Source organism: Bos grunniens, chromosome 26 (assembly GCF_055505025.1).
Source record: "Bos grunniens cultivar Pamir isolate PY7600 chromosome 26, Bosgru_T2T1.0, whole genome shotgun sequence".
Classification (NCBI taxonomy): Eukaryota; Metazoa; Chordata; class Mammalia; order Artiodactyla; family Bovidae; genus Bos; species Bos grunniens.
The window spans coordinates 17,213,900-17,790,038 of record NC_141190.1 but is presented as its reverse complement, the minus strand read 5'-3'; the positions used below and the strand labels follow the sequence as shown (position 1 = coordinate 17,790,038).

The 576,139-nt window shown below is 40.9% G+C and overlaps 7 protein-coding genes and 1 pseudogene across 67 annotated transcripts; 4 read left to right on the top strand and 4 right to left on the bottom strand.

Annotated features, from left to right (window-relative positions):
* The first annotated feature begins 36,745 nt into the window (after positions 1 to 36,745).
* Positions 36,746 to 119,356, top strand: BLNK (B cell linker). Of its 2 annotated transcripts, XM_086378930.1 has the most exons (18): positions 36,746 to 36,952; positions 59,641 to 59,706; positions 63,668 to 63,717; positions 76,142 to 76,182; positions 80,709 to 80,771; positions 80,947 to 81,103; positions 84,047 to 84,210; positions 92,439 to 92,520; positions 93,722 to 93,793; positions 105,690 to 105,762; positions 107,706 to 107,733; positions 108,530 to 108,572; positions 109,676 to 109,763; positions 110,499 to 110,530; positions 114,396 to 114,472; positions 115,272 to 115,355; positions 116,460 to 116,615; positions 118,968 to 119,356. In XM_086378930.1, the coding sequence occupies exons 1-18, from the start codon at positions 36,906 to 36,908 to the stop codon at positions 119,085 to 119,087; spliced, it is 1,443 nt and encodes a 480-aa protein (XP_086235056.1). In that variant the 5' UTR covers positions 36,746 to 36,905; the 3' UTR covers positions 119,088 to 119,356. The 2 variants fall into 2 exon arrangements, with proteins under 2 accessions (XP_086235056.1, XP_086235057.1); XM_086378931.1 differs by lacking the exon at positions 80,709 to 80,771.
* A 6,307-nt stretch (positions 119,357 to 125,663) lies between these two features.
* ZNF518A (zinc finger protein 518A) lies at positions 125,664 to 180,138 on the bottom strand. 23 transcript variants are annotated; one of them, XM_086378912.1, is made up of 7 exons: positions 153,167 to 153,293; positions 152,335 to 152,439; positions 151,137 to 151,257; positions 150,624 to 150,709; positions 135,556 to 135,703; positions 132,354 to 132,475; positions 125,664 to 132,209 (listed from the first exon to the last, which is right to left on the bottom strand). In XM_086378912.1, the coding sequence occupies exon 7, from the start codon at positions 132,073 to 132,075 to the stop codon at positions 127,627 to 127,629; it is 4,449 nt and encodes a 1,482-aa protein (XP_086235038.1). In that variant the 5' UTR covers positions 132,076 to 132,209; positions 132,354 to 132,475; positions 135,556 to 135,703; positions 150,624 to 150,709; positions 151,137 to 151,257; positions 152,335 to 152,439; positions 153,167 to 153,293; the 3' UTR covers positions 125,664 to 127,626. The 23 variants fall into 23 exon arrangements, with proteins under 23 accessions (XP_086235038.1, XP_086235042.1, XP_086235046.1 ...); XM_086378916.1 differs by lacking the exons at positions 151,137 to 151,257; positions 152,335 to 152,439; positions 153,167 to 153,293 and adding exons at positions 177,752 to 177,947; positions 179,397 to 180,138; XM_086378920.1 differs by lacking the exons at positions 151,137 to 151,257; positions 152,335 to 152,439; positions 153,167 to 153,293 and adding exons at positions 177,752 to 177,947; positions 179,026 to 180,127 and having other exon boundaries at positions 150,580 to 150,709.
* A 25,196-nt stretch (positions 180,139 to 205,334) lies between these two features.
* Positions 205,335 to 222,359, bottom strand: CCNJ (cyclin J). 12 transcript variants are annotated; one of them, XM_086378894.1, is made up of 6 exons: positions 222,218 to 222,359; positions 221,094 to 221,203; positions 215,861 to 216,071; positions 208,089 to 208,388; positions 207,842 to 208,001; positions 205,335 to 207,208 (listed from the first exon to the last, which is right to left on the bottom strand). In XM_086378894.1, exons 2-6 carry the CDS (start codon positions 221,160 to 221,162, stop codon positions 206,797 to 206,799), a joined length of 1,152 nt encoding a protein of 383 aa, XP_086235020.1. In that variant the 5' UTR covers positions 221,163 to 221,203; positions 222,218 to 222,359; the 3' UTR covers positions 205,335 to 206,796. The 12 variants fall into 12 exon arrangements, with proteins under 12 accessions (XP_086235020.1, XP_086235024.1, XP_086235017.1 ...); XM_086378898.1 differs by having other exon boundaries at positions 207,842 to 207,968; positions 222,218 to 222,329; XM_086378891.1 differs by lacking the exon at positions 222,218 to 222,359 and adding an exon at positions 221,851 to 222,020.
* Positions 222,360 to 232,495: 10,136 nt separating this feature from the next.
* Positions 232,496 to 340,592, bottom strand: CC2D2B (coiled-coil and C2 domain containing 2B). 7 transcript variants are annotated; one of them, XM_086378889.1, is made up of 35 exons: positions 339,883 to 340,592; positions 336,552 to 336,612; positions 334,787 to 334,863; positions 334,350 to 334,416; positions 332,411 to 332,505; positions 332,156 to 332,166; positions 330,935 to 331,125; positions 327,811 to 327,947; positions 327,581 to 327,709; positions 322,001 to 322,210; positions 317,730 to 317,827; positions 312,275 to 312,415; positions 310,118 to 310,223; positions 309,803 to 309,921; positions 307,063 to 307,240; positions 299,010 to 299,160; positions 297,079 to 297,226; positions 287,609 to 287,747; positions 285,473 to 285,676; positions 276,735 to 276,827; positions 272,943 to 273,034; positions 269,692 to 269,862; positions 268,156 to 268,256; positions 267,262 to 267,394; positions 262,857 to 262,953; positions 257,785 to 257,883; positions 256,399 to 256,581; positions 256,059 to 256,256; positions 254,263 to 254,352; positions 249,744 to 249,857; positions 245,415 to 245,549; positions 244,921 to 245,043; positions 239,482 to 239,540; positions 237,306 to 237,483; positions 232,514 to 234,517 (listed from the first exon to the last, which is right to left on the bottom strand). In XM_086378889.1, the coding sequence occupies exons 2-35, from the start codon at positions 336,610 to 336,612 to the stop codon at positions 234,329 to 234,331; spliced, it is 4,317 nt and encodes a 1,438-aa protein (XP_086235015.1). In that variant the 5' UTR covers positions 339,883 to 340,592; the 3' UTR covers positions 232,514 to 234,328. The 7 variants fall into 7 exon arrangements, with proteins under 7 accessions (XP_086235010.1, XP_086235015.1, XP_086235009.1 ...); XM_086378884.1 differs by lacking the exons at positions 249,744 to 249,857; positions 256,399 to 256,581; positions 269,692 to 269,862; ... (19 more) ...; positions 336,552 to 336,612; positions 339,883 to 340,592 and having other exon boundaries at positions 232,496 to 234,517; positions 267,262 to 268,256; XM_086378883.1 differs by lacking the exons at positions 232,514 to 234,517; positions 237,306 to 237,483; positions 239,482 to 239,540; ... (23 more) ...; positions 336,552 to 336,612; positions 339,883 to 340,592 and adding an exon at positions 251,875 to 252,599 and having other exon boundaries at positions 267,262 to 268,256.
* A 12,501-nt stretch (positions 340,593 to 353,093) lies between these two features.
* On the bottom strand, positions 353,094 to 459,119 carry ENTPD1 (ectonucleoside triphosphate diphosphohydrolase 1). Of its 15 annotated transcripts, none has more exons than XM_086378871.1 (10): positions 458,780 to 459,119; positions 400,104 to 400,231; positions 386,575 to 386,692; positions 383,326 to 383,476; positions 376,381 to 376,540; positions 375,211 to 375,450; positions 374,012 to 374,278; positions 358,585 to 358,701; positions 355,769 to 355,906; positions 353,094 to 353,625 (listed from the first exon to the last, which is right to left on the bottom strand). In XM_086378871.1, exons 4-10 carry the CDS (start codon positions 383,412 to 383,414, stop codon positions 353,419 to 353,421), a joined length of 1,218 nt encoding a protein of 405 aa, XP_086234997.1. In that variant the 5' UTR covers positions 383,415 to 383,476; positions 386,575 to 386,692; positions 400,104 to 400,231; positions 458,780 to 459,119; the 3' UTR covers positions 353,094 to 353,418. The 15 variants fall into 15 exon arrangements, with proteins under 15 accessions (XP_086234997.1, XP_086235006.1, XP_086234993.1 ...); XM_086378880.1 differs by having other exon boundaries at positions 458,998 to 459,097; XM_086378867.1 differs by lacking the exon at positions 458,780 to 459,119 and adding an exon at positions 456,884 to 457,064.
* On the top strand, positions 457,155 to 505,176 carry TCTN3 (tectonic family member 3). Of its 4 annotated transcripts, none has more exons than XM_086378864.1 (19): positions 457,155 to 457,292; positions 464,120 to 464,268; positions 473,798 to 474,279; positions 474,474 to 474,642; positions 475,280 to 475,336; positions 483,833 to 483,975; positions 484,122 to 484,245; positions 484,848 to 484,966; positions 488,641 to 488,768; positions 489,035 to 489,143; positions 489,224 to 489,339; positions 490,094 to 490,129; positions 490,660 to 490,740; positions 491,817 to 491,942; positions 492,805 to 492,912; positions 493,565 to 493,659; positions 493,943 to 494,096; positions 498,299 to 498,436; positions 504,564 to 505,176. In XM_086378864.1, exons 6-19 carry the CDS (start codon positions 483,837 to 483,839, stop codon positions 504,795 to 504,797), a joined length of 1,707 nt encoding a protein of 568 aa, XP_086234990.1. In that variant the 5' UTR covers positions 457,155 to 457,292; positions 464,120 to 464,268; positions 473,798 to 474,279; positions 474,474 to 474,642; positions 475,280 to 475,336; positions 483,833 to 483,836; the 3' UTR covers positions 504,798 to 505,176. The 4 variants fall into 4 exon arrangements, with proteins under 4 accessions (XP_086234990.1, XP_086234989.1, XP_086234991.1 ...); XM_086378863.1 differs by having other exon boundaries at positions 464,045 to 464,268; XM_086378865.1 differs by lacking the exons at positions 457,155 to 457,292; positions 464,120 to 464,268; positions 473,798 to 474,279; positions 474,474 to 474,642; positions 475,280 to 475,336 and adding an exon at positions 483,240 to 483,615.
* Positions 505,177 to 510,164: 4,988 nt separating this feature from the next.
* Positions 510,165 to 551,614, top strand: ALDH18A1 (aldehyde dehydrogenase 18 family member A1). Of its 4 annotated transcripts, none has more exons than XR_015155725.1 (18): positions 510,165 to 510,250; positions 513,623 to 513,738; positions 521,625 to 521,839; positions 527,176 to 527,325; positions 527,415 to 527,519; positions 530,361 to 530,513; positions 530,947 to 531,037; positions 533,963 to 534,087; positions 535,096 to 535,240; positions 535,838 to 535,911; positions 537,072 to 537,165; positions 538,788 to 539,816; positions 541,906 to 542,043; positions 544,490 to 544,685; positions 544,785 to 544,906; positions 546,790 to 546,976; positions 548,245 to 548,340; positions 550,563 to 551,614. XR_015155725.1 is itself a non-coding variant. In XM_086378861.1 (18 exons), exons 2-18 carry the CDS (start codon positions 513,651 to 513,653, stop codon positions 550,742 to 550,744), a joined length of 2,382 nt encoding a protein of 793 aa, XP_086234987.1. In that variant the 5' UTR covers positions 510,165 to 510,250; positions 513,623 to 513,650; the 3' UTR covers positions 550,745 to 551,614. The 4 variants fall into 4 exon arrangements, 2 of the variants coding, with proteins under 2 accessions (XP_086234987.1, XP_086234986.1); XR_015155724.1 differs by having other exon boundaries at positions 530,361 to 530,519; XM_086378861.1 differs by having other exon boundaries at positions 539,596 to 539,816.
* Positions 515,492 to 516,109, top strand: LOC147344101 (large ribosomal subunit protein eL27 pseudogene; annotated as a pseudogene).
* Positions 551,615 to 576,139: the final 24,525 nt, after the last annotated feature.

Sequence of the window (576,139 nt, the reverse complement as noted above, 5' to 3'; positions counted from 1 at the left end):
TCAGAACTCTGCTTTCAGATCCATTCACTCTGCTCTGTGTTCTAATCTGTTGCCTCTGATTGTTTCATTGTATTTCATGGTGGGCATTTTAGCTATGCTGGTGCATTTATAAGTGATAAAACAAAGGCTCAGTGTATTAAATATCATAGAACAAGAGGCAGAACAAGATCTTGACTTAAGTATTCAGGTTCCAAATGATATATATCTCAGGTTTTTCAGTAGACTGAGGTTGTCTGTTCAGGAGATTGAGTAATCTGTTACATAAGCCTAAAATCAATGGGATGAAATGGGATGGTCTTTAGGTGAGAATTACTTCCATAAAGAGACATTTTCACAACTTTATGGGAAAATAAAATTAGTGTCTTTCATCAATACACTTCATGGATCTCATTTTCTGAGCACCTACAAGCTTAGCTGATTGAATCCCACAGCAACACTGTCTAGCATCCCCACTGGGTTTAACAACTTGCTAAGGGTCACAGAACTAGTCAACAGGAAATTATTGAATTTAATCTCATTATAAAACCTGGGCTTTAACTACCAAGAAGCCATCCTCTACACATGTCTCCCCCATTGGCAAATCTAAACTCTGCTCACGCTTGCTCCTTGGAAGAAAAGCTATGACAAACCTAGACAGTGTATTAAAAAACAGAGACATTACTTTGCCGAAAAAGGTCCGTATAGTCAAAGCTATGGTTTTTCCGGTAGTCATGTATGGATGTGAGAGCTGGACCATAAAGAAGCCTGAGTGCTGAACAATTGATGTTTTCAAATTGTGGTGTTGGAAAAGAGTCCCTTGGACAGCAAAGAGATCATACCAGTCTATCCTAAAGGAAACCAATCCTGAATATTCATTGAAGGACTGAAGTTAAAGCTGAAGCTCCGATACTTTGGCTACCTGATGCAAAGAACAGACTCACTGGAAAAGACCCTGATGCTGGGAAAGATTGAATGCAGGAGGAGAAGGGGACGACAGAGGACCAGATGGTTGGATGGTATCACTGACTCAATGAACATGAGTTTGAGCAAGCTCCGGGAATAGGTAAAGGACAGAGAAGCCTGGCATGCTGCAGTCCATGGGGTCCCAAAGAGTCGTACACGACTGAGCGACTGAACAACCACAAGATTCACTCTGCCATGTTTGAGGCTGTTGCTATCTTCAAGTACATGAGCTCCTCACCATAATACCAGGGAAAAGGGATGTAACATCTTCCTTCAAACATCTGCAAAACTGCGTTGCTTAAGAGAGAAAGATAAAAAATCTTCAGGTTGAATTTGCAGAGTAATAGCTTTTAACTCTCTGCAAGTAAGAACTTTTTATTTACTGCTGCTGCTGCTAAGTCACTTCAGTCATGTCCGACTCTGTGCGACCTCATAGATGGCAGCCCACCAGGCTCCATCGTCCCTGGGATTCTCCAGGCAAGAACACTGGAGTGGGTTGCCATTTCCCTCTCCAATGCAGGAAAGTGAAAAGTGAAAGTGAAGCCACTTAGTCATGTTCGACCCTCAGCGACCCCATGGACTGCAGCCTACCAGGCTCCTCTGTCCATAGGATTTTCCAGGGCTGGCTAAAAATAGAGAGGCCACATTGCACAGTGAAATATTACTAGTCATGAAATTTGTTTCAGTAGAGTCTAGACAAGCACTTGTTGAAATGTTACAGAAGGGATTCGTGCATCTGGTAAAACCATCACTTCAGTTCTGCTGTTCCAGTGTGCTGTGACTGCTCAACCGAGGATGAGAGTCCACTGTGGTCCTCACTGGTGGGTGTTTGGTCACTGAAGTGCTGAACGCTTCACGTGAGAATGCCAACTTCCCCCAAGGCATGGCATAAGCAAAAGATTCTGGCAAGAGTCTGGGACTGATATGTTCACCCCCAGGAGATGGCGAAAGAAGGAACCAGTATGTCATCTAAATGGTAAAGGGGATGGAGAAGTATAGGGACATGGCTCTGACCTCGGGCTGCCAATACAAATCTCATCATCTCCATTGCTTTGAAGCTGTGACCTTGAGGATGGTGTTTCACTTCTCTAAGCCTCAGATTTTCCAATCCATAAAATAAAGAGTAACTGAGATAACCACAGAACAGCTGAGTGAAGTGCTTGGCACAGTGGAAGTACTTTAAATAAAGGTCAGTTGATAGTGATTTGATGTTTTGTTTTTAGGGAAGTGCCAGTTTGATCTGAAATCAGAACTATATGTTTTATAAAGCTATTAAATCATCAAAATATTATTTGAACCAATGTCTTGTTTAATTTGCTTTGAATCACTAGTATGCTGAAGACATAAGACACGCAGATTCGATCCCTGAGTTAGAAAGATCCCCTGGAGGAGGTCATGGCAATCCACTCCAGTATTTTTGCCTGGAAATCCCATAGACAGAGGAGCCAGGTGGCCTATAGTCTATAGGATCGCAAAGAGTCAGACACTACTGAAGTGACTTAGCATGCATCAAAAATTAAAAATATGATGATGCTTATCTAGTCAGTCTCTCAGCCAAGAAACCTATCTTTCTATGATCTGCTCTATGAGGTTGGGGATGGGACTGTCAGATCAGATCAGATCAGATCAGTCGCTCAGTTGTGTCCGACTCTTTGTGACCCATGAATCGCAGCACGCCAGGCCTCCCTGTCCATCACCAACTCCCGGAGTTCACTGAGACTCACGTCCATTGAGTCAGTGATGCCATCCAGCCATCTCATCCTCTGTCATCCCCTTCTCCTCTTGCCCCCAATCCCTCCCAGCATCAGAGTCTTTTCCAATGAGTCAACTCTTCGCATGAGGTGGCCAAAGTACTGGAGTTTCAGCTTTAGCATCATTCCTTCCAAAGAAATCCCAGGGCTGATCTCCTTCAGAATGCACTGGTTGGATCTCCTTGCAGTCCAAGGGACTCTCAAGACTCTTCTTCAGTACCACAGCTCAAAAGCATCAATTCTTCGGCACTCAGCCTTCTTCACAGTCCAACTCTCACATCCATACATGACCACAGGAAAAACCATAGCCTTGACTAGACGGACCTTTGTTGGCAAAGTAAAGTCTCTGCTTTAGAATATGCTATCTAGGTTGGTCATAACTTTCCTTCCAAGGAGTAAGCGTCTTTTAATTTCATGGCTTCAGTCACCATCTGCAGTGATTTTGGAGCCCAGAAAAATAAAGTCTGACACTGTTTCCACTGTTTCCCCATCTATTTCCCCTGAAGTGATGGGACCGGATGCCATGATCTTCGTTTTCTGAATGTTGAGCTTTAAGCCAACTTTTTCACTCTCCACTTTCACTTTCATCAAGAGGCTTTCGAGCTCCTCTTCACTTTCTGCCATAAGGGTGATGTCATCTGCATATCTGAGGTTATTGATATTTCTCCCGGCAATCTTGATGCCAGCTTGTGTTTCTTCCAGTCCAGCGTTTCTCATGATGTACTCTGCATATAAGTTAAATAAACAGGGTGACAATATACAGCCTTGTCGTACTCCTTTTCCTATTTGGAACCAGTCTGTTGTCCCATGTCCAGTTCAAACTGTTGCTTCCTGACCTGCATACAAATTTCTCAAGAGGCAGATCAGGTGGTCTGGTATTCCCATCTCTTTCAGAACTTTCCACAGACTGTACAAGCTCTTAATCTATCAGTTGGCTAATGTTGGGACCTGCCAGTAGGGGGCACTAGAGAGAGAAAGACTGGAAGGCTGGAGTGAGAAGCACTCGACCCTTTTGATTTGCTTGTTGATACTTTCAGAGTCTTCTCAGTGACGGGTCTTCATTCTGGCATCTCCAGCATTTTTTTTTTTAACCTCTCTCTTTTCTTTTTTTTGCATAACCAGACAAAGCTTCAACATACCTTTTAGGGGCACCAACACTAGCCAGGAACATCTACTTCTCAGAGGTCTGAATTCCAGCTCTGCAAGGATTTTCCTATGAATTCTCACAGCATCACCAGCAACAAGCAGCTCCCTCTTCTCATAGATCTATGTTCCAGCACCATGGGAATCTCCTGCTCCAAACTTGCAGATTTCAACTATATCCACTCTGTCCCTGTGTTCTTACAGCCCTAGGGGTGGGACACACTTCCTATTGTTACTCTCTCTGAGTTATCTCAATGTTCTCATTTTGCTTTGGAGCCCTCTGATGCCTGTTAAACCAATCCCCTGTATTAAATTCTCTCTGTCGAAATAACTGGCACGCTTTCCTTTTTCCTAATTGAACCCTGACTGATAAATATATTGTCCAATGAAAGTGAGGGTGTAGGAAATGGGGACTGACCTACACTGCTGGAGGCATACTCATTTCTCTAAGGGTAAATTTGTCTCATAAAAGATACACATATTACGGCTGGTTATAACCCCTTGGCTAGAATCAGTCACATTGTTCCACTAACTTCAGCAGGGCTTGGAAATGCAGGGAAGTACATAGGATTTATGGGGAGTGTTCCTGTTCCTGCCATGTCCAGGATCAAGCTAAGTGCTGGCTGATGAGTGTGGAGACTGTCAGTCAAGGAGATATGACTGCATCTGCACCAAGCCTGGGGCAGAGACTAGGGAGGACAGGAGCCCGTAATTCCTGGAGGAGAAGCTCTTGGGACCACACGGTGCAGTGGTCAGGCCATTCCCAACCTTGCTAGAATTTCAAATCATGAGTTTGGCTTGGAATAAAACACAAGAATATGTGATCCCTCTGAAATAACTTCATACCAATTGCTCCTTCTTTAAAGCATCACATAGAGGTGAAATGTCCAAGGGCTATCCTGAGTTTAGGTCAGAGGTCTCCCTGCTCTCACAGTCTTCTGTGCTTCCTTGCCTGGAAGAGCACATTATTCTATGCTGCTGCTGCTGCTGCTAAGTCGCTTCAGTCGTGTCTGACTCTGTGCGACCCCATAGACAGCAGCCCACCAGGCTCCCCCATCCCTGAGATTCTCCAGGCAAGAACACTGGAGTAGGTTGCCATTTCCTTCTCCAATGCAGGAAAGTGAAAAGTGAAAGTGAAGTCACTCAGTCGTGTCTGACTCTTCACGACCCCATGGACTGCAGCCCACCAGGCTCCTCCATCCATGGGATTTTCCAGGCAAGAGTACTGGAGTGAGGTGCCATTGCCTTCTCCGTATGCTATGCTAAAATACACTAACCCCTTCTGCGTTCCTTCCACTGGACTGTAAGTCCTGCTTACAGTCCTGCTTACAGGAATCATGTAAGTTGTATTGTTAACAACATCTGAATCCCCAGCATCTAACACAGCTCCTTGTACAGTAGGCACCAGTATAAACTATAAATCAAATCTAAATTGGTGTTTTTAACTTTTTATGCTGTTTGGGTAACTATGATATAATCTTACATATATACGCATATAAAGATTGAAGGCAGGAGGAGAAGAGGTTGACAAAGGTTGAGATAGTTGGATGGCATCACTGACTCAATGGACATGAGTTTGAGCAAACTCAGGGAGATAGTGAAGGACAGGAAAGCCAGGCGTGCTGCAGTCCATGTGGTGGCAAAGAGTCAGACACGACTTAGTGACTGAAAAACAGCAACAATCTTCTATCTCTGCCCTTCTCATGCTACAAATTCCCACCTAAATGCGAGCAAGTACAACACAATTGTAAAGGAGCCAGACTACCTGAATTCAACACTCAGACATTTATGAGCTGTGTGGCTGTGGGTAAGTTGTAACACCTCTCTGTGCAATTCCCTCATGTGTACAATGGAGGTTATAATGATTTCTATCTTATAGGTGGTTATAAGGAAGAGTCCTGGTAGGCAGCAAGTGATAAAAAGCGTTCATTGTTCATTGTAATAGCTCAGCTTTCTCGCCCTCTGTCCTCCTCTGTCCCCTTGTGGTATTCCCACATAACTGAGAAGTATTTCTACCGGAGAACTTCTCACTGGACTTTTGATTTCCCTAGATTCTACAAAAGTGGTGTGAGGCCCAGTTAGAACCAGGATCAACGAGACTGGAAGGGTGTCCTGCCATGATTCCCAACATGGGTGCTGGGCGACACTAGTTCTATGAAGTGTTCCATGCAAAACAAAAAGCTCTGTGATGTATTAAGGGAAACCAGACAAACTTTATGTGTGTTAGTGCACCAAAGACTTCGCGAAGCCTTGCAGTAAAGAAACCTGTTTAGTTTTGGTTTGTCCAGTGTATTCCCGACTTGCTTGTTTGGTTTGCTTGTTTTCTAGAACGCCCTGTTGAACACCGCAGGTGCTGACAGCTACATACACACTGTCTCAGGGCTTGGAGTTAGGTCTGGCAACCACCGGCCACTCACCACACTCACCAGGTATGTGGTGTTGGGCAAGTCACTTAACCTGTGGGCGCCTCAGCTTCCAATCAGTAAAATGGCGATCATGGTGCTGACTTCATGGCATCGTAAGTGATGAAGAAGATAACACGAACATAGCCACTGGCTTCCTGTGGGTGCTTGGTCCCTATTCTACCTTAACCTTCGTCCTGCCAGTCCTGTGTGCCAGGGACACGACCTGCGGTCCTATGTGCTGGGGACACGACCTGTGGTCCTGGCTTGGGTGGACGATGGCCGCTGTGAGGAAGCAGAGAGTATTCCTAGCCATTGGCTACCACTCTTCAGCCCCTATGCAGTTGTTGCTCTTCTTCATTTAACCTTGATTTGTTTTTCCATCTGGGGTAATCCTTGGTATCTGCATGATTGATCTTGGAGACCTTTATTGAGTGTGAGTTTCTGGCACAGAAAAGAAGGGAGAGGGTTTCAGTTTCTCCCTGGTTGGCTGGAGAAGTGGGCTTCTTCTAGCAAAAAACAAAACAAAAAAAACATTATTTTTATCCCGAAAAGTCGTGTTGTTCTAACGTTTCTGTGCATTAGAAGAAGTCAGTTTGAGACAGAAAACTTCTGCTTCCGGCAGTTTTATTTTCTTTTATATAAAAAATCTGGTATCATGTACTCACTTCAAGCTGTTGATCTGGGAACTCTGCCATCCCCAAATGTGTGGGCAGGGTTTTGTTTTGTTTTGGTTTCTTACCAAGCACCAGTTTCCTCTGCTGCCTGAACAGCTGTGTTTGGTTCTTGGCAGTGAGTGTTTTCTGGAGCTTCGAACTGCCTCCTTGGGAAAACTCGTAGAGTTTCTTGAGTGGTAAAAATCTTGGAAAATTTGCTTCTCGCTGCTGAGAAGCAATCTGTAGCGATGTATCCTTCATGCCAATAAACACAAGAAAATCCTATATTTTAGTTAGAACTTGAGATTTCCCCTTTGTCCACAGGGTGAGAAATGATGGCAAGAATAAGGAAATCAATGGAAACAGCAGCTTATTTGTGACTTCTGGTCTTCATTCAAAAATATTTACTAAACTCTATGATGCAAATGAACCTAACTACAAAACAAAAACGGATTCACAGACATGGAGAACAGACTGATGGTTGCCAAGAGGACAGGGGAGGGATGGAGTAGGAGGTTGGGATTAGCAGATGTAAGCTTTTACATATAGAATGGATACACAACAAGATCCTTCTGTAAAGCACAGGGAACCATATTCAATATCCAGTGATAAACCATAATGGGAAAGAATATTTAAAAAGAATGTATCCATCTATGTATTTCTGAATCCCCTTGGTGTACAGCAGAAATCAACACAATATTTTAAGTCAACCATACTTCGATTTAAAAAAAAATCTATATATTTATTAAACTGCAGCTGACCACAAAACAGCGGGAGAAAGCATGGGTGTTGAGCCTGGAGGTAAGAAAGCACAGGTATTTGTCTTAAAGAAGAGTTTGAAGAGGAGAGTTGGGATTTTATTTGCAAAGAATTGCCCAAAAGTGTTTGAGCAAAGGCAGAAGGTGATGAAAGGGAGCCTCAGGAAAATCAACCAGTCAGGCATGAATGGGAAGAACTGGAGAGAGAGAGAGAGAAGGGAAGACATTAGGAGACAGTTGGAATAGTCTAGGCATGACGTACTCAAAGGTTGACCTGGGACAGCTGGAGGGAATTGAACAGTTTGAAGTGACAGAGGCAGGTCCTGGGGGCTGTGCTGTGGCCGTGGGTGAGACAGAACTGGGTCAGCAAGGGCGGCTGGATGCCTGAGGCGAGTCCTCCTGTGCTGCCAGAATGAGGGGCACTTCCTCCAGCTCATTCCTCGCCCTTGAATGTCCAGCCCATTTAGGCTCCTCTTATAGGTCTTACTCAAAATGCCTAAAACAGAACTCCTTACTTCCCAAACGTCTCCTTCACCTCTCTCCCCAGACCCTTTGACTCCTTCTCACTTGTTGGTGTTTCTGAGGTAACTAGTAACACCTCTGTTCCCCCTGGATTGCAAACCAGAAATAAGCACAGGAGTCAGATAGGTGCCCGGGAACATGAGCATGTTTAACAGTCAGCTCCCAAAGTTCCAGAATGTTTAACATTTAGATCTTGTTAACTGGCACTAGCCGGCTCCAGTACACCACTGTGACCTGAATCACTAGATCAGCTTTGTTTCTAGTAAACTGGAGAAGCTGACTTGACTTTCAGCTTCAGGACATGAATAATTTAATTGAGAGGTTGATGACAGAATCATACGGCGATGATGACAAAGCAGCTGTGGTCATCTGTGAAGATGTTAGGCTCTAGGAAGTACGTTATCATTTAGCCTCATGATCACTCTTCAGAGCACCCAGAAGGATGTTTTAACTTACCTCTCTTATAGCCTCCTGCTGGAGGAATTCAGGGCAGAGAGGGGTTGGGGAGAGGCAAGGATGATTCTCACAGAGAAGGGAGCCTGTCCAGGGCCGGGAGGCATGCTCTAGGTCTCAGAGAGCGCTGAAAGCCTGAGTTGGCATTGGGAAGCCATGGAGACCTTCTGAGCAGAGAAGTGTCAAAAACAATTCAGCCTAGTAGTGATGTGTGTTATAGTCTAGAAAGGGGGCACCTCAGAGATGTGGAGACAGAGAAGAGAGCATTGGTGGGAGCCTTAACTGGAGTTATTCATTCATTTGTTCATTCATTCACAAGTATTTGTTGTGTGGTTACTATGTTATAGGCACTATCCTATACAATAAGAATACAGAATAAACAGTAAGAAATTAACACAACATTTTAAAGCGATTATACTCCAGTAAAAAATAAATAAAATAAAGATGTACAGATGCTAGAAGAGAAAAAAAAAAAGAATACAGAGTGAATAATACAGACTATCCTTGCCCTCATGGAATTTACATTCTATTCAGTGGAGAAAAAAATCAATAAATACAGTTAATATGCTTTAACCTCTGAGCCAGCAGGGAAGCCCCCAGTAAAAGAACTAGAGTAGGCTAGATGGTGGTAAGTACTAGGGAAAGAATAAAGAAGATAGGGTGGCATGGGGATGGCATCTTAACTAAGGCGATCAGAAGGCCTCACTGAGGAGGGGACCTTTGAGCAAAGACTTGAAAGAAGCTAATGACAGCAGGAATGGAGACGGGGGATAAATGTGGCAGACCATGGGGGCAAATTTGAAAGAAACAACTTTAAAAAGACAATCTCACAATCATTTAGACAAGGATTTGGAAAACATTAGGATCATAACTCCAATTGTAAAATATAGAATTCAACCAAATTTGGAATGTGTTTGACCTTTATGGTTTGAAAAGAGTTGGTTGAAGTTTCAGTTAACTGTTACTAGATTGTATGGGGCAAATGTTACACTGCAAGAATATCAATATTTGTAAATCTAAGGATCTGAGATGGACTTAGGTCAGAGTGAAATGAACAGCAAACCAAGGCTGATGATAATAATAATATGCTCTGAATTCCTGGTTGCTCCTAGTCCCTTAGGAATGGGCCTTTCCCTGCTCCTGCTATAAACATTTATCATGAAGGTCATGACCCCACCCCTGCAGTGGGTGCTGTGGTGTACCGCCTAGAGCCCCCACTTCAGGACCCACGCACCCGTTTCCTCTGCTGCTGGGAGTGCTGCTGGCGCATGGCTTACTGCCAAAGGGAGCCACCTGGCTTGAGGTCAGGACCCTCTCTGGGGACAGCTGCATCCAATTCCTGGTGGGGGAGGGTTATGAAGGCGAGGCCATCTTGTTTCAAGGGGTGACAATTCTGAAGGGCCCCCCAACTCCAGAGCATCCTATAGGATTGGCTGAGGCCTGTCTTGTGACTGTGTTGTGGCTCAACTGTTCCCTCTGCCTAGGTCACTCCCTTCATTCCCCGCAAGGTGTGGATCCCAAGAGCATCCTTAATAGACTGCCTGTACACAAATCCCACTCCAGGGCCACCTTCCTGAGAATTTGCCCAAAGAATATCCCTTTGTTACTTAGCCTATTTTGATTGCCTTCTGATCCTCACTACCTTTCTTTATGCAAAGAAGCTCAGCCTGTCTTCCTACCCAGGTCATAACCTCCTTGAAAGCAAGGAGACTGTCTCTGATCTCTTCGTGTACCCTCCAGAGTCCTTGTACATACGTGATGGTCCCTAACTACAGGTGCAAGAACCCATTTCTGCTTTCGTCCAGGAGACCAATGAGAACCATGTGCATGGCACACCCCTGGTGCATAGCAGCAGAGAGCTCAGGCCCACAGATGTTTTTGCCAAACCATTTCTCTAAAGCTGGTTTTGCTGGGGATGCAGCCAAAACCCTCTCTCATTCCCTGCCAGGAAGTGAAAGTCTTTTATCACCACCTGGGAGGAAAAAGGGGTTCAACCGCTCAGGCCCAGTAGAAAAAAAAAAAATCTCTCATTGGTGAATATGGCCTGAAACTCAGTTCTTGATACAACTTTGAGAAGTTTCTTTTGAATGCATGCTTCTCAAAGGGAATCATTGAGAGGGTGAGAAGCAGGGTCTCACTTAAAACATATAGCCTTTTTTTCATAAAGGTTTGTGAGCAACTGTTTACTTTCTGCTCAGGCACTCAGTCATGTCTGACTTTTTGTAGCCCCCTGGATTGTAGCCATCCAGGCTCCTTCTGTCCAGGGAGTTTTCCTGGCAAGTACACTGGAGCGATGGCTTCCTCGCTGGCTCAGTGATAAAGAACACACCCTGTTCCCTCAATGCAGGAAACATAAGAGATGTGGGTTCAATCCCTGGGTCGGGAAGATCCCCTGGAGGAGGTCATGACAACCCATTCCAGTATCCTCTCCCCTGGAGAATCCTCATGGGCATAGGAACCTGGCAGGCTACAGTCCATGGGGTCACAGAGTCGGACACAATTGAAGCAACTCAGCACGCAGCACACACAGGCTGGAGTGGGTTGCCATTTTCTACTCCAGGGAATCTTCCTGACCCAGAGATCAAACCCACGTCTCTTGCATCTCCGGCATTGTCAGGAAGATTCTTTACCATTAGCGCCACCTGGGAAGCCCTTACTTTCTAAACATAATCTCCCCAAATTCATATGCCATGTTTTAAAATAGTGGACACAATAGCTTAGCTTGTAGTTCTGTGCTAAATTGTATGATTAAATTTAATCAAAGTGTTTTAACTTGTAGAAGCTATATGCTATTCTGGTACAAAGAGACTAACTCCTTTCAGAAGTTTTCTGAGGTAGTAGGTTACTTAGCCTCAGAGAAAATAAACCCATGCTCTACTAGTAAGTGTGAGTTTTATTAGAAAAGGTAGGAGAGAGCACAGAAGAAAGAGCTTTGGTGGAAGGAAGAGGTTTGCTTCAGAGAGCTTTAGGGGAGGACACGGGGAGAGAAGAAGGGGAAGTCCCAGGAAAATCAAAGCTGAGACTGGCAACTCAGAGATGAAAACTCAGTAAATTCTAGATGTTAGAGTCTCCTGGGGCTTGTGGGTGTTTTAGTCAGCTCAGGCTGCTGTAACAAAAATAATAGATGGAGAGGCTTAAACAACAGAAATATATTTCTCACAATTCTGGAGACTGAGAAGTCCAAGATCAAGGTGCTGACTAATGTGGTTTCTGATGAAGGCCTTCGTCCTGGTTTGCAGACTGCCACCTTCTTGGTGTATCCTCACGTGGCAGAAAGTGATCATGTCTTTTGTGTCTCTTCTTTTTTTAATTTTTAATTTTTTGGCTATACCACACAGCTCGTGGGATTTCAGTTTTCTGACCAGAGACTGAACGTGGGCCCTTGCAGTAAAAGTCCTGAATCCTAACTACTAGGCCACCAAGGAACTGCCTGTATCTCTTACTCAATCAGTAAGTCTTGTCAAACTCTTTGTGACCCCATCCACTGCAGCATACCAGGCTTTCCTATCCTTCACTATTTCCCGAAGTTTGCTCAAACTCATGTCCATTGAGTCAGTGATGCCACCCAACCATCTCATCCTCTGCTACCCCCTTCTCCTCCTGTCCTCAATCTTTCCCAGCATCAGGGTCTTTTCCAATGAATCGGCTCCACTACCTGAGCTTTTATAAAATATCAGAGGTCCGGCTCTCAGATATCAGACTAATGGAATCTAAATCTCAGAAGGTGGGGGTGGGACTTTGGTCATTTGTGTTTTATAAGCTCCATAATTATCTTCCTGTGCTGCGAAGTTTGAGAAACAGCTTAGAATTTCATGTGTACAGCTGTTATTGCTAACTCTATTTTATTCTCCTTTATATATAGCTAAATATATAGAGAGACATAGACGCCTTCTCTACTGCTTTTTGATATTTGGATTTGCTAAATCAAATCACTCCTTTTAATAAGTGGAACATTTTCCTCAGTATTCTGGGCAACTCAAACCTGTACCAGGCAACACCTATCAGATGGCATCAAGCAGAGCATAGGGAAAAGGCATTGCCCACTCTGAGTACCAGCTCCCTCCATCACCACTCCATGAGAAGATGTCATAAGGACACATGATCACGTGTTCCTCCCATGTACCCACGTGCTATCTTGGGGGTGTCATGTTTCCTGGAATTTTCCAAGCATGGGACAAGTTTAAATTCTTGGATTGGACCAAAACGACCAGAGGGAACTAAACTTTAGTTCTTTCCCCATATTCCAACAAGAAGAAAGAAAATCAGCTCTTCTGTAGACAAAATAACAAAACTCACATTTGCTCTGCTCATATAATGTGAGTGATCTTGTACCCTGACACATGAGCTTATAAATCCATGTGCATATGCCTAGGTCTATATCTATGTATATGCATATGTATATGTATATATCTGTCTCTGTAGACAGAGAACTGAGAAGTTCAGGCCAGCAGTAGGCAGCACCTGGCATGGTGCAGGATTCTGGTTGCAGAGAAGAAATATCAGCCTCTTTGAGGCAAATCTTGACATATGCATATGGGAAGTGGCTGCAAAATGAAACTCATCAGTGGTGCCATTGACAATCCAGTCTGCCAGGGAACTGCTCCCATCGTTCAGTGAGCAGGCCAGATACAGGGTGGCTTCACTCCCAGTGATGCTGCTGCCCCACTCACGGAAGTTCTTGTTGTCACCATTTGGTGTCAGTATTTTCTCTCTTAAAATGTCTCTAGGTTGTAAAGCAAAGTTCCTGCGGGAGAAAGTCTGGAGCATTCAATTGTAAATAAATTAATTTCAAGTTTTAAAAATATTCTTTTAGCAGTTTCTCAATCTTGGAAGCCCAGAAGGTAGCTGCGGAGCTTGTGAAAAAGCACACAGATGCCCAGCCTCACCCTCACCTTCTGAGATTCAGATGCCATTGGTCTGAGGTTTGACTGTGTGGATCACCACAAACTGTGGAAAATTCTGAAAGATATGGGAATACCAGACCACCTGACCTGCCTCTTGAGAAATCTCAGGAAGCAATTAGTTAGAACTGGACATGGAATAATAGACTGGTTCCAAATAGGAAAAGGAGTACGTCAAGGCTGTATATTGTCACTCTGTTTATTTAACTTATATGCAGAGTACATCATGAGAAACGCTGGGCTGGATGAAGCACAAGCTGGAATCAAGATTTCCAGGAGAAATATCAATAACCTCAGATATGCAGATGACACCACCCTTATGGCAGAAAGCAAAGAAGAACTAAAGAGCCTCTTGATGAAAGTGAAAGAAGAGGGTGAAAAAGTTGGCTTAAAGCTCAACATTCAGAAAAGTAAGATCATGGCATCCGGTCCCATCACTTCATGGCAAATAGACGGGGGAACAATGGAAATGGTGAGAGACTTTGTTTTTTGGGGCTCCAAAATCACTGCAGATGGTGACTGCAGCCATGAAATTAAGAGACTCTTACTCCTTGGGAGAAAAGTTATGACCAACCTAGACAGAATATTAAAAAGCAGAGACATTACTTTGCCAACAAAGGTCCGTCTAGTCAAGGCTATGGTTTTTCCAGCAGTTGTGTATGGATGTGACAGTTGGACTATAAAGAAAGCTGAGAGCCAAAGAACTGATGCTTTTGAACTGTGGTGTTGGAGAAGACTCTTGAGAGTTCCTTGGACTGCAGGGAGATCCAACCAGTTCATCCTAAAGGAATTCAGTCCTGAATGTTCATTGGAAGGACTGATGTTGGAGATGAAACTCCAATACTTTGGCCACCTAATGCGAAGAACTGACTCATTTGAAAAGACCCTGATGCTGGGAAAGATTGAAGACAGGAGGAGAAGGGGATGACAAAGGAAGAGATGGTTGGATGGCATCATCAACTCAACACACATGAGTTTGAGTAAACTCTGGGAGTTGTTGATGGACAGGGAGGCCTGGCATGCTGCAGTCCATGGGGTTGCAAAGAGTCGGACACCACTGAGCGACTGAACTGAACTGAACTGAAGTGGAGTCTGGTTCCTGATATTTTAGAAGCACAGGTAGTTCTATTGTGTAGCCAGTGTTGTGAACCAAAGTCTTAAGTAGAGAACAAATATTTATGTAACAATGTATGCATGTAACATGCAAACAGTGGTTTATGGTTTTGCTTTCATTTTTTTACCCATTGTTGTGGGCTCAGTGTTTGTCTCAATGAAATTCACTCCTTCATTTTCTGCTTTATAATTTTTTTCTCTTTGTGCAGAAAAAGGATAGCACCTTCTTTATCTACAAAAAACAATGTAGGATTCAGTTCAGTTCAGTCACTCAGTCGTGTCCAACTCTTTGCGACCCCATGAATCGCAGCACGCCAGGCCTCCCTGTCCATCACCAACTCCCGGAGTTCACTCAAATTCACGTCCATCGAGTAGGTGATGCCATCCAGCCATCTCATCCTCTGTTGTCCCCTTCTCCTCCTGTCCACAATCCCTCCCAGCATCAGAGTCTTTTCCAATGAGTCAACTCTTCCCATGAGGTGGCCAAAGTACTGGAGTTTCAGCTTTAGCATCATTCCTTCCAAAGAACACCCAGGGCTGATCTCCTTTAGAATGGACTGGTTGGATCTCCTTGCAGTCCAAGGGACTCTCAAGAGTCTTCTCCAACACCACAGTTCAAAAGCATCAATTCTTCGGTGCTCAGCTTTCTTCACAGTCCAACTCTCACATCCATACATGACCACTGGAAAAACCATAGCCTTGACTAGACGGACCTTTGTTGGCAAAATAATGTCTCTGCTTTTCAATATGCTATCTAGGTTGGTTATAACTTTCCTTCCAAGGAGTAAGCATCTTTTAATTTCATTACATCATTCATTTATTTGACAAACAGAAGTTGAAGATCAGCATGGTATAACACAGGTTCCTCCTCTTAGAGAACTTTTCTTTCCGACCCAGGGATTGAACCCAGGTCCCCCATACCGCAGGTAGACTCTTTACTGTCTGAGCCACCAGGGAAGCCTTTGAGGTTCCAGCTGTCAGCATAAACTGGGCAGAGGCCATAAGGAAAGAGGCTGGCCCTGGGTGTGAGTCTGGCTTTGTCATTTAGCAACTTTTGTCCTTGGGTAAGAAACTTAACCTCTCTGAGCCAGTATCCTCACACATAAAACATGCATAATAAATATTCAGTTTACCCTGAAAATTAAAGGGGTTAACTTGCACTAATGGGCGCATATTGAATGTCTTTAATATGTAGGTAAGGGTTACTCTGGCCTCATGGTCCTCCAGTTCTGAGGCTGTGCAATAGTGTGGGGTTTGAAGCCTAGTCTAGGTTCCATCACTTACACCCGATGACAGGTAAATGGCTGAAATCCTCCATGTGTGAATTTAAATCGTTATATATATTGCCCATCTACAAATTGCTCTCCATGAGGGTGTACTACGTTATGCTCAGATTATACATCATTTTCTCACACTCAACACAGTGCATTATCGAATATTATTATTTGGGATCTTTGACAATCTGACACGTGGAAAGGGATCTCAGTGGTGTTTGCTTTTGCATTTTCTTTAATATAAGTGAGTTTATCCCTCTTTTTCATCTGTTTTTATAAACTATCCATCTATATATTTGTCTATTTTTCTATTGCATGTGTTGGGTTTTTCTTACTGATTTGTGAGATTTGTTTACCTATTACAAAATAAGACCTTTTTGATTTGGTTAATGGTGATTTTTTTTCAAACATACAGATTTTTTAACATAGTCAGTGTCTCAATCTTATCTTTTATGACTTCCATGTTTTGTTTCTTTATTTTATTTTTTTAATATAAATTTATTTATTTTAATTGGACGCTAATTACTTTACAATATTGTATTGGTTTTGCCATACATCAACATGAATCTGCCACGGGTGTAGATGTGTTCCCCATCCTGAACCCCCCTCCCACCTCCCTCCCCATACCATCCCTCTAGGTCATCCCAGTGCACCAGCCCCGAGCATCCTGTATCATGCATCGAACCTGGACTGTTGATTTGTTTCACATTTGATATTATACATGTTTCAATGCCATTCCCCCAAATCATCCCACCCTCGCCCTCTCCAACAGAGTCCATAAGACTGTTCTATACATCAGTGTCTCTTTTGCTGTCTCGTACACAGGGTTAGTGTTACCATCTTTCTAAATTCCATATATATGCGTTAGTATACTGTATTGGTGTTTTTCTTTCTGGCTTACTTCACTCTGTATAATAGGCTCCAGTTTCATCCACCTCATTAGAACTGATTCAAATGTACTCTTTTTAATGGCTGAGTAATACTCCATTGTGTATATGTACCACAGCTTTCTTATCCATTCATCTGCTGATGGACATCTAGGTTGCTTCCATGTCCTGGCTATTATAAACAGTGCTGCGATGAACATTGGGGTACACGTGTCTCTTTCCCTTCTGGTTTCCTCAGTGTGTATGCCCAGCAGTGGGATTGCTGGATCATAAGGCAGTTCTATTCCCAGTTTTTTAAGGAATCTCCACACTGTTCTCCATAGTGGCTGTACTAGTTTGCATTCCCACCAACAGTGTAAGAGGGTTCCCTTTTCTCCACACGCTCTTCAGCATTTATTGCTTGTAGACTTTTGGATAGCAGCCATTCTGACCAGTGTGAGATGGTACCTCATTGTGGTTTTGATTTGCATTTCTCTGATAATGAGCGATGTTGAGCATCTTTTCATGTGTTTGTTAGCCATCTGTATGTCTTCTTTGGAGAAATGTCTGTTTAGTTCTTTGGCCCATTTTTTGATTGGGTCGTTTATTTTTCTGGAATTGAGCTGCAGGAGTTGCTTGCATATTTTTGAGATTAATTCTTTGTCAGTTGCTTCATTTGCTATTATTTTCTCCCATTCTGAAGGCTGTCTTTTCACCTTGCTTATAGTTTCCTTTGTTGTGCAGAAGCTTTTAAGCTTAATTAGGTCCCATTTGTTTATTTTTGCTTTTATTTCCAATATTCTGGGAGGTGGGTCATAGAGGATCCTGCTGTGATTTATATTTCTTATTTAGAAAGCCCCTTTACCATGCTGAGATTCTAAAAGAGGGGGAAAAAATCTCATGTTCTCTTTTAGTTTTCTTCTGGTTTTATTTTTATGTTTAAATCTTTAATCTACTTGGGACTTATTTTTGTGTACAAAGTGAGGTGTTGGATCCAAGTTTCTTCTCTTCCAAGAAGCTTTGAGTTGTCCTAGATCCTTTTATTAAATAAGCCATATTTTCTCCACAGATTCGAAACCTACTTAGGTTTTGAAAGAAGGTCAGTGGCTTCTAAATTTGGCAGCAGGAGGAGATCCAAGCAGCAGAACCTGAGACTAGGCTCTTAGTTTTTTCTGAATTGTGTCTCTCTTCATTTGGAAAAAGAAGAAATAAATGTGCATTGATCTGAAATTTTAGTTCAACAAATAGCTGTGCGGGAGAATGGAAAGAACATGAGCTCAGGAACCTGACTTCATTTCTCCTGTTGAGTAATTGTGGGCAAGTCACCTCACTGTTCCATGCCTCAGTTTCCTCCTCTGTAAAACAGACCTAATAATATCTTCTATGCTGTACTGTATTGTGAAGTTGAAGTGCGTTCATATATGTGAAAGAGCTTTACAAATTATGGAGGGCAGTAGGTATCTTAGTTGTTCTTTGAACTTTTACAAGTTGGTACAGCATTACCACTCGACTTAGGCAACAAAATTCTAGATTTTTCAATGTATCCACTTTCTTGAAATCCTTCCACCTTCTTTGGAGATGCTTAACTTCTTTCTCCTTGCTGGTGAACATTCTGGGTTTGCTAGTTTTGTTTATTTGTGTGTTTTCTGACAGCATCTGTGTTGGGGGAGATAGTGAGAGGAAGAGTAGGGAAGTCTAGGAAGTTAGAATCACCCATTTGGTGTTGAGGAAGAGGGAAGTGAATCTGCATGGGAGAGTGATTTGGTGGAGGGATGGAAAACAGGGAGAATCACAGTGACAATGAATCGGTTTACCTGCCATCTTAGAATTATTTCCTAGAAAATGTGAAAATGTTCTGCTTCATAATTTAATTTACAAGAGGGCAGAACAGCATAAAATGGAAGAGGTGCAGTACAGATAGTGCGGTAGTTGAATCAAAATCCCTTTTCTTTTTGCAGGCCCAGTTTTCTCATCTTTGAAATGGCAATACTTATATATGCATTCCTCATGCTTGTGTGAGACTAAATCAGGGATTGAAGCAGGCAGTCAAAGAAAAAACATAAATCTCATAATAATGACCCTTGTGAAAAGAAGCAGAATCCGTCTGCACCCAGTCTTGCTGGAGTCCAGGCAATTACCCTTGCCCATCCTGCAGACAAATACCTCTCTCCACTTTGAAACCAGCGGCAAACTGGATGGAGGAAGGTGCCTCTGATATCTCACCAAATTTACAGGAAAGGACATAGGATGATGACTCCATCACCACAAGGGGAAGGTAGAACTTTCAGGAGGAGAAGGGGTGGGGCCACTAAATGTGTGCCCCTAAGTTGCTTCAGTCGTGTCTGACTCTTTGCAACCCTGAAGACCATAGCCCACCAGGCTCCTCTGTTCGTGGGATTCTCCAGGCAAGAATACTGGAGTGGGTTGCCATGCCTTCCTCTAGGGGATCTTCCCAACCCAGAGATCAAACCTGCATCTCTTATGTCTCCTGCATTGGCAGGCAGGTTCTTTACCACTAGGGCCACCTGGGAAGCCCGGGGCCACCAGATGGGAATTTAAAAGAGAGGTGTCCTTGGGGCCAGTAGGAGAAGGCCCAGCAGAGAATCCAATCACCATTTGTGTTGCAGCTGTGGGACACTTAATGAAGAAAAACGTGACTGTGACTTAATTGGCTGGAGCCAGAGAAATCTGTTCAAAATTTTCTCTGCTATAAAGTCAGTTTTAGCAACCATTCTGTAGATATGTTAGATGATAGCTAAGGTTGATCATGGCTCTCAATACTCAGAGCCCTTCCCCATACATTATTGCAAATGCTTCTAGCCTCAGGGAAAGGTGAACTCAAAACTCCTTTTCCACATTTAGCACATTATATCAAGTTCTAAAACTTTGAAAACAGGTCACCAAAAAACTCATCAGCTGGCCCAGATGTTACAAATTACAATAACAATTGACAAATTACAATATTTTCTCTGTGTCAGTTATGAATAAGTGAATTGTAAGGAAGTAAATTGGAAACCACCAAAGGGTGTCTGCACTTTTTTGTAAGGTCACATTACTAAATTTTCAATGTAAATTTTCTGGTTAATTCTATACCAGCCTAGAGAAATGTGCATGTGTCTATGTGTGTGGGCTCTCATTAATAAACCTCCCCCCCGCCCTAGCAGGGCCAGCTCCATGGGCACGTGGCCTGTGTGGTCACATAGGGTCCTGACACTCAGAAGAACCCCAGGGTTGGTTCAGGGCTCTGCTGTCACAATCCTGAAATTCTTCACTTGTTAACAAGAGGTCTCACATTTCCATTTTGCACTGGATCCCAGAAAATAGTAGCCAGTCCTGTCCTGTTCACTGTGAAATATTGGACTTTGTTCAAATGGCCAAACAAGTTTGTGTGTGTGTGTTTAATTTCCTAGTTATCAGTATCTATTTTTTTAAATGCCTACTCTTCATAAGATATGTATAAAATCATATGCTAATGCTTACAGGGAAAAATGCTTCATCACACCAATGTACACGCAAATGGTATGCATTTTGAATAAACAACAATAGATAAAAGGTTTTGAAAGAAAAAAATGTAGTTGAATTAATTTCTTTGGTTCAGGAGGATTAATTCTAAACACATCATCTCCTATCATTAGTGGAGGTGAAAGAGAAAGAGAGACTGAATAGAGATCAGTCAAGGGTCTAGAAAAGAAACAGAGAGGAATTAGGGTGAGAGAAAGAAATGAATCAGGTACTGAGCCCTATAGTCTTCTTTCCATGGAAAAAAGCATTTCGCATAGTTTACCCCTTCCTAACACGTGCATTATCTGATGATATTTTTTGACTTACCAGGGAGACAGATTGTATGCTCTCTTTACTGTGTGGTTTTTAAATTTTTCTGTGTCTGGCTTGCTTCAAAGTGGACTAGAAACCTCATCTTGGCGATCTCCTTGGGTGACTGGACTCAAAGTAAAACCAAGCTGTTCAGGTGGCTTTGATCTCTTAACTCTCCCTGTGCTTGGAGACACTTTACTCTTTTGCCCGAACCTGAAATAATAAGGTTTACACATAAGTTAACCTCTTCTCTTATACTGTGCAAATATATATCTTTACCCCCCTGAATTTTCAGCACTGCTCTTTTCGTTTTTCAGCCCCAGGCATGTCTTTCATCAAATTAAATGGATATGTGTTAGCTAAAAAATGATTCTGTTGCTTTAAGAGGGGAAAAAAAAAAAGTTACACTTGGTCAGTCTGAAAATGTAACACCTGGCACCCATATTTAGAAATTTTTAAACACACACACACACCAGCCTCTAGCACTGAAGTGTGCAAAACATTACAGGAAGCTCATTGCTTAAAAGCAGTGTGAGTTCAACAATTTATTTGTAAGTCTGTTGTTTGGAACGCGAAAGCACTGTTCCCCGTAGAAGCAAAGCTATAAATGGTGCTTTGGTCCCCAGGCTCAAAAAGACTGTTGGAAAAAAGGCTGCTCTGGTGATGAAAATAGAAAACGACTCTCTGCAATATAGTAACTGAGCCAAAAAGAAAAACTAACAAGTAAGAACTTGTTTGCTTTGAATGCTTGTGCTTGAAGAGGACTGGGTTTCATCTGAGGAGGCAGTACTATAGACCTAACGGGATTCCAGGGTGATCAGGGGTCATTTCCATAACCCAGGCTCTTTGAAAGTTCAGTTTAAAGCCTTGGTGTTCTCTGTCCCCCGCGCAAGAAGGGCTGGAAACCACAGCGTTTTGCTGCAACTTCCATGGTTGGGTTCTGTTTTGGGCACAGAATAGAATGGAGAGCAAGAGAGGAAGGAAATTTTCCTGAGATGTCTGAAGTATTGGAGAAAAAGAGAGAAGGGGTAAATAAAGCTCTTTGACCTTGTGGTACCACAACTCCCACTGTTCCTTTGGTATAGAAAGTTCCCTTTGTGCCTCTCCTGCCGCACAGGGAACTTCCTACTTGTATGTAAAATGCCAGCTCATAGGTCCTTTTCTCTGGGGAACTGTCCCCATTTTTCTCACTTCCCCACTAGCTCTCAGCACAGCTTATAAATATCTCTAAGAAATCATACTTCACCTCTCTGTGTAATTATGTATTTGTATGTCTCCTTCACTTGACCAGGACCCATGACAGGAAGAAATCATTTAAATTGATTTTTTTAAGTCTCAGGACCCCACACAACACGAGAATGTGCATTTCATTTATCTAAGTAGGAAGCAAGCTGTGAGCAGAAGGAAACAAGACTAGGGGAGACAGTGGGGACATCATTCTGGCAAAGGGGAATACTGGAGACTGTGGGGAACAGGTTTCCGGTCAGAGCCTTCCTGTCTCCCACCGTTTACTTTGTTGGTCCAGAACCACTTGCTTCTTGCTCAAGATGAATGCGGAAAAGACACCTTGAGGTGGGTTAGGTGAGATGGAGATTGCATGGAAGCCACTGCTTTACGTGCTATGGTGATAATATTTTGAAGTTTCTCTAATAGCCAAACTCCCTTCTTCCAGGGAAAGCTTCTGATTTTCATGTGGGGATCAACCACATGATAGCCTCTGACTCAGGCTATAGGGCACAGGATAGCCTCTGACTGAGGTCCAGGATGGAGCACAGGTTACCACTCTCCCTCTGACTTTGGAGTTTGGTTCAGGGAAGAGATGTGACCAAAATATCCAATCAGGGTAGATCTCACTTTTGAAGGTGCTGTCACGATTCTGTTGTACTTGAGCCTGAGGGTCTGTGAGGCTGAAGTAGAACAGTGGTATCCTGGAGAATGTTTAATAATTGGCTCTCAAAAAAAAAAAAAAAAACCACACAAAAAACCCATCTGTAACTTGAGATATTTGCCAATTCCTATGCTATAAACATTTCCACCATAGCTGATTTCAAGCTCCAACCTCATATTGCTGTGATGGTAAGGTAGAATCACCATCACAGGGTCCTTCCACCACAGTCAGATTTAAATAACCTCAAGAGCACAGATAAAAACAAAATGTAATAAAATAACTAGGAAATATGGGTTTTGAGTATCTATTACCTTTGTTTAATTACAACTTAATTGTATGCTTAAATAATTTATCTCTTTCAAACAATGACTGTTAACAACAGGCTCACAAAGTGCCTAGAGTTTTAACAGTTGTTTCTCAAAAGCTGATATGAACTCGATCCAGCAACCCACTGAGTCCCAGCCATCCAACTTGTAAGGAATTAACCAGGAGGCCCAGGGTGTGTAAAACAGTCCTAACCTTAATGTTCACTATATAACTCTGTAACCTGTTCAGCCCAGGAAAGTTCTGCCATTCATGGCTTTAATCGAGTGATTGATTAATGTGATTCCATTTTTTCCTTTATTACCATATTGCTTATGTGTCCTTCTTTGCTTTTCTTTGTGATTGAGCTAGAGTTTGCAGTATATATGTACAGCTAATAAAATTCCACTTTAAAAAACACTATGCCACTTCACAAGTAGTGTCAGTACATTATAATAAAATAATTCTAATTTATTTCCTCTCATCCCTTGTATTATTGCTGTCATTCATTTCACTTATATATAAGTATGTATAACCATATTCATTGAAAAAGACCCTGATTCTGGGAAAGATTGAAGGCAGGAGAAGAGGGTGACAAGATAAGATGGTAGGATGGCATCACTGATTCAATGGACATGAACTTGGGCAAACTCCGGGAGATGGTGAGGGACAGGGAAGCCTGGTGTGCTGTAGTTCCTGGGGTTGCAAAGAATTGGACATGACTTGGCGACTGAACAACAACAAAGCATATACATAAAATGTATACTTAAACACACATACATTGTTGATATTATTTTGAATAAACTGTTATCTGTTAGACCAATTAAGAATAAGAAAAATAAAAGTTTTAATTTCACCTTTACCTATTCCTTCTTCAGTTCTCTTCCTTACTTTATGTAAAATGATTTTGACCAATATTATTTTCCTTCTCTCTAGAGAACTTATTTGGGCTCCCCTGGTGGCTCAGTGGTAAAGAAACTGCCTGTCAGCGCAAGAGACACAGGTTTGATCCCTGGGTGGGAAAGATCCCCTGGAGAAGGAAATAGCAACCCACTCCAGTATTCTGGCCTGGGAAATCCCATGGACAGAGGAGCCTGCTGCTGCTGCTGCTAAGTCGCTTTAGTCGTGTTCGACTCTGTGTGACCCCATAGACGGCAGCCCACCAGGCTCCCCTGTCCCTGGGATTCTCCAGGCAAGAACACTGGAGTGGGTTGCCATTTTCTTCTTCAATGCATGAAAGTGAAAAGTGAAGGTGAAGTCGCTCAGTCATGTCTGACTCCCAGAGACCCCATGGACTGCAGCCTACCAGGCTCCTCCATCCATGGGATTTTCCAGGCAAGAGTACTGGAGTGGGGTGCCATTGCCTTCTCCCAGAGGAGCCTGGTGGGTTACAGTCCATGGGGTCGCAAAAGAACTGGACACAACTTATCAACTAAAGAACAACAAAAAACTTATTTCAACTGTTCTTGCAAGGCAATTCTAATGGCAACAAATTCCTTCAATTTTTCTTTGTCTGATAAAGTCCTTCTCTCTTCTCCTTCTGGTATTCTCACTGCATATGCTACAACTTTTTTAGTTATCCCATAATCCTTGAGTACTCTGTTTTGGTTTGGATTTTTTTTTTCCCTTAATCTTTGTCCTCTCGGCTTTTCAGATTTGAGGATTCTATTGAAATCTACTCTAGCTTTGAAATTCTTTCCCGAGCCGAGTTCAGTCTACAAATAAGTCCATCAAAAGCATTCTTTATTTCTGTCACAGCGTTTTTTAATGTCTTACATTTGTTTTTGATTCTTTCTTAGGACTTCTATCTCTCTGTTTACATTGCCTACCTGATTTTGCATGCTGGTTCCTTTATCCATTTGAGCCGTTAACATGTTAATTATAGATGTTTTAATTTCTAGTCTGATAATTCCAACATCTCTGCCATGTCTGGCTATAATGTTTGCTATGTCTCTTCAGATTGTGGGGTTTTGCCTTTTGGTATGCCTTGTAATTTATTTTTTTGACAGCTAGACATGATGTATGAGATAAAAGGAACTGCTGTAAATAGGCCTTTAGTTCCATAGTAGTGAGGTATGGGGGAGGGGGAACATTCTGTGGTCCTAGGATCAGGTCTCAGCAGTTCAATGAACCTATTCCTCCGGACCATGAACTTCACAAACGCTTCTCTTTTTTATGCGTCCCCCTTAGGTGGAACAGCATGACTCAAGTGAGCTGGAATTGGGTACTTCCCTTTCCCAGGTCAGTTAGGCTCTGATAATACACCAGCAGGTTAGGCTGTGGTTAACTAGTTTCCACTGGGGGCAGGGCTTGTTACTAATGGAGTGCTCTGATTTATTTCAAAATGTTTTCTTTTCTCCACCCTGACCGGAAGCTCAAGGGGATTTTTCTCTGCTGTTTACTGTGGGAACTTGGTCAAACTCCTAAACGTAAATCTCACAATATTGTTGGGGTCTCCTTAGGCCTGGGTCCTGCTGCAGTTTTTAACTCTCAAGAGTTGTCCCCACTGAGCCTCCAGCAACTCATCAATCACAGTTCAGGCTTTCCTACACCCTCACTTGTTCCTACAGTGAACTTGCTGGTTTTGCCAGCAAGTTTCTGCTCTAGTAAGCCGTGATGGCCTGTACTCACTTGTCTGCCTCTCCAACCTTGGGGGCAGTAGTTTGCACAGTATCCTTCCTGTCTTTCAGAACAAAGAATTGTTGATTTCTTTCAGTCTGTTCAGTTTTTCACTGTTGTTAGGATGGAGTGACAACTGGCAAACTCCTTACATATGAAACCAGCAATGTCAATGATTATTTATTAGTCTTCATTGAATTTGTTACAATATTGTTTCTGTTCAGTGTTTTGGTGTTTTGGCCTTGGGGCATGTGGGATCTTAGCTCCCCAATCAGGGAACGAACCCACACCCCCTACATTGGAAGGTGCCAGCATGCTTAGCTGTATCCAACTCTTTGTGGTCTTATAAATGTAGCCTGCCAGGCTCCTCTGTCCACGCAATTCTCCAGGCAAGAATATTGAAGTGGGTTCCACATCTCCCGCAGCGGGAGGCACATTCTTTACCACTTGAGCCACCTGGGAAGCCCTGCATTGGAAACTGAGGTCATAACCACTGGATCACCAGAGAAGCCCCAATGTCAATAAGTTTTAACATCAATTCAGTTCCTGAATTGGAATAGTAGTTGCATCTCATATAATTTTTACTTTATTTGCACATATCTTTTAATAACTGTCAGGCTTAATTCAGAAAGCATTTATTATATACAAATAATAGTGTCGTTTTGTGCTTGCTCTAGAGAAAGACCAAAAAAATAGAATACAGTCCTTTCACTGGAATGTTCATAATCTCATCAAGATAATAGGATACACACTTAGGAAAATAATATATTAGAAAGTTGGCATATGGCCAAAAGTAAAGACTGTGGTCCAAGAACCAAGAGCTTGAGGAGGTCAGAGTAGCAGCCCAGGTGGATCAGAAGACAGGACAAGCTTCCAGGAAGAATGTACCTTGAAGGTGAGTGGGACTTGGACAGGCCACAGGAAGTTAGAAAATGGTCAAAATTGGGGCCATAAAAGGGAGATGGAAAGACTGTGCCCGGGAACTCCTGAGTAGCATTCTCTTTTTCATGGAGACGGCATTAATGAGGAGGCCTGGGGCACCAGGCAGTTCCAGCATTCCTGATGGCTCTGTAGAGGGGCTTGAGGTTGCCAAACATTTGGAGTCCTGCCGTTTTTTAAACTCTTACATGAAAATGTCAAATGCATAGAAAAGCTGAAAGAATAGTACTATAAATTTCTGTATACCTACCACTAGCTTGTCATTGCTAAAATTTTTTTTTCTGAATAATTTGAAAGTAAGCTGCAGACATTAGACCTCCCCAAAGTGTCCTTATAAGCCTTATAAGGATCTTTCTATACTACCTCAATACCATAACCATTCTTAAGAATGTTAACAATTCTAGTATCATCTAATTGCCAGACCGTATTAAAATGTTCCCGATGGTCCCCAAATATCTTCTAGAGTTCACTTCTTTCCACCAGCATCCTATTTGGGTTCATGCATTGCACTTGGCTGTTATGACTCTTGAGTGAACATCTCCACTATGTCTCTTTTTATCTTTTTTTTTTGAACCCAGGTGGTTATCTTGTAGAATTCCCCACATCTGGATTTTTAAAAATTGTATTCTTTCCTCTTCGTGCTGCCCAATTTGTTTCTCTACCACCTTTACTGCCTGTAAACTGGGCAAGACTTCATATTTTGGTTTATCTGGGAATGTCCTGCCTGTCTGTACACGTAGTCCTGGTGTAATTGTTAAATGAGTCATCTTTCACTCTCAAAAGTACCTTAGTTCGGATGATTAATTTCATGTTCACTTTCTGGAAATGGGAAGTTAGGTCTAAAAATTGATTCGATTGGAATCAAATATTTGTGGCAACAGTGCTTCTTAGTGAAATGCATTTAGTTTTGCATCACGTTAGGAAGAAGTGTGGATCATAGTGAGTTTGATCACTCAAAGCAATGACAGCTAGATTTCATCTCTGCAAACGTTGGTTTTTCCCTTCACAATTAGCTAGCAGCCCTTGAGAGGAGCCTTTACACCTTGAGAATATCCTTTTCCTTAACATTTCACCTACCAGTTTTAGCATTAATCGATGATCCTCACCTTAATCAATTATTTATTTGCAGTTGCAAAATGATGACTTTTCTTATTCTGTAATTCTTTCTACATTTACTAGCTAGCATTCTTAGAAAATCAAGGAAGATTTTCAATTCCTCTTTTAAAAGATACTTCATTCCTTTTTAATTTATTAAAATTAAGTAAGGAGTTGATGGACTAGTTATTTTTAATTGTGGCAAATGGCTTTGGGTTTTGGTTTTATTATTGTAGGCCAGTGAATTTTAATTTGTTCAACATTTTAAAATAAATTACAGTTGGAAGGAATGATGCTAAAGCTGAAACTCCAGTACTTTGGCCACCTCATGAGAAGAGTTGACTCATTGGAAAAGACTCTGATGCTGGGAGGGATTGGGGGCAAGATGAGAAGGGGACGACAGAGGATGAGATGGCTGGATGGCATCACTGACTCGATGGACGTGAGTCTGAGTGAACTCCGGGAGATGGTGATGGACAGGGAGGCCTGGCGTGCTGTGATTCATGGGGTCGCAAAGAGTCGGACACGACTGAGCGACTGAACTGAACTGAATAGTCATTATTCATTTCTGTTGCTCAAATCGCCTTCTTCAAAGATCTACTCCCGTGTCTTTGATGCCCTCCCCACCCATTCACTATCCTGAGTGTGTCTGTGTTTTTTGGCACAAAATGTTCCATGTTCATCTTCTATTGTCTGCCTTCCAGACCTGAAATCAACCCTTCCTTCTAGCCTCTAGCTCCTGCCAGTGGGGATTCTGTCTGTTTCTTGATAAAATTATAATTGAGCAACTTTTCATGTGTTTAAAATCTGGAATTGCTTTCAGGTCCTTTCAATATTTTATAGTAGGAAATCATCAGTTCAGATTGATACTTCTAATTAAATTTAACATTACCAAGTTTTTCTTTGATTTTATGTTTGTATTTCTCCCCTCATACTAAGAAGATTTGTTTCTACTAATATTAATGTATTTATTAGCTTTATCTACATTATATAAAAACACTTCAAAAATTATAATACACACTTTATTACTGAAAATATGAAGTACAGTTTGAGATTTCTTTGTAACATTTTCATTTTTAGAATATATTTCACTGAGGATACACAGAGGATTACATTCAAAAGTCAAAATAATTCTCTTTTCCAGGGTATGTTACTATTTACATTCATTTGTTTCTATTCATTTTTATTCTAAAGTTTGCCTTTTTAAATTTTTTGTGCTAATTTTGTTTCTAATGTATGTCAAACCATTATCTAGCTTAAAAGTCAAAACTGAAAAGATGGATCCAGAGACTCAAGCTGTATCACTTCTGCTCTATTTCCAGTTCCCTTCTGCCTCCTATAGGTGATTATTTGTATTAGTTTATGATTTATCCTTCTAATGTTTGTGGCTCAGACAGTAAAGCTTCTGCCTGCAATGCAGGAGACCTAGGTTTGATCCCTGGGTCAGGAAGATCCCCTGGAGAAGGAAATGGCAACCTACTCCAGCACTCTTGCCTGGAAAATTCCATGGACGTAGGAGCCTGGTGGGCTACAGTCCATGGGGTTGTAAAGAGTCGGACACAACTGAGCAACTTCACTTTCTTTCTTCTTTCTTTCAAAGATAAGTGTGTGTGTTTCCTGTATCTCCTTTTTTTAAAAAAAGAAGGAGCTTATACTGTCCTGACCTTATCTATTCCACTTATCATATTCCAGCGGTCACACCACTTTTATGGCTTCACAGAACTCTGCTGTAAGGATGAACTAAAATTGATTTAACCAGTCCCCCACTCTAAAGCATTTAGGCTTTTCCAATTTTGGTTGCTGCAAATAAAACTAAAATAAATAATTCTGTGTAGATGTTGCACACACGTGTATGTGAACGTGTATCTTCAGCAGAGGGTCCTCAAATTGAGATTGCTGGGTTACAAGGTCAATGCATCTATTTTAAAGTTAGATATCCCCAGTACCCTTCCATGAAGATTGTAACATGTTATTAGCAAACAGCACCTGTTTCCTAAGAATGTCCTATCATCAGACTTTCAGACTTTTAAAATCTGATATGTAAACATCTATGTGTTCTGGTTATAAACTTCCTCTTAATAGGAGATGGATTAAGCATCTTTTCATCCATCTAAAGGCTTTTCAAGGTCTTGGGTTTTGCCCACTTTTTTTCCATCTCAATTTTTAGTAAGTCTTTATCTACTAGGGAGATTAATCTTTTATCTGTGACCCATGAGGCAATTCTTTTGTCCCAATTTGTCCTTTGTCTTTTGATATTGTTGATGATACTTTCTTCCCACATAAAAAAGTTCTTTATGCTTTTCCAGTTAAATTTATTAATCCTTCTCTGATTGCTTCTGGATTTTAAGTCATAGATATGGTTATAAAAAAAATTTAACAGTGTCTTCTTTTGGTACAGGTATGGCTTTATTTTTATAGTTAGATTTCTGATCCATTGGGAGTTTTTCAAATGGTTTGAGGTATAAATCTAAGTTTTATCTTTTTCCTAAGTGGCTTTGCAATTGCCCTGCTTATTAAAAAGTCTAGCTTTCTCTTATTAGGTATGCCACATTCATAACAATTAATCTCCTTACATTTTTCTTATTTGTGTCTACACTTTCTCTTTAGTTCCAGTGGTCATGCAGAAATACCATGCCATTTTTATTAGAGAGGCTTCATAGCATGCTTTAGGCTTCCCAGGTAGCTCTAGTGGTAAAGAATCTGCCTGCTAATGCAGGAAATGCAAGAGACTTGGGTTTGATCCCTGGGTAGGGAAGATCCCATGGTGGAGGGCATGGCAACCCACTCCAGTATTCTTGCCTGGAGAATCCCATGGACAGAGGAACCTGGTGGGCTACAGTCCATGGGGTCACAAAAGAGTTGGACATGACTGAAAATACCCTGATGCTGGGAAAAATTGAAGGCAGGAGGAGAAGGGGACGACAGAGAATGAGATGGTTGGAGGGCATCACCAACTCGATGGACATGAGTTTGAGTAAGCTTTGGGAGTTGACGATGGATAGGGAAGCCTGGACTGCTGCAGTCCATGGGGTCTCAAAGAGTCGACATAACTGAGCAACTGAACTGACTGACTGACTGAAGCAACTTAGCATACACGCACGCATGCATAGCGTGTTTTCAATCTGAAAAGTCTGTCTCCTTCCACTCCCTTGATCTTCTTTGTCAGAGATGTCTTGGCAATTTTTGCTTGTTTTTATAGACAGAAGAACTGTAGAGTCTACTTGCCTCTGGCATGGTCGGAGAAGAGGATCTTGCTATTTTTCTCGGCATCACATTAAACTTATACATTAAATTGGACCTAATGGCATTCATGACGTTGAGTCATTCTATGCGAGAACATAAACTGTCTCCCCATTTGCTCAAGTCTGCTTTTATTGGGGGCCCTCTGAATCTAGATAGTCTGTTTGGGTAGGAAGATTAGGAGACTAGTCAAGCTTCAGATAAAAGGTAATAGAAAATTCTAAACAATAGTTCCCACATCTGTTATCAAGGACTTCTCCTGGCGTCCAGGACCTCAACCCCTGCAGGCTCTGAGCCTTATCTTGGCTTTCTACTTCTCTGATGCACCCATTCCTTGGACAAATCCTCTCCACCCTTGCCTGCTCTCTGGCTTCTTCATGGCTCTGACTAACAGGGAAGACCTGACCTCTTGACTGTCTAGGACCCCACATATCTGCCTCCCACCTTGCCTTTGGATGGCAGTTTCTGGCTGGTGGCTGGTCCATGTGACCATGGATCTATAGACCATGTGGTCTATAGCTCGTGCTCTGCAAGAAGAGAAGCCACTGCAATGAGAAGCCCGTGCACGAAACTAGAGTCTAGCCACAACTAGAGAAAGCCCATACACAGCAACGAAGACCCAGCACAGGCAAAACTAAAACAAATAAATAAATATTTGAAAAGAATATTTAGTTTATTGGACAGATAAAATAAGGAACTGATTTGTCTCTCAAAAGAGAAGCCCCGAGCTTCAAAGAGCCTTTGCCCATTTGTTCAAGTCACAGATGTGCTCTCTCCTTCCCTCTTCTTCCCTTCCTGCCCCTTCCCCACAAAGGAGAGCAGATAGACCATGAGCAGCATCTGCCTCACTTCCTATTTTCTCTTGGCCTTTACCTGGCCTCTTCTGTTATTTTTTGCCGGTGGTTTACCCAGGCTCCCTAACTTCCTCCCAGATCTTCCTCCATCTGGGCCCTTAACTGGCGCTGGCCAACTAACGAGGCATGGGCCTGACCAACGGCAAACTCCTGCCACTTCAGGCTGCAGGTGTCAGAAAGCCACCAGGGCCACTGTTCCTATATGACAGCCTCCCCAACCCCACCCCAAGAAAGGGGGCCAGCACAGGGGAAAGAAAGTGAATGGTTTGGGGCTTAAAAGGCCCTGGCTCATGGATCATGAAGACTGAGTGGCCTTAGGTAAGTGCTGTCACCTATCTGAGGCTCAGACTTCACATCATGAATCACAGTAGTACCCCTTTCATAGAGTTGTTGTGGGGCTAATCTTCATGGGAATAGTTATGATTAGAACCAAAGAGCCACACTGCATATATCAATGCCACACCTTGCCTACTTCCTTTGGCAATTTGCCTAAACCAGCCCTGGCAGGGGAAAAGCCATCAGCAGGTGGGTGGCAGACCAGAAGAAGTGAACTGTGACTGACCTTCCAGTTTCAGTGAAGACTTGGACTACTTCCAAGGCTCTGTCAACTGCCACAACCAACTAGCCTCACTTTGGGAAGCAACCTAGCATAGTGCATCAAAGGCAGCTCTTCTGGAAGCTATGAAAGTATTTCCACTGATGGAAACCAATTTCTGTACACATTGGCCCATGTCCAAATGCCAAGTCAGAAGGAGTCTGAATCCTCCTTGAATACCCTTTCTCATCCACTAAAAATGGAAGTTGAGGTTGAGGAGATTACACGATTCCCCTGAGGTCATGGTTAAGGTGATATCTCGATGTCAGGGCAGGGCCTTCTGCTGAATCACAGATCTCTCTTGTGATGGCAAAACTCTGTGATTGTCAGATTAGACTATGGAAACAAGCCCAGGTTTGAATCCCAGCACTGAAGAATGGTGGTACTTTGGGTCAGTTACTTAACCTCTCTATGAATCAGTTTCTTCACATGTAAAATGAATGGTGTCATAGTACAGGGACATAAAAAACATCCGAGAAGCATGCTGTGAGTTGTCATCAATGGATACATGGAAAATTTGTTGTTCAGTCTCTCAGTTGTGTCCTACTCTTTGTGACCCCATGGACTGCAGCACGCCAGGCTTCCTTGTCCTTCACCATCTCCGGGAGCTTGCTCAAACTCATGTCCATTGAGTCAATGATGCCACCCAACCATGTTATCCTCTATCATCCCCTTCTCCTTCTTCCTTCAACCTTTCTCAGCATCAGGGTCTTTTCCAATGAGTTGGCTCTTCTCAATAGGTGGCCAAAGTATTGGAACTTCAGCTTCAGCATCAGTCCTTCCAATGAATATTCATGGTTCTTTCTTTTAGGATTGACTGATTTGATCTCTATGCCATCCAAGGGACTCTCAAGAGACTTCTCCAGCACCACAATTTGAAAGCATTAATTATTTGATGCTCAGCCTTTTTTATTGCCCAGCTCTCATATCCATACATAACTACTGGAAAAACCATAACTTTGACTATATGGACCTTTGTAGGCATGGAAAGGAGCCCAAGAGAAACCAGTGCTGGTCGATCTCATCCCCAAACTCCAGTATTAATATCTTCTTGTTCTCAAACCTCACCATCTCACAGGGCTAACTGAGACTTGGGGAGGGGGGTGTTTGTCTTGGCTTTGCCCCATAGCTCTAGAGCAGATGTTAATTTACATATTTTTGTTAAATATTTAATACCTACAACAAGTACCTATAGACCCACCATGCAACTTAAGAAATAGAACACTACCATTGCCTTTGAAATCCTGTGTATCCCTTCACTCCGATTCTGCTCCTGGTAACCATTCACCTGAATTTTACATTTATCATTCCTTCCCTTGGTTTGACCATTTATGTCCTAAGTAATAAATTAGTTTTACATGTCTTTAACCTTGCTCCTTGGAAGATAAGCTATGAGCAACCTAGACAGCATATTTAAAAGCTGAGACATTACTCTGCCAACAAAGGTCCGTCTAGTCAAAGTTATGGTTTTTCCAGTAGTCATGTATGGATGTGAGAGTTGGACTATAAAGAAAGCTGAGCGCTGAAGAATGCTTGCTTTTGAACTGCAATGGGATGGCATCTCTGACTCAATGAACATGAGTTTGAGCAAGCTCTGGGAATTGGTGATGGACAGGGAAACCTGGTGTGCTGCAGTCCCAGGGGTCGCAAAGAGTCAGACACAATTGAGTGACTTAACTGAACTGAATTGAACCTTAATATACTCAGTGGGTAAAGAACCGCCTGCAATGTAGAAGACATAGGTGACGTAGTTTCAATCCCTGGGTTGAGAAGATCCTCTGGAGTAGGAAATGACAACCCACTCAAGTATTCTTGCCTGGAAAATTCCATGTTTGGAGGAGCCGGGGAGGCTACAGCCCATGGAGTTGCAAAGAGTCAGATATGACCAAGCTCAAACACAAACAGACCTTAACATAACTGGAATCATGGTGTATGATCTTCTTTAACTTGCCTTTATTGCTCAGGTTATTTTTGTTATTTGTCCATGCTGATCAATTTTAGTTCACTCATTTTCACCATTGAATTGCATGAATATGCCACAATTAATTTATTCATTTTCTTGTTGATGGGCAATTGAGTTGTTCCTAGTGTTGCTTCATTTTCCATTAGAAAGGGTGTTTCAGTGACAATTCTTGCATATGACCTTGGCGTACATGGTATACTTTGAGTGTTCTGACACAGTGCTATGTCATGACCTCCTGCTAGTCATTGGTATGTATCCCATCAAATGTATTAGCTGATACTAAGCTATTTCCAAAGTGATCGTACCTAGTTATATTTTTATCCACAATGTATAGGAGTTCCAAATTTTCTTTAAGGTTGGTACTATCCATTTTCATCTATTAATAGTAATTAATTAATTTTCATGTTCACTGTGCTGTGTAGATCGAGACTGAATGTTTATCATGCTTTGTCGATCTCCACGTGCTATGGAAAGAAACCATGTCGTGTGGTCTCATTCTGTTCACAAGTTACCAGCTAAGATCTGGTGTCTTCCATTTCCATGCTTGCATTGACATTCATGGGAAGCTGATTGTAGCCGCACAGCAGTGCTGCCAGTTTGGAACATCATGGTTATCACGCTACATACCACATGGGATAAAATGTCCAGTCTGGAAAAGCAGACTCTCATTTTTATCATGTCAGACTAGACACAGTAAAAAGAAGAAAGACAAGTGGCTGTAAAAAGAAAAAGCAGAAGTGTAACTCTTGCCCTTGGTCTTCTTCTCTGGGGAAATAAGTTGCCAGCCCAGGTGCTGAACAGAGTTGTTGGTTGAGAGCAAAGCAGCCCATGGAGTGCACTTTACAGTAACAGAGAAGGAACAAGACGATTACCATCCCATTCAATGGAGCTCATTTTCCCTGATCCTGATGACATTCTACGTGCCTTCACCCTCCTGGTCTACTGGTTCCTTTCAGTTAAGAACTGTGAGGAGAGGAGGGACGAAGTTCCAGAACTCCTCTGAGATACACTGCAAGAAAACTGAGCTGCATTTGGGGGGAAATAAACAATTGGATGAGTCAAGCATTTATATTTTTCTCATGAAAGATGATGTGCTCTCTTACTAGCCTGGCGAATTCCATAGTTTGGCTGGGCAGAAGGGCCCCACCCTTCAATAGCCCTGAGGACTCTGCTCCTGACCATCGGGTTGAGCTAGAAATCCAGAGGCAGTACATGAATGCGAACAATCAAGATTTACCTGGAGAAATACAGAACCTCTGTGTGGACAAAGAAGCAGCACGGGAGGAAAGGGATCCATCTACCATGTCCATTTCCCACTGCCACTGCTGCCTCACTGTCCTCCTTCTCTTTTTTCCCCTCTTCTGCCTCTTCCTCCCGCCCCGCCCCCCGCGCCCCGCCCTTTTCCTCCAGCTCTCTTGTTTTTTGCCTCTTCCTCCCTTTTCTCCCTCTATCTTCAGCCAGACCTTAGGTCTGTAACAAGGGAGGTAACAGGGATCGCTCTGCTCGGCCCTTTCTGTGTGTTCTTCAGGCCCAGGAGAGGACTGGTTACCTGGATACATGTGGGAAACATATGCCAACTTCGTAAAGATGAGCAGAGCATTCCTGCTGGAGACAGGGAAGAGTGTCCAGGTACAAAGGGAACGTCTTTCTCATTTTCTTCCTCCCTGACACGAAACTGCCTCCTGCTCTTTGAACAGACACGTTCGAAAGTTTCAGAAGAGGTAAAAAAAGAACTGTCAAGTCTTCCAGGAGGGAAGTGGACCCCTTGGGATGGGTTCAGCCCATGCACGTGTGTTTCCCCCCACCGTTCCGGGGTACCCCTACTGCTCCCATGTCTGGCCATCACTGGGTCTGGTAAGGGGCTGAAAGTGAGCAGGGGATGAGGGCAGGAGGGGACAAAGGCAGTGAGGAAAGTGGCACCTGCCCTTCAGGGGACCTCCCAGTGGCCTGATGTCAGAATAGCCTTGTTGGGAGGTTGTTAGATTTGTTCTCAGCTGACTTGATTTTGTTTGATAGCATCTGGATGTCAGCACACCTCCCGACACCATCAATCTGATAAGGTGCCCACACTGTACGGTGGACAACCTCTCCCGTTTCCCAGATCTCCTGTCTCTATCCCTAATGACCATACCTGGAGAATTGTCTTCCCATTTTACGTAGATCTTCAGGATAACTAAATTCTAAGTCTTGAAGTAAACTGTTACCACTTGATATTTATTTTAAAATATGTGGGGGAGCAGAGCGAAGAGAAACTGCACAAAAATGCCATTTTCGTAGAATGATCCTTTAAGTGGAAAAGCTTATCCACGACTTCAGGCAAATGAGCAGGAAGTCCCAAAGAGACTTTCAGATGGAAATGATTATTCTGCTTTTCCTTGAGCCCAGGAAGGGGACAGCATGACACCTGCTGAAAACAAGGGCTATCTGTGTTCAGGACAACAGGAAGTAGTGACCAGTCAGAAGCTTGCCCTGACCTGGTTACAAATCTGGTTATAAAAGAAAGCAGCTCAAAGGCAATTTGCATGTCCAATAGGTTTCACTATTAAAGTTTACACAATGTAGAGTAATCAGCCAAGCTGGCTGGCTACCCGGATCACATGATTATGTAGAAACATGAAACTTGACTATGTGCTCGAGCAAGTTTTACTTCTCCCTAGTACAGAGGTGTTTGCCAGCAGCCTGCACTCTCAGAAATCAGACTCAAGTGTCTGGGACCCTTGCGATCACAGGCTTACCATGCTACTCCCGAGGACGGCCAGGGACTGCTGACGTGACCACTGGACAGTGATTTGTGACTTGTATAGTTACAAAAAGAATGGATAAGCTTAATAAAATAACTGTCCCCGCCAGTCAGAAGTTGAGGTAAGATTTTTGCCATCCAATACTTTTCCTTCTTCTTCTCCTTTTTTTTTTTCAATGATTTTACAGCATATCAGAAATACTGAAATGCTGGGATACTTTGCTTGTTCTAAGAAAGCCGAGTGTCAATTGCTATAGGGAAGTGCACTGTGTTTTTAAAGAAATGTGTAGGAACAAGTGGGCTTATTTTAGCCGGCTTTGCCAGTGGTGGATTAAAATGTAAAGTTTTGAAGAGACAATAAAAAAAGAAAAGCCAAGGGCTTAGATTCTACCAGTGGTCAGCTTGGAGACTTTAAACACAAGCTTTTCTTAAAAAAAGTTTGATTTAATCTGAGTACTGAAAGTTTTCATTGTGGATTTCTATTTAATGCTAAAGATTGTTGTAATGATTTGTATTCATTATAGTTTTACTATCTCATTTATTTTGTGGCTGTATATCACAAGTGTTTGGGGGGAGATTAGATCTATTTTTCAAGTGCCTTCATGTCAGTGCAACAATTATCTATAAAAAGATTAAATAAACCACTTAGGAAGAATAAATAAACCAGACGTGACCAAAGGGGCAAGAATCAAGAAACTCCTCTGAGCTATGAAAAAAAAAAAAGACTTTCCAAATTTTTATTTTGAAGATTTTCTTTTTGTTGCATTTAACAATACCAAGACTTTTGGACACGGGAACTTTTAGGTGTTCAATGAGTGTTTTATATTTCAGCTACCATTTGAACTTCATTTTTTCATGGGTTGTTGTGACACGTGTAGCAAGGAAGTTATCATAAATGATAAAGAGCTACAGAATTAAGGTTGTTGAGACAGAATTTAAGGGCAGTTAGCCTGGGAATGGCCAAGGGACAGTCTTTGACAGTTATAATATGGGTTATATACCTGGTAGGCCATTGGTAAATGATAGTTTGAAACGAACTGCTGGTCTAGAATCAGTAGGCAGCATGGCTGTAGTCGGTCCCTTTAAGGGCATGTTGGTAAGTGCTGCTGTATGATCGGCCCTAATGGGAGACAAGAAAGTTTTGCCCTTGGTCTCATATTGCTACACCATCATGGGAGGGGGCAGATAAAATAGTGCAAGTAGTAAGTGACTCAATGGGTGTAAGAAATGAATCGGAGTAGCCAGAGATGTTTTAACAGAGAAGATGCATCAAGCATTTAGGCTTTGTCAAAGTAAATGAACAAACCAAACCAAATAAAAATGAACATATAAATATGGAGAGCCAAATAGTGGTTACCAGAAGGGAAGGAGCAGGGGACGGGGTGGGGGGCTGAAATGGGTAAAAGAAGTCAAGTGTATGGTGACGGATGGAAACTAAATTTTTGGCAGTGAGCACACTATGATGTATATAGAAGTAGGAAAGATAAGGTTGTATATGTGAAAGTTACATAATATTATAAACCAATGTTACCTCAATAAAACAAAATAAATGAAGAGCTAGTCTTTGAGAGGCACATAAGATAAAAAGAAGTCGGGGGACTGGACGCTTGGAGCTGGACTTGAGTAGGTCCGTTTGTAGGATGGTGAGGACTTCCTTACCAACACAGGCTGTAGAGTAGGCATGTGGGACCAGAAGCTCCTGATGAGGTTAGACACGTGGGGTGCAGCCATATCACAAAGGATTGTGAGGGCTCTGGCCGCACAGAGCTGGAGAACAGTTTACACTGTTACAGGTGTCATGCCAACAGGCTTAAGGGAGGTTGTCAAGGATGCTCAGTGAGAGGGGGACAGCTAAGTAACCCAAGCCTCTAATGCTGCAGGCCTGGCCTTGGGACAGAGCAGTGAGAAGGGAGAGAGAAGGAAGGACATGACCAAGAAACTCTGAGGGTTTCTCCCAAAGGAACAAGAAGGTTTAGAAGGTCCTTTTCAAGGATATTCCATCACTTAGGACTGTACTAAGTTTTAGAACTTCCTTCAGGAAATCCAGATAAGATTTAAAATAAAGGAGGGCAATAGAACCTAAATCACTTTATAATTGCTCCCTCAGGGACGAAGTCCAACTTTGTCACAGAGCTATCAAGAGACAACATGCAACCACAGATGGGAGGGTGGAAAGCTGAAACTGTATTGTGGATAATCATATCCTACATCCATCTGCTCAGGTGGAAGTAACTTTTTTCCCCCTACCTGGTGACTGAGTTGTTTTTACAGAACTGACCTGTTCTGATAAAGTGTGCACTGTTGATGTGGAACTTGTCAAAGAAAGGAAATTGTAAACACAACGAACCTGAAGCACCATTTCAAATACTTGCTGTAATTAGATGGGATGGCCGGGTGTAGGTAAACGAATTCTTGATCCTTTTGGTTCGCATCCTCTGTCTTGACTGGTTAACATCACTTCAGAAGATTGACAACCGTGCAATTATTTGGCATTGAATAACAGTATAAGTGAACAGCGGAGTTCATACTCTTAGGTTTATCAACACTTAAACATACTTTGCTTAAATCATTAGCCAGAAAAGTAGAGAGATAGTGAGTGTCCTTCTGGGGTGGAGGGAGTGTAAAAGGGATGACCTTGATCTAGGGCTGAAAAGAGATTAGAGGCAGAAGGAGTGACCAGGAGGAAGGAAAAGCAGAATCAATCAGGAAAGGAGGGCAGGACAGATTGGAAGGAAAGAGGAGAGTCTCAAAATGAAGGAGAATGAGAAGGTTCCAGATGGACCTTCTTATATGGACAGCTGGGGATGAATAGTCAAGGCTGAGTTCCTACTACTGAAGAGTTGAAAAAAGCGAAGTGGCTCCGCTATACGTGACCACAGAAATGTGTGAGCACAGATTTTTTATTTTTTTCTCCCCTTGAGGTACTACATGAAGTTGGTTTCTCTGTTCATGGGAATCCAAAAACTTACTAAATCTTATAGTTGATTCTCAGCCATGATTTTCCCTGGATTTTATAAGCTAACAATACCACCAGAAAAGCACCTCAGACCTGAAGTCTCAATCCTTCCACAGTAAATATTCCTGTTCACAAAAATATTACTGTTCTGGGTAAACGTTTTGACATTTACAATCCTGAATCACACTGACTATATTTCTTTCAAGTTAGTGAAACTAGTTTGTGAAGGAATTTTTATGTTTTACATATACTTTTTTTAACTTTTTATTTTCTATTGGGATATAACCAATTAACAATGTTGTGATAATTTCAGGTGGACAGCAAAGGGACTCAGCCATACATACACATGTATCCATTCTCCCCCAAACTCCCCTCCCATCCAGGCTGCACAAAACATTGAGTTTGACTCATCACCTGTGCTTGTGTATTTTTCTTTCTAGCCCCCACAAATATATATTCACTTATTTTTACAAATGCGAAAAGTCTTTGACACAGGCACAGATAAGCCAAGTCTCCCTAGTCCTTATCTTATTGGTGTAAGAATATGGTATTTTTCAGTCAAATTAACATATGTGTGACTTTAGGAAACTGTACTTAAACTTCCCAGTCCCAGCTTCTTCAGCTAAAAAGATAGAGATAATAATAGCACCAATCTCAAAGGGCTGCAGCAAGGATTAGAGAGATCCTGGCACACAATACCTATTGAATGGAAAAATGATGGTTATTTAGTACCTCTATTGTTATTCTTATTAATTCTATAGGTGTGCGATTGACTTTCTGAACAGAAAAAGAGCACTTTACATGAATCCTTGATAAATTTCATGTCGGTTTCAGTTCTTCTTTTTAGCTATTTTGGCTATTTTACCTGTTGATTCTGACATCTGTGGCATTTAGCTTTGCATGGACTGTAGACGTGACAAACACCCTTTCTCTGCCTTCATCTAAATGGCTAATAAACTGTCAAGCATGACAGAGCCCTGTCATGGGTGTCTGGGTCTCACAACGAGGGCTCTCACTTGGAGATCCTATTTGACAGATCCTGGGACATGACTTTTCTTCTCAGGTCTTGGAATCCTTAACTGGAGTTTCCAGAAACTTAACTTTTCCAGTTCACTTCTTCAGAAGCAAATTTATCTTCTTTTCACCTTTCCGTCACTAGCTTCCTCTGTGGCCCTCTCTGTTTCTGTCAATGGTGTCACCATTAACCCTAAGTCTGATTCATCCTGCCCTCTGTACTTCCACTCACCTACCACACCCTCCAGTCTTTATTTCATGATACTTCCATATATGCCCTTTTCTTTCGTTTTCTACCACCCCTTCCTGGATAGGTCTTCATCACCCCTGTGTCCCCTAGCCACAAAATGAGAAGTTTGGATCTGATTATTTTCAAAGTCCCTCTCAGCTCTGAATGCTGTGTGTTCCTTTAGGCATGAAAACCATACTTGAAATGTTACATCTTCTGAGGCTACCATTTCATCCCATGACCTTCAGGAACTATGTCCTGATGGAATGATCAACTTATTTGAGATAGTTTTCAAAATACTTTCAAACACTTTTCTTACAAACTCTTTGAAAAGTGTCCAACTCTGAACACCGGGGTCAGAGGATTCAACTAGACAGCATCCAGATACATGATCTAGAAGATAGCTATCGTGTATTTTAGAAGGACAAAGCAACCAGTGCCCAAAAGGGAAGGGTTCCAATTGCCAACTACTAGCTATGGGTCCTGATGATATCACTCAACTTCTCTAAGCCTCAGTTTCCTCAACTGTCAAATAAAACTAGAGATACCTTCCTCACAGGTGTGTTCTGAAGACATGGGCTAAAGTACCCAGAATATTTGTCATATGGTCGGTATAACAAGTAAGAAAAAGTAAACACAACAATCAGTACTTCAGCCCACCCTTCACAAGCGACTGTTTGTTATGTCTCTTCCTACTCATGGTAGTAGATCCAACCCCCTTTAAACTGGAGTGGCAAGCAGAGCAGGAAGATGCCCAGGGGCTCATCATGGTGGACAGAGCACAGCCTGAATATAAGTGTGTCTGGGACATCGCTCTTATCATTCTTTATAAGTTTTAGGTCAGAGGTGCTGATATGAGAGATCACAGAGGAAGCACAGCATCTAATGTCAGAGATAAGACAAACTTGCCAGGAAGTATGATTCCCTGTTCTCTTCCCACTGCTCACCTGCATTATTTCTACTGAGAACCTGCCCAACTGGACTAACTTGTGTCCTACCAATGGACGGAATTCTCAGACAGGTCTCTTTCTTCTCATGGGCAAGCTATATGGGAGCCACATTAGAAATTTGCTTAGTGTTTGTGGATTTCAGGACCATCAGCTAGGAAACCTCAAGGTACTCTTTCTCACCCACTCTCATCTGGGCTGTGCCAGGAAAACACTAAACCAGAGTCTGCAAATTCAAGGTGCCCTCTCTCCTGGATCCAATGATCATCTGAGCAATGTGTGACGTGGCTGAACAGTTCCTTCCTCTTGAATATGTTCCCAAATGGGCTACGATATAATTAATTAGGTTTCCGAGAACTGAGCCACAATCACATTCCAGCCCTACCTCTTACATCACTGGATAGGAAGAGATTGGGCTGGTACCCAAATATTTAGGCACACATTTATAATCTCTTGGTTTTTCCCCACAGATGATTAAGCTCATCTGTTCTGTGAAGAATTTACTTATTTGGTGCAGTTTCAAAGAAGATCTTACTATTGCCCTCCTGTGATGACATCAAGGCATCTGGGCTTGTTAAAGAACATGAATAAGGAAAAAAAAAAGAAATTAAGTAATGCCTTATTATAGAGAAATTGAAACACTTGATGGCTTTTCTTTGGCTTTTTAATAAACCCCATAGAAGCTGTCTTACCCTGCCCTTCCCCCAGACATAGCTGCATCATTTAGATCAGTGGCTCTCCACCAGGGACAATTTTGCCCTCCAGGGGACATCTGACAATCACACATCGGATGGGGTTGCTGCTCACATGTAGTTGGTAGATGCCAGGGACACTTGAACATCCTGAACTGTGCAGAGTAATCCTCACAGCAAAGTATTATCTGGCACAAAAATGTCAACAGTGCTATAGTTGGAAAACTCTGATTCAAATCAAGTGGAATGAAATTTATGTAGAATGAGAAGCACAGATTCACTTGTATATACTTAGAATGCAGAATGTATTAAAGTTTAGAATATAGAATATATAAATTATATATTATAAATTATAATATATAAATTATATATAATATATTATATATAATATATGAAGTTTAGAATATGTAATATATAATAGTATCTTTGCCATTGATGTGGCCTCTGCTTGCTGGACTGATTTTCCTCTGTCTGGGATGATCTGGGTCAGTGGTTGCCAAGCAGAAAGTCCAGAAGTTCTTGAGTCTGTATGTCAATGAGTTGTTTTTGAAAAAAGAATTTTTAGTGTCAAACAAAGCTAGATGCCAGGAACTACATGAATCACTGAAGCATATATTGTTCTCTCCTAAGTAGAAAAATGAAAGCAGGAAAAGATTTCCAGACATCAGGTCAACCTTGGAATACTCTGTTTCTACCTCTTTAAGTAGACTGGGCAACTTGAGTGGAACCCATGAGATCTAGGACAAATATCAGGTAGACTCTGGTTTTGTGGGCTGGTGCTCTCTGGGGCTACCACTGCCTCCCCGTCAGACACACTGCATGCCTTGCCTTGTGATTTGGATTTGCCAGTCCTTTAAATCTCAACTGACCTGGAACCATTCTGCTTCTTTAAAATGACCTTGCATCTCTCTATTTGCTCTTTTAGGTGTTGATATCTAAGCTCTCTGTAACAGCTTCAGTTTTCTCATTCCATGTACTTGCTGGGCTTTCTTAGCCTACAGGAACCAAGCACACGATTAGAGGTTAAGAGGATGGCACATTCGTTGTTCCAGAAATGGGTCCCCCCTGCAGATTGGTGGAATTCCAGCCCCCATCCAGGACCTGCCTCAAGATCAAAGGAGCTGTGAACCCTGAAGTGTGACCCTGGCTTGCTGTCTACCAGGTCCCACCGACCTTAAGGGTCCCTAGCACATTGCAAGGAAGCAGCTGACGTTGGCACACAGGTCACCTGGCCTGCAGTGGACACCCTCTCTCAGGGAGCCACCCCTCCTGCTATGGGCTGAGCCTCTTTCTGTGCCATGCGCTCCCATCCCCAGTTCTACACCCCTCGGCAGGCAGGCTTATGTCTTCCTTCCCACACTGGTACTTAGTGCTACAGTTGGGACTACCTGCTCCCAACAGCTCCTCCCTCGCAGCTGCTCCTCCCGGTCTAACCTGCCTGCTCCTACCTGTCCTGCCTCATCTCCCTTCTGAAAGGTCATCCATCAGCAGCTATATCTGTAGACTGATTTTCCACTTGGGTGTATTCACAACCCTTTTACAGCATCATGGCCTAGGTCCCCAAATTGGAAGTAGTCCCTTAGTCCAGCATGGCTGTTCCAATGCTCATTTCCACAGCAAAGCATGGAAGCCAGCTTAGGGACATGTTGCATGTCCTAGATGAAAAGTGCTTCCCTGTCTGCCCCTTTCCTGAGAAAGAAGCTCGTTACTCCCAGGGCATCCCTGCCTCCCAGAAGGCTACCTGGGCATCCTAGATTGCCACCAGATTTCAACCCTTCCTGAAGGGAATCTGCAGCAGAGGTCACTGAGTTTTCAAGGCCTGTGCCATGCAGTCTCACAGCCCCCATGGTTGCTTTAGTGCTCTGCTGTTGCAGTCTTGGATTTTCAACTAGGAGCCCTGTATTTTCATTTTACAATGGGCCCTGGAAATTATGTAGCCAGTGATGGTCACAAGTTCCATGAGCTGCCTAGGCTGAACCTGTTCCCCCTGCAATACGTCAGGACGCAAACATCAGTGGAGAAGCCTCATCCCCTCCTCTCCCCAGCCTCCAAATCAGAAAGGTTTACTTGGCAGGTAAAATGGGGAAACCATCTCTGTACTCCCTCAGGTAAAATGCCCAGAGATGTGATGTTGCCTATATAAGCTCACACTGACAAGGCCCAGTCTAGAACTATGCCTCCATGCTTGCCTATGAGTAGGGAGGAAGAGCAGACCATGTCTACCTCTTTTTTTTTTTCTGTGTTATTTACTGGCTAGTAAAACATTCTAGCTTAGTCTGTGTTCTATGTTTCTCCGAGACTCTTTTTAAATTAAAAAGCAGGTAATTTACTAGTCAGAAATCCCAATGAGGCCCTACAGAATATTGCTGTCAGTATTTCATGCTATCACATGCTTCCAAGTCCAAACTTGAATTTCACACTGACGCAGGCATGTCTGGTACCCTGTGATACTATATATTTTTCAAGGAATGTTCTCACAACAGTTCATGTAATCTGAGAGGGAGTCATAATTAAAAAGAGCAGAGTTGGTCTTATGCATAGACTAAGTATAAAGGACCATGTGGTATAATTAAGAAGTGCTGCAGAAAGGTGGTTTTTTTTTTTTTTTTTTTTGCTGAATTTTGGAATTAGGCAGACCTAGGTTTGACTACTTGCTCTGTACTCCATAGGTCTTGGTCTCTGAGAAGATTACTTAATTCTTTTTAGCCTCAGCTTTTCAGGAAAATGAGAATAATAATAAATAACATAATGCACGTTCAGTTGCACAGTCATGTCTGACTCTTTTCAAACCCACAGACTGTAGCCTGCCAGGCTTCTCTGTCCATGGGATTTCCCAGACAAGAATACTGGAGTGGGTTGCTCTTTCCTCCTCCAAGGGATCTTCCCAACCCAGGGATCCAACCCATGTCTGCTATATCTCTAGCATTGGCACATGGATTCTTTACCACTGAGTCACCTGGTAAGCCCATATAACATAATAAGGGTGTTGTAACCATAAATGTATTAAATAGAGAGTAAGGGTTCTGAGAATGTCCCACAAATCCCTCCTGGCCTGGGCTCTGCTGTTGCCCCAAATTGTGTCTTTAGAGAGACTTCCTTCTGTGATAAAGCAGTATCTTAGAGTCCTGGCTCAAGATTAAACATCACTGTAATAGGTTCAGGCATTTAGCTCTTTGCCATCACTAACACCCAGGCCAGAATCTAACAGCTCATCGTGGGGGCAGAAAGCTGTGCTCTTCTGTCTCCCACACAGATGTGGCTCAATCTATGGTTGTTAGTTGAAAGAAGGGAACATTGTTCAGGAAAGTGGTGAAAAGAAGGTGAGAAAGGTCAGAGGAGGGAGACAACACCTAAATCGAGGGAGGCTATAACTAAAGTGCTTGGACAACAGGGTTAGAGGGCTGAGCTCAAAGGCAGAAAGAAATGTCCTCCCTCATTGACTATGCTGTTGTTTACAACTTTACTTGGTTCAAAACGTAAAAAGCTGCAGGGTGAAGAATAACCTTTTAAACATGTTTGGCATATTAATGACCATACCCAATCCTAGGCGGGAAGGAAACAGTCATTTTTAGCACAAACAACTACAATAGATTCAAATACAAACATGAAAAACATACTTTCAAAAAGGAAAATGGCAAATGTAATACCAAACTGAAAACACCCTGGTGGCTCAGATGGTAAAGAACCTGCCTGCAATACGGGATTTGATCTCTGGTCAGGAAGATCCCTAAAGAGCTTCTTGAGCAGGATAAAAGAGGTGAGTGGAAAAGCTGACTTAAAACTCAACACTCAAAAAACTAAGATCATGGCATCCGATCCCATCACTTCATGGCAAATAGATGGGGGAAAAGTGGAAACAGTGGCAGATTTTATTTTCTTGGGCTCCAAAATCACTGCAAATTTGACCACAACCACAAAATTAAAAGACACTTGCTCCTTGGGAGAAAAGCTATGACAAACCTAGACAGTGTATTAAAAAGCAGAGACATCACTTTGCTGACAAAGGTCCATATAGTCAAAGCTATGGTTTTTCTACTAGTTATGTGCAGGTATGAGAGTTGGACCATAAAATAGGCTGAGTGCTGAAGAACTGATGCTTTTTAATTGTGCTGGAGAAGACTCTTGAGAGTCCCTTGGACTGCAAGGAGATCAAATCAATCAACCCTAAAGAAACTCAGTCTTGAATATTCATTGGAAGGACTGATGTTGAAGCTGAAGCTCCAATACTTTGGCCACCTGATGCAAAGAGCAGACTCACTGGAAAAGACCCAGACACTGGGAAAGATTGAGGGCAGGAGAAGGGGATGACAGAGGACGAGATGATTGGACGACATTAGTGACTCAACAGACATGAGTCTTCGCAAACTACAGGAGATGGTGAAGGACAGGGAAGCCCGTCATGCTGCAGCCCATGGGGTCACAAAGAGTAGGTCACGACTGAGTGACTGAACAACAACACCACCAGCAAATCACTGGAAAACTGAGCCCTCTACATGTATGTGACTATTTTGCTTCTTAAATTGTCTTACACCCTGTTCATGGTCAAAGTTCTCTTTTTACAGCAGAAAACTTTTTTATTTCCTATTATCATCCTATCAACAGATTATCACAGTTATCCAACCAATTCCAGATGACTGAATCAAATTCATTTGATGAATGATGAAAACAATTCTTAACATGATTAAAACAAAAGCTATTTGTGTGCCTCGAAAGTAAAGTAGGGGAAAAAACATCTGCTTTAAAATTGCTAGTAACTACTTAGTGGGTCTGAGGCTTCCTTTTGGGTTGATGAACTGTTCTGCAACGAGACAGTGGTGGTAATTGCACAGTACTGTGAATTTACTAAATTTACTTACTATTCACTACGTTGAATATTGAAATAGTTGAATGAGGAATTTTTGGTAATAAAATTATTTTGCATATTTACTGTAAAATATTATATTATGGGGATACATGATCATTTCATTTGACCAATTAGATACTGTGTCAAAGTACTTTTTTAAAATGTATTATTGGGGAATTCCCTGACAGTCTGGTGGTGAGACTCAGCGTTCTCACTGCCGAGGGCCTGGGTTAGCTCCCCGGTCAGGGAACGAAGATCCCACAAGCTGAGCAGTGTGGCCACCCCACCACAAAAAATGTATTATTAATAAATGTTCCTGTAGGGTAAACATTTAAGAATGACAATGCTTCCTTCCACTTTAATCTCTACATATGATATTTTCCAATACTTTTTTCACTCAGATTCCAAAGAAATGATGAGCTTGAGGCAATTTTTTTTTTAATGTATCAGAAATACCATTCTTGCAATATCACTCCTTGAAAATTTACTCCCTGAAAATATCTTTGTTTTTTGTTTTAGAAATGATTGCTCAGACAAGTGGGGTGTAACATGTAGACACAGCCAAGGTTCAATTTTCCCCCCACTAAGGTTAATTTTTTCTTTTAAACACGCCCCTTTTCCAGAATTACATTTTCAGAATTTTCTGAAAATGAGTAGAATTACTTGTCATGCAGTCTTACAAATTTGAGAATCATCTGCTTTACACAATAATTTTCATGCTGTTAGAAGAAAGACTGTAAACATCACAAAATTCTAGCTGTCAGCACCTGGTTAGAACAAGAAACAAATCAGAGCCCTGCACAGTGACGGGGTTAGATAACATGACCTCCAGGGGCTCTTCCAAACCCAAGTGCCTTCTTGAATTTTTTTGCTTTCCACAACCTGTTTCCACATATTCTAGGAAGAAGTTTCCCTTTACCCCAGGTCCTCCATGCTATGTGGGTGAGTGAGAGCCAGCACCAGAGAGATGAAGGAAAGTGCTACATCCCTACAGACCCTTAAAATCAGGGAGCCGAGAGCCTGACACTTCTGCTGTCACATCAAGGGACAAATCTCCTAGGACCTCTGTACAGCGAATTTAACCCACTTTCCTGTCATCTCATCCATGTCAGGGCAGTGTGTCTCCTGCCTAACTGCCTCTGATAGGGTAAAGTGCACCAGGAGGTTTTTTTTGGAAAGGACTCAGGGTATTAGGATCCTCTTTATTCCTGGTTGTGCCAAGTCAGCCCAATTTCTGTCTGCTTATAACCGAGATCCGCCGTCTAGACACGTCAAAGACAACCACAAAGTATTTGCAGATCTCAGTGGGAAAAAAGAAATGGTAGTGTATGGAGAAACTTGCAAATTACTTTCTCTGGTTCCTAGGTGGTTAGTGAGACAACCCAGGCCGTGAGATGCTCACATAGAAGGTGCACAGTTGCCCCCACTCCAGGACTCTTAAGTGGCCTTTCGGACTAGGGTGATGAGACGGGCGCACGGGGATAGGTACCCAGGTCTCCTTGCGGCTGAGCCCAGGCACTCTACTTCCGAGCACGGTCTGCACCTGAGAGCCCTTGCCATATTCCTTCCTGCCAGCTGCGTGTGCTGCCCTCTCTGTTTCTCCCTCCCCCTGCCTTCTGTCCCTTCCTCTTTCTTCTTTGCCCCTCCCTAAAGACCGAAACAAGCCCTGCAGAGCCCATGCAGTCTTCCAGCAACAAGTTGAGCAGGGAAGACTTGTAGCAGGGCAGCAGTGGGAGCACGTGTCCTCAGTAAACACCCCTTGGCTGGGGGAGGAACTGGATGCCTTCTCCAGGGACAGAGAGGAAGGTGCCCAAAGGGGCACATGCTGAAGCTGGCCATCCACCCTGGTGAGGGGCCAAGCTGAGACAAAGAAGCACACGTCACGCAGGGATGGTTGAGAGCATGGGTTCTGGAGTTGGATGGCCTGATTTCTAAACCCAGCTCTGTTGTTCACTAGTTGTAGGACCTGGGGCAAGTTGCTTCTCTGAGCAAGTATTTCCTCACTATAAAAGTTGAGATAATCACAACAATGTGAAGATACAATGTGTATGTGAATACACTACTGACTGTACACTCACTTAACACTAGTTATCATAAATTTAATGTTATGTGGTTATTTTTTAAATGGGATAACAATAGGACCTATATCACCAGGCTGTGAGGGCTAGATGAGATAATACACGCAAAGTACCTGGCACACAATATATGCTCAGTGAGTGCGGGCATTCACTGCAGTGCCACTGAGTATCCATTTGACCACTGGCCTGGCTCTCTGGGCCTGGACTTGTAAGCATAGCTCTGGGCTGTGGTATAAACTGGAGGGCACATCCCTGCTGTGGAAAGGCTGGTTCTTGAACAGGAAACTTGGACCACATGCGGAAAGGATGGAGCGGCATGTGAGGGAAAGAGCTGGGGGAATCCTCAAAATTAACCTGGGGACAACGGCAGAATTTCTTTGGAATTTAATGTCCTCCCTTCCAAGAGGAGGTTGACCCAGGATATTCCTAAAGTCTCTCTCACCATCAGACTTCTGTGACTACCTTGATGACAGGCAAAACTAGGAGTTTTGGAGCTGTGTGGTCTGAGCCCAGCACTGGGGTCTCCTGGGCCTTGTATCTGCGTCTGTGAATGGGGCTGGGGGAGACCTTACTCTCAGGAGCATCTTGAGGTATCCTATGGTAGAAAGGACTTGCCAAAACTTCTGTGCCAGCTTCACCACGGACCGTCTCCAGAAGGAAGGGACTTCGGTTGCTGAATTCGCAAATCTAAATATAACACCAGTAATGCCACAGGAAGGCTGGCCCGGAGGAAGCTGGGCCAGGCTGTGGGGAGGAGGGACGCTAGTGCGAGGACCAGGGCTGCTGAGTGCAAAAACAGAACAGTCACTCAAAAGCAGCATTCTGTTTCAAAATGACCGTCAGTAGCCACAGACTTCAGTTTTGAGACAGAAATTATCCAAAGGGAAATTATTTTGTGTGAATTAGAGATGCCCCCCCCAACCTGCACCTCCCACCTCCCGCCCCATCTGTCTCTCTCTGCCCTTCGGTCTGACACAGGTCAGATGTTTCTGTCGTGTGACATGGTGGCAGAAGGGACCTTCCTCCTACATCACCAGAGGCAGGGCTTGTGTCATAGCAGCTCTGAATCCACACGCGCCTTGCTTGGTTTGCTCACTGAATACTGTGGAATAACAAAACAAATACACATCTTGCATAAAACAAATAAGATTAAATTTTAAGGGGAAGACCCTGCCCTCAAGTCAGTTGTTGTTTAGTCACTAAATTGTGCCCGACTTTTTGTGACACCTTGGACTATAGCCCACCAGGCTCCTCTGTCCATGGGATTCTCAAGGCAAAAATACTGGAGTGGGTTGCCATTCCTTTCTCCAGGGAATCTTCCCCACCCACGGATCGAACCTGAGTCTCCTGCACTGTAGGCAGATTTTTTACCATCTGAGCCATCAGGGAAGCCCCTAAAACGTTTAGTTGTATCCAAATTTTGAAGACCTTTGATTGCCAAGATAATGAGTGTGTACCTTATCCTGCAAGAAACTGGGAGACAGCAATGACTATCCATGAGTGGAGCGACATGATAAAAGGAGCAATTTAGGAAAATGAACCCGAAGAAGGGGAGAGGCTAAAGGGAAGGAGACAAGATGGGGGAACACAGAGGAATGGATAGAGAAGATGGGGTACATATATACAATGGACTGTTACTCAGCCATAACATGAATGAAATAATGCCCACTTGCAGCAGCATGGATGGCCCTAGAGTTTGCCATACTGAGTGAAGTCAGACACAGAGAGAGACATATCATATGATATTGCTTATATGAGGGATCTAAGAAAAAATGATGCAAAGGAACTTATTTACAAAACAGAAATGGACTCATAAACTTGGGAGAGTGAACTTGTGATGGCAGGGGAGACAGGCGAGGGGGGGGACAAATAGGGGGTTTGGGATTGACATGTACACACTGCTTTATTTAAAGTGGATGACTGGCAGGGACCTACTGTGTAGCATAGGGAACACTGATCAATATTGTGTGGCAATCTGAATAGAAGGAGAATTTGAAAGGGAGTAGATACATGTGTATAACTGAGTTGCTTTGCTGTACACCTGAACCTAGCACAGAATTGTTTATCAACTATACTTGAATATAAAATTAAAAGTTTTTTTTTAAGAAAAGATGGGTTGGAGCACTGGCGTAGTCTATCATCCTGAGATCACAGTGGCTGTAGCTGTAGGAGTGAACAGGAGGGTAAAGAGAAGGGTAAAATTTGTCTAAATATGAATTGATATAACTAGTGATAGGAGATGAATAGTCAGAGAAAAAGTGAAAAAAAAGTTGGAAATTTCAAGAACACCAGATTATTTAATTACGTATTAAATTTAATAACAAAATATACCATAAAATGACTAGTAGCATCTTAAAAATAAGTCCTGAGTCAATAAGTGAGATCATTAAAACTCCTGAAAAAGGAGGAAGTCAGCTAAGCAGACCTAGTGATGATCACTGCATTTTTAAAAATCTGTTCATAGTATGAAGTGCTCAGAGACTGGATTTTTTTTTTTTTTTCCTCTATATATATACCAAAGAACGCATTAGAGATTTCTACTCCAAATTGATCTTAGAAACATATAAGATGGAGATACCAGGCCAGTTGTGAGGAGAGCACAGATAGATGTCCTAAGAGTACCCAACCGAGTAGATGTAGATAATTCACAGGCAGTCATCTGGGCAGTTCAGAGAGAGGCTGAATAACTCTCGGTCAAGACAAAAAGCCAGGCTTGGTTCAGCAGACACTGGAGAACTGCTGTAGGCCTTAGAAGAGAGAGCAGCCTGGTGAAAGCTGGGTTTTAGAAACATGAGCTGAATAGACCCTGACAAGCCTTCAGAGCATGGACTGGAGAGGCACAGTGCCAGAGGCAGCTTTTTCCTAATGTGAAGGGGAAGCTGTAGGCTTGGATCTTGGTTGCAGGAGAAGGACCAGCCCTGTGCATACTGAAAGGATGAAGCTCCAGATCTGGGCTCGAGGTTAGGATGTGGGGATGAAGAAGGAGCAAGGATTTGCCTTGTTCTTTTTGTTTGTGAAGAGTTGCTTGAATATGAAACCTTCTTTAATCCATTCCTAAATCCAGATTAAATAGGGATTTTCTCAGATAAACATTGCTTTGCAGTCCACCTTTTCTCGAAAAACAGTGAAAAAAACATCATAAAGTTTGCTTTCTCATGGTTCTCTGTGAGTGCACTGAGCTAAAAACAAGATATTTTCTGGGTTTTTTCTACAAAACTTTAAAGAAAGCACTTCTTGCAGATGATACCATCTTTCAAATCATCTATATTTAACAAAAATTATTAGAAAGGTATTAATGAAATATGACTTTACTTGGAGAACTCTTTGATGGTCTGGCCATATGCAACTGCCTTTCCAGTGAACTTCATGCCCATCCTGCTTCTAGTAGAGCTCTGCATCCCACCAGTCCCTCCTTCCATGCCAATCAGCCATGCTAGGGAGCATTTTCAGTCAACCATCCCTGCCACTACCAAAAAACAAAAACAAACGAAAAAACACCCCAGAACCGCCAACAACAGCAATAATAAAAACCAATTCTGGAGTACCTTCCGGTCTGGAGAATATCTATCCAAGCTCGTTCTACAATGACCATCTATTGCTTACAGCTGCCATTATAGTGGCATACAAAATGGTTTCACTGTCCTAAAAATCCTCTGTTTCACCTACTTATCTTTCCTTCCCTCTTCCTGAACTCCTGACAACCACTAATCTTTTTACTGTCTCTATGGTTTTGTCTTTTCCAAATTCCAGGTGGAATCATACCTTAGGTAGTCTTTTCAAACTGAATTCTTTGACATATATCACATTTTTAATCAGAAATCATCAGAAATTAAAAACTATGCAACATATGCAACCAGCCACTATTTGCCTCTGAGTCCAAAAAGAAAAGAAAAATGGTTATCTTTTGCCATTCAAATTACACCGGTCCTATCCCTCTTTTACAGACTCCCTGCCCCTGGGATTCTGGGAGTCCCAGGCTGCTTGTACCTCCCACATCTTCCCCCTGGCTCTTGCCTATCTCCAGATCCATTCACCACTCTCCTAGGAGCCATCCTGGTGCAGATGGCATCCTCTAGGTTCCATCTGGATTTCTTGGGCTCCTTCCACCTCTGGCCACAGACCCATCCCTTATTTCCTCACAGTCCTAAGAGAGTTATGAATGTGTAATAAAACTTCACTGAAGTTTGAGGAATAAGAAAAGGGAAGTACATCACGAAGAATGATTTATTTTTGTTACTAGTCAAGGCTTCACTCAGTAGCCTGGACCCTACCTCAGGCTCTCTCTGCTTTGCTCCCAGCCAGAGAACACTTCAAATGCCAGCTTGCTTCTGCATGGTGAGAATGAGTGCTTCTAGGAGTCAACTCAACCTGTAGTCGAGGGACCAGCAACCAGGAGGCCCAAAGAAGACAGGAGACATCCTGATACCAGAGCCCAAGACCTGTCTACCACATCCTCATTTCCCTCACTTGCAGTTTCTAGACTGGAGTCTTTGCAGGATGAGCGACAGTGAGGCTGCCCATCCCCCACAGATGGGGCTATGGCTGTGTCTTAGTCCTAACAGCACCACATTCTATGTTCTTCCATGTTAGAGCACCGTATTAGGAATGGCAACATCTCAGCCAGGTTCTCTGCTGGGAGCAGGTCTGCTAGCTTTTGGATTATTGCACAGCGTGAGGGGCACATAGGCCCTTTATCTCCACTCTGCAGCTGCTGCAAACTATGGTTCAAGAAAAAAGCATATGACTATAAAATAAACAAAAATACACAGGCACCAGGTAGTCTAAATTCACACAGAGAAAAATCAAGTCCCGTAAAGAAGTGACCATCTAGTAAAGCATGCGTCCAGATTGGGTTACCCAACTGACCAATCAGTTTCTCTGCCAGAAACTCTACACTTGGGTTAATGAGGACTTTAATTTTCTGCAAGCAGGTATTTGCTTTATTTGGCACAACTGAAAGGTTTGCAGTGGAAAAGGGTATGATCATCACAGCAACAACAATCACAGTGGTGCTCAAAGGGTGGGCTCCCGACAGGTAGAGTCAGCGCCACCTGGGGACCTGTAGAAAATGCAAATTCTCCAGCCCCACCACAGACCTGCCCAATCAGAAACCCCAGGGGTTGGAGGGGAACTCTGGGTTTCCAAGGACCTCTGGGTGATTCTGGTGCAGTTTATTGTGAGAACCACTGGTCTGCCAGATTCTAAAGCCTCTAAACTCTTCTTTGAAGACAAAAAACTGCTCGTAACTTTCAAACAATGATCTTTCCTCTTTCAAGACATCATGGGATCTAAATGAGATCCTGGTTCAGTCAGGGCCACAGTACTCCAGTGTGTTGGTAAATAGCTAAGTTTATTGATATTAACCCAAAAGCTTGAAAAAAAATTTAAAACAACAGGAAAGGAGAGAATATAATATTCAACTTGGTTTATATAAGGAATAATAATTATTTATATGACCTGCTCACTATTTTGAGTGTGAAAATGTCATACTGCTTAAAAATAACATATTAATGCTGTTTTAAAATGTAGATACGTGTAGATAAGCTTTGTCCTTCATTGTATTTTGTTAACATAAGCATGGCTATCTCTTCACAACTTTAAAAGATGAGAACACTGAGATCCCATTATCCTTCTCCTAGCCTTGCAAGGATATCTCTGAAAGGGATAATCAAAGTGCAGCTACTTTATGCCTTACCTATTTTCACCCCCACACAGCTTATCACAGTGAAACAACTGTCGTTCAACTCAAGAGCATCTTCTCCTGAAACAGTCCAGTTGCACATTTCTTTGCTATTGCATATCCTCCAAGTTGTGCTAGAAGACAAAAAGTGCTCCAGAATGGAGCAGAAGATACTAAAGAAGGCAGCAAAAGCTGTGCACCAGACCGTGTGTGAAGAGTTGATAAAGGGAGCTGAGGGCATCACCACATCTTCTTGGTCTGGGGGATGCCGACTTGTACCACGTAACAAGGTTGGCAGCTGAAACTGAGCAGTCTGTGGATGGCAGGATTTGAGTGAATGAGATGCAGAGGGAGGAAAAAAATTTAAACACAAAACATGTAGTTTGTGAAAAAATTCAACCATTTGCTAAAATTATAGATTATAATTATTTTAATAATCTATCAGTTCAGTCGCTCAGTCGTGTCTGACTTTTTGTGATCCCATGAACTGCTATAATTAAAAGTAATTATGAAATGCCAAGAAGCATCAACTACCTAGCTGAATAATTGAAAAAATTACATCAAACTTTTTTGCAACAATTTACATGTGACTATTTACGCCTACAGCAAAGTCAGTTATACAAATCAGCCTCTGGCTCCCTATTACTCTGCCTGTGTCCCACTCTTCAGGAACCTCTGATAGGATCCTTCACTCCAGTTCATTTTGCCCTTCAATCCAGTTAGGCATTAAGTGGGGTAAAGACATTCCACTTGGTTATAGCTGGCTTACAACTAGAGTGCCCTCTGCTCCCCACTTGAAATTATTCAGTTTCTTCCTAATCAATCCATTTCAGTCTGTCTCTCAATCTCACTTCCTCTCTACTCCTACACCTCCTATCTTCCCCGCCTCCCCACTCCTCTATCTCACAGGTTCTCTACAGTTCCTCAGCAAAAGGAGAAAAGGGTTTGCACGGGATGTATGTGAACAAATTCTAGAATGCTATATGCTTCTGAGGCAACTTAAAGTCCAGCTGGAAGGACGCCCCTGTGTGTCTCTGATGGACCAGGTGGTCCTCTTCTCTCTCATCCATCCTGTTCTCTCCGCTGCTGAGCCTGGTGCTTAGCTGAGCTCTCATACATGTGGAATCAACACACCCAGCCTCCTTTACTGGTGATGTAAGATATGGTCTCATTTCCTTTGTTATGCAAACGATGAAATGGCACTGACCTTCTCATATTCAAACTTGAACCCCTCACTGGGTTGCCCAGTCATGTAGATAATTCTCCAAGGTGTAGCCTCAAGAAGTCTCTCTTATCTTTCTACTCCACCCTCCAGCTTGTCTTCCCACTGCGATCCACCCCTCAGTGCCAATGGAACACACTTTCCCCATAGCCCGATCAAAGCTGGGCTACAACTCCTGACAGGATACCATTGAAGATTTGGGGACAATAAAGGGAATTATCTCATTGAAAAGGGCTACCGATGGCACCGCAGATGGCTCTTCTCAGAGCAGAGGCCCAGACCCAGTCTCGGGTTCAGGGCCACATACCTCCCCACCCCTCCAGCTTCACACTGTAGAAAAACCCTCAGGTTTGTCTACGCTTTTCAGGTCTACAGGTCCGAACAATCATTAGACCTAGAAGGGAAAAGAGCTCCCCTACATGCCCAATCTACATTACCATTTCTTGTTTGACAATCTCCCTTTTCCCAAGATAGTTGAGAGTAGGAATGTCCACTGTGCAGTAAATGTCCCATCACCATGATGTCTGACGGCCCTCAGGAAATAGCTACAGCAGAACAACAGGAGAGTTGTTGTTGTTCAGTCATTAAGTCGTGTCTGACTCTGCAATCCCATGGACTGCAGCACACCAGGCTTTTCTGTTCCTCACTAGCTCCCAGAGTTTGCTCAAATTCACGTCCATTGAATCGGTGATGTTATCTAACCATCTCATCCTTTGTCACCTCCTTCTTTGCCTGCCCTAAGTCTTTCCCAGCATCAGGGTCTTTTCCAGTGAGTCAGTTGTTCACATCAGGTGGCCAAAGTATTTGAGCTTCAGCATCAGTCCTTCCAATGAATATTCAGGGTTGATTTCCTTTAAGATTGGCTGGTTTGGTCTCCTTGCTCGTCCAAGGAACTCTTAAGAGTCTTCTCCAGCACTACAATTCAAAAGTATCAATTCTTCAGTGCTCAATCTTCTTTGTGATCCAACTCTCACATCAGTACAGGACTACTGGAAAAAACTAAGTTAATTTCAGCCTGAAATTAACACTTAGTCGGGAGGCCAACAGGTCAGGCCAGGCAGAGTTCCTCTGACAAGCTGTTCTCTCATCCTCTCAAATGCTCCATCCCTATACCAAAAAGCTTTGCAGCATATACATTGTAAATCCATACATAGCCCAAGAGAATATTTCTCCCAGATTCCAGTTCCTGTCAACAGGGTTTCTTTCGTACGCCTATGCTAAGCTTAACTGTGTATCACTCTTCATAACAGCTAATAGACAGCCTAGCTCCCAGAGTGAGAGAAATCCTCGTTTTTTTAATGGAAAAACTCCCTTTCCTCCTGGAACAATGGCTATATACAAGCTTTTTGTGAGCTCAGTCATGTCCAGTTCTTTGCTGCTCCATAGACTGTAGACCGCCAGGCTCCTCTCTTCATGGTATTTTCCAAGCAAGAATACTGGAGTGGTTGTCACTTCCTACTCCAGGGGATCTCCCAACCCAGGGATTGGACTGGTGCTTCTTGCATCTCCTGCACTGGCAGGCAGATTCTTTACCACTAGTGCCACATCGGAAGCCCCACATACAAGCTTTGTATTTCATTAACTAAAATGCCCAATGAAATTGTTTTCTCAGAAGAAAGGAAAGCCTTCCCTGAAAGGTAAATTCATATATGTTACTCTTTCAAGGCAGAACCATGTGAAATTTTATTTAGATGTATTTTAAATTAGAAAGTCATTATGAAGAAAATAAAACATGGTCCTATACGCTGAACTTTTTTCTAATTCATAAATTTTTCTAATTACAATTGGCCTTGTAACAACCATGTAACAATTTTTTGCATATCCTTCTACAAAGCTATGTACATACCAGCACACATGTATATATGTCTTTTTTTCCTACAAAAAACATAGGAAAACATAGAAACATTCTTTCTTTTCTTTCGTCTCATCCTCCATTTTCATTTAACTTAATAATATCTCAAGATTTTTTTTTACATATTAGCAATAGAGATGTATTTTTTTTTATAGCCTGTGGTATTCCGTTTATGGCTTTATCAGTGTGTATTTAAGAAGTTCCCTTTTAATAATCAGTGGGCATTTAGGTTGTTTCCAGGTGTTTTGGTGGGAGAGGCAGAAAGGATTAGAGCTATTACACCTATCTGGAATAAACATTCTGATATGTATGTTTGTATAGTTTGTGACTATGTTCATAAGGTAAATTTCTAGCAGTGGAACTTCCAGGTCAAGAGGCAAGGTGGTTTTTCATTTTGACAGATATTGATTGTACTAATTTATATTCCCAAGAATATCTGTATTTTTATATACTTGCCAACCGTGGAGATTATTATACTTATTAAGTTTTGCCAGTCTGGTAATCAGAATATTATACCTCATTATTCCCATTTAAATTTCTTTAAATATAAGTGATATTAAATAACTTTTTATTGATCTGTTGGTCACTTGTATTTTTTTTTTTCTGTTAGCTCTGTGTTCACATCTTCTGCTCATTTTTCTATTGAATTGTTAAACATTTTTTTTTACTGAGTTGTAAGATGCTTTTTTAATCAAAACATGTAGTTCTTCTTATATGTGCTGCAAATGTTTCTTCCAACATGTATTTATCTTTTGATTTTGTGCACATTACTTTTTGCTCTGCAGAAGTTTCAAATATTTATGCAACCAGACTCATTCATCAGTTTCTTTATGACTTCTGTGTATGTACAACTTTTAAGTGACAATTTTTCCAGATTCTGCCTAGTAAAGTTAACCTGCTCACAAAAAATCTTAAGCCTGATTTCTGTCTATACTGTGTTCTTCAAGGTAGCTCCATCTTTGTATGGTCTGAGGACAGTAAGTGATAAATGGTGAGGCTTCTGATAGCTTATGACTCCTCAGAACAGACATAGCTGGGAGTCAGAATTTCTCCTAGACCCTGAGACTGACCCAGACTTCAGTGGGTCAATGCATGGCCCGATGACCACACTCCTTATAGACTCAGTCACACCTTCCCTCGGTTCAAGTAGTAAGTGGCCAGCTTAATTGAATACAATATAATTCATGCTATTTGGGGGTTTATTTATTTGGGGCCTTTTTCTTGTACTCAAGAAGGACAGAAGACTTAAAAATCAACCTAGTTATTAATATTTTATGTTTCATTTCATTTCATACAGGCAACTTCAAAAGATGGTCCATGATATCAAGAACAATGAAGGCGGAATAATGAACAAGATCAAAAAGTAAGTCAGATGCCACAGCACTATGTGAGCACTTATTTATGTAAATAACATCTTATGCCAGCCTGCAGTAAGTGGGAGAAAACGAAGTTCCCTGTTACCCGGGTGAGGAATGACAACCTCTCTAGCATGTGACACTTTCTTACTCATGGCTAGAGTCATGGTGGTCAGACCCGCATTCAGGAAACATGGTGAATGAATGGCTGGTACTCAGGCACCTTGCTTTTCTCTCTCACTCCTGGACAGCTGAGTTATGTCATTCAAGGTGCTTGGCAAACATCAAAAGAGACGTTTATAGAAGCCAGACAATCAGCTTCTTTGACCACTTAGCTAAGGGCCACTAGGATGCGTTTCTGTTTTGGAGAAATTCAAAAGAGAAATTGCAAGAACACAGCCTGATTTCTTTAGGATGCCACAACTGTTTTCCATATTTTGATTTCTGCTTTTTCAATTATGACCTTAAAATGGTGTTTTCAATCGACACTTGGAGAAGGGAAGTTAGAATTCCAAATCTTCCTACACATACACACACACAGACACACACCTCTAAGGTTTTGTTTTTGTTTTTGCAGAGAATAGAAATTGTACATTACGCATACCTGAATTTGCCACTCGAAATTAACTCAAGAGGAAAGGGGAAATGGTACTCTGTTAAGTTTTTGTTTAAGGCTTTTTTGTTTTTATGAAAGTAATACAGATTCACTAGGAGAAAAAAATCAAAGAGTTCAGAATTGCATGAAGTAAAAATCTCTCACCTTCTCCTACTCCCACCCTAACCTGCTCCCCAGAAACGGGCACAGCATGAGTGAGTTTGGTATAAATATCTGTATGTGTATGTTTACACACACACATACACACATTGGCATAGTTGTAGTCCCTAAATATACATTACATACATGCATACAGTTTCATCATGAGTGGCATCATGCCACACACACATTCTACCAAGTTGCTTTGTTTGTTGGTTTTAATTAATGCTATATATGGGCATTTTTGTTAGCACATAAAAATAACCATAAACGTTTTAAACAGATCATTAATAGTCTACTATAAATATATTATCATTTATTTAACCAGCTATATACTGGTGGATTTCTTTGAAGTAGGAGTTTAAATGTACATTTTGGAAGACAATTTGATAATATCTATGAAAGTTTTATGGCCATTTCTTTTAGTTTACCTGTCATAAATAATACTTCAATAAATATCCTGTGCAGACTTTTGAGTATACCAGAAAACTAATGAAATGAAATCTCTAGCTTCTGGATAGGATTTGTGCCGTTGAGATTTTGGTTGATATTACCAAATTGCTGCCCCCAAAGTTTGTACCACTGGTTGGTGGCGGTTTAGTCATTAAGTCATGCCCGAGTCTTGCAACCTCATAAACGGTAGCCTGCCAGGCGCCTCTGTCCATGGGGTTCTCCAAGCAAGAATACTGAAGTGGGTTGCCATTTCCTTCTCTAGGGGATCTTCCCAACTTAGGAACTGAACTTCCCAACTTAGGTCTCCTGAATTGCAGGTGCTACGAACAGTGGATAAAAGTTCATTTCCTTGTGGCTTTAGAGCAGAGTACATTTTTTCTTTTTTGGCCTTTGCTAAACTTAAGAGTAATAAATCACTTTTCATGGTGTTTTTAGGCTATACAATGTAAATGAGTTTCAATATGTGTAACTGGTCATCACAAAATAGTTAAAATGATCTTCTGCTTGAGGGACAGTGGTCATCTCATACAGGAGAAGAACCTGTCTTCATGGTCTCTCCTATGACTGGGAGATGTGTGTGTGACTATTTTCATTTCTTATTTCTAATACATATAGAATCTCATTGAAATAGAGAACCCTGCCAGTCATTGTTTCCATCACTAGCAATTCTAGACTAATTATCTCACAATTGCCAATTTTACAATATACCAATTCTTTCAATAATATGAAGCCTTTGTATAAAATGTCTCCTTATTCAATTTACAGCAGCCATGGAGCTCAAATTTTCCCAGATAATTTCTATTTCATTCTGTCCACTATCCCCTAATACTTGACAAACTGTGTTTTCTTCTCTGTTTGGAAAATATGACTGCCCCAGTCATCACCCTGGTGAAGTCAATGGCTCTTTTAGGTTAAAGTGCCCCAAACTTAGGCTCTGGCTCAAAACCAAGCCACAGGTGCCACCTTCAAAGGAGGAAGCACAGTTGAGCACACTGGTTTCCTAACACGAGAGCATGACAGAGTTGTCACCAGTTCATGGGTGAATGAGAAAAGAAGGCCCGTAAAGAGTTGAGGGTTGGCGTGCAGCTGCTGGTTCCTCAATGAGGCCCAAGCGATACCTCTTATCTCTGGTCGATGTTCAGTGATCAAGGATCCTCTCTTGAATTGCTCCTTTATTCTGAGATGATGACCTCACACTTTGGGGTATTAAAATATACTTTCTTTTCCTTTTTTGAAAAGACAGCAATAACATATAATGGTTGGTTTGTGCTTTTTGAAATCTTACTGTTCCATGAACAGACCTGGCACCAGATCCAGTTTTGTTTTTGTTTTTCTTCCCTTCCCTTCCTTTCTTCCTTCCTCCATAGACAGTCCCTCTCTCTGGACCTCATCCTAGGTCTAACAACAATGTCTTCCCAGCATGCCCTTTTGGCTTGCTGAGAATTGAATGAAACAATAGCTAGGAGAGTCTTTAGGAAACAAAAAATAATTTCTAGGCAAATATAATTAATCTTATTTTTGCAACATTACAGTTCTGGTTTATCAGCCTTTTTTTTTTTTTTTGTAATCAAGCATGATTTTCTGTACTACCTTTTTCCCCAAAAATGAAATATTTTTGTATGTAATGGTTACCTTGTGTGTGTGTGTGTGTGTGTGTGTGTGTGTGTGCTCTAAGTCACTTCAATGGTGTCCAACTCTTTGCGACCCCATGGACTGTATCCCTCCAAGATCCTCTGTCCATGGGATTCTTCAGGCAAGAGTACTGGAGTGGGTTCACACCCTCCTCCAGGGGATCTTCTCAACCCAGGGATTGAACCTGTGTCTCTTGTGTCTCCGCATTGGTAGGCGAGTTCTTTACCACTAGTTCCATCTAGGAAGCCCCAGTGATTAGCTTATATACAGCTTAAGTAAACAGATGTGATGTTTTAGTAAATGAAGGCTACTGGGTTTTATATAGGTTTTATTTATATATGTCTAAATTTCACTAAGCAAAGCATTCTTACATAACATGCTAACTATTATTAAAAATAATAACTTACTACAAACCTTACACATTTCAAATAATGGAAGGGAAAGCATTGTCAAAAGTTATAAAAAGTCTAAAAACTGGGATACGTTTTGAAATGTAATTTTAGTTTTTTCCGTTTAATGAATGGGAAAGCTTTGTGAATATTCAGAACATACGTATATGCATAAATATAGTAGTTTTGAGAGTGCTTGAAACAATTCAGCTTTTATCTAAACATCACAACCCTCAACCTGGAGACACTCACTGCTCACTTATTTGACATTTTTTTCAATAGTACAAAAAATAATTTCATCCCAACCTACGACATTTTAGTTCAGCATTTTAGCTGAGTATAGCTAATTTTTCTTATTATTTAAAGCATTTACTGAATTATTTATTAAAATAGAGTTCATCTTCTCTTACCTTCCTGTCAAACCAATCAACATTTATTGTCCTCGAATCTCTGATCTCTGGACTTACTAGTATTCCTGACCTCTCAGAGCCCTTTCACCTCCCGACCTCACCTTTGCCGAGTTTCAGCCACACTGTGCACTGAGGGGGAGGCGCAGAGGCAGGAAATGCTGGCTAATGGCTTCACTACATTTACAGTACATTTAGTTTTTCAGTGTGATGGGTTCAAAAGAAGCCATTATTCTGTTAGTTATCTACCCATTATCTCTAAACCTGCTTCTATTATGGGCCTTGACAACAGCTGTCCTACTCACTGATCATGTGTCTAATTTGTTATCTACAGGCTGAAAGTCAAAGCACCTCCAAGTGTTCCTCGGAGGGACTATGCCCCAGGTAAGAGTATTTCTAAACTACTTGGACTCTTGACTAACCTAATGTTCACAATTCCTTCTTGAAAAGGGAACACTGTTCTACTCATTTGAAAACAAAAGAGCCCATTCTAATTTTAAGAGTAATCTGACTATAGTGGAGATATAATGGTCCTTTTATCTGTCCATCCATCCACCCATCCATCCATCCACTCATCTATTGATCAAATATGTATTAAGCAATTTCCATGTGACAGGCATATACAGAGTCTTAAGTAAAAATACAATGAAAATAAGACAGATATGGTCTCCATACTCACAGAATTTATAGTCTAGAAGGGAAGATAGATGATTTTAAAAGCAATTACAATTCAGTGTGATGGGGAAGCACAAAGTTCTATGGAAGTACATAACAACAGTATCTAATCTAATTTGAGGTGGAGAATGTGGCGAAAGTACGGAATGGAAGGCTTCCTAGATAGAGAATTGTTAAAACAGATACTTGAGGGTCCATGAGGTTGGGGGCGGGGCGGGGGAGGGGGAGCACAGGGTACGTGGAATAAATTCCTGATGGTACATAGTTACTCAATCTTCTCCAAGTTTTAGCCCTACAACCCCATTCCAACTAGGATTAACTTGGTCAGGAGAGAGGAGTTAGCCTGGAGATGGGTAGGTTTATGACAACAGAAAGCTAAGTACACCAAAACCTTTGACTGTGTGGATCACAACAAACTGTGGAAAATTCTTCAAGAGATGGGAATACCAGACCACCTGACCTGCTTCCTGAGAAATCTGTTTGCAGGTCAAGAAGCAACAGTTAGAACTGGACATGGAACAACAGGCTGGTTCCAAATCGGGAAAGGAGTTCGTCAAGGCTGTATATTGTCACCCTGCTTATTTAACGTATATGCAGAGTACATCATGAGAAACACTGGGCTTGAGAAAGCACAAGCTGGAATCAAGATTTCCAGGAGAAATATCAATAACCTCAGATATGCAGATAACACCACTCTTATGGCAGAAAGCGAAGAACTAAAGAGCCTCTTGATGAAAGTGAAAGAGGAGAGTGAAAAAGTTGGTTTAAAACTCAACATTCGGAAAACTAAGATCATGGCATCCAGTCCCATCAGTTCATGGCAAATAGATGGGGAAAGAGTGAGAGACTTTATTTTTTAGGGCTCCACAATCACTGTAGATGTTCCTTGGAAGAAAAGCTATGACCAACCTAGACAGCATATTAAAAAGCAGAGATATTACTTTGCCAACAAAAGTCCATCTAGTCAAAGCTATGGTTTTTCCAGTAGTCATGTATGGATGTGAGAGTTGGACTATAAAGAAAGCTGAGCACTGAAGAATTGATGCTTTTGAATTGTGGTGTTGGAGAAGACTCTTGAGAGTCCCTTGGACTGCAAGGAGATCCAACCAGTCCATCCTAAAGGAAATCAATCCTGGATATTCATTGGAAGGACTGATGTTGAAGCTGAAACTCCAATTCTTTGGCCACCTGATGCAAAGAACTGACTCATTTGAAAAGACCCTGATGCTGGGAAAGATTGAAGGCAGGAGGAGAAGGGGACGACAGAGGATGAGATGGTTGGATGGCATCACCGACTCGATGGACATGAGTTTGAGCAAGCTCCAGAAGTTGGTGATAGACAGGGAAGCCTGGTGTGCTGCAGTCCCTGGGGTCGCAAAGAGTTGGACACGACCGAGCGACTGAACTGAAATGAACTGAAGCTAAATAGATTTTCCATCACAATTTCCTTGTCTAGAAAAGATGCATTGGGCAGGTAGGTCTAAAATCTCATTTACTTTCTAAAATATAAGGATGTCCTGGATGTGGACAGGTCTATCCAGCCCTCATTGAGAACCACAGGACTACAGACACTGATGATAACTCTTCCTCTACAGAATGACAACTGAAACCAAACCTCAACCTTAAAGAATGATGACTACTTTATTTTTCTCTACCACTGATCAAGATAGCATTAAATCAGATAGTTGAATTTTCCTTGAGCACTAATGAAATTTTATCACACTGAGAAATGCTGACCAGCATTCCAGGTCTGGTCACTTACTCACGGGACCACTTTTTAGAACTCTTTAGGTGAGAGAGGATTTATTGACCTCACACTGCCAATCAGTCAGCAAGTCTAGACAGTTGGCCAGGGATTCCTTTGCAATTTGGAGCTAAAAAAATTAAGTACCCTGACCTTTAAAATCTACCCATTTTGTCTATGGCCATATCACCTTGAACATACCCAGTCTTGTCTAAAATCTACCTAATCAAAAATTTATAAAAACATATATTTTCCCCCTCAAAGTTCCAAAAAAGAAAAGAAATCAAAGTAGACTGCACCTGTTAAGCCCAAAGGCTTGATTGAAAAATATGGAATCATGGGGTCTCAGGTTTAAAAGGGGGCCCAGAGGTCATATAGTCTAACATCCAATCCATTGCTTAAAGTTACCCCACTCCCACACACCACACACAGGGCTCCCTTTCCACTTGGAAACCTCCTGTGATGACCTCCCAAGCCTGTTTGAGCCCATCAGGAAGAAACAGCCCTGGAGCAATGTAGATGTGATCCATTTCCTGTGGCTTCCTAAGTCTGTCCTGCTAGCCACACAATGCAAGATTTTAAAAATTCTAAAAAGTGGAAATAGAGTTATTCTGTGCAACTTCAAGGAATAGAATAAGATGTTAGGTCATTTGAATGGTTTCTTTCTAAAATAAACATCTCCAGGTGCTTCAGCTGTACCACACATTCTTTGATTAACTCCACAAATATTACACGAATGTCCTGTTTGATACTCACTGTGCTAGATATGTAACAAGAAACAAAATATAGTCCTGGACCTAAAAGAACCTAATGACTAGTGGGGAATCAGATAATAAATCAGAATGCAAACTGGTAAACACAAATATCCAAATGTGGTAACTGCTGTGAAGGAAGGTGGCAGATGCAGTGATAGGGAATCTGTATAGGGTAGGTGAACAACTTGAGTAGTCAGGGAAGGTCTCTCTGAGAGGCTGCCATTCAATTTGAAACCTGGAGAGTTAGCAGGACCATTTGTTACTTTGTAGATGACCCAGTGGCACTGGAGATGCTGAACACAAACATTAGGAGCTCAGGCAATTCGATCTCTCTGACTTTAGGATGGATGTCTCCTGATGGTCCTCTCACACTCAGCTGTCTCCTTGCTCATCCCCTCGCCCAGGTCCCTTCTTTTCCTCTACCTTTTACTTGGGCAGAAGACAGGGAGCATTCACGATTTATTTACCCTTTTGCCTAACCACACATGCTGGAGATCATCCTTGATTCCTCTTCTTCACTCAACCTCTAAAAAAAAAAAAAAATCAAACTCTAAATCTTATTTATTCTCTTTAAATATCTCTCAAATATTTTTGCTCCTTTCTATTTACAAAGTTATAGCTCAGACTCTGCTCATCTCTTGCTTGTCCTAGAACAAAAGCCTCTAAGTAGTCTCCTGAATTATTAATTTCATGGGGTCTTTTCAGTCTTCACCAGAAAACTGTTCTGAAATACCTTTGCCTAAATATTTTCATGGTTTTACATCATCATCAAGAGGACCCACAAACAAGATCCTTCAAGGTTCAGGCACTAAATGGCTGTGTAATCTTGGACAACTCTTTTCTCGTTTCTCAGTCATGCAGGGCTGAACCAGAAAACCTGTTAAGTTCTCACCAGAGCTAACACTCTGTCAGAAACAAGTCCTGGGAGGCCAGGGCCTAATGATGAAGCAGTCTCTCCTAATCTTCCCTAACTTTAGGACTCCACTGCTTTCAATCTCCCTGATGCTCAGAAATGTTCCCTTGCTTGACCTCAGACACCTGCTATCTTCCCTGAAACTCCCCAAATAGTCTTGATATCAGTACCTTTGTACTTTATCTCTCTTATGACACTGAAATGTGGTCAGGTCTTCTAAGTCTTTGCTCTGTGTGTGTGTGTGTGTGTGTGTGTGTGAATGTGTGTACGTGTGCTAGTCGCTCAGTCATATCTGACTCTGTGTGACCCTATGGACTGTAGCCCACCAGGCTCCTCTGTCTGTGGGTTTCTCCAAGCAACAATACTGAAGTGGGTTGCCAGTTCCTTCTCCAAGGGATCTTCCCGACCCAGGATCGAACCCAGGTCGCCGCCACTGCAGGCAGATTCTTTTCCGTCTGAGCCACCAGGGAAGCCCCCAAAATGTAATTCCTAGCCTGGCAGCATCAGCATCACCCAGGAGCTTGTTAGAAATGCAGAATCTCTGCTCAATCCTAGAACTGCTGGATCAGAATTTGTGTTTTAACAAGAACTCCAGAGAGTTTGAATGTATATTAAATTTGAGAAGGCCTGCTATAAACCACCAACTCTGTCCTTATTGATTCTCCTAAACTGAAAGACAAATCTATTAAAATTCTAGAATCTCCAAAATTTATCCTATCGTTTCAACAGATCAATATAGTCTTGCTTAGTCTCCCTGCTTTTACACTCAATCCCTGGAAAAGGTCCTTTTGGCAAGACTACCATCATCACCTGCAGTTGGTACCCCCCTTGCCACTTCCTGCCCCCCCTCCCCAACTCATGTCCCAGGAGCATTTTGGGCTATTTTTCCAGAGCCTTGAGGTCCTTGTGCAGCTGCAAGCTGGGGCCTCAGAAACCAGCCCTGACAGTTTCCCCTGAACCCATAGAGTCTTCAAGGACATTGGAGGCCCCAGTGTTTGGAGATACTAGCCCGCCAGACCTCCTGAGTCCAGAAAGCCAGTCAAGTGCTTCCTAGAGGCCTATGCAGATTTGGTCCACCCAAGACTTCTGAAGCAGCCCCACCTGTTTCCTCTGGATGATAGATTTATGTCCTCTGTCCAGTCCAGGAAGCTAATGGCTTCCCAAACCCATTAAGCCAAGGTGGAGAGTGTGTTGACCTTGGTGATGCTGACCTTCAGAAAGCAGAGGATAGAAATGGCCAGAGCTCCATAGGGGTCAGCAGAAGTGTCATCAGTCCCTCTCATTAGAAGGCGGAAGGACAAAGCTTGAATCTTACAAACAGTGGAGGCCTGGACCTCCTACAGATGCAAGCAGGTCAGGCCAGTGTGCAGCCTGCTGCTTTCACTCCAGACCCCACAATCTACTTGGGCTCTGAGGAAAGAACTTTGTTTGCAGGAACACCACGGTCCACCAAGCAAACTATTATTCCGGTGCAGCTGGCATTGCTGGGGGAAGGGAAGCTATTCAGAACAGACTGGGTGTTTACTCTGACCTGGACGTTGTGCTAAGCTCTTTATAGACATTCAGTTCAGTTCAGTTCATTCACTCAGTCAGTCTAACTCTTTGCAACCCCATGGACTGCAGCACGCCAGACTTTCTTGTCCATCATCAACTCCTGGAGCTTGCTCAAACTCATGTCCATCGAGTTAGTGATGTTGTCCAACTATCTCATCTTCTGTTATCCCCTTCTCCTCCTGCCTTCAATCTTTCCCAGGATCAAGGTCTTTTTTAATTAGTCAGGTCTTCACATCAGGTGGCCAAAGTATTGGAGTTTCAACTTCAGCATCAGTCCTTCCAATAAACATTCAGGACTGATTTCCTTTAGGATTGACTGGTTGGATCTTCTTGCAGTCCAAGGCAGTCTCAAGAGTCTTTTCCAACACCACAGTTCAAAAGTATCAATTCTTCACCACTCAGCTTTCCTTCCAGTGGTCATGTATGGATGTGAGAGTTGGACTATAAAGAAAGCTGAGCGCCAAAGAATTGATGCTTTTGAACTGTGGTGTTGGAGAAGACTCTTGAGAGTCCCTTGGACTGCAAGGAGATCCAACCAGTCCATCCTAAGGGAGGTCAGTCCTGGGTGTTCATTGGAAGGACTGATGTTGAAGCTGAAACTCCAATACTTTGGCCACCTGACACGAAGAGCTGACTCATTTGAAAAGACCCTGATGCTGGGAAAGATTGAGGGCAGGAGGAGAAGGGGATGACAGAGGATGAGATGGTTGGATGGCATCATCAACTCGATGGACATGGGTTTGCGTGGACTCCAGGAGTTGGTGATGGACAGGGAGGCCTGGTGTGCTGCGGTTCATGGGGTCTCAAAGAGTCAGACACGACTAAGCGACTGAATTGAACAGCTTTCTTTATGGCCCAGCTCTCACATCCATACATAACTACTGAAAAAACCATAGCTTTGCTCATTTAATCTCTCATTGTGCTTGTGCTAAATTACTTCAGTCATGTCTGATTCTTTGTGACCCTCTGGATTGTAGCCTGCCAGGCTCTTCTGTCCATGGTATTCTCCAGAGATGAATACTGGAGTGGGTTGCCATTTCCTCCTCCAGGGGATCTTCCTGACCCAGGGATCAAACTCTTATGTCTCCTGCGTTGGCAGGTGGGTTCTTTACCACTAGCACCCTAATCTCTCATCAGTGCGTTAAATAGAAATGGCTATCTTGGTTTCACAAATGAGGGAAATGTGTCTCAGGAACATTCAGTAACCTGTCCACTAAAAAAGACCCACCCCAGGCTTCCATTCCATTGTTCCTCCCTTTGACCCAATTTAGGATGGTTACAATTTTCCAGGATATTTCTTATTTATTATCCTGAAAGCCCCAGAGCTTCTAATATTAAGTTCAAGAAGCCACCTGCTTCTTGAACTTTCAGAGTTGAACAGCTTCCTGTATCTCTGAGTCTGAGGTCTGGCTAGAGAGGGAGGGTGGGAAGGGGAGACCAGTTGTGGTGCACCCAGAGTCTTCTGGGGTCACTGCAGAAGTTCCTCTGGTCACTCTTCAAACCCCTGAGAGGTCAGAACTGAACAGGCCTCTCTCCCTGTACCCTAGGGCCCTGATACCCAGGGGCTGTTGTCATGCCCTTAGAGGGCCACCTTCTCCTCCCCCACTGATGTCATGCAGGGAGGAGATCAGAGCAATGATAAAGTAGGGAGACCTCAGGGCAAAGGAAGACACTTAGAAAGCGATCGCTGAGTAAATGCCCACCACAGAAGCACAAGGCATGCATAACAACCCTTTTCCTGAAACATACTTGCTTTTGAGAATGAAATATAGCTTGCTTTTTCTCGTGTCCTGGTGTCCCTAGTAAAGCTAGCATTCATTTGATCTTTTGTCTCCCTGGTTACTTCTAACTGGTACCAACAAAGCTGAACATGGGAAGAGCTGTATTCAACATCAGTTCTGACTCATGCAACTAAGAATAGAGGAATGAAACTTGCACTCAAAAGTATTTTAAAACCTAGAAAGTCCTGAGAGATCACCCAATCCAAACTTCTCATCTTAGGGACACTGGAGACCACAGAGGCACAGGGAATGCCCGAGGTCATACAGACAGCTGATACCTGAGTCAGGACCCTTTCCCCTACAGGGCCCTGTGAAAGGTGAATGATCATACAGATAAAGGGAATTTCTAAGATGTTAAGGGTTTAAATGCAAGTTACCACTCCCAGTCAGTCTGGCAGAGGCTAGCTTTGGCCTCAGCTCCGCACACCAAGTCACATCCCTTTCTCCTCTGGGTGTACCCAGAGGGACTGTCAGCTCGCTGCCTCCCCCGCAGCCTCGGTAGTTCCTCTTTCCGTTCCTTCCCTGTGTCTGTCCCCACCACCGCAGCTAGACCACCCTCCTTCCTCTCTTCTTCCTGTGTCGTACTGCAAGTCTCCCCACTGGTTGCTTGCATCCCGCTCTGCAAGAGGAGAACTGTGCAGGGCCCAGTGGCCCAGAGCACAGCCTCTAGAGTGAGATCAGGGCCAGAGTGGAGGACATGTGGACACGCAGTTGTGGAGTGCACCTCAGTGCCCATCACTCGGAGATCACCAGGCCCACCCAGCGTCTCTGGTGCCCCCGAGGACACCCAAGCAAGAGACTACATCCACACCCTCTCCTTTACCCTTTCCCTCAAGCTCTCAACACAGAGTCCTTTACTGTCCTTCCAGCCATGTCTCCCCATTCCCAAGAACCCCCAGTCTGGTTCAGACTCGGTCTCATCACACCTTTGTATTAGTCATCAATCGTGTCCGACTCTTTGTGACCTTTTGGACTGTAGCCCACGAGGCTCCTCTGCCCATGGGATTTTCCAGGCAAGAATACTGGAGTGGGTTGTCAAGGTTACTCAAACACCATCCTTGTCAGCCTGCCCCTCTCCACCTTGTCACTGGAAAATGCAGTACCCACTGAGGCTGGAACATCTCCCTGCCTGGCAGAGAACCGAGCTTTATTTACCTGTCAGCGTATTTCCCTGTGATTCTCCAGCGCAGCTCATCCATTCTGTGCATGGCTGTGCCTTATGGATGCCCCTTCCTTCCACTGGCTAAGCTGTGCTTCTGGAACTGACACCTAAGCCCCCATCCTGAGGGTGGAAGGAGAACACCCTCCTTCATCACCATTCTCTTTTAAGGCCTAGTTCCAGCCTGCCTGGGGCACACGGCCTCAGTAACCTCTTGGCCCTCAATGAGTGCACGTTTCTCCAAATTCCTCCAGCACCTGGAATTATGATCGGCTGCTGGACATACACCAGGAAATTTTATACCACCTCAGATTGTCCTCAGTCTGATTCGTGAAAGTTTCTCTAGACTCTAGGTCTTTTATTTCATGTAGAGGCTGGGCTCAGTGAGAAGATCTCAGCCTTTGGGGTTTTTGGGCCTGGGTCAGAATCCTGGCTTTGCCTCTTAATCACTGAACCTAGGAAAGTTTTGTAACTTCCTTGAGCCTCACATTCCTTATCTGGAGATAAGTATGTCTATCCCTCAGGTTATTGTGAGAATTATGCATGTGTGTGTGTGTGTGTGTGTGTGTGCGTGTGTGTGTGCATGCTCAGTTGTGTCCAGCTCTTTGAGACCCAGAGGACTGTAGCTCACCAGGCTCCTCTGTCCATGGAATTCTGCAGGCAAGAATACTGGAGTGGGTTGCCATTTTCTTCTCCAGAGAATCTTCCTGACCCAGGTATCAAACTCATGTTTCTTACGCCTCCTGCATTGGCAGGCAGATTCTTTACCACTGGTGGAGAGAGTGAGTGAAGTGAAAGTTACTCAGTCATGTCTGACTCTTTGCAACCCCATTATATAGTTCGTGGAATTCTCCAGGCCAGAATACTGGAAGGGGTTGCCATTTCCTTCTTCAGGGGATCTTCCCGACCCAGGGATTGAACACAGGTCTCCTGCATTCCAGGCAGATTCTTTAACATCTGAGCCACCAGGGAAGCCTGGGATTATGACACGGTAAATAGGCTAAACCCCAAACCAGTTACATAACACAACAGAAAAGGCTTTCCCTGACAAGGAGGCCCAACCAACATCTCAGCTCCCTAGGAGGGGCTGCAACCCCACACCATCTGGCCCATATTCAGCTTGAACTTACCCTCCTGAAAATTTCACTGACTATATACTAGAGGGTTCTTGGATCCATTTCTTTGTGGTAACAATGCTGTGTGATTACCATTAGAGTGAAATGAATTGGTATCATTTTGAGGATTTATTAAGACAACAATGAGTAACATTAAATAGCATTTAATGTGGTCAGGCTTTGCAAAACATTTCACATGTATTATATTACTTGATTCTCATAAAAACATGAGGCAGGCACTATTCTTATCCTTGTTTTACAGACGAGGAAATTGAGCTTTAAACAATTAAGGGACTGGTCCATTGCCAAGCAGGTAATAAAGAGCAGAGCCAGGATCTGAACCCAGGGAGCTTGGGTCTAAAACTATCACCCGCACATATTGGTAGTCTCCCTGAGATGCTGAAAACCACCCACTACTTGGATCTAGTACTTTGGATTGCTATGCTTTTCGGTCTGGGCAATGGCTTGCTATGTATAACTTGATGAGTGTGATGCTGTGCCAGAAGACAGATGTGGCTGGGGGAAGGTGGGGCACCACGCAAATAACCTCCACCTCCTGATGCTTTTCTCTGTTTTCTGCCTCGATGCACCACAATGCCTGGATTGGGGCATTCATGTTTCTCCTGGGTTTTATCTGAATGTTCAGCGGACGGCCAGGCCGTTCACATGAGATTTCAGCTGCAGAAGCCAACACAGCCTGGCCTCCAATCCAGTCCCCACACTCACTAGCCATGTGCCTCAGACAGGTTTTGCAACCTCTCTTAGCCTCAGTTTCCTTGACTATAAAACAGATAATAAGGCACCTACGACAGAGACTGTTTTGATGATAAACAAAGAAATACATTCATAATACTTCCCCTAGCACCCAGCATGCAGGAAATAGTCAATGATGGAATCTCTTATTACTATCCTCATTTTCACTCATTCAATTCATTTACTGGCTTGTGCTTTTATTTCAGTATTAGTGCAGAATTACAAATGCAAAATGGCATCCAGACCCAAAGATAAATAGGTCTTGCTTTTCAGTACAAAGAGACACTAAATTGTGTCTCTTAGGGCAGGATGAAGTACATGTCACAAGGTGCCGGCAGCATCTACGAGGTCATAACCCATAACCCAGAGGGACTGGAGAGGGCCTCATGGAGGAGGGATGCCAGGGGTTTGCACGGAAGAAGGGAGATGGGCTGGGGGGAGCAGCATGAGCAGCGTGGAGGACTATCAGAAGCCCAGGATGGAGGAGCAAGCTCTCCGGCATCACTGTAAGTGAGCGAGGCAGGGACGGCAGGTACAGGTGTGTGAATGCGTTGACACAGAAGCTCGACTTTATCCCGTAGGGAGCCAGTGATGGTTTTTAAGGAAAGGGGCAGCATGAGCCAATTTCTATTTTAAGAAAATAACTAGAAACAGTTGGAAGGATGAATTGAAGATCATAGAGACAGGAAAACTAGTTAGATGACAGCTACAACTGCTTTTTCCACTAGCTGATGATCAAGTGGATCCTGACTCCAGGGTTGACCAAGGCAAGGAAGTGTGTCTTATAAAAATATTTTATAAATGTTTTTGTTTTAAATAGTTGAAACAATAGCATCTTGCTGCTGTATGTTTTGACCTTCAGTTATCCTCAGACTTAAGGTATTAGAACTTACTCCCCATTGGGCCAATATTGGCATATTGGGAAGAAGACTCGTTCATCTATTCTTCTAAGGATTCTTGGCAACTTAGTGATCAGAATACACCGTCATTTGGTATATGTCAGCCCAGAGAATAATTTCATAAGACTTATTTTCTGTTAATGTCAAAGTTTGATCCACTTGTAGAATGAAGCTCCTTCTTTTTGTCTATCATGTTTTTCTCAAGAGAGAGTTGCTGTTGCTGTCATTTCTTAAAATGTGGTCGTTCTGATACAAGACCTCCTTCCTGCTTTCACTTCATCTCCGTAATTTTTTTCCTTGTGCCTCTGTGGAACGGCCTAGAGCTGGAGTCAGTGGTCTCCTGTGGCAGAAATGGCAGGAAAAGTTTCTATTGAGGTTCTGGGGGATTCAGGGACCATCCACCAAGTCCTCTAGCCACAGCTGCTCAGTGGGGTAGGAGGGAAGATGTGATCCTCTATGGTGCACTCATTGAAGCCACTCTACCATCTGAACTTGGGTCAGAGTGAGAGAATTTTATTTAGCCTCTAAGGTCAGTTTATGTGATGGGATTGATGCTAAGCTTCTCAAACTCCAAATGTGTTTTGGAAGAAAAGGGGTCAAATAGTCTCCTTGGCTGTCATAATCCAGGCCTATTTCATTCTTCAAGATCATAAGCTACACAAGACCTGTCACATCCATTTTTACACCTGCTGTAGAGCCTAAGACAGTGGCTGCAGCCTGAAGCCCAAGGACAGCAAGAGCAGCATGGCACTGAGGTTCAGAGCATGCACTTGGAAGTCAGTCAACCTGCAGGGCTCAACTCCTGACTTTACCATTTACTACATGATCTTGAGCAAATGATTTCATCTTCTCTAGGCCTCAGTTTCCTCATAAGGTTTTTGAGAAAGTGAAGTGAATACAAAGCTCTGATAATATTGCCCAGCATGTAGTAACACATCGGGGAAAAATTTTTTTTAATAAAAAAGTCAGTGTTAGAGCCAGAGAGAATCTTGGAAGTGATCCCCTTTTAGAGATCTTGAATTTTATATCATAGATCTAAAAATTGAGGAGGTCCAGAGAAGTTAGAGCCCGGATGAGAATTTAGGTCTCTCTGACTCCCTGTCCAGGGCTCTTCCTACTACACCATCCACATATTGATTAAAAAAAAATGTGAGGAAGCAGGACAGTATGGATTGCTATTCTAAGGTCCAAAAATGTCTCTTGACAAAGACTGTTAAGGGTCAGAGTTACCGTTTCTCTGCCCTAGTGGGACTTTTACTAATACTTCAAAAATTGATGGTTTTTTAGAAAAGGATTCAAAAGGAATGAGTGTGAGATGACTGTAATAACTGTCTCAGGCCTGGCAGATGGGAGCATGTGGCTCAGGGGCAGGGCAGGCAGGTGCAGGGTGCTTGTGGACAGGGTGGAGCTGGCCGGCAAAAATTTATATTGTTCATTTTGCTTCCAACATGCCATTTCAGAGAGCCCAGCTGACGAAGAGGAGCAGTGGTCAGATGACTTCGTGAGTATTTGTTCCTGGGACGAGAAGGGTACCATTTTCACCATGGCCCCTGGGAGGTCTTTATAAGGACTTGTTTCTGAATGAAATGCTGGTGTTCAGCTGCCCATCACAGAGGGGAGATAGCTGGGTTGGAAGGGCCACGAATAGGCGAGACAGCACTAGGCTGACTTGGGCCAATACCACATTGTGCCGGGCTAGGAGCTTTACACCTACCACTTCATGTAATCCTCACCACAGCCCTATGAGTCGGCATTCTTATCCCCATTTTCTACTGGTATGCAGAACCAAAAAAAGATGTTTAAGCGTTTGAATATTTCCCAATCAGTTGGCAAATGCTTTTGCCCTGAATTCCCCAGTGCCCCATCACTGCTTGGTCCCTGCCAGGAGCCCTAATCAAACCAACAACTGAAGCATGAATGCCTGGCACATCAGGGAGCCTCTGGGACCCTCCTCAAGGTCATGGTCAGTACCTGAGCCGTATTAGTGGTTAAACAGTTTGGACATCAGTCTTGCCCATTTTATAGGTGAAGAAACCAAGGCATGGAGAGGGTAAGTACTTGCGGTTCCAAAAGTCTCAAACCCAGATCTCAGAACCAGGTTTTTCAAACCCAAGAGGCTTGCTATGACCAAGAGGATGTGAACAGACTCGGAGGGCTTCAGGTTGAGAGGGCCCTCCCTGACCTTGACGACATTGGAGTGGTGTGTCTGAATTAACTGTGAACCCCTTCAAGACGGCTCTGCAGCCCACAGAGCTCTCTGGGGCTGAGTCTTCAAGAGACAAGACATCTTAAAAACTCCTGGGCACAATGACAATTCCTCATATATCATATTCCCGCAGAAAGTTAGTCTTCTCTAGTCTGTGAGCTTCATGTCTGGAAGGGATCCCAGAGGGCCTCCATACAACCACATATCCCCTATGGAAACTGAGGCCAAGAACATGAAAATGACTCTGACAGTCTCAATTTCTCAGCGGCCCGGTAGAACGAAAACCCAGGACTCCTGTCCAGTGCCCAGAACTCAGCCTGAGGCCAGCTTCACACTGTTTACACCCACCTGGATTTTATTCAGAGTATTAGGAGACCGGAGTTCCTCCCTTTTCAACTGCAGAGAAAAGATTTTTACAAAGAAGGAAGGAGGTGGCTTCTCTCTGGGTCACCCAGTAGGAGGAACTTCTGAGGGAGGCACTGATCCCTCAGAAGCGCTGCAGCTGCGCCCCCTGCTGGCAACACCACCAAGTCACATCTGAAGCAAAGTTCAAGAAGCTGGACCAATTCACCAGGCAGCCAAGAAAACTGAACTCGTTCGCTGGATGAAAAGAACACACACTGGGGACTCAGAAAACATAAAATAAAATCAGCCTGAAGAGGAGGGAATGAGTTATGTCCCCAAGTCAAACAACCAAAACAGAAGTACCAGCTATGGCGGTGGTTCAGTCTCTATCTTGCGTCCGGCTCTGTGCGACCCCATGGACTGTAGCCCAGCAGGCTCCTCTGTCCATGGGATTTCCCAGGCAAGATTACTGGAGTGGGTTGCCATCTCTTTCTCAGGGGGATCTTCCAGACCCAGGTATCGAACCCAGGTCTCCTGCCTTGCCGGTGGATTTTTTTAACCTACTGAGTCACCAGGGAAGCCCATCAGCTGTAACACGGATTCACTGAACATTCACTCACAATCATTCACAATCCTCATTGGATTCCCTTTGTACACCGAATGAAATCCAGACTTGTTGATAAAGCCTCCAGATCTGATGACATTCGACCCATGCAGACCTGTCCACCTTTCTCTGAACCCCCCTTCAGTGCTGTCACCAGGGATAGATATTTCATCCACTTGATTATTTATTTATTATTCACTACTTGTTTATTGTTGGTCTCTCCTGCTAACATATAAGCTCTGTGAGGCTGGGGACTATGCTCAAAGTCAAGCTGGTTCAGAGTAGGTAAATAAATTCTGATTAAATGAATGAAGGAATGGTCAATTTGACAAGATTTTTGTCTGATAATGCAGTCCCTCCTTCAGAGTTCCCATCAGACTGTCCAAAGTGTTGCACTTCCTCAAGTACTGAATGAATTAATGAATTAACAAATGAATTATGTCATAATTTAGAATAACTTGGGGGAGGAGGATTCTTTAAAACTCTCAGAACTTTGAACAGATTCTCTTGTAATTCTCTTGATGAGAAGGCATTCAATGCTTTCTATGGTGCTTAAATAGGAGAGGCTCGTGGTACATCTCCCACAGAAGAGACTTTCCAAATGAAGGGCCAGCTCAGGACTTCTGAGCAGCCATTCCCTCCTCCTCAGTCCCCTCAGAGCCCAGGCAGCATCAATGCACTCATCCATTCCAGCTACGTTGGGTGGGCACCTACCCTGTAGCAGTCCTGTGCTGGGTCCTAGATTTACATCTCAGTCCAGTCTTCATGGGGGGCACAATCTGGTGGGCAGCCCAGTGTCGGAGGACGGCTGCTAGGAACAGCTGACGTGAGGTCTCTCTTCCTATACCCTCTGTGCCACCTCTGCCCACCTCCTCTCAATCAGGCTGCTCTGCTGGAGGGGCAGCAAGGACTCCAGAACCCTCCCCAGGATGCACACCAATCCTCAGCCTCCAGGTAATTAAGTCCATGAAGCCCATCTCTGCTACGTGAAAAAAATGAAACAAAGTGGGATGCCCACACCATCCCCAGCTCAGGCACGTGTGTCTGGCTGCCCACTGGTTCTTTCACTTTCTGAATGTCTATTAAAGCAACTGCTTCTCAGTATTCATCCTGACGTCACCCTGGAATGCCACAACAGCAGCGATCAGGTCCTTGGCCTGGAAAGAGGGTCCCTGGCTTGGAAAGCCAGGGTCTTGCCCTCTTAAGCCTCCCCTCCAGCCCACCCTTTCACTCCTACTCTGTCTCCCAGGCCCCCTTCCTGGGAATCATCACTGATTTCTCCAGATCACAGATTGCAGATTCAAAATTACTCAACTCCTCTGTGCCTCAGTTTCCTCAACTGTAAAATGGGATTAAAAAAAAAAAACTATCTCTTATGATTGTGGTGAGGGGTCAGAGAGGTATGCAGTGCATAGAAATGTTGGTTATAATAATAATCACTATTATTATTATTTTATTCGGCCTATTTTCATATTCCCATCTGCTGTTTCTGACCTAGGGTTTTGGGAAATCTCCCTACAGTGATTTTCTCATGTGTCCCTTCCTGTCTCCCCCACGCCAGGGTTAAGAACAAGCACCCTCCTCTGGGCTCTCTCCTTTTCGTCTCTCTCCCAGGCACCTCCAGCCACCTCAGGAAATGCTCTCTCTTCAGCCTCCTTTCTCTTTCCTTCTCCCACCCTTCACCCTCCCTCTCTCCTCCATCTCCCTTCCAGCTGAGGAGGAAAGCGCAGTGCTCACTCATTGACTCCTCTGCCTGTTCCCAACGTCCTGGGCGCCTATTATGGGCTGGCCCCGTCACGGGCCCTGAGGATTCAGCTCTGGAGGAAACCCAACATCCACTTTAATGTTACACAATTGTCAGGCCAAAAGGCAGGTGCATCATGGATTCAGTGGAAAATCGTGTTTGGATGAAGCATTGTGTCAGGCGGTGTGTGGGAGCAGTGGGCACAGAGGTCAGAGGACCTCTTAAGTCCTGAATCAAAGATTTCCTGCGCACGAGTATACCCCACTCCAGTACTCTTGCCTGGAGAATCCCATGGACGAAGGAGCCTGGTGGGCTGCAGTCCATGGGGTCGCTAAGAGTCGGATACGACTGAGCGACTTCACTTTCACTTTTCACTTTCATGCACTGGAGAAAGAAACAGCAACCCACTCCAGTGTTCTTGCCTGGAGAATCCCAGGGACCGGGGAGCTTGGTGGGCTGCCGTCTACGGGGTCGCACAGAGCCGGACATGACTGAAGTGACTTAGCAGAAGCACTGCATACAGAAAAAAAAAATCGCACGAAATGCACAAGAAGCTAGTAGGTCTGTTTGCCCGAGGGGAGAGGAACTGAGCCGCTGGGAAGACCTTCCTCCTTGTGAACTGTGTGAACTTGGGACTGGGTCAATGTATTTTCAAGAGGGACTGAAATAAAATGCATATTTAAAAAAAAAAAAAAAAAGAGGGACTTCTCTGGTGGTCCAAGTGGTTAAGACTCTGAGCTTGCCCTGCAGGGGGCATAGGTTCAATCCCGGGTCCGGGAACTAAGATCCTGCACGCCATGTGATGTGGCCAAAAAAATAAACTTAAATAATAATAATAAAAGTCTTAGTTGGCATAAGTGCCTCAAGATTTCAAAAAAGAAAGAAAGAAAGAGAATGGACTAAGTCAGTTTGAAGTCCTCATCCCTGAAGCTTTCCAGCTCAAACAAACAAACTTCATCTCCTCAAAGGTGTCTGTGTTCCTGAGCTTCCTCTTACCCTCTCTTAATAAACTTACATTTTCCTCAACCATCAACATTATGGTTAATAAAACCTATTTGGCTATTTTATTTTATTGGGTCCTTTTTCTGTCTTCTCGAGATATATTTTACCTCTGGCTGTTCTTTGCAGACACACAGAGTTCACCCACCCTCGGGGTTAGATGCCCACACGTTTCCCCAGGATACTGTCCAGGTGATACATTTTGGAAACAAAAAGGCCTGGCTTCAACCCCAGCATTGCCACTAACAGCTGCCTAACCCTGCTTAGCCAACCCCTCCCAGCCTTGCTTTCTCGCCCCTCTGCTGAGGGAGCAGCTCTGGCCCCCTAAGAGTGTATGCGGCCCTGAGCATGGTGTCTGCACTTGCAGGACAGCGATTATGAAAACCCAGATGAGCACTCGGACTCAGAGATGTACGTGCTGCCAGCTGAGGAGGCCGGGGACGACAGCTATGAGCCGCCACCTGCGGAGCAGGAGACACGGACAGTTCACCCGGCCCTGCCCTTCACCAGGGGCGAGTATGTAGGTGAGTCCCTGCCGGACCTTGGGCGCTCGGCCTTCAGGGCAGCAGGGAGCGGGGCGGGCCAAGGTTGCAGGGTGGTGGGGTAGCTCTGACTCTCACCACCTCCAAGTGGGTCATCTGGTCACTCACAGGTACTGGAGCCCCCTGCTGGAAAGCTTGCCCTTTGGGGAAGGAGGGGGTAACCTTTGCAAATTGGGAATGTTGAAAACAGGCAAAAGATAAAGCAACCACACCCCGATGTGGCTCCCAACCCCACCCCACCTCATTTCCTGTAGTCCCCAGAGAAATCAATCCTGAGGTTAGTCGCTGCTTCTTCTCCAGCTTCCTACACTCAAGGTTCTGACATTTCTCTTGAGATGACTGTACAGAACAAGGAGAGCTTCGAGGATCTCAGTGTTTGCTGAGGCCCCTCCTTCCTCTCTCACCCCGCCCCCACATCGGCAAGCTGCACAGACACTCTGAGTCTAGACTCTAAACTGTGGGGCGGGGGGAGTGGTAAAGAGCTCTAGGCCGAGAATGAGGCTCTTGAATTAAATGGACAAGTCTTAGGTGTGGTCTCCAGGCCTGAGTGTAGCTGTTAATGCCCCTCCAAGAAGTCTGTGTTCCATTCTAACAAGTGACTAAAGTTCAACAAAGGCTAGGAAGGGCTTGTGTCTGTGGTGATCACTCTGGCAGCCCTGGGAGTAAAGGGGTCCTTGTAGTTAACCGCCTCCTCGTGGGTGCCAGGTACTGTCCCTTGCTTTGTGCAACGATTCACTTACTGAGCACCTGCTATGTGCCAGAGCTATGCTCAGCAGCTAGCAAGAGATGCACTCCCAGACTTTTTACAGCTTACAACTTAGCGCTTTACTTTCACCTTCTTGACGATCACAAAGGAAAAAAGAGATGCTAGGAAGAGGGAATTCACTGGGCCAAGGTTTTATAAGTGGCAGAACTGGCATGCAAGCTGGGCAACTCAGCCTCCAAAGTCCTAGCTCTTGATCACTCTGCTCCACCCTCCACCACCCAATTTGTGACCTCCTTCACTCATCGCAACAACCTCAGGAAGGAAGGAGCTGCATCAGGCCCGTTTTACAGACCAGGAGACGACCATTCTAGCTGGGAGTGGGGAGAGGGGTAGATTAAGCAGCTCATACGGGCTTCCCAGGTGGCATTAGTGGTAAAGAATCTGCCTGCCAATGCACAAGACACAAGAGATAAGTTCGATCCCTGGGGTGGGACGATCCCCTGGAGGAGGAAATGGCAACCCACTCCGGTGTTCTTGCCTGGAGAATCTCATGGACAGAGGAGCCTGGCAGGCTACAGTCAGTCCGTGGGGTTGTAAAGAGTTGGACATGACTGAGCACGCGCACACACAAGCAGCTCATTCCAGGTCATACTCTTCAGAGCCTGTTTTCTGTGCTTTGCTACTTCTGCTGGGCTTAAATCTTATGTTAAGAAATCTCAGTAAACACCAGGAACTGCCAATAAAGCTATAAAAACTGTCACAGGCACAGCAGAGTAGATGCCTTGGTGCCTTAACACAGCTACACCACCAGAAAGAGGCTCCCGGGAGGCACCAGTGTGAAGTTAACCACACAACTTCAGCGATGCAGAAGCGTGGGCTGAGAGCTGGAACAGGCCCCAGGACAAGAGCAGAGCAGGACAGGCAGAGGCAGGGACTGCTGCCTTGAGCCAGGGCCAGAGGAAGCAGGGAGCCAGTGTAGGCACCTGTGCTGTTCCAGGATGGCGAGCCCCCCAGGTTATTCCCATGCTAAGATTTTCCTCAATGGATCAGTCAGAATCTGTGCTCACAGATCAACTGGGTAGACCCCTGTTGCCTAAGCCCTCCATCACATGACGCAGGTAAGGTTAGTTCTGTTTATTAGGCGTTGTCTTTGTCAGGCACGATGTTCCTCCTGCCTTTGCTGTTTTCTTCCTAATCCATACAATAACTCTCTGAAGTGGATAGTTAAGCATCTTCATTTTTAAAATGAGGAATGTGAGTCCCAGAGAGGTTACATAATGAAGAAGAGGCCCAAAGGAGCGCAGCTGGTGGGTGGAGAGCAGGGGACTGAACCCAGGGCCCTCGACTTCAGAGACTGGACTCCTTCACAACAGTTGCTGAGGATGGCCCTGGACCAGGGGATTCACAACATCTCCCCCATTCAAGGACACCACTGAGGGGAGGAGTGTGTAGTTTTACCAGATGAGTAGTTGCAACCCTGCATATACCTTAGAATAACCTGGGGAACTTTTAAAACCTATAATGAAAGGTCCCTCCCCAGAAGTTTTAAACTGCGTTTGGGGTGGGGCCTTGGCATTTTTTTTTAAAGCTCCTAGGTGGTTCCTAGGGGCTTCCCTTGTAGCTCATATGGTAAAGAGTCTGCCTGCAATGCGGGAGACCCAGGTTGGATTCCTGGGTCAGGAAGATCCCCTGGAGAAGGAAATGGTAACCCACTCCAGTATTCTTGTCTGGAAAAATCCTATGGATGGAGGAGCCTGGCGGGCTACAGTCCATGGGGTCACAAAGGGTCAGACATGACTGAGTAATTAACACTTTCACTTTCACAGGTGGTTCCTATGTGTAAGCAGGATTGAGAATCATTGCCCTTAAGGCTTTAGGGAGCAAAGTGAATCCATTGAAGATTACTGCTCCCCTTAGCCCCCGATACTGCCAAGGTCACCATCTACTCTATTTAGCCACATGCTTGGACTGTCAGCTCTCCTGGGTCTGTGGCTCTCATGGCTCCCTGGGAGGATCCTCTTCTGGTTTTTATAATGTAGGTCAATGGGTTGTTGACATTTTTGCCTGTCATACTTTTTAAAGGAATGCCCCAGTCAATAGCATGTTGGCTACATGGATGCTGGTAGTTTTATACTTTCTAGAACTCGGTGGCTTCTGCCCAGGAAATGATCCAGAACCCTTTCATCTTATGTTTTGTTGTTCTTGTTGTTCCTCTCAAGACAACCGATCAAGCCAGAGGCAGTCTCCACCCTTCAGCAAAACTCTTCCCAGTAAACCCAACTGGCCTTCTGCAAAGGCGAGACTGGCCACCTCTCTGCCGGCCAACACTTCATTGCATAAACCTCAAGTCCCACCCAAACCCAAAGAGCTCCTTGAGGACGAGGTAAAGTAAATCTGTCCGGAAGGCTGCCCAGACCAAGGGGAAGGCAGGATGCAGGGGCCAGATGGGGGGAGGGGCGGGACAATGTAGCCTCAGGCGTGTCTTCCTTCCTCCAGGCCTGGGTCTCTGACGGGCACTAACCACCTGCCCCGAAACTCTCCATTGTCCTGCTGGAAGGATGTTTTCTCTTAAAATGTCATATATGGCCTTATTTAAGCACTTTCAGTTACTAATCAGGTATATGATGTAATATCCAACCTGGATTTGTGCCCCTCTCACTATTTCCTCTTTCTTATCCCTCAGTTTCCTGCAAATCTCTCATTCCTCCATAAGATACTTCCCCATCTTTATCCTCCTATGCTTCTCTCCCTGTCCTGCCTCATTTTCTTTCCCCCACTTTCTTTTCTCTCTGATCCTCTAAGCTGCGAAGGGGTGCAACGGGATGTATACTGGAGACCCCCTGTCTGTATGGAGACCCTGCACAACCTGTGGAAGAACTGATCCCGCACTTCCTTCGGCATCTCTTGCTTCTCACTCTCTCTCCCCAGCCCCAGGTATCCAGGAACCTCCTTTGCCAACTGTCTGGGACCCAACTCTAGGTTTATCTTATCAATCTCCCTTCTGCCAGCACCTAAATTTTCATGTCTTATTCCCTATGAAATTTTTAAAAAATGAATGGGTAAACTTATCCAGACTGTTGTAAGAATGACTGATAAAGCCTAATATGTTATGGCTCCCAGAAGTACTGCATTTTAAAAAAGTCAAAGACAAGCCCTCAAACTTAGCCTTTAGAACAGTTATACAAGTGCAATGGACTTCCCAGGCGGCTCAGTAGTAAAGAATTCGCCTGCCAGTGCAGGAGATGTGGGTTTGATCTCTGGGTCAGGAAGATCCCCTGGAGTAGGAAATGGCAACCCGCTCCCGTATTCTTGCCTGGGAAATCCTGTGGACAGAGGAGCCTAGTGGGCTACAGTCCATGAGGTCGCAAAGAGTCGTACATGACTGAGCGACAGAGTACACAAGTGCAACAGGCCAAGAAAGAAAACAACATTAAAGGCAACTCTTAACCATCACCAGACATAATGGTGCTGCAGCTTCTTGAAGAAGCAAATGTTTCTAAATGCCTATAGGTGATAAAACCTATAGCTTACAAACATGCTGTGAAATGACCTTTTCCACCTTAGTATAATTTGTAGCCCAACAGGAGACATAAAAGAGAGACTTTTTATTTTATCTTTTTAATTAAACTAAAATTTATTTTTAAAATTTACAATATTGTATTGGTTTTGCCCTAAGTCAAAATGAATCCACCACAGGTATACATGTGTTCCCCATCCTGAACCCCCCTTCCACCTCCCTCCCCGTACCATCCCTCTGGGTCGTCCCAGTGCACCAGCCCCAAGCATCCAGTATTGTGCATCACACCTGGACTGGTGACTCGTTTCATATATGATATTATACATGTTTCAATGCCATTCTCCCAAATCATCCCACCCTCTCCCTCTCCCACAGAGTCCAAAAGACTGTTCTATATATCAGTGTCTCTTTTGCTGTCTCGTACACAGGGTTATTGTTACCATCTTTCTAAATTCCATATATATGTGTTAGTATACTGTATTGGTGTTTTTCTTTCTGGCTTACTTCACTCTGTATAATAGGCTCCAGTTTCATCCACCTCATTAGAACTGATTCAAATGTACTCTTTTTAATGGCTGAGTAATACTCCATTGTGTATATGTACCACAGCTTTCTTATTCATTCATCTGCTGATGGACATCTAGGTTGCTTCCATGTCCTGGCTATTATAAACAGTGCTGTGATGAACATTGGGGTACACGTGTCTCTTTCAATTCTGGTTTCCTCAGTGTGTATGCCCAGCAGTGGGATTGCTGGATCATAAGGCAGATCTAGTTCCAGTTTTTTAAGGAATCTCCACACTGTTCTCCATACTGGCTGTACCAGTTTGCATTCCCACAAACAGTGTAAGAGTTTTCCCTTTTCTCCACACCCTCTTCAGCATTTATTGCTTGTAGACTTTTGGATCGCAGCCATTCTGACTGGCGTGAAATGGTACCTCATTGTGGTTTTGATTTGCATTTCTCTGATAATGAGTGATGTTGAGCATCTTTTCATGTGTTTGTTAGCCATATGAATGTCTTCTTTGGAGAAATGTCTATTTAGTTCTTTGGCCCACTTTTTGATTGGGTCATTTATTTTTCTGGAATTGAGCTGTAGGAGTTGCTTGTATATTTTTGAGATTAGTTGTTTGTCAGTTGCTTCATTTGCTATTATTTTCTCCCATTCTGAAGGCTACCTTTTCACCTTGCTAATAGTTTCCTTTGATGTGCAGAAGCTTTTAAGGTTAATTAGGTCCCATTTGTTTATTTTTGCTTTTATTTCCAATATTCTGGGAGGTGGGTCATAGAGGATCTGATTTTATAGTTTCTGGTCTTACGTTTAGATCTTTAATCCATTTTGAGTTTATTTTTGTGTATGGTGTTAGAAAGTGTTCTAGTTTCATTCATTTACAAGTGGTTGACCAGATTTCCCAGCACCACTTGTTAAAGAGATTGTCTTTAATCCATTGTATATTCTTGCCTCCTTTGTCAAAGATGAGGTGTCCATATGTGCGTGGATTTATCTCTGGGCTTTCTATTTTGTTCCATTGATCTATATTTCTGTCTTTGTGCCAGTACCATACTGTCTTGATGACTGTGGCTTTGTAGTAGAGCCTGAAGTCAGGCAGGTTGATTCTTCCAGTTTCATTTTTCTTTCTTAAGATTGCTTTGGCTATTCGAGGTCTTTTGTATTTCTATATAAACTGTGAAATTATTTGTTCTAGCTCTGTGAAGAATACCGTTGGTAGCTTGATAGGGATTGCATTGAGTCTATAAATTGCTTTGAGTAGTATACTCATTTTCACTATGTTGATTCTTCCGATCCATGAACATGGTATATTTCTCCATCTATTAGTGTCCTCTTTGATTTCTTTCACCAGTGTTTTATAGTTTTCTCTATATAGGTCTTTAGTTTCTTTAGGTAGATATAGTCCTAATTATTTTATTCTTTTTGTTGCAATGGTGAATGGAATTGTTTCCTTAATTTCTCTTTCTATTTTCTCATTATTATTGTATAGGAGTGCAAGAGATTTCTGTGTGTTGATTTTATATCCTGCAACTTTACTATATTCATTGATTAGTTCTAATAATTTTCTAGTGGAGTCTTTAGGGTTTTCTATGTAGAGGATCATGTCATCTGCAAATAGTGAGAGTTTTACTTCTTCTTTTTCAATTTTGATTCCTTTTATTTCTTTTTCTGCTCTGATTGCTGTGGCCAAAACTTCCAGAACTATGTTGAATAGTAATGGTGAGAGTGGGCACCCTTGTCTTGTTCCTGACTTTAGAGGAAATGCTTTCAATTTTTCACCATTGAGGATAATGTTTGCTGTGGGTTTGTCATATATAGCTTTTATTATGTTGAGGTATGTTCCTTCTATTCCTGCTTTCTGGAGAGTTTTTATCATAAATGGATGTTGAATTTTGTCAAAGGCTTTCTCTGCATCTATTGAGATAATCATATGGTTTTTACTTTTCAATTTGTTAATGTGGTGTATTACATTGATTGATTTGCAGATATTGAAGAATCCTTGCATCCCTAGGATAAAGCCCACTTGGTCATGGTGTATGATCTTTTTAATGTGTTGTTGGATTCTGATTGCTAGAATTTTGTTAAGGATTTTTGCATCTATGTTCATCAGTGATATTGGCCTGTAGTTTTCTTTTTTTGTGGCATCTTTGTCAGGTTTTGGTATTAGGGTGATGGTGGCCTCATAGAATGAGTTTGGAAGTTTACCATCCTCTGCAATTTTCTGGAAGAGTTTGAGTAGGATAGGTGTTAGCTCTTCTCTAAATTTTTGGTAGAATTCAGCTGTGAAGCCGTCTGGACCTGGGCTTTTGTTTGCTGGAAGATTTCTGATTACAGTTTCAATTTCCATGCTTGTGATGGGTCTGTTAAGATTTTCTATTTCTTCCTGGTCCAGTTTGGGAAAGTTGTACTTTTCTAAGAATTTGTCCATTTCTTCCACGTTGTCCATTTTATTGGCATATAATTGTTGATAGTAGTCTCTTATGATCCTTTGTATTTGTGTGTTGTCTGTTGTGATCTCTCCCTTTTCATTTCTAATTTTATTGATTTGATTTTTCTCCCTTTGTTTCTTGATGAGTCTGGCTAATGGTTTGTCAATTTTATTTATCCTCTCAAAGAACCAGCTTTTGGCTTTGTTGATTTTTGCTATGGTCTCTTTTGTTTCTTTTGCATTTATTTCTGCCCTAACTTTTAAGATTTCTTTCCTTCTACTAACCCTGGGGTTCTTCATTTCTTCCTTTTCTAGTTGCTTTAGGTGTAGAGTTAGGTTATTTATTTGACTTTTTTCTTGTTTATTGAGGTATGCCTGTATTGCTATGAACTTTCCCCTTAGGACTGCTTTTACAGTGTCCCACAGGTTTTGGGTTGTTGTGTTTCTATGCAAATTTTTATTTCTTTTTTGATTTCTTCTGTGATTTGTTGGTTATTCAGCAGCGTGTTGAAGAGAGACTTTTTAAATAAAATAGGGGCAGCATCCAGGCCCAAATTCCCACTTCACTCTTACTAGTTGTGTGACTTTAGGTATCAGATAACCTGAGTCTCATCTTTTCATCTCTTCAGGTTCCTTTAAAGCTTGAATAAAGGAATATAAATACTTCACTAAATTCCGTGTTTCACACAAAGAAGCATTCTATGTATTATATAAATTGGATTCCTTTCTACCATATTCTAGATTCTTTATAAAATCCAGTTTTCTAGTTTCTCCTGAAAACCGAGGGCCTGTCAACACTTGGCCAGTCATGGCCTTGAAGCAGCTGAGCCTCATGGCACCCTTCCAACTCAGCTGAGAATTCCGGGCCCCCGTTTCCATTCGTCATCATCTTCACCACTGATACAAGGCATGGACACAGCCTGGCTCTGCACATGCCCAATTGCTATTCCAGACCTGTTCCTGTAAGCACTTAAGCTTATGACCCCCCTCTCCAGGGACAGTTTAAGTCAGGAAGTCAGCAGACTGAGAATGAATTTGGTTTGTCAATCCTCAGTCTGTCTGTCAGTCCGAGGGGATGATGCCCTTTCAGGGTGTGAACAGGTGGCAAGGAGAATCTGAGCATGGGACACGGTAGGGAGACCATCTGTTAGGGTCTCACTGTGAATTCTTCCAGCATTCAGAGGGTCTATATGAAGATACCAACTCAGACACAGAATACAAACGGAGATTGTGAGTTACATGAGGCTCTCCATTTCTGTGAATAACTGGAGGTGGACCCCAGTGGGGAGAGGCCGAGTTTTGCTAATAACAGCTTTGTGGTGGTGGCTCAGGCAAGTTTGAACCAGCGGGGAAAGGGGATGACTGGGGGAGATACATTCTGGAATGAGGAGATGGACAATCAAGATAAGGAAGAGTTAAAAAAGAAATAGAAGACAACATTAAGATCTGGTCAAGACATTAGAAAGGAAAGGAAGAAGTCAAATACAAGCACAAATAAAAATGTTTAGCTCTGCCATACAGGTTACAAGCAAAATATGGGTTACAGGCTGATCAGAGAGTTGGGGCAGGTGGTGGAGGAGCAACTGCCCTATCATGACAGGAGGGTCTAGCACTTGACAAGCACTGTGTATCAGCTGGAGATCTGAGCCCTCTGTGTGTATTATCTCATCACACCCTCACAGCAACCCTATGAAGTGCACGCTATTATCACCCATTACAGAGGAGGAAATGGTACAGATGAGGTGACAAGGGGTTGAAAAACTTGTCCAAGGTCAAAGAGCTATATGCTAGAGCCAGCATTTGAACCCAGATCATGAGATGCTAGAGCGCAGGTGCTACATGGCCATCCTGGACTACCTCTCAGCATCCACTGACAAAAGACCAGCCCTTCATTCAACACAAATGTTCCAGGGCTTCACTGGCACCCAGAGCACAGACCCAGTACCTGTCCTTGTGGGGTATCAGTTTTGTGATTTTATTTGACCTTGGACAGATTACTCAACTTTTCTCAAATTCCTCATCTCTAAAATAAGGATAAATAAATTAAAAAAATACCTAACTTAATAGATAGGTATTATTGAAAGAATTCAGTGAAATAATGTATGTGAAGCTATTAAATTTTCACATGAAATGTATTAAAGAAGAAACTCAAGTGGACATTTAATAACTCTTACAAAATCACTCCCTCCCCATATTTATGTTCAATTGATTATTGGCAAAGGTGCCAAGACAATTTAATAGAAAAAATCAATTTTTTAGACAAATAGTGCTAAGATAACTGCATTAGTTCAGTTCAGTGCTGTCGCTCAGTCGTGTCTGACTCTTTGCAACCCCATGAACTGCAGCACGCCAGGCCTCCCTGTCCATCACTAACTCCCGGAGTCCACCCAAACCCACGTCCATTGAGTCGGTGATGCCATCCAACCATCTCATCCTCTGTCATTCCCTTCTCCTCCTGCCCTCAACCTTTCCCATCATCAGGGTCTTTTCAAATGAGTCAGCTCTTTGCATCAGGTGGCCAAAGAATTGGAGTTTCAGCTTCAGCATCAGTCCTTCCAATGAATATTCAGGACTGATTTCCTTTAGGATGGACTGGTTGGATCTCCTTGCAGTCCAAGGGACTCTCAAGAGTCTTCTCCAACACCACAGTTCAAATGCATCAATTCTTCAGTGCTCAGCTTTCTTTATAGTCCAACTCTCACATCCATACATGACCACTGGAAAAACCATAGCCTTGACTAGACGGACCTTTGTTGGCAAAGTACTGTCTCTGCTTTTCAATATGCTATCTAGGTTGGTCATAACTTTCCTTCCAAGGAGTAAGTGTCTTTTAATTTCATGGTTGCAGTCACCATCTGCAGTGATTTTGGAGCCCAGAAAAATAAAGTCAGCCACTGTTTTCAAAAGAATGAAATTGAGCTCCTATCTCACATCATATCTTAAAATATTAGATAAAAATGGATCATAGGACTGAGTATGAGAGCTATTAATAAAACTATAAAATTCTTCAAAGAAAACATAGATATAAATCTTTATGACCTTGGAATAGGCAATGGTTTCTTAGATATAACAAAGGAAAAAAAATAGATAAATTTACATAAATTTTACATAAACTTACATAAATTTACATAAACTTTTGTGCTGTAAATGATGCCACAAAGAAAGTAAAGGACAACCTATAGAATGAGAGAATGTTTTTGCAAATTATATATCTATAAAAGATTTATATCTAGAACATTTAAAGAACTCTAATCATCTAAAGATAAAAAAGATAAACAACCAGATTAAAAGTGGACAAAGGGGTGGAATAGATTTTTCTCTGAAGAATATATATAAATGGCCAATAAGCAGACAAAAAGATGCTTAATGTCATTATTCATCAGGGAAATGCAAATCAAAATTACAGTTAGATACCTCTTCATACCTACAAGGATGCTTATAATAAAAAAGAAGACAATAACAAGTACTGGTGAATATGTGGAGAAATTGGAAGCCTTATACATTGCCAGTGGAAATGAAAAATTAGTGCAGCCACTTTGGAAAACAACTTAACCGTTACTCAAACTATTAAATATAGAGCTACAGTATGATCCAGCAATTCCATCATTAGGTATATTCCCCAGAAAAATGTCCATCTACACAAAATTTGTACATGAATGTTCATATCATTACTTATAACAGCCCCAAAGTAGAAACAGCTGATAAGTGGATAAGTCAAATGGGGTATAATCATACAATGGAATAAGATTTGTCCATAAAAGGAAATGAAGTAGTGATACATACTACAACGTGGCTAATCCTTGAAATTACTGTTATAAGAAATCACAAAAGACTGCATATTTTAATAGTGTATGATTCTATTTACATAAAATGTCCAGAATGGGCAATTCTTAAAGACAGAGAGAAGGTTCATGGTTGACTGGGTCAGGGGAGGAGGTGGTTGGGAGTGACTAGTGGGCTCAGGGTTCCTTTTGGGGGTGATGACACTGTTCTGAAGATAATTGTTGTGATGGTTGCACTCTGTGAATATACTAGAAGTAACCAAATCACTTTACATCATGAAGTTTAATGGTATATGGATTATGAAAAATTTCTTAATATCACTCTTTCTTATCCAGTAAACTCCAAATGTACAGCATTTTTGTATTTCTTTTAGGCTGATTATGTGGTCCCTGTGGAAGATGAAGATGAAAACTATATTCATCCCACGGAAGACAGTTCAGTCCCATCTGAAAAAGGCAAGAGTTTGCAGTTTTAAGCACCTGAAAACTTCTACCAGTTGATTGGGGCATTATTTGCTTACAAGTACTAAAGGGCTCAGACATGATGCTGCTGAGACCTCTCTGCTCCATAACCACAGCATTTGCCTTCTTTGGTTGAGTGGCTGGTCCATCAGAGAGCATAGTGAGCAACCCATCCCTGTGTTTTTCAACCTTGATTCTTCTTTCTCCATCCTCTTCCATGATTTAATACTGTCTTCTCAAATTATAAAAGCACCTAGGTTCTTCTCTTTAGCTCTTCACTAAAAATGGATTTCTCATACAATCTAGTATTAGTGAGGTCATGAGCCACCAGGCTAATCTTACAAATATTGTACCAGGAATAATTTCTGCAGAGGACTGAGAAAATGAAAGGATAAAATATGCTCTGTGTTCTAATTCTTTAAAATTTAGTGCTACGTCAGGTCCACAAGAAACATTTCATTTGTAAATCCTTCACGAAATAACAAATGCAGTTACAAATAAATTATCTTAAAAAGCCCATGCCATGTACCCTCAGATGAGGCATGGAACAGGGTAGGATTACTTTGAACATAGTCGCTATGGAGAATATAATCCTGTATAAATGCTGCCTCTTCAGGTAATGCTATTCATCTAATAAACCTGACTCCGAAGTAGCGGTACTCAGGTTTTACGCTGTCATCACGTCACAGCCCTCTCCTTCACGCCCTAAATAGCAACAACAGTGTCTAGGCCCTCCAGGATTCCTAAATTCACCCATAACCACAAAACAATAAGTGCAAATGAAATGCCCCCATAGCCCTAACCCTACAAAATCCAAGAGAAATGTGTGGCAGGGAAGGCAGGGCTATTAATTTGGCCCCTCCACCGTTAGCTTAATACATGTTCCCCTGATGAAAAACACTCTTGCATCTCTGAGACCCCCAGTTTGGCAAACGAAATTCCAAGCAACTATTCACTTTAATTATTAATATATTCATTCGAAAAATGTTTCTTTTTTTCTTCTGAAAAGACTACTTTTAATGGCTTGTGGGCTTAATTAAGCGTGTCTTCCATTCTTTGCAAATTATCCGGTCTAGCCCATTATTTCTACCATGCATTTTTCCATAAGTGTAAATCTCCATCAGTAGACTGTATCTACAATATATACATATAACCCTAATATATATATATATATATATATGATTGTGTGTTTCAGCTCCCATGGTGAATAGATCAATCAAGCCGAATAACTCCTCCAAGTCAGCCTCTCCTCCAGGGACAGCTCCAGGTAGAATATACACATGAGTTGGTGTTTTTTTTGTTTGTTTGTTTATTGTGAAATGATTACATTCGGGGATTTGGCTTTCAATCCACTCTAAATAGGATAAACAACTCAGAGCAAATATTATGAAACAATCCCTTGTATTTCCAAATGTCTTCATAAGTAGCAACAGAGACTTCTCGTGTTCATCCTCTGTGTGGTGGCATCTGTGTGAGGGACCCTTGTCCCCATGTCCCTGCGTCTCCAACAGACACGTCCTGGTCTTCATCTGACCTCTCTGAGCACTTCACTGGTTTCTCCTCCTCTTCCCCTCCCCTGACTGAGGAAGCCTGCATGGGTCAGCCTCAGCCCTCTGCTCTTCTTGCAGAATATTGTGCAGGTTAAGAACTTGGGTTCTGAGCCAGGCATTCCAGTGCTCCCCCTTCTCAACTGTATCACACTGGGTCTGTACTTCACCTCTCCAAGCATCACATTTCCTCATGTGTAAATGGAGATAACAGCCCAAGCCCTGAGACAGGAGAATTCTGAAAATGTGAGTGGGAAATTCTTAAGTGCCTGGCATACAGTAGGTGCTCAATAGACCATTATTTTTCACGTCTTTCGGGTGTATCCATTCTCCTGTATTCACTTTGGTGGTCTAAGCTACTGACCCTCTGGTGCCCAAACTTAACCCTTCTTCCTTCCCACCACCACAAGCTCAATGCATCCATCACTCCTACCCTTTGGGCATTGTTATTCCTCTTTACACGTCAGCCTCCGGGCTCCATGTCTCAGCGTGCTTGTGCTCTTTCCCAATCCTATTGCTTTTTTCCTGAATTTGCTCTTCTATTTCGGAGAAAGCAATGGCAACCCACTCCAGTACTCTTGCCTGGAAAATCCCATGGATGGAGGAGCCTGATAGGCTGCAGTCCATGGGGTTGCTAAGAGTCGGACACGACTGAGCCACTTCACTTTCACTTTTCACTTTCATGCATTGGAGAAGGAAATGGCAACCCACTCCAATGTTCTTGCCTGGAGAATCCCAGGGACGGGGGAGCCTGGTGGGCTGCCGTCTATGGGGTTGCACAGAGTCAGACACGACTGAAGCGACTTAGCAGCAGCAGGAGCTCTTCTATTTTAGTTGTCACCACCTTAACCAGGCTTTCTTTAACACTTCATACCTTCTGTCTTACAGTGTCCACTAAGCACATCCTCGCCTCTAGGCTCTTTCCTCAGTCACTGAGATGAGCTGCTGACCCTTCCAAATGTTGCTAGCTTCATCGCATTACACAGCTTTTACCATGTCATCCCTACACAAACCATGAACTCTCAGCGGTTCCTAACTGTCTCCTGTTGCTGTTGTTTAGTCACTCAGTCGTGTCCAACTCTTTTGCGACCCCATGAACTGTAGCCCACCAGGCTCCTCTGGTCATGGAATTTTCCAGGCAAGAATACTGGAATGGGTTGCCATTTGCTTCTCCAAGGGACCTTCTTCTCCTGTAGGGTCTGGCAACTCCCAGACTGAGACCCACAGTGCTGAGTAATGCCCATAGCCTCACCCTATTACAGCACAGAGAGATGTAGGAGCCTCCTCCACAGCATTCCTCCTTAACCTCTCCCCAACTGTGTGCCCAACACACACACACACACACACACACACACACACACACACACTCCCTTCTCTCCCAGACCTGAAGGCTCAACACAGAGATTGGGAGACTGACCTCTGCTTTCAGTGACATGGTCCTTGAGAGAAAATGAAAGAGGAGTATTTTTAGTAGGTTTTCCTAGACTCATTTCCTGTGCAATTGCTCACCCTCTTCACAAGTTCTTACTTCTCCTCACCCTCAGAACCCGCAAGCTCTTTATACTTGCAGCATAGTGGTCAGAGTCATCCAGCTCATCTTCATTCCTGGGAACAAATGTCAACACACCGACCTAAAACGTCGTGGAGAGGTTGCTTTCTTCCCAACTGAAATAGAGACTCCTGACCTGTAATAACTCAGGAGAAGAGCCTTCATTACTGGAAGAGAAAATGTTTCATTGAAACAGATAAATGAAAGTTTAAGCACTCCTTTAGAACAATAGTTTAATACTCTCTGGCACTTACATCTTAAAATGCTCTTCTTGCCTTACATGGACGTTTTCTTCCTAAAACACACCTGATACTCCAATCAGCCTATGTTTCATGGGTCCTGCCTTCTGGCATTTGTTTGTGTTCTCATTTTTATGACACCAAACCCTACACATCCTTCAAAGTCCAGCTTGAAGTCTCCCCTCCTGGAAATCTATGGTTTTTAGCCCTTAGAGAGCTTTTCTTTGCCATAAGTCTCATCCCACTTATACTCAGCCCGCACCTATTCTCCAATTGCTTTGGGTCTCAGTCTAATCTCCCTAAGTATGTTGCAAGCTCCTTGAAGACACTGCCTTAGTATTGCTGACACAGGAGGCCTTTGCTGATACCACAGTGGGCTAGATCCCCTCGGTGTGCACGCCTATTGTACCCTGCACTTCCTGTTTATCCCCTGATCCTTCCTGAGATCTCTGTCTTTCCTGTAAGACTCTTAGCTCCATGTCTTGCTCATACTTGTGTTTCTAGGGCCTAGACAGGTCCTGGCTCAGAGCAGGTGCTGAAATGGTAGGTGGGTCAGTTGATTGAGAGCAATTGAGCCCCCCAACTCTGACTGTCTTTAAGGAATTATATGGCCCCATTATAAAAGATGCTTACTCCTTGGAAGGAAAGTTGTGACCAACCTAGATAGCATATTCAAAAGCAGAGACATTACTTTGCCAACAAAGGTTCATCTAGTCAAGGCTATGGTTTTTCCTGTGGTCATGTATGGATGTGAGAGTTGGACTGTGAAGAAGGCTGAGTGCCGAAGAGTTGATGCTTTTGAACTGTGGTGTTGGAGAAGACTCTTGAGAGTCCCTTGAACTGCAAGGAGATCCAACCAGTCCATTGTGAAGGAGATCAGCCCTGGGATTTCTTTGGAAGGAATGATGCTAAAGCTGAAACTCCAGTACTTTGGCCACCTCATGGGAAGAGTTGACTCATTGGAAAAGATTCTGATGCTGGGAGGGATTGGGGGCAAGAGGAGAAGGGGATGACAGAGGATGAGATGGCTGGATGGCATCACTGACTCGATGAACGTGAGTCTGGGTGAACTCCAGGAGTTGGTGATGAACAGGGAGGCCTGGCGTGCTGTGATTCATGGGGTCGCAAAGAGTCGGACACGACTGAGCAACTGATCTGATCTGATTATAAAGGCATTAGCCCACTGGATTTACTATTCATTAGTTTTACATTAATCTAGTATAGCTAAATTTTATCACTAGAGGCATCAGATGCAGAAACCAAACTTGAACAAGAAAATAATTTCTTGGTTAAATGACTGTTGGATATAGACAGAAGAAAGTTCAGGAGGAGGAAGAAAGTAAGTTAACTTAAGGAACAAACCTGAACAGTTAGAGGGAGTTTCTAAGTATGCAAACAGTATAGTTTTCAGAGATGATTTTTGTAAAATGAATAATCAGACTCCTGGCCTATGTCTTTGAATAATTGAACCATTGTCCTTTAAAGGCTTCAGAACATGCCCTATAGGCATCATGACAGTGCTAAGGTTTCAGGTGTCCCTATCAAAGTACCCCACCATGACACTTGAAAGTGAAAGTCGCTCAGTTGTGTCCAGGACTATACAGTCCATGGAGTTCTCCAGGCCAGAATACTAAGTGGGTAGCTTTCCCTTATCCAGGGGATCTTCCCAACCCAGGGATCGAACCCAAGTCTCCCACACTGCAGAATACTGGAGTGGGTAGCCTATCCCTTCTCCAGTGGATCTTCCTGACCCAGTAATTGAACTGGAGTCTCCTGCATTGCAGGTGGATTCTTTACCAACTGAGCTATAAGGGAAGCCTGACACTTGTTTCTGGTTAATGTTGCTCTTGGCTCTTTGATGGCTAGTAAGGTGCTGGTCAAGGATCACACACTGGATTAGGCGCAAAGGCAGGCTCTCTCTCTCTCGGCGTTCCATCCTGGGAAGCACAGTAGTGGGACTTAGCCCAGACTCCAAAGCCAGAGAGTCCAAGCCTTGGCTCTGACACTCACTAGGTACTAGCCTTCAAGCAAGCTAAGTAATCCCCCTGTCTGTTTCCCCTACTGAAAAAATTAAGGAGAAAATGGCACCTATGCCTCAGGATATTGTGAGCATTAAATGAGTAAAAAGATATGAGTCATACATAAAATACAAGCTCTTTGTGATTTATCATGATTATTATTGTCCAGAATCACTTGTTCAACCTGCCTTAATTCAAGACCGTCTGGTAGAGCAGCCTGTGCACATCTTAGGGAAGTGTTCCTTTCTTTCCATATAAATTTTTACTCTAAATCACGTTTTTCCAGCCTCAGCACAGTTGGCACTTGGGGCTAGGTGATTCTTGTGGGGGCTGTCCTGTGCATTGAGGGCTGTTCAGCATCTCTAGCCCCTGCCCACTAGATGCCAGTATACCCCCTTCCTCAACAGTGATTGGCAAAGATGTCTCCAGTCACTGCCTGGAGGAGGGAGACAAAATCACTCCCCATTCAGAACCACTGGTCTAAACAAACTGAAAGACTGTCGCCCATTGTGATTTATCTCTAAATGTGCATTTAGAAGGTGGTTCGAGCTCTGGTTGATTTTGTAGTTTTTGTCAGAAGATGGTACTCAAGGCATGTATTTCTGAGCATCCTCTAAGAAAACTGCATTTTAAAATATTCTTATTTCCTTATTTCCTAAAATTGGGGGGGTGCAGTGAGCAGAGTTTTGGAATTTACAATTCCTTGCTAGTGTGCAAGTTGAATTTTACCTGTAGCCCAAATTGTTCTGAAGTTGTTAAATACAATGTCTTTTTGTATTTTGTAAGAATTCAAGCAGTGCGTGAGAATATAGGATGCTTCAGCTAGTGTGCAAGCTCCACTAACGATATATATAGGATGCCTATAACAGCTAAAAGAGATTAAATCCCAAAGGCTTACAATGTCAACACTGGATTATTAAGAATAGGGAAATTTAACAACATGGTATGTAAAACAGAATAAAGGATGATTCATAAAATACATGTTCAGGTTGGTTCAGTTCAGTTGCTCAGCCATGTCCAACTCTTTTCAACCCCATGGACTGCAGCACTCCAGGCTTTCCTGTCCATCACCAACTCCCAGAACTTGCTCAAACTCATGTCCATCAAGTCGGTGATGCCATCCAACCATCTCATCCTCTGTGGTCCCCTTCTCCTCCTGCCTTCAATCTTTCCCACCATCAGGGTCTTTTCCAGTCAGTTCTTTGCATCAGGTGGCCAAAGTATTGGAGTTTCAGCTTCAGCATCAGTCCTTCCAATGAATATTCAGGACTGATTTCCTTTAGGATTGACTGGTTGGATCTCCTTGTAGTCCAAGGGACTGTCAAGAGTCTTCTCCAAAACCACAGTTCAAAAGCATCAATTCTTTGGCTCTCAGCTTTCTTTATAGTCCAACTCTCACATCCATACATGACTACTGGAAAAAACCATAGCTTTGACTAGACAGACCTTTGTTGGCAAAATAATGCCTCTGCTTTTTAATATGCTGTCTAAGTTGCTCATAGCTTTTCTTCCAAAGAGCAATTGTCTTTTAATTTCATGGCTGCAGTCACCATCTGTAGTGATTTTGGAGCCCAAGAAAATAAAGTCTGTCACTGTTTCCACTGTTTTCCCATCTATTTGCCATGAAGTGATGGGACCGGATAACATGATCTTAGTTTTTTGAATGTTGAGTTTTAAGTCAGCTTCTTCACTCTCCTCTTTCACTTTCATCAAGAGGCTCTTTAGTTCCTCTTCACTTTCAGCCATAAGGGTGGTGTCATTTGCATATCTGAGGTTATTGATATTTCTCCTGGCAATCTTGATTCCAGCTTGTGCTTCTTCCAGCCCAGCATTTCACATGATGTACCCTGCATATAAGTTAAATAAGCAGGGTGACAATATACAGCCTTGACATACACCTTTCCCAATTTGGAAGCAGTCTGTTCTTCCATGTCAGGTTCTAACTGTTGCTTTTTGACCTGCATACAGGTTTCTCAAGAGGCAGGTGAGATAGTCTGGTATTCCCATCTCTTGAAGAATTTTCCACAGTTTGTTGTGATCCACACAGTCAAAGGCATTGGGATAATCAATAAAGCAGAAGTAGATCTTTCTCTGGAACTCTTGCTTTTTCGATGATCCAACAGATGTTGGCAATTTGATCTCTGATTCCTTTGGCTTTTCTAAATCCAGCTTGAGCATCTGGAAATTCACGGTTCAAGTACTGTTGAAGCCTGGCTTGGAGAATTTTGAGCTTACTTTGCTAGTGTGTGAGATGAGTGCAGTGCAGGAGTTTGAACATTCTTTGGGATTGGAATGAAAACTGACCTTTTCCAGTCCTGTGGCCACTGCTGAGGTGTTCAAAATTTGTTGGCATATTGAGTGCCACACTTCCACAGCATCATCTTTTAGGATTTGAAATAACTCAACTGGAATTCCATCACCTCCACTACCTTAGTTTGTAGTGATGCTTCCTAAGGCCCACTTGGACTTCACATTCCAGGATGTCTGGCTCTAGGTGAGTGATCACACCATCATGGTTATCTGGGTCATGAAGATCTTTTTTGAATAGCTCTTCTGTGTATTTTTGTTGCCTCTTCTTAATATCTTCTGCTTCTGTTAGGTCCATACCATTTCTGTCCTTTATTGAGGACATTCCATTTTGCATGAAATATTCCCTTGGTGTCTCTACTTTTCTTGAAGAGATCTCTAGTCTTTCCATTCTATTGTTTTCCTCCATTTCTTAGCATTGATCACTGAGGAAGACTTTCTTATCTCTCCTTGCTATTCTTTGGAACTCTGCATTCAAATGGGTGTATCTTTCCTTTTCTCCTTTGCCTATAGCTTTTCTTCTTTTCTTAGCTATCTGTAAGGCCTCCTCAGAAAACCACCGTGCCTTTTTGCATTTCTTTTTCTTGGGGATGGTCTTGATCCCTGCCTCCTGTATAATGTCACGAACCTCTGTCCATAGTTCTTCAGGCACTCTGTCTGTCAGTTCTAATCCCTTGAGTCTATTTCTCACTTCCACTGTGTAGTCTTTAGGGATTTTATTTAGGTCATATCTGAGTGGTCTAGTGGTTTTCCCTACTTTCTTCAATTTAAGTCTGAATTTTTCAATAAGGAGTTCATGATCTGAGCTACAGTTAGCTCCCAGTCTTGTTTTTGCTGACTGTATAGAGGTTCTCCATCTTTGGCTGCAAAGAATATAATCAACCTGGTTTTGGTATTGACCATCTGGTGATGTCCATGTGTAGAGTCTTCTCTTGTGTTGTTGCAAGAGGGTGTTTGCTATGACCAGTGCATTCTCTTGACAAAACTCTGTTAGTCTTTGCCCAGCTTCAGTCTGTACTCCAAGGCCAAATTTGCCTGTTACTCCAGCTATCTCTTGACTTCCTACTTTTGCACTCCAGTCCCCTATGATGAAAAAGACATCTTTTTTGGGTGTTAGTTCCTGAAGATCTTGTAGGTCTTCATAGAACTGTTCAACTCCAGCTTCTTCAGCATTACTGGTTGGGGCATAGACTTGGATTACTGTGATATTGAATGACCTGCCTTGGAAACAAACAGAGATCTTTCTGTTGCTTTTGAGATTGCACTCAAGTACTGCATTTCCAACTCTTTTGTTGACTATGAAGGCTACTCCATTTCCTCTAAGGCATTCTTGCACACAGTAGTAGATATAATGGTCATCTGAATTAAATTTGCCCATTCCAGTCCATTTTAGTTCACTGATTCCTAAAATGTCGATGTTCACTCTTGTCTAACTCAATGAAACTATGAGTGATGCCGTGTAGGGCCACTCAAGATGGATGGGTCATGATGGAGAGTTCTGACAAAACGTGGTCCACTGGAGAAGGGAATGGAAAACCACTTCAGCATTCTCGCCTTGAGAACCCCATGAACAGTATGAACAATATAAAATACATGTGGTAGAAGGAAAAACTAAGGGTAAATTCTTTCCCAGTTAAGAAAACTTAGTAACCAGCAGCTTATGCAAAGCTTGTGCTGTTAAATCAAACATTAACATAGGGACTTCCCTTGTGATCCAGTGGCTAAGACTCTGATCTCCTAGTGCAGGGGGCTTAGGTTTGATCCTTGGTCAGGGAACTAGATCCCACATGCCACAACTAAAGATTTTGCATGCCACAACTGAAGATCTTGCATGCCGCAACTAAGACCTAGAGAAACCAAATAAATAAATAAAAAATTTTAAATTAGCATAATTTTTCGCTCACTGTGATTTAAACAGAGCTGATTTTTCTCTTTTGTTAGTATGCTTTGGACGCATCTCTCTCTACTGCATCCCCCATTTCTGCCTTGGAGTTTTCCAACCAAGAATTCAGCTTTACCAGGAAGTGGGGATCCTGGCAGTAAGGAGGGTATGATGTTGTCCCTCCCGAGCCTCCCAAGGGTCTGACTTCAGCCAGAGTGACAGGAAGGGTCACTGGCCTTGGAGGAGTCATTTTCCATCCTCCCATGGGCATCCGCAAAAGCACTCCTCTATTTCACTAATCTTTCCCCACAACAGGGAGAAGCAGCAAGTGAGTTTGACAGCCCAATCATGCCCCCAGAGGAACACTATGAGATTTTGACTGGAGAGGATACTGCCAGCCTGGGCTTTCAACACGAATAGCCTTAGTTTTCAGCAATGGACCTTCCCCTTAACCTCTCTGAGTCCCTGTTCACTCCCTTTGATCTTATGGGAGGCTCTAGTACCTGGCCCAGTGCCCAGCATCTAGAGACACTGCAGTGGTTGATTACAAGAGGATATGATGAAAATAGCAGTAATCATATTTACTGAGATCCTTTATGAGTTATAACTAGCCTAAGTCATAAAACTCATTCATTTTACATGTATAATTCAATGGTTTTTGTAAATCATCACATTTGCAGAGTTTTGTAACCAACACTAGAATCCATTTTAGAAATTCCACCCCAACTCCAAAAAAGCCTTGACGCCCATTTTTGGTCAATGATGTTCCCATGCTCAGCCCTGGGTATTCTGATCTGCTTTCTTTTGCTATAGAGTTATCTTTTATGAACATTCACACAGATGGAGTCATATAATGTGTAGTCTTTTCCATCTCACTCCTTTCACTTTACTCAATGTTTTTGACCATCAAATACTTTCAATCCCTTTCCAGCAATAGTTTTACTTTGCTTAGTGATTGCCCAGCTGCTAAGTCATGTCTGACTCTTTGCAACCCCATGGACTGTAGCCCACCAGGCTCTTCTGTCCATGGGACAAAGGGCTACAGTCCATGGGGTTGCAAAGAGTTGGACACGACTGAAGCAACTTAGCATGCGAGTACAGCACCAGCTGGGAATCTGGTTAATTCTCTACATGTTTGTGCATGTGTGTGCTAAGTCGCTTCAGTCGTGTCCAACTTTTTGCGACCCCATGGACTGTAGCCCGCCAGGCTCCTCTGTCCATGGGATTCTTCAGGCAAGAATACTGGAGTGGATTGCCATGCCCTCCTCCATGGGATAGTCCCAACTCAGGGGTCAAACCCTAGTCTCCGGCATCTCCTGCATTGCAGGTGGATTCTTTACCTGCTGGGCCATGGGGATTGTTACCCTATTACCTAAGCACAACAACTCTGTGTTAGATAAAGTAGCTAGTAGCATTCCCATCTCACAGAGGGGTAAACTGAGGAATGGTGACTTGTAAGAGGTCACATAGCCAGTTTGGTGGCAGAGAAATAACTGGAGCTGTGTCTTCCTGATACAAGGCCAGAGCTCATACTGGACTCCACCAGCACGGAGGACAGGCAACCTGCCCCGCCCTCTCCTTTGATCACAGAAGTTATTTACGAGGAGGGAAGGGGAAAGGAAGATGCTGTCTGACTGTTTGCAGATATGAAAGTAAGGGAAGCTTAGTAGAGAAGCCAGACAGTAGATATGACAACAATAACATGCCCAGGCCAAGTGAGCCCTTGGCTTTTAAAAAGAGAGGGGACCGCTGGGAGGAAATTCTGACTTAGACTTCTTTCTACTTCTTTATTTTTCAGGCAAGGTTGTTTTTTTTTTTAATCTCTTCACCGAAACCTTCCATCAACATCTATGAGTAGCCAAGGGTATTTTCACAATGTCAATTTTTTCTTTTCCCCCTTGGATGTGGGCAGATCTCACCTTAACTGCAAACGCCTTCATTTATAGCACATTCAATGAGGAACAAACAGGAGAGCTGTGACTTTTGAACGTATGAATGTGTAAAAGTCCCTTGAAATTTAGGTAGTCAAGACAAGGGTATTTCACAGAGAAAGCACCTCCCACTCACAGTGTCAATCTTAAATATTGAGAATTTGAAGAGCAATATCAACTTGATGCCCTAGCTAATGAAGCACAGTTGGACTCCTACTACTACATAGTCAGTTGATATTGATATTTTCTTTATTGCCACAGGAAATGTTAAAAATTTCAAGTGTAGCTTCTTTTTCAAAGTGTTTTAGAAAAATCATGTCAGGGTCAGGTTACATCTAAGTAAGAGTTACATGGGAGGGGCCTCTCTTTTTGCAGATGCCGCTGGTGAGAGCTTATGGAAATTAGCCCTTTTGTAAGGACTGTGTGTAGAAAGAGAGTCAATGGGCTCTGAGTGAGGGCCTGAAGGACTCTAGTGAAGTATCTGAGAATGAACTTTATGGCGTCTGCATTTAATACTTTTCAAGGCCTTACCCCCTTCTTTTGTGTTTGGAATAGGTGGTCCTGTCTGATGAGGTGGCATGGGGTGCCTTTGTCTTCCCTTGTAAATTCTGAGAAGGCAGAGGCCTACTCAGCTCTTCCACAGCAACTAACATAGTACTTCCAAGTGCTTAACACATACCAGGCTCTCAATAATTCTTAGTAATAGATTATCCCCTCACCGTTTACTTATGTGTGCTTTATCTTGCAAACTCAAACAATACAGACTGAGGGCAAGTCCAACCTACATTTATAGCTTATCCCCTTTAAGTCCAATAGGAACTGTGAACTTGTAAATGTCGTAGGTTCTTAATTAAAATATTTATTCAGTTCAACTTAATTCAATAGAGAGCCTTCATGTCCCCGAGCAGTAATGTCCATGCAGGTGAATATCGGCCTGAGAGAAGGCAGCCAGGAGATGCTGAGGGGCTGGCTTACTCTGGCCTCTCCCCTTCCAGGCCTGCTCACTGTCCAGTCTCTCACCTTCCACTCTCATAATGATGGTCAAGTAGGGAGAAGGAAAGTGGGCACGGTGGACAAGGCCTTTTGGGCCCCTTTTGTGGCTTCAGAAGATGAGATTTCGGTAACAGCTTGCTGCTTCTCTCATTGTGTCTATTTGTGCAATGGGTAAAGGCCCTGAGAATGCACATGGATGAATAAGTGTCCTCCAAATGTGAGGTGATGTGTGTGTACTGTGCAAGTATGCACAGTTAGGAATGATTGGTATCTCCAGGTGTGATCAGGAGTGGTGGGTCTGTGCCCCTCTGACTCTGGGCATCTCTGGTGTGCACATATGTGCAGTGATTATAGATGCAAGTGTGAGCCCGCCCCCCCCATATGAACCCTTGTGAGCTCTCACTGAGCCCACAGAATCAGAGGTTCTTAACTTGTCCCATAGGGTCAAGGAGAGGTCATTTAGCAATGTTAGAATGGGAGCTCCTAATTAACACCCCAGTTCCGAGCTTATAAACTGGCATTTTAAAAAGTATTTCATTACCTTTGCCTATGATAGGTTTCCCCCTCAAACTTCAATGTAATACTATATATGCTTAACTGAAAGCAACAAAAAACGCACATGTCTTTTGGAGCCTGCCAGCAAGGCCAGCTCGCTGTGCCATCGGGACCAGACTGACTTGTGTATATGTCTGTGCAGGTCGCAAGAGTGGAGCCTGGGACTCCAAGTCAACTTCTTTACCTGCTGCACCATCACCACTGCCCAGGGCCGGGTAAGTTCCTGTTGCAGAGAAGCAACTCTGTGTGATTGCAGTGACTGGTCTCTATCACTGCTGTACGCGGCCTGCCTGGAATCCACAAAGGAGTCCTGCCTGAGTATCTGGGGGCCAAAGAGGGGCAGGTGTCTTTCTGCTCTTTTCACTCAGAAGGGCACACCTGCCCAAGCTCAGACGCAGGCACGCCTAACATTACAATAGGTGTGCTCCTGGAGTGTGGAGATGAGACCCTCCCGCCCTACTCATCTCCATATCCAAGGCATGCTTCAAGCTGGACTTCGGGTGCCCCTGCTGACATCAAAAACTAGTAGTCTTTCCTCCCATACGCTGTCAGTTAAATCTTGAGCTCACTGGCTTGTGCTCCGCAAAACAGAAGCTCCAGAGCTTGAATAATTTTAAGACCCACAAGCAGGTTTCATTCCTACTTTCTACTCCTTGGCTTCTCTTCCAAGTAGTTAGTGATCTGTAAACAAATGTGTACACAGAGCAGCATGTACTGGGTGTTCAGTCAAAGCAACACTGCTAAGGCTCCTTTCAAATGGAGATGAGAGGGTCATTCTTTCTCACTGAACTTAGAAGAACTTTGTAAACTGTTGGGTGAGTACTGTAATGTGTTAATACTACAAACAGTGACCCAATAATGTCATATTGGCTCAACAGGCTATTTTAAACACACACTTAAATCTGTCCAAGGCTGGCCTGCATGGTTATAGTCTTAATTCTGCCTTTGAGTAAAGCAAAGAAGCTTTTAATTTCAGAGGTTTATTAAGCAAAACTCTGCACACTTCTCTCTTGGCTCAGTTTTATCACTTCAGACAAGTTACATAGTCTACTAATCTCTAAAATGTAATAAAAATACCCATTTAAAAAGGAGAGTGTGAGGTTTAAATAACATGTGAATACTCTAACCCAATACCAGGTGTCTTAGAGGCACTTGGGAATTGTTAGTATCCTTCCCCCAATCTTCCAGCTCTCAGCTGAAACAAAGTGAGAGACAGAGAGAAAGCCAGTATTTAGAATAAATGCAGATGACAATTATAAAGCCTTAGCTTCCCTTGTGGCTCAGATGGTTAAGAATCTGCCTGTAATGCAGACCTGGGTTTGATCCCTGGATTGGGACGATCCCCTGTAGAAGGGCATGGCAACCCACTCCAGTATTCTTGCCTGGAGAACCCCCACGGACAGGTGAGCCTGGCAAGCTACAGTCCATGGGGTTACAAAGACTCAGAAATGACGGAGCAACTAAGTACATGGCACATTAGAGTCCAGTCTCTACTGAACTAAGACAAACTGGTACGTTAGCTCATGCAAGAACCCTCAGGACCAGAGGTTGCAGTGGTTCTCAAACACATCATTTGTCTTGGGTTTATCTGTTTGGAGTGAAATTCTAGGCAGATGTCCAGTAGAGAGGAGTCACCAGAAGCTTGAGGGACACTGGCGTGGGGAGGCGCTGGCTGCCAAACACACCTGCTTGGCCACCCTCACGTCTTCACCCTCCTTCCCCAGACAGTAGCCCTGGAGTGCTGTTGGGGGAAGGGAGGGATCTCCATGCACCTTTGAAAATACAATTTGTGGTCCTTACATTACAGATGAGGAAACTAAAGCCCAGACTGGCCCTCACAGCCAAGAGAGAGGCCTGAGGTCACAGAGTAATTAGTTGCAGAACTGGAACAAGAGCTCAGTTATCTTGACTCCCTGGCAACTGGCTCTCCTGTTTATCCCCATTAACCCCTTGGCCATCTGTCAGCGGACGCTATCTGAGGTTCAGAAGATCATGACTGAATCCTGGTTTCTGCCCCTCTCTGCCCTTCATGGATCATCTTCTTACAGACTTGTATCACTTTCATTATTCTAGTTTGTATTTGAGAGTAAAATGATAAGTCGTCAGCTCCTCTTTATCTCTGCTGTTTTAACAAAGTCAATCTCTTTTTATCCCCCAGGAAGAAAACAGCTATGCCACTGAAGACAGTAAGTTAATTCTGTGTTTAAATGTGCTTCATATTTCCTGCATTGTTCATTCGTATCCCTTTATTTAAAGTTGACAATGCTTTCAGCTAAGAGGAACACAGCAATCTTGTTGCTGCCTGGACAGTCCAAGAGAATCTTGGAATCCTCAGTTAGGCAGGGAAGATGGGAGGGTCCTATCCTCCAGGAAGCCTGTGGCTTCACTGAGTAAGTGGCTGCAGAGGCCAGGCTCCCTGCCTCCTGTGACCTCTGCCTTCCCCTTGGGAGGCCCTGGGTCTGCTTCCCTACCTGGCCTGGGAGCTAATGACTGACAACTGTACATCAGGCACACAGTCCTGACTACACTCATATTCTGGCCAGAACGTGGGGAACCTGAGCCAGCCCACTATTTAAGGAAGCCATCTTGATCTAGTATCTACACTGTAGCCTGACATTTACAACCACAAACACCAAGACAGTGGGGTTCTGAAACTTAAGCCAGATGCCAGATTTCCACTGCACAGGCACTACTGCCCAGCAGCTGCTGGGGGGCCATGCCTTCCACCAGCCCTGCTGACAGACTGGGCAGACCCCACACCAAAGTGACACTGCTCCTTCCATGACACACTTCTGGTCCATTGTCACTTGATGCAAAGGTTGAGCTGGGGACTGTGTGTTTTTAATGGTTGTTCTCGTCATTGAAAGAAAAGCCATGCATCAAAGAAATACTCTCCCCAGTATTTATTTTAATAATATTGTTTTGACTTTTATTTCCATATATCACTGTATTGAGGATCCTTACCTTTTTTTTTTTTAATAGACTCCAGTTGCCTCTCAACAGAATGCCTCAAGTGTTTGTGAAGGTAAATCTATATTACTTTGATGGAAGAGCATGTCCTCTAAAAGTTACTTTGATTAAAAATTTGTATATAAATATATTTCTAAAATTTCTTTCATTATTTATAAGGCAACTGTAAACATAAAACTCAATTTTTAAACAGAACAGTCTTTATTTTGCCATGAGTAGTGAGTAGCAAAGCTGATCAGGACCTGGACTTGCCAAGCTACATCTGTGCAGAAGGCCACAGTCGACATGCCCCAAACCTGCCTGTCTGTAGACAGATGTGACTTGCCAGAAACTGCACCACAACCTTACATAGGTGTGTGCAGACTGATTTAGAACCATTCACATGTCTCAGAATTAATGGCTAAGTTAAGTAATGAAATTTTTAAAAATCTGTTTGTTTGAGCAAGTTCTTGTGCTAAGTTTTCAAAATAATGTTTCCTGAGTTCAAATATCTATCTTCTTAGTACACCTTCAAATGCTTCCTTTCCTTTATCATAACCATGTATACTTTCTATTAGAACTTTCCCATTTTAAAAAATTTGAATTTGAAAAATACTGGGAGGAAAAAACCCAGAAGAATCATTCATAATCTCAAGACCTAAAACACTACATAGAAACTAAAGCTCTGTACCCATCTAATTCCACAGTTGAAGGTACTCAATGTTAAAAGCTACCATTTCCTGAGTTAACACGGGCATACCTGTCTCTGACGATGGATGGTAGACATTTTTTGAATGTGCATTACGACTCACCTGCCTGCTTTCATTGCTCTGCTTGGTCTTTTCCATCATTTCCCACATCTTTCCTCCAGACTCCTTTCCTGTTGTCTTGCTTTCTTCTGCCTTTCCTTTGATGCTTTTGGCTTGCTATCCTTCCATTCCTTATGGTCTTCCATGCCTGCTGAGCGGGGAGCTTGGAGGGATAGTGAAGCCTTAGGGTGAGCCTCTACAGGAAGTAAGTACAACTCTGAGCAAACTTCATGGCTTCAGAGCTTCTTGGTGAAAGACTTGCTCATGGGAAGACATTTGACCAAACTCAGTTCTTCTCGGTTGATACTGGCTTTGGGCATGGGGACAGACATTTCATTCTAATCCTAATATGATCATTTTCTTAATGCAGAAAAACCTATACCTGCTGAACGCCACCGGGGATCTAGTCACAGACAAGAAAATATGCAGTCACCAGTGTTTCCTCCTCCTGCCCAGAAGTAAGAATCTTTTCCTTTAAAAATAAGTTTCCGTAACACCTGCATTGTCATACTGCACAGAAACACTGGCTAACAGTGATCAGTAAAGATTTAGTATTTTATTGCTTTGCTATTGGAGAAGGCAATGGCACCCCACTCCAGTACTCTTGCCTGGAAAATCCCATGGATGGAGGAGCCTGGTAGGCTGCAGTCCATGGGGTCGCAAAGAGTCGGATATGACTGAACGACTTCACTTTCACTTTTCACTTTCATGCATTGGAGAAGGAAATGGCAACCCACTCCAGTATTCTTGCCTGGAGAATCCCAGGGAGCGGGGAGCCTGGTGGGCTGCCGTCTGTGGGGTCGCACAGACCCCATAGGTCGCACGACTGAAGTGACCTAGCAGCAGCGGCAGCAGCAGCAGCTTTGCAATTAAATTTTTAAAAAATGTTAAGTAGGCAACAACTTTAAAAGAACTGCTTAGAATCACAGAGACTTAACTAATATTTCGGTTAATGATTGGACTGAAGTAAAATCTAACACAAGCTAACCCTCCTTCTTTTAAAGAAACTAAAGGGAATAATCTGACTTCTCTTGAAGGCTGTAGTGCCTCTCCTGTCTTTAGATGTGTTTTATTGGTTCTTTCTGTTGATCCTTTGTGATGCACCTGTTCAGAGTATCTTCAGTGCAAACAAAAAGTCAAACTTATTCATCTTGTGCATTGCCCTTTAATTAAGCTGAATTTCTTCCTTTCAGGGCGGTTCATCAAAAACCCATACCTCTGCCAAGTAAGTACAATGAAGGCATGAAGAGCAGTATCAAGTATTGTGTGAGTTGGTTCTTCACGTCTCCACCCAGGGCTCCAGGGAAATACTGCCTCTTCCAGTGGAGTATCCTCTCCAGCTTGTTTCTTCATCTGTAAAATGGGGCCAAGAACCCTTATTTCATAGAGCTGTTCTGAAAAGTAAATAGATTTGGGATCATTCTTACTTTTTTCCTTTTTAGTTTTGATTGAGTATTTTATTGATCATCATTTATTTAATTTTTTTCACAACAACAATATAACTATTTTCAAAATAAGATGATTAAGTAAAACAACATGTTGTGCCTGGTACATAGAAGGTCTTCAATAAATGATATTTAAATTAAATCTAAAATACCTTTTAAAGATTATAAAATGTATCTATAAAAGGTACCATGAAAAGATTTAGCAAATATCTGAATAATTTTCCCAAGGCAAATAATACAATACCCTAAAAATATATGAAGTCAGGCTCACAGAACACAATTACCCAAACCTTGATTTGCTTTCTACTTAATCTAGGAAAAAAAATGAAAACACAAAACAAAACCCTTCCTGACATGGATAATTTGAAAAATATTCCAAAGTATTCAAGATTTGATACATTTAAATAAAGAGAATAATTATTGTATACAACATTTACATGTGTTTAAATAAACATAAATCTGTTCACTAGGTTTTAACTGGATGTTGATTCATCTTAAATAAATGAAACAAAATATAACTTTTCTAAAATTCTGAACACAAAGTGAAATGGTGTAGATATAGAATTATTTTTTTTACTATGTAAAGTTTTATTATACTCTTTAATGTTTTTTAACCCAAGTCATTCTTTCAATTGGCAAATACTTATTGACCATCTGCCATATGCCAGGCACTATTCTAGACTCAACATTCAGAAAACTAAGATCATGTCATCTGGTCCCATCACTTCATGGCAAATAGATGGGGAAACAATGGAAACAGTGAGAGACTTTATTTTGGGGGGGCTCCAAAATCACTGTAGATGGTGACTGCAGCCATGAAATTAAAAGACACTTGCTCCTTGGGAGAAAAGTTATGACCAACCTAGACAGCATATTAAAAAGAAGAGACATTACTTTTCCAACAAAGGTCCATCTAGTCAAGGCTATGGTTTTTCCAGTAGTCATGTATGGATGTAAGAGTTGGACTATAAAGAAAGCTGAGTGCCGAAGAATTGATGCTTTTGAACTGTGGTGTTGAAGAAGACTCTTGACAGTCCCTTGGACTACAAGGAGATCCCACAGGCCTCCCTGTCCATCACCAACTCCCGGAGTTTACTCAAACTCATGTCCATTGAGTCGGTGATGCCATACAGCCATCTCATCCTCTGTTGTCCCCTTCTCCTCTTGCCTTCAATCTTTCCCAGCATCAGGGTCTTTTCAAATGAGTCAGTTCTTCGCATCAGGTGGCCAAAGAATTGGAGTTTCAGCTTCAGCATCAGTCCTTCCAATGAATATTCAGGACTTAGTTTCTTTTGCCATCGCCTTCTCCATCCAAAGAAACTAAGTCCTGAATATTCATTGGAAGGACTGATGCTGAAGCTGAAACTCCAATCCTTTGGCCACCTGATGCGAAGAACTGACTCATTTGAAAAGACCCTGATGCTGGGAAAGATTGAAGGCGAGAGGAGAAGGGGACAACAGAGGATGAGATGGCTGTATGGCATCACCGACTCAATGGACATGAGTTTGAGTAAACTCCGGGAGTTGGTGATGGACAGGGAGGCCTGGCATGCTGTAGTTTATGGGGTTGCAAAGAGTCGGACATGACTGAGTGACTGAACTGAACTGATTCTAGACACAGGGGCTACAGCAGTGAACAAAACAAATGAGTCCCTCCCTTATGGAGCTTCTATTCTACTGGAGGAGATAGGAAAAATAAACAACTAGATAAGTCATACGGTAAAGAAAAATGAAGCAAAGTGGCAGGGGGTGGGCACAGAGAGGAATGGAGGCAGTGAGGGCTGCAGTGGCCAAGGAAGACCTTATCTATAAAACAGGGTCTGAGAGCTCCTCCTACATAGGGCACATGTGAGGGGAAAATGAGCTAAGACTCGTTTTAGCGTATATCCAGGGATCAGAAAATGTCAGCCTGGAACTCCCTTGGCTGCCCAAACTGTGGAAACCCTTAGCCACCTTGTACTATGTACCTTAAAAGCACGTGACCACCTCTTATGGTGCTCCCATCTGGGAATATTGTCCCCACCTGTTAGAAGACAGCTTTCCTTCATACCTAACCTTGCTGGGCCTGCCACACTGCTCCCTCCTGTTAACAATGGTGGCTCTCACCTTTGAACATCCAGGACACTTTTATCTGAAGCACTTGGTTCATCTAATCCTGTTTTTCCTGCAGACTTTCCCTCCTAAGGAAGGACGACTCTCGTTGCTCTGGTCAAAACCTTAGAGTCACCCATGACTCTTCGCTTGCTTTCTTCACACTCCTTTCAACTGTTCCTTCAAAATATGTTCAGAATCCAATCACTGTTGCTACTCCCACTGATATTATCTGCTTCAAGGCACCATCATCTCCTGTCTGGGTTTGCAACACTCAACTGGTCTCCTCTCTCTGTTCTTACCCCCTTCTCTCTATTTTCAGCCCTGGAGCCAGAGTGACCTTATTAAAAGACAGGCAGACAATTTTACTATTCGGTTCAAAACCCTCCAAAAGCTTCCCATGCCATGCTCGTTAAAGCTCAAGTCATGTTAAGTGTCCCAGGAGCCCCACAAACCTTGCTCCTTCCCCACCTCCTGTCTGACTTCATTCCTTATTCTTGTCCCCTTTTCTCACTGCACTCCAGGCACAGTGGCTCCCTCTCTATTCCTCAAATTTGCCAGGCCCTTGCATTCACTGTTTCCTATACCTGGAACATCCTTCCTTGAGATATACACATGCCTGCTCCCTCTCCAACTGCAGATCTTACCCAAGTGCACCTCAGTGAAGTCTCCCTGACCTGTCTATATAAACATACTACTTGCCCAAAGCTATCTGCCACCTGCTCCCCTGTCTATTCTTCATAGCACTATGAGTCTGTAATATTATATGTATGTTTACTTATATCTTTATTGTCTATCTCATTCCATTAAAGTTTAAGCTCGAGGAGGGAGGGATATTTTGCTGTTTTGTTGACTGCTGTATATTCCCAAAGCTTTTGAATGAATGAATACAGCCAAGTATTTTCTCCACTTAATGTCTCCACATTTAGATGGAGTTTGTACTTAAGGCAGCAATTCTCAATCATTTTGACCTCAGGACCATTCTAACACTCTTAAAAGCATTGCAGACCCAAAGAACTATGGTTTATGTGTTTCTTTCTAGTAATATTTAATGTATTAATTAAAAGACATTTTAAAAATTAAACCCATTTAAAAAATATTAAACTTATTACATGTTAATATAAGTAACATATTTCTATGAAAAAATTATATTTAAAAAAAGATTTAGTGAGAAGTGGCATCGCTTTACACTTTTAAAATTTCTTAAATGCCTGCAGTAACAGACACAGCCAAATTCTCAAATCTGCGTCTACATTTAACCTGTTACAGTGTCTTTTACCGGTTGAAGTATACGAAGAAAATTGGGCTTCACAGAGATATGTATTTAGAAAAGACCTTGCAAATCCCCTGAAAGAATCTTGGGGATCCCCAGGGTCCTCAGGCCACACTCTGAGAAGCAATACTCTTAAGGATCTTTTGGTGTGTGTGATTTTTCATGTGTGTGATTTGTCAGTGTGTGTGTGCTCCTTGCAGCACCCAGCACAGTGTTGACATACAGGCATAGTAACTGATCGAGATATAACAGGATCCACTGACTTTTCAAATCCTTTTCAGGATTTCCAGAAGGGGGAAGCCCAACCGTGGATGGCCCACTACCCAGCTTTTCATCTAACTCTAGTTTGTCAGAACAGGTATGAAATGAACTCATAAACTGCAGGAAAGGGCATGCCTTCTTATAAGAGAGATTTGGAAGTGAAACTTGAGAACAGATTCTATTTTAAGTTGGCTTGTGAGTTGTCATTTGCTGATGGGTACAGAATACACTTTTTCCCCCCAATTGTTAAGACGTTGCTCTATTTATTCTAATTTGTATTCTGGATGCCATAAATAACCATTGGTGCTTCTTCAAAACTAGCAAAGAAGTGTGCTGTTTTTATTGTTCTCCCTCTCACATAGATTCTATTTAAACTATGTAATTTTCTCAGAATAGATCTGTGGAGGCATATGATATTAAAACACAAAAAATAGCAGTTTTAAAAAAAGACAGAGAAAGGGCGAGTCTCTAAGCTTTCTCAAATTTAAAATAAGGATGATGGCAGATATTTATCTTGCCTTCAAACTGGTTATAAGAATCAAATAAGATAATATTTGTAAACATGCTTTGTAAATTACAGAATAGTCCACATAGCAACAACAATAAGATCATAATAGAAAGGGAGATGGTAACTTATTTAGGAGAAAGGAATAAATGGTTCAGGAATCTGGCAGGACTTAGTTCTTATGTTCAAGTATTATTAAGTCCAGCCCCTAAGGCCAAATGGGAAAATTATGTAATCCTTGTGGCTGAGCAAAAGCATAAAACTCATTTTCAGATTACTGGTCCAAATGTAGTTAGGTCTTTCTGGTGATGCAAACTTTGTTTCTAGTGCCCAGAAACTACAGTGTCATTGAAGTGCCATCTCATGCTTAACAATGCCTTCTCATTCACAGGAAGCGGATGTTCACTGTAAACCGTGGTATGCTGGTGCCTGTGATCGAAAGTCAGCCGAAGAGGCATTATACAGATCAAACAAGGTCTGTTTTAAATCTCATATTCTGTCCTCAGCCTATATTGGCACAGTTGTCACCCTGATGATGTGTGCTTGTCCAACTCTCTGCAACCCCATGGACTGCCAGGTTCCTCTGTCCATGGGGATTCTCCAGGCAAGAATACTGGAGTGGGTTGCCATGCCCTCCTTATAATTTCTTCTTCATTTCTGAGATAGTTTTGCTTTCTCTTCAACTTCTTTCCTGAGTTTAATCAACTCATTGTATTTTTCTTTGCTGTTTTTTGTCCACTTTTTGTTCATAATTTTTGAATTTATGATTCTATAATATTTTTAAAGATATTTAATTAAATTTGGAATGCCATGTTACATTTTTTTAAACTTTTTGTTTTGTATTGGGGTACAATTGATCAACAAATAATGTTGTGATAGTTACAGGTGAACAGTGAAGGGACTCAGCCATACATATAGATATATGGATACATATACATGTATCCGTTATCTCATAAACTCCCCTCCCACCCAGGCTGCCACATAACACTGAGCAGAGTTCCATGTGCTATCAGTTGAAATGTTTTGGTTCCCAATGTCTTCTTTCTTCTTATAGTGCTTTTGAATAGAATTTGTCTGATATGTTTTATTATTCATAGGTAACTTGTGAACATGGTTCCTAGTTCAAGAGTGCCCCTTAGATTTGACCTTAATGTGTCTCTTCACACATTTCCAGATCCTATAAATTTAGTATCTTCAGTGCCTCAAAAAGCTAGCACTGACCTCATTCAGAGTTTTCTATAAGTATATATTTTACTGAAGTATTTTCTTAGAAAATAAAACAAGTTCTAATCAATAATAAAAATCATATACCTAAATAATTACCGAGGGATTGGGGGCAGGAGGAGAAGGGGACGACAGAGGATGAGATGGCTGGATGGCATCACTGACTCGATGGACGTGAGTCTGAGTGAACTCTGGGAGTTGGTGATGGGCAGGGAGGCCTGGCGTGCTGTGATTCATGGGGTCGCAGAGTCGGACACGACTGAGCGACTGAACTGAACTGATAGGTATTTTCATAAGCTGATTTTTAACCTATGGAAATACAAGTTAACACTAATCTTATTCTTTTAATAAACAGGATGGATCATTTCTTATTCGGAAGAGCTCTGGCCATGATTCCAAACAGCCATATACATTAGTTGTATTTTTTAATAAGAGAGTATATAATATACCTGTGCGATTTATTGAAGCAACAAAACAATATGCTTTGGGCCGAAAGAAAACTGGTGAAGAGGTCAGTAATTTCTCTTCTAATCCAATACTTCTGTAAAAGGCTTTAAGGTGGATGCAGGAGCTGTCCTTTTTAGTGGTCCTGAAATACTCTCAGATAAATTTTGAGCTCTTAGAGGGGCTTTGGACTTCCTTGTCCTGCTAGAAAACTCTGGTAAACAATGATTCTTCTTGGCTTAAAGAATCTTCATCCCTATCCCAGAATGAATAGACCAGAGTGTCACCCTACTCCCCAGATATCTGGCCTATGGATATTAAGATAAACACATAAACACATATAATAATAGTAAACACATATTATTATACTAGCATCTAGAAATATGACAGTCCTTTAAAACATTTACTTAAATTATCTATAATAAAAATATTATTTGTCACAGATACTGAAAATTTGAATTGAAACATGAAAACTTTGGTTATATGATATTAAGCATGTGGACATCTTAAAAAGTCTGTCTTTGTGTTTGAATATTTTGGGGTAGAAAAAATAACTACATGATTAACTTTTTTGCAACTGTTTCAGCATTATGTGGATATATATTGTGTATTTTATTGCTTTGATATGCTATATTTGCTTTATTTTATTGACCATGGATTTTGAGTTATCAAACACATTGTTTTTTGGTCCATGTGTGACTATTTCAAATACACTGAATTAATGTAGACAGAAAAAAAGAGTGTTAAGGGGAAACTGCAACTAAGTTATGCTCAATTCTTTATTCAATTAAATCAGAAATATGTGTAAAGGTTATATCTTAAATATGGGATATTAAAAGTATTTTAAATAACAAAAATTATCACAAAAAGGCCTCAACTCCACTCCTTACTTCATATATTTCAACTCAGCTCAACCCCCTACTTCAAATATTTCAATCCCCAAACTGCAACAAATACTCAAAAATATTCAGAAGAGTATATAAGGACAGAGTGAGGTGCTTATTTGTGTAGCAACTCTCTCCCATATTTCCTGGGTTCAGAACACACTTTTTCATTTGGAATTCACTGCAAAGAGGTTGTGCTATTTCATTGCTTGGTTTGTTAGTCCATAAATTTAGCCTCCAACTGCATTCAGTTTAACAATATGCTGTGCCAAACAAACAGAATGAATGTCTTTATGAGTATCATAAAAAATTCACTGGCAAGTACAGGAGGGGGAAATGAAGAGAAAGTAAGAAATAAAGACTAAAGGTACTTGAAAGCCTCTGTCTCTTACCTCTCCTCCCTGACCTAGTATTCAGCAGCCAGTTATCTAGAAAACAACTGGTGTTTCATTTGAAAAACTGACGAGTATTCTGAATATTTATTTAATGTATAATATTTGGAAGTTATCCAAATAATTAATGAGGCCTTTAAACATTTTTAATTCTTGATGTTTATCTTTATATGAAAAACTAAAAGAAAATCAATTGATGATTATTGTTAAATTATATAGCAGTGTTGCAAAACAATTATCACTTTTTAAAAAATGACCCTAAAAGGCTTTATTTGATAATTGCAAGCTTGTAGCACTTTTGTATAATTGATGCATATCATTTCATGGTCTGTGTTACATTTATTATATCCTTCATTTAAAACATTGATTACTTTTCAGAAAAAAATTGTGATAGCCTTAAATTAAAACTAATAGACAATAGAAATTAATATACAGAAAAATAAGTATGTAATAGAGCTTCGCATGAAATTCCATTATTAATTAGACACTAATTTAGCTCTAAATTTATTAGGAGCTAAAGCAAAAATGGATATATGAGGGTTTATAAAGTTTTTCTTGTTAAAAAAAAAGAACACAAAAACAAAACATGAATTAATCTGGGAAATAACTCTCTTGACACTAAATTCTAAGATTAATTTATTACATCAATCCTTGTATCTAAGACATGCAACATAACAGTCTATGTTTTATAAAGATAGACAAATTCAATGTATGACAGTTTTATACTTGATGCTAAATAAAAAACAAAATATTACAGCATAACTTAACAAAGTAATTTCTCTAAGTAGTTACACTAATTGAGGATGTCAGTTGTGTTTTTAATCTTATTGACTGGCCGGGGTCTGACACCTCAAAGGTTGTGGCCTTTGTTAATTTAGTCTTTTTTGTAGTCAGCTGGGAATAGTAACTTTGACTAACCTGAAAGAGTGGGAGAATACGGGAGGAGTAGAGCTCAAGGTTAATATAAACTCCAATGTGCTGCTGCTAAGTCACTTCAGTCGTGTCCAACTCTGTGCGACCCCATAGCTGGCAGCCCACCAGGCTCCCCCGTCCCTGGGATTCTCAAGGCAAGAACACTGGAGTGGGTTGCCATTTCCTTCTCCAAATTCCACTGTATAATTCATCTATGTTTTCTTGTTCTAGTACTTTGGAAGTGTTGCTGAAATGATCAAGAATCATCAACACAATCCCCTGGTTCTTATTGACAGTCAGAATAACACAAAAGATTCCACAAGACTGAAATATGCAGTTAAAGTTTCGTAAATTGAAAAACATTTTTAAGAGGAAGTCAACATCATTGCTTCAGATATTTTCCCTACTTCCACTTTTAAGGAAAAAGCCCCCAAAGTTCATATTTTTGGATTATGAATCATCCAGTAATAAAACAGATGAGGAAGCTGTGGATTTCCTTATAAGAAGCTCACAAGGACTTGTTCTATTGCCTGAACTGATGAACTGTTAATATCTGGCGAGGCTGAGAATATGTTACCAATATTCTCCAAATAAATGTCTCTATTTAAAAAAAAAAAAAAGGCGTAAAGTATTTTCGGTCATGTAAGAAGATAACACTTTACTTCCAAAATAAGAAAATGATATTCTTGGATAAAACAAAGCTGCTAAAAATTTAGGCCACCACAATAGTCCCGGTGCACTAATGTAACTAGGGTGTCTACTGTCGGTGCTTGACAATTATGTCCTGTTTAAAATTTTAATATGTAGAAAATAAAATAATAATGTATGATATTCGTAAGTACAGATAAGGGGGATGTAATGGTTCCTTTGTGTGTGTGTGTGTGCGTTGGTTGCTCAGCTGTGTCTGACTCTCTACGACCTCATGGTCTGTCCGTGGAATTCTCCAGGCAAGAAAACTGGAGTTGGTTGCCATTCCCTTCCCCTTTTTCTGAGCTCAAGATTAACATAAATTCCAACAAGAGAGGTATATAGATACAGACTTTCTGCAAGTTCATTCTATAACTTTATATATAGAGTTGAAAAGTAAAATAACTGACATGAAAAATTCACTAGAGGGGCTCAGCAACAGATCTGAGCAGACAGAAGAAAGAATCCATGAGCTTAAAGATAAATCAATTAACACTGTCTATACTAAGGAAGAGAAAGATAAACAGAGAAATGAACAGAGCCTTAGAGACCTCTGGAACACTATCAAGCATAGTAGTGTATTCAAAACGTGAGTCTCTGAAGCAGAGAAGAAAAAGCATCAGAAAGAATATTTGAATAATAAAAACTCCCCCAATCTGATTTACAAAAAATAAAAGGTCTACCAACCCAAAAAGCTTCATGAACTTCAAGTAGGATAAACTGTAAAAAAAAAAAAAAAAGGGAAAAAACCGGGAATATCATAATCAAACTATTGAAAGACAGAGAATCCTGAAAGCAGCAAGAGCAAAGTGACTCTTCACATATGAAGGGATCTCAATAAGATTAACAGCTGATTTCTTGTCAGAAACCATGGAAGCCAAATGGCAGTGAGATGACATAGTCGAAGTTCTGCATAGAAAAAATTGCCACTCAAGGATTCTATATTCAGCAAAACTAGTTTTCAAAAAGGAAGTTAGCACATTTTCAAGTAAACATTGCTAGCAGATCTGCTGTCCAAATAAAGTCCTTCGAGTTTAAACGATACTACTTAGTAATGCAATTCTACACAAAGAAAACACAGAACTGATAAATGTAAATACAAACACCAGCATAGGTAAACATAAAAGACAAAAAATACTATGTAATTTTTATTTGTAACTTTTTCCCCTTCTAATTTAAAAGAAAAATGCATAAAGTAGTAATTATAAATCTGCCTTGATGGGCACACAATTTATAAAGCTATAATCTATGACAATAATAGCATTGGGGGTGGAGAGATAAAGCTATGTAGAGCAAAGTTTTTAAAAAATGAAAATTGAAATCAAATCTGTATTAATCCAAACTAGGTGAAACAGATCAACTTTACAGTGTCTTCCAATAAAACTCTGAGGTATCTTTTTTCTCTCATTTTTTCACTTGTGATTTTGGTGTCATATCTAAGAAGGCTTTGACTAAACAATGGTCATAAATCTTACTTCTACAAGATTTATAGTTTTTGCTTATATTTAGGTTTATAATCCATTTTAATTTTTGTGTATGTGGTGTGACCGCTTTTCTTTATTCTTTTTTCTGTCTGTGCTTTGTATTTAAAATCTCTTATTGATCTGAAGATTTGCTGATTCTTCTGCCAGTTCAAATCAACAGTTGAGCCTCTCTAGTAAACTTTTCACTTTGGTCATTGTACTTTTCAACTAAAAAAATTTCGTTCTTTTTTTGTAATTTCTATCTTATTGATATTTTCCACTTGATAGGACACTGTCAGAAATACTTAAATACTTTAAATCTGGTTTCCTTTAGGTCTTGAACATATTTATAATAGCTGCTTAACATTCACTCTACATCTGGAACCCCTCAAATGAAGTTTCTATTGCCTTTTTCCCTGGTATGTCATACTTTCTTTGAATGTCTACTTTTATGTTGAAAACTAGACAGTTTAGTTTTTATAATTTTAGTTATTATAATAATATTACAGATCTCTGGATACTTCTCCCCTACTCTGGACTTTTTAGTAACTTGGCTGAACTAATTCAAGTCTATCCCCACAATATGCAGCCTCTGATGTCAACTTGTTTTCCCCTCAGTTTTATCCTTAAGTCTGACTGCCTAGGGATTGCTTCTGAGTCGACACTATCTAGTCATTAGCCATTGATTGATCAGGCTTCCCTGGTAGCTTAGACAGTAAAGAATCCACCTACAATGCAAGAGACCTGGGTTCGATCCCTGGGTTGGGAAGATCCCCTGGAGAAAGAAATAGCTACCCACTTCGGTATTCTTGTCTGGAGAATTTCATGGACAGAAAAGCCTGGTGGGCTTTTTAGTTCATGGAATCACAAACAGTAGGACACGACTGAGTGACTAACACACATACATTCTGATTGATCAGAGGTTGTGCTTAAGACTCCTCAATCAGTGAGATTTACACCGTTTACATTGGATTTGTGTATGGCTTGGAATTTCTTTCACTGTTCAGGGAGTTTACAAGTTTTGCCCTACATTCAGCCAGAGTTGTTCTTATGTGGTTGCAGACTCGAGCACACACACATCCTTTCTGATTACAAGGGATGTCTGTAATTTTATCCAGATTTTCTCTCTCTCTCAGCTTTAAGCTTCTCACTGATAGCTACTGGTATCACTAGCAATTGTTAGCCTTCAATAATTGCTAGATGATTGCTCTACTGTTTTCAATACTATAAGGTACAAACTACTCCAATCTGATCCAGATAAAGTCAGGCCCCTTGCAACAGACAGTGTGTTACCAAGTCTTTGATGCTCACTCCATCCTTCCCCTGAATAGAAACTCTGTGCCTCTGTGCTATAGAGCAGGTTGTGGGGTGAGGGAGTGTTGGGAATTTGGCTCTTCATTGAATGCTCCCTGTCAAACAGCTGTGTTGGTGGTTGGGGAGGGCATGGAAGGAGACTAGAATGTGCCAAGGTTCACTAGCTGTTAATGTATATACAATAGCTCTTCTGCCCCAGAAACCTGGGAGAGATGTAAACTGTCACATGACTGCCAATCTAAACAGAGCAGGTAGGTCTGCTGCAAGCTGTGGGGTAAAGTGGGGCTACACACTTCTGTAGCTGTCCTGTCCTGTCCCTTATATTGCAGGAATTGCGAGTGGCGCAATGAGCACCACTACCCAGCTGCCACCACCTGTTTGATATAAGCCATCTGCGGGGCACAGGCATGAAAAATGAGACCTACCAAAGAGTGGTACATTTAATCTTACACCCAGAAACATTGTATTTCTCCCAGCTTGGTTTTCCTTTTGGCAGATTCACATGATTTTTATTTTGTGGCTATTATAAATGGGTCTTCCTTTATTGCCTTCCAAATGACTACTGTTAAGTGTTCACAAAGCTAACTATTTCTCAGTGTACTCTTTTGGATTTTCAAAATATTGAAATAGTCATTTGCAAAACTCTCTCCAAGTTTTCATTTTGCTTTCCTACAGTAACAATATTAGTAATGTGAAATAATTGATGACAGCAGGCACCTACATTTCTTAAATGAAAGAGGCAATTTGAGTTGCAACCTGAATATAACCTTCATTTTTGGTTGAAGGACTCTAAAGTATTAGGGAAGAAATCTTCTTCTAACATATTAAAAATGTCTCTACTAGCAATTAGCATTTTTAAATAAGTACATTCTTGGCATTGACTAAAATCATGATTTTCAAAACTGAAGTACATTAACATTCTTCCTACATTATTCAGGTTTGTTGTTTAGTTGCTAACCCATGTCCAATTCTTATGTAGTCCCCCAGGCTCACTCAACCATAATTTCCCAGGTAGGAATACTGGTGTGGGTTGCCATCTCCTCTAGGGAAGCTTCCTGACCCAGAGATATAATGCATGTCTCCTACACTGCAGGCAAATTCTTTTTATCACTGAGCCACCTGGGAAGTCCTATTCAAATTTACATTATCATAATTTATGATATTCACTTTTTAAAGAAAAAAGACTTTTAAACTAGAGGCATTTATTAACAGAAACCATTTTAGAGAAATAATCAAAAAATAATTCAAAGACTTTATCAAACACCTCTTCTAAGATATTTACTTAATTTTCCAGTTATTAAAGGGAGCATACTTAAAGCAATGAACACCAAAATCAACCAAGTTGATCCTATTTTTCAATTCTCCACTATAGGGAAATTCTTCTGCAAATACCACACTCTTAACAAACATCCCTCAGTAATCTTCACCAGATGAGATTCCCCAAGGCACTTTGCTCAAAACAAGGTTCATAACAAAGGCTGTGGCAAGGAACAGAGCCAATACCTCAACACAAATGGGACAAATCCTCAGTAAGCAGATGTCAATGTGAAAAGGAATCACTTACCAAGAAAAAATCATAAGTGAGCTGCACAGAATTTATACTATATTCTATTTTCAGCTCACCTCCATTTCCCTCCATCTTAAACAATTTCTATTACTTTTTCTCACTAGGGATTTCAAACCACTAAAAGAACCAGTATCTATTTCTCATCTAACCTGAACATAAATTCTCATAGCAACTGTTTGATTTTTGATCCCTCCATAAATTGCATTACTCTTAGCACACAAAAGACCTATCTACTAATTATTTTCATCACCTTCACTACATTTTTGAACAAATACATCTATGGTGGTAACCATATCGACACACATTTTAGTTTCAAAACTTTGAACCTTTTGTATAGTTGGTGTGCATCACAAAAAATTCTCTTAAACTTCTATTTTGAATAAAAATCTCAATCTAAGAACACATCTATCAGAGAAAGCAAGGGCTGTAAAAACCATCTGATGGGCCAGATTAAGCCCACTGACAATTTTTTTAAACAAAGTTTTAATAAAATGAAGAAACTAACACATGCAATTATATTCTAATTTTAAAACATAGGCACACTCATTCACATGTTGTCTATTGCTGTTTCAGTATAACAGTTAAGTAGTTATAACAGAAACTAATGGCCCACAAAGCCTAAGTTATTTGTTAAGATCCTTTACTGAAGTATCTTGGTGACTCCTTAATAAAAATGAAATTCTTAAAAATAATTACATTTCAATCTGTGCTGAATACTTAGTAAGACAGTAAATTCTGAAGAGTTAAACTATTAGTTTAAGTAAATGACAAACAGGCCCTTTTCAATGGAGAAGTAGGAAAAAATGAAAAACTCCTTACCCAGGAGTTGGATTGAAAAAGTAACACTAACTCTTCCAGTTGTACTAAGAACTTTGAATTAATGAATACTGTTTTGGAAAACCTTCTTTAGCTAACTTTCAGCCAGGAGAAAAGAAGGATAGAGGTTTCTATTTTCAGATTTCCTGCTATGGCAATAGAGGCTCCAAGCAGGTTTTCCATCAGAATAACCTAAGTTAAAAAAACAAACAAACTCATAAAAGGTACCAACTAGAGGAACTGGCAATGGCAACCCACTCCAGTACTCTTGCCTGGAAACTCCTATGGATGGAGGAGCCTGGTGGGTTGCAGTCCATGGGGTTGCTGGGAGTCAGACACAACAGAGCAACTTCACTTTCACTTTTCACTTTCATGCATTGGAGAAGGACATTGCAACCCTCTCCAGTGTTCTTGCCTTGAGAATCCCAGGGACGGGGGAGCCTGGTGGGCTGCGCAGCAGCAGCAGAACTGGTGCATGAAGTTTATTAAAATAGCTTTTAAAACCTTAAGGCAAAAAATATGTATTTCAACATTAGCATTAATTTTTTAAAGTATATTTTTATAGTGCTGCAAACAGTGGCAAGATAGTTCCTCCTCTCCCTTCTGTATTCACAGGTGAATCTAACCATAACACAGCCACATTTCAGTTTTATTGTCATTACGGTACTGAACAACATAACCCTCTCTGTGTCTTTTCAAGATTTTTTGATGTGGACCATTTTTAAAGTCTTTATTAAATTTGTTACAATATTGCTTCTGTTTTGGTCTTTTGGCCCTGAGGCATGTAGGATTTTAGCTTCTCTACCAGGGATCAAGCCCATCCCCCCTGCATTGGAAGGCGAAGTCTTAATCACTGGACAGCCAGGGACGTCTCTCTGTGGCTCTTTTTTTTACCAGCATAGTTAAATTGTAATACGTACTACCCTTCTCAAACAAAATTTCACCTATAATTTTGGAGGCGGGGGAAGCCCACATTTTATTTTGCATTCACTAGCACTGAAAAAAAAAGTTTTTAAAACTAAATATTTCCCACTAGAATAAAATTCCTATCTGAATTCAGCACAGTAAAAGAAAAATATGTAAACACAAACTTAAGATAAATTTAATGGAAAAAACGTTTGTTACAGAAATTAACAATGCTTACCAGTCTTTAAACACCATACACATTATTAATATATATTGTATATTTCCAACCAACTCCATTCTTAGGCTCAATTTAAGAAACACAATTGTAACAGGTTTTATACAAAAAATACTTCACTTCTAAGAAAGTAGACAAACTGCACAAAAACAGTACATGTATAATGTGCATAGCAAGATAGCTTGAAGCGTCTATGTATGGCTTTCTTTAAAATAAAACTATTGGGGAAAAAGGCCCATTTGGGACCTAATGTTACAGTTGACGTATGTAAACTGTTTCACATCTTTTAGGCACTTGCTAACAATAGTGTTCAATCCCTGAAAACTGAATTTATATAAAAAAAAAATTATACATCTGAAATAAAACCCCCCAAAATAACATGGGTAAAGTCTTATATACTCCTTTTAAATTAAACAATGAGTTTTATTAGTGCATGCACAGAACTAAATTGAAAGAAAATAAACTTTTTATCTCAAAAACTTTCTGTGCAAAATTTACATAACTGAAAGGTACAAAAATATGTACAGGTTTAAATTCTTTGTTATATACAGAAGAGAAGCCCTGAAGTTTTCATTCAATCAATGAAAAACATCATAACACTTGTAGTAACAATGTAACAAAAATTATATAGTAATTTTTTAATACAAGAACCCCATTATCCAATGATCCAACAAAATTTGACCCAAACTTACAAAGTGAGAAGTTTAAATCAATGATTCTGTTGTCATGAAAACATTCCTTTTTAAAATTCTACCTGTTGGGCATATCCCTTCAGAATCTGTCCTGAAGTTTTATGCATTGTCACTGAGTCCACTATTAATGCTTCTTCATTTCCAACTGCAAACAACCAGTACATAATCTGCTTTGGGTTGTCAGTCATACTGAAACGTTGCTAACAAAAAATGGTTTGTCCCAATTGGACATATTCAGACACTAATAATAAACACAAAAGTATGATTTACTTTGTTAATCTTGCTTCAAAATATTGTTTCTGAGGAGTAATTTTTAATTTTTGAGAAAAGCCATTCCCTTGGAAGTGCTTCTACGTTTCACTTTTTAAAGGGATGGCAACTAAGAAAAAAATTGGCCACTTGGTTTATGATGGGACAAACAACTTAAATCAAAGGAATGCCAAAAGTGAGTATAATCAAATTCAGAAAAATATTCAAGTTCTTTAAATGAACTTCAAACTAGATGAATAGAGGTTAATTCTTCTCTCAAGACTGCCCATCTACTGCAACACGAGCGCCATTTAGAAAAAGAAAATCTCCTTGGAAAGGTGTTCCACTCAATGACGTGCGAGACAGCTTACAAGGAAAAAAGACCTACTCATCAAAAACTTTTACCAAGCATCATATGAGGTGTAATTGTAGTGAGTTAAATGTACTCTCAACGGAGCCTAGTTACCTTCAAAAGAACTACATCTTGCAGGAGAGTAAGTTCTTTACCTAAGCTCTCTTAGAGTATCTTCATGAATGACGAGAAACTCCTTCGGTTGCATAGTGAAAGAGCTCTCAACCTTTTCAGAGGAGCTATAGTTATCAAGATTCATAAGGCTAGTGGAAGAGAGGGAATGGGGCTGTCAGCTGCTACTCTCTTTACTAACAGTCACTAAACTGGGAAAACTGTTTCACCATACTTTTCTTTAGCCTTAACTTCCCAAAAACACATATTTAAAAAAATTAAATCAAGGTAAATCTGTGATTAGTTTCTTTCAAAACTAATGTGCAGTGATGCAACTAATGTGCATTTTCAAATGCAACACTGAAACTTTTGCTCATCCATGAAATACAGCTAACTTTTAAATGTTTAATTTTGGTGCTATATTGAAGTAAAAAATGTCTGCATGGAGTAACCCAACTCACTATTTTCTTCTAAGGTAATTTTACTTTTCCTTGGTAATTATTCTAACATGTTCCAATCACGAGTAGCTTCCATTAAATGCCTCTGTCCATGACCAGCCCAAGCATCCTGATTGTCAAATACTCTACCGCAAAACCAACAGTTAAATTTAGCCTTCAGAGTATTTTCAGAGGTAGTTTTCACAATCTGGTAATTGTTTTTGCTTGTCTTTTTGAGAGTTAACTTTAGCACAAATCTTTCCTTCACAGAACTAACAGGTTTAAATGTTTTGTGCCTCTTAGGAAAATCGTCGTAAGTTGTTTCAGAAGGGTTACAACAAACGGGTTTCAGTAAAGCATCGATAGTTCTCTTCGACAATGAAACCTTAAGAACGCGTCCATTAAATTTAGCAACAGTTTTCATTACATTTACCACTTCTGGGGAATCTGCATCAGGATGATTCAAAACTACAACTGGTTGGTTTCTCCTAGGACATTTCACAAGCTGTTTGGAACTAAAGGGGAAAAGCCGCAGAGTTCTGACTGTATCTTTTGAAAGCCTAGGTCTGTTGAATTCAAATGATTCAGGGATACTTTCAGGCTTTGCTTTTTCTTTACACTTTCTGTGTAAGGCTTTTTTTCTTGGAGGTTCTTGGTAACTATCTCTACACTTGCGTTTACAGTTTCTGCTTCTAGATACAAAAGCAGTTTCAGAATCTTGACTTCTTACATGATTTTTTATTCTTGAAACTTTTCTTTTCGAAGTGTTTTTCTTATTGAAGTTTCTCTCAATTGTACAATTTGTTTTACACCTTAATACCCTGGCCTCTGAATGGTCGGTGATACATATTGGCTCCTCAGAAGATTCTGGGCATGTTGCAGTAGAAGTTATCACAATTTCGTTTGCTGGCATCATATCATCTAGTAAGAAGGGTAAGGCATCTCTAGAAGATTCTGGCTCTTTCTGCTGTCCTGTAGTCTGGTTAGATGGTACACTGTCTTTCTGCAATGAGGATCCAGTGTTGCTTACTGACAGATTACTAGCAGCAGTCACATTTAAAACAGGGTTAAAAATTTTCAGCAATATTTTTTGTGGTGTTCCTTCAGGTTTCTTTGGCTGTATATTTTTCAAGCAAGTACTATTTTGGACTAATTTAGGTTTAAGCAGCTCAGTCTTATTTGGCATCACACACTTTAAAAAAACAGCTTGTTTACCATCAGGCAAAAAGGTATAAAGAGGTGGTTTTGGAAAAATCTTGTTCTGTGGTTTTACTGAATCGGAGATATTCAACTTAGTGCCCTGATGCTCAGGTATTATATGAGTAGGAACAGCTTTCACTGAAGAATTTGCTGGCGTTTTAATAATATAAGGGCCTTTAAATGACAAAGTATTTTCTGGGCTACTTTTCATGCTCACACAGCTGCCAATGCTGGAACAAAGTGCAGGGGTCAGACAATTACTGTTTTGTTCTACTTTTAAGAAAGGTGCTCTGCAAGGTTCCTTAGTTGTAGTTCCACAAGCTTGAGCACTCTCAGTTTTGACAGCAGAAACACCTTCAAGTTTCCCATTATTAAATGTTAAAATCATCCCCGGTTTCTTGTTTAAAAGGAGAGGAGCAGGGATACCTTGTGTATTAACCAACGGTCTTCTTGAAACATGGAATCTAGGCTTATTAGTAAAGTGCATGGGTACCAAAAAGCATTTTGGAGTCTGAACAAATATAGCCTTTCTTGGTTCTGAATTTAGTGGATTATGCACATAGAAAGAATGTGTTGTGGCTCGTAGTTTGTCTTTGACGAGCTGCTGTGTAATTATTGCATCTGACTGAGTCTTAGGCAATGTGCCAAAACCGAAACTTCTAGGGGTCTTTGAATCTCTCACATCCTGTGACAGCATTTGCTTTTCTTTTCCACTACAGTTTAAATTCAGATCATCTGTAGGCCTACTAGTCCCCATACTACCAGATGGAATCGGGAAAAGGCCTTGTACTTTCAAGTCTTTTGAAGATTCAACTATTTTGTTTTCTCCCCCATGTTCCTGAAAAGACTGGGCACACTGAAGCGGAACATCTTTATCTGGAATGTTACTAGAGTCTTGTTTCACATCAGGTTTTGCTTTTAATACATCTAGAAGTAACTGGTTTAGTTCAGGTGGCAGAAGTTCTGATGCCTGCTGGCTCTGGAGTGAGAAAACAGATGTGATCCTAGGCATCATAGGTGACTCAACATTAGAAATGCCATCCCATTTAGGCTTTTCAGTCATGCTCTCTGAACTTTTATTTTCATTAGTGTATAGGTTTTGTCCATCAATGTTCTGTCCTTTTTCTAAAACACACTGTTCTTCGATTTCAGCTTGTGTTTTTAAAGTTCCATCTTTACTATTTAAAAGACTAATAGATGCTAACCGGCTATCTGGGTTTGAGCTCTCCTTCTTCACTGGTGATAAAACTGACTCACTTAAAACTGTCTTGCTGGATGAAGATTCTCTTTGAGGGTTTTCACACATTGCTGTTCCTGAAAACCTACGACGTTTATTAGAATTATTCACTTTTGAGTAATTATGAAAAGGTAATGATCCTTGACTGGAAGATTCAACAGGTAACTCAGAGTTGATATAATTAATGCAATAATTATGCATATCTCCACTGTTGTATGAATTTGGTTTGGCAGTACAGCTGACTTTATCTGGACTTTTAACTGTAGTACCTAACACCTCAGGGTGACATTGAGTAATATGACTGCCCCATAAGTCAACATTATCTCTTGTTTCTACTTTTGTGGTCAAATTCACTGATGCTGTAATCAAGTCTGACTCTACTGGTGAAGGAGATACACCTTTTTCATCATCCACTGCTGGAATAATATTACTTGTCTGAGAGAGCAAAGCCATTTCTTTTTCTGAAATTACCTTCCCTGAAAGTACAGGAGATGAAGATGAAAATGGAGGAGCTGCTTTCATGCAAACTGTGTCATTTAACTCAGCTGGTACTCCTGTTAAAAATGCAGTGGCATCCAAAGTCTGGGGCTGCAAAACTGCAGTACTGTCCCTTGCAGCACCTGACTGTGAGCCTGGTACACATGGATTCGGTTTAGTGGTAGGCAACAGTTTTATTACAATATGCTGTTTTCCATCCACCATCTTGAAGCCCATAAACTTAGCACTGTAGTTAGCAGGAATTGTTATTCTGTTGTTTTTTACCATTAACACTGTAGGTCCTTGTACAGCAGTCTTCAAGAAACCTGAAGTAGAATTTGATCCCTCTTGAGCTCCATTACATTGTCCAGTGGACACAAGAGTTGGTTTTCCCAACTCTGACTCAGCAGGTTTATCACTATTCTCACAGTATAGTCTTTCATGCTTTTCTTCATTTACATGTTCCTGAACAAGATGGCCTGGGTCTTCAGATGTAGCCTGTGTTCTGTTCACTTTTTTAAGCACTTGAGTATTTTTTTCTATACTTCTGTCACTTGCATTGTTGACTTTCTTGCGTCTCCAGAATGTCTTCCTTGATGCACCTATCTTGTATCTTTTCAGTATTAGTTTAAGTCCTGCCGAAGACTTCGCCATCCTTTTTTCATATTTGTCCTTTTCCAGTTTTTCTTTCGCATATAAATGTTCTTTGTGCAAAGTTATAACATGTCTTACAAGGTGCTCTCTCCTGGTAGCACCATAGCTACAATATTGACAAGTGAAGGGAAATGTACCAGAATGAATATAAAGGTGCTTCTGAAGCTCTCCTTTGGTTAAACATATATAATGGCATTTACCACATTTATAAAGGATTTCGTTGTGTCTATGGATATGCTGAACAAATGTGCCAACATCCTGGGTGGAGAACTCACACTTTTCACACTGAAAAGTACCATTTACACAATGTGTGGATGAAAAATGCTTTGTTAAGTCTAATAAAGTATATAAATTCTCATTGTTACAAATGTCACATTTTACTAAAGTGATTCTATGAGTTCGTCTGTGTTGTTTAAATACCTGGAAGTCATTTGCTGAAAAACTGCACATCTCACAAGGATAGGAAGGTAATTCACCATGGTGCCACATTTGAAAGTGTTTCTGCAAATCATTTGGGCTATACCGGGTGCTATCTCGGCACTTTAAACAACTGAAATTGAGTATTTTTGCAGACATTTTTATACCTTCGTCAACTCTCTCAGATTGATGAAGCAACATACACTCTTCTACAGAGCTTACAGTCTTTACATTGATAGATTTTCTTGCAGTCTGTGGCTTATGTTGAAATAATTTTCTGTATTTGTCAACTTCATGTTTCAATAGGACTTCATTTGGAATATGTATCTTCGGCAAAACAATTTTCACATTTTTTAATCCATAATGAAAACTACTTTCTGAAATGTTTGGTTTAAGTTGGTTCTGAAATTTTGGTTCTGAAATTTTTGATCTCAGACTATCAACTACCTCATTTTTCACATCATAATCTTTTTTTAAAGTATTTTGTTTTTCATCAAAAAATAGATGTTTCTGTTCAGATGGCATGATTTAAAAATAAAACAAAACAATCTCAATTCTTTTCTTCCTGAAAATTCTTGAAGTTACTTGTAATTTGAACAGGAAACAATACTGTGCCGCAACATCTTCAGAATACCAGGATTTTCCCCACATTAACTCACCTAAAATTAAACAAAGAACTGAAATTTTCATCACAGAAGTATCAGTAAAATTCATTTTAAAGTTCATTTTGACACAAAGCAAGAATGCTGATCAAACAAATAAAAGATATAAAAGACCTGTTAAGTAATTTAAAAGTAGCTTACCAAAAAGTAAGTCTGAAGTAGAAATAACACTAATCTGGACCTCAGGAAATACAAGCTTTACTTTCAGCTCTGCTCTGTGACACTGGGCAAGGTTTGACTTCTCTGCACCTCAGTTTTCTCATCTAAAGAAAACCACAATTGGATAAACATCTTTAAGCTCTAAGATTTTATATTAACTTGACACTATAGTTTTTAAACAAGATTTTTAAAATCTCAATAAGAGAGCCCTATAAACTTAAGTCCCACTTACACACGTGGTTCCAATTATACACATATACCATTAACTTTGTCAGTTACTTAGTTGACCCATAGCTTTTACCTTGTGAGAATTAAAAGACTTCTCTCTAGATTTTCTACTTCCCTAGTGCCTCAGGGATAATTTATGTTTAAAATAAAAGTTTCACTGATCTAACAACAACAATAACAAAAAGACATTATCTACTCTCTCAAGTTATCATGGCTAACTGGTTTAAAAAAAGTAGAAATTAAAAGGAGGAGTACATTTCCCTGGGGTACTCCTAAATCTACTTACTACCTTTCTGGTTCCCTACCATTTTGGCTTTTTCTTTTTTTATCCCTAGAACTAAGGCAGATGGCAGCAAGAAAAGTCCTTGGCATTTTAGAATGTACTCATTACCATCTGCCTCCATTAATTTTAAAAATTACTGGTTTGTGTTACTCTAAGCAAATCTCAATTTCTGTGTTTTAGTTTCTTCACCTATAAAATGAAAAAAGGAAGAAGAAAATTACCCCTACCTATGTAACAGCATCCTGTAAGGTACCATATAAACTGTAGCTACCACCATTACTGTATGTACTTACCATGTATGAGACATTATGACAAGGTGCAGAGGACAAAAAAACTGTAGAATTAAAAAGATGTTCAGTGGTTCAGTGGTTAAAACTCCAACCTTTGGATGTAGAGGGTGTGGGTTCAACCCCTTGTCAGGGAACTAGGATCCCGTATGTTGCATGACACAGCCAAAAAATAAACAAATAGATAGACAATATATTGCTGAGAATGGAATCTGAGCACCAAAGGTTCAGTAGCAAAAATATCAAATGGTGTATTACAAGAATTATATTTTCTTACTTTCATGTTCTTAAATATGTATATGACTAATAATTAGATAAGCTAAAAAACTAAAGTATAAATCACAGTAAGCTTCATCCACAATGTCTATCCAAAGGTCTCACCTCTAAATTCCAATTAATCTAAGTAACTAGGAACTTCACTGTTTCAAAAATCCTTCACTGAGGGACTATAATTAAAAGTTACATTACATTACTATTAAGAGGCCCTTTGAGTATTTCTCAAACTTAAAAATTTGGTTGTGTCTAAAAAAACACCTTCAGTATTTAAAAAAAAAAAAAATATATATATATATATATGCTAACCTGAAAATGAATTCATTAGAAGCGTTTGAGTTTACTGGAATTTTTTTTTTATATACTATTCCTAATACAGTAAAAAAAAAAATGTGAAACTTTTACTATATTATTTAAAGCTAAATGTAAAACTTTTTCTTCAAAAGTGAGAAAAATAATAAAGGACTAGAAAAAAGTTCAGTGATAACCTGGTGGATACTTCACAACAACTAAGAAAATTCTCTACAGAGTGTCACATTCTCAACAGTGACAAGCATCATAATCAACTATGGTGTTTTCACTACACCAGACTCTGAGCATGGGGCTCAAATATGTGAAACTTCTTAAACACATTGAGTAATAAGTCTTCCACATTTGCCAGAATATCATATTGTGGTCATTCCAGACTATCGATACCCAGGCTTTTCTATTTCTATATATAATCAAGAGGAGTCTGTATCACAGGTTTCATTACAAAAGGCAAATTGCTTCTTATAGTATATGTTACATGTCCAAAAATGTGGACGTAATGCTAAAAACCACACATTTTGATAAAATTTCTAAAGATCATCAACTTCATTTCAAAATACCTATATAATTTAAAATTTTTCTCATGAAAACACATATCCCAAAGGACGACAACAAGTATATGACTTAAATAATTCAATCAACTAATACTAAAAAAAATCTATTATAAATATGATACATTTTGATGAGTGCTACTGAGAGATCCCAAAAACATGGTTGCCACCCTTAACTGCAGCTTGTAATCTAAAGGATGAGGTGGGGCATATACTTATGTTAATACTTGGCTTATTCAGAGTTGACCATCCAGCAATAAAACAGAAAAATTTTAAAGCAGAAAATAAATAGGATACACGGCAGCCAAAACAGATGCCACACAGTTCACCCATTAGAGTGCAAGTCCTTTCCACACAGACAAAACAACACTGAAAAAAGGAACCACCTTACTAAGAAATTCATTTAGCTTTTACTTAAGTCTGATAACTGCTAATAAATTAATGTTGAATGTGATTATTTTTTATATTTAATATATGACATGTATAATATAGCACCAAAAGAGATTAGTATTTTACGTATCTTGGGGTTTATTTGCCCTCAAATTTTAAGTTTGGAGAATCTCTTTTGTCAAATCTTCAACTATGTTCAACCTGTTTTCTGTGAAGGCAATCAAACACGACATCTGGTACCAAATTTTATAAGGATTGCCACCTATGGGGAAAAAATGTGTTCCATTTTTTAAAAAAGGAAAGAAATTTTAATCTTTCAACCTATTAGCTAATACTCTTTTCACTACAGACCACTCTCTATCTTACCAACAAGGACTACTGACTTTAAATCCCTTATTTAAATTACCGCCTTCTATATATGTATTATTATCTCATAACACAACCAACATCTTCTCAAGCCTTAAAATAATACTATTTGTTTAAAGTATGACTGGCCCTTTTTAAAAAGTAACCCAGAGTGTTTGCTGCATCAAGATGGCAACTCAAGCCATTTGATGGTCTTCCTCTCCCAGCTGCTCACTGAAATATAAACTAAAAAATGTAATTTTAAAGGTTCTATAATATGTCAAGAATCTAAAATATATTCCATAGAGATGCCACAAGGTGTTTGGAAGGTTAAGGTCCAGAGAGAGAAAAGTGAAAACAAATGCTGAAATAGCAACCCTTTTAAAGCAATACTTTCAAAGAGGAAGCACACTTCCCTGGTTGAATGAAGGACATTCATTCAACCAATATGCAGTAAGTGTCCATCATGTTCTAAGTAGAGAAGTACTGATTCCAGCCACTCCTTCTCCTATACATACCTTGGGAGAGAAGTGAGGGCTTGAGAGGAAGACTGCATGAAGCACTTTGGGGTGACAGAAGGCTCCAGCTCAGGTATGGGAAGAGAACAAATCCAGAGCTTTGAGCTGGGTCCAGAGACGAGACGGAATTGAGAGTTGCTAGCACCAGCTGTCAGGAGAGATGTAAAGAGGCATCATTTCTGAATAAAAATACATCTTCCTAAACCCATGACCATCTTGTTCTGTTTAGGACTGCTGCTCTTCCTTTTTTTTTTTCAGTTTTCAAGGTTTTTTTATTTTTTTATTATTATCATTATTATTTTTTTTACTTTACAATGTTGTATTGGTTTTGCCATACATCAACATGCATCCACCACGGGTATACACGTGTTCCCCATCCTGAACCCCCCTCCCACCTCCCTCCCCATACCACCCCTCTGGGTCATCCCAGTGCACCAGCCCCAAGCTTCCTGTATCCTGCATCAAACCTGGACTGGCAATTCGTTTCTTATATGATATTATACATGTTTTAATGCCATTCTCCCAAATCATCCCCCCCTGCCTCTCCCACAGAGTCCCAAAAACTGTTCTATACATCTGTCTCTTTTGCTGTCTCACATACAGGGTTATCATTACCATCTTTCTAAATTCCATATATATGCGTTAGCAAGTCATGCTGGGAAAACTGGTCAACCACTTGTAAAAGAATGAAACTACAACACTTTGTAACACCATACACAAAAATAAACTCAAAATGGATTAAAGATCTAAACATAAGACCAGAAACTATAAAACTCCTAGAGGAGAACATAGGCAAAACACTCTCCGACATACATCACAGCAGGATCCTCTATGACTCACCTCCCAGAATATTGGAAATAAAAGCAAAAATAAACAAATGGGATCTAATTAAAATTAAAAGCTTCTGCACAACAAAAGAAACTATAAGCAAGGTGAAAAGAAAGCCTTCAGAATGGGAGAAAATAATAGCAAATGAAGCAACTGAAAAAGAATTAATCTCAAAAATATACAAGCAAAAAAAAAAAATAATAAAAATTAAAAAAAAAAAAAAAATACAAGCAACTCCTGCAGCTCAATTCCAGAAAAATAAACGACCCAATCAAAAAATGGGCCAAAGAACTAAACAGACATTTCTCCAAAGAAGACATACAGATGGCTAACAAACACATGAAAAAATGCTCAACATCTCATTATCAGAGAAATGCAAATCAAAACCACAATGAAGTACCATTTCACGCCAGTCAGAATGGCTGCGACCCAAAAGTCTACAAACAATAAATGCTGGAGAGGATGTAGAGAAAAGGGAACCCTCTTACACTGTTGGTGGGAATGCAAACTAGTACAGCTACTATGGAGAACAGTGTGGAGATTCCTTAAAAAACTGGAAATAGAACTGCCATATGACCCAGCAATCCCACTGCTGGGCATACACACTGAGGAAACCAGAATTGAAAGACACGTGTACCCCAATGTTCATCACAGCACTGTTTATAATAGCCAGGACATGGAAGCAACCTAGATGTCCATCAGCAGATGAATGGATAAGAAAGCTGTGGTACATATACACAATGGAGTATTGCTGCTAAGTCACGTCAGTCGTGTCCGACTCTGTGCGACCCCATAGACGGCAGCCCACCAGGCTCCCCCGTCCCTGGGATTCTCCAGGCAAGAACATTGGAGTGGGTTGCCATTTCCTTCTCCAGTGCATGAAAGTGAAAAGTGAAAGTGAAGTTGCTCAGTCGTGTCCGACTCTTAGCGACCCCATGGACTGCAGCCCACCAGGCTCCTCCGTCCATGGGATTTTCCAGGCAAGAGTACTGGAGTGGGTCGCCAGTGCCTACTCAGCCATTAAAAAGAATACATTTGAATCAGTGCTCTTCCTACATGTAAGTCAATTAGTATCTCTAAGCTGTCAGAAAAAATTATGTTAACTTTCCTGACTCTGTCTAACCAAAAACACTAAGAAAATCTTGGTTTATTCTCCAACAATACATCTCAGCTCCCAGTGCCATCTAAAAAGATAGCTGGCAGAAAATCACTGGATGCAGCAGCTCAAAAAAGGGAAAATAATTGAAACACTCAGAGAAACCTCACCCATTCTCTCATCCAGCATGAGAAACATAATTACAGTTAAAAGTTACTGCAGGAAAAAGGAGAAAGATTTACCAAAAAAATCAAGTAATGATTGGCAATCTCAGTAAGACCTGAGCTAGGATACTGAGGGGAAAAAAACAACACAACAACAACAAAAATACTGCCAGGAAAAGGAACAAAGTAGATGGGGGAGAAATAATGGTTTTGAAAACAATAGGAAAAAATTACATTGAGTTATTGCTTTCTTCTTGTTTTTTTTAAAGCCTTGAATTTTCAAAATCAAAGACTCCCCAAATGCCAGGCAATATTATTAGTGTATAAGAAAATAAAACTCAATATCTAAACTTATTCTAGTAAAATGTTTCAGTTTAAAAGGTAAAAATGAAATTTTACCAAAAAAAGGTGGACAGAAAGTTATCTAAAAAGATATTCCCAACACCAACTTAAAGCAGACAACAATATTAATCAGATATTTTACTCACAATTCTAAATGCTAGAAGACAATGAAATAACAGTTTTAGAGTTCAAGAGAAAATAATTAACTCAAGAATTAATTCTATACCCAGGAAAACTGTCACATATGGGAGAAAAACACAATTTTAGATATCGGAATATTCAGAGAATACACTACATATATACTTTTTCTAGAAAGAAGTTTTAAGTAAATACTAATACTTCAGCAAAAATCAAATTTTAGTCAGAAAAATGACTATAAATAAATAATATGATATAGAAGAAGTATCTGTCAACTGTAACATCTACAAAAGAGAAGTATAATTTTTTGGTAAGTACAGTTAAGAAAAATAACAAATATATAAGAAGCCCTTAAAAAATAACAATGGGAAACAGAAGAAGTGACAATAACAAAATTCTAGATATTGGAAAGCAGATAAGTAGATAGTAAATGACCTGACACAATCAGGCAGACGGGGGGGGGGGGGGGGGGGTGGCTAAGAACTAACCCATTTTATACTCTGAATCTCCAAAAGACTTAGGAACTGGCAAGCACCAAGTAACTCTGAGATGGGAAGAAAAGAGGAAGAGGAGGCTAAAACAGAAATTTGGAGAAGCTGGTTGAGTTTTGGTTGGATGCTAAGATTCTCTTCCCCACTCCATCATGCTGCTGCTGCTAAGTCGCTTCAGTCGTGTCCGACTCTGTGCGATCCCACAGACGGCAGCCCACTAGGCTCCTCTGTCCCTGGGATTCTCCAGGCAAGAATACTGGAGTGGGTTGCCATTTCCTTCTCCAATGCATGAAAGTGAAAAGTGAAAGTGAAGTCGCTCAGTCGTGTCCGACTCTTCTGGACCCCATGGACTGGAGCCTACCAGGCTCCTCTGCCCATGGGATTTTCCAGGCAAGAGCACTGGAGTGGGGTGCCATTGCCTTCCTCCTCCATCATGCTAGGTTACTGCTATTCCCCCACCACAGAAGTCACAGGTATTCTCTGTGGAAAAGTAAAACAGAATTTCTGATATACAGGATACCAGCACAGCTGAGTAAGTGGGCACCACACCAAAAGCTAGAGGATTAAATGACCATATACATATGAGACACAAACCCCATGCCATGCCCCAGTTAAAACAGGGCTAAAACACTGCTACTAAAGATGCGGTCTGCTGATAATACATGAGCCATTTGCCACCAGTCCATTACAATATTTGTACAGAAACTGAGATTAAGCATTTAGAAACTAAAACAGCAATTTTACAAGGTTAAGTTTGTCTGTTGAATCCAACAATAAAAATTTGAACTTGTTTGTATGCTTTCTTTTTAAAATTTTATTTTCCGGTAAGTGATATACTATGAGATACTAACAATAGGAATAATCTGACAACTTTCATAAAAACAGTTTGTAAAATATATGTATTTATTATAAACATTATAATTTCATAAAATAATATAAACACAATATATCTACATCTACATATATGCCTGGGGAGAAAGTACTTTAACTTCTGATTCACCCCTAGAAATCTATCCTAAAAGTAATAATCAGATGTTCATGGGAGCACTGTTTACAAAATCACAACATTAAAAATAATTAAAAGCCTACCAATAAATAAATAATGGTATTTCTATTCAATGGAATATTCTTCAATTTATAAAACAACACTGTAAACCCACGCTTAGTAATAGGGAAGACACATTAAGTGAAAAACAAAAATCAAAACAGTAGCCATATCAGGATTTACTTTGTTCAACTGTTAATAGATGGTAGAGAACAGATGAATAAACAGACACATGGAGCCCTAAACACTCTTAGTAGTCAAGAATATGTACATAGAATGTGTTTATAGTGATCACTGGTTATCCTTGGGTCAGTGTTTCTTAAAATGTCCTTGGATTACTATGGCCTCCACACTGGCATACTTCCTTATCATAGCACAAGCAAACAGCCTAACATTTGGATGTAACAAGAATAATTCCAAGACCACACTATTATGAAACTTTAAGAAAAAGCAGCATGAATCCATGAAACTTTTGGAATTCTCAAAGCAAGTGAGTCTGAGGTAAACAAACTGTTTTTCTTGAACAAACTCAAAACAATAAACTTGACACCAATAAAAAAACTGAATGTTGACACTAAAGGTGGACAAGAAGTTAAAACAAAACAGGTATATTCAACATACTCCTCTTATCAACACAGAAGTACCCAATCACATCCCTTCAGAAAAGACTGTTAACAGTTACAAAGCTAATGGCAAATGTAATACTCAGATAATGAAGAACTATGCTATCAGATGTTACTGTTCTTCATAAATTCATGCTATGAAATTTCTTTTAACAATTAATTTGAGAGCCATAAAGTTATCTAAAAAGTAAGTAAAGGGAGCTGGCACCACCAAAATAGCAGTTATATATGCACTGTTGTTATACAAAAAAAGTTTTATGTATTTTATATAGAAAACAAGTGGTATTTAGTTAATAATATGATTCCTGATCTAGGTATACTGTTAAAAGAATAAAAATTATAACATCAATCTAAATTTGATTTTTTTCTATATACTGTACAAAAAAATAAATATCAAGTATAATGTTGAACTGTTTTGTATTAGTTAAGTATATTATTCTTTAATAAAGCACTGGTTTTAATCTGACAAAATTTTATCTATTTTTATTTTCTTTTTTAGTCCTCTCATTAAGTTTTGATTTGGTATGGAGAATTTGTAAAATCAGTGAGGATACCTTCCATCATTTCATCTGCTCTGGAATAGTTCAATAAACATGAGACATGCCCACTCTTTAAAATTACACAGACTGTGCAAATATACCATATGGGCCTGGGACATCTTTAAATTTTAGACATTATAATCTTTGCAAGTTCTTCTATGGTTTCTGGGATCTTTGAGTTTTCTACTGCTTAAATCACTTTTGGCAGTTTATGTTTTCCTTGAAAAAAATCAACTTCCTTCACATTTTTAAAATATACTCCTCCAGAAAAGTTACTTTTAACAATCTATCCTACAGAAATAAAAGCAAAACATATACATATGTACCTTAAATACATACCTTAAGCACTTAAATGCCCATGAATAAGAAAATTATTAAGTAAATTATGGAATATCCACATGAAAACAACATAAAGAATGAGGTGTATGTATTGAATTGACTTGTGAAATTTTTTTAGTTTTCATAAAAGGAAGTTGCAGATTAAGGCATTTAATATATTTTTAAATTAACAGGGAAATCCTCATTTTTACATCAGAAGGAAAGATTCTACGAGTACATGTTTGTAAACAAACAAGTCTATAGTAAAGATACCCTTTAAGCTAATGATAACAGATTAAAAAAATTTTTTTAAGGAATGACAGCAGAGCAAAGCAAAACAAGATAAAACAAAACAAAAAACAAAACAAACCAAAACAACAGGAAAGTAATCATCAGATCTCCTAAGAACCTTGACTAAAACCTAGGGAGTAATATCACTACAAGTTTTTACTGAGACCTGCCCATATTCCCACCCCACTCTAGTACTCTTTTGCTTGGAAAACCCCATAGATGGAGGAGCCTGGTGGGCTGCAGTCCATGGGGTCACTAAGAGTTGGACACAACTGAGCGACTTCACTTTCACTTTTCACTTTCATGTATTGGAGAAGGAAATGGCAACCCATTCCAGTGTTCTTGCCTGGAGAATCCCAGGGACGGGGGAAGCCTGGTGGGCTGCCATCCATGGCGTCGCACAGGGTCGGACACGACTGAAGCGACTTAGCAGCAGCAGCCCATATTCCTGCCCTTGAATTCTAGGAAATGGGCTTCCCTGGTAACTCAGACTGTAAAGCGTCTGCCTACAATGTGGGAGACCCAGGTTCGACCCCTGGGTCGGGAAGATCCCCTGGACAAGGAAATGGCAACCCACTCCAGTTTTCTTGCCTGGAAAATCCCATGGACTGAGGATCCTGGTAGGCTACATTCCATGGGGTCGCAAAGAGTCGGACACAACTTCACGACTTCACTTTCACCTTCAATATTGGGTTGGCCAACAAGTTCACCTGGGTTTTTCGGTAAGATGTTCTGGAAAAACCTGAACAAATAATTTTGGTCAAACCCAATATCATTCCCCCTATTCAGCTGATGGGCTTCCCTTGTGGCTCAACTGGTAAAGCCACAACTTCCTTTGTGGCTCCACCGGCAACGCAGGAGACCTGGGTTCGATCCCTGGGTTGGGAAGATCCCCTGGAGAAGGGAACAGCTACCCACTCTAGTATCCTGGCCTGGAGAATTCCATGGGTCCATGGGGTTGGAAAGAGTCAGACACGACTGAGCGACTTTCACTCTCACTTTTCAGCTGACACTAGTGTAAACTGACTTAAGCTACTAGGTATTACTTGTAACCAAAGGTTCTTAAGACTTGAAGTTAACAGATCAATGTTGACTGTATCTACTTCACAGAAAGGTAGATTTTATGACAATCTTTTAGAGAGTAGCAGGGCTTAAACATGTAAGAAAGGAGCAAAGGTTATCAAGTTCAGAAAAACAAAAAGGAAACACTGCAAGAACTGTAAAATCTAGATTACAGAGAAAATGGGAGGTTAATTAAGAGGACCGTAGAGGACAAATCTGAACTTGAAAGGTAACAAGGAGCCATTCTTGTCAGTTCATGAGCAGAGTTACAGAAGCAGTATTTTAGAAATAGTATAGAATGCTACTAGAAAACAGAAAGCAAGATATATTCGAGGAAGAGAGTAAAAACAGAAGGGAGAAAACTAAGAGAACTAAGTGACAATCCAAATAAAGAGAGGAACCAGAGAACTGGCAGTGTTAGCATACATTAGGAATCACACAGTAGGTACAGAGAAACTTTTAAAAAGATGATTCCCAAAGTAAAATGCCAAGGATAAAGACTTAGAGTGAATAAAAAGAACAATTCCTAGAGAGTTTTATTTTCTACAACAGATTAAAAAGCAAAGACATTCTACAGTGTTCAGTTTTAGTGTAAATGTATTAAAAAGGAAGAATCTATGTGCTACTTACAACATTCCAGTTGCTTAAACATTAAACAAAGAACTAAAAACCTCTTGAGTTTAACTGACCCTATTTGTGACTCAGCATGTAGCTCTGTAACTTGTCACATTACACAGTTAGGAAAACTAGTCATTATTTTTTAAAACTATTGTATTTCTTGACTTAATTGAATTTTTTTTCTGCAGAGATAACCGAGTGCAGAATGGTCATATAAATATGCAACTAGAGATAAAACCAAGAGCATGCAGCAGGAAGAGCTTACCGAAAAACGTAAAGAACACACAAAAAAACTAAAACTTTTATTTTCAAAGCAGGATCTATTTTAGTGTCTTCAAAATAATAGCTATTATCTTTTCATGACTTAGAACATTTTGGGCTTACTCTTTTTGTAACTGTTTAAAGTTTTTCAAAAGTTTACCCCAGAAGCTAATGCCTATCATATTTTGAAAAAGTAAAAGATTAAATTTTGTAGAAATTTATATTGAAGTTGGTTCCCTTCAAATCATTGTGGCCTAATGACCATCTTAAACACAAAAAAAGAGGGGGAAAAAAAGGTTAAGTATACAAATGTGATCAAGTACAGATACAGAAATACTAAAAATGCTAGTGTACATATGAGCCACATACCACTAAGGTAGGCTGGTGACACTGGTATACAATGAAGGAGTTTAAAATAAAAATTAAAACACAGAAGCAGTTCCTGGTTCAGATGAATCTTACTTCTTATTACTCTCTGAAACTACAACTGCTCACTGAATACACACACAGCCAATATACATGATGCTTTCTGCTCCCCTACATATCCACTTTCCTTTATGTTCATACTGTTTCCTTTCACCAGGCTTGTCATCCCCTTCTCTGCCTCTTCACTCAACTCTGGTCAAACTTTTTTTCTAATTCTACTTTCTACACAGACATGAAATCTTCTGCAACATACACCGATCTCTCCCTTCTCTGAATATCCATTTAAAGGACAGCCACTGTGCATCATTTTACTGCCAACTGTTTTATAGTTACATCATTTCCTTTTACAAGTTTTACGTCCCAAGAAAATTTATAAGCTTCTTAAAGACAAGTTCTATTTCATATTTATCCGTCACAAAACCCAAGAAGACTGGGTACACAGGGACCTAACAAATTCTAATTTGCTTATTATTTTCTTCTCTCCATCCCCACTGGCATCATCTTAGCCCACTGTCATCTCTAACTTGGATTAAAATGATAGTCTTCGTAACTGGCATTCATGCTTGCCCCTTGCCCATCACCCTTCTCTGAATCTATTCTCCACAATGGAGCAAAAGTCATCTTAATATAAAACAGATCACGGTGTTCTCCGCTTAAAATTCCTTAGGGGCTTCCCAAAGAACTTAGCAAGTAAAATACAATCTCTTGGCCAAGGCCTGCAAGGAACAGTGATATACGGTCCTGGACCTCTGTCTTCAACTTCATCTCACACCACTCTCCCCATCTGTAAATATACTCCAGGGCTTCCCTGGTGGCTCAGATGGTAAAGAATCCACCTGCAATGAGGGAGACCTGGGTTCAATCCCTGGATTGGGAAGATCCCCTGGAGGAGGGCATGGCAAGCCACTCCAGTATCCTTGCCTGGAGAATTCTCATGGACAGGAGCCTGGCGGCTTACACTCCATGGATTCACAAAGAGTTGGACATGACTGAGAGACTAAGCACACAGTACAAGCCACCATATATAGAGTCTCTCAGTTTCTCAAATACTTCTCTCCCATCTTTCTTATCTCAGGCCTTTCTCTGCACCTGCTACTCCCTGCTTAAAACAGTCTCTCTTCCATTCCTCAAATGACTAGATTCCTCTTATTTTTTAGGCAGTTCAAATGTCATCATCTCAGAGAGGCTTTCCTCAACCTATAAGCCATTCCTTCCTCAAACAAACAAAAAAACTGTTTTCTATTTTACCCCCTCATATTTATTTTTCCATAACATTTTCCCCTCTGGAAATATTTTATGTATTTGTCAATTTATTTCCCATCTGTCTCTACCACTGGAATAAGTGCTACATAAGTATATGGACTATATCTATCAGGTTTTTGGCCATATGGCCAGCATCTTGTACAGTGCTGGGCTTGCAGCTAGCACCAAATATGTGCCAGTCTTTGTTCTAAACACTGGGAATACAGCAGTGAATGGAAAAACAGACAAAAATCCCTCCCGTCATGGAGCTAACACTCTGATTATTTAGATAATAAACAATGTAGGTAAATCATATAATACAGTCAAAGGTGACAAGTGCTGTGGAGAAAAATAAAGCAGGGAAGGAGAGGCGGAACCAGAGAATTCCAATTTTAAATACAAAGTCAGGGAGACCTCACTTGAAAAGGTCTTATTTGAGCTAAGATCTTAAGGAGTTGAAGCAGACAGCATTCTAAAAAAGAAAGAGTAAGTGTCAACATCCTGAGTGTGCAGCATGCCTAACACATTCGGGGAATAGCAACAAGACAGTCAGTACCACGGGAACAGAAAGCACCATCGGGAAAGCAACCAGAGGAAGATGAGGTCAATGAAACAATGAAGACAGCTGCTGGAGCATTGTGGGTAGAGAAGTAACATGAGCTAAGTTGTTTTTTTAAAAGATCACTCTGGCTGCTATGTTAAGAACATGGTATTTGAGAAGGAGGTTAAAAACAGATGCTTCTCAGGTAGCTCTACTGGTAAAGAACTTGCCTGCCAAGGCAGATAGACGTAAGAGAAGCAGGTTCGATCCCTGGGTCGGGAAGATCCCTTGGAGAGGAAATGGCAACCCACTCCAGTACTCTGGCCTGGAGAATCTCATGGACAGAGGAGCCTGGCAGGCTGCAGTCACATGGAGTCACATGTGACTTATCACATGGAGTTGGACGTGACTGAAGCGACTTAGCATACACACAAAAACAGAAGCAAGGAGATCACTTTGGAGATTATTAGACTACAATTACCCAGGTAAGAGACGGTAACTTAGTAAAGACAATGATGCAATGGTCAGATTTTGAACATACTTTGAAGACTGAGACTACAGGATTTGCTAACAGACTAAATTTGGTCCATGAGAAAAAGAAACATATCAAGGATAACTCTGAAAGTTCTGACCTCACCAACTGGAAGAAATGAGTTGTTATTTACTAAGGAAAGATGGTGTGAGGGTGGTAGGTTTGGAAAGTATATCAAGAGTTTGGTGTTGGCCATGTAGAATCTGAGATATCTAGTTGACATCAGAATCTGAGATATCTAGTTGACATCCAAGTGGAAACATGGAATGTATAACTGAAAACAGCGTTCTAGGTCTAAGATAAAATTGGAAATTATTAGTGTGTGTATAATGTGCATGTGTGTGTTATTTTTATAGGTAGAACTCGATGAAATCACCAAAGGATAAGTAAAAAAAGAGAGAAGTCCAAGGCCCGAGCCTTGAGATGTTCTAACATTTAGAGGAAAAAGAGAAGAGCTGGTATGACTGAAAGAAAAGACCAGTGAGAATCAAAGTAAATTAGGAGACTGGTACCCTCAAAGCAAACTGAAGAAAGTGGTTCCAGAATCATAACGATCAACTCTGTCAAATAAGATGAAGACTGAGAACTGACCGCTGGACTTTATGCCAAGAGTGCTAGTGACACTGATTAGAATGGTTTCAACTGGAGTTATAGAGAAAGGCTCACAAGTACTAAGAGAAAATGGGATGCATTTAAGAGACACAGAGATGTAGTACAGATAACTCAAGGAATTTTACTACAAAGGACCAAGAAACAGAGGAGCTGGGAATTTTTTGTTTGTTTTTTAAAGGTAAAAGAAATGATAGTAGGATTGCATGCTTATAAAAAATGACCCAGTAAAATTGTTAAAATCACTGAAGGAAGAGAGAAAGAAAAGAAATGCAGTGGCAATGTCCTTCAAGCTCCAATACTTAGGCCACCTGATGCAAAGAGCTGACTCATTAAAAAAGACCCTGATACTGTGAAAGACTGAAGGCAAGAGAAGGGCAGAGAGGACAAGATAGTTGTATGGCATCACTGACTCGATGGACATGAGTTTGAGCAAATTTTAGGAGATGGTGACAGACAGGGAAGCCTGGCATGCTGCAGTCCATGGGGTAGCAAAGAGTTGGACACAACTGAGCAACTGAACAATGAACAAGAACAAAGTAATCTCCTTCAGTAAGTGAGAAGAAATGTAATCCAGTGAGCAAGTGGGAGAGTTGAACTTAGAAAAGAATAAAGATAATTCATCTACAGTTACTGGAGAGAAGGAAAAAGATGTCAGCAGGTGGGTAGATGTTATTGTGAGAGGTCGTGGAATGAAATGTTTCATTAAGTCTACGACAGGGGTTGGCAAACTATAGTCAACAGTCAGTTCTGGCCTGCTGCCTGTTTTTGTAAATTAAGTTTCACTGGAACACAGCCACATTCATTCATTTACATATTGCCTATGGCTACTTTGGTGTTACACAACAACTGGCAGGTGCAACAGAAACTGTATGGCCCATAAAACCTAAAGTATATACCACCTAGTCATTTCCAGCCAAAGTCGGCTACCCTGGCATACTAGAATACAACAGCATTTAATGAGAATGACACATTAACCTATACATCATTCCTAATATCTGGAGTAATCAAACATTAATTTCACTCCTTATCTCTTTTCAAATATTTTTATAACTACTGCTACATTAGTTTTGAACCAGCTTTATCTCTAGGGATGGGGTGTGTTTCATCACTGTACTAAGGGCATTTTTCAAAAAGGAGGCAGTAAGAAGAAATAAACTAGTGGCACATAAAAACAAAGAACAGCATTTCAGGTTCATTACTTTTCTAATTTTCAAGGCAGATGGATGGATTAGCAACAAGATCTTTTCCATGACAAATAAATGTACACCCACTTGAATCAACTTATTTTATATCTTAGCATCACAAAATGGCATCACACTGAAAGAAATACAAGCATTTTACTCAAAGAAAGCCCCAGTTCAGTAAAAAGAAGCGAAATTTCTGCCTGGCTTTCCAAATACCTCATATATAGGCTTACCTAAAACAGCCAGCCTTATTTCCCATTCTCTCTCATTTTCCCAAAATACAAATTGTTACTGTCAAACCAATCTCCTACCCATCTCGGATCAGCCCTCAATCATTCCATCTGTTCTTCAATTACTCGTTATGTCTATCAAAACCCAATTCTTAAGTCAAAATCCATTTGAAATTATACCTCCTTCAAAAAACTTTCCTAGACTGGGCCAGCCCTCACTAACCTTCTATCAGAACTCAGACTTACAACCCATACAACTGCGTTCATTGATCCTTTTAAGCTGTTTGTGTTATGTTTCACGTACATCAATCTGGATGCCTTAACTGAACTATAAGCACTCTGAAGACAAAGACATCCTCTTATACTTATATATTACTAAAAAGCCAAGTACAGCATGGATTATTCTCAACACATGCTTGTTGATCTATGTAACCTATTACATAAAAATGTGCTGTATTAGAGAAAGCCCACCATCCACTCAGTCTAGTATGTATAATCCTCACCTATACAGGCAGGCGCACACACCTGTACATACTACTATGTATTCAATTAATATTTGTAGGTTGAACAAAGAACTAAATACATGTACGGTGAATGAATGCATGCATGTATGACTAAAGGATAGCTCTTAAGGTAGAGGAAAAGGGCAAATTGTGGATGGATATGAATGACCAACTTGAAGTTACAGATCCTAAATTCCTAAGGGCCATATATTCATCAGGATGTTTTCTGCTACAATCCAATTCAAATTAATTTATATGCAGAATTTTGGTCCCACGGACTGGAAAGGACACCAAGCTAGCAGACAGAATCAAAAGAAAACCACACATATCTGATACCATCGTTCCTGAGACTAAAAGTAGTACTCTATCTCCATCTATCTCCCATCTCTATATGGCTTCACTTTCATCTACTACAGATAGGATTCTCATATACATGGGAAAGAAAGTCACTAGCATCCTCCCAGATTAACAATGTTTGAGAAAAGGGATCACCGTTCTCCCAGCATTCATACATCAATTTCTAAGGATTTTGATTGGCTCTGCTTGAGTAACAGGTAATCATTGTTGCAACAAGGATGACTGGGCAGAGTTGTAAGACGGACTGATAAGGTAAGCCACTAACTACTCATAACAGGGAATAGATGATTCCCAAATGAAGAAATACTGAGCTGATGAAACAACATACATGCACACACACACAAACACACACACACATATGTATATATATACATATACACATCTTCTGCCAGCCATAACCTCCAACAACTAGCAATTAATTAGGAATTGGTGATGACTTTACCATTATTTTGAAACTATTTGACTTTCCAAAGGGCCAATATAAGTTTTCAGCTATTAGTACTTCTTGAAATGAGACCCATGTGAAACCCACTTAATTTTCCTAAGCTTTAAGTCATGAACCTGCATTCCAATATTCTGACATTTGTTTCAAGCAATCATACCAATCACAATCTTAAAATTTTAGTCAGATTTTGTTCACAATTTTTAAGTTCAAATAATTCAAATCATTTTGGTCAATCACCATACAGCAGTCTCTTATTCATTATATTTGAAGCTCTCATTGTTCATCATGTTACTTTTTCTGAGTAGTTCGACTCATACTTAGTAAAGAATACTCTTGGCACTCAGTATTTACTTTCTCTACTCAGGAGCAGCACAGTATCCATGAGAATCTCAAATGGTAAGAGATCAAACAAATACCATATAAGAAGAAATGACACAGGTAAAGAACATAAATGATAACCTGGTATCATTTACACCAGAGTTAGAGTTATGGGTATACATCTGGTGAGGGGAACTGTATGATACTGTGATATCCCAAAACCTACTGAATACAAAACAGCAGAGACACCTGTATTTCAACAGATAGATCAGCCATGTTTTTGTACAAGGGTACGGTATTTTCCACTGAGTGCAAAACGTTCCTTACATCACCATGGATTTGTTGGTAGGTATTTTTCCTTCTTTCTGTCCACAAGAGGATACTCAGATGACTGTTTCCAGGAAACCAGCCTTAACTCTGTAGTGTCCCTTTTCTGACTCAGATATCATTAATCACAATACAAATATACATTAGATAATTTTTCTTTGGGTGCATTACTTCGCACTTACTAGAACAAAACACAAACACTCTTCTGACCATTTATACAGCTTCAAAACATCTTCCTACCATATTTATCTCCATCATTCATTACCCAGGAGCCCTATAACATCACCTTTACATTTAGAAGGATGATAAGAGTTAAAATCATCTTTAGATTTCTAGTGAAATATTAAAATTTCAACTATGAAAAAACCTACTTTTTTTGCTTACATTAACATGAAAACCCATGTGTATATTACACTTAGGCCAAAAACAAAACTATAACTTAACTCATATAATTATTCTATTCAGTCTGATATTAAAATATATTAACTTACTACTTAATAGATTGTATAGTATAGTACTTCAATCTTCACCATACCTCTTTCTTCAAGGAACAAAAGGCACACAATTTAATGCTTGGATAAAGCCACAATCAGGAACAGTGATCAAAAGGAGAGATGATATCTGGAAATGAAGACCAAAATTTTAAAATTTTGACTGCAAAAACACTCAGTAAAATGTTCTTAAGCTTTTGATTCAATTATGCTTCATAGTCAACATAGGTATATAAATTTGGAAAAAAAAAATCTCTGCACTTAAATAACCTATCATTGACATTCAGTGATAACATGTCATAAATTTACAAAAGTCACAAAACTCAAAGCTTAGAAGGGAGCTTAAAATCAATCTCATTATCTTCATTTATTACACGATAGGGAAAATGTCTTGTCCCAACTCACAAAGCAAGAATTAGAATCTGGATCTGATTCCAACCCAGATATCCTACCATGACAATGCTACCTCTTAATTCTCATTTCTAAGGTCCATGAAAATTGCTCACCATGTGAAGTCAATACCCCACACAGAAGCGAAATAGTCATAGCCTACACACCTGGGATAAGATAATTAAGAAAATTTTCAACTTTAACTCTTTTCTTTTGTTTATAGTGTTTTGCCAAAAACTTTTAGTAGAGTAACTGAAGGAAACTGGGAAAGGTCCAAGTCTTTTACCACTAAAAAAAAAAAAAAGTTGTATTAGGTGATCTACAGCACACAATGCTTCAACATGAACAATTACAAACAGAAAAGTAAACAATAAAAGTAAGTTAAAAGAGCAAAGTCAAATTGCAGACTTATTCTAAAATATATCCCGTCTGGAATGTTTCAAAATATAAACACTTTGGGGATCACAATACACCATATTGCTACCAGAGAGGATAGGAGAGGATCTGAAGTGTGATGATAAAAATCTCAATCATTTAAAAAGCTCATACATTATCAATGTGCACAGCAGATATTTACTCTGGTTGCTGTCCTTTTATCCTTCCCTAAAAAGACATAAAACGTTCTGAACTTATATTTATACTTCCATGGCAACAATAAAGAAAAATTTGGACGTGCAAAACAGGTTAGATACCTACATTTTCTCCTTCTCCACACTCTTGTTAATTTTCTGAATCTGGAACTTATGTACAAGAATTTTAACAAAAATCAACATGGTCTACTACGCTTACCGTCCTCGTGAAATGCTAACCCCCTGAAAATGTTAATACAAGGCAATGTCTTATTGAATTTCAAGGAAATTCCGTTTTGCTGAAAGATAATGAATCCACTTCAACTGTTTTGCAGTTAAACTCTGAAAGACGTTAGGGTATCTCATTGAATCAATTTAAGTGGTTGCTAAATGTTCAACTTGAAGACAAAAACTTCAGAATACACTGAAGTCAGATCCCTTCCTGCCTGAAAAACAATTCAACTTTATCAGTACACTAAGCCCAAAACATAGACGCTCAAAGTTAAGAAAATTCTCACCCTTATATACAGTTTGGTGGCACGTTTCATCACTGTGACAACCGTACAAAGTTCAACATTATTATGTATTCTTTAAACATTGACTTAATTTATTTTTCTACAGTTTTTTTAAGTTTTTATAGCCAAACATACCCAACGAATGTTTTCACTAATACCTCACAAACACTAAATGGTCCCAAACTTAAACCTTAAAAAAAACTGAACCTTAATTTTTGCACTCAGAACCTTAAAGCTACCGTATCTGCTTCACTGGTCTACTTAAGAGTTATAACATTTACCTTATATACAGTCACCTTATATATCTTCAATTACCATAGTCTTCTAAGAAGACTGTCTACTTGACAATGAGGACCATCATGTTAAGAACAGACTCAAAATGGACCCTACGAGTAAGAAAGCCAGTTACAAAGAAATCCATCTGCCACTGGGTGTGGTTGGGGTCTGCACGGAAGAGCGCCCTTGGCCAACTCTGGAGAAGGGAACGCGCGCTAGAGAGGTGAGCTTATCTGGAAGAAAAAAAAAAAAAGATCTCCGAAGACCACAAACTGAACCCACAATGGGGAGCCGTCGAGTCCGGCTGCCTTGGGCCTGCGAACCTACAGCTCGAAGGGTGCAGTCTGAGGGGTACCCATGCAGTCTCCACCACTCCCGGAACGCGCCGAGTAAGTGCTTCGAGCGCCGCGCGCCCCGCTCCGTCCCAAACACCGCGCCCGATCCGCCCCTTCCTCCGGGGTTCTGCTACCCCTCGGGCGCGCGGAGGCACACTGTGCCGCGTTCCCGCTCCAGCTCCTGGACTGTGGGGACAGTGCGGAGTTCAAAAAGCCCCGACGTAAAGCAAGCCCAGGCTAAAACGCTGAAGATTAGCTCTGGCAGGCTGCAAGAGCGCCGAGTCAAAGGACTGACTTCTCTAGAAAAACTTTGCGACAAGTTAGGCGGAAACGCTGAATGGCCGGGACTATTTAACAGACGCTTCCTATCACAAGAGGCGGAGCCCCGAGCGAGTTCGTGGGGGCTTTGCAGCCCCCACAAACTCGCCCTTTGCCCCCTGACTCATTCTCTACAAGTCCCGGCATCCTAACAGGCCTGAGCGGCCCCGCTCACGGGGAATACCTGTCGTGGTCCCCATTGCCTGCGAGTCCCTGATGGCGGCCATTATGCTTCCATCCGGGTATTGCCGAAAAGCCGATCGGAGCGCTACCGGGAGCGCTTACTGCGCGGACGGATCCGCGCACCACCTGAGTCGAGCGGAAGAGGACGGAGGCCGGCAGGGTTCGCCCCTCACCCTGGTTAGACTAGGCCACTGAACTGGGCTTGCTGCTGACCTTTCTAATTAAGCGCGCTTCCCGGGTGCCTGCCACAGCAGTGGCTCGCTCCCCCTCTGGCTCACCAGGCGGTGGGGAGAGCCTACTGCCAATGGAGTGAGAGACACACGTCCACTCTATGCTCTTTAGAGAAGACACCAGAAGCAGGAACTGGGATCTGGGCAAACCTTTGCTTACTGGGAATGGTCTCAACCTGAGATTTTAATCATTTCCGGCTTTGCAAATGGCGTCTCCCCCACCCTTTGCTTTTGGTACGTAGAGTGTAGCAGCCATTGCAGCTCATGTCAATGAAGGAAGCTGCTACAAGCAGCTCTGGAAGACATAGTCAACCCCAACCATGACATATTTAATAAGGTATCTGAAAAGCAGCGTTCAACAAGGAAGTCTCTCATCCCCATCAAAGGAATCCTTCCCCCATATAGGGCTGGACAAAGAGGTCAATTAATATGATTAGGTTTACTCCAGGGGCCAATATGGCTCTTGTGTCCTTTAGTGGATTTCTGAAATTAAGCCTATTAATTGACCTCACTTTTTTACATAAATTACTTTCCTCGGGAGGGGGTGGAGGTTTTTATGGCGGAAACTGCCTTTTTAAAAACGAAAAAAGTAACAATAACAATAATAACCCGACTGGAGCGGAGGGATATGCCTAAATAGTAAAAGTGATACTACGATCGAATTTTTGTTTCTTGTCTTTTATGCTCCATACATTATTAGGAAGCACATTTGCTGCTTATGACTGAAGAAAAAAAAAAAAACTTTTAAAATGTTTATTGTAAACCTTTTTCATCCTCTTAGAGTGTGCTTTTGAAAACATAGACATGTAACCGTAGCACAAGACTGTCTCCATCCTTTAATAAAAATGTATTCTGTGGAATCCTCCTTTTACCTTTAAGGACTTTTCTTATCACTCTCTACTAGTCTACATGATTCCTCCTGGAAAAAGCAAATGAGTGGTAGTACACATTCGGTGTGTTTATATATCTTCTACCGGTATGCCTGTATAAAACACAAACAGAAATCTTCCATAGATACAGAAAGGAATGCCAATATGGAATGAAGAACATGTTCACAACGTGGATTTTATTTTGTGTTAAACATTGTCCTCCTCTCACCCATCTTAATTTTCATACAGGTCAGACATGGGCACACATCACAGAGGAAAGAGAAGCTAGGGTTTTTCTAATAGCAAAAAAGACGATAATTGGGATGATGAAGTTATTTTGTGTTTCGATGTAATTTTTTGCTTTTTTTCACATTAAAAAAGTTCACTCTTTTCTGAAGTACACACATTACAACTTCACTCTTGCATTATATATTCACCTAAAAAACCTTGCAAATCTGCATGTTGTGAAAGAATTAGATTGTGTATTTATACGATCCCAAACTTGTTTCTTCCATATTTTCTTCCTCCATCTGAATCACACAACAACCATCCACTCTTGCCCTCTTTTTAGAACGTTAAGGTTAGCACACAAAAAGGGAAGGAAACAGAAAGGAAGGAAAGACGATGGTTAAAAGAGTGAGACAGAATATAGAGAATATTGAAACAGCTTAAGAAAGGATTCTGGAATATTTTGTACCTCACGAAGAGAGTTAATATATAGTGGAAATTAAATTTCACTCTAGGGATTTCACTCTAGGGATAGCAAGGTTATATATGCATTTACAAAAATGTAAGCACACTTCTAGTAATTGATAAGCATACAAATAACTATTACATTCATAATTGAAGAAATAAACGGTATTAAAGAGAAAATTTCTCTTTAAAACGACTGTCTCCCTTTTTGCTGATCTCTAAGTCCAAACTCCTACCTACAAAAATCTAGTGCAACCAGAATTGGAAAAATAGAGATACCAACAGCCTGGATGATCTAGCTTAAAGTGCTCACATTTCTTGGTTAAAAAATTATAGGTTGATTACTCTCTTCAATTATCAAACAAGTGTTAGTTTAACATGAGCTTCAAGTATTATCCTTCCCAATGTCCTCTGCAAAGTTTGTTAACTTAATATTTATTCGGCAGATATTTCCTTGAACACTTACTATGTGCCAGAAACTGTACTAATGATAAGATATAACCCTTCCTGGAGTCATTTGTGTTCCTTTTCTTCCCTTAGTGGGATATGCTCTCAGATTTCTTGAAGTTAGCTGGTAACCCTACCCACCCAGCTTCAGAAGGGTGCCAACTACAGAAGATCATGTGACTAATTTCTGTGGCCTCCTGGCAGTTTCATTAAGGTCTGTGAGTGACATCCTATTTAATGACCTCAAACAGTTGTCAAGAGTTTAAGCTGCAGCTTCCTAAAATGCACAAGCTTAGAGCTTGAAGGATTCTAGAGATTACTAACCACTCCTTCATGTGATAGATGAGCAAAGGAAGGCTCAGAGAGGTTAGGTAATTTACTCAAAGTCACACAGCAATCTGGTGGCATGCTCTGCCCAATGATCCAGAGAAGTGCTCTTTATACTAGTGCACATTGCCTCTTACCCTGTATAGATGAGGGCCCTAAAAGGAAGCCAGGATTTTAGCAAGGATGAATGTGGAAGAGCCTCACTCTGCTGCTGCTGCTGCTGCTGCTAAGTCGCTTCACTCGTGTCCGACTCTGTGCGACCCCATAGACAGAGCCCACCAGGTTTCCCCGTCCCTGGGATTCTCCAGGCAAGAACACTGGAGTGGGTTGCCATTTCCCTCTCCAATGCATGAAAGTGAAAAGTGAAAGTGAAGTCGCTCAGTCGTGTCCAACTCTTCTGGACCCCATGGACTGCAGCCTACCAGGCTCCTCCGTCCATGGGATTTTCCAGGCAAGAGTACTGGAGTGGGGTGCCATTGCCTTCTCCGAGCCTCACTCTAAAATCACCCAATTCGGTGACTTCAAGGGAAAGAATGAAGAAGAGTGGGAAACATTTAGAGATATATACACAGAAAGAGGGGAGAAGGGACAAAAGCAAAGATTGAGATCACTCATTCAAAAGCACATCAAAACACCAAAGCACCATACAAAATAATTAGAATAAAATTTGACTTTTGTCCTTCTTGGAGGGGACAGAATGGAGCCCTTATCAATCTTTGGGACACCTGTGCACCAGTTTTGATGGCTTCAAGGTTCTTTACAGCCAAGTGCATGGTCTGCAAACCCACGGATCGAATCTAGTCTACGTGTCTGTGTAAATAAAGTTTTATTGGAATGTTAAAAAAAAAAAAAAGACATGCTCCCTCATGGAGTAACCAGTAGGAAGGGAGAATCTTGAATATCTAAAAGATTCCAAGATTAAACAGAGCAAATACAAATGTGGGACTTCAGACACTATCACAGGTAATGAGAAAGATTTTGCTGGAGTAGGCATCCCTGCCAATTTCCTTGCAACTCATACTTCCTAGATGACCAACACTTTGGATATGCTGCTATTTTTATTAAGTTATTATTAAAGATATTAAAGTCCCTCTTTCTTAGTTTCAGTGGATAGAATATTTGACTCTGAAGAAAAATTAAACTATATAAACTATATTGACCTTACATAAATATTTTAGGGCACTTTTTCCTGTCCCCAATTATATAAAATTCTAAGAAGCTCTGTATCCTGAGGGTAACAGAACAGAGGGTACAGATAACTCAAGGCCTTAGAAAAATTAAAAGAGGGAACTGAAAGGTAGCTAATTATATTTCTTTTAAGAACAAACCTGGTACATATATATGTTATATATATTCCTCTGTATACTCTTTTATATGAATAGTACATTTCACTATTTTAAATTTTAAAAGAATAGAAGTATAGGGTTTTCCTTTTTTCTTTTTGTTGTTGTTGGAGATTCAGTACTACCTTTCCTTCTCCAGGGGATCTTCCTGACCCAGGGATCGAAAGAAATGGAAAAATTCAAGAAAAATGCTCACCGAGATTGACGTTTAGGTTCTTTCAATAAAGCCCACTAATCAGTAAGCAATCCAATTAATGTTCAAGCGCCTTGCCTTTAAATATAAAAACTTTAGGTAGCCAAGGATAGTAAGAAATTTAAGAAAAAGCTCCCAAAATATAGATTTTTTTTAAAGAAATATTTTTTGGTAAAAAAAAAAACAAAACAGAAAAAGTAACAGAAGAGAGACAATGCAGCAGGCAGAAGAAAGCAAAACAAAACAAAAGCACTATTTTATACTTAGATTTATAAGAAAAGATAGTGAAAGAAGAGCAGAAATACTATAAAAAAGGAATATCCCAAGGCCAAGAAGGTACTCTTGAAAATTAAAAGAATGCTCTTAAATATTTAATAAATTGTTTTAAGATAAAATTGTAAAAACTTCCCCCCAACAGAAAAAAATTTAGAATTAAAAAATGAAAAATATTTAAAAATTAAAATCTAACATCCAATTAACAGGAACTCCAGAAAATTAGAAAAGAGAAATGAGAAGAAATCACTATGTTAAAAATATAAGAAAATGTCCCAGAACTGAAGGGCATGGATTTAAACTGAAATTACTCATTGAATGCTCACCCAAATGACTATACCAAGATAAATCATGGTGAAATTCAGAAAATCAGGGTATAAAAAGCCTAAAATCTTTCAAAGAGAAAAAGTAGGTCACATACAAAATATTGGGAATAAAAATAGAATTGGATTCCTCAATGATAACACAAATGGCTAAAGAAAAGTTAATACCTTCAAATTTTAAATACTTTTCAATTTTTTTTTTCCAACATAGGGTTCTACAACCAAACCAAATTAAGCATGTGAGTAGAATCAGTACATTTTCAGAACATGTACTCTTTCCCAAAAAGGTAATGATTCACTAAAATGAGGGAGTAAACCAAAAAAGAGTAAGACATGGAAATCAGGACATAGTGGATGTAAGTCAGGAGAAAGAAGAAGAAAATCCTAAATAATAATAAAAGAAAGTCCCAGGGAGAAAACAAAATCTTCCAGTGGCTCTATGCAGGAACTGTGATAGTCTCAATTTACTCTGGAACCAAAGGCTTGTAATCTGTAATAGAAAATCTTATTCCATTCCACAGGGATAGGATTGGCTGAAAAAGACGGCTTCAAAATAACTAGGCAGGAAAATGTGAGCAAAGAGCAAGAGAGAGAGAGAGAGAACAAACAAAAGATAACCTTCTCACTGAATTAAATTCCAAACTCCATCTAAATGCTATAAAAATAGCCTTTAAGATCAAACTTCAGTACATAAATTCACTCTGGAAGAAAATGAACTGCCTCACACACAAAAATTAATGAAGGAATGATGTTACTAAGAACAGGCAAAGAATTATGAAGCAGAAAGAAATGAAACACAAACAAGTTGATATTTTAAAAGAATCATTTTAAAATACAATTAGAAAATCCTGGAATAGCCATTGAAATAACATAATACAGACAGGGTAAGGTCTCAGAGAAGGCAATGGCACCCAACTCCAGTACTCTTGCCTGGAAAATCCCATGGATGGAGGAGCCTGGTTGGCTGCAGTCCATGGGGTTGCTAAGAGTTGGACACGACTGAGAGACTTCATTTTCACTTTTCACTTTCATGCATTGGAGAAGGAAATGGCAACCCACTCCAGTGTTCTTGCCTGGAGAATCCCAGGGATGGGGGAGCCTGGTGGGCTGCTGTCTATGGGGTCGCACAGAGTCGGACACGACTAAAGTGACTTAGCAGCAGCAGCAGCAAGGTCTGCAGTGGCTACAATAGAAAAGAGAATAAATGTGAAGATAGCTCTGAGGAATTTCCCCCAAATGCAGCAAATAACGCTTGTTTAGTTGCTCAGTCATGTCTGATTCTTTGCAACCCCAAGGACTGTAGCCCGCCAGGCTCCTCTGTCCATGGGAATTCTCCAGGCAAGAATACTGGAGTGGGTTGCCATGCCCTCCTCCAGGGGAGCTTCCCAACCCAGGAATCAAACCAGGGTCTCCTGCATTGCAGGTGGATTCTTTACCAGCTGAGCTACCAGGAAAGCCCCTCATGATGCAAAACTCACTTATTTCAGCAGTTTTCCATTTTTCATACCTTCTTTTACCGAAAACACTTCCCTTAAAAGTTTTTCCCACATTGTGTTTCTTTTCTTGTTAACAAATTTGCAATCGATAGAATACAGTCTAATTTGACCTCTAGTAAATCCAGGTACAACAGAAGTATTTTACCTATTGATGGTTCTAAAGACATGTCTATATTACCAGGTAATAATTCAATGTTGAACATTTTCCAGTTCACGTGAACCTGAAATTCATTTAGTTTAATTTGTAATTGTTGATTTGTAAGCACTTACTTTTCTTTAAGCCAATTAAATAGAGCACATTTACTAATTAATCTCAATAATATTATCCAGAGACAAAGACACACACTGAGACACATACTATCCAGACAGCCTCAATGCAAGATTTAACTTCATTTTCTAAACTTAGTCATGAATCAGATATTACAATATAAAATTCAACAGTTTATAAATAACAGTTGGAATAAATAAAATTTTTAAAAGCTTCTTCCCATTTTCCCCTTAGTCTCAGGAATTAGAGATGGTCTAGATTAGTATTTCTGAGAGGCCTGATCTTAAGGCACAGGGAGAGAAAATCAAGCTCTAACAAAATGGCAGCAGGTCTAAACAAAATGGCAGCCACACAAAGCAAAATGGCCATCACAAATCACAACACAGAACACACAAACATGCCCAGTCATTCTAATCAAACACTCCTTAAAATACAAGATTGCAGTCTCTCAGAAAACCTCCTATAGAGACGCAGAACTTCAGATCCAAGTATGAACAGAGTAAATGAAAATATCTCAGGTCTTCAAAGATTTCAAAGGGAGGAATGGAGGCCAGGTTGAAAGCAGAGGGGGAGGAAGGCGGGGTCGGGGGGTGGTCAAAAGGGGTGGCCTTATAGACGTCTCTTGCCACCTGCAGATACCCAGGCGTTACCAGACTTTACCCTGGAGCTCTGGGGAAGGGAGGATTGGAACTCAGCCCTACCAGAAACCAGACCAGACCAGAATGGAACCAGAATTCAAACCAGAAACCAGACCAGAACAGAACCAGAATTCAAGTTATCTGCCAAGTGAAGGTGATAGGCCTCCAACTCTCAGCTCAGGCTGAGGTCCTTCAACTGGACTCCTGAGTCCAGGAGAGGGAGATGAGAAAAAAAAAAAAAGTAGGACAGGAAGGGTTAAGAAGAGGAAAGAGAGAAGGAAGGAGAAAAAGGTCGGTAAAGTCTCTTGTTCTTTACCTGGTCAGGGTACTCTGACCTGTTGTCCATGCCAGGAGGAGACCAGGGACAAAAGGGTCCCAGTTGCAGCAGCGGGGTCTGGTCCCATCGGCTGGCAAGCTGGTCTGTAAGTACCCTGAGTGGTCAGGATGTCAGTCTCAGTGAAGAGTCTCAGGGACTCTCCACTGAAAAAACAGATAATGGACATGGAGAATAAATTGAGTCTCTCCAACACATACATCTGTTGGAGCAGTACAAAAAATATGCAAGTGTGTTAATGTTGGAAAAGCAGTATTTAAAAGGATAAAGTCTAAACATTTTTGTGAATTGAACAAATATGAGCCCTTCATTTAAAAATGTATCACAAACTCTCAATAGGATAAATAAAAACATACCTGGATATATTGAAAATTTTAAATATCAAGAGAGAAAATTGCTTAGAATTTTCAGTAAAAAAAGACAGAATAAATACAAATGAATGACAACCTAAAGACAAATTTTTCAATAACATACTTAATGCCAAAAACAATGGCACGACTTTTTTGAAATATTAAGAGATGGTGAATGTTAACCTAGGATTCTAGCTAAACTATTATAAAAAGGCAAAACAAAGATATTTATCATTCTATGAAAATTAAGTAAATTTATTCACCATATGTCCCCTCTAAAAATACTATTAAAAGAGTGAATTTTAGCCAGAAGATAAGTAAACCTACAGGAAAGGTGTGAGATTTAACAAAAATGGTGAGTTCTGAAATTTACAACGTATTTCTGCAAATTAATAACTCTTAAAAAAATCTTAGCTTTGAAAAAAGTTGAAACAACCTATGCAACAACTACAGGATTGGTGTTGAGTGGATAAAGTTATAAGGTATTCAGAAGAAAGATAGAAATACTGAGTAATTACAGGCATTGTCAGAAAAATTACATACTATGTACATACATGAAAAATTAAGCATTACTATTAAAAGAATAGGATACAGTCCATAGTTTCCAAATCAGGAAAGGATTAAAAGGCAGTAAAACTCTTTCAATCCAACATAATGAAGGAAAATATAGAAATACAAAGATTAATGGTGATAAATAAAAAGGCAAGTACTATGGTAAAAAATAAGTCTAAAATATATCAATAAGAATTTCAACAGATTGTTTACATATAGAGAGATTCTCAGAATATGTCACAAAAATAAATTTCATCTTTATGTTGCTGACAAAAGAAAATCTAAAACAAAACTATAATGTTTGAAAGTAAAGAATATAAAGATACACCAAGAAAATATTAAACTAAAAAAATATAGACTTAAAATATTAACATGAGTCCAAAATATCATTTAAAGAGTCACTATAAGTAATAATACAAGGAACAATCAACCAAGAAGATATCACATTTCTAAACTTACACATAACCACTTAAATTTGAATTTTTAAAGCAAAAAATAACAAAAAACTGAGAAATCCACAATCATAGAGAGAAAATTCAAAATTCCTTTATCAAAAACTGATAGGGCAAGCAAAAGAAAATTAGTAAGGATATAGATTTGAAAATAAAACCATCAAACTTTATCTAATTTATGTACTCCTCCACTTAAAAAGCTAAGAATAGAGAAATGGGATAGAAAACTTGAATATATTTTAAGACATAAAGAAAGTCCTAACACATTTCCTAGAATCAATACCCTACAACCTAATTCCAAAACTAGGATAAAATGACAATATAAATAGGAGTGTATTTCACTTCACATAGTATTGAAATATGGGTATTAGGATGGGTATTTTCTTTAAAATTTTCAAGTTTAACAAAAGTTTTAAAATAGAGAAACTACATATAAATACATTTCAAATATAATAACCTAAAAACGTCATAAAATGGCATGCAAAACACAATTTTTAGAAAATATAATCATTAAACCTATCATTTAAATACAAATAGAGTGGTAGCCAAAAATAAGTTCTTGAAAAATACCTAAGCACTCACCTCAAAATTGATAAAAATTTAATTTAAAATGAAAAACAAAAAATGAAGCAACATTTAGTAATTTTTAGAAAGGTAAATTATTCTAAGATGGAAAATGGTAAGAAGGGAGTTATAAGTCACGTCAAATCTTTTCTTCTCCTTCACTGTCAAATAATGCCATCTCTATTTGATGACCCTGAGTCTGTAATTTTTATTATATGCAAATTGCTATAGTCTTATTTCAAAGAAAACATTTCCAAAGCAGTACGTGAACCGTGAACTTCCGGATGTTCAAGCTTGCTTTAGAAAAGGCAGAGGAAGCAGAGATCAAATTGCCAACATCTGCTGGATCATCGAAAAAGCAAGAGAGTTCCAGGAAAACATCTATTTCTGCTTTATTGACTATGCCAAAGCCTTTGACTGTGTGGATCACAATAAACTGTGGAAAATTCTTCAAGAGATGGGAATACCAGACCACCTGACCTGCCTCTTGAGAAACCTATATGCAGGTCAGGAAGCAACAGTTAGAACTGGACATGAAACAACAGACTGGTTCCAAATAGGAAAAGGAGTACGTCAAGGCTGTATATTGTCACCCTGCTTATTTAACTTATATGCAGAGTACATCATGAGAAACGCTGGGCTGAAAGAACCACAAGCTGGAATCAAGATGGCCGGAAGAAATATCCTCCGGCCATCTTGACGAAAATGACCTCAGATATGCAGATGAGACCACCCTTATGGCAGAAAGTGAAGAGGAACTAAAAAGCCTCTTGATGAAAGTGAAAGAGGAGAGTGAAAAAGTTGGCTTAAAGCTCAACATTCAGAAAACGAAGATCATGGCATCTGGTTCCATCACTTCATGGGAAATAGACGGGGAAACAGTGGAAACAGTGTCAGACTTTATTTTTGGGGGGCTCCAAAATCACTGCAGATGGTGACTGCAGCCATGAAATTAAAAGACACTTACTCCTTGGAAGAAAAGTTATGACCAACCTAGATAGCATATTGAAAAGCAGAGACATTACTTTGCCAACAAAAGTCCATCTAGTCAAGGCTATGGTTTTTCCAGTGGTCATGTATGGATGTGAGAGTTGGACTGTGAAGAAAGCTGAGCGCCGAAGAATTGATGCTTTTGAACTGTGGTGTTGGAGAAGACTCTTGAGAGTCCCTTGGACTGCAAGGAGGTCCAACCAGTCCATTCTGAAGGAGATCAGCCCTGGATGTTCTTTGGAAGGAATGATGCTAAAGCTGAAACTCCAGTACTTTGGCCACCTCATGGGAAGAGTTGACTCATTGGAAAAGACTGATGCTGGGAGGGACTGGGGGCAGGAGGAGAAGGGGACGACAGAGGATGAGATGGCTGGATGGCATCACCAACTCAATGGATGTGAGTTTGAGTGAACTCTGGGAGTTGGTGATGGACAGGGAGGCCTGGCGTGCTGCCAATTCATGGGGTCGCAAAAAGTTGGACATGACTGAGCGACTGAACTGAAGTTTCTTTTTTAAATTTTCTGGCCACACCCTGTGGCATGCAGGATCTTAATTCCCAGACCAGGGACTGAACCCATGCCCCCTGCATTGGGAGTGCAGAGTCTTAACCACTGGGAAAGTTCCCCAAGTAAGTTTGCATATTCTTTAATTTCATCTCATGTAAATGAGGTTTCACTGAAAGTCATCTATATTCATTTCAATGCTGCCCTATTCATATTTCAATTGTTAGGAAAGTCTTTGACCGGAGTAATAAATAATCTTAAAATAGAAAGTTTGCTATGTTGATTGCTATTTCCCTCTTCCTCTTGAAGAATATGGAGATTTCACAAACTTAAAATGTGAAATTTGTTTAACCCAACATTTTAAAGAGGCATATATGTATATCTATCTGGAAAGAGATGATTTTTTACAGAATCAGTGTTCTCACTGTAAACTTCATAGTCACATTTGTAGCAAGAGTTGTATTTTATAGAAGCATGCTTCAATGGCCAGCTTTTCTAGAAGAAACACCAATGTTTTCATAAAAGTAACAGTGAATCTGAATTCAGAGAAAACACACTTAGAATTTAAACATTTGAACGTCTCCTGAAAAATTTTTGGTAGAGTCTATGTGTAAAGTGACATCTCCCAGTAACAAATCCTGAAAAATGCTGCATAAAATTTCAAAAATGTTTTATATTTAAAAAAAAATATTGCTGATAAGGTAGAGGGGTAACAATTCCAAATGGAGAGCAGAGAAAAATGACTCCACAGGGACAGACAAGTACCAACCCAGAAACTGTCTTCAGTGCATCTGTCACAACATAGCTGCCAAGAACTGGTGTTTTTATGTAGCTGTTGTCCTAAGAGTAGTTCATTAAAATTTTTTAACAAAATGTTTTTTAAAAACAGAAACTTCCCTGGAGGTCCAGTGATTAAGACTCTTCTTTTCTTCCACTGCAGGGGGTGTGGGTTCAGTCCCTAGTTGGGGGACTACTAATAAAATCCTGCATGCATTGCACAGTATGGTCTCTAAAAATATATATATATATGTTTTATATATTATAATATATATATTTATATATTATATATATATATAAATATATATATATATATATATACACACACACACACACATATGGAGAAGGAAATGGCAACCCACTCCAGTGTTCTTGCCTGGAGAATCCCAGGGATGAGGGAGCTTCTTGGGCTGACGTCTATGGGGTCACACAGAGTCGGACACGACTGAAGTGACTTAGCAGCAGCAGCACACACACACATATATATAGAGAGAGAGAGGAGAAAGAGAGACACAGAGAAAGGTGCAGAAATAAAAAATACTTCAGTTCAGTTCAAGCAATGCTACGTGATCCTGTCCATTAGGGATGCCTGAGTGCCCTCCTGGCATGGCAGCTGGGTTCTACCAAAGTACTTGATCCAAGTGAACACAAGATGAAAGCCATTGTCTTTTATGGCAAAGTCTCAGAAGTCATACTCCCTCATTTCAGCAATATCCTGCAAGTTATAGAGGTCAACTGTATTCAGTGTGGGAGGGAGCTACCTAAATGTATTAATACTAAGAGACTAGAACAACTGGAGGACATCTTGTTAGCTGGCTATCACATTCCATCCTCTGTCCCATTCATATGCAAAATACACTCACCCTCAAAAGATTCATCCCATTACAGCATGAGTTCAAAGTCCAAAATTTTATACCTTGATCAGGACTAGGTATGTATGAGTCTCCTTAATGCAGGACCTTAATGAAGCTCCCTGAGTATTGTTTTTCTTAATCTGAAGGCATGTGAGCTAGACACACCACACCAAATACAGATTAATTGGTACAGGCACAGGATAATTTCAATTACTGTAGAAGGTGGCAAGAATGGACATTTGAGACCATTATTGTTTATTTCTTAATTGAATCTAAGAATATAAAAAAATTCCTAATTAAATTGTGACAATGCTTATTTGCAGAGTTCCAAAGAATAGCAAGGAGAGATAGAAAGCCTTCCTCAGTGATCAGTGCAAAGAAATAGAGGAAAATAATAGAATGAGAAAGAATAGAGATCTCTTCAAGAAAATTAGAGATACCAAGGGAACATTTCATGCAAAAATGGGCACAATAAAGGACAGATACAGTATGGACCTAACAGAAGCAGAAGATACTAAGAAGAGGTGGCAAGAAGACACAGAAGAACTATACAAAATATCTTCATGACCCAGATAACCATGATAGTGTGATCACTCACCTAGAGCCAGACATCCTGGAATGTAAAGTCAAGAGGGCCTTAGGAGGCATCACTATGAACAAAGCTGGTGGAGGTGATGGAATTCCAGATGAGCTATTTCAAATCCTAAAAAATGATGCTGTGAAAGTGTTGCACTCAATATGCTAGCAAATTTGGAAAACTCAGCAGTGGCCACAGGACTGGAAAAGGTCCGTTTTCATTCCAATCCCAAAGAAAGGCAATGCCAAAGAATGTTCAAACTACTGCACAATTCCACTCATCTCACACACTAGCAAAGTAATGCTCAAAATTCTCCAAGCTAGGCTTCAACAGTACATGAACTAAGAACTTCAAGATATTCAAGTTGGATTTAGAAAAGGCAGAGGAACCAGTGATCAAACTGACAACATCCAGTGGATCATAGAAAAAGCAAGAGATTGCCAGGAAAACATCTACTTCTGCTTCATTGACTACGCTAAAGCCTTTGAATGTGTGGATCACAATAAACTGTGGAAAATTCTTCAAGAGATGGGAATACCAGACCATCTGACCTGCCTCCTGAGAAGTCTGTATGCAGGTCAGGAAGCAACAGTTAAAACTGGACATGGAACAACAGACTGATTCTAAATAAGAAAAGAAGCACATCAAGTCTGTATATTGTCACCCTGCTTATTTAACTCATATGCAGAATACATCATGAGAAACGCTGGGCTGGAGGAAGCACAAGCTGGAATCAAGATTGCCGGGAGAAATATCAAGAACCTCAGATACGCAGATGACACCACCCTTACAGCAGAAAGCAAAGAAGAATTAAAGAGCCTCTCGATGAAAGTGAAAGAGGAGAGTGAAGAAGCTGGCAAGCTGGCTTAAAACTCAACATTCAAAAAACCAAGATCATGGTATTTGGCCCCGTCACTTTATGGCAAATAGATGGGGAAACAATGGAAACAGTGACAGACTTTATTTTCTTGGGCTCCAAAATCACTGCAGATGGTGACTGCAGCCATGAAATTAAAAGATGCTTGCTCCTTGGAAGAAAAGCTATGACAAACCTAGACAGTAAATTAAAAATCAGAAACATTACTTTACCTACAAACGTTCATCTAGTCAAAGCTAAGGTTTTTCCAGTAGTCATGTATGGATGTGAGAGTTGGACTATAAAGAAAGCTGAGCACTGAAGAACTTATGCTTTTGAACTATGTCATTGGAGAAGACTCTTGAGAGTCCGTTGCACTGCAAGGAGATTAAACCAATCAATCCTAAAGGAAATCAGTCCTGAATATTAATTGGAAGGACTGATGCTGAAGCTGAAGCTCCAATACTTTTGGCCACCTGATGGGAAGAACTGACTCATTAGAAAAGACCCTGATGCTGGGAAGGATTGAAGGCAGGAGGAGAAGGGGACAGTCGAGGATGAGATGGTTGAATGGCATCACCAACTTGATGGACATGAATTTGAGCAAACTCCAGGAGCTGGCATGGTGCAGTACATGTGGTCTCAAAGAGTCAGACACAACTGAACAACTGAACTGAACGCTTATCACTTACAATTTTTATTATTTACTTACACATGAACTTAATTACATATCACTTCTGTGTATAAATAAAAAGGAATATGTAAGCAAAATAAATCATCCCAGGTATTTAAAAATTCTCTTTACACTGAGTCTGTTCTTGATGACTTTAACTTGGAAGCATAAATATCTGAGCTTTTCTATCAAGTGTCATTCTTTGTACAATAAAGAATGTTTATGATGTAGTATTTCTTTAAAAAGTGATTCGCTATTAGCTGCAGGATATTATTGCACACAGCTGATACCCATTCTGCAGGTTTTAATGCTGGCTATGACTAAAAGAAACTGGCAAATTAGTATTGACTCTGGACGGCTCTAGATCTAAGTAAAAATTTGGGTTCTATGAGTGCAGAAGAGGAAATTGATATCAAGGGACAACTAAAAGTCTCAGCAATGTGGTCATTATTTCCATATCATATCTACAAGGTAATGGAAACTCAGAGAATGAACTAATTTGCCCAATGACACACAATTACTAAGTCATACAGCCAGAATCATGTCCAGGTGGATCCAAATTAACAAAACTATCGTAAAACACAGATCTAGAATTGATATAGCTTTGAGGAAATTGACATACTCATCTACTGTTCGTAGTATAAATCATGACAACATTTTAGGGAGAGGTGATTTAGCAGTACCTATCAAAAACCTAGATGTGCTTCCCTTTAAACCCAACAGCTCTAGAAATTTAGTCTATAGAAGTATCACTACAAATGTGGAAAGAAACATATTTAGGATTTACATGAGTGTATCATTTCTACAAGCTTTAAATTAGAAACTAGTATTGCAAATAAAGACAGCAGCAGGGCAGGGAGGGAATGGTGGCAGGTACATTGAAATTTCAGAGCCAGAAGTAGAATTATTGTCATTGGTGCAAGACACCATATGGTCTTGGTGGTCCATACACTCACTGCTGGTTCATAACCAGCAGTCACAGCAGTCACATCCCCTCTAGACCAGTTCTGTGGTAGGATTTGGGGGAGTTTATCTTGCTGAGTCAGTCTGGTAATCCTAAAGATTCTGTGAGCTGCCAGATATTTTTCAGTAAATTCCTTTTCTCCTTTATCTATTACATTGGTTTCTACTAGTTGTAACTGAGAACTGTAATTGATACTCTGGCCTCATTTCTTCTCCTCTTAACTCCCATAGGATCTGTGCTGTTGGTGTGCCCTCTGCTGGGATCTCACAGGGCTGCTTCCTTTATATCACTCAGGATTTATGTCAAATGTCACCCATAAGCAAAAGGCCCAGATCCCCCAAACTCAGTAAGTTCTGTACCCAAACTTTTCATTCTTTCAAATCTCCATGTTGTATTGTCTTCACAAGACTTATCACTAGATGAAATTATTTAGCTCACATTTATTTGTTCTCTTGTTTATTTCTTCCCCTCCCACAAATAGAAACTATAGAAATTACCGTGCCTAGAAAGTTGCCAGGCACTTAGTATGGGCACCATAATTTTTGCTGAATTAATAAATGAATGAAAGAATTTTATATCTTTGTTTTGTAATACCATGTAACTGTTAACATCTTCTGAATATCTATAGGAAATTAAATAAACTGGGGGTATGACCATCTAACAGAATATTACATACCTATTAAAAATATGAAGTATATTGTATATATCTTGGGGTTTCCCAGGTGGTGCTAGTGGAAAAGAACCCACCTGCCTATGCAGGAGACATAAGAGATGTGGGTTCGATCCCTGGGAAGATCCCCTGGAGGAGGAAATGAGGACCCACTCCAGTATTCTTGACTGGAAAATTCCCTGGACAAAGGAGCCTAGTGGGCTACAGTCCATAGGGTCACAAAGAGTATGTATCTTAATATAGAAAGAATTACACTATAGATTTCTAAGTGAAACAGTGAAATGTAAATGAAAGTAATTATATGATGATATGATTTCATATGTGTAACATGCCTACAAAGAATATGAGAAGATATTAATCAAATACATTAAGAGTAGTTTACTCAGTATAACGGGAATACTAAGATGGAAAGAGAAATCCCTCACTTCTTGCATAATACTTTTTTTTTCCAGTGATTATGTATGTACTGTCTCTTTTTTTATTTCAAACAAACAAGCTAGTTTGAAAAAGATACATTTATTGGAAAAAATACTAAGATATGATATCATTTGCAATGAAAGCAAGAGTTAAACACACAACTACTGGAAGGACAGGAATGTTACTGGGTCTCAGAAACTCTCAGAATCAAGAGACATAAAAATTCTCAGATCTGAAATGCAAATCAAAACTACAATGAGGTACCACCTCACACCAGTCAGAAAGGCCATCATTAAAAAGCCTACACATAACAAATGCTGGAGAGGGTATGGAGAAAAGGAAACTGTCTTACACTGTTGGGAGGAATGTAAATTGGTGCAGCCCCTATGGAGAACAGGATAGAGGTTCCAGAGTTGCCATATGATCTTGCAATCCCACTCCTGGGTATATATTCAGAGAAAACCTTAATTGAAAAAGATACATGCACCCCAATGTACACTGCAGCACTATTTAGCCAAGATATAGAAACAACCTAAATGTCCATCAACACATGAGAGGATAAAGGAAACAAATGTATATATGGTACCTATATAGAATGTAATACTTTTCAGCCATAAAAAAGAATGAAATAATGCCATTTTCAGCAACATGTATGGGCCTAGAGATTACCATACTAAGTGAAGTCAGAAAGAGGAAGACAAATATCATATGAAATCACTTATATGTGGAATCTAAAATATGACACAAATGAACCTACCTACAAAACAGAAACAGACACAGAGAACAGATTTGCAGTTGCCAAGGGAGTGGGAGGATGGGAAAGGAATAGATTGGGAATTTGGGATTAACCGAATGATGCTAAAGCTGAAACTCCAGTACTTTGGCCACCTCATGCGAAGAGTTGACTCACTGGAAAAGACTCTGATGCTGGGAGGGATTGGGGGCAGGAGGAGAAGGGGACAACAGAGGATGAGATGGCTGGATGGCATCACTGACTCGATGGACGTGAGTCTGAGTGAACTCTGGGAGTTGGTGATGGATAGGGAGGCCTGGCATGCTGCGATTCATGGGGTCGCAAAGAGTCGGACATGACTGAGTGACTGATCTGATCTGATCTGATGCTGCAAACTATTATGTACAGAATGGATAGACAAGATTCTACTGTGTAGCACAGGGAACTATATTCAATATCCTGTAAAAAACCATAATGGAAAAGAATGTGAAAAAGAATACATATATATGTATAACAATCACTTTGCTGTACAGTAGAAATAATATTGTAAAACTATTTCAATAAAATAAATTAAAAAAAAATTTTTCATAACTTTTTCTATCCATCTCTTATTTTGGTTCCTGTTTACATGTCACCTTTACACTATTTCACTGCTACGCTTCTGCTACCCAAGCCTAGGGATAGTGATAGTGGATAAGCTAGAGAAAGCTGACCCCTGTGGCTTTATCAGAAATTTCACGGAACTATCCATAGAGCCTATATACTTATCTGTTTGTTCTAGGTGGAGAAGGAAGTAGTAAGGGAAATGGTTTATAAAAAAACCACATATGTGGCACTCAGATCAGTACTCTGAATTCTCCTGCCTCAAGAGAATATGTTTAGAACAAGATAAATGATGAAAGATTCCAGTGACAGACATCCACAGTGAAAACTTTCGCACTGTCATCAAGGTTATTAAATATTGTCTAAGTCATCCATGTCTTCATATTCACACAGTCTGTAGGTAACAACTAATCTTTAAGCATCGCTGGGAATCCTTCCACAAACTGGGAACTAGTATGTAGCTGTGAATGGGTTCTTAGTCGCTCAGTTGTGGACTGTAGCCTGCCAGGCTCCTCTGTCCCTGGGATTCTCCAGGCAAAAGTACTGGAGTGGGTTGCCATTCCCTTCTTCAAGGGATCTTCCCAACCTAGGGATTAAACCTGGGTCTCCTGCATTGCAGGCAGAGTCTTTACCATCTGAGCTACTAGGGAAGCCCCAAAGCCCTGTAGCAGAAGGGACTGCCACCAACTGTAGTACAATATTATTTCTCATAAATTGTGGTTAAATCTTAATCACATTTATTTAGATGCTTGATATCTTTAATGTTTTTTCCCAAATCAGTCAGTTCCATCAAAATCCATAAGGAAGCATTTTAAAGCTGCTGATGTATTAGTCAAAGTAGGTTTGTTTGTTTTCTTGCAGTGTCTTAACAGAACAAAGGATTATTGCTTTCTCATGTCTCAGTCCAGTGTGGGTTAAGAGAGAGAGGAGTGTTCCATGCAGACACTTAGGGATCTAGGTTTCCTATAACTAGGCTCTCCACTTCCCCTAGGGGGCTCAGAGTCCACCAAATTCTCCACATTTGGACTTCAGAAAAAGAAAACTAGGAAAAATAAAGAAGCCAACACCTATTCTTAATCATCACAATCTAAAAATAATGCACATTACTTCTTTCCAATTCCACTGGTAATTTATAAATCCATCTAAAAACAAGGCATGTTGGGAAATATAGTCTGGTTGTGTGCCCAGGAGGAACAGAAGAAAATGGATATTGGTAGTTGATATTTACTTCCAAAATAGTTGACATTAAACAGCTTATTGTATTTTTCAGATGCTTATTTCTAAAAGTTACTTCTTATTAGCATGAATAATAAAACTGCTTCAGCAGATTCCCATTATATATCAGTTGAAGGTCTCTTGGTTGCAAATATCAGAAATCCAAAGTAAACAAGTAAATGAAAAGAAGGATTTATTTGCTCACATAAGCAAATCTCAGATGGTAGAGGCATAGAGCCAACCTTAGGGACAACCAGAATAACAATAGGGTTTTCTCTTTGTTGCTAATCTCTACTTTTCTCTTAGGCTTTTTTCTTTAAAACTGTACATCCATGTGTTGGGAGACACATACTCAGATTCAAATATCTCTATAACCAGTTCTAGTTCTAGAAGTGGCTCTAATGGACTACAATGAGTACAGGAGTCATTCACAATATTCAGTGTGATTCTCTTAACCTTGAGCTTGGGCTCACCAGGTGTTGTGCTCATATGAGCAGAATTGAAAATGTGCTACTTTGGTACTAAGTAACTTACCAGTTCATTCATCTCTCTCTACTGCTATCATGGTAAAGACAATGATTCTATGAATACTTAAAACAGATTAAAAGTCTAGCAGAAGAGTGAAGCTATAGAAGATCTACAATCTTGGTTGCATTTGGCACCCTCTCAATGGCAATGAAGCAAAATAGGGCTTTTTATTATAAGATTAAAAGAGGTACTTTAAATACTTAGCACATTACTATACTAGAATGCTTTAGAAAAGGTTTCACAGAGTCAAAATCTATCCCTCATAACAGAGACTGTTAGCAGTTCCCCAATATATTCATTCCCCTCCATTTCTAGAGCAGGAGTTGGCAAATTTTTATGAAAGGACCAGATATTGAATATTTTAGGCTTGCTATATGGTCAGAGGACTCTTTGGATCTCTGTCACAACTACTCTCAACTCTGCTATTGTAGCACAAAATCAGCCCTAGACAACATCAAAAGCAGAAGCAACAAAAGGAAAAAAAGATAAACTGATCATCATCAAAATTACAAATATTTGTAACTCAAAGGGCACCAAAAAGTTAAAAAAAAAAAACAGTCAGCAGACTGGAAAAAAAGATCTGAAAATTATATTTCTGATAAGGCATTTATATCTATAATATATAAAGAACTATTACAATCCAATATCAAAAATACAAATAATCTAAGTGAAAAATGGAGAAAGGATCTGTATAGACTTTTCTCCAAAGCAAACATGCAAATGGCCAATAAGCTCATGAAAAGATGCTTAATATCTTTAGTTACTATAGAAATGCAAACCAAAGCCACAGTAAGATATCATTTCATAACCACTAGGTTGACTATAATTTTTAAAAGATAATAAGCATGACAAGGCTGTGGAAAAATCAAAACCTTTACACACTGCTGATGGGAATGTAAAGCAGTATAGCCACTTTGGAAAATAATCTAGCCATTCCTCAAATGGCATACTAGTCAGTAATTTCACTCCTGCTGTTGCTGCTGCTGCTAAGTCGCTTCAGTCGTGTCCGACTCTGTGCGACCCTAGAGATGGCAGCCCACCAGGCTCCCCCGTCCCTGGGATTCTCCAGGCAAGAACACTGGAGTGGGTTGCCATTTCCTTCTCCAATGCATGAAAGTGAAAAGTGAAGGTGAAGTAGTAAGAGATAGATATAGTAAGAGAACTGAAAACATACATCAACACAAAAACTTGTAGATGAATGTTTATAGATAGGTTTATTCACAATAGTCAAAAGATAGAAATAACTCAAATTTCCATCAACTGATGAAAGGATAACTCAGCATATTGATACAATGGAATATTATTTCACCACAAGAAGAAATGAGGCATTAATACATGCTATGACTAGGGTGAACCTTGAAAATATTATTCGAAGTGAAAGAAGCCAGTCACAAAGGACTGCATATTGTATGATTCAGTTTATATGAAAAGTCTAAGATAGACAAATCTATAGAGATAGAAAGTAGATTACTGGTTGCTTAGGTCTTGGAGGGGAAAGGGAGATGGGAGATTCAGGGAGAATAGCGAAAGGGTGTGGGGTTTCTGTTCAAGGTGATGCAAATATTCTAAAGTGGTGCAAGATGCATGGTTCTGTGATTAGACTAGAAGTCACTGAATTATACATTTTAAATGAGTCAATTGTATGGCATGTGAATTACATTAATAATATGTTTAAAAATCTGTAGCCACAGACGATAGGTAAAATGTGTAGGGCTGTATTCTAATAAAATTGTATTTATAAAAACAAGTGGGACCTCTGTTCTAGAGTGAGAGAATTTTCAATTAAAAAAAAAAAAGCTATCTCTCCCAGCTTCTCTTGCAAAAGCTTGTATACAACTTTTGGGAATTGTTCTTAAGTAGAAAAGGCGTGCTTTTTGATTTCCTTTGTCCTTCCTATTCACTGGAATGGCCAGAGTTCTAGCAGCCATCTTGGACACTGAAATGACTTTGGAAAATGAAAGCCACACACAGTGGGCCACAAGACAGCAAGAGCCTGGAATCCTCACCCCATGAATCATCATACTAACCCCAACCTGATTTCATCCAGATTTCTTGAAAGAAAAAATAAATGTATGTCATGTTTAAATAACTTATATTTTAGAGCCTTCCATTACTCTGTGCTCACAGCTGTGCCTTGTTCCAACTACTAAAACCCTTAAGGAATTAAACAGCCAGACTTCCTGGAGGGGCTCAAGAGAATGTTATGGACATCCAATATCCAATTCTATGAACACAGATGTCCAATTCTCTGCCTCTCATTTTCTCTCTCTTTTTCTCTCTTTTACTCTCTCCCTCCTGTGTAACTTTTTTAAAAAATGTCAAATTTCACAAATACAAGCACCACCACACAGAACAGGCCCAGGGTTTGCTAAATCCCTGTTTAGTCCAAGTCTTGATCACCATATATACAGTCTGTTGTGAATTTCTCTACAGATCAGGTAGTGTTAGCATTAGCTTGTGACTCACTTTGCTCTATAGGACAGAAGAAAACAGTTCTCTGAGCGGGTCCTGCTTTACCTTGACAAGATTAAAATAATGTCTGAAGAGCTCTTAAAGTGTCAGAAAAGATTTCCAAATATAATGTTGACCTTCATTCACAAAAAGGTACAGATACACTATATAGCGTATCTTCTCCATAAGGGTGTGAGGCATGGAACAGACCTAATATTCTTATGCTCCTCACTAAAAAATGTATCTCTGTGTTATAAAATAAATGTGTCCTCCTAAAATTTATATGTTGAAGCCCCAACCCCCAGTGTTGTCATATTTGGAGATGAGGCCTCTGAGGAAATCACTAAAGTTAAATAAGGTCATAAGCAACTTCCCTGGTGACCCAGTGGCTAAGACTCTGTGTGCCCAATGAGGAGGATGTGATTTCAATCCCTGGTCGGGGAACTAAGATCCCACATACTGCAACCAAAAGTTCACATGCTGTAACTAAAGATTTTGAGAGCTGCAACTAAAAAACCCACTGCAGCCACATCAATTAATCAATAAAAACAAGGTCATAAGAGTGGGACCCTGATCTGATTAGTGTCCTTATATGATGAGACACCAGAGACATCTCTCTCTCCATACATACATACACACACACACACACACACACACACACTCAGGGAAGCCCATATGAAGACACAGCAAGAAGGTGAACATCTACAAGCCAGGAAGAGAATTCTCACCAGAAACACAACAGCCAGAACCCTGATCTTGAACTTCTGGCCTCCTTCTCTAAAACTGAGAAAACTAATTTCTGTGGTTTAAGCCAGCCAAATTGCAGTATTTTGTTATACAGTTCGAGCAGACTACTACACACTCCACAAGGGAGAAGATCCTACTTCAGCGTCATTTTCCGATTATCCTCTGATAAAATCCACTTTAACACCAACATGTTCATAAGCTAGCTTCACATACTCTGGACCTGCTTGATATTTCAACTTGACTCTTACTCTCATGAGCAATTTTTTGGGTTCTTGGAGGCTTCCTGCTAGGGTGCCTTCTGACTATACCTCCTCCTATGACATGTAGAATGACCAATCATCCTGAATTACCTGGGACTGAAGGGTTCCTGGAACTCAAGATTTTTGGTACTAAAACAAGGAGAGTTCTAGGCAAACTTGGACAAGTTGATCACCCTAAATGGGCAATGTATTCTATCTCCCCCCAGTTAACTGCTCCATTTACAGCTCTAGATTTTCTAATAATCCACACTACACAGATTCTCTCTGTTGAAGTCTCATATCCCTTCTACACAGTCCTCTTGAGAGAGTAAAAAAGTCTCCAGGCAAGCTCTCCCTTTCACATGGCCCACATGTAGTGCAAGAGAAACACTCAAACATCATCTGTCCTGATGGGAGGGACTACAACTTCCTTTGCTCCTGTGCCAAAACTTCTAACTGATGCATTTCTCCCACCCTTACAATTTCCCAGATGCAGTCATATACCTCCACACTTCCCAAAAGCAAGGGGACATATACCAAGCTCTCTGAGTAGTGCCGCTGAAGCCTCACTCACCAGACCTGAAGGGGAGAGGGAAAGCATAACAATGGCTCTCTCCTAAACTGCTTGTCATGAAATCCTCTCTTTCAAAATCTTCTTTTAAGCCTGAAACAGGTGAAAAGTTCCAACCACTGAAAAATCAGTTCTTGGATTGTGATGACCAAACACAGGAAGCAAGATTGACCAGAAGCCCTAGAAGCTGAAAGCCCTAGATTCTTGCACTAAGAGCCAAGCTTCTCATGGGCTACTCCAGCCAATGACTGATTGCAGCATAGACAATGAGGCAGGCTCTTTCCTAGGACTCCTCTGACAGTGATTTTGGCTTAAGGATTCTCAACAGCCTTGCTAAATCTTCCTTAGATTGTGTAGAAGTCTAGGATACTTCCACCAATCTTCCTTCCCTCTTTCCTTCACTCAGTTTCAGAGTTCATCACAGTCTGATGGCTCTTCCAGCCTCCCCTTCTTCCAGGCTCCCTCCCCCAATCTCCCTCACAAGTGTTTTCCTCTAATAAAATCTTGCACATTTAATTTCATCATAACAACCATCCCACAGAGGACCCAGACTAATACAAAGATATTTCCTTCAAAAACATGCATCTGGGCAGCACCTCACGTTGGTGTTTCATAGTTATTGCACTATAATGCTACAAGCAAAACTTCCAGTTCAGTATCCATTTAGGCTATTGATCATGAATGAAATAGTATGGTAAGAGGGAGCACCAGGGAAAATGATGGGATTTTACATTTCTTGTTGTTCAACAATGTCCAGTTTTGTTAAAATATATGTTTAATCTGTAGGAGTACAGAGTGATTTTTGGCCAGAGTTAACACGGTAGGTGCTGAATGTGTGAGTGTAGATACTATATATGTGAATCTACCTTTGGGTGGGCAACTGGGCTTGTGCCAGGACTTGGATGAGACGGTTGCTACATGCCACCTTGGAATTCCAAAGTAACCTCAATGCCAATATCAGCTTCTTCTTTTATTCCTCTACCTTTTCTTCTTCCCCTGATTCTTTCTCATTTTTCTCTTCTTTCCACCATCTTTCCTGTTGTGCCACTGCTTTAGAGATCACTAAAAAGCAATATTAGGAAATGGAATTTAGAGAGAGAACAGAGAACGAAGTCTTTTATTTTGCTTAGTCTGAAAAAGATAAATTGCTTAAATCTGTACCCCAAAGAAGGCAGAATAAAAATAGCTTCCTACATTTCTTCTCCAAAATGTTAAATAACCCAAATTCCCTCCCCTCATTTTTCTTTAGAAGAAAAACTTCTGGTTGTAGTATATTTTTATACAAAAGTTCTACTGTGTGTGAAAAACAGCAGTTGTTACTCATTTGCCTCCTTTTTCCTGTGACGTTTGTTGACCCAAACTGTATTTTACCCCAACAAAACCTCAACACTCTTCCAAGAAAAGAGGATTCCCCTCTGTGACTTCCACCAAGGACTGACATTTGTCAAAATGTGACAACATAGCTTTGTCTCCATTATAATAACAGGGAATCAAAAAGGTTTTATTATTTGTCTATATTAAGTTTGTATATATTAATAGAAATAATATAGCAGATACGGAAATAAAATATAAAAAAGATGAAATGATTGAATTGCCATTCTTCAAGTATTATCACTGTTAAATTTTATATATTTGTTAGTGCCTTTTTCTATGCATAATTGTGACCTTAGTGGCTATTCACACTTTGTTATTTGAGGGCTGGTTAATGTAGACATAAGATCAAAGGATTGATTCTCAGTTACAGTCTAAACAAATGGAAACCAGAAGAAATAGTTGATTTGGTGTAAAGTTCAATATAACACTTGTCAGCCCTTTGTCAAGGCCAGAGACTATTCAGTGATGATGACCTCCAGTTGTTTTAACAGTCTTGAATTTACGAGTACCTGACAGGAGTTAAAATGTTTCCCTGAGGTGAGTAGCCAGTGTGAGTTTCCTCAGTTAACCTGCGCTGTGAGGTCAAGTGTAAGGGCAAGGATACGAGACCAAGCGAAACCCGAGGTCATTGGGAGAGTGATGGTGACCCGAGCATACATTCAGCTTCCTGCCCACAGTAAAATGCACAAGAGCTGTGACTTGGCCCCACTTCAACGGCAACAGGACGCTGAGCTGAAGGTGAATAGCACTTGCAGAAGAGGCTTACCAGGATAACAAGCACCCGGGGTTTGAACTTTTTAAAAGGGAAGCACGAGAGATTTCAAACACAGGTCCTGCAGCCAAACTGATGGAGTTAGACCAGCTTCACTGAATACTAGCTCTATGATCTTAAATCACTTCCCCTCTCTTAGCCTTAGCCTCCTCGTATATAAAATGGAAACGGTAATATTTCTTTCTCCTGGGACTGTTGTTGAAGAAGCCATTAAGTGGTATGGCAATGCTGGTGTTAAGCACAATGCCAGACACGTGACTTGTATTACAGGCAGTAGGTTGTCACCAAGTCCCCAACCTTTCCCGGCCACAAACAGCTTCCACAAACAGCTTCCCTACCGCGCCCGCTCCCGGCAGTCTCTTCACCTCAGCCCCTCTCAGCCGAACGCGATCCCTCCGCGCTCGCGTCAGTTCCGGGGGAATGTGCGTGCGGCTCTTCGAAACACCCGGATGCAGTTATCATGGCTGCCATCAGTGAGGGAATCGCGATGGAGATCAAGTCAAGAGTTGCTCGCAAAGCACTCAGAGTTTGGAACTTCAAGGAAGTCAGTCAAAGGACAAAGGATGAGATCGCTGGGCAGCAGGATGTCCTAAACGGTCCTAGAAACTGCGCCTCTGCGATTCCCATTAACTTGCCGCCAAGTTTTTCTAGCTTTCCAGGTGGTAGTAGTAAAAAATCCCGGCTTCCAAAGCAGATTTAATAAGAGAGCCGGGTTTGATCCCTGGCTGGGGAAGATCCCCTGGAGAAGGGCATGGCAGCCCACTCCAACATTCTTGCCTGGAGAATCCTATGGACAGAGGAGCCTAGCTGGCTATAGTCTGTGGGAATCCCAAGGAGTCCGATGGGACTGAAGCGATTTAGCACGCACGAAAGTTTTTCCTAGAGGGGTCGCTCCTCTTGGCAGGGTGGGGCCACGCTTCCTACCCAGCACTTTGTGTGCCGGGATTTTGTTCCGGTAACGCCCTGCTGCCCAGGAGCTGAGTGGGTAGTGCAGTGACTGGCCAGAGAGGAAAGGGCGAGCGGGAGGCTAGAAGAGAGAGAAGTGGGAAGCCCTGGGGACTTATGAGGCGGCCAAGCTGGGTACGCTCCAGAGTGCAGCCCCGAACTGCCGCCCCCTCTGGAGCCTGTTTCCCTAGAGGCCGACATGCTCCTCACCAAGGAGCTCTCAGAATAAACCACAGGATTGTTCTCTGCCGACCCATCTTACTCAACAGTAGACTTTGATCCTCGAAAATATCTAGGACATGTAGAATTTTTTTTTAACATCCCAAATACAAGCAAACTAGTAAGTTTAAGAGGGAAAGATCGCATGATGAGTCACCTGGTGGTTTTCTTTTAACGTTTAAATTTGGATAACATGCTTGTGACATTTTTACCGAAAGCATTCTTTTAAAATGACCGGTATGAGAAAACAGGTTAATATTTAAAGTACTCAGAATTGTTGAAAGTTGCTGCTGAGCAGTTATGATGAAACACGGGGACACCAGAATTATACCTCAAGATAAATAGCTTTAATTGCTAAAAGCTTCAGAAAATGCAACAATAATTCCAGGTGGTGTACGTATATTAGAGTTAGTTCTTTCACAGAGTGCCCTATAAGTTTTGTCATCGAGTGAAACAGGAACAGATGTAAGTTGATAAACATGTCCTAGTAGTTAAAATTATTTTTTAATGCTTAATTGTGTATGTATTGGATTCAGAATCTCAGTTGAAACCATTTTTATTTGTTTGAAATATGTAATGAGCTGATAATGTGTAAACACAGAATATTACTATTATTATAGAAACAAAAATACGGAAACTAATGTTTAAAGAAGGTTGGGTGTAATATAAGGTATTACAGTGGGTTTTTTGGTTTTGTTTTTTTTTTTTTTTGGAGCAATTTGATACAGATTTTATTCACTTTTCTTTTTTTTTTTTTTTTAAAGTGAAATCACTCAGTAGTGTCCAACTCTTTGCAACCCCATGGACTGTATGTAGCCTACTGGGCTTCTCTGTCCATAGGATTTTCCGGGCAAAGGTACTGGAGTGGGTTGCCATTTCCTTCTCCAGTTATTCACTTTTCAACAACCAAATCAGTCTTCTGTGTTCATTGCTTGTGAAGCAGTTTTACTGAAGCATCATTCAGGGAAAGAACATTGCCAAATCTTTTATAAAATGACTCGTCTTAATTGAATCTTACAGCCCAAATTTTCACTTCCCAGCCACATAAACAAGAAAGTTATATAATTTCCGGTTAAAAATAATCAAATCAAACCCCAGGTTGTAGTTTACACATTTTAATTGGAAGGGTTCCAGAAATAATAAAACAAGGTTATTTGAGAATGTGTTATAATTTGAATTTTCACTTAAAGTGTCAAAATTAGAAGAGCTGACCTAGAAAAGTCTTAAAAATGAAGAAGAAAAGAAATTGAATATTTACCACCTCTCTAAATATTCTGTTATTTGAACAGAAAATAAAATGACATTAGAAAGCACCTGGGATTTGTTTTTACGATTACATACTGTGTGCAAAGCACTGAGTTGATATTGGATGACAAAGTGCTTTGTGATATATAAAGTAATATATAAATCATGAACAGTTATTACTCTCATTCTCCTGGCAAAGTCATGTCTCCCTGTGCTGTATTTTAAGCTCCAGAACCCTTTTGCTTTTACACTAGTATTAATAGATATGGTTGTAATAGTATTTTAAAGGAACTGAAAATGAATGCTCTGTTAATGCATTTTAAATGTTTTCCCTTGCTTATGTGTTATCTGAGATTGTATTTATAAACACATTTGTACACATTAGAGTAATTTGATGGTCATGGATAGGGGGTATGTTCTAACTTTTTGCTTTTTGTGTGATTTCTTACAGGTAGGTCTCCTGGGTTCTTGGCACAGTGCCACACGGACTGGACAAAGCATTGTTAAGACGGAAATTTTTATTACACTTATCGGTTCAAACACTTGACCTGTCTGTTTAGTTTTCCAATATTTTAATCAAGCAATTAGATATGGGATGAGTGCAATTGTGTGGTAGTTTAAACATTCTTTCGCATTGCCTTTCTTTGGGATTGGAATGAAAACTGACCTTTCCAGTCCTGTGGTCACTGCTGAGTTTTCCAGATTTGCCGGCATATTGAGTGCAGCACTTTAACAGCATCATCTTTTAGGATTTGAAATAGCTCAGCTGGAATTCCAGCACCTCCACTACCACACAACGGCATTCATCTAACATGCTAGTAAAGTAATGTTCAAAATTTTCCAAGCCAGGCTTCAGCAATACGTGAACCGTGAACTTCAACTTGTTCAAGCTGGTTTTAGAAAAGGCGGAGGAACCAGAGCGCAAATTGCCAACATCCACCGAATCATCGAAAAAGCAAGAAAGTTCCAGAAAAACATCTACTTCTGCATTATTGACTATGCCAAAGCCTTTGACTGTGTGGATCACAATAAACTGTGGAAAATTCTGCAGGAGATGGGAATACCAGACCACCTGACCTGCCTCTTGAGACACCTGTATGCAGGTCAGGAAGCAACAGTTAGAATTGGACATGGAACAACAGACTGGTTCCAAATAGGAAAAGGAATACATCAAGGCTGTATATTGTCACTCTGCTTATTTAACTTATATGCAGACTGCATCATGAGAAACGCTGGGCTGCATGAAGCAAAAGCTGGAATCAAGATTGATGGGAGAAATATCAATAACCTCAGATATGACACCACCCTTATGGCAGAAAGTGAAGAAGAACTAAAGAGCCTCTTGATGAAAGTGAAAAGGAGAGTGAAAAAGTTGGCTTAAAGCTCAACATTTAGAAAACTAAGATCACAGCATCTGGTCCCATCACTTCATGGGAAATAGATGGGGAAACAGTGGAAACAGTGGCTGACTTTATTTTTGGGGGCTCAAAAATCAGTGCAGATGGTGACTGCAGCCATGAAATTAAACGATGCTTACTCCTTGGACGGAAAGTTATGACCAACCTAGACAGCATATTAAAAAGCAGAGACATTACTTTGTCAACAAACGTCCCTCTAGTCAAGGCTATGGGTTTTCCAGTAGTCATGTATGGATGTGAGAGTTGGACTATAAAGAAAGCTGAGCGCGAAAGAATTGATGCTTTTTAAACGTGGTGTTGGAAAAGACTGTTGAGAGTCCCTTGGACTGCAAGGAGATCCAACCAGTCCATCCTAAAGGACATCAGTCCTGGGTCTTCATTGGAAGGACTGATGTTGAAGCTGAAATTCCAGTACTTTGGCTACCTAATGTGAAGAGCTGACTCATTTCAAAAGGCCCTGATACTGGGAAAGATTGAGGGCAGGATAAGAAGGGGATGACAAAGGATGAGATGGTTGGATGGTGTCACTGACTCGATGGACATGAGTTTGAGTAAGCTCCAGGAGTTGGTGATGGACAGGGAAGCCTGGCATGCTGCAGTCCATGGGGTTACACGACTGAGTGACTGAACTGAACTAGATGTGGGCTTCATAGAGTGAGCAGTATTTGTGGGATATTTGATGATAACTTTATTTCCTACCAAATGTAAAGTTTGATCTCAAATAGTTAACTTTTTTTGAGCCCTTACCATGTGCTAATCTCTGTGTTAAGTACTCTACATGCATTATCTCACTTAATACTTAACAGTAACACATTAATTAGGTCTATTAAACTTGCTGTTTTACAGATGGAGAAATGAGGCAAAGAGGGATTAAGGTCTTTGCCCGTGGTCCCAAAATTATAGCCATGTTCTAGAGACTTCCCTTCCATTAGCTAAACCCTTAGAAGAAAACTGAGAATGGAACTCAGACCTGGACTCTAGTTTTACCCAGTGTGCTTTGTGAATTAGGGCAAATCATTTAACCTCTATGACTTTCATTCTCCTCTGCTGTAATAAATGAGCACTTTGAACTATTATATTTTATTGAATCCTGAATCATCAAAAATCCTTAAAAGGGTAACTTCACCACCATCTCTTGGATGTTCTTCTAAGCCCTTGACACTCATTCCCTAAGCTTTGATGCACATGTGCAGGCAGTGACAACTCTCTGGCTCCCTGGTCTGACCACACTGTAATATGTGGCTGATACCAGTGATGCCAAAATGTAAAATAACGTGCATCTTGGAATTGATGACAATAGATGATCTCTGAGCTCCTTTTCAACCCCAGTTCTATGACATCTGTGGCTTTGTAACATTTTATTACTAGTTTATGTATTTTTTAACGTAAATGATTCAAGATAACGTGTACCAAAACACTTCTGGAAAGTAGAAAAGTAAGAACCAAGTTTGTCTTTTTCACCTTTGAATCCCCAATACCTAGAGCAATGCCTAGCATGTAGTAAATACTCAAGAAATATTTACTGAATGAAATAAGCAAATCATCTTTTCATATTACAAATGCAGCTTTTAAAAATTGTGTTTTACTTGAAGTTGATGTAAAATATAATAGTATTAGCAGTAAAAAACAAATTTTGCTAACATTTTTTGAATGCAGAAGTGCACTGTTAAAAAATAGTGGTCTTTCTTTCCAGACATCTTTTCTGTTTACTGTTGTTGATTGTCATCAAATCTGGTGTATTTTTTTTTTTATTTCAATGAAGTATAGTTGATTCACAAAGTTGTGTTAATTTGGAGTATGTTTTGTTTCTTGAAGAGGATGATGAACATTGAGATGCCAACATATAGGCTTATTAACAAAGAATCATAGAGATCTTCATTTTAACAGAAGCTGGAATATGGTATTTGATGTGTTTATTAATTTTTTATGAGTATTCTAGAGGTGATTAAGCATGCCATTCTTCCAAATGTTCAAATATGTCTGAGTTATGAATGATGAAAATAAACTATAACTGCACCATATTTTGAATGGGCAGAAAAGTGTTTTTTAAGTTTGGAGGTGGGTAAGTGTAAAATAATGTAACTAAAGAAATTACTCCAACTATATTTATATTTATGTCTACGGATGTCTGTATTTTCAGTTAGAACCAGCAAGGGGGGTACAGGGATCATTATAGAATTGTATAGACTGTTCTCTGGAGATCAGCTAAGTGTTCTGCTGTAGCCAGAAAAGCCATCAAAATATGAGGTATCATGAAAGGCATTTAGGAAAATCAGCAAACAGTATCTTACCTCAAACAACAAAGTGGTCTGTTTAAATGTGAGACACATTAAGTTGTTTTATTTTCACGATGGATAGATTCAGAATGTTCAAAATCCTTTCAGTTCTTCCAGTTTTTTTTTTTTTTGGCTGTACAGCTTGTGAGATCTTAGTTTCCTGACTGAGAATTGAACCTGGGCCCTTGGACAATGACAGAGTTGAGTTGGTTAGGACCACTGGACTGCCAGGGAATTCCCTCAATTCTTAAATATGCCTATAGCTATAATTTTCCTCACAGAATTCTGGAAAGCCTGTATGCCTATATATCTAACTTATAAGACTGAATACTAATATTCCTAAATAGGAATAAAGTCACTTACATAGCTAGTAAAATTCCTCTCAGTAAAATAAACTCTTTGTATATAATTAAGCACATTATTACTGAATAAACGTTAACCAGTAACTTCTCTGAATTTCTACAATCAGTTTGCTTTTTAGAGGACCCTTTTAACAGAAAATACTTTTTTTATTCCTTTATAGGTTACTGCTTGTGTGCTAATGAGGAGGGAATTATGTTCACCCCTCTTAGTACCTTTTTCCTTTCACAGGCTGTATCAATGTATACCTTCCTGAATCCGAAAGCCCAAAGAAGAATAAGCCCAAGGGCCCACAGGAAGTTGTTTTATTAATCCAAATAGAGCAGTTCATTTTTTGAGGTTTTTAAAAAAGTGATTGATTAAAGGTTTATTCCTCTAAAGGTTTGACAAGTTCTCTAAGGAGTGATATTTATCATTTTAAGTTTGGAGCAAATATGTTCTTTGACTTTAGTAACTGAAGAATTTATTAAGTACCCCCTGTTTCCCAGGTGACACTACTGGTAAAGAACTCGCCTGCCAATGCAGGAGATATAAGAGGCCCAGGTTTGATCCCTGGGTTGGGAAGATCCCCTGGAGTAGGAAATGGCAACATGCGAGTATTCTTGCCTGGAAAATACCATGGACAGAAGAGCCTGGCGAGCTATAGTCCATGGGGTCGCAAAGAGTTTGACAAGACTGAAGCAACTTAGGATACACCTAATGATTGCTTTGTACTACCTCAAAGTTTTTTCTTTAAAATTTCTACTATTTCCAGAAGCTTTTTTTCTCCATCTTTCTGTTTTCCTGTAAATAAGTCACAGTAAACTTCTCTCCCTTATCCTGCCAGCTGTGAATTCATCTAGACTGAAATCATAGGATATATTCCCCTTATTTTGCATATTTTCTGTATCTTTAAGAATTTATATCAAATATAAATGACTTGAAAAATTGGCATATGACAAGAATCTCAGTGACACAAAATAATAAGATCAGAAAGGCACAGGACACTTGAAAGGCGGACTGGAAACAAAATTTTAAAAGCTTTTCATATTATTTGCCTTCAGCAAATGTGAATTTATAAGCATTGCATTTAATCTCTAAGGCAAGTAAATTCTTTAAAAGGTTTTAGAGAACAAGGAATATAAATGGAATGGAATGTTAATTTAACACCATCTTGGTTTTAATTTAGTATATTGAAGGTAAAGGATTTTACAGATTCCCTAATAACTTTATTCCTCAGATTCCATTTTTTTTCCTTTGAGGTCTCAGCCATGAATTCTTTTAATATGGAGTATTCATAAATTTATCCCACAAGTTAGTGAAGAAATATTACATTTCCTTTCTAACCATTCCTAGAAAATCAGTCTTTATAGTTAATTGCTGAAATGCTTATGGCCCATTTTAATTGGTAGAACATTATTTTTATACTCTGCCTCCTAATTTGGTGACTGCGAGAAGCCTGTTATTTAACAGATGACACTTATGAAGTGCTTACTCAGGGTTAAGAGATGAAAGATGACATACCTTGTGGCAGCCCTGGCAGTACCTATGTAAGAGTGATGTTTAAACCCAAGTGTGATGATGATCCATCCTGTGATGCAGGTGTGCATGGAGTAGAGAGAGACACTGATGGTTCTTCCCAGAAGTTCCAGAGCATATTAAAATTTGGGGCAGGGGGAGAGGTGCTTCATAGAACTTTGCTACTTTGAAGTGCCAGGCTCCTTTGAGGAGACTAAACAACATGGTGGCTGTATTTCTCAATAGGGACGGTGTTAACACAGGAGAGGACAGGTCATCACTACTGGATCCTCAGCATTGCAAGATATTTAGCAACCTTGTATCAGTGGTCTTTTCCCACCAACTCCCTGGGATCAGGAGACACCTATGGCTTCCTCCCTCCCCAGTTCTCATCTTTATATGGCACTCCCTCCCCAGTGCTCACATTGACTATCACCGTCTAACTCTTTGTGTTCATGTCTTTCTCATTCATTTCCTTTCATTATCCAAAGATTTTGCTATCTGGCTTTCAGTTTCCATTCCTTCCCCAAGCCCACCTTTAAGCCAGGTGACTGAAAATTCCGTATGGGTTACCCAGCCAATGGGGCTTCCCTGGTGACTCAGTGGTAAAGAATTTGCCTGCCAATGCAGGAGCTGTGGGTTTGATCCCTGGGTTGGGAAGATCCCCTGGAGAAGGAAATGACAACCCCCTCCAGTATTCTTTATTTGTTGTTATTTTTTAAATTTATTTTAAAAATTTATTATCTATAGCTGTATCAGGCCTTAGTTGTGACATGCAGGATCTTTGCTGCAGCATGCAAGCTCTTCTCTAGTTGTGGCACACAGGCTCAGTTGCCCTGCGACTTGGGGATCTGAGTTCCCCGACCAGGAATTGAACCCATGTCCCCTGCATGGGAAGGTAGACTCTCAACCACTGGACCACCAAGGAAGTCCCAATTTATTTATTTTTAATTGAAGGATAATTGTTTTACAATATTGTGTTGTATTCTGCCATACATCAACATAAATCAGCCTTGGGAGTATATATGTCCCCTCCCTCTTGAACCTCCCTCCCACCTCCCACCACATCCCACTCCTCTAGGTTGTCACAGAACACCTATTTGAGCTCCCTGAGTCATATAGCAAATTCCCACTGGCTATCTATGTTATATATGGTAGTGTTTATTTTTCCATGCTATTCTCTCCATTCGTCCCACCTTCTTCTTCCCCACCTGCCCCACCTCCCCATGTCCACAAGTCTGTTCTTTATCTCTGTGTCTCCACTGCTGCTGCTGTGTCGCTTCAGTCGTGTCCGACTCTGTGCGACCCCATAGACGGCAGTCCACCAGGCTCCCCCGTCCCTGGGATTCTCCAGGCAAGAACACTGGAATGGGTTGCCATTTCCTTCTCCAATGCATGAAAGTGAAAAAGTGAAAGTGAAGTTGCTCAGTTGTGTCCGACTCTTTGCGACCCCATGGACTGCAGCCTACCAGGCTCCTCTGTTCATGGGATTTTCCAGGCAAGAGTACTGGAGTGGGGTGCCATTACTGCTGCCCTGCAAATAGGTTCATCGGTAGTATCTTTCTAGATTCCATGCATATGTGTTAATATACAGTATTTGCTTTTCTCTTTCTGACTTACTTCACTCTGTATAATTGGGTCTAGGTTCATGCACCTCATTAGCACTGACTCAAGTGCTTTCCTTTTTATGGCTGAGTAATTTTCCATTGCATTTATGCACCACAGCTTCTTTATTCATTCATCTGTCAATGGACATCTAGGTTGCTTCCATGTCCTAGCTATTGTAAATAGTGCTGCAATGAACATTGGGATACATGTATCTGTTTCAAAAGTTATGGTTTTCTCAGGATATGTGCCCAATAGTGGGATTGTTAGGTGATATGGTAGTTTTAGGGCTTCCCTAGTACCTCAGCAGTAAAGAATCCACCTGCAATGCAGGAGCCACAGGAGCTGCAGGTTTGAGCGTTGGATTGGGAAGATCCCCTGGAGGAGGGCATGGAAACCCACTCCAGTGTTCTTGCCTGGAGAATCTCATGGGCAGAGGAGCCTGGCAGGCTACAGTCCATAGGGTCATAAAGAGTCAGACATGACTGAAGCGACTTAGCACATATGCACACACATGGTAGTTTTATTAATTTTTAAAGGAATCTCCATACTGTCTTCCATAGTGGTTGTATCAATTTACATTCCCACCAACAGTGCAAGAGGGTTCCTTCCCTTTTCTCCACATCCTCTCCAGCATTTATTGTTTTTAGAACTTTTTGATAATGGTCATCCTGACCCGTGTGAGGTGATATCTCATTGTAGTTTTGATTTGCATTTCTCTGAAAATGAACGATATTGAGCATCTTTTCATATGTTTATTTGCCATCTGTATATCTTCTTTGGAGACATGTCTATTTAGGTCTTTTGCTCACTTTTTGATTGGACTTTTTTCTGATATTAAGTTGAATGAACTGCTTGTGAAGTTTGGAAATTAATCCTTTGTCAGTTGTTTCATTTACTATTATTTTCTCCTGGGGTGTGCTGTTTCACCTTGTTTATAGTTTCCTTTGCTGTGCAATAGCTTTTAAGTTTAAACAGAAATATAGACCAATGGAACAAGATAGAAAGCCCAGAGATAAACCCACGCACCTAGGGGCACCTTACCTTTGACAAAAAGGGCAAGAATATACAGTGGAGAAAAGATAGTCTCTTCAATAAGTAGTGCTGGGAAAACTGGACAGCTACATGTAAAAGAATGAAGTTGGAATACTTCCTAACACCATATACAAAGATAAATTAAAAATGGATTAAAGACTAGATATAAGACTAGAAACTATAAAACTCTTAGGAGGAAAACATAGGCAGAACAGTCTATGACATAAATCAGAGCAAAATCCTCTATGACCCACCTACTAGAGTAATGAAACTAAAAACAAAAATAAACAAGTGGGACTCCTCCAGTATTCTTGCTTGGAAAATCCCATGAAGAGAGGAGCCTGGCATGCTACAGTCCATGGGATGGCAAAAGAGTCAGACAGGACTTAGCTACTAAACAACAACAAATCCAGCCAATATTCTGGCCTCTCACTTGCCTGTCCTCTTTAAATTCAATGACCTTTACCTTTCTGTGACGCCAGTAGCTACTTTCTGCCCATTTTCCCAACTTTCTAACTGAATAACTTCCAGTGCATCTATACTTCAGCTTCAAGGACTCCAGGCCCTTGATTGCACTACTCTTTCCCTGCTAGTTACTTCTGCTTTCCACTTCCCATCCCTTCAGAGACTACAGTCTTGCACTCTTGTCCTTTCGTTGCACCTATCCAATAAAACCCAACCCAACATCAGAAATAATAATAATAGCTAACATGGACTCTATACAGTTAGCAAAAACAAGACCAGGATCTGACTGTGGTTCAGATCATAAACTTCTTATTGCTAAATTCAGACTTAAATTGAAGAAAGTAGGAAAAATCACTAGACCATTCAGGTATGATCTAAATCAAATCCCTTATAATTATAGAGTGGAAGTGACAAATAGATTCAAGTGATTAGGTCTGATAGACAGAATGTCTGAAGAACTATGGGCAGAGGTTTGTAACGTTGTACAGGACACTGTGATCAAACCATCCCCAAGGGAAAAAAAATGCAAAAAGGCAAAATAGTTGCCAGAGGAGTCCTTACAAATAGCTAACAAAAGAAGAGAAGAGAAAGAAAAAGAAGAAAATGAAAGATATATCCACTTGAATGCAGAGTTCCAAAGAATAGCAAGGAGAGATAAGAAAGCCGTCCTCAGTGATCAATACAAAGAAATAGAGGAAAACAATAGAATGGGAAAGACTAGAGATCTCTTCAAGAAAATTAGAGATACCAAGGGAACACTTCATGCAAAGATGGGCACAATAAAGAACAGATACAGTATGGACCTAACAGAAGCAGAAGATACTAAGAACAGGTGGCAAGAATACACAGAAGAACTATACAAAAAGATCTTCATGACCCAGATTACCATGATAGTGTAATCACTCACCTAGAGCCAAACATCCTGGAGTGCAAAGTCAAGTGGGCCTTAAGAAGCATTACTATGAACAAAGCTAGTGGAGGCAATGGAATTCCAGTTGAGCTATTTCAAATCCTAAAAGATGATGCTGTGAAAGTGTTGCACTCAATATGCCAGGAAATTTGGAAAACTCAGGACTGGAAAAGGTTAGTTTTCATCTCAATCCCAAAGAAAGGCAATGCCAAAGAATATTCAAACTACCGCACAATTGCACTCATCTCACATGCTAGCAAAGTAATGCTCAAAATTCTCCAAGCCAGGCTTCAACAGTATGTGAACTGAGACCTTCCAGATGTTCAAGCTGAATTTAGAAAAGGCAGAGGAACCAGAGATCAAATTGTCAACATCCATTGGATCATAGAAAAAGCAAGAGATTGCCAGGAAAACATCTACTTCTGCTTCATTGACTACGCTAAAGCCTTTAACTATGTGGATCACAATAAACTGTGGAAAATTCTTTAAGAGATGGGAATACCAGACCACCTCACCTGCCTCCTGAAAAATGTGTATGCAAGTCAAGAAGCAACAGTTAGAACCAGACATGGAACAACAGACTGGTTCCAACTTGGGAAAGGAGTACGTCAAGGTTGTATATTGTCACCCTGCATATTTAACTTGTATGCAGAGTACCTCACGCAAAATGCCAGACTGGATGAAACTCAAGCTGGAATCAAGATTGCCAGGAGAAATATCAATAACCTCAGATATGCAGATGACACCACCCTTATGGCAGAAAACAAAGAGGAACTAAAGAGCCTCTTGATGAAAGTGAAAGAGGAGAGTGAAGAAGCTGACTTAAAACTCAACATTCAAAAAACTAAGATCATGTTATCCGGTCCCATCACTTCATGGCAAATAGATGGGAAAACAGTGGAAACAGTGACAGACTTTATTTTCTTGGGCTCCAAAATCACAGTGGATGGTGACTTCAGCCTTGAAATTAAAAGATGCTTGCTCCTTGGAAGAAAAGCTATGACCAACCTGCATATTAAATAATATTCTGCATATTAATAATATTAAATAATATTCTGCATATTAAAAAGCAGAAACATTATTTTACTGACAAAAGTCCGTCTAGTCAAAGCTAAGATTTTTTCTGTAGTCATGTATGGATGTGAGAGTTGGACCATAAAGAAAGCTGAGGTGCCGAAGAATTGATGCTTTTGAACTGTGGTGTTGAAGAAGACTCTTAAGAGTCCCTTGGACTGCAAGGAGATCACATGAGTCACTCCTAAAGGAAATCAGTCCTGACTAGTAATTGGAAGGACTGATGCTGAAGCTGAAGCTCCAGTACTTTTGGCCACCTGATGGGAAGAACTGACTCATTAGAAAAGACCCTGATGCTGGGAAAGATTGAAGTCAGTAGGAGAAGGGGATGACAGAGGATGAGATGGCTGGATGGTTATCACCGACTTGATGGACATGAGTTTGAGTAAGCTCCAGGAGTTGGTGTTGCACAGGGGAGCCCTGTGGGGGAGTCCATGGGGTCGCAAAGAGTCGGACACAACTAAGAGACTGAACTGAACTGAATGTGGACTGTGTGCTGACAGTACACAGTATTCCAGATGTTTTTCTAAGTTTAAGGAATTGTCTCTTTAAGTTTTCATAATAGCCTTGTGAGGTAGGTATTTTTATTATTTCCATTTTGCAGATAAGGGAACTAAAGTGCAGTTTCTATCTACTGAGTAATGTCTCTAGAATATGAACCCAAGCAGTTCTCCACTAGAACCCAAGCTCTTAACTACTGCTTTAGACTGTCTTCCAAACCAATTGTCTTCTCCCCCCGAGCCATTTTATGGACAGAGTCGGTTTGGCTAGATGGAGAGTATAGAAAGTACTCATCTTAGCCCTGGGTTCAGTAAGTAACTCTCTTGACACTTTTCCAGCTAAGCCAGGAAACACAAAGTTTTCAACCATTTTTAAAAAAGTAAAAATATCCTTAGCTTTCAGGCCTAAGCTTGCCCAACTCTGCTGTAGATGGTTCACAAGATTTTGCTATGCCCTTAAGTTATAGTGGCGTCACACAGGAATTCAAATCCTGTGTGCATTAGTGCATTAGTACTTACTGGTTATGTGGCCTTGGGCATGTATCTCCCCCCTCCCTTTTAAAGGAGATTTTCTGGAAGCCTCAAAGAGTGCTTCCACTTATATTTCATTGGCTGAAACTCAGTCATAGGGGTCTACCTAACTGAAAGGGAGGCTGGGAGGTTAGGCTAGATGACACATGTGCCCAGGTGGAAACTGGGGTTTTGTTACTGAGGCTGCAGGAGGGTATGGGTGATGGGGTAGGAAACACAACTTGTTATACCTTTCTTATCTACAGCCCTGTCTGAATATTCTCTGAGCCCTGGAATAGGCTCTTGCATTTTGATGTTTCTACATTATGCTGAGCTAATGTGTAGCTCCACTTATTATTTAGTTCTGCTGAAGCTGAAGTTCTAATACTTTAAACCAGACACTGAACTTAGTCACAGCTACCTGCTTGGAAACGTGCCTCATGGAGTTAATGATGATAAAGTTATGTGAGAGAAACCAGACTTTAAAGTCCAAGGAGTCTCTGTACAGCTTGTGTAAACTTCTGTTAGCATTGACAAAAAGTGTCATCCCCCAAATTTTTAGGATGCTGCCATTTCAGGTTTCTTTTGTCATGTTTGATTTTCCATATTCTTCCAAAGTTCTGGATCAAATTTAGGCTTCCCTGGTGGCTTGGCTGGCAAAGTTATGGATCAGATTCTGAGATTAACACATTTCTAGTGATGACAGCGCTTTGGGGAATGAAGTGTAAACATGGACTTTTTCTACCATGATAGTCAGTAAAAATTCAAAATAAATAGGGATGATGATTTTAAATATTTTGCTTTAGGTTTTTTTTCTCCTCTAAATGCTTGTCTCCACAGTACCTGGGCTTTTTTAAAGTTGACTATGGTGATATTTGAGTAAATGGTGCCTTGGTTGACCATCTCCAAAGGATTCTTGATAGGCTGAATCTTATTGAAGATCTCTTAGTATCTGTTATCAAAGTACTTATCTAGATACAAGAGAAAGTCTTCCAAAGTCATAAAAACAATCACGCAGAAATGGTTTCTACAGAGTACTTGGAGTTGTTGCTCAGTCACTGAGTCATGTCCAACTCTTTGCAGCCCCATGGACTGCAGCATGCCAGGCTCCTCTGTCCTCCACTATCTCCCAGACTTCGCTCAAATTCATGTCCACTGAATCAGTGGTGCTACCTAACCATCTCATCCTCTGCTACCCCCTTTTCTTTTTGCCTTCAATCTTCAAGCATCAGGGTCTTTTCCAGTGAGTTGGCTCTTTGCATCAGGTGGCCAAAGTATTAGAACTTCAGCTTCAGCAGAACTGAAGAATAAGTGAAGCCACACATTAGCTCAGCATAAGGTAGAAACATCAAAATGCAAGATCAGAGGATATTCTTCAACTTAGAATTTCAGGTCACATAGCAAGAGTTCTGGTTATATTGCTGTAGAGCAGATTCCCCCCCCCCCCCCAAACTTAGTTCAGTTCAGTTGCTCAGCGTCTGACTCTTTGAGACCCCACGGACTGCAGCACACCAGGCTTCCCTGTCTATCAACAACTCCCGGAGCTTGCTCAACTCATGTCCATTTAGTCAGTGATGCCATCCAACCATCTTATCCTCTGTCGTCCCCTTCTCCTCCTGACTTCAATCTCTCCGAGCATCAGGGTCTTTTCCAATGAGTCAGTTCTTCCCATCAGGTGGCCAAAAGTATTGGAGCTTCAGCTTCAGCATCAGTCCTTCCAATGAATATTCAGGGTTGATTTCCTTTAGGATTGATGGGTGTGATCTCCTTGCAGCCCAAGGGACTCTCAAGAGTTTTCTCTAGCACCACAGTTCAAAAGCATCCACAGAACACACTGCTTTATAGATGCCCAGAAAAGAGGTCATTACAAAAGGTTATATATCTCACATCAAAAAATAATAGAGTTGGGGCTTCCCTGGTGGTCCAGTGGTTAAGAATCTTCCTTGCAATGCAGGGTACATCCCTTGTCCAGGAAGACCCTACATGCTGCAACCACTGAAGCTCATGCACTCTAGATGCACTCCACAATGAAAGAAGCCACCACAATAAGAAGCCCACACACCTCAACTAGAGAAAAACCATCATGAAGCAACGAAGACCGAGTGCAGGCAAAAACTAGAATAAATAGGTATTATTAAAAAGTATTAGGGTGGCATGTGGGGTCTTAGATTATTTGAATTTAGAGGGGTAAAACTTTCTATCTGGATGGAAATGACATGATTTTATACTGTTATGGAGCAAAAAGAACATGTTTTACTTACACAATTTATACACTATGATTTTGTGTTTCTGACAGTTGGCAAAAACTATTTTGCTTTTGTGGAAATAGTGGTAGCACATGTCTGTCTGTTGGGCTTCCCTGCTGCTGCTGTTGCTAACTCACTTCAGTTGTGTCCGACTCTGTGTAACCCACAGAGTCAGCAGCACCACCAGGCTCCCCTGTCCCTGGGATTCTCCAGGCAAGAACACTGGAGTGGGGTGCCATCGCCTTCTCCGTGGGCTTCCCTACTTCAAAGCTATTTTATGCTGAAATGTGTCTTCTCCAAAATGGAAAAGCATCATCTTCTTGAGGGCTTTATTTGATGATGTTATTATCACGTTAACCAGAGACATCTGGGTTTTATGTGTTTTGGGTCATCTAGAGTATCTATAGTTATAGAATGAATTGATTTATTGTGAAGTTTATGTATAAATGACTTTTCTTGGATGCCTGCTGATTCTTTGCTGCTAAGTAATGCATCTTTGGACTTTGAGAATGGGATCATATTAAAAAGAAACCTACAGAAATATTTACTAAGGCTTTCATCTATAACTTCTTTGAGGGATAATGAAGAAGTCAGTCTACTTGATCTGAGGGGCTTTTTATTCTCTCTAAAAAGCTAGATAAACAAAATGCATTTTCCCCAGTTGTAAAAGTAACCCATATTTATTATAGAAAAAGTTAGAACACAGACAAAATTACAAAGGAAAAAATAAAAATCATCCATAGGCCCACTCCCCAGCAATAACAATGTTAAACCCTTTGACAAACATCCTTTGAGATGGTCAAATTAAATTATAATTGTCTTTGAACTAGTTAAACATACCCAGTGGGATACCCTAAAGTGATTTGTGGGTAGGGTTTTTGCAGGGGAGAGGAAGGGCTGGCTTTAGCCTCACTATTATCCAAGAATTGCTCGCACTTCACACTTCGCTGGAAGGAACATCTGTAAAACATGAGTCTTCCTAAATGTACTAGGCTAATCTTCAGCACATACCCAAGCAATCCTTTCAGTATGTGTTTGTTAATACTTTTTGGAGATATCTGGTTTCTAGGATGACATTTTTTTGATGCCTTGATAATAGGAGCAGTAGAGGCATTATTTCCTTAAAGACATGAACACGTTTCCCTCTGCTGTGTGAGAGAAGTGTGACATTGAAGGATATGGTCCTATCATCTCAGATTATAGCAGCCACTTCCCTGCTTTCTGAAATCCATGAGGTCCATGCCAGAAGCAAAGACACATAACATTTGCTGAGCCACTTTATTACCTTGGTGTGTCAGAATGGACATTAGTGGTGGTGTTTGCTTATGAAGACATGAAGACCTCTGGGGCAATCATCTTTGTATTCCCTCTAATACCACACAATGCCTGAAGCCTAGTAGTTGAATCGTATTTAATAAGAATATTGGGCTTGCCAGGTGGCTCAGTGGTAAAGAATCTGCCTGCAATGCAGAAGATGTGGATTTGATCCCTGAGTCGGGAAGATCCCCTCAAGATCCTCTGAAATGGCACACGACTCCAGTATTCTTGCCTGGGAAATCCCATGGACAGAGGAGCCCAGCGGGCCACAGTTCATAGGGTTGCAAAGAATCGGATGCGATATAGCGACTAAACAAGAGTAAGAGTGTTAGCAGTGGTGTTAAGAATAATCATCAAAGAGCACTTGAGGACATATATTGACACTAGCTCATTTCTGATGCCACTTAACCATAAAAGAAATCCAGACTTTAGCTGTGATTGTCACCTTCCTGGATGTGATGCTAGCCCCAATAACCTAACTACTAGGAATGGAGGTAGGTATAGGAATAACCCAAAGACAATACAAGGGTACGGCTGCAATGTGCAGCCCTTCGCCACTAAACTCTGCCCTTTCTACCATGAGGTGACCTTCTAATGGCTAAAGGATGTCACCTGCTGTCTTGGGAACCTTCAGGAAAAGAAATGCATGTATAGGAAAAGTACTTTGTTTCTGCATTATATGAGGCATAGTTTTCCAAAGTGCAATCTCAAGACTATCTGCACCAGAATTCCCTCTATTGCCTTATAAAAATGCAGGGTTCTAGGTTTTCTTTTTTTAATTTGGCGGTGCTGAGTCTTTGTTGCTTTGAGCGGGCTTTCTCTAGTTGCGCTGCGCAGGCTTCTCATTGAGATAGCTTGTTGCAGAGCACAGACTCTAGGGTGTGTGGGCTCCAGGAGTTGTGGTGCGTGGGCTTAGTTGCCCCAAGGCAGGTGGGATCTCAGTTCCTGGACCAAGGATCGAATCCATGTCCCCTGCATTGGCAGGCAGATTCTTAACCACTAGACCACCAAGGAAGTTCCAAAATGCAGGTTCATGATTCCCGTTCACAGTTGTGATCATTTTTTTTAAAGATACTCAGAAGTAAATATGAGAAATGTGTAGGATCTATCTGAAGAAAGCCTTCAAAAATTGTAGTAAGAGTCACCAAAGATTTTAGTACATAGAAAGGTATACAGTATCTTACTGTGTGAAGGAAGATGTACCCTCAACACTATACACTAAGTTAAAAGAGAATTTTAACTGGTAAAAATATTTGTTATAGATAAAATAGCTAACAGGCTAATTCCTGACTATATGAATAAGATTAGAACAACCAAAGAGAAATCAGCAAAGAAATCAAGCATTTTGTAGAATTATAAGTGGCCAATAAACTTATTCAAAGCTGTTGAACTACATTCAGAATTTCAGAAATGCTAATAAAAATGAGATATCTCCATCTGTTATATTTACAAAGATGAAAAATTTGATAATAATACCCATTGTAGGCAAAGTGGTAAAATATGTGTTCATTAGAGCATTTTTTGATTGTTTCAAAACATTGGGAATGATTAAAATATATTGTATTCACATGATTCAGTCCCAACAAGTCTAAAATATATTTGGATATACTTTAACTTGAATATATGTTAATTTAATAAATCATGGCTGACACATAATGAAACACAAAAATAAGAAATTACATATTCAATATGCAAACCATGTAAATATATATGTGTGTACAGGAAAGATACCAAAAAGAGATTATTAATTATACTATTTTGCTTTATATTTTTTGTTTTTAAAATTTTCCATGTTGATCAATCAGGAAAAAAAAAGCTGTGAACATTAATAAACAAAAAGACACCTCATGTTATCCTGTGAGAACTGGTGTAATGGTAGAATACTCCACACTGATATATCTTGGAGATTGTCCACATTAGTTTATATAGAAAAATAGTTTGTTCTTTTAAATACAGTTGTAATAGTAAAATGAGATCCTTTATTGATGAATATTCAAGTCGTTTATAATCTTTCGCTTTTATCAACCATACTAAAATAAATGATTTGTGCCTAGCTCATTTCACATGTATATAACTCTACCTATAAAGTCCTAGAAGTGGAATTTGAGTTAGAATATTTTTGTGTTTGTAGTTTTGATGCAGATTGCCAAGTTGCCCTTCATAGAATTTTATTTAATCAGACACTATCATAAGTCATGTAAGACAAAGCCTATTCCCTTACCAACACTGTCATCAAACTTAATAAGGTTAAAGATCTTTCCTTCAGAGATATTTGTATTTCTTTTTCTGGTAACTGCCTCTTCATGTCTCTCCCTCTTTGCATGTTAAGAAAATTAGTCCTTGCCTAGAGATTAGTTGCAAATACTTGACCCATGTGATTATTTGTGTTTTAACTTTAACTATGGTGTTTGGGGGTTTCCCACGTGGAGCTAGTGGTAAAGAACCTGCCTGCCAACTCAGGAGATCGAAGACTCGGGTTTGATCCCTGAGTCAGGAAGATCCTCTGCAGAAGGTCACAGTAACCCACTGTCCAGTATTCTTGCCTGGAGAATCCCCATGGACAGAGGAACCTGGTGGGCTATAGTCAGTGGGGTCACAAGAGTTGGACAGGACTGCAGTGACTTAGCACATAGCACACATGGTGATTTTTGCCATGCTGAAAAAATTTTAAATTATATAGCTAAATTTCATTGCTTTTAGATTCCTTATACATATTTTTTGAGATGGGTATCAGTTTTTTTTTCCAGGTGGCAACCCACTGACCCAACTCAGTTTATTGAATAATCCATGTTTTCTTCCACTGACTTCAGGTGCTCTGTTTATCACATATTAAATTCAATATATATTTAGGTTTATTTTTGGAATTTCTATTGTTTCATTGAATTATCTACCAACTCATTTGCCAGTACCATAGTGTTTTATCTACTGCAAGTTTGTAATATGTTTTAATGTGCCAGAGGGCTTACCTCCTTTCATTATCCTTTTTCAGAAATTCCCTTTCTTAATTGTTCAGTTCATTAAAAAAAAAAAAAGCCTGAGAGATTGTTAAATTTAACTTAAGGAGAATTGACATCTTTATGATGCTGATTCTTCCTATCCAAGTATATAGTATTCGTTGTTCAAGTATTCTTATGTGTCACAAGTATTTCAAAGTTTTCTTCATATCAATCTTGCACATTTCTTGTATTTATTGCTAGGCATTTACCTTCTTTTGGTGGCCATTATAATTGAGTACATCTTTCATTAAATCTCACTGCTGGTTATTTGTATACATGAAAGCTATTTTAATTATGTACCTAGACAGTGTACTGAATTCGCTTATTCTCTGTAATAGTTTCTCAGTTGATGATCTTGGAGTTGCCAGGTGTTCAATCCTATCTACAAATAATGCTAATTTTACCTCCTCCTTTCCAATTTTTAAACTATTTTCTTTAGTCTGGTTGCAATGCATGCAAGCATATGTTTATTTTCCATTTTTGTAATTCATTAATTTCTGCTTTTACTTCTTTCCTTCTGTTTTTGTTTGGTTTACTTGTTATATCTCATACTTTTTCAGCTGGATGTTAACTTCTTCTGAGCACTGTTTTAGCATTATTCTGGAGTTCCTGGCATTATTCTGGAGTTCCTGGTTTCTAGAATTTTCATGATAGCAATTATGTAGATACTCTGAAATTTTGGTTTGGATTTCTTATTTAATCCAAGAATTGTTTGAGATTTGGGGGGAGGTCCTATTATATATACATTTTGTTCATTTCTCTTTCATGAGAAAAGTTATGTTTTCTATCTTAATTCTACTTTTTGGAATTGATTGTTTTCTTTATAGATTAATTAATACAGTTAAATTTCATAAAAGTTCACATTAGAGCTTAATATTATCAAAGAAAACTTAGATATAGATAATTATTAGTACACTATTGTACACACAAGAAACCAGTAATGAATCAGTTTCATCTAGCAAAGGAAAAAATGAGAACTTGTATAGTTTGGAAACCATGGATTTTTAGTTGGGGGTGGGGGTGAGCTGCAGATGAGCTGGCAGCCAACAAAAAGACCAGTCAAGGTATTCTGACCTTAGGCACTTTGATGTGTCAAAAAGAATGGTTCCAGTTGTTTAAGGCCTCTTCAGAAGACTGAACTTTGCTGTTGGCATGGGTGCAGGCTCTGTCAGTGTCCTTTGTTATACTGTCCATCTTAGTTATGCTAGGTTTGTACCATTTCCCTTCTCAAAAGGCATTTCTTTCTTAATATGTCAATGAAAAACTGAAAGTTGCTCAGTTGTGTCCAACTCTGCTACCCCATGGACTGTAGTTCCCCAGGCTCCTCTATCCATAGAATTCTCCAGGCAAGAACACTGGAGTGGTAGCCATTCCCTTCTCCAGGGGATCTTTCCGACCCAGAGATCGAACCCACATCTCTTGCACTGCAGGCAGATTCTTTACTGTCTGAGCAACCAGAGAAGCCCATATGTCAATTAAGTCTACCACAATATGTTAAGATTTTCTCTCTCTTGTTTTTTAAATTACTGATCTCTCATGGACCAAGATGAATTAATTTTCTCCTCTCTGTGTTTTATTTTTCCTTATATCCTTTATAGATTTTATTTAATATTGTTGCAAGGTTATTTGATCCAGAGTTCATAACTGTTCACCTTTATTTTGAATTGTAACCTTTAGCATTACAGAATGCCATTCCACCCCATTTCCTGCTGATTTAGGCCTGAATCCAGCCACATCTATTATTAAGAAGTTGCTGGTTGTTTTTACCTCTTTACTCATCCTTCTATCTTCAACCCTTGTGAATCACTTTGTTGTTGTAGGTCTTTTATATGGCATAGATTTGAGTTTTGCTTTGTGATTCAGTCTGAAATTCTTTTTCTTTAAATAGTTGAGTTTAGCTCATTTACATTTATTAGTTTGATATATTTGGTCTTAGTTATGCCATAGTTATACTCTCCATATTTATACCTTTTAAAGAATTTTACTATAGACTCCTTGCTTTGTTTTTTGTGTGTAGGTTTCTGTGAGGTTTGTATTTTTGTTCCCATGGTTATTTACATTTCTAATACCTTGACTTTATAATATCCTCCATTACCTATTTATTTAGTCAAACTGCTTTTTTTTTGGCCATGCTGCATGGCTGTGGGAATTTTAGCTCCCTAACCAGGGATCAAACCCGGGCCACCTGTGTTGGAAGCATAGAGTCCAGAGCACTGGACTGCCAGCAAATTCTGAGCCAGCCTTTCAGCATCTGTAATTCTCTAAGTGATGACAGACTGATAAACTAGACTTCATTAAAATTAAAAACGTCTGCTCTGCAAAAAACAATGTCATGAGATTATGAAGACAAGCCACAGACTGGGAGAAAATATTTGCAAAATACATCTAATAAAGGACTATTCCCCAAAATATACAGTAAACAATCTGACTTAAAGATGGGCTAAAGACCTTAACAGATACTTCATTAAAGATTATACAGTTGTCAGATAAGCACATGAAATGATGTCCCACATCAATTGTCATCAGGGAAATGCAAATTAACCCCCACCTATTAGAATGACTAAAATTTGGAGCATTGACAACACCAAATGCTGGCAAGGATGTGGAGCAGAAGTCATTCATTGCTGGTGGGAACACAAAATGCTAGAGCACTTTGGAAGACAGTTTGGTAGTTTCTTACAAACTAGACACACTCGTATCCTAAGATTCAGCAGTTTCATGCCTTGGAGCTGAAAACTTATGTCTATAGTAAAACCTGCACATGGATGTATATAGCAGCTTTGTTCATAATTTCTGAACTTGGAAGCAACCCCAATGTCCTTTTAAGTGAGTGGATAAATAACTGTGATCCACCCAGACAGTGGAATATTATTCAACACTAAAATGAACTATCAAGCTATGAAAAGGCATGAAGGAAACTTAAATACATAATTACTAAGTGAAAGAAAAGGCCACATACTGTATGACCCCAACTATGACATTCTAGAAAATGCAAAGTATGGAACAAGAAAAAAATCAGTGGTTACCTAGGGGTAAGGAAGGGGTGGGGATTGCATGAGGAAGAACCAGTGGGTGGAGCAGACTTGAGTAGTGAGACTACATGGTGGAATAGATGCTGTTACGCATTTGTAACTGTGTGCCATTGCACCTTCATAAATTTACAGTGGTGACAGTAGAAATGTGCACCACCCAAAGTAAACCAAAATGTTCATAATGGGTGACTATGTCTCAGTGTAGGTTCATCACTTGTAACAAACACACCATTCTAGGGGGGATGTTGATAATGGGGGAGACTGTGCATGTGTAGGGGCAGGAAGAAATTCTCTATCTTCTCAATTTTGCTGTGAACGCAAAACTGCTCTTAAAGAGTCATAAAAATTTTTAATTAAAAAAGGGGTGGTGGGGTTAGGAATAGGGTAGAAGGTATCCTTCTCATAGGAAGCAGGAGTCTGGTTTTGATGCTTTTAACTATTTTTTTTCCCCTAAGAGATTTTAAAAATCAAGTTGAGTGATCCCTTAACCAAGATAATTTTAAACTGAGTTGTGGACGATAAACCATTCTAATTCTTCAAGTGGCAAGCTAAATGTAAGCTGCTTGAGGCTAGGGAGATAAGTCTATCACTAAGGGCTTAGTAAGCTGAGTTATTGATGAATATAAACTTATCACATGGGACTCAGAATCACCTCAATGCAAAGCTACCTGCCCCGATTTGGAATGCTTGTTGCATTTCTTAAATTCAGCCTTAAAAAACAATGTGTGTGTGTATTAACAATGTGAAAACAAACAATGTATACTGACTGTTGCTAAACCGTGCCACTGTGCCAGAATAAGTGACATTACATAGAACAAATTAAAGAAATACTCTAGAGGGATGTGAATTCCTAACTCTGCTAAAAATTTTACTCATTAATTTTATGTTAAATTTTAAGTTGAATTAAGTAGTAATGATACTTAACTGAACAGACCATTCTCACTCACTGTCAACCCTGTGCCTTCTCACACCTTTGGCCATTTTACACGTTCCTACTTTTGAAATCAGACTTCAAATTTTCTGCAGCTTGCATTATTGTTTTGCAAATTATACACTGCAATTCTAACATACTAACAACTACTTTAAGTTCAAAAGGCCAGAAAGGTACTATCAAATACACTTCTGTGGGCTCTGGTCTCTGCCGTATGGAATACATAAAGAATGGACAAATGTTTCCCACCACTATGGTGATATTCTCCATTGGGATAGCTTTTACTTCTTAAGTGTAATTATGATTCCAAGTCTGACTTACATGATGACATGATTTAATGAAGCTGCAAATATACAAATTTATATTTAAAACAAAACACCAAAACCACTTTAACGAAAACTAGTTTTATTTTAAAATTAAGTGCATAGCACTCATCTAATTCCATTGGTGTGGACTTTAGCACCATACTTGCTATTTGCAATTAATGTCATAACAGATACATTTTGGTTTGCAGTCTATATTTGAGTAGTGTTTATTTAGTGGACTTTGGTAAAGCCCCTTATACATATCATTAATTTCTTCACAGTACACATTTAATGATGGTCCGGTAATCTCAAAAAACAAAAAACCTGCTTTAAAGACTAATTAATAAATTAAACAAAACAAAACCCACACAACGCCCCCCACCCATAGCCCCCCAAAGCTAGCAGTTGTGAGTTGTATTTATACTGAAACCTAATGTTTTAAAAATAGTACTGGTTTCTCCAACCACCCCATCCCACCCTACCCTGGGTATGCAGCAATAGTAACCAATTATTTACTTTACTCTCCCCCCCGCAACCCAAATTAGTCCAGTGTTCTTTAGCTTTTTAAAATATAAACTGGGAAAGTGTTACAGGCTTTTTAAAAAGGCATATTCTTCTATAACAAGAATGACATTTAAACCAATCAGTAAAAGCATTTGACAAGACATTTAAATTACCATAGGCACCAGTTGTTGTTTCAAGTTGGGATCTCTATCCCAATATCTTACATTCATAGTATTATTGAGGTAGTTAAAATACTGAAAATTGGACTCCAGGTTGCTAGGTTCTGAATGTGAATGATATATTCTCTTTTGAACCCACTTTCCCCCAGATAATTCAAGTTCTCTTGAGGTAAGGACTACTAAAATCCAATAAGCAGCCTTCTGTAAAGAGAAAAGTGATGATACTTTCAGAAAACAATTTTCATGCTTGAAAAATCTGCCACGAGTGAGTGTTCTTACCTGAGTAGTTTTTCATTTTATCTACCAGACTAATAAATCCATGTCATGCCCTATGTACTCTAATGATAAAAGTTACCTTTCATTTAAGGAAAGGATGTTCTGTAAGAACTCACACTGACAGAACCCACCCACCCACATCCACCTACTGGAGCCATCTGGATCAATCCATTGCTGTGATGAGTCCCTTCCCTTCCTAACAAAAGCCATTGGCTTGATTATTGAGACTCCTGCTGCATACCCATAACATCTTTATAATAAGCTTGTCTTCAATGCATATTACGGCAGTCACATACCTGCCATGCAGTTTCCCTTCTATTCAAGTGCTATCTTTAAAAAAAAAACCACACAAACAAAATGACACACTTTACTAATTTTTCTATCAGAAAGCTTCCCTCCACCAAATCTCTTCTCCCACAGATAAGAGCACAATGTATATAGTTTCAGTTATTACAATGTTTTTTTTTTTTTCTTTTTACTTTTTGCAGTTTATTTCCTCCAAACTCTTTACCCCCAAATTGCCCTTGCTGTAATGACCTATTGCTGTTTTCACTCATTACCAATATAGTGAAATGTCCCAGGGCAGTTCTGGGGCCAGTCCAATGAAAGTCACCTTTGCCTACTTACACCTAACTGCTGCTGCTGCTAAGTCGCTTCATTCATGTCCGACTCTGCGACCCCATAGACGGCAGCCCACCAGGCTCCCCCGTCCCTGGGATTCTCCAGGCAAGAACACTGGAGTGGGTTGCCATTGCCTTCTCCGTTACACTTGACTAGCTGGATTCAAAGGCTGCTTATAAAACCTGTCTTCCATGTAACAAAGTGCTGCTCTAGCACAACCTGAGAACTACCCTGGCCACATTCCACCTCAAAACAAACTTACGGGACTTTATTCTAGTACTGACATTTTACAATTACACCTTCCCTTGAAAAAACTTTTTTAGAATAATATCAAATCTGAGTATAAATCATTGATTGCACTGAGAAATGCAAAACTTGTATGTGTATTATGAATGACAGGAACCACCACTTCATTCATTCTAAGCTACAATTATGTTCTCATTTGAAAACACACTCTAGCAGGAGTCTACTAACCTATGTTATTAAGGTAGTCATACTATAACATTCCCAAAGCATGTTGCATTACAGTTAAGTGTTTCCAAGTAGTACAAATTCCCTGAGTTAAATGTGTTTAATTCTAAAGACTTGAGGTTGACCACAGGGGAAAAATAAGAAAAACGTATGACCATGATTTTAAGAAATCTACTCCAATCTTAATTTTAGTACATAAATCCAGATACCTATACTATCTGTGATAAGGAGTTATTTAGAATATCTAAAAAAAATTTTTTTTAACCACACTGACTGGTATAGCAAAGAAATTCATGAGTTGAAACTTAGTCAGAAGTTCATTTGCAGATGCAGATCAAAAATATAAATCAAAACTGGAGACTTAAAAAAGGATCTCTTCAAAAATTAATACTGTAACTTTCCTTCATAAAAAGAATGTTTGGCAAGTCCACAGATAAACATTAATCTCTGACATATAAGCCAACATTAGGCCCAGAGCCACCACAGGTCAAATCTTGAAACAGCAAATTTGGAGTCTGTCCAAATTTTCTGTTGGGTTGAATATTTTTGAAATATTTGGACCATCACTTGGGGCTTTAAAATGTGTCATATAGAAATTTGTTTTAACAGGATTTGACATATACACTGTTAAAGTGTTTGCAGTGTTACCTTAGTCCTCCCAGATATTCACGGTGTGTTGGAAGGGATAATCAGTCTTCCTGGTGCTGGTATCTGAAGAGTTCTGATGAAATTTGGATCCCTTTCCTTTTGAAGAGAAGTTTTACAAAAAGCTTGCCCCAGAGCTTCAAGTCATAAACAGTCTGGGTCAGGTCTTACCTTCACATAAAATCACCTTTCAAAGCATTGAGTAATGCAAGGGTAATGTTCATTTATCTGGTAACTCCGGTTGTAAGAAACATTCAGACAGGGTTTAACTTCTACCGGTATTGCCAGTGACATCCCAACACCAGCTGGCACATGCCCAAGGCCCTGAACGCTAGTTTGGAAGCCAGCAGGACATGTTGGTAGTGTGTAAGATGAGGTGTGTGTAGTAGATACAATCTGCTGACAGCTTGGTTGTTCCGATACAGGATGGCGATACTGCAGTGAGGACTGGTGAGTCTGATGGAGATACTGAGGCTGCTGAAAGTGAACTGCCCGAGAGGGCTGGGAGGCTGCCTGGAACACACTTAGCTGTGCTGGCTGAGGTCCTGCCTGTCCTCTCTGTTTGTTTGCTTCTTTCACATCATTATCATGAGCGCTGCAACACAGACAGAAAGGAATTTTGTTAATAATGTTACTTGAGAAAAATCTGCTAGAAAGTCACACACACCCCCAACTCCTTAACAGCTGGCTCCTTGGACTGCCCCACTGCCCAGGTAGCAGTCAGTGCAACCATAATTTCAACAACAGAACTCACCCTTAGCCTTCTGAAAGCTCCTTCCCTTGGTATAACCCTTGAGGACTGGCTGCTAGTGGCTTTGAGGGCTCTTTTCAGCTTGGCAGCTATGTTCACAATGAGCACTTAAATATGACTGCCTCTTTGAATTGTGAGGCCACCAGGATATCCCCAAAGATGTGGAAATGGGGACTGGAGCAAGATTTACCTGGATGATCTCACAGTTGTGGACGCACACAAGAGCAGCTCCTTTCCTTATTATGTACCCAGAATCATACTAGCAATGACAGCCTCTACCTGGATAACAGCCAAAGAAACTCCCCTTTCACTCAGTACTCCACTGAGTACTGCTCACCAGGGGCTTGCTTATGGCAGCAGGAACGTGTCAGAGCAAGTATCCTAAAAGCTCTCAGCCTCTGAGAACTTGTTTCCAAGGCCCCTTTTACATGAAGAATGTTAATAAGAAATTACAAACAAAAGAACAGAGAGGCTTACATCAATAGCCGTTCAATGCACTGCACTAAGAAATCCCAGGAGTAAGCAGTAAGACGATGCAGTCTTGTAGGCCACGTTGGAGAGAGACGAAGTATAATCCTTGAAGAAGCCACACATGCTGCAGCTACTAAAGAAGGTGCATAATTTAGAAAGGCATAATCTGTGGAGACATCAAAAATGAACTTAAGCAACAGAACACACAAGTCACAAGCTCACACGTCACTCACTGGCATCTGCAACAACTCACCTTGCAAGGATACTTCCAGGAAGTAATCTGCATACTTGGCCATGTAGAGTTTAGTTTTTTCCAAGCAAATCATTGGCCAGCCATCATGAAGATCTGTTTCATGTACTGCTTCAGAGAGATAATACTCAATGAAATGGGCAGCTGTTGGAAGGCAAAGGTTCCACTGAAAGGTTTCTAATAATAATAGTTCCATATGTAGCAAATTTTGTTTTGTTAATACTAGATTCATATTAGTCATACAACCCAGGCTGTTGAGCTGCTCCAGCTTAGGCACACTATCTTCTTTTTCTTCAAATTTACCTTATATGCAAAGGGAAATAAAAGCAAGAGAAAGAAAATATTAGGCCAAATGATTAAAGTTAAGTCTAGTCACTTAAATGGGATCTGCTATGTTAGTGCAAAGATTTAGATCCAAAGACATTTTCTCCCTACTCTGGGTAGATACAACTGTGCCACAACTCTATGGTTCTCAAATCTTCATGTTTTCTCTCCCAGTGCCTCTGTTCCACACCCTTTACCCTCTCCTAAAAAAAAAAAAAAAAGGAATGTATAAACATTTTGATCTATGTCCTATTGTGTAAGGAAAACAGTTCTATGTGCCACTGAAAAAATAACTTTCATCTCAACAGCTGAATCTTTTCAGGAAATTTCTTTATGAGGGCAGGTGATAGTTGGTAAAAAAAACTATTTTAGGACAAAGTTTCAAGTATTTAATGTCATAAAATTATCTGAAATAAAAAACAGCTAAGCTTCAAGAGTTTCATCTCAGCATATTTTCAGCAAAATCTCAGAGAGATATAAATAAAGTAAAAAAACAGGTGAACATCTAACACAAACATTACCACTATACAAAAAACCCCTAATCCTCCTCTTCTGAATTAAACCAAAAATCTAGCCAAGTCTGTTATTTAAAAAAGTGGAAGATACTTTATACCACTTTTATATCCCCTTACTCAAGGCAGAATAGGCATAAATATTGAACCTGGTTATCTGAAGGCATTAACTTCTTTTCATGAAACTCATCCATATGTACAGCTGAGGAACAGAATGCCCCCTCTAGCCCTGAATGATTTTTCTACTGATTACATATCATCTTGCACTTTAATTTCCCTCAAGTATTTTACTATATATAAATTATTCATTTTAGGTATTTCTAAAAGTCATGGCTGGAGAAAAGTTCAAGTATCAAGTACTATTATGATTCTTCAAATGCAGCAATAGAACCAAAAGAATTATCTTCAAGTTTCGTTGGGTCTTTGTTCCATGACTGTCCAAAGAAGAAGGGAAATTAAAACTAAAGGCTTCCACCTCCTAGCCTTATGTTCTTTTTCATAGTAAGGTATAAAATCATCATATTATACTGCAATTATTATAATTTCTCACAATAGTTTTTACACTTGTTCATAATTATAGCTGTTAGAATGTTATATATTACTACATAAAATTTTTGTTTTACTATTTTGATATTTATTTCAATATATTTGTTTACTTTGGAAATCTTACAATTTTATTTTATCCATTTAAAAACATTTTTTGGAGAAGACCAGAAAGACTGCCAAACCAGAAGAAATCAAACCAGTTTCCCTGTTAAAACTGGGAATGGTTCTCTTTCAGAACCATACATTGAAGTTCTGACAACAAATGGTAGTGGCCAGAACCACTCAGCCCAGATGCTCAGTATACTGGAGTCAGAGAGGTCTGTTCAAGTCCTCCAGCCTTAGGGGTTGGGAAAAAACACTGCTAACTACCCTGGTCTTGGCTTAGGGAGGGGGAACTAGGGTAGAAGGTTTGTCTCCTATGCCAGGAACTCTAAGCTCATGACTTTAAGAGTCTAGGTCCAAAGAGTTTAAAATTTCACTCCCACTCCAGAAATTTTGAACTTTGTTAGATTTAAACCACTCTTAATATTGCTGCTGCTGCCGCTGCTAAGTTGCTTCAGTTGTGTCCGACTCTGTGCGACCCCATAGACGGCAGCCCATCAGGCTCCCCCATCCCTGGGATTCTCCAGGCAAGAATACTGGAGTGGGTTGCCATTTCCTTCTCCTAATATTGCTGCAAGTATGAGTTAATCCAAAAAACTTACATAATTCAGACTTTTCAATAATCTAGATAATGCTTCCCAGTTCAAATCACATAAAGATGAATTTCCCAAGTTTTGCCAATGGCATTTATTAGCAGACCTGAAAGCACTACAGTGGTCTTAATGACAGTCATCCAGTATGATCACTGCATAAATATAGGAGTGGAACCCACTGTTTTCTGTATAACAGAGTGGAATTCTTCAGAAGGAGAATGACTTAGGAATTTAGTTCAATCCCTCTGGATGAATCATTAAGGCTTTCAAAGTACTCTATTTGTGTAGCAGCAGCAATACTGGCATTGAACTTCAAAAGAATGCTGTAAAAGTTAATGAGTTTAAAGCTCCTTTGAGAAATTAATATACCACAATTCACTGTTTAATTCAAGGATCAAGAAAATGTTTCATATTATCTCCTTGAACCTTTCAACACAGAAAACAAAAATGTATACGACCAATTTCACAGCTCAAGAAACCAAGTTAGCAAGGCTGGCCAATTCATTTAAGGTCAATTAAGTTGAGTCAAACCAAAAATGGAAGATTTATGCTTGAATTCCCAAATCTGCTTCCAGACCAAAGCAAATGAGGACCCCTAGAATAGACAGGCTTCTATATTATTAAGGATCCATGGGGTTTCCATATTTATAAAGTACTTGGCTATTAAAAGTATGAAGGTCTTTGCATCTTGATTTGCAGAGTTAAAAATAACCTGCATACTGCATAAATAACCATACTTGATATTTAAATTGAGGTTTAGTTTTTGGGGGAAACTTTTCATTATATATAGTAATATACTCAGATACATGGATGTTAAAGGAATTCAAAATGTGAGACAATGTCACGAGTACCTGCATTCATATACAGTTTTTATCGTGCTGAATGCTATGTGCATGACTATTTTAAATCTACTTATCCATAATACCACATACAGATCACAAAGATCAGTTTTCTTCAATTGAAAGGAAATACCAGAAGCCATGTGATTATATTGATAAAGGTCCCAAACAGGAAATAAGGGCACAGGAAATTCACATCTGCTTCCCAGAAAATAAAGAATCAGAAGCCCCAGAAACAAAACATCAGGTTGTCTTTCCTTTATAGGAAATGCTCAGATCTGCCATGGAAACCAGCACATATTCAAAGTCAGGAGGGAATGGCAGGTATGTGGCAGTAGGGCATGGATCAGATAGATGTCACTGTGATCTCTGCCAACCCACATTTTGTCTTTTATTACTAAGGAGAAAAAAGTCATCCTTCATATTTACTAGGAATTCTCACAAATTTATAAGACTACCAGTCTAATAAGAAAAAAAATGGATAAGGAACCAGAAGACAGAATTCATAGAGGGGGGAAAAAAAAAGGTTCTATTCTCACTAAAAATCGATATATAAATAGAATCAACTGTGACATACAGTTTTTCACCTATCAAATAGTAAAAAGCTTTGTCAACCCAGTACTGGTGAGCAAGAAGAAACAAGCACTTGTCACAAATCTTTGCTATTAAAAGCCTATAATCTCTCTTTTGACTTCGTCTTGACTTTAAGATCTTTTCTTAGTTACACAAAACCTTGAACAGGCTTCCTGGTGGCTCAGATGGTAAAGAATCCGCCTGCAATGCAGAAGACCTGGGTTTGATCCCTGGGTTGGGAAGATCCCCTAGAGGAAGGCATGGAAACCCACTCCAGTATTCTTTCCTGGAGAACCCCCATGGACAGAGGAGCCTGGCATGCTGCAGTCCATGGGCTCACAAAGAGTTGGACATGACTGAGCAACTAAGCACACACAATACCTTGAGCAGATTATCAAAAGTCTCATGTTTAAGACCACTTCCATGCTCTCTACAAGTTCAGTACTGATCACAGAAGCCAAGGGAACCAGGGTATTACGTGTCAAGGAGTTAAGAGCTTAAGAACTTCTCAGGACAAATCAGTCTTTTCTGGAAGTTGGCTTAAAGTTCAACATTCAGAAAATGAAGATCGTGGCATCCGGTCCCATCACTTCATGGGAAATAGATGGGGAAACAGTGGAAACAGTGTCAGACTTTATTTTTCTGGGCTCCAAAATCACTGCAGATGGTGATTGCAGCCATGAAATTAAAAGACGCTTACTCCTGGGAAGGAAAGTTATGACCAACCTAGATAGCATATTCAAAAGCAGAGACATTACTTTGCCAACAAAGGTTCGTCTAGTCAAGGCTATGGTTTTTCCTGTGGTCATGTATGGATGTGAGAGTTGGACTGTGAAGAAGGCTGAGCGCCAAAGAATTGATGCTTTTGAACGGTGGTGTTGGAGAAGACTCTTGAGAGTCCCTTGGACTGCAAGGAGATCCAACCAGTCCATTCTGAAGGAGATCAGCCCTGGGATTTCTTTGGAAGGAATGATGCTAAAGCTGAAACTCCAGTACTTTGGCCACCTCATGCGAAGGGCTGACTCATTGGAAAAGACTCTGATGCTGGGAGGGATTGGGGGCAGGAGGAGAAGGGGATGACAGAGGATGAGATGGCTGGATGGCATCACTGACTCGATGGACGTGAGTCTCAGTGAACTCCAGGAGTTGGTGATGGATAGGGAGGCCTGGCGTGCTGCAATTCATGGGGTTGCAAGAGTCGGACATGACTGAGCGACTGATCTGATCTGATAGATTTCCCATAATCCCTGCTGTAAAAATACTACATCCCACTCTCCAGCTTGTAGGCCCTTTCTTCCTACCTCTAATAGTGTACATCCAAGCAGCTGGATATGCATTAGTACCTGAAACGTACAAGCTGTGCTCCATTTTTAACCAAAGTACCACAGCCTTCCAACCTATTTAATAACTAAAATACAGCTGTCGCTGAGTCCTGTCAGCTGTAAGTTGTTCTTCACTTTTATACAACAGGCTGCCCATCCCAAAGCAGGGAGCAGCTGGGGGTGGGGGACATTCAGAGTCTAATCATTCTGAGACAAGAGAAGCAACGTTTGAGTAAAGTTTATGATAACTAACTGGAGACTTGACACTGGAATTCAAATATAAGAAGATATAGTATAAGAATGTAAGAAACAGTAGAAAGAACTCCACAAATTTAAAACATACGTCATATATAAGCATCCTAAGCATTTCTGTTGGAGTAAAGTTAGACTTCACGAACTGGAAGAAGAGATTTCAGTGGGCTACTAAGGGCCAGCCTCTTTGATTCCTTACCCCATTGAAGAGCTGACAGCTTGACCTCCGTTTGACCAGTGACTACTTGGGAGGAGCTGACACCCTGAGGGGCACCTATCTCACATTTTCCCACTCTCCAGTGGAAGAACAACAATGTAAAAGCAATTCTCTCTCCGAGACAATAGGGTGGGGTCAGTCAAACAAAGGGAGGAGGTATCTGACTCTTTTAGAAATAGGTAGTAAACAATTCTCATCTGAACTCAGTAAACACAAATCCTAGAGCCTAGTTCCTAGAAAATGAGTCAAAAGTAACTATACAGTACCACAGATTAAGTCAAATAATCTTCAGTAAAATAAACTGATCACGACCTTAAACTGACAGTTACAGAAAATTTAGAAAGAACTGAAAATACCATTCCAATCAACCTAAGGTGGTGCATAAATAGAAGATCCTTTCCCCAAATTGTAGAAACTGCAGAAACCTGGTACCAATGCCAAGCTCTGCATGGTGGCCAGAGTTCTTATTAGATTATTCAACTAGAGACCCTGGTGAACTCTGATAGTAATATGTAGTTTATAAATATCTAGTTTATAATCCCCAAGTCATTTTGTAAGGTACTAGTAAATTTTAGTCACAAATATAAGTCAGTCCATGAACTGACTATCCATCATTCATAATTTCACAATCCATAGGCACAGACCAGGTAGGGCTTGGTAGTGATTGAAGGACAGTGATGGCCACAGCAGGCAAAAAATTTTCCATTACTGATCCCAAGATTTTAAAATAACCTAACTTGCATGTTTGATTTCCTGTGTCTCTCAACTATAACTGATCCTATAATAAACTAATATTGTACAGGATATTGGGAAGCCATTCCATGTAGATTCTCACACATTTTTGGTATGCCAAGTATGAGTTTTTCCAACCCTATGCAAACTACTAAATCACAAATCATCATAGTGATGAAACACAGAACTGTACACATGATTGCTTATGAGGATAAAACCTTAATTAAAGGTTAAATTAAAGGTTAATAATAAATGTACAAACATTACCTCTGGCTTTCTGGATGGTGGCAAGAGGAGCAGGTGATATGAATAGATCTTAGAGGACAGCAGATTAAAGGAGAAAGATACTCAGGAAATATATCATTCTGGTAAGAATTTGACTCAAGTTACATGGGGACAGAGTTGAAAGAAAAGTCTAGTACGATGGCTGGGTCCAGATGAACGGTTCTGAATGTTACATTAAGGAGTTTCTACCTTAACCTACAGGTAGTGGAAAGTCATCACTGGGCTGTATTTATATATATTCAACCTGGTCCACAAAAGATTTGAAATAGTTTACAAAAAGACCTTCCAGGAGATAAAATAGGGAGCTGAAGTCATCAGAGAAAAAATAAGGACAGGAAAAGAAAAGCAGAAAAGACTAGTATCATAAATGATACCACACAGGCCTGCATTTGGTTTTAGGTTTATTTGCAGTCAAATGCAAAGGTGTTTTAGAAAGAATTCTGGTGGTAGGGTAGAGAAGGAATGTTTCTTAGATAGCAGTCACACTGGATCCTAAATCCTCAAGTGGGAGTTAGAGGTGAAGGCAGTCGGTATTTCTACATGTCACTTTAAGTGGGACTTAAGTTTCCACTGTAATGACATGAATAATTAAAAACAAAAAACACTACATAATGGATTCAACTTCAGTAACAAATACCATCTTTTCAGAATACTAAGAGAAGAAAACTTCAGTTTCAATGCTTTTACTCACCCTCTTTCTCTTCAGTCAAGATACTAACAAACAATGAAATATGTCACAGGAAGATGTTAGGAGAAAGAGGCACCAGAAGGCCCATTAACAGATTCTCCCCTACCCTTACTATGCAGTTCTGCCTACTGTAAGAGCAAGTGTTTTCACATGTGTAGCTACTGCATGTGAACCTTCCGTTCATTAATCTAAATCACCACTTAGTCAGCAGAAGGTATTCTAACAACACAAGACTATGATACCTATCAGAGTTTTTCAACCGAAGCTCCACTGACATTTTGGCTAGATCATTCTTTGTTGTGTGGGCTGCCCTGTGCACTGCAGATGTTTAGCTTCCTCCCCGGTTGTAATGACAACCCAAACTGTCTCCACATATTGCCAAATATCCCCCAGTGGGACACAACTGCTCTTGGTTGAGAACCACTGCTTTAAGGCAATTGTTCCCAACTGGAAAGATACATGAGAATCACCTTTAAAATTTTTAAGAAGTTAAAAAATATCCAGGTCCCATGATGCAGATTCTGAGTCAGTAGATCCAGAATGACCCAGACATCTGTATCAGAATCTTCAGGATGTAGGGCTCAGGTACACATGTTTTTGAAAGATTTCAGAGCCACTTTTTAATATGTCTGGTTAAGAACTGCCATGCCAAAAAGCACTTTCAACATAAACTTTCCAATACTAGTAAACTAGAATGAAAGGAATTTGGTGGTATTTTACCGAGTTCTACGTAAATCTATTTAATTATAAACTAGAATTTTCCAGTCATGTAGATTGTACTCGTACTTACTTGCTAGAAGCAGACAGGAAAGTGCAACTAAATGCAGCTGCTGGATAGAGATGTCATAACGATCCATAAACAGGTCCAGCAAATAGACAGCAAGATGTCGGGCAGAAGGGCAGAGTGTGAAACGATTGCTCACAATGGCAATCAAGTCAGCAAAATATCTTCTGAGACTTAGTTGAGGGGACTGGCCTTTGTAGGAAGGCAACTTCAGCTCCTAAATCAAGAACAACATTTAGTCTAATATAGGCTGTTAGAAGAATTATCCCCCCAAAGCAAAGATGACACTTTCCCCCCAATATACTAGTGTTACCATTGCCTAAAACACTTTTCTTGAGTAAAACACAAAAATGAAAAAGCTGAGTGGAAGGATAATGAATGGCATTTAAAATTAAGAACTAAACGTTTCTCCTATTCTTAACCACATCTGACATTACCAGTTATAGGTATTTCTAACATTATGGAATAGATGTATATTAGCAAGATTTTTAATAATGGAATCCTGTTTTCCCTACCACGTGTTTTCAGAAAAAACATCATTACCAAAATACTAATCAAACCATACATACATATCCCCTAAAGATGCTCAAAGCTTTTAGTTAGAAGGTAATGAATAAATGGACATGCTTCTAGTATAATACATATTGTGTTATACTTGTAGGAATGTTGAAGATCTACTAGTATCTTCTAATCTGGTTTCTCATTTTTTAAAAATAAGAATATTTCTATACTATTAAAGAATTTCCAGAAAGATGAAAGGGTTCTAAATTCAATTTATGAGCTCAGCACAATGCCACAGTAAACCCAACAGGTATTACAATAGAAGGAAGTAACATGGATATGATCCTAAAAGCACAGGCCAAAAAAAAAGGTAAGACTTCATCCAAAAAACAACTTTTATGCATCAAAGGACACTTTCATCAGAGTGAAAAAGCAACCCACAGAATGGGAGAAAATATTTGCAAATCATATATCTGGTAAAGTGTTGATATCCAGATCATAAAGAACTCTTATACATACAACTCAACAAAATGCAAAACACCTAGAGTGAAAAACGAGCAAAGGACTTGACTAAACATTTCTCCAAAGAAGATGTACAAATGGCCAATAAGCACCTATAATGATGACCAAAATCACTAATGATCAGGAAAATGCAAATCAAAACCATTATGAGATACCATTTCATACCAATTAGGATTGCTACTGTAAAAAAAAAATCCCCCCAAAAGAAAATGGAGAAAACAGAAACTAACAAGTATTGACAAAGATGTAGAGTAACTGGAACCCTTGTGTAGTGGTAGGAATATAAAGTTGTGTAGCCACTGTGAACAACAGGATTGCAATTCCCCCCAAAAATGAATGTACAATTACCATGATCCAGCAATTTCACCTTTAGATATATATCCAAAAGAAGTTAAAGTGGGGACTCAAACAGATATTTGTACAACCATGTTCAGAGCAGCATTATCCACAAGAGCCAAAAAGTGGAAACAAACAACTCCGGTGTTCATCAACAGATGAACTGATAAACAAAATGTAGTATATACATACAATGGAACACTATTCAGCCCTAAAAAGAAATGAAATTCTGATATATGCTGCAACATGGATGATTAAATCATCTGGAGATGATCTAAAACATACAAGAGGATGTGTGTAGGATATATGTGATATATGTAAACACTACTACACTTTACATAAGGGACTTGAGCATCCTCAAATTTCAGTATTTACAGGGATCCTGGAACCAATTCCTGTGGATACTGAGGGATGACTATATAGTTTTTTCAATTATTTTTTTATATTTCATTAATTTTCACTTATGTTATCAAGAGTGGATACAGAAACTCATGTATTACTGAGTTGTCAGGTTGAAAACTCATATAACCTTCTGAAGGGCAATTAGATAATATACAGTTTTGAAAATGCAGACTGCAGATACCCTTTAACGTAACAACACCAGGTCTAGGAATTTATCCTACATATAAGGAGGATTACAGCACTGTTTTTAGTAGCAAAAGGGTGGAATAAAAGAGCTTAATGTCAAAAACCTGGATGGATCTCCAGGGAATTATTCTGAGTGGGTAAAATGAATCCCCCCAAATCATGTAGTACATAATTCCACTTGTGTAACAGTCCTGCAATGACAAAATTATAAAAATAAAGAACAGATGAGTGGTTGCCAGAGGTTAAGGGAGAATGACGATGGGAGGAAAGAGGCTGTGCCTATAAAAGGATAAGATGAAAGATCTTTGTGGTGATAAACGTACAGAAAATGTTTTCGATCTTGACTGTATGAATGTCAATACTACCCTAGTTGTGGTAATGAAACCACAGTTTTGCCAGATGCACAGGGGAACGTAGCTGAAGACACTGGTGGACTTTAACTACGTTAACTTGGCTAAAAGAAGACAAAAGCAAGAACTTGAAGGGCACCACTAGGAGATTTTTACCAGTGTATCCAATACACTCTCTTTATATTATTGCAAATGGTAAAGGACATGGGCTAATCACACGGCTGTCAGATTTAGTTCTTTGTCCATGTAGTGCAGTTACACACATGAGAAAATGACCTACGCTTCTTTCAGCTTATGAGTTTTTTCTAATGTCTATTCCTCATTCCCTACAATTGACACTTTTATTCCTGTCTGCTTCTCAGGATCCCACAGGACCAAAGCACAGAAAGATCTAAATCTGTCATCTCCATCTCCAATCACAGGTCCTTGTTAGCTCACCACCCTAAATGCCATCCCGTTCCCAGAATGGGTTAACTATCCAGCCAGGATGAAAATTAAGGCATAGAAGGAATACTCACAACTCTGTGGGATACTGTCTTGATGCTTCTCACAAAGTTAGCATCGTTTCTATCTGTCATAAAGGCTCCTAAAAATACTTCCCCAAGCATCCTAAGACACTAGTATACATAGACAAACAATGAGAAGAAAGAGAAGACACAGGGTATTAGAGGACAGCTGCTTTGTTGAGGAAAAAGTGATTGTATTTAATGGAAACAGTATAGCTGGCATTTGGGGTTGAAGAGGATTTTCATTTGCTGTAATTTTTCCTTTTCCCTAGTAGATTCAATGCTGGTCACACCAATTATTCCTCCACAAACCGTGGGTCTAAACAGAACACCTTCCACTGTGCCTAAATGGCAACTGTCCAACGGAAGACCTAAATTCAGATGAAATTAGACTACTTAAAGGCAAGGATCATGTCTATCTCATTTTACCATTTTAATGCTGACAGCACCTTGTACACTGTAGGCATACAAATATGTTGAATAAATAAGCATATGACTACCCAACTAAATAACCTAATTAGTAGCCTGGAATTGACATGTATTCTCTGTGAGAAAAGTCCATTTTAATTTTCCTTGACTTTAGTGTACTACAAAGAGTGGTCTCTCCAGTTCCACAGGTTCAAGTTTTACTGATTAACAAATTCTTTACCAAGTGTGGCCATTGTGTCAAATCACAAGAATGTGGCTTACACAATGCTTAAAGATAAAATAAAAACAACCCACAGTCGCAGGCGGCAGGTGGCCCAACACAACTTTCAGTGGCATTCTTTCAGGCCCTGTTCTAGCTCGTCCTCTGATAGTTTGTACATAAGTTTAGTACAGGTTGTGTCTTATTCCTTGCATCCAGAGACCAATAAACAAAAACATCAATAAATCTGCTGGAAAAAAAATGCACTTCCAACTTCAGCTAATAAAATTAATTCAGATAATCACCCAGGATTAAAATTACACATAAAATATAAGAATCAAAAACCATGGAAATCACCATGAAAAATCTTAAGTTTCATGTCATTAAAAAACATATGTATCATTAAACATCAGATATTAATTTCACCACATACCAGAGAAATAAAGAACTGACACTTAGAAAACAGGACCATTTAAAACTGAAAGATACTATCTAAATAAAAAACAACAACAACAACAAAAAAATCAAAAGTATTTGAACAATTTTCAAGGTGGAAAACCTGCAACTCTCTTAACATTCCAGAGAACCATTCCATACTTGAGACTTTTCTATGGTACAATTAGGGAGCTGAGGTGTATTTAGTGTGTCTAAGAGACTTGAATGTCAGAATTAACAACCAGCGTTTAGAAATCTCAAACTTTAGAAAAGGGTACAATTGTAATAGTTTAAGTCAGAATTAGGTTTTCTAATCTATTTAACCTGTTTTTCTTTAAAAAAAAAAAAAAAATCAAGATACAAGTTCTTTGTCATCCTAGGACCTCTAAACTCCAACAGTCAGCAGCCTTTTTATTAAAGAGTCAGCTGTTTTGCTTCTTTCCAATTTTCTATACATAATAATGGTTCTTTCTATTTCACATTGGTTCTATTTAATTTCACAGTGAAATTAAGTCAAGTTAGAGTTAATTTTGGATCTGGGCTCTCTTCTACTAAAGTTATAAAAGACTCGGAGGTGACATGTTAAACAGATATGACAGCAACAATAAACAAACTTTGCATTGTGCCAGAAAGGTGTATTTTTCCCCCAATATCTTTTAAATACACTAGGTCTACTCCTCCTGTTTGATATGAGCTGAAAGAGCAGCTAACTCCTATCTTAAGGTTTTGTGAACACCCCCCAAGTCTTGGGGTTTCAAGGGAAGAAAATAACAAAATTATCACTTTCTTAGTGCGTACTATCTGCCAATCACTGTTCTGAGCACATCTGAAGTATTACCTCATTTTAATCTTCACAGTTGTTCCAAAGAGCACGTTCTATTATTAATCATTTTACAGATAAGGAAATTGGGAATCAGAAAATGAAGTAACTTGTCCAAAGTTTCACAGCAAGTTAGTGGAAAGGCTGGGGGATTTACTTTTGTACAAATGTGACATAACAGACAGCTGCATGCAACAGCAGCCATAGAAGAAAGCAGGGTTGCTCTGCCCAATAAAAAGCCAGCACACATATCTTTCAAAATACAATATCAAATCCATGTTCCACCTGGGAACAAGAACATCAGACTGTCCCTTCACATCTTCCCTCTCTCAACTACCACGCCCCACCCACCTCCTCATTCAAGTTTCAGGTTCTTCTGATACACCCCAGGGAAGAAGCCAAGAAGTTAATTAACCTCGAGCAAATAAGCAAACTCGCCTTTTCTGATTTGGAAACTAGAGGTTAAAGACCCTGACCAGGCTTTCCAGGGAGCCGAGATTCACACTAACTGGCATTGAGGCACCGAACCGAAAGGTCGGGGCGTAGCGGTTACCTTGTACCGAAGAGCTTGATGGATGTCGGCAGCCAGCTGTCCCCGCCACCACTGCGCCTCCAGCTCCATGGGACCCGGCGGCGTGCCTGGCCAGACGAGGCAACTTCAGTCTGTAAGACACACCCCAGACGCGGTCACTGCCAGCTCCCTCCACGCGCCCCTCCGCGCCCCCCGCCCGAGGGGTGTGACCTCAGGCCACCCAGGGTGACTGTTCATCTTCACCTGACTCGTCCGAAAACCAGCACCGACCAAACCAACTCCCTGACGCCTCACGGAAGGCCCAAGCTACCCGGTCAGGAGGAGCCAGCTTGTTTGATGAACTGCCGGACCGGGTGCCAGGCAAAAGGGGACCAACTGGGGCCCGAGTTCCCTAGGCGCGAACCCGGGCGCGTACTCGGAAAAGCTAGACCGGAGGCCCGGACTCCCCGCGCCCCGGGTTCGAATTCTTCAGCCCCGAGAAGCGCAGATTTGACAGCACTCACAGACCCCTTGAGGTAAAAACCTCCCGCCGAGAAGCCCGAAGACGAACGCCAGCCCCGCTCCGGGTGCCCGCTGCAGAAGATCGGGCGCGCGCTCCTCCTCCGTAGCCTCCCCGCGGCCAGGCCGGGCCCAGCGCGCACCCAAGCCCCCGCCTCCTCATCCGGAGGAGCGCACGGGATCGCGCGGCCCCAGAAAGGCGAACAAAAGGCCGGGCCGGGCGGCTCCAGTGCCCCGCCACCAACCCAGGCCTGCCGGTTCCCACGGCGGCCTCCCTTACCCGGAACCGCGGCCCTCACAGGCCCAGCCCCGCCGACATGCGGGGAACGCCGACCCCGCTCATGCTGCGGACAGTCGGCAGCAAAGCGCCGGCCTCAGCTCCGACCCAGCGCCAGGGCGCTCGCGCCGCCCATTGTTAAAGGACCGGCAGGCGGCTCCGCGTACAAAGCCAGCGCGGGGGCACATGCGGACCCGCCGCTGCCAATCTCGTCTCGCGATACAGCCGGGTCACCCGGAGTCGTCCAATCGGCGGCCGGGCCGGGCCCAGGTGCAGCGCCCGGCAGTGGCTTGGGGGCCCCAGCCGGACCGGGCAGCATCTCCGGCTGGCCCTGCGGTTCGCTTTACCGGAGAGCCCCAACACCACCTACCGCGAAGCCGGCCTGCGCTGCGGGCAAAGGTCGGAAGAGCGCGCCGGAGAAATTATAATGCGGATCATCCATCCGTTGGCCAATCCGGTCATGCTTCTCACCTGCTGAGAACCTCCGCTTGCTCCCCAGGCGGAGGAGGAAAGTTCCGATGCCTCAGTTTGGCGTTTAAAACCCTGTCGGCAAGGATTGATTCGGCCTCATCTCACGTTACAACAGACCCATATCTCTGAGGGGGCTGCTCAGTAGGCTTATCAGTCCCTCCATATGTGCTTTACCCGTTTCCGAAACCCCTAAAATGCTTTCTCTGCCTCTTAGATTCCACATCAAAACTTATCCCTTCTTCTAGAAACCCAAGTAATTTCTTCCCCCGCCTTATTTCCTTTGCTTTAGAAATTCCCAAAGCTTTAAATGAAAGGAGTTAAGATTGGTGGCTCAGTCCGTAAAGAATCTGCCTGCAATGCGGGAGACCTGAGTTGGGAAGATCCCATGGAGGAAGGCATGGCCACCCACTCCAGTATCGTTGCCTAGAGAATCCCCATGGACAGAGGAGTCTGGAAGGCTGCAGTCCATGGGGTCTCAAAGAGTCGGACACGACTGAGCGACTCAGCCCAAGATTACCTTTAATAACCTGGCTTGTCGAGTCTGTAGTGGATGTAATTAACCATCTGTGGTGGTAAATCAGGAAAACAACACAACTATGAAAACACTCCAACATCAGATAAAACGATATAAGCCCCGAAATGTGATTAGAAAAAAATCTAGTCAATTGTGCTTTAATCTGTTTAGTGGAATATCAGACCAGAAGTAGATGGTCAGCCCAGGACCGTGATCCTCACTTCTGAACATGTTCATCAACCTCTTTAAATATTAAAAAATAGATCATGAAGCCTTAATTCTTTTTCTTAGAATCCTTTGCCCCGGAAGATACATGATGAAGATCTACAATTAAGTGAGAAATGTATGTTGCATGAATCTGAGTTTTAGCTATCACAGTAACATCTTCAGATACTTAAAGAACAGCTACAAATAGGTGCAATATGTAAGCCATGTGACACAGGCTACAGGAACCAATGACAAGACAAGGAAAACTCAAGCAGAATTTGACAGAGCCCAGTCCAGCCCAGCATCATCTGAGGAGAGGCTGTTCTTGGCCCATCTTAGTTCCCTAGAGAGGAGATGGCCACATCAGGCTGAAAGCTCCATGCAATTTATGATGGCACTTAAATAGTACCTGCTTCCTCAGGCTCCAATTCATGTGCACTAAGCAACTTTATGACAATAATTTGGCTTCCCAATGACTTAAATGTCCAAAGCCTATTTAAGAACTCTTTCAGAAAAATGGGTCACAGACTGTAATCATCAGTTTAATAAGTAGGCTGTCTCTCATGGTTTCTCCTTTGAAGATGTTATTCATTGGGAGCTATTGTTCAGAAATCATTCTGTTGGATTTCTGGATATGATGAAAGGACTGGTTTGTGTATTGATTTTAGTGTGTGTGTGGGGGTGGGGTGGGGGGGTGGAATATATAACCTGCCCAGTGTGTCCCTAAAATCCTAAATCCAGGTTTATTATATTTCTTCATTAATTCATTTAGAGCAAGCTGGACACAATTTAGGTATTTGCTTAATTCCTAAATAAAAGTCTGCTCTCTGTATAGAATATATAGAGTTTATATTCCAATGGGGAGAGATAAATGAACAGCAACAACAAAGTCACATAGTGATAAGTGCTGAAGATAAATGAACATAAAAAGAGACTAGGAAATGACAGTGGGTGAGCACTGTTTTATGACAAGTAGGGTATGCAAAGTCCTGAGGGAGGTTAGGGAGCATGCAGGTTTCTGGAGGCTGTGTTCTGGGCAGGGGAAACAGTAAATGCAAAGGCTGTAATAAGAAGGTGCATTTGGAGGGCAGGGGATACCTGGAATGAAGAGATAAATCTCAAAAGCAGTGATCAGTAAGGGTGTAAGAGGATGGAAGTTAAAATGGCAAAACTTATGAAAATCTAAAAACGAGGGGCTATATGGATACATATAGCTGATTCACTTCACTGTTAGCAGAAACTAACAACATTGTAAAGTGACTATATTTATATATATTTATTTAAACAATTCACTCATCATTCAAATGAATGTATGCAAAAGGTAATACATTCAAACAGTATAAGACTGTATTCAGTGACTATCAGCTCTCGCTCTCTTCCTTGATCCCAGTTCTTCATCAAGGCAACATTATTACTATTTGCTTTCATTTCCTTCCAGGGATATCCAGATATTTATAACCATGCATGTACATAATCCCAATTACATAATCGCAATTGGTTCCAAATTAGGAAAGGAGTACATCAAGGCTGTATATTGTCACCTTGCTTATTTAACTTATATGCAGAGTACACCACGTGAAATGCGGGACTGAATGAAGCATAACCTGAAATCAAGATTGTTGGGAGAAATATCAATAACCTCAGATATGCAGATGACACCACCCTTATGGCAGAAAGCGAAAAGGAACTAAAGAGCCTCTTGGTGAAAGGACAGTGAAAAAGCTGACTAAAAGCTCAACATTCAGAAAATAAAGATCATGGCATCCAGTCCCATCACTTCATGGCAAATAGATGGGAAAACAATGGAAAGTTACAGACTTTATTTTCATGGGCTCCAAAATCACTGCAGGTGGTGACTGCAGCCATGAAATTAAAAGACACTCCTTGGAAGAAAAGCTATGACCAACCTAGACTGCTGCTGCTGCTAAGTCGCTTCAGTCATGTCTGACTCTGTGCGACCCCATAGACGGCAGCCCACCAGGCTCCCCCGTCCCTGGGATTCTCCAGGCAAGAACACTGGAGTGGGTTGCCATTTCCTTCTCCAATGCAAGAAAGTGAAAAGTGAAAGTGAAGTTGCTCAGTCGTGTCTGACTCTTCGAGACCCCATGGACTGCAGCCTATCAGGCTCCTCCGTCCATGGGAGTTTCCAGGCAAGAGTACTGGAGTGGGGGTGCCATTGCCTTCTCCTATGACCAACCTAGACAGCATATTATAAAGCAGAGACATTACTTTGCCAACAAAGGTCCATCCAGTCAAAGCTATGCTTTTTCCAGTAGTCATGTACAGATGTGAGAGTTGGACTATAAAGAAAGCTGAGTGCCAAAGAACTGATGCTTTTGAACTGTGGTGTTGGAGAAGACTTTTGAGAGTCCTTTGGACTACAAGGAGATCCCACCAGTCACTTCTAAAGGAAATCAGTCCTGAATATTCATTGGAAGGACTGACTTGAAGCTGAAACTCCAATACTTTCACCACCTGATGTGAAGAACTGACTCATTTGAAAAGACCCTGATGCTGGGAAAGATTGGAGATGGGAGGAGAAGGGGCCAACAGAAGATGAGATGGTTGCATGGTACCACCGACTCTATGGACATGAGCAAGCTCTGGGAGTTGGTGATGGACAGGGAAGCCTGGTGTGCTGCAGTCCATGGGGTTGCAAAGAGTCAGACACGACTGAACAACTTTATTGAACTGATGCACTTAATCTCCTTGCTCCATTTTGTCACAAATTGGAACACACTACACTCTGTTGTGTACCTAGTTTTTGTCATTCAACATATACTGGTGACCCTTCCATAACAGAACATTCAGAATTCCTTTCAAGACTACATCCTATTCCACAAGATGCAAAGTCAGAAGCCCTGGGCTTTGGTTCTTGGCTGTTGATTTGTTACTTCTTACTGGAGTGGCCTTAAGGCAGGGCAGTTCCTTCCTCCTCTAGAAAGTGAACTGAGTGATGACAGAGATTGCTTCTGACTTTACCATTTTAGGTTCTTTGCTCTTGCCATACACATTTTACAGTTCAGTTCAGTTCAGTCCAGTTGGTCAGTCATGTCCGACTCTTTTCGACCCCATGGACTGCAGCACACCAGGCTTCCCTGTCCATCACCAACTGCCCGAGCTTGCTCAAACTCATGTCCATCGAGTTGGTGATGGCATCCAACCATCTCATCCTCTGTTGTCCCCTTCTCCTCCCACCCTCAAACTTTCCCAGCATCAGGGTCTTTTCCAATGAGTCAGTTCTTCCCATCAGGTGGTGGAAGTATTGGAGCTTCAGCTTCAACATCAGTCCTTCCAATTAATATTGAGGACTAATTTCCTTTAGGATGGACTGGTTGGATCTCCTTGCAGTCCAAGGGACTCTCAAGAGTCTTCTCCAACACCACAGTTCAAAAGCGTCAATTCTTCAGTGCTCAGCTTTGTTTATGGTCCAACTCTCACATCCATACATGACTACTGGAAAAACTATAGCTTTGACTGGATGGACCTTTGTTGGCAAAGTAATGTCTCTGCTTTATAATATGCTGTTTAGGTTGGTCATAGCTTTTCTTCCAAGGAGTAAGCATCTTTTAATTTCATGGCTGCAATCACCATCTGGAGTGATTTTGGAGCCCCCCAAAATAAAGTCTGTCACTGTTTCCATTGTTTCCCCATCTGTTTGCCATGAAGTGATGGGGCTGGATGCCATGATCTTATTTTCTAAATGTTGAGTTTTAAGGCAACTTTTTCACTCTCTTTCACTTTCATCAAGAGGCTCCTTATTTCTTTGCTTTCTGCTGTAAGGGTGGTGTGATCTGCATATCTGAGGTTATTGATATTTTTCCCGGCAATCTTGATTCCAGCTTGTGCTCCATCCAGCCAAGCACTTCACGTGATGTACTCTGCATTTAAGTTAAATAATCAGGGTGACAATATATAGCCTTGATGTACTCCTTTCCCTATTTGGAACCAGTCTGTTGTTCCATGTCGAGTTCTAACTGTTGCTTCTTGACCTGGATACAGATTTCTCAGGAGGTGGGTCAGGTGGTCTGGTATTCCCATCTCTTGAAGAATTTTCCAGTTTGTTGTAATCCACACAGTCAAAGGCTTTGGCATAGTCAGTAAAGCAAAAGTAGATGTTTTTCTGGAACTCTCTTGCTTTTTCGATGATCCAACAGATGTTAGCAATTTGATCTCTCGTTCCTCTGGCTTTTCTAAATCCTGCTTGAACATCTGGGAGTTCACAGTTCATGTACTGTTGAAGCCTGGCTTGGAGAATTTTGAGCATTACTTTACTAGCGTGTGAGATGAGTGCAAATGTGCGGTAGTTTGAGCATTCTTTGACATTGCTTTTCTTTGGGATTGGAATGAAAACTGATCTTTTCCAGTCCTGTGGCCACTGCTAAGTTTTCCAAATTTGCTGGCATATTGTGTGCAGCACTTTAGCAGCGTCATCTTTTAGGATTTGAAATAGCTCAACTGGAATTCTATCATCTCCACTAGCTTTGTTCGTACTGTTACTTCCTAAGGTCCAGTTGACTTTCCAAGATGTCTGGCTCTAGGTGAGTGATCACATCATTGTAGTTATCTGGGTCACTAAGATCTTTTTTGTATAGTTGTATACAAAATATACTTCTGTGTATTGTTGCCACCTCTTAATATTTTCTGCTTCATTAGGTCCATACTGTTTCTGTCCTTTATTGTGCCCATCTTTGCATGAAATGTTCCCTTGGTATCTCTAATTTTCTTGAAGAGATCTCTAGATCTCTTTGTTTTCCTCTATTTCTTTGTGTTGCATTGATCACTGAGGAAGGCTTGCTTATCTCTCCTTGCTATTCTTTGGAACCTTGCATTCAAATGGGAATTTCTTTCCTTTTCTCCTTTGCCTTTAGCTTCTCTTCTTTTCTCAGCTATTTGTAAGGACTCCTCAGACAACCATTTTGCCTTTTTCCATTTCTTTTTCTTAGGGATGGTCTTGAGCACTGCCTCTTGTACAATGTCACGAACCTCCATCCATAGTTCTTCAGTTACTCTATCAGATCTAATCCCTTGACTCTGTTTGTCCCTTTCACTGTATAATTGTTAGAGATTTGATTTAGGTCATACCTGAATGGTCTAGTGGTTTTCCCTAATTTCTTCAATTTAAGTCTGAATTTTGCAATACAGAGTTCATGGTCTGAGACACAGTCAGCTCCTGGTCTTGTTTTTGCTGACTGTACAGAGCTTCTCCATCTTTGGCTGCAAAGAATAGAATCAGTCTGATTTTGGTATTCACCATCTGGTGATATCCATGGGTAGAGTCTTCTCTTGTGTTGTTGCAAGAGGGTGTTTGCTATGACCAGTGTGTTCTCTTGGTAAAACTGTTTTTTGGGTGTTAGTTCTAGAAGGTCTTATAGGTCTTCATAGAACCATTCAACTTCAGCTTCTTCAGTGTTACTGATTGGGGCATAGACGTGGATTACTGTGATATTGAATGGTTTGCCTTGGAAACAAACAGAGATCATTCTGTCATTTTTGAAACTGCATCCAAGGACTGCATTTCAGACTCTTTTGTTGACTATGAGGGCTACTTCATTTCTTCTAAGGGATTCTTGCCCACAGTAGTAGATATAATGGTCATCTGAGTTCAATTCACCCATTCCAGTCCATTTTAGTTCACTGATTCCTACAATGTCCATGTTCACTCTAACCATCTCCTGTTTGACCACTTCCAATTTACCTTGATTCATGGACCTAACATTCTAGGTTCCTATGCAATATTGTTCTTTACAGCATCAAACTTTACTACCATCACCAGTCACATCCACAACCAGGTGTTGTTTTTGCTTTGGCTCCATCTTGTCATTCTTTCTAGAGTTATTTCTCCACTGTTCTCCAGTAGCATATTGGGCAACTACTGACCTGGGAAGTTCATCTTTCAGTGTCCTTTTTGCCTTTTCATACTGTTCATGGGGTTCTCAAGGAAAGAATACTGAAGTGGTTTGCCATTCCCTTCTCCAGTGGACCACGTTTTGTCATAGTTCTCCACCATGACCCATGACCCATGACAGGCATGGCTAATAGTTTCATTGAGTTAGACAAGGGTGTGGTCCATGTGATCAGTTTGATTAGTTTTCTGTGATTGTGGTTTTCATTCTGTCTGCCGTCCTATGGATGAGGATAAGAGGCTTATGGAAGCTTCCTGATGGGAGAGACTGACTGTGGGGAAAACTGGGTCTTGTTCTGATGGCTGGGGCCATGCTAAGTAAATCTTTAATCCAATTTTATGTTGATGGGCAGGGCTGTGTTCTCTACTTGTTGTTTGACCTGAGGCCAAACTATAGTGGAGGTAATGAAGATAATGGCGACCTCCTCCAAAATGTCCCATGCACACACCACCATACTCAGTGCCCCCCACCATGCAGCAGTCCACCGCTGACCCATGCCTCTGCTGGAGACTCCTGGACATTCAGGGGCAGGTCTGAGTCAGTCTCTTATGTGGTCACTGCTCCTTTCTCCTGGGTCCTTGTGTGCACAAGGTTTTGTTTGTGCCCTCCAAGAGTCTGTTTCCCTAGTCCTGTGTAAATTCTGGCAGCTCTGTGGTGAGGTTAATGGTGGTCTCCCTCATGAGGGCTTATGCCAGATCCAGGTCTGCTGCACCCAGAGCCCCTGCTCCTATGGCAGGCCACTGTTACTTGACATTCTGTAGAGTCCTCTACAATGAGAGAGGCCCAACACTCCTCATAAAGCTCTCATCTCTCAGTTCAGTTCAATTCAGTCACTCAGTTGTGGCCGACTCTTTGTGACCCTATGAACCACAGCACACCAGGCCTCCCTGTCCATCACCAACTCCCAGAGTTTACCCAAACTTATACCCATTGAGTCAGCAATGCCATCCAACCATCTCATCCTCTGTCGTCCCCTTCTCCTTCTGCCCTCAATCTTTCCCAGCATCAGAGTCTTTTCAAATGAGTCAACTCTGCATCAGGTGGCCAAAGTATTGGAGTGTCAGCTTCAACATCAATCCTTCCAATGAACATCCAGGACTGATCTCCTTTAGGATGGACTGGTTGGATCTCCTTGCAGTCCAAGGGACTCTCAAGAGTCTTCTCCAACACCACAGTTCAAAAGCATCAATTCTTCGGTGCTCAGCCTTCTTCACAGTCCAACTCTCACATCGATACATGACTACTGGAAAAACCATAGCCTTGACTAGATGGACCTTTGTGGACAAAGTAATGTCTCTGTTTTCTAATATGCTAATAGGTTGGTCATAACTTTCCTTCTAAGGAGTAAGCGTCTTTTAATTTAATGGCTGCAATCACCATCTGCAGTGATTTTGGAGCCCCCCAAAATAAAGTCAGCCACTGTTTCCACTGTTTTCCCATCTATTTGCCATGAAGTGATGGGACCAGATGCTATGATCTTCATTTTCTGAATGTTGAGCTTTAAGCCAACTTTTCACTCTTCTCTTTCACTTTCATCAAGAGGCTCTTTAGTTCTTCTTCACTTTCTGCCATAAGGGTCGTGTCATCTGCATATCTGAGGTTATTGATATTTCTCTTGGCAATCTTGATTCCAGCTTGTGCTTCTTCCAGCCCAGTGTTTCTCATAATGTACTCTGATCATTATCCAGGTGTAAAGGTTTTAAATTGAAAGTATATCAAGGTGGCCTGAGGTTAAGATGGTGGAATAGAAGGACAACGAGTTCACTTCCCCTTAGGTACACATTGAAAATACATTGACCTGTGGAGCAGTCTCATTGAAAACACCTGAAGAGTGTCAGAAAGTCTCTTATACAATCAAGGCTGTAAAGAAGGGTCCCTACTAAGTTAGGTCAGTGTGAAGAGAATCAGGACCTGTCCCTCTAGGAGGGGACACAGAAGAGGAGGGGATTACATGGGCTCAGAGAGAGAGAGAGCTTCCCTCTGGAGGGAACAGATTGAACCACATATGGGCATCCCAGTCCTTGGGTCTGACACCAGGAAGAGTCCCCTTAGCTGGTTTGAAAACCAGTGGACTAACAGGAGGGCTTTAAGAAACCTAGACTCTGCTTGAGAAAAGTGCGCCTGTGCTGTTTACTACTGGAAATGGTGAAGGAGGCAGATTGCAACCATCCAGGACCCCAGTCAGTTTCTCATGACCACCCTAGCATGCCAAGCACCCACTCTGGCACCTCTACCCCTAGTGCAGCTGCCCACTAGGGCGAAGGCTGCTGTACTAAGGCGAGTGGGCAGTTGTGGAAAACAGAGTTGTGGAAAACAGAGCTGGGATCTGCATCTGAACGGGGCTTATATTCTCAAATATAAAAAAGAAAAACTACTACTTTATTCTGTTACTTGATTGATTGGTTATTGCACTTTGAATAAAATATGACCTCTTTACCACGGCCTGTGTGATCTGGTCCTTGTCTGCCTCTCCAACCTTATGGGCTACTACTCCTTCTCCACGTGAGTCTTTTTCTGGGCTAGAGGGCTTTGTAATCATAGGTCTCCTCTGCCTGAAATGCTTTTGCTAAAAGTCTTTGCATGATTGGCTTCCTCTTAACTATGGAAGCCACAGATGCCTAATCCAATAGCCACCCTCCTCTCTTCCTCACCAAGAGAATACTGATTTTATTGGGAGAGCAATGGGTCTATTTAAAAGACTTGATCTCCAGCCTCTTTTGTGGCTAGGAGTGATGCAATTCTGGCCAATAAGATGTAAGTAGAAGTTAATAGGCACAGTCTCCTAGAAAACTTTTTAAAAGAGCTAAACCAGCTGCCTCTTCTACCTCCTCCCTCCCTGTCTGCGTTTTCTTAATGAAAATGACTGTAAGGTTAGAGCCTCTGTGGTTCCCGGGTCAGCAGACTCAATATCACCTGGGAACTTGTTACAAATGCAAATTCTCAGGCCCCACCCCAGATCTCAGGGAATCAGTGACTCTGAAGGTCAGGCCCAGAGAAGTGTGTTTCAACAAACTCTTCAGGTGATTCCTCTGCATTCTGAAGTTTGAGAGCCACTGAGGAAGAAGACAGAAGTTTCCTTACAGATGGTGACAAAGATGGATGAAGGCTAATGTACTTCTGGCATCACAGAGCTACTGCACTAGAATTGGGCTGCCTCCTTTGCACTTGACAGTTCTATAATCCCTATTTGATTACGTTACTGTGATTAGGTTTCTGTTCCTTGCAACTGAATGCAATTCTAACTGATAAATCATCTTTTAAATCTCAGCTCAAAACGTTCTCTCTGTGGAGAGGCCTCCTTCCACTACTCTGCTTATACTCTCCATCCCCATCAAAGTCCTTCTCCATTACACCAACATTTTTGTTTACTTTATAGCACTCATTATACCCTGGAATTATCTCACCTTCTTACTGTTTATTTGCTTATGATCTGTTTTCCTTGTAAGAATGTCTTCACACTGTCCTCTAGCACATACTGAAGTGTCTGGTACATAATGGACGCTTTGTAATTATTTGTGGATGAGGTTGCAAAGAGTCAGACACAACTGAGTGACTGAAGAACAAAAAATTTAAAAATTATACATTACATCTAATATGTACTTTTAAAACAGTCAAATGAAAAAACATAGTTCATTACAATCATACAACTTTTAGGAAAATTTTTGAGAAATACATACACATATTTTAAAATGAATACAATACAGAATATAATGCACACTTGCCTATGAACATTTTCCACCTTACTCTTAAGTGCTCTATCAATTCTAAAACTACAAACAAAATTAACAAAATAGCTATGTAAACATTCAGCATGGCACAGAAATGAATTGCATGAGTTCAGCCTTTATTTGGCAAACTTGTCTTTCCACAGATATCATTTTGTGCTACCCCAATTGATGTGGGAAACTTATTAATAACAAAACCTCCTACAGCATTTAAACACAAACATTCAAATAAAAACAATTCTGATCATTTTTCTGATGCATGCCAGAAGACATACATAACAAAGTGTTAACCTTGCAGGAAAAACATTCTCTTTACCTACATACCCTTTCTTTCTAGTAATCTTGAGTTTGGTCTGAGACTAACATCCTGCAAATAAATGAGGTCTTCTCTGGCCTCTGCAGGTATATTGGGAGAGGGGATTTAGGTTGAGGGTTCCCTGAGGATGAATTTGGGGTTTTTGCTCTCTGCTTCTCTGGGAGTGATTCAAGGAGCCCCAGTGCTACTACAGTGGGAGAAGTGAAGCTTCTTTTTCTTACTTTAACCTCATATAAAATTGCTCTCATAAACCTTTGGAAATCTATCCTTTGATTAAAAAATAAGTTGTTATGTAACATTTAAATAAACTATTTGAACACTTTTCTCAATGAAGTACAGAACAACCAAATACAATAAAGTACAGTGTTTTCTACTTATATCCCTATCCACTCTTTCTTGAGGCCCTGGAGGGGTCTCCTTGGGGCACCATTGTAAAAGAAAAGCAGCAGAAAGTGCCAGAGGCAGAATGGGGAGCTGCTCATTAAGTTAAAGAGGACTCTGAGATTCGGGTAAGACCTTTATCTCCCTTTCTCACAAAATTAGGAAAGAATTTAGGTAGTGTTTCCTGAGAGTCCCTTCTAAATACTTGGAGGTGAAATGACTTTAGGTCAGTAGTATATAAAGAGAAAACTTTTAAGAAGCCCTCAGAAGCTGTCCTTAACCCAACATGGCATATTTCCTTCTTATTCTTAACCAGTGAAATAATCTTTTATCTCATGGGTTTCTTTTTTTTTTTTTTTTTTAATCTCATGGGTTTCTATTTGAATAACTCCTGCCTGGAATTCCATCAGAACCATCATCAAAGTTATCAGTCTCACTTTAGTAATGACAGCATTCTGTAAGGCAGGGTTCTTATTCTTAACTGGTTAAGAGAATTGCCTGGGAAGCTTGTTTTAAATAATGTAGGTTCTTGAGCTGTACTCTCAGAGATCCTGATTCAGTAGGTCCTGGATGGGATGTGGGAACTTGCATTTTCAATAGGGCTTTCCAAGTGATTTTGATGGAGGTGGTGGGACCCCCCCCCCCCCCCAATTAGAGCAACACTGGCTTTACAGAGAGGCCAGAATTGCTTCTTTCCCAGAATAAACCTACTGTAGACAGTGACCCCAGGAGCCAGACTTTCCAAAGGGTCCTCCTTGATGAGGTCTCTGATGAGGAGGTCATTTATACTTGTCTCCAGAAACTCAGGCAGTGAGTCTTGTCCCCTACTCTATAAGTGAGCCAAAAATTGGACTCACGTTTGTCTGGAATTGAGGATAAACAGAAAAATCCCAAGCATCAGAAACATCTGTCTTCTGGTTGGGGGCCCATGTACCATCTTCTCCTTCTATCTTTTTCCTTTTCACTGATGTCGAGCTAATGAAGCCAAATAGACCCATACAGATAATATGTTGTTTGGGTAGGGGTGAATGTACACAGCTAGAGCAAATTCTGTCTGTGGAAATTCAGAAGAATGAATTCCAGTTTGATACACAGCATCAATGACTGACTGTACATCAGTGTATGGCATCTGGATAGGAAATCCTGTGACCTGGACCAAAGACAATAATACATAAACCCACAGTACAATCATGTAGGTGGTTGGGAATTACTGTATGAAAAGAGATTACAGAAGCCTCAAAGAAATGGAAGTCATAAAATAATAATAATAATAGTTATCATTTTGTGGGTGTTTACCAAGTTCTAGGGGACTTCCTGGTTGGCTCAGCAGTAAAGAATTTGCCTGTGACAAGAAGACACAGGAGACACCACAGGTTCACTCCCTGGGCCGGGAAGATCCCTTGGAGGAGGGCATGGCAACCCACTCCAGCGTTCTTTGCCTCAGAGAATCCCATGCAGAGGAGCCTGGCAGGCTCCAGTTCATAGGGTCACACAGACTTGGACACAACTGAAGTGATTGAGAAAGTACTATGTTCTAGGCACAGTGCTAAATACTTCACATATATGATTAATCCTCAAACAACCCTTTGAGGCAGGTTTTGCTATAACCCCACTTTATAGAAAGAGCAGCAGAGCCAGGTCTGTCTAATGCCAGAGGCTACACATTTAACATTCCACATACCTGCACTTTTTCTGCAATGACAAAGTGCCAACAAGGAAAATTCTTGGTCATATAAATGATTTAACAGAGCATTTTGGAAGAATTTATTTCACATTGATTTACTTTATATTTATTGGTATCTATGACAGGATTGGAGAAGGCAATGGCACCCCACTCCAGTACTCTTGCCTGGAGAATCCCATGGATGGAGGAGCCTGGTAGGCTGCAGTCCATGGGGTCGCTAGGAGTCGGACACAACTGAGCAACTTCACTTTCACTTTTCACTTTCATGCATTGGAGAAGGAAATGGAAACCCACTCCAGTGTTCTTGCCTGGAGAATCCCAGGGATGGGGGAGCCTGGTGGGCTGCCGTCTCTGGGGTCGCACAGAGTCGGACACGACTGAAGCGACGCAGCAGCAGCAGCATGACAGGATTGGGCTTCCCTGGTGGCTCAGCTGGTAAAGAATCCTCCCGCAATGTGGGAGACCTGGGTTCAGTGCCTGGGTTGGGAAGATCCCCTGGAGAAGGGAACAGCTACCTAGTCCAGTATTCTGGCCTGGAGAATTCCATGGACAGTATAGTCCATGGGGTGGCAAAGTGTTGGACATGACTGCAGGACTTCCACTTTCATTTCCTCTGATGACAGGATTAAAGGATATGGGACATGGGTCTCATGTAAAATTACCTATTAAAGAATTTACAAAGGACAATTATAAGCTGCTTTCAAGCCTCAGATTGATTACTTTTCTGATCTTTAAATCTCTTCACGTGCTCTTCCCTTGTGACTGCATAGTACACTATCCTTCCCTAGTTTACTTAATAAATTACACTGCAGTTACATATTTTCTGATCTAACAAGACCACTGTCTCTGTGAATGCTCAAAATGTTATCTGTCTCACTTACTGTCATAACCTCAAGTGAATGGCACAATGATTGCCACATGGAATACAAATAATAGTTAACATTTAGTAAGTGTTGGGTGCTATGGTTAAGCAACTCAATCCTCACCACAACCACAAAATACCTAACTATTTTTATCTTTGTTTATCTTGTGCAATAGGGTAAGAACGTATAAAGAAGTTGAGTAATTTGGTCAAAGTTAGTGAGTGGTTGAGCCAGGATTTGAACCCAAGCTGCAGGATTCAGTCTAGATTTATGAATCTGTGTTATTAAACAGCAGATAATTTTACAAAGGAACTCTAAGTTTAAAACCTTGTCTTATACTTAATAATACTTTGCTTATCTATTTACCCCCTAATTCAATTAAAAAGAAAGCAAAACAAAACAACTACCTCCCTATTCATGAATAGTGCCTGCAGACCCCTCCCTGGCAGCCTAAGTATCAACTTTCAACAAATAGCTTCCTTTCTTCTTCCCAAGGCTTTCTCTCGGGGACATTTTCTGATCTCCAAGATGGAAGGGGGAAGGAATATCACTCTTGGGAGGCTGGGGCTTCCAAAAACTACTCCAACAATTCATAGGCAAGAGGAGGTGAGAGGATTCTCAGAACTCAGGATTCTCAGAACTCAGGGGAAGAAAAGAAGGACTTTACACCAAATGCCTACCATGTTTGATTATGGACTTGAGTTTGATAGGCCTTTTTACATGAAGGATGATGTCAAATGTGCTGGTGAATATACGAAAGGAGGTTAAAACAGAAGTCCAGGCTATGATGTATAAATTTGAGAATACTTTCCATATGGAAGGTATTAAAGTTTGCCTGAAGTCCTCTTGCCAGAACCAAGGATAGGGAATCCATCCTATTACTACCATCTAGAGATCATTTCTTAGTTTTTTAGTTGCAAGTAATTTCCTTTTGGGCATCTCTTTCCAAAGTTTGTGGTTTGTGTATCATAAAACTGATTCCAAGAAAATGTCATGCAATCTGGTCACAGTACTAGTTATTCACTACATTTGAAAAGTCTCAGTCTAAACATAAGTGGATTTTAATGACATACCATGTATAACATGAAGGTGAAGTGAAAGTCGCTCAGTTGTGTCTGACTCTTTGCGACCCCATGGGCTATACAGTCCATGGAAGTCTCCAGGCCAGAATACTGGAGTGGGTAGCCTTTCCCATCTCCAGGGGATCTTCCCAACCCAGGGATCGAACCCAGGCCTCCCTCATTGCAGGCGGATTCTTTACTAGCTGAGCTACAAGGGAAGCCCAATGATCAAGATAAAAGATATCTCAGGGGTTTTTAAGATTACGATCATCTGGCAATTAACATCATAGGTAAAACAAATGTCATTAATGCATTAAATCATATACAAACCCAATAAAATTGTAGTAGTCTTTCAAATTCACTCTCTTCTTCAGATGAAACAAAGCTTCCAGTACCAAGTTCTAACTTAGGAAGAATCTGTCGTAAAATGAAAGTACACTGTCTATTCCAACGTGTCGGCTGTTTAGGCCGCCATTCCATTATTTTACACTTCAGAGTTCTTTCGATCCTAAGGTAAGAATGCACAGATCATTTTATGATAAATTACAACTCATGTAATAAATGTGAAAAAAAGTTTTGTCACGTTTACTCAAGTATGAGAATAATACTTTGGGGTAATGCCCTGGGGGTTTCTTGCATTAGTAAGAATGCAACGGTCATCTTACGATAAAATACAACTCATTTAATAAATGCGAAACAAAAGAGTTTTGTTGCATTTACTCAAGTATGAGAATGCTATTTTGTGGGGATTTCCCTGGTGGTCCAGTGATTAAGAATCTACCTTGCAATGCAAGGGATGCAGGTTCAATCCCTGGTCAAGGAACTAAGTAAAATGAGTAAGATGCCCGAGCGCTCTGGAGCCCGTGTGCTAATACTAGAGAGGCCGTGTGCTGCAACCAAAGATCCTGGATGACCCAACTCATGCTGCGACTAGGACCCCACACAGCCAAATAAATACAATAAATTTTTAAAATACATAGTCATTCACAATTTAAAACAATGATACATTTTTGATGTAGGAGAAAACCAGACCTCCATGGTGAGGGATATCTGCCATCAACCATATTAATCTGGTTTGGGAGAGATCAGGCTCTTGCTTGGCTTGAGGAAGCAAGATGCTTCCTGGGGTAGCCAGCAATTAGTTCTCAAAGACACTTCTTTCTTCCAGTTCCCTGTGTGTAGATAGCTGCCTACTAGGTGTGATTTGCTACCATCTGATTACTGGGTTGGCATTCTTGTTCTCCAAGACCCTCCTCTGACAAAAGATGTCTTGTTTCCAAGAAATGCTTTATAAAAATCCAGGTATCTTGTCTGGGGTAGCGTTAGCAGGAATGGGGTTATTAGATCAGTTAATCCAGCAAGTGGAATTGGGAGGAAATGAGACACTGGGCTGATCAGTATGATGATCAGTTTCCCCTCATCTGATCATTCCCCCCAAATGTATGCTCTACGCGAGCAGGGAGTTTCACCTACCTACCCCGCCTCTGAAACAGTGCCTGCTGAGGAACTGTTCCAGGGAGGAAGTAGAGCCCAGTTGAGCTGGTTGGTGGAAAGCCTTTTCTCTGCAGAGGATTATTGTGTGCTGGGCCTCTCCTTTTGGCTGAGTCTAATAAAGTAAGTGGTTCTGAGTTTGCAAAGAGTCTCAGTCATGGCTACACACCAGAATCACCTATAGGATTCTATCAAAATACTGCACTATCCTCCAGATAGTGGCTCAACAGCTCTGATCTTGGACTCTGGCACCTATATTTAGTTCCAGAAGCAATTCTGATGAAAACTAAAAGTTGGAGACAATTTCCTAGTGCATTTCTTCCTTTTATTTTTTTTGGTTAAGAGCTGGGGAAGAAGAAGGGGAGTAAGAGGTGGGGGTCATGTGCTAGTGAGAAAAGGGAGTGGCAAAATGCTTTTTGTCCTTTTCTGTTTTGATTAGTTGGTAGCGGCTTACATGCCAGCCTGCTGTGTCAGCATGAGTCACTGGAAGTAGTCAGATCTAGAAGCTTCTGACATATCTGGAGTAGGAGCAAGGTCTGCTGCGAAGGCTGTGACACTTTGGGCTTGACTGAGCAACTCCTCCGGGTGTGTGTGTGTGTGTGTGTGTGGAGTATGTGTATGCGGGTGGCTACCAGGGACAGTACTGATATTTCTACTACCAGCTCAGATGTTTTGACCATACCCCCGTTGTTCTTTCAAGAAGTGTTAGCTATAAGGCTCAACAGGTGTCTGTGTTGAGAACTTCCCAATAGCAGCCCACAATGTTGTCCAGATGCAACTGTATTTAACTTGGCATGTTTTTTCAAGGAGTATTGTGGATAGTAGAGGGGCTGATTTTTTTTTACACAAGGGCCAAGAGGCAGATGACTCAATGGAACTATTAAATCTCCATTTCACGCTTCTGTTGCTGAGTCTAATGGGTATTTTGAGAGACTGGGTAACAGGACTGAAGGGTGGCTGAATGGGAGATTAGGGAGAAAACATGATAATCATAGCATATAAATAGAGATCATACCTGTTCTTTAGATCTTCTACCATGCTCTTATTAGTATCAGAATAAATTATTTCTTCAGGCTGAAATACAGAAACCTGAAAGTGAGAAAAGATTCTAGGGAGGCCATCTTGATATCAGTCACCCCTTGGAGTGCTGATCATAATGCGGGCGGGCAACCTAAACCTGTCTCATGTGGCAGAAACACTCAATAATAGGGGCACAAAGCTAACACAGATCACAGCGTTTCCTTTGACTTTAATACTACTTCACCAGGGCAGGAAAGGGGAACTGGATTTACGAAAGATATTTCTCATGAGATAGATCTGCTGTTTGTTTATTCAAATAAGAACTTGGCATACTTATTCATTCCATCAGACAATCCTTGGAAGCTGTACTGGTCTCATCCACTTATTAACTGTGACCTTGGAGAAATTACCTAACCGCTTGGAGTCTCGGTTACCACATCTTCTAAAGAGGGACAGTAAGAGCATCTACTTCCCTGGGGTCATGCGAAGATTTTAAAATAAAGGCACATATTGCTCAACTAAGGTCAGATATTACTCTTCTAACATGGTTTATCATCCTCCTTTCAGCAGGCAGGAGCCAGGTCTCCATGTTCACAGGTGTGCATGCGCACATACGCAAGCATACACACAGAGTCCATTTCAGTCTCTGCTGTCTTCAAGTCTTTGCTTCAGGCACCCCAGCAACAGCAGAGAGCAAGGCTCTACTGTGTTTCCCCATGTTGCTCGGCTGAGCCGGATTTTCTGGGACAAGGAGAGGACTTCTCCAACCCCCTCCCTCCTACCCAAATGCCCTGCAGGGCTCACATAGACAAGAATGGAGGAGTGGGACTGGGTTTAGAGAGTCTTTACTTTGAATATTTATGAGCTGAGAAATAGAGGCTCTGTAGAGACAGGGACAGATGCTTCCCCCTCGTGAGTGTAAGGGAGGAAACATTTGGGGGACTCTAGGTCTCAGAAAATTTCAGGGGTGATTTGAGGAGGCTCAGTCTACCATGTCCTGATCTAAGTCAGTGGCTCCCAATATGTGATGCCCCCCTCAGCAAAATGTTGCTGAGTCAGCAGCCTCAGACCTACTGACTCAGAAAATGTGAGGGTACAGCCAAGCACATTGCTTTTTAACAAGCCCTCTAGAGGATTATGATGGTTGGAGAACCACTAGATTAGAGAACATGCTCAGACACAGTGAATTGCCCAGAGTAGACCATGGCATAAGATGAAATACTGGAGAAAGTAAAGTCTAAAACCCAGCATCATCTTGCAGAGGTCACCAACTATTGCAGACAGGGCAGGTAACCAAATCCCGACTGCTGTCCTCAATTACTGTCTGCCCCAAAACACTGCCCTGCGCCCCTAACCCGGCAACTCCTGTGGATCAGTTAGACCACCTTCAGGCCTGAAAAGGAGGCCTGGGTTATGTCGACCCAATAAGTTTATGGAGTGTTAGTCTATTTCCCATTAGGGCAAAGGCCCCTTGCAGGGAATTCATAACCTTTAAAACTTGAAGAGGACTTCCCTGTTAACTCCATTTCTCTCACACACACTCAAATTTATGTTCTCAATTGTGATTAACAGAAAAAAACAAAAAACAAAAAACAACCCAGCATTCACTACAGACGGTGGTTTATTCTGGTATGTGTGTGACAAGGCAGAGGATCAAGGGCCACTGGCCCACAGGGAAGAAATCAGTAAAGATGAAAGTCAAATGCAACTATGAGTTTTCTGTTTAATTACTCAACTTGACAAAAGGTTTAGTTTCCACTCTCAGTCAGAGTGGCTTTTAAAAATACAATTTTGATTACGGCAGCCCTTGCCCTGGTGATGCTGAATAAAGAATAAATGCCAAAATCCTGACCAGGACCTCAGCTCATCTCCGCTCACCCCCTGGTAGCAGCCAAGCTGACCTTTCAGCTCTGTGACAGACACTTGGCCCTGCAGGTCTTCATCTGCCTGCAACGCAGGAGACCTGAGTTCAATCCCTGGGTCAGAAAGATCTCCTGGAGAAGGTCATGGCAACCCACTCCAGTATCCTTGCCTGGAGAATCCCATGGACAGAGAAGCCTGGCAGACTACAGTCCATAGGGTTGCAAAGAGTCGGACATGACCAAGCGACTAACACACAAACAGCAGGTCTTCAAGCCTGCTGTTTCCGCTTTGTGCTGGGACTATTCTCTTCACTAATCTTCATCTAGACCAGCTCCTGCTGCTCACCCCTCTCCACTGTGCTGCTGGTCATCACTTTTTTCCCCAGGAAGCCCCTGAAGCTCCCCTTCCCCTCAGGTTTCCTGCTGTGTGCTCCCCAAAGCACATTCATTTCTTCTTAGTGGTATTTATCTCTCTCTACTCCAAGTGCTTGTTTCCTTCTGTTTCCCTTTCTAGAACACAAGCTCCAAGAATACGGTTGCTGTTCAGTTGCTCAGTTGTGTCCAACTCTTTGCACCCCCATGGACTGCAGCATGCCAGGCTTTCCTGTCCTTCACCATCTCTCAGAGTTTGCTCAAACTCATGTCCATTGAGTTGATGATGCCATCCAACCATCTCTGTTGCCCCCTTCTCCTCTAGCTCTCAATCTTTCCCAACATCAAACTCTTTTTCCTTGTGGTACCTATACCTAACACAGTGCTGACCCACTGCAGCACTCAATAAATGTTACCTGAATTAATAAGAGAATGATTAAAAGAAACAAAAATTCTCATCTCTGAATATACTGTTCTCCCCCTAGGAGGCTGCAACCAAATGCTTTGGTCACAACTTTGGGATGGGCAAGCAAGGCATTGTGTGGGTGCTGTAAATGTGGCCTGCTCAACAGAGATAAGCACATTTCCCCTTAACTTAAAATGACTTTACAGATGTACAAATGCTTGCATCTGCAAGGAAAATGTTTAGAAGAATACACAAGAAACTACTAACTGTGGTTATTTCTTAGAGCGTGGGGGGAAAGTGCTAAAGAGGGAAGAAACTCTTCATTTTATATACTTGGGTACTGTTTGATTTCTTTTCCCCCACAACCACCATTCCTTCTTTTTGATATTGTGAACTATGCCAAACATACAGATAAAGCACTAAGAATAAAGTAATGAACATCCACCCAACATACATACCCATACATACCACCTAGCCATATGTAACCTTTGTATTCCTCCGTATTTGTTTTAGATTGTTCCAAAAGATGTAGGAACTTGCTGGTGATCCAGTGGCTAAGACTCTGCCCTCCCAATACAAGGAGCCTGGGATCAATCCCTGGCCAGGGAACTAGATCCATATGCACAGCCAAATAAATAAATGTAAAGATGTAAAACATTTTTTTTTTGAAAAAGATGTAAAACATTACAGATAGACTTAAAGTACTCTATATACTGTTCCCTGATCTCATTCCCCTCTTTTCTCTCTCCAAAGGTAACCTTTACCCTAAATTTGATGTTTATCATTCTCATGCAAGCTTTTATACTATCACTATGTATCTATGGGCTTCCCTGATAGTTCAGATGGTATTCTTTCTGCCTGCCAAGCAGAAAACACTAGCACAATACCTGGGTTGGAAAGACCACCTGGAATAGGAAATGGTAACCCACTCCAGCATTCTTGCCAGGAGAAATCCATGGACAGAGGAGCCTGCAGGGCTACAGTCCATTGGGTCACAAAGAGTTGGACATGACTGAGCAACTAGCAATTTCACTTATATATCTGTATATATAAACACATATTTTTCAAACTTCATATATATGTGTCATTTCACATCTTCTTTACTTTGCTCAACATTATATTTTTTATATTCACTCACGTTGATACAACAGCTCTAGGTCAGTGGTCCTCAACTGTGGCTACATGTGGGAGTCACTTGGGGAGCTTTAAGTAACACCAATGTGTGGGCTCTTCACTCAGAGATTCTGATGTCATGGATGTACAGTCAAGTTGAGAGCTACAGTAAATTAGTTTCATATATTCTTTTTTACTACTGTATAGAAGATTTTGGGTTTCTCTGGTGACTTAGTAAAGAATCTGCTTGCAATGCAGGAGACCTGGGTTTGATCCCTGGGTCAGGAAGAGCCCCTGGAGAAGGGAATGGCAACCCACTCTAGTATTCTTGTCTGGAGAATTCCATGGACAGAGGAGCCTGGTGGGCTATAATGTATGGGGTCGCAAAGAGTCGGACATGACAGAGTGATGTACACATACATACATATAAGATTTCATAGTGTGGGTTCTTGACAACTTATGTGCCCATTTTCTGGTTTATAAATTGTCTCCTTTTTTTTTTTTCTATTTCAAGCAATTCAGTAATGACTATTGTTGTGCTCATCTCTCTGTGCTAGGGTACATACTTAGAAGTTGAATTGGTGGATCAAAGGTTGAGGTTTTTCAACTTTACCAGCCTTACCATATTGATTTTCAAAGAGTTTATAGCAATTTACACTCCCACTGTTTCTCAGCCTGTTTGCCAATATTTGATGTGATCACACTTAAAAAAATGTTTCCCAATCTTATACATGTGAAATCATGTTTTGTTTTAAATTATATTTCCCTCAGTACAAGTGAGGTTGAGCTCTGGAGTTTCTGCTTCTATGAATTGTCTTCTTCCTATTTTTCCAATGTTCTTTTCCTTATCCCCCCTCTCTTTCTTCCTCTGGGTCATAGCTCCCAGTTTTTGAATCTTGCAATTGCCTGCACATTGACATACCATGGCTGTCAATCCAGAAATGGCTGTTGAAATGAAATTTGGGTGTCTTCCCAAAGTGATACTGAGCACACCACAGATTCCCTGGCCAAGTCATCTGGTGGTTAGATTGGTTCCTGATGCTCTGATCTGTACTTTGGTCTCTTACCTCCTGAGCTCCAGGTAATGGGTTTACAGCTTACCTTTCTCATCTTCTCTCAAGAGGAGCAAAGTAGGGAAGCTCCATCACAGTACTGGCTTCAAAAAGTGAGACTGGCTCTGGTTTCCTGGATTTCATGACTCATTTTTAGACTTTGCTCCCATCCTCTTTGGGCCCTGCTCACCGATGGTGTTTCTGTCCTATTTCTATTCCATGAGATACACATCATGGTTCAGAGCCCAGATAAGCCTTTTGTTTTTCAATTTGTATACTTTATTATTGTCATGGATGTGTAGTAGAAGTGCAAGGTCAAAGTGAGAACTTATTACACCATCTGGACATTATATTTTCTGTTTCATGATGAACACTTTAAAATTTTTCCTCTAAAACCTAAATTCACAATTAAGATGATGCCTTCTTCTCAATTCTTCTTTTGCAAGTAGAGGAAAAGGACCAGAGTAGCCCAAAGTCAGGCTGGATGGCAGAGAAAACTGGGTTTTATTGATATTGATAAACCATTCAATAAGCAATCAGCTATATTAATGTAACAATTGCTGGCACAACTCTAAGGTCGGAACCAGTGGTAACTTTCATAGAGACACACCTGGAAAAGTGTGATTTACCTGAATGCTTTGTGTTTTTGTTCCTTGATAATTTTTTGGAAGCAATTGTTTCCAGAAACTTTCCTTTGAATAGTCAAAATACACAGCCATTGGTGAATTATTCTGCTGAAGATTAAACCAGACCTATTAAAACATCAACAAAGAATCAACACAGGCCCATGGGAGTACGAAGCCCATTGTGGGTTACGGTCTTACTACCCAGTGAAGTGGCAGAAGCCAAGGACAGCTCTGAGGCAGGAGGCACAGACAATTCCAGGGGCATGTGAACACGAGACTGCTCACTGGTTCTCAGCCTTGGAGGCGCTACAGAATCACCTCAAGGAGCTTTGGGGATAGAGGATTTCCCTGGCCCCACATCCCAGGGATTCTAATTGAACATCTATGGTTTCTTCAGCGTTTCCACATGATTCTAATATATAGTCAGGGTGGAGAGCCACAAGTTGGACTCCTGAGGAGAGAACTCAAGATCTTCCCTCCTCACCCAACACACTTACGTTTTCACCATCAAACAAACAATCTACACCTTGTAACGGACAAAATGGGTCGAACTGCTTATGACACCGTCCAGTTAATGGATTCCAAAGCAAATATTCATCAGTTTCCTGAGTTAATACATACGCCACGTGCCCCTGTCCGAAGAAAGAGTTAAAATTATTTTTGGTGGATGATTGATTTAACTAATTTTTGTATTGGAAATTGTAGTGTAAGCATATGCTATCTCTGACTTTTTACAGATAATATTATCAGTCACCTTATAGATTCTTTATTCTGTATGATTTATGTATTTATTGGCCATGCTGCACGGCTTGTGGGCTCTCCATTCCCTGACCAGGGATTGAACTCGGGCCACAGCAGCGAAAGCCCAGAATCATAACCACTATGTCATCAGGAAACTCCCTGGTATCTCTGATCTTTTAAAAGCCTTTTTTAGAATATTAAAAAAAAAAAAATAGAATATTTACAATTTTTTTGAAAAGGGAAAAACCAAAGCAATAGAAATCCGCAGGCCCAAGCTATCATGAGGGTTCAAATGAGAGAACTTATGAGCCAGTGTTGCCACCCTCATAGCAACAAAATATGTTGTTCTGATGAAATCAGTGTATGAAGAACATTTCCCAATAGCTAGTGCTAATGCGTAGGGGTACTTTTGTATAACTCACACAAAGGTGGTATATGGATTAGCCCTGCTGGCAATGGCACCCCACTCCAGTACTTTTGCCTAGAAAATCCCATGGATGGAGGAGCCTGGTAGGCTGCAGTTCATGGGGTCGCTAGAGTCGGACAAGACTGAGCGACTTCACTTTCACTTTTCACTTTCATGCATTGGAGAAGGAAATGGCAACCCACTCCAGTGTTCTTGCCTGGAGAATCCCAGGGAGAGGAAGCCTGGTTGGCTGCCGTCTATGGGGTCGCACAGAGTCGGACACGACTGAAGCGATGCAGCAGCAGCAGCAGCAAGCAGAATATACTTAAGAGATCAAGAGTGAACACCATGGAGAGTTATGGTGTTAGTCCAAGGCTCTGAAAAGCTAGGTAAAGTTAAAAAGCCATCAAATTAATTTTGAGAACAAGATCTAGAATTAGAGGCCAGAGAGAAATTAAACAGAAAATCATTTGAGGAATAAAAGTAGTCACTATGTTACAATTTTGCTCTGCACATACTTTTGAAGTGTAAACCTTTCTTATTTAGCAAAAAATAAAAATCTCGGGTAATGATAATAACTGCTTAACATTTATCATTTATGTACCCCAGGTTCGTACTCAGTGCTCATGCTAATTCTACTTAATTTCTCACTTTAATTAATTCCAAATTCTGTGAGGTAGGTATGATTATCATGCCCACCTTTCACATGAAGAATAAGAGGTTAACAACATGTCTAGGGTAACAGTAAATAGCATTATTCCTTTGAGCGGGGGCTTCCCTTGTGGCTCAGCTGGTAAAGAATCCGCCTGCAATGTGGGAGACCTGGGTTCAATCTCTGGGTTGGGAAGATCCCCTGGAGGAGGGAAAGGCTACCCACTCCAGTATTCTGGCCTGGAGAATTCCATGGAATGTATAGTCCATGGGGTTGCAAAGAGTCGGACACAACTGAGCGACTTTCACTTTCACTTTGACAGGGCAGATAAATGAGGCTCAGAGAAATAAATAATGCTGAGATCATACAGTTAGTAAATATTATTAGTGAAGTGAAAGTTGCTCAGTCGTGTCTGACTCTTTGTGACCCCATGGACTGTAGCCCACTAGGCTCCTCTGTCCATGGGATTTCCCAAGCAAAGAGGCTTCACCTCAACCACACAGCCAAGGTGAAACGTATAGGTAAGTGCTGCCACCCAGTGTGGACTCACAGGTACAAATACAAGTGTTTGTTAAAATATTGTTCACTGTTTACTGCCATCTAGTGGTGCTCAAAGCTACAGCGGAGCGATCACATGGGAATTAGCCATAGGTTTTGGACAGGGTAAAGCATCTGTCTACAATGCGGAAGACCCGGGTTCGATCCCTGGGTTGGGAAGATCCCCTGGAGAAGGAAATGGCAATCCACTCCAGTACTATTGCCTGGAAAATCCCATGGACAGAGGAACCTGGTAGGCTACAGTCCATGGGATCGCAAAGAGTCGGACACAACTGAGCGACTTCACTTCACTTTGGACAGGGAGGCCTGGCGTGCAATTCATGGGGTCGCAAAGAGTCGGACACGACTGAGCGACTGAACTGAACTTTCAGCTAACAAACAGGACACAGAAATAATAAGTTTTGGAAAGGAAATACAGAGAAATAAATGATCGTGACAAAAAAAATCTGGAAGTTTTAAATGCTTATCAATATGTTCATATTATTGAATAGAAATAGAGTCCTAATAAGGCAGCTTTCTGGAGGTTTGAATACAGGAGTATATAATTAAGTTGTACAAATTAGTGAATTTCTGGCCCATTTCTTGCACAATTAAAATTTGAGCAGTGAAAAATAGGAGAGGTACATCTTAATTATCTTAAAATATAATTCTAGGAACATATAAAGATGATGATGGTGAAGATGGTTAACAACCACTACATAACTATTACTACAATAACTATTACTACATCACCTACCACCATCACTTATTGAGCATTTTCCATAAACCAGGTGCTGCTCTCAGTGTCATATATTTACTACATAATTTAGTATTTCTAGTAACCCCATGTTGTTCAGTCGCTAAGTCATGTCCAACTCTTTGCGACCGCATGAACTACATACAGCATGCCAGGTTCCTCTCTCCTCCACCATCTTCCTCTCTCCTCCACCATCTTCCAGGGTTTGCTCAAACTCGTGTCCATTGTATCAGTGATGCCACCCAACCATCTCATTCTCTGCCACCCTCTTCTCCTTTTGCTCTCAATCTTTCCCAGCATCAGGGTCTTTTCCATGAGTCAGCTCTTCACATCAGGTTGCCAAAGTATGGGAGCTTCAGCTTCCGCATCATTCCTTCCAGTTAATATTCAGGGTTGATTTCTTTTAGGATTGACTAGTTTGATCTCCTTGTAGTCCAAGGGACTCTCAAGAGTCTTCTCCAGCACCACAATTCAAAAGCAAGACTTCTTCAGCGCTCAGTATTCTTTATGGTCCAACTCTCACATCTGTACATGACTACTGGAAAAACCATAGCTTTGACTATACAGACCTTTGTTGGCAAAGCAATATCTCTGCTTTTTAATACACTGTCTAGGTCTGTCATAGCTTTCCTTCCAAGAAGGAGCAAGCGTCTTTTAATTTCATGGTTGCAGTCACTGTCCACAATGATTTTGGAGCCCAAGGAAGAAAATCTGTCACTGCTTCCACTTTTTCCCCATCTATTCTCCATGAAGTATTGGGTCTGGATGCCATGATCTTAGTTTTTTAACATGGAGTTTCAGGTCAGCTTTTTCACTCTTCTCTTTCACCATCATCAAGAGGCTCTTTAGTTCCTCTTCACTTTCTGCCATTAGAGTGGCATTATCTGGATATCTGAGGTTGTTGATATTTCTCCCAGTAATCTTGAATCCAGCCTGTGATTCATCCAGTCTGGCATTTTGCATGATGTACTCAGGCACAGAAGTTAAATAAGCAGGGGGACAATATACAGCCATGTCATATTTCTTTCCCAGTTTTGTACCAGTCAATTGTTCCATGTCCAGTTCTAATGCTGCTTCTTGACCCACATACAGGTTTCTCAGGAAACAAGTAAAATGGTCTGGTATTCCCATCTCTAAGAGTTTTCTGCATTTGGCTGTGATCCACACAGACAAAGGCTTTAGCATTGTCAATGAAGCAAAGTAGATGTTTTCCTGGAACTCCCTTGCTTTCTCCATGATCCAACAAATGTTGGCAGTTTGATCTCTGGTTCCTCTGCCTCTTTGAAACCCAGCTTGTACATTGGGAAGTTCTCAGTTCACACAATGCTGAAGCATAGCTTGAAGGATTTTGAGCATAACCTTGCTAGCATGTGAAATGAGCACAATTTTACAGTAGTTTGAACATTCTTTGGCATTGTCCCTCTTTGGGATTGGAATGAAAACAGACCTTTTCCAGTCCTGTGGTCATTGCTGAGTTTTCCAAATTTGCTGCCATGAAGTAGCACTATTATTTGTACTACTTTACAAAGAAGAAAAACAAAAGGAAGTCATTCTTTACATTGTGGAAGTTTTGATGATACAACATTATTCTCCTAAGTAAATATTTGTTTGCCTATGAAATTTCCTAATTAATTTGTTAAAAAATGGAAACTTGGAGTTGAAGTCTTTAAAACTTGCAACTGAAAGCTAATTAGTTTTGTTTACACTATTTAAATATTAAGTCCAACACTTACTTCCAACACTGAGGTTCCTAGAAGGACCAAAGCTTTCTTCCCAAAATATAGGAAGAAATTACAGAGAAGTATGGCATGCTCCTCCTTGTTTCCAATAGCTAAACTGATGCAGCGCTAAGGTGAGACAAAAGCAACAAGGACGGGAAAAAAAAAAAAAGGAAGGGAGGGGAGGAGAGAGAGTTGAGTAGTGCAAACATCCAACAGATTCAGGGCCCCTCCACGCCCTTACACACACATTTTTGCCAGGTCACTAAGATGACTGCAAAGTCTAAAACTCTGACACACTTTTCCTGTTAAAACTTTAGGGCATTAGAAAGAGAGAACATTGACCTGGAACATAAGGGTCACCTTTATTATGGGACAATTAATGTGGATACTGTGTGATTCAATAATTTTATCATCCAAAATGAGGCAGGCTTTTTTTGGGGGGGACAAATACCCTGGGAAAACAGGGATGAGCACCAAAGAATAAATGCTTTTAAACTGTGATGTGGGAGAAGACTCTTGAGAGTCCCTTGGACAGTAAGGAGATCAAACCAGTCAATCCTAAAGGAAATCAATCCTGAATATTCATTGGAAGGACTGATTCTGAAGCTGAAGCTCCAATATTTTGGCCACCTGATGTGAAGAGCTGATTCACTGGAAGAGACCCTGATACTGGGAAAGATTGAAGTCAGGAGAAGGGGACAAAAGAGGATGAGATGGTGGGATGGCATCACTGACTCAATGCACATGAGTTTAAGCAAACTCCAGGAGATGGTGATGGACAGGGAAGCCTGGTGTGCTGCAGTCTGTGCGGTCACAAAAAGTTGAACATGACTCAGTGACTGAATAACAAAATTGGCTAGTATTTTAAGGAACTTCATCTGATAGGAAATCACACCTGTTTTTGGAGGAAAGTATCCTTTGGTCAATGGAGTCACTCTCTGCCCTGTTCCAATACAATGCTCTCAACTTAGAAGAGATCTGAGTTGGAGCCAAATCAAGAAAATGATGGAAACTTCCTTAACTGAAAGACCTGAACAGCAGGGGTAGGTGTAATCAAATGCAGAGTGCCTAGTAAAGCAGTTGTAGCAGAAGAGAAAAAGCACAGAAGAGGTGGCAGACCAGTGGCCTATGATTTAGCTCCAGTCTATAGGTGTGTTTTGCTTGGCCCCAAAATGCTTTTAAAAATTGGAAGATCACACATACAACTCTGAATTTCTAGATTCTCTTGAAGAATCAAAGGATCTAACAAAATATATGGGCCCAAATGTTCATACGGCAATAATGTGTTGCTGCTGAGTAGCAGCTGTAACATGCAGACTCGGCTGCACCATTTAGACTGGACACGTGCTTCCAATTCATTAGTCCCAGAGAAAGGGCTGTGGTGGCCAGGGAGCTTGGGGAGGGGGAGCTCAGGAGCTCTCAGAGTGACTATTTACCAGTCAGTCTGGAAGCATTTCAATGGTTGTTTTTTTTTTTTTCAGTTGAATTTTGTAATTTCCCCAGTTTATTTGAGAACAATTTTTTCTGACATATATTCATATGAATTTTAGATTAGTTATTTCAAAGTGTGCACAAATTATGTATATTTCCCTATAACCAGGCACTGACAAAACAATACTTAATATATTGATATTTAAGCATTCCAACTAAAAGGACTTTTTCCAACTTAATACTTTTCCCACACAAGGTGATCTGTAATTGACATTCAGGCAATTGTACGCATGTAGAAGCAGACACAGTCCCCAGCTGACCATAATACAAACCAGCACACACGTCCTTCTCCTGGATATAACTACATTTCCAGAGGCAAAGGGGTTCCAATGGGAACACATAAGGTGACTTCCTTATGAAACGAACCACACAGACACAAACTAAGAAGGAGTGAAGGTGCTGAGGAGGAGTCCCACGACCCTCGCTCCTTCCTGTCCTGAGAGTGCGCGCCTGGCAGCTCACCGCCGCTGCTGGGCACCGGGCCGTGGAGAGGCGGTGCGGCAGGGCCCGTCCACAGCGGGGGGGCAGCGCAGGCCCCCGGGGGCGTCTCACTTCCCTTCACGATGGTCTACTGTGCTGCTCCACTATTTCGACTGTTCCACTGTTTTTGTAACTGGGGCATAGTGGGAGGTTTAGCTAGTCTAAGGAACTCTTACCCCACATAAAGATTTTTTATTTACTCTTTCGCCAAACACAAAGACTGATTTCCATCTACAATTATTTTTTCAGGTAAGAAACAGTGAGTCAACTGAAGAGAGGGCTGCGGCCTTGGCTTGGAACGGTGACACTGTTGACACTGGACACATGGCCTGGGGGGACGAGCCTGGGCCACAGCGGGACGGCCGGTCAGTGCACCTTCTCCAGGAAGGCCCTGCAGCACCGCACGCACTGCTGGTAGACGGTCTCAAAGTCGGCGTCGTTGCCATAATAGGGATCTTCAATGATAAGTTGTTTTTGTGGATCATAGCTCCCGAGCAGTTTGATTTTCGCTCTGCAGTTTTTAACTTGATTACTTTTTCTATTCAAATCTCTCAGATTGCTCTCATCCATACATAGTATATAATCAAAAGTGACAAAGTCTTCTTTGGTAACCTGTCTTGCTTTATGGGCTGTGTTAATGCCATGATTTCTTAGGCAGCTCACAGCTCTTGGGTCTGGTGACCGGCCCACGTTCCAGTCAGAAACAGCGCCACTGTCAATGATCCAATTATCTGAAATGTTTTGATCAGTTACAAGTTTCCTGAAAACCGCTTCTGCGATGGGCGATCGACAGATGTTACCCAGACACACGAACAGCACCGACTTGGTCACCTGCTCAGCCATCTTCCCCCATTTCAATGGTTTAACAACAGATGTGGCCACATCAGTACGCACTGGCTGGATGTGATAGTGAGGGATAGAGGTTAGGAAGAATGGTAACACGGCTCTTCTGAACGATACGTGTGATGAACAGGAGAATTAAGAGCAGAACATGAGTAGTCTTCAATGTCAGGCTAAGGAGGTTCCCCTGACTGCATCTCTTAAGAGAAGGAGGGAATGAATGAGAGTAGGTAACTAACATTGGAAAAGACTCTGAAGCTGGGAAAGATGGAAGGTGAAAAGAGAAGACAGCGGCAGAGGATGAGGTAGTTAGCACGATAGCATCACCAGCTCAAAAGACATGAATCTGAGCAAACTCAGGAGATTGTGAAGGATAGAGAAGCCTGGTTGCTGCAGTCCAGGGGGTTGCAAAGAACCGGACACGACTTAGCGTCTAACAACAACAAGGTAACTAACATACTGTGTTCTAGCTGCCTGTCCTTTCAAAATCCCTGTATGACACAGATGAGGAAAGTGAGGTCTAATGAAGCTAAATAACTTAAGTCACACAGGTATCAGGTGGTTGAAGTAGGATTTGAACCAAGTTTTGTTCAAAGACTGTATGTTGGGTAGAGGAAATAACTCCTGTGACGATTTAATTAGTCATTCACTCAGGGACATCCCAAGTCCAGAGTTCATGGCAATGGGAAGACAGCAGCCAAAAGGAAGCCTGTGCCGGTGGTGACCTGTTGATTATGAGTACTGTGTGGCTTGGAGGGCACTTGGAAGCACTGGTATTTGCCAGAATGGTTATTTTTATAGTTATTTTTAGCTACTTTAGAGGCTATCTTTCAGTGTTCTGCAGGATTGTAACACATTCTGATTAGTTTGAAGAGTCTCAGAGAGTCTAGAGTAAAATTCAAAAACTCTTTGAGTTTTACCAGATTTGAATCACTGGGTCCTGAAACAAACCACATGCTTGTGTCTCTTTTATTCTTATTTAGCAGAAGGCAGGGTAACTGACCTATTAAATTAGTCCTGTGCTCTCTAAATCCTTTTCAGCCTCAAATCCAGCCTCTAAACATTCTAGATAAGTGCAAATTTGCCTTTTCATTCAAGGAGATTAAACTTGGGATGTATATGTATAGTGTGTGAGTACAAGGCCAGTGTATAATCAACTAAATATAATTTAAGGTGAAATGGAAAAAGTTAGGCAATCTAATTAGGACTGCCAGATTTTGGGGGGAGGGATGGGATGCCTAAAGCAATTTAAATTTCAAATAAATAGTTTTTAGTTTAAATATGTCCCAAATATTGCATGGCAACCAGTCTAAATACAATTTTAATCCAAGTGCCAAGGAAGCTCTTCATTCAGATATGGGAAAACTGGGGAAAGCTTCTGGGAAATGATGGTATTTCCCCTAGATTTCAGGGTCTAACCACCTCTATAGTGAACAAGGCATATTTCATATTTCTCTCTGGAGAATGTCATAATATTGTACTCCTGGAATTCCTGCTTAATCTGAATATTATGAGCTACTTAAAGAGTTGAACAAGATTTTTGGTCTTTAAGAATTATTTTATGGGTTGTTACAGAGCTGAATGAAAACAGTGTATTAAATTATCAAATGTCTTCAAATTGCGTAAGGAAAGCTACTACATAAGTGCATAATATTTTTGAATATTTCTTTACAAGAAAAGCAAACATTATACATTTAAATTGTAAATTGTAATTGCTTACCTCTGATGTCATCCATATATCAAAACCATCATTTTCATCCAGTGCCTCAGGCATAATAGGAATCAAAGATACAAAGTGAGCAACAAGGTCCTAAAATAATATTAACTAAGATTTATTAAGAACATACTATATGTCCATCACCAAGCACAGTGCTTTACATGCATTGTCACCAAATTTAGTACATCCTACAAGCCTTTGAAATGCACACTATTATTACTTTTATTTTACAAAAGAAGAACAAGCTTAGAGTACTAAGATAACCTGCCCACACTAACACACACACTAACACACTAACATAATATATGGGTCACATACTAACACAACATATGGGTCTCTGGGAATAAGCCCAAGTTAGCATGACTCCAGACCATGTATATTAATCATTACATTTCACTATAATAAATTAAAAATTTAAATGTGATACATTACATGTATACTTTAAAATACAACTGTTTAAGAAAATTGAAAAAAGGTGTAGAAGAGTAGCAAAAGTTTGATTTTCTTCTAGGTTCAAAATCCATCAGAATTATTTTTATTAATAATATCCAGTTATAAGTTGCTGCAGCAAGAAGATATTGGTGCAGCCTATTTTTACAAACAACAGAACTTCTGTTGTGGACTGCTACCCCTACGGGGCTGGAGATAAGGACTCAGGTTAGAGTTAACACAGAAAGCTCACCAACATTTTCACTGATTTACAGTAGCTACCGTATATGCACTACTATGACCTCCTACACTAATCATGTTTCTGACTTCATGCAATTAATTAAACATGGCTCACAATTCCTGATAAGCAGAAGAGCTAGGATTTACACTACTTGTTTTTTTTTAAAGACAAAGACTGCCTTTAAAAGAAATCTGAGAGCATTATTATCTCCTTGGACTTTTGGTATCAGGAAACAGGAAAGAAGAAACCCAAAAGCAGAGTGTAGTAAAATTTGATCTAAATTAGGACTTTGTTTTAGCTTAAAGAATTCAGGTGAGAGCTTCATACTGGAAGAATAATATAAATATTCTAAAAAGAGTCAATTGAGTCAATCAGGCTCAAATAAATAAAAGGTATAAATGATTTCTCATAGGTGTCCTTTAATCAAAGCTTTTTTTTCCGTTAAAGGGGAGACTAGATTTCTGATTTCACATTTTCCTTTCTCAAAGTGAAAGAAGCTATCTCCTCTTCTGAGTTCATAATGATCACCTGTACATGTCTCTTTTGTCAGCTGGTAAATAACAGATACGCATAAAGCCACATAAGGTGAGAAGTGTTATGTTGGCAGTTTACAGAGCAAAAGATAACATAGCCTCTTGACAACAAGAAGCAATCCTTAGAAGGACACAATCTCTTTAGAAATACAACTTTCAATTCTGCCTGAAAATCAAAGGAATTTTTCTGCATCATTTTTCAAAGTCTGACAGGAAGATTATGAAGTTGGTATGGTCACATGAAGTGATGTGGCAACAGTGACCTTCAGTACAAGTGGGCAGAGTGAAGGGCAACAGGAGGAAATGTTTTCTTCCACCACACACTCAGGAGCACACATTGCAACACAGATGCTATCTCTCTCAGGAAACTGTCTCAGCAATTTTAATAAGAAAGTTTTACTCAAAGTTAACATTAAAAAATAAACCAATTAAAATAAATATAAATTTAGAGTGATCAAAATGTTCTAAAATTTACTGTGGTGATGGCTGCACAACTTGGTATATATATTAAAACCCACTGAATTATATACTTTAGAAGGGCAAATTATATGGTATGTGAATATCTCAATAAATTTACTAACATAAATATCACTTACAAGTCTTGCATTAGAATCATGAAGAAACATATCCAGGAGTTGTTGAGGTGGATTCAATGCTTTGATGTATCTTATTACTAAGATCTGTATCCCTTCATCATTAAAAACAGTAGTGGTGATTCTTCGTTTAGGAAATAATGCCTTACAATTTTTTGTAAAAATCCGTGCTCTCTCCAAAATGTCTATTTGATCTGAAAACTAGAATCAAGTTTAAAATATTTCAACTTGCTACCATATTGTTCCCACAGGAAAATATCAAGAACCAACATTCATTTTTGTCATCTTTGAAATTAACAGTCCTTTGATAGTATATCTGAAAATAATTCAGTGGAAAGCCTACCTTGTCTAGTTCTGGACTACAGATGGCATATGATATTTGAGGTTCAATAGTAGCAAAAATATTTAAGAAGGTACTTTCTTTTAAATTCTGTCCATTATAATCTTCTTTAGGAGACACATAAGTCTTACTCCAAGTATACCCAAGCAAAACAGGTGGAATATTTACTTGAAATGTTCCACTAATCTGAAAGAGTATATGAACAGAATGGATTCTGCATGATAAAAATAAACATCAGTCAAAGATAGCTCAGTTCAGTCTACTCTATTGCAGGAAATAGGCTTGCATGGGTTCATGCTGATTCGACTAATAGGGACTTGCAAAGAATGATAAAGTTTTCCATGATGATCTGCTCACAAGCAACCTTGACACCCTGGGTCCCTCTGTAATATGTAGTATGTGGAAAAGGCAGAAGTAAGAAAGGGATGAAATGAGGAAGGAAGTTAACATACCAGAGTGTTAGAAACTCTTAGAGAATAAAATTTAAGCTCAGAGAAAAATGCTAAAAGACCATGTTACATTTTGCACTGGGTCTGGAAAGAGAAAAAAAATTGAACAGAAGGAGAGATGACCCAAAGTCCACTGGAGGAGGGACCGTGTGTGTATGTGTGTGTGTGTGAGGAGATAATTTAAAATAATAACTACTACTGATAATAACATAACTAATATTAATAGTTATTGAGCACCTACTATGTATAAGGCATTCTTCCAAGTGCTTGATATAGATCACATTATTCAATGAGGTAGACGCCACTAATCTCCATTTTATAGATAAGGAAATGAGTTCAGAGCATGTGAGGAAGTTGTGACAGGTCACACAACCAATGAGTAGTAGAGCCAGGATTACAATGCAGACGAGTCTACCTTTGAAGCTCACCTTCTTAACTACTTCTCTATCCTAGCATCTGGCCTGAGACTGAGAAGTAACTGCAGGGATTTATAAGAGGAGGCCCTATACCTCCAACAGCTTAAAATCTCCATTGCTCTTTATTCGCAGCACTTGTATTTGTAACGTGCTCCCTCATGACATGCTGTGATTGCATAGAATCATGGAACCCATGGTTACGAAGCAATGTCATTATTCAGAAAATGTATGAATCTGGAATTATGTAACTATTATAAACAAATATGAATGTTGCTTTAAGACCTACAGTTAGCTGACCTTTTCTTCATCAATGAATACAAAAAATATATGAAATAAATTTGTGGGTATCTCTTAGAGACAGCTAAAATCTTCAAATACTCCAACACCTAAGAGGCACTTGCATACAGGATCATTTCAACTGACTTATCAACATGACAATCAAAATCTGATTCAAAGAAAACAGTAAGTGTTTCTATTAGCCAGAGACAAAAATTTAGAATTAGCAAAAAATCAGTTTCTGTTACCTCAGATTGTTGTAGGAGAGCAGAGAAAGGGAAGACAATGGATCCAAGCCAATTCTTTCTTATATATGAATGACCACTACAGCTCTTGAAACAGCGATCCTATTAAAATAAATAAGTTTTCTATTACTATTCTATATCATGTGATGAATAACTTCACACAAACTTGCAGGTAAGTATAATAAATTCTCTTTCATTTTAAAAAGAAACCAAAGAGTAAATAGAGAAGTTTTTTTTCTCACTTTCAAAAATTTCTCTAAAAGATAATTGACTATTTAAAGCAATAATAATGACTTGTTGCAGAGTTTATGACATATATAAAAGCAAAATATATGATAAAATAACATTAACACAAAGCATAGGAGTAGAAATGGAAGTGTAATAATATCCTGTTCTTACACTATATGTGGAGTGGCATAATATTATAGACTGTCATAAGTGCAATAATATATAATAAAACCTAGACAACAATTAAGAAATAAAAAAAGTACAGCTAGTAAGCCAATAGTGAAAATAAAGTAGAATAATAAAAGTATTAACCCAAAAAAGGGAAGAAAAAAAGATCAAAAAACAGACGGGACAAGCAGAAAACAAACAGGAAGATGGAACCTAGCCAAGTCAGTAATTACACAAAGCGTAAATACCCATTTATTAAAAGATAGAGGTTGTTAACTGAATAAAAAAGGAAGACCCAATTATGGACGTGAGTCTGAGTGAACTCTGGGAGATGGTGATGGACAGGGAGGCCTGGCATGCTGCGATTCATGGGGTCGCAAAGAGTCGGACACAACTGTGCAACTGAACTGAACTGAACTGAAAGTAAACTCATTTTACATATGAAGACACAGGTTAAAAGAAAAAATAAGAAGAAAAGAAAGAAAACAAACACCAATGAAAAGAAAGCCGAAATGACTATATTTATAACATACAAAGTAGATTTAAGAAATGTAACCAGGGATAAAGAGGAATATTTCATAATAATAGGGCCATCAATTCATGAAGAAGGAATATAATCTTAACAGTGTGTGTGTGTGTGTGTGCTAAGTTGCTTCAGTCGTGTCTGACTCTGTGTGACCCAATGGACTGTAGCCCTCCAGGCTCCTGTGTCCATGAGAATTCTCCAGGCAAGAATAGTGCAGTGGGTTGCTATGCCCTCCTCCAGGGGGTCTTCCCTACCAAGCGATGGAACTTGAGTCTGTTACGTCTCCTGCATTAGCAGGCAGGTTCTTTACAACCCTAGCACCACCTGGGAAGCCCTGTAACTCTAATAAAGAGTTATAAAATCAGAGCTAAAAAACATGACACCAAGAGCAATTCATGAAAAAATGCTCAACGTCATTGTGTGTTGTTAGTTGCTCAGTCGTGTCTGTTTGCGACTCGCCAGGCTCCTTTGTGTATGGAATTTTCCAGGCAAGAACACTAGAATGGATTCCCATTCCCTTCTTCAGGGGATCTCCCCAACCCAGGGATCAAACCCAGGTCTCCTGCATTGCAGGCAGATTCTTTACCATCTGAACCACCAGGGAAGCCATTCAACATCATTAGTTATTCAGTTCAGTTCAGTTCAGTCACTCAGTCGTGTCTGACTCTTTGAGACCCCATGAATCGCAGCAGCAGCCTCCCTGTCCATTACCAACTCCCGGAGTTCACTCAGACTCAGACTCCATCGAGTCAGTGATGCCATCCTGCCATCTCATCCTCTGTCGTCCCCTTCTCCTCCTGCCCCCAATCCCTCCCAGCATCAGTCTTTTCCAATGAGTCAACTCTTCCCATGAGGTGGCCAAAGTACTGGAGTTTCAGCTTTAGCATCATTCCTTCCAATGAACACCCAGGACTGATCTCCTCTAGAATGGACTGGTTGGACCTCCTTGCAGTCCAAGGGACTCTCAAGAGTCTTCTCCAACATCACAGTTCAAAAGCATCAATTCTTTGGCGCTCAGCCTTCTTCACAGTCCAACTCTCACATCCATACATGACCACAGGAAAAACCATAGCCTTGACTAGACGGACCTTTGTTGGCAAAGTAATGTCTCTGCTTTTCAATATGCTATCTAGGTTGGACATAACTTTCCTTCCAAGGAGTAAGTATCTTTTAATTTCATGGCTGCAGTCACCATCTGCAGTGATTTTGGAGCTCAGAAAAATAAAATCTGACACTGTTTCCACTGTTTCCCCATCTATTTCCCATGAACTGATGGGACCAGATGCCATGATCTTAGTTTTCTGAATGTTGAGCTTTAAGCCAACTTTTTCACTCTCCTCTTTCACCTTCATCAAAAGGAAATGCAAATTAAAACTATAATGAGATACAACCACAGGCTTATTAGAATGGCTAAAATTTTGAAGTCTGACTACATGCTTGTAAGAATGTGAAAGAACTAGAAGTCTCATACAGTGCTGGTGGAAATAAAAAACTGTACAATCACTTTGAAAAAACAGTTTGTTTCTTAAATGTCCACTTACCATATGATCCAGTCATTTCACTCCTATGTATTTACCACCCCCAAATTAAAGCATTTGTATGTAAGACTTCTACACAAATCCTCATGGTAGTTTTATTTATAATATCCCTCCCACCCCCACCATAGAAAACCCACTTGTCCATCAACAGGTGAATATTTAAACATACAATACAACGTGTGTTTTCAACAGACTACCACTATACAATAAAAAGTAATGAACTATTTGATAAATAACACAACATAGACAAATCTAAAAATATTTTTTTTTTCCCTGAACAAAAGCTGCCAGGCCAAGGAAAAAAGAGTGAAAACTGTATGATACCATTTCTATAAAATTCCAGAAAATACAAACTATAGTTACTGAAAGCAGATGAATCATTTCCTGGGGTGGGAAGAAGGAAGGGAAGGATGGAGGTATTCTAACAGGACAGAGGAAAACCTTTGAGAGTGATGCATATATTAATTGCCTTGACTTTGATAATGGTTTCATGTATATATATACATATGTCAAAATTTGTCAAAATACACACTTTATGTGCAGCTTACTGTATGCCAACTACTCCTCAATAATGCTATTTTTAAAAATTAGAGACAGTGTAGTGGGGTATTAGGCAAAAAAGGGTTTGGCATTCACCACCAATACCACTAACCCCACTGGCATTTACTCTGTAACTCACTTCACTTTTAGCCATTTACGTTTTTCATTTCATCAGCCAAAGTGCTGAAATAGGGGGAATATGGGAAAGGTGTTAGAGAATAGTTCTTGGGATTGGCATGTTGCTTGTTTGAGTTAAGACTGGCATAGGCAACAAACCGCTCCATAGTACTAGTATATACTTATATCCACTGATTTTTACTTGTAATTGGGGAAGATGAGAGCAGTTGGGTTGAGTTTAGGAATCAAGAAGAAGAGAAAGGACAATGAAGACATGGAAAGGGTTGGCGCACACTGAACCCCACTAGGTCCCTTGTCCTTGGTTTGGCCCCTGGTGATTAGGGTCAGTGGCTGGAGAAGCTCTTCTACTGTGAGATTTTGTGTACAAATACTATTGCTTTAAAGTCTAGATACACAATATGTGGTATGGATTCAGAGAAAATAGGCCCGTTCTGCCCATGTTTGTACAGAATCCAGTGCCTCTTGAGTATTCTGATAACTCTGGGCTCAAGGATAACTGGAGGGATAACACCCTTGGCACAGATGGTGGCATCGTAATCACGGGCAATGTCAACAGTGGTGGTGGTGAGATTCTTTGGACATGACTGAGCGACTGAACTGAACTGAACTGAGAGCTTTGGGGGCTGAGTCAAAAGAACCCACATACTGACAACTGTAGCTAACAGTCATGTCTAAGCACATATATGAGGACTTCTCGGAGGCTTCCAGAAAATTTTGCGACGGACTGATAGAGGTTTTGTGAGTAGAAGGTAGAATAAGAATAAGACCTTAAATTATTTATGTTAATGTGATTTCTTTTAAAGCCATAGACTCAAAATTTCTGTTAATATTAAAGTTATACACTATTAACCTGGGCTGAAGTAAGGAGCTAGGAAAAAAGAAGGGAGATAAAAAGGACAATTCATTGTGGTTTTTCCCATATACTGTCTTGCTTTCTGCTTCATTTTATGCTTTTCCATCAACCACCTTTCCCTTGCTGTCATAATTATGGATCATGTTGGCTTACTGCCAAGAAATAATGGCATCAGTTACATAGCATCACCAGACATGAATCTGAACAAACTCTGGGAGATGGCGAAGGACAGGGGAGCCTGGTGTGCTGGAGTCCATGGGGTCACAAAGAGTCGGACACAACTTATTGACTGAACAGCCACCACAACAAAGGTTAACATGGGCCATTTCTTGACTAAGAAAATTCATTGAATGGTCCTCTTGCAGACAGTCCAGTTTAGAAATGTAAAAACCTTGTAAAAGAAAATGCAATATATGCTGGCTCCCATTTTAATCTGATCTCTCTTTTCTTCTAAGAAGAACAAATGCCAGGGAGGTAAGGGTCATAATAGACAATATTGAGATTCTAGTGATCACACGCCAACTAGGAAGCCATGGTATTCAGTTTCTAAGCCCTGGGTGTGTTGCTGCTGTTTACTTGAATCTGGGGAAGCACTGAAGTTTGAAAAAAGCTACCAGTACACCTGATTCCTCTCTTCAGTTCATAGCCACTGCTTTTGAGATTTACCTACATCTCAGTAAACAATGTAAAGCATCTTAATGTACATACTTTTACTATAATATATACATTAAGTATGTATCATAGTATATATCATAGCAAATATGCTTAGTGCAGCAAACCTTGAAAATATGGTAAAGCTTGGCTACCAGGAAGTTCACATGTAGATATAATGTTCAATTGCAGAAACCTAGTTTCCCCAAATTCTTGGTATATTTATCCCTCCTCTTCCTATGTGTGGTTTATGAGCTCTGTTATTTTTGAACTGACTTGTCACATGTCTGATTTTATTTCATGTTGCTCTATATCCTTTTGAGAAAACGTAGACACTGCATCTAAAAGCAAATTAACAAATACGTTCACAGACTTCATTCAGTCTGAACCTAGAATTATTTCAACATTGATTATTATAATTATTCTACTTTACCTCATGCTTTTCAATAATCATTTCATCAAAAATGTTGATATATATATTATCTTTTATTTTAGATAAACTTGAGAAGTTACAATCATGTCCTGGTAAGCTGTAAATAAGAAAACATATTCAGATGTTTAACTGATTTTATAAAATCATTATTCATAAAGGACTATAAAATTACCTGTTTTGTTTTCTTTTTTAAAGTGTAAGTTAAGAAAACCTATGTGTTTTCAAGATGACTGTTATCTTTCATTAGATTCAATATCAAAAAATCTATAGACAATAAATCCTGGAAAGGATGTAGAAAAAAAGGAACCCTCCTACACTGTTGGTGGGAGTGCAAATTGGTACAGCCACTATGGAGAGCGGTATGGAGGTTCCTTAAAAATCAAAAATAGATTTGCCATATGACCCAGCAATCCCACTTATGGGCACATACCCATGTGTGCGCACACACTAAGTTTCTTCAGTCATGTCCAACTCTTTGTGACCCTACAGAATGTAACCCACCAGGCTCCTCTGTTCATGAGATTCTCCAGGCAAGAATACTGGAGTGAGTATCAGTTCAGTTCTTCACTCGTGTCTGACTCTTTGCAACCCCATGGACTCCAGCACACCGGGCTTCCCTGTCCATCACGAACTCCTTGAGTTTACTCAAACTCGTGTCTATTGCGTTGGTGATACCATCCAACCATCTCATCCTCTGTCGTCCCCTTCTCCTCCTACCTTCAATCTTTCCCAGCATCAGGGTCTTTTCCAATGAGTCAGTTCTTTGCATCAGGTGGCCAAAGTATTGGAGCTTCAGCTTCATCATCAGTCTTTCCAATGAATATTCAGGATTGATTTCCTTTAGGATGGACTGGTTGGATCTCCTTGCAGTCCAAAGGACTCTCAAGAGTCTTCTCCAACACCACAGTTCAAAAGCATCAATTCTTCAGTGCTCAAGTTTCTTTATAGTCCAACTCTCACATCCATACATGACTACTGGAAAAACCATAGCTTTGACTAGATGGACCTTGGGAAAATAATGTCTCTGTTGGGAAAGTAATGTCTCTGCTTTTTAATATGCTGTCTAGGTTTGTCATAACTTTCCTTCCAAGGAGCAAGCGTCTTTTAATTTCATGGCTATAGTCAGCATCTGCAGTGATTGTGGAGCCCACTAAAATAAAGTCTCTCACCATTTCCATTGTTTCCCCATCTATTTGCCATGAAGTGATGGGGCCAGATGCTATGATCTTGGTTTTCTGAATGTTGAATTTTAAGCCATCTTGTTCACTCTCCTCTTTCATTTTCATCAAGAGGCTCTTTAGTTCTTCTTTGTTTTCTGCCATAAGGGTGGTGTCTGCATATCTGAGGTTATTGGTATTTCTCCCAGAAATCTTGATTTCAACTTGTGCTTCATCCAGCCCAGCATTTTGCATGATGTACTCTGCATATAAGTTAAATAAGCAGGGTGACAATATACAGCCTTGATGGACTCCTTTCCCTATTTGGAACCAGTCTGTTGTTCCATGTCCAGTTCTAATTGTTGCTTCTTGACCTGCATACAGATTTCTCAGGAGGCAGGTAAGGTGGTCTGGTATTCCCATCTCTTTCAGAATTTTCCAGTTTGTTGTAATCCACACAGTCAAAGGCTTTGGCATAGTCAATAAAGCAAAAGTAGATGTTTTTCTGGAACTCTCTTGCTTTTTTGATGATCCAACGGATGTTGGCAATTTGATCTCTGGTTCCTATGCCTTTTCTAAATCCAGCGTGAACATCTAGAAGTTCATGATTCATGTAAAGTTGAAGCCTAGCTTGGAGAATTTTGAGCATTACTTTGCTAGCATGTGAGATGAGTACAGTTGTGTGGTAGTTTGAGCATTCTTTGGCATTGCCTTACTTTGGGATTAGAATGAAAACTGACCTTTTCCAGTCCTATGGCCACTGCTGAGTTTTCCAGATTTGCTGGCATATTGTGTGCAGCACTTTCACAGCATCATTTTCATCACCTCCACTAGTTTTGTTCATAGTGATGCCTCCTAAGGCCCACTTGACTTTGCATTCCAGGATGTCTGGCTCTAGGTGAGTGATCACACCATCGTGGTTATCTGAGTCATGAAGATCTTTTTTGCATAGTTCTTCGTGTATTGTTGCTACCTCTTCTTAATATCTTCTGCTTCTGTTAGGTGCATACCATATCTGTCCTCTATTGCACTCATCTTTGCATGAAATGTTCCCTTGGTATCTCTAATTTTCTTGAAGAGATCTCTAGTCTCCCCCATTCTATTGTTTTCCTCTATTTCTTTGCACTGATCACTGAAGGAGGTTTTCCTGTCTCTCCTTGCTATTCTTGACAAAACCCTTAGAACATACAAGGCTTCCCAGGTGGCACTAGTGGTAAAAAACCTACCTGTACTGCAGGAGATGTGGGAGACACAAGTTCGACCCCTGGGTCAGGAAGATCCCCTGAAGGAGGGCATGGCAACTCACTCCAGTATTCTTGCCTGGAGAAATCCCATGGACAGAGGAGCCTGGTGGGCTATAGTCCATAGGGTCACAAACAGCTGGACAAGACTGAAGCAACTGAGTACACACGCATAGAATGTACAACACAAAGAATGAATTCTAATGTAAATTGTGGACTTTGTCTCATAATATGGTCCATTTCATAAGAAATGTACCACACTGACACTTAGGGAAGCTGTGTGTGTGTGTGTGTGTTGAAGGGAGAGGATATGTAAGAATTCTGCTTTCTGCTCAATTTTACTAGGAATCTAAACTCTCTAAAAATGATAAAGTCTATCAATTTGTTTAAAATGGAAGAAAAAGAAACTCAATCTCATTAGAAATCCAGGAATGTAAATTAAATCACAGTAAGAATATCACTTTAGATCCACCATATTAGAAAAATTAATTTAAAAAATATTAAATATTATTGAAGATGTGGCACAATAGGAACTTATATATTGAGAGTGTATATTGGCACAATCACTTTGGGAAAAAAATTGACATTACATAGTAAAGCTGAAGCAATTCCACTCCTGGATATGGATCCTGGAGCAGAGGGTTTCAAAGTGTCTCCTGACTAGTAGCATCAGTAACACCTGGAACTTGTTAGAAATGGAATTATGTATCAGCCCTACTCTGCTGCTGCTGCTAAGTTGCTTCAGTCGTGTCCGATTCTGTGCGACCCCATAAACGTCAGCCCACAAGGCTCCGCCGTCCCTGGGATTCTCCAGGCAAGAACACTGGAGTGGGTTGCCATTTCCTTCTCCAGTGCATGCAAGTGAAAAGTGAAAGTGAAGTTGCTCAGTCGTGTCCGACTCCTAGCGCCCCCATGGACACAGCCTACCAGGCTCCTCCATCCATGGGATTTTCCAGGCAAGAGTACTATAGTGGGTTGCCATTGCCTTCTCTGAGCCCTATTCTAGAGCTATTGGATTAGAAACTATGGAGTTGGGCCCAGCAATTTGTTTAAAGAAGCCATACAGGTGATTTCAGTGCACAAAATAGCTTGAGAACTAATGTCTTAAAAAGAAACTCTTAGATGTGTGTTCCAGATAACAAGTACAAGAATGTTCAGAGCAACACTATTCATAATAGCAAAACACTAAAATCAGGCAAATGTGCATCAACAGGGTAAAGAATAAATAAATTATGGAATAATTTAAAGAATAAATAAATTTTAACAGTGGAATACTATAACGAAGTGAAAATGAAGGAAGGAATAGTTATGAATATGGATAAATCTCTAAAAATAATGAAGAATAAAGAAACAGGTTGCAAAAGATAATTCAATTTATATACAGTTGAAAAGCATCCATAAAGAAATAAAACATAGCTAGGGATGAATATCTATGATTTAAAGTCATAAAGAAAGAGAGGGAAGGATAAACACAAGGGTACCACGGTTGTTATCTCTGGGGAGAGAGGAGGGGGATACAGTTAGATATTGGCACAGTGGAGCCTTCAACGTTCCTGGTAACACTCCATTTTTAAAGCTAAATGGTAGATACACAAATATTCATTTTCCCTCAGAACTTATATTTACATATACATTATATAGGGGCTTCCCTGCTGACTCAGTGGTCAAGAATCTGCCTGCAGTGCAGGAGCCACAGGAGACGCGAGTTCAATTCTTGAGTTGGGAAGAGCCCCTGGAGGAGGGCAGGGCAACCCATTCCAGTATTCTTGCCTAGAGAATCCCATGGACAGAGGAGCCTCGTGGGCTACAGTTCACAGGGTCACAAAGAGTCAGACATGACTGAAGCGACTTAGCACGCAAGCATACATTATCTATGTAAACACACTTCATAATTTAAAAACTTAAAAATTAAGCCTGTATCAATCATTATTTTTAATAAATGGCTCAAGAAACCAATTCTGTTATTGGTTTATTTTAGAAGTCAAGGAAAAATGGACTCCAACTTACATAAAATCTACTTTAATTTCTTCGTTCCAACATGGATGAGATCCACTGGCAACGCTGGTTTGGTATACAGTGTGCTGAAAGGAAACTTCCACAAAGGGGTGTACAGTATCCTGAAACACATGATAAACCCCGACTAGGTTTTTGTAATATTTTATATAGTTGATAAAAGCTAGAAATTAGTTACTGGCTGATAACTAGATGGTTTGGTTTTTCTAGTTTTTCAAACAACCATTATTTATTCATTCATTCATTCAATTAAGATTTCATCCTATTTAATATCAGGTATGATTTTTCTAGGATTCAAAAATACATGGATGTCGGTAAAGATTTTTATCTTAAGTCTGTCAGGAGAAAACAAAGGACAGTTAAGCAAATAATGGCAATGAAACAAAAGAAATATATTCAGGATATAATAGTTACTCAGGAGAGAGAATGATTAAACTTTGGGGGGTGAGGACAAAGAGAACTTCATAGAGAACACATAGCGTAGGCTTGAGCTTCGAAACATTAAATAGTAGTTCATGTGGCCAGTAACACATGAACATGAAGTGTGGTGGCCATTCCAGGCAAAAGAAAGGGCAAGAATGGAGGACTGCTAGAACGCAGTGGTGTATATGACACTGCTGTGGGGTGGAGGGAAATGTGGCTGACTGGTAGATAACAACCAGATAAATACAGATTTTGGTATACTTTCTAAGGAGCTTGCATTTTATTCTATAGACCCTGAGGGCAGGGTAGTAGAGAATGAAATGGTTAGAATTACATTTTGTAAACAGCACCATCACTATGTTATGGAGAGTAAACTAGAAGCCCAAGAGAGTAGCCCCAGTTAGGGGCCAGTTGCAATTCAGGGAAAACATGATCAAAACTGCGCTTTAGAGAAGTGTTAAATACTTATCTCATTTAAGAGTTCATCTGAGGCTAATGATTTGATTGTTTCTTTATGTCTGAGGCGAGACATGGATGATATCAAATAAGTAGGCATATCCAAGGACCTTCAGGAAAAACAAAATAGAGACATACATTTTAATTAATTTCAATATTTGTTCTGATGCGAGTAGGTGTGTTTTTGCTTATGCTTCTGTGCTGTGTTGTTGGGTTTCTGCTTATGCTTATAGAGCTAGATAAGACAGTTACCCTGGATCTTACAGTTTGCTTTGGGTCTTCATATCATAGGGGGTTAGAGATAAATATGTGACAATCACTACTCTGAAAGGGTAGCTCCTCAGTGCTGAGCTATGGATGGGAACCAGTCTGTGGCAAAGTCTTCACTGATCCTCAGCAAAAAGGGAAAAATAGGGTAGGTAATACTTTGAGTTATATTATTTCTATTTTTGGTGTTATAGTATTCTTTCTTTTACAGATTAATTATTGCAGAAAGTGAAAGTCACTCAGTCATCTCTGACTCTTTGTAACCCCATGGACTATACAGTCATGGAATTCTCCAGGCCAGAATACTGGAGTGGGTAGCCTTTCCCTTCTCCAAGGAATCTTCTCAACCCAGGAATTGAACCCAGGTCTCCCCCATTGTAGGTGGATTCTTTACTAGCTGAGCCACAAGGGAAGCCCAATAAGCCCGATTATTGTAGAAAATGGTAGTAATTTTAAAATGTCCTTATTTCACAAAACAGCCTTGAAATGTGCATTTGTTTTGAGAATATCAAGTGTATCATAAATAAAATCATATTTACAAAACACAGGCAAAACCTTTAAGAGGTTTTAACTGTAGATTAGTAGCTAGTAAGCAAAATGTTTCTCATAGGTAAAATTCACGGGATAAACATAAAATACGAAAGTAGAGCACACCTGTGTTAAATGTAGATAGAGAGGGACACTCAGTATCCCTTAGGTACCTGGGTATGAAACAGTCACAATATATAGATTATATATGAGATTAAATATATGACACTTGATATTGAGGATATACTAAATATTCAGGATGACTTCATTTGACCATTCTGACCCCACATATCCTCTGCCCAAGAAACACCAATAAAACACATCATTCTGAGTGCCAGCAAAAGAGATGGTAAGATCTGATTTTTATAGAAGTCACATAAAATGACAAGTCCAAAATGGAGCCTATTCTCTCCTGTATTCTACTATTCTACTTCCAACACTGTGAGTGGACAGTATAATTGGCAATAGCTGCTTAAGTTTTCAAAATAGGGAATATGGACAGAAGGCATTTATTTAATAACGCACCCAAAAATATACATGTTAAAGATACTTCAGGCATCTCAAACTTCTGCAAACTTTTACTACATAGAAATGACAGTTAAGTTTGACTATTCAAATGAAGATTTCAACTCTCATTCAGCTTTTGTATGTAGAGCATCAATAAAGTACAAAGTTTTATTAAAAAGACAGTTTAGAAATTTACATTTAAGACATTTTTTGTAACTCCAATAATTGGTGCAATTGCCTTACCTATTAACTGTTGTTTTCCTTGTAGGAATATTATAAGCTCTCAGTATTCTGATAAGAATCTTAATATCTCTATCACAGATAGTCTGTACTGCCACTTTTTTCCTTTCTTTCCTCTGAGGCTTTAACTTTCTTCGTTGTTCAAGAAGCTTACAAACTGCATATGTCAACTGGCTAAAAAGTGGTCAATCAGATTGATATAAAATAATAAGATTTCAAAGATAACGATTTTTAAAATTTATTATAAATAAAGTCATTATCCTGAACCATGTTCTCTTTACTGTGTAGGGGAGACAGAGTTGTCTTAGATCCAAGAAAATAATCTTTTTTGGAGTGTGGAAGGGATTCTGAGTTTTAAGAGAGCATCTGATTGCTCCATGTTCTTTGGGTATATGGTCCAAGAAGAGATAGGGCATGGAGAGGTAATCCCATGAAACATGATGTTATTTCAAAAGATTATTCATTTTTTAGGAATCATTCTCTTGATCATTTTCTACATAGTTCTGAGTAGGAGTTAGTTATAAGTGCTGCAACTCCTGGCAACACAAACCTTTATGGAACCTACATGGAAACACAAAGTTATATGGAATTATAACTTTATGGTCACACTTGTTTTCCTCTAAAGACTGAAAATAAAATCTTCAGACTACCCTACAAAGTTACAGTCATCAAAACAGCATGGCACACACAAAAAAAGCATAGTATTGGCACAAAAATAGAAATGCAGATCAATGAAACAGGACAGAAAGCCCAGAAATAAATGCATGTACTTATGGTCAATTAATCTAAGGAGGCAAGACTATATACAATGAAGGAAAGACAGTCTCTTCAGTAAAGGGTGCTGGGAAAACTGAACAGCTACAAGCAAAAAATGATATTAGAACATTCTTTGACATCATACACAAAAATAAATTCACAATGGATTAAAGACCTAAATGTATGACTGTACACTATAAAACTCTTAGAGGAAAACATAGGCAGAACACTGTCATCTTTTTCAATCCCTCTCTCAGAGTAATGGAAATGGAAAAACAAAAATAAACAAATGAGACCTAATTAAACTCAAAAGTTTTTACACAGCAGAGGAAACAATAAACTAAATGAAAAGACAGTTCACAGATTGGGAAAAATATTTGCAAATGATGTGACCAAGGGATTAGTCTCCAAAATTTATAAACAGCTCATGATGCTTAACATCGTCAAAACAAACAACTCTATCAAAAACGGGGCAGAAGACTTAAACAGACATTTTCACCAAAGAAGACATATAGATGACCAAGAATCACATGAAAAGATGTTCAACACTGCTAATTATTAGAGAAATGCAAATCAAAACTGCAAGAAGATATCACCTCACACCAGACAAAATGGCTATCATCAAAAAACCCACAAACTATAAACACTGGAGAGGGTGGGAAAAGAGAACCCTCCTACACTGTCGGTGGGAATGTAAATTTGTGAAGCCACTATGGAGAACAGTCTGGAGGCTCCTTAAGAAACTAAAAACAGAGCTACCATATCATCCTGTAACCTCACTCCTGGGCATGTATCCAGAGAAATACATGGTCTGAAAGGGAACATGCACCCCACTACTCATTGCAGTGTGTTTACAATAGCCAAGACATGGAAGCAGCCTAAATGTCCATATACAGGAGAATGGATTAAGAAGATGTGGCATATATATATATATATATATATATATATATATATATATACACACACACATACATATATATATATATATATGTTTCTTAATATATATATAATGGAATATTACTCAGCTATTGAAAAGAATGAAATAAGGCCATTTGTAGCAACATGGATTGACTTAGAGACTGTCATATTGAGGAAAGTAAGTCAGAGAAAGAAATGTTGTGTAATATCATTTATATGTGGAATCCAAAAAAAGATACAAATGAACTTATTTACAAAACAGAAACAGACTCATAGACTTAGAGAACAAACTTATGGTTACCAGCCAGGAAGGGTTGAGGGACAGTTAGGGAATTTGGGATAGACATGTACACACTGTTATATTTTAAATGGATAAGCAATAAGGACCTACTGTACAGCAAAGGGAACCCTGCTCAATATTCTGTAACAACCTAATTAGGAAGAGAATTTGAAAAACAATAGATACATGTACGTGTCTAACTGAATCACTTTGTTGTATGCCTGAAACTAACACAACATTGTTAATCACCTGTACTCCAATGTAAAATAAAAGTTAAAAAATAAGTTTTCATCATTGACACACTCACATCACGGTCAGTTCGGTTCAGTCACTCAGTCGTGCCTGACTCTTTGCAGTCCCCATGGCCTGCAGCGTGCCAGGCTTCCCGGTCCATCAGCACACACACCACTATATATGACTACTAAATATGAAATAGATAACTAATAAGGACCCATGGATAGTACAGGGAACTCTACTAAACATTCTGTAATGGCCTATATGGGGAAATAATCTAAAAAAGAGTGGATATACGTATATGTACAACAGATTCACTTTGCTGTACAGCAGAAATTAGCACAACATTGTAAAGCAACTATACCCCAATAAAAAGTTTTTAAAATACGTTTTCATTTAAAAACACTTGCTCATAGAAGAATTACTTCAAGGTATATTTTAGAATAGAAACCCCTCCCCCAAAATATATCTCAGCATCCTAAACCAATTAAAACCTTCCTGTTAATACTAAGAATCTGCAAGTGGCCCCAGAGTGGTTTCCCAAATATGTAGCATCCCTAATTCCTGTTCCTACCCTTAAGTCTCACAGATAGGACAGTATGAGAATTGAGTTCCTTCAGCAAAAGGCTCCCCCTCAGCTGCTTGTGGATCACAGAGTGCTTATGTCAGTCCTTGCTGAGGATTCAGTTTTGAAAGGGGGAGATTATAGGCTTAGAGCATGGTGCTACCACCAATGATTTTTCCAGAATCAGTCCAGAATCAGGGAGGACAGGGAGATCTGAGAGCAAAACTAGTTTGGGACAAAGGTGTTTTGCTTTCTTTTTTTTCTTGCCACAAGGAGAGGGTTAAAAACTAAAATACTATACAATTGAAAATATAAATCATACAGATATGTCCAAAATGGAATTTTTAAATTATTAAAAATATTTAAATCACTATATTTCATTTTATGCTTTGTAACTGGATTTTGACATTAATATAAAAAGAGAACTTATTTGAGGACTCTGAAGGAACTAGCTTATAGCTTTATATTTCAGACTTAAATAATAATAATTTTAATATATACCTTGCAGATACAATTTCTTCATAATCAGCCACAATATCTGATAAGTTAAATTTGCTAACTTTGACAATTCTTCTCATTACCAACCTTCTCATCTACAAAAAATATTTTTAAGAAATAAAGAGTTCATATTTTAAGATTAAGTATACACAATGCTACTGGTGTCACTCTTTTGTTACTCTTACTTTTTGTAAGTAAGGAATGGGAAGGGGAATTAGATAACTGAAAGTATGGTTCGGTTTTCTACCATTATCAAAATCATTCCTAACACTCTCATTATGACCCTCTCATCTCTTTTTCAACCTAACTCAGAGTATTCACATAGACAGAATCACTCTTCACCAAAGAAGATGATTACCCGTGAATGTGTTTTTACAGCAGTCACTTGTATTCACACAAATCTTGATCCACAAAGAAATGTCATCGCATTTCTGTATGTCCTTGGAGTTCATCCTATTCTGACCTTAAGTTCTCATTCTGTCTGCTTGGTTAGATATCCAGTGCTTCAACAGAGCCATTCCCCTAAGCCTATGCTGCTTGTAGAACCCACAGAAATTGGTTCCTCTAAGGACTCTGAAATTCTATATAGTCTAAGGACATTCCTCCCTTTCTACTCTAATCCCATCCTTCACGTCAGGTGTAGACTTTTAGAAATGAAACCAGGAAGAAGCGTGTCTCGAGGCAAATTTCCGCTTTCTGTCCTGCCACAAATCATCCTGGAGATAATTGTGTATACGTGCATGTGTGCTAAGTCGCTTCACTTGTGTGTGACTCTTTACGACCCTATGGACTGTAGCCCACCAGGCTCCTGTGTCCACGGGATTTCTAGGCAGGAATACTGGAATGGGTTGCCATGCTCTCCTCCAGGTGATCTTCCCAACGCAGGGATCGAACCTGCATCTCTTACCTTCCTGCACTGGCAGAAGGGTTCTTTACCACTAGCACCACCTCGGAAGCTCAACCTAGAGACTAGTGATCTGCTTAAATTACATAGGAAAATGAGGTGGTAGAATGGGAAAAACAGAATTCCTAAGAATTACTCTGCTGTGTGTGTGTGTGTGTGTGTGTGTGTTACTACTCTCTTTGTGACCCCATGGGCTGTAGCTCACCAGGCTCCTCTGTCTATGGAATTTCCCAGGCAAGAATACTGGAGTAGTCTGCCATTCCCTTCTCCAGGGGATCTTCCCAACCCAGGGACTGAACACAGGTCTCCTCCATTGCAGGCAGGTTCTTTCCCGTCTGAGCCAGCAGGGAAGCCTGTATGGGCAACAAACTGCTTGCTTTGAAGGTGAACCACATCCCTCTCCCCTCTGACCCCATTATTGTGCTGGAGCCCTCCCTTCCTTCTCTTTCTTTCCCTTCTCCCACCCCTTCTCTCATTCTCTCTCTCTCCTTTGCTCCACTGGCGACACACAGACTGAGCTCCTTGCTGTTCCTGCCACAGGCTACGCATATTCCTTTCTCAGTTTTCACATGTGGTTCCATCAGCCTGCGATGTTCTTCGCCCATGAAAACTCTAACTTTTTGGAGCTTCAACTCCAGCTCCCTCAGCTTTCAGGTCTTTCGTTGGTGTTACCTACTCAGGGGCTTTCCTTGATCATCTTATTTAAAATTGTACCCCACATCCCCCCCCGCCCCCCCACACACACCTGTGCTCTTTTCCAACTTTACTTGTTAGAGCACATATCACAATCTAATACACTAATATTTTGTTCATTATCTGACTTCTCCCACTAGAATGACTAGGAGGTCAAGGATTTTAGTCTCTCTTGTTTACTGCTGTAATTTCAATCTCTAGTATAATGCTTGATTAACAGCAGATGCTCATTAAGTATTTATTGAGTAAATTAATGGAAGGGACAAATTGAGGAGAGCTACAGGCCTCTTAGACACAAATATTTCAGCAAAACTTTATCTAGCAATCCACGAGACTGCTGGGACTTTACTGCTCCAACCCTGGCCTCAGGTACCACTGACCCCAGTAACATAGTAGGGAGTTTAACCCACATAATTCACAATCAGATTTAAACACCCATGGCCCTATGAGGCCTCCAATGTCAAACCACAATTCCAGCACCTATAATTAGAGTCAGTATCCTTCAACTTGTGTGTGAAACTATCTCTGGATAACAAAGAAGTCTTCACAAGGAACTGAAACACAATCACAAAATGTTCTTGACACTCCTTTGCAGGATCCTGCATGAAGTTCCAGAATCCTCAGACACTTGTGCTCTTACCACCTTCCTGATCCTCTGCTCCCTCCTGGGCTTCCTTATCCATCAAAAAGAAGAGAAGGGATGAGTAGGGTATGTGTTCCCTTTCTTATAGGAATACCTCTTTATTTCCTAAGACATAAATCTCATTATTAAATCACCTCTCAACTCTTTTTAAAAGAAATACGGAGCTAGTAGGGCTTTCCAGGTGGTGCTAATGGTAAAGAACCCGCCAGCCAATGCAGGAGACATAAGAGATGCGGGTTCAATCCCTGGGTCAGGAAGATCCCCTGGAGGAGGGCATGGCAACTCACTAGAGTATTCTTCCCTAGAGTCCCATGGACAGAGGAGCCTGGTGAGCTACACCCCACAGGGTCAAAAAGAGTTGGACACAACTGAAGTGACTTGGCACACGCACATGGAGTTAATAAAGAAGGTGTAGGAGGGGCAAGGGTGAGTGGGAGCAAACACCTGCGAATGATAAACAGGAAGTACTGAAACAGACTAGGATAGCTACAGAGGTCTGCATTTCCAGCATGCTCTCAGCGAACAGGGTACAAACTAGCACAGCACTTGCAGTTTTATCATTTTACTTCAGAAGAAAAGCAAGGCAGGCATTTTTATTGTCTGTTTTTATAAAACAATAAAGCAGGACTCAGTGCATAGATTACTCGCCCAAAGACAAATGGGGAGGTCAGAACAGGTCTGCACATACCTGCCTAGGCCTCATCTAGTCACACAAGGTCACTTCTCTCATGTCTTTACGAGGTATTTGGTGTGTATCTCTTAGATCTTTCCATGGCTCTCTGCTTTCAAGTTATCTTGAAAGGCTTCTCTGGTCCTCTATAGCAAGGGCTATCAATTCTACTCTTGCAGAAATCTTAGAAATCTCCTCAGCCTTGTGGTTTTATTCCTAACCTCATTAACTGCTCAAACGTGTCTCAACATTTCCTGAGTGAAGAGGACAGTGCTGGGCATCATGGATCTATAGATATAGTCCCTGTGCTCTGGAAGCTTAGTGTGGAAGGATGAGGGGTCAGTGCAAAGAAATCAGGAGTGAATTTGATTGAGGGGTTCCACCTCAAACCTGGTTTAGGCTTTGGCAGGGTGTTCTGTAAATATCTGAAGCATGTCTTTCTCTACTATTTTCTGTCTCCTAGCAGGTCCTCCATCTATTGTCCACTGAACTGCTGTGGTGTGTGGCATTATGAGTTGTTAATAAAACTAGGGAATCCAACAAAATGCTGCTGTATTTCTCAAGGTGAATTTGCAGGGTCAAGAAGAGATGGGTGTACACAGAAAAAGTTGGAATATTCTCTAATAATGAGTTTGCTGTCAACTGAAGTAACTGTTGCATCAATAATACACGTCAACTGTGTACATTTACAGGTGGTCAGTAACTAACTCTGAAAAAGAAGTCTGAATGCAACAGAAAACCCCTTAGTGATCAGAAAGAGGTGAGGAGCAACCAGGTCTGCCCGTCTGACTCTCTGGGAAGAGTATAGTACTATGCTATGCATCCAGCAGACTAGTTTTCACAAAAGTAAATTCAAACACACTGACAATGTTATTTTGTTGTTACCTTTTTCAGAAAATTGGCAGAATTAATCCTTTGTGCAGTAATAGAATTCACATCTGAAATGGACATATCCTTTTCTATCTGACTTTCATATTCCTGTAAGTAGAGAAATTAAATTAGTTTCACTTTTTTTTTGGCCATGCCATGCAACATGCAGGATCTTAGTTCCCCAACCAAGGATCGAAGCCGTGCCCCCTGCCCGCGAAGTGCAGAATCTTAAACCACTGGACCACCAGGGTAATATCCTAGTTTCACTTCTTGAATGTAACAAAGTTTAGCTATGATATGCTGCAATGAAATATTAACTACTCATTTCAGTTTATGTGTAGGAGATATTGGCAACACTCTGGAATTGGGCGGAGAGAATGTTTCTTTAAGATTCTTCCCTCTGAGAATTAGCGAAGAACCATTATATTTTGTTTTCTTCTAGGAAGAGTTTCATTCATCTTTTAAAACTAAGTAATGATTGAGGAAAAAAAACTGCAATTGAGAAAATGGTAAGAAGATGTAAAGACAACTGAGAACTATTCTTCATGTGCCTATTTACCTGGTATCATTAGAAACAAAAGAAATGGGAACTATTAACATTAGAGTATATATAATGTTCAAGTTGGTGGGCTTTGGAGGTCATAGTCCTGGATTCAAGTTGGCCCTGACATTTACTAACTGTGTGGTTTGGGGAAAAGTTGATTAACTACTGCAGATCTCAGTTTCCTCTTTTGTAATAATATAATTACTATTAACATGTCACAGGATTGCTGTGAGATTTAGCTAAAACAATATTTACAATGTGTGTGGCATGTAGTAAGTAATCAAAATATGTTGACCATAATCAATAACTTTAATTTTACATATAGCAGTTGGTATGATTATTTGTCAGGATGCCTCATTTATATAATTTAAAATAAATCCACATCTATTACATCTGCATGTATGGGATATGTTCCTAAAGCACATAAAAATTATTTTATATTATAGAGAACATTAAAGACACCACAAAAATTATGAATTATCTTTACAGTAGACAAATTATCTGAAAGTAATTTATTTTCTAATTATCCATAAGAAACCTTGAAATTAATTCTGTTGGCAAGTAACCACTTTTACCTAAGGATATATTATATTATATATATGGATGTGAGAGTTGGACCATAAAAAAGGTTGAGCATTGAAAAACTGATGCTTTTGAATTGTGGTGTTGGAGAAGACTCTTGAGAGTCCCTTGCACAGCAAGGAGATCAAACCAGTCAATCCTAAAGGAAATCAATCCTGAATATTCATTGGAAGGACTGATGCTGAAACTAAAGCTCCAATACTTTGGCCACCTGATGCGAAGAGCTGACTCATTAGAAAAGATTCTGACGCTGGGAACAATTGAAGGTAGGAGGAGAAAGGGACAACAGAGGATGAGATGGTTGGATGGCATCACCGACTCAATGGATATGAGTTTGAGCAGAGTCCGGGAGATAGTAAAGGACAGGGAGGCCTGGCGTGCTGCAGTCCATGGGGTTGCAAAGAGTCGAACATGACTGAGTGAACGAACAACACTATATTATTTCCCATTATACTGTTTCCCAGGTGGCTCAGTGGTAGAGAATTCACCTGCCAATGTAGGAGATGCAGGTTCCATCCCTGGATCAGGAAGATACCATGGAGAAAGAAACGGCAACCTACTCCAGTACTCTTGTCTGGGAAATCCCATGGACAGAGGAGCTAGGCAGGCTATAGTCCATGGCATTACAAAAGAGTCAGACATGACTGAGTGACTAAACAAACAAAATATTATATTATTATTTCATATCACTGTATTTTCTTTAAAAAGTATTAAATTGTAAGATTTACTTAAATACTCTGGATGTTAATTTTTATTAACTATTTGAACTGTGGTGTTGGAGAAGACTCTTGCTTAAACACTTAATATGCCTACTTCTAAGCTTCTGTATGGATTGTGTCCCCCAGACCAAAGCTTTGTGCCACTCTGTACTTGCTGCAAAGTGTAATATCTTTTTCATTAAATTCACTTTCCGAATAGCAAAAAAAAAAAAAATGACCCCAGGCACTCCGAGGTCACCGGCCCCCAGCACCCGCAGCGTGACCTCAGTCAGCAGTCGAGAACGTGGTTTTGAAAATTCCACCGATTTGGCTGCCATTGAAAGCACCTCTGAGGACCTCACAAAGACTCATCGCCGAAAACCTTCCAGCACACCATCCATAGCAGTGTCCCGGGCCTCCCTCTCCTCAGACCGGAGTCGATCTGAGTTAGATTTGAGCGGGTCATTTACAGAAGACTTAGAGGATACTATAAGCATAAGGAGCAAATCTGTCCCTGGGGCTTTGGACAAAGACTTGGATTCCTTAGAAGAGATGGAAGATGGCATTGATGACTTAGTGTCCTCCCGGTTTTCTTCAAATACTCACAGTCTAGCGAGTGGCCTGTCAACAACCAGCCTGAACAGCATGATGAGTGTTTACAGTGAGACAGGAGACTATGGCAACGTGAAGGTCAGCGGGGAAATCCTTTTGCACATCAGCTACAGCTATGAAACTGGCGGGCTCCTTGGACTGCAGGAGATCCAACCAGTCCATTCTGAAGGAGATCAGCCCTGGGATTTCTTTGGAAGGAATGATGCTAAAGCTGAAACTCCAGTACTTTGGCCACCTCATGTGACGAGTTGACTCATTGGAAAAGATTCTGATGCTGGGAGGGATTGGGGGCAGGAGGAGAAGGAGACGACAGAGGATGAGATGGCTGGGTGGCATCACTGACTCGATGGACGTGAGTCTGAGTGAACTCCAGGAGTTGGTGATGGACAGGGAGGCCTGGCATGCTGTGATTCATGGGGTCGAAAAGACTCGGACACGACTGAGCAACTGAACTGAACTGAACTTACAAATAGCTTTTCCTAATTTGTGGGGTTTAAATTGTAATATTATCAAGTTAATTATTCTACTTCTTTATAATTTATACTTTTTGTGCTTTGTTTAAGAAATACTTTCCTGTCCAAGATTAAGATATCCATTTAAAGTTTTGCATTTCAAAGCAGAAGTAGAGACACAGATGTAGAGAGCAAATGTATGGATACCAAGGAGGGAAGTGGGGTGGGGGGAGGAATTGGGAGACTGGGATTGACATATATATGCTATGGATGCTATGTATAAAATAGATAACTAATGGGACTCTGCTGTATAGCACAGGGAACTCTACTTGATGCTCTGTTGTCACCTGAAAGGGGAGGAAATCCCACAAAGAGGGGATATATGTATACGTATAGCCGATTCACTTTGCTGTACAGTAGAAACACAATACTGTAAAGTATTTTAAAAATTAATTTAAAAAATGGAGTTTCGGATTTCATGGGTAATCTTCATTACACATGGTATTTATTTCTTTTGTGAAGTCTGAATCTAATTTTACATCATTCAAAATGTCCTACAATTCTCTCCATTAAGTTTTGTACATGTTTTGTTAAATGTATTCCTGTGTATTTAAGAGTTTTTATTGCTACTGTAAGGTGTATCTTTGCTAAATTACATTTTTAGTGGGTTTTTATTGGTGTATAGAATGTTATTTATTTTTTGTCTCTAATTTTTCCTTAAGTTTTTCAAACATACAGAAAATGAGAAAGGCGGTTAAAATCTATGTACTTAGTCTCTAGGTTAAGTAATTAACATTTTGCCACATTTGTTTAACCTATTTCTTTTCTTTTTTTGGCTAAAATATCTCAGTGTAAATTATAGCATGATGACACTTCACTCTTAAATACTTCAGTATGAATCTCCAAATACTATGGACACATTCACAGTGCCATAATCACAGACAACAAAATTAACAATTTCCCAATATATCTATAATTCAATTATCAATATACTTAATATTCTAATATCCAAATTTTACCAACTGCTGCTGTTTTCCCACCAATCACTGTTCATATTTTTTCAAATTTTTTCCCATTATAAGTTATTACAAGATATGGATAAAGTTCCCTGTGTTATACAGTAGGAACCTGTCGTTTATTGATTTTCTATATGGTAGCTTGTATCTCGGAGAAGGCAATGGCACCCCACTCCAGTACTCTTGCCTGGAAAATCCCATGGACAGAGGAGCCTGGTAGGCTGCAGTCCATGGGGTCGCTAAGAGTCGGACATGACTGAGCGACTTCACTTTCTCTTTTCACTTTCATGCATTGGAGAAGGAAATGGCAACCCACTCCAGTGTTCTTGCCTGGAGAATCCCAGGGACGGGGGAGCCTGGTGGGCTGCCGTCTATAGGGTCACACAGAGTCGGACACGACTGAAGTGACTTAGCATAGCATAGCTTGTATCTGCTAATCTCAAATGCCTAATTTATTCCTCCTCCATTCCCTTTCCCCTTTGGTATTGGTAAATTTGTTTTCTATGTCCATGAGTCTTATTTCTGTTTTTAAAATAAGTTCATTTCTATCTTTTCTTCAGATTCCACAAGTGGTATCATATATATTTTTTTCATTTTATTTTACTGAGAACATGTTTTACATAAGATGGCCAAATGATAGCTTTACACAATTCTAGAAAACCGCTACTGATTACAGCCTGGAAATTCCTAGCAAATCAAGGGATGTACATGTATGAGCACATAAATGCACAGCTCTCTTTTTTAAGACTTTGAAATGCAATTCCTAAATTGAAGATGGTATCATTTGTCTTTTTCCTTCTGACTTACTACATGATTATCATGTAGTATGATAATCTCTTGATCCACCTATGTTGCTGCAAATGGAATTATGTCATTATTTTTTACGGCCAAGTGTATATATACACTACCACATCTTCTTTATCCATTAGATGCATACTTAGGTTCCTTCCATGCCTTGCTGTTATAAATACTGCTGCTATGAACATTGGGACGCATGTATCTTTTTGAATTAAGAGTTTTCTTTGGATATATGCCGAGCAGTGCGACTGCTGGATCATATGGTAACACTATTTTTAGTTTTTTTAAGGAACTTCCATACTGTTCTTCATAGCGACTACACCAATTTACATTCCCACCAACAGTGTAGGAAGGTTCCCTTTTCTCCATACCCTCTCCAGCATTTTCTATTTGTAGACTTGTTAATGATGGCTACTCTGATTGGAGTGAGGTGATACTTCATAGTAGTTTTGATTTGCTAACTAATTTGTTATATCTAACATATAACAGCCATGAAATTAAAAGACGCTTACTCCTGGGAAGGAAAGTTATTGACCAACCTAGATAGCATATTCAAAAGCAGAGATATTACTTTGCCAACAAAGGTCCGTCTAGTCAAGGCTATGGTTTTTCCAGTGGTCAAGTATGGATGTGAGAGTTGGACTGTGAAGAAAGCTGAGCACCGAAGAATTGATGCTTTTGAACTGTGGTGTTGGAGAAGACTCTTGAGAGTCCCTTGGACTGCAAGGAGATCCAACCAGTCCATCCTAAAGCAGATCAGTCCTGGGTGTTCATTGGAAGGAATGATGCTAAAGCTGAAACTCCAGTACTTTGGCCACCTCACGCAAAGAGTTGACTCATTGGAAAAGACTCTGATGCTGGGAGGGATTGGGGGCAGGAGGAGAAGGGGACGCCAGAGGATGAGATGGCTGGATGGCATCACTGATTCGATGGACGTGGGTCTGAGTGAACTCTGGGAGTTGGTGATGGACAGGGAGGCCTGGTGCGCTGCGATTCATGGGGTCACAAAGAGTCGGACACGACTGAGCGACTGAACTGAACTGAACATATAACAATATTGAGCATCTGTCTTTTCATGTACTTGTTGGCCACTTGTATGTCTTCTTTGGAGAAATGTCTATTTAAGTCTAAAAATGATGGCTTTTTAAAGGGATCAAAATGTAACAGAAAAACAGCTGCACTTCCTAGCCAGTAGTCCCACATTTCATATTTGTCTGACTGGTTCCTTGTGGTGCTATTTAACTTGTTTCTCTATTCCTTATGTTTCTCATTAAAAAAAACCAAGTCTTAATTTGATTCGGGTAATACATTTTTGACAAGGGTATTTCAAACATGTAGTGCTGTGTATTTCATGTTGTATCACATTAGGAGGCAATAATATCTGCCTGTCCTTTATCAATGTTTTAGTTTCCTATTGCTGCTGGAACAAATTATCACAGATTTAGTGGCTCCAGACAACACAAATTTATTATCTCTGAGTTTTGTAGGTTAGAAGCCTAGATTGTCTCATGATACAAATGGAATTACTTACAGTGGTGTTAGCTATTTATTCCAGGTTTCACAAGGCTAATACCAAGGTTTAGGCCAGCTAGGTTCTCACTAGCAGACTCTGAGAAGAATCTGTTTCTAGGCTTATCTAGATGGTTGGCAGAATCTAATATCTCACGGTTACAGAACTGAGGTCTCATTTCCTCACTGGCTGTGAGTTCAGGCCCACTCTTAGCGTCTAGAGATAGCTCTCCAGTCTTCACAGGTGGACCACTAAATCTCAGAGCCAGCAACTACATGCTGAGTCCCTCTCATGATTGGAATTCCTCTGATTTCTCCTGCTATTGCAAAAGTGATCTTTCTTTTGCTCTTAGTTGGAAAGTTTTCTCTGCTTGTAAAGGCTCATACAATTAAATTAGGTCCACCCGGATAATCGACCACAATCTCCCTATTTTAAGCAAGGTACATTACATTTTCATAGGTTCTGGGCATCAGGGAGTAGACATCTTTAGGGAGCCATTATTCTGCCTACCACACTTAATAAGATTAAGCTGGATCACTAAGTCAAGGTGGTAACAACTAGATTTCTCTATTATAGAGGTACAATTTTCCTTTTAAAATAAAAAAAGTAGCTATTTATTCTTAAAAGTGGGTATCATCTTCAGCAAATTTATTACGTGTGCAGGTGGCACTACTGGTAAAGAACCTGCCTGCCAATGCAGGAGACATGAGACACGGGTTCAGTCCCTGGGCTGGGAAGATCTCCTGGAGGAGGGCATGGCAACGCACTCCAGTATTCTTGTCTGCAGAATCCCATGGACAGAGGATCCTGGAGGACTATAGTCCATAAGGGTGCAAAGAGTCGAACACGATTGAAGCTACTTAGCACAGTCAGCATGCACAGTTAGCTGTAGATTCTCTTACGTTTTCCACATAGACAAATGAATTTTCTGCAAACATGGATAGTTTATGTCTTCTATTCCAATTCTAATTTTCTTCTTTCCTTTCTTCTTTCTGGCTTAATGCTTTGGCTCTTACTGGTAGAGATGATAGCAGGCATTTTCAAGTTGTTGAGATTAATGGGAAAACTGATGTTTGGCTACTAAATACAATGTTTGTGTAGGAGTCTATGAGGAAACTGATTTCTAATAGTGATCATTATACCAAACAGTTTCAGAGCCACACAGATAATAAGGCACTGAATCAAATCAAGGGATAGTTTATAAGGAACTGGTTTTCCAGAATGCTGGAAAGCTGGAGACAGAGAATTTGCTCAGGGACACCTAGGCACTGGCTCTATTTCTTCTCTTGAAGGATGATATAGCCTTATTGACCTTGAATTGGGTTCAAGAACTAGAGGAGTCCAACATTTGTAAACATTCCCTTAAATGGAAGTGCATTTACCATGAACATATTAATTTTTCTGGGGTGGTAAGGTAAACCTTGCCTATTTTGTACAGGTTTTTTGGTTTGGTTTGTTTTTTGTTTTGTTCTTAGCTCTTGCAAAACCTTACTCTTATGTGGAAAAGTCACAAGAAGTTTAATATTCCCAGACCCCCACCGTAGTACCAGAGTCTAGTAAAAACCAACACAAAATTCGCTGCACTGTCCTGCCCTGTGTTCTGCCCGACTTCCGTATATTTCTGCATTCCTGGCTAATTAACTCTGAAACTCCCTCTAATTATCCAGTGGGTGTGTAGGTGTCCTTTCTTATCTCTCCTCCCATTCCGGCAATTCTACAATTGACCTGAAACACTTCTTTTCAAAGCAGTTTGCATCAGCAGAAAAATCCAAAATCCTGAATATTTTTAATCAGTTTAAAGAAGTTCTCTTCTAATTCTAGGATGCTAAAAGCTTTCACCATGAATGAGCACTGAAATTATTAAGTGCCTTTTGGGCATTTATTAAGAGGAGCATATCTTTTCCTTCCTTAATTCTGTTAGCTCTGTTACCTAGAAATAAACCCTACTAGATTACGATGTACAGTTATATATTTATATATAATATATTGCTTTTTGATTTGTTGAAATTTTATTGGGGGGTAATAGAGGGATAAAAAATTAAGAGGCACAAACTATTATGTATAAAATAAACTACAAGGATATGTTGTACAACCCAGGGAATATAGTCAGTATTTTATAATAACTATGAGTGAGTGATAGTCACTGAGTTGTATCCATCTCTTTGCGACCCCATGGACTGTAGCCTCCCAGGCTCCTTTGTCCATGGTATTATCCAGGCAAGAATACTGGTGTGCTGTACTGTGCAGTGGGTTACCATTTCCTTTTCAACCCACTCCAGTATTCTCTCTTGGAGAATAACTATAAATGGAACATAACCTTTAAAAGTTGTAAATCACTATACTATACACCTGTAAAACTTTTATAAATATTGCACATCAAATATACTTCAAGTAAAAAAAATTTAAAGGGGAAAATTTTTGTCTACGGTCAGTTTTTTAAAAATTAAGACAGCTTTAAAAAAATAAAAATTAAGACAGATTTAAAGCAGCAAAACATTAACTTATCATAGAAAAAGCAATATTCAAATAGAAACCAAGTACCTGGAAGACTAAATCTGGAATCTCTCTATCATAAAGGGGCATTTGCTGCAGAAGGAAAACATCTAATTGACCAGCATTTCTAAGCTGCAATAGCTGGAAACGTTTACTCTTTTTCATTTCTTCTTCAGAAACAAAGTTAAATTCATCTTGCAACTGTTCAAGACGAAAATACTTTGGGATATCCTGTCCTTTATGTTTTATGTACTGTAAAACACAAATAATGTAAAGTCTTTACTTAAAATAATTTTTTTTTAAATTCAAGACCTCATAACAGTTGAAACTGTGAGATATGAGAATTGCAATATAAATAGGAAACGGAACAACTGAATCTGTAATAGAAAATCTGAAAAAAAATGCAGAATCTAGCCTGCATAGGTTCTCAACCTTTTCCCGGTCATGATTTATATAGAAAATGAAAACATGTTACTGTACAATGGGTTCAAAGATGATGCTTTTTATATCCGGTTGCTCTATGAGCTGAGAGTTCAATAGTTCTATGTACAAGTAATCAATTCAGCATGTCAGTTGGGAAGCTATGATCTGAGGAAACTTAATTGCAATATGGCAACCCACTCCAGTACTCTTGCCTGGCAAATCCCATGGACGGAGGAGCCTGGTAGGCTGCAGTCCACGGGGTCGTGAAGAGTTGGACACGACTGAGCGACTTCACTTTCACTTTTCACTTTCATGCACTGGAGAAGGAAATGGCAACCCACTCCAGTGTTCTTGCCTGGAGAACCCAGGGATGGGGGCGCCTGGTGGGCTGCCATCTCGGGGTTGCACAGAGTTGGACATGACTGAAGCGACTTAGCAGCAGCAGCATGCACTGCTTTATTCAGTAAATGCAAACGTGAGTACACAGTACATGAGAGGCAAGGTGCTGGTGCCATAAGAGAGACAAAGATTTACTAGCTGTAGTTCCACAGGGAAAGATAAAGCACATGGGCGAATGACTGCAGTAAAGGCAGAATGATAGATCCATTTGCTATTGTTCAGTTGTGTTTGACTCTTTTCGATCCCATGGACTGCAGCATGCCAGGCTTCCCTGTCTTTCACCATCTCCGGGAGCTTGCTCAAACTCTGTCTTATAAATAGATCCGTAAGAGTTATTAAAAAAAAAAAGAAAAGAAAGAACAGGGGGGCAAGAAAAGGAAAGCCCATATCTAACTGAAGTTGTTGCAGGGAGAAGTCAATTTTGACTCCATGTTGAAACTGTTTCTTTGACTTGCTTTCCGTTGATATTGTTATTATAATCACACATAATGGCCTGCCTCAAAGAACTCTGCCCCTCTGCCCGACTTAAGCTAAATTGCCTTTGTTCATAACCCTGTCCACCTGGCTGGCAGGAGGAAAGAAATTAACACATCCCCCTGCCTGAGGCTTGCCATTCCAGGAGATATTTGCAAGATTAAATGGCCTTTTTACTTTGTTTCCTTATGTCCACCCCCCATCTCTGATCCATAAAAGAAACTGGCATCTAGATGATGACAAGATGGCTATTTTGAGATGTTAGTCTGCCATCTTCTCGGTCAGCTGGCTTTCCAAACAAAGCCATATTCCTGCCTCAACACCTTATCTCCCAGATTCACTGGCCTATCCTGTGGGGGAGCAGAGGGAGCTTGGACTCGGTAACAAGGTTGCCAAGGAAGTATTTACCAAACCTGCAGGATGGGTAAGATAGCTGATACAGGTGCTCTTCTAAGCAGAGGGAATGGCATGGGTAAAAGTATGAAGAGAGCATTTTTGGAGCATAAAGAGCAGTTCAGTTGGCTATGAGCAGGAGTAGAAGTGAATAGAGTCTTTGAGGGAAGGAGGATGTCTTTGAGTCATCTTTAAAGTCCTCAGTAATTAATAATACGGCTGGTACTCAGTAGATGTACAACTGATGTCAACCTGGAGATTATTCTGCTGGATGCACCAAGCAAGGGCTGCTAAATAGTAGCGGAGTACCAATCATTTTCCCAGTTGTTGAATTTCTAACTGCCTCATAGTACTGTAAACTGGCTGAAAACTCTGTCCTTTTTTACTTTTAATGACTCCTAGTGCCTAGAAAAATACACTGCAAACTGTGGAGGAGCATAAGAGTATAGACCTTAATAAATATATTTACAGTACAGATATTTTGCCACAACTTACCATAATAAATTCCATTAAATCAGAACATTCTGGGTTATTTGGGTCAATTCTGACCTCATTGGCCCATTCAAAAAGCTTCTGTGCATTAATAAGCCATGGAATTTCAGGAACACCTCTTGCATCTACATTCCTTAACACACTAACATAAGGAAAAATATGTTGTGAATTTGTATGTAATATACAGGTGATACATCTGTTATATGGGGTAAAACCGACCCATTACAGGTATTTAAAGATTAAGCTTATCCATTCTCTGTATTTAAGGATAAAACAGAAGGTTCAGATGTGCTATCTTCCCTGGTTCTTCTCACATTCTAACTGCATGATAGTTTTTTGATAAATGTCTACCCCTCCCTTAAGAGACAAGCTTTTTAAGGGTAAAGCTCATAAATATTCCTCTTTGCTATCTAAAATATACAATATAAAAAGAATCTTTAGGCTATATCTTTATTGTTGAAACACAATATAGGGTATGTAATACAATTAACTGGGAAGTATGAGTCAGAAGAATATCGTTGTTTGGTCCTATGAGGCCATATCTTTAGAAGTTGGAGAGCTATGAAGGACAGGCTAGAATGTATTCTTAAGTGCATTCTTAAGTCAATTCAGTCATGTCCGACTCTGTGCAACCCTATGGACTGCAGCCTCCCAAGCTCCTGTGTCCGTGGGATTCTCCAGGCAAGAACACTGGAATGGGTTGCCATGCCCTCCTCCAGGAGATCTTCCTGACTGACGTCTCCTATGTCTACCTGCACTGGCAGGCAGGTTCTTTACCACTAGCACACCTGGGAGTGCAATCTTAGTGACCTCAACCACAGGCAAAATGCAGAGGAAATTCAACCCTAAACAGAAAGGGTTTCTTTTCCGCCATCAATTATCCCAGTTACTTAATCTCTCTCTTCATGGGTAATTCATTTCACCTTGTGGAATTAAAACGCTTCAAACTGAAAGATTTCTAAGATCCTTTCTATGTAGTACTCAGGGAAAATTCCAGTCTATAAACTAGGATTTCAGTAATACAGTCTGACTCAGATTCCACAATGTCAGCCCAAACACAGACATACATTTTACACTGTCCACTTTCCATCAGTATCTATTCATATTTTTTATGATGAATCTGAGAGAGTCAATCCTTAGGTAGGTTGATAAGAAGTCTGGGGTCCCCGAGGAGGAGATAGGGGTCTGGGGTTATCAAAGAGGACAAAAGAACAAACTTTTTTTCCTACATTCCTTAGTCTTAGTCACATAAAACTTATACCATTACAGCCTTTTTTTTTTCTTTAAGCCCAGAGCTGATGATAACAACAAAACAACTCATCTTAAACTCTGTACAAAGGATTATCTAACAACAATGTATCCTGTTGGAGGACATGTTTCTCCTTCTTAAGAAAGTGAAAGTGAAAGTCACTCAGTTGTGTCCTACTCTTTGCAACCCCATGGACTATACAGTCCATGGAATTCTCCAGGCCAGAATACTGGAGTGGGTAGCCTTTCTCTTCTCCAGGGGAACTTCCCAACCCAGGGATTGAACCCAGGTCTACTGCATTGCTTCCCTGGTGGCTCAGAGGTTAAAGCGTCATCCAGGAATGTGGGAGACCCAGGTTCAATCCCTGGGTCAGGAAGATCTCCTGGAGAAGGAAATGGCAACCCACTCCAGTAGTCTTGCCTGGAGAATCCCATGGAGGGAGGAGCCTGGTAGGCTACAGTCGATAGGGTCGCAAAGAGTCAGACGCGACTGAGCGACTTCACTCACTACCGCATTGCAGGCAGATTCTTTACCAGCTGAGCCACAAGGGAAGCACATTAAGATAATCCTGTTATTTTAAAATGTTTATTGTGGGAGTGGGACTGGTAAGATCTTGCCATTGTTAGTTCTAATCCATCATTTTAAAATGTAAATTGTGGGAGTGGGTCTAGTAAGACCTTTACAAACTTGAAACATTTTTTTGATTTATTGTTAATAACCAATTGAAAAAGTATATACCTGCCTTGCTAAGCCTAGTGAGCACTCTCCATCCTCTTCTGACGTCTATGTTAGCAGCTTTCTCTGTCCTTTTTCCTATAATAAAACTTCTGCCCACACAAGAGCTCTAAGTGGTCAAGTCTGATCCCTGATCCGGAAGCTCAATTTTCTTCTTCGGAGATCATGAATCCGACACCATGCACTGTAAGCTACCAAATCTTTGGAAGTTATTCCTAACAAAGCCAGTTGATACAATGCTAAGCAAAATTCAGTTCAGTTCAGTTCAGTCACTCAGTTGTGTCCGACTCTTTGCGACCCCATGAACTGCAGTACACCAGGCCTCCCTGTCCATCACCAGCTCCCGGAGTTCACCCAAACCCATGTCCATTGAGTCGGTGATGCCATCCAACCATCTCATCCTCTGTCATCCCCTTCTCCTCCTGCCTTCAATCTTTCCCAGCATCAGGATCTTTTCAAATGAGTCAGCTCTTTGCATGAGGTGGCCAAAGTACTGGAGTTTCAGCTTCAACGTCAGTCCTTCCAATGAACATCCAGGACCGATCTCCTTTAGGATGGACTGGTTAGATCTCCCTGCAGTCCAAGGGACTCTCAAGAGTCTTCTCCAACACCACAGTTCAAAAGCATCAATTCTTCGATGCTCAGCTTTCTTTATAGTCCAACTCTCACATCCATACATGACCACTGGAAACACCATAGCCTTGACTAGACGGACCTTTGTTGACAAAGTAATGTCTCTGCTTTTTAATATGCTGTCTAGGTTGGTCATAACTTTTCTTAAAAGGAGGAAGCATTTTTTAATTTCGTGGCTGCAATCACCATTTGCAGTGATTTTGGAGCCCAGAAAAATAAAGTCTGACACTGTTTCCCCATCTATCTGCCATGAAGTGATGGAATCGGATGCCATGATCTTAGTTTTCTGAATGTTGAGCTTTAAGCCAACTTTTTCACTCTCCTCTTTCACTTTCATCAAGAGGCTTTTTAGTTTTTCTTCACTTTCTGCCATAAGGGTGGTGTCATCTGCATATCTGAGGTTATTGATATTTCTCCCGGCAATCTTGATTCCAGCTTGTGCTTCTTCCAGCCCAGTGTTTCTCATGATGTACTCTGCATGTAAGTTAAATAAGCAGGGTGACAATATACAGCCTTGACGTACTCCTTTTTACAAACAGGTAAAGCTTGAGTCTTCTTCCCTTCTTCAATTCCTATGTCTGCCCTCTCATTTGAACTGTTTTAATATCTTTGTCATAAGAGATCTCTAGGGCCTGACACCCTTAACATCATCACGTGACAAATTTTCCTTCTCATGGGAAGAATCTTAGCTCAGGACCCTTAGAGAATAAAGGCTCAGGTACAGTCTAAATGTTAATGAATACATTATGGAGAGAAATTTATCCTATTATAGCCTTAAAAAAATTTGGTTGTAATGATATTTCAACATAGTCTCCAGATTTCTGCCTCAGGGGAAGTAATAAAAACCTCAGAACATCTCCTGCCTTTGCTATGATGATTCCTTCTGTCATCCCTACAGGTGTTCAGCTGTGGACTACAGCTAAATTCCTTTGTCATCTGCAACCCTCCTTCACAAACAAATGCTAAGCATCTAATGTAATTCAGTGGCATTTAGTATGCTCACAGTGTTGTACAGTCACCATAACCATGTTATTTTCAGAACTTTTCATCATTCCAAACAGAAATCCTGTACCCATTAAGCAATAGCTCCCCATTCCTCCCTGCCCTCAGGCCTGAGCTTTGTCTCTAAGAATTAAGCTAAGAATTTCAAAGGTATCAGGGAGAAAAGACTATCTAAAAAATACTAACATTTAGACTGACAGCAGACTTTTAAACAGCTATGATAAATTCCAGAAGATAATGCAACTGTAGCTTCAGGGTGCTTAGGGAAAATAAGTATCAGCCTCAAATTTTATGCCCATCTACACAATTATTCAAGAATGAGGAAAAAAATACATTTTCAAATAAAGACTAAACAAGCTTTCTAGCCATGAAAACAATCATTTTCATGAATATGTGTATGTAGGGTTGAGTCCCTTCGCAGTTCACCTGAAACTATCACAACTGGCTCTACCCCAGTATAAAAGAAAAAGCTAAAAAAGGACTGAATCGTTAAGGGAACAACTTTCAGCACGAAGAGTAAATCCAGAATGAAAGTTATGGGAGATAAGAAATAAGGTCAAACATAAAACTCAATTAACCACGTCACAAATAATCAACTATTGAGTGTAAGAAAAACAGTTTTGTTTTTAAAATGTGTTAAAAACTCTAGACAGTGTTAATTGACACTGGAGAGATATGACTTTTATAATATAATGCATTCTAAGATCCTCCTCCGTTTCTAGTTCCGTCAGTAGTTGATGAATAAATGAATGAATGAGTGAGTCAATAAACAAACTCTTTCTGATCTCCTTTGGCTTCATGCTCGGACTCTCACAAGTCAGTCTTGCCTTTTGGAGCACCCATCCCAGGCTCCTAAAACCACTGCTCCTCACCAGTCCTTGGGCCACCACAGCTGTAGATGAGGAGAGCTCTGCAATTTCCCTCTCTGATCTCAGAATCCCCAACTGTAAAGTTTTACTTCAAGTTCACTTTAGAAAGGGCTCTGAACTTTGAAAATGTTTCCTGCAGTTCATTCTCTGTTGACACTTTTCATCTGTTCCAATCTTGCACAACTGCTTTCAACCTTTTATAAACTTGAGTTCCCAAGTGACTGGAACTGTTAAGTGCAGCATCACAGAAACCATGAGAGAAGAGACATCAAGAAGCAAAAAGATGAGGACAGGTCAATAAATATGACCAGAAGGTCCTTCGTAGCCTTCAGGAGTAAATGGGTTGGCTTAGGGATGAAATGTGTGAACAAAAAGTAAAGGCAATATATACAGACCAGGAGAGCACCCATATAATAAATAACCTGGGCAGGGAAAACAACCAGAAAAGGTTTTTAGGATTTAATCAAATGCTTGGATTTTTCTTTGTTTTAAAGCACAGAAAGCTTCTTGGATATGAAAGATTTATAGCATAGGGAGATGGAAAAGTTGAAGAAAATGTAAGAAAAGGATATAAATATGTCAATAGATTCCTAAAAGAGACCAAGGGAAGTTCCAAATTACTTGCATAAAAGTTAGCTTTAGAGTGAGGAGAGCAAACATCTGACTTTAAGAAAAAGACAAAGAATGATGTGGCAAAGATTAAAAATAGCTGCAGTGGGTGTATGGCTGGAAGTCACTTTGCTGCCATCTGAAACTATCACAAAACTGTTAATCAGCTATACCCCCAAAATGTTTTTGGTGTACCTGTGGCGGATTCATTTTGATATTTGGCAAAACCAATACAATATTGTAAAGTTTAAAAATAAAATAAAATTAAAAATAAATAAATAAATAAAAATTAAAAAAAAAAAACAGCTGCAGTGGGGGACTATGCTAGGGAAATACTAAGTAACACAAGAAAATTCTGGTTCAGCATATTATAAGCTTATTCACTGGCTCCAAAATAAATTACCCTTATTACCCATTTTGATCTTAATACCTGGATAACCATGATGGTGTGATCACTCACCTAGAGCCAGACATCCTGGAATGTGAAGTCAAGTGGGCCTTAGGAAGCAACACTACAAACAAAGCTAGCAGAGGTGATAGAATTCCAGCTGCTGCTGCTGCATCACTTCAGTCGTGTCCGACTCTGTGTGACCCCAGAGACGGCAGCCCACCAAGCTCCCCTGTCCCTGGGATTCTCCAGGCAAGAACACTGGAGTGGGTTGCCATTTCCTTCTCCAAGAATTCCAGCTGAGCTACTTCAAATCCTAAAAGATGGTGCTGTGAAAGTGCTGTACTCACTATGCCAACAAATTTGGAAAACTCAGCAGTGGCCACAGGACTGCAAAAGGTCAGTTTTCATTCCTATCCCACAGAAGCCAATGCCAAAGAATGTTCAAACTACCGCACAATTGCACTCATTTCACATGCTAGCAACGGAGAAGGCAATGGCACCCCACTCCAGTACTCTTGCCTGGAAAATCCCACGGACACAGGAGACTGGTAGGCTGCAGTCCATGGGGTCTCGAAGAGTGGGACACTTACTGAGCGACTTCACTTCACTTTTCACTTTCATGCGTTGGAGAAGGAAATGGCAACCCACTCCAGTGTTCTTGTCTGGAGAATCCCAGGGACGGGGGAGCCTGGTGGGCTGCCGTCTATGGGGTCACACAAAGTCGGACATGACTGAAGTGACTTAGCAACACATGCTAGCAAAGTAATGCTCAAAATCCTTCAAGCTAGGCTTCAATAACAGGTGAACTGAGAACTTCAAGATGTAAAAGCTGGATTTAGAAAAGACAGAGGAACCAGAGATCAAATTGCCAACATCCATTGGATCATAGAAAAAGCAAGAGACTGTCAGGAAAACATCTACTTCTGCTTCATTGACTATGCTAAAGCCTTTGACTATGTGGATCACAATAAACTGTGGAAAATTCTGAGATGGGAATACCAGACCACCTCACCTGCCTCCTGAGAAATCTGTATGCAGGTCAAGAAGCAACAATTAGAACCAAACATGGAACAGTGGACTGGTTCAAAACTGGGAAGGATTGTATATTGTCACCCTGTTTATTTAACTTATATGCAGAGTTCATCATGTGAAATGCCAGGCTGGATGAAGCACAAGCTGGAATCAGGATTGTGGGAGAAATATCAATAACCTCAGATATGCAGATGAAACCACTCTAATGGAAGAAAGTGAGAAGGAATTAAAGAGCGTCTTGAGAAAGTTGAAAGAGGAGTGTGAAAAAGTTGGCTTAAAACTCAACATTCAAAAAACTAAGATCACGGCATCTGGTCCGATCACTTCATAGCAAATAGATGGGGAAACAATGGAAACAATGACAGACTTTATTTTCTTGGGCTCCAAGATCACTGCAGATGGTGACTGCAACCATGAAATTAAAAAATGCTTGCTCCTTGGAAGAAAAGCAATGACAAACCTAGACAGTAAATTAAAAAACAGATACATTACTTTGCCTACAAAGGTCTGTCTAGTCAAAGCTATGGTTTTTCCAGTAGTCATGTATGGATGTGAGGGCTGGACCATAAAAAAGGCTGAGCACTGAAGAACTGATGCCTTCAAACTGTGGTGCTGGAGAAGACTCTTGAGAGTCCTTTGGACAGCAAGGAGATCAAACCAGTCAATCCCAAAGGTAATCAACCCTGAATATTCATTGGAAGGACTGATGCTGAAGCTGAAGCTCCAATACTTTGGCCACCTGATGGGAAGAACTGACTCATTGGAAAAGACCCTGATGCTGGGAAAGATTGAAGTTGGGAGGAGAAGGGGCTCACAGATGAGATGGTTGGATGGCATCACTGACTCAATGGACATGAGTTTGAGCAAAATCCAGAAGATGGTAATGGACAGGGAAGTCTGGCGTGCTGCAGTCCATGGGGTCACAAAGAGTTGAACATGACTGAGTGACTGAATGATGACAACCCATTTTTCTCCTAAAATGCCCTGGCTCCAGGTTTCTAAGATGACCTGATTTACTTAGCAAAACAGGGATATCCATCAAAATTATATTTCTGTGTGTACTGTGATTTCTGTCTCATTCTCTGTTTTGAAAAGATATTTCCTCTTCTCTAGAACCATATTGACTTATGTTCTGGTTCAATATCATCCTGACTCTGAAGGAGTTCATGTGCTAACTGCTTCAGTTGTGTCCGACTCTTTGCAACTCCATGGACTGTAGCCCGCCAGGCTCCTCTGTCCATGGGATTCTCCAGGCAAGAATACTGGAGTGGGTTGCCATTTCCTCCTCCAGGGGATCTTCCTGACCCAGGGATCAAACCCAAGTCTCTTGCATTGCCTGTATTGGCAGGTGGCTTCTTTATCTCAAATTCTTTCTAATACATTCTGGCTCTTTTCCTATGAGTTTCATCACTTCCTTTTAGAAGATAAGTATTGCCCCCAATTTTTAAGCACTCCATACTTTGATTCTGTTCTCTCCCTTATTTTCAGCCTCTTTTTACTGTCAAGCTTTTTGATGAGTAACCTACATCCACTTCCTGTTTCTTCAACATCAATTGTTGAATACTACTGACATTGGTTTAGTTTTTTTTCTAAAACTCTTTCTTATTTACCAAGAAGACCACTCGGGAGGAGGTCAAGGCAACCCTCCTTCAAGACTGAAGCAACTTAGCACTCATGTATGCAAGAAGACCACTTATGAACTTTTGCTATGATTCTGGCTATATGCCACAAATTTTGTAGATAGTGTTCTCATTGTTATTTTAAAAATGGTCTCTAATTTCAGTTTTGATTTCCTATTTAATCCACATTATTTATAGGAATTATTTTTTAATATTATTTTACTTTAAAAATAGGAATTTTTTAAAAGGAGTTTTAGGATCACAGCAAAATTGGTATAAAGTACAGTTTCCACATACACAGCCTACCTCACTATCAACATCCTGCACCAGAGTTATAATTTATTATGTTTTTTGCCAATAAAAGAGTTGCACTTGTTATAATCCATGGACCTATACTAACCCATCATTAGCACTCAAAATCCATTGGTGTCCTATGTTATACGGATTTTTGTCAAACGCATAATGACACGTACCCACAATTACAGTACCTTACAGAGTAGTTTCACTGCCCTAAAAATCCCATGTGCTCTGCCTATTCATCCCTCCCTTTTCCTAATTCCTGGTGAACAGTGACATTTTTACTGTCTCCATAGTTTTACCTTTCCCATAATGTCATATAGTTGGATCTAGCCTGTTTTTTAAAAAATATGTGTTTTATTTTTTAAATAAATTAATTAAAAAAAAACACGCGTTTAGATGGGAGGGAAAAGGCTATCCTTTTGTTATTATCATTCATTAATTTCTTTAATGATGAGATCTTTTGGCCTTTTAAATGTGTCATCTTACTCAAACATAGCACAGTATATAAGCCAGCATTATCATCATTTTTATAGAATTCTACTGTACTTCTAGTAATACTGTTTGTGGATAGGGTCTAGAAGTTAACTCCAATTTCTCTAGGAAGTTGTGGGATATAGATGAAATTTCTATGTCCAGCAATTTCTTCCAAAAAATTGATAATGCAAAAAATCATTTTTTTTTACATAATCCAGAATGACTGGGAGAGATAAAGGTCCCAGAAATCAAATTCTTGGGAGTCCTGGCCTTTGCCTACACAGTCTAAGGAATGTGGAACCGCCTCTGTCATCATCCATGTGGCTCTAATCCTAAACATTGAAGAGACACATTCTCTTACACATAAAGACACTTATTGCTTTAGCGGAGTGATTACAAATGAAATAAATATTTTATATATTTACAAATACAAATAAAAATAAAGCAACATCCAAGTAAACTAAACTGTTCCTACCATTTATCTAGAGTTTCCGTTTTGTAGGCTTTGTGTGATGCTTTGCTGAGGACTGGCATTATTTTTCAAGCATAAAGTTTATTACCTGCAGAAAGCAGATCGTAACGACTGTGACACAGGTGTCAGAGGAACACCATTTTCATCTAAGGCCCATGACAGAGAATAGCTTAGTTTTCCTGACGTCAAAAGACAAAGTTCTTCAGTTCCATTTTCCTCAAGAAGAAAGGGCACATCTGTTTATAAACGGTATTAAAAACATAGGAATATTTGAGCACATTACAGTTTTTTTTCCCCTTTTAAGTGTTCCTGGAACCCCAGAAATACAAAGTTTATGCTGACTGCAGGCTCTATTCTTACAGCTCTCCTTCAACTCCTACCCAAAATCCCTCAAGGCAGACTGTTTCAAACAGACTACAAACAAGAGGGGAGAGAATTTATCTGAACACGTTTTCAAACCATTCTTTCTGGGAGTGGCTGCCAGCAAGGAAAAAAAACATTGGCAGCAAAAAAAAAAAGGCTTTCCAATGTGGTTCAGTGGTAAAGAATCTGCCTGCCAATGTAGGATCAGGAGATGTGGGTTTGATCCCTGACAGGGGGCAGGGGGGTGGGGGGAAAGATCCCCTGCAGTAGGAAATGGCAACACACTTCAGTATTCTTGCCTGGGAAACTCCATGGCGGGCTGCAGTCCACAGGGTCACAAAGAATCTGACACAACCAGCAACTGAGCACGCGTGCTGGCAGAGAAAGAGCTGCCGTTTGGCTCCTTTCCTACATTCTTCAATTTTATCCCTCTGCTCATCTTCTTTCTCAGTCTCCAGAGAGCTCAGTGGTATTTCTTGAAACTTCTGCCAAGTGCTTAGTGCCTCCTAAATTTTTCTAAGTCTTTTCTCCTGGGTCTCCACAACCTGATTTTCTGCTCCATCTGGACTTTATCTAAGCAGACTACATTCCTCCCTCGTTTTCTCTACTTTCCTTGCTCCTTTGCCTGCTTATTTCCTTCTCTCTCCTCCTTGCTCACCCATTCATACTCCCTTTCTTTTCACCAGATGGACACAGCAATTACAACACCCCAGGGAAGGTGAGAGAGAAGGCAACCGTGGGAGACGAGGAATGACAGCATTCTGGCAGACATGCTAACGTAAATTGCAGGAGGAGGAAAATCAACTGAAAGCCAGTAAAAAAAGTCCCTTCTTCTCTCCTCTCTTATCTCTTCTTTTCTCTCTCCTCTTCCTTCCTCCCCTATTCAGTTCAAAGATGAATCAACATGTCCTGGAGCATCTTCAGGCTTTACTAAAGCTCAGACCATTTGGTGGGCTTCCCTGGTGGCTCAGCTAATAAAGAATCCACCTGCCATGCTGGAGACCCAGGTTTGATCCTTGTAGAAGGGAATGGCAACCCACTCCAGTGTTCTGGCCTGGAGAATTCCACGGACAATGGGGTTTGCAGAGTTGGACACGACTGAGGGACTTTGACTTCACTTCAAAGTGTGGCACTCACATTATACAAAGCACAGTGCTCTTGTCTCAGATGCCCTAGGAAAAGCAAAGGAGCTTGTCCCAAAGTTTAGATTTCCCAAAGATCTGATTCAAGTCAAAGTTTTAAAAATTAGTTTACTCTCTGGAAGAACTTAATTCATTTTAACCTAACACTGTGAATACAGGATTCCTTTTTAATGTTTTTTTTAATTGTGGTAAATGTCACATAATGTAAAATGTACTGTTTTAACAACATTTAACTGTACATTTCACTGGCACTAAGTACATTTACATGGCTGTGCAATTCTCACCATCTCCCGAACTTTCCACTTCCCTAAACTGAATCTCTGTCCCCATTGAACACTAAATCCTCATTCTCCCTTCCCACCCCACAACCCACCACCCCCAGCCCCTGGCATCTACCAACATATTTTATGACTCTATGAATAGGATTCTTTATTCATATGAATGACCCAGGGTCATTTAGGAAACAGAACTCATGAAGGAAATAGGAGGGAAGATATATTTTTAATAAACTTACTGCTTCCTACTTCTCCATATGCAGGTATGACCAGTTTATCAGAGCTAAATTCTAGATATTCCAAAATAGTTTTGCTTTTCAACTCTGTGCTGTTAGGTAAGGGTAAATATAGTTTTGCCAATAAGCATGTCCTTTTACTTATTTCATAAACCTAAATATAAAAGAAATGATTGATAACTCACTGAAAGTACAAAATAGAAAAAAACTAAAACAAAGATAATCACTAACATAATTCTTTTAAAAATACTAGAATGTAAAATAGGTATTTACCTAGAGCCTTTGATCCAGATGACTATGATAAAATTAGGTAATCTTATGTGTTTAAAAGTATAGGGCCTTTCACTGGTTTCAAAGAAAATCACTTGAATAAAAGGATTAGAAATATAGTTCTGGGAATTCAGTACATATAACACAATACCCAAAGAACTTACTTTTGTGTAGCACTTTAAAAGTCCTTTATCTTATTTAAACCTGATAAAAATTACAAGAAATGGCCATTACTCTTCCCATTTTATAAATGAAGAAATGAAATCTCTATATGAAACTCTATTAACTTTTATTAAAAGTGATAGAAACTCAGGTTGAATTGCCTAAAAAAAAAGGGAGAGTTGTTGGCTCATGGAGTCCAAGGACAGATTAAACAAGCTATGTAGCAGGAAAGGGAGGAAAAGTCCCAGAAGAAGGAGTAAGGGAGGCGCTGAGTATGCTGTTCTTCAGACATCTACTGAGTAGGTCTTATGATTCTGCTGTGCTTTCTACTAGAATTCCATCACTGCCGTAACTACAAACTCAAATTTTTTCAACAGGAAAATCTTATCTTGACTTATACTCTGTTATCAGTGTCTGGGGAAGCAGTGATATGTGCTCTAAGGAAAAGAAAATCAAGGAGGGCAAATGCCCCTTAAAAAATGGAAAAGAATGTACCAACCAAAAGGACAGTTGATAATCAAGAAGGCAGAGAAAAACGCAAGACAAAGAGGCAAATATTTTTCTGGTCATCTAAATACTGTTTCTATAAGAGTGAATTTAAGCCAACACATTGGTCCCTTTGCCAAAGGCATTGCTAATACAGAAAGGTTTGCAGGGGCTATAGCTAATTATAGCTAATGGATTTTAAGCATTTACATCTCTGAAAAAAAAATTCTTATTGTAAATTAGTAAATTGGCTAATTCCAGAAAATTGCAGAGGAAGGTAAGCTTCCAAACTCATTCTATGAGGCCACCATCACCCTAATACCAAAACCTGACAAAGATCCCACAAAAAAAGAAAACTACAGGCCAATATCACTGATGAACATAGACGCAAAAATCCTTAACAAAATTCTAGCAATCAGAATCCAACAACACATTAAAAAGATCATACACCATGACCAAGTGGGCTTTATCCCAGGGATGCAAGGATTCTTCAATATCCGCAAATCAATCAAGGTAATACACCACATTAACAAATTGAAAAATAAAAACCATATGATTATCTCAATAGATGCAGAGAAAGCCTTTGACAAAATTCAACATCCATTTATGATAAAAACTCTCCAGAAAGCAGGAATAGAAGGAACATACCCCAACATAAAAGCTATATATGACAAACCCACAGCAAACATTATCCTCAATGGTGAAAAATTGAAAGCATTTCCTCTAAAGTCAGGAACAAGACAAGGGTGCCCACTCTCACCATTACTATTCGACATAGTTCTGGAAGTTCTGGCCACAGCAATCAGAGCAGAAAAAGAAATAAAAGGAATCCAAATTGGAAAAGAAGAAGTAAAACTCTCACTATTTGCAGATGACATGATCCTCTACATAGAAAACCCTAAAGACTCCACTAGAAAATTACTAGAACTAATCAATGATTATAGTAAAGTTGCAGGATATAAAATCAACACACAGAAATCCCTTGCATTCCTATACACTAATAATGAGAAAATAGAAAGAGAAATTAAGGAAACAATTCCATTCACCATTGCAACAGAAAGAATAAAATACTTAGGAATATATCTACCTAAAGAAACTAAAGACCTATATATAGAAAACTATAAAACACTGGTGAAAGAAATCAAAGAGGACACTAACAGATGGAGAAATATACCATGTTCATGGATTGGAAGAATCAATATAGTGAAAATGAGTATACTACCCAAAGCAATTTATAGATTCAATGCAATCCCTATCAAGCTACCAACGGTATTCTTCACAGAGCTAGAACAAATCATTTCACAATTTGTATGGAAATACAAAAAACCTCGAATAGCCAAAGCTATCTTGAGAAAGAAGAATGGAACTGGAGGAATCAACCTACCTGACTTCAGGCTCTACTACAAAGCCACAGTTATCAAGACAGTATGGTACTGGCACAAAGACAGAAATATAGATCGATGGAACAAAATAGAAAGCCCAGAGATAAATCCACGCACATATGGACACCTTATCTTTGACAAAGGAGGCAAGAATATACATACAATGGATTAAAGACAATCTCTTTAACAAGTGGTGCTGGGAAAACTGGTCAACCACTTGTAAAAGAATGAAACTAGAACACTTTCTAACACCATACACAAAAATAAACTCAAAATGGATTAAAGATCTCAACATAAGACCAGAAACTATAAAACTCCTAGAGGAGAACGTAGGCAAAACACTCTCCGACATACATCACAGCAGGATCCTCTATGACCCACCTCCCAGAATATTGGAAATAAAAGCAAAAATAAACAAATGGGACCTAATTAAACTTAAAAGCTTCTGCGCATCAAAGGAAACTATTAGCAAGGTGAAAAGGCAGCCTTCAGAATGGGAGAAAATAATAGCAAATGAAGCAACTGACAAACAACTAATCTCAAAAATATACAAGCAACTCCTACAGCTCAACTCCAGAAAAATAAATGACCCAATCAAAAAATGGGCCAAAGAACTAAATAGACATTTCTCCAAAGAAGACATACAGAGGGCTAACAAACACATGAAAAGATGCTCAACATCACTCATTATCAGACAAATGCAAATCAAAACCACTATGAGGTACCATTTCACGCCAGTCAGAATGGCTGCGATCCAAAAGTCTACAAGCAATAAATGCTGGAGAGGGTGTGGAGAAAAGGGAACCCTCTTACACTGTTGGTGGGAATGCAAACTAGTACAGCCACTATGGAGAACAGTGTGGAGATTCCTTAAAAAACTGGAACTAGATCTGCCTTATGATCCAGCAATCCCACTGCTGGGCATACACACTGAGGAAACCAGAAGGGAAAGAGACACGTGTACCCCAATGTTCATCGCAGCACTGTTTATAATAGCCAGGACATGGAAGCAACCTAGATGCCCATCAGCAGATGAACAGATAAGAAAGCTGTGGTACATATACACAATGGAGTATTAAAAAGAATACATTTGAATCAGTTCTAATGAGGTGGATGAAACTGGAACCTATTATACAGAGTGAAGTAAGCCAGAAAGAAAAACACCAATACAGTATACTAACTCATGTATATGGAATTTAGAAAGATGCTAACAATAACCCTGTGTATGAGACAGCAAAAGAGACACTGATGTATAGAACAGTCTTATGGACTCTGTTGGAGAGGGAGAGGGTGGGATGATTTGGGAGAATGGCATTGAAACATGTATAATATCATGTATGAAACGAGTTGCCAGTCCAGGTTCGATGCACGATACTGGATGCTTGGGACTGGTGCACCAGGACAACCCAGAGGGATGGTATGGGGAGGGAGGAGGGAGGAGGGTTCAGGATGGGGAACAAATGTATACCTGTGGAGGATTCATTTCGATATTTGGCAAAACTAATACAATATTGTAAAGTTTAAAAAAAAAACAAAACAGAAAACTAAAAAAATAAATAAAAAGAGACAATGAACTGACAAATATATTCAAATATTCAGTTGGCATTCTGATTTTACACATCAATCATGCGGACTTGTTTAGGGTATGTCCATGCATTCTCATGGAACTGTCAAATTCACTTTGGAGGCCAGATCCTGGACAGCAGCAGATGTAAAGGAAAAGAATGACACCTGTAATCTCTCAGGAGACAACTTGTCCCCAGTGGCAGCTATCAACACCTGTGTAGCTGAGATGACGTGTAGAGAATAAAAATAGGCATTATAAGTGGAGAAACTGTAATATTAAAAAAGTCTAAGTAGGGAATTGCAAAAATATATGGGAAAAAAACAAACAGTTCAGTTTGGCTGAAGTTTTCATTCCAATCCCAAAGAAAGGCAATGCCAAAGAATGCTCAAACTACTGCAAAATTGCACTCATCTCACACGCTAGTAAAGTAATGCTCAAAATTCTCCAAGCCACGCTTCAGCAATATGTGAACCGTGAACTTCTAGATGTTCAAGCTGGTTTTAGAAAAGGCAGAGGAACCAGAGATCAAATTGCCAACATCCACTGGATCATAGAAAGCGCAAGAGAGTTCCAGAAAGACATTTATTTCTGCTTTATTGACTATTCCAAAGCCTTTGACTGTGTGGATCACAATAAACTGTGGAAAATTCTTCAAGAGATGGGAATACCAGACCACCTGACCTGCCTCTTGAGAAACCTATATGCAGTTCAGTTCAGTTCACTTCAGTCACTCAGTCGTGTCCGACTCTTTGCAACCTCATGAATCACAGCACGCCAGGCCTCCCTGTCCATCACCAACTCCCGGAGATCACTCAAACTCATGTCCATCGAGTCGGTGATGCCATCCAGCCATCTCATCCTCTGTCGTCCCCTTCTCCTCCTGCCCCCAATCCCTCCCAGCATCAGGGTCTTTTCCAGTGAGTCAACTCTTCGCATGAGGTGGCCAAAGTATTGGAGTTTCAGTTTTAGCATCATTCCTTCCAATGAACACCCAGGACTGATCTCCTCTAGAATGGACTGGTTGGACCTCCTTGCAGTCCAAGGGACTCTCAAGAGTCTTCTCCAACACCACAGTTCAAAAGCATCAATTCTTTGGTGCTCAGCTTTCTTCACAGTCCAACTCTCACATCCATACGTGACCACTGGAAAAACCATAGCCTTGACTAGACAGACCTTTGTTGGCAAAGTAGTATCTCTGCTTTTGAATATGCTATCTAGGTTGGTCATAACTTTCCTTCTAAGGAGTAAGCGTCTTTTAATTTCATAGCTGCAGTCACCATCTGCAGTGATTTTGGAGCCCCAAAAAATAAAGTCTGACACTGTTTCCACTGTTTCCCCATCTATTTCCCATGAAGTGGTGGGACCGGATGCCATGATCTTCGTTTTCTGAATGTTGAGCTTTAAGCCAACTTTGTCACTCTCCTCTTTCACTTTCATCAAGAGGCTTTTTAGTTCCTCTTCACTTTCTGCCATAAGGGTGGTGTCATCTGCATATCTGAGGTTATTGATATTTCTCCCGACAATCTTGATTCCAGCTTGTGCTTCTTCCAGCCCAGCGTTTCTCATGATGTACTCTGCATATAAGTTAAATAAGCAGGGTGACAATATACAGCCTTGACGTACTCCTTTTCTAATTTGGAACCAGTCTGTTGTTCCACGTCCAGTTCTAACTGTTGCTTCCTGACCTATAGGTTTCTCAAGAGGCAGGTCAGGTGGTCTGGTATTCCCATCTCTTGAAGAATTTTCCACAGTTTATTGTGGTCCACAGAGTCAAAGGCTTTGGCATAGTCAATAAAACAGAAATAGATGTTTTTCTGGAACTCTCTTGCTTTTTTGATGATCCAGCAGATGTTGGCAATTTGATCTCTGGTTCCTCTGCCTTTTCTAAAACCAGCTTGAACATCTGGAAGTTCACAGTTCACATATTGCTGAAGCCTGGCTTGCAGAATTTTGAGCATTACTTTACTAGCATGTGAGATGAGTCAGGAAGATCAGGAAGATATGCAGGTCAGGAAGCAACAATTAGAACTGGACATGGAACAACAGACTGGTTCCAAACTAGAAAAGGAGTACGTCAAGGCTGTATATTGTCACCCTGCTTATTTAACTTATATGCAGAGTACATCATGAGAAATGCTGGGCTGGAAGAAGCACAAGCTGGAATCAAGATTGTCGGGAGAAATATCAATAACCTCAGATATGCAGATGACACCACCCTTATGGCAGAAAGTGAAGAGGAACTAAAAAGCCTCTTGATGAAAGTGAAAGAGGAGAGTGACAAAGTTGGCTTAAAGCTCAACATTCAGTAAACTAAGATCATGGCATCTGGTCCCATCTCTTCATGGGAAATAGATGGGGAAACAGTGGAAACAGTGTCAGACTTTATTTTTTTGGGCTCCAAAATCACTGCAGATGGTGACTGCAGCTATGAAATTAAAAGACGCTTACTCCTTAGAAGGAAAGTTATGACCAACCTAGATAGCATATTCAAAAGCAGAGATACTACTTTGCCAACAAAGATCCGTCTAGTCAAGGCTATGGTTTTTCCAGTGGTCACGTATGGATGTGAGAGTTGGACTGTGAAGAAAGCTGAGCACCAAAGAATTGATGCTTTTGAACTGTGGTGTTGGAGAAGACTCTTGAGAGTCCCTTGGACTGCAAGGAGGTCCAACCAGTCCATTCTAGAGGAGATCAGTCCTGGGTGTTCATTGGAATGATGCTAAAACTGAAACTCCAATACTTTGGCCACCTCATGCGAAGAGTTGACTCATTGGAAAAGACCCTGATGCTGGGAGGGATTGGGGGCAGGAGGAGAAGGGGACGACAGAGGATAAGATGGCTGGATGGCGTCACCGACTCGATGGACATGAGTTTGAGTGATCTCCAGGTGATGGACAGGGAGGCCTGGCGTGCTGTGATTCACGAGGTTGCAAAGAGTAGGACACGACTGAGCGACTGAACTGAACTGAACTGAAGAAGGAAAGAAAAATAATAATAAAATTAGAAATGTAGGTTCCTATGTGTTCATCAAGGGCATATAGATTCATTTAGCAATTCATGCAGCTGTTAATGGTGTTAATTATCCCTAGATAGACTCATTTCTTTCTCTGCCTCTTAGTTTGTTAGGATCATGTGCTAATTGATGATGACGAAGGATTCAAAATCTACACCTACCTATTTTGGGAGAGGGGGCAATTTTAAACTTCAAGAGGTTAGATTATAATATCATAATTTATTTTAGATACAATAGTAGGAAAGTGTAGTCAGTATATTTTCAAAATAAAGATTTCAACAATGTAGACCCATGGCAGATTCATGTCAATGTATGGCAACAACCACTACAATATTATAAGGTAATTAGCCTCCAATTAAAATTAATTAATTAATTTAAAAAATGTCAACAGAGGTACATTTTAAAATGATAGTAACTTAATAGCACAGATGAATAAAATGAATACAGCTTTTGATCACGGATAGCACAAAGTTATTCTAGGCATTGAAAAATAACTGATTTAGATTTGTAATAATAATCTCCCCATGCCTCAGACTCCACTCCATACTCATATAACACAAACCTTTACTCCTCCTAACTTTTCTTCCAGGTTTAGGTTCAAGTTTAACTCTTAAGCATCAGCCATCAAGACTTGTTGTCTAGATTCCATTACTGTTTCTAATTTGTCTTCATCATCATATTTTCTTCTTTTAGTGCCGGGATTCTTATGATGGGGTCTTTGGGAAGGGATCAGGGGTCTGCTACATATGTGTTTCTTCATCAGATTTTTTAAAAAAATTTTTTAGAAGATGAACAAATATATCAGGAGACTGAAATCACCAAGCCAAGGTTGGGGCAATTTGAAGAAATTATTCAACACTGACAATTGCTATACTACTCATAGTTTAAACAACCTTCTTTCTTTCACCTCTTCCACCTCACTAATAAATGAATAATGCTGCCCGTCTAGGGTTGGCAAGAATTATAGCAGGAAAGAAGTATTTAGAACAACTGCAAACCAAATAATTTTGTACTTAAAGCATAAAAGACTACTGATGAATTATAAGTATATTCTCTATAAATATTAATATCTTATCTTAATATATCTTAATATAAAAAACATAATAGTAACTAACAAGAAATTTTAAATTATGTATTGTATAAAATAATATACAAAATTAAATGACAATGGCATACCTCCAAGCAAATTGTTTCAGGCCAATATATTAACTGAATATTGAAAATTTGCTGAAACATGACTTTAAAATCAAACTGTAGAGGAGATACTGAAGTGCAAGAAACCTGTTTATCGTTGTATAAGATTTTAATAAAATATTTAAGGTTTTGAATTTTGGCTCTCCTCTTTTGTTCGTACCTAAAAATTAAATAAACCTTTAAGAGACCCTTGAAAAGCAAACCAGATATAAAATATTATTCTTTTCAAAATATACCTCAACATATTAAAATGTGGTAATTTAAGATGACAAATGCTATCTTTAAGCCCAATAACATTTGCCTATCTCTTATCCACAGACAAGAAATTTCTCCTATAAAGAAATTTCTTTAAAAAGATGTTAACTCAAAAACAGAAAAAGAACTAAAGTACCATAAATCATTCAACTATTTATTTTACTAAATTATAACTTAAAGAGATTATAACACACCCATTATAAAATGTTTTATGAGAGGAAAAAACTGAGGGACTTAGGAATGAGGGTGAGGGAGCTTGCATCAAGAATTCAAAAATATTTTCAAACTTTTAAAACACACACACACATTATGTTTTCAATAACCTCAAGCAGGTGCCTCTAAGACAACAGCCTTGCTGTGTCCTCTTAAAGGTCTTTGTGAATCTCTTTAGGCTTTAGGTTATATATTCTTTTTTTCCAGGACATTGTTTCTCTGAACCCAAAGATCAGAGGCCAGCCAGAAAGGTTAACTTCTTGGGGCTACTATGACAACACTTTTTGGGGAAAAAATGGATCCATTCAATAATATGAACTCCTAAGGCATCTTCCCTCCACCCATTCATTCATTCTCTCAACCAACATTTATTGACTATCTTCTCAGATACAAGTCAATTGACCTAATGACAGGTAAGATTTGATCCTGATTTTCAGAAGGTAAAAGACTAGTTGGAAGATAAGCCATAGGCTGAAACATAAAATTCCCTTCTGTTCTCCACCCTGATCATCCTATTGGCCAGCATAGCTGCCCATCTTCTCTATAATCTTCTCAAAAGGGTATGGGACAAAAGATTACTTATTCTTCCTATCTCCCTGGTGGTCTTTTTTTAACTTCCTCCCAATTACCTTTAAAGAAATAGTAATAGTTTCATAAAATATGTCCCTTACGTTATCCTCTGAAAGTAGTTTAAATAATGAGCTTATCTACTGATTATGAGAATTTGTTAATTCGGGATTATATACATCTTCACGAAATCTTGCCTTTTCGCACCTGTAAACTCATTTTGCTGCTGCTGCTGCTAAGTCGCTTCAGTCATGTCCGACTCTGTGCGACCCCATAGACAGCAGCCCACCAGGCTCCCCTGTCCCTGGGATTCTCCAGGCAAGAACACTGGAGTGGGTTGCCATTTCCTTCTCCAATGCATGAAAGTGAAAAGTGAAAGTGAAGTTGCTCAGTCGTGTCCGACTCTATCGACCCCATGGACTGCAGCCTACCAGGCTCCTCCATCCATGGGATTTTCCAGGCAAAAGTACTGGAGTGGGGTGCCATTGCCTTCTCCTAAACTCTTTTTAATGTTCCCTTAATCCATGTACTCCTTTTATCTCTCTCTTTGACATAACCATATTATTCTTTTCTAAAGACTCAATTCTTATTCAACTGGACATTTTCAGTGGATAATGACAGCAATGCCCCATGACAGCAATAGCTGTGAAAAGATATAAAGCATTTAATTTCCTTTTGCCTTGACTTCCTCTAAGTTTTAGCTTAGCCTTTCCAGCACAAATATCTTCTTCCTTCTTTTTCTCCTCTTTATTTCCAACTTCCATTTTATGGCTGTTCTCTTATCCTTATTTAGATGGTCCTTTTGTGGGCATCTTACACAAGAAATTATCTTGGGCCCCTTTTTGGAAGTAGGTATAGAACAAATAAAAATTGCTTCACTGCTCTACCTCTCTAGTCAGAAAGAAGGTAATGATGATTTTGCCTTTGTGTTTGCCACTCTTTATGTTCATTTAAAAGTTTAACCACTTATTCATTCATTTAATGAACATGAATATTTACTGCACACCCACTATCTTCCAACACTGCACTAAATGATGCACATTCACAGTATTCAAAGATGAACTGGTACCAAATGTTTCATGGGACAGAGGTTGGAAAGTTGTACCTAGTTCAGTGCTCTAAGTTGCTACATCCTCTTTAAGGGAGATGAGATCCAAAGGCTTAGAGATGGGAGAAATGGGGATCGGCATGATATCTGTTATGCATGAATTTCCTAGGAATAGAAAGAAAACCTTAAAGGTCAAGGAAGAAGTCACAACTGGGAAAGAAAGAAGCTTGTATTGTCCAAGTAGAAAAATTTTCCAGAGGGTCCTGTCTAATTAGAACATTTTCTATGAAAGCCAGGAGATCCTTCAACAAGCAAGGATGACCATATAATCCTATTTTTCACAGTGGCTTTATAGTCCACCTATTTATACCTGAACAAAAATTATTACCATAGCAAAACAAAAACCAATCATCACACCAAACTGGTTTATGTCCCACTTCAGTCATAAATTAGAAGTTCAATACCCATCTCTAAAATGAGGATAATATCATAGAACTATGGTAGCAATTAAAAGTGCAAATTCATTTTTTAAACTTAGCAATCAGGAAATCTAACATTATTAAACAATACAGTATCTAGATAACATATAATGAAGAAAAATAATCTGAAAGTGCTTATAATAATTTTGAAAATGCTTACAGTGAACATCTAGATAAGTTTGTTAATTCTGCTGTGAAAGAAAGTTGTGGTATCATGGTAATTGGATTTACTATTTCAGTATCTGTTTCTTCAAATTCTGAAGCTAAATATGAGAAGCTCTAGAAACAGAAAAAGAAATAATTTATAATGTAAATTCACTGTTTAGGACAATTATTCTTAAAATTAAACTTTTTTATTTGTCATTTCGTTGGGTAACTATTATAAATATCAAGATTTCCTATTCTATCACTATTCTATCAAACAAATATTATAACCAGTTAGGATGAGTTGAATGTTATTTTGCAGTGTAAATACCTCCTGTTTCTTCCTGTTCTTAAATGCTTTTCCTTCAGTTTTCTTCTCAGTCCCAGACATTTTTGACAATTCTTGTTTTTGTTCATCACATTTATTCATTTTCAACCTAATTAATAAAAAAATAGAATTATTTAAAACAGAAATATGGAATTATTTGAGTTGTTAGAGATATTGCCAACACACTACACACATACATCACAATCTCTTACATTAAATAATTTTACATCCCAAGGAATTTGTCAGTATGATACACATACATATGCTGCTGCTAAGTCGCTTCAGTCGTGTCTGACTCTGTGCGACCCCATAGACAGAAGCCCACCAAGCTCCCCCGTCCCTGGGATTCTCCAGGCAAGAACACCAGAGTGGGTTGCCATTTCCTTCTCCAATGCATGAAAAGTGAAAAGTGAAAGTGAAGTCGCTCAGTTGTGTCCGACCCTCAGCGACCCCATGGACTGCAGCTTACCAGGCTCCTCCATCCATGGGAGTTTCCAGGCAGGAATACTGGAGTGGGGTGCCATTGCCTTCTCCTACACATACATATATATGCATATAAATATAATATTTCATAAGCTTGTTCTCAGTTTTCACAGATTTCTCCCTACTTATTAAATACTACCAGGGAAGCCCAGTTAATTTACTGTTAGTATTTTTATGCCCTTTCTAAGGATATTAAGAAACCTCTCTGATGAGAATAAGGAACCAATGGGGATGGAAGATATAAATTTAAGGGCATAACCCATGCTTCCTCTCCTTTTTTTTTTTTTAATTTTTGGCCACAACAGGTAGCATGTAGGATCTTAGTTCCTCGACCAGGGATTGAACTCACACCCCTTGCATGGTTAAGCATGGAGTCTTAACCCCTGGACCACCAAGCAAGAGGTAGTCCAAGTGGACCAAGCAAGTCCCTCTCGTATTTCTTAAGCTGTGAACATGAGCATGTGTAAGGGCAAGACACTGTGGCAACAGTAAGTGGTAAATCAGGTATACTCCTTGGGGTTTATGCATAAACAGTAAGGAATTCATGACATTACTACTACCAACACAGTGACTGCCGCCACCACCACCACCTACTACTGCTGCACCACTACACTCCTGCCACTATTCCTGCCACCACCACTCACAACTACTCTGTATTACTCCCACTTCTATGAGGACCACCACCACCACCAACTACTACTGCTGTCCTACTATTATTTCTACAACTACTACCACCACCACCACCAACTACTACTACTATTACCACTAGCTAGCTCAAACATTGTACTTACGAAGTACACGCCAGGCAATGTTCTATGTACTTTACACGTATTAACTCACTCAATTCTCACAGCAACCCCACGAAGTAGGTTTTACTATCATTCCTCTTCCATTAGCAGTCCAGCAAAACCCCAGTTATCTGGAACACTTTCAGATGGCAGGGGTTTACACTTTTCAGCAAAAAGTTCAGTCTTTAAATTTTAATCTTTTAAAAAGGAGATTCTTTGATATTATATACTCTGTTGGGAATAGCAAATGGTGCAGTTGCTCTGCGGAGAAGGCAATGGCACCCCACTCCAGTACTCTTCAAGCAAGAGTAAGCAAGAAAATCCCATGGATGGAGGAGCCTGGTAGGCTTCAGTCCATGGGGTCGCTGAGTCGGACACGACTGAGCGACTTCACTTTCACTTTTCACTTTCATGCACTGGAGAAGGCAATGGCACCCCACTCCAGTACTCTTGCCTGGAAAATCCCATGGATGGAAGAGCCTTGTAGGCTGCAGTCCATGGGGTCGCTGAGTCGGACACGACTGAGCGACTTCACTTTCACTTTTCACTTTCATGCATTGGAGAAGGAAATGGCAACCCACTCCAGTGTTCTTGCCTGGAGAATCCCAGGGACGGGGGAGCCTGGTGGGCTGCCGTCTATGGGGTCGCACAGAGTCCGACACGACTGAAGCGACGCAGCAGCAGCAGCGGCGGCAGCAGCAGCAGTTGCTCTGGAAAACAGTTGTCTTAAAGCTGTAACTACTGTTTATATATTCAAGATACAAATTCTTTGTTGACTATATCAAGCAGTTGACTAACTTCTGGATTTTTTCCCAGTTTCTGTTAATTCCCAGTGATTAGTGGGCAACTCCTCAGGAGACCTATAAGAACAAACAGAGCAGCCACTCACCTCTGAAACTGTAACTTTACTGAAGTGCTTGTAAACCCTTGTCGTTGTCGAAGGGATTTTATCTGTTTCCAAGTCCGTAATATACTGTGTAGCAGGGAAAAGTCCTTTTCCTTTTCTAATTCATAGAGTTGTTTTGTATCACTACAACAATAATGTTAGATTAAAAATTAGTGAACTGGGCATATACCCAGAGAAAACTAGAATTCAAAAAGACACATGCACCCCAATGTTGATGCACTACTATTTACCATAGCCAGAACATGGAAACAGCCTAAATCTATCAACAGAGGAATGGATAACGAAGATGTGGTACATATACACAATGGAGTATCACTGTCACAAAAGGAGTGAAATTGGGTCATTTGTAGAGACATGGATGGATTGAGAGACAAAGCAAATATCACATATGAATGCATATATTAATACATGGAATTTGAAAAACACGGTATAAGCAATCTATTTACAAATCAGAAATAGAGATACAGGTGTACAGAACAAACATATGGATACCAAAGGGGAAAAGGAGGGTGGGTGGGTGAATTGGGATATTGGAATTGACATACATACACTATTGATACTGTGTATAAAATAGATAACGAGAAACCACTGTATAGCACAGGAAAATCTACTCAGTGCTCTGCAGTGACCAAAACGCGAAGGAAATCCAAGAGAGGGGAGATATATATATATATGATTCACTTTGCTGTACAGTAGAAACTAACACAACATTGTAAAGCAACCAGACTCCAATGAAAAAAAACAAATCATGTTAGTGGATTAGAGCTACAAGTCATTACAAATGGCTTCAAACAATTTATTGCACTAACTCTTCTGGGCTCCCCACCTCATTTTTTTTTTTTTTCCATTTTACTCACATCTTCATATAGAGAATGAAATTCCATTTAGAAATTTATGCATCTTTAAGATTTTTCACTATTCAAAGTACTCTACTAAAATCCATGTATTTCCAGGTTTTCTTAACATTCTGTAGTATATTTATCATAGTTTTTTCAGATTAACAATCAGAACTACTGCTTCAAATTTAGAAGTACTTTGCCTGATGGGATAGTGAGCATACTACTTGAATATCAAAGTAATATAATCCAGTCTACATAAAAATGGATTGCTTAACCCATTTAGATATATTTAGGCTTAACATCACCATTTTCTTTTGTGCTTTCTCCTTGTCTCATGTTTCTCTGTTCCGTTTCCTCTCTTTTTTTTTTTTTTTTGCCTTCTTTTGGATCAGTTGAGTATTTTTTATTATCTCATTTTCCTCTTGATTTGGAAACTATATCTTTTTATCCTCTTCCTTTAGAGGTTATAAGTTAAAATTTAAGTCCTTGATTTACTAAAGTCTTAATCGCTAATGCAAATATCTTTAATTACTTTTACCGTTCTCCATTCTTTACTCCATTCTAAAAGTTTTATACTCTGTTTTTTTATTGAAGTATAGTTGATTTATAATGCCAACTTCTGCTGTACTGCAAAGTGACTCAGTTTTACACATATATATATTCTTTTTAAAATATTCTTTTCCATTATGGTTTATCCCAAGAAATTATATTCAGTTCCTTGTACTATGCAGTAAGACCTTATTGTTTATCCATTCCAAATGCAATGATTTGCATCTACCAACCCCGAATTCCCAGTCCCTTCCTCTCCTTCCCCACTTGGCAACCACAAGTCTGATCGCTATGTCTGTGAGTTAGCTTGTTTTGCAGATAGGTTCACTCTAGATTCCACATAGAAGTGATATCATATGGTATTTGTTTTTCTCTTTCTGACTTACTTCACTCAGTATGACAATCTAGTTTCATCCATGAAACTGCAAACGGCATCATTTTTTATGGCTGAGTAGTATTCCATTGTATATATATGTACCACATCCTTCCTTATCCATTCATCTGTCGATGGACATATATTATAGGTTATTTACATGTTTTGGCTATTGTGAATAGTCCTACTATGAACATAGGGGTGCATGCATCTTTTTGAATTATAGCTTTACCCAGGTATATGCCCAGAGGTGGGATTGCTGGATCATGTGGTAATTCTATTTTTAGTTTTCTGAGGAACCTCCATCCTGTTTTCCATAGTGGCTACACCAACACACATTTCCACCAACAAGGTAGGAGGATTCCCTTTTTCCACACTCTCTCCACCGTTTGTTACTTGTAGACTTTTTAATGATGGCCACTTTGACTGGTATGAGGTGGTACCTCATTGCAGTTTCAATTTTCATTTCTCTAATAATTAGTGATGTTGAGTATTTTTCATGTGACTACAGGCCATCTTTACACTTTCTTTGGAGAAATTTCTATTTAGGTCTTCTGCCCATTTTTCAATTGGGTTGTTTGGTTTTTTGTTATTGAATTGTACAGGCTATTTATATGTTTTGGAGATTAAGCCCTTGTCAGTCACATCATTGGCAAATATTTTCTCTCATTCTGTAAGTTGTCTTTTTGGGGTTCTTTGGTTTTGTTTTTGTCTGTTTTCTTTGCTGTACAAAAGTCTGTAGTTTGATTAGGGCCTATTTGTTTACTTTTGTTTTTTATTTCTATTTGCCTTGGGAGAGACTTAAGAAAACATTGGTACAATTTATGTCAGAGAATGTTTTGTCTATGCTCTCTTCTAGGAGTTTTATGGTATTATGTCTTACCTTTAAGTCTAAGCCATTTTGTGAACTCTCTAATTTTATGCCTGTAAAACATCATTACATGACTACTCACTGAGACTTATCCACATATTTACCACTCTTTTTACTCCTTAGTCTTTCCTTACTTCCTCAGCATTCTTTATGTCAATGAGTGTTTTTGGCTTTAAGTTTTAGTTAATCTTATCAGTTCAGTTCAGTTCAGTTGCTCAGTCGTGTCCAACTCTTTGTGACCCCATGAATCGCAGCACGCCAGGCCTCCCTGTCCATCACCAACTCCCGGAGTTCACTCAAACTCATGTCCATTGAGTCAGTGATGCCATCCAGCCATCTTATCCTCTGTCGTCCCCTTTTCCTCCTGCCCCCAATCCCTCCCAGCATCAGAGTCTTTTCCAATGAGTCAACTCTTCACATGAACTGGCCAAAGTACTGGAGTTTCAGCTTATAAACAACAGTAATTTACTGTTTTGTATATACTGATAGTTTCTATTAATTCATTCAACTACTATTTACAGAGATAGTTCATTATATGCCAGTACTTGTACAAGGCATATGTCAGCTTCCTCAAGTAACAGTGTTTATACTAAACAAGTAACAATGTTTATACTGAACTAGGCTATTCTTGGAGAAGGCAGTGGCACCCCACTCCAGTACTCTTGCCTGGAAAATCCCATGGACAGAGGAGCCTGGTAGGCTGCGGTCCGTGGGGTCGCTAAGATTCAGACACGACTGAGCAAATTCACTTTCACTTTTCACTTTCATGCATCGGAGAAGGAAATGGCAACCCACTCCAGTGTTCTTGCCTGGAGAATCCCAGGGATGGGGGAGCCTGGTGGGCTGCCGTCTATGGGGTCGCACAGAGTTGGACACGACTGAAGTGACTTAGCAGCAACAGCAGCAGGCTATTCTAGGAAACCCAATTATTTAAAACAACTTGCCTCCAGCGGTTAAGAATTTGTAGAGCCATTTTAGGTCAATGGGCAGGGAGTCAGAGAAATTCTTTAACTATCAAATCACTCAGAGTAGTCATATCTTTGTGCAAGTTTAACTTTCTACCCAATAAGTACCTCCCAGAGAGCTTTCCTGCTTTTGGAGATTCCTAAGCACATAATTATGTATTGTCTTTAAATTATTTTTCCAATTATTTTATACTTTCCTAATTTCTCTTCCTAACTAGCCTAGTAGCTAATGATTCCCAAATTGTAGACCATTTTTTAAAATAAGGGTCCTTAACTCTACATACTCATTGAGTATTGCTTTTAGGTTAAATTAGTAATATATCTTGCACATATGTGTATGCAAACTAGTTCTCAAACATACAAACACTTCAGATAAACATGATTCAAGTAAATTGAAAGGTATCAGTAAATTTGTAATAGTTTTTAGTCAACATATTTTTAAATAAATAGATCATATTAATAAAGCTACAGCTACTTTCATGTGATACTTCTATTAAATATTTTTACACAAAAATGTTACAAAAAGTTGGAACCATTTATTTAACTGCCTAAAGGCTATGAATCTTCAGCAGTCTCACTCCTGGGTATATAACAGAAAACAGGACATCTCTAATTGGAAAAGATACATGCACCCCAATGTTCATAGCAGCAGTGCTTACAACAGCCAGAAGATGGAAACAAACCCCAAGGGTCCATCAACAGATGATTGGTTTAAGGTGTGTATATCCCCTCACACACACAAATATGGAATATTACTCAGCCATAAAAAAGAATGAAATATTATAACTTGCAACAACATATGGACCTACAGGGGCTTTCCAGGTGGCGCTAGTGGTAAAGAACCTGCCTGCCAATGCAGGAGGATGTAAGAAATTCGGGTTTGATCCCTGGGTCAGGAAGATCTCCTTGGAGAAGGGCATAACAACCCACTCTAGTATTCTTGCCTAGAGAATCCCATGGACAGAGGAGCCTAGTGGCTACAGTCCACAGGGTCACAAAAAATCAGACACAACTGGAGTGACTTAGCATGCACACATGCATGGACCTAGAGAGGATTTTACTTAGTGAAGCAAGTCAAAAGAGTATACAAATACTATATAACATCATTTATATGTGGAATCTAAAAAATAACACAAATGAATCTGTATACAGAACAGAAACTCAGAGACATAGAAAAGAAACAAGGTTACCAAAGGGGAAAAGGAGGGAAGGAGGAACAAATTAGAAGTGTTGGATTAACCCAAACTATTACACATAAAATAGATAAGCAACAAAGACTTACTGCTTAGCACAGGGAATTATATTTGATAAATCTCATAATGGCAAATATTTGATAAAACTTATAATGGAATATTGGAGAAGGCAATGGCACCCCACTCCAGTACTCTTGCCTGGAAAATCCCATGGATGGAGGAGCCTGGTAGGCTGCAGTCCATGGGGTCACTAAGAGTCGGACATGACTGAGCGACTTCACTTTCACTTTTCACTTTCATGCATTGGAGAAGGAAATGGCAACCCACTCCAGTGTTCTTGCCTGGAGAATCCCAGGGATGGGGGAGCCTGGTGGGCTGCCGTTCTATGGGGTCGCACAGAGTCGGACATGACTGAAGCGACTTAGCAGCAGCAGCATAATGGAATATAATCTGAAAATTACAATGGAATCACTTGGCTGTATACCTGAAACTAACAAAATATTGTAAATCAGCTATATTTCAATTTTAAAAATAGTAAGGATATTGTTAGTTTCTTATTTTACATCTTCCACAGCATAGTACAATACTTTGTTTAAACAAGCTCCTTAATAAATGCTTGATGAATACAAGAATGTCCTAAAACCTACCTTATCTGCCAATAATAATCCTGCAAAGATTTTCTGGTCAGCTGGCTTATTTCCGAATTTTCATTTGCTAATTTGGTAGCATCCGTCAGTGCTTTAAGCTAAAACAAAAGAGCTTTTTTGGTACACTTCATCCACCTGTTACTATCACTCCAATTCACCTGTAGGTCTAAGTATGTGCATCAGAAACACAAGTGTATACTCTTTTTGTATTGCTGTCTTGTTTTTCAAAATATATTTCATAAAAGTACCCTGGGGCAGAACTGAAAAAGAGCCTCAATATTTGTCTAAGAGATAAACCTTATACCATGCAACTTCTAGGTAGTCATTTGATCAGTTAACATAAAGAAATGTCATTCAATCAAGATAGAAGACTGAACACAGGAATCTATTTTATCTTCTACCTAATATCCAATGGTTACAGAAAAGACATCTATCTGTCTTTATCCATATCCACTGCCATCATCACAACCATATCTATATACATATTTTATAATTATATCTACATCTGTATTTCTCTATAAAAGAATAAATATATAGCAACATAGGAAAAGAAGTCAAATAAAATCAACAGAATGTACTGAAGAAACTACAAAACAAAGAGAAATATCCACAGAGAATACTGACAAAGAAATAAAACCACGGGAAACTGTTCTCTATAACAGGGATAGGCAGAAAAAGCCTATCACAGTAAGGGACAGTTTGTGGGAACTCCAAGACTGGAGTCAGTGGATATAAACTTCTACTGCAAGACACAAGGGAAGACCTCAACAACTGTGAAGACATACTGCATGCCTGGATGCGGAAACCCAAATTTTTAAAGATAAAATTTCTTTTACAATTAATATAATAACCAATGGTTCAGATGGTAAAGAATCTGCCTGCAATGAAAGAGACCCAGGTTCGGTCCCTGGGTCAGAAGATCTCCTGGAGAGGGGAATGGCTACGCACTCCACTATTCTTGCCTGGAGAATTCTATGGACAGAGAAGCCTGGTGGGCTACAGTCCATGGGACGGCAAAGAGTCGGACGTGACTGAGAGACTAACACTCTCATTTTCAAAGAAGCTGCAGTAAAAATGGTAGGAGAATCTTTAAAATAGAAGTTAACAAGCTAGCTCTAATGTTCATATGGAAGATCAACTCTGTAAGAATTTTATTCTAGGAAAAAACCAATGAGGAGATACTCGTCCTTAGAAAAGTAAGGGCTGTTCATATTGTTGAGCCATCAAATTAACCAACTACAGAACTGCCCTAACTTAGAACTTTTGATATAGAAAGTCATACCTTTTCCCTATGGTTTAAAGCAACTGAGAGAGCTCTCTGTGAATTGTAACCAAAGATATGCTAACTGATAAAAATCTAGGAAATCTAATAAATGAACAAAACCTAAAGTCCCCAAAGAAAAAAACTGACAGGTTTGACCTCATAAAATTTTAAATATTTCCAAGAGATAGGAAAAATGAAGTAAAAAGGCAAGTAACAGAATGGGATAAAAATATTTAAAACATATTCGAAAGATATACATTTCGTACATGCAATGTGTGTGTATGTACATGTGTAAATAGTTATATGTGTATATATATTTGTACATATATATATATATATGTGAAAACTCTTATAAAGATGAACAAAGCTATACAGAAAACTGGGCAAGTAATATCCACTATTAGTTATGGCTCTGGGAAGTAAGCTCTGTCCTGTACTATCAGTGGAAATTCAAACTGAAAAACTTTCTTGGAAAGGCAATTCATTACTCTCTGATAAAAATGTAAACTTCATGCACCCTTACTCTTGACCAAGAACTTTCACTTCTACAAATCTAGCCTACAGAAGTTTTCACACATGTGCTCAAATACATAGATACACGGATGTGCACTGCTTTATTACTTGTAATTATAAGAAGATGGAAATGACCTAAGAAGTCATTTATGAAGTCATTCATGACCATAAGAAGTGTCAAGAACGAGGAGTGATTGAACATATTAAAATACATGTGTATTACGGGTCTATATATAGTGATATGGGACAAGCTCCAAGACTTGTAATTTTAAATTACAAGTAATTTTAAAGTAATTAAATTACTTTAAAAAAAGAAGTAATTTTAAAAAGCCAAGTTGCCAAATAATACATAGATCCATATAGCAGATCCAATTTATCTTAAAATCTATCATGGCATATGAATATACAGAGAAACATGGAAAAGAGATCTTTAAAGCTGTAGTCTAAACCATGAGGTGAAGATTGAAGTGGGACTTTCACAGTATGAAACGTCTACACTGAATCTCTTACAGTGGGAATGAACTCCTGAATTACTTGTGCAATTTCCCTCTTGTGTAAACTAGAGGGAACAACAGCAGAACTCTACAAAACTGAGGATCCGTTCTACTCTTTTATATTGTCTACAACATTTCTCCGTGTTCTTTAAGTGGAATTCACGTTCACCTAACAGGACATTTTGCAGTTTAAGAAATCCATAGACGTCACTGAGTCTCCTACTACTTTGAACCTGGTTTGAACACACTGAGAACGAGCAGAGCCATATATTTCACACCAAGGGACTAAAAGGATGCAAAAATTATAAATCAGTGTTTTGGTAGAAGACCAATGGTCACACCCTGCAACCCTTGGCCTTTTCCCCTCCCTCCTACAGTTCTCTTTCATTTTAGAAGGGCATACACATGCCCTACCAAATTTCTCTTTTTACAATTTACCAGGAAACTGGAGAAAATGTTTATGTGCACATTTTAAATAAATAAATAATGTGCACATTTTTATGTGCACATTTAAAATAAAGTGAAGTAAAAAGCAGCCAAGAAATTACCTTTGGCTCCTAAGAATCATTAATAAAAATGTTGCAAATAATGATCCCTCAATATTATTTTACACAGAAAGCCATGCTACATGAAAAACAAATGAGTTTTTATGTACAGTAATAGGTAGTATTCTACTGAAACAAAATTGCTATTGCTAGACCAGGCTTCAAAGATTACACAACAGTGTTGGAAAACTATTAAATAGACAAATCATATTTTCAATGACCTACATCTTAGTTTCAGAGTTGGTTCTTTCATTCAAAAAAAACAACGATCATATTAAACTAAAAGTTAGAATATTCAACTTTTGTTTCAGGACATATTCTGACCTTATTAATTCATAGGCTTCATTTAGGAAGTACTCCCACACATTTGCCACATGAAAACTCAATCAAACAGATTAAGTCCTGTTGTTTTTGCACTTGTACTTTAAGAAGCAAATATATTAAAGTACAATTCATTTCTAGCTTATTGGAATGTCTTGGTGACCCTACTAGGCTTGATTATTTAACTAAATATCTCACTAAATATCTAAGTGTATTAATTAGCTGAATGAGACCTATCAGAATATCTTTTCAGAAAGAACACTAGTTAACAAAATATTCATGTATCAAAAACTCAGCATACAGTCTAAACGAGAGGTACAAATTTATAAAAGTAGTCAGTGGGTATATTTCTTTGATTTCTCCTCAGATTTTATGTACCCTTTACGATGTCACTGGGCTTCCAAAAAGAACCTGCCTGCCAAGCAGGAGATATAAAAGATGCAGGTTTGATCCCGGAGTCTGGAAGATCCCCTGAAGTAACCCATTCCAATATTCTTGCCTGGAGAATCCCATGGACTGAGGAGCCTGGTGGGCCACAGTCCATTGGGCTGCAAACAGTCGGACGCGGCTGAAGCTACTTAACATGCGTGTATGCAAGAATTCCATGGACAGAGGAACCTGGAAGGCTACAGTCCACGGGGTCACAAAGAGCTGGACACAACTGAGTGCATGCACCACACACACAAACACACACACACATGCACGCGTGCACATGCATGCGTGTCAGTAGACGATTAGTTGGCTAAATCATTCTCATACTAAACTCTGTAGAAGGTTCAGGATCATTAATATTTTTATCAAACATACTTTCTTACAAGACTTGAAATAGTCATTTGGTTCTTTTAAATAGTAATCATTTCAAATATTCTTCTTGAGTCATAGGATCAAGAAATACCATTGATTAGCAAACTATTTATAAATGCTAAGTACCCTGCAGGATATGTTTGAGTCTGTCTCCCTGGCCAGTTAACTCCTACAATTTCTTTTCAGAAAAACTGAAATCAAGCTTTGTTTTATTTGGTTAAATAGTTGAAGTGCTAAGGGAACATTCCACCATAACTTGCTCCGTACTGTTTTTTTTTTTCCCCAATATTAAAGGTTCAGCTCTGTAAATGTAATGAAAACCATGCTTACCTTCTCATAAAGCAGCTGTGGTAAATTCTGTTGCTGCCTGTCCTGAAAACACTCATAAAGTTGGAGCAGCCTAGCACATAATACTTGTTCTTGATTGAAGAGAGGATGGTGACTGAATTGCAAACCCACTATATTGAGATCTAATTGGTACATTTCCCTTTGACCTTCCATTTTGTTCCTAATAGAGCTTTCTAGATCAGATTTCACTGCCTTTTAAAGAAAAGTATTTACACAATGTTAATTCAATTCTATTTTTTTAATTACAAGTTAACTCCTTATAAAAGTAACACGCTAACTGTAAGAAAATGAAGACACAGAAAAGCAAAAAAACAATTATTTGCTCCTTCTTTCTTAAAACTGATTATAGCCCTTGATTTCATATATTTATATTGGAGCATTTTAATCGCCTTACTATAAATGGTCATCTACTTTACTACTATGTGCTGGCAGAGGCTAACTTTCAAGTTACAAGCGCCCAAGTAATTTCCTAAAGGATTGCGATAAAAAAAATGGTGTTTAGAATTGGTGGGTCAATAGTTCGTTAAGATGATGATCTAATAATCATCTGGAGCCAGACTTAAATCGCAAACTATTATCTCTGCTTCAGTGGCCCTTACAGCACTGAGATTTTTATTTCCCAGTGAGAAACCCCAAATGAACCTTGCCTCCATAGCTGGCTGTGCATAATAAAAACTGTAGAGAAGACAGAAGGGAAAGGCAGGCAAAGGTATTTGTCTGACACTAACTCCAGAATATTACCTGCTAAGGATGGTGGTACAGAATGAATTTTAATACTCAAGTTTACATGCTTGGTGAAGTGACATTTATATTTATTCCCAACTCTAAGAGTCCATGAAACACTGAAATTAGCTTGAATGAAGTTAGAAAAGAGCAGAAAGCTCCGATGACAGTTATTAATAGCAATAAAGTGTTTTTTAATTCAGATACGTACACTGGGTTTTTCAGACATAATAATAGTTTATTAACTACAGATTAGTGTAGACATAACTTTTACATGCACTTTTGACATTTTTCAAAACCATAAAATTCATTTGACTTGCTTTACTGTGGTGGTCTAGAAGTGAACCAGCAATATCTTAGAGATATGCCTGTATTTCCAAATATCTATATAAAACAAGCAGGGTAACTAGATAGCAAGACCAAAAATCCAGGGACAAGATTTTAAACAAAATTGCATCTGAAAACATCTCCACTGAATCCAAAATACAAGTGGGTAGAGAAAAACCACTAACAGCAAGATCTGCATAGTATTGGTGACTGCATAAAAGTCGAAAGAAGCAATGAAACATCTGACCATCCTGTTAAGAGAACTGAAAGAGCCAACAGATACTCACCAGAAAGTAAAAAAATTTAAACAATTTAAAAACAATTAAAAAAAAGAAGGTAAAACTGTTACGGGTTTTGTCTACTCCAAGTATGGGTAACAGCAAGGAATTTTGGTAAAAACATCAACATTCATTCATGATAAAAAACTCTTGTATTTGTCTTAATTTTAAAAGTAGGACAACTAATTAAACCTTAAATGCATTTTTTTTTATGGTAAAATGGTAAACGATTTTCTTAGCAGCAAGAAGTTTTGGTGTATTTTTAGAAAATCCTGAAATAAATTCATAAGTGGTATAAAGATATTAAAGACATATTATGATATGAGGAATTTTTTAAAATTTTTCTAGATTCTCTAAGAAACGAACAGAGACTGTGGAGAAGAAAAGAGAGTGTATATTATGTAGAAAGAAGCTTCTCATGTGTTAAAGAAAGATAAGGAGACCTCTGAAATTATAAATCTCTTCAGTTTAGGGAGAAACCTTATTTTCTGTGTAGGCTGAGAAGTATCAGCACTATAAGGAGTGAAATGCTGTTAAAATGTTGCAGCTACTGATTTCTTTCACCAGTGTTTTATAGTTTTCTATATATAAGTCTTTAGTTTCTTTAGGTAGATATATTCCTAAGTATTTTATTCTTTTCGTTGCAATGGTGAATGGAATTGTTTCCTTAATTTCTCTTTCTATTTTCTCATTATTAGTGTATAGGAATGCAAGGGATTTCTGTGTGTTGATTTTATATCCTGCAACTTTACTATAAAACACTGGTGAAAGAAATCAAAGAGGACACTAATAGATGGAGAAATATACCATGTTCATGGATTGGAAGAATAATATAGTGAAAATGAGTATACTACCCAAAGCAATTTATAGATTCAATGCAATCCCTATCAAGCTACCAATGGTATTCTTCACAGAGCTAGAACAAATAATTTCACAATTTGTATGGAAATACAAAAAACCTCGAATAGCCAAAGCAATCTTGAGAAAGAAAAATGGAACTGGAGGAATCAACCTGCCTGATTTCAGGCTCTACTACAAAGCCACAGTCATCAAGACAGTATGGTACTGGCACAAAGACAGAAATATAGATCAATGGAACAAAATAGAAAGCCCAGAGATAAATCCATGCACATATGGACACCTTATCTTTGACAAAGGAGGCAAGAATATACATACAATGGATTAAAGACAATCTCTTTAACAAGTGGTGCTGGGAAAACTGGTCAACCACTTGTAAAAGAATGAAACTAGAACACTTTCTAACACCATACACAAAAATAAACTCACAATGGATTAAAGATCTAAATGTAAGACCAGAAACTATAAAACTCCTAGAGGAGAACATAAGCAAAACACTCTCTGACATACATCACAGCAAGATCCTCTATGACCCACCTCCCAGAATATTGGAAATAAAAGCAAAAATAAACAAATGGGACCTAATTAAACTTAAAAGCTTCTGCACAACAAAGGAAACTATAAGCAAGGTGAAAAGACAGCCTTCAGAATGGGAGAAAATAATACCAAATGAAGCAACTGACGAACAACTAATCTCAAAAATATACAAGTAACTCCTTCAGCTCAATTCCAGAAAAATAAATGACCCAATCAAAAAAGGGGCCAAAGAACTAAATAGACATTTCTCCAAAGAAGACATACAGATGGCTAACAAACACATGAAAAGATGCTCAACATCACTCATTATCAGAGAAATGGAAATCAAAACCACTATGAGGTGCCATTTCACACCAGTCAGAATGGCTGCGATCCAAAAGTCTACAAATAATAAATGCTGAAGAGGGTGTGGAGAAAAGGGAATCCTCTTACACTGTTGGTGGGAATGCAAACTAGTACAGCCTCTATGGAAAACAGTGTGGAGATTCCTTAAAAAACTGGAAATAGAACTGCCTTATGATCCAGCAATCCCACTGCTGGGCATACACACTGAGGAAACCAGAAGGGAAAGAGACACGTGTACCCCAATGTTCATCACAGCACTGTTTATAATAGCCAGGACATGGAAGCAACCTAGATGTCCATCAGCAGATGAATGGATAAGAAAGCTGTGGTACATATACACAATGGACCATTAAAAAGAAAACATTTGAATCCGTTCTAATGAGGTGGATGAAACTGGAGCCTATTATACAGAGTGAAGTAAGCCAGAAAGAAAAACACCAATACAGTATACTAATGCATATATATGGAATTTAGAAAGATGGTAACAATAACCCTGTATACGAGACAGCAAAAGAGACACTGATGAATAGAACAGTCTTTTGGACTCTGTGGGAGAGGGAGAGGGTGGGAAGATTTGGGAGAATAGCATTGAAACATGTATAATATCATATATGGAACGAGTCGCCAGTCCAGGTTCGATGCACGATACCGGATGCTTGGGGCTGGTGCCCTGGGACGACCCAGAGGGATGGTATGGGGAGGGAGGAGGGAGGAGGGTTCAGGATGGGGAACACATGTATACCTGTGGCAGATTCATTTTGATATATGGCAAAACCAATACAATATTGTAAAGTTAAAAAATAAAATAAAAATGTTGCAGCTACTGGAATATGAGGGATGGGATGGGGAGGGAGGTGGGAACAGGGTTCAGGATGGGGAACACATGTACACCCATGGCTGATTCATGTCAATGAATGGCAAAAACCACTACAATATTGTAAAGTAATTAGCCTCCAATTAAAATAATTAATTAAAAAAAAAGAAAGAAATACAGAAAGGCATCTTTTAAGAAAAAGCATTGACTACAAAAGGCATATAATTACTAGAAGAGGAAAAGTAAGATCATGGCACCTGGTCCCATCACTTCATGGGAAATAGATGGGGAAACAATGGAAACAGTGACAGTCTTTATTTTCTGAGGCTCCAAAATCACTGCAGATGGTGACTGCAGCCATGAAATTAAAAGATGCTTGCTCCTTGGAAGAAAGGCTATGACCAACCTAGGCAGCATATTAAAAAGCAGAGACATTACTTTGCCAACAAAGGTCTGTCTAGTCAAAGCTATGGTTTTTCCAGTAGTCATGTATGGATGTGAGAGTTGGACTGTAAAGAAAGCTGAGCGCTGAAGAATTGATGCTTTTGAACTGTGGTGTTGGAGAAGACTCTTGAGAGTCCCTTGAACAGCAAGGAGATCAAACCAGTTGATCCTAAAGGAAATTAACTCTGAATATTCCCTGAAGGACTGATGCTGAAGCTGAAGCTCCAACACTTTGGCCACCACTGGATAAGTTTCTGATGCTGGGAAAGATTGAAGGCAGGAGGAGAAGGGGTACAACAGAGGATGAGATGGTTGGATGGCATCACCGACTCAATGGACATGAGTTTTAGTGAACTCTGAGTGATAGTTAAAAGCAGGGAAGCCTGGCGTGCTGCAGTTCATGGGGTCGCAAAGAGTCACACGATTATGTGACTGAACAACAACAAAGGCAGGTGACTGAGCAATTAAGTTTTTGTACATAATTCTTATTTAAATGTTTTTATGACATGACTGAGGAACTTCACTTTCACTTTTCACTTTCCTGCATTGCAGAAGGAAATGGCAACCCATTCTAGTGTTCTTGCCTGGAGAATCCCAGGGACGGGGGAGCCTGGTGGGCTGCCATCTATGGGATCGCAGAGTCGGACACGACCGAAGCGACTTAGCAGCAGCAGCAGCATGCCAAATTTTTAATATAACTATTTCTGTCTAAATATTTCTTTTCATTAGGTTAATGAACTGCTAATTTTTATAATGTGCTCTGAAATACACATAAAATTTGTTTCTTTGATTGTTAAGTACAATATATATTCATTTCTGAAATCTAGAAAAGAGTATAAGAAAGAAAATAAAAATAAGCCTATGTCCTACCATCCAGAGATAAGTATTAACTCTTATATATTTCCCAGACTTTTTATCTATATACACACATGTCTGTACTTATTCATTGATAAATTCCTTCACTCATTATCTATTTTTATAAAGATAGGATCATATGAAATTTCACATTCCGCCTTTTTTTTTAACTTCACATTCTGAGCTCTCCCCCAGATCATTAAATATTCCTTGAAAACATAATTTTAATGGCTATTTAATACTTCATCATAGCTTTGCCTTTACTAGACTTACTAATATCCTCAAAAGGTGAATTAACAAAATAAGTATACAAGTAAATATACAAGTTATAATTTATGTTATAAGAATTCTAAACATAATCACAAATAAACTGTTGTTTACCTTTCTATACATGGTCTTCAGTGCTGGATTTAAAGGTTCCTTGCTTATGTTTAGTCTGAAATTCCATGACCGTCTAATAGGTGAAGGTAATGACATTATTTCTCCACTTTCTTCAAACCAACACTTTCCCTATTAAAAATACTTAAGAATGTAGTAATTAAATATTACACTAAAAACAAATGTCACATTACTGCCAGTGAGTGATTTAGCTTATCAGGTAGTGAACTTGCCTCTTCTAGTTTAAGCAGACGATTTTCCATTTTGTTGCAGGTCTTTTTATATATTTCTGGCTTTTTCTGAATATAGAATCCTTCTTCTTCTAAAATGCGTGGCATCATATCTTCTGGCAGTTTAAGCTGGTTGATCACTTAATAACAAAACCTAGATGTTACTTTCAAGTCCAAAAGAGTAAACTGGGACTGACCAAACAATATGCAAAAGAGGACCATCATATACTCTACCACTAAAGTCTACCATTCTATCTACTACTGTGGGCAGGAATCCCTTAGAAGGAATGGAGTAGCCATCATAGTCAACAAGAATCTGAAATGCACTACTTGGATGCAATCTCAAAAACGACAGAATGATCTCTGTTCATTTCCAAGGCAAACCATTCAATATCACAGTAATCCAAGCCTATTCCCCAACCAGTAACACTGAAGAAGCTGAAGTTGAACAGTTCTATGAAGACCTACAAGACTTTTTAGAACTAAAACCCAAAAAAGATGTCCTTTTCATTATAGGGGACTGGAATGCAAAAGTAGGAAGTTAAGAAACACCTGGAGTAACAGGCAAATTTGGCCTTGGAGTATAGAATGAAGCAGGGCAAAAGCTAAGAGTTTTGCCAAGAGAACACACTGGTCATAGGAAACACTCTCTTCTGACAACACAAGAGAAGACTCTACACATGGACATCACCAGATGGTCAACACCGAAATCAGACTGATTATATTCTTTGCAGTCAAAGATGGAGAAGCTCTATAGAGTCAGCAAAAACAAGAAAGGGAGCTGACCGTGGCTCAGATCATGAACTCCTCATTGTCAAATTCCAACTGAAATTTAAGAAAGTGGGGAAAACCACTAGACCATTCAGGTATGACCTAAATCAAATCCCTATGATTATACACTGGAAGCGAGAAATAGATTTAAGGGACTAGATCTGATAGAGTGCCTGAAGAACTATGGATGGAGGTTTGTGACACTGTACAGGAGACAGGAATCAAGACCATCCCCATGAAAAAGAAATGCAAAAAAGCAAAATGGCTGTCTGAGGAGGCCTTACAAATAGCTGTGAAAAGAAGAGAAGCAAAAAGCAAAGGAGAAAAGGAAAGATATACCCATATACTTCCTCAGCAATCAATGCAAAGAAATAGAGGAAAACAATAGAATGGGAAAGACTAGAGATCTCTTCAAGAAAATCAGAGATACCAAGGGAACATTTCATTCAAAGATGGGCTCAATAAAGGACAGAAATGGTATGGATCTAACAGAAGGAGAAAATATTAAGAAGAGGTGGCAAGAATACACAGAAGAACTGTACAAAAAAGATCTTCATGACCCAGATAATCATGATGGTGTGATCACTAACCTAGAGCCAGACATCCTGGAATGTGAAGTCAAGTGGGCCTTTAGGAAGCATCACTATGAACAAAGCTAGTGGAGGTGATGGAATTCCAGTTGAGCTATTTCAAATCCTGGAAGATGATGCTGCACTCAATATGCCAGCAAATTTGGAAAACTCAGCAGTGGTCACAGGACTGGAAAAGGCCAGTTTTCATTTCAATCACAAAGTAAGGCAATGTCAAAGATTGCTCAAACTACCACACAATTGCACTTATCTCACGTGCTAGTAAAATAACACTCAAAATTCTCCAAGCCAGGCTTCAGCAATACGTGAACTGTGAGCTTCCAGATGTTCAAGCTGGTTTTAGAAAAGGCAGAGGAACCAGAGATCAAACTGCCAACATCCGCTGGATCATGGAAAAAGCAAGAGAGTTCCAGAAAAACATCTATTTCTGCTTTATTGACTATGCCAAAGCCTTTGACTGTGTGGATCACAATAAACTGTGGAAAATTCTGAAGAGATGGGAATACCAGACCACCTGACCTGCCTCTTGAGAAACCTGTATGCAGGTCAGGAAGCAATAGTTAGAACTAGACATGGAACAACAGACTGGTTCCAAATCGGGAAAGGAGTACGTCAAGGCTGTATATTGTCACCCTGCTTATTTAACTTATATGCAGAGTATATCATGAGAAACGCTGGGCTGGAAGAAGCACTAGCTGGAATCAAGATTGCCAGGAGAAATATCAATAACTTCAGATATGCAGATAACATGGCAGAAAGTGAAGAACTAAAGAGCCTCTTGATGAAAGTGAAAGAGGAGAGTGAAAAAGTTGGCTTAAAGCTCAACATTCAGAAAACTGAGATCATGGCATCCAGTCCCATCACTTCATGGCAGATAGATGGGAAAACCGTGGAAACAGTGGCTGACTTTATTTTTGGGGACTCCAAAATCACTGCAGATGGTGACTGCAGCCATGAAATTAAAAGACGCTTACTCCTTGGAAGGTAAGTTATGACCAACCTAGATAGCATATTCAAAAGCAGAGACATTACTTTGCCAACAAAGGTCCATCTAGTCGAGGCTACAGTTTTTCCAGTAGTCATACATGAATGTGAGAGTGGGACTATAAAGAAAGCTGAGCACAGAATTGATGCTTTTGAACTGTGGTGTTGGAGAAGACTCTTGAGAGTCCCTTGGACTGCAAGGAGGTCCAACCAGTCCATCCTAAAGGAGATCAGTCCTGAGTGTTCATCGGAAGGACTGATGTTGAAGCTGAAACTCCAATACTTTGGCCACCTGATGCAAAGAGCTGACTCATTTGAAAAGACCCTAATGCTGGGAAAGATTGAAGGCATAGGAGAAGGAGACGACAGAGGATGAGATGGTTGGATGGCATCATGAACTTAATGGACATGAGTTTGAGTAAACTCCAGGAGTTGGTGATGGATAGGGAGGCCTGGCGTGCTGCGGTCCATGAAGTTGCAGAGTCAGACACGACTGAGTGACTGAACTGAACTGAAAGTCTACCAGAAAGTCAAATACACAGACACACAGACACACACACACACACACACACACACACACGACAATGAATGAGCTCTTTTAACCAATTCCCTTAAACTCAGAGAACGCACAAAGAATAAATACAGAAAACCTTCTATAATTTTAGATCATTAATTTTTATCTATCTACCATACAAAGAAGCTATTATCCTATACTACGATTCATTAATGACTTGAATATTTTATCATGAAAAAAATGATATCATGAAAAAAATCTTCTGTACCTGGAGAACTACTTGGAACAAAAATATTTGCCTGTTGTTTTTTTATTTGTTCTTGGTCATCTTCATAATCAGCAGCCTTTACTTCAAGTAAATCTGGGAAAATGACTTCTTCCACAAAATCTTCATCTTGGCCCTCAGCAAAGTTCTGTAAATCATCACCAAGTGAAAAATATTTGTGGTAACTACCATTACTGATCCCAAAAGAAAAATAAGTATACATGCTTGTCCCTAATGATTAATGTGCAGATAAATAAAATGTACTAAAATCCTGCCATGAAGTCTTTCTGATCTATGCCACCCAGTTCAAGTTCAAGATGAAAACATGTTACAATGAACTTTCATTGAACATTGAAGAACTCACTGAAGGCTTAATATCATAAACTATGATCTTCCTACAGCCCTTCATTGCAATTCTCAACAAAATACTACTGAAGAAAAACTACAATTCAAGTCTCTCCTCTCCTATGGAAAAATGTTCTGAGATATTGGTCTATGATAGTCCAATGGTTGAGAATTCACAGTGCAGGGCAAAGTCTAGGGACATCAAGCCATGTGGTCTTCAGCCCCATTTTTTTCACCATTCAGAAAGCAGTACTACCTAAGGAAATGTGGAGCAGTCATATTCTTTTCTGGATGCTATTTAAGAAAAAAAGAAAGAAAAGTAGAAACACAAGTAGAAGTCTGTGACAGATGATCAATTATTTCTGAAATATGATATATAAAAGTTTCAAACAATGGTGATATTGAAGTAGATATATTACTAAATGTAAAAACGTATACTTTTATATCATATCAGAAATTTTATATGTCTCTTCACACACAAAAAAATCACCATTTTAGATGACTATAGTTGTCTAACTTAAAATCTACATATATTGAAAGAAAGAAGGAGACAGAGTATGCGAGTCATGTAAATAAAAATCCCTTAATTTTCGAAAACATACATTTAGGGACAAATAATTAAATAAAAAGAATTAATCATAGAATTCCTTTGAATAGATAACTGTACACGGCCTTGATCAACTCTGACAAAACTGAGTAACATGGTTAAGTATCATCTAGGTTCATATCACGTCATCACATCATCATACTTTCTGTATACATCTCTGTCATGAAATCAAAAAAGATTTTAAAATCAGAAATTTTGTGGCATTTTTTTTTTTTCAAAAGCCAAACAAGATATGACACTGACACCTCAAGCAAGGTTTGAGGTATCTTCACATAGGGGATCTCTTTGAAGATTTCAACCACAAAGAGGGGCTCTTTGTACCCTCCAGAGCTCCCATTACCAAGCTACCTTTACTGCACCCCTGGCAGGGCTTTAAACCTGGCTTCAGAGCTGAGATCTGCCCTGACAGCTGAGTAACATCAAGCTCTCATCTTAAATCCCAGCTTTTTATTCGTGACTATGTAGATCTCTTTCATAAACCCTATCCTACTGAATCTGCCTATATTTTCAGGAGGAACAAATCCAACCTGCTCTGCAGATTGGCCTATAGCTGAGTCTTCTTCACCACTCAGAATGAAAAATGAAAGACCTTCATCCAGTGGAACTTCAGCCTGTGGGTTAAACAACAGTAAGCCTGTATTCAGTGTTGAAATGAATATAAGTAGACGCTCACTTTTCAATACCATAAAGGAATCTTTTAAATGCAAATCACCTATCGCTTCTTTCTCACGTACATGTAATGGATTGTTTTTAGAGAGATTCGGGAGAAGAATCAATCTATCAATCAATCAATCAAACTGTTAGTTTCTAGGAGCCAAAGAATTTTAAAAAATGCAAAATATAAAAGGTTATCCTATATATTTGTATCTACAACTTAGCTGGCTCATTAACTTTCAACAATACTTATATATAAATTGTCAGTATATACTTTTACTTCCCTTTGTCTCTGCTCTTTGCAAAATCATTTGCTAAAATTCTCAACTTCCTGAGCAGCTATGCCAATTTAGTAGTTTGTAATGGAAATTCTTAGAAGCCAATTTCTCTTCCTTTTCACCTCTTTTCTTGACGTTCAATGAAGTGATCTTGACAAATTTACTTTTTTTTTTAGTATATAGTTAAATTATATCAAATCTAGGCACACTTTTATTCATTTGTTGAATGAATAACATATATACAAACATCTTTTATTTAGTCTATTTTTACTTTAAAGTTAATTAAAATAATTTGTACTAAGAGTCCAAGAAGGACCCTACAAAGAGAACAAAGATGAATTTTGTAAAAACCCCAGAAACGATCATTGCATTTTAAAGCTTGTAGGGTTTAATACTCTCATTGCTTATGGCAAAAATGACTAGTTGTTCATGATTGTCTTTTTTCCTATCTCTAATAATAGAATCTTTTAACTAGATATCTAGACAATGCACCCATGTTCTTTTAGTGGAAATAAGGTGTGCAAGTTGCAGGTCTTGTCCTGCAAGAGATTAATCTGCAATCCTATGGCTCTCTTCCTCCTGCCTTGCCTTTGGCCAGCAAATGAAAACTCTGGAGTTTGCCACTGGACTCGGATGGAGACCAAGTGTTAAAGAGGCAGAACTCTCCTAGCAGCCTGGCGTGTGTGCATACAAGTCGCTTCAGTATGACTCTTTGTGACCCTATGGACTGTAGCCTGCCAGGATCCTCTGTCCATGGGATTCTCCAGGCAAGAATACTAGAGTGGGTTGCCATGCCCTTCTCCACCTAGCAGACTGGACTGCTGCTGCTGCTGCTAAGTCACTTCAGTCGTGTCAGACTCTGTGCGACCCCATTGATGGCAGCCCACCAGGCTCTGCCGTCCCTGGGATTCTCCAAGCAAGAACACTGGAGTGGGTTGCCATTTCCTTCTCCAATGCATGAAAGTGAAAAGTGAAAGTGAAGTCGTGTCCGACTTGTAGGGACCCCATGGACTGCAGCCTACCAGGGTCCTCCATCCATGGGATTTTCTAGGCAAGAGTACAGGAGTGGGGTGCCATTGCCTTCTCCATGGCTCCTCCTACTTATCTATTATATTAAAGAGGAATAAAACTTCTATCTTAAAGAAGACATTTTAGTTTGAATCTTTTTGTTAAAGCTGCTTTGCCTTCACTCTAAATAACACAGCTCTTTCAAAATGTGAGTTGTTTTGTCATTTCAAGTTTCAAATATACGATTACACATTGGATTTTAGAACAAAATCTGTAAGTCAGGGATCACCTAAAATATTGTATTACAATTTTTTAGGATAAAAAATGATGTCAAGTAGAAATAGAGAGTGACTGAAAACTGGCATAAGAGTGACAAAAATGGTCTAAAATTGGATTATAGTGTTGACTGCATAATTCTGTAAGTTTACTAAAATTCACTGAATCGTACACTTAAAATGGGTGAATTTTTGCTCTGTAAAGTACATCTCAATAAAGCTGTTTAAAAAGGTTAAAAAAGAGTTATTCACCTTAGACCACTGATATACCTTATTATCAATGAGCAGTTGAGTTGACGATTTTTCACCTTGATTAATCTGAAACACAATGCAAATGAAGAGTATGGAAAACTTAATTTCTACAGATATAGATTTAATCATGCTCATATAAGTCTTTGGCCAAAAATGGATAAAAACAAAGATTTCTCAATGTTTTTCTTTTTAAAAAAGTATATACATGGTCTCTCCTGAGATGTCATATACAGTGACCACAAGTAAATCATTTAATTTTTCTTGGCTTTAGGTTTGAAGGAAAAAAAGCAAGGAAAAGAATCTAAAGCTTTTTGGATTTGAGGAGTTATGTTAAAACTGAATTTTAGCTCTTTTCTGACAAAGAAAAGTTCACCATGATACATGCTGCATTTAAACAGTAAATTTGAAAATAAGAAAGAAAAAAAATCAGCATTACCTTAGCATTTTTTAGCTTTTCTCTTACTTTGCCTCTCAGAGTTTCTATTATGTTTCGATTTTCTTCTACATTCAAATCTGTCAAGAAGCCAACATAATACAGAGCTCATGACACTTTCTTTAAAGTATAACTCAACAGCAATAGAGTACTTATTAAATAGCTAGCTAATATGCATTTCTTTGGATCCTGACAATTATGAAGACCAAATCACTGCCCCATGAGAGTTCAGAATCTAGGAAACAAGAGCTTAGAACCTTCCTCCTTTTCATCTGGAACAGTCCTGCATGATGAGGACTGAATTTTGCAGTGAGGCTAAAAAAAAAAAAAAAATTGTTGAGAAACCTTTTTTACCTTTTAGGGAAAAAAAAGTCCATGAGAACAGTAATTTTCTATATAAACTGTAGACAGTCTACAAAATATATAAATATCAAAGCCATTCTATATAAGCTGCTCTATAGTCTACAAAATATATAAATATCAATATTTCAACTTGATTAAACTGAGGAGGAAGGAATCTGAAGAAAAAGAGAGGTAAGTCTTCAAGTACTCATTTTTAACCACTTATGTCAGTTTTGAAAATTCAGTGTAATACTGCTGACCCCAATTCCTACCAGTTCCTACAAGAAATGAAACAATCCTGTTGAGTATAAAGACTGCTCCAGCTGTTGAGTACACTCTAAGCCACATATTATTTTTGATTCATCCATCAGATGATCTACCATATGGACTGAGAAGGACAGGAGTCATGCAGTCCTAAGTACAGAAACTGGAGGACCTAATGGTCATTTTGCCTTGTATTTTTCTTTTTCTTCTCCCTGCCTTTGAGTCAGTCAGTTCAGTTCAGTTCAGTTCAGTCGCTCAGTCGTGTCCGACTCTTTGTGACCCCATGAATCGCAGCACGCCAGGCCTCCCTGTCCATCACCAACTCCCAGAGTTCACCCAGACTCACGTCCATCAAGTCAGTGATGCCATCCAGCCATCTCATCCTCTGTCGTCCCCTTCTCCTCCTGCCCCCAATCCCTCCCAGCATCAGAGTCTTTTCCAGTGAGTCAACTCTTCGCATGAGGTGCCTTTGAGTACTTAATGATAAATAGAAAATGGTGGGAATAAACGGTGAGCATAAAACTAAATCAGTATAGGTCATGAGAATCTTCTTTTTCTCTTAACTTTTTGGCCATAAGGCATGTGGGATCTTAGTTCCCCCACCAGGGATCAATCCCATGCACTCTTCAGTTTGAAGTGCAGTATTAACCACTGGACCACCAGGAAGTCCCCAAACATCTTTATTCTTAACTGCAGCATTCTGTGATATAATTTAAAAATTATTAGTTGGTTTGTTTATACTCTATTCCCAGAACGTAGAATGACAGATGGCATACAGTAGGTGCTTAATAAATATGTGCTGATGAATGAAACAGGGATAAACCATTGTTTATATATCTTTCTTCCTGAGATCTGAAGTTTCCTGAAGCATGTTCTAGATCTCTGTATCTTTATGGTTGAACACAGTCTGAATCATGAGGAGATTTTCCATGTTTGCAGAGAAAAAGAGAGGAAACAAAATATAATTTTATTACATGCACTGACTTTACCATTATTTCCTCATGCCCACTTGTATTAAATATTATATAGGAAGTTTAGTTTCTGTTTGAACTCATCTTTTAAGAAACTGTGTTCCCAAATGAAACTGTGGGGTAAGATTAGTCATTTATATTAAAAAAATAAAGCCCAGCAGTATCAGAGCTGTGGTATACTTATTGAGAACCTTTTGGAAGATGCTTGTCTACATTTTCTTCTACTGCAACGTTATCTGTGTCTTCTGACATCTGCAAGAAAAGAGGGGTAGGGTTACTTTGCATCTTTTTGTTCTGGCATTTAACATCTTTTCATAAGTTCATCAGCCCTTTGAATGGAGAAGGAAATGGCAACCCACTCCAGTATTCTTGCCTGGAGAATCCCAGGGACAGAGGAGCCTGGTGAGCTGCTGTCTATGAAGTCGCACAGAGTCGGACACGACTGAAGTGACTTAGCAGCAGCAGCAGCAGCAGTCCTTTGAAAGTTAGTGCCTTTATAATGACAATTCATATCTTTTGCCCATTTTATTAAATTTCACTCTTTTATCAGTTGGTATGATCTCTTTATGGCTTCCCAAGTGGCGCTAATGGTAAAGAATCCATCTGCCAATGCAGGAGAAGGAAGAGACACAGGTTCAATCCCTGAGTTGGGAAGATCCTGTGGAGAAGGGCACGGCAACCCACTCCAGTATTCTTGCCTGGAGAATTCCATACAGAGAGAAACCTGGTGGGTTATGGTCCATAGGGTTGCAAATTGCTGGACATGACTGAAGTGACTTAGCATGCAGGCATGAGCTCTTTACACATAGGAGATTTTTAAATTAAGAAATTGCTCTCTGTAATATTTAAAAGGACATTTTAATGATAAAATCCAGTAGTTAGTTCTTAGTGGTCATATATTGCCTACTTCATGTATCTTTTAGGAAGATCAAATGAGATCAAACAAATAAAAATACTTTGAAACTCAACACTATATCAATGTTAGCTACTACTTGAGTACCTAGCATGTGATAACTTTCTAAAAGCTTTCCAGATCCTTGTCCTCTATCATTCTACCTCTCTGGTCACTTACTCTTTGTATCCTTCATTGGTCACACTTCTCTTAATAGCTTAAATGTGAGTACATTCAAAGGCTTTGCAGAATGTATATATTCCCATGACTTCCTAAATGTGTCTCTAACCTTGACTGCTCTCCTGAATACCATATTTCTAGTTGCCTAGTGGTATTTCTAATTGAATATCCTACCATCACCAAAAACTCAACATGTTAAAATCAGCATTTATTTCCTTCACCACTTTTTAAATCTCAATATTCCAAAATAAAACCATACTAGCAATGTTAAACTCTTGTTCAGCACAATATGGATAAGTATGGTTTTCATTTTAAGTTAAAAAAATAGAATAGCAAAAGATTCTTTAAACAACAACTGTACATGCTAACGAAACTAGTGTGCAGCTGGAGTGGGAGGAGCAAGCAGACATACCTCAGATTTATAATCACAGTAAAAACATGGATTTGGGTCAAAAGCCAAAGCAGGGTATTGACATGAGGGTACTGACATGACTGTAGTTACAAGCTTAGTCTATACACTTTCTGAAAGAACTCCAAAATCCATCAATGGATTCTGTACCACACTTAAGAATTGCTGAAAAAGGTCAATACGAATTAAGATGTTCTGTTCTTATTAAACCTTCAGCATTTTCCTCAACAAAATTAAAAATAATTAATTTTATTCTTGACCAAGGGGACAGCAAACCGTGAAGGTGTGATGGAACATCAATGCCACCAAGTGAGTGATGGAGGTCTCCTTTAATTCCTAATAATATCACCCAACATGCTGGATATACTTTTCATAACTGCCCATCCCCATTTAGAAGACAGGAATAAAATATGAATCTTAATTGGAATTACTGTAGGTGACATGTAGATACCAGTCCTAAAAATGTTTCAGTTGCTGATAAAAAAAAAACACATTTTTTTTTCTTAGCAAAGTAGGGAATTGGCTGCTGGCTGGCTGAGAGAACAGATAAATAAATATTTAAATAAGGGAACAAATAAATAAGTAAATATATAAATAATTCACCTCTAATACTCTTAATTACATAATTGACAGATCAAACAGTATATCGCCCTTAAATTCTTATATTATTTTTTAACATATGAACTGTATGATTTGTATATAAAACCAAATATATCATTTTTTCCAAGATTATCCTACATTTATAATTGAGCTATTTTGTATAATCAAAATCCTTAATAAACTCCATTAATACTCCATTAATACCTTTCTAAAAATATCTTCTTTTCTCTTTGAAATCTTTTTCATGATGGTTCTCTCATTTCCACTTTCTAAATAAATAAGAAATATTTTTAAGAATGATACATTACTGAGAGAAAACAACTATTTTGATGCATAAGATAAACTTATGCTATGTAAATTTTTTAATTTAACTAAAAACTAAACTAAGAAATACACTATTGCTTTTAATACTATTTAGTTATTGATCATCGTAATATTTAATCTTTACTGGTACTGGCATATGGAAAAGGTGGAACTTAACCAAAAAATTCTACAATTAAGTGTGAGACAGCATTATTTCACAGTGTTTCACAAAAACTATCGTGAATTCCATGTGTTCCATTATCTAAGTTTGAAAATTAGTGTCTTTTAGTTAACTGTGATCTTATTTTCTAAAAGAAAACCTAGGAACCAAGTCTTGACAAAGGATTTTCTGATCCATGACTCAAACATGTCTTTGAAAGGCATCAAAATTAAATCATCCATTGTTCTCAGAACTAAGATACATGTATCTTGGTGCCTGTACTTACAGTCCCTGCTGGACAGAAACTCAAAACGGAGCACCTTTCTTTAAGTGAGGCCAAGAAAGCTTCTGTCCACTTCCCCACTTTAAGCCCTGCTCACCACTCTCCAAAATAAACCTTCAGCTATAATCAGACCAAACTCTTCTTTATATTTCCTGGCATTTCCATTGTTTGATTTTTCCACCTTTCCCTTAATCTAGAGCATTCCACGTTTCAAAGCCTCATTCAAACCTCACATCTTCCAGGATTTTTTTTTTTTTTTTCCTGATCTCCACTAGCACTAATAATAACGTATTTTTTGTTCATTACAGCCTACCCTGCAAGCTCACTTTCCGCCTGCTCTAAAGTGAGGACAAGAGCTGAGCACTGAACTCATCTGCCCTCCACCAATCCTAGCAAAGTATTCAGCACACAGTAGGGACTCAATAAATAATACGAACTTGGATTTGAAACAAATCAAGCACTGCTCTCGAACGCTGTATAATGGAATGGTTCTCAGCCTTATCAATTCCCAAAGGTGATGACTAATGGATGGGCCAGATCTTAGGGACTACAAGTCTCAGTGGCCCATGCGGGTCTGGACCTGGTAGTCTGGGGACTCCACGGGCTCTTTTCAGAGTAGGGCTGCAACCAGACAAAATATTGGAGTGTCCGACAGGGAAGGGTAAGGACATTTTATGAGTTATTAAGACATTCACCTGGATGGTCGGTGCACTTCTGCTATGCCTGGGCGGCGAAGTCAGGACGCGCAGTTCACCACGGACTCTGAGCTGTCACCAACCGCCCCGCACCGCTCGCGACGTCTACACCCCACGCACCCCAAGCCTGCGGAGCTCTTCCTCCTCAGGACTGGACATCTAGGCGGTCCAGGAGCATGCGCGATGTGGCCTCTCAGCCAGCCTGGCGGGAGCGCGCGCCGAGCCTGAGTCTTCCGGAATCTTCGGTGCGCTATTTCTGCTCACCTGGCTGTCAGGGCTTGGGACTCACCCTCGTTTCAGCCTAGCGTGCCTGGTGGGAGCCGCGGGTTTTGATCACCCGCCGCTGAGCTTGTGCCTCAGTAGCCGCAATTGCCCTGGTCGCTGTTCTGGAAGAGATCTGAAAGCAGGCTGCCCTGGATCGTGACAGCCCCACATCTCTCGTCCTGGTGAAGAATTGTATCCCCAACCGGTAAGTATCGGCCGCACGCTCCCCGGCCTGCGCGGGCCCGGGGTGACCACCCGAGTCGCCTCTGAGCAAGTGTTCCTGGCGGAGGATGCTCTCCAGCTGCCCGTGGAAGTGCGGTCGCCCACGCCGTCCAGACGCGCCTGGGAGCCTGCGACCTGCTTTGCTCTGCGCTGCCTCTGCCTTGCCGCGAGGAGAGATTCTTTGAGTTCAGGCGCTTTGGGTGTGGCATCTCAAAAGACCGCCCGGAATATGCAAGCGGTGGGGCGGGTCTTTCTCTTCCGGAGACTGCTACTAGTGTAACCAGTTTATTTTTCAAGCTTAAAATAGGGCATGCTGGACACGCTCACTCGTGTCATGCCATCTTTGCTTAATAATAATAATAAACTTTACATTGTTTTATCTTCTTTTCCCAGTGATTGACCGCCGTGTTAAAATAAAGAGTTAAATAAAATGTTCTGTGGTTGGAAATTTGTCCTGGCAAACTCTTGGCGGGGGCGGGGGGGAAGTGAGGAAACTTGCTAGTATGGAAAGCCGCACGGCGGTGCTATCTGTGTACTCTTTCGTTCATTCAAACGTTTAGCAACTGTTTATTAGCTGCTTTCTCTGTAAGGCATTGTGCTTAGCGCTTTAATTCTACAGAAACTTAGAAAGTGTTGAAAACTTCTAACAAACCTTGTACATTTAGGGGAGGGGAGATGTGGAAGTAAAGAAACTGCTGCAAAGCTAATGTTCCAGGTTATACTGGTACATTATGACATAAGTAGAAATAGACCTGAAGTTCTACTCACCTAATAATCTGAAATAATGCATACAGATAAACGTGTCCAAACCTCGAAATCATGTGGCCAAACTGTCATTCTGAATAAAATCCTCACTGCGTCTCCCATCTTGATTTTGTAGGGCTCTTCTGTATAGGAATTTAGGAAAAATCATAGTGGAGAAAGAGAGAAAAAGTCTAGAAATACTTCCTTTAAATAGCAACGTTATGGAGAATGTGGGCATGTGCAAATAATATGTAATCTGTGGTGTTCCTTAAGTATACCTAACTCCTGGAATTATTATTATATTAATATGATGTCTTCTGAGTTCATCAGCTCCTAATCCTGTCCACTTAGTTCTTCAGGTTAAGCTTTGAATACTCCAGAAACTCTTCACATAGGACACCATGATTATGGGCTAGTTATTTTTCTTTTCTTTTCCATTTGAGTCTTTGTCTCAGAGTGAACCTGTGCTGTGCTTAGTCGCTCAGTTGTGTTTGACTCTTTGTGACCCCATGGACTGTAACCCATCAGGCTCCTCGGTCCATGGGATTCTTCTCCAGGCAAGAATGCTGGAGTGGGTTGCCATGCCCTCCTCTAGGGAATCTTCCAACCCAGGGATTGAACCCAGGTCTCCCACACTGTATGCAGATTCTTTACCATCTGAGCCACCAGGGAATCTCATGAATACTGGAGTGGGTAGCCTATCCCTTCTCCAGAGGATCTTCCTGACCCAGGAATTGAAGCAGGGTCTCCTGCATTGCAGGCAGATTCTTTACCAGCTGAGCTACCAGGGAAGCCCCAGTGTGAACCTAGTTTGGCAGTAAAGACAGCATATTCTATACAGGGTTAACAGATTATGTTTCTTAAGAAGCCAGATAGTAAATATTTTAGGTTTGCTGGCCATATAGCCTCTATCACAATTACTGAAGTCTGCCATCGTGGCCTGAAATCAGCATAGGCAACATAAAGAAATGGGCGAGGTTGTGTTCCAGTAAGACTTTATTTACAAAAACATACCGCTTAGCTGCCCAACCCCTGTTCTATACAATTCCTATCTGCTGTGGGTTAATTTTATTTGCTTCCTCAGGGTTGAGACAAAATGAATTTGCACTTTGTCTTATCAAAACTTGAGTAACATGCTGTACCATCTCTTGTGATGTAGTCTGTACAAAGACTTCAGCAAGGAACCCATTAAACAAATGACACCAAGCCATTTACTGCAAGTAACGGATGGTTACTGCAGAAGGCAATGGCACCCCACTCCAGTACTCTTGCCTGGAAAATCCCATGGACGGAGGAGCCTGGTAGGCTGCAGCCCATGGGGTCGAGAAGAGTGGGACACTTACTGAGCGACTTCACTTCACTTTTCACTTTCATGCATTGGAGAAGGTAATGGCAACCCATTCCAGTGTTTTTGCCTGGAGAATCCCAGGGACGGCGGAGCCTGGTGGGCTGCCATCTATGGGTTCGCACAGAGTCGGACACGACTGAAACGACTTAGCAGCAGCAGCAGCAACGGATGGTTATACAGTTTTAGGAACAGTTTTGTACTGAAAAATGTAACAATTACTGGAGAGGCTGCACCTGCTAGTGAAGAAGCACTGCCACATTTCCAACAGAACTGAAGTTGGTTAAGGAGACCAACCACATTCACATAACTTTTATTACAGTATATTGCTGTAATGTTCTATTTTTTAATTAGGCACATAAGAGATTGACAGTAACCAATAATAAAATAAAACAATTACAGCAATATACTGTAATAAAAGTTATTATTGATTATTGTTGTCAATCTCTTATGTGCCTAATTTATAAATTTTATCATATATATGATACAGGAGAAAACATAGTATATACATAGTTCAGTACTATCCACAGTTTCAGACATCCATTGGGAGTCTTGGAATGTGTTCCCTACAAATAAGCAGGGATTACTGTATCTACTTCAAAAGCAGAGACATTACTTTGCCAACAAAGGTTCGTCTAGTCAAGGCTATGGTTTTTCCTGTGGTCATGTATGGATGTGAGAGTTGGACTGTGAAGAAGGCTGAGTGCCGAAGAATTGATGCTTTTGAACTGTGGTGTTGGAGAACACTCTTGAGAGTCCCCTGAATTGCAAGGAGATCCAAACAGTCCATTCTAAAGGAGATCAGTCCTGGGTGTTCTTTGGAAGGACTGATGCTAAAGCTGAAACTCCAGTACTTTGGCCACCTCATGCGAAAAGTAAAGACTCTGATGCTGGGAGGGATTGGGGGCAGGAGGAGAAGGGGATGACAGAGGATGAGATGGCTGGATGGCATCACCGACTCGATGGACGTGAGTCTGGGTGAATTTCAGGAGTTGGTGATGGACAGGGAGGCCTAGCGTGCTGCGATTCATGGGGTTGCAAAGAGTTGGACACGACTGAGCGACTGAACTGAACTGAACTGTATCTACTTTGCTTTTACCATTTAAAATTGCCTTCCCAGGGATCACCAACAATCCAGTCAAATCCTGCAGCTTTTCTTTGTTAATGATCTCTGGGATCATTAACCACTCTCCATGTATACTTTACATTTTTAGTTTTGCACACTATTATTCAAGCTCGTCTCTTAATTTTCTGGTAGTCGTCAATCACCTTAAGTTGTCTCTTCTTCCTTCTCACTGTAGATATTTTATAGACTCTGTCTTTGGCTTTGTGCTTTTATTCCTATTCTCAATTTTTAAAATCACATTTTATTTTCAAATCATAAGTATTTGGTAAAGTTTATTTAATAGTTCATAGAAGAATGACTTTCATATTTGTTTTTAGAGACCACATCTGTTTTATTCTATAATGCACTAAAGTCTTTTTTTAGCGCTTAATAGGCTAAATAAAGGGCGCTAGTGGTAAAGAACCCACCTGCCAATCCAGGAGACTGGATATGATCCCTGGCTTTGGAAGATCCCCTGGAGGAGGGCATGGCAACCCACTCCAGTATTCTTGCCTGGAAAATCCCCATGGACAGAGGAGCCTGGAGGGCTACAGTCCATAGGGTCACAAAGAGTTGGACATGACTAAAGCGACTTAGCACACCCAGGCTAAATAAAGTTTAACTAGAAACTGAATTTTGCCTGGGAGTTAGAAATTTCCTTCTCAGTATTTATTCAGGTATTCTACGAGGAAAATTTACTGGCTAACTCATTTCTGTTTCTTATAAGAAGTCCTCAATTAAATCTCTCTCATGTTTTTCTTCTCTTGGAAACCTTTTGCTTGCTAGAATTTAGAAAAGTCACTTTTTGAACTCAGTATTCTGTTAAGGTAGTGATTGCTATTTCTAAACTAAGATATAATTCTTCCCATCTTTTTCTCTAGGCATTATCTCTGAGAAAATTTCCTTTATAACATGTCCAGATGTCAGTTTTCTTCTTTTTGAAACTAAGCAACAGGGAATTCCCTGGCTGTCCAATGGTTAGGACTCTGCACTTCCACTTCTGGGAGCCCAGTTCAATCCCTGGTCCCAGATCTAAGATCCTGTAACTGGGTGGTACAGCACTCACACCCACCCCCTAAAAAAAACCTAAGCAACATTGGAACAGTCCAAAAATCTTATGTATCTTAGCATATTTTCAGTAGGCATTCCTAAAGAATATCTTCTATTTAATTTTCTCTTCTTTAATAAATATATAGTATTCATTCAGCATCTTTTATATGCTGCTTAGCAGTTCTTCTAAGATCGCTACCTGTCAGATATAGTACTAAACATGGCTACAGAGGTCAGGAAGAGCCCTTACCTTCAAATAGGTAAGTTAACCAGCAAATATAATAGAGTAGGTGCTATAATACAGGACACACTGCTGCTGCTGCTAAGTTGCTTCAGTCGTGTCCGACTCTGTGCAACCCCATAGACGGCAGCCCACCAGGCTCCTCCGTCCCTGGGATTCTCCAGGCAAGAACACTGGAGTGAGTTGCCATTTCCTTCTCTAATGCATGAAAGTGAAAAGTGAAAGTGAAGTCGCTCAGTAAGTGTCCGACCCTCAGCGACCCCATGGACTGCAGCCTACCAGGCTCCTCCATCCATGGGATTTTCCAGGCAAGAGTACTGGAATGGGGTGCCATTGCCTTCTCTGACAGGACACACTACCTATTCCTTTTCATCCTATAAGAATTTATGGTGCACCCACTGTGTCCTAGAACTCTGTTTGGCTCTGAGAAGTCAATATTGAATAAGAAAGGCCAGATCCCTTCTTTTATCTTATCTTTGTGTGGACTAGCAAGGCGTTATATGAAGAAATTCTGCACTGCTGTTCTCGTTACCTAGAATGTTCTATCTTTGCATGGCTGACCTCTTAATTTAAATATCACCACTTTAGAGTCAACCTTCCCTGGTTGTCTTATTTAATATTGTCCTTCTCCACCAGTCACTGTCTACTGCATTATCTTGAATTTCCTACAAAGTAACTATTACTTCTCTTTTGAGAACAGGGACTTAGCCTTGTTTGATCGTTCTATATCTTTTAAGTGTTTAAACGGGCTTCCCAGGTGGTGTGCAGTGGTAAAGAATCTGCTTGCCAAGAAGGAGATCTGTGTTTGATCCCTGGGTCAGGAAGATCTCCTGGAGAAGAAAATGGCAACATACTCCAGTATTCTTGCATGGGAAATCCCATGGACAGAGGAGCCTGGTGGACTACAGTTCTTGGGTAACAAAGAGTCTGACACAACTTAGCAACTGAGCACACACACAAGTGTTTAAAAAGTGCCTGGCACATTTAGGGCTCCTAATAAGTATTAATATTTGCTGAGTGGACAAACTAATGAATAGATGAATAGTGCTGATTCAACAAATAAGGTAATTTCAGATAGTAAAGAGTGGGTACTCAGAGAAAATATATGGATGGGTGGAGTCAGGGAGGTCTGATGTCCAGTACTTTAGTACTCCTGACCTTACTCCCTTTCCACCTTTATCTGTTCTGTCACCCTTTCCTCATAGTGCCTGTTCTTAAACTTAAGCCCTTAATTTTTGTGATCTCTTGGCCACAGGAAATAATATTTATATCTTAACAGTTGAAAATCCTCTCTAAAATTAGGCTTGGCTGATGACCTTTACCGTGTGGTTCTTAAGCTTTGTTCTTTCCATTAAGGCAAAATATCTGTCAATTTTTCCAAGATGCAAATGATGAGCCCATTTGCTTTTTTTTTTTTTGAGCCTTCAGCAAGTTGTAATATCTTTGCAGTAGTATCAGATCACTGATCACAGACCACCACAACAAATAGAACAATAATGGAAAAGCTTGAAATATTGCTAAAATTACCAAAATGTGACAGAGCCAAGATGTAAGCAAATGCTTTTGGACAAATGGCACCACTAGACTTGCTTGATGCAAGGTGGCCACAAACCTCAATGTGTAAAAAACAAACACAGTATCTGCAAAGTGCAGTAAAGTCAAGCACAATAAATGAGATATGCTTGTATATACAGTGGAATATTATTCACCCACAAAAAAAGAAATCTTGAATTTGCTACAACATGGATGAACCTTGAAGGCATTATGCTAAGTGAAATCAGTCAGAAACATAGATACCGTATGATCTCACTTTTACATGGAGGACTCCAAAACCAAACAACAATCAGCCAAAAACAAATTAAAGAAAAGAGCTCACACAACAGAACATATTGGATTGGTGGTTGCCGGAGGAGAGAGAAATGGTGAAAGGGTTCAAAGGTACAAACTTAAGTCATAGGGGGATGTGTAATGTGTAGTGTGGTAACACAGTTAATAATATTTGTGTTGTCTATTTGAAAGTCGTTAGTTTCTCGTTATAAGAAAAATTTTGGTGTGGTGACAATATTAACTAGACTTACTGTGATCATTTCACAGTGTATAAAAATACCAAATCACTGTGTTGTACACCTGAAACTAAGATAATGTATGTCAGTTCAGTTCAGTTGCTCAGGCATGTCCAACTCTTTGCAACCCATGGACACCAGGCTTCCCTGTCCATCACCAACTCCCCGAGCTTGCACAAACTCATGTCCGTCGAGTTGGTGATGCCATCCAACCATCTTATCCTCTGTCGTCTCCTTCTCCTCCTGCCTTCAGTCTTTCCCAGCATCGGGTTCTTTTCCAAGGAGTCAGTTCTTTGCATCAGGTGGCCCAAGTATTGGAGCTTCAGCTTCAGCATCACTCCTTCCAATGAATATTCAGGACTGATTTCCTGTAGGATTGACTGGTTTGATCTCCCTGCAGTCCAAGGGACTTCTCTAACACCACAGTTCAAAAGCATCACTTCTTCAGTGCTCAGCTTTTTTTATGGTCCAACTCTCCCATCCATACATGACTACTGGAAAAACCGTAGTTTTGAGTAGACGGACCTTTGTTGGCAAAGTAATGTCTCTGCTTTTTAATATTCTGTCTAAGCTGGTCATAGCTTTTCTTCCAAGGAGCAAGCGTCTTTTCGTTTCATGGTTGCAGTCACCATCTGCACCCTGGCTGCAGTCTCATCCATGTGCCTTGCAAGCTCTTTCCTTTAGGGCCGGACCCTGGGCGGTCAGCTCCGGCTGCTGCTGCTGCTTCCTCCTGGGTTTCTGGCCGCCTCTCCGCCCTCCTCCGGGTCCCGGTTTCTACCGCACTTCCACCTCTTCTCCTCCCACTACCATCCCTGAGACCATGGGAGGCTTCGTATCATGCGGTTCTTCCCGGTATTCCAGGCTGTGATAGCATCATCAGGCTGCGCCCTCCTCCCCGCCCGCCTCCAGCCGAGGCCCCAGTCTTGAGCGCTGTGGATGAACCAGACTCTGCGCCGGGATCTGCGCGGATGCCCTCGTCTGGGGTAGACTTGGGACTAACCGCCGGGGCAGGTCCTCTTTGGGGCACCTAGTCCCGGTTACAGCGGTTATAGGGTGTGTGTCGCCGGTCCAATGTGTACCTCCTCCTGGTTAGGCGCCCGCCCTCCGTCCCTGGCGCCCCTCCCTGCCTCCCTCGCAACCCACCTGCCCACCCCCGATTTGCCTTTTTTTTTTTTTTTCTTACTTTGTGCTCAGCTTTTATGCCTAAAAGCCTATAACCCTCTTTCTGATTGAATTTTTAAAATTTGAGTTGATATTTTTCCTCTAGTAATCTTGGAGTGGATATCTGGGATTCTGATGAAGCAGCCAATCTCCCATCCAATTCTATGGATGAAATCATGGATTGACCCTCAAAATGAAGACTTTCGTGGGTAAAAGAGACATGATTTTATATTAATATTTTATAATGTTATGAAACATATTTACTAAGAATCAAGAAATGTGCGTTAAAACTTTAGCTCTACCGCTTAGAAATTGTATATAATTTAGAACAAGTGACATAACCTTTCAGGCCACTCTTGTTTAATTTGTAACCTAAAGCAATTGAACCAGATCAGTTAGCTTTTGTTAAGATGCATCATAAGGATATCGAAAACTAGTATTTCATGAGATATTATTTGTTGTACAGGAGTAAAAAGTGTTTAAGTCAAATAAATTTTGGAAATGCAAACTGCAATCAGCATGAGCATTACTTTATAAAAAGCCCTTAGGATTCCTGAAGGATTTGTTAAATTTTTACATGTGGAATCTAAAATGTCACAAATGAATTTATCTTTGAAACAGAAACAGACTCAGAGTCATAGAGAACAGACTTGTGGTCGCCAAAGGGGAGGGGGTTGGGGGAGTGATGGATTGAGGGTTTGGGATTAGAAGATGCTAATTACTATTATATATTTTATATAATTATTATATACTATTAAGCTATTATATATAAAATAGAAAAACACCAAGATTCTACTGTATAGCACAGGGAACTATTTCAGTATCCTGTAATAAATCATAATGGAAAAGAATATGAAAAAGAATATATATAACTGAATCACTTTGCCACACACAAGAAACACACGAATTGTAAATCGACTATACTTCAATACATTAAAAAAAAATAATTTATTAAATTTTATTTAACCCAGAATTTCCCCAAATTATTTGAGCACAGAACTCTCGTTTCCCCCACAGGACAAGCATTAACATGACATGGGACACTAATTGTCTCCAAACTGTTGAGCAAATATTGATTAATCTGAAAGCAATATATTGGAGACAAGATCATTGTTCTTGATATCAGGTTTCTACTGGGGTGGTAATCACAAGATTGAAAAGAGGAATCAAAATGAAAAATGCTGTAAAGGCAGAATGGGAAGGTCTTGGCCAGGACAAGCCCCTGCCACTTCAACACTGATAAAGTTGATTCTAATCTTGGTTCCTTAAGGGAGTGGTGGTGTTAATCATGATAAAATGCAGGAGGAGGAGCAAGTTTATGAGGAAAGGTAGAGCTCAGTATAAGTCATCCTAAAACACACTGTTCCCTATCACAGGCCTTTCCTCCCCTCTCTTCTTAGAACCTTGCTATAAGAAATGATGTTGTTTTATTTTATTTTATGTTTTAACTTTACAATATTGTATTGGTTTTTCCTTAAAATTAATGTAATTAAATAGGATCAAGTCAAAAAAGAAAAAAAAAGAAATGATGTTGTTTCTTAGGAAACTGTATCTCACTTTTCATTGACTAATCCATGTTCTCTGATACTCTTCGTGCAAAAGGGATATAGAAATAAAAAGTCAACTCAGGTGCTGATGAGGGTGATTCCATCATTATATCATCAATATAAATTTAGAAATTCATTTACTTAAAATAGAGAAATACAAAAGGCATAACAACACTTTTAAAACATGGAGTCTTAAATGCCACTTTGAAAGAAGAAGGCTTATGGAGACATTCTTTTCCCAATTAATTAAAATAACTATTGTACCTGTGATTAAACCAATTATGTTCAGTTTTATTAGATTCTTGTGCAAATAAAAACTTGAGTAGTTAACTATACACTGGCTTAAACATATAAGGAAAATAAATAGATGGTCTCTTAGTTAATCTGTCATTTTAGAATGTGAGACTAATGTGGGAGGTGCCAGAGCATCCTGGTTAAGGCTGTGGAAAGAAGATGGAATTGATGATGTCTTGGAGGAAATGACATATTTTTAAGACTATTCTTTGGCAAGATAAGTAGATTTCAGTTCATGGAAAACATACTTTATGTTTTAGTTCATGAGAAACTGTGGTAGACTGAATCATTGTGCCCAGTGTTTCATGAATTTTCTGTTACAATTAGTCATTCATGTCCTTTGCCACATGACTCTGCCATTTTCCCCAGTGTTTCTTCAATTGGTAAAGTTGGGGTTGGTCATATGACTTATTTTGGTCAGTAGAATGTGAATGGAAGTGACAGGGCCATGTCTGGGCCAAGACCTGAAGAGGCATCCTGAATTTTCTGTCCTTTTTGTGTCCCTTCTACTCAGAACATGGCTCAGGAAGCCACCAGACAAGGAGAGTGGGAGATACATGGAGCAGGCCTGAACTTGACCTACTGCCGGAAATAGAGGTACTAGCTGATTTGAGACCCATGAACATGAAAATCAATGTTTATTGTGGTAAGCCACTGAAATTTTGAGGTCGTTATAAGAAATTAAAAAAAAAAAAAACTAGTACAAACTGAAATACCTGGCTAGTGCAGGCTAATTGTGAGCAACTTGTTATGTTCAAACAAGATAGCAATTATCAGACTCTGAATCAGAGAGCGATGAAACCATTTTGGTGAAATTCAACTCGTCTTTCAAACCAACAATACATGAGAATATATTTTAATAGTAACTTTACTATTATATGGTAAACTTTGTGAGCTCTTAAGAGACTAATCTTTATTTTAGTATTCAAATTTACACTTTGACTATAGAATTTAAGCATCCAAATTATCTTGTATCATCTTTAAATCCAGATTAAATTTTCTAAAGTTTAGGGTTAATCATCAAGCATCTTGGTCTGAATGACAGGCATCTCTATTGTCACAAAAAAATGCAACAAAACCTGAGGAATAATGTGAAACTCTGAGCTGGGATGTTAAAAGCTTGTTAAGGATAATGTTAAACTTCATATATAATAAATAATAGCAAGGATGTTATAGCATCTATAGCTGTTTAAAGAAGTTCCCCCACCCAGAGAAAGACAAAATACTATTGCCTGTGTTTTTTTAGCTTTGAATGTACTTTTTGATATGTGCTGTTTAATATGGTAGCCACTAGTCACACATGGCTATCGAGCACTTAAAATGTAGTCCGGATTAGGGTGTGCTCTAAGTGTAATATACACAACAGATTTCAAAAACTTAATATTAAAAAATAAGAAATCTCATTAATTACATATTACTTACATGTTGAAATGAGTTCTAGGCACCTTCACCATAAGTATCTTTGCCATTGACACCTCTGCCACAAGCGTTTTTGCGGCAAACATTTTCATCAAATAACTCATTGCCTATAAGGCACGTTCTCCATGAAAGATAAAATAACCGAGGTGGGAGTTTTTGGTTTGACAGTTTGGTTTCAACTGGTTGAAATGTGTTAGCATTTCTTCTAGTTGGCAACATTATTGATGGCTTTATTGAGCTGGCATATGACACTGATTTGTCCCAAGAGTTGGTTTCGTATTTTGAAACACTACTTTGGAGGAGAAAGAGGCCACAGTCCTAGAAGGTGGAGAGGGAAACCCACATTTCCCACATGACTTTGGAATGTCTATCAACGGACACGTGACAATATGCCAAGAACAAACAACTGTGTAGAAGCTTTCACAGCACAGCACAAAGCTCAGTTACAAAGATGCCTCTAAGGACTTGGAAACGTACATCGCTCTTTATGAAGGAAGACATTTCAGTGAACAAGGAAAAGTATGATGCAGAATGAGGAGACAAACCAATGAGCCAAAAAAATAAACCCCGTATAAAATGCTATGAATGAAAGACTTGGAAGACAAGTGCTTAGGTACCACCTGCAAAATAAAATAAGCTATTTGTACAGTATTGCCATGAATCTACACACATTTTAAATGTACTCAAACATTTTATATTTCATAGTGTCTTGAATTTTGTTATTCATTTCATTGTGTCCTTTAATTGCCCCTCTTTTATTTTACATTATCTTATATTTTATGGCAAAATTGCTTCCAAGCCAATTACTACAGTGAAAATGTGGCCACAAGTGCTTGTGGCAAAGATGTCTATGGCAAAGATGCTTAAGCAGAAGTACCTAGAACCAGCAGTAACACTTGTAGATGTGATCCCTGGCACATTTTGTTGTGTAAATACCATGACACCAAAAAGGCATGCCACTCTCACTCATGAAGTTCTCTCACTAAATTAGATCCTGGGACAGTAAGATACAGCATGGCTTTAGTGACATCTCAGTGAGCATCTTTGTGGTGCAACAGGTTAGCATGTTTAGCAAAACGGAAGGGTTGACGGTTTGTCTACCTGATGTCTACCTCAGGATGGCCTTACGCCCAGCCAATTTCTTGGTGATGAAAATATACTGGAGTTGGATAAGATTGACAGTCGCACAGCATTGTGAATGTACTAAATGCCACTAAACTGTTTATGTTATAATGGTGAGTTTTAGGTTCTATGCCTTTTACCACAATAAAAACCAACCCCAGGAGATGTTTTGGAGGACACATTTTTCCAACCTTATGTTGTAACTATTTTTCTTCCTGACATGTGTACACCTAAATAATACGCCCTGATATCTGAATGCCTATATATATATATGTACAGCAGCTTTTAAAATAATCTCTGGTATGGGTGTCCCACTCTGTAGCATTTTTGGCATCACCCAGGAATATGTGACTTAGGCAAAAACCCTCTTTTGGCTTGGATTAACTATTTACTGCATAAGCACAGAAATTCCTTTGCAAGACTCTTTTGCCCTAGCACACATTTGCTTAGTCTAGAAAATTTTCCCATGGAAAGGGCAGGCTGGGCTTGGGTGTGTGTCTATCTTCTCCAAAGGCATTGTATGGCTTTTTTAATAAATGGGAAACAGGTCTGTAAGATCACAACTGAATTAGTCCCCAAGATTCTTCTTTTAGCCAGGGCAGCTTCCCAGCACAGGACTCGAGATTCTCAGTTCTTTTGGACAAAGTCAATATTGTTCTTTTATAAAGCAATGATCATGAAAGGAGGCAGATCTTTAAGACCCACACAACAAAGAGTACAAAAGAGAAAGGGGGGAAGTTTGGAAAGACTCACAGAAAAGACAGTGTCTGCCAGGAAGTCCTTGAAGCAGAGGGTGGTGAATACTTCCCACGGAGAGGCTTTAGCAGAAGCCAAGGAAGCCTCATGCTGGTCAAGACTGGCCTTGGTGAGCAAGAGTGGTGACCTTGGGCCCCACTGTGGAGGTAAGTGCTTCCTGGGCGAGTTTTCTCACTCCAGCCAGAAGATTTCAGCTGCTCCTGCTATACCATGTCTTTCCAGAAATACGAAGGCTTGTGAAAGACAACTATGCCTACGATGATCACTGCGAGCAGGATCAGGGAGAAGAGGACCATGAGGAAGACATAGGTGGAGTGGGGGAGGGGTGGGGACATTGGCTCTTCAGCTGGAATCTTGTTGGTCAGGTTCAGCATGTAGCCCAAAGTCCACCCAACGCTGGTGCTCCGGACCTGCAAACAGTGGGGAAAGTGTTGTTTCTGATTTGAGGATTAAATGAGCTTTCATTCAACACTACCCATAACACTAAACCACCAGGAAGTGAAAGCACCACGTTCGGTTCTCTAAAGGGATTACTTCTATATTTTGAATTGGGAATATGGCTGTGAGGAAACAGGAGCAAGTGATTAGAAGGAGAGTGTGGGGCCTCACTACTGTATTCCCCAGATTCACAGAGGAATTTGGTGAAAGATGGCTCAGTTCTCCTGCCAAGAAGAACTTAATTCAAATTAGGCCTTTGGAAGTTTGCATTCCTCTTTTGATATTTGTGTAATGTGCGTGATAGGGTGGGGAAGGGGGCTGGAGGCTGACAGGAAGCAGGCAAAAAATGAGAGACTGACTGTCCCTGTCCTTCTACATCCATGTCAGGCCCAGGAATCTCATCCATACAAAACCAAGACTTCTGTTATGATTCAACTAGGGAAAACCTGGGGAATAATCCCCATCAAGTCAGTCTTACTCGACGGATGTTCAAAGACATTGCATATGCATGAGAAAGGATTATTCTCAAATGAAAAAACATTCTCCAACCCTGCCATCTTCCTAGGGATATTTTCAAATCACCTCGAAATGTATTGAAATATAGGTAGTCTGTGAATAATAAAGAATTGTGGAAATGTTTCTATTACATGAGTTGTATGTGGTCATGGTAGGAAAATCACCAAGTACATATATCTTCTTTTTTGAAGATAAAACCATCTCTGCTTCGTCACTCAAAGTTGTTGTTATTATCATTTTGTGTCATATCCTACCAATCTCTCTGTGCATGTTTTTCACAGAAAAAAGTGGAATTAAATTGCATGTAGAAGTCATTTAACAACTCTTTGTAAATATTATCCCACATCTCTTAAGGGATTTCTGCAGTATCATGACTGGTATGAACTGCCTTATATGGTCATTTTTACTCACTTTATTCAATTATTTATAAACCCTAGAAATGGAGTAGTTGGACAAAGTGATGTACATATTTTAAGGCTTCTAGCACATATTGCCAAAACAGTCTTCCCAAAGGTTATGCCAGTTTACATCCCAGCCAATAGCATGTGAAATGCTCCTCTCCCCTACGCCTTTACCAGTCCTGGGAATTAATAATTTGTAAAATGCCCACTTCCTTTTATGGGAAACTGGAACTTTATCTGACTGCCTGTGTCAAAGAAGCCTCCAGAGTTACTGGAGTTATCACCTAGGGTTTAGAAATAACAGATCATAGTTGGTACCTCAGAGAATATAAGTCTGACATAGACATCTCTCTCAAACAGACAAACCATGATGGAACAGAAGGAAAACTTGGATGTTAAAACAAGGAAAAGATTCAAATTAGCAAAGGCAATATTGACAAGAGCACGATGAAACTAGTATTTTCAAGGCCACCACAGTCCTCTGCCTTAATGCTTTGTTTTGCTTGAAGTCAGGGGTAGATTGTTTTTGCCATCAATTGGTATGAGTTTAAAAGGTAGAGAAACACTGTCCTTAATATTTTTAATCAGCCACAAGTGTGTTCCTCTGTCTCACTGCCAGTGTAAATGTTGCTCCAGGCCTGAATGCCTGCAGGTGATGCTTTGGTAATGCACAGCCATGAGGTTGCTTCTTTAAGGCTTATGCTAAGCCTCATTTCTTAAGCAAAGGCCCCCATGCACAGTCATTCCTCTCATTCCTCACAGTGAGCTTTCGGATTGGTCATTCTTAAAGCTGCAGCCAACAAGGCCTTCACCCCTTATAAGAAACCATGATCATCCTTTCTGAATTCATGAAGGGGCCTTTGGGATGGATGTTGAAGCCAGCACACAGAATCACTGTGGCTGTTGAAATACTGTTATATTACTTTAATATCTTATATTTTGTCTTATAAGGAGTTAGTCACTGTTATATGAGCAGAAAGGTGAGGCTGAGGATGCAAGTAGACCTCCTTAGATAGGATGCCCACAACTGGCTGGTCAACATGCCAGGAGAGCCAGGCACAAAATCCCAGCTTAGGTGAGAGGTGAGGTGGCAGAACAGGACATCAGGCCAAAATTTAAATCAGGTTGACTCCTACCTCTTTCAAACTCAAAGCTGTCTCAGTCACTACCACCCAACTTCGCCCTTAACCCAACAAACCTTGTTCATGAAGTGAATATTTTTCCAGGACTCAGCTGTAAAATGGTAGCCATTCAGGAGGAGAACCAGGATGTAGGTGCCGGAAAAGCAGTATTCACTCAGGTATTTCTCCTTCACTTCACCAAAATTCTTCTGCACCTGGAAGCAAAGTGAGGAAAACATGATGCTTGTACAACAGGCCCTTCTCCACAGCCGCCATGTTCACTACTGAGCTGATCAAGGGAATAGAAAGCCCCAGCTCACATGGGCCTGAGGGTTGGCCTCTGCAGAGGGCTTTGGGAATGGCGCTGCATGCCTTCCATGGGTGCAGGGCTTCATACTTCAGGGTCTGTTAAGGGATCTTTTCCTCCACAGGCTATGACACATTAATAAGTGCTCCAGCAGGAAAAAAAAAATCTAGTTTCTGCGGTCTAATAGGTTCAACAACACTGAATTTTATTATATTTTTTCATCCCTTGTGAAACATTTTCCACATATATTCAAAACTGAAAAACTGTTACATGAAAGAAATCATTAATTTTTGTTTAATGAGCTTGTCCACTTATACACACATTTATTCAATAAATATAGTGTCTGTATTTTCATTTTACAGATCTTTAAGTGTGGGGAAAATTTGATCTTTGTTAAGACATTTCAACGTGTAGAATCAAAAGAACTAGGGTTGGAGTCCTGACTCTATCCATACCGTCTCAGCCTCTTGCCCTTGTTGTTGTTCAGGCACTAAGTCGTGTCTGACTCTGCAACCCCGTGGACTGCAGCACGCCAGGCTCCTCTGTTCTCCACTATCTCCCACAGTTTGCTCAGACTTATTTCCGTGGAGTCAGTGATGCCATCCAACCATCTCAACCTCTTTCTCCCCTTCTCCTCCTGCCCTCAATCTTTCCTAGCATCAGGGTCTTTTCCAGTGAGTTGGCACAGTTACGTTTGACAAACACTGCCCTGGAACCCAGTTCAGGAAGCATTTTGCTCAAGAATCCAAGATGTTCATCTTTCTCCACAGATCACCAGCAGCTGCAAAAAGCCTCCCCTCTTGGAAAGGGCTGAGGCATATCTGATCTGCTCTTTCTGAAAGTCCTGAATACCTCCTTCATGTCCAACTCAGACAAAATACTTAAGAGAAAATTCCAAATGTCCAGGCTCTTTTACAATCTTCCTTCCTCGGTTGTCAGTGCCCAAGAGAATAGCATCCATTTTCAAATAATCACATATCTTCAGAATGAAAGCACTGTGCATTTTGCAACCATGTCAACTTAAAACAGCTGCTGTTTTTGGCCACTCCTAGATGATCTGTTTATTTTTAGAACAGAGTATATGCAGATGACACCACCCTTATGGCAGAAAGTGAAGAGGAACTAAAAAGCCTCTTGATGAAGGTAAAAGAGGAGAGTGAAAAAGTTGGCTTAAAGCTCAACATTCAGAAAACTAAGATCATGGCATCTGGTCCTATCACTTCATGGGAAATAGATGGGGAAACAGTAGAAACAGTGTCAGACTTTATTTTTGGGGGCTCCAAAATCACTGCAGATGGTGATTGCAGCCATGAAATTAAAAGACGCTTACTCCTTAGAAGGAAACTTATGACCAACCTAGATAGCATATTGAAAAATAGAGACGTTACTTTGCCAACAAAGTAATGTCCATCTAGTAGAGGCTATGGTTTTTCCAGTGGTCTCATAGTTGGACTGTGAAGAAAGCTGAGCACTGAAGAATTAATTTTGAATTGATGGTGTTGAAGAAGACTCTTGAGAGTCCCTTGGACTGCAAGGAGATCCAACCAGTCCATCCTAAAGGAGATCAGTCCTGGGTGTTCATTGGAAGGTCTGATGCTAAAGCTGAAACTCCAATACTTTGGGCACCTCATGCGAAGAGTTGACTCATTGGAAAAGACCTTAATGCTGAGAGGGATTGCGGGCAGGAGGAGAAGGGGACGACAGAGGATGAGATGGCTGGATGGCATCTCCAACTCGATGGACATGAGTTTGTGTGAACTCTGGGAGCTGGTGATGGACAAGGAAGCCTGGCGTGCTGCGATTCATGGGGTCGCATAAAGTCGGACATGACTGAGCGACTGAACTGAACTGAACTGAACTGAAATTCCATATCTTTCTCTTGCGTCCCTGGAAATTTTCATCAGGTGGCACTGGATCTTGAATGACTCAGTGCCTCAGACCAGAAGAAAACTTGTGCTTCTGTCATAAGCAGGATATATATTGAACCTGTTTGATGGAAAAATGGTCTGACCACAGTGGTGTCTGTGGCAGATTCTGTGAACTGCCTGTCTTCCTCGGGGGTTAAGGGAAGTAGTAGAAGACAATGTGCTCAGCTCCAGGAAGTAGCTCGTGGTGGATCTAGGGCTCAAAGCCAGTCGTAAAATCCTGCATCCTGCTTTCTCAGCCAGCCGTGGCCAATGAGATGTAAGAGAAAAGACTACTAAGGAGCTTCTGGGCTAGCTTTTGCTTTCCTGTAAAAAGGAACTGATGTATCTGGATGCGATCACTGAAGCTAAACCTTATTTCCATGAGGAAAGCAGCCGAAGAATGATCAAAGAATGATTGAAGATAGTCAAGCTATTGGACCCATGCCAGCAACTGCCTATTGCCACACTTCAAATTAGGTGAAAATCATTAAGACCTTTTTTGTTTAATCCATTGTATGGCCAGTTATCATGGAATGCCAGTGAGTTTATTCCTAACTGAGTGTGCCATCTGGGCCTCTCTAACATGTGTGTTGGATCTTGGTCACATTAGTACAACCTGAAGAGCAGATGCACAGGGAAATGGTAACAATGGTAACAGCTGCTGTTTCCAGTTGCTTACCTCTTCCCAACGCTGAGCGCAGAACTCTTCCAACTTCTCAGTCAACTGTTCCACAGATACTGATTCCTCTGATGTAAGGTTTAAAAACTCCATCACATAGTAAAAAGCTGAAAATGCCTACAAGAGAAAAGTGCTGAGTTTGGTGCAGTGTCCAACACAGAGGGGCATTGATTCACTCTCCAGAAGGCCAAACCCCTAGGGAAAGTGCCTAGAAATCTCTGAGGAATAAATCATCGATCAGGTGATATTCCAGACCCAGGAACTGCTTCCTTCCTAGAAGGTGTCACTTTGCCACTGACAGGCATTTCTGAGCTGTTTGGTAGCTAATTTTCTCTGCAATCAGGGAGAAAGAAAGAGAATCAGGGAGAAAGAAAGATAGGGAAAAGAGAAGATAAAAGAGAGAGGAACAGGTCAGAAAAATCCCATCTTTAAAAAGCTATTATGTATGAATTTTTAATAAATAAAGCCTGGAAAATTCTACATAGAGGTAATGGGAGTGATCTCTAGCAAAATTATAAGATTTTTTTTCTTTTTATTTATGCAATTTTGGGCCTATTTTTATAATGTACAAGTACTTTCTTTAAATAGCCAATGTTTATTTAACAGATAATTTTTGCAGGTCTATCACAAGCTAGGCACAACTTAAAAGTTTAAAAAAATCATCATCATCATATGTGAAAACTATATAAAAAGTTTAAAAGTGAGTTAAAAGGAAAACATTCTAGAGTAATGTAAATGAAACCCCAAATAACCAAATGGGACCTTAAAACTTAAAAGCATTTGTACAACAAAGGAAATTATAAACAAAACAAAAAGATAACCTGCAGACTGGGAAAAATATTTGCAAATGATGTGACCAACAAGGGATTAACTTCCAAAATATACAAATGTAAGGCTTAACATTAAAAAAAAAGTCCAAAAATGGCCAGAAGACCTAAATAGACATTTCTCCAAAGAAAACATACAGATGGACAACAGGTACATGAAAAGATGCTCAGTATTGCTAATTATTAGTGAAATGCAAATCAAAATTGCAATGAGGTATCACCTCACACCAGTCAAAATGGCCATCACTAAAAATAATACATGCTGGAGAGGGTATGAAGAAAAGGGAACTCTCCTATACTGTTGGTGGGAATGTAGATTGGTGGAGTCACTATGGAGAACAGTCAAGAGGTTCCTTAAAAAAACTAAAAATGGTGTTACCATAAGATCCAGCAGTCCCACTCTTGAGCATATATTCAGAGAAAATTCTAATTTGAAAAGATACATGCACTCCAGAGTTCAAAACAGCACTGTTTACAATAGCCAAGACATGGAAACACTCTAAATGTCCATCAACAGATGAATGGATAAAGAAGATGTGGTATATATACACAATGGAAACATACTCAGCCATAAAAAGAATGAAATAATTCCATGTGCAGCAACATGGATGGACCTAGAGATTATCATACTACATGAAGTCAGTCAGAACAAGAGAGAAAAATATCAAATGATATCGCTTATATATGAAATCCAAAAAAAAAAATCATACAAAAGAACTTACTTACAAAATAGAAATAGGCTCAAAAGACATAGAAGACAAACTTATGGTTACCAAAAAGGGAAAGTGGGGAGACGGGGAGGGATAAATCAGGAATTTGTTATTAATATATACACACTACTATATATAAAACAGATAAGCAACAAGGACCTGCTGCAGAACACAGGGAACTATATTCAGTATCTTATAGTAACCTATAGTGGAAAAGAATTTGAAAAAGAATATTTATATATAAATAAAATCACTCTAATGGCTAATGGGAACACTCTAATGGCTACATGAGAGTCCATAATATTAATGTATCACAGTTCATTCAACGACTCCCTACTGGTGAGCATTCCTTTGATACTAGTATTTTTTCCTATAAGCAATGTTGCTGTCAATACCTCTGTACATATAGCTTGTGAACTGGTACGCTCATCCCTCAGTGGAAGATGAGCTCCGTAGGAAAAGGCAGCCTCTACATACTTTGAAGTCGGGAATTCGACACTTTAAATATTGTATGCTAGTTACAGAACAAGATCATGGTATAGTCTTATTTCTATCATCTTAGCCCAAGCCGTCATCAGCTCCTGTGTGGACACTGCAATGACCTCTTGTTGGTCTCCCATGTTACCTTTCTAGTTCTATCCCAACCCATCCTGAACTGGCAGTCATAGGAATCTTTTAAAAACAAATTTGATCATATCACTCTTCTGCTTAAAGCCTTCAGAGACCAAATTCTACCAGAAGTCTCAAAGCCACTCATATTCTAACCCCACCCTCTAGGCCAATATCATACCATACCACTGCTGACCCACCCACCACATCCCAGCCACCCAGGCCTTCAAGCATGCCAAACTTTTCTTCCCCCTCAGTTATATAATTGCTCTTCCCTCTATTCGAGTTAATTTCCATGGCTCCTCTTCAGAGAGATCTTTTAATCACCCACCTAGACTAGGATGCTCTATTAATCCCTCTTATAGTACTTTTTTTCTCTCCAGCAGTTGCTAGAGTTTGACTTGCTTTGTCTGTATCTCTGGTCTCTTGTCTGCCTGACCTCTAGAACACCAACTCCATAATGTCAGGACCACATCTGCCTTGGCTCTCAGATGAATCTGCAGCACCAACATGGCACTTGGCACATGGAAGAGCTCTATAAATGTGTAAATGGCAGGAAACTACCCTCTCTCTAATTCCTAGAGCACTGGCTAGAATGTAAGAGACACTTGACAAATCTCTTTTCTGAGAAGCATGTATGCTCCGTTGTGTCCCACTCTCTGCAACCCCATGGACTATAGCCCACCAGGCTCCTCTGTCCTTGGAATTTTCCAGGCCAGAATACTGGAGTGGATTGCCATTTCTTAGTTCAAGGATCTTCCTGACCCAGGGATTAAACCCAAGTCTCCTGCATTGCAGGTGAATTCTTTACTGCTGAGCCACTGGGGAAGCATAATATGCATAGTGGATGCCTGAAAAGGTTCTCCCCTATTAATTAAAACTATTAAGAGTGTTTTCCTCCAGTGAACTGATTGTCGGGCAGGAAGGAGGGAAAGACTTAAGTTTTTACTGTAAACTTTATATTTTTGTTATAAATAAATTTAACATGAGATCTACCCTCTCAACAAATGTTAATGTATACAGTGAAGGACAAAGCTGTACAGTAGATTTCTAGAAGTTAATCATCTTGCATAGCTGAAACTTTATGCCTATTGATTAGTAACTCCCCATCTCTCCCCTCCATCAGGCTCCTGGCAACCACCATTCTACTCTCTGATTAAGTCTATAAGTTTGATTATTTTAGATATCTCATGTAAGTGGAATCATGCATTATGTGTCCTTTTGTGACTGGCTAATTTCACGTAGCTAATGTCTTTGGCCACCTCATGCGGAAAGTTGACTCATTGGAAAAGACTCTGATGCTGGGAGGGATTGGGGGCAGGAGGAAAAGGGGACAATAGAAGATGAGATGGCTGGATGGCATCACCGACTCGATGGACGTGAGTCTGGGTGAACTCCGGGAGTTGGTGATGGACAGGGTGGCCTGGCGTGCTGCGATTCATGGGGTCGCAAAGAGTCGGACATGACTGAGCGACTGAACTGAACTGAACTGAACTGAATGTCTTCAAATGCCATGAAATCAGAAGATGATAGCTTCTTGGCAGGAAAGCTATGACAAACCTAGACAGTATGTTGAAAAGCAGAGACATTACTCTGCTGACAAAGGTCCATATAGTCAAGGCTATATGGTCTTCCCAGTGGTCATGTATGGTTGTGAGAGCTGGACCATAAAGAAGGCCAAAGAATTGCTGCCTTTGAACTGTGGTGCTGGAAAAGACTCCTGAAAGTCCCTTGGACAGCAAGGAGATCAAACCAGTCAATAACCCTGAATATTTACTGGAAGAACTGATGCTGAAGCTCCAGTATTTTGGTCATCGGATGTGAACAGATGACTCATTGGAAAAGTCCCTGATGCTTGGAAAGATTGAGGGCAGAAGGAGAAGAGGGTGTAAGAGAATGAGATGGGTGGATAGCATCACCGATGCAATGAAAATGAATTTGGGCAAGCTCCAGGAGATGGTGAGGGTCAGAGAGGCCTGGTGTGCTACAGTCTATGGGGTCACAAAGAGTCAGACAGAAGCAACAATGATGTCTTCAAGGTTCATTTCTGTCTCATGTCACAGAATTTCCTTCTTTTTAATGCTCAGTAATATTCTGTTGTATGTGTATATCACATTTAAAAAATCCATTCCTCTTTCAACATTCATCAACAGACATTGAAGTTGTTTCCACACCTGGGCAGATAAACACCCAAAAGAAAGATTGCTTGATCATATGATAGATTTTTTTTTGAGGAACTGCCATACTCCTTTACATAGTGGCCACATCCACAATATACAAAGGGGTCCATTTTCTTCACATCCTCACTACACTTGTCTTTTGCTTTTTCTTTCATAATATCCATTCTATCAGGTATAAGGTGATACCTCATTGTGATTTTGATTGCATTACCCAGATTGTTAGTGATGTTCTGCACCCTTGCGTATACCAACTAGCCATTTGTATGTAGTCCTTAGAGAAATATCTACTGAACTCTCTAGTCCATTTTTAATCGAGTTAGTATTCTTCTTGCTGTTGGGTTGTTGGAATTCCTTATATAATTTGGAAATCTACCTCTCATCTGATATACAGTTTGCAAATATTTTCTACCATTTTGTAGGTTGCTTTTTTACTCTGCTAATTGTTTCCTCTGCTGTGCAAAAACTTTCTGGTTTGATGTAGTTTCAATTATCTATTTTTGCTTTTGGTGACTGGGCTTTTGGTGTCATATCTAGAACTCATTGCTAAGACCAATGTCATTTTCTTTCACTATATTTTCTTCTTGAAATTTTACAGTTTCAGGTCTTGTGTTAAAGTCTTCAGTCCATTTTAAGTTGATTTTTGTGGATGCTGTAATATATAGGTCCAATTTCATTCTTTTGCATGTGGATATACACAGTTATATCAGACTTATATTGAAGACAGTAGGGAAAACCACTCGACCATTCAGGTATGACCTAAATCAAATCCCTTATGACTATACAGTGGAAGTGAGAAATAGATTTAAGGGACTAGATCTGATAGACAGAGTGCCTGATGAACTATGGACAGAGGTTCGTGACATTGTACAGGAGACAGGGATCAAGACCATCCCCATGGAAAAGAAATGCAAAAAAGCAAAATGGCTGTTTGGGGAGGCCTTACAAATAGCTATGAAAAGAAGAGAAGCAAAAAGCAAAGGAGAAAAGGAAAGATATAAGCATCTAAATGCAGAGTTCCAAAGAACAGCAAGGAGAGATAAGAAAGCCTTCCTCGGCAATCAATGCAAAGAAATAGAGGAAAACAACAGAATGGGAAAGACTAGAGATCTCTTCAAGAAAATTAGAGATACCAAGGGAATATTTCATGCAAAGACGGGCTCGATAAAGGACAGAAATGGCATGGACCTAACAGAAGCAGAAGATATTAAGAAGAGGTGGCAAGAATACACAGAAGAACTGTACAAAAAAGATCTTCACGACCCAGATAATCATGATGGTGTGATCACTCACCTAGAGCCAGACATCCTGGAATGTGAAGTCAAGTGGGCCTTAGGAAGCATCACTATGAACAAAGCTAGTGGAGGTGATGGAATTCCAGTTGAGCTATTTCAAATCCTGAAAGATGATGCTGTGAAAGTGCTGCACTCAATATGCCAGCAAATTTGGAAAACTCAGCAGTGGCCACAGGACAGGAAAAGGTCAGTTTTCATTCCAATCCCAAAGAAAGGCAATGCCAAAGAATGCTCAAACTACCACACAATTGCACTCATTTCACACGCTAGTAAAGTAATACTCAAAATTCTCCAAGCCAGGCTTCAGCCATACGTGAACTGTGAACTTCCAGATGTTCAAGCTGGTTTCAGAAAAGGCAGAGGAACCAGAGATCAAATTGCCAACATCTGCTGGATCATGGAAAAAGCAAGAGAGTTCCAGAAAAACATCTATTTCTGCGTTATTGACTATGCCAAAGCCTTTTGACTGTGTGGATCACAGTAAACTGTGGAAAATTCTGAAAGAAATGGGAATACCAGACCACCTGACCTGCCTCTTGAGAAACCTGTATGCAGGTCAGGAAGCAACAGTTAGAACTGGACATGAAACAACAGACTGGTTCTGAATAGGAAAAGGAGTACATCAGGGCTGTATATTGTCACCTTGCTTATTTAACTTATATGCAGAGTACATCATGAGAAATGCTGGGCTGGAAGAAGCACAAGCTGGAATCAAGATTGCCGGGAGAAATGTCAATAACCTCAGATATGCAGGTGACACCACCCTTATGGCAGAAAGGGATGAGGAATTTAAAAGCCTCGTGATGAAAGTGAAAGAGGAGAGTGAAAAAGTTGGCTTAAAGCTCAACATTCAGAAAACTAAGATCAAGGCATCTGGTCCCATCACTTCATGGGAAATAGATGGGGAAACAGTGGAAACAGTGTCAGACTTTATTTTTTTAGGTTCCAAAATCACTGCAGATGATGGTTGCAGCCATGAAGTTAAAAGACGCTTACTACAAACTGCCAGAATACAGAAAGGACACCCCAAACTCAGCAATATAAATAAGATGAAGAGACAGAGGAATATCCAGCAGGTAAAGGAACAGGATAAATGCTCACCAAACCAAACCAAAGAGGCAGAGATAGGGAATCTACCTGATAAAGAATTCCAAATAATGATAGTGAAATTGATCCAAAATCTTGAAATCAAAATGGAATCACAGATAAATAGCCTGGAGACAAGGATTGAGAAGATGCAAGAAAGGTTTAACAAGGACCTAGAAGAAATAAAAAAGAGTCAATATAGTGAATAATGCAATAAATGAGACCAAAAACACTCTGGAGGCAACAAATAGTAGAATAATAGAGGCAGAAGATAGGATTAGTGAATTAGAAGATAGAGGAGTAGAAATAAATGAATCAGAGAAGAAAAAAGAAAAATGAATTAAAAGAAATGAGGACAATCTCAGAGACCTCCAGGACAATATTAAATGCTACAACATTCGAATCATAGGAGTCCCAGAAGAAGAAGACAAAAAGAAAAACCATGAGAAAATACTTGAGGAGATAATAGTGGAAAACTTCCCTAAAATGGGGAAGGAAATAATCACTCAAGTCTAAGAAACCGAGAGAGTCCCAAACAGGATAAACCCAAGGCGAAACACCCTAAGACACATATTAATCAAATTAACAAAGATCAAACACAAAGAACAAATATGAAAAGCAGCAAGGGAAAAACAACAAATAACACACAAGGGAATTCCCATAAGGATAACAGCTGATCTTTCAATAGAAACTCTTCAAGCCAGGAGAGAATGGCAAGACATACTTAAAGTGATGAAAGAAAATAACCTACAGCCCAGATTATTGTACCCCAGCAAGGATCTCATTCAAATATGAAGGAGAAATCAAAAGCTTTACAGACAAGCAAAAGCTGAGAGAATTCAGCACCACCAAACCAGCTCTCCAATAAATACTAAAGGATATTCTCTAGACAGGAAACACAAAAAGGGTGTATAAATTAAAACCCAAAACAATAAAGTAAATGGCAATGTGATCATACCTATGAATAATTACCTTAAGCGTAAATGGGTTGAATGCCCCAACCAAAAGACAAAGACTGGCTGAATGGATACAAAAACAAGACCCCTACATATGTTGTCTACAAGAGACCCACCTCAAAACAGGGGACACATACAGACTGAAAGTGAAGGGCTGGAAAAAGATTTTCCATGCAAATAGAGACCAAAAGAAAGCAGGAGTAGCAATACTCATATCAGATAAAATAGACTTTAAAATAAAGGCTGTGAAGAGAAACAAAGAAGGTCACTACATAATGATCAAAGGATCAATCCAAGAAGAAGATATAACAATTATAAATATATATGCACCCAACATAGGAGCACCGCAATATGTAAGACAAATGCTAACAAGTATGAAAGGAGAAATTAACAATAACACAATAATAGTGGGAGACTTTAATTCCCCACTGACACCTATGGATAGATCAACTAAACAGAAAATTAACAAGGAAACACAAACTTTAAACAATACAATAGACCAGTTAGACCTAATTGATATCTATAGGACATTTCATCCCAAAACAATGAATTTCACCTATTTCTCAAGCGCACACGGAACCTTCTCCAGGATAGATCACATCCTGGGCCATAAATCTAGCCTTGGTAAATTCAAAAAAATTGAAATCATTCCAGGCATCTTTTCTGACCACAATGCAGTAAGATTAGATCTCAATTACAGGAGAAAAACTATTGAAAATTCCAACATGTGGAGGCTGAACAACACGCTGCTGAATAACCAACAAATCACAGAAGAAATCAAAAAAGAAATCAAAATTTGCATAGAAATGAATGAAAATGAAAACACAACAACCCAAAACCTGTGGGACACGGTAAAAGCAGTCCTAAGGGGAAAGTTCATAGCAATACAGGCATACCTCAAGAAACAAGAAAAAAGAAAAATAAATAACCTAACTCTACACCTAAAGCAACAAGAAAAGGAAGAAATTAAGAACCCCAGGGTTAGTAGAAGGAAAGAAATCTTAAAAGTTAGGGCAGAAATAAATGCAAAAGAAACAACAGAGACCATAGCAAAAATCAACAAAGCCAAAAGCTGGTTCTTTGAAAGGATAAATAAAATTGACAAACCATTAGCCAGACTCATCAAGAAACAAAGGGAGAAAAATCAAATCAATAAAATTAGAAATGAAAAGGGAGAGATCACAACAGACAACACACAAATACAAAGGATCATAAGAGACTACTATCAGCAATTATATGCCAATAAAATGGACAACGTGGAAGAAATGGGCAAATTCTTAGAAAAGTACAACTTTTCAAAACTGGACCAGGAAGAAATAGATAATCTTAACAGACCCATCACAAGCACGGAAATTGAAACTGTAATCAGAAATCTTCCAGCAAACAAAAGCCCAGGTCCACACGGCTTCACAGCTGAATTCTACCAAAAATTTAGAGAAGAGCTAACACCTATCCTACTCAAACTCTTCCAGAAAATTGCAGAGGAAGGTAAACTTCCAAACTCATTCTATGAGGCCACCATCACCCTAATACCAAAACCTGACAAAGATGCCACAAAAAAAGAAAATTACAGGCCAATATCATTGATGAACATAGATGCAAAAATCCTAAACAAAATTCTAGCAATCAGAATCCAACAACACATTAAAAAGATCATACCATGACCAAGTGGGCTTTATCCCAGGGATGCAAGGATCCTTCAATATTCGCAAATCAATCAATGGATTACACCACATTAACAAATTGAAAAATAAAAACCATATGATTATCTCAATAGATGCAGAGAAAGCCTTTGACAAAATTCAACATCCATTTATGATAAAAACTCTCCAGAAAGCAGGAATAGAAGGAACATAACTCAACATAATAAAAGCTATATATGACAAACCCACAACAAACATTATCCTCAATGGTGAAAAATTGAAAGCAATTCCTCTAAAGTCAGGAACAAGACAAGGGTGCCCACTTTCACCATTACTATTCAACATAGTTTTGGAAGTTTTTGGCCACAGCAATCAGAGCAGAAAAAGAAATAAAAGGAATCCAAATTGGAAAAGAAGAAGTAAAACTCTCACTGTTTGCAGATGACATGATCCTCTACATAGAAAATCCTAAAGACTCCACCAGAAAATTACTAGAACTAATCAATGATTATAGTAAAGTTGCAGGATATAAAATCAACACACAGAAATCCCTTGCATTCCTATACACTAATAATGAGAAAATAGAAAGAGAAATTAAGGAAACAATTCCATTCACCATTGCAATGAAAAGAATAAAATACTTAGGAATATATCTACCTAAAGAAACTAAAGACCTATATATAGAAAACTATAAAACACTGGTGAAAGAAATCAAAAAGGACACTAATAGATGGAGAAATATACCATGTTCATGGATTGGAAGAATAATATAGTGAAAATGAGTATACTACCCAAAGCAATTTATAGATTCAATGCAATCCCTATCAAGCTACCAACGGTATTCTTCACAGAGCTAGAACAAATCATTTCACAATTTGTATGGAAATACAAAAAACCTCGAATAGCCAAAGCAATCTTGAGAAAGAAAAATGGAACTGGATGAATCAACCTGCCTGATTTCAGGCTCTACTACAAAGCCACAGTTATCAAGACAGTATGGTACTGGCACAAAGACAGAAATATAGATCAATGGAACAAAATAGAAAGCCCAGAGATAAATCCACGCACATATGGACACCTTATCTTTGACAAAGGAGGCAAGAATATACATACAATGGATTAAAGACAATCTCTTTAACAAGTGGTGCTGGGAAAACTGGTCAACCACTTGTAAAAGAATGAAACTAGAACACTTTCTAACACCATACACAAAAATAAACTCAAAATGGATTAAAGATCTAAACATAAGGCCAGAAACTATAAAACTCCTAGAGGAGAACATAGGCAAAACACTCTCTGACATACATCACAGCAGGATCCTCTATGACCCACCTCCCAGAATATTGGAAATAAAAGCAAAAATAAACAAATGGGACCTAATTAAACTTAAAAGCTTCTGCACAACAAAGGAAACTATAAGCAAGGTGAAAAGACAGCCTTCAGAATGGGAGAAAATAATAGCAAATGAAGCAGCTGACAAACAACTAATCTCAAAAATATACAAGCAACGCCTGCAGCTCAATTCCAGAAAAATAAATGACCCAATCAAAAAAGGGCCCAAAGAACTAAATAGACATTTCTCCAAAGAAGACATACAGAGGGCTAACAAACACATGAAAAGATGCTCAACATCACTCATTATCAGAGAAATGCAAATCAAAACCACTATGAGGTACCATTTCACGCCAGTCAGAATGGCTGCGACCCAAAAGTCTACAAGCAATAAATGCTGGAGAAAGTGTGGAGAAAAGGGAACCCTCTTACACTGTTGGTGGGAATGCAAACTAGTATAGCCACTATGGAGAACAGTGTGGAGTTTCCTTAAAAAACTGGAAATAGAACTGCCTTATGATCCAGCAATCCCACTGCTGGGCATACATACTGAGGAAACCAGAATTGAAAGAGACATGTGTACCACAATGTTCATCACAGCACTGTTCATAATAGCCAGGACATGGAAGCAACCTAGATGTCCATCAGCAGATGAATGGATAAGAAAGCTATGGTTCATATACACAATGGAGTATTACTCAGCCGTTAAAAAGAATACATTTGAATCAGTTCTAATGAGGTGGATGAAACTGGAGCCTATTATACAGAGTGAAGTAAGCCAGAAAGAAAAACACCAATACAGTATACTAACACATATATATGGAATTTAGAAAGATGGTAACAATAACCCTGTATACAAGACAGCAAAAGAGACACTGATGAATAGAACAGTCTTTTGGACTCTGTCGGAGAGGGAGAGGGTGGGATGATTTGGGAGAATGACATTGAAACATGTATGCTGTTAAGTCACTTCAGTCGTGTTCGACTCTGTGCGACCCCGTAGACGGCAGCCCACCAGGCTCCCCCGTCCCTGGGATTCTCAAGGCAAGAACACTGGTGTGGGTTGCCATTTCCTTCTCCAATGCGTGAAAGTGAAAAGTGAAAGTGAAGTCGCTCAGTCGAGTCCAACTCTTCACAACCCCGTGGACTGCAGCCTACCAGGCTCCTCCATCCATGGGATTTTCCAGGCAGGAGTACTGGAGTGGGGTGCCATTGCCTTCTCCTGAAACATGTATAATATCACATATGAAATGAGTCACCAGTCCAGTTTTGATGTATGATACTGGATGCTTGGGGCTGGTGCACTGGGACGACCCGGGGGGATGGTATGGGGAGGGAGGAGGGAGGAGTGTTCAGGATGGGGAACACATGTAACACCTGAGGCGGACTCATTTTGATGTATGGCAAAACCAATACAACATTGTAAAGTTAAAAAATAAAATTAAATTTAAAAAAAAAGAAAAAGGAAAAAAAAAAAATAAAAGACACTTACTCCCTGGAAGGAAAGTTATGACCAACCTAGATAGCATATTTAAAAGCAGAGACATTACTTTGCCAACAAAGGTCCGTCTAGTCAAGGCTATGGTTTTTCCTGTGGTCATGTATGGATGTGAGAGTTGGACTGTGAAGAAAGCTGAGCGCCGAAGAATTGATGCTTTTGAACTGTGGTGTTGAGAAGACTCTTGAGAGTCCCTTGGACTGCGAGGAAATCCAATCAGTCCACCCTAAAGGAGATCAGTCCTGGGTGTTCACTGGAAGGACTGATGCTGAAGCTGAAACTCCAATACTTTGGCCACCTCATGCGAAGAGTTGACTCATTTGGAAAAGACCCTGATGCTGGGAGGGATTGGGGTTAGTAGGAGAAGAGGACGACAGAGGACGAGATGGCTGGATGGCATCACCGACTTGATAGATATGAGTTTGGGTAAACTCCAAGAGTTGGTGATGGATAGGGAGGCCTGGCGTGCTGTGCAGTTCATGGGGTCGCAAAGAGTCGGACACGACTGAGTGACTGAACTGAACTGAACTGATACAGTTTCCCTGAAACCATTTACTGGAAGGGATTATTCTTTCCCCACTCTGCCACCCTTGTCAAAGATCAGTTAATCATATATATGTGGGGTTTTTTTAAGGACTCTATTCTGTTCCATTGGTCTATATGTCTGTCTTTATGCCAGCACCATGCTGTTTTTATTACAGCACCTTTAATTAAATTAAATGTAATATATTTAAAAATCCACAACTTGATACCTCCAGGTTTGTTTTACTTTCTCACTTTCTCAGGATTGTTCTGGCTTTATGATCTTTTGTACTGCAAATGGATTTTATATGTATTTTTTTCTTTTCAGTAAAAAACACCACTGCAATTTTAATGGGGATTGCACTGAATGTGTGGATCACTTTTAGCAGTATGAGTACTTTAATAGTGTTAAGTCTTTCATGAACAGAAGCTGTCTTTCCATTGTGTCTTCCTTAATTTCTTTCATCAGTGCTTTGTGGTTTTCAGTGTACAAGTCTTTCTCTGAGGAACGAAGGGATCAAACAGAAAAGCTACCAGGAGAAGCTCAAGGCTCCTCCATGCTTTTCCGGCCCTGTCCTACCTTGATTGGGGGAATTACGTTCAAAGGCAAGAAATTCCACCCTCACCCCCATCTTTCCACCCCCAACTGTGGTAAGTCAGAAGGGTTTGTCAAGCTTGAAAGCAAGAATTGGGCCATGTTATTCAGGAGGGAAAGGTTTCAGAAAAGTTAAAAAGCAAATACAAAATAATATACCCTTTTTCCTTCAGATGTAGTTCCCAGGAGTGAGTGGAATGGAAAGGGCCCTTGGCTGGCCCCAGCATCTCTGGCAACCTTCTTCCCTTTTGTGGCACCCTCCTTTCTCTTCCAGCAGCTAGATTCAAGGCAAGGAACTTGGCTCAAAAAAACCCAAAACAGGCAGCCAGTCCTATTTTAGCTATGGAGCATCCAGGTGAGAGTGTAGTTTGTTCTGAATTTGGATTTGGAGCCAACTAATGACCAAATATTACCTTGCCAGTCATTGTGCAGTCATGTATTTCCCTCAGAAAACTGGAAAGACAGGTAAACTGTGGTCTAGGCCATGGTGAGCAGGATCCATGATTTTACCCATTGTTGTTTTCCAGAGACCAAGGGAATGAAGACCTCCATATCATTCGCAAATGGTAACGCCAGATTTTAAGCCAGGTATGGTTACTACAGAGCCTGTGCTTTCTCCAGGAAGTTCTTTCTGCGACATTGAATTGGGCCAAGAGACCTTGGAGGAACCTCTTCTGTTGGGGTCTGAGAGAGGAGTTGAACCCCCTTCCTCACATGCTGATCTACTTTCTGAAAAAGGGAGAGTGTGAAGGCAGACAAAAGCCCATTGTTTCTTTGAAGGTAATCTTAAGTATTTGAGATAACATGTATATTAGTCAATAATTAGAACTCAGTTGATGGTAGCTTGGAAGAAAGTTTTGACCAACCTAGACAGAATATTAAAAAGCAGAGACATTGCTTTGCCAACAAAGGTCCATCTAGTCAAAGCTATGGTTTTTCCAGTAGTCATGTATGGATGTGAGAGTTGGACTATAAAGAAAGCAGAGCGCCGAAAAATTGATGCTTTGAACTGTGGTGATGGAGAAGACTCTTGAGAGTCCCTTGCACAGCAAGGAGATAAAACCAGTCAATCCTAAAGGAAATCAGTCCTAAATATTCATTGGAAGGACTGATGCTGAAGCTGAAGCTCCAATACTTTGGCCACCTGATGGGAAGAACTGACTCATATGAAAAGACCCTGATGCTGGGAAAGATTGAAGGCAAGAGGAGAAGGGAACGACAGAGGATGAGACGGTTGGATGGCATCACCGACTCGATGGACATGAGTTTGAGCAAGCTCCAGGAGTTGGTGATGGACAGGGAAGCCTAGAGTGCTGCAGTCCATGGGGTTGCAATGGAACAATATACTTATAAACTGTGAGTACTATAATTCTTGGTCTTCAGGACCAACATATGACATTTGAAATAATGAGTAGATCTAGGGACACTTCTTTCAGCCTGTGCTTAAATTTTTTTCTTATTCTGGAACAATGAAGAAAAGATGGAATTTGGAGTCAGGATTCAAATGGTCCCCCAACTCTTCAAGATGTAATGAAAATGACACTATCTTCTTGTTTCCTTGGGACTTACTCAGTTTCTACTTCCTAAGTGTCTTTATAGAGGGAAATCCTTACCTAAGACATCTAACTGCTGCTGCTTCTTCTGACATCTGAGACGCCACCTGTGGCAGATTCTAATGGGTGCCTACCCAACAGCCTTAACAGATTCCTTACAATCTGGCTTACAGATTCATGATTTTACCTGGTAGAGGAAAGCAATTTGCTTAAGAAGACTCCCTGGTTCCAGGGGATGATCAGTGATTGTCTAAACCAACCATGGTAACCCATTCCCCTTTATCACAGGTTGGTTTACCAAATTCTGGCTAATGGTATCTAAAAAGATGTCTGTTGACACTTCTGCAGAGTTGGAGAGAGATATATGCAAGATAAATTTCTTTCTTTCCTGCATTGGCTTTGCACAGAGCAGTAGCTGCCAGTTTAGCACCACAATAAAGCCAAGAAAATAATTGAAAAGCTGATATTGTTAAGCTAAAGAACTAGCCCAGAATTATCTATCTCAAGCCTTATTACCATGTGAGAAGATAAAGAATCCTGTTATTTAAACCCTTTGGAGGCACATATTCTATAATTTGCAACCAAAATCATTCTAACAAGTATATCATTATTTCACAAACTTACCCCAAACTGCCCATGGAGTGGCGGCAAGAAAACCCCATTGAAGGAGCAACTGGAGTAAGGGCAATAACTGGTGTTAAAGAGTTGAATGATGCTTTGCCGACATCGTTGGAAGTTTCCAGCGCCACGGATTTCAATGTCAACGAGTGGATAAAATGAAGAATTCAACTCATGTCTCTTGGTACAGAAACCTTCGTTTAAGACGCTCATCTTTATTTTCCTCATGTATCTTGAGTGAAAGCATGGCTCATGGATGATTCCATTTGTACCCTGAAGGGGAAAAAATCACTTGAAGGCATCACGTGCAAATGCTTTGGACAAAAGCACCAGTCTGGCTTCATTAATGTATAGCAACTGAGCAACATCCAGGCACTCAGCACTGGCATCAGTAGGCCCCTGCTCTGTCTTTTTGACCCTTGGGAATAGTCGTATTTGTTTAACAGGCACCAGAAATGGTATCAGATGTAAATGAACTTTTGCTACTCATAGGAAGCTAATGTGGTTGAAGCTGGGCCCAGAGATTCCACTTGTTTGGATTGGCCCCAAGTGCTTAGGTCAGAAGCAGATCCACAAGGAACACTCTCAAGGGTCTCAAAATTCTGAGCCTGAGGTAGTTCTCTGGGGGTCTGCTTATCTTCCCGCCTGCTTCCCGCCCCCACCTCTAAGCCAGAAGCAAAAATCCCAAGAACTAGAAGTGCCATAAATCATATTGACATAGGAGTATCAAAATGATTCTCAGCCCACAGCCCAGTCTGTTCAAGAGAAGAAAGGGGGCTGCTGTGGATGAGAGGCTTAGTGGAGCCTTAGGGCAGCAGCCCCTCTACCCATGGCAGTCATCTTACTGATAGTGCGGAAAGCTTGGGAGGAAAGCATGCACACACACACACACACACACACACACACACACACAAAATACTCTAGGCTTTTCACTGTCAGCTCTACAGGGATGAGAAATTATTTCCAAAGAAAGGATTTGAGTCGTGTTCTTGGAGACAGTTCAGTAAACAAACATAGGAGGTGATGTCTAGAGGGGACAGTTCACAGGGATTGACCAGATGTTCTTAGATTTCCTCCCTGAAAAAGTTTGGAAAGTATAGCAACCAACTTCAGACCAATTATGCAGTAGAAATAGAAAACAACAAGATGTGGGGGCTGGAGGCCCCCAGTTGTTGGGAGGGTGGTCTGGATTCAGTTATACTTGCCTGAAGTCCCAGGGCCAGTTTCTGCAAAAGTGCTTGGTCCTTCCCATAGCACAGGAAGCTGTGTGTGTATACACTGTAGTTCTTGCCATAGAGGCGGAAGTACAGGTTGTTGTTTGGAGACTCGGTCGTTTCATTTTGGGGCACAAAAGTGATTTGTGTAGAGGCTCCCCCAAGGTCTAAAGCTCCATAGGTTTCCTGAGTGTCGTCTTTGCTTGGCTTCAGGTTAAACCAACTCAATTTCTGAAAGAGAGTACAGTCACCAGCTGTAGAAGCCTCTGTGCATCTCCCTTTTCATAGGATTTCTTGGACTCAAGGACTTCCTAAGGCATAGGAGCATAAGGGTGACACCAAGCTTACCAGAGGTTCCTGAGTATGCATCAAATCAACAGCAAGAAAAGAGGGGCTTCAGAGACTCAGCTCAGATTGTAGCAATACAGGGCCAGTTTACAACCAGGGGCCAGAAAGACGAAAATTCAAATCCCCACTCATTTGCTCATGAGCCATGGGACCTTAGGCAGAACAATTACCTTCTCTAGGCCTCCATTTGTGGCTTTTCAATGAGAGAACATCTCCCATAAGTATTCTGAAGATTAAATCAAATGGTATATGAAAAATGCTTTGCATATAGCACAAGACACATAGCATCGGGAAAATAATAGATATCTTTATTTTCAATGATAGATTTTTAATTTTTCTATGTGTGCATGTGTGCATACAAAGTCGCTTCAGTCCTGTCCAACTCTGCAACCCTATGGACTGTAGCCCACTAGGCTCCTCGTCCATGGGATTCTCCAGAAGAAGACTTGAGTGGGTTGCCATGCCCTCCTCCATGGGATCTTTCAGACCCTGGGATTGAGCCCATGTCTCTTATGTCTCCTGCAGTGGCAGGCGGGTTCTTTACCACTAGTGCCACCCGGTAAGACCGATTTTTCTACATTTCTATTTTTTTTTTTTTTGTCTCTGTAATGTGAAGATATGGCTCCCTTATTCTCCAACAGTAAGAGTAGTTGTAAGAGAATTATACCTCTGGTGACCCTTGCAAATATGAGAGGAAGTTAATTTGCTCATTTATCCATCATTCATTCTGCTTAGTGATCCAGGTATTTCCAAGATATATCAATGGCATTGACCCCCATGGAGCCACCTCCCTGGGTGCTGTGAGATAATCACCTGAGTGAATTTGCCCAGCAAATAGTTGACAGTAATCCAGCCATAGGCACCTTCCTCCTGGCCACTGATGATTCTGGCACCTTGGAAGTCAAAGGGGTACTCGCTGATGCTGCTTGCAACTGCAGCCAGGATCTTGTCTGCCATCTGTTTATTTTCCATCCTGCACAAAGAGCTGAGGTTACTGGTTTTGTTTGAATAACTACAACTACCTACTGCAGCCAGAGCTTCCAGCCTGTTCTACTAGGAAGCTGAAGAAGCTGAACCACAAACTCATGGACTAAGCAGATGGATGAGATCCCCACACATGGCTGTCTGATGAGCCCTCCCTTGGGCTGAGGCATAACTCCTCTTTTGGCCCCCTCTCTCCAAATCCAAATTCTTTCAATCCATACATAGGTTGGTCCTCTTAAAAGACCATTTTCATTGTTGTTGCCTGGCTCCAGGAAATTATCAGAATAATTTTAACTACTGTGATGGTGGTAGCTGGATATTGCTTGATCACCAAACCTAGAGCTGAGGTGTGCTACATTAGCTATTAATGGAGGCTTTGAGCTGCTTACACAGCCTCAGGACTCTCCTTGAGGTTTTTAATTAGGGCTCTAGTAAATTCCAGGTGGTAAACGTCCGAGACAGATACCCAAACTCAGTTGGTGCCAGACTGGTTAAAAAAAAACTTTCTCATATTGTGCCTTGGTTTTCGGGTTTGAAATCTTGAGATCTAAAGAAGAAATCTTCCAGGGTTGTCATAATGAAGATGGACTATAGCTGCTTTTACCAAGGATTGCATGCTCAGCCGTGTCCGACTCTTTGCGGCCCCATGGACTGTAGTCCACCAGACTCCTCTGTCCATGGGATTTTTCGGGTTAGGATACTGGAGTGGGTTGCCATTTCCTTCTCCAAGGGATCATCCCAATGTGGGATCAAACCCATGTCCCTTGTGTCTCCTGCATTAGCAGATGGATTCTTTTACCACTGCACCACCTAGGAAGCCCTTCCAAGATCTAGGTGATACAATACTGAGAGTCTCTGGGTCAGAAAATGCTGCCTTCCAACTGGCATTAGACTCCATAATCTCTCAGTTGAATGCCTTCCATACCCTACCAACTGGCCTCCTTATCTCTAGTTTTCCTCCCTTCCAATCCACCTCTACCAATGTGCATGGCACACTGCATGGCAAATAGAAGGGGGAAAGGGTGGAAGTAGTGACAGATTTCCTCTTCTTGGGCTTCAAAATCACTGTGGATGGTGACTGCAGCCATGAAATCAGAAGACATTTGCTTCCTGGTAGGAAAGCTATGACAAACCTAGATGTGTGTTGAAAAGCAGAGACATTACTCTGCCGACAAAGGTCCGTATAGTCAAGGCCATGGTTTTCCCAGTGGTCACATACGATTGTGAGAGTTGGCCCACAAAGAAAACAGAAAACCAAAGAATTGATGCCTTTGAACTGTGGTGCTGGAGCAGAGTCCTGAAAGTCCCTTGGACAGCAAGGAGACCAAGCCAGTTAAACTTAAGGGAGATAAACTCTGAATATTCACTGGAAGGAGTGACGCTGAAGCTGAAGCTCCAGTATTTTGGTCATCTGATGCTAACAGACTACTCATTGGAAAAGTCCCTGATACTAGGAAAGATTGAGGGCAGAAGGAGAAGAGGGTGTCAGAGGATGAGATGACTGGACGGCATCACCAATGCAATGACAATGAATTTGGGCAAGCTCCGGGAGATGGTGAAGGTCAGGGAGGCCTGGCCTGCTACAGTCCATGGGGTCGCAAAGAGTCAGACACGACTGGGTAACCGAACAACAACCCGTGTGACCAGTTGTGTAGCATCGTTTCGTGGCTTCCCATTATTTCTCAGATTACTCCAAACTCCTTGGCATGGCCCACGAGGCACTCTGAACCTTGCCCTCTCGGAATCCCACTCAGAACCTGGGCTCTACCACTTGCCAGATGTGTGACCTTTGGTGAGTTCTTTAACATCTGTACACCACAGCTTTCTTAATGTAGTTAATAATAGCTAATGGTACCTCTTACTTTGTAGAGTTATGGAGATTAAAACATGGTGCTGAGAACATAGAAAGGGCCCAACAAATACAAGCTTCTACCACTATTACTGTCACTATTGATGTTTGCCCTATGCACCCTGTGTCTACCACTATTACTGCCACTATTGATGTTTGCCCTATGCACCCTGTGTCTACCACTATTACTGCCACTATTGATGTTTGCCCTATGCACCCTGTGTCTACCACTATTACTGCCACTATTGATGTTTGCCCTATGCACCCTGTGTCTACCACTATTACTGCCACTATTGATGTTTGCCCTATGCACCCTGTGTCTACCACTATTACTGCCACTATTGATGTTTGCCCTATGCACCCTGTGTCTACCACTATTACTGTCACTATTGATGTTTGCCCTATGCACCCTGTGTCTACCACTATTACTGTCACTATTGATGTTTGCCCTATGCACCCTGTGTCTACCACTATTACTGTCACTATTGATGTTTGCCCTATGCACCCTGTGTCTACCACTATTACTGTCACTATTGATGTTTGCCCTATGCACCCTGTGTCTACCACTATTACTGTCACTATTGATGTTTGCCCTATGCACCCTGTGTCTACCACTATTACTGTCACTATTGATGTTTGCCCTATGCACCCTGTGTCTACCACTATTACTGTCACTATTGATGTTTGCCCTATGCACCCTGTGTCTACCACTATTACTGTCACTATTGATGTTTGCCCTATGCACCCTGTGTCTACCACTATTACTGTCACTATTGATGTTTGCCCTATGCACCCTGTGTCTACCACTATTACTGTCACTATTGATGTTTGCCCTATGCACCCTGTGTCTACCACTATTACTGTCACTATTGATGTTTGCCCTATGCACCCTGTGTCTACCACTATTACTGTCACTATTGATGTTTGCCCTATGCACCCTGTGTCTACCACTATTACTGTCACTATTGATGTTTGCCCTATGCACCCTGTGTCTACCACTATTACTGTCACTATTGATGTTTGCCCTATGCACCCTGTGTCTACCACTATTACTGTCACTATTGATGTTTGCCCTATGCACCCTGTGTCTACCACTATTACTGCCACTATTGATGTTTGCCCTATGCACCCTGTGTCTACCACTATTACTGTCACTACTGATGTTTGCCCTATGCACCCTGTGTCTACCACTATTACTGTCACTACTGATGTTTGCCCTATGCACCCTGTGTCTACCACTATTACTGCCACTATTGATGTTTGCCCTATGCACCCTGTGTCTACCACTATTACTGTCACTACTGATGTTTGCCCTATGCACCCTGTGTCTACCACTATTACTGTCACTATTGATGTTTGCCCTATGCACCCTGTGTCTACCACTATTACTGTCACTATTGATGTTTGCCCTATGCACCCTGTGTCTACCACTATTACTGTCACTATTGATGTTTGCCCTATGCACCCTGTGTCTACCACTATTACTGCCACTATTGATGTTTGCCCTATGCACCCTGTGTCTACCACTATTACTGCCACTATTGATGTTTGCCCTATGCACCCTGTGTCTACCACTATTACTGTCACTATTGATGTTTGCCCTATGCACCCTGTGTCTACCACTATTACTGCCACTATTGATGTTTGCCCTATGCACCCTGTGTCTACCACTATTACTGTCACTATTGATGTTTGCCCTATGCACCCTGTGTCTACCACTATTACTGCCACTATTGATGTTTGCCCTATGCACCCTGTGTCTACCACTATTACTGTCACTATTGATGTTTGCCCTATGCACCCTGTGTCTACCACTATTACTGTCACTATTGATGTTTGCCCTATGCACCCTGTGTCTACCACTATTACTGTCACTATTGATGTTTGCCCTATGCACCCTGTGTCTACCACTATTACTGTCACTATTGATGTTTGCCCTATGCACCCTGTGTCTACCACTATTACTGTCACTATTGATGTTTGCCCTATGCACCCTGTGTCTACCACTATTACTGCCACTATTGATGTTTGCCCTATGCACCCTGTGTCTACCACTATTACTGTCACTACTGATGTTTGCCCTATGCACCCTGTGTCTACCACTATTACTGTCACTACTGATGTTTGCCCTATGCACCCTGTGTCTACCACTATTACTGCCACTATTGATGTTTGCCCTATGCACCCTGTGTCTACCACTATTACTGTCACTACTGATGTTTGCCCTATGCACCCTGTGTCTACCACTATTACTGTCACTACTGATGTTTGCCCTATGCACCCTGTGTCTACCACTATTACTGTCACTACTGATGTTTGCCCTATGCACCCTGTGTCTACCACTATTACTGTCACTATTGATGTTTGCCCTATGCACCCTGTGTCTACCACTATTACTGTCACTATTGATGTTTGCCCTATGCACCCTGTGTCTACCACTATTACTGTCACTATTGATGTTTGCCCTATGCACCCTGTGTCTACCACTATTACTGTCACTATTGATGTTTGCCCTATGCACCCTGTGTCTACCACTATTACTGTCACTATTGATGTTTGCCCTATGCACCCTGTGTCTACCACTATTACTGCCACTATTGATGTTTGCCCTATGCACCCTGTGTCTACCACTATTACTGTCACTATTGATGTTTGCCCTATGCACCCTGTGTCTACCACTATTACTGCCACTATTGATGTTTGCCCTATGCACCCTGTGTCTACCACTATTACTGTCACTATTGATGTTTGCCCTATGCACCCTGTGTCTACCACTATTACTGCCACTATTGATGTTTGCCCTATGCACCCTGTGTCTACCACTATTACTGCCACTATTGATGTTTGCCCTATGCACCCTGTGTCTACCACTATTACTGTCACTATTGATGTTTGCCCTATGCACCCTGTGTCTACCACTATTACTGTCACTATTGATGTTTGCCCTATGCACCCTGTGTCTACCACTATTACTGTCACTATTGATGTTTGCCCTATGCACCCTGTGTCTACCACTATTACTGTCACTATTGATGTTTGCCCTATGCACCCTGTGTCTACCACTATTACTGTCACTATTGATGTTTGCCCTATGCACCCTGTGTCTACCACTATTACTGCCACTATTGATGTTTGCCCTATGCACCCTGTGTCTACCACTATTACTGTCACTATTGATGTTTGCCCTATGCACCCTGTGTCTACCACTATTACTGCCACTATTGATGTTTGCCCTATGCACCCTGTGTCTACCACTATTACTGTCACTATTGATGTTTGCCCTATGCACCCTGTGTCTACCACTATTACTGCCACTATTGATGTTTGCCCTATGCACCCTGTGTCTACCACTATTACTGCCACTATTGATGTTTGCCCTATGCACCCTGTGTCTACCACTATTACTGTCACTATTGATGTTTGCCCTATGCACCCTGTGTCTACCACTATTACTGCCACTATTGATGTTTGCCCTATGCACCCTGTGTCTACCACTATTACTGTCACTATTGATGTTTGCCCTATGCACCCTGTGTCTACCACTATTACTGTCACTATTGATGTTTGCCCTATGCACCCTGTGTCTACCACTATTACTGTCACTATTGATGTTTGCCCTATGCACCCTGTGTCTACCACTATTACTGTCACTATTGATGTTTGCCCTATGCACCCTGTGTCTACCACTATTACTGTCACTATTGATGTTTGCCCTATGCACCCTGTGTCTACCACTATTACTGTCACTATTGATGTTTGCCCTATGCACCCTGTGTTCCATTTGTGCAGAACCATCTATAGTCCTCTGAATGGGCCCTGGTCTCTCACATATCCCTCCTGGGTACAGTGATTAGAACACAAGATCCAGGTAAAGGAGGGACTTGTGCCTGACATGTAATAGGTGTCCAATAAACATAGGTTATCAGAGAAGGCAATGGCACCCCTCCAGTACTCTTGCCTGGAAAATCCCATGGGTGGAGGAGCCTGGTAGGCTGCAGCCCATGGGGCCGCTAGGAGTCAGACCCGACTGAGCGAGTTCACTTTCACTTTTCACTTTCATGCATTGGAGAAGGAAATGGCAACCCACTCCAGTGTTCTTGCCTGGAGAATCCCAGGGATGGGGGACCCTGGTGGGCTGCCATCTCTGGGGTCGCACAGAGTCGGACACGACTGAAGTGACTTAGCAGTAGCAGTAGCAAACATAGGTTATGGAATACATAACATCTACTTGGCCTGTGATGCCCTTCTCCCAACCTCCAACAAGCCCTCAATGATTTGGTTCATGTACTCCTCCTCTGGTGAGTCTTCTTTATCTTCTCCCATCCTTGGCAGGGACAGGTATGTTCCCGTAGCAGCTCTGAGCACTCCTCTAGCAAAGAATTGGTCACCCTGTATCAAAACTCGGATCTTGGGAGATGAATAGTCTACTCCTATGTCCTGGGACAGAGGAGGCTGTCACTACACACTGAATGAATGAGTGAACAAACCAATGAAAAATTAAGCCTATAGGTACTAAGTGGTGACCAGTAATGATGTGCTGTGACAATTCGTGTCTTGAGACATCTGTGATCTCCTCTGGGTCTCCTACTCCCAGATATAGAATGGCTAAATCTGTTACCCCAAATATCAGAGTATACAGGCTCAATCTTTCTTTGTGCCATCACTTCCTTGAATTCCCTGTGGGGAGATCAGCACGAGGGTTTTTTTTTTTTTTTTTTTACATATGTACACTCCCATTATTATACATACAAAGACTTTGGGAATATTATCTGTTCACTGACATTTTCTTTCTTAGGGGTGGAAGGGGTAGACGTTTAGCATATCTAGAATTGTGTTAAGATGTGTGGCATTTGCTCATAGTTCAGAGGCTCTAGTGCAACCAAACCCAGCTCCCAGCCGCTCTCAGTCCCTACGGGCTGCTATACCGGAGCAACCGCATGCCGGCCGTGGCTCCCAGGTACACAGGTGTTTCCATGTGCTGGATTGACGGAATCACTTTCCGGGCTCTTTCCATGCATGCCGTCAGATAAACATTGATTTCGTTTACTTTTTTAGCAAAGCCTGAGATTCCGGGACCTAGAGAAAGATGTAGAAGCAGATGAAAATCGTTTTTAAAAGTAAAGGACGTATCGTCACATTATTAGAGAAAATAGTGATGTTTTCTGAGAAAATGCAAGCACATCACTTCTTTTTTTGATATTCGTTAGGTTTTGGTGGGCTCCCCAAGTGTCTCAGTGGTAAAGCATTCACCTGCCAAGCAGGAGACCAAGCAGGAGACCGAGGTTTGGTCCCTGACCTGGAACGATCCCCTGGAGAAAGAAAAGGCAACTCATTCCCATTCTTGCCTGGGAAATCCCATGGACAGAGGAGCCTGGCAGGCTACAGTCCATGCGGTTGCAAGTCAGATGTGACTTCGCAACTAAACAACAATATTAGGTTTTGGTACTTAAAGGGTAACTCACTGAATCTACCCTTGATAGGATTTATTGTCACACCTCGAGCTGGTTTTGTTTGCTGTTCAATAATTTTGCCACTGGGTGGTGCAATTTTCACATTCAATGACCTAACCTTCCTAAAAACAGGCTCTCGGATTGCAATGGGGATCTTATAGATAACTACTCTATATATAGCTGCTTTATGACATTTCTTCCACAAAGCTGTAGTTAAAAATACTAATTCCTAGAAGACCAGAAAGGTGAAAGGTAACATTTAGAATAAAAATTAAGAGTCTCATGCTCTACCGACTGAGCTAGCCCGGCACCCAGAGAGATGGTATGGGGAGGGAGGGAGGAGCAGGGTTCAGGATGGGGAACACGTGTACACCCATGGCGGACTTATGTTGATGTATGGCAAAACCAATACAATATTGTAAAGTAATTAGCCTCCAATTAAAATAAATTAATTTATATTTAAAATTTTTCTAAAAAAGAATAAAAATTAAAATATGCACCAGGCACATGGGCTTCTACTGAAAAGATAGGAATGGCTTCGTAATTGTGGCCAGTCCCCTAAAATTTCTGAAGCAAAATTTCTTCCTTTGTTAGAAAAAACAGGAATAGTATTCATGATTCCTCAGCAATTTTCCCATTCTGATATCCTGACTGCCTTGCAAAACTGTTTATCCAGTTTTAGAGCCTTTTAAACTGTTGCTATGGAGAGGATTAGAGCCAAGATTCCTTGAATTTTTTGAAGTTAGCACAACAATTTTGGCTCATTTTAAGCTAAAAATGTACATTTTCAATGCTTTCTAATGAGGATTTGCTTTAATAGTAAGTATCCAGACCTTATCCATGCTGCTGCTATTATTTAGCTGCTAAGTGGTATCTGACTCTTTTGTGACCCTGTGGACTGTAGCCCACCGGGCTCAACTGTCCATGGGACTCTCCAGGCAAGAATACTGGAGTGGGTTGTCATTTCCTTCTACAGGGGATCATCCCGACCCAGGGATTGAACCTGGGTTCAATCTCCTGCACTGGCAGAGGGATTCTTTACCACCTAGCCACCTGGGAGGCCTCTATCTCATCCATATCATTCACCAGTATCATTCGCCAAATTTTAAACAGCCTGTCTACTTCACTGTAATAAGAAAAATCAGCTCCAAGTTATCAGCTAACTGTTTTGATTCCAAAAAGTCCGGCCTTCAGTAACTAGTGGCTCTCAACTCAACCTTTCTGTTTAAATATTTGATTAGAGAACTCTCTCCCTCTCTCTCTTTTTGAGAAGGGAAAATTACTCCATTTATTAGACCAAATATGCATGGGATAAATCTCCATAGATAGCTGCTAGGTTAACACAGCAACACTACTTTCAGAAATGGAAGGCAATGAATAAATAGAAGTCAATAAAATGAGGGATTTGGGTTTTAAGAAATGTTTGAAATACTATCTCAGAATTTATGGGACCAAACTGAGGACATCAGGCACTGGATACCATGACTCGCTGTCTTAGAAACACCTCCTATTTACAGCTTTCCTGACAAACTATGAAAAGTCAATTATCTGGGGCGTAGGTAACCCGTCTGACTAAAACTGAACAGTAAGTCCCTGGCTCCAAAGGCCAAGAGAGAAGTCCGAAGATGGCAGTGCCGTGTGGTAACATTCAGTGCGTGCTGGAGTGTTGGATGGGAGGGAGCAGAAGGAGCTGTTGTCAACAACTCTGTGTTGTTTTGTGACCTGAAAAGAAAACTGACTAGGAAAAAAACTCAGCAGGCAGTGCAGTGACTCAGAGTAGCAGGAAAACTGGAGTGGTAATTAGGAGGCGAGATTCTTTTCCTAGATCTGTTTCTACTTGCAAGTCACTGGACTTTCAGATTTTTTGTTTCCTTTTCTGTAAAGCAAGATTTCAGTGATCCACAGGGTCTTTTTTGCAGCCCTAAGGGTCTATGATTTGCCTGCCTATACAGAAGCTAAAGGCTTTTCGAAATTTCTTCCAAGCCTCGAATTAGAGGACAAAGATTGAGAGCAGCGGTTCTCTGGACAAGCAGCATCAGCATCAGCTGGGACCTTGATAGAAATGCAAATTCTCAGACCTTGTCTCAGACCTACTGACCCAGAAACTCTGGGGTGAGAACAGGCATCTGTGGTTCTGATGCAGGCTCAAATTTGAGAACCACTGTCTAACACGTGGGTTTAAAGTTGTGCATGTCTTTGCCCAGCAAAGGAAACCACCAACAAAACAAAAAGACAGCCTACTGAATAGGAGGAGATATTTGCTAATGAGATGACCGATAAGGGTTTAGTTAAATTGGAGATCTCAGTTTGAGTTCCAGTTCCATCACTTACTGGCTCAAGTAACCTTAAACAAGTGGCATAACTTCTTGAAACCTCAGTGCCCTCATTGAAAAAAAAAAAAAAAAACAAAACAGGAATACATTCCTTACAGGGAGATTGTGAGGATGAAATAACGCATTTTCAGTACTTGGTGCATAGCACAAAGAAGTGTCCTGTTGACGGGAGCTATTACCCAATTATTCTAAAGTTTATTTTTCAAGGGCTTTATCATTAAGGACTGATTCCAATACTATTTTATAATGATAATAAATTATTTATAAAATAGCAACAATAGCAGCTCCACTACGTTCTCACCTGACTTCCCTTTACCTCGTGTGTTTCACTTGTCACATGCCTCTTGTTCTCTTGTGCCCACTCTCTCCCAATCCCTTTTTCTTCTCTTACCTTTAAGCTTGCATTCTTCTATCTGAGTCACCACCCCCGTGTCATTCTCCTTCTCTGCCGGCCATCTATAGATGTACAAACTCGTATGAGAGGAGCCCGCATCCAGCACAATCCCAAACTGAGGGCAAAACAAACCAAGAACTTGTCAGGATTACATCATTCTTCTCCACATTCAGCTTGCAACAGAAAGGATACAAAAGACAGGGGCTTTCAGAAACATGAGGAGAACGTATTTCAACTCATGGTGAGGGTGGGTTGGGTGTTGGGGGAGTGAGTGCCTGGAGTTGTGCTGATCACAAGATCTACCAACACACCAGTCCCTCTAGAACTATGGCTCTCAGTGCTGGCTGCATGTTAGCAACATCCAGGCTTTACCCAACGAGGGGCCTGCAATGGCACCCCACTCCAGTACTCTTGCTTGGAAAATCCCATGGATGGAGAAGCCTGTTAGGCTGCAGTCCATGGGGTCGCTAAGAGTCGGACACAACTGAGCGACTTCACTTTCACTTTTCACTTTCATGCATTGGAAAAGGAAATGGCAACCCACTCCAGTGTTCTTGCCTGGAGAATCCCAGGGACGGGGGAGCCTGGTGGGCTGCCGTCTGTGGGGTCCACAGAGTCGGACACGACTGAAGTGACTTAGCATAGCATGGCAGGTGATCAATATACTGAAGTAGCTGAGAAAATAGAAAGGGAATAGAAAGTAATTAATCCAGCGGTTCCCAAGCCTGGAATCATGTGAGAATCATCTGAAGAGTTTCAAAGGCTACTGCTGCCAGTGTCTGACCCCCAGATTTGTGATTTGATTGGTCTGGTATGTATGAGGTCTGGAAGAGAGATATCGAAAATATTAAGTGTACCTGTTTTTTGATTACAAATATAACTATAAATTGTATTCAATAAATTTAAAAAGATTTGTACTTCGATTTCATGATTTTGGGTCTTAAGCATAGAAGGCATGGAAAGAAGAATAAAGCAAAGGAAGAGGGTGGAGGAGGAAGGGTAAGGAGACAATATGGGAAAGAATGAGGTGGCCAGAACAGAAAGTTGCCACTTTGTATTTTACGAGGATGGGAAATGCACCAGCAAGTGTTGTGAGGAGTATTCTGTGAGAATTATCTGACTTAACCTTCAGTGCTATAAAGTACATACTGTTCTCATCCCCAATATACAGATGAGAAAAGAAAGTACAAAGAGGTTAAGTAATTTCCTCAAGATTCAGAGTGATTAGGTGACACAGCCTGGATTTGGATCAGAGTTAGACCTAACTAAGGCCTTGTGTTTCTAATACAGAGGAACAGAGGAGCAAGGTCTGGGACAATAGTTTTCCAATTGGTGCCCCATTGAAAGGACTTCTAGAGAGGGATGACTATAGCAGAGTGTTCTGATGAATTTTTGCACATACGCAATCCATATAAACCACCACCAAGAGGAAGGTCAGTTCAGTCATTCAGTCGTGTCCGACTTCTTGCGACCCCATGAGCTGCAGCACGCCAGGCCTCCCCATCCATCACCAACTCCCAGAGCCCACCCAAACTCATGTCCATTGAGTCAGTGATGCCATCCAACCGTCTCATCCTCTGTCGTCCCCTTCTCCTCCTGCCTTCAATCTTTCCCAGCATCAGGGTCTTTTCAAATGAGTCAGTTCTTCCCATCAGGTGGCCAAAGTATTGGAGTTTCAGCTTCGGCATCAGTCCTTCCAATGAATATTTAGGACTGATTTCCTTTAGGATGGACTGGTTGGAACTCCTTGCAGTCCAAGGGACTCTCAAGAGTCTTCTCCAACACCACAGTTCAAAAGCATCAATTCTTCGGTGCTCAACTTTCTTTATAGTCCGACTCTCACATCCATACATGACCACTGGAAAAACCATAACCTTGACTAGACGGACCTTTGTCGGCAAAGTAATGTCTCTGCTTTTTAATATGCTGTCTAGGTTTGTCATAACTTTCCTTCCAAGGAGCAAGCGTCTTTTAATTTAATGGCTGCAATCACCATCTGCAGTGATTTTGGAACCCCAAAAAATAAAGTTTCTCACTGTTTCCACTGTTTTCCCATCTATGAAGTGATGGGACCAGATGCCATGATCTTAGTTTTCTGAATGTTGAGCTTTAAGCCAACTTTTTCACTCTCCTCTTTCACTTTCATCAAGAGGCCCTTTAGTTCTTCTTCACTTTCTGCCACAAGAGTGGTGTCATCTGCATATCTGAGGTTATTGATATTTCTCTTGGCAATCTTGATCCCAGCTTGTGCTTCTTCCAGCCCAGCGTTTCTTATGATGTACTCTGCGTAGAAGTTAAATAAGTAGGGTGACAATATACAGCCTTGATGTACTCCTTTTCCTATTTGGAGCCAGTCTGTTATTCCATGTCCAGTTCTAACTGTTGCTTCCTGACCTGCATACAGGTTTCTCAAGAGGCAGGTCAGGTGGTCTGGTATTCCCATCTCTTTCAGAATTTTCCACAGTTTCTTGTGATCCACACAGTCAAAGGCTTTGGCATAGTCAATAAAGCAGAAATAGATGTTTTTCTGGAACTCTCTTGCTTTTTCCATGATCCAGCGGATGTTGGCAATTTGATCTCTGCTTCCTCTGCCTTTTTTTTTTTTTTTTCCTCTGCCTTTTCTAAAACCAGCTTGAACATCAGGAAGTTCACGGTTCACATATTGCTGAAGCCTGGCTTGGAGAATTTTGAGTATTACTTTACTAGCGTGTGAAATGAGTGCAATTGTGTGGTAGTTTGAGCATTCTTTGGCATTGCCTTTCTTTGGGATTGGAATGAAAACTGACCTTTTCCAATCCTGTGGCCACTGCTGAGTTTTCCAAATTTGCTGGCATATTGAGTGCAGCACTTTCACAGCATCATCTTTTCGGATTTGAAATAGCTCAACTGGAATTCCATCACCTCCACCAGCTTTGTTTGTAGTGATGCTTTCTAAGGCCCACTTGACTTCACATTCCAGGATGTCTGGCTCCAGGTGAGTGATCACACCATCGTGATTATCTGGGTGGTGAAGATCTTTTTTGTACAGTTCTTCTGTGTATTCTTGCCACCTCTTCTTAATATCTTCTGCTTCTGTTAGGTCCATACCATTTCTGTCCTTTATCGAGCCCGTCTTTGCATGAAATGTTCCCTTGGTATCTCTAATTTTCTTGAAGAGATCTCTAGTCTTTCCCATTCTGTTGTTTTCCTCTATTTCTTTGCATTGATTGCTGAGGAAGGCGTTCTTATCTCTCCTTGCTATTCTTTGGAACTCTGCATTCAAATGCGTATATCTTTCCTTTTCTCCTTTGCTTTTCACTTCTCTTCTTTCCACAGCTATTTGTAAGGCCTCCTCAGACAGCCATTTTGCTTTTTTGCATTTCTTTTTCTTGAGGATGGTCTTGATCCCTGTCTCCTGTACAATGTCACAAACCTCTGTGCATAGTTCTTCAGGCACTCTGTCTATCAGATGTAGTCCCTTAAATCTATTTCTCACTTCCACTGTATAAACATAAGGGATTTGATTTAGGTACGCAACATTTTCTAGCCCCCAGGTTGTTTTCAGTGGCCGTCTCAGCCAGCTTCCCCCACAGGAAGCCAGTCTTGACTTCCGTCACTTGGAGGAGTTCTGCCTGTTCTTGAACTGCAGTAAATGGGCTCACACAGTATGTGTCCCTGAGGTCTACCTTCTTTAATTCTGCATGTCTCTAAGATGCGTTCAGGTTGTGAGGATCCATAGTTTGTCCCTTGCTGTTTCTGTGGAGCGCTTCATTATATGCATGCACTGTATGTTTATCCATTCCATTGTTGGGCACTGGAGTGGTTTCCAAATGTGAAAAACATTTTGTGGGCTTAAGCATCCGTTTATTTCAGGTATTTACCCAGGAGTAGATTGCCCAATGGGCTTCCCACAGGCACTAGTGGTAAAGAACCCACCTGATGATGCAGGAGATGTGAGATGTGGATTCAATGCCTGGGTTGGGAAGATCCCCTGGAGGAGGGCATGGCAACCCACTCCAGTATTCTTGCCTGGAGAATATCATGGACAGGGGAGGCTGGTGGGCTACAGTCCATGGGGTAACAAAAAGTTGGACAAGACTGAAGCAACTTAGCACACAAGCAGACTGCCCAATGCCCATTTTGAGCCATTAATACTCATCTTTGGTGACACCCCTGGGTTTAATCAGGAAAATAAATGACATGGTTATCAGTGTCTGCCACAGGCTTGTGAAGAGAGTATGGTGGCTCGGGTGCCTTTTATTTGTCACCCCTATCCTAGAAAGAAACAAGAAGCAAAATAAATGGAAGGGAAAGGAAAGGAAAAGGATGAGAAACCACGGAGGCGCTTCTCAAGTGTGAGCCAGCCACTCACTTGAGTCACACTTTGCTGCCCATCTGAGCTGCGGACCTCACAGTGTGGTCTGCCCCTTGATACTGCTTAAGTCAGCAGTTGTTTTACATCTATCGCCTCATATTGTCTTATCACCTGGGAAGAACTTAAGAGCCTCCAGGGAGAAAAGAAGAATTAGAATTAACTGACCTCCCTGAACCACTGATGCTGCTGCTAAGTCGCTTCAGTCGTGTCGGACTCTGTGCGACCCCATAGACGGCAGCCCACCAGGCTCCCCCGTCCCTGGGATTCTCCAGGCAAGAACACTGGAGTGGGTTGCCATTTCCTTCTCCAATGCATGAAAGTGAAAAGTGAAAGTGAAGTCGCTCAGTCGTGCCTGACTCTTCGCGACCCCACGGACCGCAGCCTACCAGGCTCCTCCGTCCATGGGGTTTTCCAGGCAAGAGTAGCTGAACCACTGCAGAGAGCTAAATGTCAAGCTTATTGAGGTGTCCAGTTTTCTTCCATTTCGCCACCAGGGAGTGCCACTGTCCTGCTGTGTGAGCCTCCCTGACCTTGCATAACCTCCACAGTGTTCTCTGCCCCCTTTGGCACAGTGGGACTTCCCTTTGGTGACCAGCATTACACCCTTATAAAGAAAAGGGTCTGCATGCTGGTTTTGGGCACGGTGAAGAAAGAAACGGCATAGACTCCTCTGCAACTAAGCCTCTGCAGTGAGATCAAACAAAGAATCGCCTGAGGTGGTGACCTCTGTGCACAGAGAGGAATCTAACTGAGGTCTGGGGCCTTTGAACCCATGGGAAACCTCCCAGCGTGGAGAAAGAGCCTCAGGGCTTACACGGCAGAAAACCCTGCTTTTGCCTAGCAGGGTCCCTGAATTCTCCCTGCCAGAAAATGTTCTAACCACAGAAGGACATGATAAAGGCTAGCTAGGCAGCAGCGCAAGCAGCCTTATTCTGGAAGCTGGTGTTCTATTCTGTCTACTCTGTTGACACGAAAGCTACTCTTCCAGTAGAACAGAGGGACCGGGCTTGATCCTATCGGCCTGTTTCACCAAGGCCTTGCACAGTGAGGTGGTTGAGAAACGACAACTTTCACCACATTTCATTTGACAAGTGCTTGAGAAGGGCGGGTAGAGCGACTTTAACACAGGAATTGACATACACATTTCACCTTATATATATAGCAGCTAAACTGTTGAATTGTACTAAATGTTTTTTGTCTTCCAAAATGTATTGCACAAAAAAAAAAAAAAAATTGGCATCGCTTGCTGTCTTATGGATAGGTAAATCTTGATTGTCTGGAAATTCTTAAGTTTGAACATATGGGGCGTTTGCCTTTCATTGTTGCAACACTAAAAGCATGTTCATTTGCCGTTCATCGCTGGCTCATTATAGAGTTAGCAGTCCATTTCACCTAACTGAAATGAATTTCACAGTTCATTCCAGAGCAGTTTGACTTGAATGGGTACTTACATAGTTGTACCTCACCTGACCAATCTAGAACCCCGGGAGCCACTAGCTTTTATCCTCTTTCCTCACACCAGCATTTTCCAAAGCACTAAGCCTGCAAGGACCTGGGCGAAGAAAGCTTCCCAGAAGTTCGGGGAATGCTTGCTCCCCATCCTGGGCTCACGAACCCACTATGTAGTGACTGCTTCAGAGAAGTCTGACAGTGGAGAAACCCACTTAACCTCGTTTAAGCTGGCATCCCCCAGACTCGGTGACAACAGAATTACGTTTTAAATACAATCTCCACCCTATAGAAATGCTTTGTGAAGTGCTTGCCATGTTATCACTCTACCCAGTGTTTCTCTGTAGCTCATATTTAAGACATTTCTAAAACCCCGTATGTCCTTCACATCAAAGAAAAATCAAAGATTTGAGTAGTGAGCTAGAGATCTGACGTCCTCTTAATATTATTTTCAATATTACTTCATTTTTAAAAAGTACTACAAGTTTATTAAACAGCATCTAGAAAATTAAGAGAAAAGGAAAAAAGACATTTACGATTTCACCAACTAGACATCACTGTTCCTTTATTCCCTTCTGATCTTTTTCAATTCATGGTAATTTTTATATAGTTGTGATCAGACTGTGTAAATCCTGATCTTAAGCTAGTTTTTGGTCATGTACATGATTTTATCAATCATAATTGGTCTTGATGAGCTATGTTGAGTGAATAGAAGCAGTGGTCTAGAAAGAGGGTGTTGGTTCATGAGACATGAATGTTGGAGCCTTGGTGAAGATTCGGAGATGGGGTAGCAACCAAGCCTGAGCTCAGGGAGACTAGAGGCCATGTGGAGGTGGGGAAGATCCTGTCTTAGGATGGAAATGATTCTACCTCTGCAAATGTCATAAGCCCAGCTTCTGAGTAAGTCTCCTTCAATGTGAAAAGAAAGAGAAAATTGAAACATCAGATGACACGCTTCTACCCTTGACTTGGCAGAACCGGGATGTTCAACCCTCTCCTTGCTCAGAAAACAACTGCCCTCATGCTATTCTAGTCTCAGTTCCCCACTGGCCATGAGATTTCTGTTCCAGAGCCTTGGCCCCGAGAGCCCTTCACTTGAGACCCAGCCCTGTTTGACCTTCTCAGATTCGAATCTACCCTCCTAATTCATGCCTCGGAGTGCCTGTGTTTTTCCTCTAAAGACAGTACTTATAACAATGTGTAATTACATATTTATGTGACTAGTTGATTAATATGTCTTCCCGGTTAGATTCTAAGCCATGTTAGGGCAAGTCTGTGTTGCTTACTACGGTATATCCAGTACCTACCACGGTAGATCCTATTCCTAGTACAAAGAAGGAATTCAACAGACAATTGCTGAGTCACATGGACGAATGAGGGGAGTTAGAACTATATGGTCCCTAAACTCCTTCCAGTCCTAAAAGACATGAATATGCACAGTCTAATATAAAGTAATACCATGGGGCTGAGTTCCAACCCTCCCCCAAACAAAAACCCCAGAAGTCAGGTAACATGTGAATTCACTTTTTTTGGTTTCTTCACACATATTGGTCCTTCAGAATCTTTCTTAAAAGCCCTGTAGTTTTAACGGTAACTTCAGCAACCTCATCGCTCTGTTTCTGTGAGCCCTTTAGAATAAACAGAGCTTGTCCTTTTGAATGACTCTAGTTCTCTATAAACAAATCAGGTCTGCATTAGCTACAGTGATGCTGGAAGCACCTGGAAACAATTAGGGACCATTTTCTTCTTTTCTTTTTTCTTTAGCTGGAGTTACTAGACCTTTAATACAAACTGCAGTTTTGTTGTCTATTATTTTTATTTTTTTAATTGTGGTAAAATACACAGAACCTACAATTGACCATGTTAACTATTTTTAAGTGTAAAGTGTGGCATTAAGTACATTCACCACCTCTCATCTCCAGGTGTTGCTGCTTTGTTTTTGTTGTTTTGTTTTTAAATCCAGTGGAGTGAAAATACTATAGTTATTTTCCAAGAGTATTTGAGGTTGAAAATTGATGCACATTCTTCCAAATTCTCCATTAAAAAAAGATAAAATTGCAAGCGCTGTCCTAAAAATAGCACCTTAGTTCCCAGTGACAAAAGCAGATGCCCCGCACAGGTTTGCAGCAGTTGGAAACCTTGGGAGCACCAGCCCAATGACCACAACACACTAAGAGCTGAGGGTCTTTCCTTAAACTCATCCCCAAAGCAGTGTGGACAGCTGGCCTCCACTGAGAGCTTCTGATGCACTGGGCACTCTGATAAGTGAGTTGGCAGTCCCATTCCATTTAATCCTTACAGCCATCTTCCAAGTAGCTATTATCACCATGTTACATATAAGGAAACTGATGTGTGGAGAGAATTTGCTTGCCAGAAGTCTCAAAGCTAGCAAATGGCAGATCTGGGGTTGAAATCAAAGCTGTCTGGCCCTTGAGCTAGCATTCCAGGGAAGTGGCAGGTTTTAATGAAGGCATGTGGTTTTGGACAGGGTCAGTTTGGTGCCTTAGAGAGAAACTTGTGGGGTTCTGTGTGTGCCAGAATGTGCAATGCTTGTGCTGTAGCAATATCCTGACAGGTTGCTAACTGCCAGTGTTCGGTGACAAGCTAGCGATTTAGGAAGTGGTGAGCCAAACAGACCTCAAAGCTACCTCCCCACCAGGTCCACAGGACAAAAACACTTTCCCAGGGGACATTTAGGTACAGCTAATGATTCTTCAGTATATTAAGGTCCAAGTTTGTTTGTTTTAATGTGGTCACTGCAAATTTACCCAGCAGCAGTTCCCAGACTTTAATGTCATGAGAACAGCCCAGGATGCCTGTTACGTGTGTGGATTCCTGGGCCCTACACACTGGAGGTCTGGGAATGAGAATGGGGAGCCAGGACCCAGAAGGCATCCTGAGGCAGAGGCCTGCCTCCCACGCTGACAAATTCTGCTGTCCTTCTTCACATCCTCTTCACATCCAAGCAGGGAGCCCACTCTACTCACTGAGTCAGCAAACTGCTGTGAGGCCACCCCAGTCAGATGCTGTGCTGGCCGTAATTTAACATTTATTCTGTTGACAGTTTGGTTAATGATTGTCTCTTCCACTAGACTATACCTTCATGAGGATCAGGACCTGGCCAGTCTTGCTCACTGCTGTATTCCTAGGGCCTAAAGCAGAGTAGATGGTCAATGACTATTTATTAAATGAATGAATGGAGTGAAAGGTTAAAAAAATATCGATATACACAATGATGAATGAAACCCAGTCCTTGCCTCAGAATGCTTACAACCTGGGTGGCTAGGCAAGTAAGGCCATCAGTACAAAAGAGAGTTCTTGTGTTTTGTGAGATATGGTCAGGCATGAGGCAACCACTTTCCAACCAGGCTGAACCCAAAGTGGATCAGGCAGGAAGATGACAAGACTGGATCTTTGGAACTGGAGGGCTAACCTGAACTGGGCTAGAAGAGGGTGAGTCAGATGGAAAGAGGCAGGGAAAAAGATAAGTGGTGATTTGTCACCAGGCAGACAGGCTGCAAAGATGATAATGACAACACATAAGTTACCAACAACAAGGGTGTGTGGTGGGCCAGCATCCTGTTCTGCACTCCACACTGAGTTTACTTTATCCCACTCAATTCCTACAGTAATCTACAAGATATCAGTGATCAGCTCTGTCTTACAAATGGAGAAACTGAGGCTCAGAGAAGTTTGGTCCTATCTCTATAAGAGCAGAGCTGAGGTTTAAACCTAGGTGGTGTGAATCCATGGCCCCTGCTGTGTTGCACTCCAAGCAGACAGAATCAATGATCCCCACAATCAGACAGGGATGAAGAGTCAGGAAATGTGTAGAGACAGCCAAAAGCCTTCCCGTTCAGAAGCATGTGGCCACCACCCTCTTTAAACAGAAGCATGGAGAGATTGTTCTCAACATGACATCCAAGGTGTTCCATCTTTATCTTAAAAGGTCCTCTAAGGAATCTAATGATAGATAACTATAAATAAATAAATTGGGAAAGGAGTATGTCAAGGCTACTTGTCACCCTGATTATTTAACTTATATGCAGAGTACATCATGCTTGGATGAAGTACAAGCTGGAATCAAGATTGCCAGGAGAAATATCAATAACCTCAGATATGCAGATGACACCATCCTTATGGCAGAAAGCAAAGAAAAATCAAAGAACCTCTTGATGAAAATGAAAGAGGAGAGTGAAAAAGTTGGCTTAAAACTCAACATTCGAAAAACTAAGATCATGGTATCCAATCCTATTACTTCATGGCAAATAGATGGGGAAACAGTGGAAACAGTGATAGACTTTATTTTGGGGGACTCCAAAATAACTGCAGATGGTGACTGCAGCCATGAAATTAAAAGACATTTACTCCTTGGAAGAAAAGCTATGACCAACCTAGACAGCATATTGAAAAGCAGAGACATTACTTTGCCAACAAAGGTCCGTCTAGTCAAAGCTATGGTTTTTCCAGTAGTCATGTATGGATGTGAGGGTTGAACTATAAAAAAAAGCTGAGTGCTGAAGAATTGATGCTTTTGAACTGTGGTGTTGAAGAAGACTCTTGAGAGTCCCTTGGACAGCAAGGAGCTCCAACCAGTCCATCCTAAAGGAAATCAGTCCCGAATATCCATTGGAAGGACTGATGCTGAAGCTGAAACTCCAATACTTTGGCCACCTGATGCAAAGGACTGACTCACTAGAAAAGACCCTGATGCTGGGAAAGAATGAAGGCAGGAGGAAAAGGGGATGATAGAGGATGAGATGGTTGGATGGCATCACTGACTTGATGGATATGAGTTTTAGTAAGCTCCAGGAGTTGGTGATGGATAGGGAAGCCTGGCGTGCTGCAGTCCAATGGGGTTGCGAAGAGTTGGACACAACTGAGAGACTGAATTGAACTGAAAGGAATCTAATCACTAAGATCTGGTGGACCTCAGTGTCTCTCACAGTATCTCCTTAATAACTTAATTCCATGGCAATGCCTTAGTTCCAGCCTAATCTGCCTTGTGTACACAATGTCAGGAATATCCTACCTGGTCTCTCCTCTTCTAATCTGCTCTCCAGCCAATAAGAATCTCAGAAACACAATCTGTGCCCCACCTCCCTGTTTGCTTCCCAGGTAGCTCAATGGTAAAGAATCTGTCCGCCAACACAGGAGAGACAAGAGATGCGGGTTCTATCCCTGGCTTGGGAAGATTTCCTAGAGGAGGGCATGGCAACCCACTGTAATATTCTTCCTGGAGAATTCCATGGACAGAGGAGTCTGCAAGGCTACAGTCCTTGGGTTGCAAAGAGTCAGACATGACTGAGCATGCATGCACACACCCTGTTTGAAATCTAAGCAGTGGTTGACAAGCATGACTGCTCATTAAAATCACCTGGGAAGGTTCTAAAACATACCAATGCCTGGGCTTCACCCCCAAAGATTCTAATTGACCCAGGGTAGAGTCCAGAAATGAGTATTTTTAAAAAGCTCCCCAGGAGCTTTTAATACGGAGCCAATCTTGAGCACTGCTACAGCTGAATGAGATATCCATCACTGAGCTAGGCATACTCAGATTGCAGTCTCCTCTCCCACCATTCCTTCCTGCCCTGTGTTCAATATTCTAGCCATGATGAACTGTTGGTGATTCTCCAGGATCATCTGTTTATTTTTAGCTGCCCCTCTGCAATAAATGGTATGGTCTTTGTCCAGAAAATGTCCTAGCTCACCTCCTGTCAAACTCCTTAGTGTTCTTCATTACTTGGCTCCAAGGCCACCTCCTCCATGAAGTCTTCACATGGCCAGGCACAACTGGTGCCTCCTTCCTCTGGGCAGCTGTAGCACTACACCTACCTCCGTATTCACATGTCTCTATTGTTCTGAAACTGTGTACAAACGACTCTCTCTCCTACAAAAGGGTATCAGAACAGTGATGCTTCAGATAACTTTGGTGGCCACTTCATGTTTTTTGACCAGCATTTTTCTAGCTCAACCTGCATCTTATCTTTCTATTTCTTCACAGGGTCTTCTCTCCTACCACCTGGTAGTCCCACACAGCCCCTCTGACATATGCACCAACCTGGAAGTGCCAAGGAGCTAACCTCTGGGGCAACCCTTGACCAACAGGGATGAGAACCCAGGGATAAATCCCTAGAGCAGTAATTCAGAAGTGCTTTCTCCACAGCTCTTCAGAGGGTCCTAGTGGGATCGGGCCAATCATACTACTATAAAGATTCACTTTAGATGCAAAGACCTTGTTCCATTTTTCCAGGCCAACACAGTAACACAGAATCACAACAGTTTTGAAGACAACCATCATGAACAACAAAAAGTCATCATGACCACAAGTATTCACTGAGAACAGAGTCTAAGTCTGTCATGGGTTTGCCTCCTAAGCCATCTCCCTCACCAATGATGCAATAATGAACATATAAAAAGGTCAAATCAAGAAGGCAATCACATACTTTCAGAGCTGGTAAACAAATAGCAAAACCAAAATGTCATGAGGCTTCAATTGTGAGTGAAGTTTAGCCAAGAGAGCCAGCATTGCTGGATACTTAAAGTCAAGAGACCATTGACAGTGAGATAGTATCAGCCTTCAGTGCTGACAAGGGGACTACTGTGCGCAGCCCCGCTGGGTTGAACGTGTGTGGCGAACAGAGGCCAATGTAACATGCAGGCCTCTGCTATAGAGCAAATGATTTGAGTAAGTGACTCAAAGTTTAGTATATTCAAATGCAAAAATATATATACTTTTGCATATGCATTTCAGGGCTTCCATGGATATGTCACTGCCCACACATATGTTTGTGTTTATTAGCACACTGGTCTCTGGGCCCTTGAAGATTTATTAACTATAATTCAAATGAAAGTTTAAAATCAATGTATTTACAATAAAAACTTAAACTTACTGTATGCTTTTAAATTAATGGCTTAAATAATGAACATATTACAAGGTATTAGTGAGATATTCATGTCTTTGAAATTGAACTTTGATGAATTTGAAAGGAAGCAGAAATAAATCACAGCAGAGTTAATGACCTTAATTATTTTTAATGATACACACACACACACACAAGCTCTTCAAATGTAGAGATTTTACAAGAAATCTATACAGCCATGAATTCATTTCAAATTACTATATTCAATACATGTATGTGGTCTCCAGGGGCTTTTTAAAAATTGACCTTTAAATTGATTTCTTTTTAATATTTTAGAGATGAGGAACAAGTCTTCTCCAGACTCTTTGACTTCCAAAGTGCTTTATACAGAGCTGTCTAGTAAAGTTTATTATGTTGGTGATAGTGATAATAATGGAGTAAGAACAAAGAATGCAGTGTTCAGTAAACAAAGAGTTCATTGTTTCCACAAGGAAACAAAGAGTAGGAAGTAGAGATAGTACTAGAGTTATGGAAACCTACACAATATATCACAGATCTGGATGTGGTGAATAAAGCGTTTGTCTCTGTTAGAATACTGATTTAATCAGTTTGCTGAACAATTGTAAAGACAATTGTCTTTCCATCCCTAATTGACCCAAGGCATTCTCTCCTCCAGAATAAGCATCCGCTACCATTTTTCTCACCTAGTTCAATGGAGACTGACTTGCTCCTGGGCTTCCAGAACCTCAACTCCTACTGCTTTGATTTACCATAACTTCCCTTTCCCTCTGCCCCATCCAAGGACCCTAAAACACATGTATACACACATACACACACACATACTCAGGGGTTTGAGTTACCTTAACATTTTCTGGCAGTGCTTTGTTCTGGGTCAGCCCCAGAGCGAGCAACGCTATCACAGCGATGATGCAGGAGAAACCAAGGATGCTCAGTATGTTTTTAGAGCAAAATACCTTCAGTTCAGATTCTAAAATCAAAAGAAGAAGAGAAAACATCAATAAGAAATGAACAGACATTGATTTTCCTCCCCTTTCTGTACGGCCTTGTGCTGGCTTTCTGGAGACAGCAAAGACAGATAACAGGTGATCTTTATCCAAGAGGCACTTGCAAAGTAATTGGGTAAAAGTTAAAAAACATAAGTATGTTTCTGTACTGTGATGAGGGCCAAAACTGAGTTAGTGGCTGTGGTAAGGAGAATGGGCAGACTTAGGTCAATGATGAGATACAAGATAAGAAGGAAAAATCCCAAACTGGCAGCTTGTTTACTAGGTCATATAGATCTATCTATATTGACTTCCCTGGTGGCTCAGACGGTAAAGCGTCTGTCTACAATGCAGGAGACCCGGGTTCTATTCCTGGGTTGGGAAGATCCCCTGGAGAAGGAAATGGCAATCCACTCCAGGACTATTGCCTGGAAAATCCCATGGACAGAGGAGCCTAATAGGCTACAGTCCATGGGCTCGCAAAGAGTCGGACATGACTGAGCGACTTCATTCACTTCACTACTTCACATAGATCTATCAAGGTTAAAGAAACAAAGAAAGCAAAGATGGCCTTCCTCATTTTTAAAATCTACCAAAATATGAGTACAATATTAAAAAGTATTCAGAATGTATCACCAAACAAACATCAAAGTCCCTTTGCTTCATGACATTTCCTGGCTTGACCTTCAACTTCAACCACCCTTACATGTTAAATAACTGTAGGTAATAACATAGGGGCTGTGGAGTTTTAAACATTTCATCATTTGTACTATTTTATGTATCCTATAGATACTTTCATCATCACAGGATGTAAAAAAGTTGCAGAAGGAGAATTCTATAAAAGGCAAATTTACTTTGATCAGGATAAACAGAGGCTGCGGCAGTGGTGAATAGGAAATGGGATGATTACCCCATTCCCTCCACTCTCATCCCTCCACTCTAGCTTCCCAAACTATTCCCAAACCTTTTCCTAAGCCTTTGGGGAAGAAGGACAGGGTCGCGTAAAAGAAAAAAAAAAAAGCATGTGGAAATGAGATGGGCTCTCCAAAATAGTTTGCACTTCTCTAAGAGAGAAGGCAAGGGATTGAAGCAACTGAAAGAGGAACTCGAGTCCCCTCCTCCTCTTTCTCTCTTGCTCAGCAGTGGCAGCTATGCCAACACAGGAGCTCCTCCTTGAGCTCGTGAGCACAAGCTTGGACTTAATCCAAAGGGTGGTAATTGCTTGGGTCTCCAATCTGCATCTACCTCTAGAACCTTGAATCAGTCTGTTTCCATCAAGCCAAACAGTACAAAACTTAGGGGGGAAAGTTTTAGCAACACCATTATCTATTTCTTCCAAACAAAGGAACAATGAATGAAATACACAATAAATGAAATGTCCCCCTCCTCCCTTCCCAAAGGAATCTCAGTTTTGTTCAGATGCCAGCCGCTCCCCCAAGCAGCCCATATACCTCCTGGGAAGGGGCTGACTGTTCTGCATAATCTCCTTCCCTCTTCAGTAACTGGTTCAACAGTGGGCATATACCCCCCAAACAGCCTGTGAGACCCTGGAGGAAGACTGCTGGGGCAAGTTTAGGAAAAGAAAGGAAGCATTCTCTCTTCTTCATCAGACATGGTCCAGCCAATGATGGTAGAGCAGAGAGATGGAAAGAATTTGAGTTCTTGAAGCATTTTGAGCTGCTGAAACAACTTATCCTGATCTGATCCTCTCATGAGACTCAAGCTTTGATCCAATTAGAGTGATGATTTAAATACCTTGAAGCTAAAACATCCTGATACAACTGTGACAGGAATGTCCTTTTTGCTGCCAGGGCTGCGGAATCTGGAAAAGAGCCCCTTAGCTAATTTTACCTATCTTGGTTCCCAAAGTGGTGATATTGACAAACACAGCTTATAAGCAGCATGTGTTTTAGATGAAAACTTAGAAATCTAATCTAAAAATTGCACACTGCAATAATAATTCTACTATAACAGAATTGTGAATACTCCCTCAAACTGTTCAAAAGGTCTACCTATTCTTTTGTTTCTGTAAATATGACAGTTTTGATTATTTCATTTTCCTTTCATCAATTTGGGTGCTAATCCAATGAAAATGACCAAAAAGGTCCCTGCTCATTGGAATGGCATCTAGTTGGGAAGATGAGTGAGTGAAGTTGCTCAGTCGTGTCCAACTCTTTGTGACCCCATAAACTGTAGCCTACCAGGCTCCTCCATCCATGGGATTTTCCAGGCAAGAGTACTGGAGTGGGGTGCCATTGCCTTCTCCAGAGGATCTTCCCGACCCAGGGATCGAACCCGGATCTCCCGCATTGTAGGCAGACGCTTTACCATCTGAGCCACCAGGGAAGCCCAGATAAGTCAGAAAAGAAGTCTGCAGATAAGGACTTGAGGTCATGAAAAGTATGGAGGAGAAATTCAAACCAATAAATGTTATAGAGTGACTTGCAGCAGAGTTGGGGTGGGGAGATGAGACTAAGGGTCAGGAAAGACTCTCTGAGAAGATGACATTTAAGCTTAGACCTTAAAGGAGAGAAAACACCAGTTATGAGAAGGAGAAATAACATTTCAAGAAGAGGAAGCACAAGCTGAAAAAGCCCTGAGATGGAAAATAGCTTGAAGTGACTCTGTTTCTTCCTTTTTAAAATGAGAATATTTACTATCATTATTATCACTGAACAGTTGAAAGTGTACTTTTCCAGGGAACCCTCCTACACTGTGGGTGGAAATATGACTTGGTGCAGTGACTATGGAGAACAGTATGGAGGTTCTGCAGAAAAATAAAAATAGAATTACATGGGAGCAAGACCATCCCCAAGAAAAAGAAATGCAAGAAAGCAAAATGGCTGTCTGAGGAGGCCTTACAAATAGCTGTGGAAAGAAGAGAAGACAAAACAAAGGAGAAAAGGAAAGATATACCCATTTGAATGCAGAGTTCCAAAAAATAGGAAGGAGAGAAAAGAAAGCCTTCCTCAATGATCAGTGCAAAGAAATAGAGGAAAACAATAGAATGGGAAAGACTAGAGATCTCTTCAAGAAAATTAGAGATACCAAGGGAACATTTCATTCAAAGATGGGCTCAATAAAGGACAGAAATGGTATGGACCAAAAAGAAGCAGAAGGTATTAAGAAGAAGTGGCAAGAATACATAGAAGTGTACAAAAAAAGGTCTTCACAACCCAGATAATCACGATGGTGTGATCACTCACCTAGAGCCAGACATCCTGGAATGTGAAGTCAAGTGGGCCTTAGGAAGCATCACTACAAACAAAGCTAGTGGAGGTGATGGAATTCCAGTTGAGCTATTTCAAATCCGAAAAGATGATGCTGTGAAAGTGCTAAACTCAATATGTCAGCAAATTTGGAAAACTCAGCAGTGGCCACAGGACTGGAAAAGGTCAGTTTTCATTCCAATCCCAAAGAAAGGCAATGCCAAAGAATGTTCAAACTACCGCACAACTGCACTCATCTCACACGCTAGTAAAGTAATGCTCAAAATTCTCCAAGCCAGGCTTCAGCAATATGTGAACCGTGAACTTCCAGATGTTCAAGCTGGTTTTAGAAAAGGCAGAGGAACCAGAGATCAAATTGCCAACATCTGCTGGATTATCAAAAAAGCAAGAGAGTTCCAGAAAAATATCTACTTCTGCTTTATTGACTATGCCAAAGCCTTTGACTGTGTGGATCACAAGAAACTGTGGAAAATTCTGAAAGAGATGGGAATACCAGACCACCTGACCTGCCTCCTAAGAAGTCTGTATGCAGGTCAGGAAGCAACAGTTAGAACTGGACATGGAACAACAGACTGGTTCCAAATAAGAAAAGAAACACATCAAGTCTGTATGTTGTCACCCTGCTTATTTAACTCATATGCAGAGTACATTATGAGAAACGCTGGGCTGGAGGAAGCACAAGCTGGAATCAAGACTGCTGGGAGAAATATCAATAACCTCAGATATGCAGATGACACCACCCTTATGGCAGAAAGTGAAGAAGAACTAAAGGGCCTCTTGATGAAAGTGAAAGAGGAGAGTGAAAAAGTTGGCTCAAAGCTCAACATTCAGAAAACTAAGCTCATGGCATCTGGCTCCATCACTTCATGGCAAATAGATGGGGAAACAGTGGAAACAGTGGCTGACTTTATTTTTCTGGGCTCCAAAATCACTGCAGATGGTGACTGCAGCCATGAAATTAAAAGACACTTACTCCTTGGAAGGAAAGTTATGACCAACCTAGACAGCATATTAAAAAGCAGAGACATTACTTTGCCAACAAAGGTCTATCTAGTCAAAGCTATGTTTTTTCCAGTAGTCATATATGGATGTAAGAGTTGGACTATATAGAAAGCTGAGCACTGAAGAACTGATGCTTTTGAACTGTGGTGTTGGAGAAGACTCTTTTGAGAGTCCCTTGGACTGCAAGAAGATCCAACCAGTCCATCCTAAAGGAAATCAGTCCTGAATATTCTTTGGAAGGACTGATGTTGAAGCTGAAACGCCAATATTTTGGCCACTTGATGCGAAGAGCTGACTCATTTGAAAAGACCCTTATGCTGGGAAAGATTGAAGGCAAGAGGAGAAGGGGACAACAGAGGATGAGATGGCTGGATGGCATCACCGACTCGATGGGCATGAGTTTGAGTAATCTCTGGGAGTTGGTGATGAACAGGGAGGCCTGGCATGCTGCATTCCACCGGGTCACAAAGAGTTGAACACAACTGAGTGACTGAACTGAACTGAACTGAGGATCCCACAATCCTACTCCTGGGCATATATCCCGAGGAAACCATATTTCAAAAAGATACATGCACTCCAATATTCATTGCAGCACTATTTACAATAGCCAAGATGTGGAAGCAACCTAAATGTCCATCAATAGATGAATGGATAAGGAAGACGTGGTATATATGATGGAATATTACTGAGCCATAAAAAAGAACAAAACAATGCCATTTGCAGCAACATGAATAGGATTAGAGATTATCTTCCTAAGTGAAGTAAGGAAGAAAGAGAAAGACTAATACCATATGATGTCACTTCCACGTGGAATATAAAATATGGCAGAAATGAACCTATCTACAAAACATAAACAGACTCAGAGAACAGACTTGTGGTTTCAAGGAGGAGGGGCGAGAGGACAGCGACGGTTTGGGAGTTTGGGGTTAGTAGAAGCGAACTGTCACATCTAGAATCGATAACAACAGGGTCCTATTGTATAGCACAGGAAACCATATCTAGTCTCCTGGGATAAACCATACTGGAAAAGAATATTTAAAACAAAAAAGTATATATTGTATAACTAAGTCACCTTGCTGTACAGCAGAAATTAGCACAACACTGTAAATCAACTATACTTCAATAAAAAATAATTTTAAAAAGAAAGTATACTTTCCCACATTTGCCCAGCTTTTGCAGTGATATCCATATTATTAGAATATATTCAAGTCTTTCATCACATTCCTCTTATCAAAGATATGATAACAAAAAGAACTTAGGAAATGTAGGAATTTTTCAAAAGCTGTATTATCAAAAAAATAATGACTGTTTTCATGTGAACTAAGTTACTTAGAGAGGAATAATTAAAATACTATGCTTTCTATGAACTATGCAGATAGTTTTCAGAAGTCATTATCACTTGGGAGGAAGCCAGGTTCTTCTTAGGAAGTGGTACCAGATGTGGGGGCTTCCCAGGTGGTTTGGTGCAGTAAAGAATTCCTGTGCAATGCAAGAGATGCAGGAGACACAGATTTGATCCCTGGATCGGAAAGATCCCCTGGAGAAGGAAATGGCAACTCACGCAAGTATTCTTGCCGGGAGAATCCCATGGACAGAGGAGCCTGACAGGCTACAGTCCACGGAGTCGCAAAGAGTCAGGCACGACTAAACAGACTGAGCAAAACAACAGATATGGGGGTCCAGGGGTGAACTTATCTAAGACATATTCCTAACAGGGAACCACTTTAGTAACTTGCCCTTCTTCCTAGGCCCCAGAGCTCTTTCAGATGTCATGTCTGCTACAGTCAAGTTCTATTACGGAAAATTCACAATGACTGTTTCTCCGTGAAAAGCTCTTCATTTCCCTTGTGGATAACAGAAATGTGGTTTGTATCATACAATGTGAAATTATATTTTAAAAAACAATTTCAAGAAACATTTTTACCAAAAACATCTTAACGATGAAGTGTTATATTGCTTTGAATTTTCCCACTATCCTAAGGAACTCAAGACTGCCCCTGCCCTCTTATTCCCTTCCTGTCACAGGACGAATGAGAAACTTTCTCTGTTTGAGCTAAGAGCCAGGTAGAAATGTCAATTCTTCACTTGACAGAGACAAAACTGAAGGAAACCCAAGCTTTGACAAAACAGGCTGATTTCAAGCCAATTAGCTACGTCAGAGGCAAAAAAGCTGATTCTTTTTAACTCTAATAGAAACAGTTATCATGACATCCAGAGCTGGCATCCTATTAAAGATTAAAATTACGTAATTTGTCCTTAGTCAAAATTCTGCAATACAGAGAAATCCCAGCTTCTCTACTTTATGATACCAAGATGTTTTATCTTAAAATTTCACTCTATTAATTAAGAAAGATTTGGGGTGTTGGCAGATGTGGTGGATTTTAGGCAAAAAAAAAAAAAAACCCAGAAGTTTTGCTCTGCAGATTCAGTGTGATGCATTAGATTCAAATTGTTTCCAATTTCTGATGGGTTACATCCAGACCAAGCTTGGCTTGTCGTATAGAGAACAAAACAGCCAATACAGACAAGCACTGGAGAGTAAACATCAGTGGAGTGCTGTGGTCCCTTCCTGTGTTTACACAGCGCAGTGATGGGACAATCACTGAAGCTCAGGGGACTGGTCCTAATCTGACTTTGCCATTTCTCCAGCTCCTAGAGTCTCTGCCCCCTCTCTGCCATCTTCCTTCCTCTCCATCAGGGAGTTCTTGGTGACACATACTTAGATTGTTCTCACATTCAGGGGCTTTAAGATCCTTTCTCAGCTGCTTCCTTCCAGGTCGCTTAGACTCAACCTCTTCTATGGCAACACCCATCCCTCTGTTCCAATCACCACCACTTCTCTATAATAACCCTTTCTGGTATCTCCCTAATTCTTTTTCCTATCAGAATCCATCCTTCATGCACCTGCAGAATTCCTCCATAATTGATATTCCCAGGGCTCTTCCTGATTAAGAATGAAGGTAGTTTCCTTCTGATTGCCAGATGAAAGCCTCACTGTCTACCTAGCCCTCTCAGCCCTTTAGAAATTTAAGCGCTTCTCATCTCACCATTCCAATAAGCAGATGTGTGTGTCCGAGATCATACTGCCTGACATTACGACCACTAGACTGTATGCTCCCTAAGTGCCACGACTTTTTTCTGGTTTGTTCATTGCTATAGTCCTAGTTGAATGAATCAATGAATTTTGGATGCTGATATTTTTCAACATGAGATTTCCTTCAGCTGGAATTCTATTCCCCTCTTTCTCCACCAAATCTTTTTCCTTGTCACATTCAAACTCAAGCTCAATAGGAGGCTATGCATCCCTCCATATGCTTCAAAGCTCAATGGTTCCTGTACTCCTCTCTTCATGTGCTTACCTCTAGATATTTAACGGATTGGCCTATTTTGGTTTGGGAGTTCTGTAGTTGTTATTTCATTCATTGTTCTATTAGTCAGTCAACAATTATTTATTCAATGCTTTACACTATTCACTAGTCCTGCCTGAGGCTAGAGTTACAGCAGTGAACAAAACAAATGTTTCCATTTCATGGTGCTTATATTCTAGTTTGAAAAAATAAAACAAGTAAAGCTTATACTATGTTAATAATTATAAGCACTAAGAAATGAGAAAAGGCAGGTAAAGAGGCAGAACAGAGTGATTAGGAAAGACCTGAGACGGTGATATTAAAAGTGATAGGGACAAAGAGACAGCAAGCACACCACTTGGCCAAGAGCATTTAACGTAACTGGAACTGCATGTACAAAGGCTCAGGGGTGGAACAGTACCTGGGCATGAGGCCAGTGTGGCTGGAAGAGTAATGAAGGGGAAAAGAGTAAGAGAGGGTCAGGGGTGGAGTCACTGGGTGCCTTGCTAATAGGGCTTTGCAGGTTCTGGTGAGGGTTTGGTCTTACTCTAAGTGATCTGACTTCTTTCTAATCATTGGTATAATTTATATTCAACACCACGGTAAATCAGGGACCACCAGGGACCTTTGAAGACGCCAAAGAAGGAGGGTGTGGTCTTTTAGGTGGCAGATCTCTGCCTCTTGTAGTGAGGTGCTGAGGCACCCCAGTGAAGTCAGCTCTTAGGACAACCGCTCAGTCAAGTTCGGATAGAGCCTGGCTCTGCTAGAGTAGAGCCTGTGCCAAGACCAGGGCTGGGAAGACACTTCCAGGAGGAGTAAGAACCATATCATGATAGATCTTCTCTATACCTTCTGTTCTCGTTGGTAGCTCAGAGCTGCTAAATCTTCGCTGAGAGTACATCCTTATGAGGGGCCTCCAAACCAAAAGTCACCTGGATCCATCACCCCAAAGCCAAACTCCACAGACTTCTGAGGGGTGGCTCAACCTGGAGCAGAGTCCAGACAACCTCACCTTTGCTCAGTCTCTAATCCTCCAATTCCCTGCATGCAAGATAATTCATAATAGTACGGACTTCATAGGGTTGCTAGGTAAGAGTCAATGAGCTAACAATACATAACAACCTACAAAAGAGCCCTCATGGTATTCCAGATTATGTTCTCAGCACTCTACACACAGCAACTCATTTAACCTTCACAACACTCCTTCCAGGTACTATTATCATCATCTGTATCAGCTTCCTATGGCTGCCACAGCAAATTACCACCAACGTGGGTGACTGACAACAATAGAATTTTATTCTCTCACAATTCCAGAGGCTAAAAGTCCAGAATTAAGGTGTCAATGGGGCCAAAGGCACTGGAGAGATTCTTTTCTTGCCTTGCCTAGCCTCTGGCGGCTCCTGGCATTCCCTGGCTATGGCTACATCATCCACTGCCCGCCTCTGTCTGCACATGACCTTTTCCCCGGTCTCTGTGCGCAGTAGATCTCCCTCTCCTTTCTCTCTCTTATCTACCAGTGATTAGATTTAGGCCCCATACTAAAACCAGAATGACCTCAAGATCCTTAACTACATCTACAAAGACTTCATTTCCAAATAAGATTGCAGTCTCAGGAACTATTATTATCCTCGTTGCTCTCTCTTTACAGGTGAGGAAACTGAGTAATAGGTTAAGTAGATTGCCCAAAATTACACTGATATAAATGTAGGGACTAGGAATTAAAGTTAGGCATTCTAGGTCCAGAAATCAAGCTTTTAGCCACCACTCTACTCAGACAGTAAAGGGTCTGCCTACAATGCGGGAGACCCAGGTTCGACCCCTGGGTTGGGAAGATCCCCTGGCACAGGAAATGGCAACCCACTCCAGTACTCTTGCCTGGAAAATCCCATGGACTGAGGAGCCTGGTAGGCTACAGTCCATGGGGTCGCAAAGAGTCAGACACAACTGAGTGACTTCACTATTACTTTCACTACCCTATACCATGGGGCTTCTTTAGTGGCTCTGCAGAAGCCTGCAGAGAATTTGCTTGCAATGTAGGAGATGTGGGTTCGATCCCTGGGTCAGGAAGATTGCCTGGAGGAGGGCACAGCAAACCCACTCCAGTTACTCTTGCCTGGGAAATCCCATGGACTGAGGAGTCTGGTAGGCTACAGTCCATGGGGTCGCAAAGAGTCGGACACAACTGAGTGACTTCACTTTCACTTTCACTTCGCTATACCACGGGGCTTCTTCAGTGGCTCTGCAGAATTCGCCTGCAATGCAGGAGATGCGGGTTCGATCCCTGGCTCAGGAAGATTGCCTGGAGGAAGGCATGGCAACCCACTCCAGTATTCTTGCCTGGGAAATCCCATGAACAGAGGAGTCTGGCAGGCTGTAGTCCATAAGGTCACAAAGAGCTGGACACGACTGAAGCGACTGAGCACACACGCGTTACCCTAAACTATAGGACTGTGCCTGCTGTGCAGTACAAATGCTGAATGTGGGAGCCAATCTCATTATCCAGAAGGGAACGAACCATGACTGACTTTGAGGAGTTGGCTGAAGGGGTTGTCTGGACATCAGACAATGTCACACTTTTTCAAATATAGAGTCTTTTGGTCCCTGATGGTCAGAAGCTAGCAGCTAAGAGACAGAGGCTGGGATTATGGTTCCCAGGGAGGTTAAGGGACTTGCTCAGAGTCACATAGCTGGTAAGCGGCAGAACAGTGACTGGATCCAAGTCTCCCAACTCCACTCCACTGCCTCAACTATTGTCCTGCATGAGACGCATAGAAGTTACTCAGCTTCATTCTTTCTTGGCTGAAACAACACAAAAGAACCCAAAGTTCTGTTCAAATAGATCTTAAATTTCACCCCCACCCCATATTTTCCCAACTGATAAATTCAGAGTCAGTTTGAAGATAAAGCAGTTTAATTTGGTGAGGTTTTTTTCCTGCCTATTTTTAAGTCAAAGAAGTCAGTATAATGTCAGTAGACAAATGCTAAAAATGCACTTCAAGGCCTCAATGATGGTCAATTAGTTAAAGGGTAAAAAGTAAAGGAGAGGAGGGGAAATCATATAGACACAGAGAATATGAGTGGAAGGGAGACAGGGGTGGGAACAGAAAGAGAGGTAGAGAGAGACAGGTTAATAAATACCCAAGTCCTGTTCCACAGATCTCTTGAAACACAGACTTCAGAGAAAGTTATATGTGCCTAGTCGCTCAGTCGTGCCTGACTCTTTGCAACCCCACGGATTATAGCCTGCTAGGCTCCTCTGTTCATGGGGATTCTCTAGACAAGAATACTCGAGTAGGTTGCCATGCCCTCCTCCAGGGCATCTTCCCAATCCAGGGAATCAATCCAGGTCTCCCACATGGCAGGTGGATTCTTTACCATCTGAGCCACCAGGGAAGCCCTCAGAGAAAGTTACTTGACTTGTTTATAATCCTTTGTTTCTGCTCTTTGAAATGTTACTTAGCTGGTTAGTCTCAGTTCACAGTACTTTAGTTAGAAAAACAATGCATTTATCCTAACAAAGTAGCCTGGTTAATCCTGAGTGGTCCCTGAAGAGGCTCAGTTTTGGATGAGAAGAGCCCATTGAGTGACCTTGGGCAGTGGAACCGGGGTGGGGAACAGAATAAGCTCTTCCTGCTAGTCAGACTCTGCCAACCTCAAGCTCATCACCAACCGTTCTTGCTGTGGGCTGTGCTCTTCTCAGATTGGTACCAGCAAGAAACTGATTGACTTTGCACTGGTGTGCCTGACTCTAAACATGTTAATAACTGCAAAAATCAAAGAATAGCAGAGGATCTGCGTATGGGAAATAAGGAAGCAAAGGAATCCCCTTCCCTTTCTCCTTCTCACTTCCTCCCACCATACCACCTACCTCCTCACCCACCCCCTTCTGGCCTTTCCTGAATTCTTTTGCCCATAGATTGCATGGAGAACAATAGATCTTTGTGGACGTCGTGGATTTCCATATTCAAGTACAGAGTTGTTTCCGGCTGAGTGATATCATTGAGATCACAGACAGGAATTCCCTGTGACCCAGCCAACAAGGATAATAACCTCATGTATTGATGGTCTCTGCAATAAACACACTGCTTCCACTAAACAAATCCTCTCCCATATCTGAAATTGAAGAATTGTGCCCTGGGGATTCTGTCCTTTCTCAAAGCAGCTGCATTTGTCAACAAGCCTTGGTTATGTGTTGCTGGTGAGAAAGACAGAAAATCTGTGCTGGCCATATATCACCAGTGTGGTGGTCAAAGTGGGGATGGGGTGAACCGACTCACCCAGGTAGCCCAGCCTCACAGCCCACCCCTCCATCCCCCCAACCTCTGTCTTCTACATCTCATTTGTAAATTATCTTATTTCTACCTCCTCATTTTTTCACTTATGAAGTACAAAAGTCAGAAGCAACATAAAAATATTTCTGCAACAAAATATGCCATAAACAAAATAAAAATGACAAACTGAGGAAAATGTTTGTAACAACTATGAAATAGTTGGTTTCCTTAATGTATGAAGCCATTAACAATAGATAAGACAATGATCAAGACAACTCCTCAGAATTACCACAAGTCAGTACAGAAAAATAAACAATCCAATCAAAAAGTGGAGAAAAGACCTAAACAGACATTTTTCCAAAGAAGACATACAGATGACTAACACATGAAAAGGTGCTCAACATCGCTCATTATTAGAGAAATGCAAATCAAAACTACAATGAGATATCACCTCACACCAGTCAGAATGCCCATTATCCAAAAGTCTACAAACAATAAATGCTGAAGAGGGTGTGGAGAAAAAGGGGCCCTCTTGCATTGTTGGTGGGAATGTAAATTGATTCAGTCATTATGGAAGACGGTATGGAGATTTCTTTAAAAAACTAGGAATAAAACCACCATATGACCCAGCAATCCCATTCCTAGGCATATACCCTGAGGAAACCAAAATTGAAATAGACACACGTACTCCAATGTTCATTGAAGCACTATTTACAATAGCTAAAACATGGAAGCAACCTAGATGTCTATCAACAGATGAATGGATAAAGAAGCTGTGGAATTTATAAACAGTGGAATATTACTCAGCCATAAAAGAACACATTTGAGTCAGTTTTAATGAGGTGGATGAACCTAGAACCTATTTATACAGATTGAAGTAAGTCAGAAAGAGAAAGATAAATATCATGCTGCTGCTACTGCTAAGTCGCTTCAGTCGTGTCCGACTCTGTGCGACCCCATGGACTGCAGCCTACCAGGCTTCTCTGTCCATGGGATTCTCCAGGCAAGAACACTGGAGTGGGTTGCCATTTCCTTCTCCAGGAAATATAAATATCATATACTAACGCATATAAGCTGAGCGCTGACAAATTGATGCTTTTGAACTGTGGTGTTGGAGAAGACTCTTGAGAGTCCCTTGGACTGCAAGGAGATCCAACCGGTCCATCCTAAAGGAGATCAGTCCTGAGTGTTCATTGGAAGGACTGATGTTGAAGCTGAAACTCCAATACTTTGGCCACCTGATGCGAAGAGCTGACGCATTTGAAAAAACCCTGATGCTGGGAAAGACTGAAGGTGGGAGGAGAAGGGGACAACAGAGGATGAGATGGTTGGATGGCATCACCAACTCAACGGACATTGGGTAAACTCTGGGAGTTGGTGATGGACAGGGAAGCCTGGCATGCTGCAGTCCATGGGGTCGCAAAGAGTCAGACACGATTGAGTGACTGAACTGAACTGAACGCATATATATGGAATCTAGAAAGATGGTACCAAAGAATTTAACAGACATAGAGAACAGACTTATGGACATGGAGAGAGGGGAGGAGAGGGTGAGCTGTATGGAAGGAGTAACGTGGAAACTTCCATTACCATATGTAAAATAGATAGCTAATGGGAATTTGCTGTATGGCTCAGGAAACTCAAACAGAGGCTCTGTATCAACCTAGAAGGGTGGATGGGGAGGGAGATGGGAGGGAGGTTCGAGCGGAAGGGGACATATGTATACCTATGGCTGATTCATGTTGAGGTTTGACAGAATACAACAAAATTCTGTAAAGCAATTATCCTTCAATTAAAAAATAAATAAATTAAAAAAATAAAAAAGGGCAAAGAACATAAATAATTTAAAGAAAAAGAAATAAATACTGTCAACATATTAAAAGCATTCTAATTACTTTATCTTAAAGAAATGTACTAAATGAAAAATGAGATACTATTTATTATCAGAATAACAATGTTTTTTAAAAGTTTGATATTAACAAAGCTTTTTAATATATAATATTACATACTTATTAGAATGGCAAAAAAAATACAATGTTGGCAAGGATGCAGAGCCATTGGAAGTCTCATACACTGCTGCTGGGGATGCAAAATGGAACAGCCACTTTGGAAAGAATTTGGGAGTTTCTATTGAAGTTAAAACACACGTGTGTGTCTGCATGTGTGTGTGTGCGTGGGTGTGTATGCTGAGTCACTTTAGTTGTGTCTGACTCTGCGTGACCCCATGGAATGTAGCCCACCAAGCTCCTCTGTCCGGGGGATTCTCCAGGCAAGAATACAGGAATGGGTTGCCATGCCGTCCTCGAGGGGATCTTCCTGACCCAGGGATCGAACCCACGTCTCTTACGTCTCCTGCATTAGCAGGTAGGTTCTTTACCACTAGCGCCACCTGAGAAGCCCCTTGTTAAAATATACACTTATCATATAACTAGGTAGTCCTACTCTTAGGTATTTACCCAAAAAGAGTGAAGATGTCTCTACACAAAAACCTGTACCTGATTATTTATAACAGTTTTGTTCATCACCCCAAACTCGAAACACCCCAAATGTGCATCAGCTAGTGAAAGCACACAAACTGTAATACAACAGAATACTATTCAGCAACGAACAGGGTATAAACTGTTCATGAGTGCAGCCACATGGATGGGTCACAAAAGCATTATGCTAAGTGAGAGGAGCCAGACTCGAAAGACTACGTATGACTTCACTTATACGATATTCTGGAAAAGGCAAAACGAAGGACAGCAATCAGATTAGCAGGCAGAGGTTCAGGGACAGAGGACTGACTGAAAAGTCCAGGAGGGAACTTTCAGCAATGACGAACGAACTCTGCATCTGGATCATGGTGGTAATTACAAAACTACATACGTTTGTTCGATTCTCTTTCCTCTCCCCCTTCCCTCTCTTTCTTCCTTGTTTATTCTCTAGTAATTAAAAATTCTTAGGAAAAATTCCTGAAAACTTAAAGGTTCTGAGTTGAAGAGAAGGAATTTACAGAGGGTTTCCAGTTGGATTAAAGTGATAAAGATGCTAGGAGCCTGGAAAGTGGGCATCGGGTAAATGGGAGGAGATGTGTCGAAGATCTGATGTCACCTTTGCTGATTCTCTGCCCTCTCTACCATCCTGCCAGCCACTCACTAACGTAACTAGTCCAAGCAGCCATCTCTGGGTCCCCACTCACTCAGTCTTCCCAGATCAATGTCATCTCTTTTGTCGTCTTTACAGAAAAATTGTCAGATCTCATTTCACCAGGCTTTGGGTGGATTAAAAACTTTATTCTGAGGGCAATTTGGCATCTCTTTTCCGGCATCTCTTCCTGGGTAGCCCAATGGTAAAGAATCTGCCTGCCAATGCAGGAGACATAGGAGATACGGGTTCAATCCCTGACATCGGGAAGATCCCCTGGAGTAGGAAATGGCAAACCACTCCAGTATTCTTGCCTAGAAAATTCCATGGGCAGAGGAGCCTGGCAGTCTACAATCCATGGGGGTCACAAAGAGTCAGCCACAACTGAGTATGCACATGCTCAGGCATCTCTGCTGTTACGTATTAATACAAAAGGGAACAGCTCTCTGGATAAGGCATGATCAAGCTTCTAAATATCCATGGTAACTCTGTCACAGATCATCTGGTATCTAAGCAACTCTCTTCAACCATCAACACAGAGTACCTGCACTTCAGATGGTAATGTGAGAACTCAATCCTAAATTGACTACTATGTAGTTCCTGTCAAGGAAGTGACAGATAACAACTTATTTGGGAGGGGTCATCTGAGAGTACCCTAGATTATTCAAAGCATATTTCCTGTACTCATTTAGTGAGGTGGAAGGCAGGAGTTAGAGAAAGGTTCCTGGGCCTTGGAGAAAGGCGTGTCCTCCTTAGAGCAAAACTAATAAGATAAACCCATAACAGATGAAAACAGCTCCTACCAAAACCACCCACACTTTAAAAAATGTATGTTCAGTCCTGTGACTTGACTATTTCCTCAAATCCAGAATGCAACTAAGAAAGTGGCATCCTACTCACTTTTGTATCCTGGATGAAGAAAGATGTGAGAATATGGTGAGGCAGGGCCATCTGCATGCAGTGAAAAGGCAACTGAAAGAACCGGTCAGTGCAGGGTCCCTCCAGCGCAGTCTGGGAGGAGACGACGTCTTGGGTCATGGTCACTTCCCTGAAAGTTCTTTCTCCATAGTGACGAAGGATAATTCCTCTAAGTTAATCAAACTAACCCCCCACTATGATTTCATGTTCACCAAGTTTTCTTGCCATGATTTTTCTACAAGGCAAAAAAATATGAGCTGATCATTGTTAAACAATAGTGGTATTATGCCATAAACTACTCAGTCCTAAAGGAAATCAACCCTGAATGTTCACTGGAAGGACAGATGCTGAAGCAGAAACTCTAATACTTTGGCCACCTGATGTGAAGAGCTGACTCACTGAAAAAGACTCTGATGCTGGAGAAGATTGAAGGCAAAAGGAGAAGGGGGTGGCAGAGAGTGAGACAGATAGCATCGCTGACTCAATGGACATGAATTTGAGCAAATTCTGGGAGTTAGTGGATGACAGAGGAGCCCAGTGTGCTGCAGTCCACGGGATGGAACAGAGTTGGACACAACTTAGCCACTGAACTACAACAATGAGACACAGGCTTCCTGTAGAATATGGATGCAATGCGGAGACCACAGACCATGGATACAGCACCGTCTATGCACTTCTTGCTCACACCCAAGAGGTCTGTTTTCTTATTTGCTCAGATTCACAGAGGTAGGAGGGGTGCAGCCAAACAAGGAAGCAATTCTAGGGGCTCAAAACAGATAAGACAGATCCCATGTGCTTTCTCTTTTCCGGAATCATAATAATGTGCTGAATGGAGGGGAAAGTGTCTCTCACTCAGCAAAAGCTCAGGACACCACATAAGGATACCATACTAGGAACCATACATTATGGTCTTTGGAAATGATGGCTAAGATAGTTGAATTCTTTATAAAGATTCTTACAAACCCAAAGACTCTAGGGAATGCAAGAGTTGAAGAGGAAAATTTTACTCCACCTTCTGCTAAAGTCTTTGTTTCCTAGAAATTACCTCTGAGAATGCCACATTAGTAAGACCCATCTTTAGGCGGGAGATAGCTAAATTAGATAACAAAGACACCACTGGGCTGGCTTACCACTGTCTCTCAGGACTGGGTGGAGAAAGGCCACTTCCTTTCTTAGACCTTTACACAGCGCTGATACATTTATTCCACTTCTCTTGCCTTTAGTATCCCCAGTGAACTGATCCATGCCACACCAGTTCTAAAGATTTGACTTCTGACTTGTTTTTGTTTGTTGTTTGTTTGTTTGTTTGTTTTTGCCTCCTTGTACTCTGTGCATGCCAAACTCCACAACCCACTTATTCTTTGATTCACAACACCTGGCTTCTGTCCCACCATTCTATTAAAGCCACTCACACAAGTATCCAATGGATGTTTTTCCATTTCTTATAGAATTTGATAGTGTTAATTACACAAACTCTCCCTTTTCTTGGCTCCCATGATACCAGACTCTTATTGTAGTCCTCCTATCTTTCTGACCCTTACTTTCCTGGCATCTTTTTCTCATCACACTCTTTCAACAGAGATGTGCCACAGTGTTCCATCTTGGAAACTTGGCTCATGTTCTTTCATACACATACAACCAGCTGAATGGTGATGGTTCCCCAAGCTTTATTGTGATGACCTCCTGATCTATCTCTCCAGTCCAGGACTTTGTCTTGAGCTTCAAATCTGTAATTCTAGTCACTTACTGAACATACCTGCTTTAATGTTCGACAGCCAAAATCACCATGCCTAAAACTAAATTTCCCTCTTCTGCATGATCTGCTCCATGGACGTCACCATCATGCTCCCAGTCTCCCTAGACTCTCCCTTCTCCCTTCAATCAAACTTCAAGTTTTTATTGATTCTACCCACTAAATATCTCCCAAATCCTTTATCTATTTCTTCCCCAACTTCTACAATAGCTTTGTAGAGGCCTTTCCACATCTAGGCTCTTCCTCTCCCAGCCATCCTCTACTTTGAAGCTAGCATTATCATCCTAAAATGCAAACCTAGTTATATGACGGCCACCAGTGTGATCTTCTTCAATGATTCCCATATGTCTCAAAATAAAAGTTAAACTCTTTAACCACAATTTAAAGGTCAAGTCCCACACAATTATGTGTAGTTCAAAGTGTTAGTTTTTAAATTGGCCCTTCTTTTTCGTATGTTCATGTCTTTTGTATCTTCATAGCTTTTCCCTCCTGCCAAATGTCTTGCTTCTTTATTCTGCCTGAAGCACTCTTCTTTCCTCTCTTCTTTATCTTTTCCTAACTTATGAAGAAATTGGAGTTGAGGATAATTAGTGTACATGTCACCACTTCCAGGAAGTCTTCCTGAAAGTCTCTTAACCCTTCTCTAATGACAGATTAAATACCCTCCTCGGCATCTGTCTGTGTCCGTCTCCTCTATGAGACTAACTCACTTTGAGAACACTACACATTTTTAGATCTCCAGAAATCAGCAAAGGATCTGGTCTGTGTCAGTATTCCATATGTCAGTTGAATAAATGAATGGATAAGATTGATTTGAATTTCTAGTACACAGTGTTTTTCCTCAAGAAAAGGGGAGATTTATTTGATCTCTCCAAATGTGTTTTAACTTCTCAACTCTATGGTTCTGACTATTTTTAGTGAGCTGCCAGGCAACTCAACTTCAGTTTGTATGTATTGTAGGAAGCAAGAGGACAGATGTTTGGGCAGTAAGTCCCAAATCTGGATCCCAGAGCTTAGTCATAAACTCCATGGAATATTCTCTCGCTGAATTACCAAGAATAATAGATTCAAGTGATTTGTTTGTAGTAGAAAGAACTACACATTTAGTTTGTCCTTTCTAAGCTAGCATGGTTAACTACATTGTCTCTGAGAGTGAGTCATTCTGAGTAAAGAAAAGTATTTTACGATTACCTAATGGTTATGATTAGGTAACAATCCATCTATTTCCTTGTTTTTGATTATATAATCATCCTACAGGATGGACTCTCAGTTCTGCCTCTTAACTAGCTCTGTGACTTGGGCAACTTCCTTGATCTTTCTAAGTCTTCATTTTCTAGACTAAAAATTTTAAAACATCTATCACTTAATTTGGGAAGCTGATGTGAAGATGTAGTGAGCTCTGTATGAAAAAAATGATTTGAGTGATCCCAACCAGCCCCATGGGCTCAGTTACTACTATCCATATGTGGGAAATAGTCCAGACATACGGATTCTTGATATTTCAACTGTCTCCTTGACACACAGGCACCTCAAATCTATTCTGCCCAAACGGAATTCATGCTTTCCCCTTCCCTGTTCCTCACCCAGCTTTCCATAGCCCTCGGTGAGCATCTCTACCACTCATCCAGTTGTGAACCAAGAGTAATGGCATCATCCTCCACTCTCTCCTCATCCTTGCCCACATCCAAAGAGCTGCCCATTCAGCAAATGTAACTGAGAGTTGTGTCGAGTCCTGGGATTCTACCGCCCAAAGATTCTGATGCCCTCTCCTCCCCCACCACTCTGCCACCTTCTTACTTCAACCACCACCTCCTCCCATGGCAGGTTGGCCGCCCTGCATACACTCCTGCCTCTCAACAACTTGTTTTCCACACTGCAACCAGGGTGAACTTTTCAAAGTCTCTATAGGATCACAAAACCCACTAGTTACTTAAGACCCTTCATAGCTTCCCTTTACTTTAAGACCACAATCCTTCATGTATCTCATAGGTTCTGCCCCTCCTCAGGTTCCAGCCTCTCTTATCTCCTCTCTTCCCTCACTCTGCCTCCTTTCAGCTCTCACTTCACCTTTCTTCCCCTGCGACAGGCTCCTAGGACAATTTTTTAACTCTGCTTGGAACATTCTCTTCCCACTCTCTCTAGAGTGCAGGTGAAAGTCACCTCCTCAAGGATGCCTCAGAAACCCCATCCATGAACGCCACACCAACTGGCACTCCTCACAGCACTCTAGATGTTTTCTTCACATCGCTTAAGGCTGTTGTAATTAATTAGCTGGGCTTCCCAGGTGGCTCAGTGGTAAAGAATCCATCTGCCAATACAAGAGATGTGGGTTCAATCCCTGGGTCCGAAAGATCCCCTGGAGGAAGGCATGGCAACCCACTCCAGTTTTCTTGCCTGGGAAATCTCATGGACAGAGGAGCCAGGCAGGCTACAGTCCATAGGGTCACAAAAGAGTCAAAAACAACTTAACGACTAAACAAAAATCAATCAATCCATTAGCTACATGCTGAAATCTTCTACCTTGTCTGCTGCTGCTAAGTCGATTCAGTTGTGTCCGACTCTGTGAGACCCCATAGATGGCAGCCCACCAGGCTCCGCCGTCCCTGGGATTCTCCAGGCAAGAACACTGGAGTGGGTTGCCATTTCCTTCTCCAATGCAGGAAAGTGAAAAGTGAAAGTGAAGTCGCTCAGCCGTGTCCGACCCTCATCGACCCCATAGACTGCAGCCCACTAGGCTCCTCCTTCCATGGGATTTTCCAGGCAAGAGTACTGGAGTGGGGTGCCATTGCCTTCTCAGTGATTCTCAATTCTAGCTGCACATTAAAGTCACTGGAGAACTTTGTGAAAATACCAACCCCCGAATCCCATCCCAGACTAATTAAATCAGAATCATCAAGGTGGAGCCTGGGCATTGCTATTTTTTAATGGCTCCCTGGTGCATCTAATATGCAGGCAAGGTTGGGAACCATTGCTTCAGAGGGCAAGGACCAGGTCTGCGTATCCACAACTTTATCCCTAGAGCCAAGCACACAGCAGTGTCTGCACACAGTAGGCACTCAATAAATGGTAAATGTAGCTATGATTATTATTATTGTTGTTATGGCCAATATGGTTATGATTAAGATTATAACTCTTTTCACATTTTTGGCATCTGTGATCATTTACCACAAAATCCCAATTACGTATTAATAGCAGCAAAATCATGCTTTTAAAATTCAGCAAATTTCTATTTTCCTGTCAACACAGAGCATCAATTAAGAACTGACTAGACTTACTTGACAAAATATTTTCACAACAAGCTATGTCTCCAAGGTGAAACAAAATACAGCATTTAAAAAAATTCATAGCTTAAAATTCTTTTCGATGTATGTATATACATTAGCAATTATAGTCACTTGAATAGGAACTTTCTAGTTTTGTAATGACAAGAGTTAACTGGATTGCCCACTGCTTTGTCATTCTGATTCTTTTTGTTTTACTCTTCTCTGTTAGCAGCTTTTCTCTCCTGCCACATGACCTTTTTTTATTAAGCAAATGTCAAACCCACTCACCACCCTGACTCAATGGCAGTTGAAGTTTCTTCTGCTTGCAGTTTTCCTATTAAGTCCTGTGTCAGAGGGCAAACTCTGTATAACTAACTCCTTTAGAGAACCTTCTAAGGATATAGTTTCTATAGTCCTATAGCCCAGGCCTCAGTCATCAACCTGCTCAGAATCACCAGAAAGGTTTGTTAAAGGAAAACCACTGGACCCCACCCTCAGAGTTTCTGATTCAGTATGTCTGCAGTGAGACCAGAGAATGTGTAGCTCTAACAAGTTTCCAGGTAATGCTGGTCCCGGGGCCACACTTTGAAAATCACTGCTACCTCCCACGTAATGGCTGATATTTTCTTAAAATAGAGAGAGAAGCTGTGAAGGCTTTTAGGGGTAACAGTGGGTAAAGACTGTATCCAATGTATTCTTTATAAATATAAAGAAAAAATATGTACAACCATGGGTCTTTCTCCCATGATTTCAGAGGGATTTTCTCTGTGCTATTTTGCAAACAACTCAACATATACCAGGCATACACTTCTCTTTTTAGAAGAGATTGTGAAGATATGCAGGGGCAGCATGCCTACAGTTTCTTCCTCACAGGGAAATTAGGAAACACCTCCAGGCTCCTTTTTAAAGGCAGCCCTGGTTCACCGTTTCTGCAGCCAGCCAGATTTGTGAAGCCACCTTCAGGATTGTTTAACACAATGGTGGAAGAGGGGTTAAAGCAGTGAGGGAATTGCTAAGAAGCTCTTCAAAGAAGCAAACTTCACAGTCACTCTAGGAAGTTTCAGCAGAGGTTGGTGGGGAGGGGTAGGATAAGGGATTCCAAGGTATGCCAAAGCAAGCTACTGAGCCCAGCACCAGCACCCTGGCAAGATGCCAGGCAAGCAAGCAAGACACTATCACTGGAAAAAATAGCTAGAGTGCACACAGATTTTAGCCTTAGCAACTGCTCAGCATGTCAGTGAGATATATTCAGACGTACAGACAAGACATCTTCTCTCTTCAAGGGGAACGACTAGAACAACAGAGGTTTTCTGTGTGCTGTCCTAATCTGGGGGCCGGTGGGGCACTCTAATGGTGCCCAGGACCATCCTGGTTTTAGTATATCTTCAGACCTTTTTTCAGTCTTTTCAGTTCCACTCCCTTCCCCTTGTACCATCCCCACTCAGCTTCACTCCTACCTTCTCCACAACCACACAGGCACCCTCTCCTCTAAGACACACTCCCTCCTGGTAACCTCCAGCAATTTTAGTTTCACTTAAATCATTCTTTTTCCTTCCCTGAAGTAATTTTTGTGTCTGATTTCAGCGCCATATTCAGGCTTTGGGGGAATGAATGGGATTTATCTTTTTCAGATTAAAAAGAATCTCAAAGTCGAAAGGATCCTTAGAGTTTCTGCACTTCAAGGTTCCAGCCCTGACTACAGGAGACTCACTTGGGACTTTTTCCAGTCGTACCCAGAGCAATTGTATCAGAATCGCTGGGACTGGGCCCAGGTACTGGTCATTTCAAAAGCCCTTCAGGTGATTTTAATGCACAACCAAGGTTTCAAAATTCTCCTAAGTGGCAACAGTTCTACAGAATTCTTGAAAGATGGATATTTAACCTCTTCAGTAAACTTCTCCGTTGATGGGACAGTCATTGGAGTCAGGACTACACTACATGTCCATGTAGTCCTAGCCTTTGACAGATATCTGTAATTATCAAGAAGCTCTTATCTTGATTCAAGCTTTGTTACATTCTAAATTCTATCCCTTGATCCCAATGAGTTATGAAGCAACACAGAGTATGTTTACTTCTTTATTAACTTTTTTTTCTAATCCTCAAAGACAAAGCTATGTATATACAAAACTATGTTCTGTTGGCAAATTTGCTAATCACACTTTCTATGTTCTCATTCAAATCACAGATAGTAAAAAGCAGAGACATTACTTTGCCAACAGAGGTCCGTCTAGTCAAGGCTATGGTTTTTCCAGTAGTCATGGTATGGATGTGAGAGTTGGACTGTAAAGAAAGCTGAGTGCCGAAGAATTGATGCTTTTGAACTGTGGTGTTGGAGAAGACTCTTGAGAGTCCCTTGGACTGCAAGGAGATCAAACCAGTCTATCATAAAGGAGGTCAGTCCTGAATACTCACTGGAAAGACTGATGTTGAAGCTGAAACGCCAATAGTTTGGCCACCTGATGTGAAGAGCTGACTCATTTGAAAAGACCCTGATGCTGGGAAAGATTGAAGGCAAGAGGAGAAGGGGACGATAGAAGGTGAGATGTTTGGATGGCATCACCGACTCAATAGACATGAGTTTGGGTAAACTCTGGGAGTTGTTGATGGACAGGGAGGCCTGGCATGCTATGGTCCATGGGGTCGCAAAGACTTGGACACAACTGAGCGACTGAACTGAACTGAGGAGGTGAACGCCAGGTGAGCAAGTGAAGCTTCATCTGTATATATAGCTACTCCCCATCGTTTGTGTTACCACCTGAGCAGTAACTTTAGATTCTCACAGGAGATAGAACCCTACAGTGAACTGCACATTAGAGGAATCCAGGTTGCACACTCCTTATGAGAATCATCCTGAAACCATTCCTACCCTGTCCCCAGTCCATGGAAAAACTGTCTTCCATGAAACCGGTCCCTGGAGCCTAAAAATTTGGGGACTGCTGATCTATAACCTTTCTTCAATGTGGATTTCATACCATCTTTGACATGATTTGGTGGCTCAGACCAATCTATGTTCAGAAAACATAGAAAGTGTGATTAGCCAACAGAACACGCTGCTGCTAAGTCTCTTCAGTCATGTCCGACTCTATGAGACCCCATAGACTGCACGCAGACCACCAGGCTCCCCCATCCCTGGGATTCTCCAGGCAAGAACACTGGAGTGGGTTGCCATTTCCTTCTCCAAGTCAACAGAACATAGTTTTGTATATAAAGAGTTTTGTCTTTGAGGATTAGAAAAAAAAGTTTTTAATAAAAAATCCACTTGCAATGCAGGAGATCCAGGTTTGATCCCTGGCTTGAAAAGATCCCCTGAAGAAGGAAATGGCAACCCACTCCAATATTCTTGCCTGGAGAATTCCATGGACAGAGGAGCCTGGTGGGCTACAGTCTCTGGGGTCACAAAGAGGCAGACATGATTGAATGACTAACACTTTCACACATTTGACATGATTTAGCCACGATTCATACTAATGCTAATCCTCTTAGTTCATTCTTATCCAGTCCATATTTCTCCATCTCATCTTTAAGCATATCATGAAAGACTTTGTTATACATCTTTCTCATACTAAAATTCTTACATATAAAATTATATAATATGTGGGATTTGTCTTTAAAAATTCCAGTACCAACAACAAAAAGACTTAGTGGAAGGGAGAGTAACAGAGGAAACAAAAATCTCAGAACATGTATTGATAATTGTTGAAGGTGGGTAATAGGTATGCAGAGGTTTATTAAACTATACACTGTTTTTTGTTTGATGTTTTCTATAACTAAAAATTTTGTGAATCTTTTGCTGAACTAGAGTACACTATTTTTATAAATTTGAGAGACTGCCAAAATTTATTAATTCTAGCCCCCAACTATCCATCTCCCAAATGGGGGTGATTTGATACGACTTGATTTAAAAACTCCATGCCAGCTCAAGTGGTTGGGATCTTTTCTTCCTAGGTTCTAACAAATCTTCCATATTTATTTTAAGATTTTTCCAAGAATTAACTTCATGTGGAATTTCCTGAATCCAATCTCTCCTGTATTTCATAACTTAGATTGCCAACTCTGAGAGTTTAAAGGTCATCTCTGTCATGTGCTTTAAACTCATTTAGAAAAGTCAGGGGCTTTCTTAATAACTTAATAATGCAAGTTTTAGTTTGAATTGATCCAACTGCATTTTTCTAGACTGAAGCAAAATAGAAGTTCAGAGTTCCAATTCCTTTGTGAAATCCATTGTCATTGTGCATCTCCCTTCCTGCTCATGTTCTTGAACTGAATCATAACCAAAATAACTTTTTTTTGTTATCTTTAGCATTTTTTCCTGCATGCCTAATCTCCAGATGATACTTGGCCCAAGTGACACTATTTTTAAAAGAATTCTCCTAGCTTCTAAACCTTTTCTCAATTACTCGCTATTTTTCCTCTATTGTACAAATATCTGGGGAAATTTTTTTTTTTGTATAAAAGTTATGGTCCTCATAGACATTTTTAGAAAATAGAGAAACACATAAAAGAAAAAACTGACCCATAATTTCTGAGCTCCTTATCAAACTCCCTCTGGTCAAATGAATGTTTTAAATGTTTATCTTCTCTTATCTATTAAGATTACTTGTGATTATGTAAGTAGATTTCTCATTTAGTTGATTATTTCATTTTTAGACTCAACTTTTTTGAGCCATATGCTTTACCAAATCTGGCCATGGAATCTCACCTATCATCTTTCTGATTTTTTTTTTTAATCTGCCTTCTTAAAAATTGAAGCCATGTGTCTGGTTGCCTTGTATTTCTCACCTTTAGGATTATTAATGCCTAAATAAACTAGTTATTTCTCCTACATTTCTAACCATATCTTTCTTTTCAAGCAGAATTAAATCAAGGAAGAAGGGCACTAATGAAGGCTTCACAGGTGGCTCAGTGGTAAAGACATACAGGATCAGAGGTAGATGAGAGGCTCAGAAATGAGGCCCTCAGGTATCACATGTACTTCACCAGCACCCAGTTTTACCCAGCACTCACCCTGTCTCCTTCCTACCTCCTCAGGTGAAAAGAGAAGGACTACAGACCAGAAAAGCTCCCGTCACCCCCACAGTCACGTCCAGCATCATTTCTTATGTGTTTGCTGGGTACCAGGGACTGTGCTAAGCACTTTACATGCATTATTTGTGAAAGCCTCCAACACTGTAGATACCATCAGACCCTTTTTTGCACTTGAGGAAACTGGGAGTCAGAATATGCTCATGGTCACACAGACACTGAGTGCAGAGCTGGAATCTGAACACAAGCTTGTCTGAGTCTGGCAAGTCCACGCTCTTAATTATCAGGAGGAACTGATAATCATCTAATTCTCTTCTATCCCTCCCACCCCCACCTACTACCCACCCACTTCCTTCAGCCAAGCAGAACCAGTTTACGTAGCCATCCTCTGAGAAAAGTTGCAATGAACTATTTCTGTCTCATAAGTTGTTAGGTTGGGTTTTGTGGCTGACCTTCATATCCTGTGATCTTATGATCTTGACCACAATAGGTTGTTCCAGCAATTTCTGCTTAAGCCAAAGCTTAGGCTGGGTTTCATGATCTCAGTTAATATCTATAACAAAACTATAAACTAAGTACTCATATTTTAATCCCATTGTATGGGTGGAAAACTGCTATTCAGAGAAGTTAAGTTACCAACCTGAGGTCAAACAGCTAGTAAAGGGCAGAACTAGGACTGGAAGTTGGTTCATCTGCTCTATCTCCTTTCGGGAGAAAGATCAATGGAGTTGGCCTGGAACAAGAAACCCTCCTGAAATCAATTTGTGACAACAGAGGGGAGTTGTCCAGCCACCACAGCAGAGAACAGAATCAGAGAAGAGAGGAGTGTTTTCCGTGGAAGAGAGATCAGAGGGGGATACCTCCACAGTAGCTGTCTTGTCATGTGAGCTGGTGCTACACCTTCATCAAAGGGGTCCCCAATCCAGCTGATATGTAGCAGTAGAGTCTATTATCTGTATTTCCTGACTAATCCATATGGGGAAGTAAACAGGCAAACGAATCCAGTCCTTATCACCTGTGCCTGACAAAGACACACTCTTTAGGCTTAAACTCCCTGCAACACACCCCATCCCAAATCTGGTCTGAAGGATGGAGTGATCTTGGAACCTTGCAGATCCTGATCCTTGAATCCTACCTTCACCCCAGCTTCCAGCTTTACTTCCTCTCCCGATAATAACTCTTGCCTCCTTCCTCTTTGTCTGCCAGCTTCAGGAAGAGGATATGGAGGCCTAGGGTGCTTTCAACAGGCCCTCGGTGCCCTGGATGTACATCAAAGGTTTCCTGGAAGAACAACAAGTTGGATGCAGTGGGCAACTCAGAAGGCCATACAAGTATTGGCCTCCAGCATTTCCACTTCCTGGGTCTACCAGGGTCTTGGGGTGGTGGGGAGTAAATCCAGAATCTTTCCCCAGCTTTCACACCTGCAGGTAGAGCCCCTATTCTCTACAAGAGACCTCAGAGCTCACAGACATCCCCACATCTCTGAGGTTGGCCAGAGTGAAGAGTTACTGGTGAGAGTAAGTGCTGGAAATGCTGACAACAAACCATGGAGTGCATTTTTAGTGCTCCCATAAAGTCTGTGTATTCTAAGGATCTTGTATACACAGCTGGTGCTGGTACTGCGTCTTCAGATACCACACACGATGGGCTATTCCAAGAAAGATCCAGGAATACAAAAAGCAGGATTTCTTGGCTTCAGGTCTCTTCCCTTTGAAACTCTGTTTTATGAAGAGTTTGGCAAAGGGACAAATTGCTACCCAGATCTTTCCTACTGAAAAGCAAACAAACACACACACAAAACTGAACAAGAAAATCACTTGGTTATATAAAGCATTCCACCCTCAGGAAGACAGGATATAGTAATCAGAAACAGAAAAAAAGGAAAAAATTGACTAGGAACCTGTATATATATATTTTTTTACATAGACGGTCTATTTCCTTCCACCCCTATTCCAGGGTCCTCTGCTGTTCTATTTCTTGGTTACCAAACTGTCCCATCTTCAAATCTGTTCCTCCTTTCCATAATCAGCAATATCTAGAAACTGAGTTCCCAAGACAACCACAAATATTTGTTATTCTTTTTGTCATGTGATTTGCCTTAAAAATAAACTCAGATATTTTTCCTACCATCAAAATGACAGGAAGAATGTAAATGGATATTGGTTTTTTTATGCATACCTATGAAATAACTAAGGCACAATGCCACTTGGGCAAAATTTCTAGGAATACTGTGAAACTCCTAAAACAGAAAATAATATAAAAACTGGGTGTGTTAGAAGATTATTCCATGTTTAAAATGGAACAAGCAAAAGAAGGCTTGGGGGAAATGGATTAGAATAAGCAGATAAAGTTTACATGCACCCAAACAAGTAGAAAATGTTTTCCTTTAGAAAGGGAGAGGCGAAGAGCAGAGGGAACATTTGCTCTGAGGTCTAGTCAAGGTTTAGCCTCTTTCTGTTGAAATGCCCCCTTGATGTGCCAGCCAAGGACCCCCAAAGACCTCCATTTGAAGCTGACAGTACTTGAAACCAATTCACAAACAATATTTGTTTTCTGTTCTCATGTGACTCTGGAGTGGTTGACCTTTAGGGAATAATGGATAGAGTCTCTATTAAGGCTCCAACATGGTAATGACCCCACTACACAAATTATTGTGAATTAGGGAGCTTTCAAATTAAATGAGATTCAACAAATGGCATTGTCACAATGGCAACAGTGATACTCACAAAACTTTACATTTTGATGGTCTTGACAAGAGTTTGCAAACACGCACTTACGTCCATTCTCTTTTCTGATTTCCAGAGAAACTCTACAGGACACAGAAGAAACACACACACACACAAATCCCATATTCAGGTATGTAAAAGCTGAGGCTAAATAGCAAGGGGACTTGTCCACCCTGTACGTGGCAGGGTTGTACAATTCAACCAAGGCTTCCACGTCCAGCCCCACGTCCTTTTACCTTAGATGTTCTCTATGGCTCCACCTCACCATTCCCATTATCATCCAAGAATCCCAAAACGAATAGAATTTGTGACACAGAGGACTGGAAGTTTAAAAACCATCCTTAGAGCTTTTAGAGAATTCAGTGCAGAAGTAAAACAACAGAAAGATTGTGGGGAAACAAACAGGAAGTGTTCAGATGAACTAATGCAGGATGAAGTCAATAAGGCAACAGGGAAATTCTCTCTCTTCCTCCTTCATGTCCTCCCTACTCAGAACTTCCTCAAAGGGCCTATTCTAAGATTCAGGACTTCCCCAAATGACCCTTTCATCCAATATTGGATAGTCTCTTAAATTCCTCTGGCTAACCTTCCTGACTGACCAGGAGCAAGTTTCCAATGTTTTCTTGGAACTACCATATCAGTACCAGTCACATTCATGTCATTATCTCCTTTGACAGATGTCCCTTATATTACATGGCCTCTGGATCCTTCCCCATTCTGGACACATCCACCCACCTACTTTGTCAACATCTCACTTTCAGTGTGATGCACAGAGGAAATGTACCACCCATAATGTGATTTTCAGTTCTTCACTCCATAAATCAATCAAAAGTAAATTGGTATGTACTGAATCACGAGGGAACTTTGGGGGTGATGGGAATGCTCTATATCTTGATGGGGATAAAAAGGGCTGTTGTAAATGACGTAGTGGACGTCAAGCTCTTAAAAGGGTCCTTTATGTGCTCGTGTTCAGTTGCTTCAGTAGTATCCAACTCTTTGCAACCCCATGGACGGCAGCCCCCCAGGCTCCTCTGTCTGTGGGATTCCCTGCAGGAATACTAGAGTGGGTCACCGTGCTATCCTCCAGGGGATATTCCTGACACAAGGATTGAACCTCCATCTCCTGCATCTCCTGCATTACAGGCAGATTCTTTACCACTGAGCCATTGGGGAAGCCCAACTCCTTTACGCATCACTTCAAATCAGTGCCTTCATGGCACTATCTCTGCAGTGTTACCTACACACTTCAGAGCAGTGTATTTGGAGAAAGACTTTAACAAACTGGAGGAAAGAAGGTCCAAAGAAAAGAAAGAAGCTCTTGTTCACTGAGCTTCCACCAGCGTTTTGTCCCTCTCTGTTTGCCCTGTCCAGCTTTGCCCTGCTCTGGGAAAGATATCGGTTTTCATCCTGAGGATGAAAACTTCTGGAATTTATTAGGAACCCCATCTAACTTCTGGAATATATTAGGAACTTCTTCACCTTAGTGGGAGAGCATCTGGAAAACCATGATTGCTCCCATGCCTGGTGTTAATTGTTCTGGAAAGAATCTCATGTCCCCTCTGGAAGAATCTGGGCAAACTTCCCTAGCTAAATCCATCCCAAAGTCTGTAACAGTCTGTCTGGCTATCCAGGTACTGGTCCTCATTTCATTTCCACCCGAGGACTAGAGTCTGGCCATATATGTTGACCAAATTGTTAGGGGGCTGACTCCCTCTACTGGTCCACTTCTTTTACATAGGACCTAAATTCAGTTTCTGATGTTCTCTCTGTGCTTATGCAGACAGATCTCCCTACCTGACAATGTGGCCACAGACCAAGAATGTACTTCCCAGACACCCCAGAGCTGGACCCCACTCCTCAGATCCAAACCCTTCAACATGGCCATGGGCTGGATCAAACATGAGTTTATTCCCCTCCCTTGGACATGACCTGAACTAATCAGGGCAACTTCCTTTTACTCTCTCCCATCTGCAGAGATGAGGCAAATCTCATGTCAACAGATATTCCATTTAGAACACTGACAGGAAGGAAAAAACATACAAAGGGCAGACATGTGAGCTCATAGAGCAAAGCCAGGAATTTAGGATTTAGTACAGGGGCAAATAAGTCTAAAAATACTAATAGAAAAACTTTGATCGGTGCTATTTTATAATTTCATTCATCCATTCATTCACTATGCACTCACTCATGCTTGCACTGATCTGAATCATATTTGATTGCCTGGAATGTGAGTGGTTCTAGATACATAAACAGGAATAAGACTTAATCCCTGCCCTTAAAGAACACAAAAATTAACGCTCAGAATGTCAGTGTCATCATCTTGACCTATTAAATATGTTTTTAAATGCTTGGTGTGCTCTGTTAGAGAAAAGAGAAAGATGCAGTACACTTTAGTAAATTAGAGAATTCCGTTCAACAATATCAGCTATAATTAGCACAAAATGTCATGTGTGAGCTTCATTTCTTTAGTGACAGTACCGTTAGCCTTGAATCTGGCGTTTCTAGGTCTGCATCTCACCTTTGGCCCTCCTAGTTATACCAGGCACTGGCCTCACTTCCTTACTTCCAATATGAGAATAACGGTAGTTCTCATAAGATTATTATAAAGGGCAAATGAGGTAATATATACAAAATGCTCAACATGGTGCCTGGAATAACCCTGTTTCTGTTGTGTTTTCCTCTTCAGATATGCATATTATACTTTTATTTATGCACTTAATATTAACAAGATCTTTCCATTTTTCAATTTTATCTTAGCACCTCCATTTGGGATTAACAATATCTAAGGTTAGGGGCTTCCCTGGTGGCTCAATGGTAAAGAATATGCCTACAATGCAGGAGATGTGGATTCAATCTCTGGGTTGAGAAGATCCCCTGGAGAAAGAAATGGCAACCCACTCCAGTATTCTTGCCTGGGAAATCCCATGGACAGAGAAGCCTGATGGGCTACAGTCCATAGGGTCACAAAGAGTTCATGGGCATGAATTAGAGACTAAACAACAATAACAAGGTCAAGTGCAACTGGCCTTGAAAAGAAAATCCTAAGAAGTTAAAACAGTAACCAACAGAGTCTCCCACCCCGAACCCTTCACTAGACACTTCTATCCTTGACTACCTCCCTGTTCCTTAAACAAACCATGCCTCTTCCTGACACAGAGCTTGACACGTGCTGTTCCCTTTTTCTGCTCTATGTTCCCCTTGCCACATTCTCACCCAGCTTCTGCCTTCTCATTTTTTAGATCTTCACTTCATTTCACTTAATTGTACCTCACTTTTGCTGGGTACCTGCTGTTCTCCTGACACTATAATGACTGCTCTTATGGACTTTCTTATTCAGTCCTTGCAACAGACCCTGAGCCTCTAGCCCCATAGAGGCTTTACACCAATAATTGGATGACCTGTGGAGACAGGACTCAGATGCAGACTCTGTGCCCCATCTCCCTGTCCCCACTCTCCTTCACCCTCTCACCTCCCTGCACCCTCTTACCTCCCTATGCCCTCTACCTCTTTATCCCTCACCTCCCTGACCCTCACCTCCCTGGTACCCATACCTCCCTGCACTCCCACAAAAAAATAGTAATCAACAAAAGGGATAAACATACCCATAACCCTAATCAAAAACCACCCAGAAATTAAAATTTATGAGAAACTTCTCAAAACTGTCACCTACTAGGAAAAGAAACACATGAAACTTCCCAGGTTAAAACTAAACCAATTGTAGGAAACATTAATGAGAATATCCCATTCAAGTTTCAGTGTTTCAAAGCACATCTGGAGTCTGCATTAAGTTACAGATACTATGCTTAGAGTGAGATCTGGACAGCTAAAAGCTGATCCAAAGCTTTCCAAAACATTAGCCAACTGGAGCTTGACGGAAGAGGGAAATACAGTAGGAGACCTAGGCCTCTTCAGACTGGAGAATGACAGACATGGAAGAGTCATGATGATATCCTTGCAAATATCTAAGGGTCTATCCTATGGAGGGAGATTTAGGTTTGGTCCGTCTCTTTGGCCCACAGGACAGAACTGGTGCTACTGACAGAGGAAAAATGCAGGGAAGGAGAAATGTTTCAATTAGACTTTATAACGATCATATCTTTCTAACAGAGCTGTCTAATATAGTAAGACAACTTTCTCTGGGAGGTGGGGGAGGTAAAGTATAGGAGAGTAAGAAGAAACCTTAAAGATTCAAAAGAAAGCCCAATGTGATTGAGAAGCTCGACTGTGGATATGCCCAGACCATGATAACTTTTCCAGACATCCACAGTAGGAAAAGTAAAACAATGATCTAAGAACCATTAACAATAAAATGAGGATAATAATAATATTAATCTGATAGAATTGTGTGATGATAATAATAATACATAAAGAAAAAAGTCTTCAACATGAAAGGCAGAAATGAAAACAAACAACAGTGATAAAAAGAGAAAACAGAGAGAATAAAACTTCAATTTTTAGCCTCAGAGAAATAAGAAAATATTATATCTATGAGGCCAAAAGAGTGTACAACTTTGTTTAAAGAAACCACCAGGAAATAAAAACAAGCTTTTAGAAATTTAAACCATAAAAGCTGAAATAAGAAATTTTTAAATGTTATGGTTGAAAGATAAAGTTGAGGAAATACCCTGGAAAGTAGAGCCAACTGTCAAAGGAGAGAAAACAAACGAAATTTAATTAACATGAGAGACAACATCTGACTAATAGGCCTTCCAGAAAAGAAGAACAGAGAACAGCGTGGGAAGGAAATTATCAAAGAAAACATATGAGAAAATTTCCCCAAACTGAAAGATCTGAATTGCCAGATGGGAGGGGCTGAATGCCCAACACAATGGATGAAAAACACACACCAAAGTACACCAGCATAATTTTCAGTACACAACGGATAAATAAAAATCCTAAATGCTTCCTGGAAACAAAGGGTGGGGTGGAAGGAACAAGTGATATAAAAATAATTGGGAGTTAGAATCGCATTGAACTTCAAAACTCTGATACACAAAGGCCTCGACATTTTTCCCCCAGTACACCTTTTCTCAGGAAGTTACTGAAGGATGTGCTCCACCCAGATGAGGTAGTGAACCTAGAAAGAGGAAGAGATATAGTACAAACCAAGAATCAACACAGGAGAAAGGTCAAGGGAAGTCCAGGAGGACAACTATGAAGCAGGCCAAGAGACCAGCCAGCTTAGACTGGAACAAGACAATGGATTCAGAAAGGCAGGGGAGGCGGGGTGGGGGGTGGGGGCGGTTAAAAAAGAACAGACAGGAAAAGAAAAGGGACAAAAAAGAAAAGATTTACTAACTATACAGGAAATTATATCAAAAGGTTTACCAAAAAAGAATTGCTATCAGAGACACAGATGAAAAAATGTCCCATGTGCCACAGCTACTGAGCCCATGATTTCTAGAGCCTGTGCTCTGCAACAAGAGAAGCCATAGAAAAGAGAAAACCATACACAGGAAACAGAGAGTAGCCCCTGCTCACTGCAACTAGGGAAAGCCCATGCAAAGCAATGAAGACCCAGTGTAGCCAAAAATAATTAAACATAAAAGAATAGAAATATATTTTTTTTAAAAAAAGGAAGAGGTAGATAGTCATGCACAGAAGGAGATGTGGAGGGAGACACATGGAGAGGAGAATGCCATGTGAGGATGGAGACAGAGATTTGGGGTTGTATGGCTGCAAAGCAACAGACAAATTCTGCAAAGCATTGTCAGTAGCCACCAGATTCCAGGGGAGCTGCTGACACCCTCATTTCAAACATTAGGCCTCCAGAACTGTTGCTTTAAGCTCCCCAATTTATGGTTCTTCATTACATTATGGTAACCCTAGGAGACTTGCTAGAGTACTTATTATTAACAGGAGCCACTTTAAGGTACTCCTAAAATTCCAGGTTTTATAAACATATGCTTATGAGTTTTTTTGAACTGATGAGAAGAAAAAAAGGAAAGCTTATTTTTGTCCTTTTTACCTTTATTGGACTTAAAAATGAAAGCTGAAGATAAAACAACTTTGTTTAACTCTGTGCTATGTGAAATTATGAAACTATGAATATATTATGAATACATTAATTCTGTAAAATATTAAAAAATACTTCATTTGAAAGGAAATATCATCAGAAAGGAAATGAGTTATATTTAGAATACCAAGCAATGATGGAATGGAATATTTCACGCCACGTTTCTTTTATGCATGCATTAGCTCGCTGGCTGTGCTAACATGTTAGTTATACTGTCTCGCCCCTCCCCCAACCCCCAACCCTAGTATAGCTGAATCCAAAGAGTGGTGGAAAATGGTAATCAACATTTCCTTACAAACATGTACTTGGCCCAGATAAAGTTTTAACTAAAACTTAAAAAACAACAAAAAAAGAGACCTTATTAACACCAGTAAAAATGAAAAGTCACACAGGAAAGGAAATCTAAGCCACAAGCAACACTTAACTTAGATTTCTAAGGTAAATATCAGATACTGACTGAACCAGAAATTGTGATATCACCATATAGTGGTGGTGGTATGGAGAGAACAACCCTGGGGGAATGTAAGAAAGCAAAGCACTCAGCTGCCACAACAGGAAAGCAACAGATAACATCTACTAATAAATTAGCAGAGTAAGCACAAATGCCAAAAGAAATCCTAAAAAGATTTAAAGGGTTAATCTGCAGAACAGGACTTAAGGGTAAGGGGGCGGGCAGAAAGTGATGGCATGGGTGACTGCAGTTCTTTGCTACGATTATTAAACTTGACTTGCTTCCCTGATAGCTCAGTTGGTAAAGAATCCACCTGCAACGCAGGAGACCCTGGTTCATTCCTGGGTTGGGAAGATCTGCTGGAGAAGGGACAGACTATCCACTCCACTATTCTTGAGCTTCTCTTGTGGCTCAGCTGGTAAAGAATCCGCCTGCAATGCGGGAAATCTGGGTTCGATCCCTGGGTAGGGAAGATCCCCTGGAGAAGGGAAAGGCTACACATTCTAGTATTATGGCCTGGAGAATTCCACGGACTATGCAAAGAATCGGACAGGACTGAGTGGCTTTCACTTCACTTTAATTATATGCATGCATTACTTCGATAAAATTTGATATTGACTTCTTAAAGAGAAATCCTGCCAGTACATCAAATTAAAAAACTCCTGCAGCCACTGAACTAGTTGATTATCAAGGTCTGTAATTCTTTGAGACATATTTGATGTCCTCATGTTCCCTAGTGGAGCTATTGATCTGTGCTGGGAAACTTCATTTACAAGGCAGACAAAGGAGAATTGTAGCCAATCTTACTATTATGACACTAAGAGTTTAGTGGTTTTCAGTTTTGCAAACACCTGTTCTTTTTTAATCCAATATAACTTTCTCATTTCATTTTCATTCCTACTTTCATCTGCTCCTGTTATTTGAAATTCAGATTTATTTCTTACCTGCTTAATTATTTAGTAGTCAGTAAGTTACTTTCCATTTAACATTAAAATTTTTCCGTAACAATTTTTTATGATTGCAAAATATTATATGCTTACTTTTAAAAATTTGGAAAATACAGAAATAAAAGAGGAAAATAAAAACCCACTCATAAATAGTCCTTTTAATATTTCATTATATATTTGCCAGTCTTCCTCCTGTGTATATTTAATGTCTACATTTATAAATTTTTTAACAAAATGGGTCTTGATTGTTCAACTTTATAACTTGTTTTTTTCTTAACAATGCTTTTTTCCTTTTGTCCTTGGAAATTCTTTTACTATATCATTTAATTATTTGATTGTTTCACCTAGGCATGTACATTATGTTATTTCTAATCGTTCACTGTCACAAACCATGCTCTAATGAGTATCCTTGAAGGTACATCTATGCACATATCCAGGTTGCTTCACTTAGGGTAAGTTCTGATGTGCTTAGTAGATGTGCTGGGTCAAAGTGTACACATTTTTAAGGTTTTGAATAATTATAGCCACATTTCCCTCTAGAAAAGCTTACCCACTGCATTCTGGCCAACAATTTGGGAATATTAATTTTCCCACCTCTTCAACAACAATGAACATTTTTTTTAAATGAAAAACTTTTCCTATTGATATGTGAGAAATGCAGCCCTGGTTGGGTGTTTAGGAGTCAGTGGAAGACCTTCTAGAATCTGTCTTGGGGATCTTCTGGGATATGCAAGTGGTATGTTTCCTTGACATCTAAGATCATTTTACATATTAGGATGAATCATAAGAAAGTGCCAAGAGTTGACAATTTTTGATCTTAGAAAACAGTCAGTTTCAAAAGCTTCAACCTAATAAATTTATTTGTCAATTGGGGAAGGTCTCTTAGGTTAAGAACTGACCAAACTGCCAATGCCTTTTAAAAGTGTCTCAGTTACAAAAGAGCCACCAGTACAACCTGCTCTAATGTAAAGGCCTTGCTGCGTTTCTGCCCACTGGCTGGATGGGGTGGGCTGAGTCAAAGTGAACCATGACTGGCTTAGGAGGGGGACTCGGTCATGGAGTCCACGGACAGGTGGCTTTGCTTTAGAGAAGCACTACTGTGAAGCAGCATTCTAGAAAGAAAGTATAAAATCAGGAAGGGTAAAAAGAAGTCAGAGAAACCTCAGTAACACTTCATGTGTGTGAAGGAATGTCCAGAGGGTGTGGCTCTTGACTAATAAAGAAACATTTACAGCCCCAAAGGGGAAGGCACCTGAGGAGTACCATCGTCTCCCATGAAAAAAAAGTGTCTCTAACCGTTCAGAGTTCACATGCACAGATGAATTAGAGAACTAGTGGCATAAGTGGGAGCTGCAGAGTTTGCAGGGGAAAAGTATATGTCATCAATGTCAAGAAGTTCTGCAGGACATCACTAACAAGGAGGCATGGTGTCAAGGAAAGCGGTCTTTCAAAAGACAGAGCAGCTGGACTCCAAAACACTCAGCCACTGACAAGGTGGCTTGGGCACATTCTTTCCCAACTCAGGACTTCAATACTTCTGTCACTCAGATACTGCTGCAATTTGGAGATCAATTTACAAATTCTACTTTTAGGAATTTATCCTAAAGAAATCTTGTGAGATGACCCACAACAGTTTTTGTAATAGTAAAATATTTGGAAATTTCCTAAATATTCCACAAAAGGTAATGGTTAAATAAATATATGGTATATGTTCAAATAATGGAGTACTAGATATGGTCATTAAAAATCATGGTGGACTTCCCTGGTGGTCCAGGGGTTAACACTCTGCCTGCCAATGCAGAAGACAAGGATTTGATCCCTGGTCTGGGAAGATTCCACACGCTGAGGTACAGCTAAACCCATCCATCATGACTACTGAAGCCTGTGTACCCTAGAGCCCATGTGTGTGTAAGTGTGTTAGTCGCTCAGTCGTGCCCGAGTCTTTGTGACCCCATGGACTGCAGCCCACCAGGCTCCTCTGTCCATGAGATTTTCCAGGCAAGGATACTGGAGTGGGTTGCCATTTCCTTCTCCTAGAGCCCGTGCACCACAAAAAAGAAGCCGATGAAACGAGTAGCCCATGCACCGCAACTAGAGCAGACCCCGCTCAGTGCAACTAGAGAAAGCCCATGCACAGCAACGAAGACCCAGTACAGCCCAAAATAAATTAATTGATTTAAAAAAATCTTACCCCAAAACAATTTGATTGTCCTAGCAAATTATAAAGTAAAATATAAGATTACAATCAGTGTGGATAAGATGGCTCCAAATTTTTAGAAAATAAGTAATAACAATAAGTAGGAGAAAACAGAACAAAAGGGAAGTTAAATGACAATGATGTATGAACAGTGAGCTTACTGAGGATTTTTGTTTTCTTATTTGTTCTTTATATATCCCAAATTTTATTTATTTATTTTTTTGTTTTAAGCACTTAATTTTATTTATTTTTTTAAGTAAAAATTTTATATATTTAATTATTTTTTTTACTTTACAATATTGTATTGGTTTTCCATAAAAAAACTTGTATTATTTGTGTAATTTTAAAAGGCAGCAATACAATTAATTATATTTTAATGAAGAGATCTGAGAATACTCAAGGGGCCTTCCAGCACGAACATTCATTGAGTCTTCTTAAAATGCCAAATGCAGAAATATCTAGACCACACTTGAACTGTGTGAAACCCGGGTTCACACAGGAGGAGACCCGGGTTCAATCCCTGCAGGAGACCCGGGTTCAATCCCTGGGTCAAGAAGACGCCCTGGAGAAGGGAATGGCACCTCATCGGGAAATCCCATGGACAGAGGTGTTTGGTGGGCTACAGTCCATGGAGTTGCAGAGAGTCAGACAGGACTGAGCAACTGACACTTTCTTCACGTCTATCCTGCCCTTATCTTGTCTTAGGGTGCATAATTCTCCAAATCATTGGATTTTGCAAACAGATATACCATATGAAACCATAAGGCAGTTCTGGAAAGTGCAACAGTGACTAGGAGCCTGGTGTTTGGGCTGTCTTCATAGTGTGAATCCTGGAGTGAGCTTACTGAGAAAGACACGTGTAAAAGAGTACACACTTCTTGGCCCCGTAGGGCTTCTGCCTTTCAAAGAAAATGACTGCCATATGGATGGTTTATCAGCACCAAGTTATAAGCCTTCCTATAAAATTTGCCTTTCTCAAAAAACTTTACAGAGAGCTGATGATAGAGGCTGTAAATAGGATACCCGGGACAGAAACTGGCTATTTCTAGCCAAAGTGAACATTTGCTGTATTGTCTGCCAAAAATCCGTTTCCTCTTCTTCTGGTACCAGGACTCTGAATTTCCTTTGAGGAACCATGCCCCTCTCACACTCAACCATGTTCTCCAGATATCACTGGGGAGAGGAGAAGCAACAGGATCAAGTCCAGTGAGAATTTGGCTCCCAGCACTCCACCAAACGGGCTCTTACGGAGCTCACCATGGACCTCCACTGTGTTGAATGCAATGGTCACTTCTCAGTTTCACTTTATTTGACCCATGAGCAGCATTAGATCCAGCCAACCACTCCCTCCTCTTCCTTAAAAAAAAAAATATTTATTTATTTTATTTTTGGCTGTGCTGGGTCTTCATTGGCTTTCTCTAGCTGTGGTGAGTGGGGGCTATTCTCTAGTTGCAGTACACAGGCTTCTGCTGTTGCAGAGCACAGGCCTGGGGTGCACAGGCTTCGGTAGTTGTGGCAACTCAGTAGCTGCCGCATGCCAGCTCCAGAGCGCAGGCTCCATAGTTGTGGTACATGAGCTTAGTTGCTCTGCGGCACATGGAATCTTCCTAGACTAGGAATCAAACTGTGTCCCCTGCACTGGCAGGCAGATTACCAACCACTGGACCATCAGGAAAGTCCCTTTCTCGTCTTAACACACTTGGCTCTCAGGACAACATACTCTCCTAGTTTATTCCCTCCCCCCACCCCAACACAAATACACACATAGACACACTTTCTCTATCTTCTTGGATGATTTCTCTTCTTGTTCCCAGTCATTAAATTTGTAGCATTCCAAGGCTCCGTCCTTGGAGCGCTTTTCTATCTGCACTCCCATGGTGGTCTCGTCCAATCTCACTGCATTAAAATCCAGTCTCACTGAGTTTCAACACCACCTAACACACCTGGGGATGGTGACTACCTGTTTGTGGTGGGCTGGGTCCTTCCATGGCAGATGCGGAGCTGTGGTTTTCCTGGGGCTGGTGTGGTCGTCCTGGGACTGGTGCCCACACACTGGTCTGTGAGGCTAGGTCCTGGTCCCCTCTGCACAAGGCTGTGTCCAGCGATGGGTCTGGACTTAGGGGATCTTAAAGCAGCCTGCCTGCTGTGGGTGGGGCTGTGTCCCTGCTTGGCTAGTTGTCTGGCCCAAGGCATTCCAGTATTCATGTTTACAGCCCTGAATTAAGCAGGGCTGGGGCTAGGTCCCAAGACTAATAAGGTAGAGAAAGTGTTAGTTGCTGTCGTGTCTGACTCTTTGCGATCTCATGGACTGTAGCCCACCAGGCCCCTCTGTCCATGGGATTTCCCAGGCAAGAATACTGGAGTATTCCCTTCTCCAGGGGAATCGTCCCGACCCAGAGATCGAATCCAGGTCCCCTGCATTGCAGGTGGATTCTTTAACGTCTGAGCCAGCAGGGAAACCCTAAAAAGGTAGAGAGAGGGTTCCAAAATGGCACTTGCCAGCATTAGTGTCCATTCACAGAATGAGATCCCCAATATGCCTGCTACCAGTGTTTATGGCCCCAGGGTCAGATCTAAGTTGTCTCCTGCCTCTCTGAGAGGTCTCCAAGATCAAGAGGTGGATCTGACCCAGGCTTCTTCAAATGACTGCTTCTGCCCTGGGTCTGACAGCACATGATATTTTATGTGAGCCTTTTAAGATTGTAGCCTCCATTTCCTGCAGCTGTCTGGGTCTCTCCAAAGTAAGCCTTGCTGGTTTTCAAAGCCAAATACTCTGGGGGCTCACTTTTCCAGAACGGAATCTGCAGCTGGGGTGTCCCATGTGGGGCTCAGATCCCTCGCATTTGGGGGAAAACCTCTGTAATTGTGGTTATTCTTTCATTTGGGGGTCACCAACCTAGAGGCATGGGCCCTGACAATACTATGTCTCCGCCCTTCCAACCCATCTTGCTGTAGTTCCTTCCTTATATCTTTAGCTGTTGAAGGTCTTTTCTGGAGGGTTCTGGCCTTTCTCATCAATAGTTGCTCTGTAAATACTTGTAATTTTGGTGTGCCTTTGGGAGGATATGAGCATCCTACTCCATCATCTTGAGAACTCTTCCAAGAAGTGATTGGATTTTGAAGGGAGAGCCAACAGTATTTCCTGACTGGATATGGATAGAAAGCAAAGAGAGAAGTAAATTTGATTCCAAGGTTTTGGGCCTTCCAAAAACTAGGATGGAGTGGCCTTGAGCTGAGAAAGACGGTAGGAGAAACAAGTTTGAGTGGGAAGCTCAGGATCTCAGTTTTGGATGTTTTCAGTTTGAGATGCCTTTGCTAAGAAATCCTATTTGGAGACTTCCCTATGGTCCAGTGGTTAAGACTCTGCACTTCTACTGCAGGGGGCACAAGTGAAGAACTAAGATCCTGCATGCCGCATTGCAGGGTAAAAAAGAAAAGAAAAGAAGCGCCTCTTTGATGTGGAGATTTTGAAATAAGCAGATGAATATACAAGTCTGGAGTTCAGAGGAGAAGACGGTACTAGAGAAACAAATGTGGGCCCCAGATCTGCCCACCGACAGATCAACACCAGCTCTGGGGCAAGTTGAGCCCCTCAGCCAGCCATATTGGGACTGGGCCTTACTTATCAGCAGGCCAATACAAATTTCAGTACATCCCAGATCCTGTAGCCAACTGTGTCAAGAACTGGCCCCACCTACAAGCAGTCCAACACCTGCTCTCAGACTCCTGGGTTCTGCAGTCAGAGACACTGGAACCTGGTCCTATCTACCAGTGGGCCAGCACCAGACCTGAGATACCCTGAGATCCAGTCCCACCCCCTGCAGGCTGACACCAGCTTCTGGACACCCTCAGGACCCTATAACCAGAGACTTTGAAATCTAGGTCCACACACTAGTGGATCCAGGATCTCCTGGATCCCCTGGGCTCTAGCCCCACCCACTATCCAGTCAATACTAGCCCTGAGACCCCTTAGGCCCTGACCACTCCCCCACCAACAGAACAATGATGGCTCTGAGATACCTTGGCTATTCAACTAGCTGCCCCAGTTTCTGGCCCCACTCACCAGCAGGCCAGCACCAGCTTTTGGACACCCCAGAACCCACAGCCAGCCATGTCAGGAACAAGCTCCACCTGCCAGCAGGCCAACTCTAGATCAGGGAACCCTGACCCCACAATCACTACTCTAGAACCTGGCTCTGCCCACCACTGAGCCAGCACTAGCCTGGAGACTCCTGGGGTTCTGCAATCAGCTGCTTCGTGACCCAGCCCCACCAATCAGCATCTAGCAGCCTCCACACAAAGCGGGACCTGGTAACCAACCAGACTGGGAGCCAGCCATATCTACCAGACCATCCACAGCAGTCAGCCTGCCACAAACAAAAGAAGGTAGAGCCCACCCAGGGGCACACCTAGAGCATATAGATCTGGTGACCAGAGGGGAGCACACTGCTGGGACTCATAGGACGTCTCCTACAAAAGGCCACTTCTCTAAAGTCGGGAAATATAACCAACCTACCGGATACATAGAAATAAAAACAGCAAGTTAGGCAAAAGAGGTGATGGAGGAACATGTTCCAAGGGAAGAAACAAGATAAAATCCCAGAAGAAAAACTAAGTGAAGTTGAAGATGGGCAATCCATTCAGTAAAGAAGTCAAGGTAATGATTGCAAAGATCAAAGAACTCAGAATAATGGATGACAGAGTGAGAAGCTAGAAGGTTTTAACAAAGAGAAAACACAAATAAGAAACAGAGGTGAAGAGTACAATAACTGAAATGAAAAATACAGGAGGAGGGATTGTGCTGGTGGTCCAGTGGTTAAGAATTTGCCTTGCAACGCAGGGGATGTGAGTTTGACACCTAGTCACGGAACTAAAGATCCCACATGCCACAGAGCAAGTAAACCCGCACACCACAACTAGAGTGCATTGACATAACAGAGAGCCCATATGCCACAACTAAGACCCAAGGCAGCCAAATAAATATTTTAAAATACACTAGAAGGAATCAACAATAGACTAAGTGATATAGAGGAATGGATCAGTTAACGAGAAGGATGGAGGAAATCACTGAAGCTGAACAAAACAAGAATTTAAAAAATGAGGAAAGTTTAAATAAGAGACTTCTCTCTAAGCAGCAGCAGCAGCAGCAGCGGCAGCAGCAAGACTATATCAAGCATTCTAACATTTGCATTATAGGGGTCCCAGAAGGAGAAGAGAGAGGGAAAGGGGCAGAGAACATATCTGAAGATACAGTAGCTAAAAACTTCTCTAACGTGGGAAAGGAAACAAACCTCCAGGTCCAGGAAACACAAAAAGTCCCAAATCAGGATCTACTCAAAGAGATCCTTATCTAAAATCCTCATCTAAAATTATAACCTTCCTAGACTTCTCAGTCCTCTTCCCTGCTTTAATTAGATTACTTATCATCACTAAAATACGTCTTACTTTTTTCCTTTGCTTATTATCTGTATGGTACCCAGAACATAAACCCTGTGAGGTTAAGGATTTTGTTTTGCTATCCACTGTATCCTCAGTGCCTAAAATAGTGCTTGATATATAATCTTTGCTCATTTGAACGAATGAGTCCATCTTCCTTCGGTTGGCTCAGCAGTGAAAGCACAGGATCTTAAACCACTGGACTGCTAGGGAATCCCCTGCTGTTGGCTCTTATTCTTTAAACATAATCAAGTCCACTCTAGTCTGCAACATTCTTCCTTTGACCTAACTCATCCCTCAAGTCAGCTCTCTTTCCCTCCACCACCTCACTTCCTGAGTCATGTAATAAGCTCAATGTTCCTACTTTCTTAATATCTCCTATTTAACCTCTTAATATTCTACTAACTCAGTTTCCACCAAGAATATTCATAAGCTCCAAATTCCCAAACCTGATCACATCTCTTCCACTGTAAAATGTAACATTAGAGTTTGAAGGGTTTTGCTGGAAGGATTAAGGGTCTGTGGGTAGGAAATACTATAGAGTGCCCCCCAACTCCCCCAAACATTACACTATGGGGCAGGGGTAGAGGCGGGAAGTGTATTAGAAAAAGAAAAAATACGATACTTTCTCTCATTCTCCTTGCCTAATCAGAAGCTTTGGCACTTCTTCTAGAAGCTTTGGTCTCACGACACTCTCTTTCTTGGCTACCAGGTTCAGACTCTCCTTGGCTTTCTCTTACCTTTCTAGGCTTTCTTTCTGAATCTCTCTTCTTAAGTCCTTTCTCTTTCCATCCCTTTATTGTTGGTGTTTCCTTGGGTTCCGTTCTTCAGCCTCTCTGTTTCCATTCCCTATAGTTTCCAGAGTGACTCATACTTTAAAAGCTCATATTTTCAACCACTGACTCTGTGCTCCAACTCCAGCTCCCATTATCTCTTGATTTTGCTCAAACCTCTCCAAGCTTTAGACTCAAATTTCCAGCAACCAACAAAATAGCTCTGCCTTGATGTCTTATAAACATCTCATATTTAGCATGTGCCAGGATGAACTTATTATCTCTCTGCCCCTGCCAAATCCACTCTCCCTCCCCCATTCCTAGTCTTATCCATAAATATGTATTAACCCAATTATCCACCGCTAAACTTGAGAATAAATCTTAACATCTCCATCTTCTTCTCTCCCAAAAAACCACCCACCCTCTACCTCAGACTCTACGTTATACATATTGCTTAAATCCAGCCCCTCCCACCCATCCCCCTCCCCTGTGTGCATGCGTGCTAAGTTGCTTCAGTCATATCTGACTCTTTGCGACCCCATGGATTGTAACCTGCCAAAATCCTCTGTCCATGGGACTCTCCAGGCAAGAATACTGGGGCGGGTTGCCATGCCCTTCACCAGGGGATCTTCCCAACCCAGGGATCGAACCCAAATCTCCTGCAGTTTCTGCATTGCAGGTGGATTCTTTACTGCTGAGCCAGAGAAACCCAACTCCCTCCCCTCCCCACCATCAATGCCTTAGGGCAGGTCCCCATCATCTCTCACCTAATGGACTATTGCCAAAGCCCAATACAAGTATCTTCCCATTACTCACCAACTTCTTGGTTCATTCCTGCCAGAGTATCTCACAAAGCCAAGTCTTATGACCACTAAGTATGACGATTGCATAACTGAAAATACTTTGATATATGCTCTCACATTCTTGTGAAAATCTGTATCCTAAAAAAATTATTTTTTTCCCTCAAAAAATGTCAGTGCATTAGTATTAGGAAATGATATTAATGGCAAGCATCACCTCTTCTGAGACAAGACCGCGTGACCAGGGCAAATAAGCAGACGTCTCAGATGGCCCTCACGATACTCATTAACTTGGAGCCAACCAAAGCACACTATGGGTGCTTCCCTGGTGGTGCAGTGATTAAAAATCTGCCTTGCAATGCAAGGAACAGAGGTTCCATCTCTGGTCTGGGAAGATTCCGCATGCTGCCGGGCAACTAAGCCCATGTACCACAACTACTGAGCCCACACTCTAGAGCCTGTGAGCCACGACTGCTGAAGCCCGTGCACCCTAGACCTGGTCTCAATGAGAGGCCCACTTGCGCAACTAGAGAAAGCCCTTTTGCAGCAATGAAGACTCAGTGCAGCCACAAATAAATAAATAATTGTTTTTTAAAGTGCACTATGGGAGAAGAGAAGCGGGACATGATGGGAGGGGAGAGGGAACTCTTTGGGAAGCCCCCGGGTTTGCTGTTTCGTCTTGCTTTGTTTTGCTTGTTTGTGTGGGGTTTTTTGCCTCTGTGAACTGGTAATCTTAGGTCTACCATGAGTATACAGAGACTTACAACTGTTCTCCAAAATCAGCATTACTTGGCCAGGATACTAAGCAGTAGGACAGGAGCTCACTCTGCAGTTTAATGGAGATTTGTTCTCAGCAGAAAAGGGGAAAAGCAAGAAAATGGGCCCAGAGAAGGGTTCTTCCTGAATGGCTTTATGCCTCTGGACAAAAATATTGACAGAATCCTGACACCACTAGTCTCGCTATCCTCTGAAATGTGACTCTATGGCAACAGAACTGTTCTTTCCTGGATCCTAGTAAGATCTTATGGGTTGAGGACTGAGATATCTTCCCACTCACAGAAGGGGGGTTAGAATTTGGTGACTGTATTATTCCAGGATCCAAATGGATCTAAGGGAGTCAAGGGGGAGACCACTCATTCCTCATCTCTAACACTGAACCAGGGTGAATCTCCCCTAATGCTTCCTTAAACTCCTTTTAGAATAAGATGAAAAACACTGTTGACTTAAGAAAAATGCACAACGTGGGAGTTGCAAGTTAAGTTTTATTTGGAGCCAAAAGAGGAATATAGATGCGGAAATAGCATGTCAGACAGCCCTGGGAAACTGCTCCAAAGAGTTAGGTGGAAGGTCAGCATATATGTGATTTTGGCGACGGGGGAGTACATGCACTTAAGCACATATTTTTGCAGAGGTTTCTGCTAATCAAAAGAAGCAGAAGTCCCCAAGAAGAAATTTAGTGCTTTTCTAGATGAGATAAAAGAACTGGGCTCATAAAATCAGCTTCTGAAAGTATCTATCTGAAGACCTGTTCTGCCAGTTTTTCCAGAGCCTCATTTCTGCTCTCCTCTCTGAACTCCCTTCAGGGGATGTTAAAAGCCAGCAGCTGCAGCAGCACATGGTTTTAGGCTTGTAGAGGTAGATGGCAAGGGCCAATTTGTAGTTACAACAAACACATTCATCTGTGCACACATACAAAAATATCTATTTTCTTTCAAGGGTAAGGCCTTAGATTAAATAAATTTTGCAATAAGGTAGAAAAAATGGTAGAAGGAAAGCCTGCTTCCAAAAATAGATATGATGCAGGAAAGAGAGGAAAATATTTATTTATTTTTTGGTTGGATATAAGAGGATGTTGCTCTGAGAAGAGAACACTCTGAGATAGAAGATTTCATGGAAATCTAAAATATTGCAGTTGAATGGAAGTTCATACTAGAGATAATTAAGGAAAATTGAATCAGTGATATAGAGAATAATCTTAGGGAAATATTGTCAAAATACAAAGAAAAATTAAGAAAAGAAAGGAAGAAAGAAAGAAAGAGAAGGAAGATGGAGTAAGTTCAGAGATAAGAGATCCAAATAATAAGTCACTGAAGAAGAAAAGCAAATGAACAAAATACAAGGACTGATTCAAGTTATGACCAGAGAAATCTTTCTTGCCCTAAAGAAGTTCTGAATTTGGAAATCAAGAGGGTTTACCATTTTCTAAGCAAAATCTATAACAGAAAGTCTATACTCAGTTGTCTTACTGTGAAAATTAAGTCAGGAATAGAGAATAGAAAAATATTCAAGCTGAAAAACAGTGTCCTCAAACTTCTTTACAGAATCAAACTCCTCAAAACAATAGAGGAATACCTCCAATTACTTGAAGGGGATAAGGTATCTATACTTAGACAAGCTGTCACTCTCTTACCACACTGATGCCCTTCTAAAAAATTACTTTCGTAGGTACCAGATCATTATGAAAGGAACTAAAATTAAGAACTCAAAAATAGAGAAAGTGAGAAAAGAACTACATGGAAGTTAATTAAATTCACCCTAATGGGTACCAGGTTTCCTTTTGTGGTTATAAAATGTTCTAAAATTGATCATAGTGATATCTGTACAATTCTGTAAATGTGTTCATTTACAATGAATCATTTTTTTAAAAAAGCAAGTATCACTTCCATAATTGTTTAAGCAAGCTTATATACAGGTATTTTAAAACTCCAAGGAAAAAAAAAAAAAACTCCAAGGAGTGAGCATGCTTCAGGCCAGCTCCTCATTAGAAACCCCAGTGTGGGGGCTCTGGAGACCAACACATGCAAGGTCTTCCAGGGAGAGCTGAAACGTTCAGATAAGTGAGCTCTGGAAAGAAGGGATAGCTGGGGGGTTCTGGATTTGGAAGAGACACATGTAACCCAATGTTCATCGCAGCACTATTTATAACAGCCAGGACATGGAAGCAATCTAGACGTCCACCAGCAGACAAATGGATAAGAAAGCAGTGGTACATATACACAATGGAGTATTACTCAGCCATTAAAAAGAACACATTTGAATCAGTTCTAATGAGGTGGATGAAACTGGAGCCTATTATACAGAATGAAGTAAGCCAGAAAGAAAAACATCAATACAGTATACTAACACATATATATGTAATTTATAAAGATAGTAACGATAACCCTATATGCGAGACAGCAAAAAAAAAAAAATCATAGGCTTTAAATGTGTTAATTACATGGTATGTGAACTATATTTCAAAATAATAAGATCTACGACTATGGGTTCAAATCTCAACCTCAGCACTTACCAACTGAGAGACTTTAGGAAGGTCAATTAACTACTTATTCCTTGGTCTCCCATTTTGTAAGAGCAGGACAGCACCGACTTCAAATAGTTGTTTGAGAACTGCAAGTTGACTGGAACAGCACGTGGCTGTTGATTGGAACAGCATGTGGCTCAATACACTCTATAAACCTGTGGGTTAATGAACTAAGCCATCACCACATCCAGGTATCAAATACTTACTGTATTAGTCTCCTAATGGCTGCCATAACAAATTACCATAAACTCAACTGCTTAAAACAACACACATTTACTCTTATAATTCTGAAGTTACCGAGTCTGAAATAGGCTTCACAGAACTAAAATAAAGTGTGGGCAGGGCTGCCTTTCCTTTTCCATCTGCTTGATGGCATTCTGTGCATTCCCCATTCTTTGGCTGTGGACCTCTCTCCCTATCCAAAGCCAGTAGCAGAACATGTTGCTACAGTGATTGCACTGCCTTCTCCTGTGTCAGGTCTCCTTCTTCCTCTCTCTTATTAGACCATCTGTGATTATCTAGGATAATCTCCCTGGTTTAAATTCCTTAATTTAATGACATCTGCAAAGACTCTTTTTCCATATAAGGAAACATTGATAAATTCCAGGGATTCAGCACTGCAATCTTTGCAGCCTACTACCATTACTATATCAACCAAAAAAGAAGAAAAAGAAAATAAATCTATGAAAAAGCCCTTATGATTATTTGCAAAAAAAAAAAAAAAGAAGAAGACATTAAGCAAAAGATGGTATCAAGAACATTTGACACAGCTTACATTAGAAAGTATAAGTACTATACACTGTGCTTAGTCTCTCAGTCATGTTCGACTCTTTGTGACCCTGTAGACTGCAGCCCACCAGGCACCTCAGTCCATGGAGATTCCCTAGGCAAGAATATTGGAGTGGGTAGCCTTTCCCTTCTCCAGGGAATCTTTCCAACCCAGGGATTGGACCCAGGTCTCCTGCCTTTCAGGTAGATTCTTTATCATCTGAGCCACCAGGGAAGCTCAAGAATACTGGAGAGGGTGGCCTATCCCATCCCCAGAGAATCTTCCTGACCCAGGAATCAAACCTGGGTCTCCTGCATTGCAGGCGGATCCTTTATCAGCTGAGCCACCAGGGAAGCCCACTGCACGATTACTTTCCATTTACCAATCCTTGTCCACTGGACGCTTTTAAAGTCCTCTGTATCCTGCCTTTTCAGAGCAATGCCTAAAAGATTATTTTGCTGATGACACCTGGCTTCAGATGTCTTTTGTGCATGTATGTCCGAGTCTTTATCCGCTTGAGCAATCCTGTTTCAATTTTATAGTTCAGAAATTCTGACCCTCACCTCCTAAATCTTGCCAACCAGATCCACCTCTTGGCTCTAGCCACCTGGGGCCTGCAATTATTATTTGGAAAGGAAAGATCTGGCAATTTGCATTCACACCACACTTCAATACTTCCTAAGATTATGTAGCCATATAAAGTTCTTCTGCCTAAGATGCTGAGAACTTTGTCTCCTCTTCTTTCATCATTCTCAAAACTTTATTGAACTACTCCTTCTCTGCATCTACTTTACTTCTTTTTATAGTCCTAAGTCTCCATCACCACTCCCCATCCTTTTCTAATAAGCCATAATAAAAAGTGATTCCCTAGATTCTTTCTCCTGGAATGAAAATGTGTAGGTAACAATAAAAGCATATAAAAGTTAATGCACATACACTATAATTTCACATAGGAGAAAATTATGGTTGAGGAGGGATTACCATATAATTGAAATGACTGGATAGATTTACAAATATCCAATTTCATATATTATAAACAGAATATATCTTATTCACAAGCATTCACAAATTTGTAAAAATTCACTACATGCTTTGGTTCAAAGAAACCTCAGAAATATTAAAGCCATTTCTCTAATCATTGTGAAATAAAATGAAAAATTAATTAAAAGTAATGAATTAAATAAAAATGACAATTACTTGGCACTTTAGAAAAATTATTCTGGGTTAAGAGACAATAAATGCAATATCAAACTTTTTTGGAAATATAACACCACAGATTAGAAATGCATTGGATCTATTCATAGTTGTAAATCTCTGTATAAAAACATTAAGATTTCAGAAAAACTGTTACAAATATAGCATAAAAACTTGAATATATTTATTATATCAAGAGCTCACATAAATTAATATCAAACATAAAATCCAGTGAGTAAGAAACAGGCAATGAGAGAGCATACAAAAGGAGAACACTACGTGTAAAATGTCAAATTCACTGGCAATTAAACAAATACAAACTAAAACAACATAAAAGTGGGTAAGACTATTAAAAAAACAAAACCTAATCTCTCAGGGATGTAGCAAAACAGGAACTGTTGTGGAAGCACGAAGGGTCCCACTTTGGTAAAGCAACTTGCTGACAGTAATCAAGAACTTTAAAAAATTTTACAAATTTTAATCCAGTCATTCTGCTTCTGGGACTCTATCCTCAGCATGCAACCCCACACACGGAAAAACTTCACACACAAAGATGTTTACTGGAAATGGCAACAGACTAACTGTTCAATAACAGGGACATTGTTAAACTGCTGCTGCTGCTGCTGCTGCTAAGTCACTTCAGTCGTATCCGACTCTGTGCGACCCCATAGACGGCAGCCCACCAGGCTCCCCCGTCCCTGGGATTCTCCAGCCAAGAACACTGGAGTGGGTTGCCATTTCCTTCTCCAATTGTTAAACTATGTGACTATAAAAATTATGCTAACAAAGACTATGCTATGAGGCAGAAAATACCTGTCCTTTATTACTGCACTAGAAGTCTGGCTTTAAAATTGTATACACAAGCTCACAATCAGAGTGCCATCTCTTAATTTTGCAAAGTCCTAGTCTAGTAAGTGCTAAAAGAGAGAGAACCCAGGCTAGAAAAAGGAACTGCAAGGAAATACACCAAAATACTGTCACGAGTGATTGTTTTTCTTTTCTTCTCTAATTCATATTTCATGTGTTTGTTTTTTTTACAGCAAGTATGTGCCATATTTCTTACATCCTCACGGATATAAAGGAATTGTCCACATCCTTTCTGTGGATTAGAAGAAAATAGTTCTTTATGAAGGGCGTGTTCCTGGGTCTCTAAATTCATTTTGAAATTCCAGCACAAAAACTGTGGGATGGAAGTATGTTAGGCAAACTCTTTCCTGCCTTCTCTACTCCCACAACTTCTCTTTTCCTTATAATCCCTTCAAGTTTCCAAACCTAAAGAAATTCCATCCGTCCTCCCTGCACTCACTTTCCTCCTTTGCGTCTGGGGTCCTTCTCACCTCACTTCTGCGGTGCAGACAGTGTCCCTGACATGCTGCTCCCGGTCTCAGAGTTCTGGATCCTTGCTAGCCCCAGCTCTCTGGCACTCCAGACACCCAGCAAAGTACTCGGGCAGCCAGTACTTCCCAGGTTGGAGGCAGAGAATGAAAGCAGCTTAAGGAATCTTGGAGACACAGAGGAAAGGTGGGAGATATTCAGGAAATCCAACACAGGGCCTTTTTTGTGTAATAACAGATTGTATGTGATTAAGATTCAGATTTGTTTCTTGTGTGGCAAAATTCTGGGATATACACTTACTGAAAGAACAGATGAAAGAAAGAATTAGGTTTCCTATCATCCTGCAATGACATAGCTGATCAGTAACTCAAAGTGGTAGCTTCAGTGGGTGGAGGTCTGGGGAGGGAGGGCTTGGTTGTTCGGTACCAAAATAAGTCCTGAGACTAAGACATGCAATGACCTTATGACATGGTAGTTGAAATGTGGCCTAAGTAGGGGCAGCTTTACCACCACCTGGGAGCTTGTCAGACATGCAGAATCCCAGGCCAGCACTCTAGAGATGCTGGACCAGAAACTGTGCTTTAACAAGGTCCACAGTGATGTACATGCTCTGCTCATTGATGTATAAGAAACACTGTCTCAGCACACACACACACACACACCAAGACAAAGCTAGTATCTCAGCCAATTTGTGCTTTCATCAAACCATGCAGAGGTTTGAGGTTTCTTTACTGCAAGGGCTGCCCTCAATTTTGGTCTCCCTCCAGAGTTTTTCAGGGAATGGAGCTCACAGGAAACAGACGAGGGGATGTGCCCCAGTCTTCACCTTCACTCTGCACAGGCAGGTGGGATTAAACATTAATTCTCTTGGGCATACCACTGACTATGGAATCAGAAGCAAGCAAAAGACCACACAAGGGAGAAAATACACTTAAAATGTGGTTTGGCCAAGTATAAGCAAGACTAGTCACTGCCATTTGTAAAAACTGTTTACCAAATGGGCCCAATGATCATGCAAGACAAACTTTGGATTTCTGCCTTCAAATTTCCAGGATGAACATGTAAATAGGTTCCCTACTTGAAACTTGGAAACGTGGAAAAGAGCTTTTTACTCTTAAATCTAGCCTGTAGTTTAGGTAAGAGAGAAAAATGGTCTTTAAGCACTGAGGGACTTGGAAGATGCTTACTGTGGGCTCCAGACTCTACTCATCTTTCTAGGTCCCACTGAAGTGTCCCATCCTTTGAGAAGTTTTCCCCAAAATCATCACTCCCTATTCTGGTTCTCAGGAGATTTTCCTGAAACTTTTAATATGGCTCTTAGGAAAGTAGGAGAACTTAATCTATTAGGAATCCAGGCTTTGCCACTGGACTCCAAGGGTCTAAATTCCCCCCTTTGCCTATGAATATTACTAGCTGGGTGACCTTGGCCAGGTAACTTCCCTCCACAGCTGTCAGATGGAGAAACCTGTATCATAGGAAGTTTTTGTGAAGATTACATGAGACAATGCATATAAAAATGACAGTGCCTGGCACATAATAAATTATAATAAAAAATGTTAGCTATGATTATTAGCACTTCGCAGAGTCTGGCTTCAGTTAGAGTTGGTTGTGTGTATGTCTGCCTTCCTTGCTAGACTGTGAGCAAATTGTTTACACCCCACATCTGCCACAGGGACTTACAAATGGAAGATACAATAATATTTGTCAAATGAGTTTGAAGGTATGCCAGGAAGAAGAAAGGGAGGGTGCTGGAAACAAGTTTAATGTACTTTATGATTTTATCCAGGACCAAGCTCTGCGATACTTGTTTGTCTTCCATTTCCAGAGCACATTGTCTCAGACTTTGGCTGCTGTAAATGGGGCTGGAAGAACACTATTTCTGCAACCAGATGTTTTGTTCAGCGATATGAGGTAGTGCTACGAGGCATCTGAAATCTCCAGTTTGGTCCTGGGCTGGAAGGGGAGCTGGGGGCTGAAGTTCAGCCAGAGCTGGACTGGCTAAACTGGGTGCCCTAGCTAGCACAGGGTCACATCAGCTCTGAGGATCACCCACCTAGAAGAGATGTGTTTTGATTCTCAGTGTGTTCACTTAGAGGGGTGTCTTTACATATTGCACAAAAGAGCTGTTTGTACCAGTAGGATTCTACTGCAAACTCAGAGGTCCCCTTGAAAACCAGCCTACTGACACTCAGATGAATATCAACTAAAATAATGTCACTTTGTTTACTATTTACTGAGCACCCATTACGTGCTAAACACTGTGCCTGACCCTACAGATCCAAAGGTGAATAAAGAAATTACAGTCGGGGAAGGTTGGGAAGTGATGCAGAAAGCAGGAATATGGACAAGTACAACGAGGACCAGCGTAGGTGTGAGTACGGAGGTAGGAGAAACATCCAACAGATGGCTAATACAAGGCTCAAAGGGTTGGGGGAGGCTTAGAGGAGGGACGAACAACCAAGATAAACCAAGGAGTGAGCACAACAGCTAACATTTATTGAGCACATACTATATACATCTGGCCCTGTTCTGAGAACCCTGCTTGAGAACCCTCATTAGTCCTCACAACACCCTGTGAGGTAGATAACATTATTCTCCCCATTTTAAAGATGAGGAGACTGAGGCTTAAAGTAAACAGTGGAGCTAGATTCAAACCAAGCTGGAGCAGCTTGGTTCCAGACTAAACGGGAAAGAGAGAGCTAAATCAGCCTTAAAGGCAGAGACAGGTGTCTTGCAACGACCTAGAACAGGAAAGAAGCTCCCCAAGTGCCTTGAGGAACTAAAAGTGTCTGGGGGTGGGGACAGAAGTTCCAAGATGACTCAGCTCCATCTGCAGGTTAGAAGGGAAACCAGAGGCAGGGGACAGTCTGCTGTGGACTTCTGAAAACTAGCTGTGTGACTCCTGTCATCTAACCCTTCTTGGCTTCAGTCATAAAAGGCAGTAATTGCCCTTTCATAAAAGGCAATAATAAAAATGCCTGGACTCTACCATAGAGAATGGCCACAGGCACCAAATGGGAAAAAAATGCATGTAAACTTGATAGCAAAGCACAGATTGCTTCCCAGACTTGAGATGTCATCAATATCATTTCCCCAGTAGCTTTAAAGATTTGCAAACCGAATCGACACTGTCCAGGGCAGTAGCAGGAGACTTTGAATTGGAGCAACAGAATGGGGAAATAGCCCCTTGGACCCTGTGTCCATCACCTGCATCCAAACTCACCACTTACTGTGTGATGCCAAGGCAAGCTACTCTCTCACTACCTCAGCGCCATCATCTGGGAAATGGGGATGATGATAACACTCACTTTATAAGTCGCGGGGAGTGGCTTAGGACGGCTCCCAGCACAGAGGAAAGACGATGTTAACAGCTATCATTTTTATCATTATTAAGAACTCTATTGGCTACTCATCCCATCCCTCCACATTCGATGTGGTAAAAACACGTGGGGATACTAGAAACCGGAGATAATGAAGGTTTGCAATCCTACACAAGCACGCCGCTGCAGACATTCTTCCTGGCTCCCATGGGCTGGCAAGCAGCTGGCTCTCTGTGTTCTCTGTCCTGGCAGAAAATGCCCAAAAGAGGTAAAAGACAGAGACCGCACACCATCTGTGCAAACCAGGCTGCTCTCGTAGTTTTCAGACAGAATCTAAAGTCAGTCAGTCAGATAAGCCTTACTCTTTAAAGATAAAACTGTTCTTGGAGACTTCCCTCCCCTCACTCCCCATACTCATGCACACTCCCCCACATCTCCCAAGAAAGGTTTAGCGTTTTGCAAGACATACTCTGGGGTCCTGTTGAGACAGCCTCTTGCCACATTAACTTCTCTAATTCCAAGCAGAGAAGCCTTTGCTAATTTCACAACAGGAAAGCACACAGGAAATTTGAGAACAAAGCAAATCTACACAGGCAGCCCAGCATCTTCCAGCAAACGCCGCAGTGAGGTACTGACCCGAAGCAAGACGACTCCGGACTGCAAAAGAGGCAGCTGCCTCCTAAACTGTGAGGGGACGGAAGAAGTCTTTTGCCTCTAAAAAACCAGATCTGAATACCAATTGCTCATAAATATTCATGAGCCGCTCCAGCTTGCTCAGGAGTCACCCTTGACTGTAACCCTGGAGCTTGGCTTTGTAAAATATTCCCCAAAGTTTTTTCTGTCTGCCTCCTCTCGGAAGGAGAGGGTGGGAAAGTGTATATAGGGCTTTTTGCCTCTTGCTCTTTCAAGTACTTGCTTTTGGTCTGGGCTTTTGGTTTCCTTTTTTTGTTTTTTATTTTTATTTTTTCCTGGTCTTAAGGATTCAGATCAAATCAATTTTGCTCTTACCCCTTCTATCTTCCATAACTGGCAGCTTTTGTTTTCTTCCTCTTTGCTCTATTTTTCAGCCTCTGCTTGCTGTGGTCGGTCTCAGTGAAAGAGGTACTCAAGGAACAGAGATATAACAGACCCTCGGGATCGTGGGAGGGGCTAAATTAGCCTGCCCCGTTTCGGAAGGAACCTCAAACCCTATGTCTTTTTCATTGACTGAAGGACAGACTTGCCGAGGAGTTAAGCAGCTCATTCCCCTAAAGCTTGCCCGGGCTGTAACTTTTTCTATCTTGAGGCAATGTGTGTTCAGATCTCTCTTCAGATTTTCCCTCTCTCTCTGATACAGAAATCCATTCCCCCCTCCCCAGCCTTGAAAAATGTATCTTGTCTGCAAGCAAATAAAAAAAAGCGATTTACTTTTTGCAACTTTGAAGCAAGAAACTTGTTACCTTGATACCCACTGGAAAAAGGACGGGACTCAAGAACAGTTGTGCTGGCCCCACAAATCCGCTTATTTCTGATTCCCTGATGAGCAATCCCTTTTTGGAGTTCATTACGCCAGAAGAGCACCGGGTCACCCAAGCAAAGGTTGCGGCCGCTGAAGAAACTGTGGTATTGGTTGGAAGGCATGGTGGGACGGCAGAGAAGGCTGCTCGCTGGGAACAGCTGTCTAGCTGTGCTGATGCAAGTTGTCTACCTTTTCCAAACCTTCACCTCCTACCTCCGAAGTCTTATAGGCAGGAATTGCCACACCTAGGCTTTGCCACGGTGACCCAAATACAGACTGACCAAAGCATTTTAAAAAACGGTGTCTATGAAGTTATTTTGAAATCGGGATAAGAGACAACCCACAGGAAGGTAAGTTTCCAAGTCTTAAGGCAGCCTGTTTGGGCACCTTCTCCCTCCATGAGGCTGTCAAACTTTAGCACTTTAGGTTTCAAAGAGACCCGACATGTAGTCTAAGCGAGGATAGAGATGTGGAGATGTTAAGCTACAAGTTCATGTTCACTTTGAGAGCAGGGAGCTGGTCTCTCTTACTTGCTACTATGCTCTGCAGCACCTGATACAGTTTCTCCCACAGTGTAGGTGCTTAGTAGATTTTTGATGAATGGTTGAGTTAATAAATAGCAGCAAAGCAGAACATAAATCTGATTTCACTGATTCGTAGTTCATGCTTTTTCTGCATTGTTTCTTCCGCATGAGAATTTGTATCTAAAATCAGTTACACCATAAGACATTTTGAAAGTGAAAGTGAAAAATTGCTAATTCCTGTCTGACTCTTTGCAATCCCACAGACTATACAGTCCGTGGAATTCTCCAGGCCAGATTACTGGAGTGAGTAGCTGTCTCTTCTCCAGGGACTCTTCCCAACCCAGGGATTGAACCCAGGCCTCCTGCATTGCAGGCAGATTCTTTACCATCTGAGCCACCAGGGAAGCCCAAGAATACTGGGGTGGATAGCCTATCCCTTCTCCAGGGAATCTTCCCAACCCAGGAACTGAACCAGAGTCTCCTGCATTGCAGGTGGATTCTTTACCAGCTGAGCTATCATTTTACCTCCAAATATATTCCATAAGCTATTAAATTGGTGACCACTAAAGGCTATTTTTTACTCTATAAAAATATATTCTCCACTGTACTTTTAATCATAGTTTAATAAAGGCAGGGGCTTTTTTTCTTTTTTCAGTTTAGGTGTTTCTGTTATTTGTTCAGTGCTCAGCAGCATACTATGTGCTCAGTAATGTTTCATGCTGGACTTTCCTGGTGGTCCAGTGGTTAGGACTCATGCTTCCATTGCAGGGGGCACGGGGTTGATTCCTGGTCGGGGAACTGAGATCCTAATGGCACAGCGCCCGCCCACCCCACCCGCCCAAAAAAGTTTAGTGCTTTAATAAATCTGAGTTTGCATAAGACTCTTTCTTTACCTTACTAAAGGTTTCAGAGTTAAAGCATTTGCCATTTATAATAAAAACTAGTTATACTAAATGAGAATCCAGTGGATGCCTTTTCCAGATACCAAGATTTCTAATAAGAAACATTGGTTTGGTATTTGTCCTATTGTGGTGAAAATGCTTTTAATTGATGTGATGGATATATCTGTAAAAACCAACAATTTTATAATGGGTTTATGACTGTCTGGGCATCATTGTTTCAGAGAAAAGTTCCAAAAAGAACATGTCTACAAAATATCCTGTGAACTATAGGATGCAAAAAGACTGTCAAAGCTAGAAGGAGAAAAAAAATGATCAAGATTCACAGTGAGTGAGAGGTTATGTGGGAGAAACAGACAAGCATCTGAACATGTCAAGGAAAGCCCCCTCCAGAACATGCCCTCTTCTCATTACCTGCAGTGCTTCCACACTGGGCCAAGCCACATCCTCTCGCATCTGGTTTATTATGATCGCCTTCCCACTGGTCTCCCAGATGCTGCTCTCAATCCTGCTCAGTCATTCTGTACCCAGTACTCACAGTGATTCAGTTAAAACCAAACCAAGCATATCACTCTTCTGCTCAAAACCTTCCCAGGGCTCCCATCTCACTCCAAGCATAAACCAGTTCCTACCTGGCTTGCTCCCCAGCACCTCTCTGACTTTCCTGCTGTTCTCTTCATGTTGCCCCTGCTCTAGCCTCAGAGTCTTCGCACTTCGCTCTTTCTGCCTACAGTACTGTTCTCCCAAATACCCACAGAGCTCATTCCTAAGTCTTTAATAGATTACTGTCTTCTATCCTAGCACAAGATAGTGACCTCTAGTGTTTTCCACGAAAATGAACCTAGGTTCTTTGGAAAGACGGCAAATTCCAAGTCTGAGGCAGGAAGTGTGTAAGATGAGATTGGAACATCTTGTCGTACCAGAAATAAAGGACACTGTCTAAAACTACTAGGGTCATTCCAAAAGGACTCAGGAGCCAACTTCAAGTGGCTTCTGCTGGCCAAAGTAATAAAAAATTTGAGTGGCAATAATGTTATAACTGAAATGTATTGAAACACGTTAGATATATTGACACTCATGTATTCATGATGGTACTATAAAGAAATCATTGTTCATCTTTGGAACCAATTCATTATTCCAAAAAAATGTAAATAAAAACGGAAAATATCAACACTCAACCTGCCTTTGCCGCACAAACTGCACCAATAGAAGAGCCAAATAGTTGATGAAGAGGGAGAAGTTTCTCCCTCAAGTATTCCAGATAATTAAAGAAAAAAATTTGAGTATAACCATTGTGCAAACAACCTCCCTGCAAAAAAAAGGAATAAACCTAAGCATAATCACCAATGATTGTTTATATCACAAAAGTAGGTATGAACATTCATTGACAACCTTCTGATGGAGGTATATAGCACAACTTCTGAAGCAGTCTTGCCAACATTGAAGCTTCTAGATCCAACTACCAGCTCACAGGAGGCCTGGGGGCACTGAAAACCAAGTTAAAAGGCTCCACAGGAATGCAGTCAGTAAAACTTGATCTGGAGGAAACACTATAAAATAACTCAATTTCTTTAACAAGGAAGTTGTAGGGAAGAAAAAAGAGGATGGGGCGCCCATAGAGTAAAAGAAATTGAAAAGATATACCAATCAAAGGCAGTAACTGGGCCTTGAAATCCTGATTTAAACCAATTTAAAAGAAACTTCAGGACAACTGAAGAAATTTGAACACTGGATATTATATAATATTAAAGAGCTGTTATTTTTAAAGACACATATAATATTGTGGTTATTTTCCAAAAGTACATATCTTTTGGAAATACATGCTGAAATATCTACAGAAGAAGTCTGAGACTAGCTTCAAAAAGGAGTAGTAGATTAGGTATAAATAAAACAAGATTACAGATGAAGTGATAATTGTTGAAGCTGGATAGTTGGTACATGGGGATTGGATTTACTATTTTCTGAATTTTGTATGTTTGAGACTTCTGCAATAAAAGATAAGAAAGACTCTTAGGTAGAAAAGTGGGAAACTGATGATATGCAATAGTTTTATCAGGGAATCGTTCCAGAGTTTTAAAGACATGATTTAATATTTACTGAGACAGTAGCAATATGTAAAATCAGCTTGGGGGTTGAAAGAGGACAAGGTTCAGCTGGGTTTTTTTAATTGCTATAATTTGAAGCCTCAACATTTCATTTAAGAAGCAAATAGTCAGATGAAAGAGATTATTTGTAAGAGTTATTTGAAAAATAAAAGTAATTGAACAACAAACTGGTCAAAGCTAAAAAGTTGTTATACCAGCAGAAGCCAGCATATTCACTATGCATTTTTTTTTCCCCTGTGGCACAGTAATCAGGCAGCTATATCAGGATTTTCTTAGATTTCTTTGTGGAACATAACATTAGATGTAGAATTTAAAAAGGACTATATACTCTATCCAACATGAAATATCCACAGCGTGTTCTGACTACTTGAGGCACTCTCCATACACCCAACAGTTACAAAATAGGAATAACATTAATTAGACAGAGTAATGATGGTAGTTTCTGTATCGGGTGAGGGGGGGGCAGGGGTAGCTGGTTGGGATAGGGTGGAGAATGGGCATTCTGGTCTTGACATTGTTTCTAACCCTCCACTAAAACAAAAGTCTATTGATAAAACTCATGAAAGGAGGTACTCTGCTTTTATGTATCTTAAAAGAAATGGCCAGGGTAACTATTGTGCAAAATGACATGTTTCCCCAATTTCAAGAATACCTGTGTTTATCTATGCAGTTTTTATTATTTTTGAACAGACCAAAATGTTCTTCATAACATTTGACACAGTGTTCAAAATGTTATATCATTTTGATATTAAACAGTTCTTACTTGTGGTTGGTTTCAAGGCTAAAAGGAGACTGCAAAAGGATGGGGTTTTATAATTGATAGGGATGTCCTAGACATGGTAAATCATACTTCAAGAAACATGAAGTAAAAGGTTAAATGCTGTATGGCAATTAACAAATCTAATCTTCAGTTCAGTTCAGTTCAATCGCTTAGTCATGTCCAACTCTTTGCGACCCCATGGACTTCAGCACACCAGGCTTCCCTGTCCATCACCAACTCCAGTAGCTTACTCAAACTCATGTCCATCGAGTTGGTGATGCCATCCAACCATTTCATCCTCTGTCGTCCTCTTCTCCTCCTGCCTTCCTTCTTTCCCAGCATCAGAGTCTTTTCTAAGGAGTCAGTTCTTTGCATCAGGTGGCCAAGGTATTGGAGTTTCAGCTTCAGTATCAGTCCTTTCAAAGAATATTCAGGACTGATTTCCTTTAGGATGGACTGGTTGGAGATCCTTGCAGTCCAAGGAACTCTCAAGAGTCTTCTCCAACACCACAGTTCAAAAACATCAATTCTTCAGCGCTTAGCTTTCTTTATAGTCCAACTCTCACATCCATACGTGACTACTAGAAAAGCCATAGCTTTGACTAGACGGACCTCTGTTGGCAAAGTAATGTCTCTGCTTTTTAATATGCTGTCTGCTGCTGCTGCTGCTAAGTCGCTTCAGTCGTGTTCGACTCTGTGTGACCCCATAGATTGGGCGTAACTTTTCTTCCAAGGAGTAAGTGTCTTTTAATTTCATGGCTGCAGTCACCATCTGTGGTGATTTTGGAGTCCCCCAAAATAAAGTCTATCACTGTTTCCATTATTTCCCCATCTATTTGTCATCAAGTGATGGGACCAGATGCTGTGATCTTAGTTTTCTGAATGTTGAGTTTTAAGCCATCTTTTTCACTCTCCTCTTTCACTTTCATCAAGAGGCTCTTTAGTTCTTCTTAAAATCTAATCTTAGGAATTTATAAAATTTTTCCCACCAGGAATACACCCAAAGCCCATCTTCTTATACCTGCTATAAACCGAGATACTAAATCAGCACTACTTGGCATTTGCTGTAAGAATATTCAACAAACAAAATTTACCAGCACCTTTTGAAAATCATATCAAATTTTCATGACACTATTTTTTTTTCACTTTTAATGGACTTTTATTTTTTAGAGCAGTTTTAGGTTCACAGCAAAAGTGAACAGAGAGTACAGAAGTTTCCCATATATAATTCTGTCACTTCCACAGCCTTGCTTGCTATCTCCCATCAGAGTGAGACATTGGTTACCACTGATGAGCCTACACTGATACATCATTATCACCCAAAGTCCATAGCTTGTATTAGAGTTCACTCTTGATGTTACATTCTATGTGTATGTATGTTAGTCGCTCAGTCACGTCTGACTCTTTGCGACCCCATAGACTGTAGCCCACCAGGGTCCTCTGTCCACGGAATTCTCCAGGCAAGAATATTGGAGTGCGTAGCCATTCCCTTCTCTAGGGGATCTTCCTAACCCAAGGATCAAACCCGGGTGTCCCGCATTGCAGGTAGATTCTTTACCATCTGAGCCACCAGGGAAACCCTGTACATTTACAGGTTTTGCCAAAATTTAATAACATATATCCATCATTATAGTTTCTTGCCAGTATCAGATACTGTACCTTGACAGTCTATCAGCACCACGTGCACATGTCTTATTTAAAAAAAAAACATGGATTAGATTAACTCAGTCATATTTGTAGTTCTCTATCATTGATAACAACCTCTGCCCCCACTCCATCTGCCTGCTTATTCAGAGATGATAAGAATCACAGTGAGGGACAGGAAACAGGGCATGGGGTGGATCTAAAAGTACTCTGGGAGTATTTAGAGTGCCTACTGGTTCAGAAAATGCCCCTTCCCTTCTTTTAGGAGAGTAGGAAAGGTACTGGCTCAGTGGTAAAGAATATGCCTGCAACTCCGGAGACCAGGAAGAGTCCCCTGGAGGAGGGCACGGCAACCTACTCCAGTATTCTTGCTGGAGAATCCCAGGGACAGAGGGGCCTGGTGGGCTACAGTTCATGGGGGTCACAAAGAGTCATACACTACTGACCGACTGAGTACAAGGAAAAGCTCTGCTCAGAGCAGAGCCAGAGTTCTCAACCCCAGCTGCACATTATACATATTGTTATCAATGGCGGTGCTTTAAAAACACGAATGCCCATCCTCATTCTCAGAGATTGGAATTTGGTCTAAGGTTCAAGCAAGGATTTCTCTTTAAGGGCTCAGGTCATTTTAATGTGCTGCCAGGGCTTTAGAGTTAAAGAGCTCTAGATTTAAATCCTCACTGTGTGAAATCAGACAAGTTGGTGAGCCTCTCTGAACCTATTTATCTGTGAACTGAAGTTTTCTTTAAAAAATCTACTTCACAGAGTCACGGTAGGGGAAAGGAGGAAATAAATATATAAGAACTCCCATCACAGACCCCAGCACATAATTGGCACTCACCAAGTTTCAGTTTCTTTCCTCTTCACTTATACGCTAGGTATATGGTTCAGATTAAATAAAATATTGTCTTCTCTTCTTGTGTCCCTTATCTTTCCCCGCTCTAACACCTTCCATTTATTTTTCAGAAGTAACCCCACGGCAACTTCAGTTACCCTGAAGAGAACAGAAGTCCCTTTTCTCCTCCAGTACATAGGACCTGTCTACCTCCCTTCCCCAAACTTACTGTGATCTTACATATTCAACAGCAACCGTGGGACTAGGGACATGCTGAAATAGGGGGTTGGGGAGTGAAGTATGACCAAGGGTCACTCATGCCTTTTTCTTTCAAGGATAAGCAAATGGCCTTGGAAGTCAGGGAGGAAAGCCCTGAACTCTGAGTTCAGGGAAGCCCTTGAATGTTGCAGAATGGGACCAGCTGTTCCAAAGGGGAAGTACATGACCAAAGAGTCACACCAGAAGAAGGCATGCTTCGAGCATATGGCACATCAAAATCAAGCAGAGCAGACACTCAACAAGGAATCTGAAGAATTAAAATAAAGATCCTGAACTACAGGTAAATGCCTAACCTGATCCTAGTACTTGATAAAGTCTCTGCTGTCTAGGTATTATCTTTGTTTATAGCACATATTGAACAACTGATTCATAACCACTCTATTCTGAGCTACAGCTACCCATCACTTCTCCTGCATTAGCTGAAATCTCTTACATTATCTATTGAAACATCCCCTTTACCTCTTTCATCCTCCTACCCCCATGTAAAGTATCCTGATTCCTCTAAATGTCTCAGACATTTGCAGATGTAATGAGTGAAATGTTCCTTCATTAAAAATGAGAAAATTGCATTGCTACTTCAAGAGGCCAGCCCCAAATCCATGAGTTTCAGGTATAATAACTGATAACAGCTATAATATCTTTGGGCTTCCCCAGTGGCTCAGTGGTTAAAGAATCTGCCTGCAATGCAGGAGATGTGGCAGAAGCCGCAGGTTCAATCCCTGGGTCAGGAAGATCCCCTGGGAAAGGAAATAGCAACCCACTCCAGTATTCTTACCTGGGAAATCCCATGGGCAGAGAAGCCTGGTGGGCTACAGTCCACGGGGCTGCAAAGAGTTGGACACGACTTAGCAACTAAACACAAACAACAAAAAACATAGTATCTTTAAGGTCAAAGATATTCACTTCTAAAGAAAGTACTATCTATGAAAGTCCGATTGATTTATGTGCTGTGCTAAGTCTATGGGGTCGCACAGAGTCGGGCACGACTGACACGACTTAGCAGCAGCAGCAGCAGCAAATCACTTCAGTCATGTCCAACTCTTTGTGACCCTAAGGATGTAGCCCACCAGGCTCCACTGTCCATGGGATTCTGCAGGCAAGAATAGTTGAGTGGGTTGCCATGTCCTCCTCCAGGGGATCTTCCCAACCCAGTTGAACCCATGTCTCTTTCATCTCCTGCATTGGTAGGTAGGTTCTTTACTGCTAGGGCCACCTGGGAAACCCATTTGATTTATAAAATCTCCAACTATTAAAAAAATTTTTAATTTTAAAATATTTGTTAAATTTAGATAGAGATGGTAAACAGATGAGTGGCTGCCCTAGATCTACTGGGGCAGAAGGTCTTGAATAAGTGAAGCTTAGGGGATTTTTTTAGAGTGGTGAAACTATTCAGTATGGTATCATGATGGATACGTGACAATATTTGTCAAAACCTGTGGTACACAGTTAAAAAAAGAAATTATCCATGAGGTTAAGGGATCCCTGAATGGAATGTTGGCTATGACAAAAGAATCTAACTCTATTACAAATGTATGAAAGAACCTCATTGAAGAGAGTAGGAAAAAGGGTACTGCCCTGAGTCACTTCGGAAATGAGTGAAGTTTGTAAAACTAAAGGCTAAAGGAACCATACGAAAACATATGACTCTGTTGATACAGCTGTTTCCCACGGGGATACGGGTTCATAGTTCATATACTGCTACATATGTATACTGGCATTGGACAATTATGTAAACAGATGACAATATGGGTGAGGGTTCTTATCGTGGGAGTGGAAGGTTACAGACAGGCGAGGGTAGGGGTGATTGTAACAAATCGATCACACTAAGATAATAGAGGAAACTGGATATGGAGTATATGAGTCGTCTCTGTACAATCTTTATAACTTTTCCGTAAATCAAAAACTATTCTAAAATTAAAAGTTGATTTTTAAAAAATATGTTGTTAAGCATTGTATAGGTATTTAAATGCATCTATTGTGCTGAAACTTATGCTGAAGGACATCTTTACTAAAATAACTGCTAAAAGGACATGGTTTTGCAAAAGTATTTGTTACACATGATGTCTTGTTCAAACAGAATTCATTGTCCCTACATCCAGCAAAGCAAAGTTAACTGGGGCTCTGTGCCAAGACACGGAAACAGTCTTGTTACATAGACTCCATGTGATAATGGTAGTACTCAAATCTTTTCATCCATGACAATATTCCCATTGGTCTAAAGGAAAACAGGCCTCACTGGCTCAAAAAGTTTCCAGTAAGTGTCTCCGGGGAGAAGTCACAAACCCTGGGGCCAGGGGAGGGCAGGAAGGAGAACTGACTGCTGGTTCCAGAACCTGGAAAAAATAATAAAAAGGGGAGGAGAATGCCTACGCTTCTCCAGACGACCACCCTCATATGGGAACATTGCCTGGGGAACTTAAAGTAGCTCTGAGAAGGAGACAAGTTGTACTTAAGAAAAATTCACCACACTTAACTGACCTTAAGTGCTGGACCGTACTTGCTAAGCAATCAAGACTGCCAAGGACACAAATTTCTAATTCAGGACACTGCTAGTGCTAGGAGGCAGGAGAAACTCTTATAGAACACGTGGCTTCTAGAGTCTTATACTCAAGACTTTAACATGGTGGCTCACACACTCATTTTTTGAAGACAGTAATAGCCCACAGTACCAGGCCAGTCTGAAGCAAGAGGTATCATGTTGCTGTCAATGTCTCTGCCTCTGCAGAGCTTAGTGGGGGTGACTAACTGGAGACAAAGCCAAAGCCAGGCATCCTGCACTCCTTTACATTAGGCCCTTCATCCATCCTGGGCCAGCAGAGCCCAAAAAAATAAAGAGTAGAGAAAGATAACAGTGCTTTTTCTACTTTTGAGATTATTAATCGCGTGGTTATCCCAGCTCATCCTTCAAGGTCTAGTTCAAACCTTATATTTTTAAAGGCTTCCAAGCTCCTCCAAATTCTGAGAGCATAATTCTCCTCTCAAAGTGCCAAGTAACTTGGTGGTGGTTTAGTCGCTAAGTCATGTCTGACTCTTGCGACCCCGTGGACTATAACCCACCAGGCTCCTCTGTCCATAGGATTTCCCAAGCCAGACTACTGGAGTGGGTTGCCGTTGCCTTCTCCCAGGGGATCTTCTCCACCCAGGAATCGAACCCCGGTCTCCTGCCTTACAGGTGGATTCTTTACCAACTGAGCTACAAGGGAAGTTGTTAAGTAACAGCACTTGCTTAATGCCTTGCATTTCCAGCTTCTTTTCAAGTGTGATCTATCTCATACACAAGGGCCTCCCTGTGGCTTGGATGGTAAAGAATCTGCCAGCAGTGCAGGAGACCCAGGTTCAACCCCTGAGGCAGGAAGATCCCCTGGAGAAGGGAATGGCAATCCACACTAGCATTCTTGCCTGGAGAATCCCATGGACAGAGGAACCTGGCAGGCTACAGTCCATGGGGGCACAAAGAGTCGGACACAACTGAGCAACTAACATGACTGTATCTCATATACACAACTTAAGAGTCTGACTTCAGATTCTTGAGCCTGACTACAAATTCTTTTTCTCTCCTCCCCATACACATCCTTTCAAATCCCAGAGCACCCAAGCTAGTGTTTTGCATATGTGCTTAAATTTTAGGGGGAAAAGTTAGAACCTTTTACTAGATGAACCATTCTCAAATAAAACTCCTTCTCAGCCCATGACTTGGTCATACAAATCTCTCCCAACTCTGAAATTTTCTGATCTAGTCCAAAGTATGTAACAATTCCTATTGTTTCCTAAGTTCATTACTCGGCATATGACAGCTAACCTGCCACATTAAAAAAAAAAAAAAGGTTAGGTTTGCTGAATTGTAATCTTTAAAAGGTTTCGAAAGCCAACTGGGAATCAAGAATGTAAATTAAAATACACCTACATTAAGCATTGTTATAAATTTGTTGAGTTGGCGATCAACTGTTGAGTTGGTGATCAGATAAAAAGATCTTCCGTGCAACTGAGCACATATGTGCTCAATGACAAACACAGCATAACTTACAGTTCTGCCTGGAAACAGACGGGTTTCTTCTGACATTTAATTACAAGACACATGCCTACTTTCAGAACATTAAAAATCTGTTTTTATCACGTGTTTTAGAATTAAGGATATACAGACTACATATAGAAAATGTATCTTGCAATGCCTATCCACGCAACCATTCACCTTAATTTTTTCCAGGAAAAATGGAAATGTCATAGAGGTCCCTGCTCCAGAGCCTCTGCAATGGCAAAGAGAAAGCTGCTGATTGAGAAAAGTATCTGTGGGAGGGACAGACAGGGGAGCACGAGGGTCTGTGTTCTGTGTGTCAACAATGTCTGTTTGATGAGACAGTGCTTCTTCTGCCGCCATAATCCAGAGAATGGACAGCATGGACAACACAGGATATACTCAAGTGTGACATGTACCTAGAGGAAAGGAGAAGAAATTACCAGGAAATAAAACTTCATTAACACTTGGCTCATATACAACCATCTACCACATGTACAGTTATGTTATTGTGCTTTGTGTTATAATAAGGGAGTAAGTTAGAAGAGGACCAATAAGGAAAAAGAATTCTTTCTCCTTCTCTACTTAACTTCCCTCCAGTACCTTCCTCTGCCTAGCTGGAAAAAGCCCTGTGAAAAAGAGACTGCTCCCAAACAGAAAATAATACACCATGGTTTATCACAGCTATGCTAAATCCCATAGCCTCCCATAGTGCCAGCCCCTGTCATTTTCTGCTTTTTGTTTTGGTTATTTAAGCATGGAGCAGATTGCTTCTCAAACCATCATGTTTAGGCACCTAAGAAGTTTTGCTACCTTCATTTTCTTTATATTAACTTAAGCCCATCTTGGTTCCCTCTGAGCTGGCAAAAAGGCGATCACAATCATTACTGGAATCCCCTTACCTCCCTGGTTCACACCACAATCAGGGAGAAGTACATAGATTAGAAAATAGGGGGAGGACTCCTAATCTCTCCTCTGCTTTGAGCCCTTTTGAAATTCTCACTGTCCAACCCTGAAACATGACAGGCTTTCCGCTCCATTGCTGAGTGGGGATGGAGGTGGTCTGGTGAGGGGGCTTCATCTTTGCTGGAAGCTCTGGTGTCTAGAGTGGAGTCTCCGTAAGGCACTGTATAACCATCCTGCTGACCAGGACACAACCACAGGACAAGCAAGGGTGCCCACTACCCACCAACCTCCATCCCCTCCCCAATGCTCCAGAATTTCCACTCTTCCCTGGCCCTCAGAGGTCTACCCCTTATTACTCTATTTATCTATTACTCTATCGCTTCAGGGCACCTTGTGCAATTTCTTTTTTTTTTTTTTTTTCAATTTTATTTTATTTTTAAACTTTACATAATTGTATTAGTTTTGCCAAATATCAAAATGAATCCGCCACAGGTATACATGTGTTGCACCTTGTGCAATTTCAACAACAAGCTAGGAAGGGACTGGGGACTCACAATAACTAACACCTTAACAAAGCATCCCGCCACTTTACACCCGTGTTGTCATTCCTTCCCACCCCAAATTTCCCTCCAGTCCTCCCTCCACACTCCATCACTACTAGACTTGGAGTTCTGCAGGAAAAGGACAGGTTATTACTCATTTTATGTCCTCTAAAATACCTCACATGGGAATTCTCAACCAGGGCACACAAGAAATCAAATCCCTGCCTAGCAGTCCCTCCAAATTTTTTATTCATGTTTAAAAAATTCTTTTCCTACAAGTGAGTATCAATAACATCCCAGCAATGCCTGAGACATGAAATGAAGCACATCAGGCAGCTGAGTGTGGAGCAGCTTTGCTGTAACTAAGAAGTATGAGGTTAGCATGTCATCAGATAGGACTACGGAGGAATTCCAAGAACTCTGCCTCCAAAGAGCACAGACAGGACAGAACCAGCTCTTCTTCAAATAGCAATCACCCTGAAAAGCACGCCATAGATGACCCTGATACCTTTATTGACATTATGGTGGTAATTGCATTATAATCCCTGCTGGCCTGACTAGAGTTGCTGTCAATCATTTAATTATCTCACAATATGGCTCCAAAAATTCTAGAATTTGAAGTATTCTTCTGAAGTCTGCTACATGTTCACTTCTCTTATTCTCATTTTCTTCCTATCTAAAAGAATATCCATTGTTTAGACACCCGGCATAAAGACGACATTGCAACCTATTTTGCAGCTGTGTGTACAAAAGCAGTGACTCACTCTGGGAGTAGCAACGATGGGTATCCATGATTATGCGTGGCCCAAAGGGGCAGCGGGAGGAAGGAAGAGGTTCCTGGAACCCACAGGGTAATGATGGCTACAGAAGACAGTTGCTTGACAAGAATGGTGGCTTCTACTTTGGGCTGGGGTTCCCCCAAAGCCATTCTCAAGAGTAGGATTTCAGCACAAGTAGTTAATCTGGAAGCAATCCCAGGAGGTCCTGGAAAGGGATGGGTAAGTGAGACAGGGCAGGGAAGGAGGCCAAGGCAGTGTGCACTGATTGGCAGAGATTGCCACTGAGTGCAAATGTGGCTCAGTCTCCACAGGGACATAGGAGATGATGAAGAACACGGCTTAGAGTTGTCCCAACCCAGGGGAGAAGATATGGGGATGTTTACCCACCAATTCCCATACAACAGTGGTTAATGGCTGCTCCCTGAGACCATCAACTGTCCAGCACCTTCAGCCTGCCCTGAACATAGAGTAGGCATGTTTCCATGGCCAGAAAAAGCCCTCAGGCAGAGAGTGGCAGGTGTTTACACAGGAAGGAGCCACCACTGGACATCAGCAGTGGTGAGGGCTGAAGGAACCTGGGTGGGGGACCCATGGCATCTGCTACACCTTCAGTTAAGGACCGTAGCCACTGCTACTCTGGCCCCACAGAGAAGGAGCAGAAGAATAAATAAACACCTGACCTCGCTCTTGGCCCATCCCCCTAATCTCCTGCTGAACCTAATCAGAGGCCCCTTGATGCAGTTCACTCTGGACAGTCTCCCGTGGCGCAGAGCTGGGTGGAGGAGGAGGGACAGTGCCTGTGGAGCAAGCACAGAGTATCCAGGACATCTGCCTTCCACTGTTTCCAAATGTCTGTGTTTAAAATCTAGGACAACACGCTCTGACTATAAAAATATCATGATACATTTATATCTTCACTAAAACTGAAGAAATATGTGACTGGAAAGGACCTTGGAAAACATCTCTGTGAGTCCAAGCAGTAGAGAGAGCACAGGGAAAATGAGAGGAGACTGAAGTTCTAGTTCTGGTTCTAATAATTATGAATGATGACAATTTGACTAGGTCATTTTGCACTTCAAACTGTTTCCTCATCCTTATAATCAGCAAGCTCCTATTGACTGAACAAAGCTGTTATGAAAATCGAAAGAATATACAATACCCTGTAGTTAAAAGGGTTATACAGTGAGGAGTTAATATTAACTCCCTTCACCATCCAGACAGAAAGGAAGCCATACCACTTTTAAACACTTTTTGGAAGGAAATGCCCCGATTTTTGTATGTGTTTCTTTCAATTAGGAAGATATTTACATGTTTACCACCACACACAAAAATTTTTTTAATTATACAAGGCATAATAATTAACACATATTTACTTACAGTGATTTTCTTACCACTAATCCCCCAACCAAAAAAATCTACATTCATTTTAATTACATCAGTTACTATTCTAATAGTCATTTTTCTCTAGTTATTTCCTTTTATTTTTGACAGTGTGCTTTTGACCCTTTTAACGACTTCCTGTCTGTCCTTACATGCTTCAGCATTTCTGATGACCCAGTAATCATGCCCAAGATCACAATTCTACATCTTTTCTCTTTTCACTTCCCTTTTAATGTAGAAAATAAGCCTAATGATGGAGGCACCATTAGATTATACTAAAAAATACTAGATAGAAAATCTTCTAGGTGCAGTCATCAGTCTAAGGAATGAATAAAGTTACAATTATTGCCCCTAAATGGAGATGTCAGAGTTGCTCCCTTGCTGAAAATCAGAAATCAAGATTATCAGTAACCCAGAGAAATTCATGAAACAAAAGGCAGTGTTTCCCTTGGGATTATCACACTGTTACTGCCTTGGATTCAAAACCACCGTAGTAACTCATTTGACTAGCCTAAAGTTTTCACGAAGGAACTGTGGGGGAGGGGAGGCTGTTTTCAAAGGTACCACCACTAGGAAAATAAGCAGTTAATAGTTGTTACCCATCCACAGGGTAGAAGAAGGTGGAGACAGTCATTAAATAAACAAAATAAGATATATCAGAAGAATGAACAAATTTTTTTTAAAAAGAGTGAACATAAAAATATTATTTTTGCTGACTCTATTGTTTCAAGTCTTTGTGGTAGGTGGGAACAGGAAGACTCAAAAGTAGAGGGAAGGAAAAGGCTTTGCCTTTTTCCTTAAAGCATATTAACTCTATTTTAATTAACCTTTGGGCATTACCGCTTTGCTTCACATCAAGAACAATGTAACATCCCATTATCACACCATCTTGAGGAAAGAGCTATTGCCCTTCTGAACTTTGGCAAGAAGCGTAACAGACATAACAGCTCAGAAAGGACTACTCCAGGAAATAAAATTTTTGCATAGACTCTCCCCCCAGTAAGATTAAAGGAAACTACTTAAAAAAAAATTCTCTATGAAATAATAAGCCATTTTCCATGTAGGTAATTTCCATTGTCCATATTTACAGCTCTCTGAGTAAAATTGTTAGGAACTCCATTTAAAACATTATAATATCTGACATGTGTTTTAAAAGGGAGAGAGAAGGGAGGGGAAAAAAGAGAGAGAGATAAGATGGGGAGAAGAATTGAAAGTACAAGTTAAATCAAATATATTCAGTGGTTAGCTGGCATTAATAAGCTATTATTTTTATATTCATAAATTCACTAAAAGATTTTTCCAATTTGTAATACTGAAAACAACAAACATATTAAAATTTAAAACATTTTTTGGATGGAAAGGATATTCAGATAATTTAATTTCTACAGGATGGTTATATAAATACTCTACTACTCATATAACTGCCATTCCAAATGTGGAAACTGTATAGACTGGCGTGGGTTTTGGCATCAGACTGCTAGGAATAATCAGACAGACATTATCTGGGTGTCATCTTCAGTGTACTGTTAAGAGAGCCTCAATCAAAATTTAAGTGCTTCTGCCCACTGCCTTCTGAGATCTTGCTGCTGCTAAGTCGCTTCAGTCGTGTCTGACTCTGTGCGACTCCATAGACGGCAGCCCACCAGGCTCCCCCGTCCCTGGGATCTTAGATGTCTTTAATGTGGACAAATTATTTACTCCACAATTAGTTGTAAATAGCCATGAGAAAAGTAACATCAGATACCATTTCCAGGTTTTTAAAAAAGGAATGTATACACTTAAATGAATTACAAATACTGATACTGATGTGGATGATATGGATCTGACTAATGAATGGGAAAGAGGGGTAAAGAGATTGTGTTCTCTGCACAACACATTTTGAGCTCTTCTATAGCTGACTGACTAGTGAAAGAGCTCTTTCCCAAAGAGATGGGTATTCATTCAAATAAATCTTTATTACTGTAAAGTATGAACTGTAAACATATTCTCTGGAAGAAATCCCTAGACAGCTTCCAAATAGGAGGTAGAGACCTTGAGATCATCTCTAGACTGAATTCTGACCACAGTTCTCAGATATGGAGAAGAAATTCTAGAGAATAAATACACATAGAGGCCTTAACGTTTTGGAGGTTGTCTAGGCTCACTGATACAAGGGTTCTGCTTGATTAAATGAATCCTTCTTTCCCCTAGAATAAGAAAATTCAATGTACTGAAGCTATGACTCACCTCTAAAGGTCAAGAAACATTGTGAGTACCAAGTGTGATCACACCCTCCAGATGTCAGAGCTCCACATTATGGGTCAAACTGGCATCCCATCAACTTCTGAACCTGAGAGCTGGGGCAAAATTTACTGTGGAAACACCACTGAAAGAACTTCATGTTCTTGGAAGCTCCCTGGATTATGAACTCAGAACTGGAGATAGCAGCGAGAGTGATTAGACCGAGTTGTAAAGTTCATGCTCCCAGAGAAGTGGTTAACGCCTTCAAACTCGGGCAAAGGGTCCCTGCTCTAGTTCCGCACCTTAGAGGGACCCGTAAACCAGAAAACCCCAAATAACAAATTTGGCAAAAGTCACATGTGTCCAAATGAAGAAGAGAAGACTGTGGCACTGCTGACATCAGAGATGGACAAAGTGTCAAAGCATGAGGAACATTTGAGTTGGAGAAATAGGTAAGAAAACATTTAGCTCACTGTATCTTTCTTCTCAAATTTCATGACCACAGTAGGTTTTTGAATAGTAAAATATGTCATAAAGCAGAGTGTTCACTTTCTTAAACTCTTTATATCCAATATTTAACAGTTTTTACAACAGTTGCACGTGGCATCTGAGGAAAACTTAACAATATTAAACAATTGTTTTTCAGCTGCTCGGTCGTATCTGACTCTTTGTGACCCCATGGACTGCAGCACTCCATGCTTCCCTGTCCTTCACCATCTACTGGAGCTTGCTCAAACTCAAGTCCATTGAGTTGGCAATGCCATCCAACCATCTCATCCTCTGTCGGCCCCTTCTCCTCCTGCCTTTGTATATATGTAAGTCTAGATATAACATGTATTAAACACAACACTTATTCTTCACATTGGTAGCTATAATGATAAATATTATTAAAAATATAATAATATAATTTTATAATAATATAAACTTTATATTATATAATAATAATACCTAGTTAAATTTCAGAAAACAGTTAAAACATTTGATTATATTTAAATTAATTTAAATTTTGATTGTCATTAATTATCATTATATTTGGCCTTTGTACTTAGCAGATAATATTGAATATGTACATGCATATGTATTTGTATATGTATATGTCGCTCAGTCATGTCCGACTCTTTGCAACCCCATGGACTACAGCCCACCAGGTTCCTCTGGTCCATGGGGATTCTCCAGGCAAGAATACTGGAGTGGACTGCCATGCCCTCTTCAGGGGATCCTCCCAACCCAGGGATCAAATAGAACCCAGGTCTCCTGCATTGCAGGTGGATTCTTTACCTTCTGAGCCACCAGGGAAGCCCAATATTGAATATACTAGAAGAAAAAATAATTTCTTTAAGCCATTGTTTGTAAACTTTTTTACATTTATTTTATACTTTTTATATAAAAGATACTCGAAGTTTCTATACATTTTGCGGCAGTTTAAAAAATTGGCCTCAATTTTTTTTACAGCCCTTCCATAGCGAGGTCAAGGGGACGAGGATGGGATGTCTCAGCCAATTGACTAAGGTAACATCAAATGGCTTTTAAGGCTAGATCCAAAAAGACCATTCGGCTTTTGCCTTGTCCACTAGAACACTCTTTCCTGAAGCCCTGAGCCACCACTGAAAAAGTCTGAGGTGATGATGATCCTGAGGCTACCATACTGTGAGGAAACCTAAGCCACAAGAAGAGACCATGTCATTAGCATTCCAGTTAACAGGCCCAACTAAGCCCAACCTTCAAGCATTCCCAGCCCAGCCGCCAGACATGTGAGTGAATAGACCTACAGATGATTCTGGACCTCATCCAGTAGTCTCCCCCAACTATCCAAGTCTTGCCAGCAGTGATCCCAGATATCATGAACCAGAGATAAGCCATCTCTGCTGTACCCTGTCCAAATTCCTGACCCAGAGAATCCATAGTGATTATAAGGCAGTTGTCATTTTATGCCACAGAATTTTGGTATGGTTTGTTATGCACCAAGAGATAATTAGAGTGTTCTGAATGCATTCAAATTCTATTTTTTAACTTAGATTATTGAGGATGATTATTAGTTAAATTAGTAATCAGATCAGATCAGTCGCTCAGTCGTGTCCGACTCTTTGCGACCCCATGAATCGCAGCACACCAGGCCTCCCTGTCCATCACCAACTCCCGGAGTTCACTCAGACTCACGTCCATCGAGTCAGTGATGCCATCCAGCCATCTCATCCTCTGTCGTCCCCTTCTCCTTTTGCCCCCAATCCCTCCCAGCATCAGAGTCTTTTCCAATGAGTCAACACTTCGCATGAAGTGGCCAAAGTACTGGAGTTTCAGCTTTAGCATCATTCCTTCCAAAGAAATCCCAGGGCTGATCTCCTTCAGAATGGACTGGTTGGATCTCCTTGCAGTCCAAGGGACTCTCAAGAGTCTTCTCCAACACCGCAGTTCAAAAGCATCAATTCTTCGGCGCTTAGCCTTCTTCACAGTCCAACTCTCACATCCATACATGACCACAGGAAAAACCACAGCCTTGACTAGACGAACCTTTGCTGGCAAAGTAATGTCTCTGCTTTTGAATATGCTATCTAGGTTGGTCATAACTTTCCTTCCAAGGAGTAAGTATCTTTTAATTTCATGGCTGCAGTCACCATCTGCAGTGATTTTGGAGCCCCCCAAAATAAAGTCTGACACTGTTTCCACTGTTTCCCCATCTATTTCCCATGAAGTGATGGGACCGGATGCCATGATCTTCGTTTTCTGAATGCTGAGCTTTAAGCCAACTTTTTCACTCTCCACTTTCACTTTCATCAAGAGGCTTTTTAGTTCCTCTTCACTTTCTGCCATAAGGGTGGTGTCATCTGCATATCTGAGGTTATTGATATTTCTCCCGGCAATCTTGATTCCAGCTTGTGTTTCTTCCAGCCCAGCGTTTCTCATGATGTACTCTGCATAGAAGTTAAATAAGCAGGGTGATAGAAACTGTAAAGTAGAGGGAAGGAAAAAATGTTTAAGAGAAAAGTAGAGAGACTTTCAGTTATGGCAGCATGAGGGATTCAGCAATGCTTCTCTGTAATAAAACAAATATATGCTTCGATGAAGATAGAATAGATATATTTTTCCATATTCCTGTTGCTTAAGTACAACTGAAAACTCCGTACACTATAAACATGTGCATGTGCTAAGTCACTTCAGTCCTGTCTGACTCTTTACGACCCTGTGGACTGTAGCCTCCTCTGTCCATGGGATTTTCCAGGCAAGAGTACTGGAGTTGCTTGCCATTGCCTCCTCCACGGGATCCTCCCCACCCAGGAATTGAACCCATGTCTCTTAGATCTCCTGCATTGGCAGGCAGGTTCTTTACCGCTAGCGCCACCTGGGAAGCCTATATATATATAAGAGAGAGAGATTCTAAAAGCTGGAGAGAAGAAGGCAGACTGGCTAGCAACCTAGAAACTCTAGAAATGACACAAAGAACAAAAGTTCTTTTTGCCTTATACATCCCACACTTAGAGAGAGCTGGCTCTTACCCCCACCCAGCAGTAACAAGAGGTGCTGCTCCCTGGACTATCAGTGGAGGCTGGGTGGGGAACTGGGGCTTTCACTACCATCTGGTAGTAATGGAAGTGTGCTGCCAAGGGTGTACACATCCCTTCCAGAGCAGTGTCAGAGGAGGCTGGCTAAAAGAGAAGTTAATTAAGATACAGAGCCCCACCCATAACATAATATCCAAAATGTTCACGTTTTGACCCAAAATCCATCATATCTACAACTAGGAAGATCACAAACCGAATGACAAAAAAATAACAAATGCCAACAGAGAGATTCTAGTTTAATTCTAGTTTGAATTCTGCTTTCGATTTTTCTACAAATTCTAATTTAAATACGTAAATATATTTAAAGCAATCATGTAAATTAATCTTTGAGAGTTCTAATTATTACATAAGTATGGGTAAGCCACTAAAGTATGTTATGACTTAAATAGTTGAGGTCTTTTATAAAATTCTCCTCTATCCATGGAATTCTCTAGGCAAGAATACTGAAGTGGATTGTCATTCCCTTCTCTAGGGAATCTTCCCAACCCAGGGATTGAACCCAGGTCTCCTGTATTGCAGGCAGATTCTTTACTATCTGAGCCACCAGGGAAACCCCTTTTATAAAATTATTTCTTTGTATGAAAGATATCCAGGGATAGGAAGTCCTGGGCAAGCATGAAGTTTCCATGGTTGTCGGGGATCCAGGTTTCTTCCCTTTTGTTGCTTATCTTTGCTTATATTTCTTCTCATGTTCCAAAATGACTGGTAGAGCTCCAGCCATTTCACTCAAAATTAAAGTAGCAACATTGAGAAGGGAGGAAAAGGACTTTTATTTTCTAAAGAGATTTTCCTAAAGTCTCATCAGTTCTTTAATGTATAGCTCATGGATCAGAACTATGTACATAACCCCAACTCGCTACAAAGGAGCTGAAATATCATCTTTTGGCTACATTGTGCTCATTAAGAATTTGAGTTTCTGTCTATTTGAAACAGAGGAAAACAATAGAATGGGAAAGACTAGAGGTCTCTTCAAGAAAATTAGAGATACCAAGGGAACATTTCATGCAAAGGTGGGCACAATAAAGGACAGAAATGGTGTGGACCTAACAGAAGCAGAAGATATGAAGAAGAGGTGGCAAGAGTACACAGAAGGTGAAGGTGAAGTCGCTCAGTTGTGTCCAACTCTTTGCAATCCCGTGGACTATAGCCTACCAGGCTTCTCTGAACTGTACAAAAAAGATTTTCATGACCCAGATAATCACAATGGTGTGATCACTCACCTAGAGCCAGACATCCTGGAATGTGAAGTCAAGTGGGCCTTAGGACGCATCACTACGAACAAAGCTAGTGGAGGTGATGGAATTCCAGTTGAGCTATTTCAAATCCTAAAAGATGATGCTGTGAAAGTGCTGCACTCAATATGTCAGCAAATTTGGAAAATTCAGCAGTGGTCACAGGACTGGAAAAGGTCAGTTTTCATTCCAATCCCAAAGAAAGGCAATGCCAAAGAATGCTCAAAGTACTGCACAATTGCACTCATCTCACGTGCTAGCACGGAGAAGACAATGGCACCCCACTCCAGTACTCTTGCCTGGAAAATCCCATGGATGGAGGAGCCTGGTGGGCTGCAGTCCATGGGGTTGTGAAGAGTTGGACACGACTGAGCGACTTCACTTTCACTTTTCACTTTCATGCATTGGAGAAGGAAATGGCAACCCACTCCAGTGTTCTTGCCTGGAGAATCCCAGGGACAGGGGAGCCTGGTGGGCTGCCGTCTATGGGGTCGCACAGAGTTGAACACAACTGAAGCGACTTAGCAGCAGCAGCAGAGCAGGAGCACATGCTAGCAAAGTAATACTCAAAATTCTCCAAGCCAGGCTTCAACAGTACGTGAACCGTGAACTTCCAGATGTTCAAGCTCGACTTAGAAAAGGCAGAGGAACCAGAGATCAAATTGCCAACATCAGTTGGATCATCAAAAAAGCAAGAGTTCCAGAAAAATATCTACTTCTATTTTATTTACTATGCCAAAGCCTTTGACTGTGTGAATCACAATAAACTGTGGAAAATTCTTCAAGAGACTGGAATACTAGACCACCTGACCTTCCTCCTGAGAAATCTGTATGCATGTCAGGAAGCAACAGTTAGAACTGGACATGGAACAACAGACTGATTCCAAATAGGGAAAGGAGTCCATCAAGGCTGCAAATTGTCACCCTGCTTATTTAGCTTCTATGCAGAGCACATCATGAGAAATGCTGGACTGGATGAAACACAAGCTGGAATCAAGATTGCTGGGAGGAATATCAATAACCTCAGATATGCAGATGACACCACCCTTATGGCAGAAAGTGAAGAGGAACTAAAAAGCCTCTTGATGAAAGTGAAAGAGGAGAGTGAAAAAGTTGGCTTAAAACTCAACATTCAGAAAACTAAGATCAAGGCATCTGGTCCCATCACTTCATGGCAAATAGATGGGGAAACAATGGAAATAGTGACAGATTTTATTTTGGGGGGCTCCAAAATCACTGCAGATGGTGATTGCAGCCAAGAAATTAAAAGACGCTTGCTATTTGGAAGAAAAGTTATGACCAACCTAGACAGCATATTAAAAAGCAGAGACATTACTTTATCAACAAAGATCTATCTAGTCAAAGCTATGGTTTTTCCAGTAGTCATATACGGATGTGAGAGTTGGACTATAAAGAAAACTGAGTGCCGAAGAATTGATGCTTTTGAACTGTGGTGTTGGGGAAGACTCTTGAGAGTCCCTTGGACTGCAAGGAGATCCAAGCAGTCCATCCTAAAGGAAATCAGTCCTGAATGTTCATTGAAAGGACTGATGCTGAAGCTGAAGCTCCAATACTTTGGCCACCTGATGCAAAGAACCGACTCATTTGAAAAGACCCTGATGCTAGGAAAGATTGAGGGCGGGAGGAGAAGGGGACGACAGAGAATGAGATGGCTGGATGGCATCACTGACTCAATGGACAAGGGTTTGAGTAAACTCCAGGAGTTGGTGATGGACAGGGAGGCCTGGTGTGCTGTATGTAGTCCATGGGGTCGAAAAGAGTCGAACACAACTGAGTGACTGAAACTAAAGTGAACTGATTTCATTTTTTATGTTATAAATTTTATCCCCTAAAGCTTTTTATTTTCTAATTTTTAATTTCTATAATATCAGAATACAATTGTTTTATATACTCACCTTGTATTTGTCCTTTCCATTGCTCTTAATACATTCCAGCATTTTTGCATTCCATCTGGGATCATTTTTCCTTTAGCCTGAACAATTCTCTTTAGCAATTCCTTGTGAGGATCTGTAATAAAAATTTTTTTCTTAATTTTTGTTTTCTAAACACATTTGCATCTTCATTTTTAAAGGTTACGTTAAAATTCTAGGTTAACTTCTTTCAAGACATTATTCCACTTTCCTTATTTCTGTTAAAAAGTCAGCTGTGAGTCTTATTATTGTTCTTTTGAAAGTAGTGCATCCTTTTTAACCTATGTCTTTGGTAGATTTGTGGAGGAGGGAATGTTGGATGTGCACCTTGAGAAGGGGAACTGATACCGGCCTTCAAGATGTGAGGCCTCTCTTCCTCCTCGACGTCAAAAACTATCCAGGGCCCTGTCCTATCTTTTTAATAAAAGTGCGTACATGGCTGTCCCTGCCTTCTTTCGGAGCAAGTTCTTGTATCCACTGTTTGCACATGGAAGCAAGGCTGAAAGGCTGACCTACCTGACTCTTCCTACAGTGGTACCTCAATCAGTAACTCTATTGTCCAAGGGCCCTTTGATATCAATAGCTTCTTTTTGTGTGCTTAGAACATCCCCAGGAGCCACACCTATTTCAATATTAAGCCTCTGCTTATACAGCTTTTGTATATCCAACTATAATCCTGTCCTGTGAGCCTTCTATTTTTCAAAGATTGTCATAATGTCTGGTCCTTTGAGAGCACTCATTCATGTTTTTCAGTATCAATGTATGTGCATGGATGCACACGACTGTGTGTGCTCATGTAACTTTCTTGTAATTTTTAAAGATTCTGGAGATAGTCTAAAGAGGGGAAGAGTCAGGAGAGACTAGAACTTGTTCTCAATCTGCCATCTTGATTCAATCTCTTCGTTAAATTTCTAAGTACACACTGAACTCTTTTAGTACCAAACCCAGACATCTGCCAGTATTGTATGATCTTTTTTGGAAATCTCTGCTTCTGAGGTGATACATTAAGCTAGTTCAATATAATCCTCATGTTAAAATTGGCATCTGTGTGAAACATGTGAATAGACTTCCTGTCCTTCAAAATTATCTTCCAGATTTTAATATCTCAAAAGAACTGAGAGTTCTGTATTACAGAGTTTCCTACAAATGTATCACAACAAAAGTACAATAATATTTTTGCTCCACTATAACAAAAAAGAGAAAACAAGGATTTAAAAAGCATGTGAAGTGCTAAAATCCAAAAATAAGAAAAAACAACTCAGTAATCCATTAATATTATTTCCCTACACTCAACCCTGAAACTACTTCAATCAACAGACTCTTTTTTCAACACGAATAAATTCACTAATAACATCATTGATTTATCATTGATTAGAATTAAAGAGTAAAATGCAAACTTGGAAATCTAGAATAGTCTCCAGTTGGTTATAGAAATTGTATATAAAGAAATGCAGTTCATAATTAATATAAACATTAAATATTCATAGGAGCTAAATCTAAAGAGTTCAACAAAACAATATTTTTTTAAATATTTAATGCATATCTAACATGTCCATGGAGAAGGCAATGGCACCCCACTCCAGTACTCTTGCCTGGAAAATCCCATGGACGGAGGAGCCTAGTAGGCCGAAGTCCATGGGGTCTCGAGGAATCGGACACGGCTGAGCAACTTCACTTTCACTTTTCACTTTCGTGCACTGGAGAAGGAAATGGCAACCCACTCCACTGTTCTTGCCTGGAGAATCCCAGGGACGGGGGAGCCTGGTGGGCTGCCGTCTATGGGGTCGCACAGAGTTGGACATGACTGAAATGACTTAGCAGCAGCAACATCTCCATGGACGGAGAAGCCTGGTAGGCTTAAGTCCATAGGGTCACTGAGGGTCGGACACGACTGAGCGACTTCACTTTCACTTTTCACTTTCATGCATTGGAGAAGGAAATGGCAACCCACTCCAGTGTTCTTGCCTGGAGAATCCCAGGACGGGGGAGCTTGGTGGGCTGCCGTCTATGGGGTCGCAGAGTCGGACATGACTGAAGCGACTTAGCAGCAGCAGCAGTCACACTTGGGCTTCCTTGTGGCTCAGCTGGTAAAGAATCCACTTACAATGAGGGAGGCCTGGGTTCGATCCCTGGGTTGGGAAGATCCCCTGGAGAAGGGAAAGGCTACCCATTCCAGTATTCTGGCCTGGAGAATTCCATGGGCTATATAGTCCATGGGGTCGCAAAGAATCCGATACGACTGAGAGACTTTTACTTTCACTATCTTTTCCTGTGCACAGTAGCCACATACAGCCTGAAGTTGCCATTCTGAGCAGTGTAGATACAGAACATTTCTCACACTGCAGAAAGTTCTATTGGCCAGCGCTGCACTAGGGAGTCAGAAGAGGCACAACACTTCAGGGAAAGAAACAAAATTTTCTAAAGAGGGCTACAAAAAGTGGCAATTTAGGGAATTTCTTGACAGTCCAGTGGGCCTTGGCTATCAAATAGGCCTGGGTTCCATCCCTGGTCAGAGAACCTCAAGCCACGGCGCAAAAAAAAAAGTTGCGATTTATAATAACAGCAAAAAAAAAAGTCTTCTCTGTCCCTTGGCTATTTTTTAAATTTAAAGAAAATGTTCTCAATGTTAAAACTGAAGGAGCTGAATCTTTCTAATATGTTTTTCCCAAAAATATTATAGATGAGATTTTTTTTTTTTTTTAAGGTATGTGACCTTCAGTGTACTTTCTTCCTTGAGAATATCCTTTAGAAAAGGATTCTCAGCGTTAGAATCCGGAGTGGAAAAGATGCAATTCTAGTTTTAGCCTCTGGGGCTTCCTCTATCAAGGAAGGACTCGGCCCTCTTGGAGGCGAAGTCAGAGCCGCACGGGCTTTTGGCTGAACTCCTACTGCCACTCAGCGGAGAGAAGAGGCAAGGGCTCCTTCACCTGTCTGTCGGTTGCCAAGCGACGGAGACCTGGGAGGGCCTGGTCGCAGGAGGAGGGCACCGACTGAAAGATGCTTAGGATTTGTAACAGCGCCGGCTTCCATTGGCTGAAGAGTTCCCGGCCATCGCCCTGAGCCAATGGGTAGGCGCATATGGATGACGTTAGACGCCATGCGACTCCTCCCACCCACGTTCTAGCGACGCGTCTAGCGACCGCCGAAACCCACCTCAAACCCTTTGGGGCGGGTTGGGGGTGGTCTGTATTGCCCCATGTTTAGCTTGAAGCTCTCGCTACTGCAGGTGTTCTTCCTGATGGTCCCCGAGAGGGTCCTCTCTCAGCCCTCTCCGTCTCCGTCTAGGGCAATGCCCACCCATTCGGAGCTGGGGCCACGGACGCAGGGCGGGACCCTTCAATCCTCAGAGGTGCCTGGGATCTCTACGGCGGGTCCTACTGTCGTGACCTCCTCGACACCGGGGAATAAGACCGTGGACCTCTTCCCAGGTGAGGGGAAAGGATGTGGGGATGGAAACTAACGACTTAGATCCAAGTGAATTCCCATAAAGTAAGGAGTGGGGCTGTCGAAAGAACCTTGGAAGAGTTTAGGGATCCTCACCGCACTCTCTGTGTTTTATGTTGTACTCTCATAGTCCTACCGATCTGTGTCTGTGACTTGACACCCGGTGCCTGCGATATAAATTGCTGCTGCGACAGTGACTGCTATCTTCTCCATCCGAGGACAGTTTTCTCCTTCTGCCTTCCAGGCAGCGTGAGGTGAGCTGCGATGTTCAGGTTGAATCCTAAAGGGGATTAAGTAATACTTGGAAGTAGGAAGAGTTTTGCCGTCGTGCCTCCCACCCCCACGTCCACTCCAAGGAATGGAACTCCCTTGGTTTTTCCCAGGAGCGCTGTCCCTCTTCTGATGCGCTAAAGCTGCTGCTGCTGCTGCTGCTAAGTCGCTTCAGTCGTGTCCGACTCTGTGCGACCCCATAGACGGCAGCCCACCAGGCTTCCCCGTCCCTGGGATTCTCCAGGCAAGAACACTGGAGTGGGTTGCCATTTCCTTCTCCAATGCATGAAAGTGAAAAGTTAAAGTGAAGTCGCTCAGTCGCGTCCGATTCTAGCGACACCATGGACTGCAGCCCACCAGGCTCCTCCGTCCATGGGATTTTCTAGGCAAAAGTACTGGAGTGGGGTGCCATTGTCTTCTCCCGATGCGCTAAAGCAGGGCTGCCCAATAGAACAGAACCTTCGTGTTGTCCCGTAGCTGCCCAAGGAGTCCTCTTTTTGGCATCTGACTGACAGAGGTGGGGCACCCTTCTTTGGATATAATCTTCCTTCTAAATGTACTTGTTCTTCCTCCTGTTTCCTTATAGGTCTGCAAGTTGGGTGTGTGTAGACAACTCTCTTATCTTCAGGAGTAATTCCCCATTTCCTTCGAGAGTTTTCATGGATTCAAATGGAATCAAGCAGTTTTGTGTCCATGTGAACAATTGTGAGTAGAAATATGCTGGCTATTTGTATTGCCTAATATTTTTTGAGAGTTAGCTTAGTCTCTGACTTTTTTCCTTTTCTTTGTTTTTTAAACCTTCCCTTCTCACCCCCTTGGATGTCTATCATCCTCCCTATCCTCTACCTGTCCCCCACTCTCTCTTTTTTCTCTTATTGGTGAACATTGGCAATCTCTTTTGCCCTATTGGCTGTGGATCAGAAAACCCATAGAGAACTTTAATTTCTGTCCATCCTCTTAGCTCAGATAATTACAGATAAACTATATCCCTGACTTGCTACAACCTCTATGAAGACACTCACTGAATTCCCAGTGCCTGACATAGGAGGCAACAAATACTATTTGAATGAATGTCTTTGACAAATGAGTCTGTATCAACCTTGTTTTTATTTCATGAGGCAACAGCATAGGGGAAAGAACATTCAACTTGGGTCTCAGCCCTCCATCTACTTACTGCTGCACAGACGTGGTGGGCTTTCCTGGTGGCTCAGCAATAAAGAATCTGCCTGTGATGCAGGAGCTGCAAGAGACCCAGGTTTGATCCCTGGGTCAGGAAGATCCAATGGAGGAGGGCACGGCAACCCACTCCAGTATTCTTGCCTAGAGAATCCCACTGACAGAGGAGCCTGGAGGGCTATGGTCCATAGGGTCACAAAGAGTTGGACATGACTGAAGCAACTTAGCAGACATGCACACTTGGACAAATCCCTTAGCATTTCCAGGCTTATTTCTTCAACAGGAAAATGAGAAATATCACTAATCCTAAATGTGAAAGTGTTCAGTAACTGCAGAGTGTAATAAACATGAAAAGTGGTTGGTATTAAAGTTTTTAAATAGACTTAGAAATTTGCTGGTGATAACAATAACATTTCTAAAGATATACATTTGACATATCTTTTTAAAATTTATTGTCTAAGAAGAAAAATGATGTTCTTACATAAAAGACTTAAATGTCCCTTATACTCTGAAGTCAGCTTATCCTGGTTTCATCTAACTGTTAGAAAATAAACTGCAAAACTATATTTGTTTCCTAAAACAACCAGTTTTGGGTTTGGGGGACTTGAATTTGGAAGCAGTTATCAGGAGCCTTGCTGCCATTCAGGTTGTGAGAAGATAAAGGGAGCAAGGCAAATGCTCCATTTTAAAGTAAGTTTGCAGGACTTCCCTGGTGGTTCAGTGGTAGAAAGTCTGTGCTTCCAATGCACGGACCCAGATTCGTTCCCTGGTGAGGAAATTAAGATCCTGCATGTCTTGAGGTGCGACCAAAAAAATTAAGGTATAAAATAAGGCTGCAGCTACACCGTACTTCCTAAATTTCCTATTACCTTCTACTTCCAGCCTTGTGAAAACGCTCAAGGGATATCGCAATAACATCCAAATTGGTGCTTCCTGCTTTTAATCCCCTCCTGCCTCCCATGCTATATTGCACAGTTTCCAGACCAATGTTTCTGTACTTTGTTTCCCCAACAACACCTGAGAGCCAGTCCCTTAGACATATAGAATACTTTGCATTGCTGTCATTTTATATGAATGTTGTGTCTCTCCAGGTAAATTGTCAGCACATAGAAAGGATGGACCATGAATTTGTCCACAGTGCTTAATATTTGCTGATAATGACCATCAGTAACAGACATTATTAGTCAGAGACTGTACAACATTGACCAAGTGGGGAAAACCCTAGACCAGGAATCAGAAGATCTCTGACCTACTCCTGGCTCTGTCAGATGGCTTTGTGGCCTTTTGCAACTCATTTACCTCTCAGGATCAGAATTTCCCAATGGGATTGGGCCACAGGACCTCTAGCCTCCCTCCACACCTGAAATTGTATCAGTCTAAGTCTAAATACCTTTAAGCCCTGTTATGTGTAATATTCCATATATGATGTTGGAAATTTTAGGCAAAAATTCTATTGCTATCCTCACCCATGCCCCTTAGGTGCATGATTCCTGCTTACCATCACTACCTCCAATATCCCTGCACTGAAGCGAGAGACAAAAGGTTAACTTTCTCTTACTCAGTTAAGCCATGAAAAAATGTCCAGATGGATATTTTCTATCTCAACTTTTTTTTTAGCTTAACTCTAACTTTTGTTCTTTCATTTGTAAAGATACATATAACTACATTTTTTTTTTTTTTTAGTGAGGTAAGTATTTCTTCCATGTGGTTTTCAGGGTATGAGTTCTGAAAGAAATAGTATATTAAACAGCTTCTGGAAGCTTCAAAATGTGAACATTTCAGATCAGAGATGGAAGATGATAGTCTGCAGACCAGGAACTTTAGCATCACCTGTTACAGAGCAAAGATTTTTCGATCTCTAATATGTACACACATCACCTGGGAGATGTTTTTGCTAACACGCACGTTCTGATTCAGTAGGTCTGGAGTGTGTCTTAAGATTCTGAATTTCTGACACTCTTCCAGGTTATGCTGGGGCTGCTAGTCTGTGCACTGGACTTTGAGTAATTCAGACCTAGGAGATACACAGAAAGTGAGTAGTGTGAAAGGCCCCACAATTGAGAGTTTTCTTCATTTCCTGTTCCATCAGAAAGCTGAAAAGTCAAATGATTAGGACCCTATGATCACAGAGGATAAAGGTCAGGCTTATGTAATATGGCATCTTCATTAGCTTTTGGGGAGGCAGATCTTGATTTCCTTTTGAATCTGTTCAAATGACCATAATTATGAAGAATGAAAGAAACTAGTATGGACCATTGTCTGCTACATTCTTTGTTCAAGTTAGCAGAAAACTTGGACGGTAAAGCAGAGTGGTGTTCATCACAAGCCATGCTCTGGGCAGGGGACAATATCAGAGGCCTTTATCTGCATCTCTTTCCTGGTTCTGAAGTGCCATAAGAAGATGGCTGCAGATGTTTAGAAAGATTTATACATTGCTATAATATAAATTACAAAATTGTTACCAAAATACCCTTTGGGTAGGTATTTGAAAAACTTGAATGTAGAAATTATAATGTGAAAAGAATAAAAGATGACAAATCCATATATTTGAAAGATGGAAACTTTATTATGAGGACTAGTCAGTTGAAGTTTAGAGGAAACTGGAAGACTTGGAGAGGACAAATCAGATATTGTCTCCAACTCTGCCATATTCCTATGGAAACAGTACCATTTTGTGGTTCTAGAGACTCACCTAGAATGGGACAGATGTGCACATTACCGAGACTCCTATTTTCATCACAGACTGCTAACCTTATATATTCCTGACATCAGAGGCTTGGAACTGACTGGCACTCTTTGGTCATATTCTTGTCTCAGATCTTAATAATAAACTATAAGATGATAGAAATCAAAATCATTATTGTCTCTGAAGATGGCACATTGATTGGGAAACTTCTGGAGAAAATCTATAACTTAATCTGAGTAGTAATAAAAAAAAGTGTATAAATGTTTAAAACTTCTTGAGTTTATGCTTAAGATTAGTGCACTTGCATACTTCACTGTGTATATCTTATGCCTGAATAAGAACACTCCAGTGTTCTTGTCTGGAGAATCCCATGGAGCCTGGCAGGGTACAGTCTGTAGGGTTGCAAAAAAAAAAGAAAAAAAAAAATATTTTTAAAGATTAGTTTCTTGGTATTCCAGATACATAAAAATGAACGATTTTCTTTTATCTAACCCACCTTTCTTTTAAAAAATTTTAGCAAGATTAAACTATCTCCAGAAGCTCCAAAAGGTCAATGCAACCAACTTCCAGGCCCTGGCTACAGAGTTTGGAGGTGAATCATTCACTTCAACATCCCAAACCCAATCACCACCATCTTTCTACAGGGTGAGCCTGGGGACGGGGAGGGATTGTTTGGTTGGTTTTTCCTCTCATACTGACAACTGACCTAGTATCTTTGAGGTGCCCACCTCAAAGTTAAGGTAAGCCATTACCTTTACCTAGCCATTACCTAGGTAAGCCATTGTCAGCTGTCTTGGAGGGAAGTATTGTCCACTTTAACAAGCTACTGAGTTAACTTTTGTTTCTTATTCTTTTCTGGTGGAGTTCAGTCCAGTCTCACTGTGAATAAATTTCTGCTCTCCTTTGTTTAGGCTGGCGACCCCATTCTGACTTACTTCCCCAAGTGGTCTGTAATAAGCTTGCTGAGGCAGCCTGCAGGAGTTGGAGCTGGGGGGCTCTGTGCTAAGAGCAATCCTGCAGGTGAGTCCAGAACACCAGGGCTACCCTTTTCGTTCAACTTAAAAGTAGGCTTTGTTATTTACCACTACCTTAATTCTAAGGTTTCCTGGAGAGTAAAAGTACAACCTGTGCTCGTTTCTTCAAGAATCTGGCAGATAGCTGTACCTCGGATCCTGCCCTCAATGCTGCCTCTTACTGTAACTTCACAGTCTTGAAGGTGGGTGTCCCTTCTTTCCCCACTGTCACCACTGTGGACTTAAAAGTCACCATGCTTCCCACTTTTGGGTTGTGGGGAAAGCACTGAACTGGAAGTCAGAATGCCTACTGCTGCTAAGTCGCTTCAGTTGTGTCCGACTCTGTGCGACCCCGTAGACGGCAGCCCACCAGGCTCCCCTGTCCCTGGGATTCTCCAGGCAAGAATACTGGAGTGGGTTGCCATTTCCTTCTCCAATGCATCAAGGTGAAAAGTGAAAGTGAAGTGGCTCAGTCCTGTCCGACTCTGAGCGACCCCATGGACTGCAGCCTACTGGGCTCCTCCGTCCATGGGATTTTCTAGGCAAGAGTACTGGAGTGGGGTGCCATCGCCTTCTAAGAGCTACATAAAAGGCAGAAGGCCAAGAAGCCCTATCATCTGAAGAAAGATGAAAGAAGTAGGGTTAGGTAGCCAGGATGAAAGATTCTCACCCTCCCAGCTAATGGAATTCGCTAGGGGAGGTAGGAGAGGGGGACATCACTGTTTCACCAGAAGTTCCTGCTTTTGCTGTTTGTTAGAGCTCTGCTCAGAGGAGGTGGGCATCGCAGTCCATCTAGCCTCCCCTCAATCTGCTCCTGGCATTTTAGTGTAAGGAAGAATCAGGTAGAAAAAAAGAGTTGATTTTTTTTTTTCCTCCCACAAATGTGAAACCACAAGCTCCTGGAGATTTTATGTAAGATACATGCACACTCATGTCCTTGCTGTTCTCTTATACCAGGTTCCAAGAGGTATGAGTGATCTGCAGAACATGGAGGTATGATGCTTTTTATCAGGAAAAAGAAAAAGAGAATATTTGATTCCGTTGCATCTGAGGCAGTTTCACTCTAGATTGTAATGGTAAAAGAGAATTATGTGTGATGTATCAAGCTGTTCAAGAATGAGTCTAAAACTGTCTGTGTGTTAATAAGTATCATATGAATAGTTCATAAGTATTAGCTAAGTTTGAGAAACTTTGGATTAAATAAAGTTAAACCTTATATTTAGGATGGAGTTCTTAAAGTTTTTAATACACTAGAAAGCCTTCTCAATCTCTAAGAGGGATGTGTCAGATACAGTATTTCTAAAACTTATTTGACCGAGGAGCCTTTGTTTTATATCTAATACAAGTAATGTTCCCCAAAATACATTTGGGAAGTGTTGAATAACAATGACTTTTGACCTGAAGTGGTAGACTGGCAGTGGAAGGAGAAAGGAAGGTGATTGTCAGAAAGGAAAAATACTCATTTCAGCATAATATATAAGCTAGAAGAGGAAATGCTTTCTTCTGCCTCTTTCCCGTTCCAGCTCCAGGTGCCTGTAACACCTGTCTCACAGGCTGGCTCTCCTGTGTTGGCTGGAAACACGTGTCAGAATGTTGTTGCCCAGGTAGGAGTGCTGACATCAGATTCGGGACTAATGTATGTTGATCAGCATTACCAGAGGTGCTTCATCTTCCATTAAGTACCAGACCAACCCCACGTGAATTTTTGTGCATTATCTGAAATTTAACATGCCAAAAGCTGAGCCCATCACCTACCTCCCAGCGTGTTTCAGTCGTTGCCATCGTTACTGTCCTCTGTCATTTCGTGTCCAGAATATTAAGATTATTTATCATTCTTCTTTCTTTGCTCATGTGCAGTCTGTTTAGTTTTTACTGACCACACTTTCTTTTGTTGACAAAATCAGTATCACCTGAAAGTCTGAAATAGACTTGTCAACTTCTTTTCCTCTATTCTCTCTGTTCTAAGCAACAAACAAAAGTAAGAATTATTGGAAAGCATCATTTTAAAACCTATGCTCAGAAATCTAAGGTTACCTTTACCTTTTTATGACTTCCATCTCCAGCTACTATCTTAACTCATCCTCAGACATGGTGAAAGCGAAGTAAACCAGATTTCCATTCCATGTTCACTTCTGCCTGTGCTCCTACTCACTTTCTCTGCATGCAATCAAAATTTATGTTTCGTCCCTTTCAATTCTTATCATAAATTCACCTCTCCCATGAATGCTTTCAAAGAGCTCTATTCAATTTCTTTTTTCATGTATAGATATAATATGAAGTCAACTTTTATCTTTTCATAGTATTTGTATTTGGCATTTTTAAGATAACACTTGTAGTCTCCCTTATCCAGTTATTATTTAAATTTAGATATAATTGATATATAAATTATATTAGTTTTAGGTGTACAGCATAATGATTTGATACATGTATATACTGTGAAACAATTACCACAATAAGTTAGCATTCATCACCACACATAGTTACAATTTTTTTCTTGTGATGAAGACTTTTAAAATCTGCTCTCTTAGCAATTTGCAAATACACAATGCAGTATTGTTAAGTATAGTCACCATTCTGACTTATTCAGTTATAGGAAAACCCTTAAAAAGAAGAAATCTGTCCTAAACATAATTGGCCCACAAAATATTTTTTATTAATTGATTCTACTTTTGTATTTCAGGTCGTCTATGAGATAGAGACCAATGGGACTTTTGGAATCCAGAAAGTCTCCGTCAGTTTTGGACAAACGAACCTAACTGTTGAGCCAGGCACTTCATTACAGCAAGATTTCATCATTCACTTCAGGGTTAGGGTTCTTCTCTTATAGGGGACCAAGAAGAAAGAAATATCGGGTTAGAAATAGTTCCCCTGCTTCTATAATACATGTAAGATAGAATAAGAATATGAAGGCCTAGTTCAGTCTGTCAACCGAAGTCTCAACATTTAATATTCTGTAATTTAACTTCGAGTGATAAGGATTCAGCAAGGTTTATTCATTAACATATTCCCCCAGCAAAGCAGGACTTCACGCACAAAGCCAAACACTTTTTTTAAATCGTCATTTTGAATCATAAACTTAGCTAACATCCCACACAAATTCTTTAACTAGCTTTTTTCATGTTTCTGGACATTCAGCATTTTATTCATGTCCGGCTTAAGTTTCTAGTCTTGATCACCACCTTTTGACTTTCTTCTACTTTCTTTCCTTTTGAACATAGCAGAGTCCAGTTTCTTCTCAACTCTACCCTCAAGTGATTCACTAAATCCCATGTCACTCAGAGTATTCATCTGTGGAACATCTATAGTTAATTAAAATATAGTTCTAAATTACATTTAAACTCCTCTGATTCTAGCTACACTGAACATAGCCCTGAGTTAATATAGTAATTTTGGAAAACAGGATTGAGAGATCTTTGATAGATCTTTAGTTGCAATCCTTGGTAGAAGGAGTGTTCAGATGGATATGAATAAGGATTTATTTTAGTGAATTGAAAAAAGTAAAAGATGCTGGAGGAGCAATTTTTGCAAAATGCTACACTGTGGAAGGAAGCCAGATTGTTCAGTGCAGCTAACCTGCAGCATTGCCTTAAGGAAGGGCATGAGGCCACACCGGAAAAGTGAGTGAGCTTGACTTTCTCCATACTGACTTTCCTTCACTCTTTCTGCAGGCTTTCCAACAGAGCACAGCTGCTTCTCTTACTGGGTCTAGAAGTGGGAATCCTGGCTATATTGTCGGAAAGCCACTCCTGGTTCTAACTGGTGATATGAGACACTCAGTATCCTTTTTGGGTATCTGGGTGGCCTACTACAGCCTAATGACAAAAGCTTTAGTTACTGATCTTTTGGATTTTCCGATTCTGTGATTCCCCATTTTTTAGGTAGTGAGGATTTCCTTTGTTGTTGTTTCGTTGCTGTATCTGACTCTTGAGACCCCATGGACTATAGCCTGCCAGGCTCTTCTCTCTGTCCATGGGATTTTCCAGGCAAGAATACTTGAGTGGGTTGCTATTTTCTTCTCCCGGGGATTTTTCTGACCCAGGGATCAAACCCATGTCTCCTGCATTGGCAGGCAGATTCTTTACCACTGAGCCACTAGGGAATCCCCAAGGACTTCCTTTACCGAACTATTAATATATTATGTTCTCAAACGCAGATGGTATCAAAGGCTTTCGAACTTATATTAGACTGGCTGAAGGTGAGGATCCTGACTGAATTGTGTTTATTTTAATGAGATATTTAAGGTATATGGTCATTTTTGGAAAAACAATAATTCTCTGTTTTCATTGCCAGAGGGAAGCAAAAATGTTACTTGAATAATATCATGATATTAGTAAAGTACCAATAGTGTTAAGCAAATATTAAGCATACATTTTCCAATCGGCCTACTTTTGCTTTTATGATCTCCTTGACCATCACTTTCCACCTCAGATGACCCTCTTACAGAGCCAGGGTGATGGAACTTGCTCTATTAAGAGACACGAAGTACAATTTGGAGTGAATGCAATATCTGGATGCAATCTCAGGTAATACTTTGCTTCCACATCATTTTTAACAAATTTGTCTCTACCTGTAGGGAATATGTGATGTGGCAATTTTTATATTTTGAATTAGAGTTCAGAGAATGTTAGGAATAGTCTTTAAATAATATTGCTAAGAGGGGTTGTTTTTTTTTTTTTTTTTTTTTTGAGTCTTTTATACCTGTGAAGGATTGTTTCCCACAATTTATTTTTGGTATTATTTCTGATGTTTGAATGAATTACATTTTGATGTTAGCACTGGACTCGACTCCGTGCTGTTTCATTTCAGGCTGAAAAGGGTGGACTGCAGCCACTTGCAGCAGGAGCTTTATCAGGCTCTCCATGGAAGTCCCAGACCAGAGCACATTGCCATCTTTGGAAATGCTGACCCAGCCCAGAAGGGAGAGTGGACCCGGATCCTCAGCAGGAACTACAGTGTTTCAGTAAGGAAAGAAATACACATTCTGACAAAAGCTTACTTTCCTCCTTTATTTATTAAGATTAAAACCAGACCTGTTTCCATAGTTGGTTTGGTTGTCACAGAAGAAAGATAATGTGGTTGTCCTAAAAGAAAGACTGTAAGAAATCATGGCCATCTGAAGTCATCATTTCAGGTCAGGTATATATATATAACTTTCCTTACTTAGAGAAAAATCTCAAGGTAGAAGGTTTAGAGAATAGTATTAAGAAAAAATAAAAACCTCAATACCCACTACCCCTGACGAAATCTCATTCAGCTCTTTTCTGTTTTTATTCTTTCTGGTGGCCACGACATCAGTGCTTAGCCGGTGTACCTCTTGATTCCAGTCTAAGTGAAATAGCGAAATCTGTGTGTCAGAGTAAAAGAAAGAAATCTACTTCCTCTTTTGCCCCCTCTAGCCTGGAGAATTCCATAGACTGTATAGCCCATTAGGTCACAAAGAGTCAGACAGGACTGAGTGACTTTCACTTTCACTGTCCCTCCTGGCTTTAATCAACTGTATCTTTATTTCCTTTCACTTAAGCTTTTTATTTCTTGTGTAAGTAATACATACGCTTGGCTCAAAATTCCAAAAGTACAAAAATGAAACTCTTTCTCAGACAGCTCTTCCCTTCCACAGAGGCTGAGTTATTACTTTCTTTCCTTCCAGAGATATTACATGCTTACACAAGTAAATACTCATATTTTTTTAATCCAAATGATATAAGATCATAAATACTGCTCTGCACTTTGCTTTTTTCTCTTGATCTTGAGAGTTTGTTCCATATCAGTATATAATAAGCTTCCTCATCCTTTGCATGGTATAGTTGCATTTTATTCCATTATATGGATAAACCATAAATTATTTAGGCAGAACATTCAGGTTGTTTTCAGCCTTTTGCTGTTATACACAGTGTGGCATTTTATAACCTGGTTCAGGCACAATTTTGTACATGTGAAAATAAGCCTATATGAAAAATCTTAGAAGTAGAATTGCTAGATCCAAAGGTATATGCATCTAAATTTTTAATAAATATTGCAAATTTATTTCCCATACAGGTTGTACCTATTTACAAGCCCCACCATCCATCTATGGGATGGCTTATTACCCATACCCTCAATACTAGGTTATCAAGCTTTTAATCTTTGCTTATCTGATAAGTGAAAAATAGTATCCCAATGTAGTTTTCTTTTTCTCCTACTATGAGTAAGGTTGAGTATCTTGACATACAGTTGAATAATTCTTATTTTCTTCACTATGATTTGTTTATATCTCTTGCCCATTTTTATTGAATTACTAGCCATATGACTTGTAGAAAATCTTTGAGTATGTGAGAAATTGTCTCTTTTCTGTTATCTGATTTATAGACATTATTTCTCAGTTTGTCATTTGTCTTTTGACTTTGTTTATGGTTTTTATGCCATACAGAAATTGATTTTTATATTGTGAGATTTATCAGTCTTTTTTTCAACTCTTGAATTTTGGTTCAGACTTTGAAAGGCCTTTCCTCTTAGATTTTATTTTTAAAGTGCCCCCTTTCCCTTTCTCAGCACTATTATGACTTTATTCCTGTATACTTCTTTCCTTTTAGTGAGACTTGGGGGATACGTAGATGCATGTAGATACATGTACTTGATCCAAGTACATTTTATTCCATTATATGGATAAACCATAAATTAATTTATTTAGGCAGAACATTAGGCAAAGCCTAGATTATTAGGCAAATAGATAATTAGGCCTAGATAATTAGGCAAAGCCTAGATTATTGTATCAGTCATTTGATCCAGTCTTTGGACAACTGTAGTCAAATTAAGTTTTCTTAAACCTCATAAAGCCATACCTAGGGAGCGTGGTTTGGGGTGATACATAGCTGAGTATTAAGAAATGGTTAGTGACGAGGACTGAGATTATAGCGGAATTTACTCTTTATGATTCTTAAACCTACTATTTACATTTTTAAATCACATTTTTGTAGAATATTTGATAACATGGAAAAATTTTCCTAATATAGATAGAAAAAATGAAAGGGAAAGTGTTCTAAAATATTTGGAACAAACACATGAAAAGGTCATTAGTTAGTCAATATCATTAGCCATTAAGGAAATGCAAAACCACAAGGACATACCAATTTATACCCACTGGGATGGCTATAATTTTAAAAATGGATAAAAACAAGAGTTGGCAGCAATGTGGAGAAATTGGAACCCTCAGACATTGCTGGTGGGACTACAAAATAGTAGAGCCAATTTGAAGAGTTTGACAGTTCCTGAATAAATTGAATGTAAACATGGTCTGTCTTCCCCTGTTCCTAGTTTAGACATGTTATTGCCTATGTCTGCTGCTGCTGCTGCTAAGTCGCTTCAGTCGTGTCCGACTGTGTGACCCCACAGACGGCAGCCCACCAGGCTCCCCTGTCCCTGGGATTCTCCAGGCAAGAACACTGGAGTGGGTTACCATTTCCTTCTCCAATGCAGGAAAGTGAAAAGTGAAAGTGAAGTCACTCAGTCATGCCCGACTCTTCGCGACCCCATGGACTGCAGCCCACCAGGCCCCTCCGTCCATGGGATTTTCCAGGCAAGAGTACTGGAGTGGGGTGCCAAGTCTTACTATAAATAAAAAGTGTGAAGTCAGAAAAGCAAGGCATATTTGAGGATAGTTTGTTTTGCTAAGTTATCATAACTTCCTGATTTATGTCCTCACTTCCACCAGTCCTTCCTGCATCTTAGAATTAATTGTCCTGGAGTCAGACTGCTTAGTTGGGCTTCATAATCTAACCCTGAAACATCCTTCCTTAATCTTTCCACTGTTTGTGCGTTCAGATCCATTGCTTCAGTCAAGTGGTCAGCTCGGGGCCAGTGCCTCACACATGCCTGGCACATAGGAGACCGTAACAACTGTACTTAATCAGTAACTGCCCCTCAACGGCATCATGTGCTATTCTAGTTGCATACCATTTATGTGCCATCTCTCTACCTAAATTTTCCTTTAAACACCATTTCCTCCATCACACATTACTCATCCCAGTTCTATGAAGCCATCCTCAACCAGAAATGGCTGCTGCTTCTGGCATTCCACAATAGTGACTCCACCACTCACTGGGCACTTCTTATAACCCTTGTACATGGGCTTATTTATGTTTTATTTATCTCTATGTTAGTATTTCCATTTTATTTTCTATTTTAGTTTTTCCATTTTAGAATATTATCTTTTTTAAGATCATGGACAATAATAACCTCGGATATGCAGATGACACCACCCTTTTGGCAGAAAGCGAAGAAGAACTAAAGAGCCTTTTGATGAAAGTGAAAAAGGAGAGTGAAAAAGCTGGCTTAAAACTCAATATTCAAAAAACTAAGATCATGGCATCTGGTCCCATCACTTCATGGTAAATAGATGATGAAACAATGGAAACAGTGAGAGACTTTATTTTTTGGGCACCAAAATCACTGCAGATGGTGACTGTAGCCATGAAATTAAGACACTTGCTCCTTGGAAGAAAAGCTATGACCAACCTAAAGAGCATATTAAAAAGCAGAGACATTACTTTATCAACAAAGGTCTGTCTAGTCAAAGCTATGGTTTTTCCAGTAGTCATGTATGGATATGAGAGCTGGACCATAGAGAAAGCTGAGTGCTGAAGAATTGATGTTTTTGAAGTGTGGTGTTGGGGAAGACTCTTGAGAGTCCCTTGGACTACAAGGAGATCCAACCAGTCCATCCTGGTTGGAAATCAGTCCTGAATATTCACTGGAAGGACTGATGCTGAAGCTGAAACTCCCAATACTTTGGCCACCTAATGCAAAGAACTGACTCATTGGAAAAGACCCTGATGCTGGGAAAGATTGAAGGTGGGAGGAGAAGGGGACAACAGAGGATGAGATGGTTTGATGGTATCACCTACCTGATGGACATGAATTTGAGCAAGCTCCAGGAGATGGTGATGGACAGGGAGGCCTGTTGTACTACAGTCCATGATGTGGCAAAGAGTCAGACATGACTGAGCAACTGAACTGAACAATAATACGACCTCTTATGAACTTCTGTGTCCTTTCCCTAAGCCACATTGTCTTCTCTGTTATTGTGTAATGTTTAAGAAACAACAGCTACTTAATGCATGATAAATATTAATAACTACAGGCAACCATCAGCAATTACCCATCAAGTGCTTCTTTACTCTCCTGCAGGCTATGCACTGTACTTCCTGCTGTGTCATACCAGTTTCCCTGGAGATCCAGATACTGTGGGCATACATAGGCCTCCAGTCCAACCCACAAGCTCATGTGTCAGGAGCCCGATTTCTATACCAACTCCAGTCCATACAGGTAAGCCTTGCAAAGCCTAGATTATTATATCAGTCATTTGATGACCAGTTAATTTTTTAACTTCCTGAAAGTCAGTTTATGCTACCAGCCAAAATTCTAATGTTTGGTCAGAATGAGCTGAAACAATTAACTTTCAAGTAGATCCTCCCTAACTGGTTACTGAAATTAACATGTTTTCATGGTAAATTCAGTCTATATTTTTTCCCTGTGTTTTTTTAAATTTCATGACTACAGTATAGGTTACTTTGTTTTAAATTATCATACTATAATTACTATACAGTTTGATTCAACCACAGAAAAGATATTCTATGACATTCTATGTATTCAGTGACAGTCACACATTTGTTAGTCTCTGGCCAATTGGTTGCTGTTAAAGTTACTACTGTGGCTAGTTTGTAATCATCAATTCTTGGCTGATTGCACTCCATTAAAATAAATAATTTTAATATGTAGTAAACATATACCTGCTGTTTAAGATGTGCCATAGGACAGTTTTATCAACTGCCTACAGCTATGGGAAGTTCAAAAATAAAATGATTAGGTCCTGGTGAACTTCATGTATGAACTGATATGCCAGATTATTATTTTTTAATGGAAATTAAAACTAATTGAAATTGTTACCTGTAAGTCATTGATTTTACCTCCCAGAAAAGAAAGAAACTAGAGACTACATTTAAGTCAGAAGTAAAATACCTTTAGCTCTTCCCTCACACAAGTTGAGCACCTTAGCTCTTTATGCCTATAAATGTGTTCAAACTCGTTACCAGAAACTGTATTAATACGAACATTCCATTCTTTCTGTGTTGGCTTACTGAATAAAACAGAACTCTTTCTGTAAGATTCATTTAACCTGTTACAGATATGGCACTGAATCTATTGTTTTATATTTATGAACTGTATCTTTATTCATGAATACCTGTGTAGTTTGGGAATATACCTACAGGATTGTTCTTTTTATTTTCCTGAATCTCTGGTTCTCTTAGGCATTGAAGCTACCCAGTGCCTCTGTCTTTTCCAGGTATTTTTAATCATTGTATTTTTCTAGTATTTAATAGAGGTTAGCTTTTCAGGTTGGAGAAGGCAATGGCAACCTACTCCAGTACTCTTGCCTGGAAAATCCCATGGGCGGAGGAGCCTGGTGGGCTGCAATCCATGGGGTTGCCAAGAGTTGGACAAGACTGAGCGACTTCACTTTCACTTTTCACTTTCATGCATTGGAGAAGGAAGTGACAACCCACTCCAGTGTTCTTGCCTGGAGAATCCTGGGGACAGGGGAGCCTGGTGGGCTGCCACCTACCGGGTTGCACAGAATCAGACACGACTGAAGTGACTTAGCAGCAGCTTTTCAGGTTAGTCTGTCCCCTCTACAAAATCACACTTACAGTCATTCACATCTAACTGTCCTAAGTGGTTAACAGCTGAGAATTTCAGTTGTGCTTTATTTGTGTATAACTGAAGACACAATTTCTATTCTAGTGATGGAGCAAAAATTAACTCTGTTGAATTTATTAATACTGAGGGGTGATTTGGGATATGCCAAATCATGTGCCCTTACTTAGTGTGATTTAAATGATTTGCAAAGGTAATTTTGACTATACAAAAATGTTCACTTCAGAAGCTCGCTTCCATGAAAGATACTATGCCCTTGTAAAAGTAAAAGGAGTTATGACTCAATAGTGTCATATCACAAAAAGTTCAGTTCAGTTCAGTCGCTCAGTCGTGTCCGACTCTTTGCAACCCCATGAATCACAGCATGCCAGGCCTCCCTGTCTATCACCAACTCCCGGAGTTCACCCAAACTCATGTGCATCGAAGCCAGCCATCTCATCCTCTGTCGTCCCCTTCTCCTCCTGCCCCCAATCCCTCCCAGCATCAGGGTCTTTTCCAATGAGTCAACTCTTCTCATGAGGTGGCCAAAGTATTGGAGTTTCAGCCTCAGCATCAGTCCTTCCAATAGCAAATGCAAATAATTCTATAATAGACAGTTTTATCATCTGTATTGAAATTTTTTTACTGCAGTCTTGAATGGAAATTTTCTCCTGAAGTCACATAAGTACTCATTTTTTCTTTATATGTTTATACTGATTATTTGTCCTTAATTTTAAATCACTTCCCTTTATCCACACAGGCCTGTCTCTCAGGACTTCCTGTGCAATTTTTTCTCATTAGGCAAGAGCCTATTCAAAGAAAACTAGTATACATGTTCCAAAGTGTCTAAAGTAATAAAAGGAGGAGCTAATTAAGGAGACATTTTGCTGAAGGTATATCTTCTGCAGTTCTTCTCCTTACCCCATGGGCCATCCTTTGAAAGTTTGTAGTTGACAGTGGTCTCACCCAGGCTGTGTCAGTCAGCATAGTGTGTCTGAATGATGGCATAAAACTAAAGCTGAGTAGCAGACAAGCAGCCTGTAGCCTGTTTAGCCTGTGGACTTGTTTGATTTGCAAAGCATTTTGTTTTTTAAAATTTGTGTCAGCATTTAAAAATCAAGAAATTTTACCTTGACATCCAGATCTCTGACTTGTCTTGAAAATCTGGTGATAAGAGATCCTACACTCCTTCATGGCATAAAATCTACCACCAATTGGTGAAAGTGAAGGTTACTCAGTTGTGTCTGACTCTTTGCAACACCATGGACTATACAATCCATGGAATTCTCCAGGCCAGAATACTAGAGAGAGTAGCCTTTCCCTTCTCCTGGAGATCTTCCCAACCCAGGGATCGAACCCAGGTCTCCCACATTGCAGGCAGATGCTTTACCAGCTGAGCCACAAGGGAAGCAAGAATATTGGAGTGGGTAACCTATCCCTTCTCCAGTGGATCTTCCTAACCCAGGAATCGAACCAGGGGCCCCTGCATTGCAGGTAGATTCTTTACCAACTGAGCTATCAGGGAAGCCATACTGAATGGTGATTGCCACTAATAAAATACCTCCTTCACACAGCCTGCAGCTACCCACCCTTACCTGCCCCACTTCTCTCATTTAGGTTATCTGCTTAGCCTGGTAGGATATTTATGTTTCTACACCTTGAAGTGAAGGCTGTCTGAAGTTTGAACTGAACTGTCAAAATGACTTTTCATTGTATAAATGTAGCTTTAGAAACACTTTAAATTCCTCTCACTACAAAAAGTAAAATAGCAACATTTTTGGAATGTTCCCAAGAACAAACTACAAAATAAAGAAGAATTTAAGCAAAACATTGTGTAGACTTACATCTTCTTGTCTGATAATAATAATAGAAAAACATCTATTGAACATTTACTATATGACAGGCACTGGTAATATCTTTTATAAGTATTTTTTAAATAAGTATTGAATTATCGCAACAAACCCATTAAGTAAATACAGTTTATTACATGGTACTCTGCTGTTTATGTTTTTGTACTAATTGGGCCTTTACAAGATTATAGGACTGCCAGATGTCAGTAGCTTTTTGTCTTTTTGTTGGGACTATTACTTTTCTAAAGAAAAAAAAAAACAACAAAACAACCCTGCTGGCTCCTAACTAAAGGGTATGTGGTAAGAGCATCTCTCAGCACTTTGAAGCCAGACTGGGGCAAGGTATTTCATTATGCAGAGTAATTTCCCTATTTTGGGTTCCATACTTCACTCTGTCCTTTCTATATACCTTGAAATCCAGAATTTCTCTGGTTTAAATTTTCCAGTCTCTCGTTGAAACAGGGAAAGGGTGGTTGTCTGATTTCATTGAGGAGGATATCACTCAGTAACCATGTTCTGTCCCTGCCTCATCCCTACCTCCCTGTTATCTCCTATTACTGAGTCAGGGTTCTACAGAGATCCTCTTCTAGTTTCTGAAGGCTTTTAGGTTTGGCCTTCTAACCCTCTGTGAAACCTTGCTTCCATCTATTTTCTGTATTCATGTATTATGTTCTCTCTCCATTTCAATGAAGATGGAGTTTTGTATTTGTTTCTTATTAGAGTGGTTTTAGGATATATAGAAAGAAGACATGCCTTTACATTGCCATCCTAAAATCAAGTCTAGTAGTAGCTCTTGATGAGCCTATATCCTCAGTGAATCTGAAAAAAACAACCCAATTCAAAGAACTTTTACAAAAAACATGCAGGATTTCCCAGCTGTGAAACACCACTGTAGACTTAAATATATATTCAAGTGGATGGCTTCCCTGATAGCTCAGTTGGTAAAGAATCCACCAGTTTGATTCCTGGGTAGGGAAGATCCACTGGAAAAGGGACAGGCTACCCACTTCAGTATTCTTGGGCTTCCCTTGTGGCTCAGCTGGTAAAGAATCCACCTGCAATGCAGGAGACCTGGGTTCGATCCCTGGGTTGGGAAGATCCCCTGGAGAAGGGAAAGACTACCCACTCCTGTATTCTGGCCTAGAGAATGCCGTGGACAGTCCATGGGGTTGCAAGAGTCAGACATGACTGAGCAACTTTCACTTTCATACATGAAACTAAAAGTTGCTTTCTTGGGCTCATAGCTATCTTAAAGGTCTGTTCTCAGTATAGAATGACCTCAAGTTCATAGAATGACCAAAAGTTCCCTGATTTGGGAGTTTGCAGAGCTAATGACACTTCTCCCTACCTGAGTTTGAAACCAATTAAAAAGAGTCAGATGGAGATCACAATTCCAGCTTTATCACTAATAAACGCTAGGCAGGTGGTTATGACTTGAGTGTGCAGCAGGGAGCTTCCTAATGTACAACTGCACTCTTCCATTATGAGTTCAGTACCCCAGTTTTAACCACAATTCCTCCTGCTTGTGGGCAGTTTAAAACTTGCCCTCCCCCAAAGGCTCTGAAATGAGTCAGAACAACACATTAATTAAATCAACTCTTAGGTAACACTGAACACAAGGCTGGAAATCCATTCTCTATTCTATTTTCCATCCTAAAGTATTTCTAGCCATCCCAGCTTATATAGCTCATCAGGCATTCTGCAGTGAGGTTAAATAACAGTATTAACATATTTCAGTAATGTCAACTGCAAAAGATTTGCTCCAAAAATTGAATACATCCTCTCCCCATTATGAAGTTCCTAGGGAAAAATTAAAGTCCGAACAGGAAATCCTTTTGTAAGTTACAGTCTAAAGAAAGGTTATTGCTTATTCTTCAGTAATAAACTCCTCCCCGTTTTTTTTAATCTGGTTAGTCTCAGCCAGTCTTGGCTGGAATCAGGGAACCCTGGCATCTTCAGCCTAAGCTGGCTGTACTTAGAATGCATGTGGGGCTTTCACAGCCACAGAAGTTACATTAATTGTATACCAAGCCCTGCATGAACATCACTGTTTAAAAAAAAAAGTCCAGAGAGTTAGTATGACATGCAAAATTATCACAGCACTGGCCCCACATTCATTTTTAAAATATCAATAGAAGGGTTATACCAAGCAAAATTATGTTCCTAGAACCTGACATTTACTGTTGCCAAAGGCCAAAGCCGAGATAATATGTGGCATCAGAGTGAAGACAGAAACAAGATAGTTACTTACTGTCAAATTATAATCAAAAGTTTGCCTGGTGAACAGAGTTGGAACAAAGGGAATTAATTCAGTTTAGACAAACATGATTCTAGTCATCAGGCTGCAACCATATCTACCCAAAGCTACATGAGTCAGCTTGACAAGGTCCCTTTTCTTGGGAGCATCGTTTTCATTTGACTTGAATTGGTGGGTGATTAGGAGGATCCTTTCTAACCCTGAGATTCTGTGAATCTTGATTTTTTTTTTTTAAATCTACATTGCTGAAGTTCTTTGCCTTTTCCATGAAGTTTCATGTTTCTTCTTGCAACTGAAGAAGGAAGAAAATTGCTGCTACTACATACACTAGTACATGTATACTGTTTCAGAGCCTGGAGCCATTTGGGACATTGTAAGGTAGAGCTGCTAAACGCGTAACAGGAGCAGTGGCTTCTCTGTTATCAGGCCAGCTCCCCAGCTAGGGGAAGCTGGAGTTAGTCTTTTGGTAGGTGTAAGTGTTCACAGTTTTGGTCCAACTGTTGCTAAGTAAGTAATTTCCTGTGTCTCAGAAAGTGAACTGCATAGCAGTCTGTTATGGGTCTTTATTCAGGGTAGTAATAATAACATTCAAATTGGAGGGCTGTTTGAATGGGTGCCAAGCACTGACCTGTCATGGACATTCTTCTTGCAGGATTCCCAGCCCAAAACAGAAGTACCTTTGAAAACTGTGGTGACCTTTGTGGACATTACCCAGAAGCCAGAGCCTCCAAGAGGCCAACCCAGAATGGACTGGAAATATCCATTCGACTTCTTTTTTCCCTTCAAAATGGCATTTAGCAGAGGAGAAGGCTCTCAAAAAGGCTCCATCTTTCCCATTATTATCCTGTGTCTCCTATTGCTTGGAGTTCTCAACCATAGAGACTAAGTGAAGAAAGGAGAAGAATCAGATTTCAGTTTTCCCCATGGGAAGTTCTGAGGCAGCCTACTTATTTTGGCTAAACAGATCCTCACCTACTCATGACCAGAGGACAGCATTTAGGAAAACAGAGGACCTATCTGAAGGAGTAGAAGGAGGCCATATGGCAACTTTATGTTTAATTTACTGAGAAACTGCCACACTACTTTCCAGAGTGGCTGTGCCACAAGCAGTATATGAGGCTTCCAGCTGCTCCACATCCTTTTGCTATTGTTTTTATTTTAGCCATCCTGGATAATGGATGTAAAATGGTCTCATTGTGATCTATCATACCTTTTTAAACTATAGTATATGAGATCTGTCAACTAAAAAAAGATTTACAACTTTAGAGTTGTGAGTTAAGTTTTATTTGGGGCAAAATGAGGACTGCAGCCGGAGAGGCAGCATCTCAGATAGCTCTGAGAGACTGCTCCAAAGTGGCAGTGGGAAAAAGAAATATATAAGGTTTTGGTGAAGGGGGAGTTCAATACCATAAAGTGAAGTCGCTCAGTCGTGTCCAACTCTTAGCAACCCCATGGACTGCAGCCTACCAGGCTCCGCCGTCCATGGGATTTTCCAGGCAAGGATACTGGAGTGGGGTGCCATTGTCTTCTCCATTCAATATGTATCAAAAGCCTTAAAAATGTTCATAAACTTTAACCCAACAATTCCACTTATTAAACATTATGGGGTGGGGGGATGTCCCAACAATAAAGTGGAAAGTGGAGTCGCTCAGTCGAGATTAGTTAAATCAACTATGATGCAACCATAGATTGAAATGTTGTACAACCACTGAAAATTGAGTTAAAATGAAGTCGCTCAGTTGTGCCCTACTCTTTGCGACCCCGTGGACTGTAGCCTACCAGGCTCCTCCATCCGTGAGATTCTCCAGGCAAGAGTACTGGAGTGGGCTGCCAGTTCCTTCTCCAGGGGATCTTCCCCACCCAGGGATCGAACCCGGGTCTCCCACATTGCAGGCAGACACTTTACCATCTGAGTAGACCAGTCCTTATTGCCATATGAAAATACTCATGATCTATTTTTAGTGAATAAAATAGGCCATGAAATAGTACATATACTTTACGGTCCTAATTTTGTAAAACAAAAATATTTATACATATGTACTTAGACAAACAAAAGTCTGAAAGACTAGCATGTTTAAAATGGGAATCTCTCTTAATAAGCATTTCTGATATTTATGATCAGAAAATAAAACTGTATTTTAAAGAAAGGAATTTGCTCTCTGGAAAAAAAACCCTCCCTGTTTATCATATATAGGGTTTCTTATTTATGAATAACTTCCCATTTCTGTTGATGTATTTGTTTGCTTGACATTTAAGCTTGTCTTTTAAAGCAGGAGTTCCCAAAAGTAGTCACATCAAAATCTGGGGTTCTTTAAAAATGTTGATTCCTAGGCCCTGTATCTAGAGATTCTAATTCACCTGCTAGAAGAATCTGTATCTTTTTAAAAGGCTTTCTGGTGCTTCTGATGTTCAGCCTGGTTTGTGAAACTACAAAGGATATTCCATAGTCTGGCCGAAACTGGTTTAAGTGTTTGTCCTAACATTGCCAGCTCGTATAACATGTCTGCTGGCCTAGCCTACTCCCTTTTCTCTGAGAATCCCCCATCACATAGAGCTCTGCTGTGTTTGAGTTATCTGCATGACCCCTCCTCTCCCTGCCACAGCTGACTAGACCAAAAATGGGAGACCTGGGGCAACTTAGGCCAGTAAGGTTTTCTCTCGAGGAATATGAAACTGGGACCAAGCCTAAAAGTCAGTGGGGAATAGGCACTGAAGATATTTTAGGGCTGAGGAAGCCATTTTTAACCAATGTTCACTAGGGAAGAGTGTATCTTAAAAAGAGAAAAAAAGAGGCAGATGTGCAGATATAAATGTAAAGAAGAAACCCAGAGATAGGGGAGAGTCTTGATTCCCAGATTCTAGTTCCTTGTATCCACCTCTTAAGAGATCCAATTTTACCTCCTGCTTTTGGAAACTACTCTCTCCAGTAAATTGTTTTGTTTGAATAAGTTTCTGTTACAAGTAAAGAGCATGAGACTAAGATAGCTTTAACCTAGTACTCTCTGGCATGTGAAGAAGCAGTCCTCAACCCTGCCTTCTTATACTTGGGTTCTAAATAAGCCACTTCCTATGTAACTTTCTGGTCATATCTAGCCATATTTCCACTTGCTGAGACAAAAATCCCTCCAATCAAAAGAGAATCTTTTTTTAATTTAAGTCACATGCAGGAAAGAGACCATGGCTGAAATATTTTTCTTGATTTCTTTTCTTTTTTTAACTTATATTCACTATTTTTATTTATTTATTTCAAAAGGCAAACGATTATAATTCTGGTATTTGATTTTCCCAATCCACAGTCATGTATCCCACTCAACTTTATTGGTGGAGTAGAATATTAACAATAAAATAGTAATGAAAACAAACAAAATGTTTGGGCAGTGTTAAAGAATTTTCATATTTGATCTTAGCAATGCTATAGGCTAGTATATGCAGAATATACTATATAGAATATAGGCAAGTATAGAAAGTAGACAAGGACAGTATTACTGGGCCCAAAGAAATTAAATTCATTCATTTATCAAATATTTATTGGCCATTATGTGCCAGGAATATACTTTCCTGCTCTAAGGAGCTTATATTCTAGCAGGAAAGGCAGACAAACAATTATTGTTTAAGGTGATGTGTGGTTTGAAGTGAAAATGTTAGTCACTCAGTGGTGCCTGACTCTTTGCGACCCCATGGACTTTAGCCCACCAGGCTCCTCTGTCCATGGGATTATCCATGCAAGATTACTGGAGTGGGTAGCCATCCCCTTCTTCAGGGGATCTTCCCGACCCAGCGATCCAACCCTAGTCTTCTGCATTGTAAGCAAATTCTTTACTGTCTAAACCATCAGGACACATTAAGAACAGAACTTCCTGAGTGGAGAAAGCCTCTGTCCCTAGTGGCTTTAGCTATACCTGCAGATACCTATTTTGTTCTAAGTTCATAGTGAGACTCTTAAAAGCTGAAGTACCCACTGAAACTTCTGGAGGGCAGTTTTATTTCTTTTGTTTCTTCTACTTTAAATCCAAAGTGCTCAAAACTTAACACATTTGGTGTTTTCATCCTTCACCCAAAAGAACTACTCCCCTCATCTATTTCCTAAATGTTGTAGCACCACCAGATTTGCAATCAACAATCTCAGATAGGCAGATGATATCACCCTTACGGCAGAAAGCAAAGAGGAACTAAAGAGCCTCTTGATGAAGGTGAAAGAGGAGAGTGAAAAAACTGGCCTGAAATTCAGCATTCAAAAAGATTATGGCATATGGTCCCATTACTCCATGGCAAATAAATGGAGGAAAAAGTGGAAGCAATGACAGACTTTATTTTCTTGGGGTCCAAAATCACGGCAGATGGTGACTGCAGCCATGAAATTAAAAGACACTTGCTCCTTGGAAGAAAAGCTATGACAAACACAGACAGAGACATCACTTTGCCAACAAAGGTCCGTATAGTCAAAGCTATGGTTTTTCCAGTAGTCATGTACAGATGTGAGAGTTGGACCATAAAGAAGCACTGAAGAATTGATCCTTTCGAACTGTGGTGTTGGAGAAGACTCTTGAGAGTCCCTTGGACAGCAAGGAGATCAAACCAGTCAATCCTAGAGGAAATAAACCCTGAATATTCATTGGACGGACTGAAGCTGAAGCTCTGATACTTTGGACACCTGATGCAAAGAGCCAACTCATTGGAAAAGACCCCCGTGCTGGGAAAGATTGAAGGCAGGAGGAGAAGGAGACGACAGAGAACGAGATGGTTGGATGGCATCACCAACTCAATGGACATGAGTTTGAGCAAACTCAGGGAGATGGTGAAGGACAAGGAAGCCTGGCTTGCTGCAGTCCATGGGGCCACAAAGAGTCAGACACAACTCAGCGACTGAACAGCAACAACCACCTCCTTGTCTCTCATTCTCCCTCTTCCAAGTACTGAACAAAGTCAGCTCTCCCTCCTTTATGCTCCCTGTCTGCTGCTGGAGCCTTTTCCCCAGCCATCATTTCTTACTTGGGCCTTTGCAATAGGCTAAGTGAGCTCCCAGCTTAAACCCCTCTCTACTGATTTCAGACACACAGAGCTGATCATGTCACTCCAGTACTTTGAAAGTCAGGGTTCTCTAACTTTGAGGATGAAAAGATTCAAATTCTTTGGCCTGTCACAAAAATTTTACAAGCCCCTTCTCCCTCCTCCCCCAAACACCTCTCCTGTCACGTCCCACATGTAGCCTCTCCTCACAAGGCGTCTCCTGCCTCCAGACATTCCATTCCCTCTTCCTCCTGCGATCCTGCTCCCCGCTTCCCCCAATTCGAATGTCTACTCTTTTCAGACTTGCCTGAATCCCCAGACACGGCTCCTCTAACATTAATCAAATAGTGTAACCATTTGCTCACAGGTCTGTCTCTCCCATAAGGTGACCATGTTTTCCTCCGAACCTAGGGAATGCCTGCCACAAAGTAGCCGAAGTTTAATGAACGAGGAATAGGCTCAGCATTGTTCTCAGGAACTACCCCACAACGGGCAAGATGCCTTCCTAACAAACCTCCACCAAAGTGTTCTTGCAACCCCAACCACCTACGTGCCCAGCGATACGTCTAGGCCTGTCTATGCAGAAACATGCCCTTTGAGGAAAACACTGCAAGTAGAAAAGGACAGAGTCCGAACTCTAACTTTAAGGGTGAATCCAACTGTCAGAGATTAAATACTACTATTTTAGAATACAGTAGCCTCACCAATGCCCTTGCTAAACAACAGTTGGGCTGGGACCCCTGGGGGAAGCTCAAGGCGACTAGGGGGCAAATCATTTAATCTCTGTCAAAATATTTCCATTTTAACAGCATTAGTTATTTGCCTGGAGTGCGGGATCCTCAAATACGTGCAAACTGATCCAATCTATTTCCGAGGTGTGGCTGAGATACAATGATCAATACTGGCAAACACATCGTATGGGATCTACCAGCAGCTGAGGAATCCAGGCGTCCTTTCTACCTCCCGGGGAAGGTCCGAGGGGCGACTCTCGGTGGCCCCTGTCCGGGTCTGCCGCTGGGACGCGGACGTTCACACAGAGTACTCGAGCTCCGCCCCCTGGCGTCTGCGGGCCTCAGCGGGCGGGGCTCGCCACGTGGAGCGCGGGCCCGATTCTCCAAACGCACCTACGCCATTGCCGCAGCGCAGCTCGGGGTCAGCCAGCCGCCTCGCGTCAACAGCGGAGTCCTTGCGGCCTGGGTTTACTCCAGCGCTGCTGACGTAACGTCATCTTGCGGGACGTGGACGGAAGAAAAAGGGGAGTAAGCCGGCCCGAGAGACGCGTGGCGTGGACTGCGGGCCGGGTGGTGGGGCCCAGCGGCTGAGGCGAGGCAGGTATGAGCGGGCCACAAGGATGACGGGGACGGTGGCGGGGATGGCGAGGCGCCGGAGCCTGCGTGAGGGCTGAGGCGGCACCCGGGCTGAGGCAAGGGAAGGGGTGCGCACCAGGTCACGGGCGACCGTGGGGACTGCAGGTCCGCGCGGCCTGAGCGGGAGCAGAGTGATGGGGGTCGGACCCGTAAGTGGGTGTGGGCGCAGAGGGATGGCGGCGGGCTGGGCCTCCCAGAGCGCGCTGCATCGCCACACGCCGCCGGCGCGCGGAGGCCCGAGGGCTGCGGGGGCTGTGCGCACTCGAACTCCCCGACCCCCTCGGATACACCCAGATGCAGAAACTGATCCATATGGAGGCTTGAAGACCCAGCGCCTGATGCCTTCTCGGCCCGGGATCCCGGAACCAGCTTCAAGTGCACCTGCATGAGTGGTGGGGTTTCGCCCTGTTTGTAACTGTCCACACAGCTGTCAGGGGCCTATGTGTGCAGTCCCGCGCGGCCTGCCTGGGCCTTCGTGATCCCCTCTTGAAAACCTCCCCCGCCCCTGCCCCTTCGACCCCGCAGCAGGAGAGCTCGCTCACGACTGCCTTTTGCAGTGTGGCAGGAGGTCTGTGGATAATTCTTTCCGTGGCTCATCAGGGCTGGGCGGACCCAGATCCATCCCCCTCCCCCGTCTCGGTTCCCCTCTCTAGAGGAGGTGAGGTTTATCATTGGGGCTTTGTCTTTAACAGGTGAACCATATAGGAAGCTTGTATTTCTGTATTTAGTTTGCTGAGACTAAAGTTCAGTTCTCTATTCAAGTAAGTAAGATAAGGACTATCTGTTCGGAACCTGTAAAGAAGTACTTGAGAAATGTCCTGAGTCAAAACATGGGAACTTTTCATTTGATTACACGGGGTCTAGACAGACACACATACCCTTTGCTCCCTGAGATTAGCTATCTATTTTACGAGGGCATAATAAATTCTGGGAGGATGAACTATCCTTTGCAGTGAGGGCGGGGTCAGGCAGAGGTGATGGGAGAGGCCAGGAGGCCTGGTTTCTACATCAATCTTCAACGTGATAACTGATTGACCTTGAACATTCAGAGCTTTCTTGGTTTTTCATAGATAAGAGAGAGATAAATAGTCAATAAGTATAATTTGTGACTATGTCTGCCCATCAGAGGCTATGAAATTCTTTGTTCCAGTGACAGGTCCTGAAAGAAATAAGGAAGAAAGTGGTTGTAAGATATAATAACATTAGTGCCTAAAAGACAGATGGATGAGAGTAGATGTTTATTGAGCATCTCTTGTATCCAGGCATTCCATTCTTGGAATGCAGTTACTACATTCTCTCAAAATAATTCCACGAGGTCCTTATTGTTATTGTCCCTGGTTTACAGATGAGGAGACTGAGACTTTAAAAGATTGCAAGGCATACAGCTAGCGAGCGCAAAGCTTGATTGTTTCCCATGTTTACCATGCCTTCGGTAGGAAGTTTATAATCCTTTTGGGAAAGTCAACAATGGCACGAACCAGTTGGAAACTAACCTGTAGGAATATATCCAACTTTGAATGCTAGAGTTGCTGGGGAAAGTTTGTGAAGGTGATGGAATTAGAATTTTAGGGTCATTATTTGATTGTTTTACCCTTTTGGCTCTTCTAGAATTATTTGGGTGAATTCATGTATAAATAATTGTTTAGCAGCAATTTCAGAAGGAATTTGTATAAGCAGCAAACATAGATCATGGCCTCATAGCATGCTTCAGTATTATGCAAATAATTTTCTCTTGGAACCTTCCTTACTGTCACAAACACTGAAGTCAACAAAGACAGCACTTAACCACTTTCTCTTGCTTATGCAGATGCCGTATTTTGTAAGACAGATGTATCCTGCCAGTCTCTTCTCCTTTTTGTACCTTTGTGCAGTATAAAGTGAAGAGCATTAACCATTCCTTGTTTCTCTTCACTTTCGGGCAAAATGCTAGTCTTTTTAGGCATGTTTAAACACCGTGAGGCATGTGTAAGACAGTTGGAATATATCTGTTAACGCGTAGAGCAGAAGTTAAAAGGAGGCCCAGAAGCAAGATGAAGGATTTTTCTTATCTCATGAAAACAACCATGTCCCTGTAGTGTAAGAGCTGCAATAATGAATGGCATAGTCTCTCTGTGTGAGTATATTTATATATTAATATACACACACATAGGAAGAAGTCTCCTGCCTTTTTATGAAAAAAACTATTCTTTTTCTAAAATCTTAAGTTTGACCTGCAGTGGCAAAATGCCCACAACCCAGGTCTGAAAACTAGCTGTGTGTTCATCCTCCATGAGGTGTGCCCAGGGTTGTTCCAAATGCCAGCCATTTTCAGGTGTTGCCACTCCCTCCCAGGGATTGAAGAGTATGCTTTGGACTCTTCTGGATAGCAAGAAGAAAGACAAAGCCGCCATCTCTGACCTTTCCTCCCTCTCCTTGTGTCAGCAGGGATCAAGCTGATACTTCAAATATGTGGTTTTCAGAGTTCTTTTGGGAGATGAGAGAAGGAAGGTGGAGGTGGCTGCTTATGGAATGTGGAATCTGTTTTTGATTGGTTGAAGACTCCCTAATGGTGTAGAAATTGTAGTGAAGATTTAATATCAGTAGATAAACATTATACCTTGAAGATGTTTTTTGTCACTCAAAATATTCATAATACTTAGTTCCTATTTTTTTCTATAAAAACTAAGATGGCCCTGGGACTTCCCTGGTGGTCTAGTAGTTAAGAATTCACCTGCCAATGCAGGGAACATGGGTTTGATCCCTGGTCCAAGAAGATCCCTCCTGCCTCGAAGCAACTAAGTTTGTGCACCACAACTGCTGAGCCTACATGCCACAACTAATGCAGCCTGCGTGCCTGGGACCCACTCTCCCGAACAGGAGAAGCCGCCACAACTAATGCAGCCTGCGTGCCTGGAACCCACTCTCCCGAACAGGAGAAGCCACCACAACTAATGCAGCCTGCGTGCCTGGAACCCACTCTCCCGAACAGGAGAAGCCACCACAATGAGTAGTCTTTGCACTGCAATGAAGAGTAACCCCCACTCGCCACAACTAGAGAAAGCCCATGCACAGCAGTGAAGACCTAGTGCAGCCAAAAAATAGAAATAAATTTATTAAAAACAAACAGAAAAAAAAAACTTAAGATGGTCCTAAGCAAGGAAGAATAGAGTCAGAGCTTGGGGGAGGAGCCGTTTGTTTTTCTCTGTTTTCTGTATGTAGAAAAGGTAGGAGTTCCTCTAATATAGAAGAGTTTGGGTCAGGAGAGTCAAGTTTTTACTCTCGGTGTGGGGAGGTGGATGAAAGTAAAATGAACTGTCTAGTATTTTGATTATTTATTTTTTAAAAATGAATTCTGCAGGTACCTTGGTCAGTGACCACCTCACAGCATGTTGAGTCAAGTCTGCCGCTCTGGGTTCCAGTCCTTCACCCAGCGTCTCCTGCCCTGGGTCCAGCCCACAATACTCTCCAGATCTCGTAGGTATCCTAGGAAACATAAGTATGTGGGAGGTTTGGTCCAAGTGTGTTTGAAAACAAAGTTTTAAAGAGGAAAAAAACTTATTTGGCAGAATTGGACAAAGGCAATAAGCAGGGAAGCAGCATACTGCTGAAATGCTATGTTTGTATTTACCAATAACGTAAAGTTTTTGGAGGGGATAGACAGGTTATGGCATAGATTATGGCACTGGTTTCACAAGTGTATACTTACCTGCAAACTCATGAAGTTGTGTACATTAATTTTACAGCTTCTGGTATGTAAAAAAAAAAAACCCTCAAAATTTAAAAAGATTTTTAAAGATAAAATATTACTTTTATTTAATCCCCCCAGATTTTTTGCAGGCTATTATTGTTCATTCCCTTTTTTGTAATGAAGTGTTTAATTTTGAGATAATTATAGATTCACTTGCAGCTTTAAGAACAAATACAAAGAGAGCACTTATACCTAGTTATCCCGGTGTCTCAACCAGGGTATCAATGTGGACAGAAGCGGGTTAAGATTTCCATCACTATGGAATCCTTCAGTTTCTCTTATCTAACCATCCTGCTTCCTGTCCCTAACCCTTGGCAGCCTATAATCTGTTCTCCATTTTTATAATTTTTAAATGTTATGTAAATGAAATCATACAGTATCTGACCTTTGGGGGTGACCTTTTTTACTCAGCATAAATCTCTGGAGATTCTTATTGTCTGTATCACTTTGTTTATTTTTATGACCGAGTAGTATTTAGTGGTATGGGGGTACCACAGTTGGTGTAACCATTCATCATTGAAGGACATCTGGTTACTTTTTTGGTCTGTGGTGAATAAGACTGCTGTGAACATTTGTGTACAGGATTTTGTGTGAATATAGTTGTGGTTATTTGGCATAAATGTCCAATAGTTCAGTTTCCGGGTTGTGTGTTGGTTGCATGTGGTAGTTAATTTTTTTCTCTCTTTTTTAAATTATGAAAGTATGCTTAGGGACTTCCCTGATGGTCCAGAGGCAAAGGCTCCATGCTCCCCAAGCAGAGGGCCTGGGTTCGATCCCTGCCCAGGGAACTAGATCCCATATGCCACGATCCCTCGAGCCGTAGTGAAGATTGAAGATTCCTGGGTGCCACCACTAAAACCCCAGCACAGCCAAATAAATAATAAATTAATTAAAAAAAAAAAAGAAAGTATGCTTAACACATTTACAGGAGACTTGGAAAATATAGAACAAAGTTACTTGTAGTTCCATTATATTTAAAAATTTTTTTAAGTAGATAAATTTTTAGTTGGAGTTTCAATATCACCTTAAAAATTAATAGAGTGAATATACAGAAAAGTAGAAGGATATGGTACACCTGAAAAGCACCATGAATGAATTCAACATAATTAACATTTACACAATTTTCACAGAATAGTAGGATACAAATCATGTTCAAGTTTCCATAGACTATAACTAGGAGACACTGGAAGATATCCAGGAATATAAAACAAGGTGCAAAAAGTTCATAGTCTAAAGGTATTTAAATCATACAGAGTCTGTTCTCTTATCTCTGTGGAATTCTGTTAGAAATCAATATCAAAAGATATTTGAAAATAACTCACATATTTTCAAATGAAGTGTGACAAAAGAGATCACACTGAAAGCCATTGAAAGCCTCCATAAAGCTAGAAGACTGAAAAAACACAGAGGATGATTACAGAGAAGAAAACATTTAAATGAGAAATTAGTATCAAAATGAGAAATTAATATTAAAGATACTTTAAAAACCCCGTGTATTTGGAAATTAAATGTTCACTTTTAAATGATGGGTATATCTAAGCCATAAGAAGGAAAATTGGACCCTTTCTGCTTTAGTCTCAAGTGGTAGCTGCTGAAATGGGTAAGTTTATGAAACCCGGAAAGGTGGTGCTGGTCCTGGCCAGTCACTACTCCAGACGCAAAGCGGTCATCGTGAAGAACACTGATGATGGCACCTCAGACCAACCCTACAGGCATGGTCTGGTGGCTGGAATTGATCGCTATCCACGCAAAATGACAGCTGCCATGGGCAAGAAGAAAATCGCCAAGAGGTCAAAGATCAAGTCTTTTGTGAAAGTTTATAATTATAATCACCTCATGCCCCCAAGGTACTCTGTGGATATCCCCTTGGACAAAACTGTTGTCAACAAGGATGTCTTCAGAGACCCTGCTCTCAAACGCAAGGCCCGATGAGAAGCCAAGGTCAAGTATGAGGAGAGATACAAGACCGGCAAGAACAAATGGTTCTTCCAGAAGCTGCGATTTTAGGTCTGTCTCAGTTAAAAACATTTTAAAAAAAAGAAGGAAAATTAGAAAATACTCATAACAGAATGGAAATGAAAAGAGAATTTACCAGAATTTGTTGCTTGCAGTTGAAGCTGCTCAGTGCAATGTGGTAGTTAGTTTCATAAGAAATTGGCAAACTGTTTTTGCAGTGGCTGTACCATTTTACATTCACACCAGCAGTGTATGAGTGATCTACTTTCTCCTCATCCTCAACAGCATCTGATGTTGCCACTCTTTGAGTTATCCATTTTGATAGATACATAATGATATCTCACTGTGGTTTTCCTTTTCCCTGTTGGCTGATGAGATTGAACATCTTTTCATGTGCTCATTTGCTGTCTGAATATCCTCATTGTGAAATGTCATTTTTAATTGGATTGTTTGGTTTTCTACTGTTGAACTTTGAGTTTTTTAACGTCTGCTAGATACTAGTCCTTGGTTGGATTTGTGCTTTGAAAATATTTTCTCCCAGTTTGTGGCTTGCCATTTAAGTCCCTTAACAGGGTCTTTCATAGAGGAAAGGGATTTTTGTTTTTTTAACTTTGATGAGATCCAATTTATCAAGTTTTTCATTTTATGGATTGTATGTGTGTGCTAAGTCCCTATAGTTGTGACCTACTGTTTTTTACCCCATGGACTGTAGCCCACCAGGTTCCTCTGTCCGTGGGATTCTCCACGCAAGAATACTGGAGTGGGTTGCCATATCCTCCTCCAGGGGATCTTCCTGACCCAGGGATCGAACCCGAGTCACTGGGATCTCCTGTGTTGGTAGGCGGATTCTTTCTTTACTACTTGCGCCACCTGGGAAGCCCATGGATTGTACATGTGAGCTCAAATCTGAGAACTCTTTTATAGCCTTAGATCTTGAAGATTTTCTTCTGTGTTTTTTTCCCTAAAAGTTTTGTGCTTACGTTGAAGTCCCATGATCCATTTTGAATTAATATTTGTATAAGGTGTGATAGTTAGGTCAAGATTCTTTTTTTTTTTTTTGCTTATAGAGGTCTAGTTACAAAGGCTGTTTATGATATATTGAATTACCTGTCTCCTTGATAACACCTAAATGTTATCAACAAATCTCAAAACCTTTCTGCAAGAGGACTTGCTTACCAGCTAATCAAGCTTATCACCATTGGAAAAATCTGTTTCCCATTCATGCAAGTATAGTTGCTCAGTCATGTCTAACTCTTTGCAACCCCATGGGCTGTAGCCCGCCAGGCTCCTCTGTCCATGGAATTCTCTAGGCAGGAACACTGGAGTGGTTTGCTGTTTCTTTCTCCAAGGGATCTTCCTGACCTAGGGATCAAACTTGTATCTCCCACATTGCAGGCAGATTCTTTACTGTCTGAGCCACAAGGGAAGCTTTCATGCAAAGAAGAGTGTAAAGTTTAAAAGCTGAGGGTCTGAAACTAGGCTCCCTATGTTTGAAAACTACCTCTGCTACTTACTTAGTGACCACAGCTATGGATTTAGGTCACAATTCCATGAGCTGGCATTTTGGATCAGGCTCAGCTACACAGTGGTTCCATGTCCTTGTCAGCTCTCAACTTTGGCCCAGGTCAGGGTTGATTGTTGAAGGCCAGTGGGGAGTCTCCTGGGGTGACAGATCATCTCTGTTCCACATGGTCTCCCATCCTACAGCAGGCTATCCATGGCTTCTTCACATGGTGCTTCCCAAGAACAGCAAGCTTGGGAGTAACAAGGTCTCTGTGACCTAAGCTCAGAGTTTATACAGAGCTAGGCTTGTATATAGTGTTTTAAACAGGCTTTTAGAAAACGGTAGGTCATGACTATAGAGACTTAGCACACATGTACATCCCATAAAATGAAAAACTGATAAATTGGATCTCATCGAAGTTAAAACAGGCTTGTATACAGTGTTGTAAACAGCTAGGCTTGTTTATACAGTGCGGGCTCTGCTGCACTGTATTGGTCAAAGCAAGTCAGAGGGCCAGGAGAGGAGAAAATAGATTCCACCTGTGGATGGGAACAGCTTCAAGTATTGTGGCCGTTTTTCCAGTCTGATAATGCTGATAAGTTATTCAACTTCTCTGAGCCGCGGCTTCCTTATGTATAAAATGAGGCTAAGATTGAAGGCGGGAGGAGAAGGGGACGACAGAGGATGAGATGGTTGGATGGCATCACCAATTCAATGGGCATGAGTTTGAGTAAACTCCGGGAGTTGGTGATGGACTGGCGTGCTGCAGTCCATGGGGTCGCAAAGAATTGGACATAACTGAGCGACTGAACTGAACTAAATAATAAAAACTAACGCATAGTAATACCTAACTTCTGAGTCTTAACTCATGAGAATTCACAAAGATGATGATAGTCATAGCTAACACATTTTTATATACCACCTAATATTTATTAAGTGTTTACTTTGTGCCAGTCCCTGTTCATGCATTAACTCATTTCATCCTCCACAAAAACCTTATGAGGAAAATGAGGTAACAGCAAGTAAGTGAAGGAGTTGAGATTCCAACCCAGGAAGTCTGACTCCAGAGTCAGACACTCCCTTCATATTTCCTGTGCCTCTGTATAAGGTGTAGGAATAGTTTTAACACAGTTCCTGCTATATAGTATTCACTTTAGGGTTTTTATTGTTGATATTATTGTTTATTCTTATTAGACTCATTCACAGGAGACACTTTGTAATCTTATCCCTAGATTTTTCTTTGTATTCAGTTATTTCTGGAGCCCCATGTTCACTGACCATGATGAGCAGAAGAGCAAACAAGAGAAAAGGCAAATGAGAAAGCATATAGATACAAACAGAGGGAAGTGGAAGGGCAGGAAGGGAGATAGAAACCATCTCCAGGTCCCTTCCTGTTCAGGCCTGAAATACAGCCTCATTACTGAGTATTAGGACTCTGATGCTGAAAAGCTAAAGGGCTTCTCCCTTGAAGTGTGACTCGTGGCACTTTCGATGAATATGGGCAGCCCCTCCCCCCAGCACATGTGTATACATATGTACCTTGGTATCCCTTCATCCTTAACAGGAGTAGATGGCTTTTCTTTGAGACTTGGGGCCTAAAGGTCCTTAGAAGATGGGAAGAGATTACCTATTCAGAAGCCGTGGATTTTTCCTAACTAATCAAGGCCTTCTCAGTTCTCCATTTGAACCCCAAAAAGTATAATACACTGCAGAACGTAAAAAATGCCCTCAAGGAAGATAGAGTCAATCTAGAAGGGTGACAGCATTGTCACATTGTCACAGAATAGGAAACCTGGGAAAGCCCTGGGCCCCATAGAATGCTCCTTGGTGCGGAGCCCACTAGATGTGACTGAGCTTTTATTTGCTTAAAACCTTGTTCATAGATGTGGCCTCTTCTCGAACCTTTCCTTAAACTTGATGTGCTGTGACCCAGTTGCCTGTCGCCAGAGTGACCCTTGACTGCCTGGCACCAAGCCATGCCACCCTCTTCTGCTGATACAGACTGTGGATCAGGAGTTTCATTCATGCTAACTTACCTGCTAGGACTTACCTGCTTGTCACTACCTGTGTCCCTGAGGTGCCCTCTCAGATTGCCCCACCCATGCGCAGCACTTTTCTAGGCCAGGACATGTGCTACAATGCACAGGAGAGAAAAGTGGCCACCAGGCCTTGAAAGCCGTTAAGAGAGATGCATGCTGCACGGGTACAGCTCTGAGCGCTGCATACAGCTACTGATGATCATAGGTCCAAACTCCAGGAGAGTAAGTCTCTCCCTCTACACCCCTTCCTCCATCAGGTCAGTGGGGCCAAAACTATTAGGTATACAGCTTTTATGCTTAGACTTAGGTGTGTATATTGCTTAAGATAGTATCCTTGAAGATTAGGCCAGGGTACCTATATCGATGAACCTGATGAAGAAAGAGAGCTGTCCAGGGAACAGCCCCCACAACACACCGGTCCTTTGGTTCCTAGGACCCCCTCACCAGGAACAGGTCTAGCAAGGGTGTCAAGCTCCAGTTCTATCCCAGGTGATGGGCTTACTGTGCAGCTGTCTGCTGAAACCAGATTGCAAGTCTGTTGTGAAAAAAGACCATATCGTCTTTCTTTAATCTCCACAGATCTGAAACATTGTCACTTAAAGAAATGGTTATTTAAGAGAGGAGAGAAAAGACTCTTTATGACTTCATTTAAAATGTTCTTTCTCAGGTTTGTGTGTGAAGGAGGTAGAGAGGGAGAACACACAGTGATCTTCCGGTCCATGAGAATAGGGATCTGCCTGCTTTACCCTAATTTTTGTAGTGTAGACAGAGACAGCGGACGCTCAGTTACAGTTAGAGGAGTCAGTGGTCGGGAGATAGAGGCACTGGGTAGAGAAATTCTGAGAAATCTGTAAATATAAAGGGAGGTGAGAATAGTTGATTCAAGTGAAGGAGGTTACTCTAATAATAGAATTATAGAAGAATAGTCTGAAAGGTGGCTCAGAATGATTAGTAACTCATTCCAGTATTTATTAAGGTCTGTGGTGATAGGTAGAAAACTGTGAGGGAAGGCAGTCAGCAGGAAGTTGGATTCACGAGAAGTGATAAGGAGGTTCAGTGCCTGATGTTCAGGTGTGACTTACTTTCACCTTTTTCATCAAGTTTTTTGTTTTGTTGTGGTGAGGATTCTTTTGGGGGTTATTTGTTTGTTTGTTTTTGTTTGGTTTCTTAGAAATCTTGTTCAGTGTTACAAGAATCAGGAAAGAATTGATTAGGGGCAGATGTCCACAGGGATACAAAGAAGGATCTGACTCCAACATTACTTTTCCTTCAGAAAGCTATCCAGTTTCTTTTATCCTTGTTACAGATATCTGAATTCTTGCTGCCATGTTTGAGAGAAAATTTATAGGGAGATTAGTTATGATTTTTTATTACTTATACCAGTTACTTTATATTGTCTTAGCTAATCAGACTTTTATAGCAGTGTGGTTTCTTTAAAAGTACACATATTTTTCTGGTTATGAAAGCAATACATTTTTGCTGCCTAAGTTTGGAAAACATAGATAAGAATAAAGAAAAATAAGTCACCCATAATATCATCATGAGATAAAATGAGATTAATATTTTTATTTATTTACCTTTTTGTATGCATTTAGAAATGCATGTGAAACAACATATCATGACCATTTCCCCATATTATTAAAAATTCTAAAAATATTAAATCTTCCTGCCTGTTTTTGAACATTTACTCTGCTTCTGATTTTTCCTATTATAAATAATGCTGATGAATAGCCTGCTGATTAATTTCTTTGTCTCTATCTCTGATTAGTTCCTTAGATTAAATTTCCTGAATGTGAAATTGCTGAATCAAAGATGTGAATATTTTTAAGGTTTTTAATACATTTTGCCAACATGTCTTCAGGAAAGATTTTGTATAAATTCTTGACCAGCAATATTGGAGTGTACCTGTGTACTGGATACAAACTCCACACAATACTGGACTAAAACATGCTTGATGTGGCTTTTGATATACTGGTTTTCTTCAGTTGAGAATGGTAAAACTATTTTTTGGTGGCTGAACTGGTTACTATTTTGCATGCATATTTTCAGTGAGAAATTATGTCACATATTTCTCTCTTTTTTTCTTGCGTTTGACTTTGTTTGGGTTTTGCAGGTCGTGTTCAGCCCTCAGCCATCAGACATGTTCGTTCTTGGAGCAACATCCCCTTTATCACTGTGCCCCTCAGTCGTACACATGGCAAGTCTTTTGCCCACCGCAGTGAGCTGAAGCATGCAAAGAGAATTGTGGTGAAACTCGGAAGTGCCGTGGTGACCCGAGGGGATGAATGTGGCCTGGCCCTGGGGCGCCTGGCGTCTATTGTTGAGCAGGTAATTCCCAAGATGGAAAATTCAGCTGAACTAAAACAGAGTCCATTTTTTAAGCTGTCATTTCAGATTTCATAGCTTGTAAAAATAATCCTCATTTGACTACAGTAGATTTAACCCTATCTGAAAACTCCCTTTCCTGAAAAGGTGCCACCAGGAGACAAGCATCCCAGGGCAAGCAGAGGGAATGTCAAGGAGCAGAGTTGATTTCGTGCAGTTCATCCCTCAGGCATCTTAGGGAGAAGGAGCTGTGTATGTCAGTGGTTCTTAATCCTGGCTGCACATTAAAATCACCAAGGGGCTTGGCGATGCCTGGGCTTCACACTCAGCCACTTAATAAGTAAAGATGGGATGGGGCTCACCCCTCTGTGTTTTTAAAGTTCCCCAGGTAGTCATAGTCAGAGTTGAGTACCCAACTCTAGATTTGTGTGAATATTGAGCTCCCCCCCACCTTTTGCTAGGCTTTATCTTTTTTAATTAGCCCAGTAATCTTGAAATATGTAGAAGCTGTCATTGCAAATATTTCCCAAGTTCAAATATTTGAAAAGACTCACCAGACTCCACAGATAATACCCATATAAGATTTTCCTTTAAAGGCAGAGGGATGCAAGGCCACAGAAGAGAAGGTAAGCAAGCACTGAGGGGCTGAAAGAAATCCTGTGCACAAGCCCCCCAGGGTCCTTATCTGCATAGGACACACTGTTTCCAGATTGAATCACCAGGAGGTCTGTGCAAGGAATCTTGGCTTTGCAAGGCCTCAAGCAGAGTTTTCAGTGGGAATTTTTTACCAGACTGACTGCTGATAGTTTATCAGTAAAGAAGCTGACTTTAAGGGGCCAACATGTGAGTTTTGGACTTTAAACATCACATCACAAATCCCACTACCCGTATCTTTTCTGGGAGTGCGGGGATCAGCAAACTTTTCCTGTAAAAGACCAGTACTGAATGTGTTACTCTCTGTAAGCCATTCATTGTCCGTCTCAACTACTCACATACCATTGTACCACAGAAGCAACCTTAGACAGTATGTAAGTGAACAAGTGTGGCTGTGTTCTGATAAAACTTTGTTTCCAAAAACAGGCGCAGGTCAAAGTTGACCTGCAGGTCATAGTTTGTAAACTCTTGACCAAGAGTCAAAAACCCAGACATCCAAATATCCTTGAGATAAAGCTGGAGTTTTTCTGTCCTAGCTGTAACTCAGCTCTGTCTTCCATAGCTATGTTTTCATTTTTAAAAAACATTTTTACTGAAGTGGGTATTAGAATACTGCTAAAACTTGATGGAATTTTCATCATATATTTTCTGTACTCAGCAATTATCATGAGATCTGCCTTTGAGATTGAGTCCCTCAGTTCAGTTCAGTTTAACAAATGTTTATCAAAGGGCTACTTCTGCTTTGAGGCCTTCCACAGCCAAGATTCCTTGCACAGATCTCTTGGTAATTCAATCTAGAGACAGAGTTTGGTCCCTGTGTAAATAGAGGGCTGCCTCTAACTGTATGTAGTCTCTCCCCTTGGGAAACCAGAATAAACTGGGACTCCCAAAATAATTAGGTGATTGTTCAAGGCAGACCATATCCAAATGAGAGGACCCAAATGAGAGGTACTGACAGGTCCGGAGGTGGGAAGGTTGGATGAATGTGGTCACTCTTGGAACTTCCTCAGAGAGATGAACCTCAGGGTGAGCCTTTGTGACTGACAGGATTTGAAACAGCAAAGGGGAAGTGTTCCATGCTGCTAAGTGCACATTGTGAATGGTGCCCTGGAATTGTGTAGCCTGGTGGTCCTGGGAACAGGAAGGCTCCAGGAGTAGTCTCCAGACAGGAGACAAAAGCAGGAATGAGTGTGGCATGCTGATGGGTCAGGGAGGGAGCTGAGCTTGAAGGCAGTGGAGGTGATTTCATCAGGGAGAATGTGTCTAATTCCATTAGTTAAGGCTTTGACACTGGGTGGAGGAATTGAGTTTCTGCCTAAAAGAAGATTGAAGATTTTGAGCAAAGGAGAAACCTGATGAAGTGGGGAGAACCTGGTAATGGTTTGCTTAGGTTGCCAGCTCTCCTTCTAGGGACACCCATGGACCTTAAGGAACAGTTTTCTAGGCCAGGGCAGTCCTGACATACAGAGTCCACTGTCTTGTCCAAGGATCTGATCATGTTAGGTAGACTCAGGAGCCAACTTAAAGTAGATTCCATTGGCCAAAGATGGAAATATCTGAATATTTTATTAATATTTTTATTAATATTTATTAATTTTAATAATAATTTAATGTTTACATTTATATAAATATATATTTATTATATATTAATATATTAAATATATTATATATATAAATATTTATATAAATATAATTAATAATTATAATTTAAAATTAATATTAACATTAATATTTATTAATATTAATATAATTATGGCACTGAATTTAAGCACGTAAAATATATTTAAATCTATGAATGACAATGATACTTAAAAAATATTCATTGGTTACTTTTGAAGGATTCCAGAGTGCTGGGGTCCAGCCCCGGTGGATCCAGGGAATTCGAAGTGGGGACGGCGTTGGAGATCAGGAAACAATAGCTTATTAAATGTTAATTAAAGAGTGGTTAAATAAGGATAGCTCAGTGAGAAAATTCAGTGGAGAAAAGAGGCTGAATAACTTGGTTTACGTGGAAAGCTAATAAAATTCCAAGACAAGGAATTTGTGTCACCTACGTAGGCCGCAGGTGTCCTCCCGTTCTCCCGAAGGAGAGGAGACACTAAGGCCTCCCCGGTCAGATCTTAGAAGCCCAGGTATAATTAGTAGTCTTGACGAGCCTCCATGCTCCAGATGGGAATTCAGCCAGAAGGTGAGAGAAAGAACAACATGGGGAGACCAAGCTTCGGTGAACAAGGCCTGCACTTTATTTTCCAAAGTAGTTTTTATACCTTAAGTTGTGCATAGAGGATAATGGGGGAAGGGGTAGAGTCAGTAGTAAGCCAGGCTTTCTTCCTGCAAACTTATCACATGCAAAAGTTTAGGTGATTTACATCATTTTCTGGCCAGGAGGCCTGTTAACATTTTATGACCCTTACTTCAGAAAACTTATTTTTCTTTAAAGGTGATTATTCTAAAGTCTGGCGCCACCCTCTGAAAGCATTAGATAAAGTTGCATTCCTATAGGGCAAAGGTGTGGTGGGCTATAACAAGAAAAGAATTAACTCAAGGGTCCAAGGTTACAAGCATTAAAGCTACTACACCAATTATATTAAGCAGTACACTCCCAGGGACACAGTAGGAAAGGGATATGGAAACTTAGCAGCAAACATTGGCCCAACAAGTGAAAAACCCTTCAACAATACAATTTCTAATCAATCTTTTAACTGCTCAAAGGAATCTATATTTAGACAGTTTAGAACATCTCATGCCTCTCACGGTTGGGAGGCTGTGAACAATCATATGTGGCCGGAAGAACCTGTTCAGGCAGGCTAGAGGACTTCCAAAGGAGTTTGTAGGTTGAAACACTCTTGTCACGCCCAGGAACTTTATCAACTGGAGCTGTAAATTAACTTTTTCAGAGAGAGGTGGTGGGGGACAGCCACCCGTAAAGTCAGAGGTGTAGGTGAGAGCACAAAGCAGTAAAGTAGGCGGACTCTGGTTTTGGGGGTAGGTGCTCGAGAATTTCCAGGGGGACTCCTGAGGCTCAATCCCGCCTTTGCGTATGCCCAGCCTCCTTCCTCATGACCTTTGCCACGGGTGGAGTTCCTCACACTGGCTCCCGGCACCAGAGAGCCTACTCATTTAGGAAACTGGTGAATAAAGGGAAAGACACATCTGTGGTGCCTTTCACATATAAGTCATACCTCAAGGTAGCCATATAGTTGATGAAGGAAAGTTTCCCTTTATGGAAGTATTCCAGCCTTTAAATAGGGAAGAAATGAATGAATTAGAATATCAGTGTAGCCCGTAATGAATTAACCAGTCTTGGTGATGATCATCAGTAGTAACTAACATCACAGAAAGAATGCAGGCCTTCTGTATCCCCTTGATGGACACCATGACATGTAAAGAATTCTTGACATAAAAGATCAAACCTCCATACCTAACAGCAGTTTGCAGCAAAGAGAATACAGCATTAAACTGTATCACAGGGACAGAAGCAGGAAAGTCAAGGTTGAGAAACCTTGAGGGACAACCCAGTTTCTTTAACGAACAATTACAAGGGAAGAAAATGATAAAGGGGAACCTATAGATTAAAAATGAATTAAGAATTCAACTAATTGCAGTGTGTGGGCTTAATTTGCATCTCAATTTAAGCAAGCTTAAAAAAGTGGGGAAATGTGAACACTGACTGGATATTTGATATTAGGGAATTATTGAAATGTTTTAGATAATAAATTTAGTTTTGTGGATATATGCGTTTACTTTGTGTTTTAGCAATTACTTTCAGAAATATTTGCAAACCAGCAAATGTGTCTGGAGTCTGGGATTCATATTAAAATAACAATGGAGCTATAAAAGGAATATTGGAGAGTGAGAAATTGGCCGTGAGATAGTTGTTGAAGCTGGGTCATGAGTCTATGGAAATTTATCATTTGATTCTTACCACTTTACCTAAGTATGAAATTTTCTATGATAAAAAGTTTTTTCTCATTTCAAAAAAATTTATTAAAGTACAGTTGATTTACTATGTTGTGTAAGAAATAAATTTTTTAGATTATGATTTATCATAGCTGTCTCATAAGTTCCTGATCCAGGTTTTAGGGTTAAAGCATCAGGAGGAATGGACAGGTTAGGAATATCGACTCTTTGATTCTCTCATGTGGATCCCTCCTAGGTGGGAAACAAAGTTACCAACACTGTTTTAGGCAGACAGAGCAGAAGAGCAGCAGCGTCTGTCCCTGGTCTAGCCAGAGGCTGCCCACAAGAGTCAGACGTGCCCTGGAAACAGCATCATCTCCCCAGGGCATGCCTTAGAATTTGAGAAGCCATCTGCTAAGTTTATGTTGCATTTCCTGGCTCCAAACTTGTGTTCTGGGCTTCATTTCCTCAAACAGGTAGGCCTTCCACATTATAGACTGTTCTGTGTATCTTCAAGTCCTGTTGGTGCCAAACCTGACTGCATACCAGAATCCCCTTATTAAAACTTGTCATTTCTGTCTGCCATCTACTTATCAGATTTGAGGAAATGTGTAGAACTCTGTATTTTTATCACACAACCTGGGTGATTTCTTCCAGAGCCAGCCCAGTGCTGATCTATAAGCCGGCACTTGGGATCCACTCATTAGTCTACCCTGACTGAATCTCTTGTGACGAGAGGAAAGAGATATTACAGGGACTTATGCCTTTTCCTTTGTCATCGTCAGGTGTCAGTGCTGCAGAATCAAGGCCGAGAGATGATGCTGGTGACAAGTGGAGCTGTAGCCTTCGGCAAGCAACGCTTGCGCCATGAGATCCTTCTGTCTCAGAGTGTAAGGCAGGCCCTACACTCAGGGCAGAACCACCTGAAAGAGATGGTGAGTGTGGCTTCCCCACCCCCTATAACTGGGTCCTTAGGCCTCCTCCCCACCCTCCCAACCACACCTTGTCTGTTGGCATGTTACAGGCAATTCCAGTCTTAGAAGCCCGAGCCTGTGCAGCTGCTGGACAGAGTGGGCTGATGGCCTTGTATGAAGCCATGTTTACCCAGTACAGCATCTGTGCTGCCCAGGTGAGAGGCTGACCTTTGCAAGGGGCTGGGACCTGTGAGGGTGATTCCCGTGGAATAAGGTGATTGCCAGCCGGGCTCTGGAGCCAGACTGACAGGATACAGTCTCAGCTTCAGCACTTGCTAGATGGAAGATCTGAGAAAGTCTTTAGCCTTTTTGTGCCTCAGTTTCCGTATTGAAAAATGAGGATGTCATCAGTGCCTATTGCAGAGGGTTTTCAGAAGGACTCAATGAGAAAATTTATGAAAAGCATTTAATGTGTTTGGTACAACACATACTTTTCTCAGTAATGTTAGCTCTTGTTGCTATACTTGTAACTCTTAGAACTACTCCAAGAACCCATACTTCCTCTGAAGATAGGTTAGATGTCTTTATTTCATTGACTTCTTTGACTTCGGGTGGCTTGTTTCTCCTTACGTCTGGTTGCCTTATATAATACATATCTACTATGTATTATATATAGTATAAGAACTATATACATATATATGTGTATAAGAAGTATTATATATGTGAAGGATATTGCTGTTGGTTCGTTGGTTTTTAATTCATTTAGCAAATGTTTATTGTGCACCATTGTGTACTGAGGAGTCTGTTAGACATCGGGGATACTGCAGCAAACAAATCAGCCATGTTCCAGTCCTCACGGAACATGAGGTTACCGCCTGAATGTTCTAGAATCTTCTTTCTACATTATTTCTTTTTTACCCTAATTTACAGAATTCTTGTCAGTTGTATTTTTTAATCAACTATACAACTGTACACCAAATAGAAACATTTAAATATCACCAAACAACTAAAAAAAAACCTAACTTCCCAAGTTATTTTCAGATTTGCTGCCTCTGACCCTGTCATTTACACAGATGTTTTTATATACAGATGATGTTGTTATACATCCTTTCAGGTTTGGCTCTTGTATTTCCTGTCACTTTTTCTGTTTTTCCATCTTTTTCGCAGTTGTTATCCACAGTGATGTTCAGAGTGTCATTGAGTAAGGGAGCTGAAACAGAAAAGCATGGACTTGTTCACTTTTGCTTGTGTCTGGGACCCCACTCTGAAGTCTCAGATTTTTTTTCAGTCACATAAATTCAATGGAAATCTCAATTTTGGGCACCTTTTATTATCAGTTCTTTTTTCCTCCATAGTCCAATGACAGTTTTAGTCTTTTTTTTTTTTTCAAAGTGCCTGGAACCAGGTGAGGAAAGTAAAGTCCAGGAACTTTGCTTTTGTTGCCTTCCTCTAGGGGCCCCTTCACTCCCAACACCTTTGCCTTGCCTAAGATCTGATCTATAGGAAATCTTCGCTCTTTGCGCCTTATCCCGTGATTCCTTGTTTTCTTTAGTAATCCTGTTCTTAAGACCATTATTGGGGGCTTTTGAAAGTTTCCCATAAGTTGTCAGGTTAAAGACTTAAACAAGAACAGCAGCTATTTTTTCTTCATAGAAATGAACCTGATTTGCATCCTAACAGATTGACTTTCTCCAAACACATACTTTTCTCTCTGGTTTCTTGTCTTCCATCTCTTACTTGCTAAACTGTTTGAGCAACTGATATTTTCACTGGACCTTTATACCTCCTGCTTGCCTCTCCTACTTACACATGTGTTTACTTTTATTGTTTGACCTTCCACCACCAGGACCAGAATCTATATGTTCACCTTTGACCCAGACCTGTTTCCTGCAGGACTAAACTTTCTGAAAAGACATTCATGATCTAACCTATTCCATCTTCCCCAAATCATCAGCATATTTATTCTCCATCCCAACAGCTAGTATAGGGTCTGGCATTTCAGAGGTATGCAAACAATTTATCAGATGAGTGAGTAAATTACTTCCCTTGGTGATGTTACCATTTTTGTCTTCATCGCCCAAATATCACATATCATTAAGGCTGCTGTTATCTTTTCAGTTACCATGGCCAGACCCTAGTTCAGGACTTAACCCTTCCCACTTGTACTCTTTCAGTACCTTCCTTATTGACCATTTGCCTCTAGCCTTTCCTACCTCAGCTCTGTCCTGTACCACAGGAGCTTTCTTCCGTGAACATCAGAGGGATTTCATTGAAACGTTTAATTCATGAGCTTAGGAGTTTGTTACCATTTTGTTTCCTGCTATCATCCCGATTTATCTTTCTTTCCTGCTAAACATTGCCTAATATTCTGATTCCAGCAAGGGGGGGCTGTTAGCCTGCCCCCACACCCAGCTCTCCACTCTTGCCTTTGAGCTGCTTGAGTACATCTGTCCCTGAACTAGTTATGTCGAGCCCTTCTTTCAGTGTGTGTAAAGACTCATCTCCATAAGCCTCTCAGACTCATCCCACTTGCTCAGATACAGTCTTGGCTAACTCCGACAGTGGTCAGCCACAGAGCAAAAATAGGGACAGTACGGCCTGTTCCATTTTATTCAGTACATGTTTAAGGCAGAGTAACGGTTCATTCACTCACTCACATGTTTCAGCACCTACTGTGTGTATGGCCAGACTTTGAATCAAATGCTGGGATACAAAGATTGTTTAGAAATGGCAGTTATAACTGTCCCCAGATCCCTCTAAAGTAGGTACATTCATTTTCTTAATTTTGTAAATGGATGAGATTTCATAGCTTTCTAAGGATTAAAGTACTTTTGCAAGATGGCTTGAGCATCCTAAAATCTTCCAGGTGATTCTTTTCTCTCATCGCCAGAAGAATTAGACAAGTCTCCAAAGATGTGTTCCATTTTTAACTTTTCAGGATCCAAGAGACCTCAAGTTTAACTCCTATACTCTTAGCATCCTTTGTATGAATGCTATTCCTAGGAAGTTCACTATTTTCCTCTCCCCCACATTTTCATTCTCTTTAATCCTTTTAGATTTTGGTGACCAATTTGGATTTCCATGATGAGCAGAAGCGCCGGAACCTCAATGGGACTCTTCATGAGCTTCTCCGAATGAACATCGTCCCCATTGTCAACACAAACGATGCTGTTGTCCCTCCAGCAGAGCCCAATAGCGATCTCCAGGGGGTAAATGTGGGTAAAGTATTCATGAGGGTTGAGCATGCTGTAGACACTAATGCCATGCTATGCTGCATGTACTAACACCAGATGTTGGGCATAAACAAAATGGAGAAATGGGAGATAAGCTGGCCTCCTGGAGCAGTGGCTGCATAAGCTCTTGTAAAATCAGGGGGTTTCATTCAACTGGTGAGGCGCAATAAGGATTTAAGGTGGTGCTGTGAGCATGGCTTGTGTGTGTCAGTGGAGAGAAGGAGGCATGTTTGGAGAGGGGGTTGCCAGTTGGCATGGTGTTTTGCAGACTGAAAGGGCCTTTAAGAGCTATCATGCACATGCTCAGATTCGTTCATTTTGCCTGCCAGAGCCTAGCTGAGTACTTCTGTGAACTTCTGTTTGAACTGCATAGGTCCTTTACTCACAACTTTTTATACCTGTATTTTAGGTTATTAGTGTTAAAGATAATGATAGCCTGGCTGCCCGTCTGGCTGTGGAAATGAAGACTGACCTCTTAATTGTTCTTTCAGATGTAGAAGGTACAAAGAAATGCCTATTCTTTATATCCTGTCTTTTAAATACTGTATATGTGAGCATGAGTTCCCCTGATCTTTTCACTGTAGACCATTATTTTCTGAGCCCATATGGTCTGAAGAGGGTTTTATGATTATGATTCAAAAAAGGTGGTGGTGGAGGGGAGGCACCTGGGAGATGAAGTTTGAATGCTGTGAAATGTTGTCATTTCCAGGCACTTTAATTTTGTTTTTTACAACAGCTGTATGGAGATAAAATTCACATAACATATAATTACCTTTTAAAATTTACAGTTCAATGATTTTCAGTATATTCATACAATTATTCAACCCTCCCCACAATTTAGGACATTTTTAATCACTCCAACAAGAAACTCAAACCCTTAAGCAGTCACTCCTCACATCCTTTGAAACCCTCCAGCCCTTGGCAACCTCAAATCTACCTTCTGTCTCTATTTTTTTTTTTTAATTTATTTTGACTGCTCTGGGTCTTCATTGCGGCATGTGGGCTTCTCTAGCTGTGCTGCATGGGGCCTGTATTACGTAGGCTCAGTAGTTAAGGTGCATGGGTTTAGTTGTGGCGTATGGGATCTTAGTTCCCCAGTCAAGGATTGAACCTGGGCCCCCTGCATTGGGAGCGCAGAGTTTTATCGATTGGATCACCAGGGAAGTCCCCCCCCCCTCTGTCTATTGATTTGCCTATTCTAGACATTTTATATAAGTGTGATCATACAGTATGTGAATGTGATCCTTCATGACTGGTTTACTGTTCTCAGGGTTCGTTGATGTTATAGCACATATTAGTACTTCATTTATTTTTATTGCCAAATAATACTCCACTATGTAGATACACTACCTATTTGTAAGTTTTATTTTCCTAATTGTCAAGATGGTAGACATTTAACCTATTATAACTACTGATTCTGTGAGCATTTGTGCACAAGTTTTGGTGTGAACATACTTTTTATTTTACTTAGGGGTAGAATTGCTGGATCATTTGTTCAAACTTCTGAGGAAGTACCAGGCTTGTTTCCTGAGCAGCTGCACCATTTTACATTTTCCCAGCAATGTATGAGGTTCTAGCTTCTCCCATCCTCACCAGCCCTTCCTTCTTGGTACCTGGCATTTTGATTATAGCCACGCTGGTGGGTGTGAAGTGGTACCGCCTTGTGGTCTTGATCACTTTTAGTTTTTAATGTAAATCGTGAGATACATTATTTAAAACTGGCTCCACTATGGAAATTCCATGTGACTTCTGTGTTCTTATGTGTTACTCTACTCCTCTCTGCTTTCCCCCTCCTCATGGAGGGGCCCTCCCAGCTCCAACTTGGCTTCCCATTCACTCTGTTCACTTTCTTAGCCTGCTCCCATTTTGATCCATAGAGAATATGGTAGAGGTATCTAAAGTGGGCCAAACCTACAGGATCCCATAAGTCCCCCACTACATTCTCAGCAAGTTAGGAAAAAACCTATTTAGTTCCCTGCCCCACACCCATGGCAGGTTAATATGGCAGGATTTGTTCCTGGTTTAGAGAAAGCCAGCATGTATCCACAAAGACCCAGCATAGCCAGAAATAAATAAATAAAATTATTTTTAAAAATAATAATAAAAATAAAACCCAGTTTGAACTAGACTTTAGTAAACCTTAGTTTTAATGCAGCCTGAAACACCAAAATTGGCCATTGGCAGGCTTGTGCTGTTAACTGTGATTAGTTATCCACTGAATATTGATTTTTAGAAAGATGCCAGAATTTTAAGTACACTCTTAGTGGGTTTGAGAGGCTGCTATAATGAAAAAGAAAAGTAGGTGAAATATCAGAATGCTAGGAACTCGAGGTGTCTAGAGGTTTGGCTTAAATTGTCGCATACTATTTATGATCTCATAGCATAATGCCTTCTGAGAAGAACCAGCCCTGAGCGCCCAGAGCTGTGGGCTGCTGGGTTGGGGCAGACAGGGGCTCTGAGCGGTTGTTCCTCTTTCTGTGTGTAATTGCTGCTCGTGGTCTGCACTGCTTTGTTGTGCACTGGACGCTAGCCATTCTCACCACTCTGACTCCCTTACTCTCTCAGGGAGGATGAATATGGCCTGATTGTATTAAAGATTGGGAGCAGAAGGGTGTATTTTAGCACAAGAAAAGCAGTAACTTGAAACCAGAACATCACTGCCTAAATGTCTGTCAGCCAGCCTCTGACTGCTAACAGTTCCCTCTGCCTGTGCTCCCCTTAGACCTCGCCTTTCAAGGCTCAGATACACTCTTTTTCAAAGTGAAATTGTGAAGATTTTTAATCTTGGATGGTATGCATATAACATTTTGTGTAACTCTCATTTTATGTCAGTCTCCTCAGTTTTAAAGAGGACATTGGCTTTATGGTGACAGATCTGCGCTCTTCTGCTAACTCAGCCTGACCTTCAGAGGCTTACCCATAATGTGGGGAGTGCAGTGTGACTTTTTGAAAGGGTACTCTGAGAGTGAATGAGAACCTCTCATATTTCATGTCCTTGGAAATAGTCTCATTAAAAAGTATCCAGCTGCTGCACTGCTTGCGCAAAAGCCACTCACCTTTTTCAGTTGCATCCTTAAGGTTCAGTATCATAAGTAGCAATGGCAAAGGTGAGGACAGCTTCACTGTAGACTATAGGCAGGACTGGTAAATTTTGTGCCAGGGATATGCCGTGCTCTGATGCTGGCAAACATTCATTTACCAGGCAAAGTTAATAAAAGTATGTAAGGTACGTTCTCCTGGAGCTGATTTTCAGTGTGGGTAGGCTCCATGGACCTCTTAACCTCTTTTCTCATCAGAGCTGGCCAAATAGCAGAATTTACCTGGATAAATCGAGTACAGAGTGGTTGGGAGGTCCCCGGGGAAGTCTCTCTTGGGGGTTGCTCACTTCTGCTAAACAGTATTACTGACTCTTGTTTACTTTTTAGGCCTCTTTGACAGCCCCCCAGGGTCAGATGATGCAAAGCTCATTGATATATTTTATCCTGGTGATCAGCAGTCTGTGACATTCGGAACCAAGTCCAGAGTTGGAATGGGTGGCATGGAAGCCAAGGTAGGACTCTGTTGCCTTTACTGCCCATAACAATTTTAAAACCAAACAGTATTTTATCCTTCTTGCTTTTGTAATTGTTTGAGGGCTGATGTATATATACAAAGATGATGCATATCTAAATAAAGGTTTCATGGATATTGCGTCCCTGTATTTAGTCATGTCTTTCTATGTATGTATTAGTGATGTATAAAGAATGTGTTCATATTATAACCTCTTAAAGAACAGGGTGTGTATTTTTTAAAATTCACAAATCCTCTTAAGTATTTTTATTAGAGCTCAAATATTTTCTGATAAAATCTTTTACAATATTCTTCTCTCCCATTAATTTTTCTAAGAAGTTACACCCTTCAGGTATAGCATCATTTGTAGCAATGGCAGAGGTGAAGACCACAACCCCATGTATGTAGCTCAGAGTACTCAGTCATATTCTGGTCAAGCAGCAGGCTGGACACTTGAGTTGAGGCACAACAAGTCAAACGTAGAAGTCACGTGTCTCAGTACCAGTGTCGTGGAGAACACACTGAGCACAAAGAGCAGATTGGTTCCTCTTTAGACAACACATGCCAGGATTGGGCTGAGACAAACACATGGGCTGAGTGTGTCTTCAGAGCTTCCGAGCTACTTGAAAACCTTCCTGCACATACTTAAATTGCTTAGTATCACATTGTATTTTCTTTGTTTTTACATGTTTAAAGTGCAGGGGTCTAGACCCTGCAAAGGTCTGGATCACGAAGTATTGAATACTTAAGTGAATGCCGTTTCAGATATCCCTGAACCTGTGTGATTAATGGTTGTATCATCATGTGTGTTATACTTGTACCTAACCAGAATTTCATAGTCAGTAATGAATAAATGCCATTTGGATGTATTATTATCATCTTAATTGTTCTTTTTAAATATTAGTAAAATTTCTAGATATAATTTGGAATAAAAATCTGTTTCTATACTTACTGGTAAAAATAAATTAAAGGTCTGAATCTCATCCATGGATCTAACTTCTCCCATTAGGTGAAAGCGGCTCTCTGGGCTTTACAAGGTGGTACTTCTGTGGTCATTGCCAATGGGACCCACCCCAAGGTGTCTGGGCATGTCATCACAGACATTGTGGAGGGAAAGAAAGTTGGTACCTTCTTTTCCGAAGTAAAACCTGCAGGTAAGTAGTTCTTCGTAGTGTCCCGTGGTCTGTGGATGATAGCTAGTGCCTCCACGGCCTAGATGGGGCTGAAGACAGAGCTCTCCTAGGAGGAGAGCTCACAAAATTGATGTGCTAATAGTATGAAACATGGTGTAGTTTTGAACACTGCTTGCAAAATTGGATTCTCCTATGTTTTTGTAAAACTTACCTAACCTGACTAACTAAGCCTCCTTTTCTTGCTAAAATCATCAAGTTAAAGAATATAAGTATCCATTTTCTCAACAAACATTTGCTAGGCCCATGCTGGATGCCAGGTGCTAGGGAACACTAGAGATGCAAAGATGCATAACAAATGGTGTGTGTGCTCTCAGATGTTCAAAACGTCAGCATTGTCATATAATCTACATTCAGCAATGCAAACACATTAGAAAATTTAAGCCAAAGTGGAATAGAGAACTCCAAAAGATGTAAATCTTATTGTGTGCAGACAGGTTCTTGTGTTTCTTCCTGAGTTAATCTGGTATGCTCATCTGCCAGTTTATTGGTAAGAGTGATCTCTGGATGTGAAACAAGCATATCATGACCGTGAGCTGATGTCTGCACATGTTCTTACAGGCCCTACTGTGGAGCAGCAGGGAGAAATGGCTCGATCAGGAGGAAGGATGTTGGCCACTTTGGAACCTGAGCAGGTAATAATCTTTGCTGATAGTTCTGTTGGTTTTCAGAGCAAGTCATGCTGTGAGGTTTAGTGCACAGTCAAGCCTGCTGTTTCTCCATCTATTCCTCAGGTCCCATAGACTTAAATCTGGGTAATAAGTGTGATTCAGATTTATTTTGCCCTTTTTCTCGATTTCATTTTCTCCTCTGTCTTTTATAGGCTGAAGTCTGAGGTAGCTTGGCATCATTATGATGTTTTGATCAAAAGTATAATGAAAATCATGAGACCAGAGAGGATCCCTAATCCTGCCACATACTGGGCAGGGAAATGTAGGAAAGTAACTTATCCCAACTCACCCAAATCACGTAGCTTACCTACAAGATGGAAGCTTCAGTCTGCTCCATAGCTTAGCCCTGCCCTGTCTGCAGTGATTCAGTCAGTTGAAGTAGCAGATGCAATAAAATGTGAGAAAGTTGGGTGGAAGCGGGGGCTGGCTCCCTGACAGTTGTGATGTTAAGGCTAGATTTGAAAGTGATGTATATAGGTTTCTTCTGAGGAGTTCTTTGGCCTGAGAATGGAAAAGAAAATTTGAAATAACTACAAGTAAAGAAAGGAAAGCCCAAGAGGACCTTAGTTTCTCTTTCTCTTTAGTCACTTCTTTTACTCCTTCAATAATCACTACTCTGATTTTCTATGTCTTCTCATCTAGGTGGGTAAGGATTGGGGTCTCCTCCAACATTCAGGACTGGATTTTTACATTAATTGTCATTAATAATTGTCAAAAAAGAACTAGATGCAAAAACTTAACCTGGGAAATCAGGTATACAGCTGGTGCTGTTAAATAAGTGCAGTGTGTATATCATGCTGATTCCAAGTGCTGGCCCATCTCATCAGTGAACCAAATAATGCATGCCTTCTCCCCAAACACAAGGCCACGGTTTGTTAATCATCATGATCAGGAGTGGTACAAGAGGAAGAAAAGTGGAAAGATTAGTACTGAGAGAGGAAGGAAAAATGAGGGGAGTGGTGGTAGGGAATGAATGAATGAAGTAAGGAGATTTCAGTCATTGTTAATGGGATTTAGGAGCAAGGCCTGGCACACTCAGAAGAGTAAGTCTAAAAGTGTAATGTGCATTCTTCATGAGTTAACATGTTTGCTTATTTGTGTTAATCTTTTACCTTTCTTCCTAGAGAGCAGAGATTATCCATCACCTGGCCGATCTGTTGACAGACCAGCGAGATGAGATCCTGTTAGCCAACAAAAAAGACTTGGAGGAGGCCGAAGGTAAAGAGCAGGCAGCTGAGTCAGTGTTACGGAGGGATTTGTTTTGGGTTTTAGTCTTTGTTTTACCAATAATTCTTACATCATAGTCTGCCCAAAGATAAGATCGTTATGGAAGAAATTGTATATTACACATCATTTTTTATTGCGGGTTGGTGGCTGGTATTCGTTGGGATTTTTTAAGTACATCTACTACCTCCACCCCCTTTCTTAGATATTCTGTACAACACCCACCCACCCCTCACCTGCTGAGGGGCTTTTTGCATTCCCCACACATCACAAGTCAGAAAGGAAAAAGACTGAGGACCGCACTATTTTAGACATTCAGCTAATAGCAGATAGCATTTACTGAGGCCTTTGTGTTGCTGGGTATTATGCTAAGGAATTAACAGGCAGGATCTCATTTTCTCTTTAGAATATGGTGCCTATAAAGTAGCTACTATTTATTATCCCTGTTATACAGAGGAGAAAACTAAAGTAGAAAGAAGTTGTTAACATGCCTAAAACCATAGTCAGTGACAGATCTGGGAACCAAACCCAGATGGACAGTGTATATAAGAATAGTGGAAATAGTTAGTGCAGCCTGTGGTAACAGATAGCTTTATCTCCTTAACCAGCATGTAGTCTGCCATCCAGAAATGCCCTGGAGGTCCTAATGATAGATTCCCTTTAAAAAAACCTTGCAGGGCTCATCAATGTTACTTTCATTCCTTAAAACATTTTTGAGCCATTACCTTGGAACTTTCTTTGGACTTTACATCCGGTCTTTTGAAATTTTGCAGTATTGGAAAACCACAAAAAATTTCATAAATGGAAGAAATCTTTTTTGACATCTTACTGAAATCTTTAGTTTAAAAGAATTAAAACCCACAGAGGTTAAAGCTGCTGCTTAAGATCACACACCTAGTTGTCGGCAGAGCTCTGACTTCTGATCCCAGTTCTCTCTCTCTAGAAATCCATAAGGACACACATGACCTAAGAACAAAGCCTAGCGTATACATGAGCATAGTAATTGCCTTTGATTCGGCGAGCCCAGTTTAGGAAATTTATCCTAGGAAAAGATCGCAAGAGGAAAAAACAGCTCTGCGTGTAAAGATTCTTTAAAAAAGAAAAAAAAAAAAAGATTCTTAGAGCAGGATTATTTATCCCAATGAAAACTGGAAACAATCTGAGTGTTTAATAACATTGGTACAGTCATGTGCATTGAACTGTATCAAGTCAATGGGATGTTAAGTAGTAATTAAATTATTTTGGCAACATGGAAAATGTATATGCACTATGAGGTGACAAACTAGAGTGTAATAGTTAATATGCACTACAATTAAAACTTGATTTTTAGCACATGGGGGAAAATGAAGAAAATTAATATAATTGGTTGATGAAATTATGGTTTCATTTTTTTTTTCTTAATAAAAGGTTGGTTGCTCCACTCCAAAGTAAAAGTCTTTTTATTATTTTGTCTTGGTGGTTATGACTATAACAAAGAAGGGGAAATTTTTCATAGTGTCATTCAACGTTAATCATAATAATGATTTGTGGTGTGTGTGTGTGCTTAGTCATGTATGACTCTTTGCAACCCCATGGACTCTAGCCCGCCAGGCTTCTCTGTCTGTGGCATTTTCCAGGCAAGAATGCTGGAGTGAATTGCCATTCTCTTCGCCAGGAGATCTTCCCGACCTAGGAGTCAAACCCAGGTCTCCTGCATTGCAAGCAGATTCTTTTCCATCTGAGCCACCAAGGAAGCCCAGTGATTATTTGTGATATGTGATTCCAAATGGTTTTCCTGACTGCATGTGTATACGTGTATATATATAAATGTGTGTATGTGTGTGTTAAGAGAGATAATCAAACAATGCATACTGTTAAATTTAAACTTACCATAATTCTGTTTTATTTTAAAAGAAAACATCTTTACTTCTACCTATTATAAAACAAATTCACTTGTTATAAACAGATAGATCATCACTGTTCTTAAAGCTTTCTGATGTGTCTGTGCACATATATGTGAAATATGTGATAATTAGGGTCATATCATGCATGCTTTTTATGGTTTGCCTTTTACTAGACAGTTTTCCATATCAGTATAGCAACTGCATTGTAGCCCATTGTGTGAATCTATAGGTAGAATCCAGTTCCCACTATTATAAAAATGCTGTGGTAAGTATCCACCTTACATGCAGATTTGCTCATGAAAAGGATAAATTTCTGGAACTGAAGTTGCTGCCACCAAGCTCATGGGTGTCCACACCTTTACATGATGATGTAAGCTGCCAAACTGCCCCTCCCAGCAAAGCTCTGTAAATGACATGTCCTTGTCTCCCCAAGACCCCCTGAGTTCCTTGTCTGCTCCTAACACAGTGCCACGTGTTCAGTAAAACAGCTGTAACCCACCCAGGTCTACTGCTTCATCGTGTGCTCTTCACACCTCTTCAGGGAGACTTGCAACTCCTCTGCTGAAACGTTTGAGCCTCTCCACATCTAAATTGAACAGCCTGGCCATCGGTCTGCGGCAGATTGCGGCCTCCTCCCAGGACAGTGTGGGGCGGGTTTTGCGCCGGACTCGAATTGCGAAAGACTTGGAACTAGAACAAGTCACTGTCCCAATTGGAGTTTTATTGGTCATCTTCGAATCTCGCCCTGACTGCCTGCCCCAGGTATGTGACTAATGCTGGCCATTGGAGTAGGGAATTGGAGGAAGAATGTCTTTTCAGGACTCGAGATAAATCTCCTAGAGGAAAAAAAAAAACAAACCTCCTAGAGATATCTTTCGTTTCCCTTCCTTCCACCCCTTCGCCCTCCCTCCTTCCCTTCCTTCCTTTCTTTCCCTAGAGATAGTTTTTGAGACTTTATTCTCATGTTGCCCTTAAGGCAATTTATATTTTTGATTCTTCCAGTAATTCTAAAAATAATTCATGTGTCCATTTTACAGTAGAAAAAACCTTAAGCTTATAGAAGTCAATACTCCTGTCACACTTTTAAGGATGGAGCTAAACCTTGAGCCCAGATGAATCTCCCATTTGGTGATGATTCCATGCATCTGCTGCAGGGGGCACAGGTTCAATCCCTAGTCAGGGAACTAAGATCCCATATGCTGCACAGTACAGCCAAAAAGATAAAAACTTAGTTCACCGGAGCACCTTGTTCCCTGACCACAGAGTGTCTGCCACCCTGCTGTAGGCTCATTCATCTAATAGCTGGTTTTGCGCATTTGAAAAAGACCATTTAATATCAGTGACACAGATGGCTTCCTGTAGGTGCATCTCTTAGGAAGAAGAACTTTCAGTAGTTGATGGAGCCTAACATGTGAGCCCTTTAGGAAATCTGAAAAATCACAGTCTATAATTGTGGAGAAACCATGTGGAAAGATCTTGCCAAGCAGCCATGCTCTGAAGTATAAGATGGAATTAGAGGGTGGCTTTGTTTGTGGCCCTAAATAATTCCCAGAAATCTGGAACCAGTTCCCCACTGGACTGACAACAGGATGATACCAGCTCTTTCTTTGCACTAGCCCCAAAGTTTCAAAGAGAGATTCTGTTTAGAAACAAACAAAGAAACAGAACCTTTTCTTCTAGGGCGTATGTGACCCTGGGAGTCCCACATGCTTTGTGGAGGCTGCTCCCTGACATGATCTAAAACCAGCCGGTCCACTAAGGGGCTCTCATACCGTTGTGGTCTGTCCTCAGCCTGTGGCTGGTGCTGCCACACAGTCCCCTCTGTGTGCGTATCTGTCTCATGAAGAACCCCTAAAGATAACTGTCCGCTGGTAGAAATGGGTCCTAAGTTGCTCTACAGGCCATGTCCATGAAGTTTTTCTGCCACCTTTTATCCATACTAACGAATACTTCACTAGGAAAAAGTTTCTTCTTATCCAGTTACAGCTGAGATTTCTCACCTGGGATCTTAACCTTGGACAGCATCACGGAATCCATGAATCCTGAAAATTACATGCAGAATGCTGTGTGTTTCTGCATTTATCTGGGAAAAGTTAACATAATTTTTGGAAGAGGTTCATGAGCAACAAAACAAAAAAAACAAAAAAGGAGTAAGAATTATTATTCTGGAGATAAACATGTTCAAGCAAGTTTTATTTTGTAAAGTTTCTTTTGATATATTACAAAAGCCCGAAGATTTTCATTCATCCCTAGAGCATTCAGAAGGTTCAGCTTCAGGCCTCATCAGTGTCATTAGCCCTTCACTCCCAAAGGGTAACTAACTCTCCTTCTAGATGGCCTGCTTTGTCCTGCCAGCAGTCTCTGCGACAGGTGTGCAGGGGCTCAGCACCAGACATTAGAGCTCTCAGAGCAATGATAGGGCCATGGTAGGGTGTGACCAGAGATGCTGCATAGCCTCAGGTGCTGCTGACTCAGGTGGAGAAACACCTAAGTTAGGAGGCTCCTGAGCACCTGTGGCTGGAGAGGGTAGGGCCTGTGTGACCCTGGGCACTTAACTTGGGTTACTTCGTAACGGTGCTAAGGGAGCTGTATAGTACAGTTTCTTAAGATCTGTGCTTTGGCTCTGGGGTAAAGGTCCCCAGCCCTGCCACTTATAAGCTATGTGTCCTTGAGGAATTACCAACCTCTCTGGCCTCCAGTGTCCTTGTCTGTAAAGCAGTGGATAAAGCAGGGACTTAATTCACTGGAACGTTGTAAAGGTTAAACACGGTAGACCTTATAAAGTGATCAGCACAGTGCTTGGCACAGAAAATATGCTCAGTGTTTCACTGCATTCCTCTTTGATCTGCAGGTGGCAGCCTTGGCTATAGCAAGTGGTAATGGCTTGTTACTCAAAGGAGGGAAGGAGGCCTCGAACAGCAACCGAATCCTTCACCTCCTGACCCAGGAGGCCCTCTCAATCCATGGAGTCAAGGAAGCTGTACAGCTGGTAGGTTCCTGGGAATGAGCTAGGTCAGGCCCAGAGGAGCCGGGCCAGGTCTTTGGGTGTTTGAAGCAAAGCTCAGGCTGCAGAAGGCCAAGCCACTTGTATAGGCAGGCTTGACTGGAGGAGCAGCAGGTCTTGTGTGCCTGTGACGTTGGACAGCGCTGGTGCTGCCTTGGCCCAGGTTGGGTGGCTCATGAAGGTCCCTCTCACACAGCTGTGTTCTGGTACCACTGATTGACAGGAATCATTCTTGAGGTCATAGGCAGCAGGAATACCAGACCTAGAGTGTGAGGCCTGTGCTCTGCTCACTGGCAGTGATGTAGGCCAGATATGTGTTATGAAAGTTTGTCAGAAACCATCATGCAGCTTTTATGAGGTCATGCTATTAACACTGTTATTGTTATGGTCATTATTTTAACAGTTGTGTCACTCTCCTCAACCGTCCAGTGGAGGTTTTGAACTACTATTGAGCACCTACTGTGGACACAGCACTTTCATCCATCATTTCATTTAATCCTCACAACAACCCTGTGAAAAGGATACCATTAATTATTAGGTCCATTTTCTAGATGGAAGAAAAATAGGCTCATTGGTAAAATAACACCCCACAATCACTCAGAGTTGAGATTTGGATCCAAGCAGACTCCAGATCCTTCTCCTTTTCCCTTGAGGCCCACGAGTGTGTACATTCCAGAATACTGTTGGCTGCTGGTGGGGAGAGGGGTTGGTGTATCTACAAACCTGCCTCATTATGTGCTCCCTGCCAAGAAGTTGGGCTATTCTTACAGCAACATAGTGGATGGAAAGAGCACAGACTGTAGGGGTTTAGGTCTCGGCTGCACCATATCCTCATTTAATGTGACAGATTTCCTCCTTCTCCTCCTTCCTGTTGGTGTGTAACGTATATAAAGAATCCTTATCTTATGTGATGTATATGTATGCTCATTGCTCTTTGTGACCCTGTGGACTGTATGTAACCCACCAGGCTCCTCTGTCTGTGGAATTTTCCAGGCAAGAATACTGGAGCAGGTTGCCATTTCCTACTCCAGGGGATCTTCCCGACCCAGGGATCAAACCCACGTCTCTTGTGTCTCCTCCATTGGCAGGTGGTTTCTTTACCACTGAGCCACCTGGGAAACCCATATAATTGTGTCCATATATATATATACACACATGTATAAACCACCCGGACACATAACATTGCCAATACCTGAAAGTTTCCCTTTGCCCTTCCCCATCAGCATGCCCCACCCCCCCACCATCGAACTTTTTTTTTTTTTTACTTCTTTCACATTCCATTTCTTTTGCCTATTCTTGAATTTCATGTAAGTGAAATCATACAGAATGCAGTCTTTCATCTGTATTCCTTTATTCATTATGTCCTCGAAATTCATTCTCATTGTTTCACCCAGCAGTAGTTTTCCTTTTTACTGCTGTATGCTGCTGCTACTGCTAAGTCACTTCAGTCATGTCTGACTCTGTGTGACCCCATAGACGGCAGCCCACCAGGCTCCCCTGTCCCTGGGATTCTCCAGGCAAGAGCACTGGAGTGGGTTGCCATTTCCTTCTCCAATGCATGAAAGTGAAAAGTGAAAGGGAAGCCACTCAGTCGTGTCCAACTGTTCGCGACCCCATGGACTGCAGCCTACCAGGCTCCTCCGTCCATGGGATTCTCCAGGCAAGAGTACTGGAGTGGGTTGCCGTTACTGCTGTATAGTATTCCATTTATAAGCATGTACTACAGCTTATCCTTTCTTCTGTTGATGAACATCAGGGTTGTTTCCAGTTTGGGGAGATGCAGATTGAAGTTGCTGTGAACCTTCTTGTAAATGTACTTCTATTGTTAGTAACATAACCATATTGGGGGAAATTAAAAATAAAGAGAAGGGAAAAAATGCACATAATCTTCAAGGTCTAACACAAGCACTTCAGTCAGTCCAACCAGCATCCTGGGGTAGGTTGTCAGCCCAAGTCATGGAGAACCGTGACTCACTAGTAAGACCCAGCAGCATGTGTTAGGCTGTGATCAGGGAGCCAGTGGAGCAGCCACCTCCCTTTGTCACCCTCATAGCCTAGCATACTCTGTATCTTCTTGAACTTCCAGAGATCACACTTTGTACCTCTTCTGTCATCTTTAAAAGTATCCATCCTGTGTTTTGGCTCACTGTGGCCTAGGCCTGTCTTCTCTACCAGACTCCTGAGTTCTCTGAGGGCAGGGATCCTATTCTGCATGTTTTGTGATGTGGAGCACAGCACCTGACATGCAGAGTATAAGCATTTGCTGGACAACTTTTCAATTCCCATGATTCCTTGTTTTTGGAATAAGTTCTCACAGCATCAGACTTAGTTCTCAGGAGGTACAGGCATTTATCTGTGAAAGGGATGCTGCTACTTGCACAATTTGTGTGATCAAAAGTCATCTTCATCTTTTTATTCTCTACCTCTTCAGGTGAATACCAGAGAAGAAGTAGAAGATCTTTGCCGCTTAGACAAAATGATAGATCTGATCATTCCACGAGGCTCTTCTCAGCTGGTTAGAGACATCCAGAAAGCTGCTAAGGGCATCCCAGTGATGGGGCACAGTGAAGGCATCTGCCACATGTACGTGGATTCAGAGGCCAGTGTCGACAAGGTCACCAGGCTAGGTGAGCTCCATCAGGTCCCATCTCACGTGCGCAAAGTAGTTCTCATGTCCTCAGTGGCCCTGGTTCATGTTAATGGAAAAATTCTATGTTCTCTTTCAGTTAGAGACTCCAAATGTGAATATCCAGCTGCCTGTAATGCTTTAGAGACTCTGTTAATCCACCGAGACCTGCTGAGAACACCATTATTTGACCAGATCATTGACATGCTGAGAGTGGAACAGGTAGGACAAGGCCATCACTTCCTGTCCTCACTCCCGAGATTTAGAAGCCTCTGGGATTAGACCGGGAGCAGCTGCCATTCCATTTAAGGCCATCTGAGAAGCAATGTTTTTGAGCATCTGCCATATACAAAGTTGTGTGCTGAGTACACAGAGTGAGTGAGACACGCCTGTGCCTCTAGAGGCTGGAAGAAACCCATACACAAATAGCTTCATTCCAAAGTGGAGTGTGTTCAGGGCTAAGAGGGTTCAAAGATAACGCTTATCACATGGCAGCCCACTGAATGGACTCTTTCCTGGCATAAAGTTTATGTTTCTGAACACACATTCCTGTTTGGGTTTGACTTGGAAAGATTATGCAGAAATGTTTTCAAGCCAAAAATTTACATATATCCTCCCCTCCACAAATGTCTTCAGTTACCAATATTAATGTGCTTATTAGTGCAGTGATTTTTAGCAGTGAGCAATTTGTATAATGTCTGCTCTGGATTATTTTCTCACTGTATCATTAAGATGATAAACTAGTGCCAGTAAGTTTTGAATATAAATGTGTGTTCCATCCTAAAATCCTAATTGCAAAGAAATAGACACTCTCCAGGTAAAAATGGACAATGTTAAATTTTCTGTCAGGACACATTTTAAGCTTTAATATCTGGTGTCATGGCGTCCTTTCAGAACTGTGTGAACTGGCACAGCAGTAGAGAGAGTGACTGCTAGCCTTGGTTGCTTTGACCCTGAGCATGTGTCTCTTCCCTTCCATCATTTTGCTGGAAAGGAAGGCTTCAATCAGCTTACAGATGTGGCATGGGAACCTGCAAGGACAGTTTAGAAAATGAAGATGTACCCCACAAATTACAAGGGAGTTAGATCACATGGCCACTTATGTTTGGGGCCTGACCGCACACTAGTGGCCCGTTTGAGCACTGGTGTGTGCCAGGCACCACGCTGGACTGGACTGGACAAGAGGAAAGCTCTCTTGTATCCAGGAGTCAAACCTCCAATTCTGATTCAGACAGACCCACAATGACATCAGTGCTTCTGAGCGTCGCCTGGACGTTCCTTAGTCAGAATGAGCCCGGGTGTGTACTTCTCAAAGCACCTTGTAACGCAGGAAGTAAAGCAGAGGGCACCTTGCACAGGGGTAGGGTTCCGGCCCCTAGGGAACCTGGTTGGATCCCAGGCCTGGAGGATGTGGGGCCCCAAATGGGAAACTGCAGGACCTTGGGAGCAATAGGGACCAGACAAATGGGGCTTGTTGGTACTTGAGCCAGTGCTTGATCTTGAAGAATTGTGACTGCGTCCTCAGTGACCAGCCCTCAGGATCCTTAAATTCCTCTAGCCAGGAGCGGGATTAGCCCCAAATCTGGGCCTGAGCTGAACCTGGATATGGCATCCAGCCTAACAAAGTCAGAAATCTAACAACTCACCACAGTTTGAAGTGGTTCCCAGCCAAGTATTGTTCTCCTCTAAAGCACACCTGGGACTTCTCTGGCAGAGGAAGAGAAGTGTGTTTGGAGCATCTCCCTCTTTCCGTCTGAGTCCAGTGCCTAAATCCCACATGCAGGGGATTGGTATTTCTTTAGTTATGTGTTCATTTCTGTAAAATGCCAGCAGTCAAGGGCTTACGAGACGTCCTGCTTAAATCCCTGCTCCACTTTTACTGGGGGCTGTTGCTAGCAAGTGACCGTCAGCATTTTCCAAAGCAGAGCGTTCTGGAGGATGGAGGCTGCCTCTAAAAGGAAGCAAGGGCCGTTTTGGTTTCTAGGCCCCATGATCCCTAGGCTCATCATCTCTAGACTCACCTTGCTGTTGGATCCAGAAGGAGGAGTATGCACTGCCTGTTTTTGCTGTGTTTATGTCATTGCCCCCAACTTCCTCTGCCCCAGGTGAAGATTCATGCAGGCCCCAAGTTCGCCTCTTATCTGACCTTCAGCCCGTCTGAAGTGAAGTCCCTCCGAACTGAGTACGGGGACCTGGAGCTGTGCATTGAAGTGGTGGACAGCGTGCAGGACGCCATCGACCACATCCACAAGTATGGCAGCTCACACACGGATGTCATCGTCACGGAGAACGGTCAGTGCGCAAAGGCAACAGCACTCAGGGTCTGCTGTGTCTGCCTTGATCTCCAAGCCAGCCTTGCTCCGCTCAGCCCCTCTGGGCCTGCAGGAAAACAGAGTCTCAGTGGGCTGCTGATAGTGCCCAGGGTTGGCGGCACTTGCTGGTTCACTGAGTGCTTGTATATCTGTTACCCTGTTGTGTTGTCACAGTGGTCCTGGGAGGAAACAGGGAAGAAGTAATTCACTCCACTTTAAACAGGGTTCACCATGTGTCAGAGTCATCACTGTTTAACCCATGCAGCAGTCTTTCCAGATTGCTGGAATAAGCCCATTTTATAGCTGAGGAAGGGCTTCTCAGGTGGCACTAGTGATAAAGAACCTGCCTGCCTGATGCAGGAGACGTAAGAGATGCAGGTTTGATCCCTGGGTCAGGGAAGATCCCCTGGAGGAAGGCATGGCAACCCACTCCAGTATTCTTGCCTGGAGAATCCCATGGACAGAGGAGCCTAGCGGGCTACAGTCCATGGGGTCTCAAAGAGTTGGACACGACTGAAGTGACTTAGCACACGTGCACGCAGGTGAGGAAACCAAGATTCCAGAGGTTAGGCAGAGAACCAACTAGCATAGGACAAAACCAGCTCTACACAGTTACTCGTTCCTTCCCCATGTGATCACTGAAAGGCACTCCTGGGTGTCAGGCACGGGAGACTGACCTATGGTCAAGGAGAAGCCGGTGTGGCCCCTCAGGGAACTTCCAGTCAGTTTACTGAGGAATCACAGCACCACCAGTGAGAACAGCTAGTGCTTACTAAGCGCTTGCCATCCGCTAGGTCTGGGACGAGTACTCCCCAGCTGTAAGTTCATTATGTCCTCTCCACAAGCTGGGAATGAGGTAATGGTGTCAGTCCTCGTTGATCTCAGGCATCGGTTCAGAGACTTGCCCACAGTCACCCAGCTAATGGGTGTGGAGTTGGAGTTGAGACTTAAGGATTTGGCTCAGAGCCTAGAAACAGTGTAGACAGGCCATTGCCACTCTGAGGGTATGTCTGCAGGGAGATCTGGATTTTAATCCAGTCTTTCTCATGTACCTACTGCTTTGGCAGCATGACTAATGAAGCAGGTTTGCTGTCTTCCTGTTTCAGATATTCACAAGTCTGTATGTTTAATATTCAGGGAAGTACCCCAGGGGCCTGGGCCCTGACCTAGTCAGGCCCTGTTGAGTGGCTGGAAGCAGGGATCGTTTTCCCAGCCATCCTAACTCAATTTCTTCTCATTATGCTGCAGAGAAGACAGCTGAGTTCTTCCTCCAGCATGTGGACAGTGCCTGTGTGTTCTGGAATGCCAGCACTCGCTTCTCTGATGGCTACCGCTTCGGACTGGGTAAGAACGAGTCTGGTCGGAGAGAAAGCAGTCCCTTGTGGATCACTTTGTGGCCCAAGGAGCATAGTGAGGTGGAGGAGCCGCCTGGCGTTTACAGTCACAAATGCGGTCAGGATGATGGAGACAGACTGAGGGAAAGTGGGTTTATGAGAGAGAATGGTCACAGCTGCCATGAACGGGTAGAAGTCCCGTGTTCCACGCACTTCACAGGTTAAGAAGGCAGGTACTTGTATTTCCTTTTTCATGGATGAGGATGCTAGGATTTAAAGAAATCAAGTAACTTGCCCAAAGTCACGCAGCTGGTGTTCAGACCCAGAGCTGCTTGAGTTCAGAGCCTGGCTCACTCCCTCCTCTTTTGGCAGACCACAACATGTCTGCATGCGTGGGTTGCGACAGGTGTTCATCCAGGGTCCCATGAGGGCACTGCCACTGCAGGCTTACTCCTTCAGAGAGACACATCCAGGTTGCCTTAGAGATAGGAATCCCCCCAAGGATAGGAAAAAAGAAGGCATTACTACTGCCTATGCTGGGCTGAAGTATAAGCATCAGAAATAAACAGGTAAGCCCAGAGGTGCAAGGTTGACTTCTAAAACAGACTTTGAAATACAAGGTTTTGGAAAGGCACCCTCCCCCTTTCTGTCATTACTAGTAAAATCTCCATTCCCCCAGTAGTATAAGGATTTTTCAGACAGTCTCTGATTTTCAGGGGTACCCTTATACAAAGCTCCAGTAAGGCATTTATGGCACATCTGACAATTATTTCAGCTACTTAAAACATTTTAACTCCTCTGAACGTTTGAATAGAGAACTGCCTAGAGGAATAATTCTCACTGAATTATGAAACGTTGTTAAAGGGAATTTTGCTTAGTTATTCTTAGTCCTTGGGCTCTTTATTTTTAATTCCCATGTTTTTATTTTTATTTTTTTTCCCCATGTTTTTAAAGAAGAAATAACACACTTGTAAGGGCTGAGGTTCCCAGCATTCAAGTGAAGGTCCAAAATGGGGGAGGAGCAAAGACCACTGCCTTGTCTTCCCATCAGTCACTCAGAGCAAAAGCTCAGACTCTGGTTGAGTAAATTCCTGTGAAATGCATGAATAATAGTGACAGATGATATTTACTGAGCATTTACTAGATTTCCAACACCATGCATAAGTACATCACATGCATTATCTCAGTTCTACATAATGGATTCTATTATTTTCCTGCTTTTCCAAAAGAAAAAACTGAAGCAAGAGATGGTTAGGCGGTATGCCCATAGTCATGTGGTCTCTATGCTGTTAAACCAGAGTTTGAAGCCAGTGGTTAGTCTCCTTGCCAGCCAGTGCCCCAGGCACCTCTTTGCTGCCTGCAGCACCACTCCACTGCTGTCCACTAGCTGGCTGCTTCTCATTGTTCGGGTTTCAGCCAAAGACAGCTCCTCAGGGAGGCTCCCCCTGACCACCCTGTCCCAGGTGCTGCCACCCTGCCAGTCTCTATCCCAGCACCCTCCACTGCACCCCATCACCACATGCAATTATTTGCTGAGGTGTTCTCTGGCTGCCTTGCCTACAAGAATACAAGCTCCATGAATTGCATCAGTTATTCACATAGCTTATCCCCAGGGCCTAGCCCAGTGCCTGCTCAGTAAAGTTGGGATGAGCAGGGGAGCTCTGCCTCCACTGCATACAGTGCAGACCACCACACCAGACCCAGAAAAAGCCTCGATGCCCCACATCTGAGGCTGGAGCAGGAGGAAGGGAAAGGAACAGTGTCCTTTCGTGTATTCAGTCACTGTCTTATGAGCACCTACCAGCTGAGCATTCTGGGGAATATCTAGAGCATGTCCCTTACTATCTAGGGTTTGAAGGATACTTAGGGAGATAAAACCTCTGTACATTGTTGTACACTTCAAACAATGCCCAGATATCAGATAATGGTATGCAATCCAGACACAAGACAGATGTCAGAGACAGCACTTGTGGAGTTGTCAAAATGCACTGCAAATAAAATATGAAAGAGAAACCCGTGGAGTCTGTTTCATTAGAAGAAGGGGCCTGACCATGATTTACAGTGAGCAGAGAACATGTTTACGGGGAGAGTGGAAGTCAGGCCAACCTAGGGAGGGTAGGTCAGCGGAGGAAAGGGAGAGGATGCCAAGTGAGGAGAAGGAAGAGATGGTCTGGTGGGTAGACAGGAAGCAGTCTGGGCAAAGCTGCTTCCTCAATCTTTGCTTTCCTGCAGGAGCTGAAGTGGGAATAAGTACATCTCGAATCCACGCCCGGGGGCCAGTGGGACTAGAAGGACTACTGACTACCAAGTGGCTGCTTCGAGGGCAGGACCACGTGGTCTCAGACTTCTCAGAGCACGGAAGTTTAAAGTACCTTCACGAGAACCTCCCTATTCCTCAGCGAAACACCAACTGAGAGCCTTCAGAGGAGAGCCGGGTGTATTCCGAGGGGTCTTCACAGTGAAGCTCATCTCAAGCATCTGGGGGGGTGAGCCCGGTCTTGTCTCCCACCTCCTGGTAGGACCTGCCTGTTGGAAAGTGCACCTCCATGCTTCTGGGCTGTGTGGCGAGATCAGTCTGGGCTAAGCACTCACGTTCCAGCCCCCCCCCCCCCCCGCCTTCTCTTTTTTTCTTTTCTCTTTAAGTTAGAAAATAATTGCTCTAGATAGGGATTTTGCATAGTTGCTGCAGAGAGGGACTTTGCTTCACATAGTGCAATTCCTTTTGATGATAAAAATAGAAAGGTGCGGTTTTCCCACATAAAAGGCAATGGAAAAATCACAGTCGCTTTTTACCTTTTATCACCTCAATGAGGTAGAGTCTCTCTTGGCATGTGGTTGTTACAAGAGCCAGTCGTACCTGACAAGTCTCTCCACATTTCATTTCTTTCACATTCTTGGTCTTTAAAAATGAGAGATTTGGAATTTGGAGAGGGGCAGTTCTTATTAGCATTTTCATCCGAAACAGTCACAGAGATGGACTGAATCATTTGTACTGGGCAGGTTGGCCTTCTGTATTTATTTGTGGAGTGAATATAAAAAGCTTTCTAGCTGCTTGGTAGCCTCTCCGGATCCAGAGCTCAGTCCTACTTGTGACGCGGTTGGAGCCAAAGCTGTGGATGGGAGGTGCAAGTTGGAGGATGAAGTACCTACCGCCATTGTGCTTGAAATTTTTATGAGTTATTTTGTCATCCTGTCCTTTCTCTCCGAAACAAAAAATTAGAGAATTATTTTAATACTTTGGATTCTTCACCCCTTTTTGAGAAATAAAGTTCTTATGAAAAGCCTGTGCGCACTATTTAAGTTCTGTGACTCCTTGTTGCCCCCGTCCTCTCCCCTCCCTTGTGCTCTCACACCCTGCTCTGACACAGCCTCTTCTCTGAACACTGATTGGCCTCAGAGGTGTCAGGTGTTGGTGGGAGCAGCACAGGCAGATCCCCACGGGGAGGGACTTAGTCTGAGGAAAGGAGAGATGAAGCCCCAGGACCCTAGGGACTGAAAACATGGTGATGGTCTGAAGTTGAGCGTGCTGTCCTCGTGCTGGGTCCACACGGCCTTAGGGTCGCCTGCTATGCTGACAGTTCTGATCTCTCCCTCCTTCCATCCTATTCTTAACGCCCTTGGTGCCTGATAGTCTGCAGTTGAAAGATTTCTTCTCTCATGGGGGCCCTTCCAAAGAAATAAGCATTCACTTACATGTTTCTTCTTATCCTCTGAGGATGTTTTATGAGCACAAGAATTATGTTGTCATGGGGAGCATGTTCCCAGGCTGGCTCCAGATGCTACCTCTCATCCAGACCCTTACATGGTCGGCCACGTTACCCTGCCTGCCCTGCCCCCTGAGTGGGGAGTTCTGGCATAGCTTGCCTGAAAAGGCAATAAACATAGCTGTCTGAAACTGTATGGCAAGTACCACAATCAGCTCCCAACCAGACAACAAATGCCCCTGGAATCAAAAATAGAAAGTGACCCAAGAAGGCCAAGCCCTTGGGGAGGACTCCACTGAAGAGGCAGGCCTGGAACTGGGCCCTGAGAAAGACAAGTTGTAGGATAAGGAGAGGCCAGAGCATTCAGACAGGGACTGGGGAAGCAAAAGCTGGAGAGGGGATGAAATGCAAGTCAGAGAGCAATGAATATACAAATTTGGAGCTGAAGTTCATGTGGATAAACAAGACAGTACATCCCAGACAGCTGGGAGGTGTAACCTCACCCTTCTTAGGGCCTGGGATGGGGGTGAGTTTAGTGCAGGAAGTGCAGCTAAAGTTTAGTCATCCATAAGCCCATTCTCCCTGTGCAGCCACAGGGAGCCTCCTTAGTCCATTTCTGCAGAAACTGTGGACCGTCAGAATTCTTCCCTCTTTCCTCAAAAGCAAAGTGATTCCCAAAAGAAGACCAGGGAGCAGCCGTAGCGTCACCAGTTTTCCCACCCAAACAGTCTTCCAGCCCTTGGCTTGTCCTTGCTCTAGGAAGCCAGCTTTCTATTCCAAAATTCTTTCTGTGGCCCTACCCTCCTACTTCTCTTTCTTGGCCACCAACTCCTGGCAACACAAGCTGCTGAGCAAACCAGTCCTGAAGTTCCCACCTCCCCACCGAAGGCTGAAAAGCCCTCAACAAATGTGTTTATTCATCAAACCAAGTTTACTTGGGTTTAGGTTTCCTATTACTTAAAAATAATGATAATAAAGGTAGTTGTAATAAAAATAATGTCTGCAATATAGTCATACATTATGGGGGCATTTACAAAGTTATTAATATTCATATGGAAACAAAATTGGGCAGCCAAAGACTGGATTCTTAAAGGTGCTGTTTGCTCTATATCCTTTATTTTACGAAACCATCTCTCCCCTATTTTGCAGTAACCTTGCTGAGTTCCTGTGATTCAAGGGGCATGGTAGGTGGGCCGGCGGTGGGGGGGGCGGTCATCTGCCCCTGATAAGCCACCTGGTGAGCCTGTCTTTGGATTCCCTGCTATCCATTGATGAACAGTGCGCCCAGGTGCTCCCTGACCACTGGTGACATGGACTACCTGGGCAGAGTTACAGAGGTGGAGGGGGACTTCGCTGAGATCCATGGACCATTCGGGACATTGGCAGCCTAAACTGGTTATATGTCGTTGCTGACTCCAACTCATCTCCTAAGCAGCATCTTCATTCTTGCCTAGCCATGGACATAAACATGCCTTGGAGTCTACTGAAGTGGAAGGTGGGGTTAATGTTACAGTATCTTTTCTGCTGGTGTTTCTGGCAAAAATCAATGAAGACCTTTGTAACTGCTCTTTTGGAAGCACTCGCCCTTTAGTGAGAATCAGAGGTAAAACTTCATTCAATATTCAGTGAGCACCAGTTGTGTGTTGTGTGCTGAGTATAAGAATAACCACCCCATCCAGTGGTTCAACACTTAACCTCAGCGTTACTGCTCTACCCCCAGTAGTTCTTAACTTCCAATCTCTACCACCTATCTTACCCCCATTCCTAGGAGAAACCCTTTAGCCAATAGGAAGACACCAGACTAGACAGATTTGCTCTGGACTGTAGGGGAGGCGGGTTCCCTACCACTTCAGAGAAAAGACACCTGGTTCTGGGTTCCAGCTGGCCCCAAGAATGCTCTGACACTAGAGGGCAATCAGGGTCCACAGACCTGAGGAGGTCTGTCCTCAAGTCTGGATGAGCTGCACTCTACCAGCATCCTCAGACTATCCACCTGGAGATGAAGTGCTGGCACAGCCCAGTGACTTCCAGAAATCCTTCTACTTAGAAGGTAAGAACATGGGCTTCAGGTGATAAGAAGCAGAACAGAGTCTGGGCCTTGATTGCACCACCTGCTAGCTGTTTGAGCTGGGGAAAGTGTCTTTGAATTTTGATAACACTTACCCGTAAGTGGGCTTTGTGAAATTATATATAAAGCACTCAGTGCAGTGGCCAGCCTATGGTAAACTGTCAACACTGTTAGCTGTATTATTCATTTTGTTCTAGCTTTCACTTAATTCTGGAGATTTCTATTTTAAGTCCAAACATCTCTTCCTAGGAAATGAAGTGGGGGACACTCTTGGAGATAATCTAGTATTTAACAGGCACTATAGCAAGAGCCTTACAGATGATGCCACAGCAATCTGAATGAATTATCTCTATTTTCTAGGCTCAGAAACAGGCTCAGAGAAGGGAAAGTCGCTAGCCATGTCCAACTCTGCGATCCAGTGGACTATACAGTCCATGGAATTCTTCAGGCCAGAATATTGGAGTGGGTAGCCTTTTCCTTCTCCAGGGGATCCTCCCAACCCAGGGATCGAACCCAGGTCCCCCACATTGCAGGCAGATTCTTTACCAGCTGAGCCACAAGGGAAGCCCTTGAGAGTCTGAGTAAATTCCCAGGTCACACAGTTAGGAAGTGGCAGAACCTAGATTAGAACCAGGTAAGTGGGCTTCAAAGCTCTTCACCACCACGGCAGGCTACAGTAGTAGTGTTTTCCTAGAAGTTCCTGCACCTTAGCCCAAGGCAGGTTGTAAGGCAGAAGGAGGAGGTTGCCAAGCTACTAACTAGCCCCCTTTTCAAGTAATCAGATCCTAGGTCTGCTCCAGTTTTGCAAGAGGAGATGCTTGTCTGGAAACTCTCCTCAACACCTGGCCCTGGAGGGAGCCGACTGCATCTGAATTATTTAGAGAGTGCCTAGACATTTGATATAATGAGCAGGTGTGGATGCTCCTCCAACTTTCCCCCAAACATGCCTTTACTGACCCTCTCAGCCTCCCCTCGTTGCCTATGAGGAAAAAAAGAAGCATCAGCCTTCCCACATTGTTTGTCTACCTCCTTCATTCTCTATCCTGAAAATTTTCCATAAGAAGTAGGCTATTTTCCTGGAAAATCTCAAAATACTGTTGGTTTGAGTTGAAATTTATGTAAATAGAACCCTAACTAGTCAACGGATAAGTTGTCTTTTTCTGTTGATACACACACAGTGCATTTTCCTCTATCCTAAAGTTGTACAAGTCAAACCAAAAGACTGAATTTGAATAAATGGAAAAAAAAAAAAAAACAGGTAACAAAAATATACTATGGATTTCAATCACATAAAAAAAAACTACGCTTAGAAAAAAGACTGGAAGGAAATATAAAGTGGCACTTGGCCTATAGTTTTTACACCATATTAGCATATGGAATAACATGATGGCAGTTATTAATGAATTCAGTGATTCCGGTAATAGGGTGTGCTCTCCACTCATACATCCTTATGTACCCCTCACATGCACCTCTTACCTGGACCATCCATCCATCCATCACTTCCGTTCTCTCATTTCTTATTCATAGGCCAGGAGTGAGGTCACTGTGCAGCCTGAAATTGTCCTGGTAAAGAATTGCTTCCAAGTTTCTTCCTGATCCTCTGTATCTAATCTGTAAATCTGTGTTGTTTTCAATATATTTTGTAGTAACCCAGTTAGATTTTAATGTGAAATTAAGCTGAAACCATTGAATCTTAATATTTTAAGTATCTATCTCTTTATAGTGAACTATTTGAAAACAATTAGCCATTAAAAACCTTGTTTATAAAGAATATTGATTGACATGGGGAAGAGGCTTACTACAAAATGTTGAAGAAAAAACTTGTCTGTACCTCCATATCCATAGTTCCTCCACATCCACAGATTCAACCAACCATGGACTATATAGTATTGTAGTATTTACTATCGAAAAACACCTGTGTATAAGTGATCCTGCACAATTCAAATCCATGTTGTTGGAAGGTTGACTGTAGTTACTCTAGGTTCATATCTATAGTATTTATCTTTGATAAAAAAAAATATTTGAAGCACATATGGCAAAATTTTAACATTTGGTCTTGATGTTGGGTAGTAATATAACAGTGATAACTGTTACATAACTCTCTCTGAATTCTTTCACAATTAAAAAAGCACAGTGAAAAGATATTTATTGTTCATGTTGACATCTTAACCCAGTTATTTTATCAGATTTTCTGATATCCCTATTATAATGCCTGGAATAATGTAGGTAAATAATAAGTATTTTTTTTTTAAAAAATAAGAAAAACTTGGCTTTAAAGAGGATAGTTAAAATTTCCCAATTAGGAAAAAGACTGGAAGAAAATGTATCAACATATTATGAATGATTCTTTTTTATTTTTATTGAAATATAGTTGATTTACAATGTCATATTAGTTTCAGGTATACAGCAAAGTGATTCAGTTTTTTATATATATGTATATAGTCTTTTTTAGATTCTTTCCCATCATAGGTCATTAGAAGGTCCTGAGTATAGTTCCCTGTGCCATAAAGTAGGTCCTTGTTGGTTATCTATTTTATATATAGTACTGTATATTTTAATCCCAAACTCCCAATTTATCCTTCCCCCTCTTTTTCTGTCCATAAATTTGTTTTTTATGTCTGTGAGTCTATTTCTGGTTTTTAAATAAGTTCCTTTGTGTCATATTTTAGATTCCACATATGTGATTTATTTGTCTTTCTCTGACTTGCTTCACTTAGTATGATAATCTTTAGATCCATCCATGCGGCTGCAAACATCATTATTTCATTCTTTTTTATGGATAAGTAATATTCCACTATGTATATATACCACATCTTCTTTATCCATTCATCTGTTGATGGACATTTAGGTTGTTCTCATGTCTTAGCTATTGTAAATAGTGCTGCTATGAACATTTTGGGTGCATGTATCTTTTCGAATTAGAGTTTCCTCTGGATATATGCCCAGGAGTGGGATTACTGGATCATATGGTAACTTTATTTCTAGTTTTTTAAGAAACCTCCATACTGTTCTCCATAGTGGCTGCACCAATTTACATTCCCACCGACAATGTAGAAGGGTTCCTTTCTCTCCACACTCTCTATTGTGAGTGATTCTTGCTGAGTTGTTGTTTTTATTGTTCAGTCACTCAGTCATGTCTGCCTCTTTGCAACCCCATGGACTGCAGCATGCCAGGCTTCCCTGTCCTGCGCTGGGACTAATAGTGAGTTTTACTCATCATTATATTTTTCCGTTTTCCAAAGTTTCTGTTTTACTACTTGAAATATTTTTAGAATATTTTTCTTGTTTTCATAGCTACTAATATTTATCCCTGTGGGAAATTAGTGGTATGATGGCAAATAAAATTTATGATAACAGTCTTTTAACTCTGCTGCTGCTAAGTCATTTCAGTCGTGTCTGACTCTCTGCGACCCCATAGACAGTAGCCTATCAGGCTCCTCTGTCCCTGGGATTCTCCAAGCTGTTTTTCCCATCCCATCCCACATTGTAGTCTGTCTTTTGCAGAGAAGAAATCAAGGCCCAGGGGGCCAAGTCCTAGAACTGGGCCTCTGCCTGCTAGAGAGACTGTCAGCTCTTGGGCACCTCCAACCAGTGGCTGCTGGTTTGCCTGTTGCTGTGCTGGTTTTACTCCATGCTCAGAGCCTTCCCAAAGCAAAGAAATGTCCAAAACCATGAAGTGTTTCTGCTTCAGGTCCTTCACTGAACTCAAGTTTTCCTTCCCTAACTCACAAGTAAGACTACATCTCTGTGTTGCCAGATTCTGTTTCCATGCAGACAATTAGATGGTAAATAATTCAAGAGAACGGAAACTGGCAAAGTGGTGTGTGATGTCCAAATAGCTATCTTCTTTACCCTCTGGTGTAAACTTCAGGCTTGTCTGCAAGTCAGAGCCCCAGGAGTAGGTTAAATGTGCAGCAAACACAGGAATGTCCCTCTTTCCATTCTCTCCCATCTCTGACTATTGTTGAGGGTAAGAATGCAGTTTCCCAGTTTGGTTACAGTGAAACAGCATGGCTTTGGCAGAAGGATTCAGCCGACTTCTTAGGTAAGTCCAAAATTCCTGCGATGATGGGTTGGATATCCAGAATCTAAAAGCATCCACTGCCCCTTGTAGTGAGGATTCGTGATTCAAAGGTGAGGTCTCAGCGATTTCACCATGCATCCTCCCTGTCCTCCTTCTGTGCAGTGAGGGAGATACATTTCACCAGGCCCTTCTAAACCTGCCTGTCATTAAAGAAGCAGTCTTAGTTAAGACTCTTTGAGTTACAGGTAATAGAAACCACCTCTACTTGCTGATGAAGAGAAGGATAATGTATTATATGGACAAGGGGTGTCTCACAAAGCCCAGAAGCAAAAAAAATTTAGAGCTGGCCCACCCTCTCAAGAGACTGAAACTAGCTCATGCAAAAAAGAGAAATTTGTGCCTCAGGTAAGCAATCCACAGTGGAGGTGAGTGACTAGAATCAGGGGTCCCAACATCCCCTCAATGCTCCCGTGCATCTTCTTTCTGCACGAGGGCTTCCTTTCCTCCTACTAGAGACTTCCATGAACATGGGACATAGCCAGTGAAAGCTTGCAGACTTATTCTCACAACTCTGTCTCACCACCCTCTCCCTGCCAGCCACAAAAATAAAAAGACTCTCAGCTCCCAGTTTCAGTGTGGAAAGACTCTGGTTGGTCTACTCAGGCCACTTATCTCCCCACGCAGTGACTCTGTAGAGGAGGGGCTCTGGCATGGTCTGGGGTGATTCAACCAAACATACCTGTTTACCTGTACCATTATTAAATCTTGAGATCATTTCATAGGACTTCCTTTTCTGATAGGACGTAATATGCAACAATAATCCAATGTTCCTGCTGAAACAACCAGAAAAAACTAGATAAGCTACAAAAATTATATTTTTAAAGACATTGGAGAGGTGTAGCAGCAACAAACACTAGTAAGATTCGGGAGAGGAAAGAGCTTTTTCTAAATGGGATCCCTGACCATTTTCTTCCCTGGAGATATTTGCCAAAGCTAGGAGAAGGCAATGGCAACCCACTCCGGTACTCTTGCCTGGAAAATCCCATGGATGGAGGAGCCTGGTATGCTGCAGTCCATGGGGTCGCTAAGGACTGAGTGACTTCACTTTCGCTTTTTCTTTTCTGCATTGGAAAAGGAAATGGTAACCCACTCCAGTATTCTTGCCTGGAGAATCCCAAGGACGGGGGAGCCTGGTGGGCTGCCGTCTATGGGGTCGCACAGAGTCGGACATGACTGAAGCGACTTAGCAGCAGCAGCAGCAGCCGCACGATAGAGCTTGCGGAGAAGGCAATGGCACCCCACTTCAGTACTCTTGCTGGGAAAATCCCATTGATGGAGGAGCCTGGTAGGCTGCAGTCCATGGGGTCACTAAGAGTTGGACACAACTGAGCGAATTCACTTTCACTTTTCACTTTCATGCATTGGAGAAGGAAATGGCAACCCACTCCAGTGTTCTTGCCTGGAGAATCCCAGGGACGGGGGAGCCTCATGGGCTGCCGTCTATGGGGTCGCACAGAGTTGGACACGACTGAAGCGACTTAGCAGCAGCAGCAGCAGGATAGAGCTTGACCCAGGCATAAGGTCTTTCCTGGGACAAAAAAACTCATAGAGCTTTTGATGATCAGTGTGATCTGGCCTAACGCTGGAATCTAGAGGAGCTCTAAACACATGGCCAGTTTTCCCCATGTAGCACTTGCTGAATTCTGGGATGCATCAGGAGAGACTGGGTTATAAGTGTTTCTTATAAGAGAGAAACTTGCCACAGACTTGCAGTAGTGATGAAACAAAGAGGGATGAGGGCCACATCACATATGGCAGCTGTCCCCTCAAGACAGTTGCTGAACTTTGAAACAGTGTGGGGCAGAACAAAGAGCTGAGCTCCTAAGAGCAGAACTAAATCCTCCACAGGCTTTCAGAGTTGGGAAGACAGAGACCCACCAGACTGTCAATCAAAAGCTCGAGTGGGCTCCGTCAAGGAACAAGATGACCCAGAGTTGTACTGGGACTAATACAACAGCAATTCAGCCCCGGCTCAGCTGAATCCTTGACTAGACTGAGATGATCAGTCTTTTATACCATCAAGAAACATGCAAAGAGCAGGGAAATGTGACTAATAATTAAAACAAAAAGTAGAGAATAAAAGCAGACCCACAAATGATTCTGACATTTGAGTTAGCAGACTAGGACTGTGTAATAAGTGTTATAAACTTGTGAGAGAAAATCTAGCAAAGGAAAAGAACACAACATATGAAAAGAGAAAGAATTTCAGCAGAACTAGTATATATATATATATATATATATATATATAAATATAAAAGAATCAAATAGACATTCAAGAACTGATAAATGCAATATCTGAAATTAACTCACTAAATGAAATGCTTCCTTACCAGTTGGTAAATACCTACCGGTCCAAGCCTCAATGGCCACCTGGCCCTTCCTGGACCACCCTGGACTTCCCCATGATCCAACAACTGAAATGTTTATTGCTGACCCAGCCTGGGGCTTCTAGGACCCTGCGTTACCACTGCTGCAAGGATTCCTTCTGACTGACTGGTGTGTGTGCTTTTCCCATTTGTCAACTGCTTCGATGTTACTTAGGACTTCCCTGGTGGCTCAGATGGTAAAGCATCTTGCTTACAATGAGAGAGACCTGGGTTTGATCCCTGGGTTGGGAAGATCCTCTGGAGAAGGAAATGGCAACCCATTCCAGTATTCTTGCCTGGAAAATCCCATGGACAGAGGAGCATGGTGGGCTACAGTCCACTGGGTCGCAAAGAGTCGGACACAACTGAGCGACTTCACTTTCACTTTCGATGTTACTTGGTACTGTCATTGAAAGGCCCCACCAGAAACAAGTGATTGAAGTTGGGAAGAAAGAATCCCCCAAAGGGGATAATACTAGAATAAAAGGAAAAATGAAAGGACATAGAAAGGGGTGTTTTTTCACTATGATGTTCACTAACAGAGCCAGAAATCTGGAACCGAAGGCTGCTATTTGCTGAATTTACATTGTGCTAAATTTTGTATCTACCATGGCCAAGGAGAATGGAATGAGCTGTGGAGAAGAGGTTGAGCGACGAGTTGGACTAGCTAGATGTGTTTGCTATGTTGCTTGGTCTCTGGAATCTGATTGAGTGACAGCTCACACCAGTTCAACTCATGGAATACTAAGGAGAGCTGCAGAGAATTGAGTTTCCTCAAAGGCAGGAGAATCTGGTGAGAACTAAATGCCTTTCAGAGTGCAGGGCCAGAGAGCAGTTTTTAGAAACAGATAATTCTGGGTTCAGAATGCACGCCTGCCATCAGCTGGTTGTTTGACCTTGGGCGAGTCACTCTGCCTCTCCTGTTGGTCTCATAGGCTGGTGGAAGGCACTGTGGTTAACTGCCTAACAGTTTCCTGCCTTCTTTGCTGATAAAGGCCTCACCGTTCTTTCAGAGTGTTTCACTCTTTACCTCTCAACTCAGGGGTGAATCATACTTGGTCTAGGCCATTGTTGTAATTCTACACCCTGGTCAGTGCTTGAATTCAGCATGTGTGTATGATGACCCAGTTCCAGTCATTGAGATGAGAGGGGTGATCAACCAAAAGCTTCTTAGAAAGCTTTTTTTGTACTTAAAAGAGCCCGTGCCTCTGCTAAACATTGTCTTGTCCAATTGGATGCCTGGAAATTCAGCAAAAATTTTATAGTCATGAGAGGAGCTGGCCTGGAGATTCAAGCCAATTGAATAAAAAGATGGAAGGAACCTGGGTCCCTGATGACATCATCGAGCCTCCAATTTAACCAGTCCTAAAGCTGCCCTTGACTTCCTACTTTTGCATTCCAGTCCCCTATAATGGAAAGGACATCTTTTTTGGGTGTTAGTTCTAAAAGGCCTTGTAGGTCTTCATAGAACCATTCAACTTCGGCTTCTTCAGTGTTACTGGTTGGGGCACAGGCTTGGATTACCATGATATTGAATGATTTGCTTTGGAAATGAACAGAGATCATTCTGTCGTTTTTGAGACTGCATCCAAGTACTGCATTTCGGACTCTTTTGTTGACCATGATGGCTAATCCATTTCTCCTAAGGGATTCCTGCCCACAGTAGTAGACATAATGGTCATCTGAGTTAAATACAGCCATTCCAGTCCATTTTAGTTTGCTGATTCCTAGAATGTCGACGTTCACTCTTGCCATCTCCTGTTTGACCACTTCCAATTTGCCTTGATTCTTAGACCTAACATTCCAGGTTCCTATGCAATATTGCTGTTTACAGCATCGGACCTTGCTTCTATCACCAGTCACATCCACAACTGGGTATTGTTTTTGCTTTGGCTCCATCCCTTCATTCTTTCTGGAGTTATTTCTCCACTGATCTCAAGTAGCATATTGGGCACCTACTGACCTGGGGAGTTCCTCTTTCAGTATAAGCATCTGAATGCAGAGTTTCAAAGAATAGCAAGGAGAGATAAGAAAGCCTTCCTCAGCGATCAATGCAAAGAAATAGAGGAAAACAACAGAATGGGAAAGACTAAAGATCTCTTCAAGAAAATTAGAGATACCAAGGGAATATTTCATGCAAAGATGGGCTCGATAAAGCACAGAAATGGTATGGACCTAACAGAAGCAGAAGATATTAAGAAGAGAGGTGGCAAGAATACACAGAAGAACTGTACAAAAAAGATCTTCATGACCCAGATAATCACGATAGTATGATCACTCACCTAGAGCCAGACATCCTGGAATGTAAAGTCAAGTGGGCCTTAGGAAGCATCACTACGAACAAAGCTAGTGGAGGTGATGGAATCCCGAGCTATCTCAAATCCTGGAAGATGATGCTGTGAAAGTGCTGTACTCAATATGCCAGCGAATTTGGAAAACTCAGCAGTGGCCACAGAACTGGAGAAGGTCAGTTTTCATTCCAATCCCAAAGAAAGGTAATGCCAAAGAATGCTCAAACTACCACACAATTGCACTCATCTCACACGCTAGTAAAGTAATGCTCAAAATTCTCCAAGCCAGGCTTTAGCAATACATGAACTGTGAACTTCCAGATGTTCAAGCTGTTTTTAGAAAAGGCAGAGGAAGCAGAGATCAAATTGCCAACATCTGCTGGATCATGGCAAAAGCAAGAGAGTTCCAGAAAAACATATATTTCTGCTTTATTGATTATACCAAAGCTTTTGACTGTGTGGATCACAATAAACTGTGGAAAATGCTGAAAGAGATGGGAATAACAGACCACCTGACCTGCCTCTTGAGAAACCTATATGCAGGTCAGGAAGCAACAGTTAGAACTGGACATGGAACAACAGAGTGGTTCCAAATAGGAAAAGGAGTATGTCAAGGCTGTATATTGTCACCCTGCTTTTTTAACTTCTATGCAGAGTACATCATGAGAAACGCTGGGCTGGAAGAAGCACAAGCTGGAATCAAGATTGCTGGGAGAAATATCAATAACCTCAGATATGCAGATGACACCACTCTTATGGCAGAAAGTGAAGAGGAACTAAAAAGCCTCTTGATGAAAGTGAAAGAGGAGAATGAAAAAGTTTGCCTAAAGCTCAACATTCAGAAAACTAAGGTCATGGCATCTGGTCCCATCACTTCATGGGAAATAGATGGGAAAACAGTGGAAACAGTGTCAGACTTTGTTTCTGGGGCTCCAAAATAACTGCAGATGGTGACTGCAGCCATGAAATTAAAAGACACTTGTTCCTTGGAAGAAAAGTTATGACCAACCTAGATAGCATATTCAAAAGCAGAGACATTACTGTGCCAACAAAGGTCCATCTAGTCAAGGCTATGGTTTCTCCAGTGGTCATGTATCGATGTGAGAGTTGGACTGTGAAGAAAGCTGAGTGCCAAAGAATTGATGCTTTTGAACTGTGGTGTTGGAGAAGACTCTTGAGAGTCCCTTGGACTGCAAGGAGATCCAACCAGGCCATTCTAAAGATCAGTCCTGGGTGTTCATTGGAAGGACTGATGCTAAAGCTGAAATTCCAATACTTTGGCCACCTCATGCAAAGAGTTGACTCATTGGAAAATACCCTGATGCTGGGAGGGATTGGGGGCAGGAGGAGAAGGGGACGACAGAGGATGAGATAGCTGGATGGCATCACTGACTTGCTGGACATGAGTTTGAGTAAACTCTGGGAGTTGGTGATGGACAGGGAGGCCTGGCGTGCTGCGATTCATGGGGTTGCAGAGTCGGACATGACTGAGCGACTGAACTGAACTAAACTGAAAGCTGCCCTTGCTATGGACTTCTTGTTACATATGTTGTTTAGTCACTAAGTTGTGTCCGACTCTTTTGTGACACCATGGACTGTAGCCTGGTAAGCTCCTCTGTCCCTGAGATTTTTCAGGCAAGAATACTAGAGTGGGTAGCCATTTCCTTCTCCAGAGGATCTTACTGACCCAGGCGTCAAACCCACGTCTTCTGCTTTGGCGGGTAGATTCTTTGCAACCTAGCCACCAGGGAAGTTCTATTACATATGAAATAACTTCCTTATTGTGAGTTTGAGATTTCTCTTATGCAGAGTCAAAAGCTTCCTAATGAACTCAGGATTGTGTTAGTGAAGATTAGATTAAATCAAATAATTTGTGTAAAGCACTTAGCATAGTTCCTGGTATAAAAAGTGCTTAAGGGACTTCCCTGGTGGCCCAGTGGCTAAGACTCCATGCTGACGATGCAGGGGGCCCTGGTTTGACCCCTAGTCTGGAAACTAGATCCCACACACCGCAACTAAGACCCCATGGAGCCAAATAAATGAAAAAATTTTCCAAAAGTGCTCAAAAGAATAATAGGTCTGTTTTTTATACCACCACCATCATCAGTATCATTATTATTTTATTTCACCTTATTGCTTCAGCTCTGGTTATAGGCAGAGAAAAATAAGTCTGGGATTTAAAGATGTGATGATAGGGATGAGGGTGTCATAGGAAGGAGGTGAATCCAGGTACTTTGACTCCTCATCCAATTGTCCTTCTAATGATGGTTTTAGTTAAGAGTTTGTCTTCGCTGGTATGTGTGCATAAGGCAATAGAAACTGACAGAGTTTAGTTCAAACCAATACACAAAAAAATGATTTTTTGAAGGTTATGGATTATGTCACCTAAATGAAGAAAGAGATGAACAAAGGAAATTTAGTTAAGGAAGGAATTAGGACAATAACATTAGGACACCTACCATTAGTTGTTAATAATTAATTAATTAATAATTATGACACCTCTGTTGTCAGCATCGGTGGACCTCATGCCATTGGTGTGAGTGTTTCAAAAGGGTATTTTTGTTTGTTTGCTTGTTAAGTGCTGTTAGGAACTCATAAGTTTAAGCATATTTAGGGAGATGGGTTCAATGAAGTTATAATACTTATTGACTATGCCATCATTGGCCAGTGGGATTGCGGGAGCCTCCCATCTGTTCCTAATCCCTCTTGGCCCAAATCCAGTAGAGTTTGTTGGGCTCTTACTTTCTGTGGACTCAATTTCCTAGATAATGTCTAAGATCCTTCTTGTTCTTCTTCTTTTTTTGTATCTATCTGTTTTGTTGGCACAGGTAGTGTGGCCCGTGAGATCTTTGATCTTTGTTGAGGCATGTGGTATCTAGTTCCCTGACCAGGAATCAAACCCAGGGCCCCTGCATTTAAAGTGCGGTCTTAGCCACTGGACGACTAGGGAAGTCCCTAGATTATATTTAAGGAATTATTGTTCATTTTTTAGATGTGATAATGTTGTAGTTATAAAAGACTTATCTTTCAGAGTGACATACTAGAATATTTGTAGGTAAAATCATACAATGTCTCAAGACTTGCTTCAAAATAATCTGTGAGAAGATTTAGGGGTCAGTTGGATAGGAGCACTGGAAAGTTACATAAGCTGTAAGGGATGATTCTTGGAACTGGGTAATGGGTACATGTGAGTTTATTTTGTGTTCTCTGTACTGTGTATGTTCGAAACTTAACATTTAAGGAGGCATGTGCCAGCATTTAAGGAGGCATGTGCCAGCACTGCGGACTCTGAGATGAAGCAGACACCATCCCTCCTCTAGAGCATCTTACAGCCTGGTTCCCAAACTCTTACCACCAAGCACCTTTTCTGTTATTCTTTATCCTGGCAAGCCCCATGTTCAAATGATTCTGATCACTAAATAAAGCTATTTATCATGTAATAATTTAAAATTACTGTATCTCTGTATGGTGGATGGACCTGGAGATTATCATATGAAGTGAGGTAAGTCAGATACAGACAAATATCATGATATTGCTTATATGTGGAATCTAAAATGTGGCAAATGAATGAACAAATGAATTTATTTACAAAACAAAAGTAGACCACAGACATAGAAAACAAACTTATGGTTACCAAAGGGGAAAGGGGGAATAAATTAGGAGTTTGGGATTAAAATATACACACTACTGTGTATAAAATAAACAATAAGGACAACATTGTAAACCAACTATACTTCAGTAAGTAAATAAATAATAAAAATGGCTTGAATGGCTTGAAGTGTTCAAACATTTCTGCTCTGTGGCGCCTGAAAGGAAGCCTTGGCTGGGAACCACAAAGTTGTCCAGCTTTAAAATTTTAAGGAGATGGAAATGAGGTAGATGATGAGGCTGCTAAGGCCATAGATTGGCAGACATGGGACTGGGGCCTAGTTCTCCTAAGTCCACTACTTTATCCAGTGTACCATTGGAGGTATTTTTGGAGTGTGTATATTATCTAGTTTACTGTACTGGAAACAGTCATATTTGAGCCTGTCACTTTTTTTTTTTTAAAGGCTCAGCTATGCCAGTTTTTTCAACTTTTCCTCATAGATTTTATTTACTCGCCACCTTCTCATACTGTTTCAGGCTGTCTGACACATTACCACTTTGTTTAAAATTTTCCTCCATGGCAGGTTTCTTAGCACTTATTTTCCTCACTCCTCTTCAGTTAAGAGTGGAACTAAGTGAAGACGTCAAGCACAGTCAACTCTTGGTTATCTGGGGGCAGGTTGGCCAATTTTCTGTCAATCATGGTAAAAACAAAACAAAAAACTCCTAGAGCCACCATACAATAGGCATAGAACAGCAATCAATAGATGCCACGTGGATTAACTTTGATACTAGAATGTCCTCCTTTCACCAGTCCCACACTGCGTACAGGTTGGTTTACTGAGAAATGTCTGTATATGAGAATTCAGCATTTTATTTTGGATGCTTGTCACAAACACTTTTACTGAAGTTTTCTGGTGTTAAAGGGCACCTTAGCAAAGCTTCAGCTGCAACCTCTTCTCCATCGAAGAAGATTTTCCTCTCAAAATGGCAGGATCACACACCTCCTCCCAAGCCTCTATGTAGCTGACTCTGTAGAGCCAATAATCAACCTTGAGTGCCAGTGTTCTCATATTCAAGATTGAAATCTTTAAAAGCCCTTTTGGATGGTACTGTGGTCAGCCCTTGTCTCTTCTGGGAATTACTTGGTTTCCTTCCTGAATTTCTATCAAGGAGAAAAAGAGGCTTGATCTGCCCCCAGCCAGAACAAGAAGTGGCTTTCACAGCAGCTGATTGGAATGGAAAACCAGGATCAGATCCTCCTCCAAAAAGCTCTCACGTGAAAAGGGATGAAGTTTCAGTTATCTGCTCCAATTTGAGAAGGTCCAAAATCTTCTCGAAAATCCAGAATTTCTTATTTAAATTAATGAAAGAAGAAACACAAGCTATAAGTAGAGCCAAGTTTTTCCCTCATACACTCAAGGGTCCAGGAGAGTCTTTGAAACCCAACATCACAGTTTAAGAGCTGAGTATGAGGAGTAACTATCAGTACTAGGAAAAATCCCTCAGGACAGGATGCTCCGTCACCCTGCAGCCTGCACCCTTGGCCTCAATTCTGCCTTCTGATGTTCCCAGGACACCTTGCAGGTCAACCTACTTATCACCCTGCCTCCCTGACTTTCCTGCTTTACTTCCAATCTAGAAATTCACAACTGCCTATGATACAAGTTTAGCAAACTGGATATCAAAGAGTCCATTATCTCCACTGGATAAAAGTTATTTGGTACAAGAGTTAGAAAAAAATCATAATAGCAAAATATTTGAAGGGTTTCCATTAAAGTCAGGAACAAGACAGGCAACTCACTGTGGTGTGGTAACGAAGTGGACAAGGAAAGGAACAGGAAGCACACGCACAGGGGAGAGGGAAAGAGGGCTTCCTGTTTCCCCTCCATCCTCACTGCTGATGGCTTCCTCTCCAGTCTTGATTTTACCGCTCAGTCTGTGGCAAGGAGCAGATGGAAAACAGCCCATAGTTTAAGATGCCTGTGTGGTAAAGCAATTATTAGCACTTCCCGACTTTACTGTTACCAGGTTGATCATTTCCTCTTGGCTGTCTGGAGCCAAGGGAGGAAACAGAATAGAAAAGGAAAATAAAAAAAAAAGAAAGAAAAAAAATGACTTTACTGGTTAGTTTCCAAGATACCAGAAAGCTGGGAGGAAAAACGAAAAGCAAGAATTGAGCAAGAAGGACAAGAAAAGGAGAATGGACATGTGGATGATGGGTGAGTAGCCAGGGGTAGGATGGAGAGGTAGAAGCCTGAGCTGGAGACTGAGCAGGAGAAAATGGGAAGAAATAAGAGCCAGCAATACATCTGGATGCAGGACCTAATGTCTCATCTTGACTGAAGGAGCTTGGGGGTTCTGATTTGGAGCTGGGTTAGCAGGAAGATTTGACTGGGAAAAAGTAGCTTGCAGAGGCATAGAGTGCTATTAGTTAGTTAGTTCAGTCGCTCAGTCATGTCCAACTCTTTGCAACCCCATGGACTGCAACACACCAAGCCTCCATGTCTGTCACCAACTCCTGGAGTTTACTCAAACTCATGTCCATTGAGTCGGTGATGCCATCCAATCATCTCATCCTGTGTTGTCCCCTTCTCCCGCCTTCAATCTTTCCCAACATCAGGGTCTTTTCAAATGAGTCAGCTCTTTGCATCAGGTGGCCAAAGTATTGGAGTTTCAGCTTCATCATCAGTCCTTCCAATGAATATTCAGGACTGATCTTTAGGATGGACTGGTTGGATCTCCTTCCAGTCCAAGGGACTCTCAAGAGTATTTTCCAACACCATAGTTCAAAAGTATCAATTCTTTGGTGCTCAGCCTTCTTCATAGTCCAACTCTCACATCCATACATGACCACTGAAAGAACCATAGCCTTGACTAGACGGACTTTTGTTGGCAAAGTAGAGTGCTATTACATCCTAAGTATAGTCTGTGGAAGCTCCAAGTCCTTAGAGACGTGCCAGGTACTCTGCTAAGTGGTTTACATCCACTGGGTCATTCAATTTAACCCTTACCCCACTTCTGTTAGGTAGGTGCTCTTAGTTTTCCCCTTTGCACAGGTGAAGAAACTGGGGTTCAGAGAAATTAAGTCATTTGCCCAAGATCAGTCATTTAAGAAAAAGTAGGTTGGGATTCAACCCAAGACTGCTAATTCCGGAGCCTTGGCTGAGTGATGTTCAGCTTCGCTTCTCCAAATTCTTATCTGACTTGACCTAGTTTGCCACCCAAGATTGGGTGTATTCGAACGGTAGAATGGAAGGGGTTGCAATGCATCAAGTAGGCAGGTAGGAAGAATTTTCTATGGAATCACAGATGCCAGTGCTTTAAAATCCATGTCAAAAGAGGAGTCTTTGGAGAGGCTTGGTTGATTAGTCTTGAGGATAGAAAGGTAAGACACTGGATATTTGAGGGACTGAGTTGGAAGAGGCAATTTCTCCTGAGTCATTCAAGAGAGAAGACCGTGAGGCTGACGGGAAGTGGATTACAATTCAGTATTGGGTCAGACTTTCAGTCAAGACTTTCTGAAAGTGGGATAAGCTGTTTTAGGCTGTGGAAGCTCCCTGATACTGAGGGTGCCCACTGTTCATTCATCCAGTCATATTGATTCCTGCGGGGGATCCACAACGTGCCATCTCTATTCTAGGGAGACAAATCGGCTCACTCCTTTCCTGGAGATTGCATTTCAGTAGGGAAAACAGGCAATAAGTAAAATATAGAGATGAATAATTATATGAACTGCTTATAAATCACAACATGTGTTATGAAGGAAATAAACAAGGGCCTGAGACAGGCGATAAGGGAGGAAACTGAAGTGGTTCTTGTGGGTGCTCCTGGATCCCATTGTGGTTACTGCATGCCAGTCCCCTGGCACTTTTTCTGTGTACTTCTGCTGTAAGATTCAGCTCTTGGTACTTAGTTCCAAGGAAAGCCCTTGGGCCACTGGAGCTGTTTGCCTGTATGTGCAGAGAGCGACTTCAAACTGCTCTTAGCCCAGGACTCAGTCAGGAGAGAGGAGTGTGGAAGCCCAGGAACAATATTCTTCTAGGCTTCTTCCTGCGGGGTCTTCTATTCACCTGTGCAGCTCCCCCCACTCCCTAACCAGTTTCTCCTGGGGGCACTTTTAAAACAAAACACTTGCTTATGAATCCTTGTCTTGGGATCTGCGTCTGAGGAACTTGACCTAAGTTGAGGACACAGTTATGATCTGATTGACATTTTAAAAGATAACTTGGTTCCTGGGGGAGAATAGACTATGAGACTGGAAGTGTGGAAGTAAGGGGACCAGTTAGGGTCCTAGCAATCCAGGTGAGGGATGAGGGAGGCTGGCTCTAGGTGGATGCCAGGGGTGATACCAGGAAGAGGAGAGATTTAGGGTCTCAACAAGAATTGACAAGGTTTGCTTGGAAATGACTGAAGGAAAGAAAGGAATCAAAAATATCTCCTAGATCAAATGAGGCTATGTAGGGATAATACAGATAGAAATCCCCTCGCTGAGTGGGAAGTAGAACTGGATGAATTCAAACCGTGTATCCATTGGAAAATCCATTTGCAATGGCTGGATTTAGCAACCAAATGAGATGGGAGCTAAAGATGACAACACCTGAGAATAAACATAAAAAACACAGGGAGTATACAAAGACTGGCAGGTAGCTTGCAAAAATCATTAAAGTATTATAACAAATTTCTTTTAAATTATCTACTGTAAGGGATTTCCATTTCCTGTTCCCACTGGAATCCAGTCGCTAAGTCAAGTCTGACTCTTTGCAACCCTATGGACCATAGCATGCCAGGCTCCTCTATGCTTCACTATCTGGAGTTTGTTCAAACGCGTCTCCACTGAATCGATGATGCTTTGCTTAGCGGTTCATTTACCCTTTACAATGACTCTTTCAGGTGGTGCTTTTCTATTTGATTCTCCTTTGGGGGCTGAAGCCATCACGGCTTAGCCACTTGCCCAAAGTCAAATAGTTGAGGGTGGCTGAGTTGGGATCTGAACCAGAAGTCCTGTTCCAGACCCCAAGTTCTAATTGTTAAGTTTAATGATTAAACTGACAGAAGAAAAGAAAATGCTCTTAGGGGAACTTGAGCACTTCCTCTGCTTACACAAAACTTCAGTCATCCCACGGCATTGGAGCTGACTCTCACTGTCCCACACACCAGAGCCACTCAGCATCCATGCCCACTGCCTTCTGTTCCTGCCCAATCCCATTGTCCCAGTTCTTCAGGGAGCCCAGCTAGCTCTGCTCTACAAACAGGCTTCCCTGATTTCTTCCTTGGGTTTCTAGTGAGCAGCACATGCTCTTGAAAAAGTCCATCCTTCTGGGCTTCAGGAGTTTCGTTAGAGTTGACCCCAGCATAGCTTGCTTAGGGGCATTGAGATCTATTCAACTCATGATTCCCAGTAACTGCTTTGTGCTAGGCTCTGCGGCTGGGAATGAGACAAGGAAAAGAAAGAAACAATCTGTGTCTTTGGCTGCAAGGAAATCAAGTGTCAAGCACATCATCCAAGTGACACACATCTAGAAGGCTGAATACTCCCAATTCTGTAGAGACTTGAAGGGCCTTTTCTAGTTTAAGAAGGGAGGTAGTGGTGGTTTAGTCACTAAATCATGTCCGACTCTTGTGACCCCATGGACTGTAGCCTGCCAGGCTTCTCTGTCCATGGGATTCTCCAGGCAAGAATACTGGAGTGGGTTGCCATTTCCTTCTCCAGAGGATCTTCCCAACCCAGGAATCCTAACCCGGGTCCCCTGCAATGCAGACAGATTCTTTACCGACAGCCGGAAAAGATTCTTGCCACACAAGAATGTGTGGCAAGGTAATAAATGTCCGATAATAAAGGACTGGTTAACTCACTCATATGTTGTACTTCTCCACACCACAAGACATTCTCAAAGTCCTTAAGAAGGATTCTGAATCACCTGGGTTTCATAATATATTTTTGAGAAGTGCAGGGGTAGGGGGGTAGTATAACATTTTGCAAATTGTGATGCCATTTACATGGGAAAAAAGATATATTGTATGCATAGTTAAGTCACCAGGCTTCCATGGTGACTCAGTGGTAAGGAATCTGTGATGCAGGAGATGCAGAAGACACAAGTTCGATTCTTGGGTTGGGAAGATCCTCTGGTAGAATAGATGGCAACCCACTCCAGTGTTCTTGCCTGGAGAATCCCATGGACAGAGAAGATTGGCGGGCTCTGGTTCACGGGGTTGCAAAGAGTCGGACACGACTGAAGTGACTAAGCATATCATGCATGGTTAATAGTGATTATCTCGAAATAGTGAAACTTTTGGTGGATTTTGTTTTCATCTTATGATTGCCTTGAAAGATTTGATTTTAAAATAATGTATTTAGAAGACTAAAGACTACATACTGTACCATCCCAACTACATGACACTCTGGAAAAGGCAAATCTGTGGAGATAGCTAAAAGATCAGTGCTTGCTAGGAGTTTGGGTGGAGGTAGGGAGCAATGAAGGAGGAATAGGTGGAACACAGGGGATTTTTAGGGCAGTGGAACTACTCTGTGTGATACTGTAATGATGGATACATGTCACTATACATTTGTCAAAACCTATAGAATATACAACACAAAGAATGAACCCTCATGTAAACTGTGGACTTTAGTTAACAGCAATATATCAATACTGACTCCATTGTAACAAATGGACCATACTAAGACAAGATATTAATAATAGGGAAAACTGTATGTAAGTGTTGGGGATGAGGGTAAGAAGGTATATGGAAACCTCATGTACTTTCTGCTTAATTTTTCTGTAAACTTAAAACTGCTCTGAAAAAGTCTATTAATTTCTTTTCTTTTTTTTTTGGCAGCATATGGGGCACGTGGTATCTTAGTTTCCTGACCAGGAATCAAATCCCCACTCCGGCTAGTGGAAGTGTGGAGTCTTACCCACTGGACTGCCAGGGAAGTTCAGTCTATTATTTTAAAAAGTGGAATCTATTCTATATTTCAAATGTGCAGAACAATACAGAGAATATAGTGAACACAGATTTGTTTACCACATAGATTTAATAAGCCTTAAGATTTTGGCATATTTGTTTTAGATTAATTTTTAAAGAAATTACAGAAACAAGGCCTCTTTACATCACTTCCATTTAATTTCAACTTCTTTCCTCCCTCACCAGAGAAAATTCCTTCCACCCATTTTTCTGTTTTTTTTTTACATGCTTGTCAACATTAATAATATATATTATTTTTATATTTTACCTCTCAAAATGGGATTATATATTTGACTCTGAAATTTACCTTTTTATTAATCTTGTCATAAGAATTATGTGTTGATACATGAAGCTCCAATTCATTCACTTTAACTACTGTATACTATTCCAAAATATACCAAAATAATGAAAAGGTTTAAAGTAATGTTTTGGGATATATGTTAATGATATGGGCTTCCCAGGTGGCACTAGTGGTAAAGAAGCAGCTTGCCAATACAGGAAACAACGCAGGAATGATCCCTGAGTGAGGAAGACCCCATAGAGAAGGGCATGGCAACACTCCATTGTTCATGCCTGGGCAATCCCATGGATAGAGGAGCCTGATGGGCTACAGTCTAGGGTTGCAAAGAGTTGGAAACAACTGAAGCAGTTTAGCACACACATACACATATGTTAATGATATAGGGAAGTACTCAAGATATTAAGTGAGAAAAAAGAGATAAAACATTTTACTTAAGAGTATGACACAAAAGGGACTTCCCTGGTGACTCAGTTGTAAATAATTCACCTGCCAATGCAGGAGATGTGAGTTTGATCCCTGGGTCAGAGAAGATCCCCAGGAGAAGGAAATGGCAACCCACTCCAGTATTCTTGCCTGGGAAATCCCATGGACAGAGGAGCCTGGTGGGCTACAGGCCATGGGCTCTCAAAAACATGGGAGTCCACTTAGTGACTAAACAATAACAATGACATAAAACACGTATATACACAATAAAATGCTGCAATTGCAAACAAAAATGTTACAAATATAAACAATATTACTTTTGGATTGTGGGATTATAGATAGTTTCTCATATTTCCTAAACGTATACAGTGATAAGCCTTCATTTAATAATTTTTTAAAAAGTAAGACTAAAAGCATGCAGCCCTACTAACATAGGAATTTGAGCTCTGTATCCCATGAAATTGTCACCTCACTCTCCACCTCTGTTGGCAGAGCCCCCAGACGCTCTGTAAGCAGCCCTGCCCTGTGAACTCCTATTGTCTCACAGAGAGGCAGCAACTGGCCCTGTGGCTCCTGTTCCAGTAGTCACATCTTCCTGATCACCAACATTGAGCTGGTTTTTGATGCCTGATACCCGCAACGCAATTACGGGATTGGTTATAATTATGCTTGCAGTGATATTATAGGATCGGATATAAATATACTTGCTACATGTGAAGAGAGTTTATTTCTGTTCACAGTTTGCCATCTGGCTGCGGTACACCCTTTCCTAGCTGAGAGGGGGAAGAGCACTATCAAAGCCAGAGGTGAAATGGGAGTCAGATCGGAGGCTTTGAATAACCCCAAAAATCATCTCAACATGTGTGATGGGGCCAGAGTGTCAGGAATCACAGGGGAGAGGCAGCAGGTTTTACCAGGTCTGTGTTATTCTTTCTCTGCTCTGAGCTTGGAATGGAATTCGGTCAGGCTTGCTCAGAACTTCCTAAGTCACAGCACTTCTGTGGACCTGAAGGCCCCCTCCTCAGAGGTACCCACGCTCCCCACCTTCTGCCTTGGCCTCTCTCTTGACCTCAAGTCCTACATTTCCACCTGTCTGCTGAATGGCTCCCTCTTCCTGTCCTGCTGTCTCATCAAACTAAATTCAGAACGATTTCTTCTTAACAGCTCAAACTAGATCTTTCCCCTGACTTTTCTATTTCTCTTAATGGCAACACTATGATCCTAGCCATCTGAGGGGGAGGGAATCATCTCCTTTTACTTAGGACTCTGTATCTCAGTAGAAGGCAAGTTGTGCATTGAATTCCTTTATGAATTCAGTTCCTGGATCTAGCACAGTTCCTGGCTCTTGGTGGTTACTAAGTATTTTTTGAAACAATGAACAAAAAGATGAATGAAATATTTCTTCCTTTCCATTGCCCATGGTCACCACCCAGCCCTTGTCACCTCACACCAGGACTATTGCTGTAACCTCTCAACTGATTGTTCTGCCTCCCATCTTTCCAGGCTTCAATTCATCCTGTTGTCACCACCAGGCAAGTCATGCTTACCTGCCACTTACATCACACCACTCCCCTGTTGAAAAGCTTTCGGTGACTCCTCACTGGCTACCAGATAGAATTCAAATTCATGATCTTAGGCTTCAAGGCCACTACATTCTAGCTTCAATTAACATCTCTAACTATTTACCTAAGACTACTCACGTTTCTAAACCCTGTGTACTCTTCTCATGCATCTTGTACTTGACCACCTCCAGACCATCCCCAGGCCATTTCCCTGTGGGAAATGGGAAATGATGTTCCCATTTTGATCTGTTCTCCAGGGTACGTAATATCTGAGCTAAAACTAGAAGTGTGACTAGGAAGAAGTAAAACCACTATTCCTCTGTTTAAATTTTTTTTAATTAAAAAAAACCTTTTTTTTCCCATGCTGCACAGAATGTGGGATCTTAGTTCCTTGACCAGGGAGAGAACTCACACCTCCTGCAGTGGAAGGTGAAGTCCTAACCACTGGACCACCAG

What these genes read in the sequence shown, in the direction of transcription:
- BLNK (XM_086378930.1), top strand. Translation starts at nt 36,906, where the DNA reads ATGGATAAGCTTAATAAAATAACTGTCCCCGCCAGTCAGAAGTTGAG. An exon ending in AGCAGTGGTCAGATGACTTC is followed by an intron (nt 76,183 to 80,708) that starts GTGAGTATTTGT and finishes TGTTCTTTGCAG; the next exon opens with ACACACAGAGTTCACCCACC. An exon ending in AAAACCCATACCTCTGCCAA is followed by an intron (nt 110,531 to 114,395) that starts GTAAGTACAATG and finishes AATCCTTTTCAG; the next exon opens with GATTTCCAGAAGGGGGAAGC.
- ZNF518A (XM_086378916.1), bottom strand. Translation starts at nt 132,075, where the DNA reads ATGCCATCTGAACAGAAACATCTATTTTTTGATGAAAAACAAAATACT.
- CCNJ (XM_086378894.1), bottom strand. Translation starts at nt 221,162, where the DNA reads ATGGAGCTGGAGGCGCAGTGGTGGCGGGGACAGCTGGCTGCCGACATC. An exon ending in TTCCTGTCTGCTTCTAGCAA is followed by an intron (nt 208,389 to 215,860) that starts GTAAGTACGAGT and finishes TTTGCATATAAG; the next exon opens with GTAAATTTGAAGAAAAAGAA. An exon ending in CCTGGAAGTATCCTTGCAAG is followed by an intron (nt 208,002 to 208,088) that starts GTGAGTTGTTGC and finishes ATGTCTCCACAG; the next exon opens with ATTATGCCTTTCTAAATTAT.
- CC2D2B (XM_086378889.1), bottom strand. Translation starts at nt 336,612, where the DNA reads ATGTCAGAAGACACAGATAACGTTGCAGTAGAAGAAAATGTAGACAAG. An exon ending in AGGAAAACAACAGTTAATAG is followed by an intron (nt 268,257 to 269,691) that starts GTAAGGCAATTG and finishes TTTTTCCTGAAG; the next exon opens with GTCCTTGGATATGCCTACTT. An exon ending in GTAGTCCAGAACTAGACAAG is followed by an intron (nt 256,257 to 256,398) that starts GTAGGCTTTCCA and finishes ACTTGATTCTAG; the next exon opens with TTTTCAGATCAAATAGACAT.
- ENTPD1 (XM_086378867.1), bottom strand. Translation starts at nt 457,064, where the DNA reads ATGCCTTCCAACCAATACCACAGTTTCTTCAGCGGCCGCAACCTTTGC. An exon ending in GCCGGCATGCGGTTGCTCCG is followed by an intron (nt 376,541 to 383,325) that starts GTATAGCAGCCC and finishes CTCTTTGTGCAG; the next exon opens with GATGGAAAATAAACAGATGG. An exon ending in TGCTGGGCAAATTCACTCAG is followed by an intron (nt 375,451 to 376,380) that starts GTGATTATCTCA and finishes ACTCTCTTTCAG; the next exon opens with AAATTGAGTTGGTTTAACCT.
- TCTN3 (XM_086378862.1), top strand. Translation starts at nt 483,744, where the DNA reads ATGTTTAGCTTGAAGCTCTCGCTACTGCAGGTGTTCTTCCTGATGGTC. An exon ending in GACCGTGGACCTCTTCCCAG is followed by an intron (nt 483,976 to 484,121) that starts GTGAGGGGAAAG and finishes GTACTCTCATAG; the next exon opens with TCCTACCGATCTGTGTCTGT. An exon ending in GTAACTTCACAGTCTTGAAG is followed by an intron (nt 489,340 to 490,093) that starts GTGGGTGTCCCT and finishes CTCTTATACCAG; the next exon opens with GTTCCAAGAGGTATGAGTGA.
- ALDH18A1 (XM_086378860.1), top strand. Translation starts at nt 513,651, where the DNA reads ATGTTGAGTCAAGTCTGCCGCTCTGGGTTCCAGTCCTTCACCCAGCGT. An exon ending in AGAACCACCTGAAAGAGATG is followed by an intron (nt 527,326 to 527,414) that starts GTGAGTGTGGCT and finishes GGCATGTTACAG; the next exon opens with GCAATTCCAGTCTTAGAAGC. An exon ending in CCACTTTGGAACCTGAGCAG is followed by an intron (nt 535,912 to 537,071) that starts GTAATAATCTTT and finishes CTTTCTTCCTAG; the next exon opens with AGAGCAGAGATTATCCATCA.